General features: G+C 43.3%; 25 protein-coding genes and 3 long non-coding RNA genes across 47 annotated transcripts; 11 read left to right on the forward strand and 17 right to left on the reverse strand.

Annotated features, from left to right (window-relative positions):
* Positions 1 to 7024: 7024 nt before the first annotated feature.
* On the reverse strand, positions 7025 to 14930 carry ttpa (tocopherol (alpha) transfer protein). Its single transcript, XM_037459268.2, has 5 exons — positions 14726 to 14930; positions 11399 to 11552; positions 10050 to 10243; positions 8716 to 8826; positions 7025 to 8132 (listed from the first exon to the last, which is right to left on the reverse strand). The coding sequence occupies exons 1-5, from the start codon at positions 14903 to 14905 to the stop codon at positions 7884 to 7886; spliced, it is 888 nt and encodes a 295-aa protein (XP_037315165.2). The 5' UTR covers positions 14906 to 14930; the 3' UTR covers positions 7025 to 7883.
* Positions 14931 to 15386: 456 nt separating this feature from the next.
* LOC119203771 (uncharacterized) lies at positions 15387 to 48462 on the forward strand. 2 transcript variants are annotated; one of them, XR_005116637.2, is made up of 4 exons: positions 15387 to 15616; positions 16187 to 16319; positions 46490 to 46555; positions 48376 to 48462. It is a non-coding gene; the product is annotated as an uncharacterized LOC119203771 (long non-coding RNA). The 2 variants fall into 2 exon arrangements; XR_009942446.1 differs by lacking the exons at positions 46490 to 46555; positions 48376 to 48462 and adding an exon at positions 18149 to 18710.
* LOC119203755 (xenotropic and polytropic retrovirus receptor 1 homolog) lies at positions 23121 to 57241 on the reverse strand. The gene is made up of 16 exons (XM_037457199.2): positions 56616 to 57241; positions 37127 to 37178; positions 32411 to 32512; positions 32065 to 32288; positions 31373 to 31522; positions 30915 to 30998; positions 30520 to 30601; positions 29115 to 29201; positions 28903 to 29000; positions 28632 to 28811; positions 27587 to 27752; positions 27312 to 27506; positions 26711 to 26877; positions 26498 to 26637; positions 25864 to 26085; positions 23121 to 25739 (listed from the first exon to the last, which is right to left on the reverse strand). The coding sequence occupies exons 1-16, from the start codon at positions 56682 to 56684 to the stop codon at positions 25685 to 25687; spliced, it is 2073 nt and encodes a 690-aa protein (XP_037313096.1). The 5' UTR covers positions 56685 to 57241; the 3' UTR covers positions 23121 to 25684.
* Positions 57242 to 83884: 26643 nt separating this feature from the next.
* LOC119209827 (dual specificity protein phosphatase CDC14AB-like) lies at positions 83885 to 101709 on the forward strand. 3 transcript variants are annotated; one of them, XR_009942482.1, is made up of 14 exons: positions 83886 to 84469; positions 85455 to 85545; positions 86010 to 86085; positions 86236 to 86328; positions 86427 to 86506; positions 95190 to 95256; positions 95481 to 95543; positions 95935 to 96022; positions 96366 to 96596; positions 96716 to 96854; positions 99276 to 99498; positions 100176 to 100267; positions 100588 to 100694; positions 100779 to 101709. XR_009942482.1 is itself a non-coding variant. In XM_062557903.1 (13 exons), exons 1-13 carry the CDS (start codon positions 84424 to 84426, stop codon positions 100879 to 100881), a joined length of 1392 nt encoding a protein of 463 aa, XP_062413887.1. In that variant the 5' UTR covers positions 83885 to 84423; the 3' UTR covers positions 100882 to 101709. The 3 variants fall into 3 exon arrangements, 2 of the variants coding, with proteins under 2 accessions (XP_062413887.1, XP_062413886.1); XM_062557903.1 differs by lacking the exon at positions 100588 to 100694 and having other exon boundaries at positions 83885 to 84469; XM_062557902.1 differs by having other exon boundaries at positions 83888 to 84469; positions 100176 to 101709.
* Positions 101710 to 119519: 17810 nt separating this feature from the next.
* LOC119209795 (cytochrome P450 7A1) lies at positions 119520 to 124463 on the forward strand. Its single transcript, XM_037459374.2, has 8 exons — positions 119520 to 119825; positions 120334 to 120574; positions 120703 to 120912; positions 121095 to 121289; positions 121377 to 121576; positions 122400 to 122530; positions 123057 to 123235; positions 123317 to 124463. The coding sequence occupies exons 1-8, from the start codon at positions 119743 to 119745 to the stop codon at positions 123617 to 123619; spliced, it is 1542 nt and encodes a 513-aa protein (XP_037315271.1). The 5' UTR covers positions 119520 to 119742; the 3' UTR covers positions 123620 to 124463.
* Positions 124464 to 133106: 8643 nt separating this feature from the next.
* blvra (biliverdin reductase A) lies at positions 133107 to 138076 on the reverse strand. The gene is made up of 7 exons (XM_037459013.2): positions 137952 to 138076; positions 136827 to 136950; positions 135884 to 136003; positions 134690 to 134787; positions 134507 to 134614; positions 134123 to 134291; positions 133107 to 133630 (listed from the first exon to the last, which is right to left on the reverse strand). Exons 2-7 carry the CDS (start codon positions 136943 to 136945, stop codon positions 133372 to 133374), a joined length of 873 nt encoding a protein of 290 aa, XP_037314910.1. The 5' UTR covers positions 136946 to 136950; positions 137952 to 138076; the 3' UTR covers positions 133107 to 133371.
* LOC119209595 (cytochrome c oxidase assembly factor 1 homolog) lies at positions 137922 to 146890 on the forward strand. Its single transcript, XM_037459014.2, has 6 exons — positions 137922 to 138038; positions 141048 to 141179; positions 143389 to 143488; positions 144807 to 144958; positions 145513 to 145589; positions 146096 to 146890. Exons 1-6 carry the CDS (start codon positions 138024 to 138026, stop codon positions 146211 to 146213), a joined length of 594 nt encoding a protein of 197 aa, XP_037314911.1. The 5' UTR covers positions 137922 to 138023; the 3' UTR covers positions 146214 to 146890.
* A 3895-nt stretch (positions 146891 to 150785) lies between these two features.
* Positions 150786 to 154488, forward strand: ccr12a (chemokine (C-C motif) receptor 12a). Its single transcript, XM_037459388.2, has 2 exons — positions 150786 to 150882; positions 152080 to 154488. Exon 2 carries the CDS (start codon positions 152095 to 152097, stop codon positions 153166 to 153168), a length of 1074 nt encoding a protein of 357 aa, XP_037315285.2. The 5' UTR covers positions 150786 to 150882; positions 152080 to 152094; the 3' UTR covers positions 153169 to 154488.
* A 5390-nt stretch (positions 154489 to 159878) lies between these two features.
* On the forward strand, positions 159879 to 180962 carry cntnap2b (contactin associated protein 2b). Its single transcript, XM_037458856.2, has 25 exons — positions 159879 to 160224; positions 164808 to 164918; positions 166069 to 166262; positions 167418 to 167565; positions 169343 to 169546; positions 169673 to 169857; positions 170157 to 170300; positions 171664 to 171922; positions 172030 to 172179; positions 172944 to 173106; positions 173205 to 173311; positions 173383 to 173502; positions 174800 to 174915; positions 175426 to 175510; positions 175629 to 175785; positions 175937 to 176064; positions 176143 to 176313; positions 176686 to 176904; positions 177002 to 177238; positions 177321 to 177548; positions 177642 to 177775; positions 177940 to 178033; positions 179189 to 179419; positions 179757 to 179831; positions 180370 to 180962. The coding sequence occupies exons 1-25, from the start codon at positions 160140 to 160142 to the stop codon at positions 180567 to 180569; spliced, it is 3945 nt and encodes a 1314-aa protein (XP_037314753.2). The 5' UTR covers positions 159879 to 160139; the 3' UTR covers positions 180570 to 180962.
* A 5165-nt stretch (positions 180963 to 186127) lies between these two features.
* Positions 186128 to 188451, reverse strand: tmem70 (transmembrane protein 70). Its single transcript, XM_037458206.2, has 3 exons — positions 188203 to 188451; positions 187630 to 187729; positions 186128 to 186694 (listed from the first exon to the last, which is right to left on the reverse strand). The coding sequence occupies exons 1-3, from the start codon at positions 188389 to 188391 to the stop codon at positions 186249 to 186251; spliced, it is 735 nt and encodes a 244-aa protein (XP_037314103.2). The 5' UTR covers positions 188392 to 188451; the 3' UTR covers positions 186128 to 186248.
* Positions 188452 to 189969: 1518 nt separating this feature from the next.
* On the reverse strand, positions 189970 to 194308 carry si:dkey-29d8.3 (uncharacterized protein LOC556220 homolog). The gene is made up of 7 exons (XM_037458204.2): positions 194150 to 194308; positions 193188 to 193332; positions 193013 to 193108; positions 192087 to 192231; positions 191822 to 191967; positions 191249 to 191388; positions 189970 to 190459 (listed from the first exon to the last, which is right to left on the reverse strand). The coding sequence occupies exons 1-7, from the start codon at positions 194247 to 194249 to the stop codon at positions 190311 to 190313; spliced, it is 921 nt and encodes a 306-aa protein (XP_037314101.1). The 5' UTR covers positions 194250 to 194308; the 3' UTR covers positions 189970 to 190310.
* A 1395-nt stretch (positions 194309 to 195703) lies between these two features.
* Positions 195704 to 202044, reverse strand: c15h5orf22 (chromosome 15 C5orf22 homolog). The gene is made up of 10 exons (XM_037458203.2): positions 201828 to 202044; positions 200843 to 200988; positions 200225 to 200374; positions 198894 to 199027; positions 198346 to 198641; positions 198039 to 198101; positions 196991 to 197112; positions 196418 to 196484; positions 196038 to 196177; positions 195704 to 195936 (listed from the first exon to the last, which is right to left on the reverse strand). Exons 1-10 carry the CDS (start codon positions 201894 to 201896, stop codon positions 195780 to 195782), a joined length of 1344 nt encoding a protein of 447 aa, XP_037314100.1. The 5' UTR covers positions 201897 to 202044; the 3' UTR covers positions 195704 to 195779.
* Positions 202045 to 204279: 2235 nt separating this feature from the next.
* rnf2 (ring finger protein 2) lies at positions 204280 to 212102 on the reverse strand. 2 transcript variants are annotated; one of them, XM_062557883.1, is made up of 9 exons: positions 211965 to 212102; positions 209970 to 210067; positions 209245 to 209410; positions 208780 to 208862; positions 208535 to 208667; positions 208352 to 208451; positions 207256 to 207428; positions 206387 to 206576; positions 204280 to 206295 (listed from the first exon to the last, which is right to left on the reverse strand). In XM_062557883.1, the coding sequence occupies exons 2-9, from the start codon at positions 210055 to 210057 to the stop codon at positions 206194 to 206196; spliced, it is 1035 nt and encodes a 344-aa protein (XP_062413867.1). In that variant the 5' UTR covers positions 210058 to 210067; positions 211965 to 212102; the 3' UTR covers positions 204280 to 206193. The 2 variants fall into 2 exon arrangements, with proteins under 2 accessions (XP_062413867.1, XP_037314708.1); XM_037458811.2 differs by having other exon boundaries at positions 209245 to 209405; positions 209971 to 210067; positions 211965 to 212084.
* Positions 212103 to 212452: 350 nt separating this feature from the next.
* Positions 212453 to 230213, forward strand: si:ch211-267e7.3 (ADAMTS-like protein 2). Its single transcript, XM_037458808.2, has 20 exons — positions 212453 to 212954; positions 214301 to 214390; positions 214544 to 214644; positions 217717 to 217792; positions 218403 to 218505; positions 218819 to 218964; positions 219070 to 219193; positions 220059 to 220139; positions 220445 to 220620; positions 220736 to 221132; positions 221632 to 221700; positions 222291 to 222528; positions 222793 to 222893; positions 224803 to 224929; positions 226265 to 226478; positions 226646 to 226801; positions 226921 to 227091; positions 227178 to 227354; positions 227446 to 227599; positions 227691 to 230213. The coding sequence occupies exons 1-20, from the start codon at positions 212862 to 212864 to the stop codon at positions 227837 to 227839; spliced, it is 2943 nt and encodes a 980-aa protein (XP_037314705.2). The 5' UTR covers positions 212453 to 212861; the 3' UTR covers positions 227840 to 230213.
* A 55-nt stretch (positions 230214 to 230268) lies between these two features.
* Positions 230269 to 254463, reverse strand: agla (amylo-alpha-1, 6-glucosidase, 4-alpha-glucanotransferase a). Of its 4 annotated transcripts, none has more exons than XM_037458136.2 (35): positions 254338 to 254463; positions 251166 to 251290; positions 249411 to 249621; positions 248612 to 248781; positions 247809 to 248012; positions 245474 to 245655; positions 243680 to 243791; positions 242240 to 242366; positions 241609 to 241711; positions 241194 to 241291; positions 240933 to 241072; positions 240531 to 240718; positions 239427 to 239550; positions 239030 to 239193; positions 238720 to 238821; positions 238450 to 238605; positions 237935 to 238085; positions 237697 to 237821; positions 237512 to 237624; positions 237189 to 237323; positions 236770 to 236900; positions 236164 to 236300; positions 234908 to 235041; positions 234655 to 234830; positions 234386 to 234488; positions 234185 to 234308; positions 233890 to 233991; positions 233272 to 233383; positions 232560 to 232695; positions 232284 to 232396; positions 231913 to 232124; positions 231716 to 231813; positions 231552 to 231639; positions 231317 to 231450; positions 230269 to 231202 (listed from the first exon to the last, which is right to left on the reverse strand). In XM_037458136.2, the coding sequence occupies exons 2-35, from the start codon at positions 251251 to 251253 to the stop codon at positions 231085 to 231087; spliced, it is 4611 nt and encodes a 1536-aa protein (XP_037314033.2). In that variant the 5' UTR covers positions 251254 to 251290; positions 254338 to 254463; the 3' UTR covers positions 230269 to 231084. The 4 variants fall into 4 exon arrangements, with proteins under 4 accessions (XP_037314033.2, XP_037314034.2, XP_037314031.2 ...); XM_037458137.2 differs by lacking the exon at positions 239427 to 239550 and adding an exon at positions 239796 to 239919; XM_037458134.2 differs by having other exon boundaries at positions 248612 to 248790.
* Positions 254464 to 262793: 8330 nt separating this feature from the next.
* LOC119209323 (uncharacterized) lies at positions 262794 to 271993 on the forward strand. 3 transcript variants are annotated; one of them, XM_037458568.2, is made up of 7 exons: positions 262794 to 262940; positions 265160 to 266188; positions 266685 to 266899; positions 267226 to 267432; positions 267894 to 268468; positions 268639 to 268730; positions 269069 to 271993. In XM_037458568.2, exons 1-7 carry the CDS (start codon positions 262809 to 262811, stop codon positions 269075 to 269077), a joined length of 2259 nt encoding a protein of 752 aa, XP_037314465.2. In that variant the 5' UTR covers positions 262794 to 262808; the 3' UTR covers positions 269078 to 271993. The 3 variants fall into 3 exon arrangements, with proteins under 3 accessions (XP_037314465.2, XP_037314464.2, XP_037314463.2); XM_037458567.2 differs by having other exon boundaries at positions 269237 to 271993; XM_037458566.2 differs by having other exon boundaries at positions 269267 to 271993.
* Positions 271994 to 273179: 1186 nt separating this feature from the next.
* LOC119209255 (palmdelphin-like) lies at positions 273180 to 281155 on the reverse strand. 3 transcript variants are annotated; one of them, XM_037458429.2, is made up of 9 exons: positions 279367 to 281155; positions 277340 to 277388; positions 277150 to 277230; positions 276670 to 276797; positions 276480 to 276594; positions 276355 to 276379; positions 276190 to 276276; positions 275312 to 275469; positions 273180 to 275034 (listed from the first exon to the last, which is right to left on the reverse strand). In XM_037458429.2, exons 2-9 carry the CDS (start codon positions 277382 to 277384, stop codon positions 273964 to 273966), a joined length of 1710 nt encoding a protein of 569 aa, XP_037314326.2. In that variant the 5' UTR covers positions 277385 to 277388; positions 279367 to 281155; the 3' UTR covers positions 273180 to 273963. The 3 variants fall into 3 exon arrangements, with proteins under 3 accessions (XP_037314326.2, XP_037314327.2, XP_037314325.2); XM_037458430.2 differs by lacking the exon at positions 279367 to 281155 and having other exon boundaries at positions 276480 to 276519; positions 277340 to 277700; XM_037458428.2 differs by lacking the exon at positions 279367 to 281155 and having other exon boundaries at positions 277340 to 277700.
* Positions 281156 to 283114: 1959 nt separating this feature from the next.
* On the reverse strand, positions 283115 to 286517 carry LOC119209257 (phospholipid phosphatase-related protein type 5-like). Of its 2 annotated transcripts, XM_062557606.1 has the most exons (4): positions 285627 to 286517; positions 284930 to 285037; positions 283396 to 283646; positions 283115 to 283253 (listed from the first exon to the last, which is right to left on the reverse strand). In XM_062557606.1, exons 1-3 carry the CDS (start codon positions 285828 to 285830, stop codon positions 283422 to 283424), a joined length of 537 nt encoding a protein of 178 aa, XP_062413590.1. In that variant the 5' UTR covers positions 285831 to 286517; the 3' UTR covers positions 283115 to 283253; positions 283396 to 283421. The 2 variants fall into 2 exon arrangements, with proteins under 2 accessions (XP_062413590.1, XP_062413591.1); XM_062557607.1 differs by lacking the exon at positions 283115 to 283253 and having other exon boundaries at positions 283402 to 283593; positions 284905 to 285037.
* A 139-nt stretch (positions 286518 to 286656) lies between these two features.
* On the reverse strand, positions 286657 to 289641 carry tyw3 (tRNA-yW synthesizing protein 3 homolog (S. cerevisiae)). Its single transcript, XM_037458433.2, has 6 exons — positions 289269 to 289641; positions 289064 to 289144; positions 288876 to 288974; positions 288613 to 288684; positions 287759 to 287892; positions 286657 to 287656 (listed from the first exon to the last, which is right to left on the reverse strand). Exons 1-6 carry the CDS (start codon positions 289434 to 289436, stop codon positions 287392 to 287394), a joined length of 819 nt encoding a protein of 272 aa, XP_037314330.1. The 5' UTR covers positions 289437 to 289641; the 3' UTR covers positions 286657 to 287391.
* Positions 289642 to 291665: 2024 nt separating this feature from the next.
* Positions 291666 to 325412, forward strand: LOC119209094 (phospholipid phosphatase-related protein type 4-like). Of its 2 annotated transcripts, none has more exons than XM_037458103.2 (11): positions 291666 to 291730; positions 305434 to 305619; positions 307136 to 307265; positions 307397 to 307592; positions 308805 to 308862; positions 309070 to 309243; positions 312475 to 312610; positions 313064 to 313292; positions 314572 to 315187; positions 316831 to 316984; positions 318814 to 325412. In XM_037458103.2, the coding sequence occupies exons 1-11, from the start codon at positions 291713 to 291715 to the stop codon at positions 319935 to 319937; spliced, it is 3021 nt and encodes a 1006-aa protein (XP_037314000.2). In that variant the 5' UTR covers positions 291666 to 291712; the 3' UTR covers positions 319938 to 325412. The 2 variants fall into 2 exon arrangements, with proteins under 2 accessions (XP_037314000.2, XP_037313999.2); XM_037458102.2 differs by lacking the exon at positions 291666 to 291730 and adding an exon at positions 295779 to 296213.
* A 9003-nt stretch (positions 325413 to 334415) lies between these two features.
* Positions 334416 to 405437, reverse strand: LOC119209928 (potassium voltage-gated channel subfamily H member 6-like). Its single transcript, XM_062557887.1, has 22 exons — positions 405251 to 405437; positions 404501 to 404731; positions 397799 to 397963; positions 396284 to 396722; positions 389555 to 389730; positions 388689 to 388768; positions 388416 to 388538; positions 348341 to 348513; positions 347292 to 347430; positions 345003 to 345116; positions 344619 to 344773; positions 343666 to 343907; positions 343259 to 343458; positions 342660 to 342747; positions 341744 to 341908; positions 341492 to 341613; positions 341193 to 341264; positions 340468 to 340543; positions 339225 to 339327; positions 339021 to 339124; positions 338727 to 338937; positions 334416 to 337451 (listed from the first exon to the last, which is right to left on the reverse strand). Exons 1-22 carry the CDS (start codon positions 405324 to 405326, stop codon positions 336845 to 336847), a joined length of 3861 nt encoding a protein of 1286 aa, XP_062413871.1. The 5' UTR covers positions 405327 to 405437; the 3' UTR covers positions 334416 to 336844.
* LOC134105115 (uncharacterized) lies at positions 352736 to 354856 on the forward strand. Its single transcript, XR_009942447.1, has 3 exons — positions 352736 to 352973; positions 353311 to 353348; positions 353649 to 354856. It is a non-coding gene; the product is annotated as an uncharacterized LOC134105115 (long non-coding RNA).
* LOC119214953 (uncharacterized) lies at positions 357060 to 359039 on the forward strand. The gene is made up of 2 exons (XM_037466650.2): positions 357060 to 357808; positions 357922 to 359039. The coding sequence occupies exons 1-2, from the start codon at positions 357203 to 357205 to the stop codon at positions 358567 to 358569; spliced, it is 1254 nt and encodes a 417-aa protein (XP_037322547.2). The 5' UTR covers positions 357060 to 357202; the 3' UTR covers positions 358570 to 359039.
* A 2405-nt stretch (positions 405438 to 407842) lies between the features above and the next one.
* On the reverse strand, positions 407843 to 420226 carry LOC119209414 (acyl-coenzyme A thioesterase 11-like). Of its 6 annotated transcripts, XM_037458750.2 has the most exons (18): positions 420165 to 420183; positions 419129 to 419195; positions 418637 to 418840; positions 418440 to 418509; positions 416977 to 417037; positions 416369 to 416473; positions 416083 to 416218; positions 414448 to 414539; positions 414281 to 414342; positions 414057 to 414176; positions 413850 to 413988; positions 413007 to 413062; positions 412703 to 412769; positions 411102 to 411185; positions 410774 to 410907; positions 410080 to 410247; positions 409872 to 409998; positions 407843 to 409786 (listed from the first exon to the last, which is right to left on the reverse strand). In XM_037458750.2, the coding sequence occupies exons 3-18, from the start codon at positions 418830 to 418832 to the stop codon at positions 409547 to 409549; spliced, it is 1857 nt and encodes a 618-aa protein (XP_037314647.1). In that variant the 5' UTR covers positions 418833 to 418840; positions 419129 to 419195; positions 420165 to 420183; the 3' UTR covers positions 407843 to 409546. The 6 variants fall into 6 exon arrangements, with proteins under 6 accessions (XP_037314647.1, XP_037314645.1, XP_037314648.1 ...); XM_037458748.2 differs by having other exon boundaries at positions 418637 to 419195; positions 420165 to 420226; XM_037458751.2 differs by lacking the exon at positions 419129 to 419195 and having other exon boundaries at positions 420165 to 420191.
* A 1748-nt stretch (positions 420227 to 421974) lies between these two features.
* mrpl37 (mitochondrial ribosomal protein L37) lies at positions 421975 to 431453 on the reverse strand. 2 transcript variants are annotated; one of them, XM_037459249.2, is made up of 8 exons: positions 430959 to 431453; positions 430047 to 430230; positions 429768 to 429940; positions 427378 to 427566; positions 427147 to 427301; positions 426907 to 427038; positions 426200 to 426274; positions 421975 to 422530 (listed from the first exon to the last, which is right to left on the reverse strand). In XM_037459249.2, exons 1-8 carry the CDS (start codon positions 431326 to 431328, stop codon positions 422453 to 422455), a joined length of 1356 nt encoding a protein of 451 aa, XP_037315146.1. In that variant the 5' UTR covers positions 431329 to 431453; the 3' UTR covers positions 421975 to 422452. The 2 variants fall into 2 exon arrangements, with proteins under 2 accessions (XP_037315146.1, XP_037315147.1); XM_037459250.2 differs by having other exon boundaries at positions 429768 to 429883; positions 430959 to 431452.
* Positions 431454 to 456122: 24669 nt separating this feature from the next.
* LOC119209583 (uncharacterized) lies at positions 456123 to 456683 on the reverse strand. Its single transcript, XR_009942448.1, has 3 exons — positions 456600 to 456683; positions 456333 to 456497; positions 456123 to 456226 (listed from the first exon to the last, which is right to left on the reverse strand). It is a non-coding gene; the product is annotated as an uncharacterized LOC119209583 (long non-coding RNA).
* Positions 456684 to 456756: 73 nt separating this feature from the next.
* On the reverse strand, positions 456757 to 459887 carry LOC119206513 (uncharacterized). The gene is made up of 5 exons (XM_062557888.1): positions 458257 to 459887; positions 457781 to 457919; positions 457379 to 457680; positions 457057 to 457273; positions 456757 to 456957 (listed from the first exon to the last, which is right to left on the reverse strand). The coding sequence occupies exons 1-5, from the start codon at positions 458769 to 458771 to the stop codon at positions 456757 to 456759; spliced, it is 1374 nt and encodes a 457-aa protein (XP_062413872.1). The 5' UTR covers positions 458772 to 459887.
* Positions 459888 to 460080: 193 nt separating this feature from the next.
* Positions 460081 to 475483, reverse strand: LOC134105297 (uncharacterized). The gene is made up of 6 exons (XM_062557889.1): positions 471926 to 475483; positions 463520 to 463543; positions 463310 to 463440; positions 462969 to 463095; positions 462464 to 462733; positions 460081 to 460088 (listed from the first exon to the last, which is right to left on the reverse strand). Exons 1-6 carry the CDS (start codon positions 474054 to 474056, stop codon positions 460081 to 460083), a joined length of 2691 nt encoding a protein of 896 aa, XP_062413873.1. The 5' UTR covers positions 474057 to 475483.
* Positions 475484 to 511185: the final 35702 nt, after the last annotated feature.

Raw genomic sequence — 511185 nt, forward strand, 5'->3', positions numbered from 1 at the left:
CAAAAGCAATATTTGAGAAGCCATCATGTTTGTATTTATTTCAGTTGGAGAAAATTCTCAAACTACCAGACCAGAGCCTTCGCAGCACGCCCACGTCCCGTCGCTGACGAGCTGCTGTACCGGAAAGTCTGAACATCTACTTCACCAAACCGTCTCCATCACAGGAATGAAAGCCCTCTGTTGGTGGACGCCACGACCCCTGAGCCAGATCAGGGCCAGCAATGTGAATACTTGAAAATATAAGATCTGAATCTGACAACATAAAGTCTGCCACCAAAAAACATGCAACCAAAACTTTTTTTAAATGTATACAAGAATGAAAAAAAAAAAGGAACCAATTAAAAGATGTGTATATATTATTTCAACCCAATCACACTTTTAATCCACTCATTTTTATTTCCAATACACTGTTAAGGACAACAGCGTCCTTCCAGGTTCCCACTTGGTTGTCCACTGGATGTGGTTTGGTCCTGTTGGCCTGTCTCCTTGGGAACATCTAGGGAGGACACCGGGTGGACTCGGACAGAGCTCCAGCCCATCCCGCATGCGGTCCCGGTACCAATGGAGACGCCCACAGCCACACCCCCACAGCCACGTCTATGTCCACCCGCGGCGGATCATTGACACGTGCGCATTTGGAGGCGTGGCTCGACTGGTGTGGGGCGGGGCGCACACATAACCCGGCTCTACTGGGACAAGCTGTACCTACCGGACAGGCCTCTACTCTTACACACACCCTCACTACAGCACGCTTCGGCATGTGCGGGCCGGAACCAGCACTGCTACCGCCACGGAGCGAGCTCCTGGAGCTCTAAAGCGGACGTGATACGAGGAACGTTACGAGTGGACGTGTCAAAGCACGAAGCAGCGAGGCTGAGAGCAGCAGTGATTCACCCCCACCAGCCCCAACCGGGTCAAACCGCGCTAACCCGCCCGCACGAACCCTCCAACACCAACGGCATCTCTGGTGCTAAAGCGAGCTAGCTGGGCCGGGCCGGGCCCCGGATGGAAGGACAGCCTGACGCCAGATTAACGTTGAAAGGCCTGCCAGCGAGAACTATCATCCCACCACGGGAAGCCTCGACAGACACAAAGCAGCGACGCACCTCTGGGTTTCACGTGCACTTTGACGTTCTTCTTTGAAGCCATGCCGGAAGTCGGGCCGCGGGGCTGGTGGACGTCCGAGGAAAGAGTGCAAGAGGAGCTGCAGCCAAAAAGAAATGAAGTTTACTTCTCCTGCTTCATAAAACCCAGAACCGCCTGAACCACGCTGGAACAGACACTTCACCAAACCAATAAGATACTCGCCACAAAATACTAGGCGGGACCGGCGTAGCGTCCGACCAATTGCGTTGGAGGGGCGTGTCGTAGGTTCAGCCCTGTGGAGTCTTATCTCCGCCCCGCCCCCAACGTTCTGGAACGTGGCAAAATGGAAGCTCCCTGCTTTCCTTTTTCCAGCCTCCACGCCGCTTGGATCAAAAACCCCATTAAACAGACTCTCACTCATCTCACAATAGCATATAGATTTCGCAAATTCGACTAAGAATTAATTACTATAAAAAGCTTCTTTGTTTGTTGAAAGTTACATTAAATAAGCCTCCTCATTTTTTTCTTTGGTATATGATAATTAAAATGTAAATCTTTATCTACAACACCATGTTGTTGTATAATAAACAACAACTGTCCAAGAGGCAGGAACAGGGTCCGCACAGAACCATGATCCATTGAAACCTACGCGGTGAGAAAGCACAAAAGCAGAAAAAGCTGATTTAGTGATGTGCATTAATGAGATGTGACTTCTTTTAGAAGGACAAAGAGAGGAAAGAGAAGTTCCTAGTCCGATAGCAGCTTATCTAAGGGCTGGTTCTTAAGCTTTGTCTTTAATGAGCTTATTAACTGAGGGGCTATGGTTGTCAGTGCAGAGAAGCTAATAGAGGAGTAATATGATCCTTTTTCTTAGTTCTTGTTAATAAACATGTTGCACCATTCAGAATCACGTGGTGAGGCTTAAGAGACGTATACGAGCAGCTTAGACCTTAGATCTGAAGTTAGTATTGTTAGAGGCAACAGCAGTCCCTGTAATTTGTACTTTTGTAAGATGGGAAGTTCTCAATAAAGCTTTTGAAATAAAATAATTCTGAATTTCCCCACCACCAGGTGGGGTACCTGTAAAACCACTACGACCCACTAGAGGGCCGTGCCTCATAGTTCGAGAAATGAATCCAACTGCAACAGGCTTCCTTTAGTCAAAGGCGGTGTTGACCAACAATCATCACTGAGGCTTTCATTTGAATTTCATTTTAAATTCATTAGTACCATTATTGCAGGACAAACAAAACCTGCCAGTCTCCCATTCGGTGCTTTCAGGCACACAGCCCCAGCCTTGTTGTGGGAGTCTTTGTTCTCTTCTGTCGGGATGTACGTAGATGTGATTGTAGATGTTAGGGCTGATCGAATCTTAGTTCCATGTAAAGCTTAAAATAGGATCAAGGATTATGGCTACAGGAGCCCACAACATGTATGGGCTCCTACAGATGACACCAGAAAATAATCCTTTCAAGTGTGAAATAACAAAAAGGGAGAAAGTTATCAAGTAAGCAACCTCGTGTGTTATGAGCTTAGATCAGAGATGAAGTTAAGGAGGCATAGACCTTCACCTCACTATCCGCCTGGTGATGGATAAGATGTGGGTGCAGTAGGGCAAAGGGCAGAGTGAGGCCTTCCCAAAGGTCAAAGGAGGGTTGTAGAAAGTAAAATTGCAGCTGCATTAAGCGTCTGGTGGAAAAGTAATTACAATCCTGTTAAGACAGTAAAATGCTCTCATTTGGGGGCATAAGTGAGCTGAAAGTCTTCTCTGGTTTCATTCACAGCGATGTCCCAATGGGCTAAGCCTTATCATTGCACGCAACTGTAAATGACTCCATTTGAAACACAGAGCCACCGACTCTTGAGAATAAAAGATTCATCGCTCTGTGTTTGCAAGGCTTGGACAGGAAACGTCGTGCCAATGATGCCGTGGGTTTTCCATCCGACCTCCGTTCATGGTTCAGCTGGTCATGCTTGCAGGTACATATCGTCTGAAAAACACCTGCTCCTTTTTAAAATAGAAATGAAACCCAAACGCTGAATTGAAAATGACCAGTTGTAGTTGATTTGATTTGTAGGACATGATTTGTTGGTATCGTATGTGGATGCAACTAGTCTCTTCCCCGATGATCCTGCCACAGACCATTGGAGCCACATGTCTCACTCCAGCAGCTCTCGTGCGCTCTCTGCTGACCGTGCACGTGAAGTCCATCTCTGTGAAGCAGTGAATCTCTCTGACCCTGGTCAGCCTTCGTGTGACTGCAACCTTACGGCTTGTTCTGCAGCCGTAGCCTATTCTAAAATTCTAAATGTGCTTCCATGCCCTTAATTTGATTTGAACCTTTGAAACCTTCTCATTCAATTGAAGGAAAAATTGTGTTCATAATTTTGACTGGTACTGTAAGTAAATTGACATAAGTAAAAAATGAAAGTGAATCCTTTGTATGGTTGCCTTCAACAGGGGATCCATATCATTTCTGTGAATCCCATTTTGATTAAAATCAAAAAGCCTTTTTCTGTTAAACCAACTCCATGCTATGCTACATGAATCAAGTCTGATCCCAGTGATTAAACATGTGTGAGCTGTTTGGGATCCCGTATGGGTATTTTATGATGTACACTTGGGTTTTGCTTAAAAAAGATTTCAGTCCTTGGCTTCATGATTAAGTCCAACTGTATAAAAACAAATCATTATTTTGTACATTTCTTCTTTTGTAATACACCAAAGGACATTTAAGCTGCCTAGGGAGGAACCAGGTGGACACAGGAAGCTCTTGATTAACTCGTAGATTACATCAAGTGGGTTTGCATCACATCCACACAGAAACAAACTGTTATGAAATAACAACATCTCACATGCTGGGGTCCAAAAGTCAACAGTGTGATTGTGAACATTGAGTGTTTCTCTTGTGTGATGTAATAGTGTGTCACAACCAGATTTCCCCTGGAGTCCTGCCTGTCAATCAATACCAACGCTCAAAAATACAGTTCAATTTAATTCATTATTGTGTATAGCCCAAAGTAACAAACCAAAGATAATTTCCGTATGAACACATGCAAGATCCTCTGTCCCCAAACATTCACATTACATTCCTACATTGTGCTTTATTCGGTAAGTTGGTTAGAAAGTCTGTACAGAGTGTGTGATGATGACCTGCTGGGTGTCCTCATACTGTTCACTGAGCGGTTCCAGTGTGTGTACGTACGGTAGATGGTGACATGTCAGCGCAACACTAACGCAATGTTGTCTTCAGGGGAAATTGGTGGCAGAAGTGATGACGTAACATCTATTTCTGCTTTTGACACCTGATTTTCATTCTGTCGACAGGTCCAGTCAACAACTTGGCCGCCTTTGGAAGGTGGCGCACAAAACAAACCAGAACATTTGTGAATTACACAGAAGTCTAAATGAGTTGTGGAAGGTTTCCCATCTATTATAGAGCTGTTTAAGTACCAAGTATGAGTGCCCCTCATACCTCACATTGACTACAGTCTCCAACTCTTTGCATGTGCTGTGGTCCAGTGTCAGCAGGGTCCAGACTGAGCCTATTAACTTCCCTCCGCAAAAAGGGCCTCAGCCAGGGGAGAGAGCATGGCTCCGTCTGTACAAGACAAGGACACACTTCTGAGATCTCAAATGACGTGCAGAGAATGAGCAGTGGAGAAAAGGCTAATCTCTCCTTTGTTTAACTTGTCATCAGCGAACTCTAGTCGTACTTACACAGTGGATTGATCCCTTGCATTTGGGCCCTGCAGTGTTGTAGATCATGTGGACTGAGCAGGGCTGATAGACATGTTTACTGACCTTCTAACACTGGTCAAAGGTCTGTACCGTCACAGACACAGAGACCTTCAGCTTTACACAGCCGCATTACTGAGACTATTAGACTTGTGACTTAATCAGTGGGGAAAGATTCATGAACTTAACAACATACATACTAACATGTAACCTCCAATTCAATGTTTTATTCATCTGTGTTGTTGCCATTATTAGACGGACTGGAGGGGGGAGACAAGTGGGACATGAACCGGCCCTCTGTGTGTACTTAAAGTGGACTACGGGACTCTCGCTGTACGCTGAGGTGGCTCCAATACTGTTGTATTCATTATTTACTCTATAAACCAGCATTTAAGTGTATATATGTTCATTGTAGGTTTTAGTAAACGGTTAGTACATCTGCCAAATAAATAAGGTAGGAGCAGAAGAAGCTGACCCTGCAAGAAACATTGCAGTCTCTTTTAGCTCTTTGCTTTAGTTCAATGTTCCTGTAGCAGGCAGAGTGCACGTTTGCTACACAATGGACAATGATTACATTCTGCATTCACCATGATAGGAAATCTGTAAGTTATCATAGCTCAGATTTAGGATATCTCATCATGGCCCCTTGATTTGATGAGCTCTTTTGCACAAACAATTCATCTATTCAATTCAATTCATTTTATTTTGTATAGCCCAAAATCGCAAATTACAAATTTGCCTCAGAGGGCTTTACAGTCTGTACACATGCAACATCCTCTGTCCCGAAACCCTCACATCGGCACAGGAAAAACTCCCCAAAATATGAAAAAACCCTTCAATGGGGAAAAAAGGGAAGAAACCTTAGGGAGAACGTCAGAGGAGGATCCCTCTCCCGGGATGGACAGACTGACATGGATGTCATGTGTACAGAATCAACAATGTAAAAGATGTACAATACATTCAACTCCTCTAACAGAAAGGTGGAAGGAGAGAGTGAGAGAGTGAGAGTGTGAGAGTGTGAGAGTGAGAGAGGGGCTCGGTGTGTCCTAAGAAGTCCCCCGGCAGTCTAAGCCTAGAGCAGCTTAACTAAGGGCTGGTCCAGGCTAACCTGAGCCAGCCCTAACTATTAGCAATATCAAAGAGGAACGTTTTAAGCTTTATCTTAAATGAACTGACCGAGTCTGCCCCCCGGACTGAAAGTAGAAGCTGGTTCCACAAAAGAGGAGCTTGATAACTGAAGCTCTGGCCCCCATCCTACTTTTTAAAACTCTAGGAACCACAAGTAGCCCAGCATCTACGGAGCGTAGATGCCTTGTAGGACAGTAGGGTGTAACGAGCTCTTGAAGGACATATCCTGGTCGAAGAGAACTCCAAGATTTCTGACGGTGCTGTTGGATACCAGAGCAATTCCATCCATAGAGACTGTATCACGTAACAGCTGACCTAGAAGGCGCTCTGGGCCTATCATCATAACTTCCGTTTTATCTGAGTTTAACATCAGGAAGTTGCAGGTCATCCAAGTTTTAATGTCTCCAAGACAATCCTGTCTAACAAGTCTAACAAGATGGTTGGTGTCTTCTGCCTCGATCAACAGATACAGTTGAGTATCGTCTGCATAACAGTGGAAGATTATGCTGTGTTTTCTGATAACGTCGCCCAGAGGAAGCATGTACAGGGTAAATAGAATCGGTCCAAGCACAGAACCTTGTGGGACTCCGTGACCAACATTCGTGGTCCTCAAGGATTCACCATCTGCTGAAAGTCTGCTCTCTGGTCAACAAGATGGATGAACTACTGCTCCTCAACAGGCAAATAGTAAATGGACTGTACTTGTAAAGTGCTTCTCTAGTCTATTGACCACTCAAAGCGCTTTAAAACTAAATGTCATCATTCACCCATTCACACACTAATGACAGCAACTACCACACACAGTGCCACCTGCCCATCAGTCACTAACATTCAGCAGCTACAGGAGCTTTGGCTTTTGGACTGCAGCAGACCTTATATACAGGTATGTATACTATATTTAATATATATATATATATATATATATATAAACAAACTAGTTTGAGCCTCAAACTGGATATTTACAATCTCGATACCTTTATTTCCCCAGGCCTCTAATGTGCATGAATCTTTCTTGTCTATTCATTATCAGACAAACAAAAACAGTTAGATGTTTGCTTCAAATAGAAAATCTTTCATGTTTAAAAATAACTTTAATCATATTGCAAACACCAAATTATTTAATACTTAAAAATGTGTCACATGAAAACAGTATAACTTTGTGTTTCCTTCTTTATGTAACTTCAAAGTATATACAATTTTGTGTGTTCAGAAAAACCCAAGCACAATAAATACATTCACTGTCTTTTTTGAAAATGGCAACAAAAATAAATGAATTACATCACTATGAACCTACAATTAATTCTAAATTCATTGGGAACAATTTCACAGTTTTCTTTACACTAAATAAACTTAAATAAACTTTACTATTAACATTAGCATTAAGCAGATACTACTACCATTTAAACACATTGACTTTGTATTTGTGGGAAATAAATGCTTTATACGCTTATATTGGATATCACTTCCATTTAGGTTTGTTACAATATAAAATGCTGGTTGTTCCACATGGACGTTAAGACAAATGTCACTACAACACTTTAGCATTTCTTGATATTTAGTTTGCTGTGGGGCGCCGATACATTATCACTTAAAAAGGCAAAGTACAACTTCTTCCCATTCTGGTCTTCAACCTGAGCGAAGTTAACAGCATCCCAACTTAAAACATTGACTTGAAATTGGGATAGTGTTCCTCACGCTGGACAAATTTGACCCAACAATCGGAGAAGTCTCCCTTTGGTCAGATTTCAAAGAGCAGTGCAAGAGGAGAACACTCGGTCCTGACGTGTTTAAACCAGCACGACTCTCCTCGTGCATCTAACATCTACTGTACTCACCAGTTAAAGCTTCAAAAACAGATGCCACCAAGTATTAGTTAAAGTTAAAACACGGCAGCACGTATATGTAATCTGAAGAGCCCAAAAAACCCAAACTATCCCTCAAAGAGCGGCTCGGCCTCCCCTTCCTCTGAGATCAAGGCGTCCTCAGGAGTGATGGCGATGTCACCTGTCGGGTGGCTGGAGATCTGCTGCAGTAGCTTCTCTGACTGAAGCAGCTGAAGGGTCCAGTCCTGACAGGCCTCCGCTATGCTCGGCCCCTCCCCTCCGTATTCTGGCGGTAGGACGGGCGGCGAGAAGAAGTCGCTTAGAGTGTCGTGGAAATCAACACCGTGCATATTGATCTATATTAGGGAGATAGAACTTGTTTTTAACAATGTTAAGAGGGATGTTGTAAAGGAATAATTACACAGTTTAACTGACGATTGGTCTCAAATGTAACATGAATAAATCCAGTTGTTTGAAGAAACATAAATAGATAATACTGACAAACAGATTATAATTAATCATTAACACTATTCATGACTACATTTGTTTTAATCCATAAAATAAGTCTTTCATTTACTAATAATCTGAACTTTATCATGAAAGAAAAACATTTACAATTTTTGATGGTTCACAAACTTCAGAGCGGTTGAAATAGTTTTTTTTTTAGGATGGATCCTTCTAGACCAGCTGCTACAACTAAATTATTTTTTGTTTATTACCAGCTACTATAAAAAAAAAAGGATCATTAATGATTGACAATTAGTATTGTGTCAAAAAAACATTAAAAAAAATAAGGTTTCAAAAAATATTTGCTCTTTTTTTCAATTTCAATGATCCGCTCTGAAGGAGTTGTATAACCCATTGCACACTACTAAGGGGACATGGGGGGCATGGGGGGGTTATTTTCAATGGAATCAGTGTGATGGACAGGTTGCTTACCCTCTGCTTGATCTTTTCTGGCAGGAAAGGACGAATCATGGCGAAGACTGGCCGGAAGAACATTGGCTCGTTGACCAGATGAATTCCTCGAACTTTTAGTGGAAAAGAGTCCTGAACAGCAAACACACAACAAGGATGTGTGTAAGAACACTGTCAGCAGCTCAAAAACATCCCATGGAGCTTTTTGCTCATATGAACTGCAGCTAAAGCCTGGAATTAGGCCCACGTATTCACTACAGACGGTATACAGGTGACCCTGAAGCCGTCCATGGGTCTGGGTTTTGGAGCCTTGGTTTTGGCATTTTGCTCGTCACCATCTTGTTTCTTGCAGTGCGTTTTCAGACAAGAGGGTCGAGACAAGTTTTGCTCTTAAATAATGCTGCAGATATCAATGGAATGGGGCTCAGGAGGTGGCTCATAGGTACCAGTGTTCCCCCCCACCATCCCCCCACAGGGGCCTCCCCCCGCTAAAAATTATCTCCCGCCCCCTGAAAAAGTGTGGAATAAAAATTAAAAAAATATAATTTTTTTCCACGCATGGGGTGTCCGCTAAAACACGTGTGCGCACATGTCCGTATATGCGCACACGCGTACCCACGGACACACATCCAGCCCCCCGGGGGGTCCGGCCACCCGTCGCTTCTCTTAGTCAAGGTTTCCAAAGGAAAATGACCAAAAGCATCAGATAAACGACATTTTCTAAAGCAACATCAAGTTTATTTAGAAACTCTTTAACTGACACGTATCCTCACAAGATGGCATCAGCTCAAATGTCTGGGGAAGAGATTCATTTGCTTTTGGTTGGGCCAAAATAATCTCCCCAATAGAACATGTTTGACATAAACACTGATTTTAGACAGATTTAACAAGTACACATAATAACCCAATAACCCAGCTACTTTGCAACCAATGAGTGCACTGCGATGCCCTAATAACGTTAATGGTGTGTTGTGTTGTGTTCCTTAATGCAGGGGGACCGGGCCGCTCGGTCTCCCCCTGCAGCCACGCAGCGCCCCGTCCTGCCGGGTCCCGCTCTGTGTCCCGTGCACCTATTATTTTTTTGTTGAATTTATTTAGGATATTTTTTTTTTATTAACTATTTGGACAAATAACGTTCTTTGTTCTTTGAAAGATTGTACTTACATTACTATGCTATTACATTGTCATGATGTTATCAGTGGCATAAAACAGTCAGAAAATTGCAATAATATCGCATATTGGAATAAATGTTGGTGCAATAATTGACGTAATTGTAGTTGATGAAAAGTGTGGTATGGCAGATAGAAGAAGTAGTTTTCACAAGAATCCAACATAAAGCAAGATTTGTGTCTTACCGAAAGTACAGAGGATATCTTTTTGGCAAGAGAAGGGTTAATCTGCAGGGCATGGCCCAAACTCCATCCCTGCAGGTCAAATATGACCTTTAGCCCCCGCCTCTGCGTCTCTGTCTCCGCGGAGATGATCTCAGAAGTTATCAGGCTGACTCTGAACACCTGGACCGCTGTCCAGTCCTTCGGGTTCCACTGGCCTGCAGACACAGAGCACACGGTCACTCTCTGGGTGGAGTGGGTCATTGTCTGCTTCTGGTTGTAAATACATACAATTCAAGGTTGACCACTTGCTATTTTTAAATTGGTAACTAAATAAAGACAACCACTCAGTATAAAGGCACAAGGCATGGTCTCTGTAGAGTGCACATAGGTGAGGATTGAGAGGGATTCTATTGATATCAGTACAAACATTGTTTTTAAGAAAGGGGGGGTTGTATCACGTACTTTTACATAGTCAATGGATTCCCTGAAGTTGTTGGCAGTCAGACAGCACTTGAAAAAACCAATGTATTGCAGCCAAATGATTTAAAGACATAGCAACAGATTAAAACAAACAACAACAATACAGTGGCACACCAGAATGTACCCAAATGATTGGCCACCTTCTTGTTGATTTACAGGCCACCCAAGAGATAACTGTCCCTTTAAAAGGGTAAAAGCTCCACTATATTCCAAGCTAGGCCCTGTGTGCTACTTGGTGCTGTACAAGTAGCTTCAGTTAGTTCCACTGTTGTGTCTCCCTTAGCTCATCAGAGATGCTTTTCTGTGCTATTCTTATTCTGCCAGTCAAGGGAAGGTTGGATTGCTACCAGCGGTAATACCCACTTTTCAGTCGTTATCATGATATTCAAATATATATATTGCAATGCTGTTCATTGGAATTTTGCATTTTCATGAACCTGTAGCTCCTCCATGTTTCCCCCTTTCGGCCCTGAGTCACTCACACAGCTGCTTTTCAGAGTTCAGAATGTATTTAGGGAGTCTGTTCTGTTTAAAAACTATTCTTATACATTAGGTATTTGTCAAACTTATAAACCTTTTAAACTTCCATTAAATTAAATTTAGATTGAACGGAGCGCGTGGGATTCCCAGGAAAGGATGCATACATTTAATCCACCAGCTCCCTGTAAACTCCCCAGTTAAACCTTTTTAATTATTCATTTTTAAGACCGCTGTGTCTACCCTGTAAAGCTCAGAGTATCTGAAGATGTAATACATAGTGATAACAGGCCTAAAGAGGAACATCTGATTGCATGGAGGTCATGGAAATCTTGGACCACTGAAAATGTAACGTAATAGTAATGCTTTGGAGTAGAAAACGTCTTCATCAACACACACACACACATACTGACCGATTCTGTAGATGAGCACCCTGCTGCCGGTGTGATCTCGCTGCGGGAGGACGGCGTGGTAAGTTGTGTTGAGGAGGCCAATCACCGAGGACGGAGACAGGCAGGTGCTGATCTCAGGACTCTCCCTCCGCCACCGCTGGTAGTTCAGTAAGAGCTGCAGGACACGTGAAGTTAACAGGAGATAAACACCAGGCCATAATGTTGAAGTGGTCCAGCACTGGAGTGTGTTCTTCAAACCTCTGTTAGTGTGCTGAAAGTCAGAGTGAGTTTGTGTACCAGCCATACAGACAGCTGGGCTTAGACCTAGTTGGGTGAGTTCCAGCTATTGGACATCAGGACATTATGTTACCAAGCATTCTTGTAGAGCCAAGCCCTGTGTGCTCCCTGCACTGTCTCGTTTTGGGGAGGTTTGTGCTGCACTGGGGGCTGGGCCGCTCATGTTATTTAAATTCTCCATGAGCTGAAGGGGGTGAAGGCCAGTCGCTGCACAGGGTAAGAAAAGCGCTCATCTGACTCTGTTTTGTATCAAGAAGGAGAAAGTGCATGTAATTGGGAGAGAATCCAGTCATTCCCTCTACCTGCGGCCCGGTACCAGGTGGTCCACGGACTGCTGCTTGGTGACCCCTGCTTTAGATCACTAATTCAAAAAGTAGCAGACGCCCACGTGCCACCCCTGGTCTGCTGATGTATATGTGGCCTCTTGGAACATTTGCTACCCCATGGAAGGGTCCTGTAGGTCAGAGGTCCCTAACCTTATTTGCCTCATGGACCAGTTTTATGTTAGACAACATATTTTGCGGACCGGTCTCGGTGAGGCGGATAAACAGGACAAAATACCCGGCCGGCAGGTGGACAGTGCAGTTCGTTGGTGGACGATACTGCCTCGCGCAGCCCAGTGTGGACAAAGTATTTATTCTTTCTGTGTGGCCCAGCTTCCAAACTGGCCACGGGCCGGTACCAGTTGGGGACCATCTGGTTGTGCACCATTCCTGTAGTTTATATACCCTTCTGGTCTGGTGCTGTATACTGTGGTAAACACTGCTCTGTATTTTTTTGCATGACTGACCAGGATTAATTTCCTTCATTGCCATTTCTCCCCAGACGAACTACCATCATTAATTCATGACATTTTACTGGGTTGTGTACCCATGACAAGTGAGTAACTCTCTGCTCTACCGTTTGCAGAGTATTCCATTTACGCACAAAAAAAGTGATAGAAAGTCAAAATGTATGCGAAACACAAAGGACACCTCTCTGTTATCCCAGCGGTCCGCAGGTGACAACCAGAAACAACCCTAATCTACCAACATTTCTACCAATACTTTGCAGCACATTGAGACCAATGGGTCCAGCTGGCAGACGGTCCGTTCTGCTGAGTAAGGTTTCGCTGACGAGCCATTGAACCGGAAAGTCTGAATCTGGGAAGATCTTGCCAACACATGTCTTATCTCATTATTTGGATTTTCCAACCGCATCATTTTTTAAACCAGAGTAGTGGGCTGCCATTGTTCTTGGAATGCATAACTCTCAACAAAGAGGATATCCAGCCAATCCAAACACAATTGGATGTAGGGTTAGTACTCTGAGGACCAGAACACGGAGGATGGGGTTTTGTGAGCAGACGAATAGATCACGGGAAACAGACTTTGGTTGGGAATGTTTGATTTTATGGAACTAACTTGCGCTCCCAAACGGAGACTACTGGAAGTACAGCACGGCTCACAGACCACAGGAGGGTTATTCCTGGGCTTTTAGATCATAAAAAAAACAGACCCAAGGTCAGTGACACCGGAGACGCAGGTGTGCAAAGAGCTTTGTGGGCTCATGATGTTGCTGACTATTCATGCATGGTCCAAAGATATTACAGTCAAACTCTACATACTTTCACTCCTGCAAGAGTTTAGATTGGGGTGCCCACATTCTTTTGGCTCGCAAGCTACTTCTAAATCGAACAAGTCATGACGGAGGGAGGGGGCGGAGTCAGTCCAGTGATTGAGTGTTAGCGGTAACCAAACGGATCTACAACGCTGAGTATCCCAAGTGCAAAACAAGTCAACATTCTGGGTCATTAGTTACCTTACTGGATGAAATTAAATCTGTCCAGCAGGCGATTGTTCACGTATGATGTTATGTTTATGATGACCTGACAGGATTTCTTTTCAATGACAAGCTGCCGGCGCTGCCTTGGCGACTGAGCGGTCAATCTCGACCCGTTGGGACTCCCTGCTTTAGATGATTCTGCTGGAAGATGTTGAAGTTCATGGAGTCTTTTACCATTGAAAAGACGTTTACAAAAGTCCCATCCCTAGAAAATTCATTGCTTCATCTGCACAGTATTGGGAGCTGAACATGAACGCGTCAAAACCATACACAAGTAAAAGTATTATCAGAAAAAAGTAGGAAAAGCGTGACTTGTGGTAGAAGTTAAAGTATGTGTGATATCATATTATTATAATGATATATTTATATCCAGCCCGGGAGGGTCTCCACTTTGACGTCCTCCATGTGTTTACTCTGAGAAGCTTTAGGCCAGAGGTATAATCACTGAATGTGTCATTAATGAGGTTGAGGAAGAGGAAGGTAAGTGGGGGATTGCATGTTTGACACCATAATGGCGCCAGAGAGGAACTGTTGAAATCACAGCCAATCCGTGAAGGTTGTAACCACCTGCAGACACAAAAAGGCCATTTTTGGAGAAAGCTCTTTAGACAACCTTACCAGAATGGTCTGAAAGGAGAGCCTGTATTTCGCGGAATATTACACTATTAATTTAAGCTATTTATTAAGCTTGATTTACTTTGTAATTTTACAAATTCAAGGGAATTCAGGACCTTGTGCCACCGTGTTCTAATTGAGCTCCAGACCCCACAGTACTTGAACGTATTCAACAAAATGTTCATTTTTCTATAACCTACAGAAGACATATTCTACTGCATTTATGTTCCATTGTAACTCAATTATATTCAATTGGGAAGTTTAATTTGCAGAAATATAACGATCATATGTTTGTGTCCAACGAGAACCACGTGACAGCACTTTGATGAAGATGCATTTCCCAGCTGATCTGGTTTGTTCGAAAATACATTGTGTGTAGTTCCTTCGTACGATGATTTATTTAAAGGATTTAAGTACACTTAAGAATAAGACACAGTGATGCACGTGCAATGATGTAGCACAACATGCAAGGAAGCACAGTAGAAGTTCCTCTAATGTGTGCTGAAGGCTGAAGTTCCACTTCATCACTGACAGTAACTGACGTTACATGCTTCCTTCACAAGGTATGATATTATATATAATACTTCACAACCTTTCACAAGTGTTTCGTACCTTCAGAGAGAGCTCCTCGTCGAAGTCTCTGGCCCGCAGAAACTTGATGAGGAACTTTCCGGAGAAGGTGGAGACGGCGGACAGCTCCCCGGCCTGCAGGGCTCTCCGCCTCAGGCCGCTCACGGCCGGCCGCAGCAGCTCCGAGTCGTCCGGGAATTCACTGAGCTGCGCCCCGTTCATGTCGCTCCAAGGGCCGCCAACATTTTACTGACGCCGCTGCTGGAGGGAGCGAGGCAGCGAGGGAGGGAGGGAGGGAGGGAGGAGGAGTCGTAGGGCGGGCTTAGGGGAGGGCGCTGTGTCTCTGAGCGGGGGGGGGGGGGGTTCAACTTCTGGTAAAATGACCACTTAAGTATAAATACATAAATGTATAAATAAATAAATAATAATGAAGTGAAGATAGAGAATGTGAAGATAAATAAATAAATGTATGAATAAAAAAAAATAATTCTGAAATAAATATGGAAATAAGTAAATGAATGTAACCATAAATAAATAAAAGTTGATATTAAAACAGGTCATTAACAAATAAGTACCATATATTTATTTCTACATTTCCACATTTATTTATGCGTGCGTCTGCATGCTAATGAGGTGGGAGGTCCTAACCTCTGTGTGAAGCAGGATTGGTCAGAGCGGTGTGATCCTCATGCTCTACTGCTTCTGTCTGGAAGTCCGCTCCTCGCCAGAAGCTGTCAGCATTTGGCTTCATGGTGTTTTCAAACCACTTCAAATCGATTGTGATCGTGAGCAAGAAAGACGCGCTTCAGTTTCTGCTGGATAAAGTGAGGACTTGTCTCAGCTCCATGAAGACATGATGTGGAACCAGAGGACGATGGACGTCCATCGTATATTTTATTCTCCTTTGGGGGCAGCTGCTCACAGGATGCTGCGGTACGGAATAAGGTCATAATGTCAAGTGTTTTATTTACTATATTTTAAAAGTGGCTGTAAATCGTTTTGCAAATGTACATAATGTTTACTGATGGTAACTTTTATGAACTTTTTACACGGTTGCCATGGAATAAACTCTTATATATCAGATCATTTGAAACCCCATTACTTGATTACATGAAGTTAAATGTGGTCCGATTTTGCACCTTTTAATTAAGCACAATTGCATCATTTTGACCCTTATGAACCTGCTGCATTCAGAAACAAGTGAAATATGTTTAACTTAAAATATATATTGCAGTAAAATGGATATGGCCAAATGTATATATACATATATATATATATATATATATGTATATATATATGTATATGAGAGAAAATGAGATTATTTATACATACATATATATATACAGTATACTGTATGTATGTATGTAAAAATAATCTCATTTTTAAACTGCAGTTTACGACAGATCGATGTTGACTTGTGATCAACATGTGCTGTTTGTACTGTGAGGTCACATCGCTTTTGTTGTCTTTTCTGACTTTTGTCTTGTTGTTTTTGATGACCAGAGTCCACCACCTATAAACTCCATTAGAGGACCACGATTTGGATGAAACTGGGACTCAAATTCTGCAGCAACATCCCAACACTGGATACCAAATGGAGGTTGGGCCTTGAATGCACCACACACACGTATACAAGGTAAGTGACTGTAGTCGTTATCTGTTTGGTTATTTACTTGTGCACAGATTCTGATCAGATGAGATACCAACAGTGCTCACTCACTCTATACCTTCTATTTCTATTCTGAAGTCTGAAGGAGAGCTTTGCTAAAGTAGATTGTAAGTTGCAGCCAGTCTGATTATATCCTAGCACACCTTACAGGAAGGTGATCTGACGCACTGCATGTAGAAATGCATCACTCATAGATAGTTATTTAGTCTCCACAAGGGAAGACTGCAGACACCCCCCACCCACTGGGTGCCAGGTGTGACGTCATGTGGCCGCGGAGGTGAAACTGGTTGGTTTGCGGTTCTCTGTGAACGCTACATGGCTATCCAACAGTTTAATACATCGTTAGTGTTATGACCCAGTGTCATAATAAAGTGCAGCTCACCTCCCTGCCTGAGGGGGGTGCTGTTATATTGTATACGTCTGTATATAAGAGGGATCCTGTGAGAGCCAGCCCGGCCTCTTCTTTTACCCGTCTCTCCAGCTTCCAACCGGGCCATGCTGCACCTCGTGGACTTTTGGGTGGTGGGGGGGGGTTAGCAAGGAGGTCGGTAGGGGTGAGAAGCCTTTTTGTTTTCTCCTGTTTTCAGGTAGGGAGTGAGTGTTTTGTTTGTTGTTTTGGGCCACGCTCACCCTGAAGTTCTTGACCTCGTCCTTGTAATAAATAACCATTGTGAACGAGAACACTGCGGCATTGGTCTTAATTTGGGAGGTGGGGAGACTCTTGTGTATGCTACTTGCGGCTCCCCTAGGCCGGGCGTAACAGTTAGCATGTTGGCACCTTGAACAACAGCATTTAGGAAACGTGAGCTAAACTTCTTCTGTTGTTACGCCTCCTTCACGTTAAACAGGAACTCAGTTCCCAAGCTGCTCAGACGCATCTCGCCCGGTAGAAGCCATGAGCTGCTGGCAGCTTCTAGACGCTCTACAGGAGCCAAGTGCTGGGATCGATTGCTTCTGTCTCGCTCCTCTATTTGACCAATCCTGCTCAAGAAGGAGGTTCGGCCCGCCTGAGCTCATTTACATATGACACAGAAATGCAGGCATAAATAAATGAAGAAATACAGAAATGTAGAAATACCGAAATGTAGAAACACAGAAATGTAGAAATAAATAAATGTAGGAATAGATGTATTTAATTATGTTCTGTTTAGGTGTAAACTTATATTAATACATTCATGTATTTATTCTTTTATAAAATTGATTTATTTATACCTGTATTTGCGCATTTATTAATTTATTTACACTTGAGTCATTTTTGTCCGCCATAACAGTCTGAACTGTTCTGAATCAACAAGCAAAAAGGCTCCAACTCCTCCCTCTGCTGGACACCAGCAGCAACTGGACGCAGCTGCCCGATCTCTGCAGGCCTCCTTCACCATTATGACTTTGCACACTATCCATAAGTTTCAGCTTCTGCAAATCTCTCCTTCTTGCAGGTCCATCAGTGGCCTGTGGTGGAAGAAGTAGTAAGATATTCCTCAGATAAATCTAAGGACTGACACCTGCATGTAGAAAACACTCCAAAATAATCTTAAATAGGTATAATGATTTACAATTCAATTCAACATGTTTTGCCCAAAATCTCAGATAACAAATCGGCCTGTAGACAACGTTGAGAACGTTTAAGACCCGAGCAACATTCCTCTTTTCTCCAGGCACCCACAAACCAATTATTTACTGATAAGTAAAGTACGTTTAGCATTAATCACCAACGGCACTGTGATTGCTGTACAGACGTGGACGTGTTTATTTGCTTTGGGTACCTCATACTACCTTTTCATATTTTTCTTCTTTAGCTCTCAATGGCTGCTGTCTTCGTCATAACGGCATGAAGAGGATCCCACCGCATTGTAGGGGTAATCTCCCTACAACTATTTTCTTTTTGTTTAAATCGGTTTAAAACCCCCCAACAACTGACTTGTAGTTAAGTATTTCAAGATTTGAATTCCATAATGTTTTTTTCACCTGAGGTTTTACTTTGACGTTAAGACAAACTGAACTGTGGTCCGACCGCTGCCCAATTTCACACTCCATAGCTCTATAGATGTCCTATTTATTCATAAAGTAGTCAATTCTAGCATATCGTGTGTGTGTGTGTGTGTGTGTGTGTGTGTGTGTGTGTGTGTGTGTTGTAGCTCGCACCAAATATCAACTGTACCAAATTCTTTGAATATGGTATTAATTGTTTTCATGACATGATTAGGGTTTGATGGTTTGTGTCTGGACCACCATTCATGTCAATGTCCAAGTCACTTCCACGTATTGCTATTTTCGCGGTTGGTCTCCTGTTTTACTTATTTTAGAAAAATAAAGTCTCTACGTGCAAGTAAACAGCATTGCGTCTCACACCATCTCATTCATTCACATCGCTCATGGTGTCCCCCCCTCCCAGGAGATTGGAAGAGCTGGGCTGAAGAAGCCTCCAGTGAACCAATATTGATGGTCATATGAGACTTGAACCAAGGGACTTCTCTATTTTGGGAAATAATATTAATATTCATACTTTATTTCACTTTAACTCTATTGCTTATTACTTCTGTTAGTTATCAAAATTCTTTATCATTTTTAAACTCGAGCCAATTGACTTTTGACTTAAGATTATAAACCCTGTTTGGATAAGGATTCAACATTAGATATGAAGATGAAATCTGATGCATCGCTTCAGTGTTAAAACTGATCAAATAACTGCTGTCTGTGGTTCTGGGCTGTGGCAATAATTTAGAAAAATAATAGCTTGCAGCAACATATGGAAAAAAAGAACTGAACTAGTTCATTTTTTTGGAACTGTGAACTTAATTTGAATATTTTGAAGTTTGAACTATGAACTGAACTAGTTCATTTTAAAATGTGTGAACTTTGAACTTCAAAGTTCATGTAGAAAGTGAACTTTCCCAACACTGATAACAATAGCTGCTAATCATACACATATTAATATACACTGTGATGAGGTCAAATACATTATAGAAAAAGTACCAACGTGGTAATAAAGAGAACAACCCCGGGGACTGTGTCATGTCTCAGTCGCCTCAGAATGGTTTTGATTGCAGCCTGACGTTAAACTGCTCTCCCTCCAAATAGAAATGGAGGTGGATGGAAATCATCTTGTGATGTTCCCGTGAACATACAGGCTCTTTCTACTGCTATGTATGGTCCAAGCCATTGTCCAGGTATAAGGAAAGCACTGTTTAGCACAACCATTTGGATTGTAAACATGTTCCAGTCATCACTCTGAGAGTTTGAGATGCTCTGGTCATAAAAACTGATGTGCTACTACTTTATAATACATCGGACACCTGATCTGATGCTGAAGATGCTAGTGGCAACACCCCAAAAACATTCCCCCTTGCATTTATGACTCCCATATGCAGTGAACAGACTAAGACAAAGTTATCTTCATGTTTTTACTGAGAACCTGGAACAGGGGTTGGGGAAGCATCACGCTGCTACTGTACATACAAGACAACAGCCACAGCACAATTATGCAATGCTTCGAATCAATATTTTCATCAATAATCAACATCTCTGGGTCACAACATGGAACAAAATGCTCTCTGAGCGTTCACAGAACTGGTAAAGCAACCAGAAAATGGCTTCCTTTCATTTTGCTTCAACTAACTGTATTTTTTATAAATGACTTATTTTCTAAGCAACATGTTTTTGGTGTAGAAATACAGTAAACTTAACAGCATGGCTTTATTTCCCTGGACTGTGGACCTCTGAAGGTCCAGGGTCAGAGAGGACTAGAGGGTGATGTTGGTGTGTTGACAACCATTCATTTAATAAAAGGCCTTTGAGAGCACAACATCCTCTGGGGGTCCTGGACCTGAGGAGTGGACAGTGTTGCCATGGAAACTGATCCCAACTGAGCTTCAACCTCGTGCTGCTGCTATTGATGGTCCAGATGTGATGACAGAACTCGTAGTATTTCCTCATTAATAATCTTGTCAACATTAGACCTCTACTTGATCCAAAGTTGGAGAACTGCTTCACTTCTGATGTTCAAAGCCTCGGTTTGTGGGTGCAATGCTCTCAGCATCCGAACAAACTGCCTCAGTCAAAGGAAGGTCTCTTCCTGGGAGTTGTTCTTGTGCCGATGTGAGGGTTTCGGGGCAGACGATGTCACATGGGTCCAGAGGATGTCACATGGGTCCAGAGGATGTCACATGGGTCCAGAGGATGTCACATGGGTCCAGAGGATGTCACATGGGTCCAGAGGATGTCACATGGGTCCAGAGGATGTCACATGGGTCCAGAGGATGTCACATGGGTCCAGACGGTAAAGCCCTCTGAGGCTAATTTGTGCTTTTGGGCAACACAAAACAAATTGAACTGCATGGCGTACGGACAGATCACCTGTTAAGGGAACATGTTGAATGTCGTCTTAGGTTTACACAGAATGTATTGTGGCCCAGACCTTTAATAACTGCCTCGCTCCTCAAAGCAACAACACAGTCTGAAGATACCAAAATAAATTAAAATAAAATATATACATAATGCCATATCACCATCATCATAGCTTTGCTGTGGGAGATAAAGTGCCAGCCTTCCACTGCAACTTTAGGGGTTATTGATTGCATGTATGGTCATCTCAAAAAAACAAATATCCTCATTAAAAGACAACGACATCATTTAAAACAAGCAAGTTGCCACTAGTTTGTGTTTGCTGAAAATAACAGAAGGAAGTCAGAGGAGAGACACAAGACATTCTCAGAGAACTATCAAAACAAAAATATTGCTTTTGACAACTTATTTGTATGTGATTGTTTGAACACAATTATGTTTTCCATTAATGTACCTAAATAAAGTCCAAGATGAACAAATAATAAGTAAAAGGATCACAAATTGAACCAGCTTTTTGTACTGAGGGTTAGTACTCATGTGACTGACTTATCGAGGGGGGGGAATCACCTGTCTGTCACACTGAAACAGCTTTAATAGAAAAGCAGTAGTGGATTGTCTGGAATGTAGAAGAACAAAGAACAGCGCGGAATCCAACACTACGAGAGGAGCATGTGCATCCTATTTGGCAACAAGATGAAAATATTAAAATAACTGAAGACAACCACTTCCTGGAGGTTCCGTTGCTAAACTCTAGTGTAAATATGCCAGAAGCAAGTTAACCCAATAAAAAGGACGGGTCTGGAAGCTTGTGAAATGTGCTCAGAATGTTTAACAACTCATCTGACTCTGTGGTCACTGTGGAACAAGCTGTCAATAATACGTTCTATAAGTATCTCAACATAAAAACCTGAAGGATTATTCAGATAGTGCAGAAAACATCAGAATTGTTTCCTTTTCGATGGAATGATGGAGTCTGCTAAATGGACAACAAAGCAGAGAAGACAAAGCCCTCTTTTCAAAGCCTAAAGGTTCTCAGAATATTACATAAACCACAAGGCTACATTGTTCCTCTGTGTGAACGCAAACAGCTTCTGTACCCGGACAGGACAGCTGCACCGGGTCTGATGACCCAACAGGACCACTACACTCATCGTCCCAATCTAGAAGAGCATTCTAACATCTCCAAAACAACTGAATGTGTTCTATTGGCCGAGACAAACCAACCCACCAACTGAATGTGTTCTATTGGCCGAGACAAACCAACCCACCAACTGAATGTGTTCTATTGGTCGATACAAACTAACCCACCAACTGAATGTGTTCTATTGGCCGAGACAAACCAACCCACCAACTGAATGTGTTCTATTGGCCGAGACAAACCAACCCACCAACTGAATGTGTTCTATTGGCCGATACAAACTAACCCACCAACTGAATGTGTTCTATTGGCCGATACAAACTAACCCACCAACTGAATGTGTTCTATTGGCCGAGACAAACCAACCCACCAACTGAATGTGTTCTATTGGCCGAGACAAACCAACCCACCAACTGAATGTGTTCTATTGGTCGATACAAACTAACCCACCAACTGAATGTGTTCTATTGGCCGAGACAAACCAACCCACCAACTGAATGTGTTCTATTGGCCGAGACAAACCAACCCACCAACTGAATGTGTTCTATTGGCCGATACAAACCAACCCACCAACTGAATGTGTTCTATTGGCCGAGACAAACCAACCCACCAACTGAATGTGTTCTATTGGCCGAGACAAACCAACCCACCAACTGAATGTGTTCTATTGGCCGAGACAAACTAACCCACCAACTGAATGTGTTCTATTGGCCGAGACAAACCAACCCACCAACTGAATGTGTTCTATTGGCCGAGACAAACCAACCCACCAACTGAATGTGTTCTATTGGTCGAGACAAACCAACCCACCAACTGAATGTGTTCTATTGGTCGATACAAACCAACCCACCAACTGAATGTGTTCTATTGGCCGAGACAAACCAACCCACCAACTGAATGTGTTCTATTGGCCGAGACAAACCAACCCACCAACTGAATGTGTTCTATTGGCCGAGACAAACCAACCCACCAACTGAATGTGTTCTATTGGCCGAGACAAACCAACCCACCAACTGAATGTGTTCTATTGGTCGAGACAAACTAACCCACCAACTCAATGTGTTCTATTGGCCGAGACAAACCAACCCACCAACTGAATGTGTTCTATTGGTCGATACAAACTAACCCACCAACTCAATGTGTTCTATTGGCCGAGACAAACCAACCCACCAACTGAATGTGTTCTATTGGCCGAGACAAACCAACCCACCAACTGAATGTGTTCTATTGGCCGAGACAAACTAACCCACCAACTGAATGTGTTCTATTGGCCGAGACAAACCAACCCACCAACTGAATGTGTTCTATTGGTCGAGACAAACTAACCCACCAACTGAATGTGTTCTATTGGTCGAGACAAACTAACCCACCAACTCAATGTGTTCTATTGGCCGAGACAAACCAACCCACCAACTGAATGTGTTCTATTGGTCGATACAAACTAACCCACCAACTCAATGTGTTCTATTGGCCGAGACAAACCAACCCACCAACTGAACCTAACACACATGACTCAAGCTTTCTCAATGACTTTAAACATACAAAAAAATAAAAACAAACCATTAAGTTTGGCAATAAAAGAAGCTTTATGAGAGGATATATTGCTCATTAGGAATTGATTTCAAGCAGGGCTTCCTGGAGGATTCTGGAAGTAAGTCACTCATCTACTCAAACAGCAAAACCGTTCAACAGTAAAGCACAGTGTTAATAAAAAGGGCTCATTAATAAAAGCAATGAGTAGTAGAAAGTACAACCTAAACAGAACCTTCTCAACCTAAGTCCATTGTGACACTTTAAGACATAACATGAGCTGTTGTTGGACCAACAAGAAGTACACTGCATACAAAAAAACAAATCACTACCTCCATTCTATTAGAGACACTTGGACATTTCCCCCAGTGCAATCACAACTACATGTCATCATCCAACAGTGGAGAATGGATTCATTTTGTAGCTCCAATGGTTCGGTAACAGATGTTACACCTTTAAATGGGATTGTGCAGAATATGATGATATAAAGTAACTACAGATACTAAATAACAGACCCCTGCAAGGCCCTAAACTACCAGCTGTTAAGGAATGTTACAGGTAATTCTCATACAAAACCAAGGCTAAGACCCAGAATAAACCAATAATGGCTGCTTAAAAAAAGAACATACAAGGGCTGTCACCCATTTCTATTTTAAACTGAATAATTCAGCAAAGCTGCAGTTAGTAAAACACATCACTTTTTTAGATAAAGGAGCATTGGTAACAGTAAGGCTGGACTACCTTTTAATGTTCATTAATAGTGGAACAACAGGAAGATAATGTAAATGAATAGGGAAGGAAAGAGTGTGAGTGGGAAACAATGCGTCAGTTAAGCAGGATCACAGGTAAACATGGAGGAAGTTAGAGTGGGCATTAACGAGGAAGCATTTAATACTAGAAGACTGTTTCCAAATATATCCCTGGATCTCTCTCCATTGAGCTAATACAGGCTAATCACAGCTATTATGTGACCAATAGTACAGTAACATTCGGAACATACAAATACATTAAAATCATTTGGTCTCAAGACTAATCTTTACATATTTAAAGTGTGTTTTTGGAACCTGAGTTACGCATGTATCTCATGAGTGTAAAACCAACCAATCAAGACGACCCCCCCCCCTTCCATCCAGATTCAAGTTGAGCTAGACCATCAATATGTGATAAACAGGTGACCTCCCTCCTTTTCATCATCCTCACATTTCAATGGACCAATGTAATGCATCATAAACCAGTCTACTTCAAGTGTTGTCAATCAACATTTCATCGGTTTTTTGTTTGACGTTGAACTAAGCGGTTTGTGTTTAGGTTCATTCCACTCATACATACAGAAATAAGTAGGCATCCATTCAGTAAAACCACTTCCACACTCAGGTAGTGGAAGTAATAAGATGTTTAAGGTGATCATGTTCTTCTCGAATCGCCACATCGGTTCCATGCAGTCTGAACCCTTTCATACAGCCTCCTGCTTTGGTCGGGCACTGGTACTTTTACTACTTCATGTGCAAGTGTGTTTCTTCTGTAACGCTCATCCATCAACAATAAAACAGTTGAAATCACAGTTTGTGTGTGTGCAAACACACAATAGGCATTCCTCTCCATTCCGCTCCTAGAAAGTGCATGTTTCGGTGTGTGTGTGTGTGTGTGTGTGTGTGTGTGTGGTTCTAAAGCGTGTAAGATGCAGGTAGGCAGCTCTGTGATGATTTGAAGGGGTGGGAGGAGTCAAGCCATTGGTGGCTTTTCCACATGGTTGTCAGCATAGTCTGGTGACCAATGGTCAGGAGGACACTTTCATCCCCTTTCAGTTTGCTTTATATTTACTCCAAATGAAAAGTTGACTTGTATCTCTCGTGGTGTGGTGTAGGTGGACACAAAAGTCCAGGAGAAAGACCTTTGGTCCTCAACAGCAGCAGGTTGGAAGTTGCCGGCCTCTCCCTGTACGGACACGGAGCGGGGCCACTTCCTGTCAGAGTGAGGGGGGTGCGCTGCTCATGCTAGACTGGGGCTTTTTTAACAGAGCTCAAGCAATGATGGTAGTTAAAGAGGTGCCCACTGAGTGACCCACCTACAGCTTAAGCCCACCCGTGATTATTGTTAAAGGTCGAGGAGAGTTTGATGGTCATGTTGCTGGGTTCAAGAGGTGGAAGTTCCTCCCTTTTTACAGTTCTGAACCAAAGCAGAAGCTCCGGATTACGTAGGCGGAGAGGTTCAAACCTGTCCTTGGTTGAGAGTTAAAAGCCTGACTCGCTGGGTAATTCCTCAGTTAGGAGGTGGAGTTTCCTTTAAACAAATTCTGGACCCAGGCGAGGGGCGTGGCCTGATGTCAGGAGTCATCATCTGTGTCCTCAATCAAAACTTTGGTGTCACGGGTCTTGGACCTGAAATGGAAACGTGTAACTTAGAGGGTGAAGGCTTCCAACACGAGTTGCATGTTGATAGCACGTGCACATAGGGGTCCCCTAACCAATCTGCAGTCTCCCCCATTCTACATCCCAGACTCACTGTGAGGCCAGTCGGGGTCTGCGTAGACTCATGCTGTAGCTCCTCTTCCAGCTCTTCTTGCCCTGCCGGTTTCTGACTCCGTCTTCCTGGTCCATCATCTGCTCCAGCAGTGTCTGGTCGTCAGCATTGAGCGGAGCCACGCTGATGTCTCTGACTGCCCTGAACTCACCACAGTTATTCAGGTGTTCATTCTCCAACCGAAAGAAGTTCCACACAAAGCGTCTGTGAAGGAGAAGCACTGACTGTTTAGCTTCCAGACATCACGTAATAAACATTGGAGAAATGTGGAATGACGTCATGTCCGTCACTAATGCCTTCATCCAAGTTAGGGGATAAAGGGTCATATTATTTGATCTTATATTTTTAATTCTACATTACATAACATACTGGTTACTTGGTGAATAATTATAATCACAAACAATCACATCTAATCATGTCAAACATTTGCTTTTTACAGCTTTTAATAGAGAATGTCTAGTATTATCATTGTAACTGACATGTTATGCAATGGATGAGGGAGATAATATGATGGCTATATTAATGGCTGATTAATTCTTAGGAACTAATAAAAAAAAGTAATGAAAGACAAGCTATAAAAGAAACAAAAGTCCAAAAATAGAACAGTCGTGTATACCTGAAGACCTCCATTGGGGCAAGTACAGTGGCCAGGATGTCAGAGATGCTGTAAAACCCAGAGACCGTGCTGAGAGTGACCGTTAGAGTCCATGCGAAACGCAACAGCACATCCTCCACTATGGCGCTGTAGTAATAGGCCTGGGGAGGGACAGAACACCATTATCGCATGGCAGTGCATACAGTTCCTCTTCCTCCCTGTGTGGAGGCATACCTTGTGTGGGTAGACTATCTCCTCCCTCAGAAAGGTGTTCTCTCCTGCGTTGCGGTCAAACAGGCCCCAGTCCATTTTCAGGTCCCAGATGAGTGTGTAACACGAGCTGACCACTGAGCAGCCGACATACAAGTACAGGAAGATATTGGCGTCAGCGTGGGCTTCAGCTGAGGAGAGAGAGAAGGGTGTGGGGATAGACACGTGATGGAAATCTCAGTTAAAGATGTCTTTATTTATCACTGACAGATACTGTGGCTCACTTCTATCTAATATAAATGTATATAATTCTGAAGCTTGTCATCGGTGCACCGGAGACGTATGCGATGCAAAATCTGACTCCAGCGGTCCTGCTTTGGCCTGGAGGCCGCCATGCCCCGCTAGAGAAAAGAGCCACAGCAGAAGCTAAATCGGGACTGACTGTAGCACACTGTCTGACCCTGCTGCAGGAAAATGGGACCTGCTGAGAGACCCTTCAGAAATATATATCTGGTTGCATTCTTTTTTTTAATGAAGTACCGGCACTAAAAATATTCAAAACCGTAGCGTTTTCCACGTAAGGGTACCTTCCTAGTACCGGTACACTGTGTCGTCTCCATTGTACCTTTATGTGTGCTGTACAGCGCAGCAAAGGTGACCACAAAGAAGGAAGTAGAGTATTTCCCAGCGTTGACCAGGTGAGGGAATGCCCGTTTGGTGTCACGGTAACGTCGAAGACACTGGACGAATCGGAACCAAGCAGGAAGACACTGGATGACCGCACGGACGCCATAGGAGTAGGAATTACACACGTCTTTGCCTGCAGAGAGTGGAAGGCAAGCAGTGAGGTCACGGCGAGGTGGATCAGAGGCTTTACAGCATTTCATCTCTCTGTCTCACCTTCACTGCTAATGAGTCCGTTGTGTTTTGTCCAGTCCAGTTCAAAACTGTAGAAACAGATCATATACTCCAGATCCATGAGAACCACACCAAGAGAGTTTAACTGGTCAGCCAACCAGAAGTCTGCAAAGCCCACATGATGAAACGGAGCAGTCACCACCCGGAACTGTGAAGGAAGGGACCGAGGAGCGAGGCCAATTAAACACTGCATTTAATACACCAATAACTAATGTAACAAATGAAAAACATTTCAAAATCTAAAGTGTGATATTCTCAGTTGTGACAATTTTATCAACTGCTCTAACCTTGAACTTCAATGTGTCCACCACCCAGCCCCACCCCATTATTCTCAGCTGACAGTACACATCATTGTCACCACAGGTATTTCAGAATGAAAGAGTTGAGAGGTGCGTTTGAGTGACAGCCGAACCCGGTGTGGTCCCCAACCAGCCAACGTGGTCCACACTGCACTGAAAACCACGCTACAATCTTTACTATTCTCTTTCAACTATGGCTGGTTGTTTTATTATTATTTAACAATTATAACGTCAACTTAAATTATACACATCTACTTGTAAAACCAGCAGATATATTTAGACATTGGTAGAATCATATGAATAAAAATGATAATTAGGGGCACAGAGAGAAATAAAGTGGAAGAAGAACATGTACCCTCTCAGGTACACGTAGAATACCATTTAAAAAGGTACGTGACCATTTACCAAAATGAGCTACTAGTAAGGCTGCTTTGCACATTTAGATTCTTAATACAAGAATAAACCTGCATATATTGCTTCATAATACACAGCCTATTGAATTTAATTATTTCAGGTTTCTTTCTGTAAGAAGAAAAATGTGTAATTCAAACGTTTGAATGAAGTATGAAAAGTATTGGAGTATGTAGAACTGAAACAACGAATCCATGATATGGACCATTTCATTTAAAGTTATTCTGGAGTTTCACTGCAGCATGAATACAGGATGGAGAACATGTCGGTGGAACAGCGTGATGAATACAAAGTCATTTGTCATCGTGGGATGATACCAAGAGTTTGAGCAGCCAGAAGCGGGACTTGTAGTAGCACGTCTTGAAGGGGTTGATGAGGAAGAGGAAGAAGAGGCCGTAGAGGGCAAGAGGGTTAGCCTGCATTGGTACCAGGATGCGATCACTGAAGAGACAGGACAGCAGGCTGACGCACCACAGCACCCCCAGCAGACCTGCAATCTACACACACACACACACACACAACCCCACTTAACTACTGATAGACAGCTCATGGCTTTCAGTAGTTGTTGGACACAATGTGTGTATGGACCTCAAACAGATGTTGGTGTGACAGGTTGTTTCTGGGGTTGAGTTCAAAAATGAGCACATGGTTGACTCCTGCCTGCCTCCATCCATATGTGTTGATGCCTAGACAATTAAAAAAAGGTTTAGTCATTATTGGGATTATTCCTCCCTCCTCCCAGTTTGAATGAAAAGATATTTGTCACTCGAGTAAGCGTCGTATGACATGTGTGTCCATACCTAAGAGGAAGAGGAACTCGATCAACAGGAAGCCTCCTCTGTAGATCCGGACCATAGGCCAAACATCAGCACTCCCAGCAGTCACAGCTTCAGTGGAGGAGGAGCAAGGCACAAGTTTATTAGTGTTTATCACTCAAAGTGCTTCAAATAAAACCATTAAAAGCATCAACACATAAGTAAAAAAAAGTAAGAACATTGAAACGAAACATTTTAAAAAGACATCAATACAACAATCTAAAAAGGCTGCAGCAAACAGAAGTCTTCAGTCTGAATCAGAAGCTGCTGAGTCTTTCTGGGGGTTTGTTCCATGTGGAGCAGAACCCTGAGGCTGCTTTTCCATGTTTAGTTCTGACTGGGAACACAAAGGAGACCCGTCTCCGATGACCCGAGGGGTCGCGATGGTTCTTAAGGTAGCAGCGAATCAGACGTGTATTTTGGCCCTAAACCATTCAGTGCATCACAAACCAACAGCAGGAAGTGAAGGGTTTTTTTGGACAGGAAGCCAGTGTCAAGACCTCAGAACTGGAGTGATGTGATCCACTTTCCTGGTCCTCAGGGTTCTAACTGAATGACTTTTTACCTTACACTAGTGCAGTCTACTGAAGAGGATTGCACAGACTAGTTTGATATGTTAGATATACTCTTCAGGGGATAATAGGCTGATTTCTTAATTGTCTTTATATGGCTGTTCTGATTGAGGTCCATAACTCCACCTACATTCTGTCTGGTTTGTAGTTCGAGGTAGAGAGACAGAAAGAGAACAGGTACATTAGATTATTATGTGACTCAGATGAAGATGAAGCACTGTCCCCATATATAAACACACGTGGTAAACCAGTCCCACATAATCAACAACTCGTTTTAGGTAACTGTGCCATGACTGAGAGGGACACCTTGCTGGGTGTCCTGAACTACAGTTTGGTTCCTGCATTCATGTCTTTCAGCAGGTAAAAGAGAACCTGGTAAGACGTTTCTGAGAGGTACTGAACTGAACTAACTTTCACACAGTGCAGTCACAGAGCTACAGGGCAGTGCTGGGGTTAAATGTCCTGCTCAAGCACACAATGACATAACGACATTTAGTCTAACAAAACAACAAGGTATGAATGTGTTATATATGTAAAAAGATAACCTTAGAGGAATGCTCTTTGGTTTTAACGCTTTATAGAAAATAAAACTTTTGAGACGTTCACATTGGTGATACATTCTAAAACAGTATGAATTATGATGCATGATTAATCTATGCATGCATTTTATCCAAGCCGTGTTGGTTCTTCACCATACTGAACGTTACTGAGTTATTGAGTTACTAAAAACAGAGTCACCAGGTGATTACAAGTTCAGGATCAATATTCTGAGATGCACAACTTCTTTTCTAGTAGTTTTTCAGGATTGTAGGATTTACCTGTAATAACCACTGTGACCAGTAAGACCAGGAATACTCCGCAGTACAAGCCCACTCTAAAGGTAGTCCACGCAGGAGCAGGCTGCAGGCAGACAGACACAGTCATGTTCATAGCACCATGAGGTTATTTACAAAGGCCTGACACTCTATCATGATGGGAACAACAACAACACTGGGGTTTAATAAAAAAGAATGGACTTCTGGGCCATCTGGCAACATCAAACAATCAAACATTCTAGAGCTGCTCTGTTCTACTCTCCTCTTATTTTGTTATAGTATATCATTATAGAGACCATAACATTATAACATTTACCTAATAGAGTTCTATATGAGGGATGAAATATTTAGAGCTTGTGTTTCTGATTTGGTGACGTAACTGTGTGTGTATGTGTTACCTGTGCAGCTCCAAGGGGGGGGACCCTCAGCCTCTTCATGGCCCTCTGCCTGTCACCACCTTCCAACTCTATTGTGACCAACGCCTGAAAGATGCAGAGAGGATTTTGAATATTGATAACAACTGATAAATGGACTGTACTTGTACAGCCCTTTTCTAGTCTTCTGACCCCTCAAAGCGCTTTAACACTACATGACATCATTCACCCATTCATACACTGATGACAGGAGCTAACATACACAGTGGCACCTGTCCATCAGTCACTAACATTCACACACGGTAGTCACAGCTAGAGGAGCAATGCTGGGGTTAAGTGTCTTGCCCAAGGACACATTGACATGCAGGTTAGCCAGGGATCAAACCACTACGATCAAACTACTAAACTGCTTGAGCACTGATGAAGAAGAATATGTGGCTATCAGCATGTTTACATGAATATCTACACGTGTGGGTGAGCACCTCGGTCTCAGAGATGAGCTGAGTGATTTTCTTGCATGTGTAAAATGGAGCCACTTCCACATGGACGACCCTCCAGTCAGCCCCCCTTGACGTCTCCAGAATCTTATCATGCTTCTTCAGGATCTTCCTGAAACCTGTGAAGTTTAGGTTCTACAGAGACATGGACAGGGAGACAAAAGTGTTCAATGAAAGAATTGAACCCATCAAAACTATCAATAACTTAAATATAACCGAGTGTTGTGCAGCTGTGATAAGTTAAGCCATATACTGTATATAAGTGGACATCGTGAAATAAAATATAAATATCACAATGTGCACTTTTCTCTGTATACATCTATACTGACATATCTGTGTAGCCACAAAAACATGAGTTATCTGGACTAAAATTCTCCTTCTTGACTTAATTAGAAAAAGCACTAAACTAGTTTTTCTGTCATCAATGCGTTGGATATTTCCATAACTTACAGGAAAGCCACATGTTGCCACATAGCTGACTTGTTGGAAGCAGGAACATTGGTTATCGATCATCTCCAACTCTAGCAGGGGACACGGTGTCACCAAAGGTGCAGCTGCTGATTCTCCCTAAGCTAAGCGCTCTTGTTTTTTGTTGGATGTGCCAAGAAGGAAAAACAACACTAGGAGTTGCACAGAGCCGATTCTGCTTCTGACTTTGAAGGTGTGTGAACATGCACCTGGTAGTTCTGCAGCAGGATGAGGCTGAGGTAGAACTCTGAGAAGGCCAGCTGCAGGTCCTTTATGTTTCTGTGTTTGCATCGCTCCTGCTGCGACAGGGCAAACACCGTCTTCCTCCTCCTCAGGCTCCGCCCATTAGCCCAGCTCTCCCTCTGGGCGTCCAATGATGACTGCAGCTCGTTCTGCAGGGTGGCAAATCGCCGCTGAGCCTCAGCCAGCTTTTCTACAACCAAAAAGAGTTAGCCGATGTTACAGATTATACAGAAATCCTGTTGATAATAAACACAAGCAACTGTCACATCTATATCTAAATGTCCATGAGGGTGTGAGTGTGGAAGTAATTACCAGAGTAGAAGGTGTTGATCTTGGCCAGCTCTTTTTCACACGTCTGAAAGAACTTCTCCTCAAACTTGGCATAGTACCTCTTAACTGTATCCTCGTCTGTGACTGAAAGGAAAAGGAGTTTGTAGATAAGTTAACCTTCATAAACAGACTGTGTCACAGCATCAATTAAACCCCCTGAATGCATATCCAAAGGAGGACAGAAAGGACGGCAAAGGCAGAACAAGGAGTATGCAAATGTGGAATTTCCAGGTTTTGTGCAACGCAATAATGTGCTCAGACCAGTAGGTGGAGCAGTGAGGTCATTTCCACTCTTATGTATGTAGGTCAGAGGTCAATGCTTCCAATAAAGTTGAAGTTGACTATTCCGACATGAAAATCTTCACTCAAAAACATGTGTATGTTTATTGCAGGTCACTCTGAGACGAATCTCGTGAAATCTACATCAAACTTCATGGCAGTTTTAGACTGTAGCTCCAATGTTGCAACATTAGCTATTTAACTAATTAACTAATTAACTATGCTGCTTTGAAATACTGCAAAACAAAATAATACTCTTATTTTGTTTGCCCCCCATCAGGTCAAAGACAATGTCCCACCAGCCAGTGTATTCTGCACCATCTCATGTAGTATTCTGAGTGGTTGCTTTGAGAGAATATGTCCCACAGCATCTAGGACCATGTTGCTCTCATAACGGGTCATGTCCTCCTCAGACAGCCAAGAGTAAGCAGGCCTTTTGGGCGTCACCTCTATCAGGCCAGCAACAACCAGTATAAAAGGTCTTCTAGGATAATATATTATCATCATCATCATCATGCAGTCAGATCCAGAATATAATGGCCTTTCTCTCGCTCTGTTGTGATGTTATCTGACAGCAGTAAGGCCCTGTTCCTGTTGTGGACTCTCAAGGGGTCACATGCCTTCTTCCTATAAATACAAAGTCATGCACTGAAGCCGTGTGCCGTCAGTCAATTATCTGAAATCTATAACACAAGTTCATCGGAAAGATAATGGCTAGAAGTTAATCTTATGAAGTTTGCACAACGTGTTTCAGGATTGTTCTTTCTAACGGTCTTTGTTATCAGGGCTGGGCGCCATGGCCAAAGATTCATATGACGTTTTTTGTATGCCTCTGGCCGTGTGACATCACGGGATTTGTTGTTCCACAGACTCTTTCCCATGTTTTCATGACATTCTTCGTGTGACCCAGCATGCAGTTCTGTGGTGGAATTTATAAATGTCTACACTATCAGTGTTAAATTGTTTATGTGTCCCTGACTGTTGTGCTGTGGAGCGTTTGTTGTGGGTTATTAATTGTTGTTACATAGTTATAACAGTTATGACTCCATCTCTAAACGTAGGACAAGTAGCTCCGAGGCTGCGCCCTCCACCATGAGACGAGTTCAATTCCCGTTCCTCCCATGCGGTCAGATGTTTTTTATATTATTTTACCAGACAAAAGTCCTGTAATTTCATCCCAGAAAGGACAGCAAGGACCTGTGCATCCAACCACTAACGTGCACCTACTGTCACGACAACATCAAGCCAACAACAGAGCAGCCGGGCGCTTGAGTCACACGGAGTGATCCACTGAGCTTCAGATCGGCTGCTTTTAGACGAGACACCAAATTAACTGAATCAGTGGTCCCAGCCACCCCCCCCTTCCCTCTCTCACACCATCGCACAGAAAGCCACCACAGACCGCCGCAGTAATCTCCTTATCCTTTTTTGGCCTTATTCTGCTCTTTTCGCTCTGTCTAGGCTCAAGTCATCATGATTATTATCATGATGACCCGTCTGTCTCTAGGTAATAGGCTGTACTTTCCGTTGGGCAATGAATGTGTTTTAGCTCTATTTTTTAGCACCACCCTGCTCTACAGTCACACAGCCATGAACTAAACAGGAGTACACGTTGATCCACATGTACGCATGCAGAGTTTTCCTTGATATGAGATGTGCTGAGAGACAGCCAGCACCAACGGGATCTGCACTGCACAATCCTGCCAATGGATTTTTCTGAATTTAACCTTGTGTATAGATGCAATCAGAGGTAGATGATACCTTGTTTTGCTTTTAAGTTATTAGGGTGAACCAAACCATTAAATAGGACCACTTTATTTCAATACTATTAAGGTGCCACTTGAAACAAAAGACAAATCAACAAGCTGCTCAACTCAAAACGGCCCACAACAAAACGTACAAAGTCATTCCTGCCCTAATCTGTTCCCCATGTATTTTTGATCAAAAACAAGTCACTGAAGACGTCCTAAAATAAACTGAAGGAGGGAAACAATGGCAGTCAGGTGGATTTAGTCATTAGGCATACGATAAGAATGGAACAGGCTGTGAATCACAGAAATGAGCAACATGTGACTGCAGCCATTCCTAGGGACTATGTGGGACAACATCAAGTGTTTTACAGCTAAAGTACATTTCATAAAAGAACAAGGTACAGACCGGATCTGTAGGGAAAGTATCCTTGAATAACTTCTGTTGTAATTCAGTGCTATACATTTAAAATTTAGCATGCAATTAAACTAAATTAACTTGACCTTCAATTATAATTGGGTAGGAAACACTGCGATATTATGAAGTCCTTCTCATAAAGTAGTGGACAAATCAAACTTCCAACATAATGATGAAAAAAGCAAACGTTTATCCTGAATTCCCGTCTGTGCCACATCGCTAGTAGCAGCTAGTACCTGAACAGTCGCTGAGAGCGTCCACTCCGAACCACACATGCCAGAAAGATCAGGGCAGAACATGGGGACGGCAGGACACTGGAAGTGGGCTGAATTTCAAGAGCACTCTTTGTACAGACAGTGAGAGTGGGTCGGGTACTGTCCTCTTATGCGGGGAGATCAGCAGCTTTCAACATGACAATGAAAAGGACACTGCTGTCCCTGGTGATCAACTACAGGCACAATCCCATTGGGTGAGAAACACTGATATGTGTACATTAACCCTACGGTGTACAACATAGTCAGCTTAGAAATACCTGCCTAGTCACGCTGGATAATTGTACAAGAAGATTTACTTAAACCTTGAAGATAAAAGTGTGGAACCGTTTCACATGATGCTGTCACAGTGAGTTTCATGTGATCAAGGCAGCCAACACCTTTTGGTCCTAGAGGCCGTGGTATTACTGGCTCTGGTCCCAATTACTGCATGGATAAGCAGAATAGGGCCAGATACCACACAAATACAACTGATGTGGCTGGGATGCAAAAGGTGTTTCATACATTGTTCCATATTGTCTATTCATTCGTTGATCAGACCAATACAGAAACAGTGTTTACAGATCCTCAGCAGGGTCCCCAGTGTAGCAGCAGAGTATGTTACAGACTGGAGAGAGAGCTGTCCCAGCAATGACAATGATACCAGTACCAACACCATGACGTTGGTCTTGCTTCACCAGTCAGGTGCAGTCGGCCCCCTTGGGAGAGCCCAGAGTGGTTTTCATAGAGGAACAGCTCAACAATGCTATGAGCTGGAAGCTCGGGGTTAGCATGTGTGCTAGGTTTTTGTCTTTTTTGATGCCCTGGAAAAGGCGCTAGATTACGACTACATTGATTTTTCCGTATTTTGATGTGATTTTCTAAGTTAAACTCTGTTGCATCATACTCCAACTGAAAATTGGCCCCATTAGTGGTGAAACTCTTTTGGCAACCTTCAAAATAAGATGAAAGGAAAGCTAGCAGGAAAGGCGTAGTGCGCTAGTCAGTGCAGGTCACAACAGGGCCTGTCATTACATGAGGAAAAATAACTGCTTCATGACGACTCCAGACTTTTGGAGGCCTTACATGTTGGTTATACAGGGGCTGTTGTTAGAGTATTTATACAAAGACACATAATTAGGTTATAATTCAGGATGAGGTAGCCCTACATGAAAAGTAAGCAAGGAGCTAGAGGTTATAGTTGATACAAAATATAATATAACAAACGTCTTAAGGGCAACTTTTGTTTCTCAGCAAACCGGTTGTGGAAACTGTGTGTTGACGTCACACAATCAATAACGATGGGTAATATGACCTCAATTTTATATCAGTATTTATTCCTTTTTATGTATTAAATGGGATACTCCACTCAAAACATGATTACATCACTGACGCTTTTATCCAAAGTGACTTACATTGCATTATAGCCCGTGCATTACATTTTGCCTGGGGAGCAGTTGGGGGTCAGGTGTCTTGCTCAAGGACACTTCGACATGGCACATGGCCCAGCCGGGATTCGTACCACCAACCTTGCGGCCCCCAGCACACTGCACTACTCCATGTGCCACCATCGCCCTCGATTGAATTAATGTAAAAGGATGTTTATGTTTTCAGAAGTAAAATAATATCTCAAAGAATCTGTTTATGAATTTCAGACTGAGTATTCTTTCACAGATTCACCGCTAGTGGGAGCTTGCTTACCGTGTGTGTGTGTGTGTGTGTGTGTGTGTGTGTGTGTGTGTGTGTGTGTGTGTGCGTGTTCGTGTTCATTGCAGCGGAATGAGAGGAGTGGAAATTGTACATGTAAAAAAATAAATGAATAACTTGACGGGGGCGAGGCCGCCCCCCATATAATGGTATGGGAGGAATTGGAGGTTCCCCAAACAAAACATCCAGTGTACTTAACTGCCTGTAGGGTTCAATGGGGTTCAAGAACACACATTTATAGGGTTCCGTTGTGCAGGACATCTTTTAATAATGAACCTGAACACGCAAATATTACCTTCAATGGATGGGGCCTGGTCCTGAGCAGCATACAGCATCTCTTTGAAAGCCTGCAGACATAACATGAGAGGAACCATCACATAATTGAAAATTAAACGTTACATAAAATATTGATCTTGTCAAACGTTAAAAAGGCGAGTATTGTGTTATGAACCATCCCTGTTAGTCCTGTTTGACACTCCAAAACCGCCTGTAATGGGGCAGACCGTTTATAGCTTAACAAGCATAACCACTTCTTGTTTGGTGGTCTGTAGTGTTGGAGCTGTGGACCGGTTCATCAGCAGCAACCCGACCGTACACACTAGAGGAAGTTTAGCAAACACATTCCTTAGATCTGGAGGGAGCTCATTAAGCTCAAGGACATTTGAACCCAGGTCACAAGAGAATAAATCAAGACACATTATATCATTCTTGATTTTCCACCAATGGTCGGAATAAGTCACTAGATTTTTTGCTTGCTGTTTTTAAGATGTTATAATACATTACTAAGAGGCTTTGAAATGTTTCACAATTGACAGAAAGGTTTGCCACGCTGGTTAGGTCGCTGCTGACATTAACAAGGTTGGGCAATCCGGACTAATATATATATATATATATGTATATATATATATATATATATATATATATATATATTGTGTGGTAAGAGTGGCCAGACATTAGCCACTCAGCGTTCAAAAGTTTAAAATTCGATTTCTAGTTTCGATTCTCAGTCTGCCGGCGCCGACCGGAAATAGAAACCGCTGAACACCAACGAAGAAGAGTCCACCGGAAGTGTTGGCGTAACAGAGCGATCGAACATGGATACATGTAAGATCTTTGATGTGTGGTCAGCAGCTTGCTGTACGAGGACCACTACACTGATTATCAGCCTCTTGGTGTTTGAGTAACAAGACAAACGGTAGGTGTGTGTGCATTCAAATATTTACTGTTTATTTTTTGTTACTGTATCCAACCTCCTCCTCTTAAAATGATAAAGCTAATTATTTTATGACTGATTATATATATGGTGCTCAATATTATATATATCATTTCTAATTTTAAATTAAAATGAGACAACAGCTTGTTAATAGTAAAATATTTAAGTCAAAAACTAAATTAAAACGTATTAGCAAAACCAGCTGACGTGGTGACGTCATCAAGTCAGCTGCTGTTCCAAATGTGGAAATGACCGTTCTCCCGAACCCGCGAGTCAGTCTCCCGAGTCTATTCTCGCCGTCTCAGGTACTGACAAAGGGCCCTAGAGTGTCCCAGCCAGAGCCCTGACTTGAACCCCATTCAACATCTGGAGAGAAGTGAAAATGTCTCGGCACCGACGCTCCCCGTCCAACCCGATGGAACCTGAGAGGTTGTGCAGATAAGAATGGGAGAAACTGCCCACAGACTGGTAGCATCAGACTCAAGAAGACTTAAAATGGTAAATGGACTGCACTTGTACAGCACTTTTCTAGTCTTCTGACCACTCAAAGCGCTTTAACACTACATGACATCATTCACCCATTCACACACTGATGACAGGAGCTACCACACACAGTGAAACCTGCCCAACAGTAACTAACATTCACACTATGTACATTTAAAACCTAAGGAAATCATTTGGAAGTTAAAAAAATTTAAGATTTTTTTTTTACTTTGAATATACTAAATCAAGACACCATTATTGTTTAAATAAATGAAACTTAATTTGATCCAGTTTAGCAAACAGTTGGGTTGAAAGTGTACGTCATATCCCTCTTTAGAGACCCACACAGTGTAGAAAACACAACCCTTCCAAAAGTGTAAAATGAACGCTGACGCTGCACAGATGTATCACTGTAATTCTACCTTAGCTGCTCTCCCTCCATCCCGTAATAATACATGGCTCAGGCTCGCTGTTTGTAAATCTGCAGCTCTGGTGGAGTCATTGAGAGCCTCAACGCTTTTGCGCCCACTTCAGGCGTATTTGTTTTGCAACGTGCGCGTGAAAGCGTGGCGAGGTGTGTACAAACAGACTGCCTATTGCGGAATCTGACAAAATGAATGTGCATTTCTGAATATCATGCAAAAGCTCATTACTTTCAGTAATTCAACATAAAGAGGCCCTGAGTAGGGTTGGGTATCGTTTGAATTTGAACGATTCCGATTCTTTTAAGAGGCAGGGTCAAAAAAGTTTAAGTTTAAGATATTTTAAATGAGCTAGCTAACCAAGGGTCTTTCTGAAGGAAATAGTCTGACCTTCTCCATCAATGTTAATTCTATGAACTTTTGATTAACTTTACAATGAATTTCTAACAGGGCTGTTTTCAACTACAATATAAATATCAAACTGTGAACTTAAATATTGTATAAACATTATAAATTATGAATATATTTTAACAGGGGTACACTTTCCTCAAGAGAGCTTTATTTTTGAAACCTCACAAAAACACATTTACACGTGAGTGTGTGATACTGCAGGTACTTAAAGGTTACCTTGCTCCCACTGATGGGCCCTTGGAGCCAGTGGAGGAGGCAGCGCGTCCAACACGGGGCTCACATTTACTTCCACTCCACGACCTCGGAGGTGCTTCATCATATTAGACGTGCACCCTCTTATGCATGAAACAAGTTTGCTGCAAATGTTGCATTTTGCAGAGTTTGTGTAACCACACTTTGGAGCGCCGACGCACGCTATCCATGTTCGATCGCTCTGTTACGCCAACACTTCCGGTGGACTCTTCTTCGTTGGTGTTCAGCGGTTTCTATTTCCGGTCGGCGCCGGCGGACTGAGAATCGAAACTAGGAATCGAATTTTAAACTTTTGAACGATACCGGGTAAATCACAGAGCTAGTCCTGATTCCACTCGATCCTCCATACTCGATACCCAAGCCTAGCCCTGAGTCTCAGTAAGTTCTAGTAGGAGAGCAGCACAGTCTTCCTCTTTCTGGCTCCCTGGCAAAAGGGTCAGATAATAGAAGTCAGTCAGTCAGATATTTCCCAATGCCAGAAGAGCACAAGACCATAAAGCCCTCACTGTGTGCTACACAGCCCCCCCCCCCCCCCCCCCCCCACCCCCTCCTAACCCCAACCAACGGTCTGCGGAACTGTCTGTTCTGCAGCAGAGCAAGTGAAGGTCATGCTCATGGCCCACTCAGCCAGCCGTACTCACTGTCTCAACAGTGCAGCCTGATCCAAGTCCACTTACAACAGGCCCCTTTTCACAGCAAGGAAATGCAATGTTGAAGATGTCTATGTTCCCTTTAGCATTGGATCGTGCTGAAGATGTTGGTGTTTGGCCCGTAGACCATTTTATTTAGTCAAATACACATCTTTAAGATATTGAAAAAAAAAAAACGTAGCAAGAACAAGACAGCACTCTAGAACTGCAAGAATACATTGCAAGAGAAGACGAGAAAAAGAATAACAACCACAGCATATTATATTTAAATTTGCCCAGCATCAGTCAGACATTTGGATTGTTTCATCAGGTCGAGTCAGTACGTTTTTTTATATCTTGATGAATCCTTTGACATAATCGTGGATGGTCAACTTTTCCAAAGGAAGAACTTCCAAAATCTCTTTACGCTAATCATCCGCAGAAGGGGTTTGGAGAGAATTGCCACAAACAATAGTATTCCAAATGGTTTAGTGGTGTTTCTACTCTTTGCACTGCTCACGGCTGCCAGAATACATTGAGGGGTTGAAACCTCAAAGTCTCATCCAATTAGGAAAACCACTTCTTCCTCCACTTCTCTCCAAAATGTTTTTAGATTTGCACACTTCCAAAACAGGTGTAATTAAGCTTCAGAATCTGAAGTGTGTTTTCCATAATGGATGTCTATGCATCTTCATCTATCTGACACTGCATGTCAATCTGCCACTGTTTGCGGATGTGGTCACTGGAGTAATTAGGATTGAGCCCAAAGGTTGCATGGACATGAGAATTTGGAATGGGTTGTGTAAGGATTTCTTCCAAAAAGCCGTGTGGGACATGTAGGGTTTGGGATATATAATGTCTTATTTCTAGGTAACAGAAGAATTGTGACTGATGTCACTATCCTAGAGTTTGACATGTTGACATGAGGGGAGGAAGTCTGGGTTTCTTGGTATGGCAGCCAAAAGTGAAAAATGATTCATAGATATGAAGTGGACCCTGATCCTGCTCCGTGTGTTCTGTACAATAACGTTGTTGTAAACCTCCAACTTGGCCTTTATGTAATTTACAAAAGGGACAGCTCTTCAAAGCAAGCAAAACCACAATATGTCGACTCCATGTCAATCCATGAGTTTGTAGCCTCTGGATTCACTCATTCATATATGTACCGCATTTGCGCTGCCCAGTAGTAGAACTTTATGTTAGGGAATCTCAACCCTCCTTGTTGCCTGTATTCTAAACCTTTTGCCCTGCCAGATGAATTGTGTGAACATTTTATCCAAGTCATGAAGAAGCTGTTGAGAATTGAGTGTGGCTGAATCTGTAGGGGACACAGCACTGAAAAAGTGCTGACACACACTAAACTTCATGCTTTCCCACACTTCTCCTGAGGTGTGTTTGCATGTCTCAGTGTGTGTGGTCAGTAAGCAGGCTCAGCATGTGCTAAGGAGCAAGTTTCCAAAACAAAACCAACTGAGCTCAACAGGAAGGACAGCTCTGCTTATCCTCACAGATTACCCTACTTCGGTCCTTTTCCTCTTCTGCAGCACTCACATTATGGCTAACCCCTTCTGACTGGATGGAGGCTTGTCTGCTGCTGACTGGGCCTCCAGCGTTTCCTCCAGCGTGGTCAAAGCCCTTTGACAGCAGCAGCGTTCTGTTCTCTGCTTCCAAAGTCATTTGTTCCGTAACCAGGGACTGTTGTTAGACTCAGTGCTCTAGAGGCTTTTGTGAGTATTTAACTTGTATGGTGATGTTTTGTTTGAAGCTCAGGCTGCACTCACTTTTTATTCTTCTTTTCACGCTCTTTTCTCTTGTATCCTGGAGAGCCACATTTAATTTAGGTTTTTTGTTTTATTTCATTTCTAAGCAGACTTGGCTCTGAAATGACATAATAATAGGGGTGTCCATCCAATATGATGCGATAGGAAACAATGTCTAAAGTTCAGCCTGCTACAGGCTGTGACGCTAGGGCTGTCACAATAACTACAATTTGTAGTACAAAATGAATTGCGATAAATAATATTATTGTGGTGTTCAGACAATTGATTACATAAAGACAATATAATACCATAATAATTAAGGTAAGCGGTTTCAAAATAACAAAGAATGTTTTATTCTTCCGAATATTTAGAAATTAGAATCAGAATGTGAAATAATATATCCTAAAACAGTTTACTAAAACAAATAATCCATTTATATAGGGGCTTAATTATAGCAGGTTTAGTGTTTCTGATCACCAGGAGGAAGCCCAAATGCAAATAACATCAGGTTGCAGGCTTCATAAAGGTTAAAAAGGAGTGAATTCAATCACACAGCAGTTTCATCCGAACAATGTAGGAGGTTCTGCCTGGAAGAGCTTTTGGCATTTTGGGGACAAGTTTCAACAGCTTAATTAAAAATATCCAGCAATCCTAGTGATGTTTGGACTGTCACTGATTTATGGCAAATTTGCACCAGGAACATGCCCAATTGGAACTAGTGGTTTCACAAAGACATTAAAACACAACTCGTTTGCATTGATTTGATCATCATTTGGTCATTATTGGTTTACAGTTTGATTTTGAGTTGTCTTTCGGTTTTATGATAAAGTGTTGGAAATTAAAGCTTTTTAATGTAGCTTCATCAATTAATGGAAAAGAATAACTTTTTGATTGTATTGATTTCCTCTCCTGCACAATTATTTGCCTTTATATCATTAGTTGGAATGCATTGATGCATTGATGCATTCCAACATCCGCACCTTTCAACTCAGCTATTAAGACTATTCAAATATTACTACTATATATATATACACTCACCGGCCACTTTATTAGGTACCCCATGCTAGTAACGGGTTGGACCCCCTTTTGCCTTCAGAACTGCCTCAATTCTTCGTGGCATAGATTCAACAAGGTGCTGGAAGCATTCCTCAGGGAGTTTGGTCCATATTGACATGATGGCATCACACAGTTGCCGCAGATTTGTCGGCTGCACATCCATGATGCGAATCTCCCGTTCCACCACATCCCAAAGATGCTCTATTGGATTGAGATCTGGTGATTGTGGAGGCCATTTGAGTACAGCGAACTCATTGTGATGTTCAAGAAACCAGTCTGAGATGATTCCAGCTTTATGACATGGCGCCTTATCCTGCTGAAAGTAGCCATCAGAAGTTGGGTACATTGTGGTCATAAAGGGATGGACATGGTCAGCAACAATACTCAGGTAGGCTGTGGCGTTGCAACGATGCTCAATTGGTACCAAGGGGCCCAAAGAGTGCCAAGAAAATATTCCCCACACCATGACACCACCACCACCAGCCTGAACCGTTGATACAAGGCAGGATGGATCCATGCTTTCATGTTGTAGACGCCAAATTCTGACCCTACCATCCGAATGTCGCAGCAGAAATCGAGACTCATCAGACCAGGCAACGTTTTTCCAATCTTCTATTGTCCAATTTCGATGAGCTTGTGCAAATTGTAGCCTCAGTTTCCTGTTCTTAGCTGAAAGGAGTGGCACCCGGTGTGGTCTTCTGCTGCTGTAGCCCATCTGCCTCAAAGTTGGACATACTGTGCGTTCAGAGATGCTCTTATGCCCACCTTGGTTGTAACGGGTGGTTATTTGAGTCACTGTTGCCCTTCTATCAGCTCGAACCAGTCTGGCCATTCTCCTCTGACCTCTGGCATCAACAAGGCATTTCCGCCCACAGAACTGCCGCTCACTGGATGTTTTTTCTTTTTCGGACCATTCTCTGTAAACCCTAGAGATGGTTGTGCGTGAAAATCCCAGTAGATTAGCAGTTTCTGAAATACTCAGACCAGCCCTTCTGGCACCAACAATCATGCCACGTTCAAAGTCACTCAAATCACCTTTCTTCCCCATACTGATGCTCGGTTTGAACTGCAGGAGATTGTCTTGACAATGTCTACATGCCTAAATGCACTGAGTTGCCGCCATGTGATTGGCTGCTTAGAAATTAAGTGTTAACGAGCAGTTGGACAGGTGTACCTATTAAAGTGGCCGGTGAGTGTATATATATATATATATATATATATATATATATATATATATAAGGGCCGGGACTCGATTAAAAATATTAATCTAATTATTTAGAGGCTTTGTAATTAATTAATCGAAATTAATCGCATATATTATACATACAAATATATGACCTGAGAACAGTGAGAAGTCATTTTTTTCACATGGATTTTTATTTTTATTCAACCAATTCCAGTGTAGCAATAGCATATTTAGAAATATAGTACTTTCCGAAATTCAGGTAGCCTATAGGTAAGTAGACCTTCTGTAAACTATGTTTTTTTAAGTAGACCAATACTTTCAAGTACATTCAGAACATTGGTTAATTTTTCAGACGTGGTCTTAGTTACCCTGGTCCTTAAACCAGTCATCTGGTGCAGTGTGTTGGGTGTGGGTCCTTGTACGTCCACGCTAGCTGCTAATTGTGTTGCGTTGAGGTGATACTTGAGGCTCGATGTGAATTCCTTGTTGCACAGCTTGCACACAACCACGCTCTTATCGACGCTTCCATCCGTGTGTTTATTATAAGAAGATTTCCCATTCACGGGGCCACCCGACACGGTCTCGTCAGCTTCTTCGTTCATGTTCACTGTGGTTTGTCGTTGTCTGAAGTCATGGACGCTAGTTGGTGCTCCAGTATAATCGGTCCTCCGAAACTCCTCCAGTGAGAAACGTTCCGCGGTGCAAAAAAAAAGTGTAAAAATGCGTAAAAAATGTGTAATGCGTTATTTTTATGTGTAATTAATTAATCGCAATTAACGCGCTAAAGTCCCGGCCCTAATGTATATATATATATATATACACACACAACATGATTTCCAATGGATTACATTTTCAAATCCTCTCTAAACTTTTTCAGCTTTTCCAATCTTTCAGCTAGAGACACCATTTAAACTTTAAAATGTTGACACAGCTTGTTGATATCTACTATACTTTTTTCATCATCACTAAAATTGTTTCATTAGTTTTTGGGTCCGTTTGGAAGTTAGAATGGATTTTTCGGAATGTCCCGGAATTTAGAGTGAGCGCTGTCTAAGAATACGTTTTTTTCTTTACGGCCACAAAATTAACAGAATGTGTAGGGGCAGCACAGAACAATCACATGTGTGGGATTGAGGTGTAAAATGTCTATTACCGTTTTCACCTCTAGCAAAGGCTTACCTCACCACACCAGCCACCTCTGTCCCTAGTGAAAGGGTCTTTTTGATGTTGTAACCTCAGAGATCTCAGCTTCGGCCCGAGAATGTTGACATGTTGATTTTCCTTAAGAGAAACCTCTTTCAAAGTTTCATGCTCCACAAGCCAGTGTCAGTTTATTTGAAGAGTTTTGATGTGGGATTTTTTTTTTTTTTTTTTATATCCAGTTATTCTTTCTTATTTAAGTAAATAACTATTTTATAACACAAAAAACAGTGTTCAACAGTGGTTCTGTAAGAAATATCACAATTTTATATTCTTTTGTTAGTTAAGATATTGAATTACACCAGTTAACTTGTGAGATTGTTTCAAAAGAAAAGAGATGTTTCATGTATTTTGTTGTTTGAGAAGACCATGTGTGTTGCACACAAACTGTTTTTACAGAGTTTCTGTAAAGGAAAATAAAGAAAATATGATTTTATTTTGTTATCATTTGTCTGTAGCTCATTTGGATTAAAAACATAGATCGTGAGAAAATCTTATGAACAAAATATCGTGAACCATATCAAATCATGAGATGAGTGCATTGTTACAACCCCCAACCGTTTGTGACAAATAAACCATTTGTACCACTAATAACTGTACATTTATAAAATTACACCACTGAACTGCATGTTGGGTACAGCTTGCCACAAGTAGTAACTACATCGCTGTGAGTGACACAGGAGGAACAACGAGAGACCAGAGATGCACCAACACAACTTGTGCCCAACAGAGGAGCTGTGTCTGTTGTATGTTTAATACAAAAATACAATATACAATATCAGGAATTTTTGACGTGTCCTGTGCTCAGAACGTGAAATGGAAGGACAAGGACACAATATTACGTGACACCCTCATGTCCCATGTGGTTGCCTGTTGAATGGTAGGGGAAACACTGGAGATGATGGTGTACTTTAGGGGACATACAGTATGTACATTCTACTCTCACTGCTGTTAGCCTAATGTATACAAATACACTTGGTATTAAAATGAACCTGGCTTCAGTAATGACAAAGATGTTAAAAACCGCTTATGTTTACATTTGACAGCTTACCGTCCCATGGGAAGCTTTGCCACCGTACCCTCTACCAAATGTCTGCTGACTCAGACTGTCTGTGAGTACAAACAGAATTCTGGATTTATTTTCATATTTGTTATTTATCTCTCCAACTGAAAGCAGCTTCCATCAGCAAAGTAAGTTCCCATGAAGTGAGGCTGCTGCGATATGCTGTTCACACACCAATGCTGCTATGCACAGCAGAATCATGTGGACGGAGAACAAAGTAGAAGGGCACCTTGAAAAGAAGTTCCCTCAGCCCAGTGGCAACGGGACATTACAATGCACCCGAGGAGCTGCTTCCCACTGCTTAGGGTAAAGATACACCCCCCTTCCATAGTGGTCATCTAATGGAGGAAAACAATTGGGATGGAATGGAAATCACCCTTGCACTTTCTGAATTGGGGTCCAATCAAAATTGGTCTTATATTTTATAAACACGCCAAGAGCAATGACAAGAGGAGGCAGAAACATGCAAAAAGCTTTGAGCTAACTGAACACACTACTATACTACACTAGACTGAACTACTTCATGTTTCTTAACAAGCTTTTCCGTCACTTAGCCAAATAAACATGAACTTCTCAACACAAAGGTAGCGATTGGTCTTTTCATTCTCTATTTTATTGTTAGTTTTTGATATTTCACCACAAATTACTTTGAGCCGTTTCTTGTAATTATACATTAACAACATTGGTTCCCCTACCATTATCCTCCCAAAGCTGTAACCCTAGCAAAACACTGCACTACCTAAAAAAGCCCCCGGTTTCTGGGCATATTTTAGCAGAGGTGGAAAGAGTAACAACTTTGTGCTCAAGTAAAAGTACTGTTACTTAAGTACAATTTTACTGAAGTACAAGTAAAGTTACCAGTCTAAAAATGTACTCAAGTAAAAGTTACTGAGTTTTTTAACAGCAGTGTGGGGTGCGGGATTCTAGTGTAGTTAAAAAAAGACAAGGGAAAATAAATCTCAATCTAGTTGTTTTTAAATGAAGGAAGACCTTTACAATTTAAAGTGTAATAGCAAAAATAATACATTTTTGCTGACGTCGGGACGTATGCACTCCAGTGGTGGACCGTTTACTCTGATCTCCTTAAACTGTCTCTGCTCACTGAAGCAAAACGTGGACAATAAATATCAGAGCCAAGAGCAGCGAGTGTAGTCACCTGCTGCTGCTAACACATCCCGTCAGACCAGGATTATTCATTTATATCCGTTAATCAACTTTTCTCCTCTTGTTACCCTGGTAACCGCTGTCATTACAGACGTCGATTCTTACTGTGAAAATCAACGTACTTCCGGTTTAGCGGCTACGCTTCTTATTCTCATTGGATTTCAGCTGGGTTTGAGTCTGTTTTGTCCGTCTCCATCATTCTTGTTTACCGCCTTCGTTCTCCCACTCAGTAACGGATATGATTTAAAATGTAGCGAAGTACAATACTTAAGTAAAATTACAGATATAAAAAAATATTTTAAAAAGTAGAAGTACACAAAAAAGAACTACTCAATTACAGTAACGCCAGTAAATGTAATTGGTTCCTTTCCACCTCTGTATTTTAGAAACTAAATCAACACTCCCTTGATCAAGGAAATTAAAGGAAGATTACATACAGAAACTAATGTTTGGTTGGAGCCTTCCTCTTTCTCAACAAGTGCTGTTCTTCCTGCTGAAACTACACACACGTCTAGATTCTTACTCTTTAATCCCAGAGCAGCCTGAGCTCATCATCCAACATTCATCCAGCAGTTGAGAGTAGACAGCCAATGAGTCCGTTGAGTCATCAGGCATTTTAAGTATGCATGGTAGAAATCAGAGAGAAATACAGCCCATCTCTGTCCTATTATATTTGAAATACGTATTTTGCTGTCCTGCTCCCAGATGGTGGAATGAGCTCTCTGATGACATCAGGACTGCAGAGAGACTCTACATCTTCAGTCGAAAACTCAAGACACACCTTTTTAGACTCTACCTTGACTAAAACACTAGCAAACTTATCACACTTATCGCTCTGGATAAAAGCGTCAGCTAAATGACATGTAATGTATTTTATTTACGTTTGAGTACTTTGTATGGAGTCAAATCTAGGATTTGAAAAACACATTTTTGTTCTTAAACATTGAAAACACAAAACAATGTATTCAAAAAGACTTTTGACCCTGATGTGGCGTAGGGGCATTAACTGAGAGGGATATCATGACATTGGATTACATTTGAATTGATTTAACGTTTACCTTTTATTTGTACCTGTTGTACACAGATAATTAGCCATAAATTACTCAAGCTGTGCACAGAAAAATGATTCTTTTCTGTATTTTACTTGTATAGTATTCATAGGCCTAATGATTGATGCTCTTCATATGTGATGGATGTTTTTTTTGTTGATGCAAAGCCAACGTTTATGGAACGTTAAGTCCCATTAACACCAATATATACAGCGGGTGAAATAAGTGTTGAACACAAAAAGGCCATCAGTTGGGACTGAACCAGCTGGTATTAATTTGCACTGACTGTTGTCTTGGCTTTCCTCCCTTTCTTCACGTGTTCAAGACTTTTTCCCTGTGTCATTTCACATTATTACATATATGTATGTATGTATTACTTGGGTTGTTACCAACATCTGGTGAAAATGTCATGTCAATAGCTCCTTTGGAGATATACTGAGAAATGGTGACGTACTTATTTCACCTGCTGTATGTACAGAATTAAGTTGTTACACTTGCATTCTGTGACATTCTTCCTTTTTGTGTTGTTCACCAAAGCTTTGTGTACATTATAAAGCCCAAACCTGAATAATCTACTATACCAAATTGTGAGAAAACAGAGTATCTAGAAAATATTGTGTATTTAAATACAAAATACATGTATTGTATTTTGTCAGGGTTTCTGGCAACAGTATTCTGTATTTTATTTGAATTCATTGATAGGGGTAATACTTTGATGTATTTTTGCCCATCTCAGGAGTCGGGACAAACAATGATCTGAAAATAGAATAGATTAGAAAGTACTGCTAGCCAATCGATAGCTCAGTTAGTCAGTCAGCTAGCAAGCTAATCGGTCAGTCAATCAACTCGCCAATCAAATCGATCAGTCAATCAGTCGGCGAACAGAGGGCTTTCTGTTGTCCAGACTTAATCAAGATACCTCACACATGTTTGCAGATTACACCTCAGGAGAAAAAAAGTTTCACTGTTAAAATGACAATGATGTGAGCTTTTACCTATAATTTCACTAATGCCATGCTCGGCATGATGTTCAAATAGAAAACTACGGCTGCAACAACAAATCGATAAAATTAGGTTATTAAAAGAGAGCAACAAATGTCATTATCGATTGGTTGTGTCGTGCGAACCCCCCCGGGCCCCCCGGCCCCTTGATATGCCGGGGGGCCCGGTGCAGCGCCGTCTGCCAACAGTTGGTCGCATTGCCAGTGCCAATTTACTGATTTGTATTTTTCTTTATTTTTATATATATTATTATTCAAGCAACCTGTACTTTTTATTTTTGCAATGTGAATTTGGAGCTCTGTTTTATGATAAAGGGATGGAAATGAAAGCTTTTTAATGCTGTTTTTTTAATCTGATTCATCGATTAATCAAAAAATAGTCAACCCATTAAGCGATTATCGTTAATCGTTGGTTGAAGCCCTACACCAAAGTCATCCGGCGGCGGGCGCACTAGATTTTTCTGTATTGTATATTTTTAAAAGCCTATATATTTGTCTAAAATGAACATCAACCTTAGGCCAAGCATCTGCGGCTGCCAACAGCCTTGTGTTGGGAAGCGGATCTCTGACTGGATGGAGGCTTGTCTGCTGCTGACTGGGCCTCCAGCGTTTCCTCCAGCGTGGTCAAAGCCCTTTGACAGCAGCAGCGTTCTGTTCTCTGCTTCCAAAGTCATTTGTTCCGTAACCAGGGACTGTTGTTAGACTCAGTGCTCTAGAGGCTTTTGTGAGTATTTAACTTGTATGGTGATGTTTTGTTTGAAGCTCAGGCTGCACTCACTTTTTATTCTTCTTTTCACGCTCTTTTCTCTTGTATCCTGGAGAGCCACATTTAATTTAGGTTTTTTGTTTTATTTCTCTCAAGGTTAGCCTGCATTGCTAAGACTTTTTTGACCCTGCCTCTTAAAAGAATCAGAATCGAGAATCGCTGGGAACCAGAATCGGAATCGTTCAAATTCAAACGATACCCAACCCTAGAGTGCAGCCAGGGGCCCCTACGGATGCGGGCCCTGTAGCTCAACAGAAGGAAGCCCAAATCCAAATAACATCAGATTGCAGGCTTCACAAGGGTTAAAAGGAGTGAATTCAATCATTCATCGTTCATTTGACTTTAACCCAATGTTCAGAACTACAGCCTTTGAGGTCAAGTTGTCTACATTTTGAAAACTAAACATGTTTCATATGCCTGATCCATTAATGATACACAGAACTAGGGGGCTGTCAAAAACAGCAGATCCCACCGGTCCAGGATACGCTTTGTGAAAGTGTCTGATCCGTGAGACAACATGGCACGCCTTGAACAGCTGGGGTCAGCATGGTTCTGCAAACATTACGGGCCTGGGTCCCAGATCGTCACTGGACTAAAACTAACAGGGCCAAGGGCCACATCCACAGCTGGGTGGAACAATAAGCTACATCTGGTCTGCATTCAAACGTTGCCGGAGCAGAGAGAAACCAGAGAGCACATTTGCAACACAATGATATTAGTATGTTTCACACAGTGGCCGTGCATGATGATCATTTTGTAAAAGACACACCCCTGTCTCCAATGCCTCAATGGCCTATTCGATGCATGTTTGCTGGACTACTGTTTGAGATGTTCCCACTGCAGGATGCTGTTCTGTGCACCCATGTTCATGTGCAGGTGGAGACGCTGATGAAAGGGACCATGTCTGTGTAATTTAACTACTAATGCCAGAATTGGAATAATACTCCACCACACGTAAACTGCCTGGAACCTCAGCGTGACACTTGACTCCCAACTCTCCCTGACTGCCAACATCACAGCGACAACACGATCCTGTAGATACACGCTCTACAACATCAGGAGAATACGACCCCTTCTCACCCAGAAGGCGGCACAGGTACTGATTCAGGCGCTTGTCATCTCCCGCCTTGACTACTGCAACTCTCTGCTGGCAGCTCCCAGGTACCGCCATTCAACCACTGCAGCTCATCCAGAATGCAGCAGCTCGACTGGTCCTCAACCTTCCGAAATCCTCAGCTCTCTTCACTGGTTACCAGTGGCTGCCCGCATCCAGTTCAAAACATTGGTACTGACGTACCATGCTGTGAATGGATCGGGACCAGTCTACATCCGGGACATGGTGAAACCCTACATCCCAACCCGCACACTCCGACCTGCATCTGCAAAGCTGCTTGTTCCTCCCTCACTGAGAGAAAAGCACTCGGCGAGATCGCGACTCTTTGCTGTCCTGGCTCCCAGATGGTGGAATGAGCTCTCCGATGACATCAGGACTGCAGAGAGCCTCTACATCTTCCGTCGAAAACTCAAGACACACCTCTTTAGACTCTACCTTGACTAAAACACTAGCAAACCGTATCACTAACAAATGATAGCACTTAAATTGTACTTATAATGGCACTTTTCTATATATGTTTTGAAACTGATTATTTGATGAAAAATGTACTTTCTTGTTACTTGTTCTTCTGAGTTTGTATCTATGTGGAAATGCACTTATTGTACGTCGCTTTGGATAAAAGCGTCAGCTAAATGACATGTAATGTAAACACTCTGCATTCAAAATCTTACTTAAGTATAAAATGACTAACACTTTTAAGTACTCACTATGCATGTCTTTTTAAGTTGGCACTGCTCCCGTCATGCAGCATACACACATTGACTGCAAGGAGGCGGGACATGCGAGACATGACCTCACGGGCACGAGCTCTTGTTGGAAACAAAGATGCATAAGTGAAACGTGGAGGTACTTTTGCTACGTTCCATAGCCGTATATAAATCAATGCTATAAGTTTGAATCAATTAGTTTTTAATATTGTGCTGTAATATTATTATATATCAGTAATATTAAACTATTAATGCCATTTGTTAGTGTGTTCAAAAAGCTGGGTAAGGATTCATCGGATAAAAAAGGAAACATACAGATTTATTACTATTATGAATAAAAATAAATACCAAAATCATATTGTATTTGTGGTATTGTATCAAATTCTGGTATCTTAAGTATGGGGTAATGATGGCAGGTATTGTATCAAAGCAGTAAAGTACTCTAGCACTTACTAATACTGGGCTGGTCGATTAAATTACAATTCAATTGTTAAAAATTCAAATGCAATGTAACAAAGCTTCATCTGAATCGCAAAGCGCTATTTTTATATTGCTACAGTCAGTCAAAAAACGGCTTCAACGTGGTAACGTTATTGTACATGAAGCAGAAAACAAAAAGGTGAAGTGAAGAAGATGCAACATGTAAACACACATTTATCTGCGTTGTTCTGCACTTTTAGTGTACCATTTATATTTATGTTCTACATTTCAGCAGAGAAAAATGGCTAATCTGCATTGTAATTCACCAGAGGCTCTTAGGTTTGGTCGTGACGGAAGCTGACTTGGTTATTGTTTGGCGACAAGCTGAGCTGGGGTGCATTTTTAAAAACGGTAGGCTGATAGAACTCGTGCTCAACAGACTGCAGAGAAATACCTTTGGCTGTCTTCGAGTCCTTAGAAGGAAACAAGTGTCAGGAGGGCAGGAGGGATGTCTGATGCTTTTGAATATGAGCCAAAGGGCTCCTCTAGCTCTCCTTCATGCTGAATTAACCAATGAATAACTAAATGATCTCTCTCTCACACACACACACACACACACACATTTTCTAACAGTAGTCATTTTTCACACACACCGTCATAACAACTGTTGGCACACTTCAGCAAACAGCACAACGTATTGTTCACCATTGAAGGCACAGTGGTCAGAACTACTAGTCGATTCAAAAAGGGTCAAACAAGACACTACAACAGTTTGTGACACAAACAATGTGTAACACTAAGAATTGTACATTTATAAAATAACAACGCCGAACTGCATGCTAAGTACAGGTTGCCTCCCATCACAACAAGACAAACTGCTGCTTCATGAAAACACAGAAAAAGCGATGCAGGAGGAACATCAAGAGCGGAGCGGTGTGTTTAGAGCTTTTTGGTTTGGAAAAATCCAACGTGAAATTCACTTTCATGCAAATGTTAAATAAAACGTGCTTTTAAAGAGCAGCATTTCTGTCACACAGGTAAAATAGTTCTCGTACATCTCAACTTACACTTAATTCAATTTAAAATCTTTAAAAAGTGAATGTAATCAAATCAAATATATAAATCCAAACTAATGCCAGAGCATTAACATTTAACTGGATTGTTATAAAATAACGCCCTCATATAAAAATACGTTTTTGTTATATTTCCACAGAGCGCTGTTCCATGCTGACATGAATAGGTCAGCAATATGTCCGTGTGCAGCAGCCGGGCAGAGAGCACCAGAGTGACTCCCCACCCCCCCCCTGCCTCCCAAAGTTGTAAACCTAGGGAAAACCCTGTCTTTTATCGGGGAGCAGCATAAACATCTAAATATTATCCATCTATGTTCCGTAGCCTGTGTCCCTGTTAGAGTGAGGTGGCCCAGCACCGAGGACACAGCTGGACTGTAGTATGCAGGGACTTCATACTCAAACTCTCAGTGATGCAGGTTATTAATCATTTTAATACTATCAAATCAGAGATTTGAAATGAACATTTCCAGGTAATCTTTTGCTACCCTTTTTTTATTTTTCTGTCTCCTGCTGAAGCCGTTTAAGGCCCGCCACCAATGCTCTGATTGTTTGGTTGCCACGGCGATACTGATCGCCATGCTTTATTTGTGGCTGTTTCTCATCTCTCCGGCTGCATCCCATGAGGACCCAGCCTTCGCAGTCAACGTGGGCTCAGCGCTTCGACAACCCCCCAGTCTACAAAATAAGACAGGGACTTCCTGTTTGCATCACCAGCTCTTCCTCTGCCACTCCCGTTACTTAGCAACCTGTGATTGACCGTGAACGCCTCTGGAAACATATTAAATGCAGCCAGAGATGGACATTTTCTTAATTTAATTTAGGAAGATATGCTTTACCTCCAGAGCATGATATATTTCAAGCAGAGAGAACAACATTTTTCGGTCACTTTAAAATAAAATGTATCCTTAGCTAAAGGAAATCAATAAAACTAGTCAATGAAATGCAGCAATGTTGATCGTTTTGATTGCATAACATAATGAATATAGTTCATGCTGCTTGTGTAACACTATTTATATATTGTTAAGCTGTAAATGTTAAGAGCAAGTGCTTTTGCTTTGAAGACCTAGGAAGTAGCATGGTACGCGTTTTTGATGATCATGAAAAACCACACATTGAGTGTGCAAAAGCGCATTCTGTTTTACTGTTGTAATAGAGCACTATAGACAGTAAAATGTCTCACACACACACACAGTGGCTCTAGCTGAAAGAAGGTGCTGCAGTCCCTCTGAGCCAATGCAAAGGGCCAGCAATGACTTGTGAGAATACTGCAACCAGCAGCCATGCAGATACTGCTGCTACAGGAAGAGCGAGGGGAGGAACCCTGGAGGCTGAAGGACGACAGCTCCGTTCCTCATCGGTCCTCAAAGAACAACAAACAGCGTATTCCTTTTTCTGACGTCATGGCGTGTATATTGGGATGGGCTGTGGCAATGTTGTAAGTCAGTATAATGCAATACGACCTTGTCATATTTTCCTCACCCTTTTAGTCTCAACTGAGGCACTCAGTCTGGTGCCAAAGAAATTTAAGTTACTTTACAGTAAATGTACATTCCACAGAACATGAAAACACATGGAACAAACAGAAGTGTTTCGCCATCAAAACCATCACTGTTGTCCAACTCAATAAATACCATTGGGGATCACAGTGAGTTCTGAAAGACTAAGTGGATTTGTCTTTGATTTGCTGAGGTCCCAGGTAGGGCTGGGCCCTATATATCAAAAAGGGAAGTTTTTCCTGTGGCAATGTGAGGGTTTCAGGACAGAGGATGTCGCATGTGTACTGAGGCAAATTTGAAATTTGCGATATTGGGCTATATAAAATTAAATTAATTGAAATATGTTGATATTGCATGTCTATTGGTCTATAAAAACCAAGCACATGTAAAACACCTTTTTTGCTTCTCCTGTATAAAGTGAAAACAGTGGTGTCATTGGTTTAACTCAATGAACTTTTGCCCACTTTGTTTAATATTACAAATGTATTACTGGAAACGGAGTTGTGTGGTGGACAAAGCTTTGACTCCTACTTTCAAAGCGAGATACAGCTTTAAATCAGACCAACGTAGGAACATCGGATCAGCACCATAATTATAATATATGTACCTGTCTTGATTTGCTTTTGTTGACTTGACAGCCCATAAATAAAAATATATACACATACATAGGTATTAAATGTTGACACCGGTTTTCCGTATCGTGATGTCCTTGTTCTACACATGTAGATTTCCTCGTTCATTAGTAAAAAAGGACACTGTATGTACAGAGTGTGGAGAGCAAATTCCATGCATGTGTAAGCATACATGTCCAATAAAGCTGATTGTGATTCTATCAACACCTCTTTGTCATCAGTTGACCTTATGATAAGACGGCTGGAGACAGGCTGCTGAGGCTGGACATGGTTTTGGGGACAGACGGTTGTCGCTCAGTAAATGATGACTCAGCCAGATGCCTTTTGTCTCATAATCACATGCCGAGTGCAGCTTGGCTGGCTTCCGGGTAGAAGAGCTCGATTCAGGGGATGCGACGGCGTTACCTGCGGCCGGTTACCTGCTAGTATACCAACCTAACCTTAGCGTGTTTGGTTCGCTAGCTAGCTAACACCAGTCAGCTGCTGTGGCTGCGTTTGAAGGTGTCACAAATGCAGCAGCTCCGCTCTTCCTGTTGCGTATAAACAAAGGACATGGAGGCTCCCACTATATACCAATATGCCCCTGAACATAAATAACCGCTATGGAAGTGGAACGCCGTTAGCAGCCAGGTAGCTAACTTTAGTAGCTGGCTAGCAGAGCGCAGGTTGACTATGAAGCGGACTTACCTCATACTGGATGTACTGCTTCCTCCACTCCGGGGTGATGTGAGCCGAGAGATGCTCGGTGAATTTCATTTTGACAGCTCGCTGGTTTCCCCTTCTGCTGCTTTTCTAAAAGCAGGATGGACAGGTCAGTCGAGCAGCAGGAGGTTGGTCGAAGAGGTCCCAAACGTTTACAGAAGCCGTCATACGGAGATTAACTACGGTCGCGCTGCACGGTGAACGACGAGGGATGTCCCTCGTCTCCACGTTAATCTAGCGGACTACAGGGCGCACACTTCTGCCATTTTAGACACATTCGGCGGAGTACCGTTTGTTTAACGTTAACTGTTAACATCTCAGTCCAAGGACATCCTTGAAATGTGGTTTTATCTGTAGCGCCAATATCGCACAATAGCGGCTAAGTTGTGATAAACAAGCCCGCTGTGGTGGCATTAGTAGCTGGGTCTTGCGCTCTTCCCCCTCCTCTCTCGCTGTTGTTACGCCTCTGTTTCACACTCCACCCCCTCTCCCGCTGGCGCTGCCTTCAGGTGCAGTTTGAAATATTAAAACATACCTCTCCCGCTGGCGCTGCCTTCAGGTGCAGTTTGAAATATTAAAACATACCTCTCCCGCTGGCGCTGCCTTCAGGTGCAGTTTGAAATATTAAAACATCCCTATCCTAAACGCAAATCATCACAAGTGTAACAAGGTGTGGCCCTGCCCTCATTCAGGAAGCGTCATTAAACCCACAAGGGCAAACTAGTCACTACCTCACTAGGAAAACTCTAGTGAGCCATGTTTACTTGCTATGTTAGCCTTTGCCCAGCCCCCCCCCCCTGACTACTGGCTATGTTGGCCCTCTGCACATCCCCCCCTCACTCTCTCCACCCCCAGCCTGAACTCTTAATGTGTGTTTTTTATATTATGTGTGTACATTTTCAGGAGCTACCTGGATTTTGAATTTCCCCTCGGGGATCAATAAAGTACTTCTATTCTATTCTATTAGTCCTTTTTCAACTGTATCCTCTTAGACATCACATTTTAGGTCGTCTATACCATACTACTTGAATCCGCTTAAGGGGGGCCTGATGTCCACAAACGAGGCTAATTACTCTGCCATCTAGTGGTGTCAGAGGAGTAAAACACATTACAGGTCAAATTCAAGATGTCAAGGAACACCCCAGGAATTTCGGATGGTCACTACCGACCCAACCGTCGACCAGGTACAAATACCAAACAAATTCCGTGGCTGATTCTTGTGTAGATATGTGTACAAGTGTTGTATGTTTGCCATGGCATGTACATTTGGTAAAGGTTAGTGACAGTAACGACCTACTATGCCGCTAAACATGATGTCCACATACGGGGACAGAGGAATTTAGTGTTGTTGAAAATGCTAAAATGTTAGCTAAAATGCTAACAACAAAATGGGAGTGTAAAAACGTAGTTTGGGAAGATTTTGGTAGAAAATAATAGTTTACAACAGTACAGACAGATATAGCATGATTTATGAATAAATCTACATGGTTTTGATTTGATTAGATAGAAAGATAGCTAGCTAGCTAGATAGACTTTTATTGCCATTCAAAAATATATACCAATGCATATCTGAACAAAATGTGTTGCTAAGATAGTTCAAGTCAAAACAGCAGCATCTATCTATTGATGAGCAGATGATTCATTTACAGGAGCATGTCCGTGTCGCCAGTATCTTCCAATGAAGCCAAACCCAGTTAGCATGAAAAACTTTGTTTGCGCTACAGCAGATGGCATTGGGCTGGACTTTGACATATATCAAGGTGCAGATGCACTGCGTTACCAGGTTGAAGAACCAGAAGATCTGGGTTTTGTAAGCTTGGTCATCAATTGTCTGTGTCAAACTCTGCATCCTGGTACAAAGTTGTATTGTGATCGGTTCTTCACAACCATTGCCGGTGTGGAACGATTGTTGAAGAAGCAGGTCTACTTGACTGGTATAGTTATGAACCTCAGCAGAAGTTACCACTGGAGGTGGAAACATTGGCGTAGTGAAGTGGTATGACAATAAACCAGTACTGTTGATGTCTGTTGTTCATTCTATTCAACCAGAAGACACCTGCAAGCGATGGGACAAGAAACTGAAACGACCAAGTATTATCCGTGAATACAACTCCAAGATGGGTGGGATTGACTTGGTCGACAGAATGATGAGCTATTATCGCATGAACATCCGCACTAAAAAGTGGACACTGCGGATGCTAATGCACTTCATGGATCTGGCATTGGCCAACAGCTGGCTACTGTACCGCAAAGATCTTGCTATACGTGGTACACCAAAGAAGACAATCATGCAGTTCCTTGGGTTCCGCATGGAAGTGGCTAAGGCCTTCTTGGCCCAGCGTGACAATGGTGTACCAGAAGACGATGCAGACCTTTCAGAACAAGGGAAAAAAGGTCAAGTGAAGGAGGTGCCCCATATCTCAATCCGCAGAAGGGCCCATGCACATCTTCCAGAGGTGGTCAACCTGAAGAATGCGGCCTGCTGCAGAGTGCAGTGTTGGACATGCAAGGTGTTTCTGTGCTTGCAACTGTCACACCGCTTTTCACACATAGGTGTGAACATGTTCATACAGAAAAAGGGCATTCCTAGTTTGAAATAGTGAAATTGAAATGGACGGTTTTAGATGGAACAGTGACATGTATACTATATATTAAACCTTGTCACAGAAATAAGATTTCTTCCTGCACTTCAAATGAGCCGTAGTGTGGATGTGACTGTGCTGAAGGGTGCAAAATATTTTTTCTAGTTTTGTATTTTCACTGTTTGTTCAAAACATGTTCAAAAACATGTTCATATGTATTTTGAATGAATGCAAAAGCTGTCAAGAAAAAACAGCTGTGTTCAGGTTGGTAAATAAAGAGTAGAACACTTTATTTCACAAGGATGTGTTCTATGGGAATTTGGACCGAGTGTACATGTTTGTGGACATCATTTTTCTAAAAAACCACATCATGTCAAATGATGATGCTTAGTTTGTATACTAATCAGGTCCCAATAAGCCCAAATAGCAAAGAGAAATTAAAAATGCACACCAAATAAGAGCTTGGGTCAGAACTAGATCTGTTATTTCATGTTGTTGAACATGACGTTTAATTAGACATTACTGTTATTGTCCTTCATCTGTTTTCCTTGGATTTTGTTCGTGCTTTAGCAATGAGCGTTTCGTCTTATATGGTTTTCCACTGACATTTCTAAATGTCACCATTGTATATGAATTTTACAAATAATACTAATTAGTATTAATAAATTAGTAATCCAGGGACATTGTTAGGCTAAAGTCCCCCGAAAATGTTCATGGGGGGGCTCATTTGGCATTATTGGCTTTAAAAATAATTAACTTAACTATTGTTTTTCACATGTACAAGTTATTTAACATGCTACATCAGAGGGGTATTGCACAAAAGTAGAATAAAGAAATCAAGGCTATGTGATTAAGCGCAGATTGACTTAGTGTGACCTGCTCGTTGCAGTTTAATCGGAGGATGAGAAGGAGGCTGAGAAGGAGGCTGAGAAGGAGGATGAGAAGGAGGATGAGAAGGAGGCTGAGAAGGAGGCGCTGAGTCGATCCAGGTGCACATATCTGGATAAGTGCACGTCCACGGCTTTCTTAAGTAGACCACGCTATCAATCACAGATTTACTGATGCAGAAATGGAGAAGACGCCGCATGAATATGTTTTACATGTTTTGTGTCTTAATTCAAAATATCTTTCTAAAATAATGTGCACAGAACAAACAAGACGGGAGAAGATCCTGGCAACAGGTCAAGATCAAAAATAAAAACATTTTGCAGGCTGGTAAGCGCCTTAACAGTTTAAAAATGGTATAAAAATTACTTACATAATGCCTGCTTGCATATTTTAACAGATTTTAGCAGTTAAAAAAGGCTCATCTGTCTGGCACTGGAGGGGGGGGGGGGGTACCAGCACCATGCAGGCTTCACCCCAGCTTAGGAATCTGCCCTTGTTTTAAACCAAAGAAGGCCTGGGAGGGACTCGGGGTGGGACAGCTACTGACTCTGATCCACCTGCAGAAACTGTCCTCTTCATTTTCCAGTACTGCACATCAAACCCAACCACCCATTTATTACGCATATGTGGAAATCCTCTTTGATGTAACACATGGAAGGTAATAAAGACACTTCTGACAGTACAGCAAATAGTGCATTTATTTGCAGTTTTGGTATATAAAACGCACAGTGCCATACAGACAACATTGCCCATTTCTGAACATACTGGTTCAGAAATGGGCATCATGGTGCAGGAAGAAACACCGGTGAATGGGACTTTATAAATCGCCCCCATCACGTTTACAATTGTTCACTCCTCAGTGCGCAGTTTTGCCCACCAGTGGACCCCCCCCCACCCCACCCCGTCGGTCGGTCCAACCGGAACGACTATCCCCTGACATGAAAACGGTCCGTGAGGTAAAACAGGTTGCGGACCACTGATGCACAACTGCAATAGTAAAGATTAAAACCAAACTGGTGACAGCACTAGTGACAAGTAATGCATGTTAATAAAAAAACATCAGAACATATTCAGAAAACAACTCGAGGAGGCCAGCTCCAGGTAGGTGCCCTTTATTGTCCAGCCACCACTGGCAGACTCCTTTCTGTTGGCACTTATATTAAATTGTCCATGTATTTTGATATATGTATGTATTCTGACTTTAAAACAGTTTAAGGCATGTGCCCCCCCTGGTGGTCTCATTGAGTCACCGCAAGGTATCACAGCTACTTCTCATGAAGCTCCGTCACAAACTTTAATTGTGGTTCTTTTTTAATAAAAAAATGGCCGCATTAATGTTTGTAAACTTTAAAGTAACAACATTGTTGTTAAATATTATAAAGGTTTTATCTTCAGTATAAACTCTGACCTTGTCGGAATTTGAACTGTGAGCTGCAAGGGAAAGGTAAACCTGTTTCTGACAGGATAAGGGCTGTCAATGCCTTTAAAGCTAAAATGAACATATTCATCTGAAGTCATAAACAGACTCGGGCAAGAGTCCGCGCCAAACCTTTGTACGCACAGTAGCTATGAAAGTCTGTTTGCTTCAATCTGTGAGAATCAGCCTTTTCTGACATGGACTTCATCAAAAAGACTCACTCAGAGGAAGTGTTAAATGACACTACATTGGTGACCAGTGTGCAATACCAAGCTTTCCACTAACACACATTCACAAAGAAAGAGATAACATGTTGAATGTTGGCATTGAAACGCCATCATGAAATTGCATTTTCTTGTTTCTTGTTCTGCTGAGTTTGTTCCCTTATGGTTAAAATGCACTTTTTGAAAGTAGCTTTGGATAAAAGCGTCAGCTAAATGACATGTAAAAACATGAAACTAAAATATTGCAAATTAAGAACAAATATGTTCAGATTTGTTAAAACAGCTAAAGATTTGATTATTAGTTATAATGTGTACATTAAATATAAAAGAGGTATTATACCTTTGACTTTCAAATTGAAACAGATTAACATCATTAAATGTTTTGTGTTTAAATATGTTTCCTACTGTTATTTTGGGAATTTGTGTTAACAGTTTTTGTGTGCAATAATTTAAATTGACATCTATTGACATATATTATAAATATGATTAAAGGGTGAACTGGATTCATGACGTTTTTATCAAACAATTATCCCTTCATACTACTCGTTATTGTTAAATCCCGGTTTCAGAAAGGTTGGTGACCTCAGGTTCAAGGAGACGTAAAACATGTTCACATCTCTGCCAGTTGGGGACAGTATAAATGTACAAACTATAGATTTTTCATTTAACTGTGTTTTTGTTATTTATCTAGGTTATTACTGATGTTTTTGAGGCTTATAAGGTTTATTTCATCCACAGTGGTATATATTTTGCTATATTTATTTCATTTAAGAACCAATTATACCTCCAAGGAAGAAGGAGTTTTGTTGATCACATAATGACAATTAATGTTATCAACACAACATGCATAGTACTTTGAAGGTGCAAAATACCTGTTATTCAGACAAACAATAATGAGAACAAAAGTGTTGACGTCTGTTGGATGCATAAGTAACTTTCCTGCAATTAATGATAGCAAAGAAGAAAAGAAAAGTAATCATTTGATTGCTGTCGTCTTAAGAGATTAGGAAGAAAATGTCTGAATGGCATAAAAGTTATTGTCTTTGGACCAACCTTCCATCTTGGCAGGATGATGTAGACCTAGCTACAGCCCATAGTAACCTAATCATGTATTTGTTGAAAGGTTGGCCAAAGACGTATAATACCAAGAAACAACGAGCATAATTGGGAATAATTGGAAATGACTATGCGCTGGGCACCAAAGATTACCAAAGATACCGTCTTTGACCTCAGCCTCAGCACTAAAAGACATTTAAACAATTGCATCTTATTGTTCCTTTAAGTTTGTATGTCACAACCCGGCTCTAAGGCCATGGTAAAGGGAGAGCGATGCAGTGTGTAAAGCCAAAACATAGGGCAATGTATTAGACAACGGAAGGTGGTTAGCATTACGCCTCAAAACACAGAACAACCGGGAACAGCTACAGGTGACAAGAGGCTGCTGCCTGGCTGACCACAGACAAGTAAGGCCCATCGGCAGAGAGCGAGGCCTTTCTTTCCTCCTTGAAGAGCACTGGGCCCAGGTGTTTCTAAGTAGGGTTCCACGCCCCCAGATACCTATTGAGTGCAGGAGACAGACAGACCAGTAAACAGGCTAGGTAACCGTCACAAGCCCTCCATAAGAACTGGGTCCTAACAAATCAGCACAGACGTTCCTATACGTTAACCCCATTTAAAGAACAATTTAGAAGAACAAGTGGTCTTTCCTGCGCCAGTTTTTTACCTCAGGCACTGGTGCACTTGGAAGCACAGGATAGGAATAGACATGAGGAAAATGAATGTGACTGTTATCTTATATTAAGTCATCCTAAAAAATACTACCATAGAGGCCATGATTATGCAGCAAGTCAACAGACTACCATTATTCTGGCAAAGGGCCACTCAACGATGGGGGTCTCTCCAAGATTGACTAGTGTTTGCCAAATGACCAAACCTGGGAAGGACTGGAATAGTCCTTTTTGCAACTGAACGAAATGACCCTGAAGTAGTGTAAGTTGCTGCTATGAAGAGCTGTTTGAATTCCCTCATGCTAGGGAAAGGCGCTTCAATGCTTCCTTACTTAGCTCCTTTAGGAAAGGTAACACTGAACATTCCTTTACAAAAGGAAAGGAGGTTATTCCGTCCCACAATTCCTAGCGGCAGAAATTTCAAATTTTGTCGCTGCAGACTGACGTCACTAACGTACGTCTCCCGCATCATAACTACGTAGCTTAGTGAAAGTGGAGTCGGATTCCCTAAACACTGCGGTTGTTGTTTCCTAAGCCCCAATAAATTCTCCTAACCATCTTATCTTGACATTTTCCAAAGAGGTCAAGAAATAGTGATTTTAAAGATAATCCTTTTGACTACTCAATCCAGCCCTTGTTTCCTGGAGTTCATGAGTGTAAAAAGTCATTTTCCAAAAATATGCAACCACAAGGATTTTGTGATGAGGTCTATACAGGAACCCAAAATTCGGTTGAGACCAATGCATATATTTTGCTACATTTACAGTGGATTCATGATGAGCATCCTCCTGATGCGCCATCGTCCTGAGGCTGCTCAGCCATCCGTAGACCGACTGTGTCTCAGTGGCTGTGACATGACTGTCCCATTTCACTCGGAGGACCAATCCGAGCAGCATGTCCCAACATGCATTGTCGGACGGAGACAAGTGAGCCGGCAGCGGGGGAAGCAGGATTTCACTCTTAAATGCGAGTACCGGAATCACTCAAATATTTGCAGATATAAATATTGTAATATATAATATAACCTCATAACAGACGAACATTCAATAACTGATTTTGAACTTATTTCATTTTGATTGGTTACCTGTAGGATTGCAACATTACAGTATGGGTTTCCCAATGCAGCATGTTGCTTATGTTGTGTAGTAAAAGCCATGCTTTTTTACCTTTTTGAGGTACCTGTTCTTTACATGAGTATTTCCATTTTCAATTAAAGTCACTAGTTTCTGTGCTTAAAGTTGAGCTTTTAAAACACTTGATCAGTGTATACAATATGCAAACTAGTATATGACATTAATTAACTGCCTAGATGTAATACAAACATAATAGTGATCCCAAAGGGAACAGTTACCACTTCAGTGCTTTAGTGCATATTGTGTAAAATAAACTACCATTCAGAACATTCATCTTTATTTTCCGAGCACTAGGGTATAGCTAAGCAGTGTACATACGCTCTATTGGAGCACAGCGGCTTCTCTCTTGGCATTCACCGCGTGCCTTAATTGACTGATTTAAATCAAGGTCCACTGTGAACACTGAGAGAGGAAGCCCAGGGTGACACACAGGGAGAGAGACAGGGACAGTGACCTCCAAGTTAAACCTTTTGTATTGCTATCATGATTCTATTCTACAAACTTTCAACAAAATGCCCACATTTCAAATAGGTTTAAAGCATCACTTGTTTTTGTACAAAACATGCAGCAAACATGTGTTTTTTCACAGCCTCTACAAAAGAAAAAAATCTTATATTAACATATGTAAAACAGAAATATTGACCATACTTTTAGTTCAAATTATTTCATGACTGACAATATTTAATCACCTTACTTTTGCTTCACTTCCTGTCTACAACGGGCCGCACTGATCCAGAGGTAGAAGATGATATTCCATACCTCTTTTCCATGTCATGTCAAGGACACATGAAGCAGGCAGCCAGACTGCAGGGATCTAAATGAGGCTAAAACCGGATTGGAACGTAAACCGATGGAAACCTGAGCATCTGAACACGTGATCATGGGGCAACGCGACATTAATTAAGGCACTTAACGAGTTTTAGAGGAATCCTTTCCCACGTCAAACGGTGACATGATCATTTCCCTTAATTATTTATGATGAAATTAAAAAGTGATTTAATGCACTTTAGAAATGAAAAACGAAATGATATCGTGGGAGATGAAATATTTTCCTGCACCGTGTAACTGTAAACACGTACTACATACTTATCGTAGTGATCATATATACATCACTGAAGGATCTCTATAAACTGGTCATTGAGCGGGATTGTTTAAAAGGTAACACATCATTACAGAGTGGAGGCCGTGCCATAAAGCATAAGCCTGAATGCTCCAGCACAGCCTGCATAACCGCAAACAATAAGAGTCCCGAACGCGTCCCCTTATCGCTCAATAACAAGAATAAATTGGCCACACATGTAGAACCTCTGCAGTGAAGCGCGGGGCTGCGAGCATCCTTGTCGCATTATATCGTCCAGGATGCATAACTGAGCCTTCAGATCGTTTCCTCTTCTTCTCTCCGAAGCATTCACATTCTCCTCTCTTCTATCGTCTTCTCTCCAAATCCTTTCATGCAGAAAAAGAGATATTTCTGATTTTAAAAAAAGACGAAATGGTCGGTGAGGCACCGTCGTTTTTCAGCGTCCTCGCCCCGTTCCCCGGATGGTGGAATTATCTTGGTTATTTGTTCTCAATGTTCGAGACCAATTTGTTAAATCGAATCGAAGTGTTTGGATTTATCCTCCTGGAGAGCGCGGACGGGCGGGCGGTGGATTACCCTCTGGTTTAAAGCGTCTGTCGCGGGTTGACGTCACGATGCAGACAGGTGCCCCCCCCCCTCTCTCTCTCTCTCTCTCCACCACCACCCCTCCCCTCCTTGCCCTTGAGACCGGGATAGGCCTCCTGTGGAGAGGATGCTACTGTTTGAATACTATTTGAGCCTGCTGGTACTCTGTATTATGTCCCAGTTACATGTCCACACTCACCTACACTCCATCAAATTGACCTGTTTGTTGAACCTCTTGGCTCAGAAGATGAAGTCTTCCTGAGGGGTTGTTGGTTTCTCCTTTATTGGTAGAAGCAGAAAGGGGAAAGGCGTTTATTCCCATTACCAATGTAGGCACAACAGAGTTGAGTAGAGTTCAAACAGCCACTGTAGTGTCAGCTGGTTCTCAGATACACTTTGCTGTTGACTTTGCTGTACTGCAGTTCTTTCCAGTCAAGAAATCACTAAGGCTGATACTTTTTGGGGTAAAAAAAAGAAAAGGTAGGTATATGAATGAAGAAAGATGGAACTTTACGAATGTGCGTTGAATACAGATGGCTGAATGCCAAAACCAGGAGGGATGCTTTTCCTTGGCATCTCTTGATGCCTTGGCAAGAGCGCCATGGTTTATGGCGCTGGATCTGGCTAGCAGGTATAGTCAGGTAGAGATGGCCGAAAAGGACAAGGCAAAAAACGCTTTTTACACACCCTTTGGGTTATTTGAATTGAATCACATACAATTTGGGTTGTGTAATGTGCAGTACATCTCAGCGGCTCATGGAGCGCCTTTTTGCGGATTGCCGCTACCAGTCTGTGTTGTTGTACTTGGATGATGTTATAGTTTTTTTGTCAACAGTGGAGCGACACCTACAGCGTCTAGATCAAGTTCTGTCAAAGCTTAAAACTCAAGGTCTAAAAGTGAAGCGCTCCAAATGTCAGTTTTTTCAGAAACGTCTTAAATATTTGGGTCATGTAGTCTCCGCGGAGGGAGTCTACTGATGGCGACTGGAAAAGGCCTACTAACCTAGCTGAACTTTGGTCATTTTTAGGGTTTGCCAGCTACTACAGGAGATTTATAGGTGTTTTTTCCAAGGTGGCAGCTCCCTTGAATCCTTTGGTAGCTAGACTCCTCCCCCCTGGTAAAAAAGGCAAAACCTAGAGAGGACCTCTGAATGAGTTCTGGGATCCAGAGTGTGAGCAGAGCTTTCATAAGCTCAAAACCGCATTAGTAACTACACCTGTTTTTGCATACGCAGAAACCATTTGTGTTGGAAGTAGACGCCAGCCATTGGGGGTTAGGAGCTGTTCTCTCTCAAGAGCATGGGGGTAAGTTGCATGCGATAGCTTAAAGCCCACGGAGCGTAACATGAATAACTTTATATATTATAAGACGATGAACATGAACATGTGACAAATATCCAAGTTATTACAAGATCACGTACCCCATTTCCCTCTGTTGACAGATTTAAATAACACAGTACCCTTCAATAAGTAAACTTCAACAATAATTAGGAAGCAAACATCAATAACTTCAAACAATTCCCCCCTCCTTTCACACCATACTTGGTTTCTCCCACTACCCATGATGCAACAGCACAGGTATAAAAATACTAAGAAAAGTCCATTCTGATGTTGGGCCCTTTCTCAATACCTAAGACGGCGAGAAGGGACTTGGGAGACGGACTCAGGAGTCCTGACTCGCGTGTTCTGGAGAACGGAGAACACTGATTTCCGCAATTGGAACAGCAGCTGTTCAGAGCTTCAGAGATTCTTTGAAGCTGAAGTTCTACTGCCGGTTTCGATGACGGTCTCCTCGTGTCCTTTAATTAAAACATCGTTTGTTTTAATGCATAATGATAAACAATAACAAGCTGCACTCTGCGGATACAGACAATACGTTAGTTACATTTAAACATGAAGTTATGAATCTAAACTCTGTCCTCAAACAGACGGAACCGGTGAACAACATCAGTCTCTGACACCAAATTAAAACTTAGCTTAGCATTTCACAGAAGACTCGCCGAAAACAGGCTGCTCTCTGTGGGCTGAGATGAGCTGACTGCCTGGTACTGGAGGGTCTGACGGTCCGTTAACTACACCTCACATCTCCATCCACGGAGCAAATTGTTACTGTAGGATATTAAAAAATAAATTGACGACCAGGTTCATAAATTAACCAAAGATAAAATACATTTAATGTACAACAAAACACAACCATGATTCTGGGGATATTTGATAAAGTAATGGGAATGTCATAAAACCACTGTAATTTTGAATCTGTAATCAAGAGACTAATACCAATGTACAGTTATGATTGTATTCAATGTAATGTAATCTACTGAAATGCATTCATGTAATACTTGATAACACCACACCTGAGGGACTGAGAGGCCCCCTCGAGGGCTAGTTCAGCGTGCTCCACGCCCAAGCAGACACACACAAGGTGTGCGAGTCCTTGCCCGTAATAAAACAGGTGCAAGGGGGGGCACACTTGACATCACACAGACCTGTGTTAGCCACAGTAGGATTAGGGGTGCCTGTGGGATGTATTTTTCGTTAAGGTTGCAGTAAGTGAGGATTTTGGTCACCTGTTTGTTTGTGAAGTGATAGTCTTCCTTTTGAAGATCTCCTTTTGTTCTATTCTGTTGTTGATTTACATGGCACCCATTAGGCCCTTTTCTCAGTTCATAAGCCATTTGTTTGTTTCCCTGATGCTGTAATAAATGTCCTTTTGAAAATCACCAAAACATCTGGTCTTATAGATGTGTATATGTCCCCCCACCCCCTTGCGTCAGGACGTAACAATAGGGCAAACTAAGAAGCATTACGGAGTGTAGAAGAGTTGAAGAGATTCAAGATGAGGTTCAGGACAAAATGTCTACAGAAACTGATGTAAATGACGGCTCAATTTTGTCTGAATCTGGATCAAGATTAGTGTTAGCGGGTGATAGGGATGGCATTCCTGAGAATTGCACATCTGAGTTTTTACATCTTCCGGGCCGGGAACCCATAAAGGAAACTGGCACACCTGTAGTCTTTTAGCCTAAGAGGTCAGCGAGGGAAAACTGCAGGACAGCTCTCAAACCCGACGATGTACTTTAATGGGGAGGAATGTAGCAGGTGGCACAATGGGGTGACGCTCTGAATTGAAGGCTGTTTCCCTATAAAAGGGGAAGTGGCACTTTCCTGTTGTGTGGCCAGAGTGTTGCTGGACCCACAGAAATCCCCATTTCTTTGATGGGGTAAATAGGTTTCTATGTTGATGTTTTCATATACCGGTTGCATATTTTAACGATCGAGATGAGAGGCGCTGATCCAAGCAGAATTAAAGCTGCGAGGAGCGATGAACGGGCCTTTGCCTCTCCTTGCATATCGGGGGGGGGGGGGGGGGGGGGGCAGCGATCAGCTGGACACGCAGTCAAAAAGAGAATATAAAGACGAAATAAATCAATGTTGGGGGTGGAGCTTCAGGGAGGTAAGATGTGGAGCCGTTTCTGGTGAAGATGTAGTCAGTGTCTGCCAGCTTAGGGGGGGAGGAAGTGAATGTGAGAGCTAAAGAAGAAAATGAACTCAGTATGTCACTTAAGTTCTGTCTGGATGTTCAAGTTGCCCAGAAGGATGAGCGGAGAGCTGTTATCTGGAAGTTCTAATTCTTCCATTCATTGTAGAAGTAAAGAACATTCTTCTCTGGCGACTTGTGTGGAAGGACCATTTTCCATTTTCTCTCATATTAACTGTTTACAGTTTAGTAATTTTTTGTTTCCCCTCTATAAGAGCTTGATGTGTATATATTATTTCATTGGAATTTGGGGCATATTAATCATATCATTTCATCTTAGATTCATGCTCATTGTGAAGGAACTAAAGATATGTAACATATTGAAAAGCATTGCAGACGCACGCTGCGCGCTCTCCTGTGATTGCGCAGTAGTCTGCCTGCGTTCGTCGGGGCGATAGTGCTGCACGTTGTGAAAGAACTGCAGACTTTAATAACGGAGGGAAAAAACTGACTTAAATGAGTAGATATAGAAGGTAGATGGCTAGCTAGTCGCTGTAGCTACACAGGTGGTAGGCTATAGTTAGCTGCTGCGAGGACGTTGTCATCACAGTGTGTAAATAAAGTGTTTGAATCGGCTCAACTTATTTAGGGCACACGGAAACGTAAACAATGTGGCGTTAATAGCGTGAAGAGATTTGTTTCTTTTTCAAACCAAATGGACTTTGGAAAATAAATTTGTACAGCGCTCTTCTAGTCTTCTGACCACTCAAAGCGCTTTAATACTACATGACATGACTCACCCATTAATACACTGATGACAGGACCTACCATACACAGTGGCACCTGCCCATGTGCACAGAACAAACAAGACAGGAGAAGATCCTGGCAACAGGTCAAGATAAAATATAAAAACATTTTGCATAGTTGTTGAGTGCCTCAAAAGTTTTCAAATGGTGTAGAAATTTACAGAGAGCTTCGTGCTGGTCACATCAAAAACGCCCCTAGATACTTCCGGTTAAGTTAACTGTCATGTGTTGATGATGTCATAGAGGTCCGCCGTTTTATGAAATAAAGATGGATGCATAGAGCGCCAATGACTAATATAAGTACTACGTGTTTTACTTAGACACACAAATACTACAGCCCCCATCACGATTACAATTGTGCAGTTTCGCCCCCTCCCTCCCCAACCCCGGCCGGTCCGCCCGCAACTTTTGACGTGCTTATTATCCGACGGACCTTCTTGCGATTGAAAAAAGTTATTAATAGTATACTGGAAAGTGCATTTCCTGCTGAAAATGCGTTGGAATGCAGAAAGCTAAAATTAATTTCAAAAATTTGCTTAAAGTACAGAAATGAAACAAGCTGAAATTATTCTTAACATTGCTGAAAGAATAGAAAAAGCTGAAATACATTTAAAAATTGCTCAAAAGCTGAAATTGTCAGGGATTGTCCAGGACGGGAACCCAAAAGCAGACAACACAGAAGAATCGAAATTAAAGGTGGGTATTTATTAGGGAAAATATGTGGGGAAGACACTGACTTTTCACAACTGAGAAATCTCAGTTGTGGAAGTAGAAGTCAGGGCAGTGAGCGGAGCGGCCACTCGGCAGTAATCACGGATGAATCGTCTGTAGAAATTTGCGAACCCCAGAAATCTCTGGAGTGTCAACCTGGACTCGGGCCAATCGAGCACCGCCTTAACCTTCTCACAATCCATCTTCAACTGGCCCTCGGAGATGATGTACCCACCCCAAGGAAGGAGGTGGTTTGGACGTGAAAATCACATTTCTCTAACGAACAGTTGGTTCTCTAATAACCTCTGCAGAACCTGTTTGACGTGCAAGACATGGTTAGGTAGATCTTCGGAAAACACAAAACTGTCATCTAAGTGCACAAACACAAAACGACCGATCATGTCTCTCAGAACGTCATTAACCATATTCTGGAAAACTGCCGGGGCATTAGTAAGTCCAAACGGCATGACCAGATACTCGAAGTGGCGTCAGCCATTCGTCACCCTCTTTAATACGGACCAAGTGGTAAGCATTGCGTAGGTCCAGCTTAGTGAAAATGGTTGCACCCTGCAGGGAGTCAAATGCAGAGCTCATCAAGGGCAGAGGCTACTTGTTCTTGTAATGTCATTAAGCCCACTGTAGTCAATACAAGGCCGCAGGGAGCCGTCTTTCTTACTTACGAAGAAGAACCCAGCTCACAGGGGTGAGAAGGAGGGACGAATGAGGCCAGCAGCAAGAGAATCTTTGATGTAGCTTTCCATTGCTTCACGTTCTGGTTTAGATATGCTGTAGAGGTGGGGTTGTGTTCCCGGAGCCAGGGGTAACCCAAGACCAGAGGAGCGCGAGGAGAGTGCAGGATGTAACAAGATATGACTTCAGAATGATTTCCAGAAATACGCATGTTAACGGGTTCGGTTCTCTTAGTTATCCGTGCCAATAAGTCACCGTTAAGTGTGGTAGCTTCAATGGCCTCCGGGAGACATTCCTCGGAGAGCCCCAGCTGTTCTACCAGATTGGCGTCCATGAAGCTGTCATCCGCCCCTGAATCAATCAAAGCATTAATCTCAACAGTGGAGGAGTTTTTCTCCCGGTGACCAGAAACTACAATCATGGGCCCCGTTGGATACCCGCGGTCGTTGAAGAGACCACTGGACCTGTATCCTATACAGTACAGACTGGAGATGGACGAGTCATGAGACGCCATGTTGACCAAATCAGAAAACGGCATACAACAGTGAGCAGTGACGCGCCCATTCCCGAGGTGACTGTGGAACCTACCAGTCCTCAGGTTCCAGATCCAGTTTTGGAGACTCTGCCATCACTACTTCCGTTTCGAGAGAAAATGGCTGCTCCTGATACAGCCCAAGCACACCCTTCAGCCGTTGAACAGCCAGATGCAGGAGTAGTTCCACTACCTGTGCTGCGCCGCTCTGAGCGCACAAGACAGTCTCCTGCTTACCTGAAGGACTTTGTGAAATAGTAGTGAGTTCTCTCAAGCAAGAGCAAGAATGCGCTCTGGGACTCACTGGAAGGGTGGTAGTCTACCCACCTTCCTAGTTGTTTCTAATTCTGTTCAACTATATATGTGTACATCTTTTTAAAAAATAAAAGGGAAGGGAAAAAGAAAAATGTAAATAAGAGGAAAAAGGGGGCAATGTGAGAGTTGCCAGAATGTTTGTGTTAACAGGTTTGAGTACAATGTCACCCATACAGTACGATTGGAATTAGTTGGGGGGAATACGTGATGTTTACTTAATGGAGTAGTTTTTCTCTTAAGGGGGGGGATGTGGTATCCTGATATGCATGTTGTGATTCACCTGCAGTACCACTCCGAACCACAAGATGGTTAGTTGACCTTCACGGTCATTGGGCATATTAGATCATTGTTATATTCAGCGTGGAAGAGTTTTACCCGCTAGGAAGATGTCCTGTCACGTTCCCAAATAAAAGGATAACTATCATTATCACGAGTGGTTACATCTTTTAAATACGGGATTACCACACAGACGTTAAATGCTAAAATACACCGAAGATTAAGCAATCACTTTAATTAGCAACATCAGTATGAAGGGAGAATTACAAAGTTTGCTTATCGCATCAGGTGACCGAGGCAGACAACATGTGCCGCTGTTGGGGCAAAACAAACACGCACGCGTAGCCAAACCAGTAGGTTCAAAAACCAGTAGGCACGTAACAACGGCGTTTGGCGAGGAATAATCCTTTCTGCGGTACAACCCGGCTTCGTTCAGTTTACACCGTGTAGACTTGACATCATGCCCACGATTACAGCGTACAAGTGGCCCTCGTTAAAATATTGAACGCAATGATGCAGTATGTCTGGTGTTTCCGTCTGGTCCGCGTCCTTTAAAAACTCCAAACACCGACCACACGTAAAGCAAAACCGCGTTAAGCTGTTCATGTGTTTGCCACAAAACGGGCAAAACATCCCTCGGCCAGCAGTCCATGTTCGGACGGTCACCATGAACGTCTTTGTCGCCATAACCTCCACAACCAATGACAATTCAAAAACACCGCGCTCAACACTTTTGTCACTTCCGGTATTTGGTACATTCCCTTTCCGTGAAGAATCTGTCCTTTGTAAATTTGTCTCGAGCTTTGTAAAAGTGTTTCATTCTTTGTAATGTTGCTTTGCTCTTCAGGGCCACCGTTCTAGAGCCCTTTCTCAATACCTGAGACGGCGAGAACGGACTTGCGTTCCCGCGAGAACAGACTCGGGAGTCCTGACTCACGGGTTCGGGAGAACGGACATTTCCGCATTTGGAACAGCAGCTGACTTGATGACGTCACCACGTCAGCTAAGTCCTGCTAATATTTTTTAATTTAAGTATTTTACTATTAACAAGCTTTTATTTCATTTAAAATTAGAAATGGTATATATAATATTGAGCACTATATTTATATAATCAGTAAAAATAATTAGCATTATCATATTAGGAGGAGGAGGTTGGATACAGTAACAAAAAATAAACAGTAAATATTTTTATGCACACACACCTAGCGTTTGTCTTGTTACCCAAACATCAAGAGGCTGATAATCAGTGTAGTGGTCCTCGTCCAGCAAGCTGCTGACCACACAAAGATCTTACAGAGAACTATACAATAATTCATATGTGGAATTTTTATTATTATAATTCAGAGCTTCTTTGAAACTTAAGTTCTGCTGCCGGTTTAGAGTCTCAATGACGGTCTCCTCATGTCCTTTAATTAAAACATCGTTAGTTTTAATGCACAATATCAAGCTGAACTCCATGGATACAGACAAGACGTTAAAGTTACATTTAAACATGAAGTTATAAATCTAAACTCTGTCCTCAAACAGACGTAACCGGTGACCAACATCAGTCTCTGACACCACAATAAAACGTATGAAGACTCGTTATAGTATAGTTATGTAGCAGGTCGACCCAACCATAAAGAAAGTTATATTCAATGTATTGAGTAACGAGTAATAAGATTAAATACATTGTGTGGGGAAAGCCATCTAAGGCATTTAACAACAATTGTTTCTGTTTTTCATTGTGCAATTCTAGGTTAACCCAAAAAAATTAATTATCAATACAAGCAACTAAATATTTCCTGTCAAATTTAAAATGTTTACTGTAAGGTGTGGGTGTCAGGGCTCCGGAAGAAGGCAGCGGAACATACAGTTTGGATAGAAGTTTTATTTGTGACAAGCTCGTGCTCGCCGCCTCCCTGGGACTTATATGGGGACACAATTGCTCATTATTTACCCCCAGCTGAGGCTCATTGCCTCCACCTGGCGCCGTTCCCGGAAGCACTCCCCCTCTCTTCCCCCCTGCAGCCGAGCTGAAACCACGCACGCCACCACATTTACCTTCTTTGTCTTCTTCTTCAGAGTCACTGTACTCTCTTAGAAAGGCGTTCACTGTTGTCGAGTCTGGTGAGTTTTCTTCTTTGAAAGCGGATCTTTTTCAGGTCCCACTGGCTTTTTTCCATTATTCCTTGGGTTTTGTTGTCTTGCGTGTAATTCTGGAGTTAAACATGTACATTACATTAAAAAAAAAAAGTTTATTAACTTCCTATTGGTGGTATCCAGGATGGAATTTTGCACTTTTTTAGTACCAGATTATGGGCTTACGATACCTGTGTGGGTTTACATGCAGCTCTTTTGAACATCTGGGAAAGTTGGTCATTCACCGTGGCGTCCAAGGTCACCTGCAAAAAGATACTTGTTTCTTAAATTTACTGAAATAGGTTTGAAAAGAAATGCATATGAAAGCAAAAGTCATAAAATGGGACTAACCCAAGAGTAAGCCAGACCACACAGCAGCCTGAGGTAGAAAGTACTTCAACAACTGTGGAATAAATGTTGGACTGAAGTATGCATTGGGATCCCCAGTTTTCTCGAACTCTTGCTGCTGTAGGATATCCCCAAAATGTTTTTGAAATGGTGTTGGTCCCACATCATTCATCATAAATGTTTCATTCTAAACAATGATTAGGGTACATACCACAAAGTCCTGCTCCACAATGTTTGGGTCATCAATGTTTTTTCAACATCAGTGCCACTGTGGGAACTGGAGAAAACCCAAGCAGCACTGATCAAAACTTCGTCCAAACCGTTCCGTGTTGTTGCCTGTGTCATCAGACCAACACATGCATCGCTAGGTGGTAATATCCAGAGGCACTGCAATATTTTTAAAAATTAGAATTACCTAGAGTTAACATTAGAGACTATAGAATCCCCAAAAGTTCATTATGAACAGAAAATACTCGCGTTTTTCATCACATGGCTTAAGCAGTGGTGCAGGATTGGTATCCCGGCCGAGTCTTCCTGTGCTCGTCCGACCACAATATCATAATATCTGCAGACCATCTCCTGAAAGCTCAATCGACAGAAATTGTAGGACAGCGATTGCAAAAGGACAATCGAGCCATCGCACACCAGCATTGATGGCCTTTTCTTAACTCCTCGTCTATAGAGTCTATATAGATCAGTTACAAATGCCTCCAGGAAATACGAAACAGATGCTGTAGTGTGGCCACAGGGACAGGAGAAGGATCCTTTCAAGAGATGTCTTACAACTATTTCATAAATATAGAATGCTGCCGTTTGTCCCTTTGCTTTATGTGTCAGGACCGGATTAAAATGAGGACTCAGATGCATAGGGTTGGTGTCTTTTATTCGCTTCATGAATCAAAAAACGAAAGATAAACAGCTATGAGCTATAAGCATTTTTGCCAAAAACGAATAAACTCAAAATCTCTCTTGATCGAGTAAAAACAAAAGGGCTTCGAAAGCACGCCAAACTAAATCTAAGAAAACTCAAACAAAAGGTCTAACAGAGGAAAAACAAAAAGGCTATTTGTTCCAAGGCAAGGCAAGGCAAGGCAAAATGATTCCTGTGGCGAAGCTTAGGTGGACACAAGGTGGTACACTCAGGCACAAGACAAAGGGAGACTATAAGACACATGAGAGTAATGGGAAACAGGTGGACACAATCAGGAATCAGGGGAGACGATTCGACTGGTGACATGAGGAAGGACAAGTGACCTGAAACGAGAGGAAGGTTACTACTTTCAAAATAAAACGGAAATGACAAGACCAAAACATGCAGACAAAACCCCAACTTGACCTCACCCTGTGACATTATGAATAATCGTTCCTGTCACATCCATGTAGACAATGTCGTCCTTGCATCATTCGTAGAAAAGGTTTAAAGTCTTTTCTGACCAAAGCATAACGCCTTTGGGGTGCATTATTATTTTTTGGACTATTGCATTATCAGATTCTTTTTCTTCCTCTAGCATGATTTTGTAGGCTTGTCATTTCATTTTTGTGCCATCTTCTTTTTTTCCGACTGTTGCATGTGATAGTTTCATGACACTGGTTGTTGGAACTTGGTCTCTGCACCCCGATGCCACAACACTCTCTTCTAGTTTATCCAGGTTCTCCAAGTATAGACTTCGAGGAAGTTTGGTGGTGAGGGCATCTGCTATGCCATCCCTTTCACCAGCACGCACAGGCCTTCTTTTAAGTTGTTCATGATGATGTCACTGATGCCTTTAGTGAGGACTATCACTGACGTTGAGCATAACTGTGACAGGGCAGTCATCAAAAACACAATAGCCTTTACAAGAAAATTATGATGAACTTCTTGTGGACCCAATTGTTTGTACGGTGTGGTGCTTAAAAGCAAAGCTACAATGTGGATGGATAGTGCGGATTCCTTTAGCAATGATGCTTGTCCAGTCCAGTGTTTTGAATTGGCGTTTGTGTTGTATCTTCCTGAGTTTCTTCCAGTCATTTTCAGGAATGAAAAAAAAAACAGGGTTGGTCAGTTAACTTGTGCGTGAAGTATTGTTCCTCATATTCCTTTTCATCTTGTGATGACGATGATGATGTAGAGTCATTTGGGGGTGAAGTACAATGGAACTGCAAAACAAAATTAAACAATCTGCATTGGCGAGCACAGTTCTCAAAGTTGCCTAATATCACTCTTTGCATCTTAACTGTACACATGTACACACATGTGTGTTATGCAGTACTTTATTTCCTTGAAAAAGTATTAAATATATTTTCACTGGTATGGCATACTATGGCTGTTACTGTTTGGGAAGACTATAGATCTAGTTGTTTTTTTTTACCCCTGGAGTTTTCGCCGGAGATGTTGTCGCCAGGACGACTAAGGCACTTTTAAGCCTTTACCGATTGATACTGACATTATTAATGCCCAGATGCTGGCACGCTTCACCCCAAAAGGTTGAGTCATCACTACTTTCTTCAGTCGTGGTAGCATGGAGCTTCTCAATGACCAGCACAATATCTTCAGCTGTTATTGAAATAGTTCTGTTTTTTAAAACTTTCACAGTTGTTATTGACATGTAGAAAAGACATTTTCAGTGATGCTGTTATACAAGGACAAACTTTTTACATCGTTTGTCGACCATTTTCTCTCACGCCGCATCCAAAGTAGTCTGCCTATATTTGGCTCCTTTTGTTTCTTTGGCTAGCTAGTTGGCTGCGTCAATGCCGTGTAATGCCTTTGAGTGCAGTGTTTCCCACACCATGATATGGCGATGGGTCGCCCTTGCACGCAAATTTATAAGATAATTTCCCTTTGCAGGGTTACAAATAGCTTTTATCAACTACGCTGTCTAGTAGAGATTCAAAATGAAAAGTACATTATTTAAAAGTGCTTAAAGTTTACGGATTGATTCATATTTATAATGCGTTAACATGACCAGTCCTAATTATAACATCGTGTATGGTTGGCAGATAATGACTTGCATGCTTAATCAATTTGGATGGAATGGATTAATTAAAGTAAAAATGTAATACACATATTATAACATAACTGTTTAAATATTTAAAAAATAATTTAATAATTGTGTTAACTTTCTAGAAATACATTGAGGGGGAAGTGGAGCTGGGGACTGCTGCCTGTGTGACTGACCAATTTTAAAATTTTCAACAACAACGTCACTCCCCCAATTTAAGTCTCCTGCCTCGTTAGCAGTTTAGCTAGCTAACACTTATCGCTCTCCCATGTCCCAAATATCTAAATGGTCTGCTCATCCCGGGTCTCCGTCCCAACTTACGACACGCACGTCCATACGTACCGTTAGCTAAACACGGTTAAACCTACACGTCCCTGCACAGTGGAGGACTCCTGAGCTACGGTCTTTATGGCCATCGAACACTTAGCTAGCGCTCAAAAAAACAGCTGGTCACTAAGGAGCTCACAGCGCAGACAGGGATTTACACAGAATCCACACCTCAAACAAATACTTTCTGGAGCAAAACTATTTGGGGTAGCCAAAAAATAATGGGATTTTGAGAGACACAAGACTCGCAAAAGTGTAGTTTAAGTTTCGGAGGCCGGTTTCGGAGACAAGGCTTAAGCCTAGTCCTAGACTAAAATGCTGTTTGAGCTGGCTTAACTGAAATTCACTTGCACAGACGTAGCTTAAAACAGTCGTGGATTAGGCCTGTTCTGGATTAAATAAAGCCGATTGCAAAATTGAGCATTAGAGCTACTCCAGGACTAAATTGGACTGAATTGAAGCTTAAACTAATCTGCCAAGGAGGCAGGTTTAACTCCCGCTTAGTAGGCTAGGCTACTGTTTGTGAAACTGAGCTTGGATTGTTTGGGAGCATGGACTATTTGGAATATCTGAATGAGGACCAACATGCACGACAAAGGCCAGCCAGACGAATACTGCTGGATAGGAGTGATCCATTGAATCAATTTGATGAAATAACGTTTCGAGACCGCTTTCGTATGCACAAGGAAAATGCATTGGAGATAATTACTTTGCTTGAGCCTAGACTTTCCTCTCTGTCTCAAAGAGGAAGCCCTGTGTCCATTCAACTGCAAGTTCTGATCACTTTGAGGTTCTTGGCATGTGGAATCTTTCATCGTGAAACTGGTGATTTGTGTGGTGTCAGTGAACCAACTGTATGTACAATAGTTCACAACGTCTGCAGTGCCATTTGTGAACTGAGGAGTCTTTTCATCAAGTTCCCTGATGCTGCTGGGCAAGCCAACTAAAGTGCAATTCTATGAATATGGGCACTTCCCAGGAGTGATTGGCTGTATAGACGTATATCTAAATCCCACAACAGCTGAGCAGCAAAGGTACAACAGAGCTCATCCGTACTAGAGGGATGATCGAGCGTATGTTTGGAGTATGGTAAACTCGATTCCAGTGCTTACGAAATACGTTTCGTTTCAAGCCAAGAAGATGCTGCAAAGTGATCATTGCTACAGCTGTGCTGCACAACTACCTGAAGCAGCATGGCTGTCCTGATCTGCCAATGGAAGATCAGGATGATGCAGATGTGCCCATGGTGGCAGAGGCAGCCAATGACCAGCGAGGACTGGCACACAGAGCTGCTTTCACAGTGCAGCACTTCAGCATTTAAATATGGAATGTATTCATTATGGTATGGTTTTGCTTGCATACTGTTTCTGTACAAAATTAAACGAGTGAACCAAGGCTGGTTAAAATGTAGTTTGTGATGATTAATACTCACTCACACGCCAAATGACAATACATTTATTTTTATTTTTCACAATTCCTCATATTCACCATGGCTATGGGTAGAATTCTTAAGCTTAATGAGAACACCTGGTTCAAGCCTCATTAGACTAAGTCTAATTGTATCGAACCATCCAGTCATTGAAAGCAAAATCCATACCGCTGCTATTGAACAGAAGAAAAGAAGTGCTTGGACTGCAATTGGCAAAGAATTCAATGCAAATGAAGATGTCAGTACAACAACTGCAGGTGAGTTAATCTTCATTATTGGGCACAAAAATGTGTTTGTTTCCTGTTGCCTATACACTGCTTATTTATGGCCTACCCAAATACAATACTCCTGCTGCTTGTAGCATTCACATTGAATGAATATCCTGTTTAAAAGGATAGTAACCTATTTTAAAGGGGCATATGCATGGTAGAGTAAGATATGTTGCACAAAGGAAAATCCATACCTATATGTGAGGGGGAAAGAAATATAAAATAAAATCATTTCTCCACCATGACCTAAATGATCAGGAGACAAACTTATTTTTATTATGCCTTATCAGTGATAATGAACTAATGAATGATATCTGCTGTCACACTCTGGCTGGGGCAGGATGCAGTGAGGACTCAGGCGCAGAGTTTCTTCAAAGTGCTCTTTATTAGACACAAACCATAGACGTGCTCCAACGACAAGGGACATCAGACAATGACGCGACAAAGGACAACAGGCACACAGGGCTTAAATACACAAGGGAGGTGCAGGTGATTGGACACAGGTGGAGACAATCACGCAATCACAAGACAAGGCAGGAAGTGAAGTTAACCCAGGACCACAAGAGACATGAAACTTCAAACTAAAACAGGAAGCGAGGCCAAACCGTGACATCTGCCTTCATAGGTTCTATGGAAGAACATTAAACTGGGATTAAAAAAAGAATGCAGCAAGCAGAAGAGAGCGATTTATTACAGGTGGTGGACCACCAATAAAGGACACATGTGATGAATTGGGTGACTTGCTGTCTGGTATAATAGAGCACCAGCTACCTCTGGATGGTATACCAGACATAGACCATTTGGACAGTGAACATGGAGAACTGAGCACAAATGGTAAATATACTTTAGGAAGTAAATTGGTTACAGGACCATATTAGTTGATTTGAGTTTGGAACAGTGGTCTTTTTTTCCAGAGGAAACCAATCAAGAGCCAGTTCACAACGAGCCTGAACCCTCCACATCTGCTATGGCACCCCTGGGAGATGAAGCTGCTACCATCCAACAGAGACCAAAAAAGATAACTATGCCTGAAAAGTTAGCCAGAGAATTTCATGGGCGTAAAATTGAATATTTAAAAGAAGAACATGAAATGAAAATTCTAGAGGTTGAACTGGATATGAAATTTTATCCGGATTAAACCTTTTGAAAAAACGGGTCCTGGATATCCTGGCTTAGTGCAATAGCCTACAGCATGCCGCCATCTTGTGTGCTCCTTTGTTGTTTGGACGTTTTAGACACACAAACATGTCTCGCTGTAAAACACACACTTTATCACATGGATGTAAAAAAAGGAAAATGTGTTTTTCTATTTTGGGCTATTGTTTTATAAACCTAAATTTTCGAGATCAACTTATTCTCTGGAACAGGTAGAAGTCAGGAATCACAACAAATCTTCCCAGAATGCTACCTGATTCATTTTTACACTTTCTGTTGGTCACAATTCATGAGGCCTTTATGGCTGCGTCTCTTTCAGGAGAAGGGACCAGTCCCAGAGCGAACAGCTTTTCCCTCTGTGCCGTTTGTGGGAAATCACCTGATGAGGCCGTTGGTTTCTAGTGTGTGACAATGTTTAAATTAATTTCAGCTTTTATTATTTCTGTATTTTTTCAAATTCTTAGAGGCTTCGCCCTTTTCTCTTTTTTGCAATTCTTTCAAGTTCATTTCAGCTTTTTTCATTTCTGTATTTTCAGCAATTTTTAAATTTATTTCAGCTTCTTCTATTTCTATTCTTTCAGCAAAGTTTAGAATAATTTCAGCTTTTTTTATTTCTGTACTTTGACTTTAAGTCAAATTCCATGTATGTCTGACATATTATGGCAATACGTTTCCTGATTCCTGACCCCCACTGACCTAGACATTACATCCCCAGGACATGAGCACAGTGGTTTCTCATGAAAATATGGAAATAGATGTAGATACATTTGTTTAACGTACTTATAATATGCTCTTAATATTGTTCCTTTTAATTTAATTCTGTTTTATTTTTATATCGCACCAATTACCATGACAAGCTCCTCTATGTTTAACATAGATGGCAATAAATGGCTTCTGATTTTAATTATGTGGCCATCGAAAGTGTTTCAATTCTGCATTTAAAATTGTGAGAAATCATCCTTGTGAAAATGCATTTTGAGCTATGACTTATTGCATTGTCTATGTATTGTTTATTATCTTTATTCAGTTGATTGGAAACATAGGAGTATCTAGTTCTCTTGTATCATGCATTTCAGTTTGTGATCACGGTCCTTAAGGTGAACGCCTTGCTCACTCTCCTCCGTCTGCTAATCTGATGACTAATTGGCTAAATAGAACAGTTGAAGCTAAAACCAAGAATAGTACCACAGTCTTACAGGGCTAGAGGAAGAGTTAGGGATTGGACTTACTTCAAGGTTACCATAACATGACCAAAATAGTGGAGATAGGGGTCAGAGAAAGTCTATTTTGAAACCAATAAACTTTTTAAACTGTATCAATTCACATGAGAATAATATAGTATTCACCGGCAACTAATTTTGCCTAACTGGTGCTGTTCAGCGCTCTATCTGCTGTCTAACTAAACTTGTTATCAAATGTATCTCAAAGGTTAATGAAAAAGTTGATTAGTGACATGAAGTGGACGAAATGCCTGGACCAAGTAATATGGGTTAAAAATTGTCAAGCTATTGGTGGAGCTAGAGGGAATCTTTTCTGTATAGATTTCTGTCTAACAGTAAGTGAGACATCTCAGCATCGACCAAAAGTGATGGAATGACTGACCAAAGCACAATCATCAAGTCTCACCCAATGACCCATTGTCTTCCACACACTTTTTGTTGAGTTAGTAAGTACTTTACAAACAACAAAAAGGATCATTTATTTTCATCACGCAACAGAGGAATGCACAACAAAATGCAATTGTAGCCCGTGTGCTGCACAAGAAAAACATAATAACTAAAGCAACTAAATAAAAGTACATTCCTGTAGTGCACTTCCTAAGGAATTTATAGATAGAGACATAGTTTCCTTATTAATCCTGCAAGGTGTTGGTCAAACTACATTGGTTGGCTCAGACTGCGGTCTGCAGGTTTCACTCGACAACGAGTGCTGTGACACACTTGAGGATCAGGTCTTTTTTGTCATCAATCTAAAAAAATATAGCAGAAGGATCACATTTAATATTAATTTGGTACTGAATTCCATTAAATACTCTACAGGCTCACTAGAAAAACAATGTAGTATTAACGAATTGTATTACATAACAGTAAATCAAGCCTTACAGCATTATACCACGGGCAGAGCCAAGTCTGCTATGGCTCTAGACTGTGTGTGCTATTGCGTGCATGAGGGTGTCCATGCGCGTGTAATGCCACGCATGTTGCAGAGCAGGCTACGCATGTGCAGAGCAGCAAAAAGATTAGCGCTCAATCTCACTCAGGGCGTTTTGGTGCATGTCTTCAAGTCTGCGGTTGTTTGCTGGAATATTCTGGGAAACGTTTGAATTCAGACAGGGATCATCATTTGAGTAGAACTGTTCCGTTCAAACAGTTAAGGGTCAGACCAGGGAGACGATATGAAAGCTTTGGTTTTGATTGACTTCGGGGACCTTTAAGGCTTGGGAATCGCCCGCAGTTGTGCGTATGCAGTTTCAACAGTTGTCTGTATAAGAGATAATATTACTTTATTTGGAGTCGAGCGCTTTTTATTTCCAAGAAACGACAGGCTCATTAAAGCAGGAAAATAAATCTGGTAGGCTATTATGAAAATTAATACAGATGTTGCAATTTTCCAGACACACCTCAAGTGTCCTTCTAAGACTCAAACCCATTTGAGACTATTTATTGGAAATTCATCCAATGCAAGCAAAACCTTTTCTTGAAATCAAATGTGAGTCAAATGGCTGAAGATAATGAAACGTACAGTGCTTCCGAATTCATTAAAGGTAAGATATATATCATTTATGGTATTTTATAATATATAATAATCATATAATCATCTGTACACCTTGCATCCGTCTGTTGAGGTTACGGTGATATTACCATAATTAGGCAGCTAATAAAACCAAAATAACATTTGATTTGAAAATATATGATGTGAAATATATATATATATATATATATGTAAATGTTTAGAATATATACTATATCTACTAAAATAACTAAAGACGCCCGTGAGTGTCTGGATCACTATGATACATTAAAATAAACCCATAACTGTACTAGCACAGATTCCAGTTGATACTTTCATACATAGATTCTGTTCACGTTATTCTCTAAAACACAGGTAGTTTTCTTCAACCCTTTTTACAGCCTAACTGCTTGAATTTGATTACAAGTGATTGTTTTCTGATAAATTTATCCCTGACAAATAACCATCCATAAATCGGCTTAGAAAGTAGACGATCTATGGAAGTTGTCTATATCTGAAGATATATAGCAACCTGTCTGGCTAATAGCTTAATAATGAAGTTTTGTCAAAATTGTAAAAAATATATATTCTGAAGAACTTTGGCCCTAATAAGAACATTTTTGACTAGCATGGCTGTGACCTGGGGTTCTTAGCATCATATGTGGCACCTGTATACTCCTAGACTTCTCCCCTGAAGCCCATTGCAAAACTTATAAATCAAGTATTTTGAAAAAAGATGGTCTAAAGTTTGTCTTTGCTGCACAAGCTTCACGCTGTGATGTGATCTTTACCTTAGATCATTGATTTCAGTGTTTAAGACCGACTTCCACCATAATTTAACAAACAGGAAGTTAGGAAGTGGCCCTGTTTGATCTTTGTCTGCTGTAATCCATGTGATCCAGGTTATTCAACAGCGTGTTCTGCTTCTCTGACAAGACACCACTGTCAGTGTTCCACCTTGATTTACAGCAAGTATCAACATTTGGTTTGATCCACGTGCTTGTTCTCGTACACCACAGACCGTCTATACTTTGCCTCTCTGCGTGTTAGACCAAAGAATACAGCCAACACACACTACTTCAGCATGGATGAGGAGCTTGTACATGAGAGGTAAGCCTCTCTGACACGCAGCTGAGTCAAATCAACGTCACTCAGTCCAATCTAATGATCGTCCTGCCACAGAAACCTCAGCCCCACACGATATATATCTAAGTAAAATGACTCAAACTATTTGTTATAGATGCCTGATAGTGTGTTGGAAATTAACTTTTTCTTCCAATACCTTGTGGACCCTACACCAGCCACTCAGACGTTTTAGCAACCACCACTTTGTACCTCTGAGTGAAACTAGGTTTTGTGCTTTGTGTCATGCTTATGAAAAAGTACATTTCATCTCAATTCAGTTTTGAAACCATGTCTGACTAGCTTGCTTTGACACAAATAAACATTAGGGAATTTGGAATAAGGTCTCTGCATGGCTCTGATACATTAAATTCTAAAAAATGTTTTATTTGACTGTAACTGATTATGGTTAGTGTTGATCACACATTCAAATGTTTCTTTCTGTGTTGCAGTTTCTATGCGGACTTTGGGCCGCTGAACCTGGCTATGTTGTACAGATACTGCTGCAAAGTCAATATTAATCTCAAGGTAAGAGGCAGTGCCCAACAAATACTTGGATCCTGTAACCACAGACAATTGACCTACTCTTTTGATTGTACATACATCTCTATGATGTAAATTCAAAGTTGTTGTTACTCATTCTTCATCAGATATTGACTTTCTTTTTGTTCACTTCAGTCCTTGACACTGTCTAGAAAGAAACTGGTCCACTATACAAGTCATGACCAGAAGAAAAGAGCAAATGCTGCTCTGCTCATTGGTGCATATGCTGTAAATATCTTTTTTTTTAATTTATACTTTTAATTATCCATTCATTTATTGGCTTGTTAGTATGTCCATTATCAATAATGTACCCCCCATCCATATAGGTTATTTATTTGAAAAGAAGCCCAGAAGAAGCCTACAGGACTCTGATCTCAGGAAACACCACAGGCTACCTGCCGTTCAGGTAACACAGCACAAACAAACATAAAATCGTTATACTGGTAGCCCCAGGTCGAGGATTCCAGGATCAATAATTGTCATTATGTAACACAGAAATACCCAACAGAATGCCGTTTTTGCCCATAGATCAAGCGTTGCTGATTGGTAATTGCAATCTGCACATTAATTATGTAAAAACTGGTGTAGCAGCCAAGTTCCTTAATATTATTGATTCATAATTTCACGCAACATGTTTTTGGCTCCACATACAGTGGGTACAGTTGCCTTGAAGTCCATTGCACTCATCTCAAAGATCTCAGAGTTTTATAATCTTTCCTCGTTTTCTACAGGAAGTGTCCTCTCCTTTTTTAAACATACCACTAACTAGCCTTTATTAAAAGAAATGTAGATCCTGCTTTACCCATGAACTACAGGCCCATATCACAACTGCCTTTTCTGTATAAAATCTTAGAGAAGGATATTACCAGCCAATTTACTGCCATGTTGGAGAGTGTACTTAAGTGTTCTTTTTTATTTACCTCTCGTAATGTTTTGGCTCCTTGTACGAGCAATTTATGTCTGCTCCTGTCAAGCATTTTGTGACCTTTTGTACATAAAAAGTTGTACACATAAAAAATTGATTTGATGGATCGTTGGGCATGAATTCTAACCACAAATGCCTCTGGTAGTAGATGGTATATGAATGTGTGTAATTAATTAATTAGAAAATTATGCAGTAATATGTCACACGAACCACCTCAAGTCACCTGTTATGACTATGCTAGCGCTACGCTAGCTACTTGTGGCGTGACGTGGTGCCTGCCCACGTGCTTCTGTCTGTGTGTGTCCTTTAAGCTTTTGTAGTTAGATAATGGGATTGGGTGGAGGAGAGGCGACAGAATGAGAATGTTGAGGTAGGGGTTTGCAAGATGTAGGTCAGAAATTACTCAATAGCTTCAAGATGGGTCAGACTGCACTAATTATCATCTGTGTAAGTACATACAGTGCTGGCGCTTGGTTCTGGTCATGGAGAGTGGAACCTGCGTGTGTCTGTGGTTGTCACGGACACAGCTAACATGTTCCCACGGTGATCAATGAACAGAGAAAATATACAGAGATTTCCCTAAAATCCAAACCTCAAACTACTTCCTCCAGGTGCAAATCTGTAAATCCAACCCCAAAAATATTGATATCCTGAGAGACCCGAGATTTTGCCAAAGGCAGAGGTATACTTTAGATATGTGTGCTCAGAAATAGGACACTAGCGGCAGTTAAAAAAATTGAACATCTGCTTTTTTGAGAAATTTGTCCATCAATGGTATTTAGAGTAAAAATTGTGGGACTAAATTCGAAATAAGATTTATTTTTTTCTGTTGCTACCTCTCACTCTGGCAGTTGGCTCTCCACTCTAGCTCTGGAAGTTATGTTTAAACTCTGAATCTCTCCAAAAAAGTTCCAAAACTTGAACAACGATTACATGGGATTAGGAGCAGACTGCGCTAGTAAAATGCCCATTTGACTTTTGTTAACGTTTCAAACTTTTGCAGTCAATTTTGGCATTAAGATGAGTGTATTTTGCTCTGTTCCCTGGTCAAAATGCCTTCCATGTGAATTGAAAATATCTTTTGGAAAAGTCATAACAAGCGATTCCCGACACAGTCGCATGTTATGTTTTATGACGCGTGTGCTGGCAACGCCACCTGACGAGTAGTGGTCCAAAGTATTGTGGATTATGGCTAATAACCCCACACGAGTACATGCAGTGTGGGTTACTGCACACTGAATTAACCCTGATAGAAACCTTGGTAGCTTGCCCCTAGTAGTGTCTGCATGTGTGAAATACGTTTTATTATCTCTGGTGGTATAAACTGCGAATTGACAGATGAGTGAGTGGTATACATTTCTCATCTCACTCACAGCAAGAAAGAAAATGAGCATGTTTGCATACTTCATATTAAACGTGTGTTCATAGTAATATTCTGTAATTACTTTTATATGCTAAGAATTTACAAAAGCAAAATAATTGTAAGTGTAACCAGGGTTCGAAATGACTTAGGACTCTTGGGGGGTCCCCTAAAATGTAACTATAATAATACTGAAGAATACCTTGCTACACTATATACTGCAGGCAAAATGATATTGACATATTTTGAAGGTGGGATAATGGTCTTTTTTTCTGTTTTTCATGGTTTGGGCTGGTCCCAGTATTGTAGTGGTGTCTGGAGAAGTGGATTGGCTATAATCAAACAGGTAACCCTGTAATTCTGGAGCAACAAAGTTACAGCACCTTATATGAATCCCTGACATGACAAAGTGGAAAACAGGTCATTCTTTCCTTGAGCAAGGAAGTTAACTAAGTTACCTAAATCCACCAGGTGTACTCAATATGGCACCATGCACCTTCAAAGGGTTTGATCAAATACAACTGGCATTTCTCATCCCTTATGTTAATAGGATTTGTAAAACAATAATGATGTCTATAAAGACTGTACCTACATTAGATGGTTTACTTTGTTTTAAAGTAGTCAATCTATAACCTGAACTAAAATCTTTAGGGACACGTTTAAAAAAAAAGTAAGATATTCTAACATGACCGAAAGCCATTAATATGACAATAATCCAATAGTAACCACATTATTCGAAATCAACATGTTAAGTGACCAGTCACATATTTTATTTATTTGTTAACAACTTCATCAGGTTAGTGACCAATTGACCAATACATCTACAATTTCACCCAACAACAGCCATGGTATAACAAAGGCACAATTTACCCTTGACACACCCCCATCACAACCACCCCCCCAAAAGAAAAAAAAGGAGGAACACAACATTTTCCTGGTGATAACACAAAAATGTTTTTATATATAGTATATATATATTATAGTTAGTAAAAAAAAGAAACGATAGTCAGCTTAAAATTAAATGAATTAATAATAATGTAATAACAATAACTTATAACTAAAACAATGGGAAAAGGGTACTTTTACAACAACTTCGAATCCAGCACAAAGCTGGCGAGGCAAATTTCACGTGAACGCAACATCTGTGTTTTTCAGACAACGGCAGCTACAGACTGTGAAACACAGACACACTTTTACACCGTTTAGCTGTCAGTATTTTAACCGTGGTTGCTCAATTGACATATTTAAAATATATATATATATACTTCAGCTGATAGCTAACGGTAGGCTAACGTTACCTGCTGTCCAGTGTAGTGTTTACTAGCGTCCCGCGCGGCGCTGTTTCAGTTCTCTCTAACGTCCGTTTTCGGGGCATCAGGGAGAAGCGGGAGGCATTTAAGTGGCATCCGAAATCAGAGTTGCTATTCGGTCTGGTAGATAACGGCCGTTAAGACACCTGTACCGTATTAGCACCGGGTCTCGGTCCCACCCCCCAAAAAAAACTTCGGATCTACACGATTCACGTGGACGACATTTTCCCATTCAAAACTCACAGACTTGAATTAAGTCCTCGCTATCTTTCGTAATCACTGACTGGACCATTATGTTGGTTTGCTAGCTTTGAATAACACGTCTAGCTAACTGCTACATGTCAGCTGTTAGCTGGCGGGTTGTTTGGCTTCATACACGTACAGCAAGAAACGTTGACAAACGCACTCTTCTAATCATCTAAGTTAATGCAACTTTTGATATAGGAACACCAACTCCAAATATTTGACCATAATAATCAATTATTATGGAGATATAAACATAATCGAAGCACTTACAGGATTTTCATGAGGGATTTCACTCTTTGTGAGGCTTCGTTCAACAGTAACCTACGTGTCTGCGTCATAGAGCACAACAACTATCTGTGATGCTATTGGCTGCCCTGATTGCTGCCCATTCGGGTTAGGAAATGAATTAATTATTGTTATGAATATAAAACGTCACTAAAGACCTATCATTAATGATGTTAAAAATATTTGTCGGGGACCCCCCAAAATCTAAAAATAAATTCTTATAGCGGGTCCCTAATGACTTATAGGGGGTCCGGGACCCCCCCACACCTCCCTCATTACGAACCCTGCTTTAACACACATCTGGAAGGAGAGACACTTTGTTCAATGGGCATGTGTTTTTAGGGTTAAATGCATTTAAGAAACCATCAAGTCAGTGATTAGTCCATATTTAATATGAAATACGGTAGACATGTCTTTTTCCGCCATTTTGAATTGAGTGAAAAACACATTTTTGGCAATTTCACTGTCTTTGTATTTTGGTACGCTGACATCCAATTTTAACATAGTGTGCAAGGTAAAAAAAAAATACTCTGGATTTTTATCATGGTCAAAAGTAGATTTTTTTCTCTCTTTAAAGTAATTTTAGAATATATATATATATATATATGAGTATATAGCGGGTTTTGTTGTGTGCTACTGCAATCAGGGAATGCATCACCACGTTCAGGAGGGGGAGGGGGGGAGGATTCCGTGGCAACGGAATGCGATGACATCATCAAGTCATGTGTCACTCACATAGAACTTCAGAGTGATCATTGATCATTGCCATTCTTCACGAAGGCTCTGGCTGCTCGACTTTAAAAAGAAGACGAGATGCCCTTTTGGGTGACGGATGCAGGGCCGGCGTACGGAGTTGGAAAAAATGACGCGTAAGATGCAGGGGTAAAAAGAGATAAGTCAGACGTGTAGTAGACCCCACCAGGTAGTCATCACTCCTTCATCTCCAACTGCATCAGCTCATCCATCTACCCCCCGGTCCCCGTCCAGCCACGCTTCAACCCCAATAACACCTGGGGTTGACAGAGCCCCCCTGCCAGGTCCAGGCAGGGAGCCGCCTCCTCATTCATTGCTAAATGTCATGCAAAGGGAAAACTTTTATTCCCTGTGCTCTGGTAAGTGTTTTTCCTTTTCTAATATCATAGAAGATAATATAGGACTAATATCATAGAAGATAATATAGGGCTAATGTCATATAGCATAATATAGAACTAATATATAACATAATATAGGACTAATATACAACATAATATAGGGCTAATATCATATAGCATAATATAGGACTAATCATGTAACATAATATTGGACTAATATATAACATAATATAGGACTAGCATAATATAGGGCTAATATCAAATAGCATAATATAGGACTAGTATCATATAGCATAATATAGAACTAATATAAAACATAATATAGGACTAATATACAACATAATATAGGGCTAATATATTACAGCATAATATAGGACTAATCATGTAACATAATATTGGACTAATATATAACATAATATAGGACTAGCATAATATAGGGCTAATATCAAATAGCATAATATAGGACTAGGATCATATAGCGTAATATAGGACTAATATTAAATAGCATAATATAGGACTAATATATAACATAATATAGGACTAATATCATAGAAGATAATATAGGGCTAATGTCATATAGCATAATATAGAACTAATATATAACATAATATAGGACTAATATACAACATAATATAGGGCTAATATCATATAACATAATATAGGGCTAATATAATATAGCATGTAACATAATATTGGACTAATATATAACATAATATAGGACTAGTATCATATAGCATAATATAGGACTAGTATCATATAGCATAATATAGGGCTAATATCAAATAGCATAATATAGGACTAGGATCATATAGCGTAATATAGGACTATTATCAAATAGCATAATATAGGACTAATATTAAATAGCATAATATAGGACTAATATCATAGAAGATAATATAGGGCTAATGTCATATAACATAATATAGGACTAAAATCAAATAGCATAATATAACATAATAACAAGTTTTCCCTTTGCATGATATTTATCATTGAATGAAGACATCCAACGAACTGAAAAAAAAACAACAGTTCTTGGAGTCTGAAGTAACAACCAGTTGGCTGCAAAACACAAACGGCTAAAGATCAAAACAAAGGCTCTGGCTGCTCGACTTTAAAAAGAAGACGAGATGCCCTTTTGGGTGACGGATGCAGGGCCGGCGTACGGAGTTGGAAAAAATGATGCGTAAGATGCAGGGGTAAAAAGAGATAAGTCAGACGTGTAGTAGACCCCACCAGGTAGTCATCACTCCTTCATCTCCAACTGCATCAGCTCATCCATCTACCCCCCGGTCCCCGTCCAGCCACGCTTCAACCCCAATAACACCTGGGGTTGACAGAGCCCCCCTGCCAGGACCAGACAGGGAGCCGCCTCCTCATTCATTGCTAAATGTCATGCAAAGGGAAAACTTTTATTCCCTGTGCTCTGGTAAGTGTTTTTCCTTTTCTAATATCATAGACGATAATATAGGACTAATATCATAGAAGATAATATAGGGCTAATGTCATATAGCATAATATAGAACTAATATATAACATAATATAGGACTAATATACAACATAATATAGGGCTAATATCATATAGCATAATATAGGACTAATCATATAACATTATATTGGACTAATATCAAATAGCATAATATAGGACTAGTATCATATAGCATAATATAGGACTATTATCATATAGCATAATATAGGACTAGGATCATATAGCGTAATATAGGGCTAGTATCATATAGCATAATATAGGACTAATATCATATAGCGTAATATAGGACTATTATCATATAGCATAATATAGGACTAGGATCATATAGCGTAATATAGGGCTAATATCAAATAGCATAATATAGGACTAATATATAACATAATATAGGACTAATATCATATAACATAATATAGGACTAATATATAACATAAAATAGGACTAATATCATATAACATAATATAGGACTAATATCATATAACATAAAATAGGACTAATATCAAATAGCATAATATAACATAATAACAAGTTTTCCCTTTGCATGATATTTATCAATGAATGAGAATGAACTTGGCTTCAATTCGGCCGTGGGTTTTTCCCTTCCTTTAAGGTTTCCCACATTAAAAAAAAAAAGTCTCCCCCGTGAATCGCCACCTTAACGCGGTGGAGGAGTTTGCGTGGCTCAGTGATCCTGTGATCTGGTGTCTCTGTGGCCCGAGGACAACAACAGGTCTCAGGAGAGTCCTGACTAAGAGCGATTCAAAAAAACATTCAAAATATCTGTATTTCCCAAAAAAACACAATCCAACACACAGAAAAGAAAGGTTCTTAAATGGCAGTGGGTTCTACGAAGAACTTCTTAAGAACCATTTCATCTATTGGATGGTTCTACGCAGGGTTCGAAATGACTTAGGACTCTTGGGGGGTCCCCTAAAATGTAACTATAATAATACTGAAGAATACCTTGCTACACTATATACTGAAGGCAAAATGATATTGACATATTTTGAAGGTGGGATAATGGTCTGTTTTTCTGTTTTTCATGGTTTGGGCTGGTCCCAGTATTGTAGTGGTGTCTGGAGAAGTGGATTGGCTATAATCAAACAGGTAACCCTGTAATTCTGGAGCAACAAAGTTACAGCACCTTATATAAATCCCTGACATGACAAAGTGGAAAACAGGTCATTCTTTCCTTGAGCAAGGAAGTTAACTAAGTTACCTAAATCCACCAGGTGTACTCAATATGGCACCATGCACCTTCAAAGGGTTTGATCAAATACAACTGGCATTTCTCATCCCTTATGTTAATAGGATTTGTAAAACAACTAGCCGCTGGATTGAATAATAATGATGTCTATAAAGACTGTTCCTGGCATCTAAATAAGGCACCAAAATCAGAATTGCTATTCAGTCCGGTAGTGAGCTATGGAGCTCACTGCGTAGGGCGCGTTGGCTTTAGGATGTTTTGATCCACAGGGTTCGAATCCCGATCGTTACGATCATTTTTAAAATATATTTTCTTGACTACATGTTTCCATACGTGGTTGTGATGTAGTGCTCACTTATACAATCGTGAACGCTGCAATGGATTTGTGATGCGTTTTGTAGATTTTCAGCAATATGTTTGTGAATGTGCTGCTGTTAGCTGGCAGCTTGTTTGGCTTCATACACGTACAGCAAGAAACTCTAATCATTACGTTACACTGGCTATCTGAGTTAGTTAATGCAACTTTTGATATAGGAACACCAACTCCAAATATTTGACCATAATAATCAATTATTATGGAGATATAAACATAATCGAAGCACTTACAGGATTTTCATGAGGGATTTCACTCTTTGTGAGGCTTCGTTCAACAGTAACCTACGTGTCTGCGTCATAGAGCACAACAACTATCTGTGATGCTATTAGCTGCCCTGATTGCTGCCCATTCGGGTTAGGAAATGAATTAATTATTGTTATGAATATAAAACGTCACTAAAGACCTATCATTAATGATGTTAAAAATATTTGTCGGGGACCCCCCAAAATCTAAAAATAAATTCTTATAGGGGGTCCCTAATGACTTATAGGGGGTCCGGGACCCCCCCACACCTCCCTCATTTCGAACCCTGAATGTAACCATCTTTCTTGTTCGCCAGCTCACTAGTTGTGTAATATTTTTACAGGCTATGTATGTCATACATAACAGTAATAGGACAGGATCATATCCGTGTATAACAAAGCCACCACCACTGGTAAACTAAGCTTGCTGTGTTCACATGTTCTTATTTTCTTTTCACTTCATTTTTGCTTTTTCAAAACAGATGGAACACATACATTACAAGAAAGAAAATGAATAAGAAAGGGATCTGGATTACTGTGTTCATGTTCTTGTGTATCTCGCAGGGATGCAGCCGTGGGAGAGAGCGTCTTTAACCTGACTCTCATTGATTGCTTGCAAGGAATAAGTAAGGTGAACAACTACAACAACACTAACCACAACAACTACAGTGGTTTAGGTTACTTAATTATGTAGGACCTTACTTTACCCCTCTTACACTTAGACCTATTATCAAAGATTAGTCAACAGATTGTCAGCTAAAGTTAAATGGGAAAGAATTATAATCTCAATCATAATTGTTTAATGTAAGCTACTTTGATATCTAGGCAAATCTTAACTTCTTATCTCTCCTTCAGGCACTACAGCATGGTTTCATTGACTTTGCAAGTTTTGATGTGGAGGTATATGAACATTATGAGGTGAGGGAACATAAATGCAAGTAACTATCATCAACTCACACAGACCCACATGCATAACACAAGGCATAACACCAGGCCATTTCATTTTGTGTAGCAATACACTACAATACAATACGCTTGGACACAGCTGGAAACGATCAGGCACCGCAGACAATCACAGAAACACAAGAGACATGAAACTACAAAATAAAACAAGACAAGAACCCAAACCGTGACAGATCTAAATTGAAATCAGAAAACAGGATTTCCTTTTTTGCTAGGATCTAGCAAGGCAGGCACAAGCGACCTATATGGATATGTGGCCACACACACTCATTCTTCTGGCAGCGCGAGAACGGTCTATAATCAATGCACTTATCCTCCTGACAAAGTCAAACATTTGTTTTTTTAGAGAGTAGAAAATGGAGATATCAACTGGATCATTCCAGGAAAAGTTCTGGCATTCAGCAGTCCCCACCGTCACAGTAAGACGGAGAAAGGTGAGTGACACTGAATTTAACCTGAATTTTGTAAGACGCCCCAGAAATATGGAGTATTATTTAATTGAATTTATTATTTTGAAGTCAGCATGATAATGTCTATTCTGACCAGAAGTCCCACAGTCTAGTGTTTCCCCTACCATTATATAACCCTTAACCCTTATTTGTATTTTTGCATAGCAGCAGAGCACAACAGACGTCTTTTATGTCCTGTAGACACTGCGGAAACTCATTTCTCCATTATTCAGTTATTATTCATTTGAAAGTCTCATGGGACATTTATAAATACTCATAGTAAAAATGCTGTTACTGTTTTAAGAAAAAGTTATGTTCCATTTTCCAGGTTATCCTCTTCACGCACCGGAGGCATATTTTGATTACTTTCGTCAAAATGACATCAAAGCCATAGTCCGTCTTAATAGGAAATTGTATGACAGTAGGAAGTTTGAGGATGCAGGTTTTGAGCACCATGACCTCTTCTTCCACGATGGGACTACGCCCTCTGACCTCATCATTAGGCGCTTCCTACACATATGTGAAAGTATTGAAGGAGCTGTGGCTGTACACTGTAAAGGTAGGAATACATTTGTTTGTCAATTTATCTTTCGCAGAGCAAAAGACAGTTGATATATGTAAAGCAGTATTTTACAAGTTAAGGTGTTATTTGTTTCAAACTTTTTCATCTGATCACAGCTGGCCTTGGCCGAACAGGCACTCTTATTGGCTGCTACCTGATGAAGCACTTCCGGTTCACTGCAGCTGAGGCCATTGCATGGGTCAGACTTTGCCGGCCTGGTTCCATCATTGGCCGCCAGCAAAACTTCTTAGAGGAGTGAGTTTCATTTTCATTTGTGGGTTATTGGGTCAAAACTTCCACAAATCCCAGCAAGCTGGAGATTTTTCGTTAGTCCTTCAGCTACTCACTCAAAGAATCAGGATTGAATAACTAACAGAAGCAAATATAATTAAAGTGAAATATGCTATGAATAATGTTGTACTCCGCCCCAGTCTAATGAATGAATTAGCAAATTATTTGTTATTATATTATTATTATTAACTAATGAATTAACTCTAACCTTTTCTAACTCCCAGTTTTGAAACTCGCGGGGTGTGTCCAAGTCAATCTGTGAAACTGGGCACTTCCAGGGGGCGCTAGACAGGAATTATTTTATCCTCAAATGCGCACCCCCTGAGAATATCGAGAACAATTTTGCACTTCTGATGCGCACGCCAAAATTCAAGAGTCTTAGAATATGATAAAGGCATCAAAGGTGTGATTAAAATTAAGAAAAAAGAATAGTGAATAATTCTTCGAAACACAATAGGGCTTTCGCCCAACATTCAGTTGACTCAGGCCCTAAATAGAATAACATTTATAGTGTAGTATTCTAAAATGCTCAAGTGCAGAAATGGTCAATTAATGGCAGCAGTCAGCAGAAAAGCGTTGATTCTAGATTTAAAGGAGTTGAGGGACTCAGTAGACCTGCAGCTTTCTGAGACTTTGTTCCAGAAATGTGGAGCAGAAAAACTGAACGCTGCTTCTCCATTTTTAGTTTTAACTCTTGGAACATAAAATAGACCAATCTCAGACCACCTGATGGTCTGTGGCGTTTCATAAGGTAGCGGATCAGAAATGTACTTTGGCCCTAAACCAGTGCTTTATAAACCAACAGCAGGATGTCGAAGTCAATCTTTGTTTGAGCTAGTATAAACACCTGATGCGATCCACTTTCCTGGTCCTAGTGAGGACTCAAGCTGCAGCGTTCTGGATCAGGTAAAGCTTTCTGATTGACTTGAGAAAAAATAAGGCGTGTGTTATTTTTAGTTACGAAGGAACTTAAGGACTGTCCGACATTTCTAGGTTCCAAATTATAATTACAAGTCTGTCTTTATAGAGGTCAGTGGACCTGAAGATTTGTTTTCCGACACTCTTTGGGTTTTTTTGGCCAGCGTGGCATTTTTCCACGGAGAACTTTGCTTACCTGACATTACATTACATGTAATTTAGCTGACGATTTTATCCAAAGCGACTTGCAAAAAGTCCATTTCATCCATAGAGATACAAAGTCAGAAGAACATGAAACAAGTGCAATTTCATCAAATAAGCCGTTTTACAACTTGATAAGAGCTATTATAAGTACAATATAAGTGCTACAATTTGTTAGTGTTTTTAGTCAAGGTAAAGTCTGAAGAGGTGTGTCTTTAGTTTGGAGCGGAAGATGTAAAGGTTCTCTGCTGTCCCAGAGAGCTCATTCCATCGTTTGGGAGCTAGGACAGCAAAGAAGTGTAATCTTGCTGAGTGGCATTTATGGCGTGTATGTAATATTTGTTTGATTTGGGGATTAGCAGATTTGACAAAAAAATATCAAAATAAACTAAAGTCATTTTCCTTTTTTAAATGAATGTTATTTACAACTGGATGAAGACTAAAGATTTATTAAGGTTATCATCAGTGTTGGGAAAGTTCACTTTCTATATGAACTAGTTCAAAGTTCAGTTCACAAATTTTAAAATGAACTAGTTCAGTTCATAGTTCAAACTAAATATTTTAACTAAGTTCACAGCTAAGTTAAGTTCTTTTTCTTTTTTTCCGCTACTTATTAAGGTGCGTTTACGGTGTGTTTTCTATAGAAATCTGGCACCCCATTGAACGATGTTAACCTAAAGAACGTGCCGTTCAGGCAATGGTCAGTTATCAGTGCAGTGCAGGTTGTTGTAAACATGACTACAACAACTGGAGGGGAGTTACACAGTCAAGATTGAAGGGGACGGCTTCACTCAATCGAATGGTCAATGAAAATGTATGAACTAATGTTTTGTATCTTTAACTCTCACTCTTTCCGGAAAGAGCTCGGTTTATTAGAGTATTGGTGCTCCAATAAATCTCTGAGTTGAAGAATCCTATACCTGGGTGTGTGTTGCTGAAAGTCCCTGGTCTGTGAGGATGTGTCTGTCCTCATCTTGAGTCAGATCGATATAGTCAGTGAGTTAGAGAATACTTGAAACTAAATAAAATGAATCCAACACAGAGGAGAGTTGGTTAAAAATTGCACGTTCAAGAGTTGACTTGGCTGTCACCAAGAATATAACAATTATAACATTTCACCTTCTTGACATAATGGATTTTTGGCGACTGCAGGTAGGGGAGAGAGGAGACGGAAGGGCAGGGGTATAGTGCTTTCAAGGAGGGGGTGTAGGAGAAAACGTGGGGCGTGGAGTAAGTTCGGTTCATGTGTGTTCATTGTGTGTGTAGGAAACAGCACAGTTTATGGGTCCAAGGTGACGTCCACCGCTCCAAACAGAAGCTCATTCAGCAAAGACTGAGTCGGCGGCAGCAGCTACAACGACATCGTCAGCAGCAGCTTCACAGCTCTGACTCTGAGCAAGGAAAACAAGAAGCCATGTCCCACCTACTGTCCAGCATGGATGCCCTATCAGTCAACCCCAGCCTTCACAAGTCATACAGCTTAGATGAGGTGAGTCTAACTATTTGCTGCCTTGAAAATAGGATTGTTGTAATTAAAACTATGAACAAATGTGGTTTTCATTGAAATTAATGGGATTTTCTGGTGTAAGGCAAAAGTGTTGAAGTGCAGAGTTTAAATCACTCTTAAAGAGTCAATTTTACAAATGAGCTGGAGTTATTATCCAGTGTTAAGATCGGATTCATTTGCAACACTTAGAGTTAAATTAACTCTTTGATAGTATATAAATGTAACTGCACAGTGTCACAGTGTCTTCTTGGTATCTTAGGCTTAACTCCATGTAATATGGCGCATGGATTGGTGAGGGGGTGCCAGGAACCACAGGGTTGTTGGTTCGAACCCTGGCTTACCCATGTTCCATGCCAAAGTGTCCCTGAGCAATACACCTAACCCTGAATTGCTCCCTGGGCTAAAATGTAATTTCCATGTTTTAAAAATGCAATATAAGTTGCTTTTGTTAAAAGCATCAGCTAAATGATGTTGTATTCAACACTGAGCAGATTTATTTTGACACATATTACGATTTAAATTGTTAATACTTCGTTGGGTGTTGATTTAACACTGACAAGATTGGGACAATATAAACACCAGCTTAGAGTTAAAATTGAATCTCACAGAGTCAATTTAACTCTGAAATTTGCTGTGTACTCACTCCGTGTGTCTACTAGAGTAACTTCCAAGAAGGTAGCCTCACTCAGGGAGAAAAACTGACAGAACTGAAGGGAAAACGACCAGCCAGATCAACCTCTTCCTCCTCAAGGTACATGTTTTTTTATAATTTGGCTTCAGGATATTACAGTTATAATTTAGGTAAGGTATGTAGTTTCTTTGGCGAAGGTAATTTGGCCATTTTGACAAATGAACATGTTCCCTTTCTTTCAGAGTTAAATGAAAAGATCTTCAGATATGAAATGTAGTAATAAGAAAATTTGTGCTGGGCAACGATTTACAGTTATAGAATAACAAGTAAACCTCAAATTCCAGAAACACGATCCTAACATTGTAATAGGTAAGTGAACATTTAGCTAATTTAGCTGTTCTGTGTATGTGTGCGTGTGGTTTGAGCGCTATTCCAATCAGCTGGCATCTGGGCTCCTCACCTGTTCATCATTAGACCCTCATCATCGCCAGTTGAAATACCTCAGCCTCCTGTTCTATCATCGCCAGATTGTTTCTTCAGCTCAGTGGTAGCTATATTGGCTCTTTTGAGTGTAAAACTCCTTTAATAAGTAACTTCTGTACCGTTAAATCTATTGTGTGTTTTTCCCCAGCTCAGTGTTATGTCCGAACTACATTGCCGCCCAGCCAGTGCTACTTCCACTGCCTCGCCACTCCACCTGTATTCTCCACTGGCTCTACAGACTAACCAGATAATTTTTTTTGCCATCTTGCTCTCTGCGTTTGGGTCCAGTACAAACAGATCGTAAAATGTAGAAGCCAGGAGAGACATTGAGTTAGGGCTGAGCTGATCAGTGTTGCCAATTTAGTAACTTTGTTGCTAGATTGAGCAATTTTCCAGACTCCACAATTTTTTTTTTCAAACAGGACCAAATTTAGCAATTTAAATTAAAACAAATATGTTTGGCACTTTTGTCAACAATGTTTAACTTATCGAAATATTTTCAATAAATTTACCTGAATTAATTTTGTCTGAGTCTTAATTGGGGATCAATACAAAACTAAACCATGCTCTCTAACCCTTTAATATTGCCTACAACTTAAATATATGTGCTGAACCTCTTCCACACATCCTCAACAGAAGCCTGTCTGCTGTGTTTATTTTTTTATTTACATTTTTTAATTTACAAAACTAAAAAAATCCAAATTCACTCTTCTATCCAGTATCCTGCTGCAATGGCCAGGTTGTAATAACAAGTAAAAATACATTGTAACTTTTTGTAGCGCTAACACCACTTTGGCTACAGAACTAACTTCAAAATTCTATTGATTGTGCTTGAATCATTAAACAGTTTTGGGCCATATTGGGTAAATTATTTCATCAGATCTTCTGATCCTGCACAATTTTCCTCTGTGTCTCAATTACTAGCTGTGCCCACAAATTATAATTAAATTGGTGCTCAAATGTACAACGCATTGTCAGAAGACAATGCTGGCTAGTAAATTGAGCTAACTACTTTACTACTTTATAATTGCTTGTAATTATTTTTTGTCTAAATCAAATGTATTTGTTGGTCTATTGTTTTACTTGTCAATTTAACTGCTTTTGACTATTTTTTCATCCAAAGAAAAAAGAAAAATCTCTTCCTTACCCTCAAAAATAAAGAGAACGTCTTCACCTTAATGGACCGGCTTCTTCTGGTGGGAAGAGCTAATGGGTGGATTTCATAGCAGCCAGAAATAGCAAATACTCAGTATATGATCTCAAATTCACACTAAGCAAGAGATAAAACAGTAACTTAATGAAACACAGGGCGACAAGGGACACTGAAGAGAAAGGAGGGCAGGCATTTCTGTGTGTGCCCGCTAGAGAGCAGCATGATGCCATGGTGGGAACATCATAATGGTCGTCTTGATCATCTTGGTCATTTTGGAGTGGTCTTTATGGATGGATTCAACTCACGATTTTCAAAATGAAAACATAAACATTAACTTACAGTTTTTCTCCATTGCTTTGGCTCAATTCTTGAAACAGAAATTACATTCTCAAAGCTCTTACAGTTTTTCTCCATTGGTTTGGCTCATTTTTTGAAACAGAAATGACATTCTCAAAACAACATGGACAAACCTCCAAACGACTTAGCAATTTCTCAATACAGAATTGAATTTCTCATTCATTTGGTTAAATTGTAAATGTCTAAGTACATGTCTCAATGTCTCAGTACATCTTTGCAAATGATTAAGTACATGTAGCCTACGTTTAGCACAATTTCCAAGTGAATAGATCTTGTTGATCTAAACTGATTGTTGATTCTTAGTCTAATTGTTTTTCGCTCCAAAACGTCTCAGCGTATTTTCATTGTATAAGTCATCACATGCACAATAGTCTGTTCAATTGTCAAAATTACTCAAGAACATTATACCATGAATAACATTTGATAAATTCACAGTATTACAACAATTGACAGTCAGGTGAAACTAGAACTTTATTTTATCTATTCTTTGACCGGCTTTATTTACAGTACTGTAGTATGCATATAATTTACATTGTTTTTGTTTCTGTGTTTATTTTACAGTATATTATGCTGCTTTTTACTTTGATGTATGGAAGTTATTTTATGTTTGTGAATGATAATTGCAATTACAATTTCCGGTAGTATGAGTGCAATGTGTGATGTCAAACCTTGGAGGCTAATCTTACCCTAAAATCCTATTTTATTCTGTTAGCTAGACAAAAAAAACAGTACAGTAACCATTGTCAATGAAGGACTGGGCTAAGACTGGTGGACATGAGGGATTTCAATGGTCCTCTGCCATAGTGACAAAACAACTAAACATTTTGACCTGCAGTGTTTAAACAATGACAAAAGGACTTTTCATTTTGGGGGCACTGACTGTTTGTATGAGAAAAGGAATTCGTTGTGACTGATGAGTTGTCTGTTTTGGGAGAGATATGACCTTTTGCAGGTGTGCCATAGTGTTTTGCTAAACCATCTAGGTTATTTTGGCAAATGTATTTAAAGCTTTGAGAATGTCGTTTTTTCGAGAGATAGATGAGCCACAGCAATCGAGAAGGAAGTTTTCATTTGGGGGCACTGACTATCTTTATGAGAAAATGATTTGGTTTTGAAGCTTGAGTTAACTGTTTTGGGTGAGATATGACCTTTTGAAGGTGATCTATGTAGTTGTGCTTAAACATATAGGCTATTTTACCAGGCGGTTTTTGGGCGTTTTTTTGGCGGGCTACTATAGACGGTTCATCGCCGGTTTTGTGGACCTCACCAGCCCCTTGACCGACCTGACCTGGAAAGGGTCTCGGGGGGCCGACTGCTACGGCGGCCAGGCCTCAGGGTCTCTGCCGGGTCGGCGACCGGGCCTCAGGGTCTCGGGGGCCCTGCCGCTACGGCGACCGGGCCTCAGGGTCTCGGGGGGCCGGCCGCTACGGCGACCGGGCCTCAGGGTCTCGGGGGGCCGGCCGCTACGGCGACCGGGCTTCAGGGTCTCGGGGGCCGGCCGCTACGGCGACCGGGCTTCAGGGTCTTGGGGGGCCGGCCGCTACGGCGACCGGGCTTTGTGGCGGGGGGCGTCGGGCGGTGCGGCTCCGGCGTCGTCGTGGCGGGGGGCGTCGGGCGGTGCGGCTCCGGCGTCGTCGTGGCGGGGGGCGCCGGGCGGTGCGGCTCCGGCGTCGTCGTGGCGGGGGGCGCCGGGCGGTGCGGCTCCGGCGTCGTCGTGGCGGAGGGCGCCGGGCGGTGCGGCTCCGGCGTCGTCCCGGCGAGGATCACCGGGCTGAGCCCTGACCCCAATCCCCCTCCAAGGACCGGATTCCAGATGGTCCCCAGAGGGTGGGAAGGGGGGGTCAAGATCGGGCGTCGAGGGGCCGGGACGGGCGGAGACAAGACTCTGGGGGCCGGGACGGGCGGAGACAAGACTCTGGGGGCCGGGACGGGCGCAGACAAGACTCTGGGGGCCGGGACGGGCGCTGACGGGCGTCTGGGGGCCGGAACTGGCGCTGACGGGCGTCTGGGGGCCGGAACGGGCGCAGGCGAGGCTCTGGGGGCCGGAACGGGCGCAGGCGAGACTCTGGGGGCCGGGACAGGAGCCGGGACCGGGGGGTTCGTGGTCTCCTCCCCCCCGGGCTCCCTTTCCTCGGGTTGAGGAGGTCTCGAAGCTCGAGGCACATCTTCCTGTAGGCTCTGGGCCCGAGAACAACGTCCGTCTTGCGCTGCCAGAATGGACTTCCCACGTCCAAATAGTCGGGGCCCTGACCGCTCCAAAACTCTGCGCGTCATTCTGTCACACTCGGGCTTAAATACACAAGGGAGGTGCAGGTGATTGGACACAGGTGGAGACAATCACGCAATCACAAGACAGGGCAGGAAGTGAAGTTAACCCAGGACCACAAGAGACATGAAACTTCAAACTAAAACAGGAAGCGAGGCCCAACCGTGACAACATTATTGCGGATGACATCCTGATCACAGGACAAGGGGAGACACCAGAGGAAGCGGAAAGGGATCACGATGAAAAACTGAAAAAGTTTCTCGACAGATGCAGGGAAAAGAACATAAAATTAAATGCAGAAAAATTCAAACTGAGACAGAAGGAGACCACGTACATTGGACACCGCTTGACGGCAGATGGACTCAAAGCGGATCCTGAAAAAGTGCGTGCCATCGGGCAGATGCCAGCACCGATGGATGTAAAAGCAGTGCAGAGGCTTATAGGTATGGTTAATTACCTCACCAAGTTTTGCCCTCACCTCTCAGACCAATGCAAAGTATTGAGAGACCTGACACACAAAGACAGTGAGTGGACATGGACAACAGAACATGAGGAGGCATTCCTCAAACTGAAACAGACAATAGCGAATGCTCCAGTATTGAAATATTACAACCCTGAGGAGGAGCTGACAGTACAGTGTGACGCTTCAGACACGGGTTTGGGTGCAGCACTGATGCAAATGGGGAAGCCAGTCGCTTTCGCAAGCAGGGCACTAACACAAACTGAGGGGCGCTATGCCCAAATAGAAAAAGAGTTTCTAGCAGTGGTTTTCAGCATGGAGAAATTCCACCAATACACATATGGCCGCAAAGTCACTGTACAAAGTGATCACAAGCCACTAGAAACCATAGTGCGCAAACCCCTGCTGAGTGCACCCAAAAGGCTGCAGGGCATGATGCTGCGCATACAGAAATATGACTTGGATATCATTTATGTGCCTGGAAGAGACATGTTACTGGCCGACACTCTCAGCAGAGCCTATCTTCCTGAGAGTGCACCTGTGGAAACTGATCTAGAGACTGTCAACATGGTGCAACACTTACCGATCTCCTCAGACCGACTTCATGACATAAGGTCTGCCACAGAAAAAGACACCACATTGCAGCTTCTCATTAAAACAATGAGCCAGAGATGGCCCAAGGACAAGGCACAGGTGCCGAGTGAAATCAGGCCTTACTTCTCATTACAAGGAGAATTAAGCCACCAAGATGGAATAGTCTTCAGAGGTGAGCGTGCCGTCATTCCTGACACGCTGAGATCGGACATCACTGGTCGATTACACTCATCACATCTGGGAGTTGAAGGATGCCTACGTAGAGCTAGAAAATGTGTCTACTGGCTAGGCATGAATGACCAGATTAAGAAGTATATAGCCAAATGTGATATCTGCAGATCGATGGACAATAAACAACAAAAAGAAACACTAATGTCACATGAAGTTCCAAGCAGGCCATGGGCGAAGGTGGGCACGGATCTGTTTGTGTTTGACAACAAGGACTATCTCATCACTGTGGATTATTTGTCAAACTTTTGGGAAATAGACTACCTGGCGGATACTAAATCCACCACAGTGATAAAGAAACTGAAAGCTCATTTTGCCCGCCAAGGCATTCCGGATTCAGTGATGTCAGACAACGGCCCACAATACGCATCCAAGGACTTCCAAAAATTTGCCACACAGTGGAGATTTCAGCATGTGACCTCGTCACCTGGCTACCCACAGAGCAATGGCAAAGCCGAATCAGCTGTCAAGACTGCAAAAAGACTTCTTATGAAGGCCAAAGCGGCTGGACAGGATCCTTATCTTGCAATTCTTGACCACCGCAACACACCGTCGCAGGGCCTGGATAGTAGCCCAGCACAGCGACTACTCAGCCGCCGTACCAAAACACTGCTGCCAACGAAAGCAACCCTGCTCAGGCCAGAAGTTGTTCAGGTCAGCCAGAAGCTGAAGAAAATGCAGCAATGTCAGAGTACATACTATGACAGATCAGCTAGAGACTTGGACACTCTTGCCACGGGTGACTGTGTGAGGATACAGCCACTCCCACCACATGCTGTCTGGAGATTAGGCAGGGTGCTGAAGCCAGTTGATGGGAGGTCCTATGAGGTTCAATTGCACTCTGGAAGTGTCATTAGGAGAAATCGCAGACACCTCAGACGTGCCCCTGGTGTGACCTTTAGTGACCCTCTCGATATGGAGATCAGCATCCCCAGTCAGCCACAGGCTGTGAGAGATGAACCTGCAGAGTCTGTTCCTGTCCCTCACAGCGTCGCAGCAGAACAAACACCCAGAGACACTGGTGGCGGAGACACACCTGTCACGACCAGAGCCGGTCGCACAGTGGTGCAGCCACGGCGATATAAGGACTGTGTGGTATCATGCAGATAAATGCTGATGTTTACATGCACCTGGCACGCAAAAGTTATGGTTTACTTGATGTTGATGTGATCATTTGCACGTTTCAAGTTCTTAGCGAATGTTTGAATGTTATCTCACTGCGAAATTGGTGATGCTGTGTTTTCAGTCTTATTATAGGCTATGTTCATCAGTTGCTGAGAGAAGATTTTGATTGATGAGCATATTGAATTGTTTATGATTTAGCAATAAGCAGTGTTAGTATCATAATTTTGTTATTAGCCACAGTCAAATTTTGAGCTAACAGGTCTAACTTTCAAAAGAGAAAGGATGTAACAATGGGAACTATAGTTAGGAACCATTGTTTAGTTCCGTGGGTCACACGGACTATTCTTGTTGGGACACCGCCTGTGTAACCAGACCGAGCACGATGTACCGTACACGCTAAGTTAAATCATTAAAGTTTATAACCCAGTGGGGTGAAACTAAGAAGAGTGTACCATTATTTGTGACGAAGTACCACGCTATAACACTTTCCCTAATTAGACTCCCTATTTCTTGTCTGCCTCTCCCCATTGTTCTCCACCAGATTATTACCTATGCACCCTACGTGTCAGAGTTGCTGTCCCTCGCCCCGTCTCGTCTCGTCCTGTCGTGTATATTTGTTTCCAGTCTCTAGGCTAACCCTCTTCCTTGCCCAGCCTCCTGCGGACGTGAGCCGACTGGTGCGCTCCCCATCGGCCTGGACCTCGCTCGCTGCACTCACTGGGATTCCCCGTTACCGGCAAAGCGCTTGTGTTTTTCTGTAATTCTTTAAAGAGACTTTCTGTTTGAAATCGCCCTGTGGCCTCCTGAGTTCTGTTTTGCCTTGGCCTTCCTTAGAGACTTTACCTTTGCATTTGGGTCTTCTCTCCTGCACCATCGTCGCAGTTACTTTCGGTTACGGAATACTTATTCATCCTTAACCCTTTCGCTCTCCTCAGTATATGTTTGGTAACACTGTAGTTATACACTCACCGGCCACTTTATTAGGTACCCCATGCTAGTAACGGGTTGGACCCCCTTTTGCCTTCAGAACTGCCTCAATTCTTCGTGGCATAGATTCAACAAGGTGCTGGAAGCATTCCTCAGGGAGTTTGGTCCATATTGACATGATGGCATCACACAGTTGCCGCAGATTTGTCGGCTGCACATCCATGATGCGAATCTCCCGTTCCACCACATCCCAAAGATGCTCTATTGGATTGAGATCTGGTGATTGCGGAGGCCATTTGAGTACAGCGAACTCATTGTCATGTTCAAGAAACCAGTCTGAGATGATTCCAGCTTTATGACATGGCGCATTATCCTGCTGAAAGTAGCCATCAGAAGTTGGGTACATTGTGGTCATAAAGGGATGGACATGGTCAGCAACAATACTCAGGTAGGCTGTGGCGTTGCAACGATGCTCAATTGGTACCAAGGGGCCCAAAGAGTGCCAAGAAAATATTCCCCACACCATGACACCACCACCACCAGCCTGAACCGTTGATACAAGGCAGGATGGATCCATGCTTTCATGTTGTAGACGCCACCATTCTGACCCTACCATCCGAATGTCGCAGCAGAAATCGAGACTCATCAGACCAGGCAACGTTTTTCCAATCTTCTATTGTCCAATTTCGATGAGCTTGTGCAAATTGTAGCCTCAGTTTCCTGTTCTTAGCTGAAAGGAGTGGCACCCGGTGTGGTCTTCTGCTGCTGTAGCCCATCTGCCTCAAAGTTCGACGTACTGTGCGTTCAGAGATGCTCTTATGCCCACCTTGGTTGTAACGGGTGGTTATTTGAGTCACTGTTGCCCTTCTATCAGCTCGAACCAGTCTGGCCATTCTCCTCTGACCTCTGGCATCAACAAGGCATTTCCGCCCACAGAACTGCCGCTCACTGGATGTTTTTTCTTTTTCGGACCATTCTCTGTAAACCCTAGAGATGGTTGTGCGTGAAAATCCCAGTAGATTAGCAGTTTCTGAAATACTCAGACCAGCCCTTCTGGCACCAACAATCATGCCACGTTCAAAGTCACTCAAATCACCTTTCTTCCCCATACTGATGCTCGGTTTGAACTGCAGGAGATTGTCTTGACAATGTCTACATGCCTAAATGCACTGAGTTGCCGCCATGTGATTGGCTGCTTAGAAATTAAGTGTTAACGAGCAGTTGGACAGGTGTATCTAATAAAGTGGCCGGTGAGTGTATGTTTCCATGCAGAAGGCAAATCAACCTCAACATTACCTTACCAATGCCTTTTAGCAATGTTTACTTTCAAGAGTGTTATCATTCTAACTGCAGAACTTAACGTGGACTTTACGTCACTATGGAAGTTACATCTATGTTTCATTTTTCAATAAAAATGCATCAATTGAAATAAAATGTGCTCAAATGTGTTTCTTTTTCCGTAGCAAAGTCTGAAATCCGACCGATTGTACAGAAAGGGTAACAAGAGGTCAGTCAGCCAGATTCATTGAAATAGTTTTCTCATGGAGGATCCTTTTTCCTTACTAACTCATATGTCACACACACACGCAAATTGTTTCTTATATATTTGTAGATCTTAGTAGATAAGGATTTATTTCGTGTTTAACACCTAAAAAATATTCAAGCTCAAAAAAGCTGTGACTCCACATGCGAAGGCCATTAATGAACTCCCTGAGATAGTCAACTGTTTATTTAACAACTAAACAACCCCCTTGATTATACAAAGAATTGAGTTTACAAGCTTAACCTTTTTACAAATACTTGTTTTTACGTTTTTACAGCATGCGGGTCGATTCTCTATTACGGAGTGTTACTGCAGCTTATCAGGAGTCTCAAGGCTGTGCAGACTGAAAAGTTGATTATAGGTAAGTGTTTGTTTGTTATGGCTTGGTGATTATCATACAGTTTATTTGCTCTTGACCTTTTTATCTCTCTTCCTCTGTTGCGGTCCCTGTGCTGAACTTAATTTACACCTCTAAACCTTGATTCAATTTTAAGGCCATAGCAGTCCACCGATAACTGCCAACACAGAGGTAGTTTGAAACTAAAACCGTTACCACATTTAATGTCAGTATCTGTCAGGGTTTTTCATTTTTTGGGGAGTTTTTCCTGTGCCGATGTGAGGGTTTTGGGACAGAGGATGATGCATGTGTACAGATTGTAAAGCGCTCTGAGGCAAATTTGTAATTTTTGGCTATACAAAATAAAATGAATTGAATTGAATCAAGAGGGGACAGAACAAAGAAAAACAAGAATCAAGAAAGTACAAAATCAGATCTGATTTTGTGACAGTGAATGGCAATGATCAAAAAAAATTGCATTGCAATTTAGTGCAGAAATCTTTGATTAATCCTTTAATTTCTCGACTCATTAGTAATAGTAGAATATTCTAAAAGATTTTCTAGAAGATTTTGGGAGCTTGTCTTTAGTCTGTTATTTTAGTTGTGCTGTTTCAGTACAGTTGTTTGTATGCAAACATGGACTGTATTACATTTTGTATTATGTACAAATCAGCATGCATGAAACCACTTTTCCTTACCATGCTTCATTAATTTACATACAGTGTGTGATACCAGATGTCCGTTAGCCAGTAGTAACCTGGAAAGGGTGGGGAGTTCCAGGTTACTATAGTACACACTAATTTGAACTGGACAATTGACTGGATACTAGAGGTCACTCAGCCATTTTCAGTTATTATTTATTTGTTAATTTACATGTCACCATGGAAACTTTTTGTATATACATTTTTGTGAATTTTAGAGATATTTTAAATATCGCCCTCTACTATACCCTATCATTTAAACAAGAGGCTGAAGATCTAGTGGTTTATTTGCTCCAACCTAAACACTACTAATGATTATTAATAACTACTAATTAGATTTAGATTAGGTTTTGTTATTGGATTAAGGATCAGAATTGCATAGGTACATGACACACCAACCAAACATAAGATTGAAACCAGCTTTAATTAAATGTCAATGCAGATAATTTGACTGTCTGCCCTGCATAGTTCATAGGTATGAATCACACAGCCAGTCAAGGCAAAGTCAATTTTCAAGGTTACCAAGGTATAGACAGTTATTTTCTGACAATCGTGCAAAGGTCACACTACAATATAACTACCAGATAAGACAACTAAAATGTAGAAACTAATACAACAGCTCTCCAGCCACCCTGAATCATGAGCTTGAGACAGTAAATAAGCTCTGGTGTCCTTGATAACACAACTGTTGTGTTATATGCATTTAAAACAGTACAGATGTTTAAACTAGTAGCTAATAGGATACAACATGAATTAGGTCATCATTAGTTTGCACAGAACCCCATGGTTTATTAACAAATAGACATATCCATAATTTTCCTTATTTTCAGTGTAAAACAATAACATGACTATTCCTTAAATCAAGAACTTTTCAGCGTTCCAATAAAACCATTGATAAAAATTATGATGTAATGATTTCATCTGATTTAATGGCATTCAACTGAAGTGTGACTTCTCACCCTTCAAACCGTTTTGATTATTAAATCCTTAACGGATCTGCAAAGATCGAAGATTTAGACTGGACTCGGCCCGGATCTGCGTCTATATTTTATTTGGACCCGTTCATAAAACGATTCATTTCGTCCAGAAAGGATCGATAAATTAGAAATATCTCAGATCATGGAATATTCATCAATGGACAGGGTAGTGAGGCGCAGTTGGGGGGAGGAGGGTTTACAGTTTGCTACAGATTTTATTGTTCACCAATTCATTAATTGTATCTTTTATGTTAAATGCGATTGTGGTCACTGAAGTTGCAGGTGAACGATAAAGATATCATCAGACTTTGTGTCGACAGGGACTCTGACACCCTAATTTCTGGCTTTCATTGGTGCTGGTACAAGGTCAGAAGAAGGGTTTAGGCAGAGAGAATGATTAACATGGCAGCAACCTGCACTGAAGCAGGTACTGGCCCATTTGATGGCTGCCGAAATGAATGCCGAATCTGTCATGCATTGTTTTTAATAAATTACAAAATTCAACGTTTACTTCAAACTTCAATCCATGCCTGTACAAACATTTCACTGCTATTAAAACGTTTGCTAGATCGTAACATTTTTATTTCAGTGGATTAAACATTGCAATGCAATTTTACCACATGTCCATTAAATTAACCTTAAAGTTTCTCTAACTTTGCTTGCTTTTGGGGAAATGGGAAATATCTTATATCTCCTGCATATGCATAGTAGGAATTGCAATTGTTTTGTGAAATATTATACTCTAATGAACATAGATATATTTTATCTATGGATTTACAGATTTGTTGAGAAAGCGCAGAGGTCAATTTTCTGTCAGATTTAGGGGAACCAAATTATCGAATTATTTTTCATTCAAGGTACGAGAGGCTTTACTTTATCGTTCAATAATGTAACATTATTGAAGATAAAGTACAGCCTCAAGTACCTTATTGCTTTTATAATACAGTTACCAGCTAAATTATAAATAGTAAGTAAATAGCTGCCTTTCAGCATAAAATAGTTGTAGCCACCAAACGTTGTGAATCTCATTTCAGTAGTCTTGTGAAAAAACAGTTCCTGTACATGCATTGGATTGACCCACAGCATTGCGTCCCGCACCATCTCATTTATTCACATCGCTCATGACGTCTACCTTAATTGTCCGGTTTACGAAAGCTTGCATTGCCTGAAAATAATCATTTGTGGAATTTCCAGTTTGTTTTTGCCGATTGCCACCGAGCTAAAAACTAAAATATCAATGATTGCACAGTATCTAACCTGTTACTGTGAGTGCGCAGTGATATGGAACGCCCGGGTCAATATGAACAGCAACTGTACATTGCAGAATAATGCACCCTTCGTGACTAACTCTCAACCAATCAGAACGCTGGATTTCATCTCCCCATAATATGTATTAGTGTTAAGTAGGGTCCTCAACTAGTCGTAGAGGAACCTATTGTTTCTCTCCAGGGAATTTTGCAATTTTGGGGATCTTTTTCATATTCAAAAAGTTGTTAAATTTGGCATGCATATCAGGATTGGGGAAAATTGTGATATTTTTGGGATCTCGCATTTGGGTATGAAGAAATGTCTCTATAGCACCCCCTTTTCCCCTGATGCCTGATTGACTTGTAATTTGGCACACATGTGCTCTTGACACCGTGTGCAAAAAAGAAAAATTATGGAATGGAAATGCGCCAAACTAGAATTTCCGCCATTTTGAATTTGATGAAAAACACAAAATTCTCTGTGAATCATTAATGGTTAAATGTCCCCCTGACTCATAAAAATAGTGTTGATATCATATTGTTTTGAGAAGATATGGGCTAATGAACAAGGGGTGTGGTTAATCTGCCGAGACACATCATTTACAGATGACTTGGCCTGCCCTCACCAATATTGTAACATATGTAAACATTTTTGAAGAATAGGGGGCGCAGTTAATCTTTGAAAATCTTAGCCTATTTTCATGATTTTTTGGAGTTGTAAAAGACCGAACTGCTCCCAAGGATAAAACACAATTGTTTTCAAAATTTGGGCAGTGTGATCTTCTGAAGCCTTTTACATACACACACATTTATTTTATTTCAACAGTTTAACATAATAAGAACATCTTATTCAAACAATTCAATATATTAATAAATATATATATGACAATATTCAGAATATGATAAATACCATAACTATTTTAAATATCCATTATATAATAAATAAGTATAAATATATTACAATATAAATAAAAATCTATTAGAATACATATATATATAGCTGATGGAGAGGAGGACATGCAGGAAAAGCTTATATTTTGCGCAGATATCTTAATTTACAAATATTACAGAGTATATAATCCATGTTTCAAAAACACAAAAATTGACTAAATGTAAAATGTATTTTTAATATGAAGAAAAATTATATATATTTTTTCTTTTCTTTTTTCCCCATCTCTCAAGGTGGGACCACGCCCCATTGCCCTGAATGGACCAGCCGCCAGTTGGCTTTTTTCTTCTTCCTGCACAGTAATATTGATCATTTTTCATATTGTTTGTTTATTTTGAAAGGCTGTGCAACTAAAAATAATAACACAATATAATTTTTGTACGACAAATGTTGTTTATCTTTATCTTTATGTTTCTCTGAATTTTAATACGAGAGAAACATTTGTAAATGACCATGAATGGACACACCCATAGCCAGCTATACTCAGTTGAAATATGTCAGACTTAACCAATGAGAGGCAACCACGCCCATGTTAAAATGTATACACTGTAAAATGTAATTGTTGACCTTACTTAAAAAAATGAGTGCCCTTAACTCATTTCCGCTTAATTTGTAGTAATTATAGTAATTATGTGTGTTTGAAATTATTTTCAGTACAGATGTTACTCGGATGTGAACAGCAGTCCTTCGTGACCTCCCTGTCATCTTTGGAGATGAGAACACAGACTTCTTCAAGACTTGCTTTGTAAGTAGACTTTAGTCAAAATTATTGTCTAATGTGTTTCCTCTGTTAATCTTGATATAAGTGGTATTGTTGTGGTGGTAAGTTACTTATCTTCCAATTGGTGCTGCTATACTTTATTTTCATGTAGGATCGGGGCCCTTTAGTATCTACCGTCTTCCTCTACTCACTCTGATACTAATGTTTTCTGCAGTCACATAAGTTGCCTGAACTCAGTTATTTTAAGTATTAACAACTTAAAAGTAATAAGCAACTTTAGGCACTTTGAGGCAATCGGTTTCCTAACTTTTTTTTAAGTAAAGTTAACTTATTACATTTTACAGTGTAGAACTTGAGTTTTTCCATTATTCATGGTCTTCGAGCTAGAGCAAACTGAACTGTGAAAGCTGGACATTTGGCGCCAGAAAGACATTCTGCCAGTGATTGTTCTGGTTAGGAATACGATTTTTTAATTATTTTTCAACAGTGATCACTTACAGAAAATAAAATGCAGGTAGTTTAAATATGAATGTAATATAATAGTTTACAAATAGTCAGAGTATTTCATGTGTAAAAGTTTCTAATCATGCAACTCTGCAAGCAGGCTGAAAAATCACAGGACTTTCTAATATAATAAGTGAACATATGCCCTTTTGATCATACATTTAAAACTAACTTGCATATGTATTGTCTTTACAGATCCCCTTGTCCTTTACAGCACCACAGTCTTCAAGGTACTCTCACGTTAAAAATAATACATTTTTTTTATTTACGTTTTGCGATTTAGTAAATGTTACGTTTTTAGTGACAGTGATTAGAACTCTAAAAATGAATAGAAGACAAGTGAGAAAACAAGCAATAAAAAAAATCAAAGCCATCGTGGCTTCTTTTCAGGGTGAGGGAGATGTTGAGGCTGCAGAGGCTAAAGGTCAGGTTTATCAATCGGATGCAGGATCATCCTCAGATGGCCAGACCGGTGAACATACATACTTGTGACGTTTTCACAGATTAATCAGTCCGATGATGGAGAATCAGATGCAAATGGATAGGAATACTGACAATTCCTTAAATACTTTGTGTGACTGGGCTGTGAAATTTACTGTCGCTTTGGTTGCTCTGACTGAACTCCTGACTATCTTAAGAATGTATTATCCTTTGCTCCCCAAGGATGCTAGAACTCTTCTCACAACCAAAATTGTATATAATTGTATATAAAGTTTAGGTGGTGGTAAATACCTTTACTTTGGAATACTAGAATCACTGAGTAAAACTTTTGAAAGAGTTTGGTCCAAGGTTCCGGATGGACGTTTTTAGACTGCAGTTAAACATTGATAGATTACCATCAAAAATCCAATTCTGGCCTGTTTTGGGTTTACATCAGGGTCATACATTTTTGGAAATTATTATTGCCAATTTTATTGAACTATGAAGGAGCCTACGCATACGACGGTCTGGGAGATGGACGCATTGGTTCTAATGAGCAGCCAAAAGTGCCGGTAATAATGGTAAATTGGGGTTGTAGCTGGTTGTCATCTACGGTTACTGAGAGGTGTCGTTTGTGTTTTGACAACGTTTCATTTCATAATTTTGAATTTTTATTCCCTTTCTAGTGCGGAAATGGGCTTCTATAGTTCTGTGAATGCGTAACTCCAGCCAATCCAAAGACGGGGTTTGTAACCAATTAGATGTAGAGATACCATGGTGACTGGCTCCGCCCCCTTACTCTCAAAAAGAACAAAAGCGAGCGCGCAGAAAACACCTTCGAGCGCGAGGAGAAATCAGGGAAATATCTCGCGCGAGAAGTTCAAACAAATGCTGACACTTATTTGGCGGATAGTAAGGATAAGTCAGGGCCGTATGAATTAACTCTTGTTATAGAGTTAATTCTTATAGACTTACCATCTTGGCTTGCTGCATGAATTACCGTAAATATTGTAATGTTCAGTCGTCATGTCAGACATTAAAACTCAACATTTAGATTTACATTTAGGTTTAACATTTACATTTATATATAACATTTAAAATTTACATTTAACATTTACATTTAGATTAAATATTTATATTATTCAACAACTTTTGTACTTGGAAAAGTAGTTGCATGTATTTACATGATTTTGTCTCTAAGTGACATGAAATTTGTCCTGCTTTTTTTTCATATGTTAATGCTAAATGTACCAAAACTGCGCAGGATTTTAGAACGGGCAACATTTTACAAACAGCGCCCCATACACCCCCGTAAAACATACACAGCTTAGAGCAGTGGTTCTCAACTGGTCTGGCTCCGGGACCCACCATAACCCCTTAATGACAAGCCGCGACCCAAATCGAGGAACATTCAATTTCACAAATTTATTCAAAATCAAGTTCATAAGCTGAATTTTATATTTTAAATTCAGGATGTTGAATTATCCTAAAAACCCAATGTCTCCTCCATATAAGAATGGTTTGACCCAACTTGGCACACGCTGCTAAAATGGCCGTTTTGGACGGAGGAGCCGGCAAAAAAAATCGACACTCCGCTGCATTAAAAAAGTCCCTTCAAAATAAAATCACCAGATGAATTTTTTTGTGATTTTTTATTTTTTTATTCTATTTTTTATTTTCCCATGGAAAGGCCTGCGACCCATTAAAAACGGGACCCACCAGTTGAGAATCACTGGCTTAAAGGTTGTGTCTTACTGTCTTACACTAGATTGGGCTGTGCTAAATCAAACGTTATTAAGCGTTCTGAAAACTCTTCACTTCCATGGTAACGTTGTTCAAACGTAAATGTGGATATTAACAATATCTCTGAACCTCCAACTTTGGTTCTTGATTAATGAAAACATTCTTGGCAAATGCTTTGGTCCATCGAGAGGCAGCGCTGGAACAGACGGTGGCGCCACGCGGCGGACCGTCAGCTCGATCCCGAGATCCAACTACAGCAGCTTTAATATACGCTGTTGGAGCTGAAATTACCGCGGCTGCTGGCACCAGACTTTCCCTCCAATGGATCCTCGTTAACCAGTATGGATCAACCAATTGATCCATATATATGGCGCTCCGGATTATAAGGCGCAACTGTCGTTTTTTGAGAAAAAGAAAGATTTTAAGTGCGCCTTATATTCGCGATAATACGGTACATTTTACACACATCTTTAACTAGTGGTAACAAATGACATGATAATGTACAGTTGTTGTTCACACTGACTATTCTTTCTCTAGATTGATGAAATGTCATACACAACATTTAGTGGCTACAACTATTTTGTGCTGAAAGGAAGCTATTTACTTACTATTTAGAATTTCACTGGTAACTGTATTATAAAAGCAATAATCTACTTGAGACAGTACTTTATCTTCAATAATGTATCTGTTCGAGGGTTGCCGGCCCCTCCACTGCGCGTTGGGCCTAACAACACCCAGAACTGTTATTTGACCATATCATTTGACGAAAAAGTACTCTCGTACGTAGTGAATATGTTTTCTCTAGGCTACTGAAATGAGATACACTATATTTGGAGGCTACAACCATTTTATGTTGAAAGGCAGCTATTTACTTAGTATTTAAATAAAGTATACAAATGTGTAAATAAGATATCACATACCTGTAACGCTATTAACAAAGACTCTGAAGACCGCATTGTATGACAACCAACATATTCATTTTACATTTAATCATGTTTTGTGACATTATTGCAAAATGTTTTTGTGGTCACGGAGTGTTTCTATCTTACAGGCTGCCTTTTGTCTTAATAAAATTCACTTTGCCACATATTTACATGTTACATTTTACATTTACACGGTTTTCCATGTCTTGTTTTATTATGGAGTTTCATGTCTCTTGTGTTCCTGGGTAACTTCACTTCCTGCCTTGTCCTGTCTTCCCCTGTGATTGTCTGCCGGGTCTGATTGTTTCCACCTGTGTCCAATCACCTGCACCTCCCTTGTGTATTTAAGCCCTGTGAGTCTCTTGTCGTGTCATTAGATGTTACATGTGCTTCAAGTACGCTCGGCTCGGCGAGGCGAAGTGACTCATAGCATATGTTGTTGTTTAATCAGGTCCCTGCCTTTCGTCTTTTTTTTCCCTCCCCCTTCTCCTCTTTGTTTTATCGAGCGATTTTGAGTTTGCTTTGGATTTTGAGTTTAGTTTTTTTTAATCTTGACTATCAAAGTCCTTTTTATTTGCTGAACTCCGCACCTGAGTCCTCCCTCCTTGCCCTCGTACCCCCACGTACACATGACACATGATGGTTATGCAATATTAACGCATTATATCTAGAGTGAGAAAAGAAAATCACCAATGGGATTTTTAAAGAATGCCATAAACAAAAGAAATGCATTTCATTGAGAAACAAGTTATGTCATTTTTGGTCCCCAGAAGGTGAATCCCACCTACTTTGGTGATGCCTGGATTTTCTTTTAACACCAAAAGCTGATCAAATGTTTCCATTACTTTAACTTATGACTAGGAACAATTGTACTTACACCATTGCCCTTACCACTTTTTCACTTACACCCCTATTACTTCTATCGTGCAGGTATTCCATACTTACAAATATTTTGTGTACAGATAATCATTTTATCCAGGAAGATGGATGACTCATTCTCATAAAAAGTGTAAGGTGTCATTAATTAAAGTTGTTATTTTTTTCCAATGCTGTCCTTCTGGATGAACTTGTTTTAATCTCCACTAGCACAACACCTTAACAGTCTTAACAGGTCTTAACAGGTCAGAACAGTAATAGTCCTCTGCTGTCACATAGCATACCATGAGGATAATCATTTCTGCCCCCGCCTGCACTCAGTCACAAACACACATATTCACACACGCAGGAGCACCGCAAAGACCTTGAATCTATTTACCAATCGAGAGTACTATCACAGTACCGTCCTTCAGGTAACACTGTCCATGGACTCCGGTCAAGGTCATCATGCACACACATTCAAATACACACACAAACACACTTTATTCTTGGAATCTCATTTCCAAGAGAAATCCCAGTAAGATAACCACTTAAATAAGTCAGTTTGTAGTTTGTAGTTTTTTTAAATGTAAAAACAGATTATACTGTGTTTGCAAAACACAACTAGAACTTGTAGACATTGTTTTATTTCAGCAAAGAAATGTTGAAAATCAAGCAGCGTTATCTTTAGGAAAATCTTGCAGATAGGGTAATGCTCATTATGTTACGCAACAAATTGAACTTTTGCAACTGAGAAACTGTGGATGACTCGAGTGATGATATCGTGCCATTCCCTTGAATCAGCCCTTGGTCCCACCCTGAGGGAGAGAGGAGGTATATAAAGCTGTCATCATACTAGGTTGAATCAACACTGCTGACACACAGGCTACTTTCACAGTCTGCACTGACAAGCAGTGGCGCTTTGCATTCATAGTCTCTGGGTTGGAAAACTCCTGCAACCTGGGGGGACATTTTTAATCGTTGTTCCTGTCCGGGTGATCTGTGTGAAGATTTAGCAGCAGTCAGTAAGCCTCTCGGAGAGGCTTCTTCTCATCCTTATCATCCTCATCAACTACATTGCCATGATAATAAGCATTGCCCTGATCTGGGCAGTAGTGGTTGGATTCTGTTATCTTTTATGGCTTGCTATGGGGATACGACACAGGTGAGACTAGATATAGGACATGTTAGATGCAATCTATTACCTGTTTCTTATAGTTGTTGCATTGTCCATATGGAGTGTGTCTGGAACATTAGATATGAATAGGAATCTGCTGAAGCAACATTGCCTTCTACAACATGATGTATGTGGCAGCTTATGTAACCAGGAAAGAAGTATGTATGCAAGAGAGCTAACCAAACAAAAGCTTTTGTAAAGATGTTGGAATTTGTTTGGTATGCGGATGTATCACCAGACAGCACGTCTTTCCTTATCTGTTGTCGTCAAACTGTGGTCTTATTGACAAAATCTGAGGTTTTAAGATCATAATTTAGATCACATTTAGGCTTCGCATTTACGACTTCTATGAAAATATCATGGATTTTATATTCAGAATAGATCATCATAAATCCTTCCAACTGAATCCTTCATATGGAAATACATTTGGCCTGGCTATGTGTTTTGGCTTTCACTGAATATTGTCTGCTATCTCTTTTTTTGTCAATGTCCATAGGCAACCAGGTGAGCCTGCAGTTGAGAACGGGTTTATCCCCTACCTCGGTTGTGCTCTGCAGTTCGGGGCCAATCCACTTCAATTCCTACGCAGCCGGCAGAAGAAGTATGGTCATATTTTCACCTGCAAGATCGCAGGCCAGTACATCCACTTTCTGTGTGATCCATTTTCCTACCATTCAGTCATCAGACAGGGGAGACACCTGGATTGGAGGAAGTTCCACTTTGCTACGTCTGTCAAGGTACATTTGTTAGATTTCATCTAACTATAATATTGAGATGATATTCTTTCCAGATATTTTTTCTTCTTCCATAGTGGACATTTGGATGATTTGAGGGGTCCTAAAACTCATTTTCCTATGCTTACTAGGCATTTGGCCATGACAGCTTTGACCCTCGCCATGGGCACACCACAGAGAACCTTCACCAAACCTTTCTAAAGACCTTGCAGGGTGAGGCTTTGCCCTCCCTCATAGAGTCTATGATGGGCCACCTACAGGACGTCATGCTGAGGTCAGATACACTCAGCCCCAGCAAGGACCACTGGGAGACGGATGGCATCTTTGCCTTCTGCTACAAGGCTAGTAAATTAACTTTCGACTGAAACACATAAGATATAGTTTAAGACACTGGAAGTGTAAAGGACATTTTCATGGCTGCACTAACAAATAGCAAAAAAAGTACACAAGAAGGACTTAGAGTCAGTTGTTGAGTTAGACTGTATACTGTATAATTTGGACTTGGTTTTCTTCTGTCTTCCAGGTGATGTTTGAGTCTGGCTACCTGACCCTGTTTGGTAAAGAGCTTGGTGAAGACAAACGGCAGGCTAGGGAGGCGGCTCAGAAAGCCTTGGTGCTAAACGCTTTAGAGAACTTCAAAGAGTTTGACAAGATATTCCCGGCATTGGTGGCTGGCCTGCCCATCCATGTCTTCAAGAGTGCTTACAGTGCTAGAGAGGTTAGTGCCACAACGACCTCTTTGCTGCCTTTTCTACCTCAAGCAGTTTGAACTATGAGAGAAGCCCAAATCTTTTTCCTTTTATAGAATCTAGCAAAAACCATGCATGCTGAAAACCTTTCCAAGAGGGAAAACATGTCTGATCTGATCTCTATGAGGATGATCCTGAACGACTCCTTGTCTACCTTCAATGACTTGAGCAAAGCCAGGACGCATGTTGCTCTGCTCTGGGCTTCGCAGGCTAACACCCTTCCCGCTACCTTCTGGAGTCTCTTTTATATGATCAGGTATGTTGATTTTATAAATCATTTAGGTTTAATATTTTTAGTTGTTAATGGCTCTTTATTGCTCTTAGTAAATCACATTTATAGTTGTCTTATTCTTGTCAGTTAAATGTCAAGTGGGGTAAATTATTAACACAAGAACTCGGGTTTTTTTTACAGCCAGGAGCTAGGGTGGCTAACTTTCTTGTCTTAGAATTAGCCATGGACATGTTTATTCATAGTATGTTTTTCTATTACATGTAATTTAGCTGACGCTTTTATCCAAAGTGACTTACATCGCATTATAACCCATGTGTTACATTTTGCCTGGGGAGCAATCAGGGGTTGGGTGTCTTGCTCAGGGTTACTTCAACATGGCACATGGGGCAGCCGGGATTCAAACCGTCAACCTTGTGGTTCTCAGCGCATCGCACGCATCCCATGCACCATATCTAATCCATGCACATGAAACTAATGTATTGTATTGACTGACCTAACAAAGTATACCAAATTGTTGACTGACGATGACAATAATCAAACATTAGACTAGCACTTCCATTTCAGCAATTCAATTTGATTATTTAAATTTTTATAGCCCAAAATTGCAAATTAGAAATCTGCCTCCGATGGCTTTAGAGGATGCCGCAGTCCATGCGACAGACATTCCTCCTCTGTCCTGAAACCCTCACATTGGCACAGAAAGAAATGGTCTTGTGGTTTCAGATTGTTTCATTTGTATGGAACAATCAATTGATATAGGACAAAAATGTGTGAGTTATTGTGTCTGTAGTTCCGCACATCAGATTTGAAATAAATTGCAGAATCAGAATCCTTTTTCTGTCATCAGGAGCCCAGATGCTATGAAAGCAGCTCGTGAGGAAGTACAGAAACTTCTGGAGGGTTCAGGGCAGGTGGCTGACCTGAGCAACCCTTCACTGAATCTGACAAGGGAGCAGCTGGACAGCATGCCTGTTATGGGTAAGCAGATTTTTGAGCGGGTCTAAGACTGTTGCAGTATGTCACATGAAGTATGTCACATGAACTGATGAATGAATGAACAGGCATCGTTCAGAAAAATTGGTAGCAGTGGCCATTTTTATTTTTAAAATCAGTTATTAATAATCTGCATCTCTTTTTGTGACTGAGATTCTCCAAAGTAAATCAAGAACAAACATGTACCTCACACCCTCCCCCGTGAACACATCACCCCCATCCTGTAAAAAGTCCCCTGTGCAGTGAATCTCAGCTGTGTCCTTAGGCTATTGAATTTAAATTGTTGATGGATAAATTGATTATTCATAGATCAATTATTGGTAGATATAGACCGAAGCCCTAACTGCACTGCTTTTGAATTATTATTGAATTTTGTGCATTACACTGTGGTTAATCACAATTAAAAATGTTAATGGTTGCCTAGCACTAGTTTTTACCATAAAATGCATTAAACCAAAATCATGAACCTAATTTATTTAATTTCATGTTGCTGTCTACTTTTTGTCTTTAGACAGCATCATTAAAGAAGCCATGCGTCTTTCAAGTGCTTCAATGAATGTACGCGTTGCCAAGGAGGACTTCCTGCTTCACCTTGACAACCAAGAAGCTTACCGTATCAGGAAAGATGACGTCATTGCACTATATCCTCCTATGCTGCACTTCGATCCAGAAATCTATGAGGACCCCCATGTAAGAAATGCTTCTTCAGGACGTCACTACTATTTGTGAACCGCTGAAACTCATCCTCCCCTTCTCTTCATCCCCCCACAGGAGTACAAGTTTGACCGTTTCCTGGATGAGAAGGGTCAAGAGAAACCGGCATTTTACCGCAATGGGCGACGTCTGCGTTACTTTAACATGCCCTTCGGCTCGGGGGTCACCAAATGCCCCGGCAGATTTTTTGCTCTCTATGAGATCAAGCAGTTTCTGACTCTGGTGTTATCCTACTTTGACATGAAACTATTGGACCCTGCTATCAAAGTCCCACCTCTTGACCAATCCCGTGCTGGTCTGGGAATCCTTCAGCCTACCTATGATGTGGACTTTAAGTACAGGCTGAAATCAAACCACTAGGCTCCCTGCAGGTAGAGGCATTACAGTTCATGTTGTACATATGTATATTTAACAGTGTTAATAAAGATGATTTGATGTGTATATAGATATTCTGTTGGGACACACACTTTCTGTCTCTGTTAGAAATCTTGCATGTCAGAGTAAAGTACTTACATTTTAAATTCCTGAGGACTTCTGAGGCGTGTTCTCACCAACAAGTACAAATATTTGCTTAATGAATGCAAACTCATTTCAAGAAGCTACAAGTTTTCGATTGAGGTTTACAGAATGGAATGTTCTGAGAAATCAGTAAAGTATGTTGTACATAACTTTTACTCAATAGGCTTAACATGCAAAAACATTGTTGCTCCATTTATCCCACATTTCTATGGTTTTGAAATACTGACACTGTGTGGAATTCACTATCACAACGTTTTCTTTGCTGTGGATTCATTATATCTTGTGGAGCAGTCAGTGTGAACACATCAGTAAATTACTTTGATACGTCACACCAGCCAATGTATTCTGCGGTGTGACATTGCTGAGTGCAGCATGCCCATGATCATGACCAACTTTTTTTTATCAATGAATGTATTACTGTAATCAGTAGCCTATCATTTACTGTCTTTGAAGTAGAAGATTGCACCAACTTTGGAGTTTGCTCTCTGCCATGCTGCCTCACTCTCACACAGTGCTGTTTGCGTCTGATTCTTCTGAAGGTTGTTCACAGAACAAAGCTGCACCCCACATGCATGTGTTGATGTGTTCATGCTGTACGAACAGAAAATAAATCAATAGAGTGCTACGCTTGTTTGCTTTAGATGTTCACATGTCAGTGCAAATACATCATAAAAGCTTTCTCATACCTCGTTGTTTTTCTCTATACACATACATACATGTCAAAAAGGAATCATGTTGATAGCAAGGGATTGTGGCAAAAAGCTCTGGAGGAAATTCTTCGTTTAAGGTCTTTATTTGTTGTAAGAACACTTTAAAAGTATACTTTTTCAAGCATTACTGTAGGGAGCATGTGTTTGATATAACAACACAAAGTTGCTTGAAAAAGAATAAGAAAGAAAGTTGTGACATAAATACAAGATGACAGCATGAAAACATACAACTAATGATGTTGTTTTAGCTTCCAGACTGGACATACGTACAATATACAAGGACACTGCATGCTTTTCCCACCCTATTTAGTGCAGTGTTCACAGTACACCGGGCAATGCTTTGGTACTCTCAGCTGGGTTGGGTCACACAAAACACACGTGAACACTTGTTTGGCAGATAAATCTGTGTTATGTTGAATGGTACTTAATAATCTAATAATTATCAACAATTCAATTTCAATTCATTTTATTTTGTATAGCCCAAAATCGCAAATTACAAATTAGCCTCAGAGGGCTTTACAGTCTGTACACATGCAACATCCTCTGTCCCCAAACCCTCACATCGGCACAGGAAAAACTCCCCAAAATATGAAAAAACCCTTCAATGGGGAAAAAAGGGAAGAAACCTTAGGGAGAACGTCAGAGGAGGATCCCTCTCCCGGGATGGACAGACTGCAATGGATGTCATGTGTACAGAATCAACAATGTAAAAGATGTACAATACATTCTATTCCTCTAACAGAGATGATACAAGTAATAGTAATATGATTAATATTTAAAATAGTAATACAGTTTTTTACAGTCGCTAGGACACTGTAACGTGCTGGGTTCAGGGGAGGGGTTTCCCGGAAGGATGAGGACACGGTAAGGGTGCGTCTGAATGTTTTTATTGAGGTTTCGATCGCTCTCCAGTAATTCCAAAATACAAGAATATGTATCCACACCATCCACTGATCCAGATACAATAGTAATGCCAATCTTCTCGGTCTTTTTGGCCACAGGTTCTCATCCACATCACATCCTATGTAATCTAGAGCAATACACCTAGGAAAGAACCTTCTGGTATACCTGATCCATCCCTGGCAATCTGCTGCTGATGTGTCCAGGCATCCAGCATTCATTGGGTCCAGGAGGGACATTTGACCATGTGGATGGTGCTCATAAACCTTCCACCTCTTTGAGGAAAAGATTTCCTCTATGGGGTTGAGGAATGGAGAGTAAGGTGGGAGGAAAAGTGACACCATTCTGGGATGGACTGCAAACCACTCGGTGGTGAAATGCCACATTGTCCCAAACAGTTCTACATGTTGGCTGATTTCTTCTCTCTGCATCCCTTTCCTCACCCAGCACAACCCTCCCATAGAGATCATGATGGAGTAAAAGAGTCCATCAGTGGCTATTGCTGCGCACTTTGTGACGTTGGCGCCCCTCTGGCCCGGGAGTAACACCTGTGTAGATGTTACAATGAGAATCAGCTGTGGTTGGTCCAATTGTCCAATTGATTTTACAGCGTTTCATTTTAAGATTTTAAATATTTTTCATTAAAATATTACTATAGAATTGTAGCAAATTGTTGTCTTATTCAGTTTTGTATTCTGTTATTGTTTTGAACATAAGTTTAACAGTTTTGAAACAGTATGTTACCATGTGCCAATTGGCCTGTAGGTACACAGAGTTTTGGAGGTTGTTGTGTCTGATTTAGAAAAGAAATGATGTCATTTGAAAGATGTAGTCATTGAATGCATTTTGTGCCAAAGCAATGATAATTGATCCTCAGTTAGGCCACATATACTTCTGTTGTGCTCACTGTGTGAAGAGTTTTGAAAAAGTGATCTAAGTATTGAGAAATGTGCCCTAGCGACTGTAAAGAACTGTAATGATGCTAATAGCCTCTCTGGGGACCATCACCTCATCGTGGTGGAGAGGTTTGTGCGTCCCTATGACGCTGAGGGCTGTGTTGTCGGGAGCCTCGTGCTCCTGGTAGTGCTACCCTCGGCAAAGTGGTCTCAGGCGAGGGGCCTGAGAATATGAAAAAGTGGAAGAGGAAAGGAACTACCCGGCCCTGGAGGAAGCCCGGGGCCCCCATTTGGAGCCAGGCCCAGATGGAGGGCCCGACAGAGAGCGACTGGTGGCCGGGCTTGCCGTGGAGCAAACTGTTTCATTGTAACTTGGTATTTCTTTAGGACTCGAGCAATAGATGTTGTGCTGACAGAATTAACATTTTCAAATATATCATTATCAGCCAGCTCTCTGTCTTGAGGCAGTTTTGTTGCATTGTTGACAACAACAACCATGTCAACAATAGCATTTTCCTGCGTATCTGAAAATATGATTCCTCTTCCTCCTGTTGGGGACAGCCTTTGGGTCCTGTTGTAAAAATATATTTTACAGTCAAACTTACTGTAATATCTGTGTAAATATTCTATAATTGCAATACAAAATAGATTCTTGTAATGTTTTCATTTACTGTAAGAATGTAACTCATCTGTTGGTATGATGGAACATTTTCATTACAGATGCCACTGTGGATCTTTGCAGATTCTCTCATTGAGAGACCATGGTTCACGACATGGTCTATAATCTGATCTGAAATAACAGCTCTTTCTTTGTCTTCCTCCACCCATCCCCCCCTCCCTGCCACCCTTCTCCCTCCACCAACCCGTCTTCCTTGTTCCATTTCCAAAATGAGTCTTTCTGAGCTCTACAGCTCTACACACACATATATATATATATATATGGTTTGAAAACTGTGTTCAAGCAATGAAAAACAAACTAGAGTTTGGTCCACATGAGCTGCTGCTGTGCAGACTGTAGCTTTGCACATGTGACTCCCGTTGTGCCAACTGTCGTTTAGCACAAAAAACTGTAATACCAATCAAATGTTCTAGTCTCTGCAGCAGGATACAATAATTGATGTCAAATGCGGCACTGAGGTCCAGCAAGACAAGAAAAGAGATGAGTCCTTGGTCCGATGCAAGTAGAAGGTCATTTGTAAATTTCACCAGTCTCCATAACCAGTATAAATGTCCTACGTGGCACATCTCATCACCATCCGTGTCTCTCCAATCACATGAAGAGGTCTAGCATACGTGTCTTCTGTTACATAAAGATGTCAAACATCCATGTCCCCTATCACATGATTTCTAACATCTGTGTCTCTCCGACCACACAAAGACCATGAGATTAGAGAAGTGGAAAACTCAGTCTCTTTCTCAAAATATCTAATATCAGATGCCTCATTTAGGCAAATTCCCGATGAAGGTGTGTTCATTTTGGTTTATTTGTATTTCTCTCCTGGTCAGACTAGACAAAGCATGACTTGTTAATGCACAACAAATAGCCATTGACTATTACTTCAACACTCCATCTCAGCTGGCTGTTGTCCTCGACTCCCTGGCTTCCAGCTTCACTCTGCTCACTCCCAGGCAATCACACAGCACATCTCTCTCCAGTGAATATACTCCTACTGTCTTTCCATTCTTGGTCAAATTGTGTCTTACTTTTGATGAAGAGGTGACGTCAACACTGCTGACCCCTCCATGTGTGACTTCTTGTGTTATTTCAGTTCCAGGATCATCATCCATTCACTACCATGCAATAGCTTTTCACCTTAGTTGGCTTCCTAAACACATAACACACTTCTTTTTAAAAGCAACAATGGCAGTCATTTTAAAGCATGATTGCATTAGTGAAGTAGATCCTCACTGTGAGCACTCTTCTCTGATTTTGCATGGTCAAAAGCTTTAACATTAAAGTTTGGGGTCTTTCCCCTGTTTTGTCTAAAAAGCTTGGGGAGTGCCAGTTGTTCACGCTCTCATGCTGTAGCTGCATCAACATTGCAGGAACCAACTTGATCACGTGCCTCTTAATCGGTCATTAAGGTACAAAATGATGAATAGAAGTATAATGGATTAAAAGCAGAATTTTTCATTATTTTTCTTTAATAAACCCTCTCAAGCTAAAGTAAAACGTAGTACTTGTAATGGAGTAAATGCCCCTCCTCACTACTTTAGAACAGCCAGTATTTAACCAGCAATAGGCCATTGGAGCTGAACTAATGGGATTTTTATGTGACCTGCACTAACCCTGTTTGCCCTGAAGTAACCTCTGCAGTCCAGACAGACCGAGTGGACAAGAAGAACGGATGCAGTTATGACCCACACTGACTTATTGAGTCACAGGTCATGTGACTCGTGTGTGTGTGCGCAACAAACACGTGGTTGTCAAGTCAGGGCCAGCTGCTCAGTCACATTGTGGTGACACTTCTCATGCACACTGGAACTGCTAAATAACTGCAAACAAGATAAGAGCCACAGAAGATACAGGTCAACAGATTGAAGAGTTCCCCCCACTGGATTAAACAAAGTTACAAATGAAATTTACCTCCGTAAATTTACAGGTTTTCTCGATTGTTTACACACATTTTCTTAAAGCATGCCTCATACTCTCAGAACTCTACACACAAAAAAACACACACACAATGGGCAAAACCCTTCAATACTCCTGCAAAATGAAACTTTACATTCAAAACAATGTTATTTCTTCTCAAAATGGTATTTTGTTTTCAAATGACACACACAAACCATCATATGAATAGACTTTTATAAGAACCAGTTGAACACTGATGTGCTCAATTTAAAACACTATGATGAATGGAAAACACTTCTCCATTCATCATAATGACTTTGACCTTTTTTTTTTACACTTACTACAGACAGTACATACATACGTGTGTTGTAAAATATTTTAGAATATTGTTTTATAACACAAATACATGGTAACAAATATATTTTCCCCACGAAAACAATGCACACAGTGTACTGTACATCCCAACCAACACAAAGTTGCACATACAGTGGTCTACATCCAAAACCACAGAAGAATTTACTGTATACAGTTCTTCTGTTCCGGTCTGTTCCACAGAACTTCATCCACATCACAAGCAATGTTTTCCCTGGCCCTGCAGCGGGGGAAATATCGCTCAGCATGTCCAATCCAGCCATGAAAAGCATCAACTGCTTTATCTCCACATGCGTCTTCCATAGCTTAGAGAAGGGGGATATGCGTTTGTGGATTTCGGTCAAACACTTTCCAGGCAGAAAAGAATTCCTCCATAGCTTTGGTCAACCAAAGTGACTCAGATCTCATCAGAGTTTACGGTCCTTGTCCTTCCTCTTCCTCGTCCTCGTCCTCCCCCCCGTCCTCCTCCTCTTACTCTCACTCCTCTGGCTGTTTCTAATGTTGTCATCCTTTTCTCCTAAACAGAAGAGCTCACCTGTTGCCCTTTTATGCTAAAGCTCTGATTCCTAATTGTAACACTGTGTGACAGGTGTTTGCTCATGTGACGAGTCAGTGTGCTTAGTAGGGCAATTGACTTTAGAATTTTGAATGACAGTGTGTTTCTTGTGAAAACAAGATTTTCTTCATGAAAATTGTGCCAAATGCAGAGAATTGAGTGTAGTGTTTTGAAAAAAGTGTGTTTTAGAACTGCAATTTGAGTGTAAAGCAGGAATTGTGCTTGTAGTTTAGCAGAATTGGTTCAGGGGGTTGGTGCATGAGTTACATGTTGGGGTCATTGTGTGTCAAGTACCAGAATTTGTGTGTAAACAATTGAGAAAAAAACCCAAAACGAGCGTCTTACCTTGTGCCGCCTGTCCGCTGGGTGGCAGCACCTACTCATCTGAAACGGCTAGATTTAGGTTTAGAGAAGGCAGAACACTCCCTGTTTGGTATAACAATATTATGCCACTACAAAATTACTTTAATACACTGTTCTGTTGGCACCAGAGATGCTCACAAGTCTCTGAGCCAGAGGCTGCTTAGAACACTGCATAGTTATACATAAGGAATTCAAAGCATGTAATATGTTATGATGCCAGCTTTATCTATTAGGCTAATAGCATCGACTTACTGGGCAGTATCTCACTGATATAAAATTCCTGAAGCTAGGCTTGTCAATCAAAGACAGAGGTAGGTTGCATGAAACGATGAGGTCCTGTATTATGGATTCAGTAATGGCCTTCTGTCTGGGATGCCCCTGGCTGTATAGCTGTACACCTCTTGTCTGGCTTAAGAATGAATCAATGCTGCTCTGTCCCTCTGCACGGGCCCTTTTCTTTTCTTTGTTGAACTCCTTAAACCTGCAGATGTCGAGGAATATTTGTTTTTCACTTGCAGAGCGTAAAAATTTGTTCCCGTCACGTTGGGTCGTAGCTAAAGCAAGAAGCAATCTAACGGTAGATGGTCAATGCTTGCTTAGCTAAACATGTTTAGCAAGACAAACCCCCGGAAAGCAGCCGGTCCGGACTCAGTCTCGCCCCACACCCCGAAGCATTGTGCTGACCAGCTGTCTCCTGTGTTCACCGCCATCTTCAACACCTCCTTGGTGACATGCCACGTCCCAGCCTGCTTCAAGGCCTCCACCATCATCCCTGTTCCCAAGAAGCCCAGGATCACAGGACTGAATGACTACAGGCCCGTCGCACTGACCTCCGTAGTCATGAAGTCCTTTGAACGGATAGTCCTGTCCCACCTAAAGTCCCTCATCGACCCCCTCCTGGACCCCCTGCAGTTCGCCTACAGAGCCAACAGGTCTGACTTCAGCTCTGCCTTCAACACCATCATCCCGTTTCTGCTGCAGGACAAACTCTCCCAGCTGCACGTGCCCGACTCCACCTGCAAGTGGATCACTGACTTCCTGTCTGACAGGAAGCAGCACGTGAAGCTGGTGAAACACGTCTCTGCCTCTCGGTCCATCAGCACCGGTTCCCCCCCTCTGCTCTTCTCCCTGTACACCAACAGCTGCACCTCCAGTCACCGGTCCGTCAAGCTCCTGAAGTTTGCTGATGACACCACCCTCATTGGACTGATCTCTGGTGGGGGTGAGTCCGCCTACAGAGTCTGACCACCTGGTGACGTGCTGCAGCCAGAACAACCTGGAGCTTAACGCCCAGGCTGCAGCGTGTCATCCGCTCTGCAGAGAAGGTGATTGGCTGCAATCTTCTGTCTCTCCAGGACTTGTTCACTGCCAGGACTTTGAAGCGGGCCGACCCCTCCCACCCTGAACATGAACTGTTTGTGCCCCTTCCATGCGGCAGGAGGCTGAGGTCCATCAGGACTAAGACCTCCATCCACACTAACAGTTTCTTCCCTTCGGTAGACAGGCTCATCAACAGAGCGCGGGGCCCCCCCTGACTGACTCTCACTCTCATGTTCATTCACTTTGTCACTTGTCACTTTGTTTAGCTGGTGCAGTTTATCTTTATTTTTATTCCTAATTGTATCTCTTATTTACTAACCCATAGGCTTAGCTTTAGCGTACTAACCCATAGCTTATATTTTATTATACTTTTATTTTGATCTTATTGCTGCACTATGTCGTCTTTATTGTACTGTCTTCAGTCATGCACCAACCACCAAGACAATTTCCATGTATGTCCAACATATGATGGCAATAAATGTTTCCTGATTCCTGATTTACCTCGGCTCATCACCCACTTGTTGTTTCCACTCACCTGGTTGGCTGTTCACCTCGATAAGTGTCAGAGATTGATTCTTTATATGTCTGTACCCCTGACCCTGTATTCTTGTCCTTACAGCCATCCATTCCCTGACTCTCCCGCCAGGCTGCCGTTTCCCCGCCTGGATTCCCCCCTCACCTGGATTTCCCTTGCCATTTCTCCACCTGCCTCCCTTTGTTGTGATCCGGACAATAAATAAGTTTCCCACCATACCTCCTGGTCTGTCTGCATTTGGGTCTGACACCACTCACCGCAACAGGCGCATATTTTGCATTGCGCGGTTCTTTTGTTGCCGTCTTGTTGGAAGGTTCTGAACCCAAAGCTCACGACGAATGGCACCGCCGGTGCATTTGACATCTTTGACAACAAATTGTTGTCCTCGTGTGTGGCCGCGTGCCCAGCCAGCAACATCTGTCAATGTACGTGTTACGTAGGCAGGTAACGGAGGGAGGGGTATAGCGAGCTCATCAGATGTTTCCTAAAATTAAATATTGTTCGAGTCCCAAAGCTCGAGTCCGAGTCGAGTCTGAAGTCTTTCGAGAACTAGTGTCAAGTCAAGTCTGAAGCAGAATATCCCATGATGCAGCTCTGCAGAGTGTTTCAAGTTCCCCCTGTCATGAATCTGGCTCATTATGATGGAGGAGTATGATGTCTTCTAATGCACATACATTGTTGCAGCAGTTATTGGGATTGTTGCACAGATTGTAGTTATTTTCCATTAAGAACCAAAGGAGCCAGAGTTTAAGACAAACACATGAACTAACCAAGCATGAAAAGACAGCTTTCCAATTTGCATACTTTTAGAAAGACAATATGATCAAATTGAAATTCAAGATTATTTAAATAAGCATATGAAAGGCGCATTTTGAAATAAAATGCATGTCTTTTATGTATCAACTTTTAAGTCCTACTAACAGTTGTAAAACTAAAGGAGGTGAGCCGTATTTGCAAATGCGAGCTTCACTTTGACTCTGGATGGGACGTGTGGGGCTCCTCTCCTGTGAGGGTTTCTAGTGGTTTCACCTGGGTTGCTGGTCTGTAGTCACAGTTCAACAAGTCAATCAAGAAAAAATGATGCCGAATGATATTCGACGTGAAGACAATGAAGCATATTTTATTGTTTTTTTCCCCACATTCTTTCATCATGGATTGATCATTCTGACAAAACTTATTTTCTAGACCATGGAGACCATTGTATGCCATTATTTGTGATTCTACAGAACTGGTTTGTAGGATACTTCCATGTGGAAATGTGTGCACACTCAGTTTTCAACCAGCATCAGTCACTTTTGAGTGAAACATAACTTACTTTAAAAGTTCTTACAAAAACTTAAGGGCATGGTGATGATATGAAGATGGATTATTATTTTTTTAAGGCAAGTTGTTGTATCCTCTCTGCCAGCTCAAGGCAGTGCAGGACCCTGGTTTTCTCTTTGTGGAGCTCCTCTGCACTCACTTGGCCTGTCAGCTTGGCAGAGAAGTGGATCAGGTCCTGCATGAAGAGGCCCACATCCCCTCTAGGAGCAGCTGGGATCTGGGTCAGAGTGTAGGTCTCAAAGTGAAAGTTGATGTTCTTGGTCCTAGGTAGGCTAGGTCCCCGTTCCTCAATCCACGTCAGAGGTCTACAAGGGGGCCAATGAAAGAAGGAATGAAGGAATGTGCTTGGTGTCCATGCAGCTCTGCACTTACCCACTGGACCCTGGCAGCAGATAACGGCCACACAGCAGCAACATAAGACTGTGTGACAACTAAATGTAGCAGAGTGGAACACATTCCATGTTACTAATATGATAAACACTAAAGGTTTGGTTTCTTATGATGTAACCACAACTGATCAAGCCATCACAACCAATCTCAACCACATTCAGAATTGGTATCAGAACAACTCAAATGCTCCTGCTTTCTCCAGAACCTGGAACTGGACCCTGAAGTCAGTCTGTAGTATGTAGGCAATTCTGAGCAGGAGATACTGCTTCTAAAACCACATGGAAACCAGATGTGCAGCTACTATATACTTCATGTATTTTTATCAAGAGCACCAAATCAGAACCATTGACAAGACAGAGGTATTTATTCGTATTGCATGACATTGGAAGACCTACAATGCGACTCACCTGTTGTCAGAGGTAAGCAGCTTTGCAGTCATCTTGCTGTAGTTGTTACCAGAGTCTTCCTCCATGGTGGCTGCAGCCACTGACAGATCACCAAACAACTCGACCAACCACGTCAGGCGAGCAATGCCACTGAACGCTTGGAAACCAAAGCCAGGCTTCAGAGCTCCACCTTCAACAAGTATAGTATACATGATTACATGTCCTTACTGAGGTCGAGCTGAATTTGAGTTCTCTTTGAGCAACTTCTATAGGGGACTGGTGTGGCGCTTTCAGCACAGTGTACAGCATGACAGATTAAACTGGGAAAACCAAATTCATTTTTATTTAGATTTTACGACGGAGGTGAAAGTTTTGGTCAAAAAGCCGATCACTTGTGTGTCTCACCTGTAAAATGAAGAGTGCCTTCCTGCAGGATTTTACCCTGAATCTCTCTCTTCAGTGCTTTGAAGTCTTCTGTCAGAAGCTCAATGTGTTCCTCATGGAGTGTCACTCCTAACACACACACACACATGCTGTTATAGCATGAATACATGTGAGAGCTTATATGTTGTCAGAAAGTAGCATCACCTTTTTTCTGGGCTAAATCCCAGAGCTCCACAGCAGCCCTGTAGCTCATGGTCATGGGATACTCAACACAGACGTGCTTTCCTGCCTGTAGAAAGGTTCTGAGACAGGAGGGGGTAGTTTTGTGTCAAAGAAAAATACATTTGTATTTATTTCAAAAGTGCATTTTCTTTCTCAAAGGTTTGGAGAACTCCACAAAATATGACACAGCGGCATATTACATTACGACTATGCGACTTACATTGCATTATAATCCATGTGTTACATTTTGCCTGGGGAGAAATTAGGGGTCAGGTGTCTTGCTCAGGGACACTTTGACGTGACACATGGGGCAGCCGGGATTCAAACTGCCAACCCTGCGGCTCCCAGCGCATCGCACTACTCCATGCGCCACCATCGCCACTTGTTTGATATTAAAAGGTTTTACACCAGGTTTGGATGTAAAACACATTTGACCATCACAAAGTGTTGGTGCTCATGTGATGGATGAACTAAATTATTACAGTTCATAAAAAGCCATTTGAAATGTACAAAATTCTTTGAGTGAATTGTCCGGTGTAAGGCAAAAGTGTTCAAGTGCAGAGTTGAAATCACACTGCAAAAAGTCAATTGTACGAAAGAGCTGGAGTCATTTTCCAGTTTTAAGATCAGGTACATGTGACACTTAGTAAAGTTAAATTAACCCTTTGATAGTTTTGAAATGTAACTGTACAGAACATGTCAGATCGCCGGTGGGATCGGTTAACAGGGCAAAACACAAACAAACACTAATTGTACATTTATAAAATGTCCCCGCTGCATGCTGGGCACAGCTCCCAACAAGAAGTAACGCTAACTCTGCTGCTACATGAAAACACAAAAAAGAGCAACACAGGAGGAACAACGAGAGACCAGAGATGCACCAACACAACAAGAGAAGAGCTGTGTCTGTTTGCAAGATTTAGGGTTTTGGAAAATTCAACGAATTCATTGCAAAGTCTGTTGAGCCGCTGGTGTTGCCTCTGGTGGTAACACTGGCAGCTACAAGGAGCTACAAGGAGCTACAAGAAGCTACAAGGAGCTACAAGGAGCTACCAAGCTAGCCCGCCGGCCAACAGCTGACCGGGTAGTTTTCGGGTCAATGAATTCATGGGTTTACTTGAAAAAGCAATACCGTCACATACCAGGATACCGCCAGAAGTCGAACTTGCAAATTACCTGATATTGTCCTCGTGCAACACATTTTCAGTGCACACGAAGGCCACATGAATGTCTTCTCTAGTCACAGCCTCTTCAGCCGAGATCTGACTTACACCCTGGTGCGGGTCCAAGCTTCTCCTGGTGACAAAAACATCTATCAGCTTGATAATGACAGCAATGCTACTTCGATCAAAGACATTAGCCTCTTTTAACATGATAAGGAATATAGTAGACTTAACCTAAATATGCATTTTAAAATTGCTTCTATTACATAAACAGTGTGTACTGAAATAGCTCCATTTTCAAAACTTAAGGCATGCTAGCAGATTGCTGTACTCATGAAGCAGCGCCGCCATTTTTAGTCCTCATCAGAAACGCCAGGGGCTGTGGGCACATTGCCAAAGTGCAGTGCTTCCCCTATCATTGATCAATGATCGCCCGCCCCCCTGAAAAAAGTGTGGAATTAAAAAAAAAATGTCTTCCACGCACGGCGATTCCGCTACAACACGTGCGCGCATGTCCGCTGGCACACGTGCACACGTGTGCCAGCGGACATAGCGGCCGGGTGACATCGTCAGCGCCACCCACCTCTTTTGGAATTTAGTTACAAAGATGTAGATAAAAAAAATGATATGGTCCAATCCAACAGCCCCGCAATAGATTAAGAATGTATTGCAATCACAATATTCATAGTCTACCTCTGTATTGTTGACCTGCGTTCCTTCTTTTGTTTTTCTTATCAGGTTGGTTTGCTATTTAAACAGAAAGTCAGGTGTCTTTGTAACGTGCGCGTGTGTGTGTGTGTGTCATAACATCTTCATTTGGTGTATTGCAGGGCTCTGCGAGATGAGTGGAGCATAGCCTTTACAGGCTGAGCTCTCTCTTCGATATACCAATACTTCATTAAATAGGACAGCTCGGTGTGTCTACCTGTGCATGCTGGCAATCATGTGTGGTTTACCTGGAGATGAATCCTTTGACACTGAGGTTGGCTGCAGGACTGCCAGGTAAAGGAACTAACATGTCTCTAATCCTCACACAGCCTGCTGTACCAACGCCAACAACCACTGCCCCCCACATTCTGACTGAAACACATAGACAAGAGACAAAGAGTGAAGTGGGTTAAATTGGGTGACCGGGATTTCCAAAATACATTTATAGATAACAAAGTGATTCTTTTTAGTGTTCAAACCATTCGATCTCATAACTTTTCCATTTTGTAAATCAAATATGGGTAAAAACGGCAAAGCACCATAGTAACATCAGTTTAAAAGTACAAACTTCTTTCATTTATTCTTAAAATAGTGTTATTTTGATCTAAACATTCCTACCACTGCTGAGAACGTGTTTAAAAGTTAAATGTATTAACCTGGTTCACCTTTAATCATCTAGAGCTTTGTGCTCATGTAAACATGTTTGAACTCTCGTACACATAACCGTGAATGGGTGAGGAATTTAACTTAACTCTTTCATATAATAATATATTATTCTGCTGTGCAATGGCATTTTTCCACGGGTTTTAGATGCACAACACTTCACAAAAATCAGCACGCAAAATCCAAATGAAGTGGGTATAAAGTCACTGCTTGGTCTGACTTGGTCAGGAGATGCTCTCCTACAAACTACAGGGTTTTATGCCAAGCTGAAATTTTACAACAGAAGATAATACGTAAATAAGTGCAGGTAATTACTGTCTATTAAAACCATTCCATCATGAAGCGCCTTTCAGGTCACGTGTTCACGGGACTCATGTGATTCATACGGAACCTCTAGGCTGCTAGATGTGCACTTTTGGGTCAGATACTTCCTCCAGGTCCACGAGGGACCATCCGGGGTCACCTTCACACGACCGTTGAGAACATGATGGGCACTATCCCCTGCTCCAAAACGTAGCGTTACACAACGTGGAAGGTTACACAACGTGGAAGGTTAGCTCATTACATGACGACCTCGCTCCATGTTCGAACACCGTGCTGCTGGTCGGCTAGACGAATATACTACTCCTTAACGTGGATATTCATGCTAGTAGCACAGCACAGCCCCCCAGGACCCTGGTGATGGGACCGGGGCGCTTCCAGCCTCGTACCTGGTGTCCGTAGCTCGGCGGGGACTCTCGGAAACACGTCCAGCTGTTGTCGTACCGCTTCCCTGGCTGGAGATGACGTCACACGGGGTAACGTTTGCGCGTTGGCTAACGGCGAGCCGGTGTTACACCCCAACTGGTTTAAAACCCTACTGGTGTTCCTACGCGTGCGTGTTTGTGTTCACTCCACAGCAGCAGATGTGCCTGCCTCTGTTTCCTGATTCGTCACACATTCACAAAGATATTGCTGAACATCCTAAACACGCATCACATATCCACTGCAGCGTTTACGATTGTATAAGTGAGCACGACCACAGCCACGTGATGGAAGACATTTATTTAAATGAAACGACCTGGATTCGAACCCCGTGGGGCAAAACATGCATCTGGCGGCTGCTCTAAACAGTGCACAGAAATCTGCGACCCTTAATGCATCCATTACGTTGACATGGATCAGGATGGAGGAAACCTTCTGCTGTAGAGGATCTAAAAGAACTGGTTACTAGAACACTTCCGAGTAGGGAAACCAGTAGGTGTAAAAACGTGTTGGGGTGTAACACCGGCCGTGGTTATATCAGGTTCTCGCTCACGCGCGCGCCTCGCGCCGGCTTCACCAGTCGCGTTGGTGGAGGCGCGCTCGCTGCGCTGCAGCGGACAGCCCGAAGTACTGGGGAGGGCGCGCAGCGGTGTATTCACTGAATAATATGAATTACCGGGTAATAAACCAGTAGTGCTTCTAGATGGTATAGTTTAGTATTATCAAACCTCTTGGGTTTCCTCAGGAGAGTGGCCTCTTAGAGATTGTCAGAGTCAGCCGGGATAACATTTTACCAACCTGAGCTGTTGCCCCCGCGACCCGACCCCGGATAAGCGGCTGAAGATGAACGAATGAATGAATGAGGATGAACTTCTTGAAGGAAATTTTACCAACCTGATTCTGAGTATGTTTTGTTACATTAGTTAAAGTTTCATCATTCAAGCCAATAAGCAATCATTTTGATGGTTAATTACCAGGAACAACATTTTATGAAAAACAGATCCAGTCAACTCCGTGTTGCTTTTTCTAAGAACATGAGGTTGACCCCCGCCCACCCTAGGACTGTGGTCTCTAGACTAGTGATAAGGAAGATAAGCTAACTGCCCCTCTGCTGTTTTAAGCAAAGTGAAGTGTTGCTGTGGCAGTGCTCTATAAAAAAGTTGACTGGTTTTGTTGAATGATTTAGTTTAGCTCTCCTTAAATCAACAAGCAAAGCGTCTAGTCCATTTTGGCAGCATCGACTATCGAACAACAAACTCACATGTCTCAGCCTCTCGGTCAATAAGCACCGCTTCCCCCCAACGCTGCCTTCTTTTCCCCCGCTCCAACAACTCCGCCCAGTCCGTCAAGTGTCCGGATGACACCACCCTCGTTGGTCTCATCTCTGCAGCGCATCCTCCGCTCTGCAGAGAGGGTGATTGGCTGCAATCTGCCGTCTCTCCAGGACTTGTTCGCTTCTGGGACCCTGAAGCGAGCCAGAAAGATTGAAGCCGAACCACCTTCCATCCGGCAGGAGGCTGAGGTCCATCAGGGCCAAGACCTCACGCCCAATGACTGACTCTGACATCCCGGCTTTCCGGTCACTACTGTGCACATTCCTTTATAGTCCTTACACTTGATCACTTTCACATACACTCACAATACATATTATGCTTCGCAGTGCCCTGCTAGTAGCATAAAACATAAAAACTGTGTTGTAAAAAAAGGAATAGGCAACATGTCTGTGAGGGACCCCAAATTGTAGCAGAATCTTCTGCTGAATGTAGGACTGTTGCTCAGACTCTGGCTGGAATCTCTTCAGGGGGGTTTTCTTAAAAGGTTACACTCTTGCTTTAAGGAGGAGTTGGCAGTTAGGGTGACTAAGGGCTGCTAAATGCCCTAATCTGACTGAAACCATCAAACTGCCTTTGGGGGGACCATAGAGAGTCACCCTCCACCCATTTTCCTCCCACTTTACCAAAGCCCATCCACCTAAGAGAGTATCCTGAACATTTCCCCCTCTCTGTCCCATTCCTCATTCTGTCAATTTTACCAGCAGCCTGTCAGCGTCCCATAGAGCTCAAGTATCCCTGAGTCACTTGATGGTTAAGACCTGATGTCCCCCCAAAACCTCAGGGTCCTAATCAACCTAACTTGGAAAATGGTAGAGTTTGATTGGTCGGGCTACTGTGGGTGAGTGCGTAACACGGTCATCCTCCAATCAGGGTGGGCGGTTTCATCCCAGGCCCGACTAACCTGCATGTTGATATGTCCAAGACACTTGACCCCAGCATTGCTCCTGTAGCTGTGACTACAGTGTGTGAATGTTAGTTACTGATGGGCAGGTGCACTGTGTGTGGTAGGTCCTGTCATTAGTGTAAAAATGCGTGAGCGATAACATTAATTGTACAGTAGGGTTGTCACGATACCAAAATGATGACGTCGATACTATACCTGCCAAAATATTACGATGCCCGATACTTACGCTACAATACCACAATACTGGAATATTTATCTATGAAAGCAATAAATAAAACATCTGTAAGGTTCTCTTTTTACCAGCTTGTTCCTGCCCAGCTTTTTGAATGCTTATTCATATTAGTATTAGCCCACAGCACGATATTAATGAAAACGAGTATTTCTCACCCCACACATCCAATGTCTCACGCTGGTTCATCTCTGACCTCGACGGTAAATGACGCAGAACTTCAATTCATTTTTTCAGTTCATTTTATTTTGTATAGCCGCATTTTCCTCAGAGGGCCTTGATAAAACCAAACAAGTCATGTGCAGAGGTGCGTTTTTAATTTGAGCTTAATTAATTTTTCATGTTCTTGCCTTAGAGGGGATTGGCTAAAAACTATGGTGGGTATCATTAGGATTTAATCGTTGGGATATTAGTAGTTATTGAGACTTTTTATTCTTCTTTTGTAATCTTTTTATTTTAGCCCTTATCAAATGGCTGTTGCCCAACCCTTGTTCACATCAAAGTGTGTGAGGCAGTGAGGGTTGTTATTAGTATCTGTCGTGTATCATATCATCTTTTATATGGGCCTATAGATGTGTATATATCTGTATTGTAGGACAGACGCCGCCTGCTCTACACAAGCAGCACGCGCCTGTATGTTTATGGAGCGTACCCGCACCCAATTGGCGACCATTCCTGTGACGTATACGGAAGTAAAAAGAGCCGAGCCCTCCTTCTGCTAAACAAGGTGAGAATGTTTTCAGATCGGTTTTGTCAGTGAGCAACATTTGTTGTGAATGTACACGTTTATACGCAGAAATAAATGAACTTGTCTGTACTTGTATCATGTTTTTTGTAGTCTTTTGACATCAAACCAATGACACCTGTCCACAAGGAGCACGTTGGGTAGAGTTAGCGACATATTCCCAGGCACGGAGCTCCGGACACGCGGGTCAAAAGACACACACGACACCCCTCTGCAACCGTAGTGACAACCAGCTACAACCAGCTACAACCCCATTTTACCATCATTCACCTAAATAGAGGCACAAATTACAGACCTATTCAATAGCTTCACTATTATGAATGGAAACACGGCCAAAAGCATTTAATAAATCACTGGGCTCATTATTGTTTCTACTACAAAATGTGCTTTTGATTTCAAATGATTCATTATTTTTATATTTATTGCAAACAATGTTCAACAATGGGCTTATTCTTGTTGTAAAATAACTTTTGATTAATTATGAGTAATTATTTTGAATTATTAAGAATATTCCATAACTTCACCAGTGGCTCTTGTTTTCTTTTGCATAATTTTAAATAATGTAATTCAAATGCAGTGTATATTTAGTTTTAGGATGAAGGGAAGTGATTTCTAAGGATTATGCCAAAGCACCAGGTTTAGAAGATACTTTGGAATTATCTGTAATAAATCCTTAAATTATTGATACATTTATTTAATAAAAGCTTCTCAAACTATTTGGGCAAATGTTACATGCTGTAGCGTTAAGAAGTCTGATGAGTCTGACTAAATGCATTAGTTATTAATGAATTATTCTACATCAGATGAAGTGGATGAGTATGTACAAATCATTTAGCTAGATTATCCTCTGGCTTTAATGCTTTAACTTCCAGCTCTTGGACTGCTTCCCCGTTGCTGAGCCTGCATGGCCGTTCCTCTGCGCTGGTCATTCACTGGATTTATGCTTCTGTCTACAACATGGGACTCTGCTACCTGTTGTGTGTCTTGAGGGAAATAAAAACTCAGATTGAGACTTGCCCTGCTGTTACTGCCGTACCTTACTCGTTACAATATTGCTTGCAGTAAATATTCAAATTAATGAATCATAATCCATTAAGAGCCCATGTCATCAATAACTACCACTAACTAATGTATGAAATTATTTCGGCCATGCTACCATTCATAACAGGGAACAGGGAATATTTTTGTAATATATATTTTATTGAACCAGGCAGTCTGAATCTACACCAAACTCACTCACGCACCGTCGTTATGGAGATACAGGAGCTAATAAGAAAGAAAAAAGCATGGTGTCACATCACAGGTTCTAAATTCCATCACTGAACTTGAACAAGTTTTAGCTCATCTTGAGTTACGCCGAGATGCAATGACGCAATATAAAGCAACATGTATACCAATCATCGGTAACCGATGAAATGAGTGGTCTGCTGCTGTGTTTAGTGGGAAATGTACCCATGACAGGAGTGGTATATCGCTCCTGCTCCAGCAGCAGGTACTGTTTCCTGTACCGTTTGCTAAAAGTACCAAATGTTTTCTACAAGCCACTCCACCACAGTCAAAGAGATTGGTATCCATAATAAGCCTTTTTGTAAGAGCTAAATGTGACCACAAACTACTACATATTTAAAATGTCTGCCACTCAGCTCATATCTCCCAAAATCTCATATCTGATTAAAAAATGCTGTTGGGTTGTTATCAGAGGAACCAGCGCTCAGCCAACCTCCAGAGATGCCTTTCAAAGCTATGACCTATTCACATCATTTACACTACACTGCAATTTGGGTGTGGGTTTACTCGGCCACTGAACCTGTGTGGTTAAGGATAAATAAAAGAGGCACACAACAAGGTCTGGGTCTAGTTAAGACGGTGTCTTGGTCCAGACCCAGAACTTAGTCTACTTACTAGTAACCTCTGCTATATACACAAAACACACCATGCATTCCAAAGCGCTATGACACAGTTGGGACACCGATTACTCCCTTAAATGTTTGATGTGACTTCCACTGAGTTGCCTTTTAAATGTCACAAAATCCATATCAAATAACTACAATTCCTTCTGGTAAATAATAAATCCACAATTCCTTCTGGTAAATAATAAATCCTCAGTTTCTCTCGTATGATGAACCGTCTCATTGTGGTTCTTTGTTGTGTGCATTGTTCTGCATTAACCTGAGCACACCTGTGACTGCAGGAGAACATGAGGATTTCCACAAGTCACCTGCAGCAGCTCACCATCTTCACCACCTTGTTGACCGGGGGTGGGATTGGCACCATGTACTATCTCTTGCAGAGTGAGTGCAAATGAGCTGTGTGCATGTGGATGTATTAGCAGAAGATGGGCAATATATCGACACGTGGTAATGTATTTTATATAGTGCTGGGTCAAAGATGAAAAAATGTAGTCAATTAATCGCATTATGCGCAAACTTCAATAATGAATTAAGTTATAGGAACAATAGAACAGCCTGTTAGAGTGCAGGAAAGCACAAATGGAAAAAGGGAACTTTGTAGTCCGGGAATGGACCAACCTTCTGACTTGCGGGCGACCGTGGCGTGTGACCTGGTGTGACCTAATACAAATGACATTTATCATTAAATCATTACATGAAAGGATTTGGCTTTTAACAAGAAGCAAAGCATTCATTTGCAAGGCAATTAAACACATTTTACCAACATGAAAAATACAAAAACATGTTGAAATATGACTGTTTGAACATGAAAACATCTGAGGCCTGCTCTCAAACCTATTACCTCAATTTAGTATTTACATGAATTGATTAAAGTTGACTATGGTTTGCTACAGTTTACTTGAAGAACTATCAATCCTTTCAAATGTAAATGACCATTGTAAACATCCAAATCAAGACCACATAATGTGCAATGACCAAATCTTCAGCTTTTATAAGCGTGTAAAAGCTCCTTTTGCATGAAAACCAATGCAACTAATTAAGACAAAAAGAGTAGCTCATTGCATATAACTAAGGACCAGGGACCTAAACGCAAGGCTTTGTTGTCTCTGTCCGTTTACTTGCAAGGCTTTTTACATGGCCGGCAGAAATCTCAGGGTCCTGTATTGTTTACACTGTGAAATTGCTTGTCCCAGCTACAAAAGACAACCCTTAACCCACCTACAATTGGCACAATACATTTTCTGGGCTGGATCATCAACCAGCCATTGTCAACTGGTCTGCCACTTTTCCTTGAACAGTCTTTTCTTTCCCTTGTTCATTTTTGGTTTCATGACCAGTTGTAAAAAATGTATAAATTGATTTGTTGTCTTTAAATACAACTGTCAACAAGAGCGAAAAGCTGCAGATTAGCCAGAAGTGGTGCAGCAGAGAGGCTTGACTCAATGTGGAGGTGGCCGGCTGCTGTCTGGAGCTTCTTCCGTCCATGAAAGAATGATGTGCCTCTGGGGTACAAGTCTAGATAAAGAGGGGCAACCTCTTCTTGTTTTGTGAGAGATACTTCGTGTCAACTACTGCTCAAAGTACTATTTGAAAGTCGTAAAATGCTCTCAATTGTTCCAAATCGACATCTATTTATTATTTCATAATCCTCTTCATTTCTGTCCACCTTTTCTAACCTTTCTGTCTGCGACCCTATTAGAGAAATTTGTTGCGTCGGACTACCACCGACTGGCTCTGGAGAGGTTGGAAGCATGTCCAGTTGCCATGGGCAGCCTGGGGGCTCCACCTTTAAAGGTTCACAACATCCATCTGACTGACAAAGACAACCGCATAAATCAACAGACTGCACAGGTAAGTGTTGTGTCCCCGCACCAGTAAGGGCCATTCTGTGTCTTGGATATGTTCATTCTTGTCCTTGGAACCCGGGCTATGACATTTGGACTGACTGGCCACAAAGACTGCTGATTTATACTAATATCCACTTGGATTCATGTTACTACTATTGTGAGAACATGTGTTTCATCAGTTTTCTCACCATCATCGACCAGTTATCCTCAGCTTCTACCAGTCCTCCCCATCCCTAACCCCAACATAGATTAGCCACATATATACATACACACTAAACATTTACTCACATGTTGCCTTGCTCTCCTACCCACTACCCACTATCAGAACTACATAATACTGCCCAATTAGTTAGGAGCATCCTCAGTTCTGTCCAATCAGTCACTCGTTCACGGCAGTATAGGAAACAGTGGTGCGTTACAGTATCTTTTCTTACTGTGCACCACTGATAAAGGTATCCGTTGATTGGTGTGTATTTCAGATGATGGGTAGCTGTACCACACAATCCTTATGTCAAGAGCTCTGGTATCTATCCATTGTTTTTAATTTAATGTGTGCAGATAAAGATCCCTGTGACTGGCTCAGAAACTGGAGGTTATCTGTATACTTCTTCAATTCAAGACCCTGACACTAACAGGTGAGAACATTCTCTATAGTCTATAGTAAAGGTCACCTACAATGGGGCATGCACTTATTGCATGGCGGACTGCGGGACACTGTGAATGCTCAGCGTGTGGTATTCACCATGTACGGGTCTCGAAGGTCTTCTTGTAAAACAATGAGTTTCTCGATGTGTTGTCATGGTGATTTTGCTTTGTGGAACCGAAAAGCCTGATCTATGTAATCTTATCCTGAAAGTTATCCGGCTAACTCAGTTAGCCATGTAAGAGGAAAGGGGCTCAGGATGCACCAAGACAACAACACACATCTACACAAACACAGACAATGGTTGTTTCTTCCTCTCATGGACTCATTAATCCTGCACATCACTGCATCTTTTTCAACCTTTAAGAAAAAGTGTCTTTGTGTCCTGTTATTTTATTTGAATCTACTTAATAAATCAAAGTTCATGTTGCAGTGTACATTTATTATTATAAGTGCTTTGTGTCCACCATTCCAACATGTGTCTTTCTCTTCCTTCAGGTGGAGTCTGAAGCAGGCAGTTCTGAAGCTCCGGGACGGACACACCATCGACCTGCTGAATCCTCCTCCACCAGCTACAGAGCTCACGGGGGGGCTGGACACCGGCCGCTGGCACTGACCAACTGGACCAATGAGAGCAACCACAGTGGACGTTGTTCTGCTCCAACTGGTGTATTTACAAATCAGAGAGCCGGTACCCATAATGTAAAGCTCTGGATTGTTTTGTTTTCACTTGGATATGATTGGATTACATTTTTCCTGCAGGCATTTTGTTGTAGTCATTTCTAGACTTTTCTTTTTTATTCAACTTCATTGAAGCTGTGACAAATTGTGACATACAAACTTAGTATTTATAGTATAGTATAGCTTAGTATTCACTTTGACCACCAATGAATTACGATCTTTCCATTTATCAATACATTGTTCAAACATATTTCCTCGCATGCATGTCACGCTTTATCATCACTGACTTAGAGTTAGTTGATTTATAGCCATACAAGCCACTTGATGTAGGCTGTTTGCAAAAGTATATATAAGTGATGGTGTCGTTGTTAGGATTAGGGTTTTGTATGTTGTGTCTGGATTCATTGCGTATCCAAAGATAAGATAATCCTATTGTTAGTTCCACAGCGGGGAACTTTCTAAAAATTACAGAAACAAAGGGGATAGTGCAACAAGAGGCAAATCCATAAAAAAACATAATAATCGTAATGAATAAGCATTAAAACATGAATGCCCCTACTTAATTCAGTGAGGAACAATGACCAAGCTCCAGTATGTAACTCCTGGGGGGGGGGGGGGGATTCAGAGATTAAACTTAAAAAAAAGATATTCTTTCAGAAACTCAAATTGAGAGATTCTTATATTAAAGGCCCAATTTAAGGAAGAAACTGGATCATTAGTGTGGCGCTTTGAGAAACACAGGGTCTAATGCTCTTTGACACATGGACTCCTCTGACCAAAGAGAGTATGCAGGTTAATGGATGCATCAATGGTTTCAGTAGTTTTGTTGCATGGATGGAACATGGAACAACATGGACGCGTTTCAGAGGAGACAAAGACAACAGTTTGATTCTTTTGTACCGACAATCAATGCATTTAATCCTGGTGGGGAATACTAGAACATACAGCATCCATTTGTAGATGAAGATGTTCAAAGCCCTCGCAGGGAGCTGCTCTGGAGACTTTTTGGAAAGGGCACTTCTCCTTCTTCAAACTCGTTGAGGAAACATATAATATGAAAATGAATATCAAAATACCCTTTAGATTGCAGCCTGCAAGATAAGACGTAATAACCCAGAGTCAAAGTGCACTTTGTTGTACCAGTACAGTAGGTAGCAATACTTACTGCTTAAAAGATGTAAAGTTATGGAATGTGGGGGGTAAAAATTTGGGAAGAACTTGTACATTTTAACATCTGCTTATGTATTTTAGTTCAAAATTGAAACACTATTTTGTTATTTTATTATTAATGACAAATGTTTTTTATGGCTTGACTAGTTGCAGATAATGCAGAATATGCAAATGAACCTGATGATTTACAAAGTAAAAAGCCAAGCACAGTCTTTAGCTCAAATCAGGCAGTAGATGTTGAGTTGAGCTGCAGGCCGAGCCCCCCCCCTGGCTGAGGGGCAGGTTGAGGTGAGAGAATTGAATGCACCAGGTGGAGATGATCTGGAGATCAGGGTGGGTTGGAGGCTCTCACTCACAGGACGGTGAAGAGAAAGAGGAGACTGCAGAGACTGAAGAAGGAGCCGGTGAGCTTTTGACTGGTCGACTAATTATGGCATCAAATGCAAGATAAAAGGTTATATATTTAATAAAATGTGTGTTTTAAAACGTATTCAAGCTAAAAGTAATTGGATAAAAAGGATTTGTGTGTATTCTAAAGTTTGTAAGGTTAAAATCATCATTAAATAGTGTTTTAAAAATGTATTTAGTTTGGTTTTGGGATACTTTAAATATGGGTCTTTTTCTACTTATTTTGAGGTTAATTTCCAGTAGATTATACATTAAGTATGTGATATGGGGTTATGTGAATTGATTATTGTTTCTTTGGTTATAATTCTTTGACCTTCCATTTGTGTTTGTATTTCAAGGTTTTTTCACCTGGCTTGACCTGAAGAGTTAAGTTAAAAATAAAAGCAAGAAAGCAAAGAAGTCCGAATCGTGGTCATTGAGTGGAATCCAGTGTACACTCCTTAGCAAGCTGCCCTTTCAAGTGGGGAGCTGCAGTTGAACCTGTCACGGTTTGGGTCTGCTTTGCGTCTTATTTTGTAGTTTCATGTCTCTTGTGTCCCTGGGTAACTTCACTTCCTGTCTTGTCCTGTGATTGCCTGATTGCTTCCACCTGTGTCCAATCACCTGCACCTCCCTTGTGTATTTAAGCCCTGTGAGCCTGTTGTACTTTGTCGCGTCATTGTCTAATGTCAGTCGTTGTTGGAGCACGTCTTGATTTTGGTTTGGAATAAAGAGCACTGGTTTTTTTTTTGGAAAACTCTGCGTTTGGGTCCTGCCTTCCGCCTGCACCAGCATCCGGCCCTGACAGAACTTACAGAAGTGACACACTTGGCAGTAGTGTTTGAAAGCAGAGTAGGTTGAAGAGGATGTGTAGTTTATATTGCCTTAAGGCCGATATCCATCATGTACCAATCTCACTGTAGTCTTAGCCACTCATTTTCCCCAATGGTTGGTGACTCTGTATAACATTCTAGATATGCAACTGTTTGCTAATGCAAGCTTTATTGGAATGAGGCAAAAGTGGAATTCCTCGGCATGTCCTCATAAACTGCTTTGTATGATACCTCCCAAAATGTTACTTCTCATTTTTTGTGCGTTAATCAACAGATTTAAATTCCCACTCGGTACATCCAGTCTTCTAAAGAAACTTGTGCATCACAGAAAGATTGTGAAATACTTTTGGGCACCCATGGTACAGAGAAAGGGTTAGGAGAGGCCATTTAGATTCAAATAATTACGGAATTGGTGCAAAAGAAGTAAGCTACCATGTGACAAACCTATGTTGAAAAAAAAGACAGCTACCTACCGGAGAAATGGACATTTACAGACAATTGTGGCTCAGTGCAGGAAAGGTGGTCCTTCAAACCGTTGATTGTTGGTTCTATCCCCAGCTAAACTGCATGTGGGTTTTTCTTTGGCAAGACACTAACCCTGTGACCATGGTGTATGAATGGTGTGAATGTTCGATAGTCTTGATGGACATTTGTCATTTGCATGGCAGTTTCTGTCACCAGTGTATCAATAGGATAATCAGGACATGTTTGAGTAGTTCAATGACTAGAACAGGCTGGACCAGTTCAGTCCATTTACCATTTATTGCTGCACAAGGGCAACAAACAGAAGTTCCTAGCTAAGAGAAAAGTGTTTGTTGGATACATTTGAAAAACTCAACAGAAATGTCTCTTTCAAGAAATCCCAACCCAGTGTTTCAAGACACCAGCACTTCCACTTCTGAATGTTAGTAGGTTAGCGTGTGCCATTACGTGACTGTCACAAATAGCTCACCAAATAAAAGCAATATCAACTGGAAGGCCCTCTCTAGAACCAGGGTTCGGTTTGTATAGTCTGGACTACTTTACAAACATGGAGATGCAAAATGGCAGGGAGGAGGGGCTTCTTTCCAAGCTTATTCAAGCTTATTAAAATTCTTGTAATAAAATGAATATACACTAATGAAAACATTATGTATAATTGTACTTCTCCTCACCTACAAGGCACTTGCTGGTGAGGCACCGTCTTATCTTAAAGAGCTTGTTACACCGTATTGTCCTACAAGGCATCTACGCTCCATAGATGCTGGGCTACTTGTGGTTCCTAGAGTTTTAACAAGTAGGATGGGGGCCAGAGCTTCAGTTATCAAGCTCCTCTTTTGTGGAACCAGCTTCCACTTTCAGTCCGGGGGGCAGACTCGGTCAGTTCATTTAAGATAAAGCTTAAAACATTCCTCTTTGATATTGCTTATAGTTAGGGCTGGCTCAGGTTAGTCTGGACCAGACCTTAGTTAAGCTGCTCTAGGCTTAGACTGCCGGGGGACTTCTTAGGACACACCGAGCCCCTCTCTCACTCTCACTCTCTCACTCTCTCCTTCCACCTTTCAGTTAGAGGAGTTGAATGTATTGTACATCTTTTACATTGTTGATTCTGTACACATGACATCCATGTCAGTCTGTCCATCCCGGGAGAGGGATCCTCCTCTGACGTTCTCACTAAGGTTTCTTCCCTTTTTTCCCATTGAAGGGTTTTTTCATATTTTGGGGAGTTGTTCCTGTGCCGATGTGAGGGTTTGGGGACAGAGGATGTTGCATGTGTACAGACTGTAAAGCCCTCTGAGGCAGTAGTAATTTGTGATTTTGGGCTATACAAAATAAAATGAATTCAAATCAATTTCTGATAATAGATCTGCCTCAATCACATACATTGGACCTTAAGTGAAGTCTACCAATTTCTATGGGCTCTACCATTACTTTAGTGCATAAACATGTTTATCCCAAACAACGGTAGGCTATGCACACAGGTCAGAATTTGTCATACTACATTTAACCCTTTTCCATAATCCATGAAGAAATCCATGCCTTTTCAACTGCTATTTCTACTCCGTGATAGATAACAGAATCTTTATCCAACCTTCACAATGTTCCCATGTGTGTCTGTATGACTCCCCCTTCAGCAGAGACTTGTGTTTCACTGAAATTCTTGAACTCTGTCTGCTGCAGTCATTGACTCCCTCATCACTCCTCCTCTCACTGCACTACCACAAAGCCTTACTGGTGAGTTCAATCAGCCTTATCAGAATCATTCCCTAAAACAAATGTGGATTATTTTGTTTCAGTAATCTGTATTTAAAACCATAACCATATGGTTATTGGACTGGACAACATATATGTGTATATATAAATAGATACGTGTCCAATTAGCAGGTTCATTCTGGTTCATAGTGACAAGCAATAGTTTGATCCAAACAAAATGACCCCATCTAAACAGCAAATGTATCTTCTGATAATTAATAATGCTATTGTAAGGATATTTGTTTCTGATATACTGAGGTAATATAAATTACATTTAAATGTAACCGTCACATAGAAATCTAGGACTGCTCCACATATTTACCAAACAAATGTTGTGATAACAGAAATAAATCATAATATATTGTTTATAGATTTTTTCTGTGAGGGTTTCGGGACAGGAGAGGTCACATGTGTACAGACTGAAAAGCCAATATTCTAATGAATTATAATATCCTGACCAGTATTCATTGATGGAATATCAACATACTATAGACATACCCATACAAATGAACTTTGACAGGAATATGCAAGGCAGATTAATTTGTGTAATGGCACATAAAATGTGTGTATGTCTTGTCCATGTAGATATTAGTCTGTGTGTATGTCTGTGTATGTGCATGTGTTACCATGGATGTGTGTGTGTCCATGTAGAAATTAGTCTGTGTGTATGTATGTGTGTGTCGGTGTATAATTCTAAAATAATAAGTAAAAGTACAAACAAAAAATGTATTAATTCATAATACTAATGACTGATTTCTGGGAAGGAATCGCACAACAACACAACAGTTGATTGACAGGAAGTTTTACTTCTCAGTCAGCGGTTTCTGTTCTCTATTTTAGTAAAATGAGGAATCAACATAAAACAACAGTCTTAGCATTAGTCATTGGTTTTTACTGTTATTTCAACATACTATCTGTAGTACTTTGAAAGCAGTTACTCTGATATGTTGTCCGGATCCTCATTAGTATAACACAGCTGCCCTTACTCATTTCTACAGGTGAAAATAAAATATTGAATACAGGTATGAAGTTTATAATAAGAATTATAGTTACTAACATCCAGTGAAAAAACATCTACCCAAATCCAATTCAGCTATATCAAATCCATAGTTGGTTTTCTTAATTGCTGTTTTCTGAGAAATCCCTCAATGGACGTGCATGGTTCTTTTTGTCTTTCAGGTAAAAACTGCAGCCATGAGTGATGAAGATCAATATCTGTTATTCAAGGATTTTCTTTATGAAGCCAACACGACTGACCTAAGCTATGTGGTCAGTGAAATTGTCAAGCTTTGTGCAAAGAAGGCTGTCAACCAGTTTGGTGCCAGATTTATCCCGGCTTTCTACTTTGCCAACTTCCTCCTGAGTTACCTTGGAAATGGGCTTGTCCTCCTTATTATCTACAAGTACGAGAAGCTCTGCACAGTGACAAACATCTTCCTCCTGAATTTAGTCCTCTCCAACCTTCTCTTTGCCGGCAGTCTTCCCTTCTGGGCAACCTACCACCTGTCTGAGTGGATTTTTGGCATGGCTCTGTGTAAGCTGGTCAGCAGTGCCTACTTCATCGGCTTCTACAGCTCCATCCTCTTCCTTACACTCATGACATTTGACCGATACCTTGCAGTGGTTCACGCTGTGGCAGCCACTAAGAGTAGGAAAAAGGCATATGCCATTATTGCCTCAGTGGTAGTCTGGTGCGTTAGTATTGTAGCAAGTTTGAAAGAGCTAGTTCTCCAAAATGTGGGGCAGAATCAGTTGAATGGCCTGACATGTGAAGAGTCCGGATACTCTACGATCACCATGGAACGCTGGCGTCTGGTCAGCTATTACCAACAATTCCTGGTTTTCTTCCTCCTCCCTCTGTTTATGGTGATGTACTGCTACATCAGCATCACAGTCCGCATCCTATCCACCCGCATGAAGGAGAAGTGTCGTGCCATCAAACTTATATTTGTCATCATCTTCACCTTCTTCATCTGCTGGACACCCTACAATATTGTGATCCTCCTTCGAGCGATTCAGATCTCTCGCCCGAGTGAGGGTGATGACCACTGCTCCTTTGAAGACAGCCTAGACTATGCCCTGTATGTGACACGGAACATTGCCTATTTGTATTGTTGCATTAGTCCTATGTTTTACACATTTTTGGGGAAGAAGTTCCAGAGCCACTTCAGAAAGCTGATAGCTAAGAAGATCCCCTGTCTGAAGAGACACATGAGCCTCAGTAGCCAGAGCACCAAAAGCACATCCCGCACTGCTCATGAGTACTAGACAGACAGGCAGACAAACAGAGTTTACTCCATGACATTCTGCACGACCCTTCAACACTTTCAGGTAGAACAACAAAGATTTTAAAAATTAGATGCAATATACTGGATTGAAAAGCATGCACATGGGAGCAACCTACATGTAATGATTTGTAATCCAAGCTTCTCTTTTCTCTGTTTTCAAAGGCCTCACAGGTGTTTAGTACATGTTTGTGCATGAGATTGCACAGCCCATATGTCTGCAGTTGCATAGCACAAACCAAATTGAAAACCCTCAAGGAAACAAGGTTAGCTCTGTCAGCATTTTTGCTGTGGTGAGCACTGTTGTGTTCACACTGCACTGTTGGCTGTAAACTGCTAGCTCAGCTGTACTCATGTTGATTCAGTAGAAATCCTCCCAATAGTGTATATAGAAAATGTAACATACTTAGATGAACTAATCAGTTCAACAACTACTAATCTACAGACTGCTTACCATCTATTTCGCACAAATTGCGAAGTAGATGTTAAGCATCAAATTGTTTCCTTTTACTACGCTTTTTTCTTTTTTTTTAGCAAATGTTGTTTTTTTTCAAAAAGTCTGAGAAAGTTCACATGAGAAAGTTTGTTTTCAAGTGTGTTATGAAACCCATACCACGGTTAAATCTAATGTAATTAGGAGATGTCACAAAGCCAATAAGGTTCCCAATGTCTAAGACCATTGTTATTTCTATAATGTTCTACTGTTGAGGAATCCCCCAAAAGCCCTGTAGTGTACTCATGTGGTGAGAAGCTGATTATTTCTCTCCATATGAGCGTGGCTCCGTACCCATAACAGTGGCCGTTGTTTCCAAAAACACACACCTAACACAATGTACACGATGTACAAACGAATAATCACTTGTATAATATTTTGAATTGTATTTATGACCACACAAGAATGATTTCATGTTTGAAAAAGCTTTATTTTTCACTTTTTAACATCTTTGAAAAAAGATTTCTCACCCCTTGCTCTCCATTTGCCCGCTAAAACTACGATTGTGGTGTCTTTTATCAAGCATTATTAGAAAACCCGACCCACCCATTCCAGGACTTATCCATGAACGTTTAATGTCATTGTGAGTTAAGACAGACCTCCAGCAACCCAGGGAAGGACAACACATCACTGTGCAAAGTAATAGTTACACGTTGCATGTCCAATGTGCGTCTGAGTGATTTTAAGCATCTGCTTCAGATTTGCTTAGTGTTAAAATCATATTGAGTCAATGTTGAATGAAACTTGTATATTCGACACATCTTCAAAATGAACTGTGTTTTAACAATTTAATAAATATGTCAAACAATCTTTTGTGAGATCTGTTTTATGAAAACCTTTTTTTTTCTTTTGTGGTATTGGGTGAATCTTTAGATCATTTCCCCTTTATGATACAACATCTGAGGCAGTTTCCTTTCTGCCTAGCACATTTATCTGATGGGTCAGTGTAGTCAAGGGTGGGCCAACCACATACATCTCATAGGGGATGTAAATATTTAACTTGAGGTATTAGACTAAAATGTACGAGTAAGGTTCATCTACGACTATTGTATTTCAAAGAATTATTATTATTAGGGTCCTCTCTACGACTAGTCAAACAGGAACCTATTGTATTTCAAGGAATTATTATTTTTAGGACGTGAGCCGACTGAAAGTCGGGCGAAGCCCTGTTGTGTTTCTAAGAATTCTTATTATTTCAACACTTCAATCAGACTTATGGCCCTTATCATGTTCAAACACTCTTGAATTTTGAATCAGAAGTGCAAAAAATTTAGATATTCTTGGGGTCGTGCATTTGAGGATGAAGAAATGGCTCTCTGGCGCCCCCTGGAAGTGATTCCTCTGGGAATTATTTTCCACTTTTACCGATTGACTTGAACCTTTGCACACAGGTGCTCTTGGATGTGCTCTGCAAAAAAGTCAATCATGGTATGCAAATGTGCCTACCCATTTTTTCCGCCATTTTGAAGACCAGACCAATCTTAAGGACATGTTCACATTGGGTCTTGGAACATCCCCAAATATTTTCAGAATATTTGAACATTAGGGGGCGCTATAGTGATTCTCTGTATTTTTGCTTGTTTTTTGCAATTTTACTAACGAACTTCTCCGAGACTTTAAATCCGATCGATTTCAAAATCAACTTGATCCTGACACCCGTGGGGTTGAACGTTATTAAAATCTAGTTTTTATAAAACTACCTGGGCGTGATCTTGCGTCCAGTTTGGTCAATTTTGGACAATTTCCTGGAAAATGTAAAATGTTATAACTCCAAGGAACCCATGCAGTGATTTTCGAAAAAGTATAGCGCCACTTATTGGCTAAGGTTACTGCAATGCATTACATTTCCACAGTTAGATGTCCATCTCCTAGCCCTTTAATCTGATCGACTTCAAATCTGTGAATAGGTCAGAGTGAATATTGGGAGTTTTTGACAAACTTTGTTGCCGTGACAACACCAGCTTTGCATGAAAGTTCAAGCACATCTTCTGAGCCTTGGCAAACTCCAAAACTCTTGAAAACCTCTATGAGTGTCCTACGTGATGACCTTTACAGACCTGATGTGGAGTTTTGGTGCAAAAGTTGTAAATTGCCTCCATAGCGCCCCCTGGCAATTTTCGACGAAGCAGTGCCGGCACCCTGTTTGACCTACAAGTCGGTGATTTTTGAACAAATGTATTACAGGGAGACTTAAAAAACTGCTCTAAAACAAACAGGAAGTCAGTTATAGTTATTTGGTGTGAATATTCCCTCTATTTTTGCACTTCACATGTATTGCAACAAAAACTATATTGACAAAAAATGTTATTAAATTGACTACAAAAGCTCTTAGTCTTAATATTATATCAACCTAAAGAATTAAACAATAACATTTAAGAACAAATAGCTAAATAACTGCAAATAAATAGTCCCCACAGATTGCATTCTCTGCCCTGACGGAATGGAGGTAACCCAACCTATTTAACTGACATTTTGATTCTGAATTGCAACAGAGCTGATAGCCTCATGGTTAGCTACAAGCCTACCAAGTAGTAGACCTGGGTTTGATTCCTGTAGGAGGCATAGTATTACTCTCCTTGGTGAGGTTAATGACTTAACTTTCACACTTTAGAGGTTCACTAATATTACTAAAACCCTTACGGTTTTATAAATAGTTTATACAGAATACAGAAATGGATCAAAGAGAGACCAAGTAGACAAGTTATCAACCTGAATTGACAATCCATTGACAACATTGCTGTAATCTCCTCTGCTTTAAGATTGCAATCTTACTTTTAGCTAAAAGTACATGGCTTAACCCTTAGATGCACGAGTGACTGGACCCTACACTTTTCCATAAGTGGGTCAAAAATGACCCGTATTAGAATCAATGTGTTTTATGCCATTTTAGTTAAGAATAATCACTTGTATAATATTTTGTATTATATTTATGACCACACAAGAATGATCATGTTTGATATAGCTTTATTTTTCACTTTTTAACATCTTTGAAAAAGCAAATTACCCAGAACAGCAATAGAATAATGTGAACATCCATTGTGTGTGTAACTGTCCAGTCATTGACAGTTCCTCTCTCTTTCCCTGTTTTGCCTTCTTGTCTCATCACTGTATGCAGTTCAGACAAACTACCTGTTTCTGGCTGTGATCATTGCACACTGCATTTCCCACACCTATTGTTGACTTTGCGATCTTTTTTACTTGGGCAGATCTGACACCTCTTTCCCTTTGGTTGGCCCTGTGGCTGGTTTGTGGCTTTTGTCACCCCACACCTTTGCATTGCTTCAGTAATCAGGGTTTACAGTTGATTTGTGAGGATATTGTAGCTCAGTGTTCTGCCCTGGGTGGGAGGTAAGACACTCTCACACACACTACTGAGACACTCTCACTGTTACGTCCGGCTGCTGGTTGTGTTTTCTCCCCCCCGTGTCTTCCTTTTCAATCTGTGCTTCACAGGTGTAGTGAGTTGCTGCTGACGATGCGGGCGTGGCACGTGATTCTCCAGCCAATCCAGCGCGGCTCTCCTGTATAAATGTTTGTTTGAGAGCGCTTGCTTAGGAGGGTTGTTGGGATAGAGGTTTAAGAGACAAACTTTGAGAGACAAACTTTGAGATTTATGTGGTTTAGTTTGTTTGTTAAAACTGTTTTATGTACTTACCCCAAGAGCGCTGTGGAGCAGGGCTAGGTAAGATACCCTGGGGTCTACATACACACGTAGGAAAAACCTGTTAGAAACACTAGGTTAGAAGCCAGTGGCTGTCACCCAGTTTTTGTAGCAGTTTAGGTAAGTGGTGTGATAGGTTAGATTGTGGTAGGTAGGTTTAGAGGAATAGGGAAGCTCAGGGTCCTTCTTTTTGTTTCTTTGCTTTGACAGACTGCTGGCACCGCCCTACTCCACAGGCCTTGCTACCCGTTAGCCCTCCTATCCCCTGTCTACCATTTTGTGTGTGTTTATATGATATGTACTGGTTATTTCTTTTCATTATTACTTTGTGGAAAAATAAACCCACCGTTCTGTACTTTTGTTGCAGCGTGTGTTTTTTTTATTGATTGCTATTGTAGTGCATCGCATACAGGTTCCAGCATCCAACAGGCGTGGTCTTGGGCAGTTACGCCCCACCTCCTCTTCCGAGCCGGGGTGGAGGTGTAACACTCACACACCACTGAGACACTCTCACACACGCTACTGAGACACTCTCACACACGCTACTGAGACACTCTCACACACACCACTGAGACACTCTCACACACACCACTGAGACACTCTCACACACACCACTGAGACACTCTCACACACACCACTGAGACACTCTCACACACGCTACTGAGACACTCTCACACACCACTGAGACACTCTCACACACACCACTGAGACACTCTCACACACACACCACTGAGACACTCTCACACACACACCACTGAGACACTCTCACACACGCTACTGAGACACTCTCACACACGCTACTGAGACACTCTCACACACCACTGAGACACTCTCACACACACCACTGAGACACTCTCACACACACACCACTGAGACACTCTCACACACACCACTGAGACACTCTCACACACGCTACTGAGACAAAGTTGAATTCTCGTTTTTTTCCCCTTGCTAAATACTTTTTTTAATCCAATTCAGAGAATTGTTTTAGGAGAAATGATATGGCTTAGTCTGAGGAAAGAAATAGAGTTTCAGCTTTGTATGACATCTGTAATTTTTGTTAGAGGTGGGTGGGATTTATCTTTGCCAATGTTGAGACATTTTCTGGTAGGTGTAGTTTTAGTCCCAGTTAAGGTTACATTTAGAATCTTTTTAGGAGGTGCCCAATTAAGATGTGTGTTTTTTGAAGATTGAGTTTTTATCCTGCATATCTATGAAATGTATTAGTAGGTTCTTTAACTCGTTAAGAGTTCGAGGGGGGCAAACATTGTATGCAGGCCAATGGATCCGCATATATATACTGTACAGATGCCTATAAAGAAGTTGTTATGCTTTCTTAAATGTTTCAAGGACTTTATATAAGAAAGGCCAACTCATTCAATCAAAAGCCTTCTCAGTATCCAGATGGACGAGGCATCAAGATTATTCTGTTGGATGTGGTTTGTCATGTGCAGCGCGCCTGCTGTTGTCGTGGGTTTGTCTTTGTGAGATAAAGCCTGTCTGGTCATTTGTGTACAAGTTGAGGAAGGATCTGTTCTAGTCTTTTGGCAAGGATTGCTATGTAAAATGTTGGAGAATTTCAAGACAGAGTTTGGTCTGTAAGATCCACATTCCACTGACTCATAGTATTTCTGTTCTGTAAATATCAATTTCCAATCTTCCTATTTTCCTAAATAGATTAATTTATTTCCTGACTTTCTTCATTTTTGTCCACCAATTTGTCTTTATTATTCTTTTGTTGTGTCTCAAGATCCTTTAATTTTTTTAATGTTTAGTAGACTTAGTAAAAGCCAAAATTACTTCAGGGGGGAGGGGTGTGCATACGTGTTACATTATTATTATTATTACATATTCTAACACCATCTATTTTCCAAAGACTATTGCAAAATTCCCCTCATTGTCTTTCACCTTTTATATGAATCCAAATTCAAGTGAGAGTAGAGTGTTACCATTTTTGGATCTGTTTTAAAACAGTTCAAAGATAGGGATATGGCAAATATCATGTCATTCTTACCGACTTTGCCTCCGATCTTCTCAACAACTGTACAGTAATACATCATGAGAGTAAATGGCCATGGAGGAGGTCTTCTAGAACTAGGATCTAGTGAAAATATAGTGTTACCTTTTACGGATCTGGTTTACGGATCATGTCTTTTTTACTGATATAATCTTTAATATTCTCAAAAACAGTACAGTAATATTTCCTGGAAATGTCCATGGGCATATAGGAGGTCAACACGAACTGGGATCAAGTGTCAACTTTTTGGGATCTGGTTTGAAGACAGTTCAAAGATTGAGAAATTTCACTTGAAAAACCATAGTGCCTTTTTGGCTGTACAAGCCCATTTGCCTTTAACGGAGGTGCATTTAATTTTAAAATGAGTTGTCTCTATGGTTAAGACAATTTTAAGACATAAGAAATGTCACACAATCATTTTTATCGACAATTTTAGTAATTTTTAGTAATCAGTCATTTCAGCTGACGCCCTGCGTCGTTTTGCTTTCGGACCGTACCAAGTGCGGGAGAGCTTGGGGGGGCTGATTGGTTCTGCATCCCGGCGGTTGGATCGGCCCAGTCTGTCTGACCATGCACCTGCAGAGCGAGGATCGGCCCGCAGCGAACACTGTTTGGTTTACAGGATAATTGCGGAGGTTACCGGTCCAACCCCGCGGCACTGCCTCTGAGCAGGTCGGTAAGAGAGGAAGGAGGAGCCCAAACGCACCGAGCACAGAACCACTGCTTGTTTCCTTCAGAACAACCGACAGCCAGGAGCCTGGAGCCGCTTCATTGTCTCAGAGCATGTCGTCCGTGACCAGGCTGTTGTTGCTGCCTGCAGCCCTGTGCAGCATCACCAGCCCCCCCAGCGCTGCATCCTCAGCATCCCGTAAGTAGGCTAATTCAGAGGCGCACTCTCACGCGTACGCGCGCACACACACACACACACACGCTGTGGCTAATTTGGTAGCTAGCTGATGTTGGGGCCAGTGCATGGACTCAGCAGGAGACCAAAGCACCAGTTCATAAGTGAGGGGGTGTTCCATAAGGATAACGGTTTCTTTCATATCACAGAAGTGATGATGAAGAGGGGTGTATTTGCAGCAGGACAGGAGTCACCATCATGCCTGTGTGTATATAATCTAGCAAATGCTAAACATATCAACATAGCTGTACTCCTCCATACCGTAATGACCATCCTCTCCATAGGTGATGCAGAAATATAACCAACAATAGAGTGATTGTTTTACCTGGTTGGGTGACCCTCATTCCCCTCTTTTATTTAACAGGTCGAATCCCTGTATACACACTTCATAAATGATTAATAACACATTCCAGTGTAAGCAAACGTTGATACAGTGACTTCAGTGTTTAATATTGCACTTGTTGGTGTGTTACAATTATGACCAATACTCAAATTGCTTTGACCATTGCAGACTTTGCATGAAATAACAAGGGGCCAATATCTGATTAAGGGACCGACCAGGGGCCAGTCAGGGACCAGTGAGGGACCAGCCAGGGACCAGTGAGGGACATGTCTGGGACTAGTGAGGGACCAGTGGGGGACTAGTCAGGGACCAGTGAGGGACCAGTGAGGGACATGTCTGGGACTAGTGAGGGACCAGTGAGGGACATGTCTGGGACTAGTGAGGGACCAGTGAGGGACATGTCTGGGACTAGTGAGGGACCAGTGAGGGACTAGTGAGGGACCAGTGAGGGACATGTCTGGGACTAGTGAGGGACCAGTGAGGGACATGTCTGGGACTAGTGAGGGACCAGTGAGGGACATGTCTGGGACTAGTGAGGGACCAGTGAGGGACTAGTGAGGGACTAGTGAGGGACCAGTGAGGGACTAGTCAGGGACTAATGAGGGACCAGTGAGGGACATGTCTGGGACTAGTGAGGGACCAGTGAGGGACTAGTGAGGGACCAGTGAGGGACTAGTCAGGGACTAGTGAGGGACCAGTGAGGGACATGTCTGAGACTAGTGAGGGACCAGTGAGGGACATGTCTGGGACTAGTGAGGGACTTGTAAGGGACCAGTGAGGGACATGTCTGAGACTAGTGAGGGACCAGTGAGGGACATGTCTGGGACTAGTGAGGGACTTGTAAGGGACCGGCCAGGGACTAGTCAGGGACTAGTGAGGGACCGGCCAGGGACCAGTGATGGACTAGTCGGGGACTAGTGAGGGACATGTCTGGGACTAGTGAGGGACCGGCCAGGGACCAGTAATGGACTAGTGAGGGACATGTCAGGGACTAGTGAGGGACCAGCCAGGAACCAGTTAGGGACCAGCCAGGGACTGGCGAGGGACGAGTCAGGGACCAGGCCTGACCCAGACACTCGTAACAGAACTCTGGGTAGAGGGAGGGTCATCCAGAAGAAAGGCCCAGTGCTGCTGTATGAGCCGCTGACAGACAAACATTATAACCCATTGTTCTTACACATTTTATATCACATTCTTATATTTCATATAGATGTAGACAGGATGCATTTCACTACCCGTCCAATGCAGGGAACCTTTTTGTGAGATGTTTGGACAATGTCAACATAAAAAAGTGTCTTTTCATGACTTTCATATTGGTTTTTTTGCAGTTTTCTTAGTTCTTAGTTATTTCTGAGTAGTCTGACCTGGAATCTAATATGATGTCTGAGCACAGAATGCTTAACCTGCGGTAGTTCACTCCGTCATGGAGCCCAGGGGGCTGCAGTCAGCTTGAATTGAACTTTTCATAAATGAAAAGAAGCCTGACAGCTAATGGAACTTCTTAAACCATCTCAGCAAACCCCCCTTCCCCCACACCTCTTCTTTCTGTACTTCGGAACTTCTTCAGTCATTAACCGCTGCATCAGCACATCGTTCTAGTTCTGAATTTAAGGACTGAGAAAGTCCAAGTAAAAAAATAAAATGATATTTAACAACTAGGTATCCTCTTGATGTGAGTTGAATTCAAATAGGAATAAATGATCGTCACCCAATCTAATGCTGAAAAATATTGTTGAAATGAGCAAAGCACAGAAAACATCTTTTCTGTGAGAAAGATGTCGATGGTTTGTTGGTCCTTTCAAACTGCTCCACACATGCTTGGCGCGTTGCTTTGTAATGCATATTAGGAAGCTCATTAGCATACACACCACCTGTCGCACACACAGACAGATCTGGGGCCCCTCCCCCACCCAAAACTCCATCTCACGTCCACTCTGCTGAGTGTGTGGAGAACAAAGACGGCGCATGCACCGAGGCACACACATAAAGTCAAACCATTTCCACGTGACACCATTCTATCCACAGAGGACATGGCTTTGATGTACTGTTGTTTTATTTTATTTCTTGGGAACTTTGATATTCGATGATGTGCATTGATTCATGACAAGATATATAGGAATATATTCACAATGTGTTAATATAAAGACTACGATGGTGTGGTCTGTGGTTGGAAAGGTATCTCCAAACCTGTTATAGTATTCAGTTAATGGGATGAAAAAATCCCAAAAGTAATTATACTATTATTACATTACATCACATGTCATTTAGCTGACGCTTTTATCCAAAGTGACTTACAATAAGTGCATTTCAAACATAAGGAACTCAAAAGAACAACAAACAGCAAAGTGCAATTTTATTGCACTTTCCATGTCCTGGATGTAGACTGGACCCGATCCATTCACAGCGTGGTACGTCAGTACCAATGCTTTGAACTGGAGGCGGGCAGCCACTGGTAACCAGTGAAGAGAGTGGAGTAGTGTGGGATCATTTCGGAAGGTTGAGGACCAGTCGAGCTGCTGCATTGTGGGTAAGCTGCAGTGGTCGTATGGCGGCAGCAGGGAGACCCGCCAGCAGAGAGTCACAGTAGTCAAGGAGGGAGATGCCTTCTGAGTGAGAATGTTTTTATCCTCAATGTTTTAATCCTCAAATTTGGGCATATGCTTATCATAATAAATGTACATTTGAAAATAGAAGTTACACTGACAGATTCCTTACTGCTGTGATTTAAATAACAAACTATTGGCCAATTCAAAATGTAGTTAAATCAAAATGCTCAAAGGAGTCACAATACACTCATATATTGTCACGGTTTGGGTTCTTGTCTTGTTTTATTTTGTAGTTTCATGTCTCTTGTGTCCCTCAGGTAACTTCACTTCCTGCCTTGTCCGGTCTTCCCCTGTGATTGTCTGCTGTGTTGATAATTGTTTCCAACCTGTGTCCAATCACCTGGAGGGCCGTGTCATTGCATGTTGGCTTGTCTACGTATGGTTGGGGTCATCGTGTCCTTGGTTTTTTCCCCCTTAGCTTTTTTTTTATTTTTGAGTTCCGGGACTTTTGATTTATTAATAGGCAATTCTGGCCTAAAAACGAGTCCTGCCTCTACTTGCACCCACCAGACTGACATCAATGCTATTAATATGAGTGATCTAAAGGAATATGAGTAGGTGGGATTATTAGCAAATCACTGCTAGCAACATGGCGTACAATGTAGAAAATAGTGTGTAAATAGGACATTTGAGATCTCCCTCTGAATGAGTAGAGTCCATGTGGATCATGGAGACAGACCCAAACAATGACCTATCACATCAATACATACATGTAGGCACATATCCTCAGCCATGTTCCATTATTGATGCTACATTATGCGAGAACCAGTTACATTATCACATCCACACATGTAGAGCAGGTAGTCCTTCAATCAGTAGTGTCGTTTTAAAGCACTGTAAATGGTAGAGAACCTAGAATATCGCTGTTCAAATCACCATGAGAGAAAAGGGATTCCCCTGTTTGTATCTTCAGGCCGTGGAGCGATGCCTCTTTGTGGAGCGGTGCTTTGGTGGGAAAGAGTCAGCAGCTCAGCACCAACTGGCTCGCTGCTCTTGAAAGGTCCTCGTGCAGGACTAGCAGTGGCTGCTGGTGCTTTAGTAGTTTACTGAGTTAGCAGGCCCAAACAGATCTGTGTAGTCAACCCCTCCAGGGGGGATGCTTTGTCCCATGCTAAAGGCTAACTGACCCCTCACCGTTCAGCATGCATATTAACCACATAAAGTGTATTATTATCCACCAATATGCAGTAAAATTTAAGATTGTGATATCTGCCTTTATGCTTTATGTATCATTGATAAGATTAGTAGTTTTAAAGAGGTCACAAATCAACGATGGTGCTCATTATGATGCATTCAGGGTCTGTTTAGTGCAAATGAGTTTTTGATGAAAATCAATGATCATTTTAGTTTGTGTGTTGTCTACAACAAATTAGCACCTGCAGCAAAATCATGTGATGGGATCCAGCTGCTCTGATCTGTGATGTCATCATTACTAACATGCAAGGGGTAAAGCCGGTCATGTTTATCATGAGCTCTATTTTCGATTATTGAGTTAACATATTGTATTTTTAAGAACTTTGACGTGCTTGTGGTATGCCACGGGACAAATGCACATTGACTAGCTGAACTGGTGTTTGTTTTTTGCTCCTGTGGTTCAGGAAAGTGCGAGGACAGCTTGGCCACTCCTCTCCCCTACAGTTCCTTCAGCAGCTCGTCGGCGTTCGCCCGAGGACACGGAGCCGGCTACGCCAAACTCAACAGACAACAAGGTTTGCTCTTTGTCAACAATGGACTGCTCTTTCACATCCTTTTGCACTAAAATAAACACACTGTATTTTACTCTTCAAAATGTGCTTTTCACATTCCTCGGCTGTACTGTTCTGAATGAACACTAATGGTTGTGTATGGGAGGCTTCAGCTGAAAAGGTCAGTGACAGTCAGTGACCTCCACACATGAGTTCTACTGTATATGCGCAGTGTGTATTTCTGCACAAAAGTCCGATACAACTTGTTTTGCTGCATAGTGTTTCACCCCTTCTAATTTTCACTGTTAAATAATAACTTTAGAATTTAAGATCCTTTTCGTGACAACACATTTGCTTTAACGTCATAATCGGTACAGAGCAAAGATCATTATTCAAACATATGTTTGATGTTTTTACCTTGTTATTTGATCTCACCCCCCTTGTGTATTTTACTTTTGTGTAGTGTGCATTGTGATTGTGTAAATGGGAGTAAAGGGAAAAAGGTGCTCCTGTTAATAATATTAGGGACCTTTATGTACTCTACAAAGTCAAGTTAAAATACAGATGTAAAGTAATACGTGTTTCCTTCTATCAATTCATTGTATAACTCTACAACGTATTAATATGTACAGTATTAATCCCACATTTAAGTAGGAAATAACATTAACCTTCAATATTACGAGCATTTTATATTTACCTTTTAACCTCATTAATAACATAAAAAACATTGTATTTATTTAACAATAAGTCTTTATAGAATAACAGAATAACAATTTCAATTACCCTGTCTTTTAAATTAAAAAATGTATTTGAACAATTAAACAATGCTAAATGTATTACTTATAAACTTATAAACCCAAGTATTTAGGCGTTTTGTTCCATAACTAAATAAAATAATCATCAATTAACAAAGACATCTTATATAATATAAAATATAATATAGAATAGAATCAATAATTATTCTACCGTTTTTATTACACGTTTGCTGTTCAAAAAACAAAGTTGTGAACATTTGTGAAAAGAATATAATTTTTGAAAAGAATATACGTTTTTTTTTTTACTTCAATAGAATAAAAGATGTTTTTTTCCCAAATGTTCAGATCAACATTCCTCTGTTCCTTTCCCCTTCCTTCAATCTCTCGTCGTGTCTACCCTACAACACCCATAAAACCAGGTGCTGGAGGCTGGTCCCCCTTGGATACAGACCGTTACCCGTGGTTACAGGTGAACCTGGGTTCTAGGAAGCAGGTGGTTGCCATAGTGACACAGGGTCGCTATGGCAGCTCTGACTGGACTAGCAAGTATCGGCTGCTTTACAGTGACACACAGAAAAACTGGAGGCCTTATTTACAGGATGGAAACATCTGGGTAAGGAAGAATTCTCATTTAAACTTAGCTTAAGCTTAGTCTGTTCAGTGGTAGCAGCAGGGAGGATTTCTCAGGTGCGCTAAACAGAAACTTCATAAATGTTACAGATCAAAGTTGACAAACTACCTCATGAAGTAACTGCAGCTTACTCCCAACGCTGAAGCAAAACAGCAGTGATTCAGTTTATGAAATGCATAGTTATGTTTGGTGGAATACCTCCAGAAGTTTGATGGTTAATATCATGAAATAAACAGGTATGTATTTCTTCATAAATCTTGCAATAAAACCTTCCATGGCGATGATGTTGTAAATTTCTCTGTACCCATGAAAGGCAGATGTAGTCTTTACTTTACTGGAGTGAAATACAGTGGCCCTTATATGGTCTGCTGTTCAGAGGGGAGATCTGACCTCAAACAGATGTCCCTCCATTAACATAAACAGCTACAGATATGTTTCCAACTGTTGTCATTGATACCTACATCGGATGCCATCAGGTTGGACATGCATCGAACCAGCATTTGTTGTGGTGTATTTGATCTGTTTATCCTCAAACCTGTCTCGTTGTGTTTGGACATAATACTTGAAACTGATAGTGACAATGCCGGTACCCTCGGGCAAGGCACCAGACCCTAAACCGTGCCCCTGGTGCTGTATAGTAGCCACACGTCTGACCTAATACTTGATGGCTGTAATGCAAGGCCTAGGTTTCATTTGATTCAAGTTTTAGTTTAAAAAAAGAAACTATGTAACTTCCCTAGTGTAATTAGCTATACAGCTTACATGTCAGGATACCGAAGGTAATGGAAGTTGGAGTGAAGATGATATGGACTGACCAGCCGACCAGTTACACACTTTAAAGGACGCATCGTGTGCCCATTTTACCACAAGTTGATCTGGTTCTTTGGGGTCTTGATGAAATGTCTAACATACTGGTCAAAATACCAAGACTCCCATTTCATAGTGACGAGAAAATAAGGAAGTTCATTTGCAGTCACTCAACCATGACGTTTCTGAAAACACATTCCAGAACTGTAATTAATCTTGAATAATCATGGAGTTGTATTTGATTTATTTATACATTTTCATATAGACAATTGAGTTAGAATGTGTGGACCTCGTCTCCAGTGATGTGCAGCATGCTTCTGTGTGTTTCAGACATTTGAGGGGAATGTGAACAGTGCCGGTGTCGTTCGCCACGAGCTGCAGCACGCCATCTTAGCCCACTACATCCGCTTCATCCCAGTGAACTGGAACAGGGAGGGACGCATTGGCGTACGCCTGGAGCTGTATGGCTGCTCATATTGTGAGTTGAGAAGGGGTTATTGCTGCTGTGCCAGAATAAAAAGCCCAGCGGTGTCACGTGGCCTTGTTAGCAGTTTAGCTAGCTAGCACTTATCGCTCTCCCATGTCCCAAATATCTAACCGTACTCACGGTCTGCTCATCCCAGGTCTCCGTCCCAACGCACGACACGCACGTCCATGTACGGTTAGCTAAACACGGTTAAACCTACACGTCCATGTACGGTTAGCTAAACACGGTTAAACCTACACGTCCATGTACGGTTAGCTAAACACGGTTAAACCTACACGTCCATGTACGGTTAGCTAAACACGGTTAAACCTACACGTCCATGTACGGTTAGCTAAACACGGTTAAACCTACACGTCCATGTACGGTTAGCTAAACACGGTTAAACCTACACGTCCATGTACGGTTAGCTAAACACGGTTAAACCTACACGTCCATGTACGGTTAGCTAAACACGGTTAAACCTACACGTCCATGTACGGTTAGCTAATCACGGTTAAACCTACACGTCCATGTACGGTTAGCTAAACACGGTTAAACCTACACGTCCCTGAGCTGCGTCTTTATGGGCATCGATCACCAGCTGGTCGCTAATGAGCTCACAGCGAAGAGAGCGAAGAGATTTAGACAAAATCCACACCTCAAACAAATGCTTCCTGGAGCAAAACTAATTGGCCAAAAAATAATATGTCATTTTGAGAGACCCAAGACTCTACCGAACGCATGAGTGTAGTTTTCTATGTGTTTTAAAACTGTTCTACTAGCAGTTTACAAAAAGTGTACCGTCTGTGTTTTCTGACTTTGTCCTCACTCTAACCCCCACTCTACTTTCAAAAGGGACCCAAAAACTAATGAAACATAATTAGTGATTATGAAAAAAGTAGAATAGATATTCAGAAGCTGTGTTTTTTATGAAATTGTAAAGACTTGTGTCAACATTTTAAAGTTAAAATGGTGTCTCCAGCTGAAAGATTGGAAAAGCTGAAAAAGTTGAAAAAGTTTTGAGAGGATTTGAAAATGTAATCCATTGGAAATCATGTTAAAAAGGTTGATTTTAATTTATATTAATTCAATGCATCAATGCATTCCAACAATGACGCGACAGGGGACACCAGGCACACAGGGCTTAAATCCACCAGGGAGGTGCAGGTGATTGGACACAGGTGAAGCTAACCCATGGACACAAGAGACATGGAACTACAAAATAAAACAGGAAGAAGAACCAAACCGTGACACTACGTGGGTTTTTGTTGGCTGTTGAAAATGTGTACAGAACCCTAAATGGGAAACTGAGACCGCAGCATTTACAAATAACTTTCATTAAAAAACACACTGTGAATGGATTAAAGTTGGAACACCGAAACAAGCATTACACCTCGATCAGATATACACTTCATCTTCTATTTCACTAAATCAGGAGTGTCCAATGGGTTGCCTGCCATTGGAAGAAAATATCACAAACTCATGTTTACAATGTTTACTGGCAGAATAAATCAAGAAAGTTCTTTTTTTAGTAAGTGCTATAAGTAGATGCCACATAAGTACTAATAGAGTGTGACCTAGTGGGGGTATAGTTGGTAGAGGAGTGTGTTTTGTTAGCGTTGGAAGCTGTATAGGCTTTCTGCTTCAACCCCACCACCCTTCTGGCAGGGTTCAGACCTTCAGCATGTGGTTAGATCCTCTGTTCGCCAGTACCAGAACGTCCAGAGCTTGCAGAGTCAAAATGTGCTCTGCACGTTTGAAATATATATTTTTTCTTTTTTTCCTCCAGGGGCTGATGTGATAAGTTTTGACGGCAATGGCGTCATCTCCTACCGATTCAGGAGTAAGAAGATCAAAATTGTGAAGGACGTCATCTCTCTGAAGTTTCGAACCACCGCTGGAGCCGGAGTGGTGCTTCACGGAGAGGGACAGCAGGGAGACTACATTTCCTTAGAGCTGCGCAGGGCGAGACTGCAGCTCAGCATCAACTTAGGTAGCTCTCTATGAAGTCAATGTGCTCTCAAGGACAGACGAAGCCATTCCATTCCTTTGACATTTTAAGGACTTCATTATCTGGTGCTGACAAATATTAATGACCTGCTCCCGTCCATCTCTCCAGGCAGTAACCAGTACGGTTCCATTCAGGGTCACACCTCTGTGACGAGTGGGAGCCTACTGGATGATGACCACTGGCACTCAGTGGTCATAGAGCGGTACCGAAGGAATGTCAACTTCACTCTGGACCATCACACTCAGCACTTCAGGACCAATGGAGAGTTTGACCACCTGGACCTGGACTATGAGGTAAAGACTCCATGGAGTGAGAAGAACATGATAGAGACAGTCTACCTGTGTGTTGATGAGTACCATGCTATGTCCTCAACACCCGCTAGCTGGACATAAAGTCAGTGAGAAAATGACTCTACTTCTGTCTTGATCTCATCCCTCAGTAAAGATTCTATTGATTATGGTCTCAATCTGTAGTTTCGAGTCTTCTTCGATAGAGCATGATGTTCATTGAGTTTTGGTTGCAGTAGTACTGTGAACGTCGCAGTACAGTCTGATCATGTCAGCCGGCCCATATTGCTCTGCGCTGTTCTCAGATAAGTTTTGGAGGCCTTCCTGTATCCGCAAAGCCCAGCTCAGGAGGAAGAGAGAACTTTGTGGGCTGCATGGAGGGAATCACCTACAACGGAGACAACATCACCAACTTGGTCCGCAGGAAGAAGGTGGACACCTCAAGCTTTGTAAGACAACCTTATCTTGCGTGTGTGCATGTTTGTTAGTGTTAAACAGAGACCTCATTCATTGCATTCACTTCAATTCAATGCAGCCACTGATGTTCCTCAATTAAATTGAATTTATTTTGTAAAGACAAAATCACAGTTGTCCTCAGAGGGTTTTACATGTACACATGCAACATTATGACATGATAGATGATCAAAGCGGTCCTTCAAGTATTTTATCTGTGAGGTCCTAGCACAGAACTCTGGTTTCACTGTTTTCAACCTGGGATCCATGTAAAAACGCCTCCAACCAGCTGAGTTTAATAATAGTATAAAATAATATCTTGAATACCAATGACATGTTTTCAGTTCTGCAACAGTGTGTGAGGATCAATGTGTCAAAGGCAGCACTAAGGTCCAAGGTACAAGCACCACTACCTGTGGAACACCACGTGGATGTTCATAGTGGCACCACTCTAGGCCGAAGAAAGGAGCCAGTGGAGGTGGTTTGGATGCATCTCCTTATACTCCTTAGGTGCTGGGAAGAGGCCCCGGGGAAGACCCAGGACCAGGTGGAGAGATGATATCTCTGCACTGGCCTGGGAACGCCTTGGGATCCCCCAGTCAGAGCTGGCAGATGGGGGCCTGGGAAATGGAAGTTTGGGGTCCCGTGCTGGAGCTGTTGCCCTCACGCGACGACCCTGCGCTTCAGAATAATCCGTCTGCGTAAAGAAGCTCCAAAACCTCACAGCGCAGCGTGTGCGTCAAGGAGCTGTGGGGTCCCTTCAATTTACCTTCAATTTAACAAATGGTCTGTGTGTGTTTGTTCCGGACACAGAAGTCGCCTTTGCTCAAGAGGCCACTTTATCAATCACTGACACACCGACTGATACCGTCACTGCAGTGTAGCCTAAATCAGTCCCACTGCATCGTAAGTGCACGTGTGCTGTGGGGACCTGTGCCTGCGCTGTCACATGAACACCTTGTGATTTACAAATGAACCACTGAATGCATCATGACCTGCGCGACAGAGGGCGGGAAACTAGAATTTCACCCTCCTGCTCTCTCTCTCTCTCTCTCTCTCTCTCTCTCTCTCTGTCTCTCTCTTTCTCGCCCCCCATGTCACTCACATGCATGCCGCATTCACTGGACAGGCACACAGTAGGAAACCAGAACACCATAACAGTGGGGTCGCTACAATATAAAACTCGCGGGCCGCACTAACATTAAACTTTCATATTAAGGTGGGGGCCACAAAATATCGTCCCGAGGGCAACAATTGGACCGCAGGCCGCGAGTTTTCAAGCCTTAAATAGAATAGAGCTTGTGAAGAAGTGCATAAATGTGTGGTATAATGGTTTGTCCCTCTTTGTCTCTTTCGCAGCGTAACCTGACATTTTCATGTGCCGAGTCCAACTCCTTCTCGGTCTTCTTCAACTCGACGTCCTTCCTGCGGCTGCTCGGGCAGAGTGACAGCGACACTCTGTCAGTCAGTCTGTCTTTCAGGACGTGGAACCCCAACGGGCTGCTGATGTTCACGGCCCTGGCGGACGGTTGGGTGGAGGTGGGACTGACGGAGGGCAAGGTCACAGTCTACATGAATGTGACCCAAAAGAAGAACACGCGTATTGACATTTCATCAGGTGAGCTCAGCACAATGTTCTTCAGCATTTAAGTCCTGGAGCTGTGGGTTAGTTCAATTTGTTGTTTTTACTTAGTCTCAGTACTGTTGTCACTTTTACACTTGCAGGTTCGGGTTTGAATGATGGCCAGTGGCACAGTGTCCATCTGAATGCGTTGGAGAACTACGCCATGCTGACAGTGGATGGTGACGAGGCCTCCACAGTGAGGACAGCCATCCCCATCCAGATTCAGACCGGAGGAACCTACTACTTTGGAGGTGATTCTTCAGCCAAATTTAACCACCAATATCTTTCATTTAAAAAGGACCATCAACTTGGGCCTCTGATACGCTCCCACAGGGCGGCCTTCAGAAACTACAGAGTAGTCGGGTAGGGTGGGCAGTAACTCAATCATCTAGTTTTGCTGCTTTATTTATTTGTTATTTTGCAGGATGACATCCCCTCTCCCTCCATTCCCCAAACGTAAACCCCTCCCATTTCTATACCCACCACCCCATGACTCGTTTACCACAACCAACCAAAAAGGGGGAACAACCAATACGCGTCACGGGAGAACAAGGATTTAGGAGCTGGAATCACACGGGTCAGTGTGGGATTACCAAGTAGATTCTTGCCCCAACAATACAGTTTACGAGGCTGGAACTGGAACTCTACCGACAGGGAGGGAGGGAGGGAGGGAAGCAGTCAGTAAGGCACGAGGTCAGGCACATCGATTCACCAAACAGCAGTGGTGACCACCAGCGAAGAAGAAGCCAGCCTGCAGGGCCTGAAATACACATGAGACACCCTCTGTCCTTAAACCTCACATCGCCACAGGAACAACTCCCCAAAAAAACCCTCAATGGGGAAAAAAGGGAAGAAAGCTCACTTGTGATGATGTAATGATGATGTCAGGGGGCCTTAACTATTTAAGTGTCACCTGAGTAAAGCCAGGTGTGTTTTATTCTGAGAGCAGAAGGAGAAACTATTCAATTTTTCGTTTACGATGAGCATTATTTCTGTTACTTGCGCTTGTCTACAGGTAACTTCCTGCACACCAACACCCGGTCCCTGCAGCGCTCATTCCAGGGATGCATGCAGATGATCCACATTGACGACCATCTGGCTGACCTCAGGGCTTTGGAGCAGGACCTCGCTGGATCCTTTGAAAACATCAGCCTGGATATGTGTGCCATTATCGATAGGTATACAACTCAGTCAGATAAACTTCATAAGAAACGGGTCCCTGCTGCATTCTGCCCGGGGTCACATGGACCTTCTTCCATTACTGTCTGTGTGTCAGGTGTGTTCCTAATCACTGTGAGCACGGGGGGAGCTGTTCTCAGACGTGGAATACATTCAGCTGCAACTGTACCGGCACTGGATACACAGGAGCAACCTGCCATAGATGTGAGTGCACACACACACACACACACACACACAGAGTACTTTGTGTACTAATGTGTGTGTGTCCTCTGTAGCAATGTATCAGCAGTCCTGTGAGGAGTATAAGCACCAGGGGAGGAGTTCAGGGAACTACTGGATCGACCCAGACGGCAGTGGATTCATCAGCCCCTTCAAGGTCTATTGTGACATGACAGGTGAGAGGTCACTGAGAAGATGTTACTTCAACAGAAAAATAAGACACTCTGGGCAACAAAATGTATCCAGAACAGATTTGGTCAATGCTTGTTTTCCATGATTTTATTGTGTGGAAATGCTTATTATGTCTATCTCTATTTTTAAATCAGGCAAGAACATGTGTCGCCAATGTCCTGATAGCTAGGCCTCAACCTCCAACCCATCAACAAATGGGTGTGTTACACAGTTCAGCCCGACACCGTCCGACCTGGGAGGGGGGGCTATTTTGGAGCATTTTCAAATACATTTTATTAGGGCTGGGCAAGTGAACGCGTTTAATCACATTTATTAAGAGACGGAACGGTTTTTGGTATACATTTTTATATATATATATACTAAACACCTTTCTGCCTGTATTGATGTCATTATGTCAATGTTTAAGTTGAGATTTACATCATTACAGCCGATGCACCTGTGCAGACTGTTCACCAAAGACCCTCCAGGTGTAAAAAAACTCTGTGTGGTGAAGCCCATTTTTGGAGACTAAATCTGAGAGCAACTTAATATGATCTGCTGAGAGATGAAGCTGTGCGTGTCCAATCAAAGGTCAGCATAATGGAAACATCTAGAAGAGCAAAGCATCCCAGGAGACAAACTCCAGGTTCATGTTGACCTACAGAGACCAGGACAGGGCGAACAAGACAGGATCAAGGCATCAGTAGCTCAAGCCCACTCACTGACAGACAAGGACATGGACATGAGCAAAAGACGCAGAATGATTGTGGCATTTAGAAGATGACCTGGAGAGGTCAATGGCTGCCGACCCTGCATCACAATACAAGCTGCAATCCTTTCACATCTCCATCCTGCTGCGGTCAGCGTACCACACACTCCAACACCAACACACCTACACGTGGTGCCTGAAGGAGGATCTGCAGTCCTCTGCCTTTCAATATCCTCCCTCCTCCCAGCTTCTGCTCATGTGTAGGCCCATCCCCTTTCTTTCTTTTTCTTATTGACTGTGAAGCATGGCCATAGCCACTGGACTGACTGAGAGTAATGAGAATAGCAGGCGTCGGGTCGGGGGGGCAGCAGACTGCACTTCTTGCTGCTCATTGAACAGGAAGAAGGAGATGAGCTGGAGGACAACGTTTAGGATGCTGCAGCAGTCATCGGAGTGTATTGTCATGCATGTGTCATTCTATTTTACATACTAAGTTCTTCTGCCTCTGCTAACATATTGTTGCCTAACCCAACCCAATTGCATCTTTGGTCCAAACGTGTGGAGAATAACAACAGCCTTTCTTCTGGTCTTAGAGGAGAGAGTTTGGACCATGCTAAAGAACGACCTATCTCCTCAGACATCAGTCACCAGTACAAACCAGGAAGGGAAGGCCACTCTGCACATCACTTACAATGTGACAGATGAGCAGGTAAACAATTCAAACCGTTCAACTTAACTGTACATTCTTTAAAAAGAAATCTAAAATAATAATTCTGTATACAAGTCACAAAGCGAGCTGCCAGCAGAAATGAAGAGAAGGCCCGTCTGATGCAGAGCTCCAGCTCTCACCTTCTCACACATCCCCGTTGCCATGTCAACGCATTTTGATTAACATAATTGAATCTGCCTGTCAGCCTTATGTGACATATCTGATTTTCATTTACATGGTGTGGTCCACACATACAGACCCCCCGCTGGGCCCTTCTTGCTGCTGCTCTCTGTTGGTGACCATCCTGCAGGAGATGCTGTTATCAGAGTCTAAATCCACAGAGGACCAAGGCTCTGCCTCCCCCTCCTGTTCCCCCTTTGTTCCCTGACCCCTTTTTGACCCTGCTGCTCCATGTCTTCCTCTTCAGCTCTAACCCATTTGTCATTGTGAAAGGCTCATTACCTGCATGGACTGTATGTAATGCTCTGTCTCTCCCATGTGTGTTTCCAGGTGCTGTCAGTCACCAGCAGTGCAGAGTACTGTGACCAGTCTGTGGCCTATGCCTGTCGAATGTCTCGTCTGCTCAACACTCCTGGTAGAGTCATCTTTATTTGAGATGTCAGCCTAATAGACACCTTTATTTTATTCTGTGGTTACCAACATCTAGTAGAAAGGAAAGTACTCTGACTCCAAGCTGTCGCTTTGACTCCCAGATGGCGTCCCGTTTACCTGGTGGGTAGGAAGGTCTAATGAGAGGCATTCTTACTGGGGGGGCTCTGGACCGGGCATACAGAAGTGTTCCTGTGGTATCGAGCACAACTGTACCAACCCCAAACACTACTGCAACTGTGACGCTGACCTGCGCAGCTGGTGAGTGGTCAGGCTGTTTGTTCTCCGCCAGCTGATGGTTCCGTTTGTACCTTTACATCTGTGTTGCAGAAGGTGTAGAAGTGCTCCAGATGTTGTCCTGTGTACACGGTTCAGACTCGATGGACTGCTGTTTGTGTCCCTGTGTGTGCAGGAAGGAGGACGCTGGCCTCCTGGTGTATAAAGACCACCTGCCAGTCAGCCAGGTCGTGGTGGGGGATACGAGCCGAGCTGGATCCGAAGCCAAGCTGACCATCGGGCCGCTCAGATGCCAGGGGGACCGTGAGCGCCTTCCTCTCACACGCACCACACACACATCAATGTAGAGCTCATCAGATCAACATCTGTTTTTGTCTCAAGGGTCCTTCTGGAATGCAGCGTCCTTCACTAGCCCCGCCTCCTACCTGCATTTCCCTTCGTTCAGAGGAGAAACCAGCACTGACATCTCCTTCTACTTTAAGACTTCATCCACTCACGGCGTCTTTCTGGAGAACTTGGGAACCACGGACTTCCTTCACATTGAGCTCAGAGGTGGGTCTGTGTGTCCTTAAGACAAAGAGTCAAATGTGTGAAACCCATGAAGTGTCTTCTTTAATAGCGTACTCAATAATGTACACTTGACAGCAAAATGTATATTGAGAGGCTCCTATAAGACCAGGAACAAGTGTTTACTTCAAAAACATCCAGCTCAGTTCACTCAGAACAAGGAAAAATCAGAACTATTCATAATGCTTTACAATAATTATGGAAACATGTGAGCAAAAGTAATAAATATGCTATTACTTACTTAAATATGCACAGGCAGGAGTTGAGATCCTGGAGTGAAAAGCTTTTATTGACCAAAGTTTAAATAGACATTAATTGCAGTAATTCCAAAGACATGTTTAATCTCGGCCCTTGCAGGAGGCTCCGGGGTGTTCTTCTCTTTCGACGTGGGCAGTGAGCGGGTGGAGCTTAGTGTCCACTCGCCGGTGCCACTAAATGACGACCAATGGCATCGCGTGGAGGCTGAAAAGAACATCAAGGAAGCGGTGCTGCAGCTTGATGGGAAGTACAAGGAGGTCCGAACCACGCCCCCCCAGGGACACACTAGACTAGAGTTCTACAGCGAGCTTTATGTTGGTAAGAAACACACACACACACACACACACACACACACACACACACACCTTGTTCTGTGAAAACAGCATGTTGCAATGCTTCATGTTTTATTTCCAAGGGGCTTCGAATCGTCAGAGGGGTTTTCTGGGCTGCATGCGGGCTCTGAGGATAAATGGTGTGACCTTTGACCTGGAGGAGAGGGCCCAGGTAACCCCAGGGGTGAATCCAGGCTGCCAGGGCCACTGCAGCAGTTACGGGATGCACTGCAGGAACGGGGGGAAGTGTGTGGAGAAGTACAACGGGTACACCTGTGACTGCTCCCTCACCGCGTACGACGGACCCTTCTGCACTGACGGTACGGGTGTAACCACAGGGGGGGTCCACACTGTGAGTGTAAGCACAATGTATTAATGGCCCTGGTTCGGACTGCCTTTTAGATGTAGGGGGCTACTTTGAGACTGGAACCCTGGTGCGTTACGACTTCCTGCCAGAAGGGGGGACGTTTCAGGAGATGAAGAGCGTGTCCAGTGCAGGTGTTCCCACTGAGGCCAACCTGACTCAAGAGGAGCTGGTGTTCAGCTTCAGCACCTCCAGTGCTCCCAGCATCCTGGTCTACATCAGCTCCAGAACTCAGGACTACCTGGCTGTGGTGCTCCGACACAACGGTGGGCCCGTCACACTCCATCAATGTGGAAGTTCTTCATTTATCAATTCATATTGATTGTTTATTGTGACCCTCTGTGCGTTTGTGTGTCCAGGCACCCTGCAGGTCCGGTACAGCCTTGGCGGGCTAACCGAGCCGTACACCATAGACGTGGACCACCGTAACCTGGCCAACGGGCAGCCACACTCGGTCAACATCAGCAGGAACCTCAGGGAGATACGGCTGCAGGTCGGTGCTTGTTACAGCAGGTGGCTCAGATTGTGCTATTAATAAGGTTATTCCTATAGAAATATACTATTTGAAATATGAATAGAATCTGTCCTGTTCTCAAGAGTTGCTCCTATTAGTAATAAAGGTCCTGAAGATATCCATCCCTACCACTTCTTCTGCAGCTGGACCACTACTCGGTGTCCACGCACAGCCTGCCCGCGGCCTCGGACACCCACTTCAACCTGGTCAAAAGCATCTTTCTTGGAAAAGTCTTTGGTGAGTGGGAAGATGAGGAGGAGTGTGTTTGTGTTGTGATGTTGGGGGAGTTTCTGTGGTTTTAAGGATGTCAGATTCTACATTACAACTGATGAACTTAAAGTCCACATCATTTACCCAGAATTACAGAATTACTGCTACTAATGAACCAATTACTGTACTATGGAGTGATTCACAGACTGTATTACCCTCTGGAATATGAATCTCATTCCATTCATATTCTAGGAGAGGAGGAAGGAGGTCCTCAGTACTCACTGGACAAGCTTTACAGAATACATGTGATATAAACCTCATCTACTTTTACAAAGCTTTTCATGAAAACTCTTCCCAGACAAAACATCAAATATATTTTTTACTGAGTCAAGTAATCAATAAAATAGTTGAATGTGTTGTATGCACTATAAAATACACTGTTTGAATACATTTAAAGCATTTAATATAAAGTATATGCAGTTATAAAAAGTAATTCATTTATTTAAAGTATAAAGTGGATTGTAGAGCCTAAGAGAGCATTTATTTAACACTTTAATGAGTCTTCATCAGTTTCCCTGCTGCTCACACACCTGCCAACAGTACAACACCTGTTAAGATGTTAGGACATAGAAACAGAACCGTGTATATTATGCAAATTAGCAAATAACTCTGGTGTGATGGTGAATAGGGAAAAATGTGTGTACAATAATCGACATAAACACATAATAACAGTGACTCAAACGTTCAATCCACCCACTCACACCCTGATGACACCACCTGCCCATCAGTAAAATACATCCACACTCAGTAGGAACCGTTACAGCTCTCTGAGTGGGCGGCTGAATGAGTGTGAACGTGTTACTTCCTGATGGGCAGCAGCCACCTTGCCCTTACATGAGTGGGTGTGAATGGGTGAATGAAGACATGTGTTGTAAGCGGCCCCTTTTCTGCCCATAACATCACTGAGAGGCGCTTTGTGGTTCTGACCAGGTGTATTCTCAGTATCTAGCAACACAAATAACCATTCTCCTGTGATTCAATAGAACTCGTGTTTTATCCTGTGGTCGGGCTGTGGGTGTCTGGAACTCCACCCACACGCAGAATGGTGCCGTGAATACGGCAGGCTTGTCGATGATTTTTAAAAATACGTTTCTAAATTCGCTTTGTGTTGTTTGTCTGCAGAAACCGGGCAGATCGACCCGATCTTAATCGAGCGCTACAACACGCCGGGCTTCGTGGGCTGTTTGTCGAGGGTTCAGTGGAACAGCATGGCGCCGCTGAAAGCCGCGCTGCGCTCAAGCCTGGCTGCACCGGTCAGCACCCACGGGATCCTGGTCCCGTCCAACTGTGGAGCCTCCCCCATGACCATCTCCCCCATGGCCTCAGCTAGTGACCCCTGGCACGTAGAAGCAGGTATGTGATGAACCCAGGACACAAAGGAGAGACACTGTTTGTCCACTTAATGTGTTTACTAGTAAACGTGCTGTTCTGTTGGATCAATGTTCTGCTCCTGGTCTCCCCCTTCGAGATATGGAGAGGAAGGGGGTGTTTTATGCGGATGGCCTGCTTCTACTGTCTCTGTTTTCTTCAAACTTAGATTAGATAGATTTGGGGATTTTGTCTTTGTTGTTATGGATTATAATGCAGTCGCTTTGGATAAAAGTCTCAGCTAAATGACATGTGATGTTCCATTAAACTAACTCACTAACTTAGTGAGGACGATGGAATTCTAACAGATGTTTCTCCACAGCTGGAGCGGTTTTCCCCCTCAGTGACAGCAAAGCCCGTGGTGACGGAGTGGATCGCAACTCGGCCATAGTTGGAGGTAATTCTCATTTCTTCCACTTACCTTCAAGCTGCAGCCGAGAGCCAATCGGAAGAACCAGCTGCTGTGTCAGAGCTCGGCCCATTAGTTTGTGCCTGTAACGTCTCCGGTTACCCGGGGTAACGTCGGTGTGTGAACACGTTAGACTGCTTTACTTTATCAATATATCCTCGCCAGGAGTCTCTGTATATCCTGTCTCTGCCCTGCTGCCGGATCTCCACTTCTGCTTTGAAAACGGAGCATTTCCTCCTTACTGTTCCCTGAGCCCCCCCCTCGCCGGTGTCCTCTGTGGCTGAACCACAGTGCCATTACTGAGAGGACAGATGTTGGGTTTACTTGTTGTAAATAGCCGTGCTTAGCCATCTCTCACGCTCGTTGGGATACATATGGACCTGTAGTACACTTTAGCTACTCACCAGTTCCATAGAAGGTCAAAGCGTCTGATGTAGTGAGAGATGCATCAGCTTTCTAACATGACTCCAACGTCTCCTCTGACGGCACATTTAGTTTCTACATGATTCGTCCGTTTGGTTTGCAGGTATCATTTCCATGGTGATCTTCACGGCCCTCTGCATTATGGTGTTTGTGGTCCGTCACATGTTCCGTCACAAAGGCTCCTACCACACCAACGAGGCCAAGGGAGCCGAGTCAGCAGACTGCGCCGACGCGGCGATTATCGTCAATGACCCGGCCTTCACCGAGACCATCGACGAGAGCAAGAAGGAGTGGTTCATCTGAACATGGCCTCTCCACAACATGGACACATGACGTTAGGATGTATGTAGTTTTCTAAGCATAGGGAGTATTAGTGAGGCATCCCAGCGTTGGTATTAAAGCACAGGGCAGTGCTGGGAAGCACAGGGGAATGCTCATTTGCATTTATTTAAGTATTTCTTTATCTTTAAATTTAATTTGTTGTTACATTTTTATTTATTTATATTTATGTATTCATAAAAGTTCTTACTTTTTATCTTTATTTTTATATTAATATTTGACTGCCTTTTTGCAATGTGCTATGTTATGGCAACAGGATTGAGGAATCCCAATAATCCCCCTGGTCTGTAGCAATGCTCCTGAGTTATGCTTTTAATATTAAATCCCATGTTTGATTATTTGTCTTGTTTTAAAGTAAACTTTAATGGCTTGCTTTCTGGGAAGGAGGTAGCCATGACTTTGTCCGCATTACTTGGACTAAGGCCAAATGTTTTTGCATATTTCTGACTGACAAGTATCTCTTAATTACTTTAAAGCACTAAACTATTAAAGTTCCATTTTTTGGAGGATGCCAGATGGGTTCAGGGGTGAGTTGAAGCTGTTGAAGAATAAACTGTTAGTCCACAAGAGCATGACACACAGATTAGGTTTTTCTTCTTCTTGTGTTTCCATCCAACAAAGTTGAGAGTCAATAAGTTTATGTTGGTCCAGTATGGAGACAGTTGAGGGATGAGTTTAGCCATGGTTAGTACAAAGTTAGTACTGCTAGCCCACCTCAATCACAAGAGAACCAGTAGACAGAACGCAATCCCACTATAATAATGATCCACTATGACAAGCAAAGCGTGTTTCCCAGCTGATAGCTGAAAGTGCATTTCAAGTGGAGGAAATTGTGTAGTCGGTGCCATTTATGTCAACACCTGGGTCCACCTTTCCAATTTGAATGACAGTCTGAATGGTCTTGACAAAGGTTTAGTAAAAAAGTACTCCCGCTTTAAATGAGAGTCAACTGCTGTATTTTAAGTTCTTGAAATTTAGAAAATGGAAATTTAATAGAAGCGAGAAACAACTACCAAATGAACAACTCCCAGCAAAGATATATAAATGTATTTATATCACAGTGCTATGGCTATCTGCACATGTGCTGGGATACTTTACAGCTTTACTATATAAAGCTGATGTTGGGCCAGTGGAGACCAAAAGACGCTGAGATCAAGTCCAAAATCGTAAGAACGAGTCTGAGATATTATACAACTTGCAAACTGTTATTGTGACGGAGCTGGACCAACACTTCCCCCTGCATACAGTCTTTATCTTATGGTGGAAGCATGTCCTTCACTCTATAAGATATAATGCAATGTTAGATTTAAACCGATTTTGATCAACTTGTCTCAAAATGGCAGGTAACAACACGAGAAACTTTCAAAATGCAGTACACTGTTACACTTCACTAACTAGTGAAGAAGTCTTTCTTATTGTCACATAACATATTCCCTGGTGTAAGTGTGGGTGCGTTGAGGACTGAAGCTTCCTCGTGGAGGTGGTGATGGACAGAAAGGACTATTTTCAGGCAGTAAGATGATACTTCTGTAACACAATGTGTGTTGCTCGCATACACAACTATGGCATACTCCCTGACCTTTGATTGTATTGCATTTGTATTCCTTTGACTGCACTGCAGCGTAATGGCATGCTGTTTGACACTGAATGACACGCATATTTCTGTTTGATAAACCACTGGTAGCATCATGTTTTCTCTTCATGTTCACTTTGCATAAATGTTGTCATTCTTTGTGATTTTCTAATCATCTTGAACAGATGTAAGCTTTGCAAAGATCTGTGAGAGGATTTAAAAAATGTGTTTGTACCATTTGTTCTCTCCTGACCCTGAGGATCAGTAAAGCATGAGCACAGATGTTACACTATTTTCATCCAGGTGTTTGGAATTTGGAAGAAAACTGAACCTGTTTCTCTTCAGTTTTAGACAGAAAATTACACGATGATTCATTTTGAACACTACATGGAAATGTTAGATCTATACAACAGATGAATATAAACCATTTTTAAAAAGAAAAGACTCTCCAAGCCAGCATAGAAAGAGCACAGTAAGCAGACCAAGGCGGATGGGTCAGTTCTTGTCAATCCACCAATATCCCGAAAGCAAACCTACACCCAAGATACTTAGTACGTATTCAAAGTTATTTGCTGTTGACTGACACAATCAAATGAACAAAATGGACTGTTTCTCAAAAACTGAACTAAACACAAACAAGCAACAAAAATGTCGTCAAAGATCGTCTCCGGTTACAAATGTAACCGTAGTTCCCTGAAGGGAACGAGACGCTGCGTAAAAACGCTGTGGGAACGCCTCTGCGTGAAATCCAACCAATGGCGAGCTGGTACGTCATAGGCTGGCGACGCCAGAACCAGGACGCTATAAAGGGACCCGAAAGGCAGGACCATTCATCTCTGAAAGGCCAAATCAAGTGCCACGGGCAGGCCGGGAGTATGGCAAAGTTTATACAGCGTCTCCGAAGGTTACATTCGTAACCGTAGTTCCATGAGAGGGAACTCAAGCTGCGTAAAAACGCAGTGGGAACCCAATACCCACTCCACCATATGAGCAAGTGACCGTGGTGTGAAGTTAGTGCGCACACTCGGACGAGAGCACCTGCGCTCAAGGCGCAGAGTCAAGGTCCCCGACAGAAGGGCTTTTGAAGCCGCCATATCCCTGGTAGAATGGGCCCGGACAGCCAAAGGTGCGGGCTGGCCGGCCGATTCATAAGCAAGTGTGATGGCCTCGACCACCCACTTGTGGGCTTCGCCTGGTCAGACGTCAGGTACGGGGGAGGACAGGGTGCCACGAAGGAAGCGGGATACCAGTGGGTACCACCTATACCTTGATAGTAGACGGGGATAAACCTGTGGAGAAACGTTCCTGCAGGCACTCCAATACTGAACCAACCGGGCAGTTAACTGGGTCCAGCTGTCGTTCCCCACACCAAGTGGCACCATCTACCGGCATATGCCTTCATTGTAGCGGGGGCTCTGGAGTGGAAGATGGTCTCCACGACCTCGGTCGAGAGACCGGATCCTAAGAGGCGGGTCCCCTCAAGGGCCACGCCCATAGTCTCCATAGCTCGGGGCGGGGGTGAATGATGGACCCCGACGCCTGAGACAGCAAGTCCGCCCAGATGGGAATCTCCAACGGGGGACCTGCGAGGAGCGACATAAGGTCCGCGAACCATATTCAGGCCGGCCAGAACGGGGCTACTAGCAGTAGGCTGACGCCGTCCTGACAGACCCTCTCCAGAACCCCTGGGAGCAGAGCAACCGGGGGGGAAAGCGTACAGGCGTACTCTTGGTCACGCCTGCACCATCGCATCCAACCCGAGTGGGGCGAGGTGCGTGAGGGAGAACCAAAGAGGACAATGAGACGTCTCTCTGGAGGCAAATAGGTCCTCTTCGGCACGGCCGAAGTGTCTCCAAAGGAGCTCCACCACCTCGGGATGGAGTCTCCAGTCCCCGGGCCTCGGCCCCCACCTCGACAGGGTGTCTGCCCCCTGGTTTAAGTACCCCGGGATATAAACCCCTCTTAACAAGCAGAGTTTCCCGAAGGACCACAGGAGGATCGGGCGGGCTAGCTTGTAAAGCGGCCGTGAGCGCAGGCCCCCCTGATGGTTGATGTACGAGACCACCGATGTGTTGTCTGCTGGTTCGTCAGGGCTGGGCGGAAGTGTTTCATCGCCTGAAACACCGCCAGCTGGTTTATGTGCCAGGACTGGTTATGATGTTGCCACAAGGCTGAGTGTCCACTCATGATCGCACCCCAGCCCGTGAGGGAAGCGTCTGTCGTGAGGATGACCCGACGATAGATTGCTCCTAAAACAGGCCCTTGGGATAAGAACCAAGGGTCCCTCCATATGACCAGGGCCCTCAGGCAGCGCCGAGTGACCTTGATCAGAAGGTGCTGGTTTCCCCTCGGGGATAACCCCTTGGCCCTGAGCCACCACTGCAACGGTCTCAAGTGTAACGGGCCGCAAGGGATCACATTGGATGCCGCTGCCAGCAGACCCAACAGTCTCTGAAACTGTTTCACAGTGAGTGGCTGGCCTAGCTTGGCCTGCTTGACTGCAGAGAGGATCGAAACTACTCGAGCGGGAGACAGATGTGCCCGCATCGTGGTCGAATCCCAAATAACGCCCAGGAAGGTGGTCCTCTGCACTGGGGACAGCACGCTTATCCTGGCGTTAAGTCTCAGCCCCAGACGGTTGATGTGGGCAAGCACAACATCTCAATGTTGGGCCGCCAGCCGCTCAGATGGCGCTAGAATCAACCAGTCGTCTATGTAGTTCAAAATGCGGATGCCCTGGAGACGCAATGGCGCCAGAGCCGGAACCACGCATTTGGTGAACGCCACTCTCCCAAAAAGTCTCTCAGGGGGGCACCGGCCGCGAGAGGGCCCCACCCGAGCGTACCGTGCTACAGCCCAGCCTCGATGAGGGGGTGCACGCAGCGCGACGCTCTCCTGCTGCGCCAGGTGGTGCGAGCTTGTCGATGGCCGGGGCCGCCCTCGAGCAGCCCCGCGGACGTGGCGTCGTCGGGGAAGAAAGGAGTCGAGCGCCTCCGCCTGCCACCTCTGCCAAGAATCACATGTGGAGTCATTTAGACTGGACACTGGTTGGTACATGTTGTCAGTACAGTGCAGGGTTTCACTCTCATCAGGGCTCATATCCTCTGAGGATACTGACAGTGGATGACTCACTTGTGTCCTGTGTTGGAGCCATATTTCCTGTTTTTGCAATTCATGTTATTTAATTTGCTTGTAGGAATTATGTGGATAGCATTGAACTATTGTAATGGCAAAAATATCTAACTTTTCTAAATTGTATTCATTGTACAACCAGTTTATTAATTGCAAGTGCTGGGATGGTGAGGCCATGGGAAAAGTGTCTCACACTGATAAGATGTCCCCAGTGTCCTGGCTGTAGAGACTCAACAGGTTTGTTCACATGTGTTGAATGTAAGCAGGTTTTCTGTTGATGCCACCTGTAACTGAACTGAGGGATAAGAACGGCCCTGAAGTGAAGGGGGAAGGTTCTTGTCAGTCTACTGAGCACGTAGCTGCTGTGACCGTTCTTCCCTTGCAAAGAAACAAACGGAGAAAAACATATTTGTCTCACAGCCTTTATTCTTATTTAACAATTGTCTGTGCAAAAACTTCCACCCCACTATGAATGTAAGTTCATATTTGAAATAGTTTGACTGACCTGGTGAGGATCGGCGGTGATAAGAGGGGGGGGTGGAACCGAGTCACAAGGCTTTCTTTGTATTGTACGAGACATCGGCACAGACCTTAACCTCACGGTATCACTGTGGTACTTAAAACTATATTATATTTTGGATGAAACAAAACATCATTTTTACTTAAGGATGTAAAGAGAAGTCGAGTATGGAGAATATCGATTGGAACGTGTGAGTCAGGAAGCTCAGAACCATGGAAATACTGACAGAATGTTTGTGAAAGTGGATTTTTATCACACAGTTGTAAAACACAATAAAAATGAAATCCTTTCGAACAGTTAAATGATGTCGTAATTTATTAACAAGAAATATTGACAGGGAAATCTGTTTAGAGGTGGATGTGTGAAATGTGGGAGGTCATGGAACCTACACCAACACCACCTCCATCAGGTGGGCAGTTCAGCTCTTATCTGGGTCATTGATGTGGTCTGCGTCAAAGCTGAAGGGCTTATCGTAGCCCATCAGGTGGTTGTAGTCGTGTGGAACGCGGAACATGTCCGGGTTTACCAGTAGCCCCATTTTATCAGCATAGAAGCTGGTGAACATCTTGCTTACTGCGGGGATCCTGACCTGCTTCTGGTGGAACACACTCTTCTTTTCAGTGAGGAAGACGCTGTAGGTGATGGCTGTGTAGGTGTCTCTGTCTGCCCGGTGGTAGAGGCGGACCACGTAGCCCTTCGTGATGAGGTGGAGGAGGACTGGGGTGAGGAAGGTGAAAAATCCAATGACTCCACAGAAAGCGGCCTTCAAGGCAAAGCTTTGGACCACCAGTCCGGTCTTCAGGAGGGTGTGGGGCACGAGAAAGCAGCTGGCCCCGCTGGTGCTGTATGAAAACAGTTTGACCCCTGACGGAAGAGATAAAGGTTCTGTTACTGACACCTTTTGTTCAGCAAGATCATCTTTACAAATGATCAACACATTTATCATTTGAAGCAGAAATGGTCATCTGGTCTTCTCATCTGGCTGCTAGCTGCCTTATGTAAGGCCCAAATATTCATCAGAGGGGGATTTACTGATGTATATAAAACAGAACAAAGCGTGAAAATATCTCAAACTCAAACCCAAAGATTATTTTGCAAACCCATTGAGTTGGATCCATGAACCGGAAGTGTCCATTCATACAAAACATGAAGTACCACTCAAAAGTCTGGATTCACCATTCAATCATTGTATTCTATCATTTCAATGGTTTTTCTTTATTTCGTTTTTTTCCACATGGTAAATTAATGTTAAAGACATCGAAACGATATATATATAGAAATAGATATATTGAATTGTGAGGTGAAGTTCAAAGCAGAATGATTTATATTTTATGTCAGATTTGTACAATTGCTTCCTTCTTTCAATGAGCTTCACGAGGTAGTCCCCTGGAATGCTCCTCCATTACCAGCTGTGTGCATTTGTGGAACTTCTTTCCTTCTGGAAGTGTTTGAGAGCTTCCTGCTGTGCTGAGCAGGGTAGCCTCACACTGCCATACAGAGATCAGGCCTATTGCACTACAGTTCTACTCCACGTTATGGCAAGAAGCACTCAACATAGTAAAGACAAACGAGACATCCGGGACATTTCAACAACTTTCATGTATCGAGAACTTTGATGTAACAGAAGACGACATCTGATCACCAGAAATTTAATCAATTTCAAATGAACCTGATGATAAATGCAACATAGATAAGGATGTGCCCAATTATACTGTATGACAAAATATACTAAAATATAAATCACTATTGATCTGTACTCATATCAGACCCAGGAGACAAACAAGATGAAAGTGAGGCACCTCGGACGGCTCTGGCCAGGCTGCCGGTGTAGACGAGGTCCCCGTCCTCTGGGGGGGGGGAGGAGGACAGACAGCAGGTGGATGGACGGGGGGACTGCACCTAAAGACACAATGAGAGCGTGCCTCAGCATAATGTACACATTATCATTCTAAATAACTCCTTTTTTAAATTAAATACATCTATGTACAGGACAATGAGATGGACTGAGGCCCATTTCACTAAATGTTCATTGTGTTTTTTTATTTTACGGCACATGAACCACAACGTTTGTCTGCCTGATGGATTAGTGAAGTATTATCTGCACTGATTGGGCATAAATTCAACGTTTCTTACTATAAGGCAGTCTTTATGTATCTATGCATGCAGTAGTACATAAATACACCTTATGTTGCAGACATTCCTGTTTTATATCTGTGTTGACACTCTCTGGCCTACAGTTTAACGAAGTTAAATACAAATGATTCGAAGAATGAGGTGAAGAGGATCCGTGGTCGCCCATGGAGGGATGCATGTGCACATGAATCCCACACACGGAGCAGGGTGTACTTAGGGAGTACGACGTGAAGTTGTACCTGGTTGGGGTTGAGGAAGGAGCTTCTGCGGCCATCGAGCTGCTTCCTGCCCACTGCTCTCAAACATGGCGCCGTGAAGTGTCTCTTACTGACGCATTGAGGGACAACGCGGTGCCGCGCTGTGCGCACTATATTCATTGAAAACATGTCTATTGCTCTTGTTATTTCGTCAGCGACCCTGACTGACATACAGCGTCGCGCACACAATGACGTACTTCCGCTTCTGCTCTTGCTCTTGGACGGGTTAGTTGGGAGAGCAGCACACTACTGCCCCCTGGCGTCTCCTTCACACTACTGCCCCCTGGCGTCTCCTTCACACTACTGCCCCCTGGCGTCTCCTTCACACTACTGCCCCCTCGCGTCTCCTTCACACTACTGCCCCCTGGCGTCTCCTTCACACTACTGCCCCCTGGCGTCTCCTTCACACTACTGCCCCCTCGCGTCTCCTTCACACTACTGCCCCCTGGCGTCTCCTTCACACTACTGCCCCCTGGCGTCTCCTTCACACTACTGCCCCCTGGCGTCTCCTTCACACTACTGCCCCCTGGCGTCTCCTTCACACTACTGCCCCCTGGCGTCTCCTTCACACTACTGCCCCCTGGCGTCTCCTTCACACTACTGCCCCCTCGCGTCTCCTTCACACTACTGCCCCCTGGCGTCTCCTTCACACTACTGCCCCCTCGCGTCTCCTTCACACTACTGCCCCCTCGCGTCTCCTTCACACTACTGCCCCCTGGCGTCTCCTTCACACTACTGCCCCCTCGCGTCTCCTTCACACTACTGCCCCCTGGCGTCTCCTTCACACTACTGCCCCCTGGCGTCTCCTTCACACTACTGCCCCCTGGCGTCTCCTTCACACTACTGCCCCCTGGCGTCTCCTTCACACTACTGCCCCCTGGCGTCTCCTTCACACTACTGCCCCCTCGCGTCTCCTTCACACTACTGCCCCCTGGCGTCTCCTTCACACTACTGCCCCCTCGCGTCTCCTTCACACTACTGCCCCCTGGCGTCTCCTTCACACTACTGCCCCCTGGCGTCTCTTTCACACTACTGCCCCCTGGCGTCTCTTTCACACTACTGCCCCCTGGCGTCTCCTTCACACTACTGCCCCCTCGCGTCTCCTTCACACTACTGCCCCCTGGCGTCTCCTTCACACTACTGCCCCCTGGCGTCTCCTTCACACTACTGCCCCCTGGTGTCTCCTTCACACTACTGCCCCCTGGCATCTCCTTCACACTACTGCCCCCTGGCGTCTCCTTCACACTACTGCCCCCTGGCGTCTCCTTCACACTACTGCCCCCTCGCGTCTCCTTCACACTACTGCCCCCTGGCGTCTCCTTCACACTACTGCCCCCTCGCGTCTCCTTCACACTACTGCCCCCTGGCGTCTCCTTCACACTACTGCCCCCTGGCGTCTCCTTCACACTACTGCCCCCTGGCGTCTCCTTCACACTAGGCTTGCTACTACTATAGCAAGCCTACATAGAACAAAGTGGTACAGGTAGAAAACTAACTACAATCGCAGCATGTACTTGGCAAAAGGTCCCCAGCTTCTAGTTCTTGGAACGCATACCTCTCAACAGAGATCAAACCCAAAGACAAGGTTTGTGACCAATTAGACGCAGAGATTGCAGTGACGGGGCCCGCCCCTTTCCTGTCAAAAACAACAGCCTTGCGAGCTCGGAGGTTCAAATCCTTGAAAAGGACGTTTTCTCACACGAGACAGATTTTTGCTTACGAATATTTCAATTGCTCATACTATGCATGTCAGCCAAACGGTTTATTATTTAGCAGTTGATTGGATACATTCTCAACAACGCTAACAAAAGAGAATGCTTTAATTCAACATTCAAACATACTGAAGTGTCATGCATTATATTTTGTAAAAAGTACATCACATACAGGAACTAGTAAAGGAAAGTAAAGGTGAAGAGTGTTAGTCGGTAATTAGTGTTTCAAAGTAACTGTCCCATCGTCTTGATTGCAGTTGAGGGACAAGAGAGGAGTGAAGAAGAGGTTTTCTGCCTGGAAACTGGAATATGAAAAATGAAGTGTAGCTCTGCAGTTTAAATACGGCAGTGTGACAGCAAGTAGTAAAAACGGCTCGTTTAATTAAAAATAATGAATTTTCTGCCATCAAGAGGAGAAACCATGAGGCGTGCTGAGCCTGGGGAGTGGAGGGGCCTCATTTCATTCCTCCAGATGACAGTGCAGAGTCGGAAAACCAGCAGGACGCAGGCCAACACCAGCAGCACCACTGATCAGACACAAAGAATCAAGAAACAGGAATCAAAACAGTGGGCAATGGACTCGGACCTCCATGTATTCAAATAATATCATTCCAGTGAGTCCAGGAAGGCAGCAATATGATGAGATTATAAGATAACAAGCTGCTTTTCTGATAATTGGTACTGTGCCTTTAAGGCATTACTGTGCTTAAAATTAGATTGGGTGTTTTATTTTCATATCAAAACGGTTTCTATGATATTAGGGTTTTTTCTATGCACCACACTACACTTCTGATGTAGCATATTCCGTTTTGGTAATTGGTGGCAGTGCAAAGGCCAGAGAGCATTACATGTGCACCACAAAGGTCTGCTTGCATCCACTAAATTCATCGTAGAGGCAACGCTGGGTGTGTTTGTCCTGATGACGTCCTGCTGTGTGTGCGAGAGGAGGAACTTATTTGGATTATACGTTTGCCCGTGTGTAATCAGGTTGTTTATGCTGTGTAAAAATGTCTCATTTGGGACTGCCCTCTGAATGTGTTGTGTTGTCTTTATTTCCACTTTCAACCAACATAGTAGTGTAAGAGTTAGAAAATTAAAAAGGTCAAAACTACAACTCTGTCTTCATTATCCGGGGTTAACTTAGTTTAATTGGTCTTCCAATAGACTGCACAGTACCGATTCATTGTGTGTATTGGTGTCATAATTTGTCATTAAGGTTTATATACTGTGAAAGTCAGATGAAAAGCAGTCGCCTGCTGTAAAGACGAGGTAAACTTGGTGAAGTCCCAGTTGTGGTGATCCAGTGTTAAACTCACCGACAAACACTGAATTTGGAGTTGGATCAGCAGGGTTAAAATGTTTGAAGACGTTTCCAACCAGAGCCACGATGACCACGGGGTACACGGTGACGATGTTACGCACCCAGCGGTCCAGCACCCAGTTCTCAAGCAGGAACCTGCACACAGGGCAATGCAAGCCTCAACCCACTCCCCACTGTACTCATGTGCACCGATGGTTTAACAGCATACGGATACCAAACCGTACAGGCTGAAGCAGGCAGCTGCTGCAGTAAGTAACATCTATGTAGTTTCACACTAAATCTTCAAACAAAGGATCATAAAAAACACACAATGTGATCATATATGCTGCAGCTATTTGGGACGTGTATTAAAGTTATTGTAAGAAAATCCACTGTCAAATTCATTTTAATGCCTATTGTGCACAGTGTGTGATTCCTTCAGCTCAGCCTTCTATCAGGGACATACGTCAAGCAGTGCTGCCACCAGGGGGCAATCATCCTCTGAGAGGCCTGCTGGGAACAAACAGCTCACTGCTGGGGGGCCGGGGGGTCAGAGTCATGATTACAGCATTCTCAGATCAAAGCTTACCATCCCACCACCTCTGCAAACAGGATGCATAGAGAAGCTGTTGCTGCTGTGCTCCTGGCCACACCCCACAGGTGAAGCACCAATGAGAAGTTGATCAGAGAAGCAATGGAAATCCATGTGGTGTAGAGAGCCAAACCATTCTGGACCTGGACATATGAACATGGATGAGCACAGCAGCTACTCACACACACACACACACACACACACACACACACACACACACACACACACACACACACACACACACACACACACACACACACACCAGTATTCGTAGACAGTACAGGTCTTTCCTATGGTAAGTCTGTAACCAGAGTCCATAGTAATCCGTGGCAAAGCAACAGAAGAACAATGCAATGTAGTTGGAAATGGTCATCAGGACTAACACAACCAGAGCCGCTAGCATCGACCTGGAAGACAGAGACACAGAGAGCAGATGTTTCATCTACAAGTTCACATCTCAGACATTTGTTTATCCTGCCTAGTGGATATTTTATTATTTCTAAATGTAACTGGACCTTCTGAACAAACAAACCTGAGATTTATCTGACCTACATGGTAGCACTGTCCTCATCTCCACTACACGTGGTTTCACTTTGGACAGTCAATGAGCCTGCGTACAGCTGATGAACGGGGTAAACCACCATGAGAAGGCTGTTAGGAGTGTGACGCATGGAGCTTCAGCTGCTCCGCAGGACTATTCAAAGAGCAGCAGAATCATTCAATCACCACGACAGTAAATGTGTTGAAGACCAAAGAGTCACTTCCCAAGCAGAACCCGGATGAATGGAGGGGATGGCAATATCCAAAAGAGCAAAAAGCTGCCTGTCAGTCAGGCGATAAGGAAGCATATCGACACCACGAGATCTAGAACGTCAGTGGGTAGGAAAGCAGTGAAGGAATCAAGTGAGAGGCCACGTTGCCAGATGAGATGAACATATTTTCAGTGGATTTCTTTAACAAAGAGCTTTGCCAATGTCGCTATCATCAGAGGAGCAGCCACGCCCGCCGTCGGGATATCCAGAGCCCCGCCCCCAAAGACCCACATCCACCCCGTGATCACAGGAACTACCTTTGTTTCCAAGGACACCAGAGAAGGAAAAACGTGCACTCCACCCACAGTCACCTACCGTCTTCCTCCTTTTATGAGGATATTAAAAAAAGAATGATAGGTAGAAGTAGCAGACATACTCTCTATCCCACAGCAGCAGCCATACTATGTTCATCACCATGTTGGACAGCCAGCACAAGTAGAAGGTGTACGGCAACAGACACTGAGCCCAGGACCTATTTACAGAAAGAGAGATCAGGTTCATGTGCAACGAGTGCTATCCGACATGTGAGGGAACATTCGATGAGATCTTACCCTCTGAACACATATGAAGTGAGGTATATCACCATCAGGGTGAGCCAGGTATAGATGACGCCCCAGATAGAGAAGGTCCAGCCTGCTGGAGTGATATCGGTCTCATAGCGTGCTGACACATTGCCAGTAGGAGAGTGGAAAGGACCTGGGTAGAAACATCCAGACTCAAAACAAGAACAGGAACCAAGAAACCGAGCAGGAACCCTCTGCACACGGCCATCATCCCTTCAGCTTTAATGGTGACTCATACAGCTGTGACCAGCTCGCTTCTATCAGAAACAGATGTTGCTCCCCGTAACTTCTGAGACATGTTTCCTTGTTTCCTTGTTTCCTTGCATTTGTCTCTGACGCAGAGAGGAAGTAGGAGGCAGTTATGAGACTCTGGGTACCATTAACAGTCAAGCAGTGGAAAAACAGTCACGTGATGCCATCTTCCTCCCATAGACAATACAGTCCATGGAAAACGTTTCTTTTAGGGTTATATAAAACATCGAGACGTAAAGTGTAGAATGTACAAATAGTAACATACTTTAGTAAAAAAGAGGGGGGGGGGGGGGCATGGGGCTTTGTGAAAGTAAAGATTTGATCATTTTTGCATTGTGCGCAACTCTATTAATACGTAGAGGTCCATGGGCCACTCCCTACCCAGACATGTCGGTTCCGCCCAGCTGCAGATCCATCAACATTTGACTTAATAAAAGTGAGAAAAGTAGAGTTTTCTGAGTGAACATCTTCTCATCTATACAAAGAGGCTTTGGCAAACAAAACGTTTCAAACTCGTATCTATGGCGTGTTTAACACGCAGCTAAATGTTAACTTAGTTAACTGATTAACGCCATGTAGCAAACATGCGGAACTTAGTTGACTAAAACACGTACGATGACGTAAACGTTACAACACACGCCAGGCGGGAGTTTTTCGGGAAACTTGACGTTAAGTTTGAGTAACAGTGTTTAACTCACCTTTTCCCGCTCCAGCCAATGCGTTAACCACTAAAACGGCAATAAAAACCACCGTACACAGAATAATAACCACGATACGTGGCAGACTGTTGTCCTTCATGTCTGCTGTTTCACGCTGTTGTGCTCATCAGCTGTCACTCAGCGTGGGGGCGGGGCAACACATGCACCAAGCTGCCCAGATGATGCGTTCACGGGTCCCCCAAAGCCCAGATGATGCGTTCACGGGTCCCCCAAAGCCCAGATGATGCGTTCACGGGTCCCCCAAAGCCTGGGCGCAAACTGCGGTCCGAAGGACGTGAACGTGCTTTACGATGAGAAAGTATATTGAGAATAAATAATTTGCTTATGTCTAGAAGCGGTGAAACACAACATGTTCAAGCTTTTAGATGAATGTTAGTACCAATAAATGAGCTATGATTGAAACCAAAGTGTCGCTGGGTTCTGCTCAAAATGTGTCATTATAACATCCCGGCCTGTGGAATCCCTGGAGCAACATGCTAAAATAGACACGTGGAGGCGGGTATGGAATCCCACACCTTGCAGTTTAAGGGCTGCCATTACAGTACGGTCCGGCTCCAGATTTACTTGAAGGCAAGTGGGGGGGGTCCAATGGAATGAGAACATTTTGGAGCTTTACCCCTACTCGGGACACAAAGGTGAGGACGCCCTGAGCTGTTTCATTGGGACTATGCTTTTTGAAAATTCTCCTTTAATGGATGTTCACAAATCACTGGAATGCCCTTCAATTGTTCGTTTCAATAACTGGACAATGATTGCAAAGGAACCACATTAAATCCATACTAATTTCCTGATGTTAAATCTAATTCATTCGAGAGTGGCACATGAGAGTATTTCTGTTGGTTTGGTAATGCAGGGGAAGAAAACATTTGAATTATGAATGTGTGTCTAAATGCTGATTTAACTAGAGTAAAGCACTAAAAGGACCATATGGCCCCCTCGACTACGTAATCAAAGCACAGAGAAAATACCACTCACTGCTGTGGTTTACTTTTAAATGCAGCTACTGACGGACTCTATCACATCCCTATCTTGACCTTCATTCTACTGACTTCTCACAACTTCTTCTTTCCTCCTAATGCCAGTTCTACCCAGACTAGCAGAGATCTACCCAGACTAGCAGAAGTGTGAGTCCTGATGTTCAGGTGTCACTGTGTGCAGTAGCTCCTGACATCGGTGTATGAAAGGGTGTGAATGGGTGAATGATGGCATGAATTGTTTAAGAGCTTTGAGAGATCCGTAGACTAGAAAGAGAAATAAAAGTACAATCCAATTGACATCTTCAATCTGCTGCCTTGAATTGTACACATTTGTTTTCTTTAGGAGAATGGAAGCGAACACTTTGACTGTAACCAGAAAATATACTGACAGAACCTAGTTTCAATTTGAAGATACTTCAGAACTTCACTATTCATGTGTTGCTTGTTTGAGTCTGCAGATGGACTTTGTTACTGTACTTGAATAACAGCCCCAAAACATGTTCCTGCTTTTGGCAATAAAAAATATCAAATAAAAAAGAATGAAAAAAAGGCAAAATTGCAACAGCTGCTTTAATGGTTGTCTTTATACAACGGTGCATCCACTGAACACCAAAGGGACGTGTGAGTGTTTGTTAAGAGGCCTTTGGCTGGCAGTCCTGAGTCTCGACGCTGCTGTTTTCGTAGTCTTTGTGTACATCCAGTGCTCCATAGAGGCTCTCCAACACAGCCAGCACTCTGCTCTGGACAGAGTCCACCTGCTCTACTGGACAGTATTCATCTAGACTGGACCTGAAACACACACAGTAACAAAACTATTGAACCGCTCTTCCTTTACCACTATAACATTAACAGGATCGTTTTCAATTCAAATGTGTGGCTGTATTATTTACCTGGACATAGTAATAAGTGTAGGTATGGGCAAAGCCTTCAGAAACAGCTCCATAGCTAAGATTAGTCTGTCGATCTCCTCATCAGTGCTGATGTGGTGAGGCAGCTCGACTGAGTCACATGTGAGCCCTGCCTGATGGACCTGAGAGATCAGAGGGAGCACAATGAGCTCTTACATAGACCTACAGCCTTCACCGGGTACTGTCGTCCTTTACTGTCTCTCTCCCCTTTGAGCTTAGCCTTTCAACGAGGGCGGAGCTTACACAAGCACATCCAAGTCTGCCCCCCCCGCTGTGCATTCATTAATATACAGGTGAGTGACAGGTAACTAATCACATGTCTATCCACAAATCACGTAACAGTTGTTGTATCACTTTCTTACCATTTCATAATCAGGACACTGGTTTCTCAACTTCAAACTGGAAACCAATTGGGCTAATGGCGCCATGCTGAAAACAGATGGGAGACAATAACGAAGCTCTATAAGAATGATTGTCATTTTGCTTTTATAATGGGAGTGTCAGTGGAAAGGAATGGACACCCATCAACATGGCATGTTAAACTCGCGGGACAAACCGCCGGAGTCCCTCCCAATGATTCTAATGGTCCGGCCCGCTTTCGGCTATCTGGCTCAAACTGGAAATTAGTTTGACACCCCTGATCAACATGAACCATCCTACGACATTTCTCCTTTCATTGTTAATTTGGAGGGCAGCAAGCGTGGATTTCACAGCCAAGCGGTAAGGACTCCTTGGTGAGTACTGATGTGCATTTAGCATCCATGCTAGCGCTCCGTTGTGCTTGTTCACTGAAGAAGAGCCATTGTCATGCATTTCATCTTTGCTATCCCTGCTCGGTGGGAAAAGGTGTTCTTTCCCATATCGGGATGTAGAGGGGAGCTGGTGTGTTTTCTCTGACCTGGTGGGTAGAATGAGTGACAGGTTGAGGACTTTACCCAGGGTTACCAGCCCAGCGTGCAACCGTCTCCTCCCCATCATCCTCCAGCAGATCAGCAAATGCTGCTTCCAGGTCTTCCAACTGATGCACACGACGATCCACACACTCATCAAGCTCCTCCTGGAAACGTAAGCACGTAAGCACACACACACACACACACACACGTTGATATAGAACAGAACAAAGCACTACAACTACACATGATCTTGTACCATCATTGTTGTATGACGCCTAAGAAAAACATGTAAAAAGAATACAACCCTGTATTGCTAACGTGAGTAGTACTAGAGAGTATAGATGGTATAAGTAAGACACATCAGTAATGTTGCCAAACCACAGCAGGGTGCTAGCTGTAAGGATGCTGTCCTCTGATAGAAACTCTCCTGGGTTTTGGGGGACATTCAATATTAGTTATTGTTATAATCTCTGTTGTTAAAAGACCAGCAAAGGAAAAGGCCTCAGATTGTCTTCAACCACTGCGATGTCATCAGTGAATGGCGTGATGCAGTTATCTTAATATTTGGCAACAGTTACCATGGCAACATCCCCGTGGTAACACTGAAGTGATGCCCAGCGTCGCTCACAGGGCCGACTGTCCTCGGCTTGGTAGAAAAAAAGAAGGGAACTACACATATGTTATATTATAGATAAATATACCAGTATTATATCGTAAGTATTGTGTGTTATATTATATTCATGGCAGGTCATAGTTGATGGCATCACTGGGTGAATGAGTGATTTGTGGAGTAAAGCAATTTCTGTGGTTGGAAGACGAGAGAAGTACAGTCCATTTATGAAGACTACTTTTTGTTGAGTACATTGATGTTTAACTTCATAATCTTTCTGGTTCTAATCCAGACAGTAACACAATATGGAAGAGCTAACTGCGCACAAACCTGGTGGAGATCAGCATCTACTGAGTGTTCTGTGTTGGACCACAACGGGGGGGTTGTGTGTGATAGTCCTACTGTGTGTGTGTGTGTGTGTGTGTGTGTGTGTGTGTGTGTGTGTGTGTGTGTGTGTGTGTGTGTGTGTGTGTGTGTGACCTCAGCAGCATCGGGGCTCGGTCCTCTGAAGTTGTAGAGCTTCTTCAGGATGTCGTACTCTTCCTTGACACAGACAGGCAGACAGTGTGGGGGTCAACTCAAGAGGTCATGTACTGCATTTGAGGAATCTCTTCACACGCATTTGTTGTTGTTCTTCTATCAATGGTATGTTCTGGGGCTAAGATGGGATGGAAAGGCTAAATCTGCACCTGTCTAAACATAAGATTATGCTGGACGGCAGTGCTGCACAAGCAACGCAGGATAAATCACATGTGCTAGGGAACTAGGGATGTATAAGTGGATATACCTGCGTGTATAATTCCTTGAAGGGATTCTTACATGTGAAGAAATCCAAATCAATGTCCAAGACGTATGGTTCTGTCTCACTGAGTAATGCAGAAATTCTTTTAACAACATAACTGGTGGATCCTTCACTGTCATCCACATCATCAGCCAAGCTGGACAAGTGGCTCCCCACTGCTGGTTGCTGCAAGTCAACCCTTCCAGGGAGGGGCTCGGAGCAGGTAGCCCCCCAGGCTTTACTGCATTCTGGTCGGGGTCGCTTGGTGAACCACCCCCCCGTGTCCTCTTCAGGTTTCCTCCCTGAAGGTTCCACAGAGAAACAGAACACTTGGGTCATGTTACTTTGCTGTTGCTCAATGAAAGCTTTAGGATATGTTAAATGAGTCAGGTTGTTTATTTCAATGTTCAAGTCTGCTGATTATCTGCATGTGATATAGTAAACACAGGCTGAGCAAATAGCTTTGTTCCAAGTGTGGAAGGGAACTAAAACCTTTCTGGTTGGAGAATGACTAATGTTTCTCCTCCACCTGCCCCCAGTGCCTGATTCCACACCTGTAAGCGACCAGTGACCCGATGGAACCGGATTGACTTTGACCACATTCAGCCGGAGGGGTTTGGAGTTCTCCATCTGCTTCTCTGAAAGATACAGCCCATCACTGAGGAAGTAGTTGTCTGTACTGGTCACCCTGCACAGAGAGTAGAAGGAACCTCAGCCATGACAAACTGAAGAGGAAGGACAAGAAGAAAACAAGTCGCTCCCTGTTCCAAGAACATTACAAGAAACATCACTAAACAGTCAACACAAATGGCCGTGAGTAGGTAAAAGCCTGAATGAGCTCAGGCAGGGTGGACACGACACTGTTCACCCTGCTGCAGAGGATCCCAGAGTCAAGTCAAACACAGGGTGGGACTTTTCTGAGGGAAACAAGTATTTTTCGGGGCTAATTACTGAAGGTAAGTGACGTCTTAGAGATCAGAAAGTGGCAGGTGGGATATTCCCATCTGCAAATCCCATATAAATGAGGATCTTTTTTATGACCATGGGTTTATTTGGGTTCTTTTTTCCCCCAACTTTATTAGCAAAACACAGTGACTTGAAAGTAGCGCAACGTTATAAATAAATGTATTATTTCCATCCCTGCAATTTCCTTCTTTGGCTAAATGAAAGACTTGAGAAATGAAGATTAAGGGATTCTCTCATTCTCTTTCTATGAAACTGGTCATTTGGCCAATGTTTTGATGATCGACAGCCAATCTGACCAATCACTGGAAACAACGTGTGTTTACGTCCTCCGATCCATTTAAATAAGCCGTCACGTGGGTTTGGAATATGACTAATGCTACTACATATTCCAACATGGCTCGAGTATTCAGTGGTCATTTACCTGGGATTTGCTACACACCGCTACATGTTGTTAGGTTCAGATCTCTAACTTTTCAATCTCAGGGTCACACGTTTTGGTGGAGAGGAGCCAGTAATATGGCGACTGGGTCAGTTAAGTGGTGTCAGATGGAATCTGATATTTGGTCACTCATTTAGTAGGTGTTGGAGTTGGAGCATGTAAATATGGCTAATAGGTTTTCGTAGCCCCAGTTCTAGTGTTTCATTAAATGTGCAACATCCCGATCTTCTTTTGAGATTAGTTTATTATTATTATTGTTTGACACTGAACTTGCCCACTTATGGGAGGCTCTCTGGCTTAAAGATGCCGGCCATACTGTGCACAGAATTGGTTTGCTGCTGTTTACATTTATTATAATTCAAATAAAAAAAATGTACTGTTTTAATTCTGTTTTTTTTTATTTGCTGTGTTGCAAACTGACTATAAAGGAAAATAAATGATCCTTGAAAAACTGCTGGCTCTGTTTAGAGTATGTCCTACCTGATGGTGGTGGTGGAGGAGTCTCTTCCTACAGCCATCCTGTGTTCGCCCTCTCTGATCTGCTGGGCCCAGTATGGATGCAGCCATGCCACACATGACACATGGCCAGCATAAACCATGGGCATTATCCAGTTTTCTATACTCAACTCACTGAAAAGAACAAACACATACAGTGTGACAGTTTGAGCTGTGGTGTAGTCCACATGCCCTACCGGAGCAGAGGCCTGATCTACATGCGAGTAGGACGCAGACATCTCTGCATAGCAGCTTTTCAGTTCAACATAACAATGCTCTCGCCATTGATCTGTACTAATGTCCAACTTTTTTCATCTAAACAAACCACATGTGCGCACGACCCGCTGTCATCACGCAATAGTCCTCATAACCAGTGGCTTTGTATACGGCCCATATATAAAACCAACACAACAGATCAATCAATTCAAGTATTACAAATTTGCCTCAAAGGGCTTTAGTCTGTCCACATGTGAAATCCTCGTCCCCAAACCCTCACATCGCCATAAACGTGCGTCAACATTCATATTTAGCAAGGTGAATGCCGGTACCGAGAAGTTGCTGCATCCAGAACCTTGGATTGTACTGTTAGGAACAAACTCTTACCTGAAGAGTTTCTCCTTATCAAACACGGTGTCCGCAGACATGTTGACAGGGATGAGCAGGTCAGGGTGGGAGTCTAAATGAATCATCTTGATGTTCGTTAGGGGAAGGTGTCGTGATGCTATGGCACGATAAATATGACCCACCACCTAGAATAAAGTCATACAGTCAAATAAGCAATCTTCAGTTGATAACATGTCAGTCATAAGCGTGAAATAAACACATTCATAACAATTGGATTAGTGATATTTCGGGGAATGGAATGAAGTGCCAGGGACCTCTGACCTTTCATGCTCTAGAGTAGAGGTCCCAAACCACCGGACCACTTGGTGCTGTGTGCAGCGTCTACCCCCCCACTAGAGGTACGAGTAGGGCTGCAACAACTAATCGATTATTAATCAATTATCAAAATAATCATTGCAGCCGAGAGAGTGTGAAAAGTGCAGCTGGCTGTGGCCTGAGGCTCCCGGGGGCCCGGTCACAAGCCACCGTGGAGACACATATTTATATATTTAGATTTCTTTTTGTCATAAAGCGAGACAGACATGTTCGATTTGTAAATAAATATTCATTGGAGACCGCCCACTGCGCGGCGAGTAGAGGTCAATTGTATACGAAAAAGCGGCTGGTTACACGTAGGAACGTCAGGAGGGACGAGAGCACGTGAATACGAGAGAATCCGGTCAATTTTCAAAATAAAAAGGAAAATGACAAAAAATAAAATACCCGGTGGTTGGGGACCCCTGCTATAAATGACTCGATAATGTATTTACATTGTACCGACCAAATGTGGAACTAATGCATTCTGTAGTTCTCTACAAATCAATGTTAAGTTAACTCTTGGTGTTTAAAAAAACAGCACCATTCGGCGCACTGGGTGATACTCAGCAGCGTTGTGTTAGCTGTGTGGGGGGTGCTACTCAGGTAACGTTAGCAGAATAGCTAGCTCAGCTAGCTGTGTCACATACGCAGTGAGTATGGAGCTTACATCGTGGTGGTCTTCCACTATCCACACCGGAAGCTCCTTGTAGCTCCTCTTCAGCGGCACGCAGCTCATCGTGACGTGAATATTACACGTGCTTACACCTCGCTCGCGAGCACATCTTTTGATCAAGTTGCGACTGAGATGGTTTGATGAAAGGACAAGCGAGTCACAAATGACCACCGGAAATAACAGCACGCATTGTTATTCTGTCCGAGTAGAAACAAGAGCACAGACAACATGTGGTTCCTAGTATTCGTCAATAAACCAAAATAAAAAGCGTGTACATCGAAATGTGAAAAAGTAGGTTTAGCAAAGTCTGTGAAGCATTGCATAAGTTAAACAGTTTAAACACTACTATGTACACACACCTTAAGATACAAACGAAAGAAAATCAGATGTATTCATAAGTATGGTGTTTATAAGCGCATGACCTAGTGAAGCTATTGGAAAACCACCATCAGGTCACAGTGGAGCTGATGCAGAGCAGTCAGCAAGAGCCCTTACAACCCAGCCCGGCTAGCCCCAGGGTGCAGATCACCTCAACTCACCAGGGACGTATGCAAAGGTTCTGTTAGTGAGCTTCAGATCACTGTACGCCAAAAGCACCAGACACAGGAACACCTTCTGTCTACCTGCCGTCTCTCTACAATGAATCAGTCAGATCAGCCCCCTTTCAAAGGCTGATGGACCAGGTGCTCCGACCTACGAAGCCGCCTACTTAGACAATGTGATCATTGAGAGTTGGCATGGGAAGCCTACTGCAAGTTGGCCCTGACTACCAATCCCAGAAAGTGTCACCATGGTCTAAAAGAGGCAGAGTACCTGGGCTACAATTTGGGGGAAGTAGTGTCGGACCCCAACTATGGTAAGATGACAGCCTCTCACCCCTAGTACTGAAACAGTGGACTTCAGTAGCTAAGCAGAGGAAGCATTTGCCACCCCTCAGAAGGCCTTATGAGTACACATAAGCCTAGGGACCCATTCGTTGTGCATGCGTATGCCTCATGATCAGGGCTGTCTCAGGTTAGGCTAGGAGAGGAACACCCAGTGATATGTTAGCCGGAAGTTGCTAAGACACAAATTGAGCTAATCAACTCTAGAGAAGGAATGTCTGGCAATTAAATGAGCGCGGGCGGATGGACTGGGCAGAAGACTACATGGATCTCTTAAATCTCATGAGAGGAGCTGCATCGGTAGCTAATGCAGCAGACTCACCTCTGCCCCCACACGGCACAAATGATCAGCCGAAAGCCAAAACACCCACAGGGAGGAACCCTAACTTATTTATTAATGGATCATTTTTGTGACGTGGTTACTGTCTCTGAGTCGCTTATTTGTTTCCTGAATCTTAGTCTAAACTTCAAGCTTGTCATCAAGATATAAAAACCCTGACCAGCAACTTCCTGGCGTTAAACCCAGAAGAACCAAACGTTCCCGAGTGCCTCTGACGTTGATAATGTGGTAGTTTCTCTGGATGGAGTTGTTCTGGTATCCAGCAGCACCGTAATGAATCTCTTAGACCAGGATGTCCTTTAACTCTGAGATAAAGCAGACATCAAGGACTGCCTTTGTTCATCTTTGTGATATATGCAAAATGATACAGAAACATAACTTCATGCGTTTGTTGTAATTACTCAAATTCTTTGTTATCAGGCTGCTCTTAGAAGTCTCTTAAGCCTTTCCAGTTGATTCAGAATGCTGCAATAAATGTATGTAACAAGAAATAAGGGATCATATTACTGATGTATCAGCTTCTTTGCACTGGCTCCCTGTTAAATGAGGGATCAAATTGAAGGTGCCCGGGGGGCATTTAAAGCTGATAACACTTATAGGGCTGGCTCAGGTTAGTCTGGTATGCATGACTTGGAGGATCTAATAACACATGCTGCCTTTTCACTTCTACTAACCTCATTCAACGCCGGGGTGGTGAACACTTTCACTTCAATTTTGCTGCAGTTGTGATCTGTGGCCGGAGTAGGAGGGCTTTGCTGACGCCAGGCTACTGGAGGCACAGGGCAAGCAAAACCAGGACTGAGCAGGATACACTTAGACCCCTGCTGCAGTAAAATAGGTGGTTTTTTTTAACTTTGTACTAGCCTGTCATTAGCAAGGGACTTCAGTATTTTATGTATCTATCCTAAAACAGGAAAGCTAGAATCAAACTGGTTATGTGGTACAGTACCCTTTATGTATAACCAAACCCTTGTAAGCTCTGGGCTCCTGATGGAACAGATATAGTGACAGAACAGTGTCGATGAGGTGTCAGAGCTCAGGGAGACCCCCCGTTAAAGTGGTTTAGTCACCAATGAGCATGCGTCATCCAATGGATGTAACCGCTCCTCCTTATATTCTACTTGCTTTAATACGCTGATCAGACAGTCTGGTACCAGAGGACAAAAAAACAGCAGCAAATGTTCAGATGATTTACTCAAATATACTGCCCAAAGGTCCTGGGTTGAAATGAATACTGACATGTTTAAATGGGCTGCATGCATTTCTTTAATGTAGTTATCGATGTATCCCAGAATGTTACAATAGTCTCTGAATATGAAAACCACGTTCTTCTTTTACCCCCCCACAGGGGCACCGGCCCTGAAACGCTGCAGATGTTCAGACTCATGAACCAAATCATGAGTTCCAAGGGAGACGCTTTGCCCAAAAACAAACATGTGACATCAACAAGAGAGCAAAACATTTCCAGCTTTTCATGGGCCAATAAATCCCATTGTTGTGTAACAGCAGTGAAATGATTCAACTGAATGAGGTGTGTGGGTACTTTTGAATGGTCCTCTCTCTGCTTCTCCTGGGACACGAGGCCAGTTATGAAGCAGAGCACCGGGTCTCAACATGCATGTTGTCGGCTCATGGTTTGTCCCGTCAACGTACCAAATGAAATCAACGCAATGAGACATGTAGAGTACAAACGGGTTTGGCTTGGCATTCACTCAGTCGCTGACACAGTACTAAAGTCCCAGTAAAAAACATGTGAGTGAATATTCTGACACTCATCCTGCACACAAGGCTTTCACTAAATGAATACAGTCCAAGGAGAGAGAAAGGAAGAGGGCATTGTGGGCATAGTTATCTCTGCCCTCTAAGCTCACACACTTTAGCAGTCCAATTAATGTGTAACATTTGATTTGAATCCCTCGTTCAATTGTTCACTGCGCAACAGCAGAAAATAAAGGTGAATTCAATGGGACATGGAGCGTTCCATCCCAGTGGGGAGGAGGAGCAGACAGTGAAGAGTCCATGGTGCTGCAAACAATTCGTCCCAACCCCCAGCCCCCCCAATGTTAAAAAAAGACATGTATAAAAGAGCACGCCACAGATATTAGACGTTGTTTCTACAGATGAAGACCACAGCGAGGAGCTTCTCACAGAGAGAACCTTCCTGCTGCTGAAGGTCAGAAGGCCCAAAGCTTCCTGTTACTGACTTTGCTTCAGACACAAGTCTTCCCTCACAGAAACATGGTAGACATTTATATTTTTACCATTCTCTAGTTTAATGTGAAAGACAATTTCAACAACAACAAAAAAAACTCTTACAATATTATCAAAAAACCTTTATAAAGCCAAACAGGAAAAAAAAAGTTTCTGAATCTTTGCAGTTTCATATTACTCTAGAGACGTAATTGGATATTAAACAGAGGGTTCTCACTGTGACAGATGAGGGTTTTCTATGGAAGCAAAGAAAATACTCATTTATATTCATTTGAGTTTCATAAGCAGCTGAAAGTTATTCAGTTTAGTTCCGAATGATTATTTAATTTAGAATGTGTATGTAAACCATATACTGGTACTGTAGATGGTTTTCATTCCTCTCATTTTCAGCTAATAAATCCCCAAAAATTCAAAAAGGAATAGATCCAAGAGTTAAAGTAAATTATGTACATCTTTCATGGATTGGATTTAGAAGGGATAAGTATTTAAAAGAAAACGAGAAATATAGCTCCTGAGACTAAAAGTCTAAGTGGCAAAAAACTAAATTGAAGCTATAAAAGAGGGAAATGTGAAACGTCTCATTTGTATTACAGGGTTACAAATCCAATCAGACATGGAGTATTTAGTGTTCTCCTTTGCTTCCATACATGTCACATACATGTGAAATGACCCATGTGGTGGTGCCAGTGTATTCCACATGTTGTATGCAGAATTAGACATTGCTGTGCTCATCTGTTACCTTCTACTGAAAGAACAAAAAGGAAACACACAGAATAAAAAACAACAGTTTTTTCTTTTTACAACAGTCCTTCTGAGGGTTTAACCAACCTCTCTCTTCTCCTGACACACACTGCTCTCCTCTCAATTGTGTGTGCAGGTGTAGTCCGTATTTTAACTTGCAACAGAGCATTGTGTGTGTGTGTGTCTACTTGTGTTCTTTAGTTGGAGCAAAGTAGAGCTCCATGGGTTTGTTCACCTTCCAGTACTTTTCGCTGACAAGCTCGAGGGAGAAGGAGCCGTTCAGAACCTGTGAACAGAGGTGAACAGTTGAAACTTAAATACTGAGAACAGGGAAAGTGCTAATTGAAGGGGGGGGGGGGGGGGGTGTGTGTGCTCACAGTGAACTGGTTCCCAGCAGTGGGTATGTAGATGGTGTACTGCTTCTCTGAAGCTGCCTCCACGTTAACAGGACTGGCTTCTGCGTTTCTCCTCAGCTCCTCCAGAGCCAGCCTGACAGCCAGGTATTTGGACAGGTGATCCACTGTGGCGTTGCCAGACGTCTTGATGTAGCGGGGGACGAACTCCACGCTGCAGGCACACAATGCATTGTGTGTAAGTGAGTCAGCGAGTACTCAACTATGTGCGTAGGGAGCAATTTAAAAAGCACCTTTTGAATGATTTAGAAGGTAGTTGTTGTGGTCGTGTGCATGCCTCACTGTAACAACACATGAAGGCATCTAGAGCCGAGTTTATGCTTCTGCATTCTCAGAGAAACCCAAGGACACGTAGGTGCAAGAGCCCCCTCCCCCCTGGCATGCCTTTTCACCCCCTCTTGCGTCGACCAATTTTTTTGGACTTCCTTTCTGGAGTCTCAAATTTTTGGTTTCAAAGCATAATTCAGCCTTTATTAAAACAAAAATATTTTTTACGAGAGAATGAATCAGTTTAAAGAGTTTGTGTTGGAAGAAATCCTTAAATATGAGCACTTATACAACCCGACACCAGTGGACTATAAGGACGCGTGGATGGCCTCCAATTCATGGAGGGAGATTGCCGATGCACGCCATCCACACTCTGTTTAGATCACCTGAAGTCCCTGATTTACCCTAACAAGTCATTTTTGATAAGAGACTTTCTGTCCAACACGGTGTTCATGGCTTAAATAATTCACAGCACCAGCACAGCGTGAAATGTAAAAAGGTCATCTTTAGAGATGTATTGTACACAAGTGAACACCTAAGTGCAAGTTGTGTGCGTGCAGCACTACCTGTTGTGACCATCATCCTTGTCCATCAGGGTAGGGTGTGGCCTGAACACCAGCTCGATTTCGCTGGCACCACCTTCGATCACAGAGTCCCCGCCCCCGTTCTCTGCAGCGTTGTCCATGTCCAAACCGCTGTCATCACTCGTCTTAGTGCGCTTGATGCTTGGACCGGCCTCCTTGGAGAACAGCACAGTATTTTTACAATCACATAACCCACCAGGAACACAGGGCCCCGTCCTGGATTCTTGTTTACTTATGAGTAGGCTTGGGTATCGAGTATGGAGGATCGAGTGGAATCAGGACTAGCTCTGTGATTTACCCGGTATCGTTCAAAAGTTTAAAATTCGATTCCTAGTTTCGATTCTCAGTCCGCCGGCGCCGACCGGAAATAGAAACCGCTGAACACCAACGAAGAAGAGTCCACCGGAAGTGTTGGCGTAACAGAGCGATCGAACATGGATAGCGTGCGTCGGCGCTCCAAAGTGTGGTTACACAAACTCTGCAAAATGCAACATTTGCAGCAAACTTGTTTCATGCATAAGAGGGTGCACGTCTAATATGATGAAGCACCTCCGAGGTCGTGGAGTGGAAGTAAATGTGAGCCCCGTGTGTGACACACTGCCTCTTCCTCTGGCTCCAAGGGCCCATCAGTGGGAGCAAGGTAACCTTTAAGTACCTGCAGTATCACACACTCACGTGTAAATGTGTTTTTGTGAGGTTTCAAAAATAAAGCTCTCTTGAGGAAAGTGTACCCCTGTTAAAATATATTCATAATTTATAATGTTTATACAATATTTAAGTTCATAGTTTGATATTTATATTGTAGTTGAAAACAGCCCTGTTAGAAATTCATTGTAAAGTTAATAAAAAGTTCATAGAATTAACATTGATGGAGAAGGTCAGACTATTTCCTTCAGAAAGACCCTTGGTTAGCTAGCTCATTTAAAATATCTTAAACTTAAACTTTTTTGACCCTGCCTCTTAAAAGAATCGGAATCGAAACAAGGAATCGGAATCGTTCAAATTCAAACGATACCAAACCCTACTTATGATCACATCCCTTCCATTCACACCATTATTGTTACACACACACACACACCTGGTTGCTGTGGACAGAAGCGTTGCTACAGTGGGAGGAGTCTCCATTGTCCTCCGCTCCGCTACCATTCTCCACCGTGTGTCTCTTACCACGCTGCAGTCTGAGAGAACCAAACACAAACTGGCTGTATTAGAAGGACAGATTTGACATCTGTGTTTGCATTATTGCTGAAATTAGGGTTACCTGGTCATTGCCTGGATCTTCAGCCCCTCCTCTATGCTGTGGGACAGGGCTTGCTGGTTGTTGTGTTTGCTGATGCGAGCCAAGACTCTCTCTTGGTGGGCTTCGTACTCGTCACGGCTGGGATAGATCTTGCCTGAAAAGGGATAAATTAACCGCTGCATCGATGCCCCACACTTAAATTGCTCGGGCCCTAATAATATTTGATGTGTTGAAAGAACCTCCTTGACTTCCTTGTGATTACTTACTAATCAGAGCATCAAAGTTGGGGTCTGGACGCAGCGATCTCTTGGATACCAACTTCTTACGACAGGTAGGACACTCTTTATTACTGGAAAGACAGACGGACATGTCAGAACATTGTGGAAAACACATTTCAAATGTATTATATTATTATAATTTCTGTGTGTTTAAAGGAGCAGTGTTTCAGGTTTGGCATCGAGCAGTAATGTCACTGGATTCGGTTGCTGCTTTGAGGTGAGTAGAATAAGTTCACATGACTCAATTTATATGGACAATGTTATTATTAATGTATCTACCAGGAGGACTAAGCATCGGCTTGCTCTTCCAACCAACGTGACTCAACCCTTTCTCCACCACCAGCAACAACAGGTATTATTATGTATACTATCATTTACCCACAGCTGTCTCCTTGAACTAATTTGGACCTATCCATGAAACAACAATGCTTTGTTCTGGAAGCTATAATATACCCAGATCTTAAAGCTGTGATGATACAATCAGCGCAGAAGCGATGCAGACACTCTTTGGTTGTCATTGTGTTCTTCAACATGTCCAGACAGATCGGACACATGAGTTCGCTGTGCAAAGACCGGGGCGACACTGCGATTTCCAGTCCATCTGTTATCGCCTCCTGTGCCAGTAGGAAACAGATCAAAATGAAGATTAGTACACAAAGATACATCTATGACTCTGAATGATGGCTCCTCATTTAGAAAATGTTCTATTTGCAGGAGCAGGAGCTGTTTTACAGCCAACTTCAATGACCTGATGTGAATCGATTTGGGTTGTGAATCTTTTGGTAACTCATGGTTAGATTTTCATTCAAAGTGGAATTAGTATGTAGTATATATATATATATTTTAAAGAACTACAGCAGTCTACTGTGCACCTATAAAGGCTTTAACAACCGTAAAGTGTGATTAATATAAATGAATTTTGATATTTTTTTAAATGATAGAAATTGAAATGTTAAAACTGAAAAGAAAATGGTAAATGTCAATTCTCCCTGATTTCAACAATAACCAGATATACAGAAAATAAAAAGGCTGCCTGTTAAAAATACATTTAAGTTCACTTTTATATGCTTTTGAAAAACAAGCACAAAAAAGAGGGTCCAAATTTCCAGAATTCCAAAGCTTAACTTGCCATGGTAACTGTGCAGTGTGTGACTGAAGTGAAATACTATGAATTGTTACCTGTGGAGTTCTCTGGAGCTCGTACAGACTCAGCTCCCAGGTCTTACTGAGGGGCTGAACCCCATTGGTCTGAATGGTCTGAGTCATCACTGCAGCACTGCAACACAAAACAAACTCTTACAAACCTTTAGTGTTCAGACACACAAGTTCAAATCAGTTTACACTTCTTTTGCCATTCTTGTAGCCAAATTATATTGCACATTATTTTATGAATATTTATGAACTCCATTTTGACTTTCAATCCAATTCTCAATGGAGTATAATGCGACAAGAATGCAATCTATATATTACATCACATACACGTAAACCCACTCCTGTCCATTAACATCACAACGTGACTTGAAAACGTTACTTTAATTAGTGCTAAATGCAAAATGATGTTCCACTTAACAACAGTAATAACAATTTGATCTTTTTAAGAAAACTCCTTTGATGACATTTACCTGCTTCAAGGGGTTCTCTTGGAAATGGAAGTTATACATTTTAATTGACCTAAATGGAAAAGACAGACCCAGAACTAACTCCACCTATTGAATTCTTTCATAAATGCATTTCTTTTTAAGTTGTGAAAAATGAAATGTTTTAGACGGGTAACTCTCCTTTCAGACCCCGATAACTGTAAAGGCTAATTTGTCAATGGCTTATAAAATACACTTGATGGTGCCTATCCCCTAAAAGGGTTTGTATTGGTTTCTAAAAGTAAAGAAAAAACCAAGACACAAAAGTTCTTACATTAAATGATATATTTTTCAATTTAAAAACATGTTTGCTTCTATTCTGTGTATTTAATTAAAATGTGTTGAAAACTTTAAATTTAAAAAAGAAATAAAAAAACAACTCCAAGTGATTCCCTGTAATTAAACATGGCTTCGATCTTCTTGAGTTCTAATTGCCAAATAAAGAGCTGCAACAAAGAATTATCTCAAAGGAATTGAGGGCCACGAAGAGCATCTGTCTCGACTTGGAGATCTTAGCAATCAGTTCGCTTCCAATGTCACCTGAGAACGTTGGATGGCCATATATATATATATACATATACATATATATATTATATATACATATATATACACACACACACACATTCTCAAGCCCCAACCAGGGTTAACCCTGGGCCCGATGGGCAATGCATACATTACTACATTATAGCAACTTGCATTACTACATAATAGCCTTTAGAAAAAGAAAGGAGCCAAGAAACCTGAATTCAGACCCTAAATGTACCATCAAATTGATGTAACTAGTTGTCTTGCTAGCGAAGTTTAAAGTGGTCCATATAAAATACTGCTATGAAAAAATCTCCACATGTGCTCAAGAATATATTGAAATTGGAGACATTATGAGGTCTTCAATGCAACGTGTCTCACAATCAGTAAAGCATTTAACGTGACCTTAAACAAACTACACTCATTTTCTCTGTGATCGTTAGCCGACCAGCTAGGAGTGACTTTAGCTAGTTAACACGACACCACAGGTAGCGATACCATTGATTCAATTAATCCTATTGAGAATAGCTCAAATTAGTCGATTGCAGTTAATAGAAAGACTCAGAAGAAGAAGAATATTTAATGTAACACGTTAATATCCATGGGCCACGGCTAATGCTAACTAGCTTCAATTGAAGCAAGCTATTCTTCGATGACGTTAAAGACACATGGGCTAAAAATATAGAACGCATGTGGCCAAATGAAAATAAACACTGCACATGCGTGCAAAAATATAAATTTTGCGCATTTAAAAACAATAGAAAAAGCATAGAGTTGAATTATTGGGAGGGAATCGTGGATGTAAATTGTCGCTGTGACAGAGGGGAAAAACAACAACAGAGAAAAACGCGACGCACCATTCCTCCTGAGGTGAGCCGTGTGCTCTTGTACTCTATTTTTCACATTTAAAACGGACACGAACGGGTACATAAACGGGCATTGATAGCGATATGCAGACAGAAAAGGAATAAAGTGTAAGCTTTGGTAAAATGTCATTGTTTCGGTACTCACATTTTCAGTTGAGGGTACGAGTCGATCCAGCCAGCTCGTTTCGGCGAAGGCAATATGGCGGACGTATAAGACGCAATGCAGTCTGGGAAATGAAGGCTATGCCAACTGGCAACGGGGCCCCTGCCCAGAGAGGATGTAATGTGGTCTTGATCAGGTTAAAACAACGAGCAATATGTGTATTCTCAATGCACTTATAATCCCAAAAAGCTTTGCATCGGAAAAAGGTACAAATGTTCCGACGGAAAACCATAAAATACATAAAACACATGCCAAATAAAATACATGCCAAATCCACCATTGTTTGGCGTTGGAATTCTAAATGATCAATACAAATGACCGTTTCCAATTAAATTAGCCAATCACGAAGATCGGATGGCAGAGAAGAGTCTTCTCTTTCATACCACTTATTATTCGTTCATTCAGAAGGCATCTCACACGGCCATCGAACATGACGTCATGGTTCCCACTAGAGGACGCTAGAGCCCTGGTCCGGTCATTTAGTATGATATAACCCTCAGCAAATTAGCATTTATTTGAACATTTGCAGGGCAAACGATGTCTAAAATAGGACGCGTGGAAGCTTTGGGAAGTCTTCGCACTGCACAAATAAAATTACCTCTTTTGTATTCCATTTTATTGAGGGATTTACTCCCAGCAATATCATGCCATAAGTGACTAACGTTAAATAAGTTTAAAAAAAACACCCCAAAAGTGTAAAAGAAACCAACAGGCACGAACTCAAAGCGACAAAAGCCAAGTAAGAGTGTCGCGTTGGTGCGCGAGCAGAAGTGGAAGGCGTAGCTAGAAGAGAAGGGTGGAGGGAGGAGGGCGGAGAGGGCGAGGAGGGGACCTGAGGTTACGGGAGGGGGTGTAGTCGCTCCAGGGTATGAATGAGCCATGTTCGGTGCAGGAGGCTTAGCTCTCCCGGTGTGCTCCTTCCTGCTGCTGCACGTCCCGGCCCTCCCGCTAACGGACAGCCGGCCCGTGAAGGTAACTACTGCGCGTGCTCATCTCCACGTGCACGGGGAATCTCAAGCGGGGGTCTCGAGGCTACTTGTGTAACTTACGTGAGGAAGGGCGAGCTGGTAACACATGCGGGGGCTTCCACGGACAGTCCCCGGGAGAAGTCGGTACCGCGTTGATTGCCGTTGCATCCGCCGCAGAGACGTGTTTCCACGGCGTGGACCTGCAGCCACAGAACCAGCGGCGCCTCGTTGTGGTTCTGTGGCTGCAGCTTTGTTCTGCGGGACCACTTGGTCCATCGCGTGTGAAAGAAGCGATGAAGTGTTATAATTCAGGCAGATTCTTGCAGTGATTTGAACTGTGGTTTGTTTTAGATCTTAAACTCGTAGTTAGTAAGTTGTCTTCTTACTTCTAGTAAAGTTCACATCATGTCGTCTGGAGCCTCCAGTACTGCCTCCCTTGCATCCTCATCTGTGTGTAGAGGAGAACACATGCGTACACTTGTTTAAGGCACATACGGTACATCTAACATGAAGCTACTGAAATACTACAATGTGATTGGAGGAAGAGCATCTACAAGGTGAGAAATAAAGTGAGAAGCTGATCAATCAGCATCACGTGTTTGCTTTGATCCCAGCTCACCCCCCTGAAAGAAAATAGTTCAACTGCACCAATCTTTGTTGTGACAAAAACCAATAGGACCTTTTGTTGTGGCCCAGTCTGAAGTGGAGATGAAGGAGGTGTTAGGAGAGGCAGGGGCATGCTTCTAACACACCGACCCGCTGATCACCAGCCCGACCAAAAGGCTCCGCTCAGGGGAGAAGAACAGATCTTTGAACAAACGGGTCACCAGAGACTCGGCAGCATTCACAGTTCTTCTTCTATTAAACCATTAACACTGCTGGGTTTCTACCAGTGTGAATGGAATGAATAGTGATGCCTGAGGGAGGAAATGACACATGTTTCTATTTAGAACAGCTAGAAGTCCAATGTTTGTCAGCATCAGGCATTGTCCTAACCTGCAGATATCCATCTGGAGCAGCTTTCCACAATGACCACTAAGGTATTCCTGATTAGCTTTGTCTGAAACAAATGTACTACAGTTGTTTGTTGAGCACAGATGTTGTCGTCTTGTGAGATACGTTGATAATGTGCTAGCCAATAAAACAGCAGCTTTTAGCGGGTTCGGTTACTTAGCCAGTGAATTAAAGGGTCCGTTCAACTAATCACTGGTTTCTTGACACACATTGGACATTTGCATATTCATATATCTATATATACGCACATACTGTATATATAGATATCAGCACACCCCTGTTGGCTCACAACGTAAAGATGATCCATGTTCACGTGTACCTGTGTGTGTCTGCCAGGACAGAAGTAAAGGGAGATCGGAGCAGCGTTACATCGATATACGATCACCCAACTGGGGGGGTCAGCATGTCAGACAGACAAGCAACAAGGTGCAGGAATCCCACTCGCACGCTGCTGCACATTTTAATCTGTGTAAAAGTAACACATGTGCAGAAAGGACACACATGTCCTGCCAAACTCACACAGCCATGTGACACCTCAAACAAGATGAATGCCTCATCTGACTGAATATCTTCTTCCAGGAGGTGTTTCAGTGGTGGGGAGAGTGGTCCAGCTGGTCCTCTTGTTCCAGAAGTTGTGGAGGAGGCGTGAGGAGTCAGGAGAGACACTGTCTGATACAGAGGTATGTTTGGGTCCTCGTTCATTTGGATGTGACAAACTAACTTAAAGCCTGTGGCAGCCCCAGCCGGCCCCATGTGGAAGGCATTACATGGGGAGGGGCTATAGGGGTTTCCTTTGCTGATGTCTTTTGTTTCTTAGGGTTGCTGTTAAAAAGGGTTTGTTCAGTTTATTGTGCAACACAACCACCAATCACATGGTTAGAGATGACAGAGGTTTTTCATGTGCAGCTCAAACTGTAACCACAGTTTCTCCTGGCTCACTGCTTCGATGACACACTGCATGCCTCTTTATCACAGAAACACACGGCTACAACTTTTTGAATTGATATCCAAGAATAGATTTTCACCCAAAGATGTTGTTTTACTTGGTATTCATTAGTGATCATTGTTTTTATAAAGATGTCTACAAATGATAAACTTAGTGTTTGCCACAGAGCTTCTTTTCTGTAATAATACCAAATAATATCAGAGCCACGGCTTCACGTTGAGCCTTAAGCTGTCACATTGATATTGGACCCAAGTCAGCTGTTGCTTTAATGAAACTTTCTTCCATTTAAGATTGTATGCATTAATAAATAATACTACTCGATAGAAAGATTAACCTCCTAGGGTCTTTGAAGTGAGTTTGACTGAACTTTATAATCTTGTAACATTTGCTAATGAAATGTCATTGCAGTGGCATAATGCAATTGTATGACCTCTATAAACTAATCAGACTGTTTGATTGTACTGCCTGCATTATGTAAGTTCTTTCCCTGTTAAACTTGGAGTCTATTTGTAATAGTTTACAGTCTGGCGTGTGGTTAGATCTCGACCCTCCCTGCAAAGGATTGATCCCTTTATCCAGATGGTTCCTTGTTGTCCACGTGAAGGCATGAAGAGAAGCTCCTGCATGCAGCATCCACACATCGGGGCCGTTAGAATGTGGCTGTTTACCTTTGACCTTTGACCTCCCCCCGTCAGACTTGCGGAAATGTCTGTCAACCAAGATTAACGCCACTGCGCCCTCACTGTTTGCCCCCCCCCTCCTTTTCCTGTCTTTGTTTTTCTACTTTCCATTTGCCCCACATTTGTCTGCCCCTTTTACTCCTTTTTCTATTAATGTCTCCACATTCTTTTCTCATTGCACCACCCTCATCCATTCACCCCGTCCCCTTTTTTCTCTCCTCCCCCCCCCTCCCCCCTCTTGTTGTCCAGCCGAACCTATGTCACCTTCTACCAATGAGATGTGACACTGTCCCACAGTGACCTCTCGCTCACCTCTTCCTGGGGTCTCTACCACTTTACCCTGCAGCTTGGTTTGCTAATGGAAGACAGATGCATGGACTCCTGTAGGTCGGAATGATGTGAACCGTAAACTACATTGTGAGACAGATTGACTTGGTTATTTGGATTGTGAAGTTCTCAGCCACTAGAGCTGTGTTTCCATCAGCTTATTTAAAGTGAATGAAAAAAAACCTTCTATTTTAGTGTAAAAAACTAATTTAAATTGTTATTGTTTCTCAGAGCCACCTACAAAAGTTATGTTTCCATTAAACACTTGAATGTAAAGTAGTGATGCAAACACAAGAGTAAGTACAGTAAGCCTGCAATGGCATGTGTATACAAGTGAAACTCTGCCTTTTAAAGTGTTTAATGTTGTAGCACTCAGCAGGCCAATGGTACCTGGACCACATTCTCCCGTCTGTTACATTTCATCATCCATTTGTCTAGAAAAGTACTCCAGAGGTTCTTGTGTTACATGTATATAGCTGGAGCTTTTATGTTACGGTAGGATGAACCCAATCGCTGACCAGGAGAGTAGTGAAAAAGTCCCTTTGGATAAAAGCGTCATCTAAATGACATGTGATGTGAAAGTGCGACGGGGCAGGGAGGCAGGCTGGGGAACGGGTTGTGATGGTGGAGCCCAGGAGGTGAATGCAGGTGAGGAGGTGAAGCCACATCTGGTGATTTGAGGATAGGACTTTAGATTACTCGTAGGTTTCACATATAAACAGCCCTAGAAACGACACTTAGTCGATACGGGACACACAGATTGTTGGATGCAAGTATTTGAGGATGATGGTGTGATTGTACTCAGGTGTGAGGATAAGCCCAGATGTCAGGGGAGGAGACACACGGAAGACAGGGAAACACAAGAAAAGCACTTGAGTCACAGCAGAGCTTTGGAAGCCACTTCTTCAGCCAAGAATGTGCATGAACTTGTTCAGATAGTCTGAGCTGCTTTAAGTGATACATTTAGAACCAGTAAGACGGCATCTTTTAGTGTGGAAGCAGCACCAATGAGCCTAAGCCATTTGTAACAGAGGTCAGGGTTCACACAGCCACAAGGAGCCAATGCACGGTGCAATGTAGGGGAACCAAGGCATGTTGAAGACCACTAAGGCTTCACAAAGCAACGAAACAAAGAAAGACAGAAGCACACAATAAACCAATCTAAGAACAATGCACAGGTGGGCTGGCATGAGGCGTGCTGTTAAAAGAACCACTACAAGGGAAACTAACAAAGTCCGGTTAAGTTCGGTTAGGTGGCAGCGAACGAGTTCACAAAAAAGGAAAGGAACCCCCCTGGAGGCCCGCGTCACTATTTTACATTGAGATATTTGGACCCTGGCACAAGCAGATTAGGCCCCAGCGGGGGGGCGGGCTACTGGACCATGTCGTAGGAGGTTGGCAGCTGGAAGTCAGCCAAGGCATCAACAAAGGTGTCTGAGTGGCTCCATCCCACAGGAGACGTGGGGGGGGGGAGGAAAAGGAGGTTCCTGAGACTTAGCCAGAACAGGCTTGGGTTTGACTGGGACCCTCGACACTGGCTGGAGGTGGGGCTCGCCTCAGACCCCCGACACGGATTGACGTGTCCTTGACCCCAACAACTTGCTGTGAAAGGACCTGGACAAATGAAATGTGCTCAGTTCTTGACCCAAAAGTACAATATATGAAGTAGTATCTGGTGCTGTCGTGGACTTGAGGAGACTAAAGACATGATGGTGTGGATGTGGATCTGTAAGCAGAGGCAATAGACCGTGTGCTGTCTATCTTAGACCTAATGAAACAGTGTGTCCTCTCTGTCTCAGGCTGTCCACCACCCAGAATGTAAACAGTTCCTTTTGTGATGGCTCGCCTAAACAGTACCAGCTCTGTCCACACCAGGTATGATGACACATTGATATGAATGAGTTATTCTTGAGTCCTTAAGCATAGAATACAGAGGTAAATGGAAGGGAATTGGTCCAGAACAGAGCAGTCTAATGAAATAACAACTGGCTTTTATGTAATCAGCCAAGCAGACTAACTGCATGGGAATTCTGAATGTGGACTTTTACAAATCCTCGATGGTCCACTCAGAGGGCTGTTCTTTGCCCACGAGAGGCCGAAATCCCCATAATAAGGGACTGACTCTGTGATGGGAAGGACCCTTTAGAGAAATACAGCCTTGTTGTCCACCTTTGGCTTGAGGCGCTGTGTATTGCCCGAGGACAGGTCTAACATTATTAGGTGTCCCTCTAAGGGTCCCAGCGTCCACATGGTACAGCACAGGCCTCCACAGTGCAGCAGACCTCCTCCACATTGTCCAAGTCATCTAAAGATACAACCGGTACATTAATAATGTTTAACTATAACACTTGACCTTCTGTACTCTGAAGCTCAATAACGGACCCCCTGCCACAATTGCTGTCCCAATAGGCAAAGTAGGGTCTAGGTGGAAAGAGACAAAGTCACTCATTAAGTTGCAGTCTGAATGTGTTTGTGTGTTTTTCAGCCCTGTCCCAGTCCCACGGTGAGCTTCAAACAGCACCAGTGTTCCCAGTTCAATTCTAAAGCCTTTGGAAGACGATACTACCAGTGGATCCCTCTTTACCCTGGTATGATATCAGTCTCTCTTCTTCCAGTCCTCTCTCCATACATTAAGATTCACACCATCTCATCTCAATGTACTCATCTTGTGGTAATCGGATACATACATGAAATATTTTTATGGAATCAATTTAGAAAACGTGAAAGATTGAGTTTAATTCATCAACCACCTTCAGTTAAAGCTGCACAAAGCCACGTTACATGTGGCCAATTTGAAATGAAACCCACATGCAGCTCAGTCCCTTTTTTAGACTTCATTGTACAGAAATCCTTTGTTATGATGTGTTAAATATCTTTTGAAATATGTAATTCCCTGTATAGCTGATTACATCAGCATCTCCAATAAGCCATGTGACCTGCAGTGCACAACCATCAGTGGTGAGAGGCAGCTGCTAGTTCCTGCCCACGATGGTACGTTCTGCCACGATGCCAAATACCTCGGCGTCTGTATAGAGGGGATATGTCAGGTAAACCAACAAGACCATTATATGATTCTGAAAGGAATCATTAGTGATTTCACTGTCCTTTAGAGCCAATGTTTCTTGATGTTGAAGAGTGCTCCTCTCCTGCAGCCTGTAGGCTGTGACGGGCAGCTGTACGGCAGTAAGGCAGTAGACAGATGTGGAGTGTGTGGAGGCAATGGGACGTCCTGCCAGCGCATCTCTGGATCATACAGGAAGCCACTCACACAGTTAGGTAACACACACACACAAGTAGCCAGATGTGTATAGAAATATACACGTATATTACGTAGCATAAACATTACCATTCATGTTTGATGTGTGATTTGGTGGCACAACAACTACATTTTTTTTTTCTTCATTTTATTGTAAATCTTTTGTATTGATCTTCAGTTTTCATCCCAGCAGCGCTTCACTGTTGCTATGGGGCGGGTTGGGGAGTCTAGAAAAGGTCTCCTCACTTTCCTGAGACTATATTTTGACTTTTTCAAGTAGGTTTAGGAAATGGAACTAGTTGATTACATGTAGGAGAGATATGCACAGGTTGCAGGACCATATATTTACAACTGATTTGATAATATTATATGTAGTAATGAAATGATGAATGATGGTTCTCTTCTGCTGTGGTCGGTGTCCTTGCAGCTCGTTGGCTTTTATCCTTCCAGTTTTAGACTCCCAGGTCAATACAACGGAATACTACCAAAGCAATAAAATAAAGAACACTTCATATCTACATTCAACAAGCTGAGGAGCATCCTCACTTTTGGCATCCTTTGCGATTTCAAGCATTCTTTTCTTTCCGCACCTTAATAAACCTTTCCTTCGTCCCAAGTCGTGCCAGTCGGACACAGTGTGAAAGTTAAATCAAGTGGAAACGGTGAAAAATATGCTTTTTGTGATTTAGGTGAACAGACTGTGTAGAAGCTTAGATGGAATTGGTCCAATACCTGGTTGTATCCCAGCAGAAACTCCTAAACGAGAAACTCAAGATGTCTGGTTGTGTCTTTGGTTCCATTCTCACACACCTTTCTTACACTGTTCCCTGATGATTAGTCACAACCCACAATGCCTGTGTGTAAAGAAGGTGTTTTTGTCCTCAGGCTATGTGTTCATCACCAACATCCCAGCTGGAGCCTCAGACATTCAGATCATAGAAAGACACAAGACAGAGAACATCCTGGGTGAGAACCTACAACTTGCAATAGAATACAGAAAAAAGGTGTTCCAGCCAGTAGAATGTTGTGTTATATGTGTACATACATACATATATATATATATATATATATATACATATACAGACCCATAGGAGATAAGCTAGGCTAAACGTGGTCTGGACTCATTTTACAGACTGCATAGAGATCATTTGGATCAGATCCATATTGTGTGTACCACTATCTTGAAGTGGACTAACCTCATAGGGATTTTGGAGGCGTTTAAAGCAGTTATGAATACCCCCCCCCCCCTTGGTGTGTCCTCTCCTATGTAGCCCTGTCTGATGAAGATGGTCATTTCTTCTTCAACGGGAACACGGTGTTTGAAAATCCTCAAAACTTCCACGTGGCAGGAACAGTGATTAAATACCGGCGTCCTAGTAATGTGTTCTCTGATGGGCTGGAGTACATCACTGCCCAGGGGCCGACGCTGCAGGGCCTCAATGCTATGGTAGTAACCCCCCACGGGACAAGTACATGTGGGTCTCCTTGTACTAAAATACAGCCATGAGTTCACTTCCTGTATGAAGTGGTTAACCTGTGATTTTCTCTCTTTGAACATGAAGTACTACAACCTAAATGGGAAGCTCCCCCACATCACCTACGAATATACAATCCCTCGCACATCTCATGACATCACCGCTGCTGAAGCCATCACCGGCCCCCCCCGGCCCCGTCTTAACCTCACATATAACGAGGTAAATGAGGGTGTCCGAGGGGATCGTCTGGGAGCGACCAATGGCAGTGTGACATCTCTCCATCACTACAACCGCCAGCTTGCAGCTGCTGACCAATCAGATGTCCAGCTGCAGGAAAAAAATGAGGAGCAAGTCATTTTTGCGATCAGGACCCCCAGCCCGCCTCCGCCGGCTGCCACGTTGGTCTTCAGACCACCAGATGTCACCACTCATGTATTCGGCCTTAATGATGTTGAGCGAGGACCTCCAATACCTGCTGGCTACCGTGAGTCCCCGTGAGGGGTGTTTGTTAGTGTATGAATTGGTGAATGATGATATTGAGGGTTGAGAAGCTGTCAATTTACAGTGTTTCCGTGATGGTTCTGGTATTAGTCAGCTTTTAATGCTCTAACCAATTTGAATCCATGATGGAACTCTGTTCATTTGCCCAACACTTCCAGAGTAAGCTGGCTACATGGCCACGGCTCAGCTGCTGGTTAGCAGCTAGCGAAGCTAAAATGTGCAAACAATAACAATGGTGCTCAATGGTGTTAACTTGAGGTTGGACCGCCATCCTTAGGTTGCAGCTGGCTCAGGAAAGATCAGGAGGCACTAGATTCTCTACTTAGGCAGCCATGAGACCCCCCCAATGACTGCAACGCAGATGCAACTCGCATTTGGTTGAATTTAGATAGTTATTAAATGTGCTCACTCCCATGCTTTCAGAAACAGATCCCTTACTTCTACATCAAGCATTTTTTAATTCTTTCTTTCTGTCCATTAAGGAAGTTCCTCCAACTCAATTGACGAGCCGTCCACTGCTGTCGACATGACTGTCAAGCAGCCTGTCCCTGGTAAGAGAGACAAATGAACAAATCACAACATTTGTTTATTGCACTCTGAATAGTGTGTCATGACACACGGGGAGATCTCATGACAATATTTGTAGACAACAAAACAGAAGCTAGTTTAAGATACGGCACAAACATCGGGTGGGACATGTGAAAAGCATCTTTTGGTGCTGCCGACTCCAGGCCTGTTGGACCCTGTATCTCCCATTTCTGGTGCCAAACTGAGGCAGAACCCACGTAACCCACTATAAATACAACATAGTTGGAAACATTGGAGTCTTGGCTGCAATATGCGTATCCGTTTGAAAACACTCCAAACCCAACTCCAACAAGCTATAAAATATGATATGCAAATGAGTCGAGAAGAGGTGCAAACGGCTGTGCTTCATCGACCCGGTGAAGCGCACGGAGGAGCAGGCCGAGGCAAGACGCTGATACGAGTATCATATCATCCCAAAAACAGCCTCAGAGGGGAAAAGGTTTTAAGTCCATTCCATTTAAACATATAGATATATTCTTAAATATATTGCAGTAATAGTGCATGTCAAAAATATCATAATGTTACCCTCCTACAGTCATTTGTCCATTCACAGGTAGTCCGAGTGTTCATTCTGCAGAAGGCGCCCCCTATCTGCTGCTGGAGGACTTGCATTACAACCACAGCCACCCTGCGGACAGCCCACTCACTGATCCCCACCCACCAGCAGAGAGTCACGCGCTGGCCTCTGACACAGACCCACAGGTGGAAACGCTCACAGTCCCGGACACACACACTGCCATCGTGTTACAGCTGCAACAGGTGCCGGCTGTGCAGGCAGCCCACACAGAGAGGTAGGGGGCAACAGCTGTGGCACACATGCTATGCACGAAGGGCTCTGTCACACTATTAGAGGTCCTACCCTCATGTCACCTCATCTGGTTCTAAGGCTTGTTTTAAACCTTCACAGTATTTGCTTATAGCTTAGTGAGGCAAATAGATGTCGCCTGCAGGCCATGTTGTTTCCCCTCATTTACCTTTCCTTCACACAACATCATAACCAGGTTTTTATTAGCTAAACTGAAAATCAATCATTGTGCCGATCCGTCTCTCTGCAGTAATAACTTTGACGTGGGACTGGACCCAGATATTAGTCTGGCAGACATGTACCGCTGGAAGGTTTCTGCCTATGCTCCATGCAGCTCTACCTGTACAACAGGTAAACACACCCACCACATGCACACCAATAGGATTGTGGTTTTTTGATGATGATGCAGCTTTTTAAGTTGTTGGCTTACCATAGGGTCACATTAAATATCAGGACGCCTCTAACGGAGTACCAGAACACAGTTCTATATGAGAGTACAGGTAACCACGGCAACACGTCACACTGCATTGTTATTTAACTCTTTGGATAAAGTGATAACTTGTTTGTTCGTTGTTACTGCTGAGGACTGCTCTGCTGTTGAAGTAACAGGATAATGTGAAATATTGTCAATAATCATTGTAATTGGTTATCCAATTAACCCACAACGTTTGTCTCCGACCCCAAGTGCACGACGCCAGACAGAGCGTATGTTCAGCAGGAATCACGGCGTAGTTTATTTCACAATTATCAAAGCGTGGAAGGTTCCGAGGAACAAACCAAAAGAAAACTGCCTCCTTAATTGGCAGGGGGAAAAAATAAGGAAAACAACTCAAAATTCCCTTAATCCACGGGCCCTCTTAGTTCAATCAAAAAAAGAAAACTCACTCTGAATAATGAACAGGAAAAGTTCTCTGTTGGGAATCCACAGAATCTCCAAACCAGGAGCCCAGGGGAAGACACCTAACTCCCACAGGACGAGCTGCGTGATGAGCAGAGCGGCTTCAGGTGTGACCCCGTGTGATGACTCTTTAGCTGGTCAGGCCCTAACAATACCCCCCCCTCCAAGGGAGCCACCTGGCCACTTGCCAGGCTTCTCGGGATAAAAGGAGGTCACCCAGCTACGGTCCTCCGGGCCATAGCCCTTCCAGTCCACCAGAACCTGGTACCCTCGCCCTGACGCCGAAGGGAGTTAGGGGAGGGCCACCGGGTGCACCCCCTTACTGAACCGATCTACTATGGTTAATATCACCGTCCTACGCTGGGGCAAACGGGGCAGGCCAACACAAAGTCCCCCACCTCGTTCCTCATTGTGGGCCACCAGAAACGTCCAGCTAGGAAGGTGAGGGTTTGGTGGACCCGGGATGGCAGGCAAACTGGCTGGCGTGGCCCGACTGAAGTACTCGGGACCTGACAGATTCCGGGACGAACAGCCTGCGGCGCATGGTGGGAGCGCAGCGCCCCCCTCACGACGGTCTCGATGCCCCAGGCCACCATGCCCTGCCCAACGAGCCTGTCGCCCATCGTCCACCCGGATGGATGTCAGGTCGTTGTGATCTGTCCAGATGGTAAATGGCTGATCCGCCCCCTCCAGCCAATGGCGCCGCTCCTCCAGAGCGGCTACCGCTGCCAGCAAGTCCCGATGTCCGATGTCGTAGTTCACCTTCTTGACCTTAATGTCATTCAGTTGGCGATAGTCTTCTTCTTCACAAAAAAGAACCCCGCTGCTACCAGGGAGGATGAAGGCCGAATGAGCCCTGCTGCCCCTGACTCTGAGATGTGATCATCCATGGCGGCCTTCTCAGGAATGGACAGGCTGTACGACCGACTGCTGGGAAGGGGGGCCCCAGGGCGGAGGTCGATCGCACAGTCGCATGGCCTATGTGGAGGGAGAGACTGAGCCCCAGACTAAAAGCCTCTCCTAGGTCATGATACTCCCGAGGGACAGAGGACAGGTCCGGGGAGGGGACACTGGGAGTCGGGCGGGGTGACGGCCCTGGAGACACTGGAGACACTGGAGACACTGGAGACACTGGAGACACTGGGCGTGACAGGAGGCACTCCACTTTGTTCCAGAGGACCAGGCAACGTGCCGATGGAAAATAACAACAAACAGCAAGCAATATCGAGGTCAACTAAAATGTTTGGGGTCATGACCTTGTACAAGAGAGGTGGATAGAGTTATTATTGTGACTGGTGCTCTGTGTACTCTCTGTTAACTGTGTGTGTGTGTGTGTGTGTGTGTGTGTGTGTGTGTTGCCAGGTATCACCACTAGCTACGCCCTTTGTGTCCGATACGATGGTACTGAAGTTGATGACAGTTACTGTGACTCTCTGACCAGACCTGAGCCCACACATGAGTTCTGCACTGGGAAGGAATGTCCTCCAAGGTACGGCCCTCCCTCCATCGCTCACTCCCTCACACACTCCCTCACTCACTACCTCACTCACTACCTCACTCACTCACTTACACTCGCTTCTACACTCACTCCCTCACTCCCTCACTCACTACCTCACTCACTCACTTACACTCACTCCCTCACTCACTACCTCACTCACTCACTTACACTCGCTTCTACACTCACTCCCTCACTCACTACCTCACACACTCACTTACACTCGCTTCTACACTCACTCCCTCACTCCCTCACTCACTACCTCACACACTCACTTACACTCACTCCCTCACTCACTACCTCACTCACTCACTTACACTCGCTTCTACACTCACTCCCTCACTCCCTCACTCACTACCTCACACACTCACTTACACTCGCTTCTACACTCACTCCCTCACTCCCTCACTCACTACCTCACTCACTCACTTACACTCGCTTCTACACTCACTCCCTCACTCCCTCACTCACTACCTCACACACTCACTTACACTCACTCCCTCACTCACTACCTCACTTCCTCACTCACTACCTCACACACTCATTTACGCTCACTCACTCACACACTAACTTGCTCCCTCACTCATCCACTCACTCACTGTCTCGCTCTTTCACACACTCCCTCACTCACTACCTCACTCACTACCTCACTCACTCACTTACACTCGCTTCTACACTCACTCCCTCACTCCCTCACTCACTACCTCACTCACTCACTTACACTCACTCCCTCACTCACTACCTCACTCACTCACTTACACTCGCTTCTACACTCACTCCCTCACTCACTACCTCACACACTCACTTACACTCGCTTCTACACTCACTCCCTCACTCCCTCACTCACTACCTCACACACTCACTTACACTCACTCCCTCACTCACTACCTCACTCACTCACTTACACTCGCTTCTACACTCACTCCCTCACTCCCTCACTCACTACCTCACACACTCACTTACACTCACTCCCTCACTCACTACCTCACTCCCTCACTCACTACCTCACTCACTCACTTACACTCGCTTCTACACTCACTCCCTCACTCCCTCACTCACTACCTCACACACTCACTTACACTCACTCCCTCACTCACTACCTCACTTCCTCACTCACTACCTCACACACTCATTTACGCTCACTCACTCACACACTAACTTGCTCCCTCACTCATCCACTCACTCACTGTCTCGCTCTTTCACACACTCCCTCACTCACCTGCTATTTCACTCACTCACTTGCTCCCTCACTCACTCACTAGTTCCCTCACTCGCTCCCTGTAGCTGACGTTGTGTGACATGAGTGACGGTGTTGCCCCGCCCCCTCAGATGGGAGACCAGTGGGTGGAGCGAGTGCTCTCGAACCTGTGCTGAGGGTGTTCAGTATCGGACTGTGCGCTGCTGGAAGATGCTGTCTCCCGGGCTGGACTCATCGGTCTACGATTCACTTTGTCTGTCACATGACCTTCACAAACCAGCCAATAGGAAGGTCTGCCTTGGCCAGAGCTGCGGACCCCAGTGGGAGGTGTCTGAGTGGTCCGAGGTAATACATGAAGCCCTATAGCACGTGTCCAACGTTGATGGCCGAGTTTTCATTGTACCACAAATCCAATCTTGGTACTAATGGTGAAAGAAACCATAGCACCCAGCCACGAATTCATATTTGAGCCCACATGTCACAGTTTGTGTGTGTGTTTGTGTGTTTGTCAGTGCTCCGCCCGGTGTGGCTCTCGGGGTGTCCGCACTCGGGAGGTCCGTTGTTCCATGGAAATGAGACTGTGCAACAGGTCTTCACAGCCAATGGAAAGTCAGGAATGTGAAGGCCCGCCCTGTGACAGAAGATGGACAGTTTCTGATTGGGGACCCGTGAGTTAATGACACTCACTCCGCTTCAGCACGGTGTACACACACACCTGGTGCAAACACACACACGTCGTGGAGGGTTTGTATTTCCAATGATGCGTGTGTGTGTGTGTGTGCGCCAGTGCTCCGGTGTGTGTGGAGAAGGAAGGATGGTTCGTGCAGTGACGTGTCGCTCATCAGGAGGGGTAGTGACCTCAGAGGAGCAGTGTGACCTGTCACTGCGCCCGCTGGCCATCTACCCCTGTGGCGACAGAGACTGCGCCCCCCACTGGGTCGAACAGGAATGGCAGCAGGTAAACATTTTAAAGAAGTCGTGGGAGAATTTGCACTTGTTTGACACCAGCAAAGTAAAGCTTTCTTTTTCCTTTATGCGTTTCAGTGCAATGCGACATGCGGGCGCGGCATGCGTCACCGTCAGGTGGTGTGTGTTGGGCTGGAAGGTGGTGTCTTCAAAGAGTTTCCAGGCAGCATTTGTACCAACACCAACCAACCGGAGAGCAGCTCCTCCTGCTTTCAGAGGCCCTGCTCCAAATGGTTCACCACATCCTGGTCTCAGGTGAGTAAACCTACACATCGATCTATTTGGACTGTCTGTAGGTCTGATCCTCAATAATATGTAGAAACATTCCCCCCCACACCCCCCTCAGTGCAGTAAGACGTGTGGGACTGGCATCCAGGTTCGTGAAGTGAAGTGTTACCAGGGGGAGGAGCTGGTGACCAGGGGCCACAGCTGCAACTCGGCCCTCAGGCCAGACGCCAGACAGAGCTGTGAAATCCAGAGCTGCCCGACGGAGGCGCCAGGTACCAAACAGACATTCAGAGGAGGATCAATAAAGTCCTAAAACATGGGTTTTCAATTGTGCCCTAAGTGAACCTTTTATACTTTATCCAGCAGCAGCTCCAGCAGCCTCAGTCGTGGTAGAAGACCCCTGCCAAGACAAAGCAACAGCCAACTGTGCCCTGGTCCTGAAGGTGAAGCTGTGTTCCCACTGGTACTACAGGAAGGCCTGCTGCCAGTCCTGCAGGGCACCAAGACGCTAACGTGATTACCCAACCCGCTCACCTCCACCACTGGTACATTTCTCATTGGTGCTACCCAAAGGCCTGCTGCTAGCAATGTGAGGCCTTATCACCTTCATCTGGACCTTGTAGCTCTTCCTTCTGTTGTTGATGTCAATGGTCAACCTTCTACCTGTTACACCTGCTTCTGAAAGGAAGCGGGTTTTGTTTGTTGTAGTATTGCTGCCACTACTAAAGATAAGCAATCAAAAGGCCATCCAACCGGTGTCTCTGCATGGAACTCCAGTCCAAGTGATGTCTCCCCCTGTATTACCTACAGTAGATGGAGTACCAGCATCGGAGCAAAGCAATGTCCTTCTGTGGACGGAACAGTATGTACTTTAGCCAATGTCAGGTTAATTGTACGCTACATTTAGAAATATTTGACCAGTTTACCTTGAAGGAGACTGAAGGGACCCGTTAACTTTCCTCTTGTCAAAGACTATTGGAAATGAGAAGAAACGCTTTGTCTTCTCATCCTGCAGTTTACATCCATGTCATCATGCAAACCTATTTCTATCCCAGCTTTGTTTGAAACCTAAATGACCTAAAAAACAAACCTTGGAGCATTCCATTTGAATCAGTCTGTCCTTGAGTCCACATGGACATTTGTCCATATCTCAAGAATAAGACAGCTGGACAGTCGCAGGTCCAAAAATCTACATCTCAACGTTCCACTAAAGCAAGTTGATGAAAAAGCACACACTACTGTGGGTCCATTCCTGCTACACATAACGTGTGTAACCATGCTCATTTTCACAAATGAAAACACAACCTACCACCTGGACTGAGTAACAAAAAGCTGTTTCTTTGCTGTGACCCCTGATCCACGTCATGGCTCCTAAGCTACAGTCGATCGATTCAAATGTTGGAGGTCATCCCGGTGCAGTGAAGCTACAGCTACAGCGAGGCTGCTGAACACCTCACAGGTGGAAGTTTGTCACTGGAGATGCTGTCTCAATCAGACACTCGGTGTTGTTTACCTGTTGTTACTGTAGTCACAGAGATACTGTTGTTGTTGTTGTTGCTTATTGTATCTCACTTAAAGATCAGCTGTTTTCGACATGCATCCGTGTTTGACTTGTGATCTCACTGTTAGTGAAAAGCTTTCATTTCAGTTGCTGCCAGCTTAACCAGGAAAGAGAAGTTATACATGGCAGGTTGCTTTTACCCAAAGTGTGCCAACATTTCAATGATGGCAATTAACAATAAACAGTAGTGTTAGTTATGTCCATGTGTGTGATTAGTTTATTTCTGATAACGTTGACATATTCCAGAGGAAGCGGTTTCCTCCCTGCACTTAAAGGTTGAATCCAAGGTCAGCCTCATCCTCATGTAAAGCAGCCTCCAGAGGAACTGTGGATCACAAGGTCACAGGGACACACACCCTAACCCCAACCCAAATGAAAAAATACTCAAATGAAGTACAATTACTTGTAACGGGAAACTATTGCTGACACAGCAGCTGCAGATTTCCTCTTTCATTATTTCTAGGGGCTCATTTAGAAGAACATTTAGACTTGAATCCTGGTGTCACGTTCAGAACCTCATGTTCTACCAAACTCAGTGTTCATTGTAATCATTTGTTACAGACTTGGTTTGCACATGAAAAAGGGGCTTGTGGGTAATCTAAGCCATGAAGCACGAGCTCTTCTCCACACGGGGCGGAGGTCTGGCTCCTAGCAGCGTGCACGTGGGGTTACTGATGCCTGTACCCCCACCCTCCATCAGACTGTCTGCACGGTGTGCCCCCTACAGGCCACACACGTGTTTCAGGTGAACGGGAGTAATGCAAGGAGTGAGGTACTGAAGGGTACTTTTGTCCACTTAAACTTCCTGAGAATAGTCGACATGTTCTCCTCGTGCTGGACGTCAAGTTGAAATTCCAATTAATACCGTTGATATATATTAGGCATCTAGGTCAGCGGTCACGTGATACATCTCTATGGATGGAACTGCTCTGGTATCCAACAGCACCGTCACAAAGCTCTCTTTGACCAGGATGTCCTTCAACTCTCATTTAAAGAAGACTTCAAGGACGGCCTTTTTTCATCTACTGAATGTCTATTGGAAATCACTTCCTGTCTCAAAGTGATGCATCAACGAGTTCATGTGTTTGTTACTTCTAGACTGGATTACTGTAATTCTTTGTTCAGGCTGCTCTATCTCTTAAGCTTTCCTCATCTTTCTGTGGTCTGTTCCGTGTGCTATACGCCATAACACCCAGTGACTATCAAACAGACTGACTCGTTACAAGTTTGAAGACAGCTGTGATGCTCATTAGAGGACACACCTTAGTTCAACATGTCAGCTGACTCTGTGCTTCATGTTGGAGCTGCACTAGGATGCAGACATGTCTCTCCTCCTCAGCTCTGCACTAAGTCCATCTGCCTACTGAAGACACACATGAGTGGGGGTCCGTGATGTAACAGTTTATTCAGAACAATACACAAACAACACGGCAGGTACACATGCTTCTCACAGTGGGAGGGTTTCCATTATTTATCATTAGATCCTTTAATACACACAGTGTTACTTCACTGTGTGTTGTCCTCTTCTACTAATTCAATTAATTCATTAAACGAAAATGTTAATTTGGTTAAGATTTGAGTTGATCAATCACCTACAGTGTGTGATCTCAATCAGGCATTGTTGATGTGTCAGTTCACCAGCAGTGAACATGGAAGAACACTTTCACCACATGAGCTCAGGACCTGCTACTGGTCTAAATGATGCAAGTATGCTACATGTATGTCATCTGTAAAAGAGGTGAACTCAAATAGGCCACCAACAAGGAGATTAAGGTTCAATTACATGTTTAAAGGGGCTGAATTCACAGCATATCTACGACTGAGGGATTGCTCAAGAACAAAAGGTGCCTTGGAAACACAAGGGGAGCACGTACAGCCTCGTGTTACAACACACACTTCTGTCTCTGCTCAGGTAGACATTGGATTTTGTATTCAGCAGCTTAAACTTCTCATGTTGTCTGTGTGAGGGCATGACTGCAGTACTGTCATTAGGGTACATGAGGTCAGAGGTGACTAAAAGGCAGGCTGTGCACAGGGCAACGTTTAGATGAACGGCCTGTGAGCAGGAAAGGATCACAAGGAATTATTTACCTAAATCATACCGTGGTTAAAAAGCCAGCAACGTGTTCAAGGTGACCTTTACAGCGAACCACAGACTCGTGTACCAGTGGGGGAGTCATGAGGTCAGGGGGGCAGCTAGAGGTCATAGAGGACCTCTAGCACGGTGGCCAGGGACCAGGCCTGGGTCTCACAGCTGAACGGGCAGAACTGGCCGTTCTCATTGGTGAGCTCTGGGAGGCCCTTCCATGGAGACCTGAGGGCGGAAGGAGCAGGATCAGAAAGGACTCCACAACAAGTGAAGACCTGCATCTGATATGAAAGGCTTTGGATAGCCAATAGATGGTTAGATCAGCAGAAACAGTCCTACCTCTCCAGGTGGGTGTAATGCCGTGACAGAATGTTTTTCACCGCGGTAACCGTTGCAGCGTAGGTCTCTTCTCCCAGCTTCTTGGCAAAGTACAGTTTAGCACGCAGGAAGTAGCCCACCGGCCACAGCCACTCCTACACACACACCAATCAATGAGCACTTATCGGGTCAGTGTGTGGGGGCTGCCCTGCTGTATGCAGACGTGTATTCTCTTATTAAAGTTGCATGAACTCACGGGTCCTTGGTGATAGTTGAAGCCTTTTGCCAGGTTGTAGTTGTTGTTGTCCAGAGCGTTGTCATAGACACCACAGTACACCATGTCACTAGGACAACACAAATAGCGTATCAGAGCTGAGCATATGACCAGTCCTCTACCACATAGATCAACATATATATTACTCTGGGTCAAGTGTCTTCATTCCCAGTGGTCCCAGTAGTTTCTTTTCAGCCACGTCAAGAGCGCCCCAGGCTCTCTCCGGTGTAAACAGCTCTGGAGACTTTAAACAGAGATCACCATGGCGATAAAAACACAGCACCCATGGTGTGAGGAGCCTTTATCAGGTGCAGGTTATTGTCGTAACGGCAGGTCTACCTACCACCACCATGGCAATAGTGAAGTTGGGTCTCAGCTGGTAGTCACACCAGGGGCTGGAGGCTCCGTAGCTGTCCTTATAGATGCCTTTTTTATGCACCAGATCAGGATGCTTTTCATTGGGATCCTGAGGGTCTCCAGACACCCAGTAACCTGCCTCAAAAGACTGCTGGAGCTGCTGGTTCCACTGGGAGTAGGAGATGAAGACTTCTTTAGCTGGAACACAACGAAAAGTGTTCATTACACATAAGTGCTGTAATTCAGTACGAGCCCTTGTACAGTTGTATCAGCCAGTAGATGGTCAGTTCACATAGAGCGCCTCACCACGCACACATAGAGGCTGTGATGCAAGAGCACCCATTGTGTGTCTCTTACCCTCTCTCTGGACTTTGGCTCCATCATAAGGGAACAGCCCTTTGGCGTGCAGCTCCAGCACCCAACGAACAGCTGACTTACTCAGACCAACTATTTCCACTGCTGCTCCATCTCTGCACAGAAAAGGTGAGAAAACCAATTCAGTTTGTTCCTGAGGAAACGTATACATGATGAAGTCTCACTCAGAAGGATGTGTGTGATCAGTTGATGGTTGAAATTCACTTATTGAAGTGGCTTTGGATAACAGCGACAGCTAATTGACATGTGATGTGTTACCTTGGAGTAGCAGGCATGCCTTTGTTCTTTGCTCTGTCACTTTCTCCCATTTTGTCCATCCACGTGCCGCAGTTAAAGCGGTTTCCTCCAGTCACGAAACCTGTGGCTGGATCCACCTTAGCGACCACGTGGAAGCCTGCAGAGAGGGAGGAGCTCTGGTAAGTAGTGAAGAGCCGTTTGGGAACCTGCTGTTGTTAAGCTTCCCCTCGTCCAACTGGAAGAGAGTGGATGGGGAAGCACACATGGAGCGCTACACACTTAGCCTCAATAGACTGTTTCACAACTTTACGATTTGTTACAGGAAATACGCCATCGCTGTGGTAATCTTGTCCGTGTGTGGTCAGGACCTCGGTACACTAATGGCAACGAGAAGGAGTTATCGCAGCGTACCCAAAAGCAGCCAAATCTGTCGTTTCATTCCTTCCATTGAAGGTGATGTAACCGTGGTACTGATGGACAAATGTGTACCATTTATTTATTTTGTTCTTTTTTGTGACAGTTTTCCTCCACAGCAACACCAGCAAATGTAACTTTGCTCAAAGGTAAACCTGTGAGCAAAGTTGTGAAGACTCCATTTTCTCCTGATGGGTTGACACTTGACAGGAAGTCCACTTCCACATTGATTACGCACTTCCGGTTTTTGGAAAAAGGTCTATTATATTCAGAATGGACCCGCTAAATGAGGGAAATGTTCACACACACACGGTCCTACCTTCATCTCTCATGTGCATGTCTATTTGGGGTCCAGCATTTCTCTCTCTGAAGGAAATTCCCTCTAGGTGGCGTTGTAGAGCCTCCTGGATGACGTCATAGAGAGGCTGCTCCTGTGCACACAGACACACACATAGATCCATCTACATAGTGCCTTGCATTAGTATTTACCCCCTTGGACTTTTCCCCATTTTGTACTGTTACAACCTGAATACACTATAGAATATAGTTTTTTACAATTTGACACAACAGGTATAATACTTGTTATTGTGATACAAACAACAATGAGAAAGTTGAATTCCAGGCAAGTTCTGGCGTGGGCTCGGCCGGCTGGAGGAGCGGACTGGCTCCAAGTAGTCCAGTCGATGTGGTGTTCCACAGGAATACAGGGTAGGGCTGACAGCACTGTGACATGTCGTGTATGTTGGTCCATTAAATAAATCCCAATGAAATACATTTGAATCTGTGGCTATACCATGACAAAATGTACAACAGTCCAAGGAGGGCGAATAATTATGTGAGGCACTGTATGTATTTGAAAGGATGACCTTATTAGATTTGAGTTCAAAGGTCACTGTGCCATTATCCGATAATTGATATTGTAGTATGTTGTACATACCACCTGTCCAGGGGTCATGGGTTCACAGTCATCCGTGGGGTACATGCGTGTGACAGGACAGCGAAGGATGTCCTGCCCTTGAGGAACGTGGGTAGCATAGTCCTGAACAAAAGCAGAGAGTAAGTAGAACATTACAATACAGTAAAGCACCATGTTGGTTCATGCATCTATGCAGAAACACCACTTTCCTAACCCGTTTATTTGAATAATGTACACACGGTTAACTACTCAAGAATGTCCTGTGATTGATTGGTGACAGCTGACTTAAATGCATGCCTCTGTAAATGCCTGGTACCTGGATGCACTGCAGCCACCACCACACAGCATCACGGCAGTTGTACCTCGCACAGCGACCCTCACCCAGCAGGTTGGGGATCAAACCGTGACGCAACGTTCCCGCGAAAGCCAGGATGATGTTACTATGGAGACCACAACAAAGAGCGGTTAACTGCAGTGTTCGCCTACTAAAGTGTGCACACGTGCATGCTGTGCGTACCGAGCCTCGGTGTGCCTCCCAGTGAGCAGCAGCAGCCCCCTGAGAGCGATGAAGGTGTCTCTGCCCCAGCAACGGAAGATCCCAGAAGAGAAGTGAGGAAGACCTGGATAATACAATGTTAGTGTACCAGTTAGTTCATCCAAAGAATGCCAACTATTCTAAAAATATTACTTTACAACCTCTACACAAACCACACAGGGAAAACCCATAGCAGCAGCCTGCACTTAGTCTTTATTTTATCCAGAGCCCCATTGGGCCTGCGTTGCTACCTGCAGCCAATGAGACGCAGCACTGCTCCTTCTGGCCAGTGATTGGACTGATACGATAGGGAACGTCCTGGATCTGAGTGGAAAGAGGAGGCAGGGCAGGCAATCGTCCAACACCACACATCTGAACTGAGCCCAGCGCCAGGTAACGCACAAAGCTGGAGCCATTCTGGATGAAACTGTTTGGAAGAGGGAAATCAGTTCATCATGTCACTCAATGCACACAGTGTCAGATCCAAAGAATAGAACGTCCTACCTGGACATGAGCTTGTGCGCTGCATCCAGGGCTGTAGTGTAGGTTGACACCAGGATGGCATCAAAGTAGCAGGGAATCAAGTAGCGTGGGACGTGTTTCAAGTAGGTGAACATAGCTGCCAACCACTGACCCACCTGTAGACACAGTGTTACAATGGATCATCTGGTCTGAGCCCACAGCCACTGTCCATGGTATACTAGCAGCATGTCATTAAATACTGCAGAACAAATCCAATTTTTTACAGATATACAGTGCCCAAAGAACATTGACATCCTTCTTTGTATAGTAACCAAACATTCATCATCCCGTCTAATGACGACATCAGAAGTGGAGCTAGAATTAGAAACAGTGTTCTGGCCAATATGAGATAACAAGGCAAGTATGAGAACAGACAGGGTAACCTGGAGAGGATCTGTGTCGGAACCTTGTCCTCTTACTTCTGGAGTTCCTGAAGGTTCTGTGCTGGGTCCCTTGGAAACCCTAACCCAAACCCTCCATCCCAACCCGTACTGCTTGTTCCTCCCTCACTGAGAGCAGAACACTGGACTAGATCTCCACTCTTTGCTGTCCTGCTCCTACATGGTGGAAGGAGCTCTGTGATGACATCAGGACCACAGAGAGCCTTCACCTCTTCAGACTAAACACTAACACACTGTAGCACTTCAATTGTACACAATCTCTGCACAGAATCTCTGGCCATCAGTCAGGGAGTTGAATTTTGGCCGGAAATGGGTCCGGTAACCAGACTATAACCCGAACAGAACCAGCAAAACCACCAAAGGCTGAAAAGAAAGAGCATCCTTGCTCTGGATTGGCCGAGTCAAAGTCCGAGCCTCAGTAAAATAGGAATGTCAGCTGGACCTGAAGCAGGCGGAACATCCAAATGTCACCTCTCTCAACTGAGTTCTGCAAGGAGGAGGGGGCCAACCTCCCCGACAGCTGGGGGGAGAGACTCAGTGGTTACAGAAGAGGCTTGGTGGAAGGAAATGCTGCAGAAGGAAGTTCCACATGACCCAACTGGAATAATTCACATGGTTTTGTGGGATAAACCACTTTTGTTGAATAAGTAATACAAATATATAACTCTTTCTTGTGTGTCGTTCACACACTATTAAGCAGCACTGTGTAGCAGAAGGAGCAGAACTTCTTTGTACTGGAATCTCAGCAGAACCTAAACCTAAATGTCCAGAAGTCAGTAGAAACAAACGTGTGCTTGTAGACGGTGTGAAGCGGCCCTGGCAGGTGGAAGGCCTCACCTGGGCTAGAGGTCCCTCTCTGAGCACCAGTCTGTTGGACACAAAGTCCATCAGCCAGTCCCCCTGCCTCAGGTTGTCACACACAGGATGGCCCAGGTCATTGTTGGGCCGGATATCAGCCAGCACGGACATCAGACCTGCAGTCACACGCCTGTCACTCAAATATCCGTGTGACAACATGCAAAGTATGCAGAGAGCACTGAAATACTTCAACGGTCAGGAGGCAAAGTGCTCCACTTATTTTGTCCACACAAGATATCTGGGAGGAACATTGACTTGTTCAACTTCCTTACATTTGGCAGCTTATACAACACAAATGACTAATAAAAGGTTCTATAAAAAGAATTGTTGTTCATTTTGAAAGGTTGTAAACGATGTAATGACGTTGCCGTACACATGTTTTATCTCTTCAGAAGCATTCATGTGGACATTATGGGGAAAACAAACATACTGCAACCATTAGTTTGTGCTTAAAAAATGGTGAGTTTATATGCAGCGCATGTCGGAGGTGGCAAGCTTATATTAATGAAGCCTCCGACTGGTCTCAACAGCAACATGAAGCAACATGTTATGCTTGCTCAGTTTATCACAACTGGGTGTAACTACCTTGCAGTCCAGCATATTTGAGGCTCTCCCATCCTGGGATGCTGTAACAGCCTCCACCATCTTCCCCTTCTTCAGAGTCACAGCGAAACAGCAGGACGTTCAAGTCTGCTAACGTCAACTTGGACATCAGCCTGTGAAACACACACGTGTCATGCTGTCCCAGATGGAACAATGTACAGCTCCTTTCTTACACCATCATCTATCATCGAGGGGCTCACACAGCTCACAGCTCTTTGTACCCTGCCCTCCACTATAGTCAGCTGGGATCACTCTAATAAGTGGGGGTCGTTTTACTGGCTGCGTTTCATGAAATCCTCTAACAGGAAGGACTGAATGCAATGGATGTCATGTGTAAAACATGTTCAATGTGTTTGATGCCGATTGGATCAGAGTCCATATGCGTCTACATCAGTACTCACTGTGCCAGGGGCTTCCGCAGTGCTTCTGGGGGGTTGTCCTCTACTATACTGCCTTTCCTGTACTTTGGGCTGAACTGGGTCAGGTAATACCTCAGCATCCCCGCCAACTTCTGGGCCTTGGGGTCCAAACTAACCCTATGAGGAAGAGAGTCACAGAATCTATGATTAAAAACAGATTTAAAGGCAAAATGCTATTATATTATATTCAGAAATGAAATGATGACGCAATGATTACACATCTGCGCTGTGTGTGTGTGTGTGTGTGTGTGTGTGTGTGTGTGTGTGTGTGTGTGTGTGTGTGTGTGTGTGCGTGTGTGGTTCACCTGAATGCAATGACGCTGCCAGGTGTCAACTTTTGAAAGGTGATTTCCTGCACATACTCTGATGGACCTTTGGATGTCTCACCTGCTTTTTTCACCATTTTACTCTCCTGTAACTATATGCAAATATGTACACTATAAGAAAATGTATTAATATCCAAAGAGTAGGGAATCTTCATGCTATTTACCGATATATGCTCCTTTATGTCCACAGTGTATTCTGGCATGCCGTTGATGTAGTGGTCATCCTTCTTATAACTCCCTGCCATCCTTTCCACAGTCCTGGCCTCCAGAACCACTTCCTCAATCTTCCCTTAAGAGGGAACAAGGGAGATAGATACCAAATCATCAAGAACACTAAACAGGAAAAACATATATCTAGAAACACATGTTTGGTTTCTGATTTAAAGGGGGATATTGTCCTACCAGGTATAAACATGGGTGGGACATTGGTGTCATACTGGTGGGTTTTGGGGTTCTGGAAGGCGGTCCTGCACACCACCACCACCGACTGGTGGGTGCTGGGACAGTGTCGAGTCACTGCGACGACATCTGCATCAACCTGGTCGACAAACACCTGCAGAGCAAAATACCAATAAGTGAGCTTTTCCTGGTGTACCGTGCACACTTTACTCTTCATTGCTAAGAAGCTTCCACGCTGCCTGTATTACGCTTTATGCATATTTGGCTAAGCTTTGTAATTCATTCACTCTGTGCACTCATAGTCTGACAAATGCATTGTCTTCAGAGGCCTTAATGAGCTGTTGTTGTTTAGTTATATTAACACATCTAAATGGCCACCATCCACTATTGTGACACAATTCATTTGATATTTGAATTGACAATCAGAGATGGACTTTCCAAAGGACTTTTGTCTCTCTTTGCCGACACACCGAGGACACACCGGGTCGCCTGGCGTGTTCAGGTGGGACGAGTGGTACCTGTAGGAATCCCTGCGAGGCCAGTTCCTGGTGCAGCTTGTTGAGGGCCAATTTTCCAGCTATGATGCCCGTCTGAAAACCAACCTCGTCAGTGGAAGTGGGCGGAGCGGAGGGGTTCCATTTGGGGTAGAAACGCTCCTCCTTCACCACAGAGATCTACACAGACACACAATTGAATAAAGACATACAACATGCTTTTTAGGAATAAACGCCAATATTAGGGGAATTATTTCATACAATTTGATATCCTGTGTGAGTGTTTGTAATAACCTGATGTGGCACTAGCTCATCATATCCTCGGGTGGAACCAGTGGCACAGCAGGCCATGGACACCATGGCAGAGCTGGGGAGGGAGTCCAGTGCTGAACGCAGCTGAATCACACACACAGATCACTGAGCATCACTGAGGCTGCTGCATGGCCCTGGGACACCAGGACTGCATGCTTATGGCAGGTTTATCAGGTAGTAGTCACAACAACAACTACATTCCAAGGTCTGAAAAACTATTTTGAATGTAAAATGAATGCATACTTCAGCTTCTGTCAATCAAGCCCATCCTGTGACCCTGCCAGAGACTCACCTGTATGGGACACTCGTTGTCATGGGTTACATCCAGAAACATGGCGTGGGCGATGGCAGGCATCAGGGGGCGGAGACTGGGCTGAACAAAAGCTCCGACGGGCTCGCCTCCGTAACGATGGACCAGCCGGCCCTCCTCGTGGCTGTCACCAGCTGACATGGCCTCTAACAACAGAAGGGTTCTTTCTTACTTCCTGAGTCTCCTCCGGAAAACCTCAAGCGACATTTCAGGAATTGGGATATCCTTCAAGATGCAGCGCTGAGATTCATTTATGGGTTACAAACTAAAAGAGCAGACAACAAGCAACCGAGGTGGCAAAATGACAATGGGGGAAAGTTATCACAGCAGCATGTTCACTCATTCAGGAGCAGTGTGGAGTCATGCTGGGCCACACTACCTCGTATGAGCGAAGTGATCCCTAGCTGGGTCACGAAGACGTTATCCAAGTCCTCACTGCCGGTGAACAGTTCAGCCACGACATACAGGTTAGGACAAACCGCTCGGGCCACGTCCAGCATGTACTGGTCAACACACCAAAACAAGTGCAGGTAGAACAACACAGGAGGGTGGGGGGAGGGGGGGGGAGAGAAGAGAAAGAGAGAGAGTTGTGGAGGGAACGCAGCCAGTTGGTATCAGGCCAAGGAAGCACCACATGCAGTCAAGAGAGAAGGACATAGTGTGTGCAGAGGGAGAATGCAGAACAATGCAGTGAAAAGAGAGGAAGAAAGAGGAAAAGAAACGGTTAGTTCATGCGGAAGAGATGTACCTCGTATAAGGCTGCTAATTCCCAGCCGGTTCACAAACACATTGTCAAGGAGCTCGCTGCCTGTAAACAGTTCTGCTATCACATACAGATTGGGATTGAGCGCTCTGGCTGCATCTAACATGGCCTAGACAAGACAAGACAGCAGCATCACAAACAGGGAGGAGAGAAAGGTGTGCTGTTAACACTCAGGTACACTGTGCACATACATTAAACTCACTCACAGCTTTCCTCCCATGCTTGTTCCATTTGTAAATGCCACTGAGCTCCTTCTCTCCTCAGGCTGAACAGACTGCTTCCTGTGATTGTTGTGCATCTGACCTTCAGGGGATTACTGTTGCTGCACTCATCACACTGCTACTCGGGATCTGGCTTATGGTCTTTATGTTTCCCTTATTAAGTGTTAATATGCCATAATATACTGGTTTCTATTAGAGCCTGAATATATTCAGAATATGGGCTGTTGCGTGTTAAAATACTTTGTGGAGGAGACACAACACCACATAACAATCGCAGTAGGAGTTTATTTTTCATAGTTGTAATAAACTTTGGGCCCTGATTCTATTGCCCCTCATTTATCACCCCTGAATAGAATGATCCACTGTTTGAGAAACCACTTCCACAGCATCTAGTTGAGAACTGTGAACCATTCCCTACGGTGAGTGGTCTGTTGTGGTCGATCTGTGTATTTAAGGGCATCTACGTAACTGCATGACCCTAGGAGCACAGAGGACATACCTCAGCCACATGCAGTGGGGTAGAGTGGCAGTTGTCCAATCTGACTCCATGGAAATATGTGGCAGTGATTTCCGTGTATTTCTGCATGTGGGCCCACAGGTACGGGCAGTCCTCAGGCCCTCTGCCGTAGCGGAGCTTGACGCTGTCCCCCCAGCAGACCAGCTCCCGACGCACATACACATGGGAGCCTATGGGGCACAGAGCGGTACTGCTTCAAGGAATCGATATTTAAAATATATAACCGGCAACTTTCACATTGAGTTTCTCAGGTTCCTATTATAGACATTCAAATGTGATCATGTTCATTGGGAGGAGTGACCGCGTTGCAGTATGTGTTTATTCATTGGTTACTTCTTATAGTTCCTGTACCTGAAGGTTTGGTAAAAAGTTGAATTTATCAACCTGGTTCAGCAAAGTTGCGTAGCGGATCGTCTCCCATCACCCAACCGTTGTGAGCCAGCAAATGACACGTCTTGTCTGGCTGGTCCAGCAGCTGCATCTCCTGCTCCAGGGTCATGTCCTCATAGGGGAAGGTGAAGTACCTGAGATGATGCAACACCGAGATCCAACAACACTTAGCCTCATCTGATTGAACTGAATTATTCTTCACTTTTGGATCTTTCATTTTCTGTCCCCTTCAAGCCATTTCTTTTAATTCATCACCTGGTAACTAGAGGATGTTCTGCGCTCACGGGACCAAGCTTGGGGCCGTGCTCTGCCAGGCGCTCGTACACTACGTTTCCCACAACACAGTTGGCAGCCTTGAGGGAAGAGAAGGAACACGAAGAACAGTGACTGGTGCACAGGGAAACCCTCATTGTGTCTCCGGGTCCAAACTATACACAAAGTCCCGGCTCAACGCCTACGTTGCACCGTGAAAAGTAAAAAACACATAACTATTTAGTGTTGGAAGGCAGTTATTTACTTACCATTTATAATGTGGCTGGCAACCCTATTATAAAAGCAATAAGGTCCTCAAGGCAGTACGTCAATAATGTTACAATTCAATGGTTCGCCGATTAAGTACAGCCTCTTGTACCTTATTACTTTATTATATAGCAGCTTTACACTGGCTTACCTGCTCCTGATGCTGCCGCATTATGTTGTACTGTTCTTCATTCAGCTCGTTCAATTTCTGTCTCAGCCAACCACAGCACTCCTCCATGTGCTGTGGGGAGGAGCTGCAGAGAGACGTACATGAGAACATGCGTCTTCATATCCGTTTACAAAAGCAAAGGCTGTTCACAGTAAACCAACCGCATTCTGGTTTCAATTCAAATTTCAATGAATAATAAAACAGGAAACATTTTTAAATGATGCTGGCAGAGCTCAACAGTTGCAAGGCTACCGTAGGTAACAATTGCCCACTAACCGTGATAAATAGGGAGACAAAATAATCAAAAGTGCACACAAAAGGGGAATTTCTTCATTGGTAGGAGGCCAAGTATCCCGCCATATTGAATGAGACAGAAAACTATGCATCACAGCCTGTGCTCTACACGCTATCTGTACTGGGTACACGTCACATCTTCAGAATTGAGCTGATGTTTGAACTGCATAGTATCTGCAATTACTCAATAAGGTCACACAACTGTGATAATATTTTCTGAAACAGGTGCTTGGCTGTGCATTTTTGTGTCTTACCAAAGTCAAATCAGCAACTCAAACAAAGGCTAACACTGACTGCTGTAGCAACGTTTGAGTCAAACCTGTGTGGTACAAAGGTCTCCAGAGCAGAGTCCATGTCCACTGTGTTGCCAAAACGATGGTAGTTTGGGTCCTGAATGGTCCTCAGGCTCTGCTTCCTCCCAGTCCTGTTGTGGTCCGGCTTGGAGCCTAAAAACACATCCATGCAAAAGTCTTCAAATCAAATCAGCACACTAGCAGCTTTCTATGAGATGGATTCAGCCCCAATAAGCTGTCACTGAACAGTGAAGGAATTAGTCCATGTTTGATGTTCTTTTGACACAATAGAAGGAAAACACCTGTTTCTGTAGCTGTAATGGATCCAGCATGAGGACTACATGTGTGGGTTGATATATTCACAAAAAAAGATAACTGAACATTTTCATTGTAAGATCAATAGAAGCCACTAATAAAAATGATAATATGATGCACCTTATTTAATGAGTTCCACCAGGTTCTGTGCTTGGATCTTTTTTTTAGCCTGTATATGCTTCCTTTTGGGAATAGTCACGGTTTGGTTCTGCTTCCTGTTTTATTTTGTAGTTTCATGTCTCTTGTGTCTCTGGGTAACTTCACTTCCTGTCTTGTCCTGTGATTGTTCCCACCTGAGTCCAATCACCTGCACCTCCCTGGTGTGTTTAAGCCCAAGTTAAGTCTGCCCGGCGTTGGTGCACGTTGTTTGGACTCATTAAAGAGCACCTTTGTTGGGTAACCTGGAAAGTCCTGTGTATGAGTCCTCCCTCAACCTGCACCACCTGACAGGAATGTTATCTTGTACTTATAATGGCACTTATTTATAACAAGTCGTGAGACGGCTTATTTGACGAAATTGTACTTTCTTGTTCTTGTGTTTGTATCCTTATGGTTGAAATGCACTTCATGCGAGTCGCTTTGGATAAAAGCTTCAGCTAAATGACATGTGATGTTATCAGAAAACACTGCATGAACTTCCATTGTTAGGTAGACGTATCGGTCCATCAAGCCAGACGAGACCGGCCGGCTTGATGACTTAAAGAATGTGTCGAGGACATTGAATGAATGACCAGGAACTTTCTGATGTAAAACAGAAGCCATTGTATTAGGCCCATTGAAGTCACGTGATACAGGCTCTATGGATGGAACTGCTCTGGTATCCAACAGCACCGTCACAAAGCTCTCTTGGACCAGGATGTCCTTCAACTCTCATATAAAGAAGACAAGTCTTGGGAGGAAAAACCCTATGTTTATTTTTGAATGTTGGTGAAATTCTTGATGACATTGTTACGTAAACACGGGGGGACAATATTGATCAGCAAAGTCGTGCCTATAGATCCATGTGTATCATTGTTGGAATACGGTGCAGCTGAGCAATTTGTTAAAAATATCATTTGGTAGTTTTCTAGACTAGCTGCTATGTCTTATGGTATACCAGACATACAGGTTTTCATTCAAAGTAATATAGTTCACTAATAGACTGTACCAACCATTGAGTAGTAGGATTCTGAACTGATCCACAATGTGGTCCACTTTGAGCTGGTAGAACTCCCACAGCCTGATCTGAGGGTACACGTCCTGCCACAGCACACTGCGGATGGCCTGAGAGACGGAGACAGACTTTTTGTTTATTGTTCAGACACAGAAAACACATACAAGCCCGTCTTCACAGACTCACAAACAGCCCACAAGAGGCACCTCCCAGAGACCAATGATCCTGTTTCCAGGCTTTGCATGGCAGCGGCAGATGGGAGAGAGTTAATCCAAACGTAGCAAACAGAAAAGCAAACACTGTGCGAGACATTCTCCTTTACTCCTTTACTTCTTGGTTCTTTTAACACCTCGTTTTACCTTCCTGTGTTTTACGTACACTAGTAAACAGAAACGCGTCCTTATCCAAGATGTCAAACCCTACCAGTTTTTATATTATGTCCACGGATCTGATACATTTGTCGCTCACTTTGGTTGTTTTGTTAAAGGTTTCATCTAGAAAAGAATGTATATATTCTAGGGAGTAAAGATCCGCTCTCTGCAGTGAGGTTCCTACTCGTGCTCCATGTCTTTTCCAGTAGGACAGCAACCTGTCCTCCTTTGCTTGCTTCTGCTGCGCCTCGTCCTCCAGCTGCCCGGATGTAGGCGCCGTGCTTCACCCTGAATGGACACGTCCAGGCTCTGAGCAGGTGAGTCCAGAAACACCTTAGCGACTGTCTCAGCTGGGGATCCTTACATCCCAGATTCACTGTTTTTTACTTCCCAAACCTCTGCAGCTGGTTAGTTATCACTTTGTTTGGCTCGCGTAGAAGGCTCCATCATCGGGGACACCTGCACCAACGCGTCCCCGATGAACACGCCGCTCTCGCTCCGCTGGTGGACACGAGGCGCGTCTTTGAGAAAAACAACCATCCTGGAAGCGAAGGACAGGTTCTCGTGTCCTATCTGCTCCCTACAGCGAGCAACCCCTCCTCCAGTGACAGCGTTACCCGGTGGGACGGTCCTCGCTCCCTGCCGAACACACGGAGGTTGCGTCTCGGAGGACGGAGGACGCCATTCCTCCGAGGGCACCTCGGCGAGTCAGTTTGGAAACTCACCTGGTCAGCACATTGGATTATTCTCAGAAAACAAAACACGAGTCAAAAAACCTGCTGCTCGCACCAACACCTCACGAGAGAGACAGAGACAGAGACAGAGAGACAGAGAGACAGAGAGAGACAGAGACACAGAGAGACAGACAGAGACAGAGAGACAGAGAGACAGAGACAGAGAGACAGAGACAGAGAGACAGACAGAGACAGAGACAGAGACAGAGAGAGAGAGACAGAGACAGAGAGACAGACAGAGACAGAGACAGAGAGAGAGAGACAGAGACAGAGAGACAGACAGAGACAGACAGACAGAGAGACAGAGAGACAGACAGAGAGAGACAGAGAGACAGAGAGACAGAGAGAGAGACAGAGACAGAGACAGAGAGAGAGACAGAGAGAGAGGTGTATGCTTGCTGGCAGATCCCACACTGGAGCACATTGGGGATGGAACCTGTAAGTGGCCACATTCTCTGTTGTGATTGGGTGTCCTGGGCCACATTGAAGGACAGCTCACTCAGCTGATGAGGGTAGATTTATGAGGACAACTTATGCATCGACAAACATGCAAGAAGTGGAACAGTGTATTGAATATTGAAATATTATTCCCCTTTTATAGCTAGTTAATTGGTTGATTTGATAGATGCTGTCATGTGATTGACGGAGCCTCACTAGTGCTCCTCATCGAGCGTGCAGCGTACTCACGTTCAGGTGGCGCTCATGGGTAATCTCAGCTGGAAGTCCCTTAGCCACGTAGCGTCCCTGGGCTACTCTGGTGGTTAAATGCCAGATGGCTCTATCCAAGACCCAGGCTGGTCTCAGGTGAGGAGAGTTCACCAGGTTGTAGCCACACTCGGGATGTTCTTTGATCCACACACTGTTAGCAGCTGGAAAGAAAAGGAGAACGAAACTCACTCAGTCACCAAAATCGAGTGAGTATCAACATAAAGATGAAGAACGCTGGAACGCAGGTGAAGAAAGGAATTATGCTGAGAAAACGTTAATAGTTAGTAGTAACTGCAACTAGTGAAAAAGATATTACTCCAATTGATTCAAGCCCTTTACTTAAAGTAAGGTTTGCATTTTCATTGACGTTTCCATTTTCATATCAAATTTGCTATTTTGGAAAATTAGAAAAATGAACTTTACCAAAAAAAGGAAGAACCGCTTTAATTATGAACCTAATTATAATAGCTAATCAACAGGATGTGTTGAACAGCAGATGGTGAAGCAGTCCTTGAGGGATCTAAAGATGGAGCGGCACCACAAAGTCAAAGTTTAACCTTTCAGTCAGGTTCACTTTACGGTTGACCTTTACTGGGAGGGGGAGAGGACTCTAGAGAGCACACAAGCTCCTATTTCACATGTGCAGTGTCCTTTCACTTTGCTTCCTGTGTGGGGATTCACTTTGTTTCAGAAGTGACTTAATTGTTGAATGCACTTCACTCAGCTTGGCAGTAACTCAATGCGTTCAGGCAGCGGAGCATCGGCATCGGGAGGAAAGGGGAATTTAACGTGGATGGGTGTTGGTGCCAGACGGGGTTGTCTGAGTACGTCACAAACTGCTGATCTACAGGGATTCAAACACACAACCATCTCTAGGCTTCACACAGGTCCAAAAAGAGAAAATATCCAGTGAGCGGATAGAAGTGCCTTGTTGCTGTCAGAGGTCAGAGGAGAATGGGCAGACTGGTTGGAGATGATAGAACGGCAACAGGAACTGAATAATAAAGTGTAACTCCATAGAAGTATCAGCAGTGTCCTTCCAGGTTCTTATTTCTGTATCTTCAGAAATTCATTACTTCTACAATTTTGAGCATTCCAACCCATTTTCTGCAAAGCAGTCCATGCGTTTATAAGCAATGTTTTATAGATTAGCCCTGAGGAAGCAGAAGCACTTTGATACCCTCTAAATGTTCTTCTAACATTTGTTATCGGGCTGCTCTTGTAAATCGCTTAAACCTCTCCAGCTGATTCAGAATGCTGCAGCACGTGTATTAACAAGAACTAAGAAAAGGGATCATATAACTCCTGAATTAACTTCTCTGCACTGGCTTCCTGTTAAATCAAGAATAGAATTGAAGGTACTTCTCCTCACCTACAAGGCACTTGCTGGTGAGGCACCGTCTTTTCTTAAAGAGCTTGTTACACCGTATTGTCCTACAAGGCATCTATAAGCTTTGATATTGCTTATAGTTAGGGCTGGCTCAGGTTAGCCTGGACCAGCCCTTAGTTAAGCTGCTCTAGGCTTAGACTGCCGGGGGACTTCTTAGGACACACCGAGCCCCTCTCTCACTCTCACTCTCTCCTCCCACAATCATCCATGTTTTATTAATGTACATCACTAATTAAGCTTCTTTCCGGGAGTTTTTTGTGCTTTCTCGCCTAGCAGGTCTCCGTGGATCATAGTTTCGTGCGGACCCCGGTTCTGACTCCTGGCTCATGGCTCTGCTGACACCTGCTGCTGCCATCATCATTACTTTAAATATGATTCATATTACTGTCATCATAAACCAACATCTTTCTGCTCTCCCTCCCCACAGAAGCCTCTGTGGATGGTGGTTCTATCTGATGGAGGTTGTCCCTGCAGTGGTCCTGCTGTACACCTCTTCTGCTACTTGCAATTACTTGTATCATTTCAGTTAGAGAAATTGAATGTATTGTACATCTTTTACATTGTTGATTCTGTACACATGACATCCATTGCAGTCTGTCCATCCCGGGAGAGGGATCCTCCTCTGACCTTCTCACTCAGGTTTCTTCCCTTTTTTTTCCCCATTGAAGGGTTTTTTCATATTTTGGGGAGTTGTTCCTGTGCCGATGTGAGGGTTTGGGGACAGAGGATGTTGCATGTGTACAGACTGTAAAGCCCTCTGAGGCTAATTTGTAATTTTGGGCTATACAAAATAAAATGAATTGAATTGAATTAACATCTGGTCTTTCCGTCATGTCTCCACTCTGGTTGGGCTGTAAACCGATATGAACACTGATCACACACACACACACACACACACACAGAAGTAAACACACAGTCACTCACCAGTATGATTATAAACCACATCTGTAATACACAGCATGTTCCATTCTTTGTTTAACTTGGTCACCAGAGCCCCCACATCTTCCCAGCTGTAGCTCCGACTCTCAGAACCGAACTCCGGGTTAAAGGTCAGCTGATCTGCCAGAGAGTAACAGGACCTGGACTCTCCCAGAGTTTGCAGAGGCGTGAAGTGGATCATGTTGTACCCTTTGGGAGAAACACACACACACCGTCATCAACACATCTGCAGCACAGCATTGACTACTATCAATGATAATGATAGCGATAGTATATCTATGCCTCTGCTAATACGGTTCCACTCAACATCTCCAACTCGGATGTGAATGATCCCACTAGTGAGATCATCCCACTCCGTGGTGTGCGTTCATTGTCACATTGATCATTGGAAATGTATTCCTTTGTACTTTGACTGTTTATTCACACAAATTAAACTACATCTCCTCTGACAACAATATAAAAAATGTTTGGCACCATTTATTCATAAATGTAGCCCTGAATGGGAGCGTAGACAGGCCCGAGTACCTCACTCTGTTTAGTACAGGCCTGGTGGCCAAACACACTACCATGGCAACGACTCATTGCAGTTCAGCCATGCGGGTGAACAGGAAGACAAAATAACTTCCTGTAAAGAACAATATGGTCTTGTGACCTCAGGTGACCTCTCAGGTTCAGGGTCACAAGTCTTTTTGCAAATCTGGGTTCTCATTTAGTAACTTACTACTCCATGGAGTAGCATAATTACACAAACAAGTGCAACACACACACACACACACACACACACACACCTGACTCCTTGGCTACTCTCAGTCGGTCCGACCAGTCATCAAGGTGCCCCAGACATTTGGACAGGTAAGTCTGGATGGTGATGCAGTCTAATGGGAGGATGTGATTGTCTGCTCCAATGTGAAGGACTGGGTCGACTACGATGTACCCTCCTCCTGACCTCTCCGTGTCCCTGTGGGAACTAATTGTAAATAACAAAGGATTTTGCTTTTTTTAAACAGATTGAGTGGACTTCAAGAAACATGTTTCATGGCCAGCTCACAACTACACAAAATAGTATCATGCAGTGACACACACACACACACAATAAAACACAAACCAAAATATTAGAGCTATATTACAGCTGTGATGTAGGCAGTATTTAAGAGTTTCACTATTTATGCCTCAAACCACAGGGTGAAATCACAAAGAATACTTGCATTTACATTGAAAAATGACAAACTATATTTTGTATTATTTGGAGGGTCTCTTTGTGATTAAATCATTAGTAAAATCATTACGCAAAATCAACAAGGATGTCAATTTCCTTTGGGCCCTAAGAGCCCTGTTATGGGAGAACAGGAAAATGCTTTTAAGATCACAATTACTGCAAAATTTGAATTCATGTCTATAGTGCTGTGGATTACATTCAGGATTTCTACACAATGAAGTGCTTTAATTCAATTAAGAGCAGGAAAAAAGGCCTCAACATGGTTTTAGAAAGTTCTAGACTCCAAATAATTGTCATTTCATGTAGCAATTGAACTGTAAAATTGCGCTAAGCGTTGAATAGTGGAGTGCGACACTGTAAAATGGTCTCACCCATATCCAAAGTAGTACTGGTAGGACCCGGCGATCTTGAGGTCCAGAGTGCAGAACTTATCAGAGTCATCGTCCCCTCCTGTTGGGAAAGCCCAGTCCAGGACACGGAAGGAGGTCCGTTTGAACGGCTGTCCTTCCAGCGGGTAGTTGGTGTGGACCACAACCCTCCTCCCCTGAAGGGTTGGACCCAGGCGGAACTGGAGCTCAAACCCTGCGGAGGCACAAATGCTTTTCATGAATTTCTACACGGAAAAAATAAACGGGTGTGTTTAAATCATTTGGTTTATTAAGGATATCCCAAATGACCCAAAATGTAAATCAAAGTTGTATGTGAGTGTTACAAAGGTCAGGGAGGATTCAGAGGCCCTGTGAGCCCTCTGGAGCGGCCTCATGTGCGGCTTCATTCTTCAGCACCTGTTGGGCTCTGAGGACGAGGCGCTTCATGGAAGGTGGACACGAAATGCTTGACAGCCCGTTGACAGCGGCCCGTCGGACCCGAAATGTGTGTCCAAAATGCATGTTGGAGAAGGCTACCCCGCCATCTTCTAATGCTCGTGGGAGTTTTGTAACTGAAACTATTTATTTTAGATTATGAGCAAGTGACAACTTATTTTAGCGCTCCATCACATCCATCACCCAGGCTGCATTTTAAAACATCCAGAATGCAGCAGACATGTCCATTTGACTTTGGGAGGCCATACCAAGTTCTTCTATAGTCTCAACATCAGTACTGTACCATACAAGACTACTCTGCAGCTTACACATAAACAAAAGGAATACTACGAAAATACTCAAAGCCAAAACAACAGCAGATTCTTTGTCCTTCAGAGATGACCTTAAAAGGATGTCTATATATAGTCCAGTTTAACAGCCAGCCCATAAATCCCTCTCAGGTTCAGAGTGCTGTAAATGTCAAATGCCACACACACACACACACACACACACACACACACACACACACACACACACACACACACACACACACACACACACACACACACACACACACACACACACACACACACACACACACATTTAATTTGAAATTATTTTGCTTTTTTCATTAAAACAAGACTTCTTGTCATGACATCCAAACTGACCAACATGTAAATGGACTACTTTTGGATCTTCTGACCACTCATTCATACACAGTGGCTCCTGGCCATCAGCATGCACACATAGTAGTCACAGCTTCAGTAGCAGTGTCCCAGGACACCAACCCACCAGTTACGAGGGCCGGGGATCCCGCCGTGCTCTCCACACCCCCACCGTCACCCAACACCAGGGCACAGGCACGTGGATCTTTGGAAGCTACTTATTCCAGTATTAGAACCAAAAACATCGTATTCCTGGTGCATTCCTTAAGCCACTTCCTACATTACAGGAAGAAAGCGATTTTTTCTCATGAACTCATTCAGACAGTCGCACAGCGATGGTGACAGAGCTCCATGCTCTGACCTGCCAATCAGGATCAACTTTGGATTTACTTTTCTACTCTTTATTGTCCTAAAAGCTTTAAAAGCTTTTGTCCTACCCTCAGGTTAGATATATAAATGTCTCAACTGTCGTTTCACTGGCTTTAAGCTTTTGGATTTGAATACTTGAGGAAGCATGTATTTCAATCCCTAATATAGAAGTTGATCAATTTGCAGTTGGCTATGTGCACCACTCGATGACCGTAAGGCAATAAAAAGAGATCTTAGCTAATAATTGACCATTAAGTAAAGTGGAACAGTGGTTTTGAAGAAGCACTACCTTGTTCCAGTCGGAACAAGGTCCTCTCGGAGTTCTCCTTGTCGTTGAGCATCAGGACTCTGATCTGCTTCAGGTGCTGTGGCAACATGCTGGGAAGATCTTCCAAGTGAATGATCCCAGGCCTCCTGGAAAGAGGGACGAAATACTGTAAGACAATCATTTACTTAACATTAAACACTGTTTAACTTAACATTAAATGCTGTCCTGCTCCCACATGGTGGAATGAGCTCTCTGATGACATCAGGACTGCAGAGAGCCTCTACATCTTCAGTCGAAAACTCAAGACACACCTTTTTAGACTCTACCTTGACTAAAACACTAGCAAACCGTATCACTAACAAATGATAGCACTTAAATTGTACTTATAATGGCACTTTTCTATAAAACTGCTTATTTGATGAAAATTGTACTTTCTTGTTACTTGTTTTCTGAGTTTGTATCTCTATGTGGAAATGCACTTGTTGTACGTCGCTTTGGATAAAAGCGTCAGCTAAATGACATGTAATGTAATGTAAAACACTTCGGTCCAATGTTTCAATCTCAAAGAGTTACATTTTTTTAGTTAATTAATCTAGAATCGTTTCCAATACTTTGTGCTACTATTGAGTGTACATTCAGATTGTGGCTGGAGACATGCAAAAGAGGACCTTTGTGCAATATGTTGAGCAAAGACAATTGAGCCAGTAAGACAACCACAAACTATCAACAGAGAACTTTCAGCACCTCAAAACAAAGAAACGGAAGTTACACAACAAAAATGTCTTCAGCTTTCAAAGGTCTGGCACTTAGAAATCTGATCAATTGCTCCAAAAGGGGCCTTAGAACCTGTGACCAAACTACGCCTGCAGCAATCACAGAAATGTTTATTTAAGTCAACGAAGGAAGTTTGTGAATCTCAAACAATAAATACACCGACCACATTTAGCACCATTCAGTGTGACACCTCCCAGCAAGTACATGAGGACTAAGTAGCAGCAGAAGGTACTGCTTCATTCATTACAATGTCGGAGAGAAGTATCTGACTTATTGAGAGCAGCTGGACACCGCCTCGATGGGATGGAAACCACCACCACCACCACCTACAACCCACCACCACCTACAACCAAACACCACCTACAACCAAACACCACCACCACCTACAACCAAACACCACCACCTACAACCAAACACGACCTCGAGCTGCCCAAGTGGGAACCGCAAAAAACCCTCAATCTGTGTCAAAATAGTATCTGCAGATAACCCATGTGGATCGATTTGATCTGCTAATGCTAGCATGCTATCACGGAGCCCACCGATGTCTTCATTATGTCAACACTCTCACGTCCCTTAGCCAGCCTTTTTATGCACACGGCTCTGTTGTCTGTTCTGAATGTGAGAGATAGCCACGCCCCCTGATTTGCATATAAGAACGTGAAATGAAATACTGTGTCATTATGAAATACTGTGTCATTATGAAATACAGCATCATTATGAAATACAGTGCCATTATGAAATACAGTGCCATTATGAAATAAAAGTACCATGAAATGATTACATTTATTTAAAATGTATGTATTTATTGCCTCATTTATTTATTTCACGATGTATTTCAAATGCATATTTCATGTATTTATTCATTTATTTAATTGTGAATAAAATGGCATTCCATAGCAAACTGGCATCAGGAGAAGTTAAATACGGATCTTCAGTGAGTTGGTCAAGATGTGAGATGTGTTGTGCAAACTGTGCAAACACAGCACAAGCTCGGTGGTCTGAATCCTTTACATAGCATCAAGTATGTACATTAGCTGCTGCTAAAAACACTTTCCTCAGCCTGCAGCACTTTGACTTTTAAGTGTCAATTTCACTAAACATAATTAAACATTAAAGATCCAACTGGGAATGATGATGAAATACGTTTTGTTAAACATCTGGCATGATAGCAGTAAGTCCTAGAAGATCCAGAATGATTTTATTAAATGGAAATAAGCCTACTTTATACAATTACCTGCTTATGACATTACTCATCCAATACACTTTGTGAGTATTTCAAGATCACTTTTGTATTACACATCCACCAATAAAAATGATGAGTAAAATGTCCCATCAGTGCCAAATGCACAATAAGCATTTACCTTTGTTACTAACTGTAAATATCTGTGATGGAATTTTTATATGAAATATTAATATTGTTATTCTTAATCCAGCTGATGAGCTGGATAGATCATTCCCCCCTAACTATTTTAGCTTCTTGGATTGTTGGGTTTATGTCCAGATAATACAATTGACTGTCTCCTTACAGTGTGCAATGGGATTTTCAAGGCTGAACAAGTACTATAAATTAAATGCTAGTCTTTGTACCACAGGCCCTACAAGTACTGGAATCAGACATCAACTGAGTCTTTTTTCCAGCACAATCCGATGGGCAGGACACCTTTTCGGTGGACATGGTAGATGCAGAGCAGCAGAGACGTGGTCGGTGGACTGGACGCTGGAGCACGTCCGTGCATCCGCAGTCAATGAACCCCTCTGCGCATGCGCAGTGCTGCGGTCCGATAACAACAAGGTCAGGTCCCACCGCTAATGTCACACTGGCTATTTATACAAACACCAGACCAACACGGTCTGATGGACAGATACAGGCGCACTGCATCATTCATGAAGTCATTCATCGCGGGGATATGGAAACCTGCAAAGCTAATGTGCATGTTTGTGGATGGACTCACAATTCCATTCAAAACAGCCGCTATTTAATGTGTACTCGCTAAATATCACCCCGTTATTCACCATCAAATATCATACTAGGCATCAAGTTAACGGTAAGTGACCTCCTAACAATTCGGCGTGCAGACACGTTCCCTAAGGAGCCCTGTTCTGGTAACACAACACAACTTGTGGGTCGTTGGGTGCTTCGTGCTACGTCCCGTAGTGGGCGGTGCCCCTAACAGGAAAGTAGTGCGAACTTGAGGCTATTTAATGACTCACAGTCGAAAAGAAACGCTTTTATGTATTAGTTATACTAACTAATGTTACAGTTATGACAGTCAGCTAACGTTAAACTTACAGCTACCGTTAGCCCACATCCGTTAGCTGACGTTAAGTCACTGCTAGCTCGAGCTGGGGATCCAACTCGCATAAACTTAATAATAGGAACATCTTACACAACAACAGTCTGGATTATATTGTCTCTCACCTGAGCGGTTGTGTCTTGGTTGGGTCACAGCTACAGGAGGACAGCTTGGAGTGGGACAGCTCTGTCTGTCTTGTATGGACAGTGAGTGAACCGAGGGGGCGTGGTCTGCGAGGGGGCGTGGTCTGCGGGCCGGCTGCCTTTACCGTAACTACCAAAGTAAAGTGCTCTTAGTACGTGTATTTTTATTTAAGCAAAAGAATGTGTGTATGTAAACCCTTTCTTAGTGGACATAGACTACTCTGCTGGATTGCAACAGTGTGTGTGTGTGTGTGTGTACACACTCTATTGCATAGTTTTTGTTGCGCTAGCTTCACCACACACACACACACACACGCACACACACACACACACACACACACACACACACACACACACACGCTGCACGTAGGCACATAAACAGACAAAGCAGTTACATAAGATGGCACTGCAGTCAGTTCTGGACACCGGCGAACCGGGGTGGCATCTTTTCACGGCTCATGGGGGGCGGCACGAGCACTTGAAAAAAAAAAATTCCTCTGCTCCGCGAAGCAGTTTTCTATCATCTATCGTTTCACTGTGTGGGGGGTTGTCAGATTGGCGCCCCCTACAGGCTGCAGGCTGCAGGCTGCTGGAGGTGCTGTGCACAGAAGCTGTGTGTTTGAGAAGGGGAAAAGGGGGGTCGCGGGCCTTTGCATGGGAAAATTCATCCTGTGATTTTATTATTTATTTTGAAGGGACTTTTTGTAATGTTTTCAGTCAGCGCGGCATTTACAACGGGAAAACATAAGACTGGCGCCGCAAAGAAAACCCCTAGCACCCCCCCTTTGGGTCGCGGCTTGTCATTAAGGGGTGATGGTGGGTCCCGGAGCCAGACCAGTTGAGAACCACTGATGTAGATAATTTCCACTGGGAAAATAACGCATGGGCCTCATTTCGGATTTTGAGGAAAAAGAAGGTTGTGATATTTTGTGAAAACCTGTAGTCTCAGCACTAACTTTTATCTCTCAGATACTCTTCATGAATTCCCTCTATATTTGTTTGAAAACATTCTAAACCCCTAAAATCTTATTTTACTGCTACCATTGAACAAATGTGACCATATTTGGATTGAGGAGGACTGACGCCATATAGGGCTCTGGTGGTGACCTGTCAATCCAGGAGATCCATGAGAGATGAGGACAATGAACTCATGCTCACACTGCTTGTTCACTACTTGCTACTGAGGTAATAAATAGAGACGTAGAGTCGTTTTCTGATATATTTTATGTAGCTTAAGCGCAAGTTCAGTCAGGAAGACAACCAGTCTGACTCTGTTCGCCTCCTTTGCAATTACTCTATCAGCTGATTGGAGGCGGGCACATTTTAGTAACCAATCAGATTCTACACACGGTTTCCTTAAGCCAATCACGTTGTCGTTGTCAATCTTTAAAAGTGTTCTCCTCTCTGTTGGCTGTCAGCTGTCATTTCAGCGTGTAGCTGAAGCGACCCTCCTCCACCCCAGTCACCTCCAGTTGGCATCAGCGTTGTTCCTGGTTCGTCATCAGGTTGCTGCTATTGTTTACACCACCTCCACCAGTGTCTGGACTCCAGGGGGATTGGGCTTATTGGACCTCACTATCCCTGCCTTCGGGGATAGTACTTCGTGATGGAGTCCAATCGCCAAAGACCTTGCACAATTCATATTTTATGCTTGTGGAATAAATTATTGTATTACTATTAAACGAGTCTCTCCTGATTGAAATACATTCAGACTTATTGATGCGGTGATGAGTTGCACCCTAATGACCATTTGAAATAGTTCAAGTTTAAGATTGCTTCAAAAAGTTTTATGATCTGTTGTTTCATTGAAGGTCTTGTTAAAAAATTATTTCGATTTTTAAGAGCTGCTCTACCAAACAAACAGCTGTAACCATTAGCAACCAACTCCTTGAGATCAGAGCTGCGCTGCGCATTCACTTTGGAATAGTAACCATATTTGGAATAACAGGTTGTGTGACAAGCTGGGGACGAACATCAGACATTTTACAAACACAATGATTAAACAAGAAACAGCTATAAAACAGGTTTTTCTGTCACAAACACTGTTACTTTATGCTTTGAATTGTTGGAATTTAAAGCGTCCGCCATGTGAGGAGTCAGTGGGGCTGGAGGTTAATGCTCCTGTAGGCCCCAAAACAAGCAGCCTTCACAGAATGTACACCTGTCCCAGAATGAAAAGCCATATCAGGATGTTCCAATAGTTCAGCCATCGAGTTCTAAAAGTGCTCCAATAGTAGGCACACACTGGCACACAGAACAGGGGGAGAGGAACTCTTTCTTTCTGCTGCAGTACCAGTTTTATTACTCACTTTGGTTCAAGGGTTCTTGATAGAAGTAGACTTTTTCTTTATATGTCCTGTTATATATTTTTTGCATGGACCTCCTGTATTTAGGCTTTCGTAATTGTTTCTTTTTGTTGCAAGGGCCATAATTGAAAAAAATGTATACTTAAATGTTTTAATGTCTGTCACTGAGCCACTCAAACTCCTTCTCATTCATTTGTACATTTGTAAATCATGCTTCATGCCCTGTGCTAAGTGGGGTTTTTTCAACTTCATGACAAAATAGCAGCTGGAAAGCGTCTAAGGAATGTACCTCTTTCATCTCATCCCTTTCCTCAGCCGATGAAGAAGAGAGTAACGAATGGACCCAAGAGCAGAGCTCCCAACCTTTGTTGATGACGACAGGTCACAGTTGAATCCAGGGACACATCAATACGGGAGATCCGGGGACAGGCAGTAGTTCGTAGTCAGGAGGCGGCGGCAGGTCGATGCACGGAGATTCACTGGTTCTACTGGTTCTACTGGGACTTAGGGGCAGAGAAGCGTCCCTCCAACACCTCACAACCGGCCCGCTGCGTCGGGCTGCCCTCATAGGGCTCTCTCTCTCACAGGTGTTCTGAACTCCAGTGATTGGCTCCGGAGGAGTAGATGATGATGATGATATTATGTTTACATGAAGCCTCAGCTTTGAATGGACTGTAATATTAAGTGAATATGGATCGGTCAGGTCAATGAGGGATTTCAGATGGAGCCAGTAGAGAGTCACGTAACTCCTTCAATGCAGATTGGTTACATCAAACTCTGCTCGGTCAGAAAAGCTGCTTCCAGGTGCACATTATGTATGTCTCCCATTGCCTCCCATTTTCTACAGAAAAGGTTGAAGCAAGGTAAAGTACAGAGACTCATCTCAGCGTCTTTGCAGTGCTGCTGTTATATTCCTTTGGTACCAGCAGAGAGGGTTGTTGCATCACTTATGGATTCTTTTTGTGCGTGTTCGTTATAGTGCACAACGCAGCTATCCATCCGTCCCCAGGCTGCTACGTGTTCTTATGTTGTCTTTTCACCAAGTCCAATTCCTTGTCTGTCTGACATATTTTGGTAATGAATGTTCCTGGTTGAATCCAATCTGACTCACACAGGTAATGCTTTTACCTTCAGGAGAGGATGCAATGGTTCCTTAGTGTCACAGGCTGTTTGAGGCCTGTCTGCCTCTTTAATCCACAGTAGATATTCAAACAAGAACTCAGAAGGCCGAAGTGGACAAAATGCAAACTCAACACAGAAAGAGTTTTAGCCACCGGAAAGAAGCCACTTGTAAGTGTGTGCAACATTTAGAATAATTTTCCCTGCTTGCCATCACACGGCCTTTTCCAGGGACCTGAAGCTGTTATATCAATGTAGTTATTTTATTTGTATTACCGTCCAGGAGATAAATCAACCTGGGTCCACTGGGGGCTGTGACTGACATCAGGCAGTAGGTGTGCATTCAAATGAAGTCCTGACATTGATTGTAATGGTGGTTTCCTGGCTGCAGGGGCGTGTTTCTAGAGATGCACCCATCTGCCCCCAGCCATGGTACAAGGCCTCTACTAGTGATCAATATTACGCAATATGTTATCTATCGCTTTTAAAGTCACTCTAAGTAACTTTTAAACAACCTGAAAAAGCATATGGGCTTTCCTGTCCTTCGGGGAGTCCCCACAAAAATATTTTTCACCAAAAACTCCAGTTTATTCTCCTTTGTAATTATATACAAAACTCTGTAACAACAACCCAGCTGTTAATTGAAGTATTTTGCTAGTAATTCTTGTTCAGAAGAAATACTGTTTTTATACTGCTTTCTTAAATGACATTTATCAGCATACACATTTTTGTTATTAAATATCCAGCTCACTATGGATATATAAAGGTGTATATCCATAGTAACAATTTAAGGATTTTCTTTGAATTTGAAGGTAAATCATTTTAGGTCACTTTAATAACCTGGTGATTCCCACCCTGAGTGCTGAGTACCGTAGACTTCAGACACACTTCAGTTAAAGCTTGCAAAAGAACATTGTCAAGAAATGTGAGTGATCCTTTTGTGCCGTTTTATACCCTGACAGACACACATCCTGACATTGAGTTGCATTGTTTTGTATCAATCAGCTCGCTTCTATTGCCTCCTCCTTTGAGCAGAATGCTTGGAGCTTTTATCTGGTTTTCGGGTCAGCGCCCTCTAGTCGTTATGTAGATAGAGACAATTCCATCTTAATCACACAGCAGTAACGTCACACAGCCAAACAGCAGCTACACAACACCATTCATTCCTGTACAGATATAACTATACAGTATATAAGTATTCCCCAGCACTTACATGAATGCAATGTTCAGTCTTTTCAATACTACAAACAGCGTTAACTATAAATCCTAGATCTTATGACATGTATGCTCATTTGTTTCATGATAATTCATCTATTTGTTTGTTTATTATGTGACCAGTGGCTTGTTGTCATTCTGAATGATTAAAGTACAGCTGGCGTGACATCACATTGCACCGTACAGCAGTACATCCCCTAACGACCCGAGGTGTGAAGCACTGGGTCATCACAAACCCCAGGTTCCCCGTGTTGTGCTGCAGGCGTCACATGCACATCTCACTAAGCAGGAAGAGAGCGAGCGCGTAGGAGGTTACCAAGTGGAGCTTCTGTGCAAAACATTAAATACAACAGCCCACTAATCCCCTGAAAGGTTGGATAAGACAGTCGCAGATGACAGATGTGCTTCCCTCGTGTGTGTGTGTGTGTGTGTGCGTGCATGAGAGCGAGATGTTCTGTGTTTTCCTGCCTCCGTCCTATAATAAGTGTGTCAGTGCGAGATTGTGAGGCTGAACATTTGAGTGTCGCAAATACCGCTAAAGCTGCTGTGTTGTGATTGGCTGCTGCCCACACACACTCAATATGCACCCCGCTGGCCCTGAGATGTGAGGGAGGGAGGGAGGGAGGGAGGGAGGGAGGGAGGGAGGGTGATATAAAGGGTAAAGACAGGAATAATACAAGAGAGCTACAGCGGTTTAGGAATAGAAAGCCAGCTCCCAGTGATCCCAGTGATCCCAGTGATCCCAGTGGATGTCACACCACTTGAAGCGCTGGAGCAGCAGGTAAGACGCCACAGCTCTCCTCCTTATGCTCTACTATGAAGCTTTGCTGGGGCCTCTGAAGCCCAGTAAACGGATAGGAATCAATGAGTGATGTGTTGTGTGCTTAACCCTTCTGAGAATATGTGTTGTGTTCATCGAGGTGCTCATTATGGAAAAGTCTTTTTATTTCATCCTATAAGAATATTTGTCTAACCTAACCCTAAGGGCAAAACTTCTGCCATGTGAGAGCTGCAGTTTGTCTGGGACTGTTCACGTTTATGACGTTTATGTTGAAGCTCCCAAATCAAACACGACCCCTCCTCATCCTGTTGACCCACCTGAGAAATGACATCATTTAACATCCGGTGTTTCAAGTCTGGTTTTCACTCCGGGAGAAAGCTCCTTGATGCCGTTCTGTTTAATAATCCTTATTAAAGATGTAGAGAATGATGTTCCCACACGCTTACATTTCTTCCATATATATTTATATGTTATGTGCAATATTCAGTAATGAATTGCAAAGTAGCATATTGCACACTTTTACACACTACAAACACAGGGGATTCATGTGAAAACAGTTCTATTAGTTCTATCTATTAATGAATAATCGATCCGTCTATCAATAACCTGTTTGTTCAGTAGCCTGTGTCCCTGTCAGTGAGCACCGGGCACACAGCTGGGATTCACAGTGCAGGGACTTTTTACTCCATGTTTGTACCTGATTTACTTTGCAGAATCTCAACAGAAACACACTTTCATTTATACACGTCATTAATAACTTTGGTTCTATCCCCCGCACGGTTTGAACTGAAATAGTCCATGTAGGAGACATCTATATCGCTACATTGTTTCAGGGTTGTGATTTTGTAGCCTCATATTTGATCAAAATGAACATTGTTCAGTCCAGAATGCATTGTGGGAAATATGTTCACACTGAGGGACAGACAAGCAGAGAGACATTTAGTAACTTTTGTCTATGATTAACATTGAGTTTGATCCATGTATCATTATGAGAAGATGACAGCATGTGATACAAAGTGGGATGCTTCTACCCCACGGCGTAAAAACACGCATCATGTTGCCCCATATGTGGATTGATCGTGGAATACACTGTTGATGTTCTGTGTGTGTGAGTGAGTGAGTGTGTGTGTGTGTGTGTGTGTGTGGGATGGAGCTGGCAGCACACTGTCATCTGACTGTGACCTTGTACTTCATCTACTAGTCAAGCGAAAAGCGTGTAATGATTTTAAAAAATCCAATTGAGACATTTGAACACGTCACATAGAAGTAGGATTACAACCACATATGGCTGATTAAAAAGGGAATCCCATCAAGTCAGTGACCTCCAGTGACATGATGCGTGGGCACACACTATTCACAGCACATAGTCACGTCCTTCATATTTGGATTATATTATATTTTGATTATTGTACAATATTCATTTATTTCTGAAAATCTCTATGATTTTCTCTTCTTCTTCTCTTTTCAGACCTCAGTCATAAATCTATTCTTACTTTAACTATTGTCTTTTCTGTCTTTCAGCAGACTGTACTTTTATAGCAACCATCAACAATGAAGCTTGTCTTGTGTTGTGTCACTCGTCTCGATGAATAAACCCAGTGACACAGTATATTTCAGTATATACCAGGTTCTGACCCAGGCACAGGGTTGTCCTGCTGACAGTATGTAGCATTACGGTCATGTACACAATAAAAGGTAATTATTCTTCGAGGGTTAGGGGCACATCGTTATTACAGATGACTTCCCACGAGTGACGTGTCCCTCTCGTCCTGTTCATCTGTCTGGATCCCTCGCTCTAATCTGTAGGCCTCATGCAGGGCGGCTCTGTGTGTGTGTGTGTGTGTGTGCTGCCAGATGTGATCTGGTGCACAGTCACTGGAACCTTCTGTCACACGCACAGACACACAAATGACGTAACAGCCAGTCGATGTTCAAGGTCCTGAGTCAAACTGTGTACGCAGTGTGCTTAGATTTCATCCACCATGCAGGGAAGATTTTTAGTTCAAGCAGACTATTTCATTTGGATTTTGAAAGATAAAATGATAGTTTGGGATAAGAAAAGTGTCTTTGGTACGTCACACGACTGCACAAGGCCACGTCATTAGATTTAAGTCCACCTTTCCTTACTCACTCCAAGACTTTGATTACAACAAAGGATCTCTGTTGATGGACTCTGGGTCATGGAAACGTTTGTGTTCCTGACCTCAGTTTAGACATCAAACTATTGAACAATTCAAGGCACACCCGGAAGTAAAAAAAACACGTTTTCTCATCTTAGTGTTTCAGAACTAATGAAGAGACCCGTGTGTGGTCAGGAACGACAGACAGATGGCTATTGGATCCTGTTTGACCCGCGCTGTGCATTTCACATTATTGTATGAGGCTGGATTCCAATTGTCAAAAAAACGATCCCCTTAGATTTGAGTGAATGCGACTCCACTTCCCCTGAGCTATGTAGGTATGAGGCCACCTGAGACGTATCTGAGATGCCTTCATGTGTCGTTACAAGAGTCACGCAGACGACGGTTCAAAGTATTACTTCATTAAAAAGTCTGCAACATAAATGAGTTACTCAGGCCATGAAGGGCTGAATAATAAGGAATGATCTCATTTCAAAGAGAGACACTTACACTTCAGGGTCAGCACAGGTCGTGGGGTTATTCTTTTATTCTTTAAAAGGAGCAGCTGGATCAAGAGATGATGAGAGCACGTTGTGTGAGTGGAGAGAGCTCACACAAAACGGATTAAGCAACGAATGTATGACGTAGTGGGACTAAAGTAATGTCTCTCACGTTGAAAAATAAAATAATGGTCCCATCGGCGACACCGGAAGGGGCGGGACCCTTCTTCTCTAGTCCTGAAATACTGGTCCATTTAGTGAGAGAGATGAACACAGTCTGCCAATACCGATTCATCTCTTGTGCTCTAGTTCACCGGCGCAGGTCGATACATCCTTCCTCCCTCCCTCTCTTCATCACTCGCACACGCACACACGGACACTCACGCGCGCGCGCGCAGCAGCCGCGTGCCGCATGCGTCCGTCCTCGCGCCGGCGGGTGGCCGCCTGGCGGCTCGCGCTGCCGTCGGGGGGCGGCGGGGAGCAGTGCGCGCGGCGCGGCCGCTTGGAGATGATCTCGTTCTGGCTGCTGTGCTGGAAGCTGTTGGTAGGTGACCCTCTTTCCCACCCGTCCCGTCTCTAGGTCCCGGGAGCCTGTGTGCGCGAGCGTGTGGCTTCGCCCGAGCTGCGATCGAATCTCCGCGTGCGCTCATCGGTCCCGGCTTCATACCAGAGCCTCGGTTTGAGAGACGGACGCGTTGTAGAGAGCAGGATGGGGGGGAATGCATATGGACCAGGATAGAATGGAACCTACATGGTACCTTCTCTTGTGTGCCTCACACGGCCTGTGGTCCTCCCATCACAGGAGGCGTCTCCAGCTGTGCATGGGGCCAACGAGAGCTGCGAACTAGCTTTCATATATATATATATATTTGTGTCTAAGTTGTGTCGTCATAGAGGTCCAGGGTCAAACGGGCAGTGATTGGAGCTGCTGAGCAACTCAAACTCTCTGATCCTTCCTCACACATAGACACTTCTGAGAAGAAGGGTCTATATTTAGAATCCTTTGACTGAATGAAGACAGAAGCATCTGTGCTTCATTAAATCTCCTATTAATCCTCCCAGTCAATATCTGCTCATCAGCATCGGAGCCTTCACCCCTGTAACGCTAAACTGTGGATGATTATTATTCAGTTTTATACATGAGTATGATAATGGAAACCAGAGGCATGTTGTGGAGGTTACATGAGAAGGAGAAATATAAGTATGTGTCATTTAGTATTGGATATAACTTTCAGTTTATTGCCATCAGGTTTCTTTTTAATCATCACCTGAATCGTTTCTGAGCCACAACATATTGTCTAATTTAAAGTTTACTGTAACCATTTAACCAACCATCAGCCCATCGAGTCCTATAAATCAAGCTGAATCCTTGCCAATCAGATCAGATTATTCTCTCCAATGTTTTATAGATGTAGAAGTGCCTTATAGATAACATTATTATTATTATCATTTGAAGACGTGGGATAAACTTCAAACGAAATACCTATTGAGCATAATTCTGTCTGTGTGTGTGTGTGTGTGTGTGTGTGTGTGTGTGTGTGTGTGTGTCACTGAAGCAGAGGTGTTAGAAATCTTTTCACAGCGTCTTGGGCACGTTTTATGGGTGTTGTTTTTATTCATATTATTAGGTTAGCAAGGATATACAGCAAAATGATCTTTTTGTAGTTTTTAAACTTCCTCAATAAAAGTATATTTAATGCAGCTACAGACAGCCATGGAAGATATTCAGATAATAGAATATATCACGCAGTGACATATTGTTATATACAATTAGGTAATCTAAATTGTTACTAACATTCACATTATAATTTAAAGTCAGATAAAACTCACTTAAATATAACAATTTCTTAAATCTTAAATGTTTTTGTGCACGCGCATGTCCACCCAGTTAGTGAACAATTGGCGATATTCATTCATGTTTTTCTCTCTGTGATTTATACTGTTATCATGTGATTATTCATAGATATTTTATCTATTGACCGATCTGAAAACATGGAAGTGATGTATTGATATCGAGATGTGAGTGGAATATTTAGGGACATAGTGAGGGAATGAGAACTGACTACAGCTACACTTGGTGTTACCATGGCAGCACCTCTCGCCTGTCACCAGCACATGCCTGGAACAACAGACCATAATAATCTGCCTACCCACTCACAGCCAACGCAATGGCACCATGGTAACAACATGAAGGCCTGAGTTATACGCACTGCTGTATTCAGCTGTGTGTTTATATGTCATTTCATCTAAAGGGTCCGATAGTGGTTGGATGAACACTTTGTCCCTGGCTGAGATTAGCTTGTCTACTTTGTAGAGCGTGGCCAGAACATGATGCTAACCCCTTAGCTTCCATCAGAAAGTGGAAACATCATCCAGAAGTCTGATATCCGGATGTAGCAAGTAGAAACTCTGTGATGCAAGGAAAAGTATTAGATATTAGTAATATCATTAGTTATTATGAGTACTGTTGGAAGGTAGAGAAGGAATAGAGAGTTCACTGCATATTTATTATCAAAGCTAATGATGCCTACTGGTTTTTGTTCAAAGCATCCTAATGTGTTTCAAATATATACTGTTATTTATGCACAATAACCTTTAAGTTATGCCATGGCCAGGCAGTTGTCTTAGCAGTGTCTGTCTGGCCCATTCAGAAGCATTGAGTATATTCCTAAATAAATCTTCCACGCAATAATTTGATGAATAACATTGACACATTAAGAATGCATTAGTATTGTTTCAATATAAAAGTATTTGTGTCCACAGAGAGCCACAGCTGGGCTAAGGAGGCCTCCAGCCGAGCTAACGGATGGTAACCCAGACAACGGTAACCCAGACAACGGTAACCCAGACAACGACTCCCCCCGTCCAACACAGCCATCAGATCCAGTCACCATGGAGAGCAGTTCATCCCCACCGCCAACACACACTGGGAGTGAATCCTTGGTCATTTTGGGAAACCAGGAAGTGGAGGAGCTCCATTACACAGAGGTCCATGGGCTGAAGCAACCAATCGGGGACGAGCAGGAAGAAGAAGAAGATGATGCAGGAAAAGAAAGTGTAATCAGGGATGCAGATGAGTGTGATTATCTTGTTTTTACAATAGGAGAGCGAAATGGGAACGACAAAGGAGGTGAAAGTGGACAGGACACAGGTAGAGGAGGAGATAAGGTAGATGATGGAGAACGAGGGGAAACAGAAGGAAAGGAAGAAGGAAGTGGAGCTACAGTGAGGGAAGATGGAGGAAGAGGAGGTGCAAAAGAAGAGGATGAATGCATAGGAGAGACAGTGGGCGAGATGAGTTCTGATGCTCCGTCAGAGCTCCTCTTCATCTCTGGCAGCCCGGAGCGTCCTTCATCCCCAGAGCCCCCGATGGTCATCTCACATCCTTCAGAGCAGCCCATGGAGGCCATGTTGCAAGAGGCCTTTGGTCACAACATCGGCGAAAGAGAAGACCTTAGTGACATTCACCACAGAGGCTTCCCCCAAGCTGAGCTGGCTAGTGTGTACTCGCACAGCGACGCAGCTGACGACCAATGGGCTAGCTTTGCACGCTGTGATGTCACCAACCAGAAAGAAGCGGGAGGAGAAATTGACAACACCATCTGTGAAGGAGAGAGCAAGGAAGAGGAGAGAGGAGGCGCTGATAAGGAGAGAGGGGACGAACAGTTAGAGGCAGAAGAAGAGGAGGGGGCGAGGGGGAGCAGACACAGGGATGATGAAGAGCAGATGACGTCCAGGAGAGATCTATGTCCACGCCCACCTTCTGCCAGCTCCACAGAGCCGGACAGAAAGGTAGGACCTCAGCCCTGTCATTAGCATTGAGGTGATGATCTTATTTGTCATGTCCAGCAGCTATTGGAGGATTATAAGAGCCGGAGTCTGGCCCCGCATATCTTATGAACAGGTTATGAAAGGGTTATGGAAAATACACATTTTACTAGTGTGACCTGTATGTGGAGCTGAGCAATAAGTGGGTTTATACATATGATACATGAATAGGATCAACTTTAGAATTAGGGTATTGCTTAAAATATGCGTCTTTTCTCCATAGTTTCAGTTCTTAAATAAATAGCTGTAAACCCTGTTGTATCTGTCTGTGTCACAGCGAGAGACGGGTGGATAACATGTAACCCGTGGCCGGCTCCATGACCCACTTGATGACCCAAAAGCATCTCTTTTCTTTACATCTACAGCTCGTAGCCCACCGGTCAAACAGCCCCCCCCCCCCTCCATCAGGTCTCTGTCGATGTTCAAATGATTCTCTGGGTCTGTGTTGGTCGTCACTCAGGCTCCTGTGGATCTCTGTGTCCAAGAAGAGACCCCCAGTGGAAACGTCTCCACTGAGCATGTGGACTTTCTGTTGGCCCGACAGCAGTGGAGGAAGATGGAGGAGGAGGTCAAAGGTCAGCCAATCCCCAAACCGGGCCTCAGAGCTCAGGGGAGCTTCCAGGGCACCCACAGCTCGCTGTACCCCCCCACTCGCAGCCCCCGACTCAAACACAGGTGGGAAACATGGCAGCTAATCACCGTTTCACTGGTCTGTTTTGATACTGCAGTGGTTCCTCCAATATGGGGGTGGGTCGCTTTTTTTCCTTTAAATCTTTCTGGATTTAGTTCTCTGGTTTGACCCCAGAGAACTAAATAGTATATGGGGGTCTTTGTATAGTCCACATTCTGTATCTCATTTTGTTACTGGAGTATACAAACACACCTGTTATAACTATAAGCATCATGTTTTTATATTTAACATCCAGGTCAACAATCACTGTACAAACGTTAGCTTGAGCTTTATCTTAACTCAAGTTGGGTTTCCTCCTGTCCGGTCAAAGGGAGGTGCACCCTGCAGGGCCGGGGGAGCCCACCCTGTCCTCCACCCTGTCCTCCACCCTGTCCTCCACCCTGTCCCCCGGCTCGGAGGACTCGGGCCTGGAGGAGCCAGAGAGCGCAGTGGAGAGAGAGATCCGCCGGACTCTGGAGAGGGAGGAATGCCACCGCAGAGAGAGGGGGGGGGTCACACAGGGCCTCACTGTACCCAGGTACCCCAACATGAACACAATCACAATCTGCTTTACTCGCCATGTGTGCGACACAATATTGGAATACACACAATGGCTGTGGAATGGGAGTGCTGGTGGTAGTGGTGGGGGTCTGACGGCCTGAGGCTGGGGGTGTGGGCATACACTGCTCTGTAGCCTCAGAGGAGAGGTTGTGTCCGAAATGATGATTGAGAGGCTGGACGTGTTGTTGTTGGTGTGTTCCTCTCTTACCTCACTGTCATAACCACAGTGTGTCCTCTTACTGGCTCCCTTCTTCAGGGACATCTGTTTTCCAGTTTTCCAGAACCAGGTACCTAGTGCTCTCCATGAATCAGGCCGTACCGAGCAGCATGTCTTCACTTGTCTGCCCTGGAGGTTTTTTATTGAGGGTCCAGTAAAGCTGTTCTCTGTGACGGGGTAAACTCGTCTCACATGCTTCTCTTTGTCTTGTTCTGTTGCAGAGCCTCGGGCGGCACCACTGGGCAGACCGGACGATCTCCCCCCAGACCTCCAGCGTGCCGCACCCCTACACTGTCCATTTCCTCATCCCCTTCTTGTTCCTCTTCCCTTCCGCGATCTGTCTACCATGAGATGACGGCCAATAATGTCATCATCTTGGAGCCCGACTGCTCCAGCTCCACCTCCAGAAACCTCTCCTTACTCTCCTCCGCCATCGGGGGCCTCTCCGATTGGCCACTTAGCCAGGATGCTGTGCCCTCCGCCAACGTCATCGTTGTTGAGACCTCTAATGTCATCATTCGCAGCGCTTCCGAATTCTGTCTAAGCTCCGCCCCCGTGTCCACGGAAACGCAGGAGAGCACCTTCTCGTCCAATCCGTTCTTTAAGCTGCGCTCCATCAGCAGCCAATCACTGGTGGAGCAAGAGATCCGCATGGTGAGGCAGAGGGAGGAGGAGTGGAGGAGGCAGCGGGAGGAGATGTGGAGGAGGAGGAGGGAGGAGGAGTGGAGGAGAGGGAGAGAGAGGTACGACACTGTGCTGGTGTCTCCTGGCCTGAGCGATAACATCAGTTACAACGGTACGCATTCAGTATCAGGACCAGTTACTGCTGGCATTAAGTCAGCGTGCTCAGTCCAATACCAGTAGGATTCACATCTAACACCAGTTAATGCCTTACTGGTAGGATGACAAGTCCATATTGAGTTACAATGTAATGAGACTATTTTTTCCCCTTGGTATTTATTCCAGTGCCAGAGGTCCTAGATAGGTGTGTGTCCTCTCCTTCGTCCCCCTCCAGGACTCGCAAAATGGAAAGATCCAGCATGTCTTGTGACCACAAGGTTTGCTTACACACACACACACACACACACACACACACACACACACACATTGAGTTACAAATGCAGTTAAAATAACACATTTCAGCTCTCTCCTTTGGCTCTGCTCAGTGTCCACCACCTACTGAGAAACAGTCTGTACTGATCTATTGATTTGCTGGATATTGGAGATGGTATTACAGTACACACACACTTTCCTGTATCAGTACACGCCATGAAAATCACGAGTTCATTTTTTAATTTGGACTTTTTCAATTTCTATGATGGATAATTGATTTCTTCCTCTACTCGTTCATTCATTTGTTATGTTTATTAATTGTGAACTTTGATTTATTAATCAGTTGAACTGATTAATGATGAAATCCTTTACATTTGATCAAATACATTCATTATTCATTTTGTCATCTAAGCATCGCTCTTTTCTATTCATGCATCTAATGATTCCTCCACCTATCCCGTCCTTTCTATTCACCATCTGCCCTATAATCCATCCACTCAACATGCTCCAGTGGCTCAGCTGAATCTCCCCCTCCCTCCAGTTCCCCTCATCCCTCTCTCTGATGCCGAGGCGACCCAACGCCATGGCGCAGCGATGGGAGGCCTCCCTATTAGCCAATCAGAAGAAGGAGTGAGAAACAACCACAGAGGCCCTTTCTTAATATGCGTCCTTGAGTGGACTTTTGTTCTCGTGGATCAGTCGCGGCCCGAGTTCTGATCCAATTCTAAAGTCCGCATCTGGCCGAGAACGGTCATAATACCCGGATGTGACTCGCCCCGCCCATTTTACCCAGAATGCATCGGAGCAGGCTCCTCTGTTCTTGTGAGAGCCAAATATCCCAGAATGCATTTCACCTCAGCAACAGGCAACAACGACAGAGGAAAATAAACAACTTTATGTCGAAGTTTTTAAATACTACTTTATTTAAGTAACGTGATGTAATTTCATGACTGAAGTTAGTTGTTAAAGCAGCTTGTGTTGTTACAGTCTGCTCCGTGGATGGAGATGTGAGGTGTAGCTAACGGCTCCTCCTCATCTGACTGTATAACAACTCTGATCTGATCCGATATTTTGCCTAATTTTATGACTGATTATATATATTTAATGACCAATATAATATATACCATTTCTAATTGTAAATAAAAATGAAACAAAAGCTTGTTAATAGTAAAATACTCAACAGTCAAGAACTATATTAAAACGTATTAGCAAGACCAGCTGACGTCATCAAGTCAGCCGCTGTTCCAATAGCGGAAATGAGCGTTCTCCGTTCTCCAGAACCCGTGAGTCAGGGCTCCAGAACCCGTGAGTCAGGACTCCAGAACCCGTGAGTCAGGGCTCCTGAGTCCGTCTCCCAGTAGTGACATCCTACGCCTCTGTTAGACTTGATGTACATTTTAGAAACACATGTCAAAACCTGTGGTAATTTGGTTTTAGATCATTATAAATGATGGCATTAGTACAAACCAGATATGCATTGATTTTATGACGATGAGAACATTCTTGGCAGTTGCATTTTAATTTTAGATACAGTATGAATTTAGTCTCTATATATTTTTGATGTGATGCACAGTATACGGCGTATATTCTACAATATTGCAGCTGCGTAGAGGTTTGAGAAGTGACATTCAAAAATGATTTAACATGTTGTGTTCTTTACAAATGTCAATTCATAGCAGTTAAAGGTGCCAACCCAGACTGAAAATATTCTTGCCTTAAGCCACACACAGAAAAAGACAAAAAATGAATTTGTTTTAGCGCCCTACTTGGCCTCTGATTGGCTGCTCATGGTGGCCTCTGATTGGCGGGTCGCTCGGCTTTAGCTGTGAGATGATGAAAGATGCTGCAGCCACAGGGACGGCGCCGGTGGGCTCAATGCTTGCTAGCCTCCTGCTAACAGAGCTGTAAATAACCACGGTATTAAAAAATGAAACAACTAACTAGTATTCACATGCCTTTAACATGGCAGCCCAAAGGTTTTATGCGTGGTGCACACTGTTTTTATTGCTATTTCCTGTCTGTGGCTGTGATGTTCAAGCAATATAACTGAAGCACTTCTAAAACAATCACAGATTTTAATCCAGTCTAGTGAAGACTTTTACATATTTTATTCCTAAAAAGAGAATTATTTTCTTGAATTTGCGCTGCACATATTTATGAATTGAGACATGCTTATGAATCCTTAAAGCTTTTATTTCTAAAAGGTTTATAATGTAACGTGTCAGAATGGCTGCATGAACTGGAGGTCTGCAATGTTTTCTAGATGAATCTGTGGAGTGTGTGTGCATGATAATAATAATAATAATAGAAATCCATACTCCGTATTTCAGCTTGCTTATTTTGGCTAATGTAGCTGCAGAAGGAGCTCACATGGTTCCTGATGAACTCAACTCCACTTGGCTGTGCATTATAGGTGCGTTCAGCTCAGAAATGAGAGACTTCACCTGCCATGTTGCAAATAATACCGTCAGTTTGAATGAATATATTTTGCTTGTGTTCTGAGCATCGATGGGATGTAAAAATGTGTTGCAGAATTCACTCTCCACCCGCTAATAAAGTGCATTTGAGCTGTGAGTCCCTGTGCAGCCTGAAGTTGTGTCCAAACTTCTGACTACAATCTCTACTTTCTGCCATCCATTTGGGGGGGGTTTGGTTGTTCTTGAAATGTGCTGTATTGGATGTGGAAGAGATGTTGGTCCCGGTGCGTCCCCTCCTCATGGCTGTGAAGGTCCTCATTCTGTGAGATGATGTGGAGTCAGGAGGCTTCAGCCATCAGTCCGGATGCTGTTCGTGTCCCCATCTCACCACACAGGTCACAGTGGGAAGCCATCAGTAAATGGTGCATTGTTACATTGTTTCGCTATTATTTTCACACAAATCTTGTTGTTCAGGGCCCATATTTAACATATTTATGAAAGATATTGTTTGTGTTAGGAAACAAAAACGTTGTTTGCCTGGTTTCATGGTGTTTCTGCGTTAGATGTGCTCTATGAAGGCACATAGCCTACCAGCCTACCTGGTCTGGATCCTTTACAACTCTAGTTTTAAGAAGGATGTGCATTTGGTGGTGTTCACTTGGTGAATACGCCGTGTGACAGAATATTTCGTATTGCTCATAGAAACAACTTTTCCTCACGAACCGAGCATCATTTATTCAGGTTCTGTTCATTTCTCCGTTTATTCGCCTTGCGCTTCATTCATTCATTGTTGCCAAATGAAAGGTCTTGTGATGACATCTTCAATAAAACGTAACTTCTGAAACCTGCAATGTGGTCACGGCCTGTTTCTCCTTCAGCAACATGTTGGCCGTCAGACACCAACGAATGTACTTTAAAGATGTATTTTACAAAAGGTAAGTAATCCTGACTTCAGCACAGAGATAAGATCCTGAATGCAACACCACCATATAGAGATGTGTAAAGCTTTATAGAGTCACTCTATAATCCTCTGAATATAGAGGCAGCTGGGCACGTTATCACTGTAACCAGTATGTTATTTCGGTGTTCTCTGACTGGAACGACCCTCATATCCTCAGTGTCGCTGAGGAGGCCTGTGAGCTGCTCACTTCGCAGTGATGGTGCCATTTGATAAAAGGGATTAGTCTCACATTTCATTTACTATATATTATGCAGTGAAGGTAACTTTGATCATTTTCTCCATTTCCAATTGCTGACTAAACCAAAGATGTATGACCAAAACCTCCCAAATAGGAAACACAAGCCCAACCAACAGTGTCTCTGAAGGTTGAACAGAACAGAGCATTGTTGACTCTGGACTCATAAAACCTTCATAGAATGTACAGCAGGGGGCAGCAGTGGACACTGATGAGCATGATGGTGGTGACCCCCTCCCTCTGCACTCCTCTGAGCCTGGCACACACACACACACACACTGTCAGTAGTGCACCGTCACAGTGGCTCACAGGCATGAAGTGCGAACCCGTAAAGGTCACCAGGTCACCAGGCGGACAACTTGTGACAGACAGGCCGTCCCTCCTGAGGCTGAATGGATTGTACTTGTAGTGTCCCCCCCTCTCAAAGCTCTTAAACATCAGTCACCCAGTAACCAGCTTTCTCTTCATTCTCCTCCACCAGGAGCTGAAGCTTCTGCAGTTTCTATTGCATCAAAGGCATCAAACACCAAAACACACTCTTTGTATGTGGAAACTTACTTGGCAATAAAAGTTTGTATTTTCTAACAGCATAAGAGAAACCAAACTGTCATAATCCTGAGTGATGAGTATTATGTATCTGAATGAAACATACACATGTGCTTATCTGAATAGAATAACTTGTTGAGCCTTTAAGGTGTTTAATCATTAGGAAACATGGATTCAGATCTCTTTGTTGACTGTTCCTGAACTTTTAGAATGTCATCAGACACACACACACACACACACACACACACAGGGTGATGAGGGTCAGACAAGCAGACACAGAGAAGGCTGTTGGCATCGATCTGTAAAAAAAGGTTTATTAGCATCATTGTTACACGTGTAAGCACGTAACATGTGTAACATACATGTTTAGCATCTACCATTCAAACTTCAGACGTTGCTTTAAAAACAGGGATAATCATCTGCAATTAAAAAGCACTAGCTAGTCAAATGAATCCGCCTAAGACCACATCCAATGAAGTGTGTTTCATTTGACATTGGGTTAAGTAGAGGAATCATCTGATGGAGATCATTGAGTTTTAGCATCTATTCCACACTAAGTGTCTCTGCCTACTGAAGCAACTATTAAAAACACAGTGTTCAAGTAGAGCTTCAGCCGAAGTCCACTCTGAGATAAAATAGCACCTTGTTTGTACCAGCAGAGGAGCGCTAGCAACCTGCTGATGGGTTAATACGCGTAATGGATCATTTAATAAGACATAATCACTTAGATAGCAGAGAATTAGAATGTTTTTATGTTCCCCATTGCCGTTTCAGGAGACTTGACTGTACTAAACTGATCAAATATTCTCCAACAATGAAACAGGGCGAATGCCTTACGTTAAATCATTTAAGTATGGAGTATTCTTTTGAGGTGTATTTATCCATCCTTTGGCCACCTTCATGGCGAGCTTATCGACAGAATGTCAGCCCAAAAACTATTCATGTGTTGAATGAAGGCTCTGATGCCAAGTCAGTAAATTTGTAGAAAGAATTGTAAGTTTATAAATGACAAATCACCCGCCATGAGGTGAGCAGGCGGTGCAGCTGCTTGTTGGGTGGGCGGGGCTTAGCTAGTCCCGTTAGCACACAGTGCAGCAGGGTCTCTGTCTGACACCTGATCCCACCCCTGTCCCCTTCCACCTGTCTCCCACCCCGTCCACACGCGCCCCGTTTCCATTGGATGAACCTCCTATTGGGTAACCATTTTGCCCAAGCTGCAGGTGGCACTTCTTCTTCTTCACACCGTGGTCATCGCTGCAGTCTGCGATGTCTTCAATGACGACCAGCTCGGCCTTCAGGGAGCCCTCAAACTCCCGACCCCGACAACTGTCGTCCTGCGCCGTCTGGAAGCCCATGAAGATGGCTGTGATTGGCTCTGTGGTTTCCATGGCATTGAGGATGGTGTAAGGGATGTTATCTCCGTAGATGGGAGAGGGCGCTCTGTCAGAGGGGGCGGGGCCACTGCACAGGGCAGTGGTAGTTCTGCCATCATGGCTGTGATGGGATGGAGGGCTGTGGCCATAAAGTTCTTCTTCGTCCACGCTGATGTAATCGCTAAGAGGAATATAATTGGCTGAAGTGTAACAGAGCTGACCCGGGCAGTCAAACTCTGTTCCCATGTCATGTGATCTGGGCGGTGGGCGATCATTGGCTCTGCCTCTATTAACCACACTGTTGATGATGCTGCTGGTGTGGTGGGAAGGCCGATCTTCCTGAACACAGTGACAGTTTCTCACCTGGTACGAACTACAGTGGCGTTCTCTCTGGTTGCCAAACGGGTGTCCCCCCCTGCTGTGGTTACCAAGGCGATGACCTTCCCGTAGGTTGCTTCGGTTCATTCTCTCTTCCTGCTGTCTGTGAACGCTTTCCTGGTGACCGCAGTGATACTCGCCTCCTGGTTGGCTCTTCCCACTTTGCCGGCCGTTGAATTCTTTCTCCGGTGGGGTGTTTCTGAGGAGATGGCTCCCATAACATCCCCGCTGGTTTCTGAGGTCAAACCCCTCCACTCCATCCCTCTCATCTTGGTGTTTGAGACAGCATTTCTGTTCCCTTTTGCTGTGGTTAAGGTGGCGATGCACTGTGGCGCTTCTCAGCAACTGTTCAACCTCGTTTGCTGACAGCACAGACACACAGCTCTGATCATGTGACCCCTAAACGTAGAAATATATGAGTCATTATCAAGAGAACACAATGAGACGTCACTGGCAAAAGTGGAGGAGATTGTGTATGTGGAGAGGCAGTAGGTCAGACGCTGTCTGCTGAGAAGTGTGGAGATGGCATCCTATCTTTATTTCCTCTTTTCTTTGCTTTACAACTCCTGAAAAGAAGATGAATGTGTCTCTATGTGTAACCTTTACCTTCTCCCCTGTAAGGTACCACATCATTATATCAAGCTTTGTACACAGCACAAAGGCCATTCATGAGTACCTGTGAATTCAGGGCGTGAACACACTTCCTGCCGTCGTCGTAACCCTTGAGGCCGGCGTGCTGGTTGACCTTCTCAGGGGGACCGGGTGCAGGAGAGAGCACCGTGCTCTGCCCAGTCAACAGGTTTCTAGTCACATTGATCTCCATGGCAAACAGAGCTGGGACGTACAAGGAAGACACACAGAGTCCATGTTCATAATCCTGTGTGCATGTAAACAGCATCATCTCTCTGCAGAAATCTGGATGAACTAAAGAGTTATAGTTGGACCCAGAACATCGAGGTCGAGGGCGATGGTGGCGTAGATGGTGGAGTGGTGTGGTGCACTGGGAGTCGCAAGGTTGGTGGTTCGAATCCCGGCTGCCCCATGTGCCATGTCGATGTGTCCCTGAGCAAGACACCTGACCCCTAACTGCTCCCCAGGCAAAATGTAACACATGGATTATAATGCGATGTAAGTCGCTTTGGATAAAAGCGTCAGCTAAATGACATGTGATGTCATGTGATGTCATTTAGTGTCAAATGTTTGTCATGACGATATACTGGGTTGTTACTTTGCTCTTTAGTCACTGTTGATCAGAGGGAATACAGTTGTGTGATTAATTGATCATGTATGTATGGAATCATTTGGTAAAAATCTGCTTTCACATTAAATAATCTTTATTTTGCAAATTATTCTCAAAAAGGCAAAATTATATTGACCATGATTTAATGTATAAAAGCAACAAAAGAAGAAAACATTGCAGGGGGGCGTCTCCTCATGCAGGGCACTGTACACAAAGTGAGTACCATCAACAGTGAGAAAGGATCTCCTCAGACATTTAGAAGGGTACAAATCCAGCTAGAGGACCAGAACATCACTTCTACACAGGTATCTCACTTGGCGTGTTTGTTTCAGAGTGTTTGCTGCCTGGTGGAGAGAGGGATTGTGGGACATCAGGGCTGACTTTGCTGACCAGTAACGGCTCTGTGGGACACAAAACACAACAGCTAACACAGATGTATCTCCAGGGCTGGTTAGCCTTCAAAGGATGTCATGACTCACCAGGAACGAAGCTGTCCTGGGCCTCCTAGAGGACAGACATTACATTACATTCATTTAGCGAAACTTCAAAAAGATAATGTGAGTCTGTGGCAGACCTGTCTATGAGCGACAGGGGGTGTGACTACCTTGATAATGTCCCCTGAACTTCTCTCCACAGCCTTCAGTCTGTTGAGGATGAAAGACGCGTTGGTAGAAATCCTGGACTCCTCTCTCTCCAAACACTGCACTTCCATTTCTATCCTAATGGGTCAGGGGAGACGCAGTGGGGTCAACATGCCGTGTGTGTGTGTGTGTGTGTGTGTGTGTGTTTTCTACCTGTGGATGTTTAGCTGCAGTGCTCTGGTCTGCTGCTGGTCACACAGAAGGCTTTGTTGATGCGGGGAGTCTTTTGCATTGTGGGAAGCCGAGTCCTGCAGCAGCCATCGCTCCCTCAGGGCTTTTTTCTGATGATTTCATTACAGGAGTTAATATTTATTTAAATGTAATTGTAATGTGTAGTTTAAATGTAGAGCAGCCGACCGGTCTAATTTCCTCTGTTCAATGTTCCTCTTATGTGGTTGGATTAAACGAGTTGCCTTGACAGCTGCTGATCAATTCAGTCAAACAGTTAATGGGGACCACAATGTTCTGCACAGGTGGAAGAGCTGTGTGTGGACAAACAGATGGACCGAGTGATGATTGGTGCTGATGAGAGACTGTGTGTACCCATCCTTCCAAACGGTGACTGACTACACATCTCATCTGGTGTTATCGCTGCCCATTTACTGAGACCATGTTTAAGAGAGTAATTAGAACCTTTAGATGCTGAAGTTTGACTTTTTCCCGGTCCAGCTCCAGTTTCCTCTGCCTGATGTCATCCTGGATGCGATGTTTTTCCTGTTGCATCACAGACAAAAGATTAGAATTAATAGAAGGCTAAAGGCAGATCTACTGTACATACACACATGTTTGGGTTGGTCAAATGTAGAAGTGTGGTAGGCATTACAGTGATGGCCTGCAGCCTCTCTTTCAGCAGGTCACACTCCTCCATGCTGCTGCAGGTGGGGGAAAGAAACCTTTGTTCAACACCTTCTTGTCCACAGTTCAACATTGAAATAAAGGCAAACTGCACTTATCAAGAGTATTATGCAATCAGAGCCCACCCAGACAACTGTAACACACACATTGTATTGATTTGCATGAATAGCAGTATTGATACAATACTCCAATGTATGGATATAGATCAGATACGTGCTGTTTAAATGCCACTTTGTCTTCCTACCACTCTAAGGTCTTTAACACATGTCATCATTCACCCATTCACACCCCATTCCTCCACTGATGACAGTAGCTAGTGCACACAGTGACAGCTGGTCACACACACACAGCGGGAGCAGCTATTTGGGGTTAAGCGTCTTGCACAAGGACACATCAACGTGGAGACAGGGATCGAACCAGCGACCCTTTGATTGAACGAGGACCCTGATGTCCCAATGCTTTGCTCACACCACTCAAGTAGACCACTTACTGAGTTCATTTTGAGTCCTTTCATACATTATAAGAACTGGAGAAATCTTTTTCTATTTTATACTTCATACTACTGAAAGGAAACAGATTTTTTCAGGCTTGTTGCAAATATAAAAACGCATTGATGTGTTCAAACAGGCACCAAACACCTGAACCAATTATAATTTGATCTCTAGTGCAGTATTATTTATTTAACTTAGTGAACTGTATTGTGATATGTTTGAAATTGTTCGCAGTGTAGTAATTTAAAAAACATTTAAAACAGCTGCACTGCATTTTAAAAAAACACCACTAAAATTCTTATACCCATTATATATATATATATATATATAAATAAGATAATCTGCATGTAAAGTACAGAGCAATACAAATAATGAAACTATTACCTCTTAAACCCTTTGCATGTGAGGCCTGCAGTGTAGCACAAGCTCCCATATTATTGACCCAGTGCCTCAGGTCAGAGAAAAGAGTCTCACATTAATATTGGTTCACGTATCTTTAACAAATCATTCCCTCCACACGAAGAGAGGCACTACATATTGTTCCGCCATCATAAGGCCACTTCCTACCAAACTGGGGCTTAATCAGACCCGCTGTCAGTCAAAATGATTCCTATTCATCCAGTCATCCACAACATAGAGACCACATTTGTTAACCTGTCAGTCATTGAACAATGAGGATGACTGTTTTATTACTCCTAAGCAGAGTTGAGTTTATATCCTGTCAGTGAAGCAGGGGGCAATCTGAGCTAATCTGCTCATGAGGCTGCTAATCTGTGCAAACCATCTGTCTGCCAGACGAGAGGACAGAAGACAGGAGGACAGAAGACAGGAGGACATGTGCTCAGTGTCTCTCAGAGAGTCACTCTGCAGTCAGATACAACTCACACACCTTCCTTCATTTGGCCTTTACATTTACACAATGTACCAAGCATCAAAGTAAAATACGTTAGAGTACTAAAAGAGGACTATTGACCCCCGATAACTGCAATATATTGTAATATTGTAATGTAATATGTAATGCAGTTATTACCAAGCATACAGGATTTTGTGTTGAGCCAATGTGTGAGTGTTTTTAATAGCACTAATGTTAACGTACCTTGTAGCTATAACTTAACGTTAGCTCAAACTACCAGGACGAGCAGCAGCAAGGAGAAAATGAAGCTTAAACAGAATTAAGATATGAGCCCCCCCCATCCCCCCCCCCCTCTCCCTCTCTTGTGTGTGTGATAATGATAATTCACCACAATAAAAGCATCCATTTCTGCTTGGACAAAATAGATCATAAATGTACCATTCTGTCAACATAAATCCCTCTGAAGCTGTCGTTTGTTGCTTAAGTTATTTGTAACTATCAACAGAATGTTTGGTAACTGAAGACCTGAACAACAACGTGATATTAATAGCTGGAGGTACACATGATTTCTCACCTGCACTGCAAAGAAACAGCTCATACTTGCCACGAATGAATAATGAATCCTACAGAAGAGGAAGGGTTAGAACTCACCTCCAGCAGGCCGCTCGCGCGCTCGCGCTCCACGGCTTTGCGCGGGAGGCGCGAGACCTCAAGGCTGCAGGTGGAAGTAGGCGGGGCTCCGCGGGGCGTGTTTGTTTCGGCGGATTGACAGTTCGCTGGGCTCTTGTCAGCCAATAGCGGCGAGTCCACCACTAAGGAAACGTGCTTAAGCAGCTTAGTGGTCAGTAACTGGGTCTGATGGACAGCTGTCAATGCGACGCTTCCACCTGCATGGGAAGTTCTTCAAACAATATTATTATGAACTGCATTGCTTTCAAACTGTATATTTCTGGTGGGAAAGAGGCATACAGGAGATATTGGCAGCCTCATTCCAAAATGATAATGGAAATGTATTGCATGGGGCCGGCTGGGGCCCCAATCAGACGATGGTATGAATGTGGTGGATGAATAAGGGCCGCCGTTTGTAAAATGTCGCACGTTCTAAAATCCTGCGCAGTTTTGGTACATTTAGCATGATCATATGAAAAAAAAGCACGACAATATTAATATGTCACTTTTTCAATCATTTAGAAAGAAATTAATGCAAATGCATGCAATAACTTTTCCAAGGATAATGTAAATGTTGAACGTAAATATGAATGTTAAATATAAATGTAAAAAATTGTCAGTGTTGTGAAAAACATTTTAAATAAAGGGACCGCTGAATATTTTTATAAGTTGTTGGGATGATATTATACACTTTTATATTGGCTAGATTGTCAATTTGTATTATCATTCTTATTTTTTTAAATGATTGGAAGGGTCCTTTCACACTAATGTCAAAAGTTATCTCTGGTAGGGAAATGACTGAAACATCATTTATCTATTTATTTACTATAATCACATTTAATGAAATCAATCAGATATTCAGAATGAATCTCTTGCAGAAATCCCTCATGACAGCGACAGGGACCCCTAAGTCAGTTATTGTGATACAGCAGCCATATAGTGGCATCATATTGATCCGTAGCATGTGAGATATCCATTTCTACAGTTAAATCTCTTTACATACACAGCAGAAGATATAGAAGGATGAGTCACATGGGGACAGGGAGTGCTTTTAAAAAGAATCATCCCTTTGTTGGCCTGTGATACACAACACAGACGCATATTCATAGATGCATCGGAACAGAAAAAGTCACATCAAACAATGGTTAAAAGGAACACACCTGAAGTGATCTTTGGGAAGGTTTTTTTTTCATCTTAACAAGTCTTTTCACTACTGAGTGAACTAAATGAAAGAACTGACGGAAATAAAGCTATATAACACCAACAGCATTAGCACCTCGTGATGATTGTTCCCAAGATGGAAGACTTGCTCAGCTATCAATAAAGAAACAGAGACAAATACTGTGCTGCCTTGAGTCACTATGACACCTAACTATGTAACGCATATGCAAATACATTATTCATCAGGGTATCTATTCAAACAGATAAAAACTACCATGTCCTAACATGTATGATATGAATTCATTGTGCACTGATAGCTCACAGCTTTTTGGTTATTGTTTTTTTTAACTTGGACAGCCAATTTTTGGAGAAAAGCATCCTCTTACTGTGCAATAGTTCAGTTTAGCCACAAACCAATTCATTTTTGCAATAAAACTATTGAAATAGAAAGTTTCAGTTTGCAATGTTTCTGTGCATTAGAATTCATATTTTATGAAAAACTAAAAAAAAAAACATTAGAAAAATGCGACTTTGTTGTCATGATGGCCTGATATTAAGGTGATAATGAACAATTAATTTACATCTGCTGCAAGAAGCAGCTGGGGGTCATAGTCATGTGACTTCTGTGCAGGATCCTGGGTTCTATCAGAAAAGAAGAAAATTCAATTAAAACAGTCCCTGTGCTACTGACATTTTTCTTGCGGTATCTACTGTATGTTTTTTTTTACAAAACAATTGCATCATCATTTAATACACCGGATGGTACATTGTAAACTGAAAAATAAAACCTACTGTGCATGAGTGTGAAGTTATCTGTGTGGCGATGTACTTGTCACTGGCTTCCATGGCGTGATCAGTTTGGGGTTCATCCGTATCAGCTGTGCTTGCGTCCGAGGGACTCTGAGAAATGACAGGTCTCTTTTTGAAATACTGAACCACAAACACCACCTATGAAGAGGTAGAAACAGTGGATAGAGAGTCATTGAACCACTTCCAGACAAATCTAAAGTTTGACCAACAAAAAATGACATTTGTGTGTATGTAGCCAAAGAGTAGGTCTGGCACAAATATACCTTTTGGGCTGTTGAAACACCTCATTTTTTCATATTGTGTGTGCGACCGAGCTTTTTGCCCCCCCCCCATCGCTGATGTGCATGACTTGTAACACAAAAGAGGAATTCATGTTCATTCGAGCAACTTGTGTGGAGTGTGTTTGTGTGTCCTGCAGCGATTTAATCCATTAGACCAGTTTTCTATGACGAAAATAGACTAAATATTCTTTGCTGAGTAACATAATGGTGCACACAAGCAGAGCAGTGGTCTGACTGGTGAGTTCGTGGCAAAATGTGAGGGATGTGAAGAAGGAATTCATTTGAAATCAGTAGAGTGAAAGAAGGTCCAGAATGTGAGGAACAGAGCAGGCCCAGGAACTGAAACACTGATTTATTTAACTGAATCCTCCACATTGAAGTGCGTTCCAGCCAAATGTGAATGTGAGGGAGAGATAAGACTGATAGGTTTCAGGTTACTGCAGCAGATTCAGACTTGGATGTGAAGAGGATGAACCAGGAGGAGACGGTCTGAAGAGGAAGCCAATGTATTCAAACGCACCCAGACCCCCCCCCCCCCTGGGAGTACCAAACTGAGAGAAGAACTGTTAGAATTTTCCTGCAGCCGCTCAGATGAGTCACCTTTCCTTATCACTTTTTAGTGACTGTTTAGTTATTTTGGAAATGTTGCGCCAGGGGACTCTTTGGATTCATCGTAGTGTGATCTCCCTCGAGGTGCCTTCAGACCTCGTGTGGTTTGCTATGATTTGAACATACTTTATTAACAAATTCATCCAAAAAGCTGAAAGACCATCTGACCCCACACCAGGCTACAGGTCAGGGCTCACATCAGAAACAATGGGAATGACACCAAGTAGGTATTTTAACCCAACATATATCATCATATAACAGTTTGTATATCCAATAAAAATGAGTTTTTATTTTTGTTTGTTTATTTTGTTATTTTCTTGCCATGTGAGACATGAACAGTTATCACTTATCCTTTAATGAAACTTTTAGATTTTTGGAAAATATCATATAATGTCAAATAACAGTGAAAATATTGATACTTATGGATTATGGAAGATATATATAATAAGTCAAACAAGTCTAAATTAACTTTCTAGTTTGACTCAAGATGTGGCTGTCTGTGGCTTCCCACTGCAGCCTGCTAAACTAAATGACACCTAATGGGGCATCAAAGAGATTCGCATTCAAGTGCTGTATGAAATCTCCCATGTCATTTTTTGTTAGAGGCCTGTTTCAGACCTCTTAATTGGTCACGGAGCACGGAACTATGGGCTGTCTCTTTAAAGTGTGTCTTAGGTAAAAACAACGAAAACTATGATTGATCTTGAAGATGAATTAAATGGTGTAACTATCTTTTAATAATGAACCGCACAATGATGGTCTGAAAAGTCACAGTGTCATTGGATTCATGCACACCTGTTATCCCAAACCACGAGATGCATAAAACCTGACCAGAAAGACAGCGGTAGCTCCCCCGATGGCTTGTCCAGCAACGACGTCACTGCAGTGGTTTCGATACTCGGCCACTCGGTTGATGCCTGTCAGCAAAGCCAGACTGACCAATGAGAGGCTGAGGAGGGGGGCAGTCAGACAGCCTCCTCTGGAACCGATACAGGAAGTGACGTACATCTGGAGAGCACAGTAACTTTATTTCTGAGACACAGAGAAGAGCCAGCTGTATGGTGAGTTCAGGCGTATACGCTCTGTAGCTGTAAAAAGGGTCTTTGCACGTTTGCAGCACCTAACTGTTACATGAAACAGATCCACTCACTGCCAGGTAAACAGCTGTATACAGACTCAGCGCAGCCTCTTTGGATGGAAAGGTCTTCCTGGCTCTTGCGATGTCATCAGGGTCACCAGTGCAAGCATCTGATTGGCTGACAAAGTGCTGTGTGTCCAGGCAACCGAGGGCAGTGTAATTAGGCCGGCAGACAGACAGGAAGTGAGGGGCCAGGCATCCTGTGACCAGCTGACATGCGTTGACAAAGATGTCTGTTGTGAACAGACCGAAGACATACACAGCTACAAGGAAACATACACAGAAGACAAGATGATTCATAGAAAAACTGCGTGCCGGAGAAATACATTAATCTTTAGGTAATGCAATTCACACACTTTTTAAAAACTATTCCTTGACCTCTGTGGAAAATGTCAGGGGGTCAAGGAAAGATGGTTCAGAGAATTCATGTGGAGTTAGGTAAAGACTGTTAGGATGCGACTTCACTAAGCTACGTATTTGTGATGTAACGGGAGACGCATGTTAGTGACGTCTGTGTACAGCAATTAATAAATGAAAAAATTATATAAAAATTATATATAAATATATATATAAAGGGTATAGATTGGGATTAGGCCAAAATTTTAGGTGATCATACGGTAAATTATAAAATATGTAGTTCTGAATTTTATTTTCCATTTCTACCAACAAATCCGCCTAACTGTTTTGTTAAAGAAAAATAGCAAAAATCCAACATGAACATATTTTAAAAGTAATGTAAAAGTAATGAAAATGTAGAATTAGAATTAATTTTGTGTTAATTGTGGGGCAATGGTGGCACATGGAGTAGTATGATGTGCTGGGAGGTGCAAAGTTGGTGGTTCAAATCCCACCCGTGTCATGTTGAAGTGTCCCTGAGCAATACACCCAACCCCTAATCGCTCCCCAGGCAAAATGTAACGCATGGATTATAATGCAATGTAAGTCGCTTTAGATACGTGGTCTTTTACACATAAATGAAGGACCTGAATTGGCCAAACCAGAGAAAGCTGTCAAACAGCTGAGGAGGAGGAGGAGGATGACAATCTCCACTGAATTACTGAAGAATAGCACAATGAAGTATGAAGCATGTTTTATTGAAGCTGTATTAGATGGAACCACATGGTCCCAATAAATAAGGGGCAGCATTTCACTTCTACTGCTGGGCACCCGCCATTAGTTTGATAACGTCACCCGCCGGGCTCAAAGGCCCGTGAGCGTTGGCATAGGTTGTCTAATGTATAAAATCCAATATGGCAGAAACCAGAAAACAAGTGAGATAACATTTGAGCCTTGGATCCGCATTGAACCTCATTCATGCTCATTTTAGTAGATGTATCAAAAAACATAACATCAACACTTCAACCCTTTCAACCTGCATTAAAAAATGTTATTCGAGTTAAACTAAAATTCTCTTCAAATTTTAAGAATTGTAAACATATTTTCTGAAATTAAAATTCGGATTAATAGATAACTAAATGTCAGTTGGTTGCCTTTACTTCAAAATATTTATTATAACATTACCAAGGAAACGGAAGGTCCTGCGCACCATAGGGTTCACGTAGCAACAGTCCCCCATGACAACCACCTTCTCCTGGTCGTAGAGGTTGTTTGAGTTGTAGTGGAGGAGGAAGATAACAAGCTCTACACCTGAAATCTGATAAACAAAAGGAACGGGGATTACTTTAGGATCCTCACAAGCTAATTTTCACTACTATTTTTGTGGCCAGTTGGGGTCAGCGGAGTACCTGAAAACACAACATTGACATAGTATCATATTTATTCTTATATATTCCATTAGAATCCAGACTCGTTATTCTTAAATAACATAATATCGAAAAATAATATCGATAAAATATATCTATTTTTCCTTATATTAAAAATACATTTTACAAATAGTTAATATGCGTCTATTTGTGTTTTTGTACAGTACCATGCGCTACAGTCCGACTCTGATCATTACAGTACCACTAGACTATTAACTGACGCCTTTCACATTACACATCATTAGATCAATACATTGTGCCGAAGGCAACACATCAGTACAATTAGTTGCGTATTTCAACCCATAATAAAAATACTGCATTAATACCTGAAATATAAAAAAAATGTATTGTTTTGTATGGCCCCTTTAACACGTTCCACTGGGTGCCTCTCTCCCTCTTGCTCCCTTAACAGGAGCATTCGTATCTCTATCATAGAAAACAAACAAACCTTCAGTTGATTGTGTTAAAGTCTGGACTTACCAGAACCACAGGCAGTCCCCCCACCACAGAGTACAGTATTACTGGCTGTACGCGGCTGCCCTGTTCAGGTCCAGGATCTGGTTTAGAAAGAGTTGGGTCCCTGCAGGCGAAGCCCTGGTGTGCAGGACTGAAAGTGTCCGTGAATTCACAGTAGTAAACCAGCATCACTGCAAATGCTAGGATTACCACCTGAAAGTACAGCATGATGAACTCCGTCTCCTGCACTCTGACTTCAGAAGGTCACTGGATACTGTTGCCCTGGCAATGAAAGATCCAATGTATAAATTCCAAAGGATCTTCTTGCCTAAAAAACCTCCTCATAATGCGTTTAATACCAATAGTTGCAAACAATTCTTGAAGGATGTTCCTGTGCAAATATCCAACCGTGGATGTCGGTGACTGCTGAAGATGATTATGATGCTTTACCCCCCAGGGACGCAAAGTTGTTCCTCTTTTCCTTTTCTGTGAGTGAGAAAGAAACCCTTCTCTTCTGCTCCAGTGACTTCCCTGAATCATCCGACAGCAGTGAACCAGGGATGTCATTCTATTTCACTGAACAATCTTTCAGGACAGATGGACCGAATGGGGCAGACACCATGAGATCAAAGATGGATTTCACTGGTTTGATCAGGGTTTAAAATTAAAGCTGCGTTGAAAGGCGTTCCATTATGATGTATCTTACAATATTACAATATCCTCAGTGTGGGCCCTGACAGAAAAGGTTTGGGAACCACTGAGCTGAGCAGAGAGACGCCAATTCGTCCTCTGTGTTGTTCCCTGGTTGCTCTGCTCCCAGGGGTTCTAGTATGGTTCACAGACCTTTCGTCGCTCCTCCTATACATGTAAGCGGGAAGTTTTATACTCTGCTGCTTTTACTCTACATGTTGGAGTGACGCCGAGTGCGAAAAGTGGTCGGTGGTAGGTGGCGATGGAAAGTTCCTCCGGTGGTCGGCGGAAGGATCCTTTTCAGTAGCGTTTAGTTTAGTCCCTCGTTCAAATTACATGTAAATGAGTATCTTACGACCATGGGTTTGCCCTAAGTGTTTGTTTTCAAACTTTATTGAGAATGTACCACAACACAGCGACAAGTAGCGCAGCGTCTTAGTTAGACGCAAAGATCGCAAGATCATCGCCACCTTCCTATGATCCATCGGCAGGTCACATGATCTGTCGCCACCTTCCTATAATCCCATCGGCAGGTCACATGATCTGTCGCCACCTTCCTATGATCCATCGGCAGGTCACATGATCTGTCGCCACCTCCCTATGATCCATCGGCAGGTCACATGATCTGTCGCCACCTCCCTATGATCCATCGGCAGGTCACATGATCTGTCGCCACCTTCCTATAATCCCATCGGCAGGTCACATGATCTGTCGCCACCTTCCTATAATCCCATCGGCAGGTCACATGATCTGTCGCCACCTTCCTATGATCCATCGGCAGGTCACATGATCTGTCGCCACCTTTCTATGATCCATCGGCAGGTCACATGATCACGCAAATGGCAAAAAACACACAAGTTGTCCTATTTAGCTTGTTGATAGCTCTATTATAATACATTTGATAATTTTTAGATGAATACGGAATGTTTATAAATCCATGCATGTAGAAATGATCCATTACTCTGATCTATTGACTGGAGCAACTTAGTGGTGCAGTGTGGGTTACCATGGTGATGACATTGGTGAGGCCCAGCTAGACAGTCTGCACTACTATCTAGTCATGATAGCAGCCGGCCAGCATGTTTGCAGAGCTACTGCTTCATGTGAACAGATCCAGACAGTCATCCAGCTCTGGCATGAGGCTAGCCCTGTCACCATGACAACAGTCAGCTCGCTGGTGGTGTTCTCGTTTTCGCCTTCGTTGATACACACTTGTATTCTTCTGCTCTTCCTCCTCCTTTGGTTCTTCCCCCCGCTCTGTCTCCAGTTGATTGTCTTGTGGTTTCAGCGAGATGGGTGGATTTGGAATTTCGAGTTTTTGTGGTTTCCCTTTAGTCAGGGCCGACTGTAGATTCTGGTAGAACCTGGAGATGACCAAATATAAATCAGGGCAGCCTGATTCTTTGAATTCTGTGGTATAGAGACTTCAAACATGCAGGGTAGGGGAAAGCCATGAGCAGACTAACCTGTGAATCCTCCTCAGGTTCTCTTCCATCTTCTGATTGGCAATCTGAGTAAGGAAATTGATGTACTCTTGTTCAACCAGGAGCTTTCCTTCGTGGCTGAGAGGAACCTCCAGTCCGTGGGTGCTTCTGACAGCCTAGATGGACAAAATACGTTCACTTTAAACCAGTGTTAATTTCATCGCCAAAAACTATGGCGAGACGAGACTAAGACGGATCTTTGAAAATAAAAACTATGACTAAATCTATTCTTTCTAACTTTCGTCATTTGGCCAATGTTCTGATAACCAACTGAAGGCAGCGGACAGAGAGCACCAGCCACCACTAGCTGTCAGTGGAAAATAGGTCCTCATTTTAAATATGTCCCTCTATTGTTGTGGCTACCTTCCTATGATATGAACGGAAAGTCACATGATGTGTCGCCATCGGCAGGTTACTAAATCTGAAGGCACCTTGCTATCATATTATAGGAACATGGCGATATTAAAGAGGCATGACAACGCTAAAAAGATAAAACCCTGGGCCTGAGAAGGGAAGCAAGGGAGTTTAATATGACTATTAAATGTGACAAAAACTAGACTACAAGGTAATTCGTTTTCGTCGACTAAAACTAAAGAAGGATTAAAATGACTAAATGTGACTAAAACTAATAAGCATTTTCATCTAAAGACTGAGATTATATCGAAAATAGCTGCCAAAATTAACACTGCTCCAAAAACAGTATATGCAAGCAACTCATGCAGTGAAGCAGGGGTTCTACTGCATGCTTTGCCCAAAGTATAGGCAAATATTTAATTATTGAATGGAACTCTTAGAGCAACTGGACCGATGAATGTCGTTGCTGTCACAGAGCCTACCGTGATGACTTTTCCCGTCTTGCTGACAGTGAGACCGGAGTTCCTGAAGCCGGAGTTCACTGCCACAGAATGCTAGAGAGAAGATGTTTGATTTTAAATGACTTTACGTAAAGCCTTCCCTGGCAAGTCCATGTTCACACTGGACTGAAGAGGGCTCTGCTTCGGATGAACCCAATCCGTAAATGTGCAACACACACACACACACACACACACACACACACACACACACACACACACACACACACACACACAGTGAACCTCACCACCAGCTGAGCGTCATCCAGCCGCCGACACTGAAGATGGAGCACGAAGGGCTCAAACTTAAACACGGCATCTCCAGTGGACCTGGCCAATCCACACATCTGAGGAGCAAAGCCAATGTGCTGTCGTTCATATCAAATCCACATCGTTAGATTAGGTATCAGTAGTGTAGGTGTCCATCATATCTCACCAGGTCCTCCGATGTACATTTCTGGTGTGAGACAAAGAGCCAAACGCAATTCTGTTTGTGAATATCGGCGCTTCCTGCAGTCTGGAGGTGAGGACATGAGGCAAAGACACACTTAACCTCAGCGGTGTGGTAATGAACCATGTTAGAGATACAGCTGCTTGCAGAAGTGATGCTTGGTAGCTGGCGTCAGATAGCGTCTCCTCACCCGCTCGATGAGGATGACTCTCCCGGAGCAGGAGCTGGTGGTGAAGTACTCCTCGCGGCTGTTGAGCATAGACACCATATTGGAGATGTCCTCGTCCACGCTTCCCTTCTTACTCACGTCCAGTTTGTTGAGACACTGCTTCTTCCACTGACTGAACGTTTTCTCCATAGCTCACGTGCGCGTGTTTTCCACAGCTGACGTTAAAGTGGACGGTAATCACGTGAAGTAACGTTAGCTACACACTACACATTACGTCACCGTGCGTTTCCACAATCTCACCTGACGCGACAACAAGTCATTTAAGTTCAAACCCCTTTGTAAACAACAGCCAGCAGGGTGTTTTTCCTTCCTCGTCATATGAACATCCGCCACGGCGCACAGTGCCACCTGCTGCCCCGGAGGAGACATTCTTAGTAAGGTTTGCTATATGTCATCATTTCATAAAGCGCCCAGAACCGCCCTTAGATAGGGACCCAGGGCCGGCTCTAGCCCATCCAAAGAACTGAATTACCAACAACAGTCCTTGGAGTCTAAAGTAACCGGGTTACTCTCCACCAACAGTTCTCTTCTTCAATACAGTTATTGCATGCTGTATAACTAGAAAAATTAAACTTATTTTCCAGCGTTGGTTTAATGAGACTGTTGGACTACGTTCACATGTTGTTACCATTGATTTATCAAAGCGGCTGTGGGAGGTTTATCCAAATGACGGGCTTCAGGGTATGCGCGCAGGCCTCGCGTTTCACAAAAGAAGGAAATGGATGAGATAAAAAAGATACATTCCTTAGACGCTGTGCTACTTTCCTCTGCAAATTTGTCATGAAGTCACTTAGCACAGGGCATGAAGCATGATTTACACATCTACAAATGGATGAGAAGGTGGGTCCTTGAATGCAAAAAGTTATCTATGGCCAGGACTGTCTCCATTTCGGCTTCATTACGGCTACACCCCCCCGCAAGCGCCATCTGGGGGTTCCCCTGTGGGTTCCCCTGTGGGTTCCCCCCCCCCTTCTTGCGTTTCCCACATTAAAAAAAAGAAATCTCCACTGAGAATGGCCACCTTGACGTGGTGGAGGAGTTTGAGTGGCTGAGTGATACGAGCCCCTTGTAGGCCGGCCCAAGGACAACAGGTCTCAGGGGAGAGTCCAGACTCAGAGCGATTGCACAGCGGCCCACGAGGCCCCCACATTGTGGAAGGTGAAACAAAACTAAACGATAATTAAATGTCTCTTACAGCCTAATATCTGTATTTGCCAAGTAAAAAAACAATCCAACACACAGAAAAAAGGTTCTTAAATGGTTCTTTAGAAGGCTCTTGGTTCTACGTAGAACTGTCAGAGCCACTTAATCGATTGGATGGTTCTACAGGTTTTTTATATGCTTCTTTGGGATATTATTATATACAATTTTCACACTACCCCTACCCCTATAGCAAATCTTTTCTCTTTACACTCAGTCATTTCCCTTGTTGATGTAAAGCAGCTGTACTGTCAGTGATCCTGAAAACCAAGTAGTATTTTCTTAAAAGTAATCAGTGATTTGAGTAAAATGAACGTGGCACTGAATGATTTGATACAACACTGATTCACGCGCTGGTGTATTTTGATGAGTGATTAGAATGTGTCCAGAGCATGGCACCATCACTATGCTAGCTGGAAGGCTCCTTAAGGCATGACGCAGTTTGGCTAACAAGCGCTAGCTATGTAAACGATAGTGTTAATCTAAAGCATTTGTTTTAATGATGGTTTTATTTCACCAGAGTTTTATTTCATTTATATTTTGTTAATCAATGTTGTTGAGAGAAAGATGTTTGCTTAGGGGCACACATAGAGGGGACCCCCACAAATTTGGCGCCCTAGGTGGTCGCCTTGGTCGGAGTGTAACAGAAAGGGGGAGCAGTTGCCATCTTATTTATTCATTTTCAATGCAAGTGGATGTTTACTTTGGAATATGTGGCTCTGAATTCTGTGCAATCTTCTTTAATACGTTTTATTTATTGAACTAGTCTTTATAATCTGCATTGATTTTGACTAAGCAGCTTCAGTTCTTCTGCTCCACATATCCAGAAAGCTGCAGGTCTGATGATACTCTCGGCGGCTTCAGATTAAGACTGAAGACTTTTCTGTTTGCTGCTGCCTTTAATTTACAGTATAATGTATTTTATGTCACAAACTGCACAGCAACCTTTATTCCATTTTTAGCTTGCTTATTGCTTGAATGTGTCTTTTTAAAGTCTCAGTCATAACCTGCACCTGACACCTCTTTTATTATGGAGTTTATGTGGAATACTTTCAGAGAGAGAGAGAAAAGAGAGACAGACGAATTATCCCCTGTTGGACTGGCATGATTTTACTGGCCCAGAATCTATAAGTGACAGCTGAGCAGAGAAGCCATTGACACAGATCAGAGTACAGGAGGTACAGGCTCTCTGCCATGAAGACATTATGAGGATCAGATCACAGGTCAGTGTCACTCTTCTCTCTCTCGCTGTGTTTACCTTAGAGTGTGTAAACTTCAGTTGCTATAGACAAAGGAGTCTGGCTCTAATCACAGTCACGTGATGTTTATTATAATCAGGATTGTTGTCAGCTCCACATTCAATTTAACCACACTTTCAGCCCTGTAAATACAGCTGATACCTAGAAAACCTCTGTGTTTGGAGATGTGAGAGACCAACAAGTGGTTTACACCTCTCTAAACAACTGTTCATTGTTTTTACTGCCTTAAATCAGACACTTCACTTCAAACTTCATTTGTAATGTGGTTTAAAATGATGTTTCACTAGAATTAGGTCATAAGACATAACATTTGTATTTTGTTATTATAAACAACCATAAGAAGAAAACCAACAATGTGGTAGTTCTTCTGACATGAACCTATTGTTCCTTATCTACAAGTTCTGCTTCGTAAAAATGGGGACATAAATAAAAAAGGATGAAAAGACTCTAACAAACATGTAGTTTTATTTTAAAAAAGACTGTAAATTTTATGAACAACTGTATTTTAGTGTGAGTGTTTGGACCAGCAGTGTTGTATACAAGTTATTTATTCAGACAAGTGATACTGGCAATAAAACAGTATTTGGTTGTCTTTGTGTTCATAAAGACAAGTTACCTATAGTTTATAGCCATAAGTATAGATAGTGTTATATATTCATATCATTATTATTTATTGAAACCGTTAATTAGCCAGGAATGTCCCTTTTAGATTAAAAATCTGACATGTTTTTGCATGATGTATCTTAGGAGCAGACCAAGGATTGCCTTATAAATGAAGGTGTACCAATGACAGAGCCTACTGGCGGGGGTGGGGGGGGGGTGCAAAGCAGGCCACCTGACCCGAGAGTATAACTCAATGAAGGACTCAGTGAGTTCGAGGTTTACAATTTGTCATGAAGTGAAGCATGTGTCCACCACAAAGACAGTTTATCGAAGCATGCATATAAAGAAGATCACCATAGTCCAACACAAGTAAAAAAAAAGCAGCAAAAATAAAAACCCAGTTTTAACCTCAACTTTTTCACCAGGTAAAAACGTTTTGCAAATTGTTGATCTACAGTATCTGTCACAGTGTCATCAGCATAGAAGTGAAAGTTAGTGTCTAACACATAATATAGAAAACAAATAAATAAAAGTGGACCCAATACAGAGCCTTGCGACATACCCTTGCAGACAATTGCCATATCAAATGATAGACCCTCATATCATAGCAATGGGACCTATCCTCCAGGTAGCTTATAACAGGCAAGGTAACATTTAAAGCAGCATAAATAATGTATATTCAATAATGTATATTCAGTAGCCTGTGTCTATGTTAGAGTGAGGTGGCCCAGCACTAAGAACACAACTGGGATTCATTGTGCAGGGACTTTTTACACTGTAAGTTGCATGTGTGTACTGTACTGGATTTTCTGTTAACTCTGTTGTCTGAAAGAGATTCAAGATGAAAATGTCAACATAAGAGTTTCCCACCAGTTCTTTCTTTTGCATATATGTGAAATCTTTAAGGTTTCCGGTTACAAGACAGCAGGTTGTGTAGTGGGAACATTAGAACTCCATTTATTGCCGCGTATGTCACACATACACAAATTTGTCATGTTGCAAGGAGACAAATATATTCAAGAGAATAATATGTTCAAGAAAAACAAATAAATGTTCTCAGACACGTAAGTATAGAGATGGACATGGCTTATATGTGTAGACTGCACACCTCACTCAGGTGACTTTCTCTTCAGGTTTTCCTGTACCTGTACACCTGTACGGTTCTAATACTGTGTGTTCTTATTGTGGTTGTGTCGAGCTATATATACTGTATATAGTAACACACTGTCAAGTGTCTCACTTTTGTGAGGTTCAAAACTGCAGCTCCCCACTTGAAAGGGCAGCTTGCTAAGGAGTGTACACTGGATTCCACTCAAATGACCAAGATTCTGACCTTTTTTGCTTTCTTGCTTTTTATTCTTAAAATTGTCCAGGTCAAACCAGGTGAAAAACCTTGAAATACAAACACAAATAGAAGGTCAAAGAAATATACCCAAGAAACCATAATTAATTCACATACCCAACATCACATACTTAATTTTAAGTAAGTAGAAGCAAACCCATGTCTAAAGTATCCCAAAACCAACATAAATAAATTTTTAACACTATTTAATGATGATTTTAACCGTACAAAAATTTGCAGCTTTTAACTCAAGTGAATACACACAAATCAATGAATCTAATCACTTTTAGCTTGAATACTCTTAAACCACACATTTCATTAAATATATAGCATTTCCTCTTGTATTTGAACCCGTTCTGGGGACCCCACTCCGCTGAGTCCGGTTTTGGTCGCGTCATTCTGTCAGTACTGGCGGGTCGCGGGCAAGGAGGGAGGACTCAGACGCGGAGTTGCAAAATAAAGGGACTTTAATTGTCAAAGAATCAAAAACTAAACTCGAAAACCACTCCACCCGAGAAAAAGGGGAAAGAAAGAAAAAACAAAGATCTTACAAAAAAACAACATGAATTCCACACGTGGCATGACGATGACGAGAAGAGACCTTCAGACGACAGTAGACAAGAAACTCACAGAGCTTAAATACACAAGGGAGGTGCAGGTGATTGGATTGAATGCAATATCCTGTTAATTCTCACCCTATTAAGGTAGCCATTAGTTTTGCTGTTGCAATCAGTCAAGTTAATCAACATTATTTGATATAGATTGCAAATGACAAAATTGCATATCTCTTTTCGAAACAACATGTTGCAGGGACTAGCCCCGGGCCACAACATGCTTTAAGCCTGTGCCCCACATATCATCATGAGTAAAGGGGGGCGTTCACACACACACACACACACACACACACACACACACACACACACGCACGCACGTGCAGAAAATAGGTTTTTAGCACACTTCTGATGTCACATCCATCGATGGTTTTTCTTTTTTCTCCAAAGGCTGTATAATGAGGAAATGAATCACCATGTGGGTAAAATCCAGGCACAGAAATGGTTAATAAAATGATTAACAATGTGTTACATGTAGTAATTAATAAAGTTTGTGGTTCACTTTATAATTCATTTTATTTTTATTTTGTATAGCCCAAAATCACAAATTACTACTGCCTCAGAGGGCTTTACAGTCTGTACACATGCAACACCCTCTGTCCCCAAACCCTCACATCGGCACAGGAAAAACTCCCCAAAATATGAAAAAACCCTTCAATGGGGAAAAAAGGGAAGAAACCTGAGTGAGAACGTCAGAGGAGGATCCCTCTCCCGGGATGGACAGACTGCAATGGATGTCATGTGTACAGAATCAACAATGTAAAAGATGTACAATACATTCTATTCCTCTAACAGAGATGATACAAGTAATTACAAGTAGCAGAACAAGTGTACAGCAGGACCACTGCAGGGACAACCACCATCAGGGATTGGTAAAAAAAGGGACCTTTTAATGCCAACACTGTGTATGTTTACCCCTCTAAAATTCTAAAGTTTTGGAGAACAATAATTTATTTTATCATTATTTTTAGCTTTATTTTGCTCATTTCACAAAAACATGATAAACATAAGCAACATCTTGAGGACTTTGCCAAGAGATGAAATATATTGTACATAAATCAAATCAATCTTTGACGCAGAAAAGAAAAGTGAACAAAATAAACAGGAACAGACACATTACAGTAAATTCCAGAAAATGATTAGTTTCCTCCCTTGCATTTGGCCGCCCTAAAGCAATATAACATTCCTCTAGAAGAACAGTTTACAAATTAAAAAATACTATCCTCCACTGCTAAATGCACCTGCTGTATCACCTTAGCGATAATCAGATAATATGATTATGGTTGTTTTTACCATGAAACCAGAAGCACCATTCCTCTGTAAATAACAGTAACTTTATTACTAAGCTTTTCCCAATGTTGGTTAGCTGTTTATGCTGAGAAAGAGTCAGAGTCAAGTAGCGTGTATTCTGAAAAGCCCGACAGGAAGCGCCCCCCCCCCCCCTTGCTGGCTGCTTCAAGCCGGAGGAGAGTGGTTGGACAGACATCCGAGGTGCACGGGGGCGACCGTCCTTTCCTCCGAACAGCGTCAGGGACTTCATGTCCAATGTCCGCACTCCGGGCGAACAGCTCCGCGTGAGACGATGTCCGTCTTGCCTCGGCTGAAGCCCCGAACCGCGCATTCTAGAGGCGTTTAGCGAGAAATCACATTATCACGTGACGACACTTCCAGCCCACCTCACCGGGCGATGGTCTGCCGTTAAGGGCTCGGTGGAACCGGAGTCCATCGGAATATCACCAAAATTACGACCGGAATCAAGTACGGTTCCCTGTCTCCCGACAACGGGAGAGACCACCGGCCGCTCGTTATGTCTCGCGCCAAGGAGCGACTGAAAGGCGGGAACGAGACCAAGGACAGCGTCACTCTGCTGCCGTGCTTTTATTTTGTAGAGGTGAAATATCCATCTATCTTTCTGTATCTATCGTCCATATATCCAAAAGTCCATTTATCTTTCTGTATCTATTTATCCATCTTTGTCAATGTATGTATGTATGTATGTGTGTATGTGTGTGGATGTATATATCAGATCAGATGAAACTGGATGTGACTGTCTGCAGGCTGCTGCGTGGTTCACAATCCAGCTAAATCCTGGTATGAAATGGAGAATCTGTATTCACCTCGTTTCTGTTTGCCCAGCTCTGTTTTTCAGGCAGTGACGCTGCAGTCAACAGGATATCATGATTGCTTTTTTTGTGATGCAAGGTTATGAAAGAGTGCTTATCATCATGTATCATCCGTAAATACATCTTAATAGGATGAGAGAGCCACTGTGTTTATTGATGACTGATTAACTATCCAAACATGATCACATACTTTGATATATTGCTACATTTATACCATTTAGACAAAATGTAATGATCAGTGTGATGAAATGCCCGTCCCATTACATCTGTTGTGTTCATCTGTCTCCGTCTCAGTCATTGTTACTCGCCCCAGGACTAAAGCCTACAGGCTGCTGCATTCACTTCCTACGCCCCCGTCCTGTCCTGAAAGCTTTTCCATTCAAAGTGATCAGTAGCAGTAGTGTTGGCTGCAGTAGTTGTGGGGCTTAAGGATGACTTTTGTTTTGACATAACCTACTAGAGACTATGACTAAGACTGAATGTGTCCCTGCATAGTTTGTGACATGGCCTGGGCAATGAAGGACCCAGTCCCATTCATTTTTTGTAATATTTTCCAAAAATTCCAAGATACATTACAATTGCTCTGTGATCACTTAAATGACCTCAATTATTAGTGTAAGCCCCATTTTAAACTAACTGTCATGGGCTCAATACTTGAACATTGTATTACAGAAGAAAACCCAGGGGCGCCTCTGCTCTCCTTCGGGTTGATCAGCAAAAGACAATCACATTTTTCCAGAGTCTGACTACTGAATTTCTTCTGCTTGCATCATTAGCTGTTGATTTAAGGTTAGAGGGCATTAAAAGAGAATTTGGCTTGCAGGTCATATTGCAACAAATGGAGAGAGTACATTACATTAAATTCAATGAATTACCAGCCAACCTCAATTGCTGTAATACACAAAGCATTAAGTATTGCATTTCCATTAAGTTCAATGACCGGCAAAAAAAGGAAAAAGAATTGGCCTGAATCAAAGCAGCAAAAGTTGAGATTACCTTGCATTTTGTCCTTAAATATAGGAGCTTCAACACGATTGGTCATTACTGTAATGCAACTCAATAGCCTCTTTTGCACAGTGCTGCAGAAGTGAATCTTGGGCTGTGTATTGGCAACCAGCTCACAATTGCTCTACACATGTCACGATACGATATATTGCGATATCATACATATTGCAATATTTTGCAAAACATATTGCTTTATACCAACAAGATAGTCTACTCTAGTCTACATCACATATTGATCAGTAACAAATTGCATTAAAACAACTTTGGTATGTCCTGGTATCGGTATAGCACATAGTCATTGAGGAGTGAACAAAAACACTCAACTGCAGAGGATTCTAAAGAATAAAGTGCATATTGTATTCTCACGGTGTCCCTGAACACTTTGGTTGATTAACCAAAGCAGTTGATGAAAGAATATACTGTTTCACGCATCATATGATGTTTTAACACATTTCGTCCACTCATCCTACATTGCTCCATCCCTCATGTGCTGGCAAGTCGGGTCACTGTGCCAGCTTGCTTGTGAGACGCCATCTTGGGATTTTGGGCCTGTCATGTGACGAGCTGTTACATCCATGGCTTAGCTCAGAAGGCAATAGGCAGCAACATCCAGGGTTAAAGGAGCCACGGTGGAGGTTGTCTGACACACGGATATGAAGCAATATAATTAACCTTTTGTCTAAAAACCTGATTATTGCTATGTTTTGATTTGCAGTTGCTAGCAGTTACACATCATTTAAAAAGTGATCAACATAGTAAGCTGGGCTATATTATATTACTAAGTTAGTCAGCATTGACCACTTCCGGTTCCATTGACACAGAGTCCTCTATTTTTGGAATGGGCTTTTGGTCAGATGCCTGGAATAAGGTATGTAGTTAACAAAAGACATGTGAAGGTTTTCTTGTGCTACAGATGCCTCAATGAAATATCCCAATTTTTGATATTATATGTTTAAATAAAAGTTTTTGCTAGCAAGTGGTTAAACGACTACAAACTTGAGTTATTTGGCCTTACGGGGGGAATAGTGTCAATCAATTCTGATGTCAATCTAATCCAGTGAATAAATGATGCTAAAATTGCATATCACCATAAATCAGTTCACACATTAATTTGCAAGATTTGTCTACTTACCACCATAGATACAACATGGAAATCTATGCAACTGTCATGAAAACATATATGGGGTTTGACATATTAAATCATTTAACTTAATTTCATGTTCGGTTTGCAGTGTAAACTTTTTTGTTGGCATTTGCTCTCCAAGCCTTAGCCTATTAGTCTACAAACTAGAAAAAAATTGTAAAATTGTGGGCTGTCTTTAACATATAGTGGAATGACAATGCTTCTTAAAACATTCAGCAAGGTTAAGGCTGTATGACATGAGGATTTGGGCAGGGGATCAAATAATTGGGTCAATATTTGCTCAGAAAAATATCTGACAAATACTGTATATATATATATAAATTATTTTTGCTATCAATGTCAATAGCAAAAAGCAGAGTTCCCGCCAAGTTTGTTTAAGGGATGTTTTTAAAATGTATTTTCAAGAGGCTTTCTAAAATTAAACGTGTTGTAGAAGTTGTGAACCGTTTTACTATATAATAACTTATCTAGGTTTCGTTACGTTAGCAAGTGTTTGGTCGAGTGAGCGAGGTGTGTCACTGAAGTGAGTATGGATTTAACATTAAGTTTTATTATTTATTTTAATAAATGCTAACAATTGCTCAAGAACCACACCAACGGGGGCTTGTAGGTTGTGGGGCCCTCCTCACCTCCTGGCCAGTGTGAAATAAAGGTGGCAGTTTGCAGATGGTCAGTTCAATCCCGTCTCCACACCAGTTCCGGTGTGAATTGGTAAAGGTTGGCTCATTATTGAAGAGGCTTTGTGAGTGTACGTAGAAGACATGTTGGTATCTTGTCTTGTTTGCCAGACATCCAGTGACGTTCACAATTGAAAAATTAGGTTTAGAAGTGTCTGCATCAGACTTGCTCATGTATTGGTACAGAGTCAGAGTTTTCGCCTGCCTTCTGCCCACTGCCCACGAGTTAAACTAATCTTTAATCGAGGATATGATCAAACCACGATCTGACCATGCTATAGGCAATCCTGTATCTAAAGTGTTCGGCACACTGAATAATGGATGAATGACTAATGAGGACAAAGCCTGTTGGCACGTAGTTTTTCAGATTTGATTCTTTTTATGAAATATTGTACTATTATATTGTACTGTAAGCAGAGCTCACAACCTTATACTCTTTATACATTTTCTCGGCTTTGGTAAAATAAAACGATTAGAATCCGCCTTAAGTATGTGCGTTTCTGCTTTCTCTCCCTGCTAGAGCAGCTTGGTTTCTGCTGTATTTTCTATCTCAGACAGTGTCACACCATCCTACCCTCCAACTGGCTGCTAGGCAACATGGCCCCCTGAATGGGGTGTATTTTTACATCTGTGTGTTCAGGGCTAGAAACGCTAAGAGTATAAAAACATCCCTTCTGCATCCCGCCTGCTTTCCTCTGTGTGCACAGTACTAAGACTTTTGTTCCCTATGGGACTCAAAAAGGGTCATTGTTTTACTCACTTCATCAAATATGCATGAAACAATACAGACTGCATCATTTACATCAAGGGATATAATACTGACTGCATCATTTACATCAAGGGATATAATACTGACTGAATCATTTACATCAATAGATATTATACTAACTGAATCATTTACATCAAGGGATATAATACTGACTGAATCATTTACATCAAGAGATATAATACTAACTGAATCATTTACATCAAGGGATATAATACTAACTGAATCATTTACATCAAGAGATATAATACTAACTGAATCATTTACATCAAGGGATATAATACTGACTGAATCATTTACATCAAGGGATATAATACTAACTGAATCATTTACATCAAGAGATATAATACTAACTGAATCATTTACATCAATGGATATAATACTAACTGAATCATTTACATCAAGGGATATAATACTGACTGAATCATTTACATCAAGGGATATAATACTAACTGAATAATTTACATCAAGGGATATAATACTGACTGAATCATTTACATCAAGAGATATAATACTAACTGAATCATTTACATCAAGAGATATAATACTAACTGAATCATTTACATCAAGGGATATAATACTAACTGAATCATTTACATCAAGGGATATAATACTGACTGAATCATTTACATCAAGGGATATAATACTGACTGAATCATTTACATCAAGGGATATAATAATGACTGAATCATTTACATCAAGAGATATAATACTAACTGAATCATTTACATCAAGGGATATAATACTAACTGAATCATTTACATCAAGAGATATAATACTAACTGAATCATTTACATCAAGAGATATACTAACTGAATCATTTACATCAAGGGATATAATAATGACTGAATCATTTCACTGAATCATCAGACATTGTGCTTTTTAGTCAAAAGTAATATACTATCAATATATAAGATGGTCCTTATTTAGAGATACCAATACTGATGTACGATTGAAGTATGATTGTATGACATGTATGATTGAAGTTCAGTGTCAGAACGCGGGGTGCGAGGGCAAGGAGGGAGGACTCAGACGCAGAGTATGCAAAAATAAAAGGACTTTTATAGTAAAAACAAACAAAAAAAAATCAAAATCACTCCAACCAAAAAGACAGGAAGGAGGCAAAAACAAAACCGACAAAGCACAAACAAGGACCTGGACTTGAGACAACAACATACGTGACATGAACGGTCAACATGTAATGACGCCACACAAGACAAGAGACTCACAGGGCTTAAATACACAAGGGAGGTGCAGGTGATTGGACACAGGTGGAAACGATCAGGCACGGCAGACAATCACAGGGGAAGACAGGACAAGGCAGGAAGTGAAGTTACCCAGGGACACAAGAGACATTGAAGTACAAAATAAAACAAGACAACAACCCAAACCGTGACATTCAGCAAATGAGACTCTCATTATGGTTGTATGTGGTGGATGGCCAAGGCAACAAAGGTGGTGCTTGGCTTCCGATTCGCCGATCTTACAGCCATGCAAACCTATAGCGCTGACTTCTGAGTGTATTTGCTCAAAAATAGTTGTCAAAAATGACTCAGAAATTGCTTAATTCTCTATTTAATTATGTTCACTTTTTGGCAAAATGTTTGCTTTAAATAATAACATAAAACTTTAACTCTTTGATTTATCTGCTGATCTCTTATGGGCTGAGAGTTTACTGACATATCTGTTTGAAGTGGTTTAATAAATGATGCTCCATATGATACAGTTTTTTTGGATTGCTAAAGCACAATTTTCAAAACAGGGCCCGTGTTTTCAAAACACTACACACAATTAGCACAACCACACACCCAATTAGCAAAACACTAAAGATCCTTTGCAAAATTAAACACACTTCTAAAAACTATATACTTCTTTTTAAAAAATACACTTTGTTACCATATGAAGCACACATGTTTAACATTACTATACTCTGTTTGCACGAGTTACACTGTACTGTGATAAACCTAAAACACTTTTAGCACTTCTACTTTCCTATGATTAGAGTAGGCTACTACATCAACAAAGTACAAATATAATGTAAATTCACCAAACACTACACTAGACAAATGTTGCTGATTGAAGATACTCATTTATTTCTCAACACGCCCAAAATGTTGACATGGAGATCCATAATACTGTAACCAAGCGTCACTTTACGTATTGTAAATGAAAAAAAATATATTAAAAAAACTAGATATTGTCTCTTCGCCTAGCTGGATCTGGCCAGAGAATTTCATCAACATTGCAAGCAATGTTGTCATTAGCAAGACACCTTGGAAAGAAACGTCTTGAATGACGAATCCATCCTTGCATTGCTGCTACCTCCATCTGGTCACAGGTCTCCTCTATGGCTTGGATGAGGGGTACGTCAGCCTGGAGACGGAGATCATATACCTTCCACCGCCATGCAGAGAAAAATTCTTCTATAGGGTTGAGGAATGGAGAGTATGGTGGAAGATATAGGACTGTGAACTGTGGATGTTGCTGAAACCAGTTCTGAACCAGAGCAGAGCGGTGGAAAGACACATTGTCCCAGACAACAATGTATTGCATACGATCGATTTGATTTAATGCAGTTATGTTGTGCAATTGGTCCAAGAATGTAAGAATGAGTGCTGTGTTGTAAGGGCCCATATGGGCACGGCGGTGGAGGACCCCATTCTGTGTAGTGGCTACACAGAGTGTTATATTACCCCCACGTTGCCCTGGGACATTGACTATAGCCCTGTGGCCAATGATGTTTCTTCCCCTCCTTCGTGTTCTCGTCAGGTTGAACCCAGCCTCATCTACATAAATGAACTCATGCTGGATCTCCTCTCCATCCATTTGTAAAACTCTCTGAAAAACAGTGTCAGGCAAAATGGTGTAGTTCAGTGTAGATCTAGTAGACATATTACAGTAAAAGATTATGAGACAGTATGCAAGATCACACTGCTAAAGTGAATACATACCTCGAAAATGCCGTGGTCATTGACAATGTTAGCTTGGAGCTGCTTGAGTGTTATAGCATTGTTGGCCTCAGCGTCAGGCCGTGGTTGACAACGTGGTCAACCAGTGTTGCGCGGATCTCATTTGTCAGATTCGGTCCTCTTTGAGCACATGCTTGTCTTCCTCTTCCTCCTCTTCCTCCTCTTCCTCCTCTTCCTGGTCGTCCTACTCGTCTTCGTCCTCTTCCTGGTCGTTCTTCTTGTCCTTGTCCTCGTCTTACTGTTTCCATTGTGCTTGAAGACCGATGAACTCACCTGCTGCTTTTTATTGTGCTTATACACCTGATTGGTGTGTCTACAATTAAGCAAACAGGTGTTTGCACACCTGATGACTGTATTGAAGCAATTGGTTGGACGGTGTGGTCATTTGACAGTCAGTGCTTTGGTATTGCAAGGACATGACTTCATGATAGATTTTTGTGTTTAATGTATGTTAAGTGTGTTTAGTGTTTTGCAAATCACTGTGTGTAGAGTTTTGCAACAGGTGTGAGGTTGACAATGTGCTTATAATTGTGCAAATATGGGCTGATGTTTTGCATCTTGAGTGTAATGTTTTGCTAATAGTGTACTACTTTTAATTTTAGTGTGTAAGCGATCCAAAAAACTGTAAACAGCGGTAGACATACTGATAGAAAGCTGGATTCCATCACAGATGTTTATGTACAAACATCATAGATATTCCACCTGATATCAGCAGTGGCGTCTGCTGTATTAATGAATGCTTTTCTGTCGGCCTGTCGTTGGTCCTTTATTTCTGACCTGGAATAAATAAAGTATTCCTGGTCAGGAACTCATTAATATTAGTCTTTAGAGTGTGTGTCACACATTACAAAAAATCTGTACTATCTGTATCACCATACCTTTTCTAACCCCAGATTTAAAATATACCTTATCACACCAGAATCACTTTTGTAGTCCTTTGACCACTCTTCTACGTCTTACACTTGAAAACTACATGCCATAATGCTACATGTTATTCACCTACTCATACACTGAGGCTAAGGACACATCGACAGCCCCAGATCAAAGGACGGCCATCTCTTCATAGCACTGAATTATCCATCTGTCAGGTTTCAAGTAATGCGTAAGTGTCGTCCATGAGTTGCTGGCACTTCTGGACCTATTCAAGTATGTGTGACGACACAGAGAGGTAACTGTTTTAACAAACATCGGCCACTCCTAAGGAGATTTTTGTAAATTCTGCACCAGGATCAGTTATCTCAGTACTTTTCCATTGAACAAAGACCAAAGAATGGCCGTAAAGGTTTATATGATACTGCTGCTCACCCTATCTACTTACTTGATCTACTGGCTCCTTTACGGGGTCCACTGATTGGTGGCCCCTGTTGGGTAGACACACAATGACGGATGGATGGTTCATGGAATTCCTTGCCATGTCTTTTTTTAACCCTGACAAAAACAATAGAGTAGGTAGCCATTATTATTATTATCATTATTTACCGGTACTATTTATTACAAAGCACCTTGTCTTGAGCTAATTATAAAAAATATCTATTGAACTCAACTCCTGTGCCTTAATAAATATTCCTTGGAAAGTGTGCACAGATAGGAGCATGTTTGGTTATTAGCAAGTATGAAACTAAATCACAGACAGATGGGAAGTAGCAAGTCTTCTCGAGTCAAAAGGCTCGAGTCCAAGTCAAGTCACGAGTCATCGGTGTTCAAGTCCAAGTCGAGTTGCAAGTCTTTGTACGTTTTGTCGAGTCGAGTCTCAAGTCATCAAATTCATGACTCGAGTCTGACTCGAGTCCAAGTCACATGACTCGAGTCCACACCTCTGATAGTAACTCAGTGATAGTTACACAGCACAGGTTCCATCCTTAAACATACACAATAAATCATTAAACAATACAATCATCTTAAAATAAAAGAAACAAGGCTATATTATACTACATAATATTGTATCTGAGGCTTTGTCAGGCTGTGTCATTCAGCTTAACTTACAAGTACATTTTTATAAGATTGATTGGTGTGCGTGTTTGGTGGCGATGGGCAGGTGGCCCTGTGTGTGGTATCCTGTCATCAGGGCATCAATGAGTGAATAATGTTAAAGTGCTTTGAGTGGTCAGAAGACTAGAAAAGAGAAACACAAGGACAGCACCATTAGACCATCTGTTCCTAACACTATATAGCCTACGTTGGTTATAGAAATGAATCATAGCATTGAGCTTTTCAATTGTGTTGCAAAGAGATGAATAGATGATCACAGTGTAAAAAAGGATAACAGTACTTTCTCTGTTGATGTAATCCGAGTTGTTAAGCCTCTGATATGAGAGTGTATTGTGTTTAACAACATTGCGTGGAAGTTGATGCTGAAATAATAGAATAAACCAAAAAAAATTCAGAACTATTTGCTCACTTTTTTGTGTTGTTGCTCTTTCACTGCAGCTCCCTATCCTGGCGTCCTCTGTGGTCAGTCTTTATTTCCTGGAGCTGACGGACATATTCCAGCCGGTGCATTCTGGGTACAGTTGCAATGACCGCAGCCTGTCTCTGCCCTACATCCTGCCCAGACAGGAGGTCTGCACTCTGCCTCTGCTCTTCAGCTTGGCCTTCGCCGCTCCCACTGCTACAGTAAGTAATCAGTCTCTTCGTTAGTTACATGTAGCAAACAGCCTCTGTGAGTATACATTTAAGTAGACTGCTGCTTTTCTACAAGTATCACAAAATATTATATCTGGAGACACATGCCATTATTGTATCAGCAGTTAGTTAGTTCGTTAACGGCACAGTCAAACACCGGATCACTAAGGGGTCTTAAACTTGCATTCTCCATACTGGCCATCAGGGGGCGACTCTCCTGGTTGCAAACAGAACTCTGTAGAGACTGTGAAAACTTGAGAATGTGAGAAGTTGACTAGTACATTGTAACCATGCATGTATGGTATCGCTAGTTTTAAGCCAATTCAATACAGCATGATGTTCTTTTAGTAGATTATGGTCCATTTAGAGTCACACAGACCATAAAGCAGGGGATGCTTTAGGGCGGGACTAAACGCTGATTGACAGGGCAGTTCATTACGTGAGCCTTATATGTAGTCTCTAGCATGGCGTCCCGCCGCAGTCCACATAGGTCACATCAGTTCACAGTTCACTTGTTGCAATAAATGGTCAAAATGCTAGCATAGTGTGTTTTATGTGTTTAAGGCTTTGGTGGTAATTTGAATAATGAATTGTTTTTTGACATGTTTTTACTAAAACTTATAATAAATCTAAAAAACACTAATGACAATATTTTGTTTGAATTAATTAAAGGAATTTATTATAATTTATAACTTTAATTTTTGTAGGTTTCCATTAAGACGGCCAAAATGATTGATATGAACATTTCAGTTATAACTACTAGCAATGGAGACTCTGTTGATACATTACCTCAAATTATTTCCAAACCACAATGTCAGGTTGATCATCCAACAACACATGCAATAAGCTACTTTTTTTCTGCAAAATTCATCAGTGATCCTTTTAATATAAATTCACAGCAGTGCATAGCAGCACTATTGTTGCTCGTTATTTTTTCAGCACAATAGGGCCATGAAGCCACCGTTAGTGGAAACATAACAGTGGAAACGCTGTGATCCTTTCCACTGTGTAGTGCTCAAGCCTACTGGTCCACTGAAAAGACAAAAATAGCAGCAGATGAAAACATCAGATCTGTGTCCAATAATGAAGAGATGTGAAAGTTCCTCACATTGATACAAAAAACAGTTTTCCAAATTCAATTAGTGACTGACGCTATTCAGAACATTGATACCTTGTTTACCAGTAGTTAGTTTTAGCATAACGATTGTAATGTGCCATTCATTTGGCAGAGGCTTATGAGGGCCGCTGTACATTCACACATGTAAAAATGCTTAGCTAAGAAAATGGCTACTCTTTTTAAATGACTGAAGCCGTATTAAGGTGGTTTATAAGAAATCAAAAATCTTATGAAAGCTCAGGCAATCTTAACACACTATTAATATCAGAGAGCCAGCACATCTAGTTCTCCTTTGTTCTAGTTCAACTTCAAATGACCCAGTATTATTCTATGTATTTGGTGATATAACATCTGTACTTCCAACAATCTCTTACTTGTGTCTTTGTGTAGATTCTTGTAGGAGAGGCCATTCTGTACTGCTATCTATCCAGGAGGTCATCAGCCACACAGACGGAGGCCAATATCAACGCTGCAGGCTGTAATTTCAACTCCTACATCCGCAGGGCTGTACGCTTCATAGGTGGGAGAACACATGATTTATACATCCTGATTACATGCATGCTCGCAGCAACTGAACTAAAGAAACAGAAATAAACATATGAAAACAGTCAACAGCTTGAACAGTAACATTGAAATGTTCTTTCTTTTTAGGTGTCCATATTTTTGGCTTGTGTGTGACAGCACTGATAACCAATATTCTCCAGCTGTCCACTGGTCAGCACACACCCTATTGGTTAGATGTGTGCAAACCCAACTTGACCCACATTAACGTTTCCACCTGTGATGAAGCTTTTATTCTGGAGGACATCTGCTCTGGACAAGATGTCGGGCTCATCAATGCTGGGAGGTAAGCCTGTTTTACCAAGCGATTTCCTGTGGGAGGGAGTGATCTAGTGAGTGGGTCAGAGGATGAGTGTGGCTGAGTTTTTAATGTTTAGTTTTAGCACACTCAGACATGAACAGGCTATAATCTTCTTCTAGCTGAAAGACTTGTTTTCTCCGTTGTCATGGTTACTGCTTTCAGGATACGTATTCCAAAAAGGGCTAAATAGTAGGACACTGTCCATCAACACTGCCAAGGTCATATGCTAGAACATGAACATGAGCGTGAGTGTGTTGGTTTCCTCCTGTGTCACCTGCACCTCCCCTGTGTATTTAAACCATGTGGGACCCTTGTTCTTTTGGTCGGTTCATAGTCTTTGTCGATGTTGGTGTGTTAAAGTTTTTTGGTTGTTTGGAATATTGGTCCCCATTTGCCTTTAATAATAAAGTCTTCATTTTTGTGCTATCTGTATTTTGAGTCCTTAAGCAATCCTGTGATGCTACGGCTGAGTTTGTGCATCTAGTAGCACTGGGCAGTTTTATCCCCCCTTTTTGCTTGTACTACCAGATACTAAATTACGTTTTATTGTGACATGTTCAGATTAATATCATGGCATAAGCTAGCTCAGGCCCACGCAGAGCTTTCTAAAATCTCATTAGTGAAAAGTTTCACCAAAATGTGGGCAGAATGTTTTCTCTCTGAGAGCTGTTCACCTCAAAATATCTGGGAAATTATCAAAAATCACATTTTTATTAAATCTCCATACGGTAATGTGTTCATGCAAACATTTCATCGGGTTCAACAGCCTCTCTCAATAAGATTTTAGTTGTGATAATGTGGTGCATATGTAGATAAGAAGAATGAAACACATAAATACATGATACGGTTATGACTCCATTTATGTAATATATAATATATGTTCTGTAATATGTTCTGTAAGACAAAATGTTTTGTTATTTAATAAATATTATTTTTAAGCAATCCCAACAGTTGGATCTTTCTGCGTTTACTACACTCAGTCCTCATGTGTCACCAATTCATGCATGTGAAATATTAGTTCAAAATCAATACTGCATCGCACAACAAAAAATTGCAATTCTCAAGTATCAATAGGTTCTTGAATCGCTGCAGGTTACTGTTGCTGTAGCCTGACTACATACATTAATGGAGATACAGTATGTAATGTGTTATGATCATTTTGTAGACAAATCACTGACTTTCTTTTGTTCTTTATAGGAAGTCTTTTCCTTCACAGCATGCAACTCTAGCTGCCTTTGCTGCTGTCTACATCTCGGTAAGTGGTTCATATATATTCATATATATGTATATATATGCAGAGACTTGTAGCTAAAGATGTCACACAAAATCTAGCCCCAGATTGGGTAGTTTACAAATGTTTTATTTAATCAAATCCTTAAATTGGACACATCTTTGGGACAACTGTGTTTGCATCAACATTTTGGAGATGATGAATCCCTGGTGGGAAATATCTGTTTTTCAGATGTACTTCAACACAGTGCTGACAGACTCTGCCAAGCTACTGAAGCCCCTCCTGGTGTTCTCTTTCGTCATGTTGGCCATCCTCGCTGGGCTGACGAGGATCATCCAGTTCAGAAACCATCCTGTGGACGTCTACTGTGGATGGTTACTGGGATCTGCCATTGCTGTTTATCTGGTAACAGCTTTAACCAGTCACACCATTATGATATATGGACGAAAGTTTTTTAAGGACCTTGTAGCATAAACAATCTTTCTGCTTTAATATTGTCTAATCGTTTTCAAATATATTTTTAACTGATAGCCGATTTAAACCCGTTCAGTGGTCACCAGCCACCGAGCTGTAGAACCTCAGTAATGAACAAAACTATTAAGTCACTTATCATTACCAACCTCTTGAAATATGCTACATCGCAAATCAGATCAAGTAGAGATGTTATGTTTTTTATTTGCAGCCACCATGACCGTAACCAATATTATGCAAACAATTTTCTGAGTTTGTTTTTAGAGAAAAGGACAGAGACATTAAATATGATCAGAAGCATATCAATCAACTGACCCGAAGGTCAATACAAATGTTTATATTATATGTATATGACAATTATTTTACAGTGTTAATATGTTAATTACTGTATGCGGCAGTGCGGAACAAAAATTTGTGACGTTGACACATTGTCCAACTCTCCGTATGTGTGTGGACTGAACACTTTCAACTCGTCTTGATTTACAAGACGAGTTGACTGAGAAATCCAGAGGGGAATAAAAACTGTATGCAAACTTCTCTAACATGTTTAAACTATACGCAATGGCAAAACCGCAGTGGTCTCGTCAGAGCATCCTTCACATCCAGGGTCACAAAGTCAGATATAGTTTGAAAGTATACAGAAAAGTTGGGTTGGCGTCTGGAAAAGAATGGCATTTTAAAATGGAAATGTAGGTGTGAAAAAGGTTAATAGACGCACATTTCATTCATGATTTAATATTGGCTCATTTTTGTGCTAGTTTGCATTTGAAAGAGGCCTTGTGTTTGAGAGGCATTTTATTGGAGATGCCATATATTACCATTGATTAATTGCATTATTGTAGTTTTATGCAGAGGTGGAAAGTAACGATTACATTTACTCATGTTACTGTAATTGAGTAGTTTTTTGTGTACTTCTACTTTCTAAAGTATTTTTTTAAATCTGTAATTTTACTTTTACTTAAGTATTTTTTGTTTGAAGTATTGTACTTCGCTACATTTGAAATCATATCCGTTACTGAGTAAAAAAAATGCAAAGAAAAAAAAGTGCAAAGGAAAAAAAAATCGCGCCCAGGAAACTAAGGTCACTGCACTGATTGAGTGATGAGAACGAAGGCGGTAAACAAGAATGATGGAGACGGACAAAACAGACTCAAACCCAGCTGAAATCCAATGAGAATACGAAGCGTAGCCGCTAAACCGGAAGTACGTTGATTTTCACAGTAAGAATCGACGTCTGTAATGACAGCGGTTACCAGGGTAACAAGAGGAGAAAAGTTGATTAACGGATATAAATGAATAATCCTGGTCTGACGGGATGTGTTAGCAGCAGCAGGTGACTACACTCGCTGCTCTTGGCTCTGATATTTATTGTCCACGTTTTGCTTCAGTGAGCAGAGACAGTTTAAGGAGATCAGAGTAAACGGTCCACCACTGGAGTGCATACGTCCCGACGTCAGCGAACCGTCGGTCGGACCGCCAGCGCCCCCCCCCATCAGCGACGCCACCCCCCCGTCAGCCATTCGCGCCGATCCTCAGTGCGTTCAGTCCAAGTCGGCAGTATCTGGCCCGAACATGAAATGAGTTTGACACCCATGCTTTACTGAATCCACAGTTCATGCCATATTTAGTGGTTGTAGTAATGTTTAAAATGTTTTATTGGATGATCTGCACTAAAATCTTCTCTTTAATTTAAAGGGTTAATTTAAATTTTTATTATTTTTGCTATTACACCTTAAATTGTTAAGGTCTTCCTTCAATTAAAAACAACTAGATTGAGATTTATTTTCCCTTGTCTTTTTTTAACCACACTAGAATCCCGCACCCCACCCAGCTGTTAAAAAAGTAACTCAGTAACTTTTACTCTGAGTACATTTTTAATGAGGTACTTTTACTTGAGTAAATTTTTAGACTGGTAACTTTACTTGTACTTCAGTAAAATTTGACTTAAGTAACAGTACTTTTACTTGAGTACAACATTTTGTTACCCTTTCCACCTCTGGTTTTATGAGCTAAAAGTAGACATGGTTGTTCAGCGCTTGTGTAGAAACTGGTCGGTATTTGTACAGTATATTTGATACCTCCCCCACCTCCCACAGGCTTCACCTTCCAGCCCACACACACTTGGATAAAACATGTTCAGCATATACTCAAACAGCACACAAGCACACACACCAACATTTCTCTGCTCAGCTGCCTTCTCCTGCTGAAAGAAACATTGGCATCATTTTTGAGACCATGAATAAATGTGTTTTTTATCAGCTTGGGAAATACAAAACCTCAAAATAGAGTGTAGTCAATATGGATATTGGCTATTTAAAACTATGGCTATTATTGGCTATTAAAACTTGCTGTTTCCTAATTTTACAAATATTAAATTGTTTTGTATTTAAATTACATGTAGTTTTGATCATAATTCTGTAATTACATCCCTCCCCTAGTAGAACAAATTGAATCGTAAACAACACTTTCCAAGTTCTAAACCTGTGACAATCTCTTGTTACATGCTAAATATTTATTTTATCAAAATCCCTCTTTTTGTTTCCCTGTAAAACCTTAAAAAATACTTCAATGACACATGATGCACTAGGAGACACATTGCGATTGATCATGACTTATAAATATTATATCGACTTATAACTCTGGTTAAGAACATTTTAACTTTAATTAAAAAAGTATTTGGAAAAGTAAGGAGTTTACTTGTATAAATATTACACAATAATTTTATCAATAGTTTTACCAATAGCTAAAAACTGGTTTGGAAACTGTTACATATTCAGATGCAGAGGAATCGCACAACAACAAAAAGATTTGTTCACAGGATTCTAAGCTTTACTGATAAAAAGCCCTTAGAAAACATATCAAAAACAGCACAAGCTACAGGCGACAAGCTTAAGTTTGGTAAAATACCAATAAAACTTTCCCTCATCAAAATTCAATGTCATCCAGGGATTTACAGGATTTTATTTAAATCCTCAAGAAACTAAAATCTAAAATAAGTCACATCTCTGAAGATCCGGACACTAACTTACGGTTTCCCTGTGGCTTTAGTTAAGGTTTTGGTTCAGGACTGTGGAGCAGACATGGCTGCTACATGAAACTGGATTTGATGTATTTGCTTGATTCTCCTGTGTTTTACTATGTGTGTGTGTGTGTGTTTGCATGCAGGGCGTCTATGCAGTTGGAAATTTCCAGCCCAGCGAGGATCGGTCCAGAAGTCGTGCATCGACCTCCTCCCCGAGAGAGCCCCCCCTTACATCCTTGCCCAATGTCAGTCAATCTGCGATTATCAACAGCCACCAAGGTAAAACCATGCCTGCACGGTGTCACTTTTTGCTTACAAAAGTTGTCCAGGGAGTCCTTATCCCTTCATTATTGGAGGAGTTGCAAAGGACCTAAGGCAGGTATTTACGTGCTTCGCCGAGGACAAAGCTTACACCCAGGAAACAATTCAGGATTTGGAGTGGCAAACATCTGTTGCCCAATCGGGTTTAACTGGCAAAGCCTGGATGTGCTAACATGCTAAAACTGGTGGATCCTGTGCTTCCTAAAAAGCAAATCAAATTATGTGATTCACTACAAAGGTTACCCCTAATGCAGAAACATAATAACTTCTGGGTGAAGCAGAATATTCTTGAAATGGTCTACAAGAAACGGGAAAGCGTTTTGTACACTCTAATCATCCTCTTTTCAAGGGAAACTTATTTAACATCCAGTTAAATTAGCAGATTGACTTCTCCTGTTTATCCATTAACAGGTCACCACACCCTTGCTCCCAGCCAACCAGAGCCCATCATCACAAGGACCTCCTCCCATACATTGTCCCCCAACCAACCAGAACCCAAATTGACACGAAGCGCCTCCTACCGAGAGCCATCCCTGTCCAATCTGACGCGAGCCAGCGCTGAGGTGGAGGTGATAACCCCATCTAGCCCCCTGGGTAACCATGACAACATGATGACCTTCAGCAGCAGCACACTGCCAAGGTAGATGTTTGATAACTCAAGAATCAGAACAAATGTCTTAAAATGATGAAAAGTAAACATGAAGACATAAGATTTGACTTTGAAAAATAAAATCTGCAACCAAAAAGGCAAATTCAGCAAATCAAAAATATATATATGAAGAATGAAAAGAAATATTTTATTCCAATTTTTTTTAAAGTGAAAACTACATTCAAAATATTTTTACTTTTCGTCCACTCATTTTTATTTTGAAAACATTGTATTTTTCAATGTTTTTTAAATGATCAGAACTTGGATTTGGCTCCATAATTTTTTTGCTATTTGATAACTAGAAGTAATTGGACTGTTCGATTGTCATCTTTGTCCATGGTAGAAACATTGAGGCAGCAGGAAAGGGATTATAAATATTATAGAATTCACACAGCACTCCGTGGAGCATGGCTGGATTTCTGGCATCCTCCTGGAGAAGTGGTTCTCAACTGGGACCCGTTTTCAGTGGGCTGCATGTCAGGCAAGGGGGCGCTGCATGCGCCTTTCATTTAAATTCTGGACACAGGGGTTTTTCTGCTCTGAATGGTTGGTCTGTATTTGGATTCAGAGCCAGCAAGCAAAGGAATAAAAAAAAAAGTGCTCATCCATGCCCGTCCCTAATAATACATTTAAAAAAGGTTTTTTTAAACGTGCCTCAACACCACTTACAGCCAGGCTGAAGGCATTATAGTTTCGGGCTGAGCCACTTTACATTTGTCCATACTGGTGTCCACCCATATCATTCTGGTGGATGTGATATCTCAGCAAATCCTAGAGGGCATTGCTTGGCATGGATGTCAACTTTAACGTAAGGGTGAACTGTTAGCATTAGTATGTGATGGTCAGATGTCATCAAGGACACTCTGCCCTCACATCAGAATCAGAAACATTAAGAATCAAAAACATTTATTTGCTAAGTATGTTGGACATTCAAGAAAATTGTCATGCTGGGGGGTGCATACATGGCATTGCACAAAAAAGAATACATCTTTAAATTCATCCTCGTGAAGCCTCCATGGAATCTGGCACATAAATGTAATCAAGAAAACTGATGTTGGTCAAATGTCTAATAGGATAAATAGATCAAGTTATGGCATTTTGGACAGATGGCCGGTCGGCGAAGGTATATAACCACAAGGTGGTAATTCTAGTGGAGAAGTATATTTATGGAATAAAGTAATTTTTACTAAGATTTATTTGAGAAAAGAAATAAAAAATTGCTACATTATTTCTGCCATAGTTCAAAAAGTTTATTTTCCCATAATTTCAGGTCTCACGGAGGCTCCTCATTGGAAGAGGGCCGCATTCCACGCCGTCACGCATCCATCCACACATCAATGGACTCAACCCGATCCAAACAGCTGCTCAGCCAATGGAAAAATAAAAACGACAACAGAAAGCTATCCCTGCAGGTGATGGATGGAATAAGACCAGCCTCCTCCTCATCTCCTCAGAGGAACATGGAACTGCGCTGCTCCTCCGAACCTTCAGCCATGGGCCTGGAGGACCACCGAGGTGGAATACACCTGCCTTCACTTATTGCTTTTCAGGAAACAGAGCTGCGTGCTGGGGCCCACATTCCAGCTCAGTACATGAAACTAGCAGCAAGCTCTGTTCCTATGGCCAATCATAACCACCTGACCCATAATGGCAGCACCGGATTGACTGGTGGGGCCAGAGTATCTATCCAATCCCGACCCGGATCCTCACAGCTGGTTCACATTCCTGAGGAGGAAAATCTCACCAGCAGGGATCAGGAAAGTGAATCAGAGGACAGTATTATGGATGGGGGCGGGTCAGTCAGGGAAAAGTGGCTAAGAGTGGCTGAGAAGACCACAATCCCCTGCCGGCCGCTCAGTGCTGGAGGACAGCCTCGTCTTATGCAGGTTAATCATTATTTATCTGCATTATTCACTTTAACTTTTCCTATGCTATCTGTTTTGTGATTCTAACAGCAAGTCAAGTATATATTTGATTGCATGACATACATTTAGAACGGACTTTTATCCAAAGCGACAATGTTTCAAACAAATGAAGTGAGTTAATGTAGTTCAAACATTATATTCCTAAGAGCATGTTAATGGGAATATCAAGGTAAACATGAACAGGTCTTAGCCAGGGCATCCTCTCCCCTGAAAAAACACAATATTCTCCATGTTGAGCTTCAAGGGGATGTTTTGGCTTCCACTTTTAAGGCATCCGCTGAAGATTTCTTCCAGGTAAGCAGTTAGTGTCACAAGTCGCATATGACAAGAACATTTGAGGATTTTCAGGAAAGCAGTGGTAGGAGAAGCAATACAAGTGATTAATTAAACCAAGATTTCCCAGTTTAGGCTCAAGGAAGACAGTGAGAGGACCCAACACAGACCTTTGTGGAACCTCTAATCCTGCATGGTTTAACACACATATCCTCTCCTTGCCACCTGTTTAAATATAATTGTTACTCAGTGGCAGGCCTAGTGACCTAAAACTATCTGAAAGGAAAAATAAGCATAAGCTGCAAACAGTGTATATGTGTCTCTCGATTCAGTAAAATACTTGTACCTTTGCTTAAGATGCTTTTTGCTTTCAACAAAAAGGTATTTGTTGCTTTTAAAGGGTTATTGAAGCACCTTTGCCCAAATATTTCTGAAGTACATCAATTTCATGTGACTGATCAGCTGTTCATGCTGTTGACATAATTATGCTATATTCTAACTGGAATCAGTCAGCACAAAACATGTGTGAACATGTCTCATAGAAACCCAAGAATAAAGCATGCATCTAGGAATGGGAATGTGTGGTGTTATGTTATGGAGACATCTTTGAATGAACAGTTAAAATCAAAAGTATTTAATAAAGGAAAAGGTGTTAAAAAGGTGTGCTAAAAAGAACATCTCAACTGAGGAGCCGCTGGTCTCCGCAACCAACAGGCCACAGGACAGTACTTTAACCACCCCTAGACCATACTGTTTCACCCCTAGACCATACGTCTCAACCAGCAAACTCGAGAACAATGTCTGCCTATAAGTATTTATACAGATCAGTGAAGGTGTCAAAGTTAGTGGCCCCTGGGAGTGGTCTCCTGGTGAGTTCAATGTAGCTCGGCTTTCGAAGGCCTCTCAGTCAATATCAGTTGTGGTGCTATCAAGTATTACATGAATGAATTTTGGTCGATTACATTATATTGAATACAATCATAACTGTACATTGGTATTATTCTATTTGATTACGGTTTCAAAATTACAGTGGTTTTATAACATTCCCATTACTTTATTGAATACGTATCTCCAGAATCATGGTTGTATTTTGGTGTACCCTAAATGCATTTTATTTATAGTTAATTTATTAACCTGGTTGTCAATTTATTTTTTAATATCCTACAGTGGCCTTTACAAAAAAATGTATAGATAGCCGCAGTTGTTGCATTTTGTTAAAATGTTCTTAGTTATAGCAGTAGCACATCTCTACCAGAAGAAGGTTAGTTGTTAATTACTATGTATCACAGCTGCAAGACACACAGCTCACATACACTGTTCTCCTATTTCAGGTGATAACCTTATCCAAACAGCAGGGTCTCCTGCACTCCCCTCGGTCCGAGGATGGAGGAAGTACCGTAAGCTGCACCGGATCCATTCGATACCGAGCCCTAACGGACCAGGACATATCACCCCCGGCTTCCACCACTGGAGCAGTGGGAGGAGGTCCGTACTCCTTTTACAGAAATAATTATTTGATCCCTCTCTGATTTTTTACCATTTCACACAGACAAAGAAATTAATGGTCTATTATTACAATTGTGGGGGTTTTGTGAGAGACACATAGAGATACACACACATCATTTATTTTGCATAAAATCAAATCATACTGTACATTGATTAGCATTTCAATTTTGGAAATAAGTAAATGAAGCTTCAGCTTCCTCCACAGATGACATTACGGTCTGGAGACTATTTAGGCCACTCCATGACCTTACTGTGTTTCGTCTTGAGCCACTCTTTTCTTTGGCCGTATGTTTTGGAGCATTGTCGGGCTGGATGACCCATTTTTAGGTTGTCGCTCAAGATCTCTTTTCAACTACCACCTTGGACTCTGATCAAAGGTAACTGACTGAAGTTAGCGGCGGTTTTGTTTTCATTGTTTACTTCTGGCAAACCAGAAGTAAACGATGAAGTAAACAAAGATGACCCTTGTAATGGGGATTAAAACATTTTATTGCATTGATCTCATACATTCATCACACACATGAGATGAATGCAATAAAATGATTTTTTTTAGTTAATTTGGACAGCTCTACAAATAAATACCAAATACTTGTGGTGACGTTGGTGGAGAAAGAAAATAAAGTGTGAGTACGAGGTCCGTTCCTATTTATACATCACCCAAGTGGTGGCTTTTTCTTTTTAAAACATTCATGAAGCCAGTTTACAATACTTTGTTTATGGTGTAGGTTTATATGAGAAAGACAACTTTGAGGGATGTTATTATATACATGCAATGTAATAAAATTATCCTCATTGAAATGGCTGGAACATATCTTTGGAGATGAGGTGGTCTTCGAGTTGTACAGCGACAATACTTGCCATGTCTCAACCAGTTTAGGCCTGTTGCTATATTGCCAGATTCGGCCCAGGTCTGACACCCATCAATGGGCCAGAACCTGTTTTAGTGCTGGGTCCGAGTGACTAAGAACTCTTGTGGTTGGCCTGCAGGGGCTTTTCGGGCCACTCAGAGGACGCAATTGCGGAGCCCCCTTTTTTTTTGGCAGAGGGACACCAGTCTGTGGCTCCCTACTGTGTCAATGTTGACCTTGGTATGCTGGCCCGAAATGGGGCCAAGATCAGAGGCAAATGTATAAAGAAGATCCTGTGGCCACGTGTGAGCCAGGGCATAACATGTTCCTTCCTTACCATTAATACACACACTTCAGTTTAAAAAGTCTTTACAATAGATAAACATCCCTTCTTTCACAAACCCCAGCACCAAATGAGGATCAATCCCCTGCAGAAAGGGGTCCACAATAAATACCTTTCCTTTAGTTTGAGTAACCTTAGAAACAATTGTGTCTGTTAAAAGAAGCAATGTTTTTTAATGTAACTAAAGGTTTGGAAAGGTGTGGAAATGAGGATTTGAGAGGTGTACTAAGAAACGCATCATTTTTGTTTTTCATGGGATTTTGAGCAATAGCAGTGCTAAAATGTTTTGACTGCCTCAACCCAGAACTAAAGAGTTTTGCATTCCGTGGCAGATAAATGTTTCTTTTCCAAGAGTCAGATGATTGATTGTACCTCGAGCAGGGTAAATCTAGGAAGTATTTGCTTTGGCTTGTTAAGAAAGGAGCAAGCTTAGTTCTGTACTTTATTTCCAGCATAACACTTGTTAACTTGTCAGGACAAATGCCACTTAGGTATATTTCAATGGACTCTTTTGCTTCGCAGCAACGTAAGTGCTTGAATATATGAATTGAACATTCAAGAAGCTAATTATTATTATTGATAGTATAATCTAATTATTGTTTTTTTTGTTCTGTTAGGAGGAGGTTTGGAAAGAAGTGGCAGCATAGTCCGTGTTGAAGCCCACCCAGAGTCCAGATCAAATAAACCGGTGGTAAAACCTCCGAGTAACGACGGAAGTGGCTCCTGGCGATGGAAACCACCAGATCAACGTGCTTCGCTGCGACAGTCGGCTTTTGCCCTCAACGACTTGAACAGACACACAGACAGCTGTGATTCGCTGAGGGATGGAGAGTCAGTGGATGGGCGAAGGAGCGTTACAGGAACAGAATCTGAGAGTGAAGGGGGAGGTGATGGAGGGGGAGGAGGAATGGGTAGTGGGGGAGGTGTGTACACCAACCACCCACATGTTGTACACCCTCTACATCCCTTGCATCCCAATAACCCCAACAACTTCCAGCACCCCAATTTTAACCCCAATAATCCCAACTGTAATAACCCCCACTTTAACTTCAACCCCAACTCTGTCAACTTCAACCCTGACTCTGGCAACTACAGCCCCAACTCTGCAAACTACAACCCCAACTCCACCAACTTCAACCCCAACTTTGCCAACTTCAACCCCAACTCGACCAACTTCAACCCCAATTCGGCCAACTTCAACCCCAGCTCAACCAACTTCAACCCCAACTCCGCCAACTTCAACCCTAATACTACCAACTTCAACCCTACCACGACCAACTCCATGCCATTTATTCCCACTGCTTCCTTTGCTCCTCCCTTTCACCCCCACCCTCAGGCCCTCACAACAATAAGGGTCACCCCAGTGGAGGGCACGACAGCCAGCAGCGACGGTGGCTCCGACTGCCAGTCGGTTGCATCGTCCAGCCGTGAGTCCACGCTGCGGAGGAAGAGTGGCTCCCAGTTCATCCACGCCCCCGAACGGGGGCCCACCCCTGACCTCCACAATAACCACCACCTCTCTGACGACAGTAACCGCATCGACAACAAAAGCAGCAGCCGTTTCCACGAAAACCTTCGAAGTTTCCAAGAGAACCCCATGCACCCTAACCACCCCAATCAAGGCAGTAGGCAGTTGCAGGGGATGTTTGGCCGTCCAAACCCAACCCCCCCCCCTACCTTACCACGCCCCATTCTGAGTCACACTCCGCCCCCTACTGTGGGTTTGGCCTATAAAGAATGACATACTCAATTAATTCTTCTTCACCTGGGATACAGAATATGGCTAGTACTTTCCACCATTATTGGTAAGCCAACAGAGTCATGGCCAAAAAAACGTGTCAACATCTCACCTGGCCAATTAGGGTTAAAAACTCCAAGGCATCTTTAGTACCCGATAGAATAAATGTCTGGAGAGCCAGAGAGAGTAGTACACAATTACCACGGCCCAACATTTGCAACTGGTTAATAAGAAGGAATTATAGACAGGGGCCAATATAAGCGGAAGGAAGATGATTCAACATTTCTTCTTGTGTTTCTTTTTTTATAAATGTAAAACATTGAGTGCACTTTCTCCATAGGGCAATGGACTACATAAACTGCTGATCCTGTTACTTGAGGGAGAGACTTCATTCCCTCGGTGTGTCCAATAGTCCCTGCAAGTGAGGATGGACTAAGCCTAATGACTCTCCGCCTCTTTCCTCTGACTGCTAAGTCAGGGGGTAACTTCTTCACAATATTTATACTCTCAGCTCTTATCCTTTATTCAAACACAGATACAAATATTGATACATACATTTACAAGTAACCACATGTAATTAGTTGGAAAATTGCATTGAAAGCCCCTATCTGTGCTGTGTTTGTGCTTATGAATCGGGGTGGCCTCAGTGGAAATTAAACTCAGTCTTTATTGTGTCTGGGCTGCTTGAAGTCCCTTTTAGGCAATAACAGTATCTCTTAGTTGATGGTGGAGTTCTGTTTTTGTTGGAGAAGAACAATATCACCTAAAATACTCTTTATGGATGTACAGTATATGAATAATTCTGACTGTTTAGTAGCTGTTCTGAACACTGGCACAATCCTCTGAACAAACTTGGACTTGGACAAGTTTTTTGTTTGATTTGTTTTGTTTGGTTCATTTCATCAGCTCATTATATCTCCCAGTATTAATGTGTAGGTGTAAGTAACAATTAGTTCCATGGCAGTTGTTGGGGGAAAAAAACCAAATCGAATGTTTTTAGAATAAAATTGCAATACTTTTGAGAAAAAGGGTGTCCCTCGGTAAATTTTAAAGTATAATTTTGGTCAGTACAAATTTAAAACTTAAATTTTACAAAAAAAGATCATAATACTACAAGAACATTGTCTCTTTTTAATTGTTTGGTCAAACAGACCTTACAACCTTTTACTTTGGGACGTCAATAATCAACCTCAGTTTGACACGTACGCTGTTCTAACCTGTTTTCAACCATAGAATATCAACAGTAGTTTATCAATTAATAACTTTTTCTTGTTCACGTACATCTTTATTTGGAACAGATTACTTTTATTTAACTAATGTATTGTTGAAATCAGTATTTTTTCTAACATACACTCTGTCTTAGTCAGAGTGTGATATATGATGCTTACTTTGCTCTTGTAGTGTACATGTGTTTGAATTCATGAAGTAGGAAATGCAGAGATTTCTACACCATGAATCCTGGAGAAAATAACACATATTTACTAAGATAATGAACAGACTGTCTGGACTATTTGTCCAACAAAACTCTTGATATTCTTGCCAGTTTTTACATTATTCTTGAGCTTAGTGCCCAAGTGCTATCAAAAGAAAAGTCATGTGGCTATGGGCTTGTCACATAGAGTTAGTGCAGGACTAGAATGAATCTGCTTGAAGCAAAGATCTCAAAGTTTGAACATGCAAAACTTTAGAAAGCACAATTGCTGCAGATATAACAATACAGGGTCTTGTATTGCTGTGTACATATTTGTATATTTCTGTAAACTTCCACCTCTGGTCAGTTGTGCTCTTCTGCGTTTGTATGTCAGAAGCTGTGATAAAGATTTAGGTCATGGTGTTGCATGAGATGATGGAACTACTGCTAATGGCGTTGTAGAGCAACTCACATGTTTGGAATCGACACCAGCTGAGTAGAGGACTTATATTATAATGTTTCAGCATTTATAGGGATTATATATTTAAACAAGTGAATATACCACGTCTAAATGGTTGTGTGTGACAGTCACTACCCAACTCCTTTACATTTGTCTTTTCTACCTTACATCAAGAACTGACTCACAGATTAAGATCTAGAGTTTGCAAGGTAGTGCCCTCATTGGTCAACAATTAACACTGACTTTAATCATGAGAAGGCTTTAACAGGGTTTCTGTGCCCAGTGCAGTAATCACATGGTCTTATTCTACTCTTTTCTGTTTTATTGCAGCGCGTTTTCATTTGATCTGGAATTGTCTTTAAACGACCAGACATTGGCTTATATGAACATTCCATATAGAGTAGTGATAAAGTTGTAGAGGAAACAAGCTACAATACCCGTGATGCAGATGCTTGGTTTGAATTTAAACGGAAACATAATCTTTCAAAGGAGAAGGAGAGCATTTAAATATGTGGAGGGTTTTAACAACAATTTTGCAACAATTTTTCATATTTCAGCCAACAGCTTTGGTCGAAGGAAGTCCTGACTCAATGACCTTTTGGGGGAATATGTACCTGGCAATCAACATAATTTAATGATATTGTAAACAGCGGTGTATTGAGTTATGGAAAACATTTTTAGATATAGATGAAAGAGGATATTTTCTGGCAAGTAAAAATTGTAGCCATTTTGCAACTTTGATAATAGACACTTGCCAAAATCGTAGTTATTTCGCCACTACAGAGCAGCAGTATCTCATTGCAGTTTAATGTGTAAATGTATGCATGTACGGGGGCCATGTTTTATTTATAGCCCAGGCCAATAAATATTTTTTTTGGATATTAAATGAAAGTGTATATGCAACCATGAATGTTAGCCAAGAATTGACCAAGTGCTATACCCTTAATTGACCTTTCCTGAGCCCCAGCCCCCCCTGTTTTCTCAGAAGCAAGCTTTCCATAGTGCTGCTATGCCTCTGTCCCACAGGCCTGCGCTGCCTTTGCCACTACGTATGTTGATGTAGAAACAACAAGATCATCTTTGCCTTGAAATGTTTGCAGCTTGTGTAGAGGAAGACCAACTATAGCCACAAGTGAAGTTGATAGGTAGAATGGCATCGGCGGGTGGATGTAAATCGGTTATCAGCCCCAAGTCCCCGGCCTCACACAAAGCTGCTTTACCCGCCTAAAGCTTGCAAATATTTTCTCACGACAAACATGGCATGAAATAGTTGTGCTATTATTGTAACACAATCCAGAGTTTAGAATTTAGTCCTATATGTCCAATATATCTTTGCATACACACATTTTGTGAGGCCTATTCATTTCTGGAATATTTATCCAGGATACTCATTTTATGAATTGACTGTGATGCGGTGATGCAGTCCCTGTACAAAGAAGAAATTGCGAACATGAAAGTGTATTCCTTTTGTATAGTCTTGGACGACAAAGTATATTTTGATACAATGGATGTGTAGTAATGTAGTTTGTAATCAAACACAAGAAATGTTATCCAATTTGATGTAAATGGCATGTCAGTGGATTTTAATTTGAGTTAGATATGCTACAAGTAAATATTTTTAAGTGAATATTGTACATTTGTGTATAGTTTTAAGAGCTTCTAGTAACAGCAAGGAAATAATACGTTTGGTATAAAAGATGCATTTGAAAGGCTTATATATGGTCTCGTGCAAAAGACAAATGAATTTAGAATATTGATGTGTTTGAAGGGAAGAACTTGGGTTACGGTTTGTTAAGAAAGGTCCATAATTGTCAATTCCTTTTTTAAGTATTCTGATATAGCTATTTTTCAATCAATTGGTACATTTACAATGATGGTTTTTGCTAACAGAAAGGTTTTCTTTAAGAGCCTAGTGACTGAACTGAATTGAAGAAGCCCCAAATGCATTCCAGGTGGTCTGAATATGTGTGCCGACATATGGTTGGAGTAGTAGGAGGTGGTGCGATGTAATCTCAGTGTCCAAGCAACTTGTTTACCCCTTCATGGAATTGTGCCAATTTCAAGTATGTGATTACATTGTTACGGTGAGCCCAATAACAGCATTCTAATGAAAGAGATAAAATCAAAGACCAAATGGACCCAATTCGTCTTGTTTTACTGCTGACATGGTTTCATTTGCAACTAAGTCTAGTTTTAGTAAATATTTTATGATTAGGATGATATTTTGACACCTCTGAACTATTTATCATAATGTGCTTAGCTACTTTCATTATTACCTTTGGAGCAGTCAATCAAAAATGTCTTTGCAATCATTACTTTCTTCATCCATTGTTACTATTTATAAAATGACCATATTTGAAATAGCCGATGATCAAGTGTGTTTAGAACAATATTCTGATGGTAATAATCCGTTCATTATCTCACTTGGATACAAAGGTTCCTTGGGTTGTTAATTGTTATGTTAGCAGCTACAAAGCTAGCCTTCATGCTGCCATTTGTAACACAATTAATGATTCCTGGTTACAACACAACCGCTGCTAAAATTCTCTCTTGAAAAAAATGTGAATTATCCACGGATACATGCTAATGAATTCTTTCTTATTTTTAATAATCTGTTACTTTTGTCTTTTTCTTTCATTAAAATTCTGTTGATATGATATAATATACAGATATTTTTGATCAGTGTATGTGAAAGAGATTTTTCTATATCTGCTTGTCAAATGTCTTGCTCATTACCATGGCAAGCAATTTCACTCAAATGAGTACATGGTTGCTATAACTTACAGTTAGCACTAGCCAACGTGGAATGCTTACTTTGATTGCAACAAAAATCAGTTGCATTCTGCAAATGTCTCTTAAGGATCCTTAAAAGCAACCAAATTGCATTTCTGCCGTAAGTCAGTTTACCAGCTGCTGGAATTTTGTTAATTTTCTTTAACAAACTGCTAAAGACTGCAGACTGCAGACCGCTGTTGCCTCCCAGGAACAGGTCACATCAGCATGCTCATACAACCTATACAATGGAAAGCACTTCTAATCAGATATAGGAATCTGGTGTGGTTATCAGCAGACGGATTGCTTGTCCAATATTGGTTGCCGACAATATATATATATACACACACACATATTTATGTAAAAATAAATGTTTATGGTATATTTCAGGATTCATGAAAATACACTTAATTTATTTCTTTGAGGGAAGAATCTCATTTGTGCACATTAAGTCAAGACAGGACGCAGGATGAACAAGCTTGCCTGCTTCTATCTGGAGTTCAAAAATACAACTACCAACAAAAGCTGACTACATAACTGTGCATGCCAAGAGAAATGTTAGCGTGACAGCTTATAACTTCTTGGAGAGTTGCACACTTCAACTGTTCTCTAGAAAAGAAATCAGATGAGTGTATTTCACAATATCCTACTATTACAATAATATGATCATAAAAGTTGATTGTCAATACTGTCAGGACTGTTACCATGTTACTGAAATGAGAGACAATGCTATTACATAATAAGTTATATAAAACCAATAGGATCCAAAATGAGTGGATGTAACACAGGACTAATTCTTATTGAAAGTCTTAATGTAGGTTTTGTTCTGTAGCTGTTATTTTTTCAGATTCACGTCAAGAGCTCTGACATAATAATAGAAAGTCTTTGTGCAAAGTGGCTGTCGTACGGATACCTTGGAAATAAGGTGTAGGAGATTTTTCACACATACGTTTTGCAGATAGCTTTAGGAAACATCCACTGAGAGGTAATGGTAGCCATCATGAAGATTGTTAAATGAGAAGAATGAAAACATTTTAAAAAATGCCAAAATAAATAATAATTTGATAGAGACAGAGATTATGTGGGTCAAACAAATACAGGACCTTTACCCAAGAGACTTTTCGCTAAAAATGAAATTGAGGAAGGAATTTAGTCATATTCAAATGTCTTTTTGTTGCGAACAGGGAAGAAAAATGTGTGTAAGCGATAGCTAGCGTTGCAACCAACTTGATTCCCCCGTTTTTTTTTAAAGCTGTAAAATTTGCCTTGCATTAGGACTATTATTTGTTGACAACTATTTGCAGCGCGGATGACTGATTCGTTATTTTTTAAATGACTCTGTAAACATGTACAACAGTGACAGACATCCTTAAGTTTCTGTTTTCCAGTGGTGTCTCTGTAATCAAATAAAAGTTTGATATCAAATCTGTCTGTCTCAGGGTGTGTAGCTGGTGCGGAGGAAAGCAGGACTCAAATGCAGGAGTTTCCAGGTTTCCAAAAGGTGCTCTTTATTCACCAACCAAATCAAAAGCCAAAGGCCGTGCACCAACGACGACTAGACATTAGACAATAACGCGACCAGGGACAACAGGCACACAGGGCTTAAATACACAAGGGAGGTGCAGGTGATTGGACACAGGTGTAAACAATCAGGCAATCACAGGACAAGGCAGGAAGTGAAGTTACCCAGGGACACAAGAGACATGAAAACTACAAAATAAGACATGAAGCAGAACCAAACCGTGACAGTCTGCCACAGTTTTTAACTTGTTGTGTTCGATTCAATTAGTATCATTTTATTTTGTATTGCCCAAAATCTGACAGGGCTCAGAGGTCTGTACAAATGCGACATCCTCTGTCTTGAAACCCTCACATCAGAACAAGAACTCTCTGCCTATATGAAAAGTTGTCCAGATCAATTCATCCATATAGCCTTCATCCATCTGTACGTCTATCCATTCATCACCCATCCATCGTGCACCCATCTATCCACCCATTCATCCATTGGCCAATACCCATCCTTCATCCATCAATCCGTCCTTCCATTCATTCAGCCATTGTCCATCGTCCATTGACCATCCCTTCATGAAACAATCCATACATCAAAATTCATCATTCATCTATGCTGTCACGGTTTGGGTTCATGTCTTGTTTTGTTTTGTAGTTTCATGTCTCTTGTGTTCCTGGGTAACTTCACTTCCTGCTTTGTCCTGTCTTCCCCTGTGATTGTCTGCAGTGTCATGATTGTTTCCACCTGTGTCCAATCACCTGCACCTCCCCTGTGTATTTAAGCCCTGTGAGTCTCTTGTCCCTCGTTGCATTTTGCTTTTGTGGTTAGCTGCATGTCGTCAGTCTTATCGTTACTACAATTTACCTCCTCTCTATAGGGCTTGCTCGTTCACCATCCAGCTCAGTCTCCCCCTTCCTCCCCTCATTGCTGTGGCAACCCTGCAATCTCAGTTGAGTTTCCATGGCAATAACACGAAGGAAAGCCTAGCGACCAAGCAGACTGTGGGTGGGTGGTAGATTGAGAGGAGGGAGACAGAAGAGCGCTTTATTACACATATCTGAGCAGAAACATGCAAATGTGTTTGTGTTTATGTCATGTGGGTCTATATTTATGTGTGTAGGTTCGTGCAGAAAATGCAGACGAAGCTTTGAATGGCTGGCCAGAAATTCACCATGGCAACTCTGCCAGTGAGCACAGAATGAGTTCAGCACACTGGCACGTTCTCACATGCATAAAATGGAAATAATCTAGTCAGGGTCCAGGACAGCAAAACAACCAATGAGTGTTGTGCCCTTACCGCCGAATTCAGAGTGCGCTGTGCTGTCTGACAGTAGAGTCCACAGGGCAGGGGGTAAACACATCTGAATTGACTAACTAGTGCTTGTCTATTGCACGAAACCCGGATAAGGGATTAAGCTGGGCTATCCAGGTTATCCTGGAGGAATTTAGTCCCAACTTGGTTTTACGAAAGCAGGTTGAATTAAACCAAGTAACTCAAGTTACCATGGTGATTTATTCTTTTAAGCTAGCCTGCTCCAGACCAGGCTAAGAGCCAGGCTAAGATTAATCCTGCAGCCTCATGTGTTAAATCAGCTGACGCTCTGATCCGAAACAAATGTTTTTAACAATTATTCAGTTGTTTTCCTGAATATGTTCTGATGAATTTTTATTAACATGCATTACTTGTCACTATTGCTGTCACCAGTTTGGTTTTACTCTTTACTATTGCAGTTGTGCATCAGTGGTGCGCAACCTGTTTTACCTCACGGACCGTTTTCATGTCAGACAATATTTCGCGGACGCAAGAAGGTCCGGCGGATAATAAGTACGTCAAAGGGGGGGGAGTAGTCGTTCCGGTTGGACCGCCCGACGGGGTGGGGTAGTGGGGGTCCACTGGTGGGCAAAACTGCGCACTGAGGAGTGAACAATTGTAAACGTGATGGGGGCGATTTATAAAGTCCCATTCACCGGTGTTTCTTCCTGCACCATGATGCCCATTTCTGAACCACGTGTTGGATGAACAAGCTCTGATACTGAGACGTGCTTTCAGACGTGAGAAGGTGTTTGGGGACAGATGGGATCAGCACGAAGCTCTCACCATCATCACCATCCCTCTGTATGGCACTGTGCGTTTTATATACCGAAACTGCAAATAAATGCACTATTTGCTGTACTGTCAGAAGTGTCTTTATTACCTTCCATGTGTTACATCAAAGAGGATTTCCACATATGCGTAATAAATGGGTGATTGGGTTTAATGTGCAGTACTGGAAAATGAAGAGGACAGTTTCTGCAGGTGGATCAGAGTCAGTAGCTGTCCCACCCCGAGTCCCTCCCAGGCCTTCTTTGCTTTAAAACAAGGGCAGATTCCTAAGCTGGGGTGAAGCCTGCATGGTGCTGGTACCCCCCCTCCAGTGCCAGACAAATGAGCCTTTTTTAACTGCTAAAATCTGTTAAAATATGCAAGCAGGCATTATGTAAGTAATTTTTATACCATTTTTAAACTGTTAAGGCACTTACCAGCCTGCAAAATGTTTTTATTTTTTATCTTGACCTGTTGCCAGGATCTTCTCCCATCTTGTTTGTTCTGTGCACATTATTTTAGAAAGATATTTTGAATTAAGACACAGCTTATAGAGATTCGTGCATATTGTAAAACATATTCATGCATTGTGAATAAGGGTTTGAAATGAGGCCTTTTATGGTGAATTTCCAGACATTAACTCCCTCTGCTCAACTTTAAGGCAACGTAGAGGATAAATAATCATACATTTTATTGATATAGTGCTTTTTACATGTTGCTACTCAGACACAATACAGTAAAACCAGCACATTTAGCACATGAACACAGATACAGCAATAAAACCAACACATAAAACAATAATATTAAAATCAATTAAAACAGAGTGTACAACTTTCCTAGTAAGTAGATATTTTAAAATCTTTCCGCTTTCACGTTGGTCCGTGATTGTCTGCCAGTCTTTTTCTCTGTTTATTTACAGCTGCCGTATTCCTTTTTTTGCATATTACATGCTTCACCTCCTCATATATTTTAGCGCCTCCTTCTCAGCACGACTTGGCAAACGTGCAACCGATAAAACCGCAACGAGCAGGTCACACTAAGTCAAGCTGCGCTTAATCACTTAGCCTCGATTTCTTTATTCTACTTGTGTGCAATACCCCACTGATGGCAATGCAACATATGTAATATATATATATGTCATTTGACATTTGGATCAGTGTGATTTTCGACTATGACATGACTCCTGGCATGGCTCTGCTGACACCTGCTGCTGCCATCATCATTACTTTAAATATGATTCATATTACTGTCATCATAAACCAACATCTTTCTGCTCTCCCTCCCCACAGAAGCCTCTGTGGATGGTGGTTCTATCTGATGGTGGTTGTCCCTGCAGTGGTCCTGCTGTACACTTGTTCTGCTACTTGCAATTACTTGTATCATCTCTGTTAGAGGAGTTGAATGTATTGTACATCTTTTACATTGTTGATTCTGTACACATGACATCCATTGCAGTCTGTCCATCCCGGGAGAGGGATCCCTCCTCTGACGTTCTCCCTAAGGTTTCTTCCCTTTTTTTTCCCCATTGAAGGGTTTTTTCATATTTTGGGGAGTTTTTCCTGTGCCGATGTGAGGGTTTGGGGACAGAGGATGTTGCATGTGTACAGACTGTAAAGCCCTCTGAGGCTAATTTGTAATTTGTGATTTTGGGCTATACAAAATAAAATAAATAGAATTGAGTAGCGCCGGGTGCGAAAAGTGTTGGGTGGCAGGTTCCTCTGTCAGAACGGCAGGTTGGGTGGTCAGTGGTAGGTTCCTCAGGTGGTCGGTGGTAGGATACTTTTTTTCAGAACGGCACAAGCCGATCTCAGTTTGGTATTAAGCGGCATGCAATTTCCATGTAATGTTAAATGAGTCTTCATGACCATGGGTAAACTTTATTGAGAATCTGGCACAACACAGCGACCTGCGTCTTAAATAAAGTGATGTATGTCTTAACGCGGCTTTAGAAATTAACACAATGGGATTCTGTTTTTGCTTATAAGGAATCCTCGGCTATACCGCTTGGTCTCAGGCGGCTCATGCAGCACATCAGGCCCGGTCCATGGGACTGAGTCTTGCTTCCAGTATAATTTCCTTTGTATTACACTGCAATGATATTTATTTTTCCATTAAATTCTGTTCAAATTAATTAAAAATTTGCCTAGGAGGGATTTACAGTCTTCATATTCATGTGATATCCTGTCCCGAATTCCTCAGGAACAACCTCCCCAAAAACAAAAAATAACCCTTCAACTGAGAGAAAAAAGAGAAGGAACCTTAGTGAGAACGACAAAATAAAAACAATTTAATTGAATTAAACTTACGTCAGTGTTGTATTTTTTATATTGCTTATAATGTGGGTAAAGTGGTTAAAATAAGTGGATGAGTACTAAAACATTCATTTCAACAAAGAAGAATAAATTAAACAAAACAAATGAAGTTATTCTTCAAACACAGAAATTAGTTTTTATGAGAAAGGTTAATCTATTAAATGGGTGAATTGAATATATTTGAGCAGAAAACCATCAAAAAGTACCAATTATATATCTAGACAATTTGTCAAAGAAAACTGAAAATAAATTGTGTTGTCCTAGCCATAGCCATACACTATTTAAATATCAAAATCCACTGGATTAAAATAGAGCCTGTTATTTAACCCAGTGCCCTGGTAGTGTTAGTCATATTTAGTTAACTAATTCCATTTATATAGATTTGTATGAATGAAATTACATGTGAAACCGTTTTAAGATTGTCATTTTCTGTTTCTTATCCTGAGTTTGAATAAAACGATAATAGAAAAGTTATTTTACACAAGTTAAACCATCTTTTTGCAAATGACAATGTGATTTTACACATCTCATAATTATGTTCAACTGAAAAAAATCATTTGAATTTAAGTTCACATCAATACCCAAATTTTTACGTGACCTATAACATAAATGAATGACATAATTATTGATTTTCTTTTTGCTTCTGAAATAGGCCAATGAGTGGCATGACACAATTACTCAAAAATACCAGTAAGTAACATTAAACAAAAGTTAAACTAAATAATAAATACAGTATCTTTAACTTTGTTGTCCCAGGCTGTATCACTGTAAATAATACATATTATAATACGGATTGATGAAATCCAGCATTTTGATTGGTTGAGAGTCACTCACCAGGGGGCGGTGAGTGACTCTCAACCAATCAAAATGCTACATTATTGAGCCATTATGTACAATAGCTGTTTACTTGCGCACTATTTTCTCTAGGTTACTGAAATGTTTGGTGGGTACAACTATAACTTTGTCCTGAAAGGCAGCTAATTTCACTGGTTCATAATTCCGCTGCGTGTCAGGCCTAAAAACACCCTTGAACTTTTACATTATTGGAAAATAAAGTACAACCTCTCTTAGCTTATTTCCTAATTGTAATAATTGCGGGGGCCATTCCAAAAAAAAACCTCTAAACAACCTCAAAACATTATCAAATCAAGGATGCTGAAGGTTGTTTAACATCATGTACTGGTATAAGCTATTAAAGAGTTATCAGCTCACAGGACGAAGAACACCCACTATCTGAGCATACGCCACTGCTCCTCTCACCAGGGACTAGAAAAAGCAAGATGGCTCACTCAGTCATCAGCTCCAGAAAAAAAGACTGCTGTACAAAATCAGAATCAGTATCAGGAGAAAAGCTTCCATTCGGAAATGCATCTTAAGTTAACTAAGTATATTGATCACACTGTGTGAGCAAATACATACGGAGCACAGCTAAAAACATAATGTGCCACTTACAGAAACTAGGAAACACATAGACCATAGAGTACAAATAACATTACTGACTACTCTACTGTAACGCTACAGTCTTTGTTTGGTCATTTGTTTGGTTATTTTCTAACTCCATCAGAAGATTTGTCCAAGAGACAAGGACCACTTGGGGAGAGCTTCAAAAAGACCTGCAATTATAAGGTGCTGTTGTCTCAAAGAAAACCGTAAGTAATGCACTCCACGGCCATGGCCTGTGTGCACGCTCACCACGCAAGACTCCATTGCTGAAGAAAAAGCATGTTGAAGCTTGTTTAAACAACATTTGGAAAAGCCAATGAAATACTGGGAGAATGTTGTGTGGTCAGATGAGAGCAAAATTGAACGGTTTGGATGCCATGATACTAGGGCTGTCAAATGATTACAAATTTTAATCAAATTAATCCGAATTTTCAGTGGATTAATCAGGATTAATCAGAATTTGCAATTACACCTGAATCCTAACCATTTTTTCTTTCTGAAATTCATACCAAAGATAAATAACAGTACAGAGATACATAATTATCATTATTATTATCATCATTATTATTCTTTACATAAATACATGTTATTGATATTTGACTTGGTTTAATTCAATCCAGAAAATAATCAAATCAATGTTATTTGATAAGTTACAGACTGATTATCCCTGCATGGCTCTAGAAGGGTACCTCCCCCCCCCCCGTCGATCGCCAGCACCCCCCCACGTTGACCGCTAGCACCCGCACCCCCTCTGTCCTTTCGAATTGGCAAGTATGGCGATGACGGCCTCTTTATTTCTGCTCACGCGCTTGACCACTCGAATTCCAACGTGTTGGAACATTTTTCTATTGTGTTGGTCAAATGATCTGAGGTTGATTTTGTTAATGGCCTGCGAACATTCAGCGTGGACTGGCGCAAACGACTTGCTGAACCTGACGGCCTGACATATGCCTACAGGTGGCAGTAATGTTTTGTATAGGATGAAGTGCATTCCCTAGAGGAAGAGGTACTTTCCTGACCTGAATAATTTGTCACACTGCGCATGCGTGAAATGTGTTAAAAAAATGTACGTAATTAACGACAAACAACTAATTAACGTTATTAACGCGCTATTTTTGACAGCCCTACATAATACACACCATGTTTGGAGGATAAATGGCACTGCACACCACCATAAAAACACCATACCAACAGTGAAGTTAGGAGATGGGAACATCATGGTGTGGGGTTGCTTTTCAGCAAATGGTACTTCACATAATTGAAGGAAGGATGAATGGGCAAATTTACAGAGACATTCTTGACAGAAATCTGCTGCCACCTACCAGGATGATGAAGGTGAAACAAGGGTTCAGCAAGACAATGATCCCAAACACACAGCCAAGGAAACTCTCAACTGGTTTCAAAGAAATAAAATAAAGCTGCTAGAATGGCCCAGCCAATCACCTGACTTAAATCCCATTGAACCCTATGGAAAGAACTGAAGCGGCCCCACAGAACCTTCAAGATTTGAAGAGTTTGTGTGGAAGAATGGGCCAAAATCACACCAGAGCAATGCATGGGACTAGTTTCTCCAGACAGGAAGCGTCTTGAAGGTGTCATTACCAACAAAGGCTTTTGTACAAAGTATTGAATAATTATCAGTAAGCCTGTTCAATACTTTTTCCCTGTGTCATTTCACATTATTACACATAACTTTATTTCTGAACCTCTTTGTTTTGGTTTCTTTGTATGTATGTATTACTTGGGTTGTTACCAACATCTGGTGAATATTTTATGTCAATAGCTCCTTAATGGTGAGAATAATGGTGACGTGTTTAATACTTATTTCACCATATTATACTACAAAATATAATAATTTACAATGTTGTATATCTGAACAAGAATGCGATATTGAAGGAGTTAGGGTTGGCCACATATCACTGGAAGTACATTGTTACCAAGGGCGTAACTGTTTTAGACATTGGGGGGTCCAAATGAATACCCTTCCTCATTTATTTTTTAAAGCTGGTATTGTGCTGGTGTGGGCAGGTGTGGTGTAACAGTTCTCTAGTTGGGCATTTAATAAACTGTTTGTACTTAGGCAGTTCATGGCTGAGGTTTCCTTTGTTAAAGTCCCCAAGGACAATAACCAAGGAGTCACGGTTGCTCCACACGCCGTACCTGGTCGGCGAGTGTCCGCTGTGCCTCGTGCACGTTGCCCGCCGGCGGCATGTGATCAATCTGATCTGAGCAGCTTGAAGCTGATCCACAGAGCCAGGTCTCCGTGAAGCACAACACGGAGGACGCAGAAAAGTTTCTGTCTCTCCTCAAAAGCAGCTGAAGTTGGTCCAGTTGGTTGCTCAATGAGCGCACGTTGGAGAGGAAGATGCCCGGCAGCGGTGTGCGAGAACAACGCTGCAGAGTCGCACTAAGAGCCAAGAGGCCGATCCATTGACAGAGTTCATAAAAGGAGAACATATATTTTACATATTCTCTGCTGTATATTGGGGGGGAAAGATTGGTGTTTTCTCAATATTGGGGGGGGCGACCCCAATGGATGCGTGGTTACGCCTGATCATTGTGACCCATATCAGACCCTAACCCGCAGAGGAATATCTCCACATGTCAAACAGAAGGGGGTAAGATGCAAATGGACCACTTTACGCACTGCTACGCTAAGCTAAGCTAGCTGCTAGGCTACTTCCATTTCAACATCTACCCTGCACTGTACCCCTAAAAGACTGTGGTTTGGAAAACGCCCTGGCTAAATGTCGGGAGAGTTTTGGCATTTCAAACACAGCCGTCAAATGATGGAGAGTTGAGAGCAAAGTGCACGAGGACAGCAGGAAGAGTGTACCCGTGGAATTCTGCCTCCATGATGATCACATGTGTGAGAAAAACAAACCTTTAATCTGGATTAACCAATTAATTAGTTATTTTTTCACATCATCAGGTGATTGGTTGAAAAGGAGGGCCACATCTGATTGGCTACAGAAGAGCAATTCTCAAACAAATACGTACAAATCTACAAACAAATAGAAAAATTCACACACAAATACATACAAATGCAGAAAGAAAATTTATAATTTACGTATTGGTGCATTGGATTGTATTTGTCAATTTTTCAGCGAGCATTTTTTTGTCAATTTTATTTGTAAATCCTTTTGTGTGCATTTGAAAAATCTGACCTGCTGGGTTTGAACTGTGGTGCTGAGTCAGCTAGACGCTGTCGAATGAACCTGGCATCGACATGCGCCGCTGGCTCCCATGCCGCTGCGATGCTGCTTCTGTATTGTATTGAGCAGATGAGAGCCGTGGACCCCCCCCTGATTGGTTGATTCCACTTTTGGGCAGAAGCTCTGAATGAACGATGATAGGAGGACAGGGTCTGTCCTCCGTCTGAAGGAGCGGTTGTCTGCCATCAGATGGGCGTTTGGAGGACTGGACCTCACAATCTGACATCAGATGCTGCTATGGACAGATATACAGTTGGTTATGGAGTCCTGTGGGTTTGTTATGAACATACTGTAACAAACCTTTTCTCTAAACCACGCTATACAAAGAAGAAACTGATGGGTGTCTACGTGGTATCTTTCTTTACATCATGATGATATACTATGAGTGATGATATCCCTACAATCAGACCAAATGGAGACAAATTAGTCAGTGATTATACACTTTAAAGGTTGGCAGAGTATGACACCTGATCGGAACTGTGTTTTAACCACCAGAGGTGGAAAGAGTAACAAAATGTTGTACTCAAGTAAAAGTACTGTTACTTAAGTCAAATTTTACTGAAATACAAGTAAAGTTACCAGTCTAAAAATTTACTCAAGTAAAAGTAAAAAGTAGCTCATTAAAAATGTAAAAGTTACTGAGTTACTTTTTTAAAAGCTGGGTGGGGTGCGGGATTCTAGTGTAGTTAAAAAAAGACAAGGGGAAATAAATCTCAATCTAGTTGTTTTTAAATGAAGGAAGACATTTACAAATTAAAGTGTAATAGCAAAAATAATAAATGAGGATTTTAGTGCAGATTATCCAATAAAACATTTTAAACATTTCTACAACCACTAAATATGGCATGAACTGTGGATCGCTGACGGGGGGGGTGGCGCTGGTGCTCCGACCGACGGTTCGCTGACGTGGGGACGTATGCACTCCAGTGGCGGACCGTTTACGCTGCGTCTCCTTAAACTGTCTCTGCTCATTGAAGCAAAACAATACGTGGACAATAAATATCAGAGCCAAGAGCAGCGAGTGTAGTCAAGTACTGCTGCTAACACATCCCGTCAGACCAGGATTATTTATTTATATCAGTTAATTAACTTTTCTCCTCTTGTTACCCTGGTAACCGCAGTCATTACAGACGGTTGTGTCGATTCTTGTGAAAATCAACGTACTTCCGGTTTAGCGGCTACGCTTCGTATTTTCATTCGATTTCAGCAGGGTTTGCATCTGTTTTGTCCGTCTCCATCATTCTTGTTTAGCGCCTTCGTTCTCCCGCTTATCACTCAATCAGTGCAGTAACGCGATTTTTTTTTCCTTTGAATTTTTTTTTACTCAGTAACGGATATGATTTAAAATGTAGCGAAGTACAATACTTCAAACAAAAAATACTTAAGTAAATGTAAAATTACAGATTGAAAAAAATACTTAGAAAGTAGAAGTAGAAGTACACAAAAAACTACTCAATTACAGTAATGCGAGTAAATGTAATTTCCACCTCTGTTAACCACCAATACGATGCTGTCATACCGGCAAACACTAAGAGCTACAAAAACTGAAAATAACTATAGAAATAGAGTCAGTTGAGTGTAGAGTACGATGGGACCCTTTGATGTCAGTGGTGTGTGGAAGCACAAGCTTATAAAGTTATCAGCCTCATAGATTTCGTCGCTTTCACCAATGAGACCACTGTTATTGTCCCATATAAGTGTTTCTCATTCTTCTCTGTGGGTTAAAAGACTGTGCTCCTGAAAGATGAACTGTACCTGTGAGACTGAGTCTGAGCTCTGTGTCCTAACAGGAAGCGGTGGTTGATCAAGCCTCTCTGGCCACTGAGGGTTCAGATGGCTCAGCGGTGAAGGGCGGGAATATGAACGAAACACACGTTGACTTCCAGTCTTAGGAAGGACAGAGGGGGAAGCCATGAGAGAAGTTTGAGGAAGGGGTGAGGAGGAGAAGGCGTCCTGGGGAACGCTGGGGGAAGAAAACAGTGACTGATATGAAGTGTGAATGACGGAGGTATGCATAAGAGGGGGGGGGGCAGCCAAATGGAAGACAGAGGAATCAAAATCCAGAGAGGTAGATTCTGGTTCATGTTGTTGATCTCGGTTTTCATTCGACAGTCTCTGCCCGGAGTTGGTGGTTGGTGACTTGTATGTGGGTGAGGCGAGGCTTGGGGTGCCAGTTGGGGAGGCCGCATTGTAGGGGGGGAGGGCGTTGGATATTGGTGTCAGGGTGCTGTAGGAAGGTGGGATCATTGGCCTGGGTCTCTGCAGCAGCTGCATGATGGTCCCGATGTCTGCTGACACATGAGACTCCAACCTGGGAAACACACGCACACACAGATACATGCAAACAGAAAAGCTATGTGTTATGCTATGTGTTATGGCGCGTTTCCACCGAGCAGTACGGTACGGTACGGGACGGGTCGGTACGGGTCGGGTCTGTTAACCATGATTTGATAGGCGTGGTGTATTCCAGAAAGTAGTAGTAACATCACTTGATAGGCGTGGTATTGGACGGAAAGTAGATTGACGTCATTCGATCGGACATGCAGCCGATCCTGTTCTTGCTTCTCGATATGTGGCACGTTAAAGTAATGTTGCGCAGCGACATTGTTGCGACGGTGTTGTAGTTTAAAAATGGCGCTTCGTGTGTTGTCTTTCCCCTTGTGGCACGCGCAAATGATGACACTCTTTCAACCAATCAACGTTCTGCAGTGAGTCTAGCTCCACCCTTTAGTACCAAACAACTGTGCCAGGTACCCCAATGGAAGTGGTACGGTACGGTGCAGATTTTTTGGTACTTTTCTCCGTGGAGACACAAATAAAAGGGTACCGACCCGACCCGTACCGTACCGCTCGGTGGAAACGCACCATTAGTGTGTTTAAACATTGAGATCAGACTGCGACTCTATGCAAGCTGCTACAGTCAGGTCTAGAACCTGCTGCATGTCATCAATTGAAGACGTTAACATAAAAAGAAGAGTTGTATGCCGCCTCCATACACTGCTTTATCACAAAAATGTACAAATGTACACATAAATATTGATACTGCAAGAATGGATTCGCTGTGAGATATTGTTACCGTAGCAAACAGAAGAAAAAACATTACAGACTCCTACTTGCTTTGTAAGTGAAAAAACCTGCAAAATTGGCAGTGTATCAAATACTTTTTCCCCCCACTGTACATATATATTAAACAGATTCAAATTAGTTTAATCTCTTTAATTACACATTATAAACATATTTATAATTGGTATAATGTACCACTGCATAAGTATCGTTATAACCCCTCACACTGTTCAGAATAGTTACAACAATATCTAATAATACATTCTCTGTATGATTTCGCATACTTTGTTTTTTAAGGTGATATTTTGTTTGTCAGAAATCGGCTATATCATCATTTTAATATTTTAGAATGGTTTTATAATGTATTATAATTCTAATGATAAATATATATATAATATATTTCAAAATTGCGCAACGCTGCAAATTTCAAAGCTGCTTGTAGCTTCAATTAATTCATTAAAATTGCAATCTGACGTACATGTGACATTAACGCCAATACTGACCAAGCCGTGTTGTGACCCACCTGGTTATCTGTCTCTGTAGTGCCTCCAGCCTCTTCTCTAACTCCACTTTCTTCCTATGAGGGATGGACAAAGGAAGGGGAAGCTCATGGGAGGGAGGCTGAGGAGGAGGTGAGGGAAGGCTGTGGGAGCAGGGCACCTCCTGGTATCTCGGCTCCTCTCGGCTTTCCGAGCCCCAGAAGGAGAAGATGTTGGACACTCCTGACAAAGCATCTGGTCCAAACAAACACACCCACAGTGTGACACACAGATACATTATTGTACCTCATCTGCCTTAAATGCATCTCTACACTTACCTGTTAAAGGGTTACAGTTTTTCTCCCTCATATCCTTTGTGGCAGCAGCAAGCTTGCAAGTCTGAGCAGGGCTGCTATCCTCTGAATCCTCCCCTTCGTTGTCACTGAAAACACAGGGGCATGTTGACAGGGGCATCAGTTCACTTCCCTTTTTAATGAATGAGGGTCTGCTTCTCCGGATGGAAACCAGAGAGCAGGTCTCACCTTGTTTGATGATGGTCATCTCTGTTGCTGCCTGCACGCTGCTTACAGACACTCTGCTGTCTGGAACATCCAACTCGCTCTCTCGCTGCTGACGTGGCGTCACCTGACGGACACACCAACACTCGCTGTGAGTTTGTGCGATTTCCACTAATGTATTTGTACTCTAACCAGTATTTGGTTTCATTGAGCTGGTGCATTATCTTTATTATTACCACTTATCTGTTTTTTTGACCGAGTTAGAGCACTGGCTGTATTACTTTTCCAGCGTTGCAAACATAAACGCGTTATTCTATGTTATTATTGTGGCCGAGATTAATGCGCTAAAATATTTGAACACAATTAACGCAGCGTTGTTTACTGGCGGTGTGCTTTGACCCCTGACAAGAAACTGCTGCGTGCTGCTATCAGTTAGATTGAAGATGGAGAGAGCTTTTTGCAATGGAAGTAAAACAAAGAGAGGAACTGTGCAGAGGAACTCTCGCAAAAGGACAACTTTAGGGCTGATAGTACCTGGAGCATGTTGGCAGCTGCTAGGCTAAGCTAGCTGCTAGGCTACTTCCATCGCAACATCTACCCTGCGTGGGACACAGTCTGCAGAAGACCACCACTCTGTCCCTGAAAGACCGTTGTTTGAAAACGTCCTGTCTAAATGTGGGAGATTTGTACATTGCACATTAAACACAGCTGTCAAATGATGGAGATTTGAGAGCAAAGTGCACGAGGACAGCAGGAAGAATCGCTAGTTTAACATGTTCCACCTCCAAAATGATGTTTTGTGTTTAAAATACAATTAAACAACAGCGTCTAAAAAACACGCTTTCTAAAGTGATTACTCGTTCTTTTCTAAGATTTAATAAAAGTAAACTTTTTAATAAGCTGTTAATCGCAATTAAGAACTTTCAGAATGTGAGATTAATTAAGTTACTTATTTTTAATATATTGCCAGCCCTACACTGTAAAAAAAATACTTGCATCCTGGACCCGGACACATTTACAACCTGAAGAAATTAACAAATTGCACAGAGGCTGAGTATGAACAAATAGAAACAATGGTGCAAGCATCACAAAACAGACGGTTAAGTTAAAGTAAAGTCCAAGTTCTAAACTGTGGGTGTTGGTCCTAACCAAATGGTATGCACCCATAACCCAATTGAATGCATGGTTCGATTCGAGATGCATAAACGATCACATCCGATACTAACATTAACCAACATCTGCATCTAGTGGGGGTGGGAAGCTTCACCTTTGTGAGTGGAAGACATTTTGTGTTTCCTCAGTGACGTGCTGGAGCCCTCACAGTCAGAGTCTTCATCCTTCAGCTGCAGACAGAGAGAGAGATAAAGATACACGTCATTCAACATTTTGTAAAGGTTTGGTTTGTAAAGCGACACATGGTTTGGGCGCCACTTGGGCTATAGAGTATTTATGGTATTTACATTTAGATAGAAAGAAAGAAAGAAAACTCAATGGGGTACTGAGCTATCAGTTTGTTGGGTTGTCTTTGAGTGCTGTTATATTTAATTCTCAAAATGATTTACACAGTACACACAGCTTTACAGGAGAGACTGTCTTTACATTATTATAATCATTGGCATCATGGGACAGCACATTGTGACAACACACTTGCATAACCCAGATACAAAGAGTTCACTCATTCACTTTGATCCGTTGTAGCTTGACAGTGTTTACATTGCACACCTTCACTATTTATTTATGGGAAAAATTAATTTTATATGTGTAATTGTATAAGTAATGTTTTCATATAATACATCTTTAATTGTATAGTGAACGTAAGGTTGAAGGGATCCTTTTAAGCCTTAAATTAAACCCTGATGTGAATTTCAGACATTGTCATTTGAATCATTGCAAGTCAACATTGAAATCCAACATGTCCCCCCTAGTTTAATCCATTCAATTTTTTCCCAGCTGTTTTCAGTAAATGCAGGAGCTGTAATAAGAGTAACATACATCTCTGAGATTGAAGGTGATCTCCAAGTTGGACCAGAAATATTCACAAAATTCTGGATACATGCCCAGAACCTGCATACACAAATAACAGTTATTTGGCAATGCCACCTTTAAAAAAAGAATACAATATATGCTGTATATGCAGACCAAATAAAAGAAAGAAACACAACTAAGGATTTCATTCATTTGGGTTCTACAGTTTTTATCACATTGACCAACATCCTCTGACTTGTCTTGCTATTCACTGACATCCCCAGAACCTGGAAGGACATAAATAAAAACGCAAAGACACGTGGTACCTCCAGCATATCCTCTCTTTGTATAGTGTGCAGATCACAGTAAGTCAGAGCTCTGACATCTGCGCTGGATTTTCCAGGGAGAGCAAACAGATTGATGGGCTCTCCAAAGACATCGTTCTTCCCTGCAGGATAAGACCAGGACATGTATAAGGGCACCTCGGTGTATCCATTTGTTCATGTTAGAGACATTGCTGAGTTGACGTGGTAGAGCCACTAACATATACTCCACCCGAGGCTCATACTTCCACCTACCCAGGATAGCTATCACCGCGTCACCTTTGAGGATCTCTATGGATCCTCTAGAGATGAAGTACAGAGCTGATATCAGGTCTCCAGTGTGGACTAGAGTGTCACCAGGAGGAGCGTGGGTGGTCTTAAACCTCATGGCCAGGGCCCTGATACAGCCCTTAGTGGATCCTAGACAAAACCATCCAGAAAACCAATACAATGTGTTGGTGTCATATAAGAACAACGTCACTTGATGTTTTTTTAAACCGGGTTGCAAAGTTGCCAGTTGAACTGCTGGAACCGGGGCAGAGCTGCCCATAAAGGCTCTTAAATCTAATCAGAAATGTATTGTGACTACATTCTGAGGCCCCCCAGTCCTGGTGCCCATCACCCAGTATTCTTATCTGTAACATAATAAATCCAAAGTGCCTTTCCCTGTGTGTGTATAAAGGTGCCTGTAATACTCTGAAGTATTGAGAAGAAGCTTGCACTGTTTCCCATGTGTTGCTGCTGCAAACTTTGATCCCTTTGCAAAGAAATCAATGGAAAAAGACAACTTCTGGCACTTTATTGTTGATTCCTAATTACTTTGAGAAAATCTTCCACCACAGTGTTGTGTCAGAACTGTGAAGGTAAGCTGTTTTTTCTAGCTTAATGGATTAATGGACTTTTTGGAAGGTTTAAATTCATATCTTTCCATTTCTCCAAATAGTTCACTTCTAATTGCTTTAACATGTTGAACAGTTTTTCCATTTACTGTGTACGGTTTAGACAGTAGTAATACTAACAAATGAGTCACAGGTACCATTATTAAACAACAAAGGAGTTTGATGAGTGAAGCATTTTGATATCTGGTGGAGTTGACTTAATTATCAAGTCAAGAATCTCAAGGTTGTACTTTTATGTTGTACTTTTCATGTGCAATGTAAAGTAGTATTACCTTTAAAAGCCTTAAAGTTTTGAAGCAGTGATCTGTTGAGGTGCAGACAAATATCTGCCTGGAGACACTCAGGGAAACCTTTTAAAACCTGGAGATGGGAGAAAAAATATATTAACTTAGCTGCAAGTAGCATGCAGACAGGAATCATATTCCATTACCACACATCATATCAAAATAGTATTTTCATCGGCTGCTTGTTAATAAACAATATTTTATATTTAATTCAATCCGAAAGGTCGATATATGTGTGGTGCCTGTTGATGTTTGGTCATTTTATTCCATCAGAAGATTTCTACTCCTGTTAAGTATTGTTTTTATAAATGTAAAAATATTACTTGAATTAGAAAAGTTGTTTCTTTTGAAAGCAAAATACGTTTCAACATGTGTGGCACCCTGGGCATTTTGGGGACTTCAATTATTTGCATAATTCTTGTTGTATTGATTTGCGTTATTGTTGATGAAATTCTCTTTCACCAAAAGTGGACAGTAGTGGGTTTTGGTGCGAGGGTTAGGGGATTCATAAAGTCCGCATTATGAATACAGTAGCTTTGGAAACTTTCACATCTTAAGCAAAATGTTTTTGAGAGATGAGGACTTACAGCATTCATATCTATTCCATTAGTGTATGACCAAGCGTGTTGGAAATACTCCTCCAGCCGTTGCCTCAAAGGGTTGGGAATCTGGTGGAAGCGTATGAACTCTCGAACTCTCATCATCTGAGCATGGTAGCGTGCCGTGCCAGAGTACAGCCGCTGGATAATGGCTGACACGTTACCAAAAATACTGGCATACATCAGAGCTGGAGAGGAGACCAAATCATAGCGCTGTATCATTGACCTTTTTATTTAGACATTTAAACAAGGTAATAGAATAATTAGTCAAGCTCATAAGTGCACTGAGAGATCAAACAAAACAATGATGAAAATAACCAAATGAAAGGGAAAAGCTGAACCTCTTTTCGTTATATCTCATCTTGTTGCAATAAACTTAGAAGAAATCTCCTGACCTCCTATAAGCATGACGCAGATGGAGAAGATCTTCTCAGAGTTGGTGTTTGGGGAGACGTTCCCGAAGCCAACACTGGTCAGACTGCTGAAGGTGAAGTACAGAGCCGTGACATATTTATCTCTGATGGAAGGACCTGACCCGATGATGGACTCGTTGTACGGCCTCCCGAGCTGCTCGCCGAGATTGTCCAACCAACCAATTCCAGCCGAGGAAGACCGCTCCACATTCCCTATGGCGTACCTAGGGGAGGGCAGCATGTCAAGTGCACCTTCCATACATGAGATAGAGCATTGAATCAGAATCAGGAGCTTCAAATTATTGTTTTCAACATCTTCTCTCTTGAATTACGTTATAAAACAAGTGTCTGAAAGAACCGGTAGTTAAAGTTCCCTAAACCTTGTAGAGTTTCCAACTCAAAATATTCCACCATGATGTCACAAAAACAACATCTAACCAATATTCACCAAAAAGTGCTGTGTGTAAGAAATGTTAGTATTTTCTGTTACAAAAATGTACACACTAAAGTCAAACTATTCTAAATTGGTCAAAGCTATTGCATTACTCATTAGAGACTTGGTAAAGTCTGTTAAAATAACTATCATTGATAGAAATGGTATGCATGCACTTGTTCTGCATCGGCATTTAGTTACAGCATTGTTTTGTATATTTCTCTATTCATCAATGCTATAACTTATTAATGCCACAAATACCACTACTCTATTGTCCTATTCTAATATATTCCTTATATGAACTCCATTTCCTAATTGAGGTCTACATGAGGAAATGCCTGTTTAGTATTTAAATGCTGATCACACAATATAAATCTGTAAATCTGATTCATGGCAAAAAAACTTATTTTAAGGCCAAAACCATCCATTTGTGCTGCGATGCTTCTCTGCTAATCAAGTGTCTGGAAGTTGGACATAAATACTGCAGCATAAAGCAAAGTACCAGATGCAGGCCAGCCAGTGGGCGATGAGGGCAAAGGTGCACATGAGGAGGAAGAGGACAGCTGCACCGTACTCTGAGTAACGATCCAACTTCCTGGCTACACGAACCAATCGTAGTAACCGAGCTGTCTTCAGCAGGCCAATCAGCGTGGTGGTCTGTTGGGAGGAGGAGACAGAGCGCACCAATGTGACTGTGACGCTGGAGCAAAATACAAGGTCAGTGATCATGTGGTGAATAACAACATCAAAGTGCTTGTTTTCCTTAAGTCCTGAAAGTCTTTTCTTCCTACCACTCCACTGTTTAACCTCCATTTATTCCCCAACCCTTTTAAATCTTCTTCTTTACCTCCCTCCTCCCTACCTCTCCCTCTCCACCTCCCCTAACCACCTCCTCTCCTGAGCGGTAGATGAGGAGGTCAAAGGGAATGGCTGCCACCATGTCAATTAGGAACCAGCCTTTGAAGTAGTGCACTGCAATGCGAGACGACTGGCTCACCACCTGAGGAGACAAAACCCAACGAATATGAAAGCTCAATGAAGATATGACAATGAAGATATGGATATAGTCAAATGTATTTGTCCAAACCACAACCACTGTAACTGGATGCATACATTTTGTGGTCAAAGTTCTAGAAAACTTTGACCACGTTTTTGTTCTGTATCTCATGCATTGAAATGGCAATTAGGACATGTTGAGACAGCACACACAGAGCACTCATTTGTTTGAACCTGAAACTACCAGTAGAGGAAGTGGTCAAATACTCTCTTGGTTATTTACCCACAAAAAGAATAAAAGTTACTAAATGAGTCAGTTTATCAGGAGACCAGTCTCCAGAATAGATTATGGGAGGTGTAGGGTTCTGAATACCATCCAACGTGTTTAACCAGATACTTTTCTCTCCAGACAGCAGCAGTATGAACAGGTTGTAGCAATGATGGCTTTTGTCTTTTAATATCCTTTGGCTCTTCAAAGGCTCCTCTTCTCTCCCAGTGATGTTTTGATCACCAGCTGTAGAGCCTCTTTGTCCAAGGCCGTACAGATCTCAAGATAGTTTGTAATGTTTCCAGTCAGGATGCTTAGTATCAATCAACAATCACCTGAGGTTAATAAGTTGTTCTCTGAGCTCCACTCTAAAGGTTGTTGATTTCCTCTTTTTGAAGTCTCATGGTTTGTAACCTGGTCGATCATGTCTTTATCATCTAGACTTCACAACAGAGTTCTCTTCATGTTTGGAGCAGCAGTAGTGGGTGTACAGCGTGAGAAGGAGGTCCTGGAGGGCCCCCGTATTCAACACTAGAGAGGAGTTCAGTTTCATGGAGGGGATTTTGCTGAAGGCTTAGCTAATGTAATAGTGACAATGGGCGGTCCTCTGTGGATACCAACAGGATCAACTTTGACAAAGTTGCAAATAGATGCGGAAGTCGGTAGCTCGAATGAACATAGAAGTTAATGCTTGGGTTGGGCCCTTACTAGAGATGAGCCGGATACTCGGCTGAAACGAGTATCCGGTACGGATAAAGCACTTTTGCCGAGTACGAGTATTATACGAGTAATACGAGTCAATATCTGTGCTCGGATTGAATAAAAGTCCTCATTGGGTAGCTGTCTGTGTCTGCGTTCTGTGATTGGCTGGTAGTCACAGCGCCCCTCCCCTACACACATACAGTTTATTGTGTTGCTGTGTTCCGCTCGGCTCACTCTTCGGCTTTACTTCGGTTTGTTGTTCTTAATGAGTAGATTTCAGGTAAACGTGGGGTTTGTTAAGACATGGTGCTTAAGAATGCGACTCGCGTTGCGTCTCTGCCTGTCGGAGATTTTTTTTTTCCGTCGGCTCTAACCATTTTTTTTTTTTTTACTTCACGCACTGACCTCTCTCTCTCTCTCTCTCTCTCTCTCTCTCTCTCCCTCTCTCCCTCTCTCTCTCTCTCATCAGTTTTTTTTACCGTCTGCTGGCTCTCTTCACGCACTCAGTGTCTGACGTTGACTAGTTGTGTTAAATAACTAAATATTACTATTACAAATTAAGCCACACACACACTTCCCCTCTCTCTCTCATGATCATCAGTGATACAGAATAATGAGTGATAAACATAAAAGAACATAAGAATTAAGGAATGCTGTTTTAACCGCAGAAATGCGTCAGTACAGTACTGTTTTTCAAGTTCATGTATCATTGATCACTTCACCTGTTAATCAAGCTCCCTGCGAAGGGTCAATTGCATGCTTAAAAAAGAGCATAACCGTTAAAAGCCCAGCCCATTGCAAGACAACCCGACAACTTACGGGTTGAATCCTTCATACTTCCGTGTTAGGCCCCGCCCAATCCGAGTACAGATACGGATACAGATAATTCATATGGTTCAACAGATAAAGATACAGATAATGCTGTACTCGCTCATCTCTAGCCCTTACCCAATGCTTTCCTGGAGACAAACGAAAGCAAAACGCAAACGAAACGTTTGGCATTTGAAAGAGATGCACTGATAAAAAACAGAGAAGGAAGCAAGGATATTGTAAAGCACAGTGAAGAGTGACACATCACTTCCCATTGCATCCTTAGACACCCACGCCACCGAAAAGCAGAGTCAATTGCCCCAGGATCGAAGCTAAGCTAACCTAGCTATGAAACTTCCGACCTCTACATCGTCGGTAATAAGCATCAGATCAGCTCACCTCATCATTGGAGTTCACATACGTGGTCCTGAAGTTGATGATTATGTCAACGAGGAACATGATGTCCACTATAAGATCCACTACGTTGAGGGGGGAACAGGAGTAACCACAGGTTTGTATTGCTGCCTCCTCCTGGTCACTAAGGAGAAATGTATCAATAAACAAATGAATGGCTAATACTTCAAGAGATAATGACATATCCAAAGAAAACAACAGCAACAGTACAAATGATTAGGTAAGTATCGATAGCAGATATGTTAAACTCAAGGTCCCCGAAAAAAAATATCTTTATGTCATAATCAAGGTCCCAGAAAAAAAATATCTTTATGTCATAACAAAGTACGATTGTATTAGTAAACATATTTAGGGTGTGTTTTTATTAGACTTTCAGGACAGCCAATAGCTACTTCCTGCACTGACGAGTTGGCAGCACCACCCAGCTGCAACTTCATACCTGTAAACATGGATTCTTTTGTCCTACTTCCATTCTGTCCTATTTATTAACGGATGACCCTGTTTGGCCCTCTACGTTGTCCCAGTTTGTTTTATTTTGGCCCTCTCTGTGATTAAGTTTTAAACCCCTGATTTAAATGATCAGCATTAAAGACACAGTTATAGACGTGCATCTAATATCAATAGATAAATGGATAAATCTTCAACAATAAAGATTTCAGATTGGATGACATCAGACCGAATTGTCAATAATCTCCACTCTCACTCATACTTTGTTGTCATTTAACAGTTCAAAGACAACAACATACTGTACATGTCATGTCAGTTGATATTGAAAAAAAATCTGTAAAATTGATTGTTTAATGTGTTTTTGACCATCATATGAGATATTAAAAAGTGTAAAGTTTGGTGAAGGTAAGTGTCGTAGTCATTCTGATTTCTGCTGAGATGTGGAGAGAATGTCCTTCCTTTTCTTGGTTAACAGTATCAACCTTCCCAGCCCAGTTAGTACTAGTATTAGTAGTAGAGGACAGCGTAGCAGGGGGAAATCTTTAATTTTAATAATAATAATAAGTCATGCAGGTAAGGTGACTAACCTCAGTAGAAATGTAGCAGAATACGGAGTAAATATGGCCGTATAAATTACTAGGAGCAAAATGACCCAATCCCACACAGCTTTGAAAGGACTGTAGTGAAGGATGGTCCACTTCTGGATCCTGGGAGACTGCAGTTTGTACTCAGGTAACACATCAGCACCCAGAGATAGCACCTAGAGGAAAGAGAAACACATAATTATTATTAACCACTGTGGCCTCCTCAATGCTTGATTCACATCTGTGTTGGACTGTGGAAAACTGCGGTGGTGCAGAACACCACTTTTGTGCTTCATAGAGACGTGGCTTTGTGGATCGATACCTGTCTCCTCCATCAAAGACATAAGAGTAATAATTCTTCAACACTGATTTCCTGATCTGGAATATGTTATTGTCAACTGTAAACCCTTTTAATTTGCTTCATTCAACCTGGTTGGTGTTTACATGCCCTGGTTCACAGCGGAATTCAGGGGTGGGGACACTCTGTGTACAAGACGTGTACACAGAATCAAAATACAGGTTTACCAAGGCAGTGCGAGATGCTAAATGAATACTCTGAGAAACTGCAACAACAACTCTCAGAAAGTGATTCTGCTTCGGTTTGGAAAGGCCTTCAACACCATACCATCTAAAAGCCAAAAAAAGCTGAATGAGTTCTACTGCAGATTTGATTGACAACGGGTCAGTCATGACTCCATCCCCCCCACAGCTCCCTGTCCCCCAAAAAACAAGGATCACAGGACTAAATGACTACAGGCCCGTCGCCCTGACCTCTGTAGCCATGAAGTCTTTTGAAGGGATTGTCCTGTCCCACGTGAAGACCCTCACCAACCCCCTCCTAAGACCTCTTGCAGTTTGCCTACAGAGCCAACAGGTGTCAGGATCCGGGTCTCTCTCTCTTTCCCTCTGCCACATACACTCATTGACACACTCATCTCACACCTTAGCGCACACACCCACTTCTCTCATAGCTTTATCATCCACCTGCCTTACAATCAGTGCTCGCGCCGCTTGCTGTGACACCTGTTTCTTGTCATGCCTAATCACCCTGTCTATCGCTAGCATGTGTTCTTTGTGTGTCTTGACGGATTATTGTGTGTGTAAGCTCTTGTCCTGTCAAACAGTTCTCTGACCACTTCTTGTCTTACGTACAGCCAAGCCTTGCGTACCCGGTCTCCTGATCTCCAAGCGAGTGTATTTGAGTGCTATTTTTGTCCCATCAAGCTCTGCTCCCAATTTCTTTTGAACATTAAAACCCTTGTTTTGACTTCCCTCTGCTTTTGGATCTATTGCCGCCGGCCGTGACAGAATAATCCAACCATACCACTATGGATCCAGCAAGGGAGGAATCCGTTGCTACTGCCGTAGAGATCCAGGGAGCTATGCTGGGTCGACACCAAGAGGAACTGTCGGCTGACAGTGTGAGGTAGCCTTCTCTCTGCAACCGCGAACGTATGCTGAAGACCAAGCCCGAATTGCTTATGTCATTTCCTTACAACCGGGCGCGCTCGTGAGTGGGGTACCTCAGTTTGGGAGGCTGGAAGTTCCTGTTGCAAACATTTTCTCCTCTTCAAGGAGGAGATGATAAAAGTCAGTTTATAAGTCAGTCTTTGGACGCGAGGCATCGCGTCTCTTGACCACCATTCGTCAGGGAAATAGGTCCGTTCCCGACTTCGCTATAGAGTTCCGCACTCTTTCCACTACCAGCGAATGGAACGAACCCGCCTTAGTGGCCCGTTTTTTAGAGGGGTTGAACATGGACCTAGAGGAGGAGATTTATGCCCGTGGGTCACCAGCCGACCTCGACACGCTGATCGAACTGGCGATTCGCCTCGATCGATGCTTTCAACAACGGCGACGAGCCCTACACCTCGAGAGTCATTTCCCTCGTTATCTCCTGAGCCTGAGCACATGCAGCTGGGTGGCATTCGCCTTCAGCCGGAGGAGAAACAACGCCGCCTCTCTAACAGACTGTGCCTTTATTGCGGTGCGGCGGGCCACTTTGCTTCTTCTTGTCCGGCAAAAGACAGAGCTCGCCAGTAGACAGAGGAGTAATGGCGAGCGCGGCTGTGTCTTTATCCTCATCAAGATCTCGCACTACTCTCCCCGCTGTTCTTCGGTGGGCTGGCTCATCTGTCTCCTGTCCGGCGCTGATCGACTCGGGGGCAGAGGGAAACTTCCTAGATGAGAGATGTGCTCGGGAACACAACATCCCCCTGGTGGGTTTAGAAAAGAGTACCACAATCTTTTCCCTGGATGGTGGAGCTCTATCTGAGGTTCATCAGGTCACCAGTCCGGTAAGTCTGACCGTCTCCGGAAACCACCAAGAGACTATTTAGGGCCTGAGCCGACTGAAAGTCGGGCGAAAGCCCTATTGAAATTGCAAGAATTCATTAGGGCCTGAGCCGACTGCAAGTCGGGCGAAAGCCCTATTGAAATTGCAAGAATTTTTCTTTTTCTTTTTCTTATTATTTCGCCACTTCGAACGCACTTTTGGGGACTTTATCATGTTCAAAAACTCTTGAATTTTTGCACGCGCATCAGAAGTGCGCAAAATTGACGTATGATTCGGGTCCCGCAATTAGAGGAGAGAAAAAAGAACTCTCTAGCGCCCCCCAAAGTGGCCGCAATGTTAATTTTTTTTTTTACTTTTACCGATCGACTTGGAACCTTTTCACACAGGTTCTCTTGGATGTGCTGTACACAAAAAAAATTATGGTGTGCAAATGCGCCTACCGTTTTATGGCCGCCATTTTGAATTTTGTGAAAAACACGTTTTTGCGAACTCCTCCCAGACGCTTGGTCCGATTCTTACGAAATCTTCGGCAAAATGATCGTTGGCTCGATGCGATCAAAAGTTATTGAAAGAATGTTGATATCTCATTTTTCAATAAAGTTATGGACCAATGAAGTTTGTAGGTTTGTGTCCTGAAAGTTCAAAGGCCTATAACTTTTTTTTTTCCAACCCCCATTTTCACCAAATTTTGAGGACATGTTCACATTGAGTCCTAGAACATCCCCAAATTTTCCCAGAATATTTGAACATTAGGGGGCGCTGTGGTGATTCTGTGTATTTTTGGCAATTTCCTTCAATTTTTGCATTTACAAACGAACGAACTCCTCCGAGAGTTTAAATCCGATCCATTTCAAAATTTGGCAACTGGTTCCTGACACCCTTGGGGTCAAAAGTTATTAAAATCAAGAGTTTTCATAAAACTACCTGGGCGTGAGCTTGCGTGCAGTTTGGACAATTTTGGAAGATTTTTTTCCAAAATGTAAAATGGTATAACTCCAAGGAACATTGATATTTCTGGCTATAAATGTATATTCATGATGCTTGTGTAGGCCTTTAAGTAATGCCATGCAGTGATTTTCGAAAAAGTATAGCGCCACCTATTGGCTTAGGTCAATGCAAAGTTTCTACATTTACATGTCCATTTCCTAGCCCTTTAATCTGATCAACTTCAAATCTGGGAATATAAGACGTAAGACTGTGACGATGGCTCACAGTGAGAATTGGGAGTTTTGGACCAACTTTGTGGCTGTGACGACGCTATCTCCGCATGAAAGTTCAAGCACATCTTCTGAGCCTCGGCACACTCCAAAACTCTTGAAAACCTCTGTGAGTATTCTACGTGATGACCTTTACAGACCTGATGTGCAGTTTTGGATCAAAAGTGAAAAATTGCCTCCATTGCGCCCCCTGGAAGATTTTGACGAAGCCCCGCCCGCACCCTGTTTGACCGACAAGTCCGCTGATTTTTTACCAAATGTATTAAAGGGAGACTTAAAAAAGTCTCTGAGGAATTTTCTCTATAACAAACAGGAAGGCAGTTATAATTTTTTTAGTGTGAATATTACCTGTATTTTTGGCGGAGAGTGACCAATCCTATTTCATTGAGTTTTCGAATTCTCAATTCCATCTGAAAGAATAGCTCAGTGAGTAAGGTGTTGGCCCCCCGATGCTATGGTCGTGGGATCGACTCCCGACGAAATCATTTTTTTTCCCTCCTCTTTTTAAACGCGTGTCGTCTGATCTAACGAACAAAATGATTCAGTTTACGCTCCTTGCTGATGTGTTTGACTTAAATAACTACACTTAAGAGCAGGTTTGTGAAAATCGTTTCAGTTTAAGGACAGAAGCTGCTCCGTGGCACATGAACAGAATCAAACAGCAGACTGAGGCACTCAGCTGGCGGACCGGGCAGCTGGTGGCGAGTAACGACACATCTAACCTGGACAAATAACACGGACAGTATAATATATTTACATCTGGATTTAAATAGACGTATTCTGCAACATACGTCATGGTGATGTTACTAGAGAAAATGGTGCGGCCCCTTTAAGAGCTACACGCACGGGCTACGGAGGGGGAGAGCGCATGAGGAAGTTGTGTTGTTGTTGTGATGACGGAGTGGATGTAGCGGCCGGAGAATTGTCTGTACTGTAACTGTGTTACTCAGTGTTAGATTAATAAATCCTCAAAGAAAGTAAAGCGGACTTTTATTCACCAACCCCGGGACGAAGGGAATTAACCCCAAAGTTTACTTAGCCGACAGTACTTTGGCCCTGGAGCAGACAGCAACGCCTCCCCCTGCAAACTCCGACTACGGTCAGAGACGGACCGGCAGGAAAGGTGAACACAAGGCTAACGAAGTTAATTGTCAACATTAATGTGCCTGTCATGGTATGAGGCCAGACGTGAGTTGTGTTCTACATTCAAGAGGGTTTTTATTTAGCACTGAACAATAACGACCAGCATACGTCTTTTAGCTAAGCTAACTACGGTAGCTTCACGGGGATAAAAGACCCCTCTTCACTCTATCAGCGCCACTTTGTTTACGTTTCCGTGTGCCCTAAATAACTTGGCCCGATTGAATCACTTTATTTACACACTTTGAGTAGAACCGTGCTCGCAGCAGCTAACTTAACTACTTTGTTGTTTAACTTCATTGTCTATAATCTGCCCGCAGCGTGCAGCCGGGCGCAGCTAAATGACACGTAATGTATTGTGCGTCTTCAATGCTTTTCAATATGTTATATATTTATTGCCTTCACAATGAGCATGAATCTAACATTAAATGATATGATTAATATGCCCCTCATTCAAAAGAAATAATATACACACGTCAAGCTCATTATGGAGTTGAAACAAAAATTACTAAACTGTAAACAGTTAATATAAGAGAAAAAAATATTGTAATCAAGATAAATGTTTTCAAAATGTGTGATTAACTAGTTAATTGTCTATAATCTGTTGACAGCCATAATCGTATTCTGATAATACACGTTGGTGCTCAAATATTTTCAGATGGCCCGTGCAAAGTCATGCCACCAGTCTGAGGACATCACTGGGAATGGCACATGGGACACGTGGCTTTCAACTCCAGCGAGGTGGGAAAGCATTTCTTTATGTATATTTTGTTCTGTCTGCATAATTGTAAAAGACTTCTTCCCGCATTCGTACAACAGCATTCCATATCGTGTGACTGTCGATGGATGTAATAATTTGGCCTTCTTTTTTTCTTCCACCACACGGCACGGGTGGGCTTCACCGCGGGCAATCGTGGCAAAGACCCAAGTCGACTGGACCACAGCGGAAAATGATCCTTCCAGAGAAGAAGTTATTTACTTCTACAACGAATGGAAGAGTTACAACTTCCAGATGACAGCTCTCCGCTCATCCTTCTGGGCAACTTGAACATCCGACAGAACTTATGTGACCTACTGCGTTTATTTTCTCCTTTAGCTCTCATTTAAGTATTAAAATTCGCTGTATTTTTGCAAGAGAGGCACCAATCCTATTTGAGGGACGTTTCGATTGTGAAATTGTATTGGACCATATAGGTCATCTGCAGAGCGTTGGCCCCTGGCGCAGTAAACCAGGGTTTGATTCTTGGCATGCACAAGACTCCTCATGTGACTTAAAATGAATCCAGAATGCAATATTTGTTCAGTATGCAAGGGCAGTGATTTATTTAGTCATGTTTGGTCATGTTTTGGTTTTTTTACATGACAATATGGTTTGGTACATGCTGAGTTAATGAATATACATTCTAAAGTGCAATGTCCATATGTGAATAAGAGTTGTATACGTTTATCATAGTCAACATGGTGTGGAAATATCCCTTATGTAGTTGGTCAATGGGAACTATAGTAGGCAGTAATAACAGCTAAGGTAATTACAGGTGGATATTTCTGGGAATTAACCTTGATTGAGACTGCATCTATGATATCTAAGATATACAGGACAAGAAAAATGCACTGGATGTGTATATGTGTTGAATCAATTATACAGACGCAAACTGGAGAACGAGACAAGTGTTGCTGTGATACTTATTGTGGTCATCGTGCCCGAGACCCGTAACAATTACTCCGCAGGTCTTTTGCAGCGGGGCAACAGCCCGGCGTCGGTGGATTCCGTTCGCGAGGCCGCAGATTCAGGTTTGAATGGCAGCCCCGAGAGTGATTTGTTTAGTCTCTTTAGTCTTTTTTGACCCGCGAGCCCGGCCGACCGCCGCCCCACCCCGACGCGCGAGAATAGGCGAAGGCCCGTTCATCGCTGCTTGCAGCTTTAATTAGGGCCTGAGCCGACTGCAAGTCGGGCGAAAGCCCTATTGAAATTGCAAGAATTCTTCTTCTTCTTTTTATTATTTCGCCACTTCGAACGCACTTTCGGGGACTTCATCATGTTCAAAAACTCTTGAATTTTTGCACGCGCATCAGAAGTGCGCAAAATTGACGTATGATTGGGGTCCCGCAATTAGAGGAGAAAAAAAAGATCTCTCTAGCGCCCCCCAAAGTGGCCGCAATGTTAATTTTTTTTTTTACTTTTACCGATCCACTTGAAACCTTTTCACACAAGTTCTCTTGGATGTGCTGTACACAAAAAAAATTATGGTATGCAAATGCGCCTACCGTTTTATGGCCGCCATTTTGAATTTTGTGAAAAACACGTTTTTGCGAACTCCTCCCAGACGCTTGGTCCGATTCTTACGAAATCTTCGGCAAAATGATCGTTGGCTCGATGCGATCAAAAGTTATTGAAAGAATGTTGATATCTCATTTTTCAATAAAGTTATGGACCAATGAAGTTTGTAGGTTTGTGTCCAGAAAATTCAAAGGCCTATAACTTTTTTTTTTTCTAACCGTCATTTTCACCAAATTTTGAGGACATGTTCACATTGAGTCCTAGAACATCCCCAAATTTTCCCAGAATATTTGAACATTAGGGGGCGCTGTGGTGATTCTGTGTATTTTTGGCCATTTCCTTCAATTTTTGCATTTACAAACGAACGAACTCCTCCGAGAGTTTAAATCCGATCCATTTCAAAATCTGGCAACTGGTTCCTGACACCCTTGGGGTCAAAAGTTATTAAAATCAAGAGTTTTCATAAAACTACCTGGGCGTGAGCGTGCGTGCAGTTTGGACAATTTTGGAAGATTTTTTTCCAGAACGGAAAATGGTATAACTCCAAGGAACATTGATATTTCTGGCTATAAATGTATATTCATGATGCTTGTGTAGGCCTTTAAGTAATGCCATGCAGTGATTTTCGAAAAAGTATAGCGCCACCTATTGGCTTAGGTCAATGCAAAGTTTCTACATTTACATGTCCATTTCCTAGCCCTTTAATCTGATCAACTTCAAATCTGGGAATATAAGACGTAAGACTGTGACGATGGCTTACAGTGAGAATTGGGAGTTTTGGACCAACTTTGTGGCTGTGACGTCGCCATATTCGCATAAAAGTTCAAGCACATCTTCTGAGCCTCGGCACACTCCAAAACTCTTGAAAACCTCTGTGAGTATCCTACGTGATGACCTTTACAGACCTGATGTGCAGTTTTGGATCAAAAGTGAAAAATTGCCTCCATTGCGCCCCCTGGAAGATTTTGACGAAGCCCCGCCCGCATCCTGTTTGACCGACAAGTCCGCTGATTTTTTACCAAATGTATTAAAGGGAGACTTAAAAAAGTCTCTGAGGAATTTTCTCTAAAACAAACAGGAAGGCAGTTATAAATTTTTTAGTGTGAATATTACCTCAATTTTTGGCGGAGAGTGACCAATCCTATTTCAGTGACTTTTCGATTTCTCAAATCCATCTGGAAGAATAGCTCAGTGAGTAAGGTGTTGGCCCCCCGATGCAATGGTCGTGAGATCGACTCCCGACGAAATCATACTTTTTTTTTTTTCTTCTTTTTTTAAACGTGTGTCCGGCTGATCTAACGGACAAAATGAATTAGTTTACTCTCCTTGCTGAGGTTATTAAATAACTGTACACGTTAGAGCAGCTGTGTCACACTCGTTTCAGCCACATACGGCTGCTGGGCACAGCTGCCGTATGTGTGGAGCTGGAGGGAGGAGCTGGCGTTGCAGCCCGGTACGGTCTGGACGGTGCAGCCGTTCGCCAGCGTGTCGCGAGTTTGACACATCTAACCTAGAAAAATAACACGGACAGTTCAATATATTTACATCTGAATTTACAGTTTTTTTGGATCGCTTACACACTAAAATTAAAAGTATTACACTATTAGCAAAACACTGCACTCAAGATGCAAAACATCAGCCCATATTTGCACAACTATAAGCACATTGTCAACCTCACACCTGTTGCAAAACTCTACACACAGTGATTTGCAAAACACTAAACACACATAACATACGTTACACACAAAAATCTATCATGAAGTCATGTCCTTGCAATACCAAAGCACTGACTGTCAAATGAGCACACCGTCCAACCAATTGCTTCAACACAGTCATCAGGTGTGCAAACACCTGTTTGCTTAATTGTAGACACACCAATCAGGTGTATAAGCACTATAAAAAGCAGCAGGTGAGTTCATCGGTCTTCAAGCACAATGGAAAGAGTAAGACAAAGACGAGGACGAGGACGAGGACGAGGACGAGGACGAGGACGAGAAGAAGGACCAGGACCAGGACCAGGACCAGGACGAGGACGAGGACCAGGACCAGGACGAGGACGAGGACCAGGACCAGGACGAGGACGAGGACGAGGACGAGAAGAACGACCAGGAAGAGGAAGACAAGCATGTGCTCAAAGAGGACCGAATCTGACAAATGAGATCCGCGCAACACTGGTTGACCACGTTGTCAACCACGGCCTGACGCTGAGGGAGGCTGGACTGCGAGTTCAGCCAAATCTAAGCCGATATACAGTGGCAAGTGTGATAAGAACATTTCGACTGGAAAATAGGTATTGTAAAAATATCCTATCAAAGAGGGAGATAGTAAATCTGGTTTTGGCCAACAATGCTATAACACTCAAGCAGCTCCAAGCTAACATTGTCAATGACCACGCCATTTTCAACAATATCCATCAGGTCTCAACATCAACACTGGCACGCATCCTAAAAAAAACCCATATTCAAATGAAGCAAATTTATAGAGTGCCTTTCGAGCGCAATTCCGAAAGAGTGAAACGAGCGCGGCATGATTATGCAGAGGTATGTATTCACTTTAGCAGTGTGATCTTGCATACTGTCTCATCATCTTTTACTGTAACATGTCTACTAGATCTACACTGAACTACACCATTTTGCCTGACACTGTTTTTCAGAGAGTTTTACAAATGGATGGAGAGGAGATCCAGCATGAGTTCATTTATGTAGATGAGGCTGGGTTCAACCTGACGAAAACACGAAGGAGGGGAAGAAACATCATTGGCCACAGGGCTATAGTCAATGTCCCAGGGCAACGTGGGGGTAATATAACACTCTGTGCAGCCATTACACAGAATGGGGTCCTCCACCGCCATGCCCATATGGGCCCTTACAACACAGCACTCATTCTTGCATTCTTGGACCAATTGCACAACATAACTGCATTAAATCAAATCGATCGTATGCAATACATTGTTGTCTGGGACAATGTGTCTTTCCACCGCTCTGCTCTGGTTCAGAACTGGTTTCAGCAACATCCACAGTTCACAGTCCTATACCTTCCACCATACTCTCCATTCCTCAACCCTATAGAAGAGTTTTTCTCTGCTTGGCGGTGGAAGGTATATGATCTCCGTCTCCAGGCTGAGGTCCCCCTCATCCAAGCCATGGAGGACGCCTGTGACCAGATGGAGGTTGCAGCAATGCAAGGATGGATTCGTCATTCAAGACGTTTCTTTCCAAGGTGTCTTGCTAATGACAACATTGCTTGCGATGTTGATGAAATTCTCTGGCCAGATCCAGCTAGGCGAAGAGACAATATCTAGTTTTTTAATGTAATGTTTTTTTTTTTCATTTACAATACGTAAAGTGACGCTTGGTTACAGTATTATGGATCTCCATGTCAACATTTTGGGCGTGTTGAGAAATAAATGAGTATCTTCAATCAGCAACATTGGTCTTGTGTAGTGTTTGGTGAATTTACATTATATTTGTACTTTGTTGATGCAGTAGCCTACTCTAATCATAAGAAAGTAGAAGTGCTAAAAGTGTTTTAAGTTTATCACAGTAGAGTGTAACTCGTGCAAACAGAGTATAGTAATGTGAAACGTGTGTGCTTCATATGGTAACAAAGTGTGTTTTTTAAAAAGAAGTGTATAGTTTTAACAAGTGTGTTTAATTTTGCAAAGGATCTTTAGTGTTTTGCTAATTGGGTGTGTGGTTGTGCTAATTGTGTGTAGTGTTTTGAAAACACGGGCCCTGTTTTGAAAATTGTGCTTTAGCAATCCAAAAAAACTGTAAATACACGTATTCTGCCACATACGGGTGGAGATGCAAACACGTTTTGGGATTTTACTAGATGTTACGGGGAACTGTTACGTTAAAGAACTCAATTACCCAGCAGTCTTTGTTGACGGACATGCGCAGAGTAGAGGGCGGCTCGTAGTGTCGCGTGAGGATCGATTTCTCTGCCCTGACGCAATGTGGGTTAATTCACCTTTTTTAGGTCACTTTTCGATTACGCAATCACAACTCAGCACGTAGCTCCGTTGGTCAGCCACAGGACTTTCAATATTTTGACCCGGGTTCGCTTCCCGTTAGAGCCATCGTTTTTTTTCTTCTTTTTAACTGCGCGTCCGGCCGACCGCCGCCCCACCCCAACGTGCGAGAATAGGCGAAGGCCCGTTCATCGCTGCTTGCAGCTTTAATTAGGGCCTGAGCCGACTGAAAGTCGGGCGAAAGCCCTATTGAAATTGCAAGAATTCATTATTATTATTTCGCCACTTCGAACGCACTTTCGGGGACTTCATCATGTTCAAAAACTCTTGAATTTTTGCACGCGCATCAGAAGTGCGCAAAATTGACGTATGATTCGGGTCCCGCAATTAGAGGAGAGAAAAAAGAACTCTCTAGCGCCCCCCAAAGTGGCCGCAATGTTAATTTTTTTTTTTACTTTTACCGATCGACTTGGAACCTTTTCACACAGGTTCTCTTGGATGTGCTGTACACAAAAAAAATTATGGTATGCAAATGCGCCTACCGTTTTATGGCCGCCATTTTGAATTTTGTGAAAAACACGTTTTTGCGAACTCCTCCCAGACGCTTGGTCCGATTCTTACGAAATCTTCGGCAAAATGATCGTTGGCTCGATGCGATCAAAAGTTATTGAAAGAATGTTGATATCTCATTTTTCAATAAAGTTATGGACCAATGAAGTTTGTAGGTTTGTGTCCTGAAAGTTCAAAGGCCTATAACTTTTTTTTTTTCTAACCGTCATTTTCACCAAATTTTGAGGACATGTTCACAATGAGTCCTAGAACATCCCCAAATTTTCCCAGAATATTTGAACATTAGGGGGCGCTGTGGTGATTCTGTGTATTTTTGGCCATTTCCTTCAATTTTTGCATTTACAAACGAACGAACTCCTCCGAGAGTTTAAATCCGATCCATTTCAAAATTTGGCAACTGGTTCCTGACAGCCTTGGGGTCAAAAGTTATTAAAATCAAGAGTTTTCATAAAACCACCTGGGCGTGAGCTTGCGTGCAGTTTGGACAATTTTGGACGATTTTTTTCCAAAATGTAAAATGGTATAACTCCAAGGAACATTGATATTTCTGGCTATAAATGTATATTCATGATGCTTGTGTAGGCCTTTAAGTAATGCCATGCAGTGATTTTCGAAAAAGTATAGCGCCACCTATTGGCTTAGGTCAATGCAAAGTTTGTACATTTACATGTCCATTTCCCAGCCCTTTAATCTGATCAACTTCAAATCTGGGAATATAAGACGTAAGACTGTGACGATGGCTCACAGTGAGAATTGGGAGTTTTGGACCAACTTTGTGGCTGTGACGTCGCCATATTCGCATGAAAGTTCAAGCACATCTTCTGAGCCTCGGCACACTCCAAAACTCTTGAAAACCTCTGTGAGTATCCTACGTGATGACCTTTACAGACCTGATGTGCAGTTTTGGATCAAAAGTGAAAAATTGCCTCCATTGCGCCCCCTGGAAGATTTTGACGAAGCCCCGCCCGCACCCTGTTTGACCGACAAGTCCGCTGATTTTTTACCAAATGTATTAAAGGGAGACTTAAAAAAGTCTCTGAGGAATTTTCTCTAAAACAAACAGGAAGGCAGTTATAATTTTTTTAGTGTGAATATTTCCTGTATTTTTGGCGGAGAGTGACCGATCCTATTTCAGTGAGTTTTCGAATTCTCAAACCCATCAGAAGGTTTAGCTCTCCTGGTAAGAAACCGCCCCCCCGATCCTATGGTCGTGAGATCGTGTCCCGGCGAAATCAATTTTTTTTTTTTCCTCCTCTTTTTAAACGCGTGTCTTCTGATCTAACGAACAAAATGATTCAGTTTACTCTCCTTGCTGAGGTTATGGACTTTGTACACTTAAGAGCAGGTATGTCAAACTCGTTTCAGTTTAAGGCCAGAAACTGCTCCGTGGCCGCGCATACAGCTGACAGAAGAAGGTAAGGCTGATGCAGGACAGCTGGCTCACGGCGCAGCCGTTTGGCAGCGTGTCGCGGGTTTGACATATCTAACCTAGACAAATAACACGGACAGTTCAATATATTTACATCTGGATTTAAATACACGTATTCTGCAACATACGGGTGGAGATGCAAACACGTTTGGTGATGTAAATAGATGTTACGGGGAAATTTTAAGTTAAAGAACTTCATCACCCAGAATTCCCTATTCTTGGTTGACGGACATGCGCAGACTACGTGCGCACAGCCGCGCACGTAGTCTGCGCATGTTCCGGTTTTGTGTTGAACAGGCAAAGTATCACCGCTCCGTATTTTAAACTGCTAACTACACACCTATACTTCAGGAACTATTACTACTATGTGGATGTAAGCAAAGTGTTCTCATTCCCTCTTGGATGTGTGCAGCCAGTGAGGTACGTTTTGTTTAAGGGCTTGTTATATCTGCTCGACGGCACGGACAGCTAACTGGGATAGCGAGTGGAGCTAGCGGCTGCCGGATGGAGCAGCCAGTCAGCCAGCTTGCTAACTACACACCGGTGCTTACGTCCACATGTACTCAACGAAGTGGAAACGCCTTTGACGGTGAGTGATTACGTTTTCCTTGTGCGTTCTCCAGTCTCACCCAGCATACGTCTTTTAGCTAAGCTAACTACGGTAGCTTTACAGCGTCAAAAGACACCTCTTCACGCTATTAACGCCACTTTGTTTACGTTTCCGTGTGCCCTAAATAACTTGGCCCGATTGAATCACTTTATTTACACACTGAGTAGAACCGTGCTCGCAGCAGCTAACTAACTACTTTGTTGTTTAAAAGCGTCAGCTAAATGACACGTAATGTAATGTGCGTCTTCAATGCTTTTCAATATGTTATATATTCATTTCCTTCACAATGAGCATGAATCTAACATTAAATGATATGATTCATATGCCCCTCATTCCAATGAAATAATATACACACGTCAAGCTCATTATGGAGTTGAAACAACAAATTACTAAACTGTAAACAGTTAATATAAGAGAAAAAAATATTGTAATCAAGATAAATGTTTTTCAAAATGTGTGATTAACTAGTTAATTGTCTATAATCTGTTGACAGCCCTAATCGTATTCTGATAATACACCAAATACTACTGTAACTCTCTGCTGGCAGGTCTCCCTGCTGCCGCCATTCGACCACTGCAGCTCATCCAGAATGCAGCAGCTCGACTGGTCTTCAACCTTCCAAAATACTCCCACACCACTTCTCCGCTCTCTTCTTTGGATACGAGTGGCTGCCCGCATGCAGTTCAAAGCATTGGTACTGACGGACCACGCTGTGAATGGATCGGGACCAGTCTACATCCGGGACATGGTGAAACCCTGCATCCCAACCCACGCACTCCGATCTGCATCTGGCAAGCTGCTTGTTCCTCCCTCACTGAGAGAAAAGCACTCGACGAGATGGCGACTCTTTGCTGTCCTGCTCCCAGATGGTGGAATGAGCTCTCTGATGACATCAGGACCGCAGAGAGCCTCTACATCTTCCGTCGAAAACTCAAGACACACCTTTTTAGACTCTACCTTGACTAAAACACTAGCAAACCGTAGCACTAACAAATGGTAGCACTTAAATTGTACTTATAATGCCACTTATCTTTAACATGTTTTGGGCGGTGATTTATTCAGTCATGTTTAGTCATATTTTGTTTTTTTTACTTGTCAATATGGTTTGGTACATGCCGAGTTAATCAATACACATTCTAAAGTGCAACGTCCATATGTGAATAAGAGTTGTATACGTTTATCATAGTCAACATGGTGTGGAAATATCCCTTATGTAGTTGGTCAATAGGAACTATAGTAGGCAGAAATAACAGCTAAGGTAATTACAGGTGGATATTTCTGGGAATTAACCTTGATTGAGACTGCATCTATGATATCTAAGATATACAGGACAAGAAAAATGCACTGGATGTGTATATGTGTTGAATCAATTATACAGACGCAAACTGGAGAACGAGACAAGTGTTGCTGTGATACTTATTGTGGTCATCGTGCCCGAGACCCGTAACAATTACTCCGCAGGTCTTTTGCAGCGGGGCAACAGCCCGGCGTCGGTGGATTCCGTTCGCGAGGCCGCAGATTCAGGTTTGAATGGCAGCCCCGAGAGTGATTTGTTTAGTCTCTTTAGTCTTTTTTGACCCGCGAGCCCGGCCGACCGCCGCCCCACCCCGACGTGCGAGAATAGGCGAAGGCCCGTTCATCGCTGCTTGCAGCTTTAATTAGGGCCTGAGCCGACTGCAAGTCGGGCGAAAGCCCTATTGAAATTGCAAGAATTCATTATTATTATTTCGCCACTTCGAACGCACTTTTGGGGACTTTATCATGTTCAAAAACTCTTGAATTTTTGCACGCGCATCAGAAGTGCGCAAAATTGACGTATGATTCGGGTCCCGCAATTAGAGGAGAGAAAAAAGAACTCTCTAGCGCCCCCCAAAGTGGCCGCAATGTTAATTTTTTTTTTTACTTTTACCGATCGACTTGGAACCTTTTCACACAGGTTCTCTTGGATGTGCTGTACACAAAAAAAATTATGGTATGCAAATGCGCCTACCGTTTTATGGCCGCCATTTTGAATTTTGTGAAAAACACGTTTTTGCGAACTCCTCCCAGACGCTTGGTCCGATTCTTACGAAATCTTCGGCAAAATGATCGTTGGCTCGATGCGATCAAAAGTTATTGAAAGAATGTTGATATCTCATTTTTCAATAAAGTTATGGACCAATGAAGTTTGTAGGTTTGTGTCCTGAAAGTTCAAAGGCCTATAACTTTTTTTTTTTCTAACCGTCATTTTCACCAAATTTTGAGGACATGTTCACAATGAGTCCTAGAACATCCCCAAATTTTCCCAGAATATTTGAACATTAGGGGGCGCTGTGGTGATTCTGTGTATTTTTGGCCATTTCCTTCAATTTTTGCATTTACAAACGAACGAACTCCTCCGAGAGTTTAAATCCGATCCATTTCAAAATCTGGCAACTGGTTCCTGACACCCTTGGGGTCAAAAGTTATTAAAATCAAGAGTTTTCATAAAACTACCTGGGCGTGAGCTTGCGTGCAGTTTGGACAATTTTGGAAGATTTTTTTCCAAAATGTAAAATGGTATAACTCCAAGGAACATTGATATTTCTGGCTATAAATGTATATTCATGATGCTTGTGTAGGCCTTTAAGTAATGCCATGCAGTGATTTTCGAAAAAGTATAGCGCCACCTATTGGCTTAGGTCAATGCAAAGTTTGTACATTTACATGTCCATTTCCCAGCCCTTTAATCTGATCAACTTCAAATCTGGGAATATAAGACGTAAGACTGTGACGATGGCTCACAGTGAGAATTGGGAGTTTTGGACCAACTTTGTGGCTGTGACGTCGCCATATTCGCATGAAAGTTCAAGCACATCTTCTGAGCCTCGGCACACTCCAAAACTCTTGAAAACCTCTGTGAGTATCCTACGTGATGACCTTTACAGACCTGATGTGCAGTTTTGGATCAAAAGTGAAAAATTGCCTCCATTGCGCCCCCTGGAAGATTTTGACGAAGCCCCGCCCGCACCCTGTTTGACCGACAAGTCCGCTGATTTTTTACCAAATGTATTAAAGGGAGACTTAAAAAAGTCTCTGAGGAATTTTCTCTAAAACAAACAGGAAGGCAGTTATAATTTTTTTAGTGTGAATATTACCTGAATTTTTGGCGGAGAGTGACCAATCCTATTTTAGTGAGTTTTCGAATTCTCAAAGCCATCAGAGGGTTTAGCTCTCCTGGTAAGAGACCGCCCCCCGATCCTATGGTCGTGAGATCGAGTCCCGACGAAATCACTTTTTTTTTTGTTACTTCTTTTTTTAAACGCGTGTCCGGCTGATCTAACGGACAAAATGATTCAGGTAACTCTCCTTGCTGAGGTTTTTAAATAACTGTACACTTAGAGCAGCTGTGTCACACTCGTTTCAGCCACATACGGCTGCTGGGCACAGCTGCCGTATGTGTGGAGCTGGAGGGGGAGACGTGAGTGACCTGGCGTTTGCCAGCTCTAACGTAATGTATTTCTGTTCAAAGTAACCGCTATTCATGTTTTGCACTTTGTACATCGCCCTTTCTTAATTAATTAGACTCCTGATGTGACTTCAATTGTGTTTATTGAACAATGCTGCAAAATATAGTCCCCAAAGATCGCACTCTCCGCCATTTTGTATTGCGTAATCACAGTGAGCTGGTGGCTCCGTTGGGAAGCAACATACGGGTGGAGATGCAAACACGTTTTGTGATATTACGGGTTACTGTTAAGCAGTGGCGGCTGGTGATGGAAAAAGTAGGGGGGGCTGAGGGAGATTTCTGCCGTTTATTTATTACATTAACACCAAAGTAACGACTTAAAAACAAATAGCATCTAATGTAATTATTAAACTATGAATTTAGAATGTCCTTGTAGATTTCAAATATTGTTCTTTCAAAGACAAGGTCATACCAAGTCATACACATCATATTAGGAAACCAAGTCATACAAGGTGAACTTATAATTGCTGTAATTTGCGTCAATATTCAATATACACAAAGAGGCAAATAGTCGCTGTTATTACATGGAGTAACCACTAGATGAAGAAGACTGTGCATTACCAATTGTAATGGTGAGCAAGTCAATAAAAATTATTTACATTGTCTCCAGTGTTCACATAAATCGTACAGCAAACCACCTCTAAGACAGACACACAAAAAAAACATAAAACTCCTCCAGAGACACAACAGCATCTCCTCTGCTCCTCCAGGGACACAACAGCATCTCCTCTGCACCTCCAGGGACACAACAGCATCTCCTCTGCTCCTCCAGGGACACAACAGCATCTCCTCTGCACCTCCAGGGACACAACAGCATCTCCTCTGCTCCTCCAGAGACACAACAGCATCTCCTCTGCTCCTCCAGGGACACAACAGCATCTCTGGAGGAGCAGAGGAGATGCTGAGTGCCTGGAGGAGCAGAGGAGATGCTGAGTGCTTGGAGGAGCAGATAAGATGCTGAGTGCTTGGAGGAGCAGATGAGATGGTGAGTGCTTGGAGGAGCAGATGAGATGAAATGTTTCATGTCCTGAACACCGTTTTCACACCAGACTCGATCGGTCGCTGCGGTTTTAAAAAGCAAACAAGGGAAGCAAAACAGCGAGTTAGTTACTCCACAGCCGGTTAGCCACGGCTTCCTAGTGTACCATGTCCGCGAAAAGCCTCTAGTGTACGACGCTTCCTTGTCTTTCACCTGCTGTCTGATGTTAATTTGTGGCTGGTCCGGTCCCATTTCTTTTATTTTTTGTTTTTCAGCCAGTGGTCTTCTTTCAAACGGAGTTTGAAGAAGAGATTGCACGGTCAATATGGTGTGGAAATGTCTCATGTAGTTGGTCAATTGGAACTATATTAGGCAGTAATAACAGCTATGGTTTTTATCTTAAAACAAAAAAGGATAACTCTGTTGGACAACTACTCAATTGTCTTGACGACATATAGGCCTGGATGGCTTGGAACTTTTTTAATTTTAATGACTTGGGTCAATGCAAAGTTTCTACATGGCTTAACTGATTCAAACTGAACTTACCGATATATTAAGCCCTGGAGGAAGAGTGTATCTTAGTCAATGTATTATTAATTATTTCATTCAGCAAAGCTCTCTTCAGGAAGACAGCCACTTCGTCATCCAGCGGGTTTGGTTAAAAAGTTAACATATCTTGATGGAGCAAAAGAGGTGGGGTTAGCTGTCGTCCTTCTACCTCGACTAAACCAAGGTGTGAATTAACCTTGATTGAGACTGCGTCTATAAGATATACAGGACAAGAAAAATGCACTGGATGTAAACTGTACGTGTGTTGAATCAATTATACGGACGCAAACTGGAGAACGAGACGAGCGTTTGCTGTGATTCTTGCGCTTCAGACTCTACCTTTATTTTACAGGAATGCATCTTTTTGTTATCGTGGTCATCGTGCCCGAGACCCGTAATGATTACTCTGCAGGTCTTTTGCAGCGGGGCAACAGCCCGGCGTCGGTGGATTCCGTTCGCGAGGCCGCAGATTCGGGTTTGAATGGCAGCCCCGAGAATGATTTGTTTAGTCTCTTTAGTCTTTTTTGACCCGCGAGCCCGGCCGACCGCCGCCCCACCCCGACGTGCGAGAATAGGCGAAGGCCCGTTCATCGCTGCTTGCAGCTTTAATTAGGGCCTGAGCCGACTGAAAGTCGGGCGAAAGCCCTATTGAAATTGCAAGAATTCTTCTTATTATTATTCTTATTATTTCACCACTTCAATCGCACTTTTGGGGCCTTTGCCATGTTCAAAAACTCTTGAATTTTTGCATGCGCTTCAGAAGTGCGAAAAATTTATATATTCTTGGGGTCGCGCAATTTGGCGATGAAAAGAAGTGCTCTCTAGCGCCCCCTAAAGTGCTGCCTCTGGGGACATTTTTGTCCACTTTTACGGATTGACTTGAAATTTTGCACACAGGTGCTCTTGGATGGGCTCTACAAAAAAGTCAATCATGGTATGCAAATGCGCCTACCGTTTTATGGCCGCCATTTTGAATTTTGTGAAAAACACGTTTTTGCGAACTCCTCCCAGACGCTTGGTCCGATTTTGACGAAATCTTCACCAAAATGATCATTGGCTCAATGCCATCAAAAGTTATTAAAAGCTTGTTGATATCTCATTGGGTTTTTAATTGATGGACCAATCAAGTTGTCGGGGGTGTGGCCTAAAAAGGAAAGACCAATAACTTAAAAAGTAAAAGGCCTGTCGCCACCAAATCTTTAGGACATGTTCACATTGGGTTGTAGAACTTCCCCTGAGAATTAAAATAAAATCGAACATTAGGGGGCGCTATGGTGATTTACTGTATTTTGGCCTTTTTTTCGCAATTTCCACCGTATTTTGGTTTTACAAACGAACGAACTCCTCCGAGAGTTTAAATCCGATCGATTTCAAAATCGGGCCAGTTGATCCTGACCCCCTTGGGGTCAAAAGTTATTAAAATCAAGAGTTTTCATAAAACTACCTGGGCGTGAGCTTGCGTGCAGTTTGGACGATTTTTGACGATTTTCCTCAAATATGTAAAATGGTATAACTCCAAGGAACATTGATATTTCTGGCTAGAAATTTTAATTCATGATGCTTGTGTAGGCCTATAAGTATTGCCATGAAAAGATTTTCGAAAAAGTATAGCGCCACCTATTGGCTTACGTCAATGCAAAGTTTCTACATTTACATGTCCATTTCCTAGCCCTTTAATCTGATCAACTTCAAATCTGGGAATATAAGACGTAAGACTGTGACGATGGCTCACAGTGAGAATTGGGAGTTTTGGACCAACTTTCTTGCTGTGACGACGTCATCTTCGCATGAAAGTTCAAGCACATCTTCTGAGCCTTGGCAAACTCCAAAACTCTTGGAAAGCTCATTGAGTGTCCTAGGTGATGACCTTTACAGACCTGATGTAGAGTTTTGGATCAAATGCTAAGAAATCCCTCCATTGCGCCCCCTGGAAGTTTTCGACGAAGCGGCGCCGGCACCATGTTTGACCTACAATTGTGGTGATTTTTTTAACAATTGTATTAAAGTGAGACTTCAAATAAAGTCTCTGACGACTATGCTCTAAAACAAACAGGAAGTCAGTTATAACCATATTAGTGTGAATATTCCCTGTAGTATTGCAAGAGAGTCACCAATCCTATTTGAAGGACGTTTCAAACCACTAAATTGTATCAGAGCAGATAGCTCATCTGCAGAGCGCTCGGCCCCCAGCGCTGGAGATGTGGGTTCGATTCCCAGCACGGCAGATCTTTTTATTTTCACCTCTATTTCGGTTTTGCACTTTGTACATCGCCTCAACCTATTTATTAAGACTCCTGATGTGACTTAAAATGTATTTAATGAATCCAGGATGTAATATTTGTTCAGTATGCAGGAGCAGTGATTTAATTTGTCATGTTTAGTTTTTTTACATGAGAATATGGTTCGGTACATGCTGAGTTAATGCGAACAGCTGACGTGGGGCGCTTGTGGTAGCGGGGCAGCTAACAGACACTTTAATATAATTACATCTATGGTTTAAATACTCGTATTCTGCCACATACTGGTGGAGATGCAAACACGTTTACTCTGCGATCTCCATAAACTGTCTCTGCTCTGCTCACTGAAGCAAAAGTCTCTGACGACTATGCTCTAAAACAAACAGGAAGTCAGCTATAATTTTTTTTAGTGTGAACACTCCCTGTAATTTTGCAAGAGAGTCACCAATCCTATTTGAGGGACGTTTCGAATTACTACATTGTATCAGAGCAGATAGCACATCTGTAGAGCACTCGGCCCCCGGCGCTGGAGATGCGGGTTCGATTCCAGGTGCGGAAGATCATTTTTTTTCACCTCTATTTCGGTTTTGCACTTTGTACATCGCCTCAACCTATTTATTAAGACTCCTGATGTGACTTGTCAACTTTTTGCAGGCCTTTTGCAGCTCGGCAGTAGCCTTGTCTTGGTGGATTCCGTTCATGAGACCACAGAGTAAGGTTTGAATGCCGGCCCCGAGAGTGATTTATTTTGTCTCCTTAGTCTCTTTTTGACCCGCGCGCCCGGCCGACCGCCGCCCCACCCCGACGTGCAAGGGGGCGAAGGCCCGTTCATCGCTGCTTGCAGCTTTAATTAGGGCCTGAGCCGACTGAAAGTCGGGCGAAAGCCCTATTGAAATTGCAAGAATTCTTCTTATTATTATTCTTATTATTTCACCACTTCAATCGCACTTTTGGGGCCTTTGCCATGTTCAAAAACTCTTGAATTTTTGCATGCGCTTCAGAAGTGCGAAAAATTTATATATTCTTGGGGTCGCGCAATTTGGCGATGAAAAGAAGTGCTCTCTAGCGCCCCCTAAAGTGCTGCCTCTGGGGACATTTTTGTCCACTTTTACGGATTGACTTGAAATTTTGCACACAGGTGCTCTTGGATGGGCTCTACAAAAAAGTCAATCATGGTATGCAAATGCGCCTACCGTTTTATGGCCGCCATTTTGAATTTTGTGAAAAACACGTTTTTGCGAACTCCTCCCAGACGCTTGGTCCGATTTTGACGAAATCTTCACCAAAATGATCATTGGCTCAATGCCATCAAAAGTTATTAAAAGCTTGTTGATATCTCATTGGGTTTTTAATTGATGGACCAATCAAGTTGTCGGGGGTGTGGCCTAAAAAGGAAAGACCAATAACTTAAAAAGTAAAAGGCCTGTCGCCACCAAATCTTTAGGACATGTTCACATTGGGTTGTAGAACTTCCCCTGAGAATTAAAATAAAATCGAACATTAGGGGGCGCTATGGTGATTTACTGTATTTTGGCCTTTTTTTCGCAATTTCCACCGTATTTTGGTTTTACAAACGAACGAACTCCTCCGAGAGTTTAAATCCGATCGATTTCAAAATCGGGCCAGTTGATCCTGACCCCCTTGGGGTCAAAAGTTATTAAAATCAAGAGTTTTCATAAAACTACCTGGGCGTGAGCTTGCGTGCAGTTTGGACGATTTTTGACGATTTTCCTCAAATATGTAAAATGGTATAACTCCAAGGAACATTGATATTTCTGGCTAGAAATTTTAATTCATGATGCTTGTGTAGGCCTATAAGTATTGCCATGAAAAGATTTTCGAAAAAGTATAGCGCCACCTATTGGCTTACGTCAATGCAAAGTTTCTACATTTACATGTCCATTTCCTAGCCCTTTAATCTGATCAACTTCAAATCTGGGAATATAAGACGTAAGACTGTGACGATGGCTCACAGTGAGAATTGGGAGTTTTGGACCAACTTTCTTGCTGTGACGACGTCATCTTCGCATGAAAGTTCAAGCACATCTTCTGAGCCTTGGCAAACTCCAAAACTCTTGGAAAGCTCATTGAGTGTCCTAGGTGATGACCTTTACAGACCTGATGTAGAGTTTTGGATCAAATGCTAAGAAATCCCTCCATTGCGCCCCCTGGAAGTTTTCGACGAAGCGGCGCCGGCACCATGTTTGACCTACAATTGTGGTGATTTTTTTAACAATTGTATTAAAGTGAGACTTCAAATAAAGTCTCTGACGACTATGCTCTAAAACAAACAGGAAGTCAGTTATAACCATATTAGTGTGAATATTCCCTGTAGTATTGCAAGAGAGTCACCAATCCTATTTGAAGGACGTTTCAAACCACTAAATTGTATCAGAGCAGATAGCTCATCTGCAGAGCGCTCGGCCCCCAGCGCTGGAGATGTGGGTTCGATTCCCAGCACGGCAGATCTTTTTATTTTCACCTCTATTTCGGTTTTGCACTTTGTACATCGCCTCAACCTATTTATTAAGACTCCTGATGTGACTTAAAATGTATTTAATGAATCCAGGATGTAATATTTGTTCAGTATGCAGGAGCAGTGATTTAATTTGTCATGTTTAGTTTTTTTACATGAGAATATGGTTCGGTACATGCTGAGTTAATGCGAACAGCTGACGTGGGGCGCTTGTGGTAGCGGGGCAGCTAACAGACACTTTAATATAATTACATCTATGGTTTAAATACTCGTATTCTGCCACATACTGGTGGAGATGCAAACACGTTTACTCTGCGATCTCCATAAACTGTCTCTGCTCTGCTCACTGAAGCAAAAGTCTCTGACGACTATGCTCTAAAACAAACAGGAAGTCAGCTATAATTTTTTTTAGTGTGAACACTCCCTGTAATTTTGCAAGAGAGTCACCAATCCTATTTGAGGGACGTTTCGAATTACTACATTGTATCAGAGCAGATAGCACATCTGTAGAGCACTCGGCCCCCGGCGCTGGAGATGCGGGTTCGATTCCAGGTGCGGAAGATCATTTTTTTTCACCTCTATTTCGGTTTTGCACTTTGTACATCGCCTCAACCTATTTATTAAGACTCCTGATGTGACTTGTCAACTTTTTGCAGGCCTTTTGCAGCTCGGCAGTAGCCTTGTCTTGGTGGATTCCGTTCATGAGACCACAGAGTAAGGTTTGAATGCCGGCCCCGAGAGTGATTTATTTTGTCTCCTTAGTCTCTTTTTGACCCGCGCGCCCGGCCGACCGCCGCCCCACCCCGACGTGCAAGGGGGCGAAGGCCCGTTCATCGCTGCTTGCAGCTTTAATTATTATTATTTCGCCACTTCGAACGCACTTTTGGGGACTTTATCATGTTCAAAAACTCTTGAATTTTTGCACGCGCATCAGAAGTGCGCAAAATTGACGTATGATTCGGGTCCCGCAATTAGAGGAGAGAAAAAAGAACTCTCTAGCGCCCCCCAAAGTGGCCGCAATGTTAATTTTTTTTTTTACTTTTACCGATCGACTTGGAACCTTTTCACACAGGTTCTCTTGGATGTGCTGTACACAAAAAAAATTATGGTATGCAAATGCGCCTACCGTTTTATGGCCGCCATTTTGAATTTTGTGAAAAACACGTTTTTGCGAACTCCTCCCAGACGCTTGGTCCGATTCTTACGAAATCTTCGGCAAAATGATCGTTGGCTCGATGCGATCAAAAGTTATTGAAAGAATGTTGATATCTCATTTTTCAATAAAGTTATGGACCAATGAAGTTTGTAGGTTTGTGTCCTGAAAGTTCAAAGGCCTATAACTTTTTTTTTTTCTAACCGTCATTTTCACCAAATTTTGAGGACATGTTCACAATGAGTCCTAGAACATCCCCAAATTTTCCCAGAATATTTGAACATTAGGGGGCGCTGTGGTGATTCTGTGTATTTTTGGCCATTTCCTTCAATTTTTGCATTTACAAACGAACGAACTCCTCCGAGAGTTTAAATCCGATCCATTTAAAAATCTGGCAACTGGTTCCTGACAGCCTTGGGGTCAAAAGTTATTAAAATCAAGAGTTTTCATAAAACCACCTGGGCGTGAGCTTGCGTGCAGTTTGGACAATTTTGGACGATTTTTTTCCAAAATGTAAAATGGTATAACTCCAAGGAACATTGATATTTCTGGCTATAAATGTATATTCATGATGCTTGTGTAAGCCTTTAAGTAATGCCATGCAGTGATTTTCGAAAAAGTATAGCGCCACCTATTGGCTTAGGTCAATGCAAAGTTTGTACATTTACATGTCCATTTCCCAGCCCTTTAATCTGATCAACTTCAAATCTGGGAATATAAGACGTAAGACTGTGACGATGGCTCACAGTGAGAATTGGGAGTTTTGGACCAACTTTGTGGCTCTGACGTCGCCATATTCGCATGAAAGTTCAAGCACATCTTCTGAGCCTCGGCACACTCCAAAACTCTTGAAAACCTCTGTGAGTATCCTACGTGATGACCTTTACAGACCTGATGTGCAGTTTTGGATCAAAAGTGAAAAATTGCCTCCATTGCGCCCCCTGGAAGATTTTGACGAAGCCCCGCCCGCACCCTGTTTGACCGACAAGTCCGCTGATTTTTTACCAAATGTATTAAAGGGAGACTTAAAAAAGTCTCTGAGGAATTTTCTCTAAAACAAACAGGAAGGCAGTTATAATTTTTTTAGTGTGAATATTACCTGAATTTTTGGCGGAGAGTGACCAATCCTATTTGAGTGAGTTTTCGAATTCTCAAAGCCATCAGAGGGTTTAGCTCTCCTGGTAAGAGACCGCCCCCCGATCCTATGGTCGTGAGATCGAGTCCCGACGAAATCATACTTTTTTTTTTGTTACTTCTTTTTTTAAACGCGTGTCCGGCTGATCTAACGGACAAAATGATTCAGGTAACTCTCCTTGCTGAGGTTAAATAACTGTACACGTTAGAGCAGCTGTGTCACACTCGTTTCAGCCACATACGGCTGGCACAGCTGCCGTATGTGGAGCTGCTGGGAGACGTCAGTGAGCTGGCGTTTGCAGTCGGGTGGCGGACTGGTCTTTATTCAGTTCTTGCACTTTGTACATCGCCCCAACATAATTAATTAGACTCCTGATGTGACTTAAATTGTGTTTATTGAACAATGCTTCAAAATATTGTCTCCACAGATCGACCTCCCTGACCTGACGCAATGTGTGTGAATCTTCTTTTTTTAGGTCACTTTTCGATTTCGTAATCACGGCTCGACACGTAGCTCCGTTGGTTAGACACAGGACTTTCAATATTTTGATCCGGGTTCGCTTCCCGTTAGAGCCATAGTGTTTTTTTTCTTCTTCTTTTTAACTGCGTGTTCAGCTGAACTAACGAACAAAGGGATTTAGTTTACTTTCCTTGGTGAGGTGAATGTAATTCGTGTCGTTTGTATCATATCTTCATGAACTTGTTTATTTGTTGTGTGGTTTGTGCACAGACATATTTGTTTCGTTTTTTGGGTAGGAACTAATTTTACGTGGTTAGTTTCGGGGGGGACATGTTTTACGCGGACACATGTCACAGATCCACCATGTGTGTGAAGTCCTAATTTACGGTAAAACTCAGCAACGGGATCATCATTTTAAGGTAGCTTTCACAGTAGTAATAGTTCCTGAAGTAAAGTGTTCTCATTCCCTCTTGGATGTGTGCAGCCAGTGAGGTACGTTTTGTTTAAGGTCTAGTTATATCTGCTCGACGGCACGGACAGCTAACTGGGCTAGAGAGAGGAGCTAGCGATTGCCGGACGGGCCAGCCAGTCAGCCAGCTTGCTAACTACACACCGAGGCTTACGTGCACATGTACTCAACGAAGTGGAAACGCCTTTGACGGTGAGTGATTACGTTTTCCTTGTGCGTTCTCCAGTCTTACCCAGCATACGTCTTTTAGCTAAGCTAACTACGGTAGCTTTACAGCGTCAAAAGACACCTCTTCACGCTATTAACGCCACTTTGTTTACGTTTCCGTGTGCCCTAAATAACTTGGCCCGATTGAATCACTTTATTTACACACTGAGTAGAACCGTGCTCGCAGCAGCTAACTAACTACTTTGTTGTTTAAAAGCGTCAGCTAAATGACACGTAATGTAATGTGCGTCTTCAATGCTTTTCAATATGTTATATATTCATTTCCTTCACAATGAGCATGAATCTAACATTAAATGATATGATTCATATGCCCCTCATTCCAATGAAATAATATACACACGTCAAGCTCATTATGGAGTTGAAACAACAAATTACTAAACTGTAAACAGTTAATATAAGAGAAAAAAATATTGTAATCAAGATAAATGTTTTTCAAAATGTGTGATTAACTAGTTAATTGTCTATAATCTGTTGACAGCCCTAATCGTATTCTGATAATACACCAAATACTACTGTAACTCTCTGCTGGCAGGTCTCCCTGCTGCCGCCATTCGACCACTGCAGCTCATCCAGAATGCAGCAGCTCGACTGGTCTTCAACCTTCCAAAATACTCCCACACCACTTCTCCGCTCTCTTCTTTGGATACGAGTGGCTGCCCGCATGCAGTTCAAAGCATTGGTACTGACGGACCACGCTGTGAATGGATCGGGACCAGTCTACATCCGGGACATGGTGAAACCCTGCATCCCAACCCACGCACTCCGATCTGCATCTGGCAAGCTGCTTGTTCCTCCCTCACTGAGAGAAAAGCACTCGACGAGATGGCGACTCTTTGCTGTCCTGCTCCCAGATGGTGGAATGAGCTCTCTGATGACATCAGGACCGCAGAGAGCCTCTACATCTTCCGTCGAAAACTCAAGACACACCTTTTTAGACTCTACCTTGACTAAAACACTAGCAAACCGTAGCACTAACAAATGGTAGCACTTAAATTGTACTTATAATGCCACTTATCTTTAACATGTTTTGGGCGGTGATTTATTCAGTCATGTTTAGTCATATTTTGTTTTTTTTACTTGTCAATATGGTTTGGTACATGCCGAGTTAATCAATACACATTCTAAAGTGCAACGTCCATATGTGAATAAGAGTTGTATACGTTTATCATAGTCAACATGGTGTGGAAATATCCCTTATGTAGTTGGTCAATGGGAACTATAGTAGGCAGAAATAACAGCTAAGGTAATTACAGGTGGATATTTCTGGGAATTAACCTTGATTGAGACTGCATCTATGATATCTAAGATATACAGGACAAGAAAAATGCACTGGATGTGTATATGTGTTGAATCAATTATACAGACGCAAACTGGAGAACGAGACAAGTGTTGCTGTGATACGTATTGTGGTCATCGTGCCCGAGACCCGTAACAATTACTCCGCAGGTCTTTTGCAGCGGGGCAACAGCCCGGCGTCGGTGGATTCCGTTCGCGAGGCCGCAGATTCAGGTTTGAATGGCAGCCCCGAGAGTGATTTGTTTAGTCTCTTTAGTCTTTTTTGACCCGCGAGCCCGGCCGACCGCCGCCCCACCCCGACGTGCGAGAATAGGCGAAGGCCCGTTCATCGCTGCTTGCAGCTTTAATTAGGGCCTGAGCCGACTGAAAGTCGGGCGAAAGCCCTATTGAAATTGCAAGAATTATTATTATTATTATTATTATTATTATTTCGCCACTTCGAACGCACTTTCGGGGACTTCATCATGTTCAAAAACTCTTGAATTTTTGCACGCGCATCAGAAGTGCGCAAAATTGACGTATGATTCGGGTCCCGCAATTAGAGGAGAGAAAAAAGAACTCTCTAGCGCCCCCCAAAGTGGCCGCAATGTTAATTTTTTTTTTTACTTTTACCGATCGACTTGGAACCTTTTCACACAGGTTCTCTTGGATGTGCTGTACACAAAAAAAATTATGGTATGCAAATGCGCCTACCGTTTTATGGCCGCCATTTTGAATTTTGTGAAAAACACGTTTTTGCGAACTCCTCCCAGACGCTTGGTCCGATTCTTACGAAATCTTCGGCAAAATGATCGTTGGCTCGATGCGATCAAAAGTTATTGAAAGAATGTTGATATCTCATTTTTCAATAAAGTTATGGACCAATGAAGTTTGTAGGTTTGTGTCCTGAAAGTTCAAAGGCCTATAACTTTTTTTTTTTCTAACCGTCATTTTCACCAAATTTTGAGGACATGTTCACAATGAGTCCTAGAACATCCCCAAATTTTCCCAGAATATTTGAACATTAGGGGGCGCTGTGGTGATTCTGTGTATTTTTGGCCATTTCCTTCAATTTTTGCATTTACAAACGAACGAACTCCTCCGAGAGTTTAAATCCGATCCATTTCAAAATTTGGCAACTGGTTCCTGACAGCCTTGGGGTCAAAAGTTATTAAAATCAAGAGTTTTCATAAAACCACCTGGGCGTGAGCTTGCGTGCAGTTTGGACAATTTTGGACGATTTTTTTCCAAAATGTAAAATGGTATAACTCCAAGGAACATTGATATTTCTGGCTATAAATGTATATTCATGATGCTTGTGTAGGCCTTTAAGTAATGCCATGCAGTGATTTTCGAAAAAGTATAGCGCCACCTATTGGCTTAGGTCAATGCAAAGTTTGTACATTTACATGTCCATTTCCCAGCCCTTTAATCTGATCAACTTCAAATCTGGGAATATAAGACGTAAGACTGTGACGATGGCTCACAGTGAGAATTGGGAGTTTTGGACCAACTTTGTGGCTGTGACGTCGCCATATTCGCATGAAAGTTCAAGCACATCTTCTGAGCCTCGGCACACTCCAAAACTCTTGAAAACCTCTGTGAGTATCCTACGTGATGACCTTTACAGACCTGATGTGCAGTTTTGGATCAAAAGTGAAAAATTGCCTCCATTGCGCCCCCTGGAAGATTTTGACGAAGCCCCGCCCGCACCCTGTTTGACCGACAAGTCCGCTGATTTTTTACCAAATGTATTAAAGGGAGACTTAAAAAAGTCTCTGAGGAATTTTCTCTAAAACAAACAGGAAGGCAGTTATAATTTTTTTAGTGTGAATATTACCTGAATTTTTGGCGGAGAGTGACCAATCCTATTTCAGTGAGTTTTCGAATTCTCAAAGCCATCAGAGGGTTTAGCTCTCCTGGTAAGAGACCGCCCCCCGATCCTATGGTCGTGAGATCGAGTCCCGACGAAATCATACTTTTTTTTTTGTTACTTCTTTTTTTAAACGCGTGTCCGGCTGATCTAACGGACAAAATGATTCAGGTAACTCTCCTTGCTGAGGTTTTTAAATAACTGTACACTTAGAGCAGCTGTGTCACACTCGTTTCAGCCACATACGGCTGCTGGGCACAGCTGCCGTATGTGTGGAGCTGGAGGGGGAGACGTGAGTGACCTGGCGTTTGCCAGCTCTAACGTAATGTATTTCTGTTCAAAGTAACCGCTATTCATGTTTTGCACTTTGTACATCGCCCTTTCTTAATTAATTAGACTCCTGATGTGACTTCAATTGTGTTTATTGAACAATGCTGCAAAATATAGTCCCCAAAGATCGCACTCTCCGCCATTTTGTATTGCGTAATCACAGTGAGCTGGTGGCTCCGTTGGGAAGCAACATACGGGTGGAGATGCAAACACGTTTTGTGATATTACGGGTTACTGTTAAGCAGTGGCGGCTGGTGATGGAAAAAGTAGGGGGGGCTGAGGGAGATTTCTGCCGTTTATTTATTACATTAACACCAAAGTAACGACTTAAAAACAAATAGCATCTAATGTAATTATTATGAATTTAGAATGTCCTTGTAGATTTCAAATATTGTTCTTTCAAAGACAAGGTCATACCAAGTCATACACATCATATTAGGAAACCAAGTCATACAAGGTGAACTTATAATTGCTGTAATTTGCGTCAATATTCAATATACACAAAGAGGCAAATAGTCGCTGTTATTACATGGAGTAACCACTAGATGAAGAAGACTGTGCATTACCAATTGTAATGGTGAGCAAGTCAATAAAAATTATTTACATTGTCTCCAGTGTTCACATAAATCGTACAGCAAACCACCTCTAAGACAGACACACAAAAAAAACATAAAACTCCTCCAGAGACACAACAGCATCTCCTCTGCTCCTCCAGGGACACAACAGCATCTCCTCTGCACCTCCAGGGACACAACAGCATCTCCTCTGCTCCTCCAGAGACACAACAGCATCTCCTCTGCTCCTCCAGGGACACAACAGCATCTCTGGAGGAGCAGAGGAGATGCTGAGTGCCTGGAGGAGCAGAGGAGATGCTGAGTGCTTGGAGGAGCAGATAAGATGCTGAGTGCTTGGAGGAGCAGATGAGATGGTGAGTGCTTGGAGTAGCAGATGAGATGAAATGTTTCATGTCCTGAACACCGTTTTCACACCAGACTCGATCGGTCGCTGCGGTTTTAAAAAGCAAACAAGGGAAGCAAAACAGCGAGTTAGTTACTCCACAGCCGGTTAGCCACGGCTTCCTAGTGTACCATGTCCGCGAAAAGCCTCTAGTGTACGACGCTTCCTTGTCTTTCACCTGCTGTCTGATGTTAATTTGTGGCTGGTCCGGTCCCATTTCTTTTATTTTTTGTTTTTCAGCCAGTGGTCTTCTTTCAAACGGAGTTTGAAGAAGAGATTGCACGGTCAATATGGTGTGGAAATGTCTCATGTAGTTGGTCAATTGGAACTATATTAGGCAGTAATAACAGCTATGGTTTTTATCTTAAAACAAAAAAGGATAACTCTGTTGGACAACTACTCAATTGTCTTGACGACATATAGGCCTGGATGGCTTGGAACTTTTTTAATTTTAATGACTTGGGTCAATGCAAAGTTTCTACATGGCTTAACTGATTCAAACTGAACTTACCGATATATTAAGCCCTGGAGGAAGAGTGTATCTTAGTCAATGTATTATTAATTATTTCATTCAGCAAAGCTCTCTTCAGGAAGACAGCCACTTCGTCATCCAGCGGGTTTGGTTAAAAAGTTAACATATCTTGATGGAGCAAAAGAGGTGGGGTTAGCTGTCGTCCTTCTACCTCGACTAAACCAAGGTGTGAATTAACCTTGATTGAGACTGCGTCTATAAGATATACAGGACAAGAAAAATGCACTGGATGTAAACTGTACGTGTGTTGAATCAATTATACGGACGCAAACTGGAGAACGAGACGAGCGTTTGCTGTGATTCTTGCGCTTCAGACTCTACCTTTATTTTACAGGAATGCATCTTTTTGTTATCGTGGTCATCGTGCCCGAGACCCGTAATGATTACTCTGCAGGTCTTTTGCAGCGGGGCAACAGCCCGGCGTCGGTGGATTCCGTTCGCGAGGCCGCAGATTCGGGTTTGAATGGCAGCCCCGAGAATGATTTGTTTAGTCTCTTTAGTCTTTTTTGACCCGCGAGCCCGGCCGACCGCCGCCCCACCCCGACGTGCGAGAATAGGCGAAGGCCCGTTCATCGCTGCTTGTTATTTTTTTATTTTTCATTCCCCCTATTCCCCCATTGTTTTAGGACACCCCTGGCTTGTCCAGAATAATCCCCATATGAACTGGGTCAGGACTAGTATTTTGTCTTGGAGTCTTTCGTGTCATGGTAACTGCTTAGTGTCTGCTATCCCTGCTGTTTCTTCTGTCTCTGTTTCTCAGGAGGACCCCGGTGATCTCACTGGAGTACCAGAGGATTACCATGATTTGCGGACGGTTTTCAGCCGTTCGCGGGCCGTCTCCCTACCGCCTCACCGCCCTTATGACTGTAGCATTGACCTCCTCCCTGGCACCACGCGCCCCCGCGGTAGACTATACTCCCTCTCATCACCCGAACGAGAAGCGTTAGAGAAATATCTCTCAGAGTCGCTGGAGGGTCGAATTATTGTTCCATTCTCTTCTCCTGCCGGTGCAGGGTTCTTTGTGGAGAAGAAGGACGGGTCATTGCGTCCCTGTATTGATTATTGGGGTTTAAACAACATAACTGTCAAGAATCGCTATCCCTTGCCCCTTATGTCGTAGGGGTTCGAGATCCTACAGGGCGCAAAATTCTTCACAAAGTTGGATCTGCGCAATGCGTACCATCTAATTCGTATCAAACAGGGGGATGAGTGGAAGACCGCGTTCAATACCCATATTGGTCACTTTGAATATCGGGTCCTTCCCTTCGGATTGGCCAACGCCTCCGCCGTTTTTCAGTCACTGGTTAATGATGTCCTGCGTGACATGTTAAACATCTTCGTATTTGTTTATCTGGACGACATTCTAGTCTTCTCACCCTCTCTCGAGTTACACGTCCAGCACATCCGTCGGGTCTTACAAGGCTTGCTTGAAAAACCGTCTTTCTGTTAAGTCAGAGAAATGTGTCTTTCACTCGCGTCCGGTTACGTTCCTTGGGTCCGGGAATTAGCATGGACCCCGAGAAGGTACGGACGGTTCTCGATTGGCCAGTTCCGGAGTCTTGTGTTGCTCTCCAGCGGTTTTTAGGGCAAATTTTTACAGATGATTCATGTGTAATTTGTCCCCCCCCTGTCCGCACTCACATCGAACAAGTCAAGGTTTTGTTGGTCAGAACCAGCAAAAGAGGCTTTCAATCGTCTTAAGAGTTTATTCACCTCTTTCTGCCCCGGAGGGGAGGATGTTCGTTCCCAAGAGCACGCGAACATCCGTACTCCAGTGGGGCCATGCTTCTAAATTATTTGCGCACCCCGGCGTTAAGGGTATTTTAGCTGCTATTCGTCAGAGATTCTGATGGCCCACAAGAGAACGTGATATACGTCGTTATATTGCTTCTTGCCCTGTCTGCGTCCAAACTAAATCAAGCAATGCTCCGCCTGTGGGTCTCCTCAGACCACTTCCCATTCCATCACGTCCGTGGTCACACATCGCGTCAGACTTCGTTACCGGTCTCCCTCCATCCGCTTGTAACACAGTTATCCTGAGGGTTGTCGATCGTTTTTCTAAGGCGGCCCATTTTATTCCACTTCCCAAATTACCGTCCGCCCGTGAGACCGCGCAGGTTATGGTCAATCATGTGTTTAAGTCAGTCTTCCCTCGGACATTGTGTCTGACAGAGGTCCTCAATTTGCCTCTCTGTTTTGGAGGAAGTTCTGCCGACTGATTGGGGATTCCCCCAGTCTGTCATCAGGATTCCACCCGCAGACCAATGGGCAATCCGAGCGGACCAACCAGATTCTCGGGCGCATGTTACGTATTTAACATGCAGTAATAATTCTTTACCCTTATCCGCCACCGGTCTGTCTCCTTTTGAGAGTTGAATCGGCTATCAACCTCCGCTTTTTACATCAAGCGCACTTGGAGGAGAGTGAGATCCGCTTTATGTCGTACCAGAACGCACACTCGTAAGGCTGCCAACCGCCGTCGTGTAAAGGCGCCCAGATACGTTTGTGGGCAGAAAGTGTGGCTTTCTACTCACAATCTGCCCACTCATGCCTCGTTTTGTCGGTCCCTTTTCTATTGTTAAGGTTTTTAATCCGGTAACCGTCAAATTAAAGCTGTTCGGTACGTTACGTCAGATACATCCTGTATTTCATGTTTCGTGTCTCAAGCCTGTCATTTGCGCACCCGCCCCGCTCTCCCCCCCCCACTTCTTGAATAGGTGGACTCTATTTACAGGGCCTGCAAGCTTCTGGATGTTTGTCCCAGAGGGCGGGGCCACCAGTTCTTGGTGGATTGTGAGGGGTACGGTCCTGAGGAGAGGCAGTGGATTCTGGCCCGGGACGTCCTGGACCGCTCTCTAATTGAGGACTTCTACCGGTCTCGCCAGACTCCATCCTCGGAACCGCCTAGGGGCACTTGTTGAGGGAGGGGTACTGTCAGGATCCGGGTCTCTCTCTCTCTTCCCCTCTGCCATATACACTCATTGGTCCTTTCTCAATACCTGAGACGGCGAGCCAGCCCTTACTATAAGCAATATCAAAGAGGAACGTTTTAAACTTTATCTTAAATGAACTGACCGAGTCTGCCCCCCAGACTGAAAGTGGAAGCTGGTTCCACAAAAGAGGAGCTTGATAACTGAAGGCTCTGGCCCCCATCCTACTTTTTAAAACTCTAGGAACCACAAGTAGCCCAGCATCTATGGAGCGCAGATGCCTTGTAGGGCAATACGGTGTAACAAGCTCTTTAAGATAAGGTAATGATTTGGAACAGTACTCGGGCTGCAACTGATGACGTTTCACGAGTCCACGAGAACAAAAGTCCACTCAAGGACGCATATTGAGAAAGGGCCACTGACACACTCATCTCACACCTTAGCACACACACCCACTTCTCTCGTAGCTTTTCCATCCACCTGCCGTTCATTACAATCAGTGCTTGCGCCGCTTGTCAAAACTCAAAACAAAAGTTTGATGAATTACTTGATAAACGAAGGACATTTCTAGAGATCTTATCCAAAACAACTTAATAATATGTAGGGATACAATGACACTATCATGCACACGTACAAACATTTGTTACATACGTTAAGCTTTAGGTCTCGGATATTGAAAATAAATAAAAAGATGGGGCGGTCTTCATGGCTTGAACGGACATGTCTTCATGGCTTGAACCGTAATAGTTTACTGAAGCATCAATTGAATGTGTGGTGCAGGTACAACATAGTCAAGACATCACAGACACCCCCTCTCCTCCGTCCACCAGGAGAGACGCCCCCTTCTGTGTCCACCAGAGACCCCCTCTCTCCTCCGTCAACCAGGAGAGACGCCCCCCTTCCTCCATCCACCAGAGACACCCCTTTACCTCCGTCCACCAGGAGAGACGCCCCCCCTCCTCCGTCCACCAAAGACACCCCCTCTCCTCCGTCCACCAGGAGAGATGCCGCCAATAAATGTAAAAATTATTTCACATGGTCAAATTCAATTTATAATTGTACATTAGGATGAAAAATCCCTGACTATATTTGTGTTAATGACTATTTGGGTATCCAAGAAAATGATGTTGTTTATAAAATACCAATCCTGAACAGCAGTTTTTGTGGTGATGCTCCCTCAAAAAATACCAGGTAAAATCCATTAAATGATATGTTGAAAACACACTGTTGTACTTACCTCATGAGCTATTGAGGAGATGCGGACAGCTCGCTGCACTCTGCTGTCTCTGCGTTCACGCTTCAAACCTGACAGGCCGCCCTGGGACCCACTACTCAATAAAGACATGGTCCAGCTTCTGTCCTGTCTGCTTCTTCTCTCGTCCCGTCTCAGATGTTCCACAGTTCACTTCTGTTTTCAGTTGCTCTCCTTCTTCCTTCGCCACGCTGCTTGCTTTTTTCCCCTCATCTCTGAGAGTTTGTCAACCTATTCAACCAATTATTGTCTGCCTTTGTCCCCCACATCTGCTATCCTCACTGTGGATCTACAATAAACGTCAATGGGACAGGGCTGGGGTCTTTCAATTTAGATTCTTGGATGACAGGTAAGTTTAGTTCAAGTTCAGAAAGGTCAGTCAAACAAGAGATGTTTCCCTTTAATTTGTTATAATTTAAGTCATTATCTTGTTTGTCTTGTAGCAATGCTTTCTCATTTACTGATGCAAAGATCACCAGAACAGTAGTCTTATTCGTTGTTGTTCCCAGCCACACATTGAGAGAGATTTACCTCCAGCACAAAGACGGGAGTCCTGAATGACACAAGGTAGACCAAGAAGGGCTCAACAAGTCCTGTAGTCTTCAGGCGTAAAGTAAGTAATGTCTCCCAGCAGCAGTTCGAAGGCTTCTCGTTTGTTGCACGATCATTTCAGTTTCTCTCACTGCCTTTTCCTCTCTGACAGACTTCTATCTCTTCTTTTCCTCCTGCTCTCATTCCTTTATCGTCACCCAGTTATCTGGGCTTTAGTTGTACTCCTCAGTGCTTTCAGTCCCACAGCTGGATCCACGCTGCCCCTCTCCGCTCTCTCTCACTTCCCCCTCTTTGACTCACTCGGTATTCTTCACTCCTCCTCTCCAGATACGCAGTAGTATCATTACTACATTGTAGTAACATTTTCACAGCAGAAAAATGGCAGAAAAGAGGTTTCATTTTTTAGGAGGGAAGGTGTCACCTCTCAAATAAGGAGATACAGTATATGGTACACCATTTGTCATATAAGTGGCGACAGCTAAAAGCTCACAATAATGTGCTTGTTCGTGGTTGCTGGTTGAAAGTAATAGTGAATCATTCAAAAGTCCACACGCTAGGTTTGTTAAACAAGAAAAATGGTTTCTCTGACATTGATGTGGGCAACTTATTCATGTGAAGCAGTTTTATTTTCATCATGACTGGGCAGTATTACCTCTCATTAGGAAGTAAGCAAGGAAAAAGCAGCGTTAGCGGGTCACTCTGAGTTTACAGTGACTCTGCTGGTGCATTTTCAAAGGAATTTTTGGACAAGTCCACCATAGACCATCAAGCCTCCATTTGTGCCCTTCTAAGCTAACAATAGCGTCTGCAATCAGACCCCCCCGCCCCCACACACACCCTCTCACACACACACACATTGTAAAGGGCAGTCAGCTCCCTTGTTTCCACAATGATAGCAGCAGTATCTCTGACCTTGTACCTGCTCTCTCTGTCCTGGAGAAAGAAAGTTAGACACAAGGACAAACAATCAAACCATTCCCAATCCTTCAGCAGTCCCCTACCCACGTCTTAAAAACTGCTTTCTGAAACATTTCAGAGAAAAGATTGTGAAATATAATTTACTAGTTTATTGCATTTAATCTCACTGGTTCATTATTGGTTGCAAATATACACTCACCGGCCACTTTATTAGGTACCCCATGCTAGTAACGGGTTGGACCCCCTTTTGCCTTTAGAACTGCCTCAATTCTTCATGGCATAGATTCAACAAGGTGCTGGAAGCATTCCTCAGGGAGTTTGGTCCATATTGACATGATGGCATCACCCAGTTGCCGCAGATTTGTTGGCTGCACATCCATGATGCGAATCTCCCGTTCCACCACATCCCAAAGATGCTCTATTGGATTGAGATCTGGTGATTGTGGAGGCCATTTGAGTACAGCGAACTCATTGTCATGTTCAAGAAACCAGTCTGAGATGATTCCAGCTTTATGACATGGCGCATTATCCTGCTGAAAGTAGCCATCAGAAGTTGGGTACATTGTGGTCATAAAGGGATGGACATGGTCAGCAACAATACTCAGGTAGGCTGTGGCGTTGCAACGATGCTCAATTGGTACCAAGGGGCCCAAAGAGTGCCAAGAAAATATTCCCCACACCATGACACCACCACCACCAGCCTGAACCGTTGATACAAGGCAGGATGGATCCATGCTTTCATGTTGTAGACGCCAAATTCTGACCCTACCATCCGAATGTCGCAGCAGAAATCAAGACTCATCAGACCAGGCAACGTTTTTCCAATCTTCTATTGTCCAATTTCGATGAGCTTGTGCAAATTGTAGCCTCAGTTTCCTGTTCTTAGCTGAAAGGAGTGGCACCCGGTGTGGTCTTCTGCTGCTGTAGCCCATCTGCCTCAAAGTTCGAGGTACTGTGCATTCAGAGATGCTCTTATGCCCACCTTGGTTGTAACGGGTGGTTATTTGAGTCACTGTTGCCCTTCTATCAGCTCGAACCAGTCTGGCCATTCTCCTCTGACCTCTGGCATCAACAAGGCATTTCCGCCCACAGAACTGCCGCTCACTGGATGTTTTTTCTTTTTCGGACCATTCTCTGTAAACCCTAGAGATGGTTGTGCGTGAAAATCCCAGTAGATTAGCAGTTTCTGAAATACTCAGACCAGCCCTTCTGGCACCAACAATCATGCCACGTTCAAAGTCACTCAAATCACCTTTCTTCCCCATACTGATGCTCGGTTTGAACTGCAGGAGATTGTCTTGACAATGTCTACATGCCTAAATGCACTGAGTTGCCGCCATGTGATTGGCTGCTTAGAAATTAAGTGTTAACGAGCAGTTGGACAGGTGTACCTAATAAAGTGGCCGGTGAGTGTATAAGACAAAGGTCATCAGTGGGATATGGAAATGCTACAAATAGCAAGCCTGTGTAATGCTTAGAGATGAGCGAGTACAGCATTATCTGTATCTGTATCTGTTGAACCATATGAATTATCTGTATCTGTACTCGGATTGGGCGGGGCCTAACCCGAAATTGGGCGGGGCTTAACCCGGAAGTATGAAGGATTTAACCCGTAAATTGTCGGGTTGTCTTGAAATGGGCTGACACAGCAACAATAATAAACAGTATGTGTGTAGGGGAGGGGCGCTGTGACTACCAGCCATTCACAGAACGCAGACACAGACAGCAACCCAATGAGGACTTTTATTCAATCCGAGCACAGATATTGACTCGTATTACTCGTATAATACTCGTACTCGGCAAAAGTGCTTTATCCGTACCGGATATTCGTTTCAGCCGAGAATCCGGCATCAACTCTAGTAATGCTGCTTTCAAAACAACTATTATTAGACGAAAAACCACAGAACATCCCTCATAGCCAGAGGTTAATGCATCCACTTCTACGTTCTGTGGACACTTTAATGTAGATCAGGGCCGGGTCTAGGCAGGGGCAAGAGGGGGCCTGGCCCCCTCAAATAAATGTTGTGCCCCCTCAAACTACGTGCTGGAGCTAGGTGCTGGAGCACAATGCCCCTCAAGATTTGTGGCTGCCCCCTCATACATGCCTGTCTAGACCCGGCCCTGATGTAGATACACATTGAAAATGATAAACTAGGTAAAAAGTTCCTCTCTCCACAAAAGTGGTCTTTAAATATGCCATAAACAATGTGGAGGCTTTACTGCCTCCTCTTAGTTATAACATCACAACATTATGAGTGCCCTCACACGCAAAGCAACTAATATATATGTATAATAATTATCATTATTTATTTAGTATGTATTCTTTTACTGAGAAAAATTAATGAACATTTTCATCAAATTTTAACAGACTAAAAGCTGCTACAGTTTACAATGGATATATTTGAGTTATGAGAACCACACACAGTGACGCCTGTCTTTCACAACTATTTAATCCCTCATTTTTGGATGGAAAACCCTTTTTTGGACACATTGACATGGATAGGAGGAGCTGGGGATGAAACATTCTACCTTCTGAGCGAACGTCATAACGTTTGAATGTTTCTGGTCACCGCTCATCGACTGTGTTAAAGCCAGACCCTGGTTTTCAGTGAAAAGAACCTACTGTTAACCCGTTGTTTACCGGCCCAAAGGTAGCCACCATTTTAAAGACACCCCCAATCTGGAACTGTTAACTGTCCATCGGCTGTATTCCCTGAATCAGAGGCCAGCAGAAAAACTCTGAACCGATCAACAGCAGGGTGATCTCCGCTCACCTCGGTGACCTTCTCTGTGACATGGTGTGTTCGGTCAATCAGTTTGCAGGGAGGTCTCAGTTCACCTGGGGGCAACGCCACGTAGGCCTCCGTCTTTGTGTCCTGTAGGCTCCGGGTCATCTGCTGCATGTGCAGAAATCACACAGAGATTAGCATGGCGCATGAAAGAAGCTATTTGGAGTGCCCGTGCTAACATCTGGGTAGAGCTGAATGTTCGATGTTTCCTTCTACGTTGGAACAGACCGCAGGTATGGGCGTGTCTCTGCGCGTTACCTGGCTGTTGGTCCGGCGGCGCGAGTAACTGTCTGATGAACCAGATGGCACGCTGCTCTTTCTGGTGGTGACCATCCCAGCTGATGGAGAGGAGAGGTGGATCAGAAGTCACCGTGAATCAAAGTCACGTTAAATTACAACAAACAAACACTGAGGAACGTGAGTCTTGATATTTTGAATATAAAAGAGCCTCCAGTTCTGTTTAAATAAGAAAAAAATATGTTGCATTAAATGTACAGTATATTCCTTATATACAGGCAAACTTTAATGGAGGAGAAGGACGTGGATGTGACTTATAGTTGATTTTGGTATAGACTACAGGTCAGTAGTACAAGGAGCCTGAATGTTGAAGCTCTCCTGCTGGGACTAAGACAAATGTACGTGCATGAGTACAACTATTGTCAGCTCCTATTATTGGGACATAAATGTAAAGTGACTGCAGGTTTATAGTGATGTTGATAAGCTGGTACAAATGGCAAGCACATTCCATCATTATGCACATCTAGAACATCTACGTGGTCAGATGTGACCTAAGGGGCTGAAATCTTGCATTTAGCTGAATGATTCTTGATCCTTCCTCGTTCACAATAGGTCACTCTGTGTTTCTTTGGTGTCTTTAAGTTTGGACACTTAGTGAGAAATGAAAAACACCCCTTATTTTTAAGGCGTATTTTGTGACATTTTTTAGATATTTTGAGATATTTATCAATATTACTTTTCAAACGAGCTACCTCCGACCACGAGAAAGATGTTCAGTAGATTGTATGACTGGAACCTGCTTCGAAGTAAAACACTGCAATGGCCTGTATCTGACTGCAGAACGTCTCTTTTCGGACTCACTGGGGCAAGGGACGAGTTATTCTCACCAGTACAGCTGTGTCTCAGCTGCTGCCTCTTCTCCCAGTAACTCTGCCCGCTCTTGATGGCATCCTCTGAGGAGGAATGTCTCAATGTCCTACAGCTGCCATCCAGCGTGCTGGGAGGATAGTTCCTGTGGAGAGGACAGTCGTCTTCATCTGGGCCTCTCCCTCTTTCCTCTCCCCTGGACAGAATGGACATCTACAAGCTGGCCTTTAAACGTCAGTCCTCAAACAATGTGACTGGTAGCATCTACACAATGGTTCTTCTCAACCGAGATCTGCTGCAAGAACCAGCAGTCCGAGTTCATGGTTTGGTGACCATGCAGTTAATCTTTTGCCTTCTTTGATTGATTTCTTTTGCCTCAACCTCTGTCTACTCATGTGACCACGTTATTTAAACGTGCAACTCGAGGTCCAGGTGTGTGATGTTATACTGATGTCACTATAGTACGACTGAACACCCCTGGATCAGATAACTTAATCATACTTCAAGAAGGAAAAGATAAAAAAGGATCATTTTACCACACAAGGTTCAAAATTAAATCTTGGTTAACTGCTAGCATCTTTCAGAAAGGCTGGAGAAGGCAAGAGTTTTGCACTGCATGTATTGTGTGATTTTACAGAAGCTCTTGACTGGTTGTGTTAAAATGACATGCTGAAGCCATATCCATAATCTCACATCTCATATTCATGGTCGCCTTTATTGTCTTTGTACAAGTGTTGTATTGTTTGGCTGAAAAACAATTACTCAAATTTAAAAGCGAATGACCTTCGTAAAATCCAAAGCCATTTAAATTGTGTTTTTATCGGTAAACTGGGGATGAATTAAGAGGCGCACCGCCACAGACTGATTACACTATTTCATGTGTTTTTTGAGAGCATTCTGGCCAACAAGCACAATTCAGACTTACAGTTACTGACTTTCAGATGCTCAACTGTTTGACCAATAAGGAGCGTGGCTACAATGCGGGTACGGTGTTCATTTTAGGACATCCTCAGATCCGGGCAAAACGGTGTCAGGTCTCAGAAAGACCTTAAAAAAAACTCCGTCAAACCAAACGGGGTCAAACAAAACGGCGTCAGACGAAACGGAGTCAAACTAAACTGAGTCAAACCAAACGGAGTCATTCTTCCTCTCGTGTTGTTCAAGCTAACGTTAGCAGTTTTATCGCTAGCTTACGCACTGCCATTGGAACATTAATAACAACGTTGTAATGACAAGTAGACATTTGTACTTGCTAACTTAGTAGTACAGGCACTGAGGTCACCTAACGGGTCCTTGTACAGGAAGTGAAGCGGGAGATGTGTTTTCGCGGGTTTGAGGGAAAAAGTAGGAAAGGAAGAAGAGAGAACAAGCAGCGCCGGCGCTCCGCACACGCACATCACGCGCTGCGCGTAGGGCACCAAGTGCCTGGGGGGGCATCAAAAAATCGGGGACGTGAAAAATCATCACAGTAGGCTACTAGTATAAATAACAAATAAAATATGTCTAAAGCATGTTAATATGCAAAAGCAATACAAAAGTAATAGGCCTAGACCAAATTAGTCGAGAAAAAGGGGAACCTCCTGTGCGGCCCCCCCTCCCCCCACCTCCCAGTGGTTTGTTCTGCCTCAAATCTCAAATGTGGCAGACAGCTTTAAAATGGCTTCGAAAAGGCATCAAGAGTCGGGGGCGGAAAAAAGAAAAAAGAAGAAACAGCGGGGTGATGCTCGCGCGTCGCTCTCAGGTAAGACAATGTTTTAAATCAGGGGTCCCCAAACTTTTTCTTGTGATTTCAAAGTTAGAGACCAAGCAGGATGTGCCGAGCGAGGCCGAGACAGTCTGGCAGGATAGGGGTGCCCTGACTGATGTCGTTGAGAGCTAGAAAACAAACGTATAAACAGAAGCTTCTTGGGTTACATATATATGGGATCGGTTTCTGTCCTGACTGAGGAAGCAAGGTCAGCGGGTCAACCTGCAGATGTGCCAGATAAGGGGGGTTCACACCACACGATCTAACATCCACACTTTTCATGTTCACTGTTCATTGTTTACGTTAGGCTAAGAGTTCTGGACATTGAATGTGACCGGATCTTTAGATGCGGGGGGTGGAAGATCCTCCCCTACGCCAGCTTAGGGCCAATAGGAATCTTATCTTTGTCTTTCGGGTTATAAAACATGATGTTCTTGCTGATGTTAGTTAGTGTGTTCTTCCGGGCTGCGGGCCGGCAGGATTGCTCCTGCCTTTGCAAACGCAGCGCTTATACTTGACCTGTGATTTGACGAATAAATCAACCAGAATGAGAGAAGTTGTTTGGCTGAATTCTTCCAGACGTGCCTCTGATGCGTTTGTTCTCCTTCTCTTTTTAAATTATCTAACAATTTTTTGTACTTATGTATATTATTTATATATTATATTATGTACTGATGCACATTATTACTTAACCGGTTATATACTTGAATACTTTCTGCGTTTACAATGTTCAGTTCCAAATCTGTGTTTTTAGTAATTGTGGTGTTATTTGGTATTTATAATTTTATCTTTTATATAATTTATTTCTTTTCATGTTTGTTTATGTGAATTATTTATGTTTAGAAGTTATTTGGGGAATAAAGAGAACCTAACTAAGACATTCTGAATGGTTGTTATTCCTTCATAGCCTGTGTCTCGTCAATTATTTGTCTCCGCCCCCTCCCAGGTGTTTCCCGTTCCCTGATTGCCTCCCCTGTGTATTTAACCTCTGTTCGTTTGTCGGCTCCCTGCCAGATCGTCTCGTGTCTTTTGCCAAGCCTTCTAGCGTTTTTCTCCTTGTCTTTCTCGGCCTGCTGCAGTGAACGATCCCCGCCTATCTGACCACGCCTGCCTCCTGCCTGACCCCTGCCTAACGCTAACGCGGAAGCACCCCCCCCCCCTCGTTGACACCGCCAGCAAACGCGGAAGCACCCCCCGTTGACCGATCAAATTGGCTCGCAGCTCGTCATTAAGGGGTAAAGGTGGGTCCCGGAGCCAGACAAGTTGAGAACCACTGGTCTACACAGACAATAACCCTTTAACTTATGTATTGACAACAGCAAAGTTGAATGCCACAACACACAAATAGATTGTAGAATTAGCCGGAAGTGAAGTGGGCGATGAGTTTTCGCGGGTTTTGAGGGAAAAAGTAGGAAAGGAAGAAGGAAGAAGAGAGAACCGGCCCTGAGAACAAGTGTATCTGTAAATTTGCGCTGATGCGCACTTCTTCCACTCTTCATTGGTAAATAAAAGATTCATCGAAATCAATGCATGCCTGGATGTCACGTTTGTCCAAGTGTGCTACACACCGTTTCGCCTGAGTCAGAGGACTTTTTTTCTGAGTCTGATTCTTGAGTCTGAGATCTGAGGATGTCCTAAAATGAACACCGTATGCGTGTCATTGTGTAGGACTGCAGTTAGTTGATTTTGTATAGTTGTGGTCTCTATCCTTTCATTTTAAATAATTTACAAATCATTAATGTTCTGGTTTTCATGTGGGATGGAACCACCACTCCTCTGGTTGGAGGACGGCCGTGCTCTCCACTCACCTTCAGCCTCCTCATCATCAAGTTTTGGTTACAAAAGCTCCAAGAGAGAATATCAGACGCACATTCACCAGGTAGACAACAACCTGTTCTGAGAATCATGTTTCTGTGTGTTGAATGTTTGAAAAGGTCAGATCACTGCAATCATTTAAGTATTAACAGCATTTATACGTATATATAGATCTGATCATGAACACTACATTATATGTAGTGGTCAGCATGAGTGTTTATTAATGCATTTATGGACACCGATGACTCTTCCTTGGGACAGAACATGAATGAAAATAGTAAAACATTTTTGTAATGATATACTACTGCAGTGGTTCTCAAACTGGGGCGCGACCCTCTGGTGGGGCGTGGAGGTATTACAGGTGGGGCGCGAGGGACTGGGGGAAATCTAGATTTAAAAAAAATAAAAATATATTAAATGTTTTTTTTTATTTAAAATAATTATCATTATTATTTTATTCATAATTCTTTAATTCCACATGGGGCAATTATTATTTTTACCGATCCTTAAGTAATTAAGGAGCAGTGTGCTGTTGTGAAGCACTGGGTCTTCAGTGTCTTGAAGATGTAAAGGTTTAAAACCAAGTAAGAATCTTTATTGCCAAACATTTGTTGAAAAGCAGTGATGAATTCCAAGTATTGTTCTTCTAATCCTTATTTAACTTATTCATCTTATTATTATTCTTCTATTTCTTCTGCCGCACCTTTCAACTCCTTCTCACTTTCAGCTATTAATTATATTATATTTGAATATATATTCAAATATTAAAATGTGTCCTTCAGGAGAGGTGTGCTATAACTTTTCAGCTGTTTAGCTCTTATAATTAAATTAATATAAATTAAAATCAAAAACCTTTTTAACATGGTTTCCAATGGATTCAATTTTCAAATCCTACTTTTTTAGCATTTCCAATCTTGGATCTAGAGACACCTTTTCAACTTCAAAAACAGCTTGTTGATATCTATTATACTTTTTTCATAATCACTAATTATGTTTCATTAGTTTTTGGGTCCCTTTCGAAGTTAGAGTGGCACTTAGAGTGTGGACGAAATCAGGAAACAGAAGGTACATGTTTTGTAAACTGTTGGTAGAGCAGTTTTAAAACACATAGAGACATAAAAACTACACTCATGCGTTCGGTAGAGTCTTGTGTCTCTCAAAATGCCATTATTTGGCATTATTATTATTTAGCTACCCCAAATAGTTTTGCTCCAGGTTTTGTTCTGGTTAATGAGCCCCCTTCAGTTAGAATAACTCCCGCTTGAGTAGGACCGGTGTTTCCCTGTTAAAGCATGGTCATGAACAAGGGGAAATGTTTCAGCGTGAAATAATTGTTCTAAACTCCAATTAAATCCTACATTGAATATAACTTTCTTTATGGTTGGTTCGACCTGCTACATAACAATACTATAACGAGTCGTCATACGTTTTAATGTGATGTCAGAGACTGATGTTACTTCTGTTTGAGGACAGAGTTTAGATTTATAACTTCATGTTTAAATGTAACTTTAACGTCTTGTCTGTATCCACAGAGTTCAGCTTGATATTTTCTATCATTGTGCATTAAAACTAACGATGTTTTAATTAAAGGACATTAGGAGACCGACCGTCATTGAGACTAATCCAGCAACAAAACGTAAGTTTCAAAGAAGCTTTGAATTATAATAAAAAATCCACATATGAATTATTGTATAGTTCTCTGTAAGATCTTTGATGTGTGGTCAGCAGCTTGCTGTACGAGGACCACTACACTGATTATCAGCCTCTTGATGTTTGAGTAACAAGACAAACAGTAGGTGTGTGTGCATTCAAATATTTACTGTTTATTTTTTGTTACTGTATCCAACCTCCTCCTCCTAAAATGATAAAGCTAATTATTTTGACTGATTATATATACATATATATTTGCCATTTCTAATTTTAAATGAAACAAAAGCTTGTTAATAGTAAAATACTTCAGTCAAAAACTAAATTAAAACGTATTTGCAGGACCAGCTGACGTGGTCATCAAGTCAGCTGCTGTTCCAAATGCGGAAATGTCCGTTCTCCCGAACCCGTGAGTCAGGACTCCTGAGTTCGTCTCCCGAGTCTATTCTTGCAGGAACGCAAGTCCGTTCTCGCCGTCTCAGGTATTGAGAAAGGGCTCTAGAGTGTAGGCGACAAGAGAATAACCCTTTGTGTGGTTTTAGTTAATTTGGTTAACTTGTGGTGATTTAGCTTGGTGGAGGCACGGTGAATGTTGGGGAACTAATCATGTTTCATACTGTCACTAATTCTGCTTTGAAGTTAGTCACTGATGGGCAGGTGCCACTGTGTATGATAGGTCCTGTCATTAGTGTATGAATGGGTGAATTATGTCATGTAGTGCTAAGGCGCTTTGAGTGGTCAGACGACTAGAAGAGCGCTGTACAAATCTATTTTACCAAGTCCATTTGGTTTGAATAACAAACATTCTGTCTCTCAAACCCCCCCACCCAATTGCTATTATTTCAAATAAAAGCCTCAATGATTATCTGTACCTCAACAATAGGTACACCACAATTGCTTTCAAATACTAGTGAAACTAGTACTTACTACTTCTACTACTGCTAGTACCACAATTACAACTATAACTAGTACTAAACCTTATATTACTACAGAACATTTATTTTTAATTTCTATTCTTTCAATAACGTTTAAATTAATTTCAGATTTTATTATTTCTGTGTTTTCAAATTCATAGAAGCTTCCCCCATTTCTGTTTTTTGCAATTGCTTCAAGTTCATTTCAGCTTTTCTCATTTCTGTATTTTCAGCCATTTTTAAATGTATTTCAGCTTTTTCTATTCTTTCAGCAATGTTTAGAATCATTTCAGCTTGTTTCATTTCTGTACTTTAAGCAACTTTTTGAAATTAATTTCAGCTTTCTGCATTCCAACGCATTTTCAGCAGAAAATGCATTTTCTAGTTCAACTTTTTGTTGTGTTTTTCACAGGTTGAACTATTGTTATTATCCTGAAAAGACATTCAGTACAAAACATGTTAATAAGGCTATTACAATAAGCTATAATATAATATTATATAGTTAACTATATATTAGTTATTTTTTTGCAAAAATGTGCATGAGATAGGGTCACCAGTCACATACAGCATCAAAAGTACAACTGCAATAACAACACTACAAGTATAATATGAAAAGATTGACATACCTCTGTGGCGCGGATGGCTGGCCCAGTGTTGGAGGTGATGAGGCTGGAACTTGAAACGAACCTGTGAGGAGCTCCTTCCCTCTCATCCGCCCTACTCCTCCTCCACTTAAATCCAGCAGCAACCCACCAACATCAGCTCCATCCTTTTTCCTTCTGTCGCCCTCGCTCCTTCGCCTCCTCGCCACCAACGAGCCACTCTCTCCCCCTTTTTGTCGCTCTCCTTTTTCCTCTTCCCGTTCTGGGTCCCACAGCAGGAGTGCAGCTCTTGCCTCCTCAAGCTGCTGTCTCTCAGGGAAGGACAGCAGCTTGTCCAGGGCCACAGACTGGTGTCCCAGGGGAGAGAGGTCGGCCCGAGGAGCCCCTAGCTCTGAATCCTGAGAGAGGACACTGGCGCTGGAGCTGAGTGATTGCAGGAGGACGCGCAGACGCTGCCGCCGAGCTGGATGAACAGAGTTTGTTTAGTCATATGCCGTCTAAAGCATGACCATGGGGTTTCCCCCAGGAGAACACTAAATGAAACACAAAGCAAAAAACGTCAGCTAAACGTGCATGTTTATGTGCATATTTATCGCCCTAATATCATTTCAAGGTATATCGTCAGATTCATATTTTGACACAAACTGTGATGTTTTTTCCAACCTCTTCGCCTTAATCGACGTAATTTCACAAAGGTCACAATGTGTGGTTTTTGGTTCAGAAACGTCAATAATCATCACTGTAAACAAATATTTATAATATGACATGTTTCCATTTGGGAGTAATTGGTTTTTCAAGTTCCTATCTGGCTTCAGATAATGTGAACCAAAAGTATAATGTTAAAATTGTACTTTTGGTGAGTTGGCTGTGGTCTAAAGATGGGTGTGTGTGACATTGTGTGTGCATAAGTGTCCTTATGCATGAATTAATTGGTGTGTCTAGTTTATTGATATTGTATGTTCATATATGCTGTTTAACCAAGAACAACATTGGATGTGCACATACTCAATAAAAGAGTTTGCATTTTCTAAAAAGATATTTATTTTCAAAAATCTGCAATACACACAACCCCCCCCCCAAAAAAATATATATATATATATGTTATATACTTTACAATTATCTTATTGTAATTAATTCAGTTTTACAGTGAAATTAATTACTTAAAATATTGACCGGGATGACCTGAAGTTTCATATTTTGGAGAAATACACATTGTAGATGGTGTTTGTTGATTGCCACTATATCTTTACCATTTCAAATCATAAAGGAAGCTTTTGATGCTGTTATGATGACTGATGACAAAACCATTAACTGTACTGTGGTGTTAAAGTAACAAACTTCCCCAATAACAATGCAGTATTGTGTCTAACAAACAGTTAGCTGCAGCTTGATTAACAATAATGTAGCCTACAATCTGAGCTAATACTTAACATATTAGATAATAATTAAATAAGAACACTGTTAGTGTGGTGAGGAACCAGTGTCCCCCCTCCTTCCTCACACATGTGATGACCTGAGTTTAGGGTCCATGAAACGTACCCAGGGTCAGCCAGGGGATCTGCAGCACTCTGTTGAGCTCCTTGGCGGGGGAGCTGTTGGTGGGTCTGGGATCAGTGGGGAGCTCAAAGTTGAGAATAAATATGATGACCAAGCCATCTTCGTTCTTCACAGGAACCACGTCTATGGCGCAGTGGAAAGACTCTCCTGCAGTGACAGAACAAGGACGCTTTTATTCCCGTCTCTCATGAAGTAAAGCAGGAGATGTCATTCTGAATTATTCCTCTAGGTGGAGCTACTACACCTGAAATACATTTAACCATTAAGAAACAGTTGACAGCAAAAATCTGCTTCAGCTGCAACTGATTCAATTAAATTCCTAATCTCTTTGTGGTGTTGGTAATGTAGTGGTTTCGTATATAGTGTGTACCAATTCATTTTTTAAGAGGTTCAAGAGAAAAAAGATGAAGTATTGTCCCTTTAGAGTGGCTTTTCCTTTGAGGGAGAACAACGACTCCTCAGACAGACTCCCTGGAGGCTTTCGCCCCATCCCACACACTCACACACACACCGTGAGGAATGTTTGAGCCTTTTAAAAACCCTTTAAGGGCTCATTGTATGCTCACTTAGACCAAGGGAATTACCCACAAGTCATTGGAACAGGATCAAAAACAGGATAACCAGTGAACAAAAAAAGGTATACAAAGAGGACATGTGTGTTCAGACTGTCATAATAAAATGAATACATTTAAAACATCAAGGATTGATTTTTATAGATATTTGCAAATTAGACATTACATTACGAACCATAAGGAAAAAGAAAGAATCTGCAAAATCCCAAATGGCATTGAACAATACTTTATCTCAGTTTCAGAAAAACGCCTCCATGTTGGTAAACGGGTTTCTAATCTTTATAAAAGATTGATATCAGAAACGTTTGGAAACACGTACAACATTAAGGAAAAATGGGAAATAGAAGCTAATACAGTAATAGAGGAGGAGTTATGGGATAAACTCGGTTATAGATGTCATAAGGGAAATAATAGTCAACAGTGGAAGGAATTTGACTAGAAAGTTAAAATACGCTATTTTTGTACTCCTTTGGCTATTTCAAATTTTGTAAAAGACCCATCTGTAGCTTTATGTTGGAGACAATGTGGTAAAATAGGGGACCATACACACATATTTTGGGATTGTCCAATAACCCTTGCGTACTGGGAAAATATCAAAGAGGAGATGGAGAAAATTGTAAAAAGAGAAGTACCATCGAATGTACAGTTTTTCTTATTGGGTGTTATATCAGTGAATGTTTTCAATGCTGTGTACTACAGCTAATTGCCCCCAAAAACATTACTGTTAATTAGAGGTCTGTGAAATCACCAACTGTTACTGAATGGTGTCAGAGGGTCGGGCTGGAGCAGGTTGCAGGGAGGACTCAAACGCAGAGTTTTTCCAAACAAAGGGCTCTTTATTTCTAAGCCAAGACATGACGTGCTCCAACGACGAGTGACGTAAGACAATGACGCGACAAAGGACAACTGGCACACAGGGCTTAAATACACAAGGGAGGTGCAGGTGATTGGACACAGGTGGAATCAATCATCAATCACAGGACAAGGCAGGAAGTGTAGTCACCCAGGAACACAAGAGACATGAAAACTACAAAATAAGACAGAGCAGACCCAAACCGTGACAGAACCCCCCCCTCAAGGCCGGCGACCGGGCCTCAGGGTCTCGGGGGGTCTGCCGGGTCGGCGACCGGGCCTCAGGGTCTCGGGGGGCGCCGAGCTGTGCGGCTCCGGCGTCGTCGTGGCGGGGGGCGCTGCAGGGGGTCCAGGAGGGGGTCGGTGAGGGACTTCAGGTGGGACAGGACTAGCCGTTCAAAGGACTTCATGACTACGGAGGTCAGTGCGACGGGCCTGTAGTCATTCAGTCCTGTGATCCTGGGCTTCTTGGGAACAGGGATGATGGTGGAGGCCTTGAAGCAGGCTGGGACGTGGCATGTCACCAAGGAAGTGTTGAAGATGGCGGTGAACACAGGAGACAGCTGGTCAGCACAATGCTTCAGGGTGTGGGGCGAGACTGAGTCCGGACCGGCTGCTTTCCGGGGGTTTTGTCTTTTGAAGAGCCGATTGACGTCACTCTCCAAGACAGAGAGGGGCAGTGGGCCAGGGGAGAGTAGTCCAGAGGTGTGAGCACCTGATGGGTCGGGGGAGGTGGTGGAGTTGTGGGGGATGGAGACAGGACATTGTCTTTCAAATCTGCAGTAGAACTCGTTCAGCTCATCTGCCAGGCGGAGGTCATTCATGGAGTGGGGGGTTTTCGGCTTGTAGTTCGTGAGGTGTTTAAAGCCTCTCCAAACCGAAGCAGAGTCGTTAGCTGAGAACTGATGTTGGAGTCTCTCAGAGTACAGTCGTTTAGCATCTCTCACCGCCTTGTTAAACCTGTATTTAGACTCTGTGTACAGGTCTTTGTCCCCACTCCTAAATGCCTGATCCTTCTGCAGACGTAGTTTCCTGAGTTCCGCTGTGAACCAGGGTTTGTCGTTGTTATAACTCACCCTGGTGCATGATGGTACACAGATGTCCTCACAGAAGCCGATGTAGGAAGTTACAGCCTCTGTGAACTCATCCAGATTGTCAGAAGCAGTCCTGAAAACATCCCAGTCTGTGCAGTCAAAACACGCCCGAAGATCCACTAGAGCCTCGCTGGTCCACTTCTTGGATTCCCTCACCACAGGTTTACAGAGCTTTAGTTTCTGCCTGTATGCAGGAATCAGGTGGACCATGACGTGGTCGGAGTGACCCAGCGCAGCACGAGGGACGGCGTGATAAGCCCTGCTTGCTGTAGTGTAGCAGTGGTCCAGCGTGTTCTCCTCTCTGGTCGCGCATTTAATAAATTGTTTGAACTTCGGAAGTTCATGGCTGAGGTTTCCTTTGTTAAAGTCACCGAGGACAATAACCAAAGAGTCCGGGTTGGTCCGCTCCACACGCCGTATCTGGTCGGCGAGTGTCCGCTGTGCCTCGTGCACGTTGCCCGCCGGCGGCATGTAAACACCGACCAGGATGAATGAAGCGAACTCACGGGGGGAGTAGAAGGGTTTGCAGTTGATGATAAAAGATTCCAGAGCAGGAGAACAGTGTTGTTGGATCACTGTTACGTCGTTGCACCAGTTGTTGTTGAAGTAGAAACAGATACCTCCACCCTTCGTCTTGCCGGAGAGCTCCGTGTCGCGGTCCGCTCTGAGCAGCTGGAAGCCGGCCAGCTGGAGCGCGGAGTCCGGTATCGATCCACAGAGCCACGTCTCCGTGAAGCACAAAACGGAGGATGAAGAAAAGTCTCTGTCCCTTCTCACCAGCAGCTGAAGTTCGTCCAGTTTGTTGCACAGTGAGCGCACGTTGGAGAGAAAGATGCCTGGCAACGGTGTGCGAGAACCACGCTTGCGGAGTCGCACCAGCGAGCCGGCACGTTTTCCTCTCCTCCGGCGTCTCACCACGTGGGTAAAGGTGAGCGCACCTTTGACTAGAATGTCCAGTAATTCCACAGATGAGAGAAGGAAAGTTGGAAATAACTCCACTGGAGTTGTTCCACGGATGTTCAAGAGCTCGTCTCTGGTGAAAGAGCTCCGGGATTCGTAGCAGAAAACACAATTAACGACGAAAACAACAAAAAACAAAGAGCACCGAAACGCCGAGGCAGCCATCTGCGGCGCCATCTTGGATGAAAGACCCGAGATGGCACATGGTTAAATAATATTTAAATTTATAAATGATATGGCTATACATTATGGTATTGTGTCTGTTGAGATGTAATGGTTCATATTAGATGCAGCAAGATATACGTGTATATACACAGTATATATTTTTATTATAATTATTTTTCTGTCTTTTTTTCTTTCTTTTTTAGCCCTAGTCTCAGATAATGTTCCCTGTTTTTGTTCTGTGAAAAAATATGAATAAAAAGTTTTTTAAAAAAACAAACAAAAAAAACATCAAGGATTGAAGATGGAGAAACAAAACAGCTGAAATCAGAAAATATTCATTCCTCATGAAATACAAAATGTCAACTTTGCAAAAAAATGTAAGACAGTAAATATATATTTTCTGTACAAGAGTGGTCAGTGAGGTCCTTAACACATGTACATTAGTCAGGTATTACAACACCAAATAGGAGATATTCTCATCAAATGTATTGATTGTATGTAGAAGTGAAGATCAAAGAGAACGAGCCGAGAAGATTTTAAGAAATCGGGCGGTTTAAAGTATTGAGTACAATTGGTGTCCAAAGTAAGAGGAGTAAGGGAGGGATTCAGGCCGTGCCGGTGGGAGGTTTTGAAAGGGAAAAGGGAAATACAGCAGGTGAGGCTGCGGAATAAAATCACTTACGCAGAGGCAGTGAAAAGGGTCACCTGATGGAAAAGTTAAGGCCGTAACACGTCCCACATTTCTGTTGTTGAAATGTATGAATGTGCATGTATCCAATAAATCTGTGCTTGCATATTTAATAACTAGGGCTGGGCACGATGCATTATTGTAGCAGTCATTGTCGGCTCAATAACTCAATGACTTCATCATGCGTTAATGCCATTTCTTTCTTGCATGGGGAGGGGCTTAACACTGCTGCACACATTAACCGAGAACATGGAGAAAGGTCATTTGAAATTTGAAATTTCTACAGTGTTATCACTGGAGTACGAGCCTGAAGTACCACTTAAAGGCGTCACACAGCATTGATGCAGCCCACGAGCTACCCAAACAACCAGTGGGGCGAGACTTCGATAAACCAACACAAGAAGAACATACGCCCTAAGGACAATACACAATGTTGTATGAAACAGAATGAGGGCGTTACAATGATCATCGACTGTTGTTCTCACTCTGGACCCTGAAAGGCGCTGCTCTCTTGCAGGTTATATTGTTCAGAAGAAGAGAAGTTCTTCATCTTCTGTAAATGTAAATGACCTTGTGTGCCTTAGCAGCTGCTCGGTCGCTGAATGATGCCCCCCTTGTGACTCTCAACCAATCAGAACGTTGGCTTTCATCTACCCATATTATGAATTTTATTATACCCTGTGTGGCGTCACGAGAGGCTGGGGGGAGGCTGGGGATGTAGCGTCCTGGAGGGACACCTGATTATCTGAGGGTTGCCCTTAAATAAATATATTTAGGAGAAAAACAGTGAATAGGACAATGGGAATAGAGGATTGTTTGCACAATTTATATTTATTTATTTATATACATGTATATATATCGTTTACCATTTCAACACAGCAGAATGCTTGGTTACTTCCTACTCTTGACAATGAAGGGAAGATATTCATTTATCTTTGAATCAAACGAGAAATGCTGCATACAAACTAATGTATTGCACTACTAATGAATCGATAATGTCATATCATAATTTATTGTATCTATAGATAACTTCAAAATGGACATGTATGCAGGCTGTCTTTGGTAAATGGAGTGCACTGAGCTTTGTGTGTGTTGTATATGGAGCACAGTGGAATAAATGGTTAAGAGGTAGTGTAAGGGCTGAATTAACAGCCAGGACTTCTATCAGTAGAGACAATTTACAAAGCAGACTTGGATTAAGCGCACGAGCCACAGGCAACCAGGTGTGGGTTCAGCTGATGAGGGATGATGGATAACACACCGGCTGTACAGAAGACCTTTTTTGGGTCACCTTGAGCCTGAGAACGCTGTTGATCCGGACCATCTGGTACCATGACATTGGCTATTGTTTACTCTGGGTAACAATGTGCTCGGTAATACACAGGGTTTATTGTAGGAAGCCTGGCAAAAACTGTACATAGAATAGCTGAGCAATATGAGGCATACCTGCACTAAGGTGTGGTATTGCCTCTAACAATCCAGGTTAATAAATTTCCATTTCAAACACATCCATTTAGTTATTACTTCTATGTGTTCCTAAAGTGTGAAAAGGGAAAACTGTGTGTGTGTGTGTGGGTGTGTGTGGAGTGGATAATCTTTTGGCTCTTTCCATTCATCTCTAATCCGTTGTTTATCATTTCTATTGGCTGATTTGGTGCTTATGCTCTAATGAAAACTATGATCCCTTTTCTCTCATTGTCTCTAAAGACTAGCCCCGACCTTCGCTATGACCTCAACGCACCATTTTCACCACTCCAGAGAGCCATGTCCAACAGACAGAATAGAACCCAATGAATGGCTGTCGTGCCCCTTACATTTCTTTGTGACAACATGAATAATACCACTAAGAAACGCTGGGGTGCAGCTCCAGGGATTTTCAAGTACTATTACATATGATATAAAGGCTTGTGTGAGAAGTTCGATTGATTCAATTAATTTCACTTATGTCAGTGTCAGTTGCCTCCAAAGACTACAAATGAATGAAATGTGTACACAAGATGACAAGACTCTCACTATGCCGTAAGGGCTCTGTGTCTGTATGGCCCTTTATTGCTAGGGACGGATGGTAGTGCTTTGAGATTTAGCACAATTCTGTATCACATTTTTATTATATAGTAATGATAATAGGATCAATATAACACAGTAACAGTCATTTATATTTTTAGAGCTTTGAGTTTATTTCGCAGGTTGCTCTGACTGAGTGGACATGTGACCGTACTACCACCCGGTGGAGAGTTATGTTTTTTGTATTATCAGTTCCCAAGAACGCTGCAAATAGCAACACCCCAATCAGTTCTGACCATGCAAGTACTAAACAGGCACGCAGCTAGAGTCAGGGTGGACAGGATCCTACCTTCTTTGGTGTAGAGGGAAATCTCAATCTTCCTCTCCTCTGCTCCCAGCAGCGCTTTAGCCATCTGGGCCACCGCAGGTCTCTTGGTGTGAGGTCCGTAGAGGAAGCTGCAGGTGCAGGGTTTCTGCATGACCTCCGCCCGTGTGTAACCACACATCTTACAGAAGGCGTCATTACAGAAGATTATTGCGCAATTCTGCACCTGTGCGTTGGCAATGATAAACCTTCGATCTTTGGAGGGAGAGGAAAGAGAAGGTGGCATCAGGAAACAAACAAACCAACTCACAGCATGTGCGCTGGTCTACTTCATTTTGACCTGATCCCACACCGTAAACTTGATCTGTGCAGTAGATAATGTCTGTTTCCCCCATCAACAGCTGTAACATTCTGACTTTTCAAGCTCCAGTGGCAGCTGGCAAAAAAAGCCAGAACCAAACAATGAAGCACACAGAACATGGAATAAAAGGTTCTGTTTAGTATTTCCCATAATGTTGGATAACGTAGGATAACGTTAAGAAAAAGGGATCTACTAGGAATTATGAATTATTATTATATTATATTATATATATATTATATATTATTATATTCCTATTTGTAATTGTATTTAGCAGCAACTTGACCACTCGTATGAATGTTCTAACATTTGTGTAAGAAAACAAAGGTTTTAGTTTATCCCAGCAAATGTTAAACATAAAATACTCTCAGATTGCGTTCACATTGAGGTTTTTAAACTGCTCTCAGTCTACTTACTTTGTCCCTCGAATTTGCGGATGATGGTGTCCAGGAAAGTGTTCTGAGGCGCCACGTGGCCCCGTCTCACCGGCATGGTTTGGACCCGGTACCGGAGCACCCTGCTGCTCTGATTGGCTGACACCCAAGCTGTCCCGACTCCACTGCTGTGAGCTTTGAGCTCCCGTCCAGTCACACTTTCACCTTCCTCTCTTTCCCTCTTCCTCCCTCTCTTTGCTTTTCTCCATCATGACCAAATCTCTCCACCCATAATTCTTATTCTTGCCTCTGATAGGTCCGGGCAGCAGCTAGGCTAATGAGGATGTACTATGTGTGTTACTACTATGGTTTATGTTTCTTCGTTCATACATTCATATCTTCTTGCACAAATTCAGTACATAGTTTCCTCCTACAAAGCAATCAGTGACTTTAGTTTAACCATCTCAGTGCCAGAGGAGATGATTCACAGATAGGGAAGGTGTCCACTGTAAAGCTCCTCTGCCTTGTTTCGGGAGGTGTCCCAAGAAGAAAGCAGAAAGCCATGACAGGATCAGATCAAACGTATGTGGCCATGTGTTCACATCACCACTAGGAGAATGTTTCATCACATCTCTGTGCTGTTGTTTTCCCTTTCTTACTTACACCAGGGGACATCTACTGGATGAACGTGGTACCAATGGTATGTGTGCAGAAGTGCTGAAATCGTTTAGTGTGGATCCAGTACAAAGCACAAAGAAAACGAGCAGCGTTGGACGGGTCCTCGCTACTCCTTGCACGTCGGGGCACTGGCCGGACAGTTACAAATGCGGCCGAGGAACCCTGCAGCCGTCGGACGAAGCGTTTCGCAAATCAGTGGTCGTTAACCGTGTGGAGCAACGCCAGGAATGCCACTTTGCAAACTTTATCTTTGACATTATCATGGTCTTAGGCCTTTTATATCAACATATGACCAGGAGCTTCTGATGTACCATTAAAAAGTAAAGCCTCTCAAAATACTACAGTATATATGAGCCAATTTCCTTCATAAAAAATATATATATTTATCATATTCAAAAAGTTGTTAAATTTGGCATGGATATCTGGACTGTTTAAAAATGTGATCATTTTTGGGTCTCACGTTTGGTTATAAAGAAATGTCTCTATAGCGCCCTCTAGAATTAAAAAAAAAGACCGCACAAGGCCAGTTTGCGCCCCCCAATGTCCAATCAACTTGAAAGTTGGCACACAGGTGCTCTTGGACATGCTCTACAAAAATAGTCAATCATGGTATGCAAACCGCCTAACTAGATTTTCCGCCATTTTGAATTTAGTGAAAAACACAATGCAACGCAATTTCTCCTAAACGCTGAGTCTGATTGTCACAAAACCTTTGGTGGATCATTATTGGTTTAATGTTCCCTTGATATATCGGAATGGTGCTGATAACTTGCATTTTGCCAGAAGAATTTCCAAAATATACATATGTATATGTGTTTCAAAAAACCACCATTCGCCACGAACGTTGAAGTTGTTTTAACTCGACCATACTTTATCTAATCTGCTCCATATTTCTCATATAGCATGAACCTCTCATCCTTTAAACATCCATATGATCATTTCTGACCTGTTTTATGGTTTTAAGAAGATATTACGAGTAATTCATTTTGTAAAGGGTGTGGCTTAATCTGGCAAGATTTATAACTTGCAAATCCTTGCAGTGTGCTCTTGAGACCTCGGCCTCTAAAAGCTGCATTTTGCCAGATGAAATATTAAACTATTTGCGTAGGGCGCAATTAAAAAAAAACACCTTTTAAAAGATTTCGAAGGAAGTTGGGTTATGTATGGTATTTTGAGTGGCTTTTATATATTTTTTAACATCAGAATGTCCTGGTTATCCATAATGTCACCTTGAGGATGTGTACTATCAACCTGAAGTGGAATGGCCATGAAGGTATTGATTGTTTCCTTTTGAACCTAATCTGAAAATGACCAAATGTAGTTTGGTGATAGATTTTCAAGGAAATTGGCTGATCTATGGTATTCTGAGAGGTTTTCATTTTTAATGGTACATCAGAAGCTCCTGCTATATGTTGACATAAAAGGCCTAAGACCATGATAATGTCAAAGATAAAGTTTGCAAAGAGGCATTCCTGGCGTTGCTCCACATGGTTAACGACTACTGACTTGCGAACGCTTCGTCCAACGACCGCAGGGTTCCTCGGCCGCATTTGTAACCGTCCGGCCAGTGCCCCGACGTGCAAGGAGTAGCGAGGACCCGTCCAACGCTGCTCGCAGCTTTAATTTTATTTTGCTTTTATTGCATTGATCTTATCTTCTTGTCCGGGATCATGTTTAAGTATCTTTAAAGAACAGAACATTTTGAATAGTCCAGCCGGCTGATTGGTGAGTCTCAGCTTAGCTCTAAACTTTGAAAGAAGGTGGTTGTGTTTTTGAGGGCTCACCAAAGGCTCTCTATCTTGTCATAAATGCTCACTGGTATGACAACATAAAAAGACGTCGGATTGGTTCTTCTAAGTTTTGCTCCTGGATGAGGCCACACCAACAACACAGGACAAGAGAAAAGAGAGGCTTTTATTTGGGTCAGCATCTGTTGGACTTGTCATTCCTTTTAAATATCACTACTGTCACAGCTGTGCTCACCAGAAAGTTAGGCCATATTGATTATCAAAGCTTATTACACACGTATTACAGCTTATTACACACATATTACACTTAACTGACAGGTATCAGTAAAGACAAAGCTGATACATAATCAGTATATTAGTAAAAGTAGATATGTGGAATGTCAATGACTCCGCTAGAAAATGTTTCATCAAGTAGTTTTGTTAACTATAACTACACAGCTACATCACTCGGTCCTCCTAGTTGATGACTAGTGTAATGGCAAAATATAATGATGCCATAATGTTTTATTAGATTAATGTCTAAAACCAATTACTTTAAAACGGACGTTGACATAATGTTGGCGAGGATTTCCATCGGAGTCTGAATCCGAGTTCAAAGATCCCGATTTTTGTAACCATGAACGAGCTGTCTCGTTGATACGGTAAAATGGACTGCAGTGATTGGATGTCGTGCAGGCAGCGCTCTCTGCATACAGGTGGCGCACATTTTTTTGACAGATGCAGATAAACAGAGCGGCGCGGCCGTGTGAAAATGTTTTCCCCCAGTTTTCATGGGAAGTAGCAAGTCTTCTCGAGTCAAAAGACTCGAGTCCAAGTCAAGTCACGAGTCATCGATGTTAAAGTCCAAGTCGAGTTGCAAGTCTTTGTACGTTTTGTCGAGTCGAGTCTCAAGTCATCAAATTCATGACTCGAGTCTGACTTGAGTCCAAGTCACATGACTCGAGTCCCCACCTCTGATAGCTGTTGCAGACCTCTTCTTCCTTGCAAGAAATAAACGGAAAATACAACTTTGATTCACAAGAGACTTTACAACTGATTTCCGATTGCATGAGAAAATCTTCCACAACACTAGTTTGCTTTTTCATGTGGAGGATCTGCCCAGACACGTTCCCCAGCAACACCATTACGGAGAATCAACGTCATCGGCGGAAAGAGCGGGGCACACCCCCATTGTAACTAAAATAGGTCTGACTATAGTAAAAGTTGATGTACTGACCCGCCGCCCTAACCTCTGTGCATGAGTACTTTGAGCGCCTTCTGTCCCACCTCAAAATCTTTACTTTACAACACACTTGAACATACTGTAGCCCACTGCAGCACACTTGACAGTTCTATCCAGCGTTTGGTTCTAGAGCAGAGGCTGTGCGTGGAGGAAAGCCCCAGCAGACCTGACTGATAGTACGGCTTGTGCGGGAGGTGGAGGCCTAACTAATCATTAGTCCTGCTTTCAGGATGTGAGAGGAGGGGAACATATCTGTAATAATTGAATATATAACCAACGATTCAATAATTAAAGTTGGTTATGATGGTTGCACTCACTATGCTAATGCAGCCTGCTTTTCCTCACAGAGCTGTTAGTGTGGCTGTAGACGAGACAATGGCTTACCTTGCAACCATTTATTTTCATTTTTATATTGTTTGGTAGTTTGCATTTGAATTCTGAACGGAACCAAAAAGAGAAAATATGTTTTATATGTGAACATGTTTATTTGTTCATATTTACAAAACAAAAGGTAAAAATACAAATGTTTGTGCACACTGCAGTAAACGAGTGTTCTAACCAGAGTTACCCGCCTTTCTTTTTTGCATTTTAGGCCCTTTAGTGTTACCTTAGATTGTAAATCCCTTTTGTTCTGACAACATTAGTAGGGCCATGTCAACGCATGTAAACCTGCCCAAGGGAACTGAGTGACTACAGCTGGGTGCTGCGGAGAGCCACTGACAAACTCTCAGCTCCAACCTCACAGGTGGGACGGTCTGTGCTGGCCAGCTGGTTTAGACCCGTCTGCACCTCAGAGGAGGACGGCAGTCGGTTCCTGGTCAGGTATCGGCTGCAGGAGCAGAAGGTGTGGTAGAAGGAGGAAGAGAGGCCAGCGATATCTGTGGAGATGTAGGGAAGGACCTCTGGAGACGCCTGGTTATAGTAACTGATCTGGAAGTAATAATGGTGGAGTTTGTTTAGATTGTAGTTAATAAACACTTTCACTTTAATCCACTCTAACAACTATTGGTCTCACCAGTGACATGTTATTGCTGGTCTCCACGATGGTGAATCCAGCACACAGAACCTCTCCTCTGTTGTACCCTTCAGAGGGAGGGTACATGGGCAGGGACACTGAGCGCAGTGCGATGACATACGGATCTCTGAGGGGGAAAAAAACAAGAGTCCACAGGTGATCCAGGAGAGAGAGCGATGTATGACCTTTGACCTGTCATTCTACTTACCCGCTGCCACAAGGCTTCCTCTTTGAAGCCAACAAGATGAAATCCTGCAGAATCCCTTCTCCTTGATTGGCTGAAGTCGGGGCACCTACTGCACCCCGACTCACCGATGGGGTCACCACTCTATATAGGAAGTCATCATCGTCCACCCGGTGAATCAGCTCACATTTCCTGATTCAAGAAAAACAGAGATGACAAGGATGCAGAAAGACGGGAAATGAAGGAAACCTCTAGCCATTGTATCCAATGCCAACACAGTCCTACCAGCCCCTCGAAAGCTCTAATTTACACATTATATCTATAACGTGTAAATGTCAAAACTACAGCAGTTATGGTTTTACATTGCTTTATTTTACCCTGTTTAAAATGAATAGAAGAACATAATGTAAGCTACCCAAGCTCTATGTAGAGAATACCCGCCCCCCCCTCCCCCTGCTTTATTACCTTACACTTCAAAGGTTTTCTGTTGACATTTCTTACTGGACTATGAACAGCCTGACCTGTATCTCCAGTTGGCCACACTCAAATAACCATCTGCCAGAAACCAGAGTCCACACTAAATCAAACAAATCGAGTGATTTGGGCATTCAACATTCATGCCTTCTTCACTGATTATGAACCAAATACCAAAACACACTATCTGGATTCTCATCTGTGGGATTTTTTGTGTGCGTGCATGTGTGTGTAGAAGAATTACTGATAATGTGTGTCCCAGCTGGGCCTGTTGCTCAGCTCAGCCAGCAGACAAAAGGCTCTGTGAGCAGGAACATCCACCTCCGACTCCACCCTGAAGCTCAGCGTGGACTTCTGCTCCATGGTGTAAAGACGGACCTGGGAACACATGATGCTTTTGAAAAGTGGAATGTACCCAGTAATATTTGATTGAATGATTTTAGTGCCCTTCCACCAGTTTAGGGTTAAGCGTGTTACACAAATACATATCGACATGGACCAATGGAGCCGGGGAATGAACTGCTGAACCTGTGGTGACATGACAACAAATAAACAAAAACCCGGTTGTATACCTCGTCTTTCTCAGAGCTGAGTCGCCAGTGGTTTCTAGCAGCCAGCATCTTCACAGCAGAAACATTGTTATAGCTCAGATACACCTGAAAACACACACACACACACACACACACACACACAGCATAAGTCAACAGACACAGTAGCATGCACACACTATTTCCACACTGGGCTCATGCTAGACACAGTGACTCTGAAAAAACAACAAATCAATCAATAATGATAATGAAACATTCGCAGAAAGCACGGCCTGGTTCGACTGTCTAGGAACTAAACAGTTGGTTTAATGTTGACATTCAAATACTTATGCTTTATGGGGGGTTTGTGTGTTTTTGAAGTTGGTTTGTTTGGACAGTGGCAGAAAAATATCCAGCTACACAAATTTTATTAGTGTCATACTATTAGTCAAATTAGATTCCAGTGAACTCCAGATTGTTGTTGAGTGCAAAGAATGATAAGAAATCAGATAGATGTCATAATTTACAACACGTTTTTATCAATTAAAATTAAATTTAAGAAAATGATTAAATGAAAAAATCAGGGGAGTAAATTAGAGGATTTGGGGGAATTCTTTCTTCTGTTAAAGCACTGAGGGGAAAAATCATCAGCATCTCGGCTTTGTGGTCTTATTTTATTAAATCTAAATTACTTTACTGGCATTATTCACAAACTATAATATATTTTGTATGTTCCTCATTTTAGATCATCATTTCTACTGATGTTTTTAGACTGGGATTAACTTAAATAAATCAAATCGCCTGCTTTGGAAATGGAAAAACTAGTGTCAGAACTGGTGGTCCTTGAATCATAACTCATTACTACTGCTCTGAAATGTTCCAACGACTTTGCAGTGCACCACATAGCATAAAACATCTGGATTAGAGAAAATGTCTGTATCACTGTAACTGCTTATTTGATCATGAAGCAACCCAACATAATAAGGTGTGGATGCTGCCGCTATATGGAAGATCTGAAATGTCCAAGTAAAACCAAATCAAAAGCAGAAATATTATTTTATATGTGGATTTAATATCACAAGAAGACGCACATTGAATAATTTGTGTACATGTCGCACACATCGATACTGTTGCTAATGTTGACATGTCTTTCCAAAACAGTGAAATAATTCCATCATGATGTTATGATCTACAAATGTCAGGCACAACGCCAGATGAATAAACAACCGAGTGGGACTCCGCTCTCTTTGTTTGGAGGGAGACACCGCTGGGGCAGATCGGCACTTTTCTACTATTCCACCGAGAGAAAGTTCAAACAGAAATGTCCACGACAACATCTGAACGGCAATGCTGCATGTCCCTCCGTTCTAGTTGCCACGTGTTTGGACTCGCTGAGAATACTCATAGCTCAAAGGCTTCAGTCTACAAGGTTTTATGAGTCTTCATGGTTTATGATCACTTGTATTCCTGCAGACGTAGAAGGCATCCCATAGTTAATAAACAACTCAAAGAAACGTTTCCTCGATGTGCAGGTCCTGGTTTTAGTGATCCCTGTGTCTGTGGACCAGTTGAGGGGGGAGGGGCTCTGTCTTTTGTATCCATCACTCAGGAAAGTAATCCTAATCCTAACAAAGTCATGTTGTTACCTGGTTTCTGGGGTCCCAGGGGACAGACAGGGGGACTTCTCCCTGCGTACGTGAGATGATGTACTTTCTGAAACCACAAAAGGACGCTTAGGGTCAGAACTGGGTGATAACTCTATTCACCATGTGCTCACATATTCTCTGCATCTTTTGACCACTAGAGTCAAGGTATTTCATGTTTTCCTCCCTGCCTTTAGCGCGGTGTGATACATCTTCCCACTCTGTACTGCATATTGACATTTCTGTGGATTGTGCGCTTCCCTGAAAAAAAATACTTTCTCTTCCCAGTCATAGGCAGATAGATTACCTGTCCAGTCGAATCTTCTTCCTGGCTGTGGCCTCTTGAAACCTCCTCCCCCCTTCCTGTGATGAAAGACAGTAAGAGACAGACCAAGACTCAGACAAAGAAAGATGCCGGTTCATTAAACACATCACTGCATCACATAGAGTATAAACGTGTGCACAAAATACCTTCAGGTTCAGAAACAACTAGCTTCTTTGATCTGCACAACATTTTGGAAGTTGCAAAGAGCAAATGCTTAAAAGGAAACAATTCATGTCCTTCACCCATAATCTGGTAAAACTGTGATCTTTACGTATTCATTTTTAAAAGTAATTATGATGTGTGTATGAGATAGAGCAAGACCTGCAGCTTCTAAAGTCTTACGTTACAAGCACAACTGTCCAGTGCCGACCATTTCCCTTGCACAGATATAGTGGAGTAATGTATACCTGAGCTGCTGTGTGCCTTTGAGTTTTTGTCAGTGAGCAGTACTCACTGATTGGCTCTAACAAGGTGGCTACAGCTGATATGCCAACCCCCCCTCCTCCCCGACAGCATGTCATCATTCACCCATTCATAGGCTGATGACCAGGGAAACCACACAATATGTCACTTGCTAATCAGTAACTAACATTCATTCGCATTCATAAGTTGTCTTTAAATTGGGCTGTACCAAAAGTTCTCAAATAACAACAACAGCAAATCTCGTATTTTATGATTTTGTCTCCATAAAAATATAATTTTCTGCTACTGCACATATAAATATAATAAATGTAATTCATGGTACTGTCAGATTGCTGCTGGACCTCCTGTCAGAACAAGTGGGATTATTGGGACTGTGTAGACATCCCAACAGCTTAGACTCACCAAGGGTTCAGGTCGTATCCGTGGTAACGTACATGGCTTCCTGTGGTCGTCCAGCACCTCAAAGGTCATGAAGGCCGAGTTAATGTGCCGGTTAGGCCCTTCCTCATGGTAGGCCTCGGCTCGCACCCCCACCTCCATGCTGCAGCACACACACAATCAGTCTTTTTGCTTATTTTAACATTAGGCCTATGTTCATCCACATGATACCTGTTTTTGAATGCGTTGTTGACTATAGCCCTGAGCAGCAGTCTGTCTCCAACGTGAGATGGTCCTCTGAAGGTGAACATGTCGATGGTGCGCAGAGTTGGGTGAGCCTGACAGAGACGACTGCAACGAGGAAAATGTATATACTATAAGTAGAGCAATGAAAGGAGACCATTATGTCTGTAAACCCACTACTAATAAAGCATTCAAAATGTGTGTGACCGTACCTGGCAGCAATTGTAGCTACATTCACCATCCATGCCATGATCTGTCCTCCAAACGTGTTCACCTGGTAATCAGATAAAGGGAAGTGATGAGACACCCCTGAATACAGCACACTGAATGCATGTGATGGATCAGGTATCGTTGATCAATAGAATACGTCAACAATGACCTGGTGGTTAGCATGTGTGGGTAAGACCAGCTCCACACTCTCCACCTTGGTCTTCTCTGCTGCCACAGCATTGCCTGGTGCCCAGTTGTCAGCTGAAACACACACACACATATTTGGACAGTGACGGGAAGCGGCTTGGTGGACCTCACCTGACAGCCGTCTAAGGAAGTTCTTCTCTCCCTATATATTGGCAACCAGTACTAGGACCGGAAGGGGACAGTGGACACGGACACTCCAGGCGGCTATGTGCCTGGAGAGTGCATGTATTCCGTGAATGACAATAAATTAAGAGATTTGGAAAACACTGACGGGTGCACGGCCGTTTATTGGAACATCCGAGAAACCGGCCTGTGTTAGAGAAGTGAAAGCCACGTTAGTAGGAATAGTTGTTGGTATTCCAAGTATCTTTAACATCTCATGTAAAGACCCAAACCAAGTTGTTTCTCTCAATATGACTACAGCGTGCATCAGCCTACAGTGTCGGCATCATGGTGTTGCAGATATATACTGAATTGAGAATGTTAGCCAGCTAGCCACGGCCCGTCCAGTGTTGTAATACCACATTCACCCTGAGAGGTGCTAGTGAGTCAGTGGAGAGTCCACACCACTCCCACTTTGCAGTCTCAGCTTGTCTGAGGCTGGATTGGAATGGACCTTTTTGCTTAGGAAAGTTCCTAACTGAGTGAAATGGTGTAAGTGGTCGCCATGAAAAGACCTGTTTGAATTATCTAATGCTTCCCTACTTAGCTCCTTTAGTATAGGAACCACTGGACCATCCTTTTTAAAGGGAAAGGAGTTCCTTCCGTCCCACAATTCCTTGCAGCAGCAATATTTTAGTAGTGACGTATCATTGGGCCGTTCATGAGAAATAACGATCATGAGCGAGAAACGCAGATCCTGTAAGTAATCGTTAGCATAACTTGTTTAAGGTGCAGCCTTGTTAATGAATCCTTTGAACCTGTTTTTTATGTTGTCTGCATGACTCAGCATTGTAACAACACATGAAGGCATCTAAGATGTCTCTTTGTAGTCCATCTCTGGAAAAATTGTAGTTTTGCCGCTGCAGACCGACGTCACTAACATGCGTCTCCCGTCGCATCACAACTACGTAGCTTAGAGGAAGTAAATGTCGGATTCCCTAAACACAGCGGTTTTCCTTTGCTAACTCCTTATTAATTCTCCTATCTCCTATCATTCCTGGACCCCATGTGGTTTTACACAAAAGGTCAAGGAGTCGTGGTTAGGAATAGTCGTTGGGAAGTCTTCTTTTTACAATTTTAATCCAGCCATGCTCCCTTCCCATCCTCCAGAGGCTGCTCATCATCATTCGTCGACCGATATCATTACTTAAGCTGTACCATTCTGTGGGCTCCTTCAAGCATGCAGCCCTCCAGTCTGTGATTTCAGGACACATTTGATGTATCCTAGATGGAGAAAGGTGAGCTGGGAGCTGGGCAAGCGGTAGTTCACTTTATATTGTAAGTATACATTTTTCAAGGATAATTCATTTTAAAGTTGAGTGAATCAGTGAAAAAAGTTCCCTTTTGCTCCTGGATGTACAAATGTTAACTCCAAACTCAGTGCAGTAACTGCTTCATGAGGGGAAACGGCTACGGCAGTGTGCCTCACACCCACCCTGCAGGACGGAGGCGTGGGAGAGAAGATCTTTGATGATGTCATCGTGCAGCATCCTGACCCTGCGTCTCTCAGCTGCCACGCTGTACTCAACCTGCTCTTTCTCAGTGTGAGGTATGATGAGCTTCAAGATCACCTGTGATAGATGTTAGTAGTTATGTCAGAAAAGCCCCCTCACACACACAAAGATATAGACTGATCTATTTCAACATGGCTCAACTCTAATACACAAGTTGTTAAAACCCAGCAGGCTGGTTGAACATCTGTTCCACAGAGCACACCGTACCTTTTTCCCTGTGTTTGTGCGCTGGGTAACAAAGGTGGCGTAGGCGTGACAAACCCTCCAGTGCCGATCCAAGAACAGGTCCTCACAGCTCACCTGTACTCCCACCTGGGTTGGAACACACCGGGGAAGAGCTGCAGTGAAGCATTAGTTAGCTTGTAGCTAGCAGTATTCATTTAGACAAGGCTTACATTATATTATTATTATTATAATATATATATATATATATATATATATACACACAAACACGCAATGGAAAGTGTAATAAGCTTCATTTGGGGGGAACCACCTGCCAACAACAGCCGCACACATGAGGAAAAAAGTATAATGTAAATCTCCAAAAAAGTGATGTTCCCAAACAAGCTTTTAAGGTGCTTTAATTGGTTCCACTCCCCCTCGTGAGTCTGTGGCACCTGCAGTAGCAGGAAATACCACCATCTGGCCAGGTGTCTCTATGTCCCTGTCTAAGGACGGATTGTGTTTACTAGAGAGTTTGTGAATGAGTGAACAATATGTGTAGTAGTATGAATGTAAAGTAACAGAAGACAAGTAAGTCTTGTGTCTAGAAATGCTAGAATGTAGAGCAGAAACACAATGCAAGGTGATCTGACCTCCATGCTGGTGTTAAAGGCTCTGTTGACCTTTGCCTTGATATTCACCACCTGGCCCACCCTGAACAGAGAGAGACATTTAGCAATTTAGCTGTTTAGCTCGCTGTTTAGCTCGCTCTCTCTCTCTCTCTCTCTCTGAGTGGAAGGAGTGTGGAGTGAACGGAGCGTGAAGTGAATTGTTTGATTGTGATCGTTTGAGCTGAAATTTTGTTTATTTCCGAGTCTTTAGGGTGTGAATGTGTATGTGTGATTTTGTGTAATTTGTGCGTGTTTGTAGCCGATCGGCCCAGCAGATCGGTGGGGAGTCAGGTGAAGCGGTGAGTGGGTCTCTTGGGGAGTGGGGAGATATTTAATAGGTGCTAGCGATCCCCAGGGGGGGGCGGGGGGGTGCTAGCGGTATTATTATTTATATTATATAGAATATTATTATTCGGTTATTCGGTCTGAAACGGCGCGCCCAGTGACGGATGGTGTAGCAAAATTGTTGTCCGGGTGGAAATTGGGAGAAATTCGGGAGAAAGGTCGGTCCACGAGATTTTCGGGAGGGGCTTTGAAATTTGGGAGGGTTGGCATGTCTGGGCTTAGAGGGTCGGTGGGGAGTCAGGTGAGGGGGTGAGTGGGGCCCAACTGGTCAGTCAGGTGGGGGAGGGAATGGGCGAAGCCCAGCTGATCGATCACGCGAGGGAGGGGGTGAGTGCAGGTGTGGATGGGGAGGTGAATGCAGCCCTCGTGTATGACCGTATGAAAGAGGGGACGGTGGGGTGAGTCGGGAGAACCATGGTGAAGGAGTTCGGGGGTCGCCCGTTCGTGAGAGGGGCGTCTCCGACAGCGAGGAGGAGATGGAAGACGGGGGGGTGGGCTTTAAGGTCCCCCACCTGAAAAGGAAACCGGAGCCAGAAGAGGTGGCTCTCAGGCAAAGAGAGGGGGTGCGTTGAGCAAAGGGGAGGGCGGGGGGTGGGGAGTCCGACTCCTCTTCGGGGTGGGGCTCTACCATCAGTGTCTCCTCAGGTGGGACGGTCTCCAGGAGGTACGGGGTGGGGCAGGTGAAGGAGTTCCTGCATCTCACCAAGAACGAGAGGGGAGTGAAGCTGGAGGAGTACTTCTCTGAACTGGAGAAGTTTGCTCGCTCCGCCCGACACGGCAGTACGAAGAAGGGCGCAGGAGACTTCACCCAACAGGAGGTCTTCAGGCTGAGGAAGCTCCTCCTCAAGCTCACCAGAGAAGGGGGGAGCACAACCGAGTGAGTTGTCAGCCTGGCTGAGGAGGATCGTGTGCGGGGCGACCCGCGGACAACTAGATGCTGGAGGAGTGCGGCGGAGTCCAGATCGTCCAAACTGATTATACTAGATACATACTATATTATATACCTGTCTAGTTTGTATACATATTGCTATTATTTATTTATTTTAATGTAAAAATAAAGGTTTTTTCAAAATCAAATCTCTCTCTCGAATTGATGTTACCTGATGGTATGTTCAAAGTGGATGTCATCCATGGAGGCGGTGACACAGGGGCACCCAGCATGCCGCTCAGCTGCCCATGTGAAACAGACACATGTCATCATATCTCTCTCTCTCTCTCTCTCTCTCTCTCTCACACACAAAGTGTGGCTCTGACACACACACACACACACACACACGCACACACGCACACACCTCACCGGAGAGACAGGCACAGGAGTCTATCCATTTGAGCAGCTGACCCACACTCAGCTCCTGTCTGTGGTTGCTGTGACAAGGCATCACTATCTGACTCATTTTGACCTCTGTCGGGTTGACACTCTTTTCTCCTTCATCTTCTTCTTCTTCAGCCTCCTCCTCTGCGTTCTCCAGATCACCTGACACTCTGGAACTCATCTTCAAAGCTGAGGGGAGGAAGGTTTCTTAGCACGGATTGAGTTTACATTTCGTTTACCTTGGTCATCTTGAAGACGAATAAAAGAATAACAATATCTCCATTTATTTAGATGACTATTTAACATGCACAGTTTGGGTGCTTAGCCCTTCTGGGATAAGATGGCTCATTTAACTGATTTACAAACAGCGTATACCAAGCGCTCAGCTGCATGTACAGGTTAGGTGGCAAAGACATGTACGCCAGTGGTTGGTCCATTGGACAGTTTTAACATCTTGATGGTGGTGGTGTTGCATACATGGAATGAAGGAGCTGATGTAGATCGAGGGAGTTGGGCCCGCTCCAGTAGTTCACTGCGTTCAACTCTGCAGACACTTTAGTGCACAAATTTACATGCACTTTACATGACATTTACGGTATTAAACACATAACCGGAATAAAGGCTAATTTAAATAGTAAATTGGACAATGATAGAAGAATGTCTGTGCAGGATCTCTCTAAATAACATTTTTACTGTAAATATTCAGCATCCTAGTAGTCAGAGAGGCCCTTAAAACAATTGAATTAGTTTTGCCTGGAATTATTAAGAAAAGTAATTTTCATTGCAGTCCAAAGAAAATGGTCCTTTTGAACTTTGAAATATAGGGATTTTACATTGAATGATTATTTAACTTTGTACCGTAAAAGTATTCAGTAGTCATAATGGTCCTGAACACCCATAATTCAGTCATTGTCCAGAATCTTTGATTAAATAGATTTTATTCCGCTTAATGTCCTTTCGGTCAAAGCAGCATATTTGGCTTCCAAGGTTTTTTTGTTGATTCTTGAAGCGAAGAGCTGCTCCGTACTCGTGTGTAACAGTCAGGACTGTTACCAGCAGGGAGAGGTCCCTCTTGCTCAGCGGATTTATCCGATGTTCTGCTTCTATCTCCGGTGATGACACACCGGGTCACTGAAAGGCGCATCCATGGTTGCCACAGCTTCCTGTGCAATGACTCATTCTCTTACATGTCGTGTGTTAAGCTGCACGGTGACTCCTAATGGCTCAGATTGCAGGAGTGCATCAGCCTCGGCAGCATAGCAGTGTGTTAGGAGTGGAAGCTAAACATCTGGTTTCTAGTTGGCGTTCCACGACATGAGCACCACACCTCGGAACATACACGGAACCCCGAGACGTCGCTTTAGACAACTTAACTTCTACTCGTAACACGTTAATTCATATTTGCTCGGAAGCTGCAAACGCTACAGGTCGTTTGAGTAAACGCGGACCAAAAGTAAAGTTTAACGCTTCAACTTGTGACATTTGAGCTTCGTCCACGGCGCACCGCACTCACCTGGCAGCGACCTGAAGAAGGATCGAGCTAGATGCCGGAAACGAGCAAAGTGAGATCCGCTAGTACCTTTCAAAATAAAAACCTGCTCAATTCATACTAAACATTCCCAAATGCTAACCGCTACGTACCTGATTTGTACTTAGCTTTGTTTTAATATGAACGTGAAATAATTACAGAGGTGGGATATATTTAGTTTATCAAGACAATAGTCCACTTTAAAATGCAGGGGTGGAAAGTAACGAATTACATTTACTCGCGTTGCTGTAATTGAGTAGTTTTTTTGTGTACTTCTACTTTTTAAAATATTTTTAATATGTAATTTTACTTTTACTTAAGTATTTTTTGTTTGAAGTATTGTACTTCGCTACATTTTAAATCATATCCGTTACTGAGTGGGAGAACGAAGGCGGTAAACAAGAATGATGGAGACGGACAAAACAGACTCAAACCCAGCTGAAATCCAATGAGAATAAGAAGCGTAGCCGCTAAACCGGAAGTACGTTGATTTTCACAGTAAGAATCGACGTCTGTAATGACAGCGGTTACCAGGGTAACAAGAGGAGAAAAGTTGATTAACGGATATAAATGAATAATCCTGGTCTGACGGGATGTGTTAGCAGCAGCAGGTGACTACACTCGCTGCTCTTGGCTCTGATATTTATTGTCCACGTTTTGCTTCAGTGAGCAGAGACAGTTTAAGGAGATCAGAGTAAACGGTCCACCACTGGAGTGCATACGTCCCGACGTCAGCAAAAATGTATTATTTTTGCTATTACACTTTAAATTGTAAAGGTCTTCCTTCATTTAAAAACAACTAGATTGAGATTTATTTTCCCTTGTCTTTTTTTAACCACACTAGAATCCCGCACCCCACCCAGCTGTTAAAAAACTCAGTAACTTTTACTCTGAGTACATTTTTAATGAGATACTTGTTACTTTCACTTGAGTACATTTTTAGACTGGTAACTTTACTTGTACTTCAGTAAAATTTGACTTAAGTAACAGTACTTTTACTTGAGTACAAAATATTGTTACTCTTTCCACCTCTGCTAAAATATGAGTAATGTTACAGTGCATCTCATGACACTGACACAAAGGCATGGAAAGCAACAGACAACACACCAACCATTAATAATAATATTGGCTAATTGATTTTGAGGGGTCATGATGTGAATTTTCTAAATAATAGCCAATTTAGGAAGAAATACAAACAGATGAATCCAAATTGAATAGGATTGGGATGGACAGACAGTCCCACCGATTTGTGTAAATATGTCCCAGTTGCTTGGGGCCCGCTGTTCTTTGGGAGGTTTTTCCTTTAGAAGGCGCTGGCGTTGGAAAAGTTCCACTCAAAGGTTGCTGTGGTGATGGTCAACGGGTAGGCCCTTTTATATACCTGCTACCCAAACAAGACGTCCTGCTTCAATCCCTAAGGATTTTCATTCTTTACTTAAATGTTTCCTTTTGAGCTCATCTTGGTATGCTATCTATGTGCTGTTTGAATAGCCATTTCCAGTTGAAGTGGTCCTTTAATGTTATTGACAGAAATTGGGCTAGATGTCAAATGGTAGTCTAATGCATTTTCAAGAGGTTATACAGAAGTTTGTGTTAAAGGTGAGACACAGTAATCTCTAAAAGAAATAAGACGCATCTTGTGCACTGATCTACACCCGCAAAGTCAGATCAGGTCCCAGAGTCAAAGTGAAAAACAGATTTGAAACTTGAAAAAATAAGATTCTAATCTGAGAATCTAAACTCTGCACCTGAAAAAAAACTTTACATTTCAAAAACAAATAAGTGAAGAATGATGTATGGTGTATATTTTAATTGAAAAGATTAAAAAACTAAATCATATATTTAACCGCAAAATACTTTGAATTCATTTATTTGTATTTTGAATACATTATTGTATGCATTTTTTTATTGTAAAGAACAAAACTTTTTTAAATGATTCAAACTTTTGGCCAAATAAAAGAAGTTCACGGAGTGAGAACATTTATTTCTCAAAGTAGCCGAACCTGAACATATTGACATAAAAAATGTTACTGCTCTGCATCTTCACATGACACACTACACTACTAGTGTGTTCATCTTCAGCTCGGAGGATGAACATTTCTCACAACATAAATCAAGGTGTTGTGTGAATGAGAAATGTTTTGTCTTAGTCACAGAAGTTCGAACGAACGCTAGAGTCTAATGTGTAACTGGTGTGTGTGATCTCCATAGACAGAGACGGTGTATACGTCATTATTACAAACATTGTGATGTAGATGTTCCTGTGTGTAGTCCTACACAGCGCCGTGCAGGTACAGTGCCAGGAACTTGTTGAAGACTTCAGGCTTGTATCCTGTCAGACCAGCTGGTACCTGGAGGGAGACACACAATCACAATCAGACACACTCAGCTCCGTTTCTGTCCCCCAAAGACAGTTCTTAGTATGCAGTCTTTGTGCGCAAAGTTCCAGAAAAACAACTTTATTTCCTCAGACAAAAATGAGCGTTTTGTAGACAAGTGGATGTGGATTATGTGTTCGACACCTAAAGACAGTGCATGCTGAATTTTACTTAAAAGCCTTCCGTCATACACAACTTTCTGACATTATGTCTATCTAGGCACAAAACCATCAAACTTCATTTCAGCTCTGTGAACTATGAAGAAAACAACATACGGAATTATGTGGTAAGCAAACATAGGCTCAATAAACTAGCATGATCAGTACTTTAGATTCTTCAAAGTAGCCACCTTCTGCTTTGATGGCAGATTTGTACAATTGCTTCATTCTTTCAATGAGCTTCACGAGGCAGAGATGCTCACGAGTCCCAAAGCTCGAGTCCGAGTCGAGTCTGAAGTCTTTCCAGGACGAGTCTCAAGTCGAGTCTGAAGTCACCGTGTGTGCGACTCGAGTCAGAGTCTCAAACTCAAGTCCCCATCTCTTATATCGTCCCTTTTACCGTAAAAAAAAAAAACATACCAACAACTTTTTACTCCTCCTTTACTCTTTACTTAATGTTTTTTTTTGTGGTTTTTCCCATAAAATGAAAATACGAAGCGTAGCCGCTAAACCGGAAGTACGTAGATTTTCACAGTAAGAATCGACGCAACCGTCTGCAATGACAGCGGTTACCAGGGTAACGAGGAGAAAAGTTCATGAATGGATATAAATAAATAATCCTGGTCCGACGGGATGTGTTCGCAGCAGCAGGTGACTACACTCGCTGCTCTTGTCCACGTATTGTTTTGCTTCAGTGAGCAGAGCAGAGACAGTTTAAGGAGACGCAGAGTAAACGGTCCGCCGCTGGAACGCATACGTCCCGACGTCAGCGGACCGTCGGTCGGACCGCAAGCGGCACCAGCGGCACCACCGCCTTCCCGTCAGCGCCACCCAGCAGCGGCCGGTGCATTCAACATCTTTCTCGTGTGTGGCCGCGCGTGCGCAGCCAGCAACATCTGTCAATGTACGTGTTACGTAGGCAGGTAACGGAGGGAGCGGTATAGCGAGCTCATCAGATTTTTCCTAAAACTAAACATTGTTCACGAGTCCCAAAGCTCGAGTCAGAGTCGAGTCTGAAGTCTTTCGAGGACGAGTCTCAAGTCGAGTCGGAAGTCACCGTGTGTGCGACTCGAGTCGCACTCGAGTCCGAGTCTCAAACTCGAGTCCCCATCTCTGTCACGAGGTAGTCACCTGGAATGCTCCTCCATTACCAGCTGTGTTCATTTGTGGAATTTCTTTCCTTCTGGAAGTGTTTGAGACCTTCCTGCTGTGCTTCACACCTTCATAGTCGAGTTGCTCCAAAGGAGCACTACTGAGGAAGAACAGAGATGTCTGGGCCAAGGAACGCGAAAAGGGACATTAAACCAGTGGAGATCTGTACTGTGGTCTGAAGAGGAGGTGGAGAAGGTGTGAAGTCTGCAGCGACAGGCCTTCTCTTCTGGCTTGCTCTTAGTGGACCAGTTTTATAATCCGAAGCGCTTTATGGATTAATTCTGGTTTTGTTTACTGACCTCTAAGCGATTTTGTGTGGTACAAGGCGCTAATTAGGGTCCTCGCTACGACTAGTCGTAGAGGAACCTATTGTATTTCAAGGAATTATTATTATAAACTGCGGGCCTTTTTGGGGCCTTTATCATATTCAAAAAGTTGTTAAATTTGGCATGGATATCTGGACTGTTAAAAAATTTGATAATTTTTGGGTCTCACATTTGTGTATAAAGAAATGTCTCTATGAAGCCCTCTAGAAATTAAAAAAAGACCACATTAGGCAAGTTTCCGCCACCGATGTCCGATCAACTTGAAAGTTGTCACACAGGTCCTCTCCGGCATGCTCTACAAAAACAACAATCATAGTATGCAAATGCGCCTAAATAGATTTTCCGCCATTTTGAATTTTGTGATAAACACATTTTTGGCAATTTCTCCTAAACGCTGAGTTTGATTGTCACAAAACCTTCGGGGGATCATTATTGGTTCAATGTGCCCTTGATATATCGGAATGGTGCTGATAACTCATTGTTTCGATGAGATATGGGCTTATTAACTTCGCAAGGGGTGTGTCTTAATCCGGACAGATTTTTAGCTTTCCAAATGACTTGGCCTGCTCTCACCAAAATTATAGCATGTGTAAACATTGAAGCCCTGAACACACCCTAATTTATTCATAGTTTTTGAAGAATAGGGGGCGTTGTAATTACTGGTTGAAAATCTGCCTTTTTGGCCTGTTTTTGGCCTGTTTTCATGATTTCTTACAGTTGTAAAAGACCAAACTCCTCCCAGGGATTAAACCCGATTCTTTTCAAAATCACGCAGTGTGATCCTGAGACCTTTTGCTCTAAAAATTGCATTTTGCCGGAAGAATTTCCAAACTGTGTAGGGAGCATTTTCAAAAAACCACCATTCGCCACGAACGTTGAAGTTGTTTTAACTCGACCATACTTTATCTAATCTGCTCCATATTTCTCATATAGCATGAAGTTCTCACCCTTTATACATCCGTATGATTATTTCTAACCTGTTTTATGGTTTTAAGAAGATTTTACGGTTAATGAACTTTGCAAGGGGTGTGGCTTAATCTGGCAAGATTTATAACTTCCAAATGGCTTGGCCTGCCCTCACCAAAATGCAGGATGTGTAAACATTGAACCCCTGAACCTACCCTAATTTTTTCATAATTTTTGAAGATTAGGGGGCGCTGCATTTAATCATTAAAGATGTGCCTTTTTGGCATATTTTCATAATTTCTTAGTTGTAAAAGACTGAACTCCTCCCAGGAATTAAACCTGATTCTTTTCAAATCTACGCAGTGTGCTCTTGAGACCTTGGCCTCTAAAAGTTGCATTTTGCCGGAAGAAATATTAAACTATGTGCGTAGGGCGCAATTTTAAAAAAACACCTTTTAAAAGATTTTGAAGGAAGTTGGCTCATATACGGTATTTTGAGAGGCTTTTATTTTGGGATGGAACATCAGAATGTCCTGTTTATCCATAGTCACCTTGGGGATGTGTCCTATCAACCTGGAATGGTCATGACAGTATTGATTGTTTCCTTTTAAACCTAATCTGAAAGGCCTAAGACCATGATAATGTCAAAGATAAAGTTTGCAAAGCGGCATTCCTGGCGTTGCTCCACACGGTTAACGACCACTGATTTGCGAACGCTTCGTCCGACGGCCGCAGGGTTCCTCGGCCGCATTTGTAACCGTCCGGCCAGTGCCCCGACGTGCAAGGAGTAGCGAGGACCCGTCCAACGCTGCTTGCAGCTTTAATTCTAAATGTTTTAGTACAACTTTGGCAATGCTCGCAACATTACGGCTACCGTAACCAGGGGCGACGCAGAGTGTGTGATTTATACAATATAATAATTTTTATATATATATATATATATATACACATACATACATACATACATATATATATATATATATATATATATAGATATATATATATATATATATATATGTTTGTGTGATAGAGAGAGAGAGACTAGCTGTTACACAGTTACCAAGAGGCACACGAGGGGTGGGGGGCGGAGGTCGTCATACCTTCACCTGCTTCTTCTTGATGAGTGGTCGCACTTTTGCAAAGTCATAGAGCTCAACATCTTCCTCCAGCCACACCTGCATGTAGAAGACAGTGTTTTAACCACCCCATAACATCAGATAGCCCACACTGTATACACATACGGTGTTTTCTATTACTTGATGAAAACTATTTAATCAAGTTTATTTAAATACATGCACACCATATTATCCAGTTCTGATTAAAAACATTAACAGGAGTCACGTGAAGAAATAAAGTCCTAGTAGCCCTTGAATCAAGAGAGACAGCATTTGATGGTGAAGATTTAGCCTACTCAAAATCTCCTGGAATCTCTTGAAAGTCCACATGGCCGATTGGAACCAGACATGCCTCCGATACAGGATAAAAGGCATGATGAGGAATCACCAGCTAGTACCATGCACCTGTGGTCAAACACTCTTCTGCACCCTGTAGTTCCTTTACAATGCTCCATTATCAAATACTCAAGTCAAGTGTTTTGTGTTGCTCATTAGTCTCACCTCTGTGTGTAAAGGCCTTCGCTGGGTCACAAAACCAAACATGAGCGTTCTGTGCCAATCTCAGTTGTAGCTGGGTGTACCCATGCAGAACCAATAGTCCTCTAGCTAACAGATGTACATTCTGCAGTAGTGTAACAAATGTGACTACGTGCAGTTATTGATTTAAATAAAAAAGGAGGTGAAGGAAGCACCTGGTTCTTGATGCCGTCGTCTCCTGAAAGATCTGTGGTGTTGAGCTGGAGAACCATGAACTGGAAAATCCGGCCGTTGGTCCCCACTGCCTGTACCGTTATGGGACAATCTAGTACGTGCCGGGGATGGCTCTGACACACACACAATGGAAGGAACAATGTATGTCACAGACTATATTGATGGATGTCAATATAGTCTGTGACATGGCACCCTGTTAAAAGCGCTGCGTGCATCCTTACCCCATAGACTTTGTGTGCACGGACCAGAGCGTTTCCAAAGGTGAACATAAGCATCTTGGCTCTGAACTGCTCAGGCCGGAGCTTGCAGCGAGCGTCGGCTCCCTCCAGAAAGTACAGAGTGTGGGCATGAGGATAAGGGTAGTCACCCCTGAAACCTGATTGGATAAATGAGCACGGTGAACCTCCTCGTCACACTCACAGCCTTAGTGTAACAGGCACAAAGAGACTTACCGGTGCAGTTTGGCTCATCCTTGTACACGTGGACTTTCTGCAGGTCAATGGTAGGGGAGACAGGGTACAAAGTTTCCAGCACATGATCTACTGTGTCGCCAACTTCTTGTTTCCCAGAAACTTCTGGAAGAGGATCCATGCAGTTATGCAGCAAACCATTCTGACCCCTAATCTGGAACCTGTCCTCACCTAGTGTTCAAACATGGAATGAAAATTTAAGTGTTATGGAAGCCTTGAGAAGTACTGGAGAGAACATATTCTGACCCAAGTGTTCTCTCCTTTGTTTAATACTGAACAACAAATGAAACTAGAATCTTAAAATTAAGATTGGACGGGTCCTCGCTACTCCTTGCACGTTAGGTAACTGGCCAGTTGGTTAGAAATGCGGTTGAGGACGCCAGTGGCGTTCGCAAGTCAGTGGTGTTAGTTCATGTTTCCAACAAGCTTGGATTATAATATGGAAGTAGTAGAGAGGGTAAGGATGTCATGATAATTGAGAAATATGGAGCAGTTTAGTCAAGTATGTCTTGAGTTGAAACCACTGTTCCAGTTGTTCTCTTTTCTTTGCCACGATCTAAGTTTTCATTTAGTCTATCATGAACATCGTTAAAGGTGACATTCTGAGTAGATTGTGATGTCTTTAATAGAGCAGCAATCAAGAGGCCAATGTATCTCTGGATGAGCTGCATAAGAAATACAGTTTGGAGTTTAACACCAGTCATGTGGGTGACACTTCAAACATGTGAAAGAAGGTGCTATGGTCAGATGTGACCAAAATGGATCCTGAACCCAAAACTGCCCATCATCTTGAGAAGTATTGAGGTGCTGGAACCATTTCACTTTTTATATTGGACCTATTCAATGAAAGATATAAATACAATTAAAAGGAAACAATCAATACTTTCATACTTTTGTCGCGAATGGTGGCTTTTTGAAAATGCTCCCTACACACATAGTTTGGAAATTCTTATGGCAAAATGCAATTTTTAGAGCCTAAGGTCTCAGGGTCACTTTACGAGATTTTGAAAAGAATGCGGTGTAATCTCTGGGAGGAGTTCGGTCGTTTTACAACTGTAAGAAATCATGAAAAAAGGCCAAAAAAGGCAGATTTTCTACCATTAATACATGTGTATATATATATAAAATATATAAAAATATAAATCTGCCTTTTTTTACGATTTCTTACAGTTGTATATATACAAACATATATGTATATACACACACACACACACACACACACACATATATATATATATATATTAGGGCTGTCAAATGATTTTTTTGAAATTTTAATCAAATTAATCAGAATTTTCAGTGGATTAATCACTATTTGCAATTACACCTTAATCATAACCATTTTTTCTTTCTGAAATGCATACCAAAGATAAATAACAGGACACAGATACATAATTATCATTATTATTATCATCATTATTATTTTTTACGTAAATACATGTTATTGATATTTGACTTGGTTTCATTCATTCCAGAAAATAATCAAATCAATGTTATTTGACAAGTTACAGATTGATTTCCCTGCATGGCTCTATAAGGGTCTCCAGCCTCTGCAGTTTATCCCACTCTGCTGCGGTCGGAAAAATTAGTTTGTGCTCCTGATGGTCCAGTGCTGCGATGACCAGACATGTCAACCCTCCCCATATTTACGGGAGACTCCCGAATTTCAAAGCCCCTCCCGAAAATCTCCCGGACCGACCTTTCTCCCGATTTCCACCGGACAATAATGAAAGTTACAACTTGAAGTCGAGCGGCAATTAGAACGGAAAAAGATGAGACTGGCGCTGCAAAGAAAACCGCTTGCACCCCCCCACGTTGACCGCTAGCACCCGCACCCCCCTGGTCCTTTTGAATTGGCAAGTATGGCGATGACTGCCTCTTTATTTCTGCTCACGCACTTGACCATTCGAATTCCAACGTGTTGCTGTTGTGTTGGTCAAATGATCTGAGGTTGATTTTGTTAATGGCTGCGAACATTCAGCGTGGACTGGCGCAAACGACTTGCTGAACCTGACGGCCTGACATGTGCCTACAGGTGGCAGTAATGTTTTGTATAGGATGTAGAGGAAGAGGTACTTTCCTGACCTGAATAATTTGTCACACTGCGCATGCGTGAAATGTGTTTAAAAAATTGACGTAATTAACAACAAACAACTAATTAACGTCGTTAACGCGCTATTTTGGACAGCCCTAATATATATATATATATTAAAAAATACAATTAGACACCTAGATTTGTTTGACATCTATGAATTAACTTAAATTGAGTTTCTGTGGCGATAGGCCCAAAAAATAAATAAAAAATACTTGAAAGAGCGCCACGTTGCAACCGGGTCAGGGCAATGCGATCTGTGTAATCCAGGACTGTGTATTACCTCTTTTCCATGTGGCTGCCAAAGAGTATTTCTCAGAAAAGATCCTTCTTCCGATCGCTGGGTGGCTGGACTGGAGAGTTGCACACAGGTGGAGTAGGTTTAGGAGCAGAGTGTTGCTGAGATAGGAATAGGAATACACACTCTCAGGAAGACTTGTGGAGGCAGTAATCATTCTGTGAATGATTTTAGTAATTCAGTATCCACGGAAGCACTAATTGTTAATCTCCATAACACGCTGTGAACAAGTGTGTTTATGTGTGTATGTGTGTGTGACTCTACCTATACTTCTCTTTGCGCGGGCGCTCCTGCGTTGTGTCCCAGAAGCGGGCGTGTTTGATGGCGTTCTGCACACGTTCATCTTGATCTGGTATCTGATTGGCAGGATTTGCTGTCAATGAGAGGAGCTGAGGCGGAAGATGGGGGATCAGTTTTGTTTTGGTCAACCACAGAGCCTGACGCACACCTGACGTGGAGAGAGAAAGATTTGAACGACATGTGACAAATTCTCAACAACAGCTCTCCTGATCTACTTCACACGTGGTGGGGGTTTTGCTCGAGTCCACATGAAGAGCTTTGTTGAATGTCGAGCAATTCGTGGAGGCGGAGTTCCAAGGCCCAGTAGTCCGGCGGGTCGCCTTCTGCGGGGAGGCAGTAGCCCACACACTCTGGCAGCTACGGTCTGATTTTATGCACCTACCACCATATCAATTCCTTTTATGTCTAAAATATTTTGGCAATGAATGTACCCGACTCTAAGTGGTTAAAATAATCATAATATATATTTTGAAAATTAAATCTGACATGACATGTCTAACAGATAAATGTTGAACAACAATGTTTTCCTTAGTAATACTGCATACGAGAGGTCACACTTGGGGTACTATGGAGCAGTGTATTGTTGAGGACCCAAGGAAGCTCAGTGTTTTACTGAGAAAGCAGCTAGCAACAACAGCAGCAGCAGGCCGACCAAACTTAGAAAAAAAGCAGGAAAGATTTGATGCCACATTGTAAATTCATAAATCACAAACATGGACATTCATAACAGTCACATGCATAGAACCAGGCTCAGAGACAATATCGACAATCCTCCATGCAGCACTTTAACTATCTGAAGTAACGTTAGTTCTCCAATGATACTTCTTTGAGACATTGTGACGTCAAATGACCATGCTACACGTGGGGTGTCGTTACCTTCCAGGGCGCTGGTCCTCTGGTTGAACACGTAGCACGGGGTCCCTTTGAAGAGCGGCATCTTGTGGGCCGGAGGAGACTCGTAATACCGAGGGTCCTTGTAGTCCCTCTCCCATCGGGGGCTAACGGGCTTCGTCAGCCCCGGCACGAAGTGCATCCTGTCCGCGTAGGTGACCATCTCAAGCCCAGGGATGTCCACCCTCTCCCGGTGCTTGCGCAGTGGGGGGATCTTGGCTGCCAGTGAGCGGCTGGTGCTGAAGTGTCTTCTGGTTCCTCCATGTGAGGACAACGGTCTGAATTCCTTCAAAAAAACCGTCTGAGAAGACAACTGAGGTGCCGCTTTCAAACACCGAGTCTTTACTAGAAACATGGTCCCTTCTGCTGTTCTTCTTGGTTAGCTGTTTTAGGCAGTTATTCTGACCTCAGTCAGAGAATGAAGTGGCAGGGCGCCGCCATGTTGGATTTTCTTCTTCTTCTCTCTGCGATTGTTTTCTGTTAGGGATTTAATAAGAAGTGCACACCTAGTGGTGGGAAGTATATTACATGTAGTAATGTTCAGTGTAGAATTGTAGTTTGTGTGATGTTAGATATGGAATGCCGTTTTATTCAAAAAAAAATAAATGAATAAATACACGGTAATGCATAATGACATTGTATTTCATAATAAATAAATGAATAAATGCACAGTAATGCATAATGACACTGTATTTCATAATGACACGGTAATGCAGTGTATCTTCTGGACTCACTGATTGCTTTCTACAGAACAAAGATCAGGTTCAAGCAAGTGGTGTCACAAGAGTGTGATACCACATGATGGATTTCACTCTTTTCAAAAACTGTGGCGTCCCAAAGGAAGATGAATATAGCTTGCTCAAATTCAAAGCTAAATTTGCAAGTTGCCTTTGCAATGAGAGAAAAGTCTTGAAGAAGAGGGGAAGACCATCACAGAATGTTAAGGGAGACCTGGCTAAGAAGAAGCGCAGAGTCATCAGTGCCATGAACACCTGTGCCTCAGGCCAACACTGACCATTGGCCTGTGTGGGTGGAGAAAAAGGGCTGGTGCAAATACCATGGTGGTCAAAGTGTCAAAGTGTGTCACCTTCTCATGCTTCACTGCTGAGAAGAACTGCTTCATGAATGTCCACTAGCTGTAAGCCTTAGACCAAGGGTCACCAAACATTTTGAAACTGAGAGCTACTTCACGGGTACGGAGTCATACGAAGGGCTACCAGTTTGATACGCTCTTCTGAAATAACACATTTGCCCAGTTTGCCTTTAGTTATACATTATTAATAATACTCATCTATGTTAAGACACTAATCACGTAAATGATTTCTCACAATAATGAGCAACAATGACAATAAGGAGGGAAACAGATATCAATATTCAGCACTTCAGCACTACAGTAAGATGGCGCAGGCGATTGGTTGCAATCTGCCGTCTCTCCAGGACTTGTTCACTTCCAGGACTCTGAAGCGGGCCAGAAAGATTGTAGCCGACCCCTCCCACCCTGGACATAAACTGTTTGTGCCCCTTGAGGTCCATCAGGGCTAATACCTCCCGCCACACCAACAGTTTCTTCCCGTCGGCAGTCGGGCTCATCAACAGAGCCTGGGCCCCCCCCTGACTGACTCTCACTCTCTACATGTACATACACTTTGTCACTTTGACTTGTCACTTCTGTTAGCTGGTGCACTTTATGTTTAATTTTAATTGTATCTTTATTTCTTAACTTAACTAACCCATAGCTTTAACTTACTAACCCATAGCATATATTTTATTATATTTTTATCTTATTCCTGCACTATGTTGTCTGTTGTCTATTATTGTACTGTCGTCATGCACCACCTGCGAAGTCAAATTCCATGTATGTCTGACATATTGTGGCAATAAATGATTCCTGATTTAATCTCAGTAATTGTTACATTTTTAGATGAAGACTTACATCAATAAATTTTATAGGAAAAATGTCTCATTTTCACTAGCCACTGTTGGGATTTTCAATCCCCCCCCCCGAGTTGGTTGAATAGACGAATCCGACACGTCAAGTTAAAAAGTTATTTAGAGAAAAAGATACATGAACAATTCGCCGCAGGTGCACATCCATCCAAGAATCTGCCTGCTGTCTGACTCTGACCCTTTTTATAATCTCCTCATGTCCTTGAAAACTAGTTTGAGCTGATTTTGTCTCAGACGGCTGTTGCCCAGGATGTTTAGGTGTTCCCCCCTCTGTACCATTCTGTGCTTATCGCTAATCACTAAGTTTAAGGTACCACCTGGGTTTCACAAGGTGGCATGGTGGTGTGGTGGTTAGCGCTGTTGCCTCACATGCGGAGGCCAGTGGTGGATAGCTGGCACTCACTGACAGCCAATCATATTGCAGCTTTATTTTCGCAGAAGACAGTGGTTCGATTCCCGGACGGGAAAAAATCTTTATTTATTTTCATTGTATTTGCTTTACAACAGAGTGTTTGAAGAAAAATAAGCCTTCTAGTTGTCTTTAAATGAAGGAAGACCTTTACAAATTAAAGTGTAATAGCTCCGACCGACGGTTCGCTGACGTCGGGACGTATGCACTCCAGTGGCGGACCGTTTACGCTGCGTCTCCTTAAACTGTCTCTGCTCTGCTCACTGAAGCAAAACAATACGTGGACAATAAATAGAAATGCACGGAGGCGACAGCTGCGTGTAGCAAAGAGGCGGCGTATAATAATTTAAAAGAGTTTTATGAAGTTGCTGACAAGTTCGGTGAGGATGGGAGGAATCTGACCTTTCTTTGCAAACATTTGCACCTTAACGATAACTGTCGTGTTTTTATTCCTTATTTAAAAAAGACCATTCAAGCAGCATGTGCTTGAGAATGTACTGTAGGGGTGAACGCTGCAGCTGCTGCTAGTGTGGAGTGAATGGACAGCAACATTAAAGCAACAATGTCCCCTCAATGCTAATGTGAACCCTGGTTGGATAAGGATTCAAAATTGGATATGAAGATTAAATCTGATGCATAGCTTCAGTGTTAAAACTGATCAAATAATTGCTGTCTGTGGTTCTGGGCTGTGGCAATAATTTTGAAAAATAATAGCTTGCAGCAACATATGGAAAAAAAAATGAACTAGTTGAAACTGTGAACTTAGTTCAAATATTTTGAAGTTTGAACTATGAACTGAACTAGTTCATTTTAAAATTTGTGAACTGAACTTTGAACTAGTTCATATAGAAAGTGAACTTTCCCAACACTGGTAGTTCCTGTCTCCTTCAGCATGTCCTTCTGCTCACTGCGTTTATACAGCAGGAAGGGGAAAGATGCTCCATCGCTTGTGGAAAGATGCTCCATCGCTCCAGGAGACTGTTTGTGTTGGACCCAACACAAACTTTCTCCTTCCTATCTACAAAGGTCCAGTTGGTGAGGACAGCAGGGGCAGAGATAGACAACGTGGCATCTATAAAAACAGAAGACAGAGTACAAGAAGTCCTTCTGACCTACAGAATCATACATTTCTGTGGGTAAAAATATAATTTAATGTAATAGGGCGTGATCTAGTGTACAAGTTAGAGTTACTTCTAGTTAATGCTGAATTGTTGGAAAAACTTAAATAATGTTTTGTCTTTGTTGTCTAAGTAATGAGTAGCAAAATGCACCACTTGTTTGTGTCTCCCGCTTGTAAGTATTATTCAATTCAATTCAATTCATTTTATTTTGTATAGCCCAAAATCGCAAATTACGAATTTGCCTCAGAGGGCTTTACAGGCTGTACACATGCAACATCCTCTGTCCCGAAACCCTCACATCGGCACAGGAAAAACTCCCCAAAATATGAAAAAAACCCTTCAATGGGGAAAAAAGGGAAGAAACCTTAGGGAGAACATCAGAGGAGGGATCCCTCTCCCGGGATGGACAGACTGCAATGGATGTCATGTGTACAGAATCAACAATGTAAAAGATGTACAATACATTCAATTTCTCTAACAGAAAGGTGGAAGGAGAGAGTGAGAGTGTGAGAGTGAGAGAGGGGCTCGGTGTGTCCTAAGAAGTCCCCCGGCAGTCTAAGCCTAGAGCAGCTTAACTAAGGGCTGGTCCAGGCTAACCTGAGCCAGCCCTAACAATATGCAATATCAAAGAGGAACGTTTTAAGCTTTATCTTAAATGAACTGACCGAGTCTGCCCCCCGGACTGAAAGTGGAAGCTGGTTCCACAAAAGAGGAGCTTGATAACTGAAGGCTCTGGCCCCCATCCTACTTTTTAAAACTCTAGGAACCACAAGTAGCCCAGCATCTACGGAGCGCAGATGATTTGTAGGACAATACAGTGTAATAAGCTCTTTAAGATAAGACGGTGCCTCACCAGCAAGTGCCTTGTAGGTGAGGAGAAGTACCTTAAATTATATTCTTGATTTAACAGGAAGCCAGTGCAGAGAAGTTAATACAGGAGTTATATGACCCCATTTCTTAGTTCTTGTTAATACACGTGCTCCAGCATTCTGAATCAGCTGGAGAGGTTTAAGTGATTTACAAGAGCAGCCTGATAACAAAGAATTGCAGTAATCCAGTCAAGAAGTAACAAATGCATGAACTAGTTTTTCTGCATCACTTTGAGACAGGAAGTTCCTGATTTTCGATACATTACGTAGATGAAAAAAGGCAGTCCTTGAAGTCTTCTTTATATGAGAGTTGAAGGACATATCCTGGTCAAAGAGAACTCCAAGATTTCTGACGGTGCTGTTGGATACCAGAGCAATTCCATCCATAGAGACTGTATCACGTGACAGCTGACTTCGAAGGCGCTCTGGGCTTATCATGATAACTTCCGTTTTTTCCGAGTTTAATATCAGGAAGTTGCAGGTCATCCAAGTTTTGATGTCTCCAAGACAATCCTGAAGTCTAACAAGCTGGTTGGTGTCTTCTGGCTTGATCGATAGATACAGTTGAGTAGAGCTGCAACTAACGATTATTTTAATAATCGATTCATCTGTCGATTATTTGTTCGATTAATCGATGAATCGGATAAAAAAATAAAAAATGTAAAAACATTAATTTCCAACCCTTTATTGAAAAATAGAACTGACTGTGCACTTTCTAAATATGTTTTGCACTAACAGATTGCTCCTTGAACATCCCTAAGTAAGCAAATAAAATGGACTAACACAACAAAACATACACACATCGCATGATGTATACTTTACAGCCGCCAAATTAAATATATTAGGCACAAAATCATGAATCATCCCCGTGGTGCTCCCGTGCCAGGCCATGTCACTTTTGCATATCTTACAATCAGACATGTCAACCCTGCCGAATTTCAAAGCCCCTCCCGAAAATATTAGAACGTAAAACTACTGGCGCTGCAAAGAAAACCGCAGCACCCCCCCCGTTGCCCGCTAGGACCCGCACCCCCCATTTCAGTGTGAAATACCTGGGAGGATTTAGGTCGCATTGGTTTCTCTGCCTCCGCATGTTTCAGAACAGTATTACGGGTCTCTCCGATGGTCTTTCCTTTACCTCAGCTCTGCTCTTTTTTATTTATTTTTCTTAGCAACGCTCTGCTGGGCGGAGATTTTTTTCTTCTGTTCTGCTGCGCGAGCGCTCAACTTTTTTTTCTCAGCTCTGCGCGGCGCGCGCAACTTTCTTTTAATACTCAAACACAATAGTCGCGCGACACAACGAATCGATGATGAAATTCGTTGCCAACGCTTTTAATAATCGATTTTAATCGATTTCATCGATTCGTTGTTGCAGCCCCAAGTTGAGTATCGTCTGCATAACAATGGAAGTTTATGCGGTGTCAACAACGAAGAGTCAACAACGGCCCTTTCTCGGGTCGTTGGCAGTCCTGACTCGCAGAACGGAGAACAGACATTTCCGCAGTTGGAACAGCAGCTGGCTTGATGACTAGGGTTGGGTATCGAGAATTGATTGGAATCGGGACTAGCTTTGCGATTTACCCGGTATCGTTCAAAAGTTTAAAATTCGATTCCTAGTTTCGATTCTCCCTGATTTGGAGTTGGGAGAGTTGGCACCCTATGTGTGCCCCGTCTTTGGCGCCTTGCACCGCCCGTCCTCCGCTGCCTCTTCCTCTGGCTCCAAGGGTTCATCAGTGGGAGCAAGGTAACCTTTAAGTACCTGCAGTATCATACACTCATGTGTAAATGTGTTTTTGTGAGGTTTCAAAAATAAAGCTCTCTTGAGGAAAGTGTACCTCTGTTAAAATATATTAATAATTTATAATGTTTATACAATATTCAAGTTCATAGTTTGATATTTATATTGTAGTTGAAAACAGCCCTGTTAGAAATTCATAGTAAAGTTAATAAAAAGTTCATAGAATTAACATTGATGGAGAAGGTCAGACTATTTCCTTTGCTTGGTTAGCTAGTGTTGAGGATTAAATATAATCATGCATGCTCACGCTAGATGGCAATTACACTTGAACAATAATTGAATAATAATAATGAGTGGAGGCTGTGTATGACCTGGAGCACACGAACATGTTGGTAAAAAGGCTGCACGCACTCTCAGGGTCACGTCCATATTTGGGACTGGGTGACCATGGCTCACACGCAAACAGCCTTAATATGGAGTGAACCTGTTGCTAAAGAACTCCATGCACTCCCAGGGTCAGTGGTAGATAAAACAGAATATTGAGACTAACATGTCTCACACCACAAACTGGCTCATGTATGCAGTGAACTCATGAACAACAGGAGACGTGATGATCCGAGAGCCTGAAGGGATGGACATCCCTGTGCTCCAATGGGGCTCTCCGAAGGTCATAAACAAGGAGCCGCCTCCATCATAGTGAACCAATCAAGAATGCTCTTAAAGACTATATATTCCGAGCGCACTTTGTATTGAGCGCCCTTTCATTGCTGTTGCTAGACAGATTGAAACAGGTCCGTGCACGTATGACTGCAGGACTGAATACTCCTGTCACAAATAAACATTGTCATATTGCTTTGATTAAAGTCTCAAGTCTGGTCCTTGCTTTGCGTTCACGACACTAGCTCATTTTAAAATTAGGGATGAGCGAGTACAGCATTATCTGTATCTGTATCTGTTGAACCATATGAATTATCTGTATCCGTATCTGTACTCGGATTGGGCGGGGCCTAACCCGGAAGCGGGCAGGGCTTAACCCGGAAGTAGGAAGTATTTTTACCCGTAAGTTGTCGTGGTTGTCTTGAAATGGGCTGGGCTTTAACCGTTATGCTCTTTTTTAAGCATGCAATTGACCCTTCGCAGGGAGCTTGATTAACAGGTGACCAATATAAAACATGAACTTTGAAAACAGTGTACTGTACTGACGCATTTCTGCGGTTTAAAACAGCATTCCTTCTTAATTATTGTGGTGTGTGAGTGTGTGTGTGTGTGAAGAGAACCAGCAGACGGTAAAAAAAAAACTCCGGCAGAGAGAGAAAAGAGAGAGAGGGTCAGTGCGTGAAGTAAAAAAACTAAAAACTTGTTCGAGCCAAATGAAAAAAAAAAAATCTCCGACAGGCAGAGACGCAACGCGAGTCGCATTCTCAAGAACCACGTCTTAATAAACCCCACGTTTACCTAAACTCTACTAATTAACAACAACCGAAGTAAAAAAAATAAGTTTGAAGCCGAAGAAATCCTTTAAATTTATGGCGAAAGTACGGTGGCCCTGAAGTGCCAAGCAACATTACAAAGAATGAAACACTTTTACAAAGCTCGAGACAAATTAACATTTTGGAAAACAAATTAACAAGACGCTAAACACTTTTACCAATCCCGAAACAAATTAACAAAGGACAGATTCCTTACGGAAAGGGAATGTACCAAATACTGGAAATGACGGAATTGTTGAGCGCGGTGTTTTCATTGGTTCTTGAGTTTATGTTGACAAAGACGTTCATGGCGACCGTCCGAACGTGGACTGCGGCCAAGGGATGTTTTGCCCGTTTTGTGGCAAACACATGAACAGCCTAACGCGGTTTTGCGTTACGTGTGGTCGGTGTTTGGAGTTTTTAAAGGACGCCGTCCAGACGGAAACACCAGACATACTGCATCATTGCGTTCAATATTTTAACGAGGGTCACTCGTACGCTGTAACCGTGGACATGATGTCAAGTCTACACGGTGTAAACATGCCTGAGGACTCTTAAAAGTAAACAGAACGAAGCCGGGTTGTACCGCAGAAAGGATTATTCCTCGCCAAACGCCGGTGTTACGTGCCTACTGGTTTTTGAACCTACTGGTTTTTGAACCTACTGGTTTGGCTACGCGTGCGTGTTTGTTTTGCCCCCTTTTCAATTCTTTCAATCTTGCTTCCAAATCCCCTCTTAACATTTTAAGTTTAGCGGCACTCAACGAGCCGTTTTCTGGAAACCCAATCTCTTTTGTCCAGTATGGGAGACACTCTGTACATGTTTTCCCGTATTTCTGCTGCATCATTGCCACAATCGGACCCCACGGTTCCGTGTGTTATGCGGACTGGCCACCCATCTTTTACTGGTGTGGACCCTACCGGTTTACTTATTACAATACAGTCGTCACCGTAAGGCGTAGTTTCTTTATACAAGGAAAAACTTTGCAAAAACCCCAGTCAAAACTCACGCTACGATATTGCCCCGATCTTGTTCTAAAGGTAATTCAGTAGAACTCACGTATGGTTGTCAATACCAGTGATATCGTTTTACCTGCTTCAGCATAAAACTCACGTGTGCTACATGTGTCTTATTCTACAGGTAAAATTTACGTATGGTTAACTATAACAACGGTCTTGTTTTACCCGGGTAGTCAATAGCAAGTGTTACAGTCTCGGAGAATTTGTTCCGAGTGAAATCTATATCGTACACAGTCCTACTTCTTCTACTTGTAGTCTAGCGAGTTGTTACGATCTCGGAGAATTTGTTCCGAGTGAAATCGCTATCGTACACAGTCCTATCTACCTTCGCATAAAATAATGCATCAGAAATATCCCGGAATCACATACTCAAAATAAAATTAAAATAAAAATAATAAAAACACCCAAATGTTAAAAAATAAATGTATGCCTATATTCCCCAGACTACAACAACCACTTGATCAGTCATCCTTTTCCGCTATGTTCAACTCTTACTGTTACTTTATAATTGGAATTACAACTTCTTACCCGAGTCTGTAGAAATTAATTCCTTTTCGCTGGATACACGTGACGTCAATAAGGAGGTATGAGGCAGGATCATCAGCTGGTGATCCTGGAAAAGGCCTTTTTCTCCGGACGGTCCCGTGGAGCCTGACGGACAGTCAGTGCATCCTGTTCGTGACGCCAAATTGTTGTGGAATATTTCAATAAGCTCGGTAGAAGAGAATGATTTGTCTAATAAAACGGAGTCTTGATGAATGATCAAAGTTGCAGAAAGTCCATTTATTGCTTGCAAGCAGGAGGTCAACTACACAGGCACGTATCACGGTGCTCTGTGGAGATGGCGTCTCAGAGCAGTGAAAATGCTGAGTTCTTATACACACACATGAAGGTCATTTCTGGTCGTATGCAGACACGAGAGCTACTGAAACCTGAAACTCTAAACCACCTGTGAGATAACACAAATGAAAAGTTATAAATCAAGCAGGAAACGAATCAAGGCAAAGATGGGAGTAACAGGGTTCCTTTGAACGAGCATTCGGGTGAAGGCCAGTTTGACTGTCCTCCTTCATACAGCTGCAGCTCCAATTTGTGGTGTAATTTAAAACCTTATTTGTGACCTCTTGATTTGGAGATGAGGATTTTATAAATTATGTTAGTTTTAGCACTTGTTTCCACATTCCCCCTGGAAAGATGTTTGAGCGCTGTGTCTCCTCCAGTACCTCCAGGTGATGGATGGCTTGTAGAATTTTGAAATATATTTTTGTGGTGATATTTTGACTTATATTTATTGGAGCAGTGGGTATGGTTCTACGGGTCCCAGCCGGGCCCGTTGAATGACATCTGCCTGCCATATTTAGAGATTGGACAAATATGAATCTGTCCAAAAGGCAAAATCAGGCAGGATCAAGTGTAAAGGAAAAAAACGTTTTTAGAAAAAATATAAAAAATAATCCAAACAATGAGAGAAAAAAAAGGTGTAAGGGGGTAATAAAGGAAAAAGAGTTTGTTGTCTATAGGGTTGGGTATCGTTTGAATTTGAGCGATTCCGATTGCGATTCTCGATTCCGATTCTTTTAAGAGGCTGGGTCAAAAAAGATATTTTAAATGAGCTAGCTAACCAAGGGTCTTTCTGAAGGAAATAGTCTGACCTTCTCCATCAATGTTAATTCTACTTTTTATTAACTTTACTATGAATTTCTAACAGGGCTGTTTTCAACTACAATATAAATATCAAACTATGAACTTGAATATTGTATAAACATTATAAATTATAAATAACAGGGGTACACTTTCCTCCAGAGAGCTTTATTTTTGAAACCTCACAAAAGCACATTTACACGTGAGTGTATGATACTGCAGGTACTTAAACGTTACCTTGCTCCCACTGATGAACCCTTGGAATCAGAGGAGAAGGCAGTGGAGGACGGGCGGTGCAGCGCGTCAAACACGGGGCACACGTAGGAGGGGGGGGGCGCGCAACTCTCCCAACCTCAAATCAAGGACACTTTCGCTGACGGGGGGCTGCTGGCGGTCGACGCGGGGAGTGCTAGTACAATCTTCTTTGCAGCGCCAGCCTCACTGCTCATTTTAACAGATAGGACCGCTCCGCTCTGGCCACCCGTGCGCACTGGTCTGATGCGTCACAAATTCACAACAACCGGGAGTTTTTTGCCAAGTTTTTGGTTTGTTTTGAGAAGTGTAACCACAGTTTGGACCGCCGACGCACGCTATACATGTTCGATCGCGCTGTTACGCCAACACTTCCAGTGGACGCTTCTTCGTTGGTGTTCAGCGGTTTCTATTTCCGGTCGGCGCCGGCGGACTGAGAATCGAAACAAGGAATCGAATTTTAAACTTTTGAACGATACCGGGTAAATCGCAAAGCTAGTTCCGATTCCATTCGATTCTCGATACCCAACCCTAGTAGTCTACCTATGAACCTGCTGTTTATATCAAATTAATCTTCCCTAGTACCCTCTGGATGTGCCCGTGCCTCCGGGATTCTTTTGGAGCCCATGCCGAAGTGTGGCTATATTTCTCTGCCCCATACCTAACCTGCCAAAGCCATCGAGGCCTGGTCTCCATCCCTATGGGAAAATCACATTATTATTTTGAGATAACCTTTATTAGAGGGCCTATTATTAATGTGATTTCAAGATATTTATTCATTTTATTGGTTTTTCCGGAGAGGTCTTTTTTGTACTTTTTTAATGTGGGAATTCACCTCCGTGACTTTACGGTCGTTGGAGATAATTGAAAACACAGGTGTGTAAATGCTCAGACGGGACCATTAAGATTTACCCAATCAGGACGCTGCTTTTAAGCCCCTCCCCCGGACCCCTTCCCCTACTTACCCGTCTGTTTGTCACTTCCACTCCATGTCTCCTCTGAAGAAGGTCGTATTGACCGAAACGTAAGGAGTTTTTATTTTGTTTTAAAGATCTACAGCCTCGCTGCTGTTAATATATGGTTTTAACCCATGGTCTTTTATTGTTTCAATCCCTCTTGAGGAGCTAGATTTTTATAACTATTGATTTTTCAACTGTACTTGATCAGTACTTGATTTATTCCATACTTGTAATAGGAAAATGGGGTTTTAAGCATTGAGCCACCTTTGGAGTGTGGGGTGGCATTTAATCCAGTTTGTTTTATTTACAAGTGTGCGTTTTGTTTCGGTGTGGTTTTTAAAAAAAACAAAAAATACCCCAAACAAAAAAACATGACTGGCCAATGCTTTTATTATACCTCCTACAGTATGGGATTTTAATCACTGTTCACGTACTCTATAGTTTCTCCGTTCTTACCTTTGGCTCCTCCACAAAGAACAATGTATTTTATACATCCAGATCTTATTGTTTTTAAGAGACATTGATTTTATACACTTCACCTAGACCCTGGCCTATGACCCCATATCTTTTAATTTATTCAACTGGCTCTTTTGAAACCACTTTTCCGGCTAGAGCCAGATGATCAGAATATACAGGGAGGCTGTCAATTTTTAAACAAATTATTCCCCCTTCTCTTTGTTGTTTGTCCTTACCTACGGGTATTTTATCTCCAGTTTTTATTCTTCTATTATACTTACCATCATCCTCAATGAGGATTTCTTTTTACCATTAAAATACCCTGTTCTCACCTTTCCAGTGGTCTAAACCCAACCTCTAACCTATAAAAGGTAGAAAAGTGGTTTGGAGGGGTTCATCGTCTGATTAAGATAATTGGATAAAAACCATTTTATCATGGGTTTTTATGGGATTTAGGTTTTAATTAAGGCAAACCTCGCAGCAGGACCTTTTTCATTAATACAAAAACATTTTTATCCCAAGAAATACCTTTACAATAAAACCATACTCCCCTGACCCAAGGTGGAATTCTAAACACAAGCTCTAGCCCTACCAAAGGCAGAAAAGAGGATAAGGTTCCACCGTAACGGACAAAAGGTTGAGTTCTTGTAAACCCCCCACTTACCTTGTCAACGAGTTGTCGATTAAAATTCAATACCTACCTGAAACAACCTGCAGAAGGAAGAAAAAGGCTACACTTACCGGGGGAAAAATACCTGCAAATGGAAGAAAGTCGAGGGGAATGGACAAACTCTTGAGACAAGATGGGCCTACTAATGGGTATTTAAGTTTTTAATTAAGGTTAAACTCAATGGAGTACCTTTTTTTAATATAAAACTTTTTGTCCCTGGAGCCACCTTCAAAAGTTTCACACTGCAGCCCTTAGTTGGGGGGGGGGGGGGGGGGCTGCTAAAGAGCCTCCGCGTCATCTTTGGCCGTTGATCCTCGAAGGAGGACGAGGACGAGCAGTCCGAAGGTGTGTCTGGGCTGTCATCGTATTCGACCTCGCCCTCTGAAGACGAGGTCTCCGCCGCAGCCTTCTTTAAGGCGGCCAGGCGAAGCTCCCTGGTGGTGTAGGCGTCGCTCTGGGAGGAGAGTGCCACATAAAACTTGTCCGCGGTTGCGGGATTGTGGCACATTCCCTTGGCTACCCGCCTCCGCTCTGCCTCTGTCAGGTGCTTGCTGGCCTGGAAACACAAAGAACAGAAGTTTGAAAAACAAACTCATTTAATAAACTGGTCTCTTTACAAGATAAAGCTGTGGGGCTCAGGGACAGGCTGTGGTGAAGGAGGAGAGGCCTGGTCCTCACCCTGGTCCTCCTCCTCTGACTCTGGAATTTGCAGATTCATCGGGGGGTTTTCCTCATCTGTAATGACGTATAGGTGATTTAAATAAGAAATTAAAAGCCTCTGCTTCCAAGTGTGTTTATGTGCTTCCAAGTTTCTGTTTATGTCACACAATTTCCGGGTTTTTACAGAAAAGCCATTAGAACCTGGTAAGTTTAATTTGTATAGTTGGATGGGAAAATTAATGGAATATGATGACCTGTCAGCCCCCTAGTTACCAGGTAATCACAAAAAATATTAAAACTACTTAGAAGTACCAAGTGGATGGAGGATCCCCTTGTCCAGGGCGGACACCTTTGGGAGGCTCCAGCTGGGATCTGTGAAGGGGGGTCCTCGGGGTGTTGGCTTCAGGCATCTAATATTAGGAAAACAAACTTGGGAAAAACAAAACCTTAGATTTACAACAGATCCTGCCTACATGTTTGTCAAATTAAAACTAATTAAATGCACTTACCTCCATCGCAACCTTGCTGAGGTTCCTGACCATATAGTCGGGGCGCCCATTGTGGCGCTGGCTGCGATCTGTTGTACTGCGATAGGAAATGAAAAATAAGTGAGTCCAGGAAGTGTCACAATGGTGGGTGCCGTCAAGGTAAAGGGTTAAATAACAGGGTGTCTTTTCATAAATATGACAAACCTATTTGAATCATTCTTACCGTCCACTGCCGTACTTGTAAAGGAGCATCAACTCCTGCCGGTTTGGCACATTGTGGCTGACCACCAGGTGCTCCATCAGGAGATCGTAGCTGGTGAAGCACAGCCCACAAAGTTTTTTTGTCCTGCAGATAGAACACCAAATTAAGACTCTGCCATTCTCAGAAATATATTACAAAGGACACTCTACTGACTTCTACTTACCATCGTTGACGTTCTTTTAATACTGGTCTCTGGAGGGGTTTAAGAAAGACAAGTGTTAGTCAAAAATTTGCAAACTGACCCTATTGAAACAATGAAAACGTTTTTCTATTGGACGGCAGCACACAAAGTTATTTTTCCGCTTCTGTACTTTTACCAATCTTGTTTATTTCAAGAGGTTAGGACAAGTGCTGGCTGTGAGAATTTTTGTCAACCTAATATTTGTAAATTTGAGACCCAGTGTTGGGATATCCTCAAAGAAACGCTTAGTGATATATTATACCATTGTATTAAGTTAACTAAATGTTTAATTCATTCCACTTTTACTTCTATAGCTATTCCAAATTAATATTGTAACGTCCGGGCGTGGTGAAATACTCAACACGCTGAGGCGATTAGTTGCAGGGCAGAGATCCTTTTATTTAGCGAAACCCAACAGCGTCGGACACGGTATTTCCAGCTCACTCGGTAAAACACACAACAACACAACAACCGGAACTACAACTCTGCATTTCAGGAAAAACCAAGCAATACACATGAGTAGCCAAAGTTAAGTTAGATGACAAAAAGCACCACGGTTGATCTCACCAAGATGTTCGCCATCATGTAACCGGGAGAGAAGCTGCTACACGTGAATTTTTGTTTGAAAAAAAAGGCACAACCTTACGATTACCACAGTATAGTGGCTTATAGACATTCCCAAGTGCATAAAAGCTCATATGTCATGATGTTATGGGTTTAAAAATGCAAACAAAAGCACCTTTTAGGGAGAGACAACTTTCCACCTACCACTCAATCGAATTTCTCCCTTGGTAATGGACCGGCGCACCTTGTTGCCGCCCCCTTCTTCACGCGACCCCTTCTTCACGGACAAAACAGAAAGTTGGAATTCTAACACTCACATATTCCAAAAATGTTCGAGACTGATAACTTTTTATTTTTTCATTATTATTATCCAGATATGACCCGATGAAGTGCTTCCACATTCTCATTCCACATTTTTTTTAAACGTGGAAGCACTTCACAGCCTCATATGTCGGCCCCACAAGGTCTGAATTAAGATGTCAGCATCAACTCAAAGCAATAGGCAGAGACAAAAAGGAACAATTATCAATATTTATTTACAGGGGTGGAGGGGGTGAGGGGAAGGTGGAAGGGGGGGAGTTGGAACAACACTGAACACATTTATTAACATTTTATTGACAACATTTTAACTTATTTACAGGGGGGGAAGGGGAAAGAGGTTGGGGGCGGTGTTCTCAGGGGTGGGAGGGGGAGAGGGGGCGGGGGAAGAGCAGGCGGGAGGGGGGCTGGGACAGGGGGCCAACTTTAAGAGTTTTATTGAACATCTTTTCATGGAAGGGGGGCTGCTAAAAAGCCTTCTCCTCCTCTTGGGCCTTTGCTCCTCGGAGGAGGACGAGGATGAGCAGTCCGAGGGTGTGTCCGGGCCCTCGTCATACTCCACCGCCTCCTCCTCTGAAGACGACGACGAAGAGGACACCCTTTTTTCGGCAGCCTTCCTCAGGGCCGCCAGCCGAAGCTCCCTTGTTTTGAACCCATCACTTTTGCTGGGGAGTACCACGTAATATTTCGCGGCAGTCGCCGCATCGTGGCACATTGCCTTTGCCCCTAGCCTCCTCTCCTCCTCAGTCAAGTGTTTGCTCGCCTGGAAACACAGACAAAGAACAGAAGTTTGAAAAAACTAACTCATTTAATAAACTGGTCTCTTTACAAGATGAAGCAATCATAAAAAATGTGTGGTTCTTACTTGTGTGGAGACACTGCTCCGGATCATCGTGAAGGTCACCTTTCCCCTGAGACCGGCGTTCTCCCAGGCCAGCTGCAGCAGGTTGATGGGCTTTTCAATGTGCCTGCCGTTCACACAGTGACATGTGAATTGTGCCTCTGTCCCTGGCTGGCAGCACCGGGCCTCCGCCATAAATTTCAGCCAGGCATACTCCTCCCTGTGCAGGGAGAAAGTAGCCTGGCCGAAAGTGGCCGATGTCTTGTGGTCGTCAACCTTAGGAGATAAAATGCAGAACATTAGTGTATTTCTGTGGAGAGGTGTACTTTAAAGAGTATAACGATTCACTGGTGACTTGTTTGAGAGGCTTATGAGACTATGAAATACTGACTTCAACAAAGACACTAATGTTCACCAATGAAATGTTCATTGCTTGAACCCACCACCCCAAAATAAACAGTAGCAGACATACGAGGATGAGGAATTTTTTTTGATTCTTCGACAGCTCCGCCGCCAGGACCTGGGCCGCCGTCATGTTGCTGATGGCGACGGAGCGGTGGCCGGTGAGGATGGCGAGGTAGCCCATGATAAATCCCGTCAATAACGAATGCTCCGGGCCATCGTTTGGTAGTTGTGCTATAAAGGATTACAAGATATAGACAGAATAATACAGTTATGAATGCAATCTACTTCAGAAGAAGGGATACAATTTCAATAATAAAGTCTACTTACCCATCAGCTCCGGGATACGCTTCCTCGCCGCTGTGAGGAACAGCCACTCTGAGCTGGCGCAAAGCTGATTGTCTGTGAAAACAGTTTGACATGCATGTATTTAGAAGACTAATTATATGAAAGAAATGAAATGATGAAAGAAAATTGAAAACATTTACCCGTTTTCTTTTTTAGAATCTTCTGCCGATGTACATACAGCCCTTTATGTACATCGGCAGAAATCCTCTTCAGCTCATACTCCACATGCTTGTACTGTTTCCCCGTCAGCTTTGACGCCCTTGCATGGACGTTTTCCGCATGACGGAGAAACAGCACCACATTGTTCAGGATATTTTTTATTGTTGTGGGCGCGTACCCCTTATTGCCAAGGTACGTGGTCCATCTGTGGGAAAAGGTGAGGAGTTACAAGTGATAAAATCTGACTCCCAGTTCTAACACAGTCCATGCTCAAGGAAAGTATCAGATGCAAAATACTTACCCCCTCAACTTGTCGACTTGGGACAAGAATCGCAGGTCTTCCTGCACGCTAACGACCGGCAGCCCGGAAGCCATGTACGCGCAAAAGCGCAGCGCATGGCTCGCGGACTGCCGGGCATTTTCGCAGTCTTTTTTCCCTGTGCGTCCCCCCTGGCGGAATCGCCGGAAATCTGCTGCGATCCTTTCTGCAGTTGATAAACATTTAATATTATTTTAACAACTCCAAGGAACAAAGGTGAGAATGGATAGAAATAGCAAACTGGAAATGTAACTGAAAAAAGAAACTTACCGTACAGGCTCCCTGTGGCCACCTTGCCCACGTGCTGCCCCTTCTGGGCAGAGAGAGGCAGCGGCACTTTTGCCCCATCCCGGTTGGGCGTCCTTGTTTTGGAGAGGGAGGCCACTTTCCTCTCCAGCTCGGACACCCGGTGTGTTAGGGCTTGGCAGCCGCTGCAGGAGGCTGCCAAGACCCTCGGGGACCCACGCACCGGGGTGCTAAAAAGGTGTGGGCTCCCCACACCAACACCAGCCGCAGGGCTGAAATGAGAACCAGTGGACTGCTGGTCCTCTTCAGGCATGAACAGCTCCAGCGGCGGCTCCGCAGCGGGTGTAGCACTGAGGCTGTGCCAAAGGAAGAGAGGCCGCAGCGGGGGGGCTGTAGCACTGAGGCTGTGCTGGAGGGAGAGAGGCCTGGTCCTCATCCTGGTCCTCCTCTGATTCTGTCATTACAAGCGTGGGCATCGGGGGGTTTTCCTCATCTGTAATGACATATAGGTGATTTAAATAAGAAATTAAAAGCCTCTGCTTCCAAGTGTGTTTATGTGCTTCCAAGTTTCTGTTTATGTCACACAATTTCCGGGTTTTTACAGAAAAGCCATTAGAACCTGGTAAGTTTAATTTGTGTATAGTTGGATGGGAAAATTAATGGAATATGATGACCTGTCAGCCCCCTAGTTACCAGGTAATCACAAAGAATATTAAAACAACTTAAAAGTACCAAATTCGCCGAGGACCCCCATATCCAGGGCGGACACCATGGGCGGCTCCGGCTCGGATGCGCGAAGGGCGGCCAGCTCCTTCACTATGGCGGCCCGCTTTGCCTGGCGGAGCGTGGCTTCACGCTCCTATCAACAGAGAAATTCTAATATTAGGAAAACAAACTTAGGAAAAACAAAACATTAGATTTACAACAGATCCTGCCTACATGCTTTTTGTCAAATTAAAACTAATTAAATGCACTTACCTCCGCATTCAGCATGCCGTGGGTCTCAATCGGGTGCTTGTCCAGCCTCACCAGGTTGGCCTTTTTGCACAGGGCGCATTGCAGGCGATCTGTTGTACTGCGATAGGAAATGAAAAATAAGTGAGCCCAGGAAGTGTCACAATGGTGGGTGTGGTCAGGGTAAAGGGTTAAATAACAGTATCTTTGCATAAGACAAACCTATTTGAATTATTCTTACCGTCCACTTCCATATTTCATAATTAGTTTCAGCTCCTGCTTATTAGGCACATCGTGGCTCACCGCCAGATGCTGAGCCAGATTAGAGAAGCTGGAATGGCAGAGTCCACACACTTTTTTGTCCTGCAGATAGAACACCAAATTAAGACTCTGCCATTCTCAGAAATATATTACAAAGGACACTCTACTGACTTCTACTTACCATTGTAGGTCTTCTTCTGGTACAGGTCTCTGGAGGGGGTTAAGAAAGACAAGTGTTAGTAAAAAATTTGCAAACTGACCCTATTCAAACAATGAAAAGGTTTTTCTATTACACGGCAGCACACAAAATGTTATTTTTCCGCTTCTGTACTTTTACCACTCTTATTTATTTCAAGAGGTTAAGACCAGTGCTGGCTGTGAGTGAATTTTTGTGTGAGCATTGTGCCAGCCTCACTTGCATCCCCACGAGGCAGGTCCCCTCTTTCAGCGAAGGCACCCTGTACCTCCCTCTCGCAAGTTGGGCATTCACAAAATGCATTGTTTCTTTCAAAAAAGTCATTTCCATAGGAAACGGTGATCTCCTCCCCAGGTGAGATATTAGCGGTTGTTTCCACCACGACAAAGTACTGCCGGGCGACAAACTTAGCATTGGGTAGGCAGTCGTGGTTCAAAAACCTTGCCGAGCATGAGCCGGTCGCGGTTGTTCCTAGTGGAGCACATGATGCTAAAGTCGTTCACTCCTGCCTTTAGCACGGCATTGTCGGCAGGAGTGAACTCGGCAAGGCACCCCACGAGGACCGGAATCTGCTGGCCCGCAGCCCACTGCCTTGTGGCGATCACCTTGCCGCCAACCGTCTCCCTTGAGTACCTCGTGGTGGACTCTAAGGCGACTCCACTGTCCACCACGAAGGCACTCAGGTAAAGGCTGCACTGCTGCCTGGTAAGTCGCTGGAGACGGCTTCCCAAATCCCAGGCAGTCAGTGCACCCAGTGTCTGGCTCAGGTCTTGGGTCTGCTGACACAGTTGGAGGGTGCCCCTTAGCAAATCCCAACAGGGGGTCTCGTGAACTGGTGTGGCCTTCATCTTGGCCGTGATAAAGCCCAAGAGAGGATCCAGGACCAGGGCTGTGGCCGCGTCATCCACCTCGCACAGCTCCATCACGCTCATTTTAGGGGGTCTCATTTTCTGTAATTGAATTTTTTGAATAAAAAAATATTGTCACCCTACTTTTGTAAATATTACACTTTTACGTCATTTCACTTTTACTTCTACAGCGATTCCAAATTAATCAATTCCACAATCACATCTATGCAAGTAACGCGGCACATGGTCGATGAACTAACAGCCCCAGAATGCCATTACGTTGTTATTACGTGTCAGCGCACATAATGAAAAAGAAAACAGCGCCACTTCATGATTACCACAGTATAAAGGCTTACAGACATTCCCAAGTGCATGAAAGCTCATATTTCATAATGTTATGGTTTTAAAAATGCAAACAAACACTTTTCTAAGGACATCAAACTTTTTGCTTACCTCTCTCTGCATCTCTCAATCCACAATGAGCCGAGGCACCGCGGTAACCTCCCCCTTCCTTCACGGATAGTCAGGAAGTTGGAACCCAATTAAATATTCCAAAAACTGATAACTTTTTATTAAACTGCAGATTCACATTATGCCAGGCTTTCATATCGAAAAAATAAATTACTAAATTACATGTAATTTAAACTGTCCGGGAGACACTTCCGCGTTACCGCGAGTCCTTCAAAACTGGTAAAGACATTTGAATATCTCCGCACCAGAATGTCCTAGAGCGACGGCAGACCCCTTGTTGGATTCAGGAGGTTCCTGGCTTTCCCCCAGCGGCCCCACAAGGTCGCAACAAAGGACACTCTACTGACTTCTTACCATCTTGGCAAATCTCACAACACTAGTGTCTGGAGGGGTTATTTGAAAACTGACTCTATTCAAACAATGAACTTTTTCTATTACCACTCATTTATTTTAAGAGGTTGAGACACAGGTTCTGTGCTGGTTGTGGGTGAATTTTTGTGTGAGCACTGTGACAGCTGCACTTCTTGGTTTCTCGGCCCTTTTTTCCTCACCATGAGGCAGGTTCTCCCTTTTTTTAAGTAACAGTCTCCATTCCTCTCGCAGGTGCAGCATTCACACAATTCATTTTTGTCTCCAAAAAAGTTAGTACCATTAAAAACTTTGTAAGCCACGAAGTTGCAGGAAACTTATTTTCCGTTTGGATGGCAGTCAAGGTTCACAAAACGTGCAGGTCCGGGGTGAGGGAGCTGAACGCGTTTTATTCTCAAGGAGTACATTACGCTGAAGTCATTCAGCACAGCACTGTTCGCACGAGTGAACTCTCCTATGCTGCCCAGCAGGACCTTGATGCGCTATCCTGGAAGCCAGCGTCTTGTGGCGGTGACCTTCGCTCCATTAGTCTCACAAGAGTACCTTCCTGTAGACTCTATCCTCAGACCACTATCCAGCAGGAAGGCACTGAGGTAGCGATGGACCTGTTGCCTTCCAAGACCACTGAAATAGTCCCCAGTGAGAAGGGAATCAAGGGTCTTTTCAAAATCTTGCATGCGCTGAAAGCTCAGCAGTGTCCTTAACGATATCCCAACACTGGGTCTCGGGTAAAGGACTAATATTCATTTTATTAGTGCTGAAACGCAGCAGAGGGTCCACGACCAAACCCATGGCCACATCATCCACTTCGCAAAGCTCCGTAATGGTCCCGCAGTCCATTTTAATCAATAAAAAGCATCCTCCAACCAACTGTTTAATAACCTGTTCACACAATGTGGCTGCTGTTTGCTTGCCAATGGAAGTTAACCTTGCAACTTGAGCCAGTAACTAACTTCTGTCTTCCTGTAAAGCCCAGACACTTATACAAATAACTTTGGGAATTTGGGCTGCTGATGACTGCATGAAATGTGTAGCGAGCTGACTAACATCAAAAACAAAAAATTTCCAAATATTCCACAGCGCTAGCAGACGCAAACAATACAAAATGCTTTAAAATGAAGTTTTTAAAACATTCATTCACAAGTGCATAAAAGCGGTGAAATAAGGCAAACCCAATCCATTTTGTACAATGGACACCTGGATCCCACAACTCACCATGTGGCTGCTCCTTCTGATAATTAATTCTGACCGGAACTTCCGATTTAGGCCGCATAATAGTTGAAAAGTTAATGCAATTAAGTTTGAATTTCACATTGAGTCAATGATCATTTCGGAAGAATAAACATAGCGTTTGGGAGTTTGCAAAAACGCGTTTTTCACAAAATTCAAAATGGCGGGGAAAAAGCCAGTCTCATTTGCATACCATAATTGAGTGTTTTGTAGAGCACATCCAAGAGCACTTGCGTGAATAGGATCAAATAAATCGGTGGGAACAAATGTCGGCTTTGCCCGACTTTCAGTCGGTTCAGGTCCTAATAAATAAAAGGCCACTGTACTCTGGATGTTGAAAGCAACGAGATTACGTGTGTGTCGTCGTGCCTGAGCATACTTCAAAGATGGCAGTAGCTGTACGGGGTTGAAATGTCTGTTTTCGATCTACAGCTGAGGGAAAAAAAAATATCTGGTATGATCCTAATCCGATCAATGTGATAGAGCTTTCCATTAGTGCCATCTCTGCGTGCTTTAATCTGATTTCATGACCCTCGGAAAGGTAGCAGATTTGGACCTTTTTTTAACTGCGCAATTCCAGAAACCTGTCTAATAGAAGAGAGTCTACCCCTAACCCTTACGTGCAATGATTTCGAGTTCGAGCATAAATGTTACCTGCAAATACATGGGACAGCATTGGGCAAAAAGTTTGCTCCCTCGTATGCCAATGTATACATGGCGGACTGGGAGCAGACTATTTTGCCTAAATGCAAACAAACACCTCTCCTGTATCTAAGATATCTTGGCGACATCTGGCAGGTCTTCACCGGCAGGTATTTTGCGTTGGAGCGCTCCATTGGTTTAATGCCATCTTGATCTTCCACAGGCTGGACGCTGTCCTCATGGACCTCCTTTTGCCTTCCGCTTCAGACATTGTTCAGTGTTCTCCCCACGGAAAGGGCAACCTGGCATACATTGAACAAAAATAAACCTGGAATAATGAGAAAAACGTGTCAATTCCCATGTGCATAGTACAACCAACACAGCTCCCCAGTTCTTTATTTGTATTTTGAATAGTGTTAAGACTAACCTTAATGATGGTGGATTATTATAGTATTAAAGTTTCATTATTTGCATTTACATTCAAACATTATGCATCATTCACAAAGCATGCAGTCTGGAAACTACAACTCCAACAATGCCCCACGGCAAACCAGGAAGTACCTACTTTACATACCAATCCGCGTTTAATGCTTTAAACATATAAAGCTAAAGAAAGTAAACACAGCAGCAACATTTTATGGTGACATCAGACAACATCTTAAAGCAGACAAGAAACATTGGAAATTAAGAGAGCTTACCAAGTGGCTGCACACCGGGTTGGAAGTCATTACAACTAAGTGAATCTCATGCTTCTTTTTCGTCTGGTAAACACTGGTCACATGTTCTCACAGCACAGTCATCTCTCAAAGGGGTGCTACACTATTGCGCTGCTACAATTCAAAGAGTGTTCCTGGCCTTTATATGTATAGCTCTGACAGGTAAACATTTGATCACACATGTAAAGAAGAAATAACAAAACTTCACAGAAAACACAACAGACATGCAAGCCCTGGATGCCTTGTTTGCATGCGGTAGGGGATGGACTTGTGAAGCTTCCACACCACAATGTTGTAAACCTTCGGCAAAGTAAACTTCGAGGGGACTTGCAGTTTATCCTGAGACATTGACGGGCTGATCTCTAGCAGGAGGTCCTTGACGTGACTGTAGTCCACGTAGTTTCCGTTCATCAGCATCCCAACACAACTGAGGTATGTCAAAACTTAAAAAAGGTTTTGGGACCTTTGGGAGAAATGACCTGTTCCATCCAAATCATGCCATGGTCCCTGTATTTTTCTAAGGGCCCGGAGCAGGCCAGACCTAGTCTTTCGAGCTCCATGCACACTTGAAGCGCTGTCGATGCAGCTATGGAGGGCTCTCCAGGTGGAGCTGGACGTAGTCTTTCCAGTTCCACCACATGGTCCTGGTCCCCTTTGAAGTCCTGGAATTTTACAGCTGGAAAGAAGACCAGTTTGTGCTCCACGAAGCCCTTCAGCAGACAGTCCTCCACATCCTTCCCTGCGCTTCCAGCCAGCGCGCGAGCGAGCTCGTGCATAGGTGAATGGTGGTGGAAAAGAGTTTCTGTGGACAGGTCCTTGCAAAATGAGGTTCTAGGCCGAGGTTCTGCGGTCGGTCAGACTCTTGTCACTCACGGTGTTTGTGCCAGAGGTGACAGAGGGCGGCCGAAAAACAACTCCTCCAGAGCCAGCTCAACTTGGTACGCCTTCCACGCCGCGTCAAACTGTCCGATTCCCTGACTGGACTCAAATGCATCCTGTAGGGTTTCCAGCAGGTACTGCAGCATGCCGTCAAGGGCGGAGAGCAGCCCCTTACCTTCCCGGGTGGTTTTGAAGGGCACAATGACGGCATGCTTTGCCAGGAGGGAGTGAAGGGCGTCCATGTTGAAATGACGGTCAGGGGCGACCGTCAGCGGAATGTCGCCGTCGAAGCGCACAACCTGCTCAATGCGGCAGCCCAGCTGGCAGACGAGACGTCGCCGGAGGTCTCTCATGTGGCTCAGGTATTCACAGGCCCTGGCCAAGAGTGCAGTGTGTGAGTTGGTGTGCGACAGCCCACATGTCGCAATCGCACCGCTTACAGGGTGCTTAAACGGGCTCTTGAGGTGGACGTGTGGAGAGTCCACGTACAGCTGGAGAAAGGTCAGCGTTCCTTCCCGCCCCAGTATACCACGCAAGTCCTCCCCGATGTCCATCCCCTTTCCTTGCAGGTTGGACTGGAAGTTTGTGGCCTCGTGAAAGCCGAGGGTGGAGAACAGTGTCCCCCGGTGTCCCACGAGCTGCTGGAGTCCATATCGGGAAAACATGATGTGGACGCCAGGGTCCTTGGCCACAAACTTGCAGGCAAGGTGCACCGACATTGACCTCAACCCGTCCGGGGCGACCAATTCGGTGACATCCATAGGGTCTGGATCCTTCTGCCCGAATTTATTCATGAAGACCCTCACCTTCATGAACTGGCATGCTGCATTCACTCTCTCAATTGCCTGGTCCAATAGAGAGAGGATGAAGGGGTGGTCTGCCTCCAATATGTGGTACTTGGAGGTGTCCGTGGTGGTCTGCTTCTGCAAAGTGGGCCTGCACATGTCTTTCACTGGCACGTCGCACGGAAGCTTCTTGAAGTGGTACCTTACATCATTCATCAACTCCAGCGCATAGACACTGTAGGCCTCCTTCCGCTGAATCCGGCCGTCCGGCTGCGTGAAGCTAGCTGGTACAGCGGTGAGTACCAGGTGGAAGCCTCCGTCCACGTAGCCGATGGTGTGGCCCACTGCATGTCGCAGTGCTGCGATGCCAGCTTGGCTGCAGGAATTCAGGTCCACGTGCTTTTTCAGAAAATGGTAGTGCGGCGTCAGGTAACGCATTGCAGGGAGAAGCCGGCCTTCATCCGCTGCCTCTTCGACGGGGCCTTGGCGTCGCAGGTCACGGGAAACAGCGCCGTGAACCCATCATATCCCTGGTCCGACGGCCCGGCTGCCTCTGTGGAATAGCTGTAGAGTGGAGGGAAAATCAGGCCTTGAGCGACAGCGAATTGAGACTGCATGCGCCACTGGCAGGTGTCGTTTTGATGCGTCCACTAAAGACAAAGAAACCTACTCGGCCGACTTTCTCCGCAGCGCGGGTCTCTCCGCGGCGCCTCCCTCCGTCAGCATCCTGTTGGGTTCTTGCGCCGCGGCAGCGGGGTGAGGCGCGTGGCGGGCCCCGCCCTCCATCGCGGCAACCCTCCTGAGCTCCTGGCTGGTGGCGTTCGTCACCTTGTGGCTGCAACGAGGAAAGGTGACACGCAGAGTTAGCTATGATGGGATCGGGTCCGTCGGTGTGGTGCACGAGCACATCAGCGCCCGGATTCGTTCGGCGACGTACCTCGCATGCAGACGGCGGAGGTCACCGGTCACGCTGTGCACCCTTTTGCCGCTCGACGAGAGGAAAAAGTTGTCACAGGGATGACCGGGATCAATGCATCTGTGGCGGAGGTGCTCACAGTACGCCTGAAACCACTGTTGGAAAACAAGAAACAAATTCACTCGACGGCAAGGGACTGCACCGTGCACTCTGCATCGCGCTGCACGGCGATTGGTAAGCAAACTCGGCAGGCACCAGGACTTACCGCCTCCTCCTCTCGGGTGATGGCAAACCTGGAGAGCTCCATGGCCGCAGTGGGATCGCAGATGGCAATCACGGCGCCGTTGTCGCACGGCTCCCTGCTTAGCCACTGGCGAACCTGCAACAAAACCATGGAAACGTGATGAATATGCGCCCACGTTTCCATTGCATCACATTGACTCAATTCAACTCTGTCCATTTGATGCGGCACACTCACGGTGAATGCTTCCACTGCTCCCGGGCTCTGGAAGTGACGTAGCACCAGGACGGCTTCCAGGTAGTACCTGTAGCCAGTCTTTTCGCTCTCGGACATCCCCTCGCCGCCCTCGCCGGAGACGCACTTCTGGAACGTCCGGAGGAAGTCCGCTTCACCGGCACGCAAAACCTCCTGGCACTCCGCGAGGCCGCGCGTGCGGTCCAAGAAGTGCACGCATCTGCACAACAAAAAACGGAGAAAAGGACAGTCATCTTTGTGCCCAAACGTGGCGGGAGGAAAGATCCATCGGATGAATACGTGAATGTTGAAAGCCAATCATCACCTTCCAGAGGGCACGTCGCTGGACCGGCTCTTCGACACGACCCGTCGGAAACCTTCCACCTGCCCCGCGTAGGCCCGGCACTTGGTCTCCAGATCAGGAACACCCGGATCCGACCGACTCCTCAGGTGTTCAACAAAGCGGAGGATGCTCCTCATGTAGGTGAGTGTGGACGCCGCACTCATCCCGGCGCTGATTAGACGGCCGAGGAAGTCTCTGGTCTCCGCGCTTTTGGCCAGGAAGTCCAGAGTGGCCACGTCCCCAGTCGGCTGCAGGTAGCGCAGGAGGCGGGACACGTTGTCGACCTTTTGGAGAATAACGACGGGAAAAGGGAGATCAGCATCTCTGTAATAGGCGAGACTTTGGAGTCAGCGTCCTGAGAAATCAAGTGTGTGGACGCCTCACCTCTCGCTGAGCGTTGGTGACCCTCAGGTCATCCAGCAAGTGCTGCTTGAAGCCCACAAGGAGCCGGTCGTCGCTGGGGAACTTCTTCTCGAGACCGGCCTCCTTCATCCGCATGCGGACAGCCGCAGCTGGAATGTTCCTGTGAAATGAAAAGACAGGTGTGAAAAAAAGGGTCGTCGAATATTCAACTGTCCTGCCCGACGGTACACGCCCAGAGCAATCAGCAGTCAGAGTGGCCCAACGGTGTGTTATCACCCGGTGATAGTCCGTGGGAGGTCGGGACGGGATGGGCCATTAACTTGCGTCTGAGAGACACACTCGGCAATTGGCATTTAGCACACGGCATGACATGCATGTTGGAAGGTCTTTGTCTAGGCCTTTGCGACAAAACACCAAACAAGCCGGAGGTTTCGTGTTTGCCTGAGGTTTATTGAGTTTCTATTGAGCTTACAACACGCGTGCACACATTTAGCTACCTTTGCGGCGTTGGACCACTCGGCCCTGCTGCATGAGCCGACGACGGGGAGACCACAGCAGCCGCTGAGGTAGGAGCCGCCGCTGCTGCTTCTGCTGCTGCGGGAGGGCCGGTGGCAACGCCTGGGTCCGCACGCGGCAGGTTGTCCACCAAGAAGCCCCGTTCCACGAACGCGTTCACCATCGCTCGCCGGCTGGGTTCGTGTGGCATCAGCTGACAGAGGAAGTTGTAGTCCCAGCACCTGGACTGGCGGACAAACTTCCGGCTGGAGGACTTCATCCTGCGGAGCTCCGCCGCCCTTTCCTCTGCCGTGTTGTCCCTCATGCACACCCGTCTGAGGTGGACAGAGAGGTTCAGCTGGGCCTTGTTGCACTTGAGGCAGTGCACCACGGTGGGCTCGTCGCAACTGCAAGGGAATGACAACGTTTCATGAGTTAACTGCATTGGGGAATTCTTGAGTGAAAATGTTCCGGGAAGCTTCCACAAAGGGGAGCCCCGGTGAGACGAAAAACACATCTTGCCTCGTCTCAGCTTGAGAAGCCATCTTAAAAGAAAATGGTAGGGTCGAAAGGTCGGGAAAAGGCAGCAAATGAATCCACAAAGAGCAGCAAGCTGGTCAGAGTCAGGCAAACACTGAGTTCTGCTGCCTTTGGCTGGCAGTATTTATGTCTGCTCTCTCTCGCCAGCCCTGCTGGGATTGGTGGGCGATGAATGGGCCACTTCGCAGAGAACGGCTCGGGCCATCAAGGCACACCCACCCGGCAAATTTAAATGTGAACGACTGAAATTCCTGTGTTTCATTGGAATGTTCCATGTATCATACGGCTAGATGAAATCCAGCATTCTGCTGAGAGTGGGTCACGTATTAAATTGAATCAAACCTTTCATATCACCCACTATGTGGCGGTTTTCATTTTTCTTTGGAGCATCTGAGCAGGAGATAAGCCAGTCTCCTGCTGAAAATGATGAGCCAGATATTTGCAACGTGGAGGCCATGACTACAGGGACAGGTAGAGAGGACGACAGGGCAAACAAGGCGAATTAAAGTTTTTTTTTATTGCAACAAAGAGCAGTACATGACACAGTTATAGATACCCAAGTGGCTGAAACCAGTGCACTGCTGAGGCGGTTACTGCTGTAGGTGCTGTTCGCAGTCCAACTGTAAACAACCGTTCAATATACCTCTCTGTTGGTACGTTTCAAATGCTTTATTTAGTTATTTCTGCTTTTGTGAACGTACCAACCTATCCTTGTGGAGTTTTATTTTCTCTTCTCGGCTTAAGTGGGTTATCATGTAACTTTTACATTATTTGTTCAACCACGGCATGAATAAAAAAAATAAAACTTCAGCATAGTAAGAGCTGAGCCGTTGCGTCATGTCTTTCTCTTTTGTCCACAAAAATTCCAAAAATTCTATTACCATTTTGTGCTGAAAGGCAGCTATTTACTTTCTGTTTGTGATGTCAATGGTAACCGTATTACAAAAGCGTGCTTAATTGGTTTGCCGAACCGATGTCGAAACACAGGTGGAATGCAAACGATCCATTATAAAAGTACCTATAAGTAAACAATAAGGCGGGGCGGTGCTTAATCTTGAACAATGTCGTTAACACAGGTAGAATACAAAGGAGCCATTATTTGAGTATGCAAAGTAAAAGGGTCGGTATTTCTATAGCCCTTTTCTATTCTTCCGAGCACCCTAGAAGGTGATCATTCGCTTATTCACACCTGTTCACACACTGGGCAGGACGGAGACACCATACACTTGTCCATTACTAACTAAAACATTCACACATTTGTTAGGTTTAAACCCCCAACATTGTATTCAACAACCTGCACAAAGAAAGACACAGAGAATTGAGTATGGTATACTTGCAAGGAGAGTGCTCGGAGACTGTTCAGTTACAATCCTCCAAACTCACTCTGAAGCAGCCTCCGCTCTCCTGGCATTTTATTGTCTTAGGAGTGCCCTAGTTACATAAGGTTTCAACTGCTGAGGGAAGGGGTGAAATCAGTTGAACCCTGTTTGCCCTGCACAATCTACAACAATTGCATACCTTTCCGGGACAGGCAATTCCTCCCATGCAGTATGAGAGATACATTGAAACTGCCTGCACTCCCTGCATACCTTTCCGGGACAGGCAGTTTCTCCTCCTGCACTAAGAGAGATACACTTGTATAGAGAAACACATCTAGTAAGGAAAATATAGCAATGAGTGAAATAACTTTTGTACAATTAACCCAACAACATTGCAGTCGCAGAATGTTGCCGTTAACTGTCTTGCGCAAGGACACATCGATGGTGGACGGTGGCTGTGCCTTCTTGTTGGCTTGCTACTTGCAACATTTGGATCATGTCTGCCGTGGCAACTGAATGTATTTTGCAAACCTCGTTCGACGATGCCGGCCCTGCGCTGCGCGTCGGCCTAACAACGCCCCCGAAATGTTATGTTATTGGACGATTAAGTACAGCCTCTCGTACTTTATTACTTTAATAGAAATGCATGTGCTGCCACTCGGAGGGTCACGTGTAACAACACTGTTGCTACGACACGGACCGTGGCGTCATGATGGAGTGAAACGTCGGGATCGGAGGCGTCCCTGCTTGCCTGTGGCGTTTATAGCACGCGCACGTCGCGTCCGTGTGTACGTATAAACACGGAACATGTGAATAAAATACGAACATATATTCATGTGTGTGCGTGCGGGCATGGGTGTCTCTACACGCGGCACAGCTCAGCTGTCACAACAAAGTGGAATCTCCCCCCCCCCACCCCCCCGTTCAATCCGATCGAAACGCGCGGATGATAGTCAGTCGCTCTGGAGCGCCGCGATCGATCACTGTGCGCGGCCACCACAGGACGTGCGCCGTGGACCTTTCCACTCCCGCTGCCCTTCTGCTGCTGCTGCAACGCCCCGCCGCCGCCACACGAGGGCGCCTACAGACCCCGTTTCCCACACACGCACGCCCCGACGTTAAACGCACGACATGCCCCCGTTATAGATGCAGCAAATTGTGTTTGACTCGTGGCCCCGCTAGACGGGGCTGCCAGCCGGCTGCACAGCCCCCGCGGCTGCATTCCTCCCAGAGAGAATGCATTCCTCCCAGGGAGGCTGGATCCCACCCAGGGAGAATGGAAAAATCCCACCAGCCGCCACAAGAGGGGGCCGGGTGCCCGTGAGCTCGGCAGACTCATCAGCAGTCTGTTTATTGCCGTGAAAACATCTGTCTCTGTCTCTCTCTCCCTCGTGTGCACGTATGAACACGGAACATGTGAATAAAACACATACATGAATCTATGTGCGTGCACGAGGCAGAGCTCACGCGCAGGCCAGGGGAGCGGCCCGCACTCTCGTGGACGACGCGCGGGCATCAGTGAGTGCGACGCCGCTTTTATTCAACACAGCGACGGGCCAACGTCCATCTTATCTCAGCTGCTCCTCCTGCAAACAGTGTGGACTCTTTTCAAATGCTTGTCGTTTTAAAAAGCATTAAACAGTGTCTCGGGGGCCTTCAGAACTAACCACAACAGTGCCCACGCGTTGACAAACAGCCGGCGTCCGCTGGCGAAAAAGGCCACAATCGCTCGACTTGACCTTTGACCTTTCCGCTAACGAGAAAGAACGACGGCGCACCCAAGTTGGCCTTTCAGTCGTCGGCTTAAGAGATGATGCATTGAAAATGATAACATGTATTTCTGACTCGGTTACATGTGCGCACACACAGCTAGAGCAGAGGGCCAAGGCGAGGCGGCGCCTGTGCTTGCCGAGGAGGAGTGTGCACAAACACACACTAAGAGGGCCTGATTCCACATTTTGATTTAATTCTTCTTCAGATGTCAGCATCAACTCAAAGCAAGAGGCAGAGACAAAAAGGAACAATTATCAACATTTATTTACAGGGGAGGGGGGAACATTTATGAAAATTATTTACAAATTATTTACAGGGGGGAAGGGAGAATAACTTAAAACACTTAGACACAACACATAAAGGAACATTTATTAAAGTGATTAAAGGGTAGGGAGGAGAGGGAGACGTGTAACGTGGCAGGCCACGGCTTGTGGCCTGCCACGGCTTTTCCTGGTCGTCCTTTGCCAGGTGGAAATGGCGAAAGTCAGCTGTTGATAAACAGTTAATATTATTTTAACAAGCCCAGGAAACAAAGGTGAGAATGGAAAGAATTAGCAAACTGGAAATGGAAACTTACCATACAAGCTCTCTGTGTGCCTGAAGCTGCAGCTGGAGAGGAAGTCCTTCCTCTCCAGCAGCAGCAACCGCTCCGTGAGGGCTTGGCAGCCGCTGCACGGGGCTGCCAAGCCCCTCGGGGACCCATGGACCGGTGTGGAGGTCATCCGGGGCCCGGTCAGGCCTGCAGGGTCAGGGCTCCCCGGCTTGCCCTCCCCTGCTCCCCTGCTTGCCCGAGGTGAGGCCTGGTCCTGGTCCTCCTCCTCCTCCTCCGACTCCTCTTGAATTACATCTAGGTGATTTAAATTAGAAATTAAAACCCTGTGCTTCCAAGTTTGTTTATGTGCTTCCAAGTTTCTGTTAATGTCACACAATTTTGTTTGTTTGTACAGAAAAAGAAAAGCCATAACAACCTGCTAAAGTTTCATTTGTGTATAGTTGGATGGGAAAATTTATGGAATATGATGACCTCTCAGCCCCCCAGTTACCAGGTGATCACAAAGAATATTAAAACAACTTAAAAGTACCAAGTGGTTGGAGGATCCCCATGTCCAGGTAGGACACCATGGGCGGCTCCGGCTTTGTGCTGCGGAGGGCGGCCAGCTCCCTCACAATAGAGGCCCGCTTGGCCCTCAGCCTGATGGCTTCACGCTCCTATCAACAGAGAAATTCTAATATTAGGAAAACAAACTTAGGAAAAACAAAACATTACATTTACAACAGATCCTGCCTACATGTTTGTCAAATTAAAACTAATTAAATACACTTACTTCCAATTCAACCGCGCTGTGGGCGTCGGCGAGGTGCCTGTCCAGGCGGACGAGGTCCCTCTCGCCGCACAGCTCGCACTCCAGGCGATCTGTTGTACTGCGATAGGAAATGAAAAATAAGTGAGTCCTGGAGCTTCAGCTCCTGCCTGTTTGCCACCATGTGGCCGACCATTAAGTGCTGCCTCAGGTTTACTGGGGTCAAGTGGCACAGCCCACAAACTAATGGTTCCTGCAGATAGAACACCAAATTAAGACTCTGCCATTCTCAGCAATATATCACAAAGGGCACTGTGCTGACTTCTACTTACCATCTTTGACTCTCTCTTGCAATACTGGAGGGGTTTAAGAAAGACAAGTGTTAGTCAAAAATTTGCAAACTGACCCTATTCCAACAATGAAAACGTTTTTCTATTGCACGGCAGCACACGGCAGTTAATTTTCCGCTTCTGTACTTTTACCACTGTTATTTATTTCAAGAGGTTAAGACAAGTGCTGGCTGTGAGTGAATTTTTGTGTGAGCAGGTGTAAGCAATATTATAATATTGTCAACCTATATTTGAGAATTTGAGACCCAGTGTTGGGATATCCTCAAACAAACTCTTAATAAATCTATTATAACGTTGTATTGAGTTTACAACATTTTATTTCATTCCACTTTTACTTCTACAGCTATTCCAAATTAATAATATTAATTCCACATTCATATCTATGAAAGTAACGCGGCACATGTTACTAAAAAAAAATTCAGAGCAGCTAATAGCATCACAGATTGATGTTGTGCTCTATGACGCAGACACGTAGGTTATTGTTGAACGCGGCAAAAACCAAGCCTCACAAAGAGTGAAATCCCTCATGAAAATCCTGTGCTTCGATTATGTTTATATCTCCATAATAATTGGTTATTATAGTAAAATATTTGGAGTTGGTGTTCCTATATCAAAAGTTGCATTAACTAACTTAGATACCCAGTGTCATGATTAGAAGAGTTTCTTGCTAGCTGTATGTGTACGAAGCCAAACAACCTGCCAGCTAACAGCAGACATGTAGCAGTTAGCTAGACTAGTTATTCAAAGCTAGCAAACCAACATAATTGTCCAGTCAGTGATTACGAAAGATAGCGAGGACTTAATTCATGTCTGCGAGTTTTAACGGTACAGGTGTCTTAATGGCCGTTAACATGAAGGTAGTCTTTAGTATTTTTTATAGTTACATTTTAGGGGACCCCCCCAAGAGTCCTAAGTCATTTAGAACCCTGCACAGTATAATGGCTTATAAACATTCTCAAGTGCATAAAAGCGCATATATAATAATGGGTTAGGGTTTTCACTCTCAAAATGTACCATTTGTAATGGTCTAGGGCGCTAATGTCCGTGCAGTGGTATGGATTCGTTTGCCCCTGTTCAGTGTACGACAAACGGCATAATGTCAGCTCCGTGTCCCGGACATGGAGCTGGAGCCAATGTACGGCGAATGGCAGAGCGTCAGCTCTGTGTCCCAGGCCATAGAGCTGAAGCCAATGTATGGCATATGGCAGGGTGTATTCGCGCCCAGGGATTCACAAACATTCCGTCAATTCCTTTACGTTTGCTTTAAGCTTACAAATGAGCCGTGGGTGAAAATCAGCAAACTGTAAAATTACGCCTCTGCCCCCCCCAAAAAGCTCAAAATGTGACCCAATAAGGGTTCGGGTGGTGGGGCAGTGGGCCGTGTGATGCCTGGGCACTTGCTCTGGAGGCCTCTGTTTCTAAAAAGTGAGTTTCATGAAATGGGCGCAGGGTGGCCCCTGGGGTCCGCCTTAAAGCACCCAAAGTCAGAACAATAAGCAAAGACCCAGAGACCCTCTGGGCTTCTGGCCTTATATTACGATTCTGAGTGTGATTCTGACTTTCTGACGGAGCAAAAAATTAAGCCCAGAAAATTCCCCCCATTGTCCGATTTTTTGCCCCATTCTCCGAATGTTACTTTTACTTCTAGTGCCCAGGGTAGTATATAAAATAATACTTTGAAAATATCCACAACTAAACACTTTGATTTAAACCACTAAAACACTTTGATTTAAACCACTAAATAGGAAAATGCAACTAAACACTTTGAAATAAACCACTAAACACTTTGAATTTAACCACTAAATAGGAAAATGCAACTAAACACTTTGAAATAAACCACTAACACACTCTGAATTTAACAACTAAACACTTTGAAATAAACCACTAAACACTTAGTCTCTGGAGCACATGCTCCTTATTGTCCGACTTTTTGCCCAGGATCTTCTGGGTCTTTGCCTATATTACGATTTTTACTTAGTCTCTGGAGCTTATGGGTTAGGGTTAGGTTTAGGAGAGAGAGAGCGGTTCTGACCACCATGGGCAGTCAGAACAATGCACGGGCTCGCAATTAGAATAAAATACATTGAAGTCTTCGTGGTTTGTGTTTCTAATCAAAATTGGGTAAAAGAGTAGATGTTACTGAGGGGAGTCACAAATAAAACCTTTGAAAAAGGAGGGTTTTAAAACTTCTAAAAGCTTTATTAAAACACTATGTCCATACTCAATAAAGGCAAAGAGTGAACCCCTATTCCAGCTGGGAAATCCAGTTCTCGAAAATGCGTTTTGTGGTGGCCAGAGTCCAACACGCTGGATCTCGTGGTGAGCCTTCAATCTGGTTCTGTGGTGGGGGGGCCAGTAGGTGGAAGCTCCTGGCCAAAAAACTGTTAACCTCTTCAACTTTCTTTAGGGTTTCTTCCGGAAGCTGTCGCGAAATTTCCAGGTAAGTGAAAAAAATGGACGCCTCTGGAAAGGCCCTCCTGGCGCTTTGGTATAAGCTCTTAAAATGTTTCTGAATATAGTCAATTTTTTGTCCCTTAAGAATATTATGGATCCCCACCGAAATGATGACCTGGTCAGTGGTGTTGCTGGGGGACATCTTATTAAGGACACCCGTAAGATGGTGAATATGGGCGCCCATGAAGATGTCCAGTTGCACCCATGGGTATTCATAACTGGACAAACCTGCCAGATTGGAATCCCCTAGGACCACTACAGGCCTCTCAGCCTCCAGGAACCAACGAACCGCTTTTTGAAAGGTGTCTGTGTGTATTGTTGGTTCCTGTAATAGGTGCGAGGAATGGACGGCAGGATCTAGGGTTTTGTCTATTTCAAAGGAGGGGTGTCCCGAAGATGGAGGAAAGGTAAGTATCTGAGCGGCTTGGACAGAAGGATCTAGGGTCATATCCGTTGGAGAGGGTTAGGGTTAGGGGGGGGTTAGGGTTAGGTGAAGGAGGAAATCAAACACTTGACCGACAGAAGTCGGGCAAAGGAGCTCGGGCACAATGAACAGGTGTCTCTCTCACCATAGTCTCCTCTATCTCAGAGTGTTTTTTCAAAAAATTCTTATCGTCCTTTAGCAAGCGAGAGGGGAAGACAAACCGAGTACTTAGGGAAGAGGAGAGGGTAGGGGAAGGGACTTAAAATATGGATTTTTAGGAGGTGTTCTGCCGTCCTTGAGTGCTGCGTGGACCAGAAGATCCTGCAGGTTTGTATTCCTTCTATAGGCAATGATGAGTTTGAAGTCCAAAAAGGGTCCCGTGGTTGTTTGAAGGGTTTGAAAATGACGACGCACTGTATTCTGAAGCTGTAGAGAAAGTGGAGGCAAACGGGATGAGATGACGAGGCGGCTGCTGCGCTCCAACGGGGAGGTGAGCGACGAAGGGGTCTGCACGAACCTGCGCCCTGATGGTCCGCAGGAAGGTCCTGCTGTAACCCCGCTTCCTGAGGGCTTGGAAGAGTGTTTTTGTAGCCTCTGTAATGTCCTCTGGCTCTGTGCAGATCCTAGCAAACCTAATCAATTGGGATTTGACAATCCCCTTAAAAGTGTGCCGGGGATGAAAGCTATTTTTATGTAGGAGTGCATGGGTATCCGTGCTTTTAAAATAGACCCTGGTGCCCAGAGAGTTTTGATTATTGATCCGGGAGAGTCTGTACACTTCTGTGTCCAGAAATTCTATTTTGTCTGCTTGTAAATTGTATTTGACTGTAATGTTGGGATGGTGACCATTAAGGGTCTGGATGAAATTCAAAAAATCAGTTGTAGAATGGGTCCAGATCCCAAAAATGTCATCGAGGTATCTAAGATACAGTAACGGTGTTTTTTTACATTTGGGCAAGATAGTCTGCTCCCATTCTGCCATATATATGTTTGCATATGAGGGGGCAAACTTTTTGCCCATCGCTGTCCCATGTATCTGTAGGTATACTTTTTGATCAAATTCGAAGTCATTACACGTGAGACTGAGCTCCAGAAGGGTAAGAAGCGCTTCGTCTGATCTCGACTGGTCTGGGTAAGTCTGAAAAATGGATCGAACGGCCCTGAGGCCCAGGTGAGTATTAATATTAGTGTATAAAGAGTCGACGTCTATTGAAAAAAGCATTGCATTATCAGGTAAGTGTATATTTTTGATTTTATTAATGAAATCGTACGTGTCTTTAACATAACTCTTGTGTTTTGTAGATAGAGGGCCCAAAAAGGATCCGATGTATTCTGCCACATGGTAGGATTCACTATCACAGTCTGACACTATGGGTCTTCCTGGTGGAATTTGATGAGCCACAGTCCAAGTCTCTGGATTTTTATGAATTTTGGGCAATAAATAGAATAAACGTGCCCGCGGCGTGTCTGGACCTGAAAGGTAAGTTCTTTGTTTGGCTGTAATAAAGTTAGAAATGTACAAATTCTTGATTATACCCCGGATTTTTGTCTGTGTATCCAGCTGAATGGAATGGGCTAGCGGAATATAGTGATTTCTATTACCCAGTTGTCTGAGTGCTTCCATTTTGTATTGAGTTTTATCCATTATGACTATTTTGGAACCCTTGTCCGCTGGTTTTATTATGATATCCTGATTATTTTGGAGTAAGAAAAGTGTTCACGCAAACCCCCCCGCATCACCCAACGGCTTTGCAGTTTGGAGTAGAGGTTCACGGCAAGGCACGGGCCGGCGCATGCCACTCAAAGCTCCCCAGCCCTGTAGGCCTCTGACCAGATAAACGGTGCAAAAGAATCTTTAAAAAAAGGGCGCAGGAGGTACCTGTGGTACATTCCCAAGAGTCTATGCATCAGAGTTGTTGCCCCTCGAGTTTGTCGCAGACTCCAGGTCCCAGCCGGTGACCCCGAAAGGCCGACAGTTTAAACCCTACAGGCGTTTTTTAACTAGTGTATTCTAAATATAGGCTTTTTAAAGACCGTACCGCAAATGTACACCGCCCTTATTTAAGTCGAACCATTGACAAAAATGGTCCTCTGGATCATTTGAGCGTAACAGCCCATTCATCACCACGAGCGGCCGGAAATTGAACCTTAAAAGGCCTTTTCCCTAGCGTTTTTTATAGGCATTTTCCGACCTTATCGCAAACTGCTGCCGCCAATAGTTTTCCCACAGGGATTTTGAGTCGACGCACTGTCAACAATGGTCCTCTGGATTATTTGAGCGTTCTAGGCCCATTATCACTACGAGCGGCCGGAAATTGACCCCTAGAGGCGTTAATCCTATCGGGTTTTACAGGCTTTTTTAGACCTTACTTGAAAGGGTTAGGGTTAGGGTTAGGGTTAGGTTTAGAAGAGAAAAGCCCGACTGCCTAGGCAGAAGGGCATGCACGGGCACACTAAATCAAAATATTTCCTAACAACAATTATTTTGTAGGTGGTTAAGAACTCTGTTTTTTAGTTTAGTATTGGTTTAGGCCATATGGATACATAGTGTTAAGTCTTTTTATCCACCAGGTTTCTTTGAAGAGGCGCTGTCCTTCTGTCCACCATGTGCCGGATTCCAGAACTGAAATCCTGAGGTTTCGTGGATCATGGTGTGAGAAGTGCTCATAAAGGTAAGTGTGTTTGTTTTGTTTGTGTATGTAGTAGAGGTGTTGTTTCAGTCTTGTCATAAGTGTGTTTTTAGTTTGCCCAATATACATCATCTTGCAGGTGTTACAGATTATCACATAAACCAGATTTTTTGATTGCGGTTTCGTGACATGCCAGACCGGTGCTTCCAGGTGAGTGTGTGGGTTAATGATGAATGTTATACTTTTTAAGTATATGGAGGGTTCATTTTTATTGTGGTTGTTGTGATTTGAATTGCCTAGGGAGGCATGGATGAGGAGATCTTGGAGGTTTTTATTCCTCCTGTTGGCCGAAATCACCCGGAAGTGGGTCAAAGGCAGTACGTGGTCTTGGGTCTGCCTGAAGTTCCTTTTGACAGCGGAGATGAGGATCCTAGAGGCCGGGGAGAAGGGTTAGGGGGTTAGGGGGTTAGGGTTAGGGGGTTAGGGTTAGGGTTAGGGGTTAAAGAGTTGTGATAGTCCTGTAAACAGGACCATCGATGCACTGTCCAGCACTGCCTCACAGCCCGCAGCTCTCAGTCCTCGTTGAGGCCTGTAGGATGCCTGGTTTTCAATTTGGCGATCCACACCCTCTCCGCTCTCCTTCTCTGGGGAGCGCTCCATCTGGGGTTCCACTCAATCACACACACTGAGACTGATTCCCACCCATGTGCCATGAAATGTGTCACCAGTGGTGTCTGTGTCTTTTTCCTTTTTGTAATGTTATATTTGTGTTGTGTAAAACGTGTACAGATGGAGTTCCCCGTCTCTCCCACATACTGTAAGCCACATTGTGAACACGTGATTAGGTAAACACAATTTATGGAATTAGTGTTACCCCTAGTAGAGTTTAGGAACACCTCTCTAGTGCTGTAGCTCCTAAACCACTTTCTATGTTTAAAGTAATTGTTTAGGTTTTTGCACCTTAGCTTGTGGAGAGGTTTTATTTTGGCTTTCACCAAGTGATCCTGCAAATTTGTGTTCCTCCTGTAGGCCGGAATGATTCTGTGATCCTGGAGGATGGGAGACCCTGCGGTGTGCAAGAGGAATCTCCTCCTGCATCCTCTGACTAGTTCCATAGTGGAAGGTGAGTAAGTGGTCACAAATGGGAGACTGGAGCCCACAGTGATTGGTTTGCTCTGCAGAAACGACCTCTGGCATTTCCTGAGGAAGGTCCTGGAGTACCCTCTAGTGGACAGAGCATGGAAGAGCACCTTGACTGCAGCATGAAAGTCCTCCTCTCTGCTGCATATTCTGTGGAACCTCAACAACTGTGATTTAATTAAGCCAGCATATGTGTGCTTTGGGTGGAAGCTGGTCTTGAAGAGCAGAGCATGTGTGTCCGTCTCTTTGAAAAATACTTTAATGTCCAATGTGTGGGTTTCATTAAATGTGTTACTTTTAAATGTTGTGGTGTCCAAAAAATCAACAGAGGTCAAATTACTTGTGGATTTAATTTTTATCGACTGGTTGTGGTTGTTGAGGATGCACAGAAACACTTCAAAATCCTCCCTGGAGTGAGGCCACACACCCCAGATGTCGTCCAAATATCTGTAGTAGTACAGTGGTTTTTTAGGACATATTTTCAGGACTGACTCCTCCCATTCAGCCATAAAAATGTTCGCATATGCGGGAGCAAACTTCTTCCCCATAGCTGTACCCTTAATCTGAAGGAAGAATTCCCCATTAAATTCAAAGTCATTTTGGGTCAGATTGATTTCCAGTAGTTTTAGCAATTCTTTTTCTGGTCTTTTTTTGTCGGGGTGTTTCCGAAATGCGTTTTTAACGGCCTGTATGCCTTCTTTTGTCTCAATGTTTGTCTAAAGACTATCTATATCGATAGTGAATAAAATTGAATTGTCCGGAATGCGGAGTCTTTTAATTATCTCTACAAAGTGGTACGTGTCCTTGATGTAGCTCGGGTGTGTGGTCGACAGAGGATTCAGGAAGTGGTCAAGGTACTCTGCAGTGTGATACGTTTCACTACTGCAGTCAGACACAATGGGCCTGCCGGGGGGGATCTCGTGTGGTTTACTCCACTTGGCAGGGTCCTTGTGTATTTTGGGCAGCATATAAAATAATCTGGCTCTAGGTACAGCATCTCCCATTAAGTAATGCTTTTGTTTCAGATTGATAAATTTCTTCTCGTGTAGAGTTTGGATGATTTTATTTACAATTGGGATAGTGTTTGGATAAATGGGGTTGGTCAATTTGGTGTAGTATTTGGGGTCATTAAGCTGTCTGTAGCCTTCCCATAAATATTGATCCCTATCCAAGATCACTATAGCGCTGCCCTTGTCTGCTGGTTTAATAATGATGTGTTTGTTATTAACTAGTTCATCCAGTGCTCGCACTTCCTCCCTACTGAGGTTAGGCGGCACGTGGTGAATCCTGAAGTGTGTGTCAAAATACTGAATGTCAGATTGAATTAGAGCAGTAATTGTGTTTGGTATTTGTGCCTGTAGCGGGGTCCAGGATGATTTATGTACAAATGGAAGTCGTTCAAACTCTTTGGAGTTTTCAAAATAGGCCGCCAGTTTTAGTTTTCTATGATACTGTTGTAGGTCAAAGCGGCTCTGCTCCACAATCTGCTTGTTAGTTCCCTTGGTGGGAATGAAATTTAACCCCCTGCCAAGGAGAGTATGTTGTGCTTCACTCGGTTGAAAGTTTTTTGTGAGATTGATGACTAACTTGTCCCCCTCCTGAGTAGGCAGGTTTTGGGGGACAATTAGTTTAAGTAGTGCACCCAGTGGTCAAACATGCGTTGAGCTGTGGGAAGAGACCAGTGAATATTGTCTGGGCCCGTGTGGAAGAGGCTCGCAGGTAGAGCAGGGATGTACTCACACATCCTCGCGATGGCAGCGTTCAGGTGCGTGAGTCTCAGTTTCTCCTTGCTGGGCAGGCTGGTGGAAAAGTTCACCTGGGGGACAAAAATGTCAGCAGAGGGAAATGTACGCTTTACATTGTTCACAGCTCTCTGCAGCTGTTTAATGGCCGTCTCTTGTGTCTTTTGCACACGGTTGTTGATGCCAAAGGAGAGAATGACCTTCTCCACCGTGACATCACAGCTTGTCTTCTCCATCAACAGCTCTGCGTTTCTGAAGGTGGCGCCCGGAAACGCATCAATTTGTAGGTGCACGTTGTCGTGCTCCGGGAGTTTTGCCACGTTGGAGTCTCCTATTATGAGCCACTTTTTGGCCACACGGAGGCTCCACTCTTGTGCCTTCCGCATGGTCGACCGGTGTCTCGTGGGTCGCAGTGGCACCTGTTGTGGCGGCGTCCGCTGGCTGGAGACAGAAGTGGTCGCCGTCTGGATCAGCTGCGTCTGCACCGCCGTCCGTAGTCTGCTGGTGCTGGAAGGTGTGAGGGGGACGCGTCTCAGGTCCTCCTGGATCCGGGACGACGGTCGCTCCGGCTCCTGCTGCATCAGCTGCTCGAGGCTCTCCTGGGAGAGCTCTATTACGGCGTCCGTGTTCTGGATCACGCATGGGTTGCGGTAGTTGGGGGCCCAGCCCCTGGGCTGTGGGTCCACCGCTGCTGCTGCTGACGCTGCTGGTGAGGACGCCGCCGAAGCTGATGCTGAGGCCGCTGCTTCCGATCCTGGCGAAGTCTCCGGTCTGCTGGCAAACAGCCTCAGTGGTCTCTGCGGCAGGGGCTGGGAGCGCTGTGTGGACGGGGTGTCCGGGGTCCCACGTTGGGAGCCCCCCGGCGTCGACTGTGGGGTGGAGGGGGAGAGGGTGCCCAAGTCAAAGTTGACCTCGATGGGAGTGTCCATCAGGTTCGGTACCATTGGTAAAGTTCTGGGCTGCTCTGGCACTGCAACAGGTGATGGGGGCGCCGTCACAACCAGCTCCGCGACCCGTGGTTCCGGGAGGATCTGGGCCTCGACGATGTGCACAGAAACCGGATCAGGCGCTGCTGCTGCTGCCGCCGCTGCCGTGGGATGTGCTGGTTCTGGGAGGACCTGGGCTCTGATGGTGCGTGTGACGGCTGTTGTGGGTCGTTGTGGTTCTGGGGGGGCTTGGGCTTCGAAATTGTGAGTGGTCGTTGTACTTAGCGGTTCTGCTGCGTCGCCGGGCCTCACTCGCCTCAGGGGATGCAACGATGAGTTGGACCGGGTTGTTGTCACTGTGGGCGCCGACACAGCAGGGGCCGGTTGTGGGTCCTCCGTCAACAGCACAGCCATCCAGTCCACCACGGCCTCCTTTGCCTCCACCAGCGTTTCAGGGTGCAGTCTACGGCCAAAGTCCCTTCTCGCCCAGGCTGAGGCCACATCAAAGGGAGCACTCCAGTCTGGACTGTTGAGACTGTGTAGGCTTTCAATTTCCCTCTTTATCACAGCCTCATAGTGGTCCTGCAAGATGACCAGTGTGGTATGCTCCCAATTCTTTGCATTACCATCGATCAGTGACTGTGTGTCTGTGGTAGGGATGGCCGGTTTAATAAATGTAGCTAGCTGTTTGGTCATTCTAGCAATGGTGATGGGTGGGTCTGCCAGATTAATGTTTGTAAAGTGGTGTGCAGCCTTAATTATCCTGTGCAGAATACGGCACTTATTGGGGAATAAGGGATCATCAGACCTGGGAAACTGACGAGCGCCCTCATTACTCTGGAATGTGTTGTGCTGATTATTGTTAAAATAGCGGTTGTTGTTGTTGGAGTACTTGGGCCGTTGGAAACGAGGAGCAAAAGAGCGGGGTCTGGGCGGTCCCCGGCGTGTGCCGCGGTCCGCTGACCTCTCCGCGTACCTGTTGTTTTGGCCGCCATTATTGCGCAACCGCGGCCCACCTCTTCGGTCGGGAGCTCTCTGAGCGACGTCCGCATACGAGTCTCGTTGATAGCGGGGCCGTTGTCGCTGGTACTGCTGCGGTGCTCGTTGGTCCGGTGGGTAGGGAGGCTCATTGTGCCGCCCGCGGCGCCTCCCATAGCGTACCACCGTCCAATCTCCTTCAGTCTCTCGGTCCTCGTGGTACATGGCTAAGCTAGCGGAGCCTCATGTTCATTTAGCTTCCAAAGAACGGCAAAGAAAAAGTTGTCTTTTACCTTATTTATTCTTCTTTGAACAAGGAACCAAAAATAAAACAACAAACAGAACAAGAACGAATATATATAGCAACGTTTCGGATACTGCTGTATCCTTCTTCAGGCTAATAATTTGTTCTTTAAAACTGAGATGGTGAGCGCAGGTGTTGCGTCCACGGTCACCACGTTGAAAAAGAAAGTCCGACCGAATTTGCATAACAAAGATGGCGGCCGTGACCTTTCACCTCTCTGGTCCCTCGGACCAATCATACGTCATACCTCGCGGAGGGATATCAAGGTGAAATGCATCAAGATGTGACAAACACCAATACCCTCTCAGTATAATCACATAATAATCAGCACAACAAAATCGAAGGTAATAACAAAGTAGAGCAAAAAACAATCATTATAGAGGAACTATAAATAGAATAGGTGTGGTGTTTTACATAGAATTAAAGCAGTCTATATCCCCATGCGGTGTCTAGACATTGCAACATGAATTTTGAACATGCATTGAAAAAATGAATATGAGAAGGGAAAATCACCACACAATTGTATATACATATACACACACAATTAAATAAAGCTCACCCCTGGTGTTTTATTTACATTTATATCATGTACCCCAATGTCACACTGAGAATTGCCCATTTGCACATAATTGAAGGACACTTAACCGCCTGTTGAGTCAATGGTTAGGTTTAGGCATGCATACGTCACTGGTTAGGTTTAGGCATGAATTTTGAATGGTTGTGTTTAGTGAAGAATTACCGGGTGGCCTGTATGAGGAAAGAGGTGACCAGGGTTAGGGTTAGGGTTAGGGTTAGGGGTTAGGGTTAGGGTTAGGTGGTAGGAATGTCACATGAATCTCCCTGCGTCGCCCAACGGCTTCGCAGTTTATATAGAGACCCACGGCAAGGCACGGGCCGCACGCATATCATTCCAGAGAATCCCTGGACCCGCTGACCAATGACCCGGTGGAAAGAATGAGTGAGCAAATCCTGGAGCTGAGGGACTGATACCTTGTAGGCAGGTCGTGTACAGGAAAGCTTGCGGGGTACAGGACCGATTTATTGCCCGTGTATACCGAGGTGAAGTGAGTGACACTTTTGTGGGGGAAAGGGGACAGCGTTAGAGGTGAGGAGGGGACCCAACGTGGGGTAGCCCCCCAATGAGAGCCTTAAGAGGATAAGAGCTAGAAGGCGGGATGGGGGCGCACAAACTACAACGGATTATGTCTCACAGCCCATCCCCAGTTAAAAACAGGACCAAGATTAGGTTTAAAAGAAGAGGGGGGCGGGGGGTAAGAGAGTAGGGGGAGCAGTCGAGGGCGGGACAAAGTCCACTTGTAGACCGGAGTCTGCCAGTCGGTTAACAAGAGGCCTAAAATTTTAGGGTTAAATAAGGAGGGAGAGTTAACAGGGAGGATGGGGGCGCACAAACTACAACGGATTATGTCTCACAGCCCATCCCCATTAAAAGCAGACCCAGAGACAGGATTACATAAAGCTGGCGGACAAAACCCCAGGGTGAAGAAGAGCGTTAAGTAGCGAGGGCGGGAAATTAGGTTGGTGTAGGGGAGAGTGAGATACATCCCTCCCCCACCCGGAAGGAAGGGGGGAAGGTATGGAGCGGGACGTATGGCAAGCGAGCCAGTTGACGGGGAAGGGAAGGAGGGGGACGCCAAGAGTGCTAACTCCCCAAAGGTTTGGCGACTGCCGTTCAAAACTCAAGCCAAGAATGTCCATTGAGTAAAGCTGGGCCCCCACAAGGGTTGAGATTGGACTGCGGCTGAGTGGGAGCGCTACGTTGGGGTGAGGATAGAATGCAATACCCTATCGCCAGGTGTACAGTCCCAATGTCCATTAGAATTGGCGAGTGCCCTTGAATGAAGCTGGAGATCCGGTGAGGTCCAGGTGGGGGCATAGGCCCAGGAAGGGTTACGTTTAGGCCCAGGGAGGGTTAAGTTTAGGCGTAGGGCCCCAAATGGTTAAGTTTAGGTTAAGGGTCATGGATGGGGCTAGCAAGCAACAATGTAAAAACTGTTATTTGTAGTTGTCAAACTGCCACAGACCTACAGTAAAGCGCTGAATGTTGAACAAGCATCAAAGTACTCACATCTGTAGTTACAAAAGTGCCATAGTCCCAGAGTCCGTATCGGTCCGTGATAACAACACGTCGTGAGAGTAAAGGGCCAGAAGTCAAAACCGTAGTGCGACGTGAGAGCGTTACAAACATCGGAGGATTGCAGTTATTAGAGGTAAGTACCGTCTAAATGTGCTTAATTGAGCCTTAGTTTGCATTCTATTAACCAAATTTCGGCGACACATCATCAGTAGTGGTCCACAGGATCATCGAGCGTTTCGGCCAGTTAACACTATACACTCTCACCTGAGGTGGCCCGTCGGGGGTGATCACTCCCCCAACGTGTGTCTAGTTGCGATCAAATCCAGCTAAAGTAAGAAAATCCTAGATTGACAGGTCCTAGTTTAGTAATAAGCGCGGGCGTTAGTACATTAGTTGCAGCCAAGTTGGAGCTGATGTTGAGTTTTTAGCAAACGCAAATCCTAGCTAGTCAAAGGGAACTCCTAGCGTGACCAAAGGAGCTAAAGCCTGTGTCGGAGATAATATGAAGGCTAGTTTGTGGCCCAAAAAGCCTAGAGGGTGCGTAGGAGTTCCCAAGATCAGAGTTAGCAAGGTCTAAGTTGAGCGTGAAGTCACATGAGTCAGGTAGCCATTGTCCGTTTTCCAGTAACCAAGCATAGCATAGCATCATAAACCAAACACTGCAAGGGCATAGCATCATAAACCAAACACTGCAAGATCGTAGCAAGGCATGTCACATTTCACAGCCAGACATCACAGTTCAGATTGAGCTAGCGTGAATGCTACTTGGTCAAAAGATCGTAAGTAGGGCTGAAACTGTCCTTAGAGCATGTTTGGGTGAATTCTGAGTAAAATTAAGCAATGTTAGCAAAATATGCTAATTTAGCTAAAAATGCTAAGCTAGGCTAAATGGTCTAAACGGCCAGCCGAGGCTAGGAAAAGCTGACCGGGAGCTATTTTGTCTAAATAGGCTAATGCTAATTATGCTAAGCTAAGTTAGGCCATGCTAGATAGGCTAGTCGGCTTAGCCGAGGCTAGGAAAAGCCAGCCGGGGGCTATTATAGCCAAAATGGCTAATGCTAAAATGCTAAGCTAAGTTAGGCTAGGCTAATGCTAACGCTAAGGAAGTAGAACATTCCCTGTGCCACATACACCGCAAGACCCCAGGGAGATGTTATCCTAAGTAAGTTTGACATTAACAAGTACTCACCAGTGGGAGATCAAGTAGATGTCCTGTTTTGAATGCAAAAACCCATTGGAAGTCACTAATGGAACTAACACCTTCAGTCATGGTGCAGACTTGTTTTCGCGAGAATTCTGGGTAATGCAGTTCAAAAGCCGTATTAGAAGGAGGCAATTGCCATCACTGGAGGCATGTGGTGATTTTCAAGCATCAGAAGAGGATTTTAATGTAGTTTTAAAGCCAAAAGAAGATAAAACGATCTTTTAGTGAGGATTCTGGGTAAATAGAATCCTAGATAGCAGTAAAAAGTGGAAATGAGACTGTAAATAAGAGTTTAAAAGTGGGAATAAGATTTTCAAGCATCAGAAGAGGATTTTAATGTAGTTTTAAAGCCAAAAGAAGATAAAACGATCTTTTAGTGAGGATTCTGGGTAAATAGAATCCTAGATAGCAGTAAAAAGTGGAAATGAGACTGTAAATAAGAGTTTAAAAGTGGGAATAAAAGTTAAAAAATAAGGCTAAAAACAAAGGGAAAATTCAAGGAGTCGAGATGATAGATGGATTACCATTAACGTTAAATAAAAGGAAAAGAGGTGAAGGTGGAGCGGTCAGGTCAGCAGTATGGGGAGGGGGGATGTGTCTACATCAGGTCCCTCCCCCGCTTGTCTAAGCATCACTGCGTCCCTTCCCGGCCCCCCACTGAAGAGAGGAGGGGACGGGAGGGAGGGGGTGGCAAGTGAGCCAGGAGGGAAGAGAAAAATAGAAGAGGAGTGGTCAGGTCAGCAGTATGGGGAGGGGGGATGTGTCTACATCAGGTCCCTCCCCCGCTTGTCTAAGCATCACTGCGTCCCTTCCCGGCCCCCCACTGAAGGGAGAGGAGGGGACGGGAGGGAGGGGGTGGCAAGTGAGCCAGAAGAGAAGAGAAAAAGAGAAGAGGAGTGGTCAGGTCAGCAGTATGGGGAGGGGGGATGTGTCTACATCAGGTCCCTCCCCCGCTTGTCTAAGCATCACTGCGTCCCTTCCCAGACCCCTCCCCTGGGGGGCAGAGGAGGGGGTGGGAGGGAGGGGGGGCAAGTGAGCCCAAAGGTCAGAGGTAAGCGGGAGAAGTAAGTTCAAAGTAAGAGCCAGTTAATCTATTTTTCTGGTTTTAGTATTATAATGAGAATCCATCTTTAAGTAGTCTTCGTCGTTCAAAGATCCGAGTGTAGAGGTCCAAAGAGATATGTTCAAGGTGTCACACAAGAGTGAAATGACAGTTCAAAGGGTCAAGTTGCCGTTGGAAACATGCAATGGCAGTGAATCTTCTTAAAACATGAACTAGGCTAAGAGGTAAGGGCCAGGTCAAAGGCCAATAGGGTTCCAATGCACATCGACTCACATGCTGAAAGCGTTAGCCTAACCCATGTTCGCCCATGTGCACCGAAGGGAAGTGTTAGTCCGAGGCACAGGCAGGTTAGGTGGTAGGAATGTCACATGAATCTCCCTGCGTCGCCCAACGGCTTCGCAGTTTATATAGAGACCCACGGCAAGGCACGGGCCGCACGCATATCATTCCAGAGAATCCCTGGACCCGCTGACCAATGACCCGGTGGAAAGAATGAGTGAGCAAATCCTGGAGCTGAGGGACTGATACCTTGTAGGCAGGTCGTGTACAGGAAAGCTTGCGGGGTACAGGACCGATTTATTGCCCGTGTATACCGAGGTGAAGTGAGTGACACTTTTGTGGGGGAAAGGGGACAGCGTTAGAGGTGAGGAGGGGACCCAACGTGGGGTAGCCCCCCAATGAGAGCCTTAAGAGGATAAGAGCTAGAAGGCGGGATGGGGGCGCACAAACTACAACGGATTATGTCTCACAGCCCATCCCCAGTTAAAAACAGGACCAAGATTAGGTTTAAAAGAAGAGGGGGGCGGGGGGTAAGAGAGTAGGGGGAGCAGTCGAGGGCGGGACAAAGTCCACTTGTAGACCGGAGTCTGCCAGTCGGTTAACAAGAGGCCTAAAATTTTAGGGTTAAATAAGGAGGGAGAGTTAACAGGGAGGATGGGGGCGCACAAACTACAACGGATTATGTCTCACAGCCCATCCCCATTAAAAGCAGACCCAGAGACAGGATTACATAAAGCTGGCGGACAAAACCCCAGGGTGAAGAAGAGCGTTAAGTAGCGAGGGCGGGAAATTAGGTTGGTGTAGGGGAGAGTGAGATACATCCCTCCCCCACCCGGAAGGAAGGGGGGAAGGTATGGAGCGGGACGTATGGCAAGCGAGCCAGTTGACGGGGAAGGGAAGGAGGGGGACGCCAAGAGTGCTAACTCCCCAAAGGTTTGGCGACTGCCGTTCAAAACTCAAGCCAAGAATGTCCATTGAGTAAAGCTGGGCCCCCACAAGGGTTGAGATTGGACTGCGGCTGAGTGGGAGCGCTACGTTGGGGTGAGGATAGAATGCAATACCCTATCGCCAGGTGTACAGTCCCAATGTCCATTAGAATTGGCGAGTGCCCTTGAATGAAGCTGGAGATCCGGTGAGGTCCAGGTGGGGGCATAGGCCCAGGAAGGGTTACGTTTAGGCCCAGGGAGGGTTAAGTTTAGGCGTAGGGCCCCAAATGGTTAAGTTTAGGTTAAGGGTCATGGATGGGGCTAGCAAGCAACAATGTAAAAACTGTTATTTGTAGTTGTCAAACTGCCACAGACCTACAGTAAAGCGCTGAATGTTGAACAAGCATCAAAGTACTCACATCTGTAGTTACAAAAGTGCCATAGTCCCAGAGTCCGTATCGGTCCGTGATAACAACACGTCGTGAGAGTAAAGGGCCAGAAGTCAAAACCGTAGTGCGACGTGAGAGCGTTACAAACATCGGAGGATTGCAGTTATTAGAGGTAAGTACCGTCTAAATGTGCTTAATTGAGCCTTAGTTTGCATTCTATTAACCAAATTTCGGCGACACATCATCAGTAGTGGTCCACAGGATCATCGAGCGTTTCGGCCAGTTAACACTATACACTCTCACCTGAGGTGGCCCGTCGGGGGTGATCACTCCCCCAACGTGTGTCTAGTTGCGATCAAATCCAGCTAAAGTAAGAAAATCCTAGATTGACAGGTCCTAGTTTAGTAATAAGCGCGGGCGTTAGTACATTAGTTGCAGCCAAGTTGGAGCTGATGTTGAGTTTTTAGCAAACGCAAATCCTAGCTAGTCAAAGGGAACTCCTAGCGTGACCAAAGGAGCTAAAGCCTGTGTCGGAGATAATATGAAGGCTAGTTTGTGGCCCAAAAAGCCTAGAGGGTGCGTAGGAGTTCCCAAGATCAGAGTTAGCAAGGTCTAAGTTGAGCGTGAAGTCACATGAGTCAGGTAGCCATTGTCCGTTTTCCAGTAACCAAGCATAGCATAGCATCATAAACCAAACACTGCAAGGGCATAGCATCATAAACCAAACACTGCAAGATCGTAGCAAGGCATGTCACATTTCACAGCCAGACATCACAGTTCAGATTGAGCTAGCGTGAATGCTACTTGGTCAAAAGATCGTAAGTAGGGCTGAAACTGTCCTTAGAGCATGTTTGGGTGAATTCTGAGTAAAATTAAGCAATGTTAGCAAAATATGCTAATTTAGCTAAAAATGCTAAGCTAGGCTAAATGGTCTAAACGGCCAGCCGAGGCTAGGAAAAGCTGACCGGGAGCTATTTTGTCTAAATAGGCTAATGCTAATTATGCTAAGCTAAGTTAGGCCATGCTAGATAGGCTAGTCGGCTTAGCCGAGGCTAGGAAAAGCCAGCCGGGGGCTATTATAGCCAAAATGGCTAATGCTAAAATGCTAAGCTAAGTTAGGCTAGGCTAATGCTAACGCTAAGGAAGTAGAACATTCCCTGTGCCACATACACCGCAAGACCCCAGGGAGATGTTATCCTAAGTAAGTTTGACATTAACAAGTACTCACCAGTGGGAGATCAAGTAGATGTCCTGTTTTGAATGCAAAAACCCATTGGAAGTCACTAATGGAACTAACACCTTCAGTCATGGTGCAGACTTGTTTTCGCGAGAATTCTGGGTAATGCAGTTCAAAAGCCGTATTAGAAGGAGGCAATTGCCATCACTGGAGGCATGTGGTGATTTTCAAGCATCAGAAGAGGATTTTAATGTAGTTTTAAAGCCAAAAGAAGATAAAACGATCTTTTAGTGAGGATTCTGGGTAAATAGAATCCTAGATAGCAGTAAAAAGTGGAAATGAGACTGTAAATAAGAGTTTAAAAGTGGGAATAAGATTTTCAAGCATCAGAAGAGGATTTTAATGTAGTTTTAAAGCCAAAAGAAGATAAAACGATCTTTTAGTGAGGATTCTGGGTAAATAGAATCCTAGATAGCAGTAAAAAGTGGAAATGAGACTGTAAATAAGAGTTTAAAAGTGGGAATAAAAGTTAAAAAATAAGGCTAAAAACAAAGGGAAAATTCAAGGAGTCGAGATGATAGATGGATTACCATTAACGTTAAATAAAAGGAAAAGAGGTGAAGGTGGAGCGGTCAGGTCAGCAGTATGGGGAGGGGGGATGTGTCTACATCAGGTCCCTCCCCCGCTTGTCTAAGCATCACTGCGTCCCTTCCCGGCCCCCCACTGAAGAGAGGAGGGGACGGGAGGGAGGGGGTGGCAAGTGAGCCAGGAGGGAAGAGAAAAATAGAAGAGGAGTGGTCAGGTCAGCAGTATGGGGAGGGGGGATGTGTCTACATCAGGTCCCTCCCCCGCTTGTCTAAGCATCACTGCGTCCCTTCCCGGCCCCCCACTGAAGGGAGAGGAGGGGACGGGAGGGAGGGGGTGGCAAGTGAGCCAGAAGAGAAGAGAAAAAGAGAAGAGGAGTGGTCAGGTCAGCAGTATGGGGAGGGGGGATGTGTCTACATCAGGTCCCTCCCCCGCTTGTCTAAGCATCACTGCGTCCCTTCCCAGACCCCTCCCCTGGGGGGCAGAGGAGGGGGTGGGAGGGAGGGGGGGCAAGTGAGCCCAAAGGTCAGAGGTAAGCGGGAGAAGTAAGTTCAAAGTAAGAGCCAGTTAATCTATTTTTCTGGTTTTAGTATTATAATGAGAATCCATCTTTAAGTAGTCTTCGTCGTTCAAAGATCCGAGTGTAGAGGTCCAAAGAGATATGTTCAAGGTGTCACACAAGAGTGAAATGACAGTTCAAAGGGTCAAGTTGCCGTTGGAAACATGCAATGGCAGTGAATCTTCTTAAAACATGAACTAGGCTAAGAGGTAAGGGCCAGGTCAAAGGCCAATAGGGTTCCAATGCACATCGACTCACATGCTGAAAGCGTTAGCCTAACCCATGTTCGCCCATGTGCACCGAAGGGAAGTGTTAGTCCGAGGCACAGGCAGGTTAGGTGGTAGGAATGTCACATGAATCTCCCTGCGTCGCCCAACGGCTTCGCAGTTTATATAGAGACCCACGGCAAGGCACGGGCCGCACGCATATCATTCCAGAGAATCCCTGGACCCGCTGACCAATGACCCGGTGGAAAGAATGAGTGAGCAAATCCTGGAGCTGAGGGACTGATACCTTGTAGGCAGGTCGTGTACAGGAAAGCTTGCGGGGTACAGGACCGATTTATTGCCCGTGTATACCGAGGTGAAGTGAGTGACACTTTTGTGGGGGAAAGGGGACAGCGTTAGAGGTGAGGAGGGGACCCAACGTGGGGTAGCCCCCCAATGAGAGCCTTAAGAGGATAAGAGCTAGAAGGCGGGATGGGGGCGCACAAACTACAACGGATTATGTCTCACAGCCCATCCCCAGTTAAAAACAGGACCAAGATTAGGTTTAAAAGAAGAGGGGGGCGGGGGGTAAGAGAGTAGGGGGAGCAGTCGAGGGCGGGACAAAGTCCACTTGTAGACCGGAGTCTGCCAGTCGGTTAACAAGAGGCCTAAAATTTTAGGGTTAAATAAGGAGGGAGAGTTAACAGGGAGGATGGGGGCGCACAAACTACAACGGATTATGTCTCACAGCCCATCCCCATTAAAAGCAGACCCAGAGACAGGATTACATAAAGCTGGCGGACAAAACCCCAGGGTGAAGAAGAGCGTTAAGTAGCGAGGGCGGGAAATTAGGTTGGTGTAGGGGAGAGTGAGATACATCCCTCCCCCACCCGGAAGGAAGGGGGGAAGGTATGGAGCGGGACGTATGGCAAGCGAGCCAGTTGACGGGGAAGGGAAGGAGGGGGACGCCAAGAGTGCTAACTCCCCAAAGGTTTGGCGACTGCCGTTCAAAACTCAAGCCAAGAATGTCCATTGAGTAAAGCTGGGCCCCCACAAGGGTTGAGATTGGACTGCGGCTGAGTGGGAGCGCTACGTTGGGGTGAGGATAGAATGCAATACCCTATCGCCAGGTGTACAGTCCCAATGTCCATTAGAATTGGCGAGTGCCCTTGAATGAAGCTGGAGATCCGGTGAGGTCCAGGTGGGGGCATAGGCCCAGGAAGGGTTACGTTTAGGCCCAGGGAGGGTTAAGTTTAGGCGTAGGGCCCCAAATGGTTAAGTTTAGGTTAAGGGTCATGGATGGGGCTAGCAAGCAACAATGTAAAAACTGTTATTTGTAGTTGTCAAACTGCCACAGACCTACAGTAAAGCGCTGAATGTTGAACAAGCATCAAAGTACTCACATCTGTAGTTACAAAAGTGCCATAGTCCCAGAGTCCGTATCGGTCCGGGTTAGGGTTAGGGTTAGGGTTAGGGTTAGGGTTAGGGTTAGGGTTTGGGTTAGGGTTAGGGTTAGGGGTCAGGGTTAGGGGTTAGGGTTAGGGTTAGGGTCAGGGTTAGGGTTAGGGTTAGGGTTAGGGTTAGGGTTAGGGGGTTAGGGTTAGGGTTAGGGTTAGGGTTAGGGTGGGTTAGGGTTTTGGGGCAGCCGTGTTGCCAGGGCAACACCGCTCCCAGTGTACTGTCCATCACTAGGTCCAGCCCTAGGACCCCTAATGTTCATTCAGGCCATGCGGCTGCTTTGTGTCCAGTCTCAGGATCCACGTTCTCTCAGCCGCTCGTCTCTGGGCCGTGGTCCACCTTTCCTGAGACTCAAGCACAGTGACAGAGAGTGATCTCCATTTATGTTCAATAAAGTGTTTAACCAATGGTGTGTACGTTTTTTTATGCTGTAGGATGTTGTGTTTATGTTGCGCGAATCGGACGGAGAGTGCATTCCCCGTCTCTCCAACATACTGCATTTCACACCACTCACAAGAAATTAAATAAATGCAATTCTTTGTATTAACATCCCCCTGGGTACGGGATCTAAAAACCTCTCTGGTGTTCTGGTTATACACCCACCTTTTATGTTTGAAATAATCATTTCTTTTCTTGGATTTTAATTTTGTTGTCGGTTGAATTTTGGCTTTAACTAATAGATCTTTAATGTTTTTATTTCTTCTAAATGCCGGAATAATTCTAAAATTTTGGAGGATGGGAGTTCCCTCTATGAGTCGATTAAAATTGGCCCTAATATGGTTTGCCAGGATTCTGGTGGATGGTGAGTAAGTAGTGATGAGAGGCACATCACTAGACACCATGATGGGTTTCTCCTCCAGAAAGGTTTTCAGGACCTTCCTGCAGAAGGTCCTGGAGTACCATCTTGTGGCCAACGCGTGGAACAGCGTCTTGACCGCCTCATCGAAATCTACTTTATGTGTGCATATTCTGTGAAACCGGAGTAGTTGGGATTTAAGGAGACCCGCATATGTATGTTTGGGATGAAAACTCGACTTGTGAAGGAGAGCATGGGTGTCCGTTTCCTTAAAGAATACTTTAATGCTGAGATTATTGGTGATATTGAAGTCGTTCCCCTTAAACGTGGTGGTGTCTAAGAAGTCTACAGACTTTGTGCTGCTGGTGCTTTTAATTTTTATCGAATCCCTGTGGGTGTTAAGGGTGTTTAGGAATATCTTAAAATCGTCTTTACTGTGGGTCCACACTCCCCAGATGTCATCCAGAAATCTATAATAGTGCATCGGTTTTTTGTTGCAGGCTTGCAAGGCAGAGGCCTCCCACTCCGCCATAAAAATATTTGCATAGGCTGGAGCAAATTTTTTGCCCATTGCTGTCCCTTTGATCTGCAGAAACCATTCTTCGTTAAATTCAAAATCGTTCTTGGTTAAATTAATTTCCAGTAATTGTAATAGTTCTTTGTCCGGTCTTTTTTTATCCCTATTATTTTGAAAAACATTTTTTACCGCCCGTAGTCCTTCTTGGGTATCTATGTTGGTATATAAGCTGTCTATGTCTATAGTAAATAGGATGGCTGTGTCTGGTATTTTGAGGTTCTTGATTAATTTTATAAAATGATAAGTGTCTTTAATGTAACTCGGATGGGTGGTGGACAGTGGATTGAGGAAAAAGTCGATGTATTCAGCTGTGTAATAGGTTTCGCTGCTACAATCTGACACAATGGGTCGCCCAGGGGGAATCTTGTATGGTACACTCCATTTGTCTGGGTCCTTATGGATTTTGGGGAGCATGTAAAAGAGTCTCCCCCTCGGTGTGCAGTCCCCCATAAGGTAGTGTTTTTGTTTTGTGTTGATAAATTTCTTATCATGCAAGGATTGAATTATTTTGGTTACTGTGGGGATAGTTTCTAGGTAAATTGGTTTCTTTAGTTTTACGTAGTAATTCGGGTCATTAAGCTGTCTATATCCCTCCCATAGATATTGCTCTTTATCCATAATGACTACCGCACTGCCCTTATCTGCTGGCTTGATAATAATTAGTTTATTGTTTTGGAGTTCTAAGAGGGCTTTGGTTTCTGTTGGGCTGAGGTTAGGCACAACCCGGTGTATTTTAAAGTGTTTATCAAAGTGTAATTGATCGGTTTTAATTAAGTTCGCCACTTCTTCTGGTATTGAGGCTTGTGGCGGAGTCCATCCTGATTTGTGAATAAACGGGAGCCTTTCAGTAGGGGGGGCATGTTCATAATATGCGGCTAATTTGAGCTTTCTGTGGTATTGCTGGAGGTCAAATTTTGTCCTAGGGATTATATCCTTATTTGTGCCCTGGGTGGGAATAAAATTTAGCCCCCTAGATAGCAGCGAGAATTGTCCTGTAGTAAGTTGAAAATGTTTTGTTAGGTTGATAACGGACTTATTCCCCTCCTGTACAGGCAGGCTTATGGGGATTCTTAATTTAAATGCACACACCAGTGTTCAAAGATGGCCTTAGCCGTCTCCGGTGTCCAGTGAACATTATCCCCCTCTGTGTGAAATGCAGCATCAGGTAAACAGGGGATGCACTCACCAACCGACGCGATGTACTCGTTGAGTTGTGTCAGGCTGAGCTTCTCCCTCATGGGCAGACCGCTGGAGAAGTTGATCTGTGGGACAAAGATTTCTGCCCGAGGAAAATGGAATTTAGCCGTTCTCAAGAGACTCTGTAGTTGTTTAATAGATGTCTCTTTGACCTTTTGATCTTTATTGCAGATCCCAAATGAGAGAATGATTTTCTCCACTGCACAGGATGCCGTGGTGTTTTCAAGGATACCTTCTGCGTGCCTGAAAGTGGCACCTGGAAAAGAGTCAATTTGCAGGTTATTTATGTCATGTTGTGGTATTTTATGCACATTTGAGTCCCCAATGATCACCCATTTTCTGTTAATGTTCAGGTGCCAGTCTTTGGTTTTCCTCGAAGTGTTCGCATGCCTCGTGGGACGGCAGAGACCTGCTGCTGAGCCCGAAAATAATGGGGCTACCCTGGTGGTGGTCCTGGGCGTTAGGGTTAGGGTTAGGGTTAGGGTTAGGGTTAGGGGGTTAGGGTTAGGGTTAGGGTTAGGGTTAGGGTTAGGTTAGGGTGGGGTTTTGGTAGTGGTGCTGTGAGTCTCAGCACCCATACCGATGTACTGTCCATCGCCGGACCCTGCTCCAAGCCCCTCAATTCTCGTTGAGTCCTCGTGGGTCCTTGGTGTCCAGTTTGTTGATCCACGACCTCTCAGCTGTTCTCCTCTGCGTCGTGGTCCACCTGTCGTTACTTTGGACAATTGTGGCAGAGAGAGATGACCATCCATGCAATAAAAAGTGTCTAACCACCGGTGTGTTTGTCTTTTTCTTTCTCATTATGTTGTACTTATGTTGGGCCATGCGTGTGGCGAGTGCATTCCCAGTTTCTCCCACATAAAGTAGAGGACATTTTTTGCAGGATATGATGTATATACAATTTTTGATGGTAGGGTCCCCACGTGTTATTGTTTGAAATATTTCACCTGTTTGGTTGTTGGTAAACCACCTTCTATGTTTAAAGAATTCCCCTTTACACCTGTGTTTGGTTTTTGTGAGTGGTGGTAATTTTGCTTTGACTAGTAAATCCTGAAGATTTTTATTTCTCCTGTAGGCTGGGATGATGTTATGGTTTTGTAGTATGGGAGACCCTTTGATGCCCTTGTTGAAGTTTGTTCTGAATTTGTTTGAGAGGTTGGCTGTAGCTGGTGAGTAGGTAGTTATAAGTGGGATGTTTGAAGTGAGTCCAATTGGCTTTTTTTCTAAGAAGGTTTTGAGGCCCCTCCTGCAGAAGGATCTAGAGTAACCCCTTGTTTTTAGTGCTTTGAATAAAGTTTTAACTGCTCTTTGGAAATCACTCTGTTCCGTGCAGATTCTGTGGAATCTGAGTAGCTGCGACTTAATTAGGCCTGCGTAAGTATGTTTTGGGTGAAAGCTACTTTTGTATAGCAATGCGTGCGTATCCGTGTCCTTAAAGAATACTTTGATATCCAATTTGTTGGTTTTTTCAAAGTTTTTACCTTTAAAGGTAGTTGTGTCTAGAAAGTCAACTTTCTCGAGACTGCTGGTAGACTTTATTTTAATGGACTCTCTGTGGGTATTCAAAGTATTGAGGAAGGTTTTGAATTCCGTTTGCGAATGGGTCCACACCCCCCAGATATCATCCAAATATCTATAATAGTGAAGTGGCTTCTTGGCGCAGGCCTGCAGGGCCGAAGCTTCCCATTCAGCCATGAAGATGTTGGCATAAGCCGGGGCAAACTTTTTCCCCATCGCCGTCCCTTTAGTTTGTAAGAACCATTCTTCGTTGAATATAAAATCATTTCGGGTTAAATTTATTTCTAATAGTTGGAGTAATTCTTTGTCCGGTCTCTTTAGATTATAGTTTCTATAAAAGGCATTCTTAACTGCTTGCATCCCCTCCTTTAATTCAATATTGGTGTAGAGACTGTCAATGTCGATCGTGAAGAGGATTGCCTCTTTCGGGATCGTGAGTGTGTGGATGATTTCTATGAAATGGTATGTGTCCTTTATATAGCTGGGATGTATGGTTGAGAGTGGATTTAAGAAGTGGTCCAAGTACTCCGCTGTGTAGTAGGTCTCGCTGCTACAGTCGGAGACAATCGGTCTGCCTGGGGGGATTTTATGTGGCAGACTCCACTGGGTCGGATCTTTATGTATTTTTGGGAGCATGTAAAAGTATCTGGGCCTGGGTGTGGAGTCCCCTAGCAAATAGAGTTTTTGTTTTTTGTTAATAAACCTTTTTTCCTGCAATGAATCTATTATTTTGGTGATCATAGGAATTGTATCTACGTAGATCGGCTTTTCTAGTTTAATGTAATATTTGGTGTCCTCCAATTGCCTGTAGCCCTCCCATAAATATTGTTCTCTGTCCATTATGACAACGACACTGCCTTTGTCCGCTGGTTTTATAATTATTTGTTTGTTGTCTCTAAGTTGTTGTAGAGCTTTTATTTCCGCACGGCTTAAGTTAGGTTGAGCTGTATGCATTTTAAAATTTGTGAAGTCATTTATGTCTGCCCCAATGATTTCTTTGATTACAGGCGGTATTAGTGCCGGCGACGGAGTCCAGGCGGATTTGTTGACAAAAGGAAGTCGAGTTTTCGTTGGTGCTCCCTCGTAGTAGGCTGCCAATTTTAATTTCCTATGATATTGTTGCATGTCAAATTTGGTTTGTGGGAGGGCCTCTTTATTAGTGCCCTTGGTGGGAATAAAGTTGAGGCCCCGCGCCAGTAAAGAGATTTGTTCCGCCGTAAATTTCACCTCTTTTGTGAGATTAAGGACTGATTTAATCCCCTCCTGTGGCGGCAGGCTTGTGGGGATTCTTAATTTAAATGAGTCGCCCAATGATTCAGCATGTTTTTGGCTGTTTCGGTTGTCCAGTGGATATGATCTATACCTGTGCTAAATTTGGCTGCTGGGAGAATGGGAATGCACTCACCCAGGCCGGCGATGTAGGCGTTCAGGTGGGACAGGCGGAGTTTCTCTTTTGCCGGCAGGTGCTTGGAGAAGCTGATCTGTGGAATGTATATTTTGGACAAGGGGAAGTTATTTTTGGCCAGTTTAATCATGCTTCTCAGTTGTTTAATGGCTGTTTCCTTCGTCTTTTGGATCCTATTGCATATGCCAAAGGACAAAACAATTTTTTCAACCGTGCAAGTTGCCGTGGTGTTGTCCAGGATCCCCTCTGCATGACGGAAGGTGGCTCCCGGGAAGGAGTCGATCTGTAGGTCTTTGATGTCGTGGGCTGGAATTCTGTTGACATTTGAGTCACCTAGAATCACCCACTTTTTTTGGATTGTGAGTCGCCAGTCTTTGGACTTCCTGGCAGATGTAGGGTGTCTCGAGGGGCGTAGAAGTCCTGGCGTCCTTGGCGCAAAGAGGGAAGCCGTGGTGATTGCTGCAGAGGTGCGTGGCTGTGTGGAGGCTCGTCTTGTGTTCGCTGCCACTGGTGTGAGCCTGATTGAATCCACCAGGGGGAGTCTTCGGCTCCCGTCGTTGCTCTCCTCATCCAAGAGGGTTAGGGTTAGGGTTAGGGTTAGGGTTAGGGTTAGGGTTAGGTGGTAGGAATGTCACATGAATCTCCCTGCGTCGCCCAACGGCTTCGCAGTTTATATAGAGACCCACGGCAAGGCACGGGCCACACGCATATCATTCCAGAGAATCCCTGGACCCGCTGACCAATGACCCGGTAGTAAGAATGAGTGAGCAAATCCTGGAGCTGAGGGACTGATACCTTGTAGGCAGGTCGTGTACAGGAAAGCTTGCGGCGGACAGGGCCGATTCATTGCCCGTGTATTCCGAGGTGAAGAGAGTGACATTTTTGTGGGGGAAAGGGGACAGAGTTAGAGGTGAGGAGGGGACCCAACGTGGGGTAGCCCCCCAATGAAAGTCTTAAGAGAACAAGAGCTAGAAGGCGGGATGGGGGCGCACAAACTACAACGGATCATGTCTCACAGCCCATCCCCAGTTAAAAACAGGACCAAGAGTAGGTGTAAAAGGAGGGGGGGTGGGGGGTAAGAGGGTAGGGGGAGCAGTCGAGGGCGGGACAAAGTCCACTTATAGACCGGAGTCTGCCAGTCGGTTAACAAGAGGCCTAAAAATTTAGGGTTAAATAAGGAGGGAGAGTTAACAGGGAGGATGGGGGCGCACAAACTACAACGGATTATGTCTCACAGCCCATCCCCATTAAAAGTAGACCCAGAGACAGGATTACATAAAGCTGGTGGACAAAACCCCAGGGTGAAGAAGAGCGTTAAGTAGCGAGGGCGGGAAATTAGGTTGGTGTAGGGGAGAGCGAGGTACATCCCTCCCCCACCCGGAAGGAAGGGGGGAAGGTTTGGAGCGGGATGTATGGCAAGCGAGCCAGTTGACGGGGAAGGGGAGGAGGGGGACGCCAAGAGTGCTAACTCCCCAGAGGTTTGGCAACTGCCGTTCAGAACTCAAGCCAAGAATGTCCATTGAGTAAAGCTGGACCCCCACAAGGGTTGAGATTGGACTGCGGCTGAGTGGGAGCGCTACGTTGGGGTGAGGATAGAATGCATTTGCCCTATCGCCAGGTGTGCAGTCCCAATGTCCATTAGAGTTGGCGAGTGCCCTTGAATGAAGCTGGAGATCCGGTGAGGTCCAGGTGGGGGCATAGGCCCAGGGAGGGTTAAGTTTAAGCCCAGGGAGGGTTAAGTTTAGGCGTAGGGCCCCAAATGGTTAAGTTTAGGTTAAGGGTCATGGATGGGGTTAGCAAGCAACAATGTAAAAACTATTAGTAGTTGTCAAACTGCCACAGACCTACAATAAAGCGCTGAATGTTGAACAAGCATCAAAGTACTCACATCTGTAGTTACAAAATTGCCATAGTCCCAGAGTCCGCATCGGTCCGTGATAACAACACGTCGTAAGAGTGAAGGGCCAGAAGTCAAGCCGTAGTGAGACGTAAGAGCGTTACAAATCATCGGAGGATTGTAGTTATTAGAGGTAAGTACCGTCTAAATGTGCTTAATTGAGCCTTAGTTTGAATCCTATTAAACAAATTTCGGCGACACATCATCAGTAGTGGTCCACAGGATCATCGAGCGTTTCGGCCGGTTAACACTATACACTCTCACCTGAGGTGGCCCGTCGGGGGTGATCACTCCCCCAACGTGTGTCTAGTTGCGATCAAATCCAGCTAAAGTAAGAAAATCCTAGATTGACAGGTCCTAGTTTAGTAATAAGCGCGGGCGTTAGCACATTAGTTGCAGTCAAGTTGGAGCTGATGTTGAGTTTTTAGCAAACGCAAATCCTAGCTAGTCAAAGGGAACTCCTAGCGTGACCAAAGGAGCTAGAGCCTGTGTCGGAGATAATATGAAGGCTAGTTTGTGGCCCAAAAAGCCTAGAGGGTGCGTAGGAGTTCCCAAGATCAGAGTTAGCAAGGTCTAAGTTGAGCGTGAAGTCACATGAGTCAGGTAGCCATTGTCCGTTTTCCAGTAACCAAGCATAGCATAGCATCATAAACCAAACACTGCAAGGGCATAGCATCATAAACCAAACACTGCAAGATCGTAGCAAGGCATGTCACATTTCACAGCCAGACATCACAGTTCAGATTGAGCTAGCGTGAAAGCTACTTGGTCAAAAGATCGTAAGTAGGGCTGAAACTGTCCTTAGAGCATGTTTGGGTGAATTCTGAGTAAAATTAAGCAATGTTAGCAAAATATGCTAATTTTAGCTAAAAATGCTAAGCTAGGCTAAATGGTCTAAACGGCCAGCCGAGGCTAGGAAAAGCTGACCGGGAGCTATTTTGGCTAAATAGGCTAATGCTAATTATGCTAAGCTAAGTTAGGCCATGCTAGATAGGCTAGTCGGCTTAGCCGAGGCTAGGAAAAACCAGCCGGGGGCTATTATAGCCAAAATGGCTAATGCTAAAATGCTAAGCTAAGTTAGGCTAGGCTAATGCTAACGCTAAGGAAGTAGAACATTCCCTGTGCCACATACACCGCAAGACCCCAGGGAGATGTTATCCTAAGTAAGTTTGACATTAACAAGTACTCACCAGTGGGAGATCAAGTAGATGTCCTGTTTTGAATGCAAAAACCCATTGGAAGTCACTAATGGAACTAACACCTTCAGTCATGGTGCAGACTTGTTTTCGCGAGAATTCTGGGTAATGCAGTTCAAAAGCCGTATTAGAAGGAGGCAATTGCCATCACTGGAGGCATGTGGTGATTTTCAAGCATCAGAAGAGGATTTTAATGTAGTTTTAAAGCCAAAAGAAGATAAAACGATCTTTTAGTGAGGATTCTGGGTAAATAGAATCCTAGATAGCAGTAAAAAGTGGAAATGAGACTGTAAATAAGAGTTTAAAAGTGGGAATAAAAGTTAAAAAATAAGGCTAAAAACAAAGGGAAAATTCAAGGAGTCGAGATGATAGATGGATTACCATTAACGTTAAATAAAAGGAAAAGAGGTGAAGGTGGAGCGGTCAGGTCAGCAGTATGGGGAGGGGGGATGTGTCTACATCAGGTCCCTCCCCCGCTTGTCTAAGCATCACTGCGTCCCTTCCCGGCCCCCCACTGAAGAGAGGAGGGGACGGGAGGGAGGGGGTGGCAAGTGAGCCAGGAGGGAAGAGAAAAATAGAAGAGGAGTGGTCAGGTCAGCAGTATGGGGAGGGGGGATGTGTCTACATCAGGTCCCTCCCCCGCTTGTCTAAGCATCACTGCGTCCCTTCCCGGTCCCCCACTGAAGAGAGAGGGGGGGACGGGAGGGAGGGGGTGGCAAGTGAGCCAGAAGAGAAGAGAAAAAGAGAAGAGGGGTGGTCAGGTCAGCAGTATGGGGAGGGGGGATGTGTCTACATCAGGTCCCTCCCCCGCTTGTCTAAGCATCACTGCGTCCCTTCCCAGACCCCTCCCCTGGGGGGCAGAGGAGGGGGTGGGAGGGAGGGGGGGCAAGTGAGCCCAAAGGTCAGAGGTAAGCGGGGGAAGTAAGTTCAAAGTAAGAGCCAGTTAATCTATTTTTCTGGTTTTAGTATTGTAATGAGAATCCATCTTTAAGTAGTCTTCGTCGTTCAAAGATCCGAGTGTAGAGGTCCAAAGAGATATGTTCAAGGCGTCACACAAGAGTGAAATGACAGTTCAAAGGGCCAATGTGCCGTTGGAAACATGTGGTGGCAGTGGATCTTCTTGAAAACATGAGCTAGGCTAAGAGGTAAGGGCCAGGTCAAAGGCCAATAGGGTTCCAATGCACATCGACTCACATGCTGAACGTGGATACGTAACCCATGTTCGCCCATGTGCACCGAAGGGAAGTGTTAGTCCGAGGCACAGGCAGGTTAGGTGGTAGGAATGTCACATGAATCTCCCTGCGTCGCCCAACGGCTTCGCAGTTTATATAGAGACCCACGGCAAGGCACGGGCCACACGCATATCATTCCAGAGAATCCCTGGACCCGCTGACCAATGACCCGGTAGTAAGAATGAGTGAGCAAATCCTGGAGCTGAGGGACTGATACCTTGTAGGCAGGTCGTGTACAGGAAAGCTTGCGGCGGACAGGGCCGATTCATTGCCCGTGTATTCCGAGGTGAAGAGAGTGACATTTTTGTGGGGGAAAGGGGACAGAGTTAGAGGTGAGGAGGGGACCCAACGTGGGGTAGCCCCCCAATGAAAGTCTTAAGAGAACAAGAGCTAGAAGGCGGGATGGGGGCGCACAAACTACAACGGATCATGTCTCACAGCCCATCCCCAGTTAAAAACAGGACCAAGAGTAGGTGTAAAAGGAGGGGGGGTGGGGGGTAAGAGGGTAGGGGGAGCAGTCGAGGGCGGGACAAAGTCCACTTATAGACCGGAGTCTGCCAGTCGGTTAACAAGAGGCCTAAAAATTTAGGGTTAAATAAGGAGGGAGAGTTAACAGGGAGGATGGGGGCGCACAAACTACAACGGATTATGTCTCACAGCCCATCCCCATTAAAAGTAGACCCAGAGACAGGATTACATAAAGCTGGTGGACAAAACCCCAGGGTGAAGAAGAGCGTTAAGTAGCGAGGGCGGGAAATTAGGTTGGTGTAGGGGAGAGCGAGGTACATCCCTCCCCCACCCGGAAGGAAGGGGGGAAGGTTTGGAGCGGGATGTATGGCAAGCGAGCCAGTTGACGGGGAAGGGGAGGAGGGGGACGCCAAGAGTGCTAACTCCCCAGAGGTTTGGCAACTGCCGTTCAGAACTCAAGCCAAGAATGTCCATTGAGTAAAGCTGGACCCCCACAAGGGTTGAGATTGGACTGCGGCTGAGTGGGAGCGCTACGTTGGGGTGAGGATAGAATGCATTTGCCCTATCGCCAGGTGTGCAGTCCCAATGTCCATTAGAGTTGGCGAGTGCCCTTGAATGAAGCTGGAGATCCGGTGAGGTCCAGGTGGGGGCATAGGCCCAGGGAGGGTTAAGTTTAAGCCCAGGGAGGGTTAAGTTTAGGCGTAGGGCCCCAAATGGTTAAGTTTAGGTTAAGGGTCATGGATGGGGTTAGCAAGCAACAATGTAAAAACTATTAGTAGTTGTCAAACTGCCACAGACCTACAATAAAGCGCTGAATGTTGAACAAGCATCAAAGTACTCACATCTGTAGTTACAAAATTGCCATAGTCCCAGAGTCCGCATCGGTCCGTGATAACAACACGTCGTAAGAGTGAAGGGCCAGAAGTCAAGCCGTAGTGAGACGTAAGAGCGTTACAAATCATCGGAGGATTGTAGTTATTAGAGGTAAGTACCGTCTAAATGTGCTTAATTGAGCCTTAGTTTGAATCCTATTAAACAAATTTCGGCGACACATCATCAGTAGTGGTCCACAGGATCATCGAGCGTTTCGGCCGGTTAACACTATACACTCTCACCTGAGGTGGCCCGTCGGGGGTGATCACTCCCCCAACGTGTGTCTAGTTGCGATCAAATCCAGCTAAAGTAAGAAAATCCTAGATTGACAGGTCCTAGTTTAGTAATAAGCGCGGGCGTTAGCACATTAGTTGCAGTCAAGTTGGAGCTGATGTTGAGTTTTTAGCAAACGCAAATCCTAGCTAGTCAAAGGGAACTCCTAGCGTGACCAAAGGAGCTAGAGCCTGTGTCGGAGATAATATGAAGGCTAGTTTGTGGCCCAAAAAGCCTAGAGGGTGCGTAGGAGTTCCCAAGATCAGAGTTAGCAAGGTCTAAGTTGAGCGTGAAGTCACATGAGTCAGGTAGCCATTGTCCGTTTTCCAGTAACCAAGCATAGCATAGCATCATAAACCAAACACTGCAAGGGCATAGCATCATAAACCAAACACTGCAAGATCGTAGCAAGGCATGTCACATTTCACAGCCAGACATCACAGTTCAGATTGAGCTAGCGTGAAAGCTACTTGGTCAAAAGATCGTAAGTAGGGCTGAAACTGTCCTTAGAGCATGTTTGGGTGAATTCTGAGTAAAATTAAGCAATGTTAGCAAAATATGCTAATTTTAGCTAAAAATGCTAAGCTAGGCTAAATGGTCTAAACGGCCAGCCGAGGCTAGGAAAAGCTGACCGGGAGCTATTTTGGCTAAATAGGCTAATGCTAATTATGCTAAGCTAAGTTAGGCCATGCTAGATAGGCTAGTCGGCTTAGCCGAGGCTAGGAAAAACCAGCCGGGGGCTATTATAGCCAAAATGGCTAATGCTAAAATGCTAAGCTAAGTTAGGCTAGGCTAATGCTAACGCTAAGGAAGTAGAACATTCCCTGTGCCACATACACCGCAAGACCCCAGGGAGATGTTATCCTAAGTAAGTTTGACATTAACAAGTACTCACCAGTGGGAGATCAAGTAGATGTCCTGTTTTGAATGCAAAAACCCATTGGAAGTCACTAATGGAACTAACACCTTCAGTCATGGTGCAGACTTGTTTTCGCGAGAATTCTGGGTAATGCAGTTCAAAAGCCGTATTAGAAGGAGGCAATTGCCATCACTGGAGGCATGTGGTGATTTTCAAGCATCAGAAGAGGATTTTAATGTAGTTTTAAAGCCAAAAGAAGATAAAACGATCTTTTAGTGAGGATTCTGGGTAAATAGAATCCTAGATAGCAGTAAAAAGTGGAAATGAGACTGTAAATAAGAGTTTAAAAGTGGGAATAAAAGTTAAAAAATAAGGCTAAAAACAAAGGGAAAATTCAAGGAGTCGAGATGATAGATGGATTACCATTAACGTTAAATAAAAGGAAAAGAGGTGAAGGTGGAGCGGTCAGGTCAGCAGTATGGGGAGGGGGGATGTGTCTACATCAGGTCCCTCCCCCGCTTGTCTAAGCATCACTGCGTCCCTTCCCGGCCCCCCACTGAAGAGAGGAGGGGACGGGAGGGAGGGGGTGGCAAGTGAGCCAGGAGGGAAGAGAAAAATAGAAGAGGAGTGGTCAGGTCAGCAGTATGGGGAGGGGGGATGTGTCTACATCAGGTCCCTCCCCCGCTTGTCTAAGCATCACTGCGTCCCTTCCCGGTCCCCCACTGAAGAGAGAGGGGGGGACGGGAGGGAGGGGGTGGCAAGTGAGCCAGAAGAGAAGAGAAAAAGAGAAGAGGGGTGGTCAGGTCAGCAGTATGGGGAGGGGGGATGTGTCTACATCAGGTCCCTCCCCCGCTTGTCTAAGCATCACTGCGTCCCTTCCCAGACCCCTCCCCTGGGGGGCAGAGGAGGGGGTGGGAGGGAGGGGGGGCAAGTGAGCCCAAAGGTCAGAGGTAAGCGGGGGAAGTAAGTTCAAAGTAAGAGCCAGTTAATCTATTTTTCTGGTTTTAGTATTGTAATGAGAATCCATCTTTAAGTAGTCTTCGTCGTTCAAAGATCCGAGTGTAGAGGTCCAAAGAGATATGTTCAAGGCGTCACACAAGAGTGAAATGACAGTTCAAAGGGCCAATGTGCCGTTGGAAACATGTGGTGGCAGTGGATCTTCTTGAAAACATGAGCTAGGCTAAGAGGTAAGGGCCAGGTCAAAGGCCAATAGGGTTCCAATGCACATCGACTCACATGCTGAACGTGGATACGTAACCCATGTTCGCCCATGTGCACCGAAGGGAAGTGTTAGTCCGAGGCACAGGCAGGTTAGGTGGTAGGAATGTCACATGAATCTCCCTGCGTCGCCCAACGGCTTCGCAGTTTATATAGAGACCCACGGCAAGGCACGGGCCACACGCATATCATTCCAGAGAATCCCTGGACCCGCTGACCAATGACCCGGTAGTAAGAATGAGTGAGCAAATCCTGGAGCTGAGGGACTGATACCTTGTAGGCAGGTCGTGTACAGGAAAGCTTGCGGCGGACAGGGCCGATTCATTGCCCGTGTATTCCGAGGTGAAGAGAGTGACATTTTTGTGGGGGAAAGGGGACAGAGTTAGAGGTGAGGAGGGGACCCAACGTGGGGTAGCCCCCCAATGAAAGTCTTAAGAGAACAAGAGCTAGAAGGCGGGATGGGGGCGCACAAACTACAACGGATCATGTCTCACAGCCCATCCCCAGTTAAAAACAGGACCAAGAGTAGGTGTAAAAGGAGGGGGGGTGGGGGGTAAGAGGGTAGGGGGAGCAGTCGAGGGCGGGACAAAGTCCACTTATAGACCGGAGTCTGCCAGTCGGTTAACAAGAGGCCTAAAAATTTAGGGTTAAATAAGGAGGGAGAGTTAACAGGGAGGATGGGGGCGCACAAACTACAACGGATTATGTCTCACAGCCCATCCCCATTAAAAGTAGACCCAGAGACAGGATTACATAAAGCTGGTGGACAAAACCCCAGGGTGAAGAAGAGCGTTAAGTAGCGAGGGCGGGAAATTAGGTTGGTGTAGGGGAGAGCGAGGTACATCCCTCCCCCACCCGGAAGGAAGGGGGGAAGGTTTGGAGCGGGATGTATGGCAAGCGAGCCAGTTGACGGGGAAGGGGAGGAGGGGGACGCCAAGAGTGCTAACTCCCCAGAGGTTTGGCAACTGCCGTTCAGAACTCAAGCCAAGAATGTCCATTGAGTAAAGCTGGACCCCCACAAGGGTTGAGATTGGACTGCGGCTGAGTGGGAGCGCTACGTTGGGGTGAGGATAGAATGCATTTGCCCTATCGCCAGGTGTGCAGTCCCAATGTCCATTAGAGTTGGCGAGTGCCCTTGAATGAAGCTGGAGATCCGGTGAGGTCCAGGTGGGGGCATAGGCCCAGGGAGGGTTAAGTTTAAGCCCAGGGAGGGTTAAGTTTAGGCGTAGGGCCCCAAATGGTTAAGTTTAGGTTAAGGGTCATGGATGGGGTTAGCAAGCAACAATGTAAAAACTATTAGTAGTTGTCAAACTGCCACAGACCTACAATAAAGCGCTGAATGTTGAACAAGCATCAAAGTACTCACATCTGTAGTTACAAAATTGCCATAGTCCCAGAGTCCGCATCGGTCCGTGATAACAACACGTCGTAAGAGTGAAGGGCCAGAAGTCAAGCCGTAGTGAGACGTAAGAGCGTTACAAATCATCGGAGGATTGTAGTTATTAGAGGTAAGTACCGTCTAAATGTGCTTAATTGAGCCTTAGTTTGAATCCTATTAAACAAATTTCGGCGACACATCATCAGTAGTGGTCCACAGGATCATCGAGCGTTTCGGCCGGTTAACACTATACACTCTCACCTGAGGTGGCCCGTCGGGGGTGATCACTCCCCCAACGTGTGTCTAGTTGCGATCAAATCCAGCTAAAGTAAGAAAATCCTAGATTGACAGGTCCTAGTTTAGTAATAAGCGCGGGCGTTAGCACATTAGTTGCAGTCAAGTTGGAGCTGATGTTGAGTTTTTAGCAAACGCAAATCCTAGCTAGTCAAAGGGAACTCCTAGCGTGACCAAAGGAGCTAGAGCCTGTGTCGGAGATAATATGAAGGCTAGTTTGTGGCCCAAAAAGCCTAGAGGGTGCGTAGGAGTTCCCAAGATCAGAGTTAGCAAGGTCTAAGTTGAGCGTGAAGTCACATGAGTCAGGTAGCCATTGTCCGTTTTCCAGTAACCAAGCATAGCATAGCATCATAAACCAAACACTGCAAGGGCATAGCATCATAAACCAAACACTGCAAGATCGTAGCAAGGCATGTCACATTTCACAGCCAGACATCACAGTTCAGATTGAGCTAGCGTGAAAGCTACTTGGTCAAAAGATCGTAAGTAGGGCTGAAACTGTCCTTAGAGCATGTTTGGGTGAATTCTGAGTAAAATTAAGCAATGTTAGCAAAATATGCTAATTTTAGCTAAAAATGCTAAGCTAGGCTAAATGGTCTAAACGGCCAGCCGAGGCTAGGAAAAGCTGACCGGGAGCTATTTTGGCTAAATAGGCTAATGCTAATTATGCTAAGCTAAGTTAGGCCATGCTAGATAGGCTAGTCGGCTTAGCCGAGGCTAGGAAAAACCAGCCGGGGGCTATTATAGCCAAAATGGCTAATGCTAAAATGCTAAGCTAAGTTAGGCTAGGCTAATGCTAACGCTAAGGAAGTAGAACATTCCCTGTGCCACATACACCGCAAGACCCCAGGGAGATGTTATCCTAAGTAAGTTTGACATTAACAAGTACTCACCAGTGGGAGATCAAGTAGATGTCCTGTTTTGAATGCAAAAACCCATTGGAAGTCACTAATGGAACTAACACCTTCAGTCATGGTGCAGACTTGTTTTCGCGAGAATTCTGGGTAATGCAGTTCAAAAGCCGTATTAGAAGGAGGCAATTGCCATCACTGGAGGCATGTGGTGATTTTCAAGCATCAGAAGAGGATTTTAATGTAGTTTTAAAGCCAAAAGAAGATAAAACGATCTTTTAGTGAGGATTCTGGGTAAATAGAATCCTAGATAGCAGTAAAAAGTGGAAATGAGACTGTAAATAAGAGTTTAAAAGTGGGAATAAAAGTTAAAAAATAAGGCTAAAAACAAAGGGAAAATTCAAGGAGTCGAGATGATAGATGGATTACCATTAACGTTAAATAAAAGGAAAAGAGGTGAAGGTGGAGCGGTCAGGTCAGCAGTATGGGGAGGGGGGATGTGTCTACATCAGGTCCCTCCCCCGCTTGTCTAAGCATCACTGCGTCCCTTCCCGGCCCCCCACTGAAGAGAGGAGGGGACGGGAGGGAGGGGGTGGCAAGTGAGCCAGGAGGGAAGAGAAAAATAGAAGAGGAGTGGTCAGGTCAGCAGTATGGGGAGGGGGGATGTGTCTACATCAGGTCCCTCCCCCGCTTGTCTAAGCATCACTGCGTCCCTTCCCGGTCCCCCACTGAAGAGAGAGGGGGGGACGGGAGGGAGGGGGTGGCAAGTGAGCCAGAAGAGAAGAGAAAAAGAGAAGAGGGGTGGTCAGGTCAGCAGTATGGGGAGGGGGGATGTGTCTACATCAGGTCCCTCCCCCGCTTGTCTAAGCATCACTGCGTCCCTTCCCAGACCCCTCCCCTGGGGGGCAGAGGAGGGGGTGGGAGGGAGGGGGGGCAAGTGAGCCCAAAGGTCAGAGGTAAGCGGGGGAAGTAAGTTCAAAGTAAGAGCCAGTTAATCTATTTTTCTGGTTTTAGTATTGTAATGAGAATCCATCTTTAAGTAGTCTTCGTCGTTCAAAGATCCGAGTGTAGAGGTCCAAAGAGATATGTTCAAGGCGTCACACAAGAGTGAAATGACAGTTCAAAGGGCCAATGTGCCGTTGGAAACATGTGGTGGCAGTGGATCTTCTTGAAAACATGAGCTAGGCTAAGAGGTAAGGGCCAGGTCAAAGGCCAATAGGGTTCCAATGCACATCGACTCACATGCTGAACGTGGATACGTAACCCATGTTCGCCCATGTGCACCGAAGGGAAGTGTTAGTCCGAGGCACAGGCAGGTTAGGTGGTAGGAATGTCACATGAATCTCCCTGCGTCGCCCAACGGCTTCGCAGTTTATATAGAGACCCACGGCAAGGCACGGGCCACACGCATATCATTCCAGAGAATCCCTGGACCCGCTGACCAATGACCCGGTAGTAAGAATGAGTGAGCAAATCCTGGAGCTGAGGGACTGATACCTTGTAGGCAGGTCGTGTACAGGAAAGCTTGCGGCGGACAGGGCCGATTCATTGCCCGTGTATTCCGAGGTGAAGAGAGTGACATTTTTGTGGGGGAAAGGGGACAGAGTTAGAGGTGAGGAGGGGACCCAACGTGGGGTAGCCCCCCAATGAAAGTCTTAAGAGAACAAGAGCTAGAAGGCGGGATGGGGGCGCACAAACTACAACGGATCATGTCTCACAGCCCATCCCCAGTTAAAAACAGGACCAAGAGTAGGTGTAAAAGGAGGGGGGGTGGGGGGTAAGAGGGTAGGGGGAGCAGTCGAGGGCGGGACAAAGTCCACTTATAGACCGGAGTCTGCCAGTCGGTTAACAAGAGGCCTAAAAATTTAGGGTTAAATAAGGAGGGAGAGTTAACAGGGAGGATGGGGGCGCACAAACTACAACGGATTATGTCTCACAGCCCATCCCCATTAAAAGTAGACCCAGAGACAGGATTACATAAAGCTGGTGGACAAAACCCCAGGGTGAAGAAGAGCGTTAAGTAGCGAGGGCGGGAAATTAGGTTGGTGTAGGGGAGAGCGAGGTACATCCCTCCCCCACCCGGAAGGAAGGGGGGAAGGTTTGGAGCGGGATGTATGGCAAGCGAGCCAGTTGACGGGGAAGGGGAGGAGGGGGACGCCAAGAGTGCTAACTCCCCAGAGGTTTGGCAACTGCCGTTCAGAACTCAAGCCAAGAATGTCCATTGAGTAAAGCTGGACCCCCACAAGGGTTGAGATTGGACTGCGGCTGAGTGGGAGCGCTACGTTGGGGTGAGGATAGAATGCATTTGCCCTATCGCCAGGTGTGCAGTCCCAATGTCCATTAGAGTTGGCGAGTGCCCTTGAATGAAGCTGGAGATCCGGTGAGGTCCAGGTGGGGGCATAGGCCCAGGGAGGGTTAAGTTTAAGCCCAGGGAGGGTTAAGTTTAGGCGTAGGGCCCCAAATGGTTAAGTTTAGGTTAAGGGTCATGGATGGGGTTAGCAAGCAACAATGTAAAAACTATTAGTAGTTGTCAAACTGCCACAGACCTACAATAAAGCGCTGAATGTTGAACAAGCATCAAAGTACTCACATCTGTAGTTACAAAATTGCCATAGTCCCAGAGTCCGCATCGGTCCGTGATAACAACACGTCGTAAGAGTGAAGGGCCAGAAGTCAAGCCGTAGTGAGACGTAAGAGCGTTACAAATCATCGGAGGATTGTAGTTATTAGAGGTAAGTACCGTCTAAATGTGCTTAATTGAGCCTTAGTTTGAATCCTATTAAACAAATTTCGGCGACACATCATCAGTAGTGGTCCACAGGATCATCGAGCGTTTCGGCCGGTTAACACTATACACTCTCACCTGAGGTGGCCCGTCGGGGGTGATCACTCCCCCAACGTGTGTCTAGTTGCGATCAAATCCAGCTAAAGTAAGAAAATCCTAGATTGACAGGTCCTAGTTTAGTAATAAGCGCGGGCGTTAGCACATTAGTTGCAGTCAAGTTGGAGCTGATGTTGAGTTTTTAGCAAACGCAAATCCTAGCTAGTCAAAGGGAACTCCTAGCGTGACCAAAGGAGCTAGAGCCTGTGTCGGAGATAATATGAAGGCTAGTTTGTGGCCCAAAAAGCCTAGAGGGTGCGTAGGAGTTCCCAAGATCAGAGTTAGCAAGGTCTAAGTTGAGCGTGAAGTCACATGAGTCAGGTAGCCATTGTCCGTTTTCCAGTAACCAAGCATAGCATAGCATCATAAACCAAACACTGCAAGGGCATAGCATCATAAACCAAACACTGCAAGATCGTAGCAAGGCATGTCACATTTCACAGCCAGACATCACAGTTCAGATTGAGCTAGCGTGAAAGCTACTTGGTCAAAAGATCGTAAGTAGGGCTGAAACTGTCCTTAGAGCATGTTTGGGTGAATTCTGAGTAAAATTAAGCAATGTTAGCAAAATATGCTAATTTTAGCTAAAAATGCTAAGCTAGGCTAAATGGTCTAAACGGCCAGCCGAGGCTAGGAAAAGCTGACCGGGAGCTATTTTGGCTAAATAGGCTAATGCTAATTATGCTAAGCTAAGTTAGGCCATGCTAGATAGGCTAGTCGGCTTAGCCGAGGCTAGGAAAAACCAGCCGGGGGCTATTATAGCCAAAATGGCTAATGCTAAAATGCTAAGCTAAGTTAGGCTAGGCTAATGCTAACGCTAAGGAAGTAGAACATTCCCTGTGCCACATACACCGCAAGACCCCAGGGAGATGTTATCCTAAGTAAGTTTGACATTAACAAGTACTCACCAGTGGGAGATCAAGTAGATGTCCTGTTTTGAATGCAAAAACCCATTGGAAGTCACTAATGGAACTAACACCTTCAGTCATGGTGCAGACTTGTTTTCGCGAGAATTCTGGGTAATGCAGTTCAAAAGCCGTATTAGAAGGAGGCAATTGCCATCACTGGAGGCATGTGGTGATTTTCAAGCATCAGAAGAGGATTTTAATGTAGTTTTAAAGCCAAAAGAAGATAAAACGATCTTTTAGTGAGGATTCTGGGTAAATAGAATCCTAGATAGCAGTAAAAAGTGGAAATGAGACTGTAAATAAGAGTTTAAAAGTGGGAATAAAAGTTAAAAAATAAGGCTAAAAACAAAGGGAAAATTCAAGGAGTCGAGATGATAGATGGATTACCATTAACGTTAAATAAAAGGAAAAGAGGTGAAGGTGGAGCGGTCAGGTCAGCAGTATGGGGAGGGGGGATGTGTCTACATCAGGTCCCTCCCCCGCTTGTCTAAGCATCACTGCGTCCCTTCCCGGCCCCCCACTGAAGAGAGGAGGGGACGGGAGGGAGGGGGTGGCAAGTGAGCCAGGAGGGAAGAGAAAAATAGAAGAGGAGTGGTCAGGTCAGCAGTATGGGGAGGGGGGATGTGTCTACATCAGGTCCCTCCCCCGCTTGTCTAAGCATCACTGCGTCCCTTCCCGGTCCCCCACTGAAGAGAGAGGGGGGGACGGGAGGGAGGGGGTGGCAAGTGAGCCAGAAGAGAAGAGAAAAAGAGAAGAGGGGTGGTCAGGTCAGCAGTATGGGGAGGGGGGATGTGTCTACATCAGGTCCCTCCCCCGCTTGTCTAAGCATCACTGCGTCCCTTCCCAGACCCCTCCCCTGGGGGGCAGAGGAGGGGGTGGGAGGGAGGGGGGGCAAGTGAGCCCAAAGGTCAGAGGTAAGCGGGGGAAGTAAGTTCAAAGTAAGAGCCAGTTAATCTATTTTTCTGGTTTTAGTATTGTAATGAGAATCCATCTTTAAGTAGTCTTCGTCGTTCAAAGATCCGAGTGTAGAGGTCCAAAGAGATATGTTCAAGGCGTCACACAAGAGTGAAATGACAGTTCAAAGGGCCAATGTGCCGTTGGAAACATGTGGTGGCAGTGGATCTTCTTGAAAACATGAGCTAGGCTAAGAGGTAAGGGCCAGGTCAAAGGCCAATAGGGTTCCAATGCACATCGACTCACATGCTGAACGTGGATACGTAACCCATGTTCGCCCATGTGCACCGAAGGGAAGTGTTAGTCCGAGGCACAGGCAGGTTAGGTGGTAGGAATGTCACATGAATCTCCCTGCGTCGCCCAACGGCTTCGCAGTTTATATAGAGACCCACGGCAAGGCACGGGCCACACGCATATCATTCCAGAGAATCCCTGGACCCGCTGACCAATGACCCGGTAGTAAGAATGAGTGAGCAAATCCTGGAGCTGAGGGACTGATACCTTGTAGGCAGGTCGTGTACAGGAAAGCTTGCGGCGGACAGGGCCGATTCATTGCCCGTGTATTCCGAGGTGAAGAGAGTGACATTTTTGTGGGGGAAAGGGGACAGAGTTAGAGGTGAGGAGGGGACCCAACGTGGGGTAGCCCCCCAATGAAAGTCTTAAGAGAACAAGAGCTAGAAGGCGGGATGGGGGCGCACAAACTACAACGGATCATGTCTCACAGCCCATCCCCAGTTAAAAACAGGACCAAGAGTAGGTGTAAAAGGAGGGGGGGTGGGGGGTAAGAGGGTAGGGGGAGCAGTCGAGGGCGGGACAAAGTCCACTTATAGACCGGAGTCTGCCAGTCGGTTAACAAGAGGCCTAAAAATTTAGGGTTAAATAAGGAGGGAGAGTTAACAGGGAGGATGGGGGCGCACAAACTACAACGGATTATGTCTCACAGCCCATCCCCATTAAAAGTAGACCCAGAGACAGGATTACATAAAGCTGGTGGACAAAACCCCAGGGTGAAGAAGAGCGTTAAGTAGCGAGGGCGGGAAATTAGGTTGGTGTAGGGGAGAGCGAGGTACATCCCTCCCCCACCCGGAAGGAAGGGGGGAAGGTTTGGAGCGGGATGTATGGCAAGCGAGCCAGTTGACGGGGAAGGGGAGGAGGGGGACGCCAAGAGTGCTAACTCCCCAGAGGTTTGGCAACTGCCGTTCAGAACTCAAGCCAAGAATGTCCATTGAGTAAAGCTGGACCCCCACAAGGGTTGAGATTGGACTGCGGCTGAGTGGGAGCGCTACGTTGGGGTGAGGATAGAATGCATTTGCCCTATCGCCAGGTGTGCAGTCCCAATGTCCATTAGAGTTGGCGAGTGCCCTTGAATGAAGCTGGAGATCCGGTGAGGTCCAGGTGGGGGCATAGGCCCAGGGAGGGTTAAGTTTAAGCCCAGGGAGGGTTAAGTTTAGGCGTAGGGCCCCAAATGGTTAAGTTTAGGTTAAGGGTCATGGATGGGGTTAGCAAGCAACAATGTAAAAACTATTAGTAGTTGTCAAACTGCCACAGACCTACAATAAAGCGCTGAATGTTGAACAAGCATCAAAGTACTCACATCTGTAGTTACAAAATTGCCATAGTCCCAGAGTCCGCATCGGTCCGTGATAACAACACGTCGTAAGAGTGAAGGGCCAGAAGTCAAGCCGTAGTGAGACGTAAGAGCGTTACAAATCATCGGAGGATTGTAGTTATTAGAGGTAAGTACCGTCTAAATGTGCTTAATTGAGCCTTAGTTTGAATCCTATTAAACAAATTTCGGCGACACATCATCAGTAGTGGTCCACAGGATCATCGAGCGTTTCGGCCGGTTAACACTATACACTCTCACCTGAGGTGGCCCGTCGGGGGTGATCACTCCCCCAACGTGTGTCTAGTTGCGATCAAATCCAGCTAAAGTAAGAAAATCCTAGATTGACAGGTCCTAGTTTAGTAATAAGCGCGGGCGTTAGCACATTAGTTGCAGTCAAGTTGGAGCTGATGTTGAGTTTTTAGCAAACGCAAATCCTAGCTAGTCAAAGGGAACTCCTAGCGTGACCAAAGGAGCTAGAGCCTGTGTCGGAGATAATATGAAGGCTAGTTTGTGGCCCAAAAAGCCTAGAGGGTGCGTAGGAGTTCCCAAGATCAGAGTTAGCAAGGTCTAAGTTGAGCGTGAAGTCACATGAGTCAGGTAGCCATTGTCCGTTTTCCAGTAACCAAGCATAGCATAGCATCATAAACCAAACACTGCAAGGGCATAGCATCATAAACCAAACACTGCAAGATCGTAGCAAGGCATGTCACATTTCACAGCCAGACATCACAGTTCAGATTGAGCTAGCGTGAAAGCTACTTGGTCAAAAGATCGTAAGTAGGGCTGAAACTGTCCTTAGAGCATGTTTGGGTGAATTCTGAGTAAAATTAAGCAATGTTAGCAAAATATGCTAATTTTAGCTAAAAATGCTAAGCTAGGCTAAATGGTCTAAACGGCCAGCCGAGGCTAGGAAAAGCTGACCGGGAGCTATTTTGGCTAAATAGGCTAATGCTAATTATGCTAAGCTAAGTTAGGCCATGCTAGATAGGCTAGTCGGCTTAGCCGAGGCTAGGAAAAACCAGCCGGGGGCTATTATAGCCAAAATGGCTAATGCTAAAATGCTAAGCTAAGTTAGGCTAGGCTAATGCTAACGCTAAGGAAGTAGAACATTCCCTGTGCCACATACACCGCAAGACCCCAGGGAGATGTTATCCTAAGTAAGTTTGACATTAACAAGTACTCACCAGTGGGAGATCAAGTAGATGTCCTGTTTTGAATGCAAAAACCCATTGGAAGTCACTAATGGAACTAACACCTTCAGTCATGGTGCAGACTTGTTTTCGCGAGAATTCTGGGTAATGCAGTTCAAAAGCCGTATTAGAAGGAGGCAATTGCCATCACTGGAGGCATGTGGTGATTTTCAAGCATCAGAAGAGGATTTTAATGTAGTTTTAAAGCCAAAAGAAGATAAAACGATCTTTTAGTGAGGATTCTGGGTAAATAGAATCCTAGATAGCAGTAAAAAGTGGAAATGAGACTGTAAATAAGAGTTTAAAAGTGGGAATAAAAGTTAAAAAATAAGGCTAAAAACAAAGGGAAAATTCAAGGAGTCGAGATGATAGATGGATTACCATTAACGTTAAATAAAAGGAAAAGAGGTGAAGGTGGAGCGGTCAGGTCAGCAGTATGGGGAGGGGGGATGTGTCTACATCAGGTCCCTCCCCCGCTTGTCTAAGCATCACTGCGTCCCTTCCCGGCCCCCCACTGAAGAGAGGAGGGGACGGGAGGGAGGGGGTGGCAAGTGAGCCAGGAGGGAAGAGAAAAATAGAAGAGGAGTGGTCAGGTCAGCAGTATGGGGAGGGGGGATGTGTCTACATCAGGTCCCTCCCCCGCTTGTCTAAGCATCACTGCGTCCCTTCCCGGTCCCCCACTGAAGAGAGAGGGGGGGACGGGAGGGAGGGGGTGGCAAGTGAGCCAGAAGAGAAGAGAAAAAGAGAAGAGGGGTGGTCAGGTCAGCAGTATGGGGAGGGGGGATGTGTCTACATCAGGTCCCTCCCCCGCTTGTCTAAGCATCACTGCGTCCCTTCCCAGACCCCTCCCCTGGGGGGCAGAGGAGGGGGTGGGAGGGAGGGGGGGCAAGTGAGCCCAAAGGTCAGAGGTAAGCGGGGGAAGTAAGTTCAAAGTAAGAGCCAGTTAATCTATTTTTCTGGTTTTAGTATTGTAATGAGAATCCATCTTTAAGTAGTCTTCGTCGTTCAAAGATCCGAGTGTAGAGGTCCAAAGAGATATGTTCAAGGCGTCACACAAGAGTGAAATGACAGTTCAAAGGGCCAATGTGCCGTTGGAAACATGTGGTGGCAGTGGATCTTCTTGAAAACATGAGCTAGGCTAAGAGGTAAGGGCCAGGTCAAAGGCCAATAGGGTTCCAATGCACATCGACTCACATGCTGAACGTGGATACGTAACCCATGTTCGCCCATGTGCACCGAAGGGAAGTGTTAGTCCGAGGCACAGGCAGGTTAGGTGGTAGGAATGTCACATGAATCTCCCTGCGTCGCCCAACGGCTTCGCAGTTTATATAGAGACCCACGGCAAGGCACGGGCCACACGCATATCATTCCAGAGAATCCCTGGACCCGCTGACCAATGACCCGGTAGTAAGAATGAGTGAGCAAATCCTGGAGCTGAGGGACTGATACCTTGTAGGCAGGTCGTGTACAGGAAAGCTTGCGGCGGACAGGGCCGATTCATTGCCCGTGTATTCCGAGGTGAAGAGAGTGACATTTTTGTGGGGGAAAGGGGACAGAGTTAGAGGTGAGGAGGGGACCCAACGTGGGGTAGCCCCCCAATGAAAGTCTTAAGAGAACAAGAGCTAGAAGGCGGGATGGGGGCGCACAAACTACAACGGATCATGTCTCACAGCCCATCCCCAGTTAAAAACAGGACCAAGAGTAGGTGTAAAAGGAGGGGGGGTGGGGGGTAAGAGGGTAGGGGGAGCAGTCGAGGGCGGGACAAAGTCCACTTATAGACCGGAGTCTGCCAGTCGGTTAACAAGAGGCCTAAAAATTTAGGGTTAAATAAGGAGGGAGAGTTAACAGGGAGGATGGGGGCGCACAAACTACAACGGATTATGTCTCACAGCCCATCCCCATTAAAAGTAGACCCAGAGACAGGATTACATAAAGCTGGTGGACAAAACCCCAGGGTGAAGAAGAGCGTTAAGTAGCGAGGGCGGGAAATTAGGTTGGTGTAGGGGAGAGCGAGGTACATCCCTCCCCCACCCGGAAGGAAGGGGGGAAGGTTTGGAGCGGGATGTATGGCAAGCGAGCCAGTTGACGGGGAAGGGGAGGAGGGGGACGCCAAGAGTGCTAACTCCCCAGAGGTTTGGCAACTGCCGTTCAGAACTCAAGCCAAGAATGTCCATTGAGTAAAGCTGGACCCCCACAAGGGTTGAGATTGGACTGCGGCTGAGTGGGAGCGCTACGTTGGGGTGAGGATAGAATGCATTTGCCCTATCGCCAGGTGTGCAGTCCCAATGTCCATTAGAGTTGGCGAGTGCCCTTGAATGAAGCTGGAGATCCGGTGAGGTCCAGGTGGGGGCATAGGCCCAGGGAGGGTTAAGTTTAAGCCCAGGGAGGGTTAAGTTTAGGCGTAGGGCCCCAAATGGTTAAGTTTAGGTTAAGGGTCATGGATGGGGTTAGCAAGCAACAATGTAAAAACTATTAGTAGTTGTCAAACTGCCACAGACCTACAATAAAGCGCTGAATGTTGAACAAGCATCAAAGTACTCACATCTGTAGTTACAAAATTGCCATAGTCCCAGAGTCCGCATCGGTCCGTGATAACAACACGTCGTAAGAGTGAAGGGCCAGAAGTCAAGCCGTAGTGAGACGTAAGAGCGTTACAAATCATCGGAGGATTGTAGTTATTAGAGGTAAGTACCGTCTAAATGTGCTTAATTGAGCCTTAGTTTGAATCCTATTAAACAAATTTCGGCGACACATCATCAGTAGTGGTCCACAGGATCATCGAGCGTTTCGGCCGGTTAACACTATACACTCTCACCTGAGGTGGCCCGTCGGGGGTGATCACTCCCCCAACGTGTGTCTAGTTGCGATCAAATCCAGCTAAAGTAAGAAAATCCTAGATTGACAGGTCCTAGTTTAGTAATAAGCGCGGGCGTTAGCACATTAGTTGCAGTCAAGTTGGAGCTGATGTTGAGTTTTTAGCAAACGCAAATCCTAGCTAGTCAAAGGGAACTCCTAGCGTGACCAAAGGAGCTAGAGCCTGTGTCGGAGATAATATGAAGGCTAGTTTGTGGCCCAAAAAGCCTAGAGGGTGCGTAGGAGTTCCCAAGATCAGAGTTAGCAAGGTCTAAGTTGAGCGTGAAGTCACATGAGTCAGGTAGCCATTGTCCGTTTTCCAGTAACCAAGCATAGCATAGCATCATAAACCAAACACTGCAAGGGCATAGCATCATAAACCAAACACTGCAAGATCGTAGCAAGGCATGTCACATTTCACAGCCAGACATCACAGTTCAGATTGAGCTAGCGTGAAAGCTACTTGGTCAAAAGATCGTAAGTAGGGCTGAAACTGTCCTTAGAGCATGTTTGGGTGAATTCTGAGTAAAATTAAGCAATGTTAGCAAAATATGCTAATTTTAGCTAAAAATGCTAAGCTAGGCTAAATGGTCTAAACGGCCAGCCGAGGCTAGGAAAAGCTGACCGGGAGCTATTTTGGCTAAATAGGCTAATGCTAATTATGCTAAGCTAAGTTAGGCCA

The sequence above is a fragment of the Pungitius pungitius genome, chromosome 15, assembly GCF_949316345.1.
Source record: "Pungitius pungitius chromosome 15, fPunPun2.1, whole genome shotgun sequence".
Taxonomy (NCBI): Eukaryota; Metazoa; Chordata; class Actinopteri; order Perciformes; family Gasterosteidae; genus Pungitius; species Pungitius pungitius.

Excerpts from the sequence above, each read along its gene's own strand:
- cntnap2b (XM_037458856.2), top strand. The coding sequence starts at position 160,140 with ATGTCGTCCGTGACCAGGCTGTTGTTGCTGCCTGCAGCCCTGTGCAGC. Across the intron at positions 169,858-170,156 it reads ACCTGGACCTGGACTATGAG|ATAAGTTTTGGAGGCCTTCC; the intron begins GTAAAGACTCCA and ends CGCTGTTCTCAG. Across the intron at positions 171,923-172,029 it reads GCGTATTGACATTTCATCAG|GTTCGGGTTTGAATGATGGC; the intron begins GTGAGCTCAGCA and ends TTACACTTGCAG.
- si:dkey-29d8.3 (XM_037458204.2), bottom strand. The coding sequence starts at position 194,249 with ATGAAGGACAACAGTCTGCCACGTATCGTGGTTATTATTCTGTGTACG. Across the intron at positions 193,109-193,187 it reads ACTTCATATGTGTTCAGAGG|GTCCTGGGCTCAGTGTCTGT; the intron begins GTAAGATCTCAT and ends TTCTGTAAATAG. Across the intron at positions 190,460-191,248 it reads TCCAAATTCAGTGTTTGTCG|TGGTGCTGCTGGTGTTGGCC; the intron begins GTGAGTTTAACA and ends GTGTCTGATCAG.
- LOC119209323 (XM_037458566.2), top strand. The coding sequence starts at position 262,809 with ATGCGTCCGTCCTCGCGCCGGCGGGTGGCCGCCTGGCGGCTCGCGCTG. Across the intron at positions 266,189-266,684 it reads CCACAGAGCCGGACAGAAAG|GCTCCTGTGGATCTCTGTGT; the intron begins GTAGGACCTCAG and ends GTCGTCACTCAG. Across the intron at positions 268,731-269,266 it reads GCATGTCTTGTGACCACAAG|TTCCCCTCATCCCTCTCTCT; the intron begins GTTTGCTTACAC and ends CCCTCCCTCCAG.
- LOC119209255 (XM_037458428.2), bottom strand. The coding sequence starts at position 277,444 with ATGTTGAACTGTGGACAAGAAGGTGTTGAACAAAGGTTTCTTTCCCCC. Across the intron at positions 277,231-277,339 it reads AGAGGCTGCAGGCCATCACT|GAAAAACATCGCATCCAGGA; the intron begins GTAATGCCTACC and ends GTGATGCAACAG. Across the intron at positions 276,380-276,479 it reads GTTCAGGGGACATTATCAAG|GAGGCCCAGGACAGCTTCGT; the intron begins GTAGTCACACCC and ends TCTGTCCTCTAG.
- c15h5orf22 (XM_037458203.2), bottom strand. The coding sequence starts at position 201,896 with ATGAGCTGCGTGCCGCTGAAGAGGAGCTACAAGGAGCTTCCGGTGTGG. Across the intron at positions 200,375-200,842 it reads GATAAGGAGAAACTCTTCAG|TGAGTTGAGTATAGAAAACT; the intron begins GTAAGAGTTTGT and ends TGTTCTTTTCAG. Across the intron at positions 199,028-200,224 it reads TCCTCCACCACCACCATCAG|GGTGACCAGTACAGACAACT; the intron begins GTAGGACATACT and ends CTCTCTGTGCAG.
- tmem70 (XM_037458206.2), bottom strand. The coding sequence starts at position 188,391 with ATGTCAGTCAGGGTCGCTGACGAAATAACAAGAGCAATAGACATGTTT. Across the intron at positions 187,730-188,202 it reads CCTTCCTCAACCCCAACCAG|GTGCAGTCCCCCCGTCCATC; the intron begins GTACAACTTCAC and ends TTGTGTCTTTAG. Across the intron at positions 186,695-187,629 it reads CCTGGCCAGAGCCGTCCGAG|GGGTCAAACTGTTTTCATAC; the intron begins GTGCCTCACTTT and ends CTCTTCCGTCAG.
- LOC119206513 (XM_062557888.1), bottom strand. The coding sequence starts at position 458,771 with ATGTGTTTTTCGTCTCACCGGGGCTCCCCTTTGTGGAAGCTTCCCGGA. Across the intron at positions 457,920-458,256 it reads AGTGGTCCAACGCCGCAAAG|GAACATTCCAGCTGCGGCTG; the intron begins GTAGCTAAATGT and ends TTCATTTCACAG. Across the intron at positions 457,681-457,780 it reads TCACCAACGCTCAGCGAGAG|GTCGACAACGTGTCCCGCCT; the intron begins GTGAGGCGTCCA and ends ATTCTCCAAAAG.
- rnf2 (XM_062557883.1), bottom strand. The coding sequence starts at position 210,057 with ATGACTCAGACCATTCAGACCAATGGGGTTCAGCCCCTCAGTAAGACC. Across the intron at positions 209,411-209,969 it reads GCTCCAGAGAACTCCACAGG|CACAGGAGGCGATAACAGAT; the intron begins TAACAATTCATA and ends GTTTCCTACTGG. Across the intron at positions 208,452-208,534 it reads AAGATCCAGGCAATGACCAG|ACTGCAGCGTGGTAAGAGAC; the intron begins GTAACCCTAATT and ends TGGTTCTCTCAG.
- blvra (XM_037459013.2), bottom strand. The coding sequence starts at position 136,945 with ATGTGGGGGGCAGTGGTTGTTGGCGTTGGTACAGCAGGCTGTGTGAGG. Across the intron at positions 134,788-135,883 it reads TTGCACGAGGACAATATCAG|AACCTTTCTACAGGCAGGAA; the intron begins GTAATTTGCAAG and ends CTCCTGTCTCAG. Across the intron at positions 134,615-134,689 it reads GGATTTAGCCCAGAAAAAAG|GAGTGACACTCCATGAGGAA; the intron begins GTGATGCTACTT and ends TGTGTGTGTTAG.
- LOC119209827 (XM_062557902.1), top strand. The coding sequence starts at position 84,424 with ATGGCTGAAGATAATGAAACGTACAGTGCTTCCGAATTCATTAAAG. Across the intron at positions 85,546-86,009 it reads GAGGAGCTTGTACATGAGAG|TTTCTATGCGGACTTTGGGC; the intron begins GTAAGCCTCTCT and ends TCTGTGTTGCAG. Across the intron at positions 96,023-96,365 it reads TCACAGTAAGACGGAGAAAG|GTTATCCTCTTCACGCACCG; the intron begins GTGAGTGACACT and ends TCCATTTTCCAG.
- ttpa (XM_037459268.2), bottom strand. The coding sequence starts at position 14,905 with ATGAACGGGGCGCAGCTCAGTGAATTCCCGGACGACTCGGAGCTGCTG. Across the intron at positions 11,553-14,725 it reads ACGAGGAGCTCTCTCTGAAG|CTCTTACTGAACTACCAGCG; the intron begins GTACGAAACACT and ends CGTGTCCTGCAG. Across the intron at positions 8,827-10,049 it reads AGATATCCTCTGTACTTTCG|GACTCTTTTCCACTAAAAGT; the intron begins GTAAGACACAAA and ends TTTGCTGTTCAG.
- si:ch211-267e7.3 (XM_037458808.2), top strand. The coding sequence starts at position 212,862 with ATGTTCGGTGCAGGAGGCTTAGCTCTCCCGGTGTGCTCCTTCCTGCTG. Across the intron at positions 214,645-217,716 it reads AGACACTGTCTGATACAGAG|GCTGTCCACCACCCAGAATG; the intron begins GTATGTTTGGGT and ends TCTCTGTCTCAG. Across the intron at positions 217,793-218,402 it reads ACCAGCTCTGTCCACACCAG|CCCTGTCCCAGTCCCACGGT; the intron begins GTATGATGACAC and ends TGTGTTTTTCAG.
- mrpl37 (XM_037459249.2), bottom strand. The coding sequence starts at position 431,328 with ATGTTTCTAGTAAAGACTCGGTGTTTGAAAGCGGCACCTCAGTTGTCT. Across the intron at positions 427,567-429,767 it reads GGCAGCCACATGGAAAAGAG|GTGAGGACAGGTTCCAGATT; the intron begins GTAATACACAGT and ends TTTGAACACTAG. Across the intron at positions 422,531-426,199 it reads TCAAGAAGAAGCAGGTGAAG|GTACCAGCTGGTCTGACAGG; the intron begins GTATGACGACCT and ends GTCTCCCTCCAG.
- LOC119209257 (XM_062557606.1), bottom strand. The coding sequence starts at position 285,830 with ATGCTGTACTTTCAGGTGGTAATCCTAGCATTTGCAGTGATGCTGGTT. Across the intron at positions 285,038-285,626 it reads GGGGACTGCCTGTGGTTCTG|ATTTCAGGTGTAGAGCTTGT; the intron begins GTAAGTCCAGAC and ends TTTGTTTATCAG. Across the intron at positions 283,647-284,929 it reads GTTGCTACGTGAACCCTATG|CTGTGTATGTCTTCGGTCTG; the intron begins GTGCGCAGGACC and ends GTTTCCTTGTAG.
- LOC119209928 (XM_062557887.1), bottom strand. The coding sequence starts at position 405,326 with ATGCCGGTGAGACGGGGCCACGTGGCGCCTCAGAACACTTTCCTGGAC. Across the intron at positions 388,539-388,688 it reads GCCGCCGGACCAACAGCCAG|CAGATGACCCGGAGCCTACA; the intron begins GTAACGCGCAGA and ends CTGCACATGCAG. Across the intron at positions 344,774-345,002 it reads ACCGCTCAGGAGAGGAGGTG|ACCACCACGCTGATTGGCCT; the intron begins GTTAGGGGAGGT and ends TCCTCCCAACAG.
- LOC119209414 (XM_037458748.2), bottom strand. The coding sequence starts at position 418,832 with ATGAGTTCCAGAGTGTCAGGTGATCTGGAGAACGCAGAGGAGGAGGCT. Across the intron at positions 418,510-418,636 it reads CTCCTGTGCCTGTCTCTCCG|CTGAGCGGCATGCTGGGTGC; the intron begins GTGAGGTGTGTG and ends TCACATGGGCAG. Across the intron at positions 409,999-410,079 it reads AGGAAGCCTTGTGGCAGCGG|AGATCCGTATGTCATCGCAC; the intron begins GTAAGTAGAATG and ends TTTCCCCCTCAG.
- LOC134105297 (XM_062557889.1), bottom strand. The coding sequence starts at position 474,056 with ATGTACCACGAGGACCGAGAGACTGAAGGAGATTGGACGGTGGTACGC. Across the intron at positions 463,441-463,519 it reads GCAAGAGAGAGTCAAAGATG|GAACCATTAGTTTGTGGGCT; the intron begins GTAAGTAGAAGT and ends TTCTATCTGCAG. Across the intron at positions 462,734-462,968 it reads GGGGATCCTCCAACCACTTG|ATGTAATTCAAGAGGAGTCG; the intron begins GTACTTTTAAGT and ends TAAATCACCTAG.
- agla (XM_037458134.2), bottom strand. The coding sequence starts at position 251,253 with ATGTTGCCACAGCACCTGAAGCAGATCAGAGTCCTGATGCTCAACGAC. Across the intron at positions 248,013-248,611 it reads GAGAGTAGCCAAGGAGTCAG|GGTACAACATGATCCACTTC; the intron begins GTGTGTGTGTGT and ends TTTCTCCCAAAG. Across the intron at positions 236,301-236,769 it reads CAAATATGCTGGACTGCAAG|GTCTGATGTCCGTGCTGGCT; the intron begins GTAGTTACACCC and ends GTGTGACTGCAG.
- LOC119209795 (XM_037459374.2), top strand. The coding sequence starts at position 119,743 with ATGATAATAAGCATTGCCCTGATCTGGGCAGTAGTGGTTGGATTCTGT. Across the intron at positions 119,826-120,333 it reads GCTATGGGGATACGACACAG|GCAACCAGGTGAGCCTGCAG; the intron begins GTGAGACTAGAT and ends CAATGTCCATAG. Across the intron at positions 122,531-123,056 it reads GGACAGCATGCCTGTTATGG|ACAGCATCATTAAAGAAGCC; the intron begins GTAAGCAGATTT and ends TTTTGTCTTTAG.
- LOC119203755 (XM_037457199.2), bottom strand. The coding sequence starts at position 56,684 with ATGAAATTCACCGAGCATCTCTCGGCTCACATCACCCCGGAGTGGAGG. Across the intron at positions 37,179-56,615 it reads AGCAGTACATCCAGTATGAG|GCTTTCAAAGAGATGCTGTA; the intron begins GTAAGTCCGCTT and ends TTATGTCTGCAG. Across the intron at positions 26,086-26,497 it reads GCCCCAATGGAGGTCTTCAG|ACGCTTTGTGTGGAACTTCT; the intron begins GTATACACGACT and ends TCTCCTTCACAG.
- LOC119209595 (XM_037459014.2), top strand. Across the intron at positions 143,489-144,806 it reads CATGTACTATCTCTTGCAGA|AGAAATTTGTTGCGTCGGAC; the intron begins GTGAGTGCAAAT and ends CGACCCTATTAG. Across the intron at positions 144,959-145,512 it reads TAAATCAACAGACTGCACAG|ATAAAGATCCCTGTGACTGG; the intron begins GTAAGTGTTGTG and ends TAATGTGTGCAG.
- LOC119209094 (XM_037458102.2), top strand. The coding sequence starts at position 296,130 with ATGTCTCGCGCCAAGGAGCGACTGAAAGGCGGGAACGAGACCAAGGAC. Across the intron at positions 296,214-305,433 it reads CGTGCTTTTATTTTGTAGAG|CTCCCTATCCTGGCGTCCTC; the intron begins GTGAAATATCCA and ends CTTTCACTGCAG. Across the intron at positions 307,266-307,396 it reads CAGGGCTGTACGCTTCATAG|GTGTCCATATTTTTGGCTTG; the intron begins GTGGGAGAACAC and ends CTTTCTTTTTAG.
- LOC119214953 (XM_037466650.2), top strand. The coding sequence starts at position 357,203 with ATGGAAAGAGTAAGACAAAGACGAGGACGAGGACGAGGACGAGGACGA. Across the intron at positions 357,809-357,921 it reads CGCGGCATGATTATGCAGAG|AGAGTTTTACAAATGGATGG; the intron begins GTATGTATTCAC and ends ACTGTTTTTCAG.
- tyw3 (XM_037458433.2), bottom strand. The coding sequence starts at position 289,436 with ATGGAGAAAACGTTCAGTCAGTGGAAGAAGCAGTGTCTCAACAAACTG. Across the intron at positions 288,975-289,063 it reads AATGTACATCGGAGGACCTG|ATGTGTGGATTGGCCAGGTC; the intron begins GTGAGATATGAT and ends TTTGCTCCTCAG. Across the intron at positions 287,893-288,612 it reads AGACGGGAAAAGTCATCACG|GCTGTCAGAAGCACCCACGG; the intron begins GTAGGCTCTGTG and ends TTGTCCATCTAG.
- ccr12a (XM_037459388.2), top strand. The coding sequence starts at position 152,095 with ATGAGTGATGAAGATCAATATCTGTTATTCAAGGATTTTCTTTATGAA.